Source organism: Myotis nattereri (assembly GCF_964212035.1).
Source record: "Myotis nattereri genome assembly, chromosome: 11".
In the NCBI taxonomy this organism is placed as follows: Eukaryota; Metazoa; Chordata; class Mammalia; order Chiroptera; family Vespertilionidae; genus Myotis; species Myotis nattereri.
In genome coordinates, this window is record NC_138086.1 from 22122737 (window position 1) to 22699452 (window position 576716).

General features: G+C 45.9%; 7 protein-coding genes across 8 annotated transcripts; 3 read left to right on the forward strand and 4 right to left on the reverse strand.

The window, feature by feature from the left end:
- Positions 1–245: 245 nt before the first annotated feature.
- On the forward strand, positions 246–21360 carry CPA5 (carboxypeptidase A5; the record flags this gene model as incomplete). Its single annotated transcript, XM_081102218.1, has 11 exons — positions 246–361; positions 1528–1609; positions 2677–2811; positions 12554–12652; positions 13831–13932; positions 15414–15515; positions 15858–15968; positions 16349–16439; positions 20197–20396; positions 20683–20767; positions 21173–21360. The coding sequence occupies 11 exons, from the start codon at positions 246–248 to the stop codon at positions 21358–21360; spliced, it is 1311 nt and encodes a 436-aa protein (XP_080958344.1).
- An 11046-nt stretch (positions 21361–32406) lies between these two features.
- CPA1 (carboxypeptidase A1) lies at positions 32407–38639 on the forward strand (the record flags this gene model as incomplete). Its single annotated transcript, XM_081101899.1, has 10 exons — positions 32407–32471; positions 32895–32976; positions 33402–33635; positions 33844–33945; positions 34434–34535; positions 34749–34859; positions 35486–35576; positions 36060–36259; positions 36768–36852; positions 38452–38639. 10 exons carry the CDS (start codon positions 32407–32409, stop codon positions 38637–38639), a joined length of 1260 nt encoding a protein of 419 aa, XP_080958025.1.
- A 7861-nt stretch (positions 38640–46500) lies between these two features.
- Positions 46501–85090, reverse strand: CEP41 (centrosomal protein 41). Its single transcript, XM_081102111.1, has 11 exons — positions 84968–85090; positions 76673–76736; positions 65665–65712; positions 61508–61569; positions 60172–60241; positions 54120–54264; positions 52295–52446; positions 51861–51928; positions 50437–50551; positions 49576–49791; positions 46501–48956 (listed from the first exon to the last, which is right to left on the reverse strand). Exons 1-11 carry the CDS (start codon positions 84998–85000, stop codon positions 48808–48810), a joined length of 1122 nt encoding a protein of 373 aa, XP_080958237.1. The 5' UTR covers positions 85001–85090; the 3' UTR covers positions 46501–48807.
- A 53303-nt stretch (positions 85091–138393) lies between these two features.
- MEST (mesoderm specific transcript) lies at positions 138394–164980 on the forward strand. Of its 2 annotated transcripts, none has more exons than XM_081102434.1 (12): positions 138394–138681; positions 141797–141951; positions 143653–143732; positions 144160–144237; positions 144358–144494; positions 144645–144703; positions 145475–145515; positions 146022–146092; positions 146330–146434; positions 147716–147792; positions 148824–148887; positions 150061–151576. In XM_081102434.1, exons 1-12 carry the CDS (start codon positions 138656–138658, stop codon positions 150176–150178), a joined length of 1011 nt encoding a protein of 336 aa, XP_080958560.1. In that variant the 5' UTR covers positions 138394–138655; the 3' UTR covers positions 150179–151576. The 2 variants fall into 2 exon arrangements, with proteins under 2 accessions (XP_080958560.1, XP_080958561.1); XM_081102435.1 differs by lacking the exon at positions 150061–151576 and adding an exon at positions 164116–164980 and having other exon boundaries at positions 138504–138681.
- COPG2 (COPI coat complex subunit gamma 2) lies at positions 151340–434213 on the reverse strand. Its single transcript, XM_081102433.1, has 21 exons — positions 433450–434213; positions 415298–415377; positions 392339–392414; positions 390337–390429; positions 389155–389241; positions 387873–388030; positions 368564–368697; positions 367971–368038; positions 366079–366267; positions 362252–362347; positions 361711–361954; positions 358771–358846; positions 356577–356680; positions 355527–355652; positions 354549–354611; positions 353922–354061; positions 353185–353356; positions 153620–153717; positions 152760–152898; positions 152389–152487; positions 151340–151909 (listed from the first exon to the last, which is right to left on the reverse strand). Exons 1-21 carry the CDS (start codon positions 433474–433476, stop codon positions 151779–151781), a joined length of 2400 nt encoding a protein of 799 aa, XP_080958559.1. The 5' UTR covers positions 433477–434213; the 3' UTR covers positions 151340–151778.
- A 3356-nt stretch (positions 434214–437569) lies between these two features.
- TSGA13 (testis specific 13) lies at positions 437570–456561 on the reverse strand (the record flags this gene model as incomplete). The annotated part of the gene is made up of 11 exons (XM_081102641.1): positions 456227–456561; positions 454909–455082; positions 454291–454395; positions 453053–453128; positions 448785–448856; positions 447668–447871; positions 440704–440840; positions 440011–440135; positions 438746–438911; positions 438310–438413; positions 437570–437589 (listed from the first exon to the last, which is right to left on the reverse strand). Exons 2-11 carry the CDS (start codon positions 454929–454931, stop codon positions 437570–437572), a joined length of 1032 nt encoding a protein of 343 aa, XP_080958767.1. The 5' UTR covers positions 454932–455082; positions 456227–456561.
- Positions 456562–494463: 37902 nt separating this feature from the next.
- On the reverse strand, positions 494464–495450 carry KLF14 (KLF transcription factor 14; the record flags this gene model as incomplete). The annotated part of the gene is made up of 1 exon (XM_081102770.1): positions 494464–495450. The coding sequence occupies one exon, from the start codon at positions 495448–495450 to the stop codon at positions 494464–494466; it is 987 nt and encodes a 328-aa protein (XP_080958896.1).
- Positions 495451–576716: the final 81266 nt, after the last annotated feature.

Sequence of the window (576716 nt, forward strand, 5' to 3'; positions counted from 1 at the left end):
ACGTTCACAACATGCTGGCCCAGTAACCTCCAGGGAAGAAAGAAAGCCAAGGGCCTTGTCTTCCTCTTTCCCTCTTTCCTCCCCCCTCTCCAGGAGAGGATTTGCCCAGAAGTGGGAAGGGGCGGCCGTAGCTCTCCCAACGCCAGTGTGTGGCTGGGCCTCCCCAGAGAGAGCCTCACACCCATTCTCAGGCCGGGGCTGCCGGCCTCTAGGTGCTGCTGGGCCTGAGGCCCGGAGGAGGAAGCATGCAGGGCGCCCGGGCAGGAGGCTGGGGCCCTGGGCTGCCCGCGGTGGACAGATGGACGCTCCTGGTCTGCAGCTTTATCCTGGCAGCAGCTTTGGGCCAAATGAATTTCACAGGGTGAGTGGCTGCTCCGTAGCAGAAGGGAGGACTGCCAGGCGCCCGGGGGCTGGGTGTCCCAGTGGGGAGGTGGCCGTCCGCTGGGACCTGGTCAAGGCACCCAGAGTCAGGACTTCGGTTCTCGCCCTGAACCCACTTCCAACTCCGCAGTCTCCCACTGCTGTGCTCAAGGGTAGGACACACGGCTGTATTATTGTCCCGCCCCAAACCTAGAATTCTCAATCTGGGGCTCTTGGGTTAAGCTTTTAGGGCTCTAAGAACCCATGAAATCATACATAATTTGGGGGGTATGTATTTTTTTTCTGGGGGAGGGTGCATAGCTTTCCTCAGATTCTTAAAGAAGTTAGTAACCCCCAAAAAACTATACCCCCTACCACAGATGGATGTAGGATTATACTCCTTTAAATAACACAAGCACCAGTATTCTACACCAGGCCAGTAAGGACACGATTTTCCAACCTCCCAAAGACCCCGCACTAGAGAGGAAGGTACAAGCTCAGAGAGCAGGTCCATTGTCCACGGTCTCAGAGCCAGTCAGGGAAAAAGCCAACACCATCCCAGGCCTCAGACCCTAGAGGTCACGCTGCAGGCTGCTCAGTTCCACTGCCTCCCACTCCCCCCAGGAAGACAGGAGGGAGCTCAGTTTCCCCAGAAGGCAGAGTGAGGCTGACCTCCCCTTCCATGTCCTCAAGCTCTTGGGAGAAAGAAGTTTGGGCAACAGGTGTAGACAGACCACGGCCTTGGGACAGCTGTATGCAGAGCACTTGGGCCATCGTTTGTCCCTGTAACCCCAGTATCCTATAACCCCACTCCTTTCTCCCTCAGTCCTCTTGTTCTTGCACCTTCCTCCACCCCCCTCATTCCTTCCCCATCTTTCTTTCCCTGTCTGGTCCTTGGGTTCACTAGTAGCACAGACGGGTTTATTTGGTCCACTGAGTGGTCTGTTCTTGGCAGAGATTGCTGGCCCCAGGATGGAGGACTTGCAGGCTTCCCAGAGCTACAAGCCCTTCTGCTCAGCCCTTCAGCCTTCACGTGGCCAAGTGCCCCCCAGCCTGCCTACCAGGCCCCCTCAGCCCGGTGTCTTCTCCACGCTGCCTCCTGTAAGCAGCACAGCCTTCCAGGAACCCCGCTCAGCCGCTCCCTCTGCCCCTCCCGTGTCTTTCCAGGGACCAGGTTCTTCGAATCCTGGCTCAAAATGAGATGCAGCTTTCCCTTCTCAGGGACCTGGAGGGCCTGAAGCCCCAGAAGGTGAGGACTGCTCAGGGCTCGGGGACATGCTCTCCCTTCTCTCACAGTGGCTTGCACCTTTGGCTCCCTGGTTCCCCTCCCCAGCCCCCCACCCCCCCCATCCTCCGCCCCCTGCCCCAAACCTGCTCTCTGATGGCTCTGCCAAACATCACAGAACTATGGAAAAATCAACGGTGGCTCCTCTTCAGGAAAGGCTGGGAGCACTTGCCCAGAAGGCTGGGCAGCTCTTGTTGGCTTCCCCCTCTGTCCTGGATGGGCCGCTGAGGGGACCCTGTGGGGGCCGCTCTGGATCCAGCTAAAATGTCCTGAAGTCACACGGGGTGGGGGGCACATCTGTCTCTGGGTGGGATGCCATGCAGCACGCAGACTGGGCACATCTGTTTGCCAATTGAAAGAACTGGAAGGGCTTTGCTTGGCAAACCTGTGTTTTATTTGGGCTCATCCCTGTCAGATGAGCATTGGTTTCCAAGAACATTTGTCCTCTGCGAGTATTCCACAATGGAAAACATTTCCGTCAACGACTGTAATAGAAGGACTCTGTTTGAGGGCTGTTGAAACAACCAGCTATTTCTGGATGTGGCCCAGAGCCCTCGTTCCGATTTGTATGAGTGCCCTTACCAGCCCCCTCTCGTGACGCCTTATAGTAATTCTGTCTATTTTATAAACTGAAAAATGGACGCAGCATTCGGATGACCTGGGACTCCGGGTGAGGCCTCTCCTACTTTTTTAGGTTTGGGGGCAGCGAGGTCTCTATCTTCTGACCATGTTCTTGTCCATGTTCATGTTCCAGAGGACGAGCTGTCTCTCTTGTAACAACTGCTTTGGGCTCTGGGACCGGGGCAGCGTTGCCATGTGAGCCTGGGTGATGAAAGGGCCCCGACTTAGGCACAGAAACTCAGTGGCCTGGGGATCTTTTATTGCACATCTTCCTGCTCGGCCTTAGGGCTTCATCAGGGAACGGGCCCTTTCCTCTCTGTACGAGATCACCTGGTTTCCCAGGGCGCCTACAGGGTGGTGTGTACGGACAGGGGACACAGGCCCCCGTTTTTCTTTCGTTTGTGAACAAGGTGGACTTCTGGCGTGGCCCGGCCAGGCCCAGCCTCCCTGTGGACATGAGAGTTCCTTTCTCTGAACTGAAAGACGTCAAAGATTATCTGGAGTCTCACGGCCTCGCTTACAGCGTCATGATCAAGGACATCCAGGTGAGGCCCGCCCAGCGCTGCCTTTCTGGTTCGGGCTCAACGTGGAGAAAGAAGACCAGGGCTCAGGTGGAGAAGGGAGCCGGAGGGAGTAGCTCGGGCTTCTGTGCGGCAGCTCTGGAGGCCCCCCTTGCTTCCCGACTGCCCCTCCGGGTCCCCGTGGTGTCCCAGCCATCCCCAGGGAGTCCCTTCATGCCAGAGGAGCCCCGTGTGAGCCCTGCTGTGGCTTCCCTGCACCCCTCCACCGCAGGGCTCTCCGTCCGAGGCCCCTCTCCCGGGCAAGATTCTCCCAGGGCCATGGTCGGCAAACCGCGGCTCGAGAGCCACATGCGGCTCTTTGGCCCCTTGAGTGTGGCTCTTCCACAGAAAACCACGTGCGGGCACACACGTACAGTGTGATTGAAACTTCGTGGCCCATGTGCAGAAGTCGGTTTTCGGCCTGGGAGAGTGTATTTTGAAGAAGTGGCATTAGAAGAAGTGGGGGGTGTCGGTCGGTCCCAGGATGGGAGACACGGTGCAGGCGGGCCGGGGATACGCAGCGCGGGGGAGGGGGGTGGGGGGGGTGGGGCCAGGGGTGGGGGGGATGGGGGTGGGGGAGGAGGTGTGTGCAATTGATTCATGCACGAGTTGAGTGAGCCAGTCAGCCAGCAGTCTCGTTGTGCAGTGGTTAGTGCTAGTCGTGTCCGCAAATTGCGCGCTGGTGACAAAAGTAAAGTTCATTAAGTTAATTTTAGGGAACGTTGTGGAGTGAAAAAAGATGTAGTGTCGAGGACTGAGAAAGGTATGTTGAGATGGTTTGGACATCGAGAGAGGATGAACGAAAGGAGACAGACGAAACAAGTATTCAAGACGAGTGTGGATGGGAGAGTTGGAAGGGGTCAACCTCAGCGAACGTACCTCAATCAGATTGAGGACGTTTTTAGCAAAGGCCAGCTTAGGTGTACCCTAATTAAGTTCATAACAATGTACCTACCTATATAGTTTAAGTTTAGAAAATTTGGCTCTCAAAAGAAATTTCAATCGTCGTCCTGTTGATATTTGGCTCTGTTGACTAATGAGTGTGCCGACCACTGTCCCGGGGGAACAGCTTTGGGTAGGGCAAAGAGAGACTTCATCTTGGGCGCCCCTTCTCCCCAGGCCCCCCTGGTGGCTGCCCCTTCCAGTGTCTTTTCTGAACACTATGGAATTCTATTTCAATTGTTTTGTCTTCGAGGATATTCCCAGGGGCCCCCCTCCTCCAGCGATGTGTTGGGCACCCTCCGCAGAGGCTGTGGGGTACCTGTGGCATTGTGTCCCCGGAGGTTCGTTCCCAAACACGCGGTGCGGCAGCTAATCTCCTCTCCCCCGAGTGTGGGAACAGAGTCTCCTGCGGCGCACACACTTGACACCACATGCCAGGGGATAAACGCATTCGGCGGCATTCCTTTCCCAGGCGAGCACAGGGCCGGGGCACTTAGGTCCATTCAAAGACTTTTATCCTCATCAGGCACATCTGTTTCCCGCTCCACATGTGGGGGGTGGGCTATTTCTCTAATTAAATCCCCACAAACAAAAATGGGGAAACTCCCACAGACAAGAGAGGCCACCACATCAAAAGAAATCGCGCCTAGTTCTCATTGTAGCCCATGCCTGCGTTTTGAAGTTTGCATTTCCCTGCTCCCTCTCCATCCTGGAAACCCCGCAGCATTTGGCAAACAGATATGAAAAGGTCTCTAAAAAGTTCCTGTTGGTTTCTGCACATCAGGAATAGCTCCAGAGGCACCTCTGAGCCCTGCCTCCCTCCCCCTTCCCCCTTTCCCCTCCCCCAGCTCCTTTGAAGCTAGTCCATCCTCTCTCTGTCAGCCTGTAACCTCCTCCTGCCGACCCCCTCCCCTCACTGTGGTCCCCAGCTCTGGAGTCCCTGGAGGTGGGCGGTTGGGGGGAATTTTTACTCATTTTCAGTAAAATGCCCTGGACTCTCAGCCCTAAGCCAGCCAGGCAGGATTTTCACCAACTCGCTCTGTCTGCAACACATCAAGCTCTGATTGTCAGATGTGAGATCCAGTTTTGGCTTAGAGGGAGCTGGGGTGGGGGAGGCTGCCGTGCCGAGTTGATTTGTGGCGATGAAGGGAAAAGGTGTCCAGGAGGAGGAAAGCTCAGAGGCGCTAACAGGAGGGGAAGGGCTTTGCACCACTCAGGTTTCTGGCCTCCAGTCTGCTGTTCCAGCGATTAACGCAGAGGCCTGATTTCTTCTGTCTTCTGGATCTTCTCAGCCCCGGTTTTTGGCACAGTGTTTCCTGCGTGGTGGGCCCTCAACAACTGTCTGCTGAATTGCTCTATTGGTAGGTTCTGGAAGAGCATGCCCAGAGGGACACACACCTCTTCCCCTGAGCCCCACAAGGCCCGGGACCATGCTCCGTATCCATCTTTATGCCCCAGAACCTACGCCAGGACCTGCCGCCTAGCTGGGGCTTAATAAATGCTGGCTGAATGAGTTGATGGGAGAAGGAAAGGAAAGAGGGCGAGCTTGCTTGATAGAACTAGGCCTTCGCTTTGGCCAGAGGCACTGGAGAGATTTGAAGAGGGACATGTCCCCCCACCCCACATCCCCATGGTCAGAGGGATGCTTGAGATAGAAGAGTTGGGTTCATTCATTCGGGTTCATTCATTCAACACACAGGTACAGCGGTGTGTACTCTGTGCTGGGTATCGGGCAAGGTGCTGGAAATACAAAGATGAGAGCTGGTCTGTATCCAGGGAGCTGAGTGAGGTGGGGGCGGGGAGCGGAGGGAGTGAAGCAGTGATTACAATGGAGTGGATGAGTGCACGGAGGGAGTGGAGCAGGTTGCTATGGGAGCGACTACAAGAGGCCCCGCAAGTTGCTCTGAAAAGGCGGTAATTACGGTGTGGCTGAAGAGCAGAGAGGGGGACTGGGAGGGGAAGGGGGCCCCAGATTGGCGATGAGGCCGGTCCAGATCACAAAGGGCATCCTCTGCGGGGTGAAGAGGTCAAGATTTTATCCCCCAAACGGCGAGGGAGCCCGTGGAGGTCTCTGACATGGTCAGATTTGCATTGAAGAAAAATCCCTCTGACAGTGACAATGTTGAGTTGGGGACAGGAGCAGGGAGGGGGGAAGGGTGGTGAGGAAATTGCAGTGGGCCAGGCAAGAAATTATCTGATGCTGAGTGAGCTCTATTTGCATTTAATTTTTCTTCACCTCCTCGTTCTTGTCAGCCCTTTGGTTGTTGTTGTTGTTTCCTGTAGATGAGTCACCGTGGAAAAGCTTCACTTGAGCAATCAGCTCTGTGGATTTTAATGGCTTTTTTTCTGATTACAAAATTAATAAATATTCATGTTAGGTAATTTGGGAAATAGGGAAAAGCATAAAGGAGAGAACAAAAATCACCCATGCTCTGAGCAGCTAGAGCAAAACACAATTTAGTGTCAATATTGCTTCACCAATTCCCCCTCTCAACTGAATCGCTCCCATCAGCTTACAAACACAGAGTTATTTATCCCACCTTAAAAAAAAATCCTCCCTTGATCCGTTTCCCCCACCTCCAGTTATCACCCAGTCTCTCTGCGTCCTTAGGGCAAGACTGGAAGTCTGCACCCGCCTGGGTCGGGTCGCCCATCTTACCGGCTGCTCCTTTGTAGGGTGGTTTCCTATTTCCCAGCTTTGTCCTTTGACCTCTTCTCTGTCCCCTCGAGGCCAAGGATCATGGCATTGAGTACCATCAGCCTCCTGAATACTCCCATATTCACAGCCCCAGCCAGACTCATATACCTCACCTGAACTCCAGACTCATATTCCTCACCTGAACTCCAGACTCATATTCCTCCCCTGAACTCCAGACTCATATACCTCCCCTGAACTCCAGACTCATATACCTCCCCTGAACTCCAGACTCATATTCCTCACCTGAACTCCAGACTCATATACCTCCCCTGAACTCCAGACTCATATTCCTCACCTGAACTCCAGACTCATATACCTCCCCTGAACTCCAGACTCATATTCCTCACCTGAACTCCAGACTCATATACCTCCCCTGAACTCCAGACTCATATTCCTCACCTGAACTCCAGACTCATATTCCTCACCTGAACTCCAGACTCATATACCTCCCCTGAACTCCAGACTCATATTCCTCACCTGAACTCCAGACTCATATTCCTCACCTGAACTCCAGACTCATATACCTCCCCTGAACTCCAGACTCATATTCCTCCCCTGAACTCCAGACTCATATTCCTCACCTGAACTCCAGACTCATATACCTCCCCTGAACTCCAGACTCATATTCCTCACCTGAACTCCAGACTCATATTCCTCACCTGAACTCCAGACTCATATACCTCACCTGAACTCCAGACTCATATACCTCCCCTGAACTCCAGACTCATATTCCTCACCTGAACTCCAGACTCATATACCTTGCTGGCATCTCAAACTTCACTGGTCCAAACCGAGCTTCCAAGGCCCCCCAGAGAGCTCTCTGCAGCCTTTCTCATCTCAGTAAATTCTATTTCAATTGTTAGAGTCACGCTTGACTCCTTTCTCACATCCCATAGCCAATCCATCAGCAAATCCCTATGTTATCACCTGGGCCAGCACTCCTTCAGCTGTCTCCGGGATAGTCTTCTAACTGGCCTCCCTGTCCCCTCCTTTATCTCCTTATTGCCTAGTCTTTTGTTTGTTTGTTTGTTTTTGTTAATTTTCACCTGAGAATATTTTCTTCATTGATCTTTTTAGAGAGAGTGGAAGGGAGAGATAGAAAGAGAGAAATATCAATGTCAGAGAGACACACCGATTGGTTGCCTCTCCCACTGGTCTGGACCAGGGCCGACGATGGAGCCTGCAACTGAGGTATGTGCCCTGGTCTGGAATTGAACCCTTGACCCTTCAATCTGAGGGCTGACACCCTAATCATTGAGCAAACTGGCTAGGGCTTTATTGCCTGGTTTTAAAACAGCAACCACACGGGTCCTTTAAAAATATTCAAGTCTGATTATATCACTCCTCTGTTTAAAACCCTCAATGCCATCCCAACTCACAGTAAAGGCCAAAGTCCTTAAAATGGCTGTAAGGCTCGATCAGGGGTGGGGAACCTTTTTTGTGCCAAGGGCCATTGGATATTTATATTGGATATTTAGATAACATCATTCAACGAAATTATCAACTTAAAACGAAATTATCAACTTAAAAATTAGCCGGCTTGCCTGGCCAGCATGGCTCAATGGTTGAGCATCGGCCTATGAACCAGGAGGTCATGGTTCGATTCCTGGTCAGAGCACATGCCCTGGTTGTGGGCTTGATTCCCAGTGTGGGGCCTACAGGAGGCAGCCAATCAGTGATTCTCTCTCATCATTGATGTTTCTATCTCTCTCTCCCTCTCCCTTCCTCTCTGAAATCAATAAAAATATATCTTTTTAAAATTAGCCTGCTAGATTTGGTCAAACATTTAAATAACTCACCCCTAATGCCTTGGTAGGACCAGACCACATGATTTCTCTGCCTTACATGGCTCACGGGCCAGGTGTTCCTCCCACCCCCACCCTCCTGTTCTTCATGATCTGAGTCCCACACTCTTCACTATTTCCCCCTTGCTCACTCTGCTTCAGACACCCGGACCTCCTTGCTGTACCTCAAACTTGCCTGACCCTTTCCTGACTAGATTCACACCTCAGGGCCTTTGCCCATGCTGGTCCTTATAATTGGAATGCTGTTTCTGCAGTTATCTGCCTGGCTTATTCCCTCACTGCTTTCAAAATCTTATTCACATGCCACCCTTTCACCTTATTTTAAAATGCACCCTTCTTCTCCATACTCCCCCAATTCCCTCACTCCTTCTCTCCTTGGCAGTTACTGCCTTTTATTATCCTGTGTAATTGACTTATTTATCTTGTTTATTGTCTGTATCCCCTACTAGACTACCATATCTTTAGTGTTCAGTGTGCTCAATAAACACTTGTTTGGAAGAGATTCAAAAGTAGAAATGCTGTTGACTGGGGTGGGGTGGGGGTGGGGGGCAGCTCTAAAGAGGAGAGGAGGGCCCTAGCTGGTTTGGCTCAGTGGATAGAGCATTGGCCTGTGGACTGAAGGGTCCCAAGTTCGATTCCGGTCAAGGGCATGTACCTTGGTTGCAGTCTCCTCCCTCGGTTCGGGGTGCCTGCAGGAGGCAACCAAGCGAAGTGTTTCTCTCACATTGATGTTTCTCTCTGTCTTTCCCTCTCTCTTTCCCTCTCTTTAAAAAATCAATGGAAAAATATCCTCAGGTGAGGCTTTAAAAAATTGATTAAAAAATAGTAAATAAATAAAGAGAAGAGGAGGACAGGTAGGGATGAGTGCAGGAGAAGGCAAGGGAAGGAGGAGGCCATCAGGGGTAAGGCCCGGAGGGAGAGGCAGAGTCCGGCTGCACTAGGGGGACATGGACAGAAGGACTAATCCTCGGCGGGAGCAGGTGCCCACTGACGCACACAAGCGACCATTCATGAGAGTGCTCTGCCTTCCCAAGTCCTACACACACCACTCCCCGCGGGAGGAATCCAGATTTCCTGGTCATGCCTCGCAATGATTGCTCTATCACAGAGTCCTGGAGTCACCCCAAGAGCTACTCTTGTTGTCCTGTCATTGTCACGGTCATTAGCACAGCCAGGATTTTCTACATGTTAGGCGATGTGCTAAGCATTTTAGGCGTATTAACCCTTCTAATGTTCATGAGAACATCTGCTAAAGTATGTGCTAACATGCCCCCATTTAATGGAGACACAGAGCAATTAGTCACTTGCCCAAGTCAGTGAGACCGTCGGGATTTCATCCGAGACAGCTGCTCCAGGCCCGGCACCCTTCGCCCTTGTGCCATCTGCCTCCTCAGAGGTGGTCGTTGTTGTTTGTGTGGTGTTCTAAGCTGCCTTTTGGGCAGTTTAGCCTAGTTTAGCCTTGACCTGTCAGGGGGTCCATTCTAACACCCTCACTCTATTACCTTCCCCCCAGCCCCCCATAGGCATGGACTGTAGTTACCATCCGCCGTGTAGCTGCTATTGCAAATGTTAGGCCTGGAAGAGCAGGGCAGGGCCCTTGAGGAGAGGGACTGCTGTGGTCACAGCGCGGGGTCAGCACCCCTCTCCCCTCGCCCCCCCCTCCCCGCCCCCCGCCCCACTGATTCTATGAGCTGTGTCCATTTCCTGTCTGTGGTCCGAGCCCTGCTGCCCAGTGAGTTCCCTCCGCTGTCAACTTCACTTTTGGGGGCCCTCCGTCTCCTCCCCTCCCTCTTCCTGGAGGTGCTGTTCTCTGCTTAATGCCCCCCGTCCTTCCTCACTCCTGTCATAAATTAATTCACACGGAGGTATTACTTTCCCTGTCAGGTCTTGGCTTCCAGGGAGGCAAATGGCTGCCTTCTGAGGTTTCTCTCTCTCCCCCTTTCCTCTCAGAGCAGCCTGACAGGGCTGTAATTAGGCATTCCTGAGCCTGTGGCAAGGCTGCATTCTTAGCCCTCCCATCCCCTTCCCTGGGCCCTGCGCGGGGAGCAAACATCTGTGTCTCTTTCGGGCCAGGGTAGATTAATGTTCCTGGAATTGGGGCCCGGCTGAGCGTTCCCAGTGTGTGAGCGGTGTCAGATCCATTCACAGGGCTGCGAGGGTATTTGGAAAGATATTTGCAGTTTGGTGCCGACTTCCCATTTGCCTCCAAGCTGTTGTGTGGAACAAAGCACAGCCTGTGGGAGCTGTCTTCCTGTGGGTGTCCCTGGGCTGTGTGGGAAGAGGGGGCCCCTGGTCTTTTCTTTCCAATTTCTCCTTCCTGTCCCGCTCCTTCCCCCACCGCCGGCCTCCACCAGTCCCCAGAAAGTTAGACTTATGGATTCTTTTTTCTGTTTGTTTGACTTATGCATTCTTTAACTTTATTCTGCTGGGGCCCGAGCAGGGGCGGATGGGCCCTGAGTCCGGTGACCTGGACAGGCCTGCTCTCTCCCCTGCAGCTGCTCCCACAGCTGGCAGTGCCCGGCTCAGTGCCCGGCACACATGGGTCATGGGGGGGCTGCTGAGATGTCCGTTGATTTCCTGTGAAGAAGACAAATTCCTTTTGTTAGGGCTTCCCAGGGTGGTGCTGGTGCCAGCCAGGGTCAGGACCCCTCCCATCACCTCTCACTCAACCGGTAGCCCCGGCCTGGCCCAGCTGGCACCGTCCTCAGCCCAGCCAGTCCCGCCAGGAAGCACGGCAAGTACAATTGCCTCAAATGTAGTCGGTGCTCAATAAGCAATAAAGTGAGCCCCAAACATGGGTTTCCAGTCCTAGCCTAACCTGTGAACCTGAGCGAGGTCGTGAGCGAGCCACTGGGGCCACAGTGCCTGGCGTGCAGCAGGTCCGGGGAGGGCGCTCTCCAGCCCTGGGCCTGAGGGCTCCGTGGCTGCCACGGTATTTTCATCGCTAGGGCTTTTTTGTTTTTGTTTTAGTATTATTTATTCACGTAGAAGATCTTACTTATTGGAGTGGTATAAGGATGTTGCCCAAATGCAAAAGCAGAGAAAAGAAAAAAATTGTGTCGAATCCTAATTCTTCTATCGTAACAGCCATTGTTAGCGTTTTCATATACTTTTTAGCATTTTAGTGTCTTGCTGTTCTTGGATCATGATGTTGTTCTCTCATTAATTTAAAACGCTTTTTAATTGCAAGTATAATAGGATGGACTTTTCACCTGTTGTTTACATTTTACATATTTGTTTGCTCTCTCTGTGTATACACACACACAGACACAAAGATATATCTATATACATACATGTATATCTACGTGTGCAGATCTGTATCTCTATATCTATCTCTATATCATCTGTATCTATCTATCATCTATCTATCTATCTATCTATCTATCTATCTATATTTTTTAAATCCTCACCCGAGGATATTTTTCGATTGATTTTTAGGGAGAGTAGAAGAGAGAGCGAAAGACAGAAACATCGATGTGAGAGAAACACATCCATTGGTTGCCTCCTGCATGAACCCTGACTAGGGCCGGGATGCGGGAGGAGCCTGCAACCAAGGTACGAGCCGTTTGCCAAATCGAACCCGAGACCCTTTGGTCCTCAGGCTGATGCGCTATCCACGCTCAGTGGATAGGGCTATACCTATATTTATATCTATATCTAGATATAATTAAGGGGCAGTGAAGATGGTGAGTGAAAGTCTGTTGGCACTTTAATCATAATGCTTTGGACTGGCTTTCTAAATGGCTTGGACACCAATTGTCTAGGCCACTTCCTGGGGGTAGAGTGGATGTTGGGGAGCGCTCTGCTCCCCAGTGGTCAGTGTTCATGGCTCAGTGCAGGCCTTAACTCAACCGAATGTTCACAGAGGGCAAAGGTGATGCTGGCAGTAGAACATGGGCATCTTTTCCAAAACACGTCCAGATCCATGATTACATTTTATCCCATGAGATGGGCAAGGCAGCTGTTGCTGTCCCAATGATCACGCCAAGGAAGCGAAGGCTAAGGTCCCACAGCAAGTGAGTAGCAGTGGCAGACTTAGAACACGGCTCTCTGCTCCGTGCCCTGTGCTTGTCTGGGAAATGGCATCATGAACACCAGCTTGTCAAGCAGAAGGGTCTCCTAGAAACCCAGCGTCTCCTCTTATCTCGCAGCTCATGCTCATGGGGGCTCATTCTCCTGTGTTGATGCTGTCTTTGTGCGCAGCCACCTGAGGCCGGGCTCGGAAGGGGCATGCCTGACCCAGCCCACCCCTTCCCTCCCGACATGTGTCCCCATCACCTAGGTGCTGCTGGACCAGGAGAGAGAGGCCATGGCGAAATCCCGCCGGCTGGAGCGCAGCACCAGCAGCTTCAGTTACTCCTCTTACCACACCCTGGAGGAGGTAGGTCTGCTAGGTCAAGCCCCGGCCCCTGTCTTCCCTTGGGGTCCTCAGGGTCTCCAGCTTCTGGCAGAGGCTAGTGAAGGACCCTGGGGCCTATGGGAGACGGTGAACTGGCAGTTGGAGAGTGTGGAGCAGACATTGGGTGAAGGTCCGGTAGGTAGGCAGCTTCCGAGATCCAGAAGCCAGGATTTAGATCGAGGGGACCGCGGCTCAACAGTCAGCCCATGGCGGGTCCTGGACCAGAGTGATGGCCTCCTAGGTGGGACACTAAGGCAGGACCCGCCACTGGCCAGAATGGAGCAGGTAGGGGCACTTTCCTATCTAGCTCTGGCTAGGAGTCCAGGGGCCCTGACCTCACCGCGACCACTCCTGGTGTTAAGCGGCCCCAGCAGTGGGAACTAGAGTGTAGAAAGGGTGGGAGGCCAGGCGTGTTGGAGAGCCATTTTGTAGAACAGAGCTGCCTTCATAATCACAGTCACAGCCCGTTAGGGAAGGTGTGACTGATTGTGCCTTGTCTATGAAGGAGGATCTGCAAGGAGAGCTCAGAAGACACGAACTCAGGGCACAGCTCCCATTTCCATAGGAAGGGTGTGACATTATTGGCCCCCTTTATTACCCTCTTCTTCACTCTTCCCATTTCACAAGGCCTGTAATGGAGGCTCCACGTTCTTTCATATATTTGTTAACTCAATGACATGTATTGAAAGGCTAAGGGAACAAATTAACATAGCGTATCAGTGTTGACTGATATCAGAGATAAGCCACCCTGCTTCCAAGTGGCTTAGAATCCAAAAGGAGCAAGGAAGCCCAAAGACATTGCCAGGTCTATGCGATCTGCCAAATGTGGTGAATGGAAGCAAAAGAAACTTCCGTCCTGAGAGAGACTTGCAGGCCGGCCCTGGGGCACTGAGCAGGGTCAGCACATGCTGTTCTTCCAGGCAAAGTCTTTTCTCTGCCTGGTGGTGAGCGGCCCGAGAACCCAGGCCCACCACAGCCTTTGGCCTTCAGCCTGGAGGTTGTCTTCTTTTAGTTTTTGATGTGGGTTTGTTCAGATCCTCACGAGAGGTGGAAAGTAGTAATAAGGAGGGTGGGATGGGAGAAGGAGGCCATTCAGAGAGGTCCTGGGGTTCACCCTCGTCTTGCTTAACTGCCCATCTGATAAACTTCATTCCTTTCAGATATATAGCTGGATCGACAGCTTCGTCACTGAGCATGCGGATCTTGTCTCAAAAATTCAGATTGGCCACAGCTTTGAAAATCGATCCATTCTTGTCCTGAAGGTAAAAGCTAGCAGTGTTGACCACTAGACTCTACAGTGAGAGCCTCTGGCATAAGATTGAGCTCATGTGGGGTTGTGACTGGATAGGAGGTTGTTATTTATTTATTTTTTTAAATCCTCACCCAAGGATGGATGTGTTCATTTACTTCAGAGAGAGGGGGGAGAGAGAGAGAGAGAGAGAGAGAGAGAGAGAGAGAGAGAGAGAGAGAGAGAGAGAAACATCAGTGTGAGAGACAAACATCAATCAGTTGCCTCCCGCATGAGGCCCGATTGGGAATCGAACATGAAACTCTTCGGTGCACAGGACAACACTCCAATGCGCTGAACCACACTGGCCAGGGCTGGGTGGAAGTTTTAGGGAAAGAGAAGATGTGTATACTCCTGTCTTGTCTTGAAGTGACCCATAAACTTTGGGTTTGCGGTAATCAGGGACCCGCCCTTGTAGGCATGGGCAGGTGACAGTGTGGTGGCCTGGCATGTCCTGGGTCAGGCAGTTGGTGGGAGGGTGGCCACGAAGGTGGACTGGCAGAGTGGCAGGCCCCACCCTGGATTTGGGGGATGAGTGTGGGTGAGTCAGCCTTCTTCCTGTTTCCTCAGTTACTTCATCTGCTAAATGGGAAGAGAGGTACGTACAGCGAGGCCTCATTTACAAATGACTGAGTTGTCTGGCTCAGGCAGCCCCCCAGGTAGACCTGAGTCTATGGGGGGACCTCCCAGCCCTTCACAAGGACCCTTGGCCACAGAGCTTGAGCAAACTTAGCGGCGGCAGTGTCCTTGGTCAGGAGGGAGGCAGGATAGAGTAGAGTGTGGAACCTGCCAGAAAGCATTTCTTAGCACGTGCCCCAAAGGGCCCTCAGGAGCATGGACCGTGCAGGGCATTTGACATCCAGCCTCAGAGAAGACAGGCGCTGCTGCTCTCTGCAGTGCCCGGGGGGGTCTTCTGAGGCCAAGGGATCTCCCCAAACTTCAGACCTGCCTTTGTCTGTCTCTGCGGTGACTCACCCCAGGGCATTCCGTGTTCTTTCTTTAGTTGTCAGAAACCTTGCTACTCAAAGTGTGGTCCTCACACCCGCACCCGTCGCCGCAGCACCCGCAGGAGCTAGATAGACATGCCCCACGTCGGACCCCTCCCCCCAGACATACTGCATTAGAATCTGCATTTTTGTAAGATGCCCGGGGAGGTCTCGTACCTTTAACGTTGGAGAAGCACCAGAAGTGTCTACGATCCTTACAGGCGGGGGCAATTCTGTGCTTCTGGCCGGATCACTGCTCTCCCGGAGCAGTACTGTGCTGCCAGGATTCAAGCACGTGTGCACTTCATGGGCTCACGCACAGGAACCTGCACACACAGCCCCCCATCTCGGGCTTCTAGGATCACCCCAGACAGTGAGGATACATCCGGGGCCTCCTTCCCGGCAGCCCAGGGACAGCCGTGTAGCTGCCTCAGTTCAAACTTGTATGGGTCTCGGTGCTTTCCTCCAGTTTAGCACCGGAGGTTCTGAGCGCCAGGCCATCTGGATCGACACTGGAATTCACTCCCGGGAGTGGATCACCCATGCCACCGGCATCTGGACTGCCAAGCAGGTCAGCACGGAGGGTGGGGGCTGGGGCAGGGGGCGGGGGCTGCTTGGCTATTTAAGGGCACCTCCAGATGAAATATCATACTTGGTTTTTTAAAACGCAGGGTGCTCTCTGCCCTTTGGAGCAGCTGCCAGCTGGTCTTTTGCAGCACAGCTCTCCCATCTAGCCTCTGCCTTTTATTTGCTTAAAACCCAAGCCTTTGCTTCTGTACGAAGGATGTGCCTCATGGCCTGGTGTCCTCGCTGCCTGCAGCACTGGCTGTGCAAATGTCCTGCCCCACCTCGGAGGAGAGCCCAGCGGGGCCTTCCGCCCCTCACCCCGTCCCACTGTGTTTTTTTCTTGCAGATTGTCAGTGACTATGGCAGAGATTACATCCTGACAAGCCTATTGAACACCATGGACATCTTCCTGGAGATCGTCTCCAACCCTGACGGCTTTGCTTTTACCCACAGCATGGTGAGGGCACCTGGGAGGGAGGGGGTCAGGGGCTCTGGGGGGTGGGGGAAAGGTCACTTCTGCTTTGGGAAGCTGAGCTGAGGTTCCCTTGGGGCCTGCCTGCCCCTCGGGTTCCTTGCGGAGTCTCACCGAGGAAGGTGGGCCGCTCAGGGCTGAAGCCGCAGCCCTTGTCCTCCGACCTCCCGCTTGCATCCTGGCTTTAACCGCAAAGAGTCTGACCTGCAGCCTTGGTCCAGCCCCATGCCCCCTGCTCCTGCCCCAGAGATACCTTCACTTTGTCCTCCCTGTCCCACCAGACCCTCCTTCCTAGGCCAGGATGCCAGGGGCTCCCACCCAGGGAATGGGCTCAGTAATGAGGTCATCGTCCTGGGCTTTCTCAGAACCGCTTGTGGCGGAAGAACAAGTCCAACCAACCCGGAATCGCCTGCATTGGTGTGGATCTGAACAGGAACTGGAGGTCAGGCTTTGGAGGTAGGGTATCTGCCGGACCTCGGGCGGGCCCGGAGAAGGACTTGGTCCTTGATGTGTCTCCCACAGTCAGATGATGGTGACCCTGGACTAGGGAGGCAATGTAGTTAGCTCATACAAGTGAGTCATGGCCAGGGACAGGCGAGCACGTGCCTAGGGCTGGCTGTGAGATACGGGCACAGGCTGCACACGTGTGGGAAACGTACGCATGTGCTAAGCCCTCATGAGAAACATGGAAACAGCGTAACTGCAAAGGCCAAATCCGAAATACGCAGAGAAGGGCTTAAGGAGGTACCAGGTAATCCTGCTGGTTGTTTAAAATTCAGAGTTTATGATGCCCCTGAAATGCCTCGAGCCTTTCTTGAAGAGAGCAGGCCACAAGAAAATGCCTCCAAACTCATTTCCTGAGAGCTGCGCCCTGAAATTTGCCCTCTGGGGAGACCGGAACAATACTTCAAATATAGAATAAGCCAATTCCTTATCATCAATACTACTTGAGCCTGTTTTTATTTCTTTATTTTTGACCCAATGACTTTGTAACCCTGAGCTGCTGGCGGGGTTTATCTGCCGGACTGTATGAGTCCAGGGAGGGGTGGGCAGCTTCCTCCCGGTTCCCTGGTATTCTTCCAGATTCTTCCCTTACCATGCCAGGTGCATGGGGACCAGATGAGGAAACTGAAGCCTCCAGAAAGCCCAGAGACGAGTATGTGGACCTGGGAACCCAACACTTTAATGGGTGGGAGGCTGCTTCTAGCTAGGACAGTGTCCAGGGGAGAGGTTGCATGGCCACAGCCCTTGGCCCCCAGATGTGGCACCCGCACCGTGCTGGGGGGTTGGTTGGGGTTTGGCTCCACAGGAGACAGTGCCATTGCTGTTAAAAAGCAGATCCAGCCTTAGCCGGTTTGGCTCAGTGGATAGGGCGTCGGCCTGCAGACTGAAAGGTCCCAGGTTCAATTCCGGTCAAGGGCATGTACCTTGGTTGCGGGCACATCCCCAGTAGGAGGAGTGCAGGAGGCAGCTGATCGATGTTTCTCTCATCGATGTTTCTAACTCTCTATCCCTCTCCCTTCCTCTCTGTAAAAAAATCAATAAAATATATATATTTTTTAAAAAAGCACAGATCCACAGTTGGGTGGCTAAAGCAAAGAGATAGAACATTCTAGATCCGGGTGCCGGCCACTTTGAAAACCTGGCTTCTTTGAGTCGGCTCTCATTGAAAAGTAAGGGCAGCTCTGAAGCATCCAGGGAGAAGCCCCCCAGTCCACACTGTGGGGGTTTCCTGACATCTGAGGCTGTGTGTGGAACCGCCTGTGTAAGGGAACACAACTGTGTAAAATTGGGCATTTCCACCTCCAAATGGCCGGACACCTGCCCCAAGCAGTCATCCATGCTGTCCCTTGGGACCGGCTGAAGTGTGTACCCACAGACCCTGAGACGGACTGGCTAGAAAGACAAATTACTTCTTAAAAAAAATAATGTTTGTTGTTTCACCACAGGAAAAAAAAAATCAATATACACACAATGTAATATATATATATATATATATATATATATATATATATATATACCCCGAGGGGACAAAAAGCTCCCATAATCCCACTACTCAAAGATTGCTGCTTTTAATAATTTACCATGTCTTTCCAGAGATTTCCCCTTGCTACAAATTACATTTTTAGAGAAGGAAAAATAAATAGCTAATGAATCCATTAGCAGGTACTTGTGAAACAGGCAGGCGCAGAGGGCCTTGTGAGCGGCAGAGAGAGGCAGGCAGCTCATTCCCATTTGGTCAGGGGAAGATTAGTTTATTCTGCTCAGCTCAAACCAGAACTAATGGCCTGAAGTGTTCCTCCATATTTGGGCAAAGCCACCTGGTCGTTGGCAGGGGAACGGCTTTCCATGCGTGGGCTGCAAATGCAGACAAAGCTCTCAGCCTCCCCCGCTCTGCTCATCTGTTGCTATTTGTCATTCATCAAGTGTAGCAGGTGCAGAAGCTCCTGGGAGACACAACAATCGGGGCCCCTGTTAGCATGCGGACTCCAGCCTGGGGCTGCTCCTCACACCCTGGCTCCCTGCAAGCACATCCCTTCCAGCTTGGGTCCCCACCCCAGGTGAGGACCTGAAGAGCAAGAGGGGATGCGCCAAGAGGGGATGCGCTTCCGGTGACAGAATTGCCTCTGGCCAGGAATAACAGTGTGTCTGGGTTGGTGACTCAGGCAGGAAGATTTTGTTTATGGTTTTATTATTACCTTAATTTAACTGCCGCATAATGAGTAATCTGTAGATCATCCCTCCCACACACACCGCCCTCACCTGCACTCTTGGGGAGGAGCAGTTTGCTGCAGTCTCAGAGCAGCATCTGAACTGGTCCATGGGCCAGCCCCCAGCTCTCCAGCCAGCCCTCGGCCCTTGGGGGTCAAAAGAGGTGCTCTGGCACCCTCAGAACCCTCCAGATATTGGAGCGACCCTTGGCCTCTGGACCAGGCTTATGTGTAGTCATTTCAGGGGGGACGAACGAGAGGAGAAACTGTGATGGTTCTTTCCAAATGTGTTTGTTACCCACAAATCTTGACCAGCCCAGCCCAGCCCTCCACAACATAGCTCTTTGGGAGGGAGGAAAACACAATAGGAGGGAAAGAGGTGGGGGGCAAAGAACCTAGGAGGAGATGGGGACAAATTGAATTTGTGAACAAAATAGAGGCACAGCTCCTCTGTGCCCTCTCCCCGAATTTAGGACCCCAAGAAGAAATTTCAAAGACTTGTTGTATCTGTGGTTCCCAGATTAGCCTCGGGTAACTATGGAGATCTATTCTCTCTTTTCCTGGCCCCCAGTCCATGTGGCTCCTGGGGCTGTAGCTGTGGCACAGCTTGAGCAGACACTGAGTTTGAGCTTTCAACTGACCCAAGCCTTCCCCATGGCAATGGAAGGATGGCAACGAAGGGTCAGCTCAAAGGGGTCATTGCTCGTAGGGGAAGCTGTGGTTGGAGACCTAGAGTTTCCTCTGGAGGTGACGGCTGAGGCAGGCCCACCTCTTTAATGGAACCACAGTCAGGACTTACCCAAAAGACAAACCCACGGAACTCCTTACAGGAATTGCTGAATCACGGTGTGGTGTTAGATTAGAGTGTGCAGCAGTAACAAATACCCCTCCAAATCCCAGTGGCTCAACACAACAAAAGTTTGTTTTTCATGCACACAAAGTCCAATGTGGGCAGTGGCTCTCCTTGGCAGGTCTCTTCCGATGGTGACGGAGGGATCCAGGACACTTCCTCCATCTAGGTCAGTGGTTCTCAACCTTCCTAATGCCGCGACCCTTTAATACAGTTCCTCATGTTGTGGTGACCCCCAATTTCATTGTTACAAATTGAGCATAATTAAAGCATAGTGATTAATCACAAAAACAATATGTAATTATATATGTGTTTTCCGATGGTCTTAGGCGACCCCTGTGAAAGGGTCGTTCGACCCCCAAAGGGGTCGTGACCCACAGGTTGAGAACTGCTGATCTAGAGTTTTTTTGCTTCCAACCACACACCATCAGAAGCAAGTATGAAGAAGTCATGCCTACTCTTAACAGCCTCGAACTAGAAGTGACACATCATTACTGCACACATTATCATGGTCAGGAGTAGTCACATGGTCTCAACCAAACTGCAAAGGAGGCTGGGAAATGTAGAGAATAGATGGGTATTTTGTGAGCACTCAGTGTCTTTCTGAAACCGGGGAGTCTGAACCCTTTGGGTGGTTTTGTTTGACTTCCAGGAAATGGTTCAAAGGACAACCCATGCTCAGAGACGTATCATGGGCCCTACCCGCACTCGGAGCCAGAGGTGTCTGCCGTTGCGAACTTCATCACCGCCCACGGGAACATCAAGGCTCTGATTTCCATCCACAGCTACTCTCAGATGCTCATGTACCCTTATGGCCACTCGCTGGAGCCTATTTCAAACGAGGAGGAGTTGGTGAGATTGGCCACTTAGGGCTTGGGGGAGGCATCTGGCAGACTCCCAGAGGGCTCAGGCCCTCACTCTGAAACAAGGGTCTGGACAAGAGACCTCATGGTAGGGAGGAGGAGGGAGCTCAGTCTCATGTGTGATCACGTCCAAAGTTGGAGGGTCTGTGTTCCCTTCTCACAAGAGCCATTTACACATGCAACTTCCAGGACTCCCAACTCCCTGCTTCTCAGCAGCTGGTAAGGGTGTGGGGGGTGGGGAGCCCCAGCCTCACCCGCTGGATGTCATCCTGCAGTACAATCTTGCCAAGAGAGCAGTGCAGGCCCTGTACGAGGTCCACGGGATCAAGTACCTTTACGGCAGCATCAGCACCACCCTCTGTGAGTGAGCCTTCTTCAGGCACCACATCCACCCGGGGCGGGCAGGTGTAGGCTCTTGGCTGTCTGGCGGGCCTGGCTGGTCACGGCAGTGCCATAGGTCTAGCTGGGCCAGAGCTGATTTCCTAACCACGGAGCTGTTTCTTTACTACATTCACTAGCGCACAGCTCCCAATGCCTGGCTTTCTGTAGCATTCCTGGAGGGCAAAGATCCCATGCCTAGTAGTAGTCTTAAGGTTTGCCGGGCAGAGAACAGGCTGGGTGAGCAGGGTGTGGCCCAAGTTAAGGCCTGGGTTGGGAGGCTTGGTGGGTCTGAGGTGGGTTGGGGTTTGGCCTCTAGGCTCACTTTCCTTGTGGCCACACCCTGTTCTTCCATTCGGGGGCATTTCCTTGCCCTTTTGTATCCAGATGTGGCCAGTGGGATCACCGTCGACTGGGCCTATGACAGTGGCATCAAGTACTCCTTCAGCTTTGAGCTCCGGGACACTGGGCGCTATGGTTTCCTGTTACCGGCCACACAGATCATCCCCACGGCCCAGGAGACGTGGATGGCAATTCGGACCATCTTGAAGCACATCCTGAGACACCCCTACTAGCAGCATGATCGAGGGCAGAGCAGGAGAGGTCACCCTCCTCCCCAAGGCCTGGGGCTCCTCCTGAACCCCAAATTATACACCCCTTCCTGCAAACCCTGCCACGACCCCTTAGAAAATAAACCAAGTTTAACAGGCTTGGTGGCCTCTTGCATTGGCCACCACCCCGTTGGGACTCAGCATTGAGGAGGGGGCAGTGACAGCTCGAAAAGCCTCTTCTCTTCCCAGGTATTCAGGAGGATGAGGTCTTGCCTTTTCTTCTCTGGCAATGTTCTCAGGACCCAGGACAGATAACTCACCCTCTAGGCCAGTGATGGCGAACCTATGACACGCGTGTCAGAGGTGACACGCGAATTCATTTTTTTTGGTTGATTTTTCTTTGTTAAATGGCATTTAAATATATAAAATAAATATCAAAAATATAAGTCTTTGTTTTACTATGGTTGCAAATATAAAAAAATTTCTATATGTGACACGGCACCAGAGTTAAGTTAGGGTTTTTCAAAATGCTGACACGCCGAGCTCAAAAGGTTCGCCATCACTGCCCTAGGAGCTGCTAACAGACACATTGTCCTCTTAGTGGTATGTACATCTCAAGGTGACCCCGGAGGGGACAATGTTTGATCTAAGAGTGGATCTCCAGTGCTGGCATTTCCAGCATCTTGGGGGAGAGGTGGGCGCAGAGAGGCAGCCTTCTTCTCTCCTGCTTCACTGCCCATGCTGGTTGGGGGCAGGGGAACATTCAGAGGCCCCACTCAGAAGATCCCACTCACCCCGTAAGATCCCACTCACCTGGTAAATGAAACTGAGCAAGTCACTGGTGTGACCTGCTCCTCCTGGGCGCCCTCATAGGCTTCCCTAGTCTTGGGAACACAGAGTGAGAGCCTCTCAGAGCCAGCACAGCAAAGCACTGCACATGCAGGGAGAAGAGGTCCCTTCTCCTCCTCTTCCCCGTTTCGTCATGGTGGTCATGCACTTAGCAGTTAGTTCAGGCCAGGCCATGTGCTAAGTAAACACTTTATTAAGGGAGAGAAAGGGGTATAGACAAAATATCACCCCTTTCTCTCCCCCATCCTCAGGCTTCCTTATACCTTTTGATTTCCCTGCCGCCACCACTGGGGAGCAGAGTAATGGGTCTATGTGCCCTGCCTTCAGGTAAGGGCAGGTACCCCCAAGAAGCAAGAGGCCAGCTGGAGAGCTGGATGGATTTGGGTAAATCTGAAGCAGGAAGCAAGACATTTTATTCATAAGGGCCAGACTTTTGTTGTTGTTGTGGGTATCCCTGGGTTGGCCCCTGCAAGATGCAAAACACAGGGTTTTACTATAAATCACCGACAAGGAAGAAAGTGGGGTGAAATCAGGACAAGTCCCTCTTTTCATCCAACCTGTCAAAGAACAGAGGTTGGACCAGTTAATGGAAGGAGGACATCAGTGGTGATTAAAACTATAGGTCAGGCCCATTCCAACACGGCACGTGAGCGGTAGATAAATAATCGTTGAGCAAGGGGTCTGGGCAAATGATTAGAGCCAGGGATTCGGCTGGGGACACCTCAGTGGCGCAGCTGTGGAGAGCTCTGAGCAAATAGACGAGAAGGGTCCAGGTAAGGAGGCCCAGGTAGAGGCAAGAAGGCCAAGCCCCAGGGAGAGGCCGGAGCCCAGGTCCAGAGGTGCCAGGTGGGAGACCTGAGAAAGTCAGGGCAACGGACTCCTGAAGGACACAGAGCATCTCCAGGGGATGAGCCAGCAACAGAGGAGGAGAGAATCCCCATTCGGGCTGCAGTTTCCCGAAAGAGACGGAGGATTTTTCAAGCTGGAAGCTGTGTGAGCGATCTAGAATTTCAAAGCTGCAGTTTTCTGCTCTTCGTGGAAATACGAGGTCATGGGCTAAGTGAATATAAACTGCAGATAAATAAAGCGAGTTATACCTGTGCACACTGGAGTCTGTGACTTTAACGTTTATGCCCTCTGCATAAATATTTGTATTTCATCCTCACGGGGAGGATATTATTGGTATTAATAAGCTCATTTTTCAGTTAAGGAAAGCACCATTTGGAGAGGTTTAAAAAAACCATTCAAGGCCACACGGCTGGAAAGTTGTTGAAGGACATTTGAACTTGGGGTTTTCCTAAAAACAAGATCCCCGTCACAAAACCACTCTTTGGCCACACCTGCAGCAGAGTTCGTGGGGAGTCATTTAACATGAATATTTTTGTGTTCCACCCCCAGGCTGAAATGGAATCTTTGGGGTGGACTCCTCAGTCCAGCATTTTTTTTCCATCTGCCCAGGAGGTCAGAGGTCCCTTAAAAGCTGATCCCTGCTCGCCTGCCTCCCAGAGGGAACATGCTGGCATCTTCCAGGGGCGGTGGGGCTTTGGTCTCCGACCCCCGGCATGGCCCATTAGGGCTGAAGGTGGCTGCAACAGCGCGAGGCAGGTCATCCTCCTCCAAAATATTCCCAAAGGGCTGCATGGCCCTGGACTAAAGCAGTGTGGTCTGCAGACCACAGGCCGCAGCACCTGGAAGTTTGTGGGAAATGCAAATTCTTGGGCCACCCCAGACCTGCGGAGCCAGACTCTGTGGGGAGGGGGCCCAGGTGACGCGGAGCTGGAGACGCACTGCCCTAGAGGCGGGAGTATCTGGACCCTGGTGGATTCCCAGGGACAGTGAGAACAACAAACCCGTTTCTAGCACTTACTATGTGCCAGGCATGGTTCCCAATGCACGACAGGATTCGACACATGGCCTCCTCTCAGCTCTAAGAGGCAGGGCTATTCCTGTCCTTCTTTTCAGCGGAGGAAGCTCAGAGAGGATAGTGGCAAAAGGGCACGCAGCCCCCGAGTGCCAGCCTGGGACTGGCCTTCAGGTGAGCCTGAGTCATATGCCCAAAGCCCCTTTGGACGATGGGCTGGGAGCCTTTTGTCCACAGCCATGTTGGCATGATCTGTGCAGCCAAAAGCCCACCAAAGTTGGGGCTGAAACTGCTTTTCGGATGGATATCTCCTTAGAATGCAACTTTCTCCTAAAAATCCTCCAGTGACTTAAAATACAACCTTCCCCAGGTGCGGCATGGCCGGCCCTGCCTGCCTCTCCCGTCTTGTTTCACTACCTCGCTCACCAGCTCCAAGTTCACGGCTCCCTCTCAGTTCCTTCCACTCTGTCCCAGCCAGAGGCCTTCGCATGGGTGGGTCCTTCCTGTCTGGAATATTCTTCTCATTCTTTCTTCAAACAGCCACTTCTTAAGGTTTCCCCTTCAATATCCTTTCCTCACTAGTCCTAGGCCAGGGGTCCTCAAACTTTTTAAACCGGGGGTCAGTTCACTGTCCCTTAGACCATTAGAGGGCCGGACTATAGTTTAAAAAAAAACTATGAACAAATTCCTATGCACACTGCACGTATCTTATTATGAAGCAAAAAAAAAACAAAACAAAATGGGAACAAATACAATATTTGTATTTGCATGTGGCCCGCGGGCCGTAGTTGAGGACCCCTATTCCAGGCCCACCCACTGGAAGCAGATCTATTATTCTATTTTCCAAGGCCTTATTTGTTTTCTCTGTAGCAATGATAATAATTAATGGGTGCCTTTGTCTCTGTGCTATTGTTTGTCTCCACCACTGATTTGCGACTCTAGGAGAGCAGGGACCATGTCTGGGCTCTTCATCCTCACTCAGGGCCTCACTCAGGCACATAGTAGAACTAAATATTTGCTGAAGGATTGTTGCTCCTCCTCTTCCTCGTACAAATGAGGACTAGAGTTAGCATTATGTGACAGAAAGCCGCTTCACGGTGGGTTAGCCAGACCAGGGGCTTCTTTCTATCACAGAACAAGAAGTCATCCGAAGTGGGCCGTTCCCTCTAGTTCAGCGGCGCCTTCATGCACTGGCGACCGGATGCCTGTGGCCTGATCTGTGTTGCCACTCTGCTGTCATTCTGACCCCTAGACTACCTCCATCATATAACTGAAGTCCAGGCAGGAGAGGTGAGGGGCAAAAAATGTGAGCCAGCTATGGATTTAAACTCACATCTTATTGGCTGGGACTGTGTCAGGTGGCCACGCCCAGGTGTAAGGGCATCTTGCTCCCCAAATGAAACTTGGGGTTCTGCTGGTCAGGAGGAAGGGGAGAATGGGTATGGGGAAGGCAGCCGGCAGAGTCTGCCGCAGATGCTCTGAAGGGGCCTCCAAATCAGTTTCTTTCTCGTTTATCAAGTGACTGACTTAATTATAAGCTGTGGAACTCGCCAGATCACCGGTTCTCAACCTGTGGGTCGCGACCCCTTTGGCGGTCAACGACCCTTTCACAGGGGTCGCCTAAGACCATCCTGCATAGCAGATATTTACATTACGATTCATAACAGTAGCAACATTACAGTTATGAAGTAGCAACGAAAATAATGTTATGGTTGGGTCACAACGTGAGGAACTGTATTTAAAGGGCCAGAAGGTTGAGAACCACTGCTCCAGATGAAAGGCTCCTTTAAATGCTGCTAGTCCAGCGCCCTTGTTTTGTAGTTATAAAAACAGGGAGCCTCTGGATCATCCAACTTACTCAAGGTCCCACACGCACCCCGGCAGGGTCTCCCTCCCAGGACGGGGCCCCTGCAGCAAACCCAGGGAGGCGAGGGCTGGCGGTCAAGTTGATCAAATGAAAGCTCAAGACCTAGACACGTAAGTTTTAGAGATATTACAGAATGATCTCTTTTTCATAAAACCTTAACTTTCAAAAAAATTTATTTCCTACGTATAGAATGCTAAACAAGGTTCAGTTCTCTACATCCAGCTTCGTGGTTTTTTTCCCTCCCAACAAACTGCTCCTTTCAGGTATGTTTTTTCATCCTTTTCACCAGTAGAATTTATGAGCATTTATTTAAAGGAAAAAAACACTGGAAAAACTGAAGCGAGAAAGAGCGATTGTACATATGGAAAGCCATAAAGAACCACAGTGAATGTGCTGCGGTTACTGCTTTCTTACAAAAACAAACCAGGCGGCGGTTTGGAATGTGAAAGAGTCCTGTGTGCGGGCAGGCGGGGGCCGGGTCGGGGCCGTGGCCGGGCTCCAGGAGGCCCGTGAGGGGCACCCGGCCTCTTCTGTCTCCCCTCTGACAGCCCCAGACAAAGCCAGAGAGAAAATGACTTTACCAAAAAATTTTTAATTTAAAAAGGCTTCTTTATTTAAAAAAATCTGTAGAAACCTAAGAAGGCCCAGGCAGCCATTTAGTGCGAGCTGAGAGAGAATCCCCGCCACGGGCCTGTCAGTGCTCCCCAGACTGGGAGGCCACACCACAACGAGCGTGCATGTGTGCGTGTGAGCGTGTGAGTGAGCGTGTGTGCGCGTGCATGTGTGTGAGAGCGTGTGTGTGAGTGTGAGCGTGTGCGTGCGTGTGCATGTGTGTGAGTGTGTGTGAGCATGTGCGCACGTGTATGTGGGTGGGCGTGTGTGTGCGTGTGTGAGCATGTGAGCATGTGTGTGAGCGTGTGCATGTGTGTTAGTGTGTGAGCATGTGTGTGCGTGTGTGCATGTGTGTGAGCATGTGTGTGTGAGCATGTGTGTGAGCGTGTGCATGTGTGTTAGTGTGTGAGCATGTGTGTGCGTGTGTGCATGTGTGTGAGCGTGTGTACGTGTGTGTGTGTGTGAGCGTGTGTGTGTGCACGCACGTGTGTGCGAGAGTGTGTGTGTAAATAATTGTCTTCGGGGAGGGGGTGGTGTCCCGAAGGGCAACCTTTGGAGGTTCTCCTTCCCTGAGTACCTGGGACAATCCTTGGGAACAAGGACATGTTTGCAAATCCATTTTTTGGCTTGTTTGGCCTCCCTCCTTCCCCCTGCCACCCTGAGGTCTGGAGTTGGCCTCCTGCTCTCCCCTACCCAGCTTCGCTAAGCTCTGTGGCTCTCCGTCCCCACTCCTGCCTCTCAGTTCACCTCCCCCAACTCCCCAAAGCATAGCTGAGACCACAGGGTAACATTTCACAAAATTCTACTTGGAATACAGAAGGGAAAGGCAGTGCAGAAAATAAAACCCTTCTCCCGGACGCTGGCGTCGGAGTTGGTCCCTGTCCTTTTGTGACGCCCTCCCTACAGTGCTCGCTCCCCTCGACCCTCCGCCTGCTCCCCCATCCCAGGGGCAGCCCATTCTGCCCCCCAAGTCCAGGAACAGCCCTCCCCACTCTCTCTCTCAGGCAAAGTAAGAAGCGAACCTCCCCTCCCCCGTAACCCCTTTTCCCCGGTGGCCACTCCTGCTTAGGTCCTCTTTCCAGATCTCTGTTCTGGGATGTGGGCTGCGACTTGACGTTCCCCTGGAGCACTTCTCTCTTCAGGTGACTCTTCCTCCAGAGCCTTCGGGTCCCTTCTGGAGACAAGCACCGCTGGCCACCTTAAATCGACGGTTCTGCAGCTTCAAAGAAAACAAGCAACAGGCTCTGGGCGCTCAGCTATGAAAGCAAAACTCAGAGGACCCTGCCAGAGCCTCCTCCTTCCAGCCTGCCAGGCAGCCCCAGCCCCAGCCCCCCACTGAGCCTCAGCAGGACGGGGCCCCTCCTGACCGACACTGCCCTGGGAGCACTGACCTTGCAAGTTGGCCATAGGGCCCCTGTGGCCCTATGCCAGCTCCACACAAACCGGGAAAGCCTCTCTGCCCCGCCCCGAGGGTCACCGCAGCTGCGACCAGAAATACAAACGCCCTAGAACCAAAGGGCCACCGCTGGAAGGGACCATGGAGATCACGGTGCCCAACTCCTCGTTTCATAACCGAGGAAACGGAGGCCCGGGGTGTGCAGGACCCCGCCCGAGATCACAGCCTGGCTTTGTGGCAATCTGCTTTAGAAGGCTGCCATCCTCCCTTCCTCTTCCGAAGCTGGAGAGTGTCTTGTGTTGCTGTGCATCTTCCCAGTCACATGGGACAGAAAACCAACTTGAAAATGCTTGAGAAAGAAAGGAATTTGCTGGCTCATTCCTAGAGCTGGGGCGGGTATGGCGGGGTCCGTTCCTAGTCATATGGCCTCAGCGTAGGGAAATGGAGGTGCCGTTACCCGAAGGAGGAGGATACCATAGGGCGAGAGTGGGGTGTCTGTTACAGTCCACCTCTTGGCTGCTCTAAATTCTCATCGACTTAAATTCCCAGACACACAACTGCGCCACACACAACGTTAAACACACTGGCCAACGGAAGACAGCGGAAGTCTCCTGCTTTACTGGGTCCAGCCATTCTGACTGCGCCCATCTGTGCTCTCTGCGAGGATCTCCCTGGCCCACTGGCCCCTTTGCTCCCTCATCTAGACACGGGGGGACTGGTTCTTCTGCCTCTTTAACAGCCTATTCTCTAGGTTTTGGTTTGAGGGTCTCTGAGCAGCGTCTTAGAGCCTCTGTTTACCACGCCTGGGCATTCTCTGGCCACAGGGCTGTCATGGGTACTTGTCCAGTTTGTGCACGGACAAAGGCATTCTGCTGGGAGGCTGAGGGACTGTGTCTGCCCAGAGGGGAGGGGGCCTTTTCCTATGTCACATAAAGGTTCCCTAGACTGAAAATTGTATTGTCTCCCGACAGTACAAGCACTTAAAGGTTTACTAAGTACAGCATTTGGAATGCTTTTCATTTTAATTGATTAACTAATGAATTTGTTTAATCCTCACCCAAAGATATTTTTCCACTGATTTTTAAGGAGAGAGAGGGCAAGACAGAGAGAAGCACTGGACACACCAATTGCTGGCCTCCTGCATGAGCCCCCACCAGGGCCTGGGCCGGGGAGGACCCCGCAACCAAGGTACCTGCCCTTGACCGAATTGAACCCGGGACCTTTTAGTCCGCAGGCTGACACTGTATCCACTGAGCCAAACCAGCTAGGGCAGGAGTGTTTTTCACAAAAACAACAGAAACCCCAATTAGTAACAAGGACAATACGCAGAGAAACGTGTGTCTTTTTCAAGAGTGAGGAAGTGTTTTCTAGAAACTTCTTTGCTGACCTCCCCCCCACATCTCATTGGCAAAACTAGGTCACATGCCCATCCCTAAACCAGTCACTTGACTGCTCTTCGACTTAGTCCCGGAGCTGGGAAGGGGGTGACTTCCCTGAGGGGTGATGGCTGCACACAATCCGGGTTTGTTCGGCCAGGAAGAAGGGAGGGACACCGTGAACACCAGTCCGTGGGCCTCCATCGGGCCTCCGTCTATTTGCATTCAGGCACTTGCCTGGCCACCTGTCCTTGAGCCTAGATGCCAGCCTGGTGGTTTCTTTCTCATGCTCAGAGGGCTTGGTTCTCTGCCTATTCCCCCAGCTTCCAGCCCCGTGGCCTTCCTCTCCGCCTTGCTTTGGACCCATGCGAGACCAGCCCGCGGAATGGGAAGGCAGAGCTGAGGCCCTCTGCCCCACGTCCCATTCTAGCAAACGTCTTTACCAAGAGGCACTTTTCAGCTTCCTGAGGTGCTTGGCAAAGACGTGGGGAATTAGGCTAGTCTCCACCTGGGACCCCATTCCTCAGCTTCCGGCCAGTGAGGGCCCTTATTTGTTTACAGCATTGAGTTAGTCTTTCCCAACTTTGCAAGAAAATAGATCCTATGACTCTTGGACACCTTAGATGGCTGGCTGGAGGCTGCAGGAGGCCCTCTCCGGAGGCTGCGCCCTTTCCCACCCCTCCTCCCTTTTCCCATGGGCTTGTCTTTTCTGGAATTCACAGAAGGCCTCAGCATTAGCCAACACCCCACACATGTGTAGTGTACATAAAACAGAGTCAAAATTATAGGACAGCGTTAGATTTAGACATAGAAAAAAATACATATATATTTTTTAAATAATGCAGACCAAGGAAGGCCTCCACAAGCCTTCTTTTTTGGAGGGGGCAGATTGGAGAGTCTGAGAAGACCGCAGGGCACTGAAATGAGACTGTGAGGACCAGGTGAGACGGGTCCTCATCTGAGCACATTTAGAGTCTGGCTGGGGGGATAGAAATAACACTCCAGCTACAAGGAAGGAGGAGTAAGTGTGAGTTCGTGTGATAAGCATCCCTTCTCTTCCCGGCCTGGCAAAATCCTGTCATGAAGACGCAGATGAGATGTCCCCTTCTTGGTAAAGTCTTCCCTGGACCCTCCTGCGTGGACCCATAGTGCCGAGTCCATAGCCCCCCTGGTGCTTTTCAGGCCACACCCCGGAGAACCCCCTGCTCAGGTCTCCCGCAGCGAGGGGAGCATCTCCGGAAGTCTCCTGCGTGTCTAATTCTGTTTTGGCGACAGCTTCTTGTAAGACCTGTCGGAGAACCAGCATGTTAGTTGGTCACTTTCCCACCAGACCGAGAGCTCTGAGGTCGGGGACCAGTCAGCAGGGGACATAGCTGAGAGGAGGGCACTCTTCCCACGGCTGTTCCCAGCTGGCGACAGCAAAGCGGGCACTAGGGCCAGCCTTCCTGAGGAATGCAGGACTCGCCCGAAGACCATGTTGGCTCACAGATGGCACAACAGCCTGGCTGTCATGGTCTCAGCACTGTGCTGCCGTCTGAGCTCCTCCTGCCCACCCCTCCGTCCTTCCCCCTCCATCCTTTCCCCTCCCTCCTTCCCCCTCCGCCCCCAGGTGTCAGCCCCCACATCTGGTGAAGGTGCTCCTGCCTTCTGATCCCTCCTCGTTATCCTTCCTGGGCATTTCTCCCCATGACTCCCTGGCACGTCTAGTCTAGTCTTGATGGCAGCTTCTTGGAGGACCTGAGAGTTGGTTATTCCTGTCTTCCCTGCTGGGCCCTGAGCTCCCTGAGATCGGGGACCAGGGGTCTTGGGCATCATCTCACAGTGGAGCACAGTGCCTGGCCCAGAAGGATGACGGCACAAAGGGATGCGACTTCAGAGAAGGGGCAGATGAGTGCTGGAGGAAGAAGCCAGAGGAAGCTTCAGGGAGGAAGTGAGCCTTGCCTGGGCCTGGAGGCTGTAGAGTGGAAAACAACAGTCTTCATGGAGGCGCAGGACCTGGGGGTGGGGTGGGGGTGGGGGGTTAGTATTTCATCGTCTGGGTTCAGGAGGAGGCCGTGGGCTACTAGAATGGGTCACTCTGCCTGGACACAGGAGGGTTGGCAGGTAGGGGTGGGGCAGAGAGGCAGAGGGAGCACATGGAAACCAGGAAGGGCAACTGAGGCTGTCGTCAGCACCCACGTTGGAGGCTCTGAGATAGAGCCGGGCCCCCAGATGGTGCCGGGAGCTGCTGGGGCCCCTGTGGATCCGGGCGGATTTTCCGTAGATGTCTCCACGATGAGATCAGAGTCCAGAGCCAGAGCCAATTCCCCTTTGTGAGTTCCAGGGCCCTCTGGGCACTGGGCAGTCCCAACCGCCTGGCCCTGGCTCCCAGCACCACACCGTCTGCTCAAATGACATCTGTTTACAGTTCCCATCCAGGGCAGTCCTGCTCCCAGAGCCCTGTGGTGGGGGTGGTGGAGGAGACGCTGGCAGGAATTGGGCTTCTGCCCCAGCTGAGGCCCGACTCCCGCAGGGCCCCAAGGCTGATAGGAGTGGGGCTGGGAAGTGCCCTACAAGGGGCTGTACCCCAGAGGGGGTGTGCCCTGCACAGGGGAGGCGGAGCCCTGGACAAAGCCAACGTGGTGAGGAGCAGCAGGTACAGCAACTGGGTGGGGTACGGGGTCCCGCCTGCTCTGTCACAAGAACAAACTAGCTGGTCTCAGGGAGCGCTTCACAAGAGGCCCCAGCTGGTGTGGCTCCTCCAAAGTCCTGGCTCCTTCTCCGCTGCCCAGGACAACTGTGGGTGCCTGGCTTGTGGGTGCAGCACCGTGGGCTGTGGGCGAGCAGGGTCCCAGCTGGGGGGCCTTAAGCCCCAGTGACCTTCAGGCCCTTCATGGCCAAGGGATTGAGCCCCACCTTATCTCTCCAGCTGCCCTGTTCCCTGCCACTTTATCAGGAAGGGTGAGAAGGTATCAGAGCTCGGAACTCCCACCGCTCCCTCCCCGTGGGACAGCACCCAGGTGCAGGGGGAGGCCAGCTCTCGGGCACAGGCAGGAAACCTCTGTCCTGGGAGAGTTTAAAAGGCCCCCAGATCCTCTCTTCTCAGTTGACCTTCCCAACTGGCTTCAACATGCAGGGGCTGCTGATTTTCAGTCTCCTGCTGGGGGCTGTCCTTGGCAAAGAGGACTTCGTGGGGTAAGAGCGGAGGTAGGGAGGGCTCAGCCTCCAGCCACCGTCTGGAGGAGATGGACAGACAGACACACTCTGGGAGGCAGGCTGACCAGGGACCAGGGCTGAGAAGGGACCAGGGCCGCCCCCTGAGCCCTGGATACCTGAGCTCTGAGGAGGAATTTCCCGGAGAAGAGGCAGGAGGGGGCTTGGCTGGCTTTGGAGAGAGACACAGAGTCTGCACTGGGACTGGGGACATCAGCAGTGTCCGGAAGGTTCGCAGGAGCCCAGACCATCTATTGCTGAGACCCCTTGTGCTTCGCCCTGCTCAGCCCAGAGGGCTGAGGCCCAGCCTGGTTTCTAGGCCGCCTGCTGCCCTCCTCCCACCGGCGAGTGTGCATGGCCAGGAGGGGCTCTCGGACCCTCAGTCTCCCCTTCTCCTCTGCCCAGGCACCAGGTGCTCCGAATCTCTGTGGCTGATGAAGCCCAGGTCCAGAAGGTGACGGAGCTGGAGGACCTGGAGCACCTGCAGGTCAGAGGACAGAGGAGCCTTCCCTGAGGCCCAGGGTGCCTCTCAGGCCACCTGGGCCCACCCTCGGCCCCCACGACCCCTGGAGCCTGGGCTCTCGCCCCCAAGCCTTCTAGAAAGGAGCCATGGGACTGATCCCTGTTAGGAAGTGATTAAACCTCCTGCATCTTGGTGCCTTTGAGCACCTGAGCAAAGGGGGGATCCCCGTTCTAGTCCTCCCCCCCCCCCTTGCTGTCTCCATGTCCTCACCTGACTCTGCTTCCTGGGCCATTTCTCTGATCGTACTGGACTTTGTCCTGTGTCCAGGGGTTCCCTTCGTCCTCTGTCCCTGACAGCCCCAATTGTATGGGAAATTCTGCCACCAAACCCTTTCCCAGGCTGGCCCCTCCCCAGCCCGCTGTGACAGTGCCGGCTCTTGTCCTTCCCAGCTGGACTTCTGGCGGGGCCCTGCCCAGCCTGGCTCCCCCATCGATGTCCGAGTGCCCTTCCCCAGCCTCCAGGCTGTCAAAGTCTTCCTGGAGGCCCATGGCATCGAGTACACGATCATGATCGAGGACGTGCAGTCGCTGCTGGACGAGGAGGAGGAGCAGATGTTCGCCTTCCAGGCCCGGGCCGCCTCCACCGACACCTTTAACTATGCCACCTACCACACCCTGGATGAGGTGAGGGACCTCTGGGCCACGCCCACAGGCACCAAGCTCTTGGTCAGGCTGGCAGAGCCTGGGTGTGTGTGGCACCTGCCCTGTCTCCATGTGGCCTGGTGGTCTGGGCCGTGGCCCTTCCACACTGCAGGGCTCACTGGAACGTTAAGGGAGGCATCCCTGTGCCTGGAAGCCATTAAAGCCGGCCTTCCCTCCTGTCCCTTCTCAGATCTATGGCTTCATGGACATGCTGGTGGCTGAGCACCCACAGCTTGTCAGCAAGCTCCAGATCGGCAAAACCTATGAAGGCCGTCCCATCTACGTGCTGAAGGTAATGAGCTCCTGCAGGTGGTGTACACGGCACATATGCAAGAATGGGCACCCACATCCGTGTGTAGGGGGAGCCTGTGGTCACGGGGAACACCGTGTTCACTGACTCCCTGTGCCAACAGTGGGAAGGTCTGGAGATCCATGCTGGCCTAGGTGTGCGCGCATCTGTATGCACAATCTTAACGTTTAAGTGACCTAAGCGTTTCCAATCAAGTCTCACATTGTGGGAAGTAGCCTGGAGTTGGGGTGACCCAGACCAATGTTTTGTGACCTCCAATGGCGAGGAGCAGGGTGGGGCCTGGAAGCTTGGGCTGAGGGCAGGAGGCCAAGTTCTGTGCGGGTCTCTGTCCAGGCCGCGCCCCTATGCCCCACCTGAGTGGTAGCCCCACAAACAGAGTCTCCACCTGTGATACCCAGAGAGCAGCTGGCCTCTGACCCCGGGGCGAGACCAGGCCCCAGCCCGACCACCTCTCTGCTCTTCTCGTTTAGTTCAGCACTGGGGGAAACAACCGCCCCGCCATCTGGATCGACACCGGCATCCACTCCCGGGAGTGGGTCACTCAGGCCAGCGGCATCTGGTTTGCAAAGAAGGTGAGCCCGGGGAGCTGTGTGTGTGTGGGGGGGGGGGGGGGAGGGGGGGCCTCTGGCCCCGTGGAGCACTGGTGCCCCAGGCCCATAGAATACTGGCCTCCTCTTCCCACCCAGGTACCGTGACTGCAGAGGCGGGGCGGGCAGGTGTCTACTGTCTAGCATGGCAGACGCCTGACCCGGCCCCCTCACCTCTCTGCCTTCCAACCCTCACAGATCACACAGGACTATGGCCAAAACCCGGCCTTCACCGCCATTCTTGACAAGATGGACATCTTCCTAGAGATTGTCACCAACCCTGATGGCTTTGCCTTCACCCACAGCAAGGTATATGCCTTCTCCTGTTCTTGGGGAAAGCAGGGTGGGCCTCTGCCTCCTGAGACCAGGTTACTCACCCCTATTCTCAACCTCCAGGAGTCAAGGGAAGGGCAAACAGACCTGCCCCCAGACCAGGGTTCTCAACCTCGGCGTTCTTGGCATCTTGGTCGTGCCGAGTGTTTAGCACATCCTGACGAGTACTCATGAGATGCCAGTAGCAGCGCCCTAGCTGAGATCACCAAAAACGTCTTCAAACATTGCCAAATGTCCAGTTGTGGGGGGACAAAATTGTCCCCAGTGGAGACCCACTGCCTCAGACCTTACTTCCTGGTTTTATTTCATTGTTATGGCAGGTACAGCATGCTACCAATCAGATGTGAATGGGGTGGGCACCTCAGGCCTTTTCACTTCCCACCAGAAGAAACTTCTGGCCACATGTCACCCACTGTCTCCTCCTCCATCCTCCTTCAGCCAAGAGCCCCCTCTGCTAGTATACATCTTCCTCCCGACAGCCAGTCGAGAGTGGTTTCCGGCCCCAGGCCTTGTCCACACCCAAGCTCCGGGTCAGGGTGCTTTGAGTTGCACCCTGTGAGCGCCGGGGATGGTAACAGATTAGTGTCTGATTCCTTCCTCAGAACCGCCTGTGGCGCAAGACTCGATCCATCACGGCAGGCTCCTCCTGTGTTGGGGTGGACCCCAACCGGAACTGGGACGCTGGCTTTGGGAGTAAGGCCCAGGGTGATCTGGGAGCAGGGATGGGGCAACTGGGAATGCCTTCTTACACTGCTGTCCTGTTGCCCCCGTCCCTGTCCTGCCCCAGCAGCAAGGGCTTGGTGGGGTGGGGGGGGGGACTGTCAGCCCCTCTTTGAGGCTGTGAGGGAGGTGGCATTCTGAGGCTTGCTTGTCCCTTGTCTGTAACGAGAAAGTTCTTCCCAATGGAACTGAGATCTGAAGCCTCCCTAGGGGTCTGCAGGCCGCCCCTTCATGCAGAAGTGGGTCTGGCTTGAGAGCCCTTCTCCCGTCCTGGGCGGGTCCATCATCTCTGCCCACGGCCTGGAGAGGTGGGCCCCCAGATTATAAAAGGCCTCTGGCCTTTCCTTCATCGGAGGGTGGGGGTGAGCCCTCCTACATCCACCTCACCCCGTACCCCATGCAGGGACACTTGGCTTCGCTGTAAGGAATGCCAACTACCCCCTCTCTCCTCCTCAGAGGCTGGAGCCAGCAGCAACCCCTGCTCTGAGACTTACCACGGCAAGTTTGCCAATTCCGAAACGGAGGTCAAGTCCATCGTGGACTTTGTGAAGAGCCATGGGAACATCAAGGCTTTCATCTCCATCCACAGCTACTCCCAGCTCCTCCTCTATCCCTATGGCTACACAACAGACCCCGCCCAGGACCAGGCTGAGCTGGTACGCGCTCACCCCGCTTGCCCTTCGATCCCAAAGGCAGCTCTGGGCAGCAGGCCTAGGGCTTCCTCCATCAGATCTGCTTAAGGCGCGAGGGCCTACACCTGCCTGACACCCTGTTCCCCCCGGGCCCCTGACGGGGGAGACTGGCAAGACAGACCAGCCTTACTTTCAGTCTGGGAAACGGAGGCATCGAGTGGTTGAGTCACTTCTGTCACGTGGCAGGCTGAGAGGAGGGGCTCGACTTGGAGCTTGAATCTCAAGTTCAGGCTGGGAGCTACAGTGTGACCAAAGGGCGGGAAAGTGCCAGGCAGACATCCTGCAGGGTCAGAGGGTCCCAGCTCCAGAGCCGCCCTGCAGGTCCTAGCAGGCCCTGTGTTCTCTGCTCGGGACCTGCTTCTGCGGGGTGCGTGTTCCCGGGTCACCCTGCCACCCCTGGCTGCCCTGGCCCTGCTGTTCTGGGGGCTTGGTGTTGCTGGCCATGATGGGTTTTGTTTGGCATTTTCTCCAGGATGAGCTGGCCAAGTCTGCTGTGACGGCCCTGGCCTCCCTGTATGGGACCAAGTTCAAGTATGGCAGCATCATCAAAGCAATTTGTAAGTGGGTGCATGGTCTCTGTGTGTGACCCCGGGCGGGGGTGGGGCGAGCTCAGTTGGCCAAGGGTGCCCAGATCTGGGGACATGGGCAGGGAGAATGGCTCCTGACCCCGCCTGATAACTGCGGGCTCCGTGGGCAGTGCTGCCCTTTCTCTGCCTTCTTCGACACCTTCAAACAAACATGTCGGTTCCTCTGAGAACTCTTGTCCCCTTGTCTTGGGGTTAAGTCTGGCTTCGTGGAGAGTGAAGGTGGAGAGTTCTGCTGGCAGTCGTAGATCACCCAGAGATTCAACTTAAAAAATATCCCCTGCAATGTCCTTCAATTAGAGAATACATCTACTCTTTCCCCACTTGCTTATACAGTGACCGTGGTAGGAACACTGCTACCCAACAAATATTTGAGCACTTACTGTGCACTAGGCCTTGTTTTACCTGCTTGGGAATAAAGTAAGCATAGATTTAAAAACAAAACGAAGCCTTACATTCTAGCCAGGGAGACTGACAATGACCAAGAGTAAATGGTACAGTATGTTAGGGAGTAAAAGGAAAACTAGAACAGGTTGAGGGGACCTGGGAACCTGGGGGTAGGAGTGGGCGGGTGAGTTGAAGGGAAGGCCTCCATGAGAGAGTGAAATTTGGACAAGTGTTGAAGGAAATAAGGGAGGAAGCCCAGAGGCTATCTATCTGGGGAAGAGCTTCCAGACAGAGGAAACTTCTAGAACAAAAGCCCTACCTTGTGGTTTGGCCCCGTGTTGTAGGAGTAGCAGGGATAGCACAGAGACCCTGGTGGCTGCAGCCGAGTGAGAACACAGAATTGTGGAGGCAGGTGGGGTGCAGGCAGATCTGTGGGGCCCAGAGGGAACGCACCGGGTTAACCAGCTGACCGGAGGCAGGAGCACTGAAAAGCAGGCACAGGGACAGAGGTGGGGGGCGTGCAGGTCTCACATACGTCCCGCCCTCGGGCCCAGGGTTTGGTGGGTCACAACCTTCCCCAGGGCTGGCCTTGCTTTTGGGCTCCAGGCCTTCTTTGGCAACTGTCTCAACACCAGGTCTAAGGGTTTTGCTTTATTCAAGGCTGTCAGGTTAAATTCAGATACGCAGCCGCCCCCCTCCTCCCTGCCCAATTTGAAAGCAGCTTCCTAAGGGCTTGGTAACTGCAAATCTGGGCCAAGTCTCTCCTGAAAAGACAGACAAGAAAGTTTTGCTTTGACTCTGGCCCTTGCACTTTCCCCCTGCAGACCACGGGCCCAGGGTGCAAATCCTGGCGACCCAAGTGGTTAGCTGGAGTAGTTGGAGGCCTGACCAAAACGGCTCCTGGGGGACAGAGCGGTTCTCAGTGGCGCTTTTGCGATCGTGGGAACTTTCCCGCATCCTCAGGGAGAGGAGAAGCCTTGCCGGCCCCCCTCGGTGGGCCTCTTGGGCTGAGAACCTTCTGGGGAGTTACTAGGGAGGAAGCCAGGCTGCTGGGTCAACAGCAGGCACCGAGTAGATGGTGACCCCATCAGCGCCGCAGGGGCTCCGGGCTTTGGACCGTCAGCCTGGCCCTTGCAGTATTTCCAGGTGACTGACCTTCGCTCTCCCGCTTCTGTTGCTGCCCAGACCGAGCCAGTGGAGGCACCATTGACTGGACCTACAACCAGGGCATCAAGTACTCCTACACCTTCGAGCTCCGCGACACCGGGCGCTACGGCTTCCTGCTGCCCGCCTCCCAGATCGTCCCCACGGCCCAGGAGACGTGGCTGGCGCTCCAGACCATCATGGACCACACCCTGAAGCACCCCTACTGAACTGGCCCTTCGCTCCCTCCCCTTTAGCCTCTCCGGCAACCGAATAAAGTTCGAGTGTGCATGGAACAGACTCTTGGGATGTGCATATGGGAACACATGTGGCGCGCCTGCTCTTTCAAGCTGGGGCAGGAGTGATTTAGTTCCTGCAGGCCTCGCTGCACATGTGTGGGTGGTTGGACTAGATGACCCCGAAATCCCCCCCGCATTCCAAGGTCCTGTGAGTTTGTATCCAAGTGGCATCTGTTTTAATTAGACCACCCCGAGCTCAGCTCGTCAGTGGGGTGATTTGTTCATACCTTAGTAGCAAGCTGCAGTCACAGCTGCTAACCAAATGCCTGGCACCCTGCTGTGGCGAGGAATTCCGCTCGCACAATAGTCTAGCTGGTTGGACCCATTCATCTACAACAGCAATAACTTCTAGTATGAAAGAGAATGATCGGGTGGCCACTGCTGCCCCAAATAGATGTTGCAGCCAGGCAAAGCAAATTTCTGTAAAGCAAATATGGTCTCCCACTCCTGAATGAAATTGGGAGGGAGCAATTAGCTTAAACGGAATCATTTTCTGAAGATGAAGAACACCAATCCCAGGACATTTTAAAAAAAATATTTTTGTATTGATTTCAGAGAGGAAGGGAGAGGGATAGAGAGATAGAAACAGCAATGATGAGAGCGTATCACTGGCCGGCTGCCTCCTGCACGCCCCACTCTGGGGATCGAGCCCTCAACCTGGGCATGTGCCCTGACCGGGAATTGAACTGTGACCTCCTGGTTTGTGGTTGATGCTCAACCACTGAGCCATGCCAGCCGGGCCCAGGACATTTTATTAATTGTGGTTTATCATGAAGACTGCCTTTAGGGACAGAAGTAGTTTCCCTTACCTTTGCACAGCCTTCCCAGGATCTTTTGGTCCATGGTCTCCACACCCTTTCCTGTCCCACCCACCACCACTCCTGAACATTCATTCACAAACGTTCTCAAACATAAGGCTCTCCTCTGCATGCCCTCCACAGAGCCTAGAACTTGCCTTCCCTCGTTTGGCTTGCTGATTCTGATGGCTGTGATAGCTCCTTAGTGGCTAGCACAACAATATATAGGGTACCGCAATCTTTTTCCAAAGCAAGAACCTACATTGTTTTCTTCAAATCTCTTACGATGTGACTGTGGAGCAGGGGGTTACTCCAACATCCCAAATGAAGCCCATGCTTTCACGTGGCCCTAGTATCTCTTCAACCAAGATGGCTTCCTACAGAAGTCACTGGGAAGTGGGTGGGATGGATTGGTAGCTCCCCACACAGTGGGGAAGGGGGTGGGGCTGGCAGCCTCTTCCTGTACCAGCTGGGTTGGGTTGTCAAAATGCTTGCAGCTCCACTGACTTAACAGCCTTGTCTTTTCCCACATAAAATGGCCTAAAGGTAAAATGCCTTTTTTTAAGGGACCCTTGGGGAATTTTCATCTTGAAGGTTGTTTTTTTTTTTTTAAATATATGTGTTTGGGTTTTTTGCTGCCAAATTAAAAAATAAAAAAGAATAAAACTGACTATACATACAATATATGTAAACTTATAGGAGGCAAGGTAAAATAGTGTTTCAGCCTTTATAGAAACATGACCTAAAGTTTTAAACACTTCCTTCAAGTTATCTTTTGGGAAACATTTTCCTTCAATCTATGAAGATAAGTTGAAACCCATTTTAATGGTTCAATTTGCACAAGTGAAAAGCTGATCTAACTTTTTGTTTAATAAAGACATAAGTGAAAAAATACTGTAAGAAAATATGTCATTTTACAAAACTGGATTACTTAGATTTCAAGGGGTCAAATTGCTTAATTTAAAACTGTGCTCCCTGCCTGGCCTGTGTGGTTCAGTGGTTGAGTGTCAGCCTATGAACCAGGAGGTCACAGTTCAATTCCCGGTCAGGGCACATGCCCAGGTTGTGTGCTTGATCCCCATTAGGGGGCACGCAGAAGGTAGCTGATCAATGATTCTCCCTCATCATTGATGTTTCTATCTCTTTCTCCCTCTCCTTTCCTCTCTGAAATAAAAAAAAAATATATTAAACACACACACACACACACACACACACACACACACACTGTGCTTCCTAATAGTAGGAAACATTTTGACATTCAATTTCCAAAACCATCAATAGTATTTGATATACAGATGTCCAATATATATTTGTGGAATGAATGTTCTCCACTTTTTCTAATGAACTCATGAATTTTATAATCTGTCTAGTATAGGCTTGCAAGTTATTTTGAATTCTCCAAGGTGTAGTTTAGAAAGTAAGGCTCTGAGCAAGTAAGAGTCAAGGAAATGGAAAAGACAAAGGATGAAGCACTAGAATGAAAATTCCATGAGGGCAGGGATTGCATTGTTCTTGTTAATACTTAATCCCTACTGGTTGGCCAAGTGCCTGGCACATAGTAGGGACTTAATAAATGCCTGTTAAATGGAGACACAGAAGTCATTAATACTTTTATATCAGGGTTCCTCAAACTACGGCCCACGGGCCACATGCGGCCCGCCGAACACATTTATCCGGCCCGCCAGGTGTTTTGCCGCCGCTGTGTGCTTAGGAATTTGTTCATAGTTTTTTTTTAAACTATCGTCCGGCCCTCCAACGGTCTGAGGGACAGTGAACTGCCCCCCCTGTTTAAAAAGTTTGAGGACCCCTGTTTTATATTTTAAATGTAGGAAGAGCATTACATTTTGTTTGCAGATACATATTTTTTAAAATCTATTGGTAAAATTTTTTATTTTATAAATAAAAGCACAAAAGCTTAAAGAAGCAATAATTTTAGAAAGTATTGTACCACCTATGAAAAAGCATTAATAACCTTGAGGGGAAAAGAGCTCTTATAAGTAAAAGCAGTTCAAAAAATAGACTAATATTTCAAAAGAAAAATAGGCAATTCCCAAAAGAAGAAACACAAAAAGCCAATAAATGTATGAAAGATACCGATCCTCTGAGAAATCTTTTGGCCAATAAAGAAAAACAAATATATTATTTTCTCCCATGATTGACAAAGAATAAAAAGACCAACAAGGGTTTGAAGAAATAAGACTGTCTTATCCTACTGGTGGGAGGATAAATTTACACTCCTTCCTGGAGGGCAAATTGGCAATGTGGGCAAAAGTTTTCAATGCATCGCCCCTTTGACCCAGAAGTCCACTTGGAAGAATTTATTTTATTAAAATATTCAGATAATTTCAAATACATGTATGTACATGGTTGCAATAATAAACATTTAAATAAAAAGAAAAAGAACCTAAGTAGATAACAGTATTGATGCGCATGTGACAGGTTTATACACGGAGTATCGTGAAGCCACTGCGGTCTATGTTGATGTGGGAAAATGGTCACAACATCCCAAGTGGAAGAAGCCAGCCATGCCATGGAAATGTTCTAAAACAGGACTGCGTATGGTTGCACGACTCTGCAAATTTACTGTAACACTGAATTACATATTTTAAATGGGTAGTGGTGGTGGTTTTCCTCTTTAAACTTTTCTGACTTTCTTGCAATGAACTTTAATAATGGGGGTCAGGGGGGTGCTGTTCCAAACACACAATATAACCCATGGATAAAGTTCTCTAGTATCAACATCAAACATGTCAATAGCCATCTACATTTGAGCCCAGCCCTGACTGGTGTTGCTCAGTGGTTAGAGCGTTGGCCCATGGACCGAAGGGTCATGGGTTCGATTCCTGGTCAGGCACATGCTTGGGTTGCATGTTCAATCTCTCCCTTCTCTCCCCCTCCTTCCATCCCTTCCACCCTCTCTAAAAACCAAGGGAAAAAATATCCTCAAGTGAGGATTAACAACAAAAAATAAGTAATACATTTGAGCCCAGATTCTTTTTTATAATTTGTCATTTCTTCTACTCTGGCATCATATTCCACCATCAATTGCCCGGATCAATGCAATTGTCTTATCTTTGGAAAAATTTACACTCCAGATAGAGCTGGAAGCAGCAGTTTTTAGGAAGGGAAAGGGTTACTCATGCCTCCAGCTGGGGACCATTCCCTGAAGCACTCTGCCGCAGCTCAGAGGGAAATCCCCAAGAGCTCCTTCTGCTCAGATTCTGTTCCCTTAGCTTCTGGGGAACTGATGAGGGCAATTGATTATGCTTCGTCTCTAAAACTTTTCACAATTCCTTATTTTTCAATGAACTCATTTTACTTTTTTCTTAGCCCATTATATATGGCCAGTGAGCCACTGGCGGTCCGTGAGAACCCTTGGGGTGGTCTCTGAACTAACACTCACACACACACGTCTAGCTTTCTGGCTTTGGCCTGAAGTTAAAATTGAAATGCCACTGAATGCAATCCAGAAATGACCTCACTGGTCCCTCGCCCAGTGCCGGCTATTCATCATCTCAGCAATTGTTTTGCCAGGGTGAGTGGGACTAGGTGGATTTGAAGATGCAAATGGGCTCTTGCTCTCAGGACTCTAAGGACAGAAACATCCTTCTGTGAACACACTAAGACCCAGATGCTACTTTCAGGAAGCTGATATGACCAACTGCAACATTCAGATGGGCCGGCTGGAGGAGGAGCTCTGAGAAAAAAAGCACAGGACACCCGTGAACTCTGAGCAACCGTCAAAGGGTAAGGAATGCTCCCCAAAGCTTTCAGGATCCGCATTAAACTGGGAACGCAAACCGCGAGCATCATTTAACAGCCCCAGAGACGGACGCTGCCCGAAGTTTCTTGCCAAACTGAAAGAAGAAAATGAAAAGTCTTCTGCTTAGCCCGGGCAGCGGCTCAGCTGCATTTCGGGAGAGTGCAGTGAACGTCTCTGCTAACACCCTTCAGGGGGCACAGAGCGCTGCTGCTGCTTCCTCCCGCCCGGGCCTCAGGCCCGGAGCCAGTTCACATCATTTCTGTCTCAACCTCAATCAGAAACATCACCACAAAGGAGAGAAAAGACCAGGCACACATCGTATCAATATGGTTTATTGAATGAACAGTTGGACTTCTTGGGAAAACGGCCTATTTTCTGCCTACAATCTAATGAAAAGTTTGTAACTCATTCCTTAAGTGACAGCTCAGTAGGTGTTCACTAAGAAACTAAACAAACCCCAGAAACGTTGGGACACCTGTCTTCAGGACGGGTCCCCAGACACCGATGGCGGAAATGCAGAGACACAGAGTCCCGGGAGCAGATGTCGGTTCCTGAACTTCCCTCGCCTTTGCGCCGCGGAGGAGGGGTGCTTCCTGTGGAGTCCCAGGTGAGGCGGCGAAGCCAGCAGCCAGGGGAGGTTACATTCTCATCGGTAAATCGGAGGCCTGGCGAGGAGAGTGTGATTGTGCCCAGCTGATGGACCTGCTCTGGAGCCACAGTCCTCCAGCTGGTCCTGTCCTCCCGACCTTCTAGCTCAGTGACTCGGGGCGAGTTGCTTCGTTTCCACCTCACCCTCAGTCCCCTACCTGAAAATGACAGTGCCTACCTCGCGGGACTGCTGTGAGAACTAATGAGCCAAAACATAAAACGAAGACTCTGGAAACACTGCCCGACACATAGTCAGCTCTCCCTCAATGTCTGCTAGGATGACTGTCTGGACATCTTCAAGATTTGAAATAAGAGAGAAAACATAGCTCACTCTCAGCTGGGGATGGAGTGGGACCCAAATTTGGTGAATGCTGAAGGCAGACTGCAGACAGCAGGGAATAATGCGGCCCTCACAGCTCCGGGGCCTCCCGCAGAGGGTGATCTAAAAACCTCAGGGCTGTGAACGCCTCTCCCACAAAAGCAGGACGTGCACAAGGGGATGAAAGAGAAAGCGCTCTCCGGATGTCCAGAATGGCGGGCCAGCATTGAGTCGCCCCACAATGGGCCTCACATCCCAGACTTCAGACCTGACAGGTTCCATTCACTTGGTCACACACCCTGATTAAGGGCCACTGTCATCTAGTTGGTGATTTTCACCCTCTAGGAGCTTATAGTCAAAATACAATTTCAAATAATTAAACAAATGTAGCCCACCAGGTAACAGCGCCTGGTAAATGACCTCTGTCTGCCCCCCGTTTTACCAAGCGCCTGGGGATGCTGCACACGTGAGAAGAACCTGCGGCCGCGTTTGGAACAAAGAAGATCAGCCTCAGAGAGGGAGGCCATCGCGATGGTGGCGTGACCAACAGGGTTTTGTAAACACATAAAACCATGCACTGAATCCTGTTCTGCCAGAATTCAATGCTGAGAAATTTCCGTTACATATTTTATGCTATAATTGACCTGTGTACCAATTTAAGAACACCACAATAGACAATTTCAATAATTACTACAATTGTGGGAAAGCATTGCTAGCAAAATGTATTTTGAATACTTTGCAAGCACAGCCTGTTTTATTTACTGTTTTTATGAGGAAAATATATTTGCTAATCAAAAAAGTAATTGAACTGCATGTAAGGATGTCATCATGCTCACATAACCAAACTGATGAATTAGAATCCATGTTTCTGATGTTCCTTGGGAAAAAAAAGAAAGTATTATGGAGTTACATCTCGGAAAAGAATTGTGAAGAAAACAAAGGCACACAAAATACACTGAGAACATTCTGGAACTGGGAAAAGAAAGGTTCTTCATGATTATCTTCAGAGTAGAGCAAGACGGGAGCCACGGATTTAAATCCAGGTGGACAGAAATTAATTATCTCCCTTAAAAAAGTCAGATAACACAAAAGACAGAATCTATAACCCATAAATAACATGACAGGAGCCAAAACCAAACAAGAAAAATTACCTCCATATTTCTTCCTAGTCTAGGACTCTGATTCCCCTTATATTCCAGAAGGGAATTAGAGAAAAGGAGGTTTTGTTTTGGACTGTGTTCTTGGTGAGTAGCCTAAAGTCTAAAGAATTTTTTTCTGGTCTCAATAGCACCATAGGAAAAATCCCTCAGCAACTAATGAGCATTGTTTGTCCTCTTTTCATTCTGATTTACACCAAGTCCAATATGATTGTGCTGGTTCTGGCTTTCCACTCAAGGGAAAAAATAAAATGACTTTAAGGTTATTTGAATCATTCTTTACCTTTCAATAGATTAAATCTGACATTATTACAGCCCAAGATTGTTCTTTTTGTTTTTGAATGAGTAACGCAGCTTTTCCCTCCCGCCCCTCTTCTTGCCTCCTTGCCTCTCCCCTTCCTTCCCTTCTTTCTTTCTTAAATACATAACCCTTTAGAGCAGTGGTTCTCAACCTTCCTCATGCCGTGACCCTTTAATACAGTTCCTCATGTTGTGGTGACCCCCAACCATAAAATTATTTTCGTGGCTACTTCGTAACTGTAATTTTGCTACTGTTATGAATCGTCATGTAAACATCTGATATGCAGGATATATTTTCATTGTTACAAATTGAACATAATTAAAGCATAGCGATTAATCACAAAAACAATATGTAATTATATATGTGTTTTCCGATGGTCTTAGGCGACCCCTGTGAAAGGGTCGTTCGACCCCCAAAGGGGTCGCGACCCACAGGTTGAGAACCGCTGCTTTATAGCATTGAACGTATTATTTAGACTTGGGCCCTCACCGCTGCGCAGATGGAGCTGTAGCTGTGCACCGATAAAGCACCCTCCATTTAGGGGGTCGCGAGCCCAGGGCATCTTGTCAACCCCTGAAACACTGCAGTAAAGCCCTGCCGTCATGTGTTTAAGGTGGCCATTAGTCCCTGTCTGAGCATGACACCCAGGCCTCTGACTGGAGAGCTGACGTCCCCTGCTCTCACCGGAATGGTTCCTGATTTATTTATACAAATATCCCCAGTCTCACATGGCTCCCCAAAATCATCTCACCAGAGAGGAAGGGAGAATTTGGCAGAGGTCAGCATATCAATAGCAAACAACAGATTAATAACTACGCACTTTAATATTCAACATTCATCATTGCACAGAGTATATCACTGATCACTTAAATAATACATGTCAGTTAACCTAATGCAGAAACGAGTAAAGTCAAACATTCAAAGCAAAACCTGGAGCATGGAAAGGCTGCGAGTGCCACTTAACACCCGCAGTGCAGCGTCAGAACGGGTCTTTAGGAACAGTGACTCGCAATCCTTACCAACAGGACAAAGCACTGTAGGGAACGACACACACACACACACACAGCCTGTCAGACAGCTCGGCTAAACGCACAGCAGTTCTGACGGGTTTGGCTAACCTGACTTTCCACGTATATACAGTAGTTTCCAACACTCGAGTGTCGTTGGGTGCTGGGAATGCAGAATAGGAAGACAGGGAGCCTACCATTTACTCTAAAATAGAATCGAGTGCGGAAACCTAAACTCCTGACTAGTCAACTTTAAAATGGCATAACCAGAACTTTGTCACAGAGAAAACAGTGTGTTTTTTTTCTTCTTAAAAATGTATGTGTGTCAAAAAGGCTGAAAATCTTGTCCGTGCTAGGGGAAAGTTGAGTGTGGAAAAATTTGCATTAAAAAAAATGTATGTTGTAAAGAAAATAAGAAGCCAGAGCATTTTGGCATTAGCAACAGGCCGCACTAGTTCTCAGGCAATAAATTTATGGGGAAACATGACAGGCTCCTCATTAAAGCTATGTGTACGTTGGCTGGATTTTATACAAGATTCTTGACTCTTGTGGAAAACTGGGCATGGCTTGACATCTGAACAATGTCGCTGGTTTGTTTGATTTCTAAAGCATTGGAAAATGTTACACTTTGGAAATCAAGTAGAGAGGAATAAACATCCTGCAACAGAACTGGGCTGAATCGGAAAGTTCCTTTTCCATATGGATCTATGCGATATTTATTACCTTTACTTCTCTTACAAACACAGCCCCCTTGCTAGAAATACTGTGGTACTTTTTTCTTTTTCTTTTTTTTTTTGACGGTGAGAAAATAAGTGCCGTTAAGGCGAATCTTACCCAGCAGCAGTAACCACCTAAGGATAGGCAATTTTCAGTTGGCTTTTCAGAAGCTGGTTGCCATGACAAAAAGCACAATTTATTCCTCAGTTCCTTATCGCAGCTACAGATCACAGACCATAAAAATTAACAAGGCTCTTTTCCTTTTCCCGATGATTTCAGAGTTCCTCATCCTTACCTGAGGTCTTTTGTTCCCCCAATTAAATGGAATGAATGTCAGTCATCTAGCAATTCAATTAATGCTGATTCAAAATTCTGGCCCAAACCAGAATCTATAATCACAACCTCCTAATCACAGCTCAGCCATGAGAATGAAAAGTAAGTAGGAAATTGCACTAATTACTCAATTAGACTAATACTGTATTTTAAGCGAGGGCTTAAGGGGCTGTCAGCTCTGACAAAGGACCATGGAGGCGCCCTCACCTGTGTGCCCTCGGCGGCCCACTCGGGGCTGATGTGCACAAGTGGCCATGATTTCTGCCCATCTAAGGCGGGATGGGCCCGAGCTGGGTGATGGAAATTCCTAACAGAGACACCAGCGAGGGGCAGCCCTGCACACGGACAGCCGGGCTTTCTGGGAGGCCGTGTCCGGTGAAGGCACCGAGCACACACTACCACCGGCGCTGGCTCCGGGAAGCGTGCCTCGAGGAGGAACGTCCAGGAAGTGTGAGAGCTGCTGCACTGAACCTTAAAATGGAGCGATGCTGGCGGAACCAGCCTCCAAACTCATCACAGAGCCCATATCTGCGCTGGGAAGAGCGCCTCGACCTGCGGCCCTCCCCTGGGGGCTCTGGGGAGGCTGGGAGCCAAGAGTCACCCGCACCCCAGGGCCAGCTTCTCAGGCAGCACGGCCTCTCTGGACAGCCTCCACGAAACCAGGAACGTGAGTGGAAAAGAACTGGGTGGGAAGAACACCCCAGATGTGACTGAAGTATTTACACAATAGCACGGGATACACACCCAAACAAGCTGGGTCCTATTACAAACATGACAGCCCGCCTCCCCCGCCCCAACCCCCCCTCCAGCCCCCGCCCCACCCCTACCCCCAGAGACCCTTTCTTCCTACTCAGTTCCAGAGACGTGAATATGGTGTGGATGACGGGTGGACACGAGCCTGTGCTGCCTCTGGTTCGTGTACAAACCCTTCTGGAGCTGGAGAGGAAGAGGGCAGGGGCCTATCACGCGTGTCCTGGTCTGAAAAGGACCAGCTGGGGAACTGCTCAGGGGTCCACAAGCAGAGAAAACATTTATTTGAGTGGGACAGACAGAGTCTTTACTTCCAGGGTTTGCCTTGCAGGTGGCCGCTGCCTTGAGAGCGGGGGTTCGCGTGGCTGGCAGGGCCCCCGCTGGACAGGTTCTGAGCGCTGCGGCTGCCGGGGACCTTGGAGTCTCTTGCCGAGGCGTTAGCGTGGCTCAGCCGGCCTGAGGGAGCAAGGAAGCAAGGAGAGAGCTGCAAGCATGGTCCCAGGGACAATCTGCCAAGTACACTTTGAAACGAATGAAGTCTTCCGCTACAACCACTTTGAAGCTAATCAAGTCCTATTCAGCATTCACTTAAGGCTAAAACCTACTGTTTATCCTTGTGACCAACTTAACGGTGGGGAAAAGGGCAGGGATGAAAGGCAACCCAGCCAAGCTAGCCTGTGCCGCCTTCCTTCTCGGCAGAGAAGTTTGGAGGCTGGTTCCTGAGCAGGAGCGATGAGAGGACAGGGAAGAGGAAGCAGTGTGCAGAGGAAAGGCCTGAAGTGGTCTGTGTGCCTAGAAGCAAGAGAAGGACATGGAGACTTTCCAAGAAGGAATCTGGATGCGTCAGGTTGGCCTCTCAACTCTGCCTGAGACACACACGTCGATAAAGTCTCTTCTCTCTTCTCTGTGCACAATGCCCAATTCTTGCCACAATCTCCCATCACCTCCACTTGCCCCCCTCCCTGCATCGCTCCTGTACCCTTCCAAAATATTGGAAGACTCTGAATATATTACAAGGGATCACAAATCTCAAGCTCGACAGAAAGTGTTATCTCTAAAGGTCAAAAGATCTTACTGAGGTTGTCTGTTGGACCCTGCTCCTCTTCCAGGTAATATTCTATCTGTTTTAGGTCTTCTGGGGTAAATCTCCACTTATTCTCAGCCGGTGCGGGTGGCACTTTGGGGCTGGGTCGTTTCCGGGCAGAACCAGGAGGAAGGGCTTGCTGGCAAGACGCAGGCAGGGAACCCGTAATCAGTCCTTCTGGGAATTTCTGAGCTAAGACTTTGAGACCTGGGTGTGGGAGATCAGAGAGGAAGCAGCGTCACCGCTGTGAGGCCAAGGCGAAACCTGCCAAGGAGCCTGCATGGCTCCTCATCCCTGGCTTCCAAGTCGAGCCCGGCACCAGGACGCGAAATCTCTCTCCACTGCTTCACCATTACGAAAATTACACCAGAAAATGTCGCTTGTTATGTGGGATTCTGAGAATTCCCCCAGAAATCCTTCTGCGTAAGTGCTCAGCATCAAAGCTTTCTCACAGAGCCCTGATGCAATGTCAGTATTTCAGGAATTTAAAACATGCGCCGATAAAGCGCAGGGAGGTTTCACAGAACTGCCTCCTTTCAGCCGCACGGCTCTCTCTTTCCAAAGCACAGGCAGCCCTGGGTCTATTGCGCTGCGTTTCACTGCACTTCACAGATGTATTTTTATTTATTTTTATTTTTTACAAACTGAAGGCAAGACCCTCTACCAGCAAAAAGGTTATGACTCGCTTTGCTGGGATACTTGCTTGGTAGTGGTGATCTGCGTGTGTCTGAGGAACGCCTGTGCTAAATCCTGACCTCTCCCAGGAAAGAGGGGATCATGTGGGGGTGAAGGACTGTGAGCCCCGATTTCAGCCTTTAAAGCTCGGAGCAGAACACAGCCCCGCTCGCTCACCTCCGGAAAGCATGAAGAGGTTTTCGAATCCCCGCTCGCACATGGTGGTGGCCGCCTGGCTGGCCAGCCTCTCGTCGTCGTCATACAGAATGATGATCTTGCCGTGAGCATTTTTCTAAGAGTCGGACGAGTTAAGGTTTGACCACACTGAGTTAATGCTTCCAGACTACAAGAAACCCCCAAGGAACAGAGGGCTGTTTAAGTTCACCTTTCTGAACTCAGGGGAGTGCCAGACGGGCCCTCCCTTTACCCATCACACTGGCAGTTACTAGATTTCTTCCTGTCATGGAACCCGCTCAAGCCGGTATTCTCTTCTCTTATAAACTAACAATACCCTGATCCAAGATGCACTAGGTACACTACACACCCTTTAGCTCTGTTATCATCACAACCCTGGAGAATAATCATTACAAGTCCATTCTACAGGCAAGGAAGTAGAAAAACTTTTATGTTCAATATACTCTAATGCAGCCTTGTTTATAATAGTAAAAAAAAAAAGTACAATAAAGCAGAACATTTTAGTAAATTATAGTACATCTGAAGACATTTACACTATATCAAAAATGGAGTTTATAAAGACTGTGTGTTAGTGTGACAAAGTAACTGTAATATCAAGTGCGGAAAAAGCAAGACGCTAAATTATATATACAGCATGATTTCCACTTTGTTAAAACATACATAGAAGACAGTCTGGAGTAAAATATACAAAAAATGTAATAAGAGTTGATCAAATGGGTGATTATCAAAGATTTTAATTTTCTTTTTCTCACATATTTCAATATTTAAATTAGCTTCTACTTGTATGATTTTTATGAGCAAAAATATTAAAATTTTAAGAAGAAAAAAGATAAAATAGAAGGAAGAAAATTTACTTCCTAAGTTTTACCTGGGAAAGCTTTCTGGGGGAAAAACGTCTTAGGACTCTTTTGTGAGAGAAGGAGAGAAGGAGAGAGAGAGAGAGAGAGAGAGAGAGAAACATCAATGTGAGAGCAAAACAACCATTGGCTAACTACTGCTTGCTCCCACCAGGGAACAAGCTCACAACTGGGGATATGCCCTGACCGGGAATCGAACCTGGAACCTTTCGGTGCACAGGACAATGCCCAACCAACTGAGCCACACCGGCCAGGACAGGACTAACTCTTAATGGATCATAGACTTTAACCTGATGTTCTTCAGCCCAGTGCAGTATGGCTTGGAACCATCTGCAATCATAGTCAGCATATTCAGTAACAGCTAAGAATCCAAATTCTAAAATATGCCAAAATAAGCTAATTACTATAAAAAGTCATGCACACATTGCTTCCCAGCCTTTTGGCTAAGATCAAGTGGTGTATCAAAAGTCCTTCACAGAGTTTTCCTGGTAAGTTTGATTATTACAAACCTCATCCTCACCCAACTCCTTTAAATGCAACAAAGGATACATATTCAAGAATATCATTTGAATAAGGGTTCATTGTTCTAGACAGAGTTGCAATTGGGTAACTGTAAGCTGTAAAGAAAGGAAAATTAGGAAGTTTGTAGCTTTCCTAGTACAACTTGACCCCGCCCCCCAGTGGGTCTAAAGTCTCACTAAGAGCTTAAAGAAATATATTTTCAAAATCAACAAGCCATAAACCTAAAAACTTTTGTGAAAGAAAAGAAACAGGACACTAGACTGTATCTGACGTTAGCCCTGGGCCCTGAGCCATGGGAGCGCGTCATCGGCCTGTCTCAGAGCATTATGGGAAAGCCAACTCACCATGGACCGGGCTAGCATATGGTCCCTTAACTGTTGACCGTGGGATGTGGTCAGGGGGCCCGGATGCACGAATGGGCGGCGCTGGGGGAGGAGGCACTGTGGGCCGCCCTCTCTTACCTCCGACGATGTGGCACTGCCGGTAAGAGTCTCTGTCGCGCACATCCAGCAGCAGGAAGGGGCAGTCGGGGTACGGCGTGTCTCTGCTGCTGGGCTCTGCTTTCTTCGCCAGCCCTTTGTCTAGGTCCAGTTCTCCAACACCACTGATGACGCTGCAAGTGGAAAAGTAGGTCAGCAGCAACTAGTCTTAAAGGTCAGATGCTTTTCTTCAGAATAGCGAGAGAGAGCTCAGTGTCTTTTCAAAAGACACTGCAAAGCAAAAGGAAAATGGGTATAGTGTCTCAGTTCTGCTTCTGAATACAAGATCCTGTGGTTCCTATTTTATCTCACTGGGCCCCAAGGCGAGGACCCACAGGTCCCCACTTACCTCCCGACAGTGTGCGCTAGGCCATTAGCCTGGCTGAGGGGGAGAAGCTGCAGGGTGCGTGCGCCTCCAGCAATCAGGGCCGCATTCAGGGAAAGAGGCGGCGAACAATCAATCCAATGGAATTTTGAGGGGCGTAAGAGAGCAGAGCAAAAGGGGAAAGAATGAGGCTGATGGGGCAGGAAAAACGAAGGCCTCTCTATATGTAACGGAAAGTAACAGCAACGCTTTAATTTATTCATTGAGTCTATCCAATCTGGATTTTGAACCTTAATGTTTTTAGTACTTATGTGTACTTACTTCCATTTTATAGGTTATGATGTTGAGGTTGAAGAGGCTTTTAGATTTGGTGACACTCATTGAATCAGACACAGGAAAAGCTAAGATTAAAATGAGTTCACCACTGACAATTCTATTTTAAGGTCATAAAATCACTAAAATTGGTCACCATATTAATATTATAGGCAAAATGGGGTTAAAACATGGATCAAAGGAATAAGAGCAGTAGGTGTTATGAACAAAATGGCAAGGAGTGGAGCGTCGCTATGAGAAGGTGATTACTTTCCTGGCAAATATGAAGACATGTATGCCAAACCACAGACTGACATGCAGTATATAGTTCCTCCCCATCACAGCAAGTCCAATTCTGCATTTAAATCTGATAAGCATTATAACTACATGCCATGTAGAGCATATTTTGTTGAACCACAGGAGAAGAAATTCTATCCTCAATGGTAGTCTCGTTGGTCTATTTTGTTTTGAAAGCAATTTGAGTCCTTGCACAAAAGTAGTTAATAAAAATAATAATAGTGGTATAGATGATAGCAATTCTTTCACTAGTTGGACTATTTTACCAGTAGGAGGGATGAGTATGTGCCAAAAATTAGCACTGTCTTATAATCAACAGTTAATATTTGTGGGAAAGTGAGGCGTCACAGTGTATGGAAGAAGGACCAGCCACGTGCAGCTGGAGGATCGACACCGAGGGCTGCTCTCACTCCTCTTTGCACCTACGTGATAGCAGAGCCCTGGGTGTGCCTCTCCACTTTCCTTCTGATTCGAGTCAGGGTACTTATAAGGGGCAACAGACAGAAAAGGCGAAGGGAAGCATGCTCTCTGAGTCAAAAGACAGTAGTTGTAAAGCCAGGTCCTGATAGCAAATGTGCATACGGGAGGGCCGAGAAGAGTGGAAGCGAGGTGTGAAAATTAATGCTCAACCAACAACAGACTCTGACATTCACCGACGGAGGATGCTGTGGGAAGACTCAGGGGGAGGCATTTATCTCACTGGGCCCCAAGGCGAGGACCCACAGATCTCACCCAGAGAGAAAGTAGAGGGCTGGGTGAGAATGTGGGGCTTCACCTTGCCAGTCTGTTCCTGAGGTAATTAAGCCACTTAAATCGGTCTCTCGCCTGATAGGAAGGCAAGATGCAGGGGAAGCACGGATCCGATTGGAGTACCTCTGGAGTGTCGAGCGACTGGAGTCCCCCGCTCCCACGCTATTTATGAACTGGACAGGGCTCGGAGGCTGCTCATCGGGGCTCCCCTTCCCATTGGTCCTGGCAGTGACTTCGGCATCAGGGTCTGAAGTCGCAGAATCATTGTCTAAAACATGCAAATAAAGAAATAAGTACATTTAATTATAGAATCTGTATTTACTTATCAGGCAGGGCCACTGAAATTAGGTCAAGAAAAGGAGCGCACATCACCTTATTTAAATTGTTCTATAAATTCTCAAATTAGGTATATAGGTTCTCAAAATGCCACCTGTGGACCCCAGGAGTCCCCAAGGCCCTTTCAGGGGATCTACAAGGTAAAGATTGTTTTCATAATGATGCTGAGATGTTATTTGTCTTTTTTACTGTGTTATTTGCCCTGGTGGTGCAAATAAAATGGTGGCTAACACTGCTAGTGCCTTAGCAAGAGCCAGGGCCATGGTGCTAAGTTTTATTAGCAATCATCCTGTTCGCACCAACCTGCAATCACAGTTAATATGGCAATCTCACTTAAAAATCGTCCCTGGTGACGCACTAATAATGAACAACTTTATTAAATTTTACCCTCACGTACACGCCTTTTTCATATTCTGTGTGATGAAATGGGGAATTGCATACGGACAGTTTGCTACATACCCAAGTCCCATGGTTGTCTCAAGGAAAAGCATTAGTCTCATTATTGCTGCTTTTGCCATGAACACCATTTTTACTTGGAAGAAAATCTGAGAAAAACTGGTTACTTAGACGTGTGCATTTGGCAGACATTAAAAAAAATGATCTAAGTGAAAAGTGAACTTGTCATTTCAAGGAAAACAACTGATGGCATTTGTTGCAATGATTACATTTTGAATAAAAATCACAATTTTGGAAGCCATGTACCATCGGGACCTTGACTGTTTCTCCATACTTAATGCCTTTTCTGATAAGATAGGCGGTGAGATTGATGAATGTGTTTGTTTGTTTTTATGCTGTGTAATGAAATTTGTCAACATTAGGAAGATCTTCATAACTCAGTGAACCAATAATTTTCGCACGACCCAAGGCATGATGTTATAAAATCATACACGGATAAAAGATTCATTCAAAGCGCAAGACAGACCGATGGCTTTTAATGCAACAGAGTGTGAAAAATTCATTAATATGGTTTCAGATTCTACATTATAACTAACCTTTAGGAAACTACCGGTGGTTGTTTTGGTGTTGTATCAAAGAAAAATATCCACAATAATGGAAAGGACTATTAAAACACTCTACCGTTTATATCTTTAGGTCTGTGTGACGCCAGATTTTCTTCAGATGCTTCAACCCAAATAGCATATTGCAACACATTGAATACAGAAGATAGGAGAATCACCTGTTTTCTATTAAATCAGACATTAATGAGATTTACCCAAAAAAGTAAGTAATTCCATTCTCAGAAAATTTTTTTATTTTAGAAATATAGCTATTTTTCATAAAAATATGTTATTTATGTTTATAATGGGTGAAATAGTGAGTCAATATTTTTAAGTCCTGTTTAAAATCTTAATATCCTAAATATTAATAGGTATAATTTACATAAACCAAAACTTTCTGAGGCCCTCAATAATTGTTATAGTGTGGAGGGAGATTATTATCAAAAAGTCTGAGAATTTACTGTTATAACCAGTATAATTAGAGAAGAAATAGAAATGAGATCTTAATTTGGATATGATATAATTTACTGAGCAACTTCAAGGGATTCCTATAAGCATAAGGAAAATAATTAGGTGGTTAGATAAAAACATAAATACTAACAAAATATTTTTCCTATATACCAATTAGAAAACAATATGAAGATCTCATTTACAGTAACAATTACAGATATACAACATACTCACCTAGAAAATAAACCTAATTAAGAAATGTAAAGATCTGGTAAAAACTTGTAAGTCCTTTATAGGTCTTATAAAAATTAACTTAGGGACATTAACCTGAATGAAGAGAGTGGCATACATTGAATAGTCCTGACTGGGTGACTAAAAGTTAAATGATTTAATCCTTTCCGGATTTATTTTTTAGCCTTAATACAAATCCCAATGGGACAAAAAAAGTTTAAAAGGATTTTAACTATAAGAAGAAAAAAAAATTATACATACATATATAAAAATTTAGAGAAACTGACTCATCAAATAGTAACATATATTGAAAAGGTAAATGATAAAAACAATGCTGAAGTACCACCAGAACAACAGAATACAATAAAGAACACAGAAACAAACCCTAGAATATATATAAGAAGCTAATATATGTTCAAGGTGGCATCACAAATCAGTTGATAAAGGAAAACTACTGAATAAATGCTGCTGAAATCATCTGTTAACTATCTAGAAAAATCAAGTTTAGCTGACCTCTCACATCATATACCAAAATACAGGGTGTCTCCTCCAAAAAAGTATACACATTTTGAATGATCATAAAGTCAGTGTTTATTAACATATAGTTCATTTAAAAAATTTAAAGAAAGTTACAGAAATGAATACTTTTCTGTGTGTCAATGCCTGTTTTCAAACTGATGACCGTTTTGGTCGAGACACCGCTGATAACATGAAGCAATAAAATCACAAATATTAAGAATCATTTTGTTCAGTATTTGTGTGCCCTCAATTTGTCAACTATTGCCGGCTTTGTACCGTAAACTTTCTTTTATGTATCCCCATAAAAAAAGTCTAGTGGCACTTTAGGATATATTTTCTTTGTTCAAAGCTTAGTCTGGCTTCACCCATTATTTCAAATCAGTTAAACCTGAAAAGAATTGAAAATTAAGTGATGATCAGCTGGTAAAGTGTGCATACACTTTTTGGTACACCCTATATATGTAACAGATAGATTGATATTAAAACAAAAACAAAACTAACAAGCAAGCTGGTAGGAGAAAATAGAGGTAAATAATTTATCTTATTTTAGAATTTGTGAATCTAAAGCAATAAAACAAAACATAACATGAATGGCTGATTTAATCATGTAAAAATGCAAATCTCATATATGTCAAAATCAACACAAAGAAAATTAAAAGGTGAATAACAAATTAGGAAAAATACCTGTAACATATATGGATGAGAAAAGGTTAATATACTTAATTTACAGAGTTTAAAAAAATTAACTAGCTCCTCAATTGAAAAAAGGCTCATGTGTATAAGGTAAAAATGCAAACGACATAAATTTATGTGGAAAGGAAGCCTTCTTCCGATTCCAGATTCACGGCCATCGGGCCTCCTCCCCCAAGGGAACCAGCTTCACATATTTATGTCTCCTTCCAGAAATAAAACAACTACATACTTCTGCATATATTTTATTTCCTCCCCTTTTTACATGTCCAGGAGAACACTATTCATACTGCTCTACACCTTGGCTTTCGTTTTGTTGTTTTATTTTTACTTGATAATACAGCTTGGAAATTGTTCCAAATCATCAAATAAAGATTTTTCTCCTTTATTTCCAAGGCTGTATTGGTTTCCAAAGTAAAAAGATATCATAATTACATAACGCTTTCATAAAACAGTAAGTAAAAGATGAATATTCCATTAGAAAAAAAATGGGAAAGGATTTGTAATATCCTCGAAAGAAATATGTATGACCAATAAACACACACACACACACACACACACACACACACACACACACACCACAGCTCACTGTCACTATCAGAGACATTCAAAATAAAACCATGCTAACACTGGCTCGGATGGGGAGAAACATGTCTTCTCCTGCACTCGGTGGGCTGCAGAGGTAGAACCTTCCGGAGAGGCTGTGGAATCAGCATTGAGCGCCTCCAAAACAGGTCTACCCTTTGTTCATCTGTAGCGATTCATCTCCAGGAAATAATCAGAACCACACAAGCACTTATGTATTTACACCACAGCATTATTTTATAAAAGTGAAAAATTAGAAAAACTGTACTGCCCCAGGAATAGGAGAATAATTAAATAAACTATGGTATGTCCAAAGGGTAGGCATTATATGACCACACGACCTTTACACTGAAGCTCTGTGAGTCTATGTAATGACACGGGAAAGTATGCATGACAAAATGTTAATGGGAAACAGCATAAAACAAAACTATATATGAAGAGTATGGATTTGGGTGGGAGTTAGATGGGGGGGGGGAATAGACAACAAAATTTAAAACAGGGATTATTCGTTATTTTAATTTTCTTTATATATTTTTTGCAGTTTTCTAATTTTCTAAAAATATACTTTTAAGTCAGGAAAAAATAAACATTACGAAAGGAGATCTTGTAATCCTTCAAAGATAGTCAATATGCAAACAGATACAATCTGTCCTACAGGCATTCCTGAGTGAGTTATTATTCTGTGTGGAGCACTAGAAAAACACTAATATTACTCACACATTATGGTGTCCTATTTTACAAGAGCCTATTTTCCTGTGCAAATTCATCTCAGAAGAGAAAATTGCATGAGCCCATATGTCCTGGTGCTGCAATCTCTATAATGAATTAAAAGACCCAATCCAGGTACTTATATAACCAGGTTAAAATTGGGTGTATTTGTATGAGGAGACTCAATTATCTCTATTACAAAGAGCCCTTCTTTCTCTGCGGTGTGAGAGGCATCTGTCAAAGATAAATTCCTGGCTTTTTCAGATTCCCTTTATCCTCGCTAACAAAAACAAGCCCAGGGAAATGACAGTTGAGTTGCACAAACCCAGTGTTCAGACTTCCTGAGAAACTTGTCTTGAAATCAGAAGTCAAATTCCTGGCCTACATCAACCTTAACAAAACACATTCTCCGTCAATAAACAGCCACACATTGATTGCTGAGCGCTTCAGGATAAAATAAAGACCTTAGCTCTGTGTGTGCCTTTCATGAGAGTACAACGAAGAGGTTTTATTTCGTTCGACTCGGCATTTAGGAAAGGAAATCTGGAGCCTACCTGTCTTTCTGGCCTTATCTCCTACCAGGCACCTATTCCTCCCTCAGACCACAGCCAGGCTGGATGGCGTGACTCCCCAGGCACACCGGGACCTTTCCCTTCTCCCGGCCTGTGTTCAGCCTTTTCTTCTCGGTGCCGCTCCTCGGCCAGCCACAGCCTCACCTGGAAGGGCTGGTTCAGAAGCCTTAAGTCTACCTGTTTTCTAACTGGAAAATACCTCCCCTCCCCCGGCACTCCCACAGCAGACAGTGGCTGCCATGGGAGACACACTGACTGTATCACCTTCAGCAAGTCACCGCACCTCTGGGATTGGGCTTCCCATCTGTAAGGAGTACCTTCTTTCAGAGCAGTGGTTCTCAGCCTTCTGGCCCTTTAAATACAGTCCTCATGTTGTGACCCAACCATACAATTATTTGCGTTGCTACTTCATAACTGTAATGTTGCTACTGTTATGAATCGTCATGTAAATATCTGATGTGCAGGATGGTCTTAGGCGACCCCTGTGAAAGGGTCGTTCGACCGTCAACGGGGTCGCGACCCACAGGTTGGGAACTGCTGTTATAGAGTTTTTGCAATAAATTAAATAAGAAAACACGAGGTGAAGTACCTAGCAATATACATGAATTCAACAAACGATAGCTTCCTTTCAGTCCTCCATTACACATTTCTGCCCTGTTAGTGATTCTGTGTTTCTGCCATTGTTCTCCTCACCCAACATGCAAACACATGTGCACCCGTGATTACAAACTCCACGTATGTAGAGCTGGGTTTTATTCATCTTTGTAGTCTCATAGCACCTAATTCTGTGGCTTGTACATACATAGAAAACACTAAAAATACCTGCTGAAAACAAGTAATTAGTATATCAAACACATCTAAAACGTTTAAAACTACAAATGCTAGAGCCAGAAAACCAGATGGCTTTTTATTTTTAAGAGGTAAGAATTAACAATTAAAGCAGCAGATAGCATTTCTCAGAGAGCAACAATCTAATTACAAACAGGTACATCAAAGCCCCAAGTCGCTGCGAACGCAGCTGCAGAGGGCGAGCGCTTCAGTCAAACGGTCAATCCGTGACTTTCCCGCAGCCTCAATTCTCATTACCTTCCAGTCTTTGAATCTCCTCAGCTGTCACTTCCAGTGTTTGATCTGACAAGGAAGCAACCTGGATGACCTGAGAGAAAAAGGAATGAAATGTGGAGATGGGTCTATGTTTGTTTGTCTTTAAACAGAGGCAAGCCTGTCTTTTACAAAAGATAGGGAACATCAAAGATCTCTTGTTTTAAGAAACTGTCAGTGTCCTCAACTAGAGGCTAACACTCGGCCTCCTTACTCCGGGAGTGGTCATTACACTGCAGAGGACCTTCCAGAAGAAAAGGGTTCACTTAAGACACTGCACAATAAGCTTCAAAGGCCAAAAGGGTAACTTAGGACAAGAAATATGAATAAGAATACCTAGCAATATACATGAAACCACGCAGATGTATATTCTGGTTCCAACATAACATGTTATTACTTTTTTTAAAAAAAACTTTATTGTTGAAAGTATTACATATGTTACACTTTTTTAACATGTTATTTCTTAAAAATGCAATACTTATAATAACAAATTGTATCAGCAATTCTTCATGCAAGGAAGAAATAAATGTAATTATGAGTACATTGATTATAGCATTGTATACCTATATAGATTTTTTTTTTTATCCTCACCTGAGGGTATTTTTCCATTGATTTTTTTTATTTCATTTTAGAGAGAGTGGAAGGGAGAGGGAGAGACAGACAGACAGAAACGTCAATGTGAGAAGAGACGACTCGATTGGTTGCCAACCCGGGACGCTTCAGTCCGCAGGCTCTATCCACTGAGCCAAACTGGCTAGGGCCTTACATATAGATTTTGAAGCAGTTTTTAAAATTTAGCTCATAAGACCCAAGATCCATCTTGAGTTACATCAATGGAACTCTTGTTTGGGTACCAGAGAGACACTTGGTCCGTAATTTTCAAATGAAAGGATAAAGTGACTTTCCCAAAGTAAAAAAATAGCCCAAGAAAGGCTTGGAAAAAGAACTCAGTCATCGAAGGGCGATCACCTGGTTTACACAGAGAAAAATGTCCAAACAATCCAGAGTCCAGAACTCTAGATTCTAAATATTAAATTAAATGGACAAGGAAAAAAAACAAAACCTAAACCACAAATTTGATGATTTAAAAGTAGAATGCACATTTTACTTTATAAAATTCTTATCAAAGAAGAGAGAAAAATTTCACACCATCCTCCAATGAATATACACATCATATACCAATTAATTCTCTCACCGGTAAAATATAAATAAACAAGAAGAAACCCCCTGCAAATATTACCTAGAATCAAATTTAGAGATACTCACATAAAGCAGCACAAATTAGACAAGTTTTACTCCAGTGGGAGATTATTAAACTTACCAGCTGGGCAAAGGTGGTAACTTTTAGTCTCTTGAAAAGCTCATCTTTTTTGTATCTGTAATCTGAAAAGCACAAATATTTTTCTAGGTTTATTTTGCTTCCTCAGAGGTATTCATTCTTTCTAATCACCAAGTTATATGGTATATTTCTCAAGTTATTTATGTGCTTTTACATACCTTACCTCATTTAGTCCTCATGATATCCTCAAAATTAACAGTGGTCAGTATTATATAATTTCTTCATCCCCCGCCCACCCCCCCCCCCCTTTGCTTGGGCCAGTAGAAAGCCTATAATTGAATAGCCACCACTTTGTGTCTAGAGACTTTATCCCTTGCCTTTATGTTATTAGTCTACCATTTTTCTGTTACCATGCTATGGCTGTACTTTGGCCATATTGTACCACATTTTTGTAAACTGCTTTAAACTATTTTCAGAACAAAAGGAAACAAATCTGCATTTTATAAACAGGACAGAGACCCTTAGGCGGAGTGGCCCCAGGTCAACCCTGACCTGAAAAGAGGAGTTCCTTCCGGAGGTTACAAACTATGCTGGAGACACAGGACAACACTTTCTCCCCAACCCCAGGCACAATGCTGGGCACAGAGTGCTGACGGCTGGTGACCATCTTTTGTGTCAGTTTCTCTTCACCTCCACTTCAATAAAAAGCAACCTGTTCAACAGGTTTGCAAGATGAAAAAGGTCTGGAGATCTACTGTACAACAAAGCGAATATACTTAGCACTACTGAACGGTACACTTAACAATGGTTAAGAGAGTACATTTTATGGTATGTGCTTTTCACAATTAAAGTAAAAAATCAACCTAAAACATCAACATGTACTCAAGTGCTATCTGTACAGTCTGAGGCATAACTCCTCCAATGAGGGTACCCCTGTAATTGTGATAATAATCCCATGTAGCACATTAAACAGTTTTTTAAAAATTTCAGCCAGTATCACTTTATCCAATCTCTGCCCCAGAGAGGCATGCTAACAGTTAGCTTCCTTAAACTTTTCTGAAAGTGACTGTCCATTCTGAAGTTCTCAGCATTGACCTTCCTCCCACTCTTACCCTTTACTCCTTTCCTCTTTTAGGTGTTTATATTGGAGCCCAGGGCTCCTTAAAGACTATGTCATTACTTCAGAATTACTAAAGGTCAGTTAGCTGGGTAATTACTGTGCCCTTCATTGCACAAAGGCTCGTAAGCCAAGACTCCTAGCAACAAAGGAAAGGATTAAGATATTTAAGACTGTTTACCTGGTGTACTAATCATTTCTATGAATTTTCCAAAAAACCAGCACAGACCGGATAGTTATTTCGGAGGATAATGTTTGCTTGATTTTTCAAACACCTTATGACTCAGAGTCAGGAAATATTACCTTAAAAACTTCATCAAGATTCTTGTCTTACAGGGAATTAAAGTTTTGCTGTTCTAAAATGTCTTAAAGAGAGCAATTTGGCGTATAACTGACCATTATTTCTAGAAAATTCTTAGAACAACTTCTTCTGGATACAAGGTAACAAACCTAGATGCAAACCAGCTTCTAAGACCCACCAGGATGTAGACTCACATAGGCTGACCACAAGCAATAATAAGTGCAACTGAATCGCCACCAACCCGTCCACCAAAAGTCACTTATTTAAATCAAAATGGTGATACACCAGACAATGAAAATAGTCAAGCGCTTTCAAGCAGTTTGCACCGTGCCATTTATCTACCGATATTCTTTCTGTATAGTCCCATAGTTTGAAATACTCTCCAATTCTTCACATTCTAAGTACATTAAAACCCCCTTTAACTTTGTTGAATTACCTCAAACAAAACACCGGTCCAGCTGACTTCTAATGATTGGCACTTCTAGTGCCCTCTCACACGCACTAGCAATCCCACTGCACATTTGAGCCTCAGCTCTACATACCTGGTTCTGGTTTAGAAGAGCAGCCATCACTAGGACTTTCTGACATTATTACTCAGAGATAAAAAGATCAAACTAGACGTTGTACAGTAAGTTTTAAAGTTTATAAAAAGGATGGCTTGGAAAGCTCTGTCAGCCTGTCCTCGCGAACAGAGCTTTAAGAATGGAGCTTCTGCTACTGGTAGCTTCTCCCAACTCCGCGATGGAGACAATGAACCCGAGTTTCAGATATGCTATCAAGTTTTGCTTCTCCAGTAAGTCTGGAAGCTCAGCCTGTCTCTCTCGAGTTACTGGAAGGACAGAGACCTAACTATCTAGGATGTTTCACACTGGGTCCAACTAGTGTCATCTAACCACCAGAAGCCAAGAATACGCTTTGTAAGTGGTCAATAGACACAGAGTGTCTGTTCTCCCCAGGCAGAGTTGAAAGAATATTCAGATTACAAAGGAATTCTGCGTTTTCAGGGTTTTGTTAAAACACGTTATTAGCAAAGGGAAGTTGGGCTCACAGTGGAAGACAAATCAAAGGAAGTAACAGAACAAGGTTTGTGATTTCACAGAAAGACAGGGCATCTGAGGTAATCCGAGAAAAGTGATGGGGCTAGGGTGTCACGAAACAAGGCAATATTCTCCTCCCTTTGACCCAAAAGAACATCTCCAACAGAAAATGGGATAAGAGAAGGAAATATCGTTCAAAATGTAGATCCCAAACCAGGATCTGAAGTAATTCTAGTCAGGGAGTCAGCACCAAGTGTGTGAAACCAGGTGAGAGGAGCCTCCTGTTTTACGAAAAGGAAGCCCACAACTTCTAAAGAGAAAAGCATTTCCAAGGACTCCCTTCCAGAGGCATTTCTTTGGGGAGAAAAGCTCCATTTAAAGTTTAGATATTAAAGAAACCAAACTGTGTTTTTTAAGAAATGTTTTAAACCGGGTTTCCGCAATCTGGGTGGAACAAGGCATGTTTAGGGGACAAATTCTGGTGTGGACATGTGAGCTTTTCTACTCAGCTGCAAATGGATAGGAGGTGAGAGAGACTACACACCGAATTCGAAGCAGGCCAGCCGGACGGTCCTGCCATGGATGAACTAAGGCGACAATAATGCAGCCCAGGTGAGTAAACAAGATTTTTTTCATAGCTTAAAATTTTAATATATCCTTAAAATACATACGTATACAATATAAAGTGCAAAATAATGTATAAGCTATATACAGAATGAATAAGAAGGAAATAAAAGGCCCCTGGGACATTACACATCAGGAAACAAATGTCTCCAGCAGGAGTCCTATAGCTCACGCAGGCAAACAGCAGAGTCAGCAGAAAGCTGCTCCAGAGTCCACATCTATTATCTGGGGTTTCTCAGCAATTCAAAAGGAACAGAAACATTATCATTTAAATTAAAAGGCCTGCTGTGTAAAAACAAAGTTCTCTGAATTCTGGATTTGTAGTAATCTCTTCCCAGAAGATGTATGTTACCAGAGCCAACTTCTGAACTGTTATCTGAGCGAGTCCCTCTTCCCTCACGTTAGCTAAATACTCCCCTCGCACTGTGTTCCACTGGAGATAGGCGCAAATCCGTCTTAGGACGTAGATGTTTCTGCTTCTTCTTTAATTCTGGCCTTGATGTGTACATTTTACATCTGTTTTGGACACAGACTGAAAAATTATGATTTTGTACAAGAGGAAAACACTCAGTGACTAGTGGCATATCTTTGCAGAAGATTAGTTTTTAAAAAGAATGTTCATGAAATATGATTTTTAATTAAAAGAAAGCAGACGGCAATGAATTTATAATGTATAACATCGCTTTAAGAATAAGCTCTTTCTCATATCTCCCAGGCTTTCATGAGTACTAATTTATACTCAAAAGAGTGTTATGAAATAAGACATTATTACTCCTATCTCAGGTATAGAGAAAGGAGGAAAGATTAAGTACCTTGAAAAAGGCTAAGAAGACCGTAGAACAATGAAACTAAAGTGCAGGTTCTCGCTGCTCACGCTGCATTCCTACATTAACACCTCCTCTGAGGTCTAAGTCAGGCACAACTCGACCCACAAGCCACGATCCTAGCAGCTAACCAGGAAGGTACTGTGCTTCCCACATCTCCCCAGCCACCTGCCAGGGGACTCCCCTAGCTCTCCGTGTGTGTCAGCTATAGAGCACGATTAGGGTTGTTAATAACCAACTTATGGAACTACTACAGGGTCCCATTATGCCAGCCCATCAATAATAGTGCTACTTACTTTTTTTGATCTCTTCTAGCTTCTCAATGTATTTAGTCATACTGTTACCTAAAACGAGAATAAAGATTTTAGATATGTTTTTAATGGAAGGAAATTAGTAACACTGTGAAAACAAAATGGAGTGCAAGTATTCCCTAAGCCTTCCTATCCTGTTCTTACAGAATAACAGGAGGCAAATGGGCCACGCATAGTAATAATCTTTTTTGAATTATACAGCATCATTAAAAGATGATGAATCATGGGAAATGTTTGGTAAAATGTGTTAAGTTGGGGTGCACACCCAACAAACATTAAGAAGTCCCTGGCAGTAAAGATGATCATTTTATGTAATTTTTTTCCTTTTTGAGTCAAGGCTTTCCTCCTTTTACTCCCTCCATAATCTTTATGTGGAAGAAAGAAAGAAAGGAGAAAGAGAGGCAATGATCTTCAAATGTCCAAAATGTGCCGTTGTGGCTACCCAAGCAACCCTTTCCTCCCCACTTAAGTCTTGTGGTTTCCCTCTTTCCTGAACTTGGCCTTCCTCTATTCATGCTGATGTTGCAGCCTGAACTAGACCACACAGTCTGTACACTGGAATTCACGGTGGATTTGATTTGTTGAGAAATAACAGCAGATTCCCACAGTGTGGAGAGACCCCGGCCCTCACGTTTTATAGCCTGGTTCTATAATACTAACTTCCAGCCAAGGTGGGCTGGAGAGTTTTCGTACATTAAAACTGGGCCAGGATCATTCTGGTTTCTGAATGAACTACAGTCTGGTTCTCAAGCCAGAGGTGATTTTCACTGGACATGCTTTCATTTGATTCGAGTCAATAGAGCAAGCTCTATCTGGCACCTAAAAGGTATAGCAAAGAGGGGAAAACATGCAAAATAATTTATTTCTAAAATTGTGCTCCTAACTTTTAAACCTTGAGAGGAGCCCAACTTCAGATAACAAAATGCTTTTCAATTAATGGCAAGAACTACTGTTTTTAAGGATTATTCTGAATTTCTCTTCATGGTTAAGTCAGAAGCAGAGAAAGAAAAGTCTTGCTCTGAAACCCAAAATTCATTTTCAAAGATAACTTATGTCATTTGTTATCATTCATCATGAAATTAAATTCCGCTGAACTAAATTTTTTTTTTTTCATCTGAAGACACACACTCTCTGGGATCTGGACTCGGTGTGCAGTCTTAGAGCCGGAGTCTCTCCTCCAAAGCTCAGAGACAGAATTGCCTGCGCCTTCTCAAGAGACGCAGAAGAGACTCACATGGCACCAAAGAGGAGGATTAGAATCAAACAAGATCTTTTCTAGGTTCTTCAGGCTTGGACTGACTCGAGACGTGACCAGCTTTCCAGAGTGGAAACCATGATTCGCCCCAGACACATATCCCTCCCTCTCCCTGCGACTCTGAACTCAGGTGGGAGCCGGTGTGGTCAACGCAGTGGGGGAAGACGACAGGGCAAACAGTGTGCTGCTCAGCACCCCACAATCTCATTCTTGAACTATTTTACATAACAGCTTTTGGTTCTGTGTCCCCAAGTCCCCAGCAGTCGCATGTTGCTGGCATGCAGGTTTTTTTGGCCAGGGCAGCTTCAGACGGTCTCAGCAGAATACCAAGGCACAAAGGAAGAGTCTTGACTTGTCCCGACACAGCAAGTGAATGACTAGATTAACAAAGTGGTCCTTTGTTCATCTAATATGGCTCACTAAAACACATTGCTTCTCTAGCTGTAATGTTTTAAAAACACGATTTAACTGTGAGGTAAATACGTAGGAAGTGTTACTTCCTTAACAGAAGCAGGTGGGAAGCATTTCATGCTCTAAATCCCCCAAGGCATGCTATGCATGGGAAATAATAGCCAACCTTATTCTATAGTCTTCATTATTAAAACATTGCATTTCCTGCCCTTGCTGGTTTGGATAGAGCATCGCCTGTGGACTGAAGGGTCCCGGGTTCGATTTCGGTCACGGGCACATAGCTGGGTTGCAGGCTCCATCGGGGCACATGCGGGAGGCAACCAATCTATTGTCTCTCTCACATCAATGTTTCTCTCTCTGTCTTTCTCCCTCCCTTCCTCTCACTCTAAATATCAATGGAAAAATATCCTTGGGTGAGGATTAACAAACAAAACAAAACAAGCCACACTGCATTTTCACTAACAGTCAATCATCAACATTTTCAGAGTATTTACACAGCAATTCATCTTTGTACCAACAGTGCCTCACAACAAGCTGTCACTCCCACTGTTTGTTTCTCCCAGTACAGGAAAAGGCAGGGAAACAAAGTCTTTCGCTCAGGTAAACAAAAGTTTGGCAAAATTAAGAACAAATCTAAGAGGGCCATTGAGAAGAAGCTGTTTTCACTAAAGATATTCATTCTATCCACGTAGGAAGAAAAAAAAAGAAAATGGTGGATTTCTGCATTGTCCCAGTTGGAGAACTGAGACAGCAGGATGGCTGACTGATCGACACAAAGTTCCCTCACAGCGACTTCAGAAGGTATGGAAAGTAGTATTCTACCCCTCCAACTAATTAGCTTATCTTACCAGATCTTATTTCATCTGAAAATAGTTTTTTGACTACCCTTTAAAGAGACTAGAAATAAAACAATTCTATAATTGATTAACTTGTAAACATCTTTGTTTTATCCAAGAGTAAGGAGCCTAAAGGAATATCAGCAAACCAGTTTTTAAAAGAATTGAAATTACAGTTTGTGTGTGGGGGGGGGAGGTTGGGGGTTAATGGGGGGGATGAAGACACATTTATAATACCTTAACTAATAATAATAATAAATAAATAAATAAATAAATAAATATAGCCCAGAATATTAGATAGGATAGTCAACAAGACATACTCAGTTTTTGCTGAAGGTGAAAATAAAATAATGAGACAACAACAACAACAAAAAAAGAATTGAAATTACAATTATTGCACGACAAATTTTCTTAGACAAGATTTTGATTTAAGAAAAAAAAAGTCAGTGGCTCCCCATTGCTTACTGCCTAAAATTTAAACTCCTTGTTCTAGTGCTGAAGGCACCAATATCTTGCCAACCACTTCAATCTTGTCTTAATTCCAAACTTGACAAAAATCTCTGTTAGTCTTGGATTCTTGAACATGTCACCTTGTCCATGTAATCATAACAGCTCACCAGGCTGGGAGGGACTTTTCCATCCTCCGCACTTGGCTTTCCACTCACAGGCATTTATCATTTCACTGACTTATTTGTGTGCAAGTCTTATCTACCTTATTACTGGGGAAGCCAAGGACTATTTACACACACACACACACACACACACACACACACACGAAGAGAATCTCTCTCTCTCCCATTGTTTAGCACAGGAGGCACTAAAAGATACCTGAAGAAGCCTCACGAGTTATTTTTATAATGCAAATAATCATACCACAATCTGGTTTGAGTTTTGTATACCCGCTTTTCTTTAAATGTACAACCTGACTTATACGCAGTGTCTGTTATATACTACCTATACGACCCATATTGTTTCAGGAGTCAGGTAACCTAGAAATGTATAAGGTGGTATTTAGTTTCTACTTACTTTACAACTTAAGTAAAAACAAAAGATATATTTATAAACTTTTTCAATTTGAACCAAGAGAAAGAGACAACCCAACTATATCAACAGCGTTATGCAAAGATAGAGCAGAGTCGATGAACTAAGCGACTCATTCAGTATATTTTTTCCTTTCTTTTCCGATAATTTAATAACATTATTTGCACTAAGCCAGTAAGAAAAGCAAGTGATTTTGAGCAGCAGTAATCTAAAGTAAGATTTATAAGGCAGACCCGGTTGCTAAGAGACAACTCCATTGCTTTATTTTTCTTCAATATTCCCCTCCTCTATGGAGAAGTTCTTTTGGCTCAGAAGGAGCAGAAAGCGTGAAAAGAGGCACAGTGGTCCTTTGTTAATCTCAATAAGTTATACGAGTGTATAGTGCTTTCTGGTTTGTAAAAGGCTTTCACATACATTTCTTCCTTTGACATAAGAAACAGAATTAAAAACTGAAAAAGATGAAGAGTACCTAGACTGTAATGAGTTTGACTGCTACAGATCAAGGCTATTAGCAAAAATTCAGGAAAAGTAGACTAAAGAAAATACTAGTTTGTGCAGAGATAATAAAAGTAAGGTGAATAAAAAAAAAATAAGGCTAGGAAACACTGAATGGAGAAGGCTACAGAATTTTAGAGAGCTCAAGAAATTTGAAATTAGACCGAAAATGGAGTGAAATGAGGGGATAATACAAGCAATGAAAGAGTGTAGGAGACTAACAAAGGGGGAGCCCTGTGGCTTGGAAAGTGTTCCTTAATCAGCCTGCGGTGCTGCAGAGCAGAAACACAGAGAGGGTGCTTGAGAATAAACGAGAACCCTGCAGTGGAAACTGAACAAAACGCCGCCAGGGATTTCATCGGAAGCATAATCCATTCATGGTACAGTCTGGCAATGCTGGGGAGCTGGTAAGATACACCCAGGCACCTATGGAACAAAAGAAATATTTGAAGTTCAAAATAATTCTGATATTCCCAGCCATGGCTATACACTGGTGTTTGAGTTTATAAGAGAAGTAGAATCAGGAGTATAGACATAAAAAACAATCTTTACCAAGGAAGAAGGCATCAGTCTTTGAAGAACTCAGTAGCCAACGATTTGGGTGAAGACAGGAGATATCAGGAAATCCTTGATTTCTTGTGATTATCTCTGAATTACTCATTGTTTGGTAAGGAAAGATGAAAGACCTACCTATTTAGCCTAGAAATGAGAAATGCTCACTCATTCCTGTGCCTGTTTCTATGGCTCTGATGGCAGAGCTTAAAAACATACCACAGACGGGAATTCTGTACTCTCACTTGGGCTACAAGGTCACTCTTGTGTTTTCTTAACCAGGTGTCCTCACCCTTTTCACCTTATGGCATACAGATAGGTGATAATATCTGGACAGAACACGGGTTTGCATTGTCTCAGGCTCTGATGGCTCCCAAGAGGGCTAAAGGGATCTGTAGTATACTTGGCATATAATACACAGGCCACTATGCTGAATACACAGGGAGGTAAGTCATAAAAACGCATAGAAAAAAATTAAAACCTTTTCCCTAAATTGTCTTTAAAACAATTTAATTTGAAACAACAAAAGAAATTGAACACTAGAATAAAACGACTCTCCCACACTAAGTTAAACTAAACTTTGAGGTTTTTTTTTTAAATATATTTTATTGATTTTTTACAGAGAGAAAGGGAGAGAGATAGAGAGTTAGAAACATCGATGAGAGAGAAACATCGAGCAGCTGCCTCTTGCACATCTCCTACTGGGGATGTGCCCGCAAGCCAGGTACATGCCCTTGACCGGAATCGAACCTGGGACCTTTCAGTCCGCAGGCCGACGCTCTATTCACTGAGCCAAACCGGTTTCGGCTAAACTTTGAGTTTTAAGCAATGAAGCACACTTTGGTCCTTCCAAAGCCATTAAAAACAAGTTTGGGAGACATTTACTTACAGGAAGATGAGGTGGATGTATTTTTCTCTACTCCTCTAGCTAAATACAACAAAAACCCTTGATGACCCCCAAAAAGGGAGAAAATATTTGCAAATCCTATTTCTGATTAGGGTCCAGAATCCAGAGAATACAAAATAACGCTTATAACTCAACAATTAAGAGAAAAATAACCCACAATTTAAAAATGGGCAAATGGTTTGAATAGCCCCGTTTCCACAGGAGATATACAAATGCTAATAAGCACATAAAAAGGTGCTCAACATCACTAGTCATTAGGGAAATGCAAATCAAAACCACAATGAGATAACACTTCACACCTACAACCATGACTGTGATCAAAATGATGGACAATAAAACATTTTTGAGGATGTGGAGAAAACAGAGCCCTCCTGCATTGCAGCTGCTTTGGAAAACAGTTTGGCAGTTCCTAAAAGAAGTAAACACAGAGGTAACATAGGACCCATTATTCAACTCCTCGGTATGTAACCTAGAGAACTGAAAGCATATGTTCACACAAAAACTTGTATCCTAATGTTCATAGCAGCATTGTGGCCAAAAAGTCTAAATGAACCGAATGTCCACTAACTGATGAGTGGATAAGCAAAATGTGGACTAGCTACACAAAACACTATTTGGCCATAGGATGGAATAAAGCACTGACACATGCTACAACAACACTGACCCTTGAAACACTGATGCTAAGCGAGAGAAGCCAGGTATAAAAGACCACATATTGTTGAGCTGGTGTGGCTCAGTGGTTGAACGTCGATCCATGAATCAGGAGGTCACAGTTTGATTTGCGATGAGGGCACATACCCGGGGTTGCTGGCTCGATCCCCATTACAGGGAGTGCAGGAGGCAGCTGATCAATAATTCTTTCTCATCACTGATGTTTCTATCCTTCTCTCCCTCTCCCTGATATCAGTAGAAAGAATATATGCACCCCTATGTTCATAGCAGCACAATTTACAATAGCTAAGACCTGGAAACAGCCCAAGTGCCCATCAGAGGACAAGTGGGTACATGTATAACATGGAATACTATGCAGCAGTAAAAAAGAAGAATCTCTTACCCTTTGAGACAGCATGGAGGGACCTGGAGAGTATGACTGAGCGAAATAAGTCAGTCAGAGAAAGACAGGTATCACATGATCTCACTCATGTGTGGAATCTAATTAACAAAATAAACTGATGAATGGAGTGTTTCTAAAGACATGAAAGCATGGAACAGAGTGTGGAATCCCAGAGGGAAGGCAGGGAGGGTAGATGGGTGAGAGGTAATCAACCAAAGACCTTGTATACATATATGCATAACCCATGGACACAGACAATAGGGTGCTGAAGGCCTGGAGTGGGGAGTGGGGGTGATCTGGAGGGAGTCTATGAGGGGAAGAAAAGGGACATATGTAATATTTGCAACAATAAATATTAAAAAAGAAAAAGAATTATACACTATGACTACGTGAGATTTATCCCATGGATACAAAACTAGTATAATATTGAAAATCCACTATATTAACAAGTTAAAGGGAAAACAATCACATGATTATATTAATTGATGCAGTAAAAGCATTTAGTAAAATTCAACAGTCATTCATGATAGAAACTCTCAGAAAAACAGCCATAGGAGGCAATTTCCTTGACCTAATATAGCTAACACTACACTTAATGATGAAAGAGTAAATACTTTTCCCCTAAGGCTGGGAAAAGACAAGGATGTCTACTCTTTTCACTTTTATGTGACATAGTGCTGTTACTTCTAGCCAGCGTGATAAGGCAGCAATAAAAAATGAAAAGTGTACAGACTGGAAAGGAAGAAATAAAACTGTTCCTTTAGTAGACGACATGATTGTCTACACAGGAAAGCCCAAGGAATCTACAACCTTCCCAGTTTCCCCCAAAAACACTTATACCGAAATGCCTCCTGTACCTAAAAAATGTGAGTTCTGCAAGGTCCCGGATACAAAATAAATATACAAAATAAACATAATAAACACTTAGACACCAGAATTTAAAATATAGGGCCATTTACAATTGTTCAAAAAATTACATACTTAGGTGTAAATGTAACAGACCATGTACAGGATTTATATCCTGAAAACTATTTAATGCTGATGAATTAAATCAAAGAAGGTGTAAATAAATGGAGAGACATAGTATATTAATGAACTGGAAGATTTTAACATACCAAGATGTCAATTCTCCCCAAATGAATATACATAGGTTTAATGCAACTACTATTAAAATCATAGTAATATTATTGTAGGTGTAAACAAGATTATTCTAAAATTTACATGGAAAAGCAAAGGAATTAAGATAGCTACAATAATTTTGTAAAGAAAAGTAAAGTGGGAGTAATCAGCAACCAAGTTTAAGTATCTAATTTACGATGTAGCTGCAGTAATCAGGCCTGTGTGGTGCTGGCAGAGGAACAGACATATAGGTCAATGGAACAGAACGGAGAACTCAGAAATAGATCCATATAAATATGCCCAACCGGTTTTTGACAAAGATGAACATGCAATTCAATGGAGGAAAGGTCATCTTTTTAACAAATGGTGCTAGAGCAACTGAGCATCCAGAGCAAAACGTTAATCTCACTCTAAGCCACATATCTCACACAGAAATTACCTGAAAATGTATCATGGACTTAAATGTAAAACTTAAAGCTATATAACTTTTAGAAAAAAAGCATAATAGAAGCTCTCTGGGATCTAGGCTAGGCAAAAAGTTCTTAGACTTGACAGCAAAGCATGACCCAAAAAGGAAACATTAAAACTGCACTTTCCCCAAGTTAAAAACTTTAGCTTTTTTAAAGACCCTGTTAGGAGGATGAAAAGACAGGCTACAGGGTGGGAGGAAGTATTTGCAAAGCATGTATCCAACAAAGGACTGGCCAGGATACATAAGGAACCCTCAAAACTCAACAATTAAAAAGCAAACAATTCAGTTAGAACATAGGCAAAAGCCAGGAACACACATTTCACTGAAGAAGATAGACCAATGGTAAATCAGTGCATGAAGAGATGCACAACATCATTAGCCATTAGGGAAATGCAAATCACAGCCATAATGATATGCCCCTGCATATCTGTCAGAATGGCTAAAGTAAAAAACCAAATAAATGCCGGTAAGGATGTGGAGAAATTGGATCACTCAGACATTGCTGGTGGGAATATAAAATGGTCCAGCCACTCTGGAAAATAGTTTGGCAGTTTCTTAAAAAAACACAACGGCAACTACCATACAACCCAGCAATTGTACTTCTGGGCATTTATCCCAGAGAAATGAAGACTTATATTCACACAAAAATCTGTTCACAAATGTATACATCAACTTTATTTGTAATAGTCAAAAGGTGGAGACGATCCAATCCTCCTTCAACAAGCAACGGTTATACTGTAGTATACCATGGTATAACTACTCAGCAACAAGAAGGAACAAACTACTAATAAATGCAAAAACTTGGATAGACCACCAAAGAATTATGCTGAGCGAAAAAGCCAATCCGAAAAGTTGCATATTGTATGATTCCATTTATACAGCATTTGTGAAAGGACAAAATTCTAGAAATGGAGAACAGATTAGTGGTTGCCATGGTTAGGGAGGAGGTGAGGGTGGAAAGCAGAAGTGGCTTTAAAAGAGCAGCATGAAGGATCCTTGTGGTGATGGATATGTTCTGTATCTAGTCTATAAACATCAATGTCAATATCATGGTTGTGATTTTGCAGTATCATTTCCCAAGATGTTACCATGGGAAACTGAGTCAAGGATACATGGAATCTCTCTAAATCATTTCTTATAATTCCATATGACTCTATAATTACCTCAAAATGGAAAGTTTAATTAGCAAAACACTAGCTTAAAATGTCAGGATAGCCTTGGCCGGTGTGGGTCAGTGTTTAGACCATCGGCCCACCCACCAAAGGGTCTCGGGTTCGATTTCCAGTCAAGGGTACATAACGGGGTTGCAGGTTCAATCTAAGGCCCTGGTTGGGGGGTGTGTGGGAGGCAACCAATCGATGTGTCTCTCTCATCTCTCTCTCTCACTCTCTCTCCCTCTCTCTCCCTTCCTTCCACTCTCTCTAGAAATCAATGGAAAAATATCCTCAGGTGAGGATCAACAACAACAACAACAACAACAATCTCAGAATATAAAAGGATATAGGTAATCACTATGTGTTATAAAAAAGATATTTAAAAAACTGAAATTAATTTCAGGTATCATTATACTGAGTCAAATTTTGGTTATGAATTGAGAAACTGAGGAGAAAGAAATGGATTTTCATTGGAATTTCGGTTCAATTTCTAATAGACAAAGATATAAAGCTACACACAAATATATATTTTTTGGGGGAAAAAAAGCCTCAGCTCTGGGGAAAAATTAGGACAGTTCACAGGACTGAAATAATACACAGGATTTTGCACCAGTTCTCCAACATCCACTTCCTCATCCTGCATACAAATCCCTGTCCTAGCTTCTTTACTGAACTTCATGTAAATCACACGATCTCTGTGCCACAATTTCCTGCTTCTCAATAACAGATAATATTTTTTTTACCTCCCATCAAACAGGATATTTGCAAGGAAATATCTGTACAGCACGGAAATGTTTGAAAGAAAGATCCCCAGAAATTGTATCTGCAAATGGGTTCATTTAAAGCATTTAACTCTATTTTATGTGAGGAAACATGTACAGTGTGAGATAATGATTTTGAAGGAGACTGGAAAAAGACAAAGACAAAATGAATGAGATTTAAACAAAGTTGACATCCCAATTTATTTTCTCAGTTGTCTTCAGGTTACTGGTGGAATGTTCAGTATTCTAAAGGCATGCAGTGCCCCAATCTACTAGCGAAACCATCTTAATAGGATGGATTTTCCACAGCAGGCTTTAAAAGTTTGAAAAAAAACTAAACAAATAAACAACAAAAATCTCACAAGGCTGCAAATCCACAAGGGGCCTGGTGAAAAATGTTAACAGCATGGAAATAAGCAGTAATACACTCAAATTTCATTTTACCTGAATTGCAGCACTAATTTAATTTTGTCTGGTATTTCAGTTACTCATTCAAGTCTGTCTGCCTCCACTTGAATCTAAGCTCTTTGATTGCAAAAAATCACGATTCACACTCATCTTTCTAGTCCCATAGGCCATAATTTTGCATGGAGCCGGAACTCTGCAAATACCAAATTGATCAAAGGTACACAAGTATAATCTATTACTCCCAGTCTAAAGAAACATACTTGAGGTGTCCCCAAATAGAAGCTGACCATCTGATATTTATTAGCCTCAGCCCTGCAACTTACTGAACAATGTTTTCATCAATTTCTCAATTTATAATAAGCTAATCCTGTGAATGGAATTGTGGCTGACAATCTGAAAAACAGGTATCAAAAACAAGTCCCTGAGCCCAGAAAGACATCAAACAAGACAGTGGGAAACTTTTAGCTGCTTCTTGTCAATAATAAGCTTTTGAATTTTTAAAGTTTTAATTTTTTAATCTTTACTCACCGGTGTCCAGTCTTGACTTGACATGCTGATACTTTGGGTTTTGTGGTATCCTTTTGGTCAGATACTAAAAAAAAATTTAAAAATTCACAATACATTGGGTTAATGTACTGTAAAGATAAGGGTGGCAAAGTTAGGAAAGAGTCAGTTACTTAAAAAATAGAACAAATACTACAATTTCATCGAATTTATCGGTAGAAAGAGGTCCAACAATCTCTTCAAGATAGGACTTATGTGCTATAGCATCTCTACAGGTGAAGATGGCTGTCTTGTTTCTATCAAAACATTTGCATATTTTGCCAAAATAATCTCATAGCAGTATGTAAAAAAAGGACTCGGGAAAAAGGCTCTTAAAATCATTTCTGACATTGAGCCAAAATTGGTCCCTAATTTCCATCCAGTCCACTGTTGCAACCCAGGATAAGCCACCCGCCTCTGCCTCAAGAAATCAGTTAAACCAACTCAAGGCAGCTCTCTTGTTCTTCTTAATTTTACTCTTGGTATGATGACTTGTAGGCCATCTCCTCTGGAGACCCTCTTATATCCACATCTCTCCTGAAAAGGGGGCACATGGACCCAGACCTGAGCACAGCGCCCAGATGTTGTCAGGCCGGACCGGGTTGGCAGGCCTCTCCTGCTGCCTGCCTGGAGTCCGCGGCTCCACAGATGTCACTACGATGGCAGCTGCTCGCGGTGCAGCTGGGGCACATCCGGGCTTGGGGTAAGTTTATGGCCAGCAAAGATGCCTATCATGGGTCTCCCTTGTCCTGTACTCTGGCAGTGAACTCTGAATCCAAGCTCAGGATACTGACCCACATTAAATTTTAGTGACATTTTCAAAAGCCATGGACTGAGGAAAGGCTGATGAATAAGGACATTACAGAATATAGCTTGCTTGATCAGGCTTTTTTTCTGGCCTGCAAGTATGAAAACCGTATGTTCAGTCATAGGTAGCTGTGGAATATGAAGTTAAACCGGGTAATATACCTTTCCAGCTTCATCTTCCGCCACACCCACATGTTGCCAAGTTAAAGTTGCCTGAGTGTTCCCCAAAATGTGCCACATTCATTTGGGTCTCCAGTCTCAGCAAATGTCCGCCTAGGATGCCTTTTCTCAGACAAAACTTCACTTCCTCTATAAGCTGTCCCAGGTGGAATTAGGCACTTTCTTTTCTCCCTCCCTCCCAGAATATGGACACCCTGTACCACTGTTTACAACTCGGCCTTCTTCTCTAGGCTAGGATTTCCTTGAAGGCAGGGACAATAACTTACTCAAATTTGTATTCACCCAGGACTTAATAATCAATCAATAAATGAATATATAGAATGAGGACTGTATTATCACAACTACCTGGTGGTTCCTTAGATGAGAACATCAAACTTTAAAACCTGTATCACTTGCCCTTGAAAATGTAGGTAACTACAGCATTTAGTTAATGACTCAAAACTACCATCTGCTATTTTAACACTTGAAAAGAAAGAAAGAAAAAAACCCTCAAAATAAAGATTGGTCCTTTACTATTATTAAAAAACTCACTGACATTACCTGTTTTTCATTTCACCCTAGGTAAGTAAAACCTTCGCCATGGATGTGTTTGTGGGACCCCTGAACTATTTTACCCTGAAAGATTTCTCCAGTTGATCAGTCACCTGCCGTCTAGAAGAAAAAGGGACTCTAATGCCAATTTCACCTCCTTCCTAAATGAAGATGGAGAAGATTCTTTCCTTCCTTTTTTTTTTTTTTTGAGAAAACTTTTAAGTGAAAGAAAATATTCAAAGACTAAAAAGAGGGACTTTAGGACAAGTTCCCAGAGGCAGACAATACCACAGCAAAACAAAACAAAAAACCCAAAAGCAAACAAACAAACAAAAAAAACAGAAAACATGTGCCTGGTAAATTGAGTCAAGAAAAGCTAATACTTGCCCTGCTAATTTGGTTCAGTGGATAGAGCATCGGCCTGGGGACTAAAAGGTCCTGGGTTCGATTCTGGTCAAGGGCACATGCCCAGGTTGCGGGCTTGATTCTCAGTGGCGACATGCAGGAGGCAGCCGATCTATGGATTCTCTCTCATCGTTGGTGTTTCTATCTCCCTCTCCCTTCCCCTCTGAAATCGATAAAAAAAAAAACGTATTTTTTTTTTAAAAAAAGAAAAGCTAATACTGGAACTCAGTTATCTTAGGTTAGAAATTTTCTTTTTTTCTATTTTGCTCTCCGTATTTTTATAATTTCTATATGCTATTTCCTGTTTTTACTTTTGTTTTGTTTTTTCCCTAGTTGCCTAGCAAAGCTTCTTTTGAAAAATTCCAGGCTCGTCTCTGCTGAACTAAGGGGATTTGTCCATACCTAAGCCAACATAGCTAAGAAGTGAGGGTGCCTCTGGGGACCAGGTGTGGTGGCAGCAGAATGATGGGGGGAGTGCGGACAGCTGCAGTCACGGAGCCCCCGCCCCCGGTTTCCCCTTACACAGCCTAATGAGAAATCCATACGCTGCAGCAGGAAAATGTAGTATTTCTTCTCATTTTCCTATTTTGGTCCAACTTCTTGTTCCTGACTTTCTAGCACCAATCGCAACGTAAAAGTATTTGTGCTCCGCTCTAAGCAGAGCGCTGTGGGTTTTATGGAGCTGCCATACTTTTTTCATTAAAATTCTTGCTTTGGGGTGACTGTTTCTTGACCTACTGACCAACTGGCTTTTTTTCAATTACATAAACAGGATGGGATGGCGGAAAGTGAAAGAACTGAAAAAGAAGCTGTTTCAAGGAAAACCATTCATTCAAAAAAGCCGTATTGGGTGCCAACCATTCATTCAGTCGACATTTACTGGGTGCCTTCTAGGAGTAAACCACTGTGCGGAGGACACAGAGGTAAAAAACACATTCTCAGCCATCCAGCTCTGCCTGATGCTGGAAAGGAAGGCGAGTGAACAGATGCCACACGGCACGAAAAACAAGGAGAGAGAAGCTGAGGGTGCGACAGGAGTACGTAAAATTAGCCCCTAAACCAGACCAAGAGTAAAGAAGTGTTTCCTGAGGGTGAAATCTGAGGGCTGAGTCCATTAGCTAAACTCAAGGAGTAGTGGGTGGGAGCGACAGGGGAGACAGAGAGGCTGAGAAGGTTCATGTCTGTGGTATTATAACAGGCTCTCTGAGGGCAGCCATAGGGGGCAACATGGGGTCAGATGCGGTTGGAGAGACACACAGGGACAGATCACAACGGACTTGTATCCACGCTAGGAAACCCGGATGTTATCCTATAGGTAACTGGTTCTCAGACAAGTGCACTTTTCTCCCCCCACCCCAGGGACAACTGTCAATGTTTAGAAACATTTTAGGGTGTCAGACTGGGTGGTGGGTGGGTTACAGTTGCTTACTGGCTGTGCACTCCTGAGCAACTTACTGAGACTCAGTTTCTCCATCTTTATTTTCTATTTTTAAAAAAATATATTTTTATTGATTTCAGAGAGGAAAAGAGAAGAAGAGAGAGATAGAAACATCAATGATGAGGGAGAATTATTGATTGGCTGCCTCTTGCATTCCCCCTACTGGGGATTGAGCCTGCCACCTGAGCATGTACCCTGACTGGGAATCGAACCATGACCTCCTGGTTCATGGATTGATTCTCAACCACTGAGCTACACTGGCTGGGCACCAATCACATTTTTAATTTTGTGTTGTTATTGTCAATTCTCACCAGAGAATATTTTTTCCATTGTTTTTTGGAGAAAGTGCAAGAGAGGGAGAGAGACACATTGGCTGGTTGCCTCCCACATGAGGGTGGGAGCGAATAGGAAACCCAGGTTACATGCCTTTGACCAGGAATCGAACCTGGACCCTTCAGTGTGCAGCCTGTCTCTAACCACTGAGCATACCAGCCAGGGTCCAATCACATTTTAAGTTTCCTACACGAAAACATAAATTAACAATGTAGGGATAAAAGAAGACTGAAAACATTGATACAGACTGAATTGTGTCCCCCAAAATTCATACATTGAAATCCCAATCCCCTATATAACTGTATTTGGAGACAGAGCCTTTAGGAAGTAAAGTTAAATGAGGTCATAAGGGTGGACATGTTCTTATAAAGAGAAACACCAAAGAACCTGCTCCTTTCCCATCCCTGCACACAGAAAGAAGAGGTCATGTGAGCACATCTGCAAGCCAGAAGAGAGCTCTCACCAGAAACTACATTGGCTAGCACTTTGACCTTAACCTTCCCAGCCTCCCAAACTATGAGGGAAAAATTTCTGTTGTATAAGCCACTGGGTGTGTGGTATTCTGTTATGGCAGCTCAAGCTTACTAATACAAACATCTCCAACAAAACAAAAAGAAAATAGCAATATGGAGGAAACTGAGGCTATGAAGGGGAAAAATATGTAAAAACACTATTAGAGGAATGAAAACACATCCGCACATGAACTTGTACAGTCATGTGCCACTTAACAATGAGGATACATTCTGAGAAATACACAGGCGATTTTGTCATTGTGAAATCTAGATGAACAGCCTACTACATACCTAGGCTATATAGTATGCAGTATATACCATCGTTGTATATACTCAGTATGTAAGCTTACATACAACCCAAGAACTGTACTCCTAGACACCTATCCCAGAGAAATGAAAATTAACATCACACAAAGAACTATACTGAAAAGTTCATATCTTTATTTGTAATAGCCCCAAACTGAAAGCAGCCAAATATCCCACAATAGCTGAATGGTTAAATAAACTGTTATACATCCAAACCACAGAATACTAATCAGCAATAAAAAGGAATGATATTGCTACAAGCAACAACTTGGATGCATCTCAAGGGCATTATTCTAGTGGGGAAAAGCCAATCTCAAAAGGTCACATACTACTTGATTCCATTTATGCAATACTCTTAAAATTACAAATTGAAGAAATGGAGAACACATTAGTGGTTGGCAGGGGTTAGGATAATGAGGGGGGAGAAAGTGGATGTGACGAGGAAGGGGTAGTATAAGGGAGATATTGTAGTAATGGGATAGTTCTGTATCTTGATTGCAAAATCTACACACGTGCAAATCTTGATTACTAGTATATTAAATCTACAATGTGATAAAAAGACTAGAACTATACACACATAGTACAAACACCAATTTTCTGGTTTAATATTGTACTATATTTATGTAAAATATAATCATTGGGGGAAACTGGGTGAAGGGCATATGGGATTACTTGGTACTATTTTTGCAAATTCCTGTGAATCTGCATTTATATAAAAACAAGAGTTTTTATAAAGGATATCAGAGTCCAAAACAGAGCTCTTAAGGATTAAAAACTCAATAGAAGGATTGGAAGATAAAGTTAAACAAATCTCCCAAAAAGAGCAAAAAGACAAAGATGTGGTTAGCCAAAGAACATATATGCACAGCTAATGGACAAGACAACAGTGTGGTGAAGGCCAGGGTGGGGAGGGTGGGGTGGTAGTAGTGGTGGTAGGGGGCTGGGTGGTGGTGGGCAAAGAGGGGAAAAATGGAGGGGGGGGGGCATCTGTAATAATGTCATCAACAACAAAGGAGATACAATCTTTAAAAATCTGAGACCCAGTCATATAGAAGCAGCAACAAAATAATGAATTCAAGAAAGAGAGGATGGAGAAAACAGGAGGGAGAAAGTCAACAACAAAATAATTCAAGAAAACTTCATGGAACAGAAAGACACACGTTTCTGGTACCGAACAATATGGATGAACACAGAGCAAGGAATACCTTTGTGAAAGATCATAACCCTGTAGAAGATTCTACAAGTTTCCAGAGAGGAAAAATCAAGTCCCATGCAAAGGAACAGAACGGCTTTGGACTTCTCCCACAGCAACACTGGAAGCTAGAAGATCACAATGCAATGTTTTCAAAATGTGGATGGAGTTCCAACCAACAATTCTATACTCAACCAGACGTTCAGGCAAGTACATGTGAAGGTAGCGGACTAACATTTTTAGACAGGCCCAACATCTTAGGCATAAATAAAAAATATATATTTCTTTCTTATGCACTTCCAAGAAACTACAGGAAACGGTGCTCCGCTAAAACAAGAGAGGAAGCTGGACGTCTTCCTTCAGGACACAAATGTATCATCACACATCCCCGCTCCTCCTGCCGTCCTTTCACCCACATTCCTGATCCCGTTAGCACGGCATCGGCACCAATGAGGAGCCCAAGCTGGGAGCCTACCGTCCATCACTCTCTCGTTTCTCAAAACGAATGATGAGGTCTTGATGATTTTACCCCCTAAATATTTCTCTCAATTCTGTCCCTCATGCTGTGGCCTTTCAGGGGTTCTCAACCTTCCTGATGCCGCGACCCTTTCATACAGTTCCTCATGTTGTGGGGATCCCCAACCATAAAATTATTTTCGTTGCTACTTCATAACTGTAATTTTGCTACTGTTATGAATCGTCATGTAAAAATCTGATATGCAGGATGTATTTTCATTGTTCGCGACCCACAGGTTGAGAACCGCTGCTTAGGTTTATAACATCATAACCACCCAACCCGTTTCCTCAGGCCCAGACCTGGGCTCCTCAGATCCATTCTCCACAAGGTGTCCCAACCACGGCCTGAAATGCAAATCAGATCACATCACTCTTTACTTTAAAAGGCTTCCTGGATTCTGGCCGGCAGACAAGAGAAACATATGGCAGCCTGACTGCCGCTCTCCACACCTCCCTCCCTCATCTCCGTGGTAGCGATCATTCAGCAGTGATGGCGAACCTTTTGAGCTCGGCGTGTCAGCATTTTGAAAAACCCTAACTTAACTCTGGTGCCGTGTCACATATAGAAATTTTTTGATATTTGCAACCATAGTAAAACAAAGACTTATATTTTTGATATTTATTTTATATATTTAAATGCCATTTAACAAAGAAAAATCAACCCAAAAAAATGAGTTCGCGTGTCACCTCTGACACGCGTGTCATCGGTCCGCCATCACTGTCATACAGAATCCATCCTGGCACTCACCTGCAGAGCCTGAGCTCAGCCTCACAACGTTGTCAACATCGCTCATAGGCATCCACCATGAGATGAAAATAAAATAAATTGCAGTAAGAAAGGCCAGGAAGTTTAGCAAGGCACAGAAGGCCCTTCCGGACTTGCCGCCTGGGCTCTGCAGGGACCTGCCCACTGCCTGTTTCACACCTTCTGCCAAGCGCTCGCTGTCCCACCTGCAGTGCTTCTTCGCCTGGCGCATCCCCTGGCCGGTTCCGGCCACTCCAGCGCCCTTCTGTCCCTCCGAGCGGGCCTATCGTCCCCTTGGGCTCTCTTACATGTTGTTCCCCAACCACATTGCATCCAATTCTGTTTACAAGTCTCCCTCGCTCGACTGAACTCATTACAGGACCAAGGCCTTGACTTACTGTCTTTGCATTTCTAGCTCCTACTCCAAGGTGGGAGTCCAGTGAACACGAGTGGAAATTAAATAGACAAACGCAGCAGGGCAGTAGGGGCTGAACAGACAAGAAAGTAAAAGGTGCTGTGGGGTGGGGGCAAGACGAATGTCATAGTTTGCGCCCTTTCCAGAAGGCTTGGCCTGCTTATGGCTGCTCTTTCTGTATCCCCCTAAGGCAGTGGTTCTCAACCTTCCTGATGCCGCGACCCTTTCATACAGTTCCTCATGTTGTGGTGACCCCCAACCACAAAATTATTGTCGTGGCTACTTCATAACTGTAATCTTGCTACTGTTATGAATCGTCATGTAAAGATCTGATAAGCAGGATGTATTTTCATTGTTACAAATTGAACATAATTAAAGCATAGTGATTAATCACAAAAACAATATGTAATGATATATGTGTTTTCCGATGGTCTTAGGCGACCCCTGTGAAAGGGTCGTTCGACCCCCAAAGGGGTCGCGACCCACAGGTTGAGAACCGCTGCCATAATGAGACGTGATAGCTGCTTTTGATGGTGTTCCTTAGTGTTTGGGCTGCAGTGGCACGTTCCTCATGTTTTGTATCTGCCGCTCCTAGATTGCAAGCCCTTTGCGGGAAGGGGCTGTGTCTTTCGTTATGCACTTCGCTCCTCTCGGCAACAAATACCGGCGTGCAGAGAGCAAGGGGTGAGCAAGGGCGGGATGGGGGCCCAGCGCGGGAGGAAAGCCTGGGCTCCGCGCCCCCGGCCGCCCCGCCTCCTTTCCCCCTCCAGACCCCTCCTCACGCCGGCCGCTTCCCGCCTTGCGGGCGGCGGAAGTCGCCGGCTGCTCTTCCCTGCCCACGTGGAGCCTTTTCCGGTGCGCCCGCCCCCTCCGCCTCTCCGATCCGGACCTGGCCCTCACCTCAGGATTCCCAATGTGCCTCCGGACAGACATATTGGCGCCAACCGACCACGATCAGGGTTCTAGCCTCACCGGTTGCCTCTAACCCTAACTTCCTACCCCTACAATCTCCGCTCAGCCGCCTCCCTACAAACTCTTCTCCGATTGGCTTGCCTTCCTCGGCCAGCCAATGGAGGCCCCGTTTACTACCTCCTTGCAGGGTCTAGGCAGGAGATGCTACTCCAATGGTTGCCATGGGCAACGCGGGACGCCGGCTGCCAAGGCCTTTTGTGCTCTCGGCTGGGCCCCACGGGCTGGAGCGGTAGCGCGGGAAGAGGGGCGCGGGGGAGGGGCTGGCTGGCGCCTGCACGGGGGCGACTGCGCAGATGCGGGGGCGGGGGGTTTGAGGAGAAGGGGAGCAGGGGCTGGAAAGTGGGGAGGGAGATGGTGTTGGTAAGGGAAACAAGCGTTCTAGCAAATGTGGAAGAACAAATACGGTTTAAGACACACACACCACCACCACCCATAAGGCCATTTCAAGCATCTGGGCTACTTCCACCATAGGGAACAGATAAGGGACAGGACTGTTCAGCAGGGGTGGAAATCTGTAGCTTATTATTTTCAGGTTAAGTTAATATGCAAATTATGCAAAATAACGTGTAAATACAGTAATTAGTGTTGCTTTAAAAGCTTTTAGCTAGCTAGAGAACGGCAGCCTTAATTGCAAAGTACACACACCATCCTGTGATTCATGATTCATTTAACAAATATTTAATAAGCACCTTATGAGAAAAGCTGCAGAAGGTTTTGTGGAGGATGGGAGGATGACTAAAACCCAATCCCGTTGTCATGGAAACCATTGTGACTCCTGCCATCAGCCACCACCTGTTCTTATTCCAGATCTGAAAATTAAGTCCTAGCACCTTTATAAAACAATCACACACAGTTTGACTTGGCTCCCCAATGTCCCACCAAATCCATCAAAATTATTGTTTCCTTTTACATGGGAGGAACAACACAGTAACTCTTTGTTCTTTGCTCTAAGTTGTTTTTTCAGGGACGGGAGAAATGTTACTCTGAACTGTTCATATTCCTGGCTCTCTGTGAATAACAGCGTCCATGTGAGCTATTTTAGGATCTGTGTAGATGACCCATTCAACAGTATGGCCTCACAGGCCCTGTCTTCTCAAACACTTGGGCATGCCACCCTGAGGGCCACACCTTGAATCGTGTTGTCACAGGTGGGTGACCCTAGGAGCTTACACTGCCTGTAGCTGTCTCTTGCCTTTTCAAGCTTCTTACTGAGTTTTGTCAGAACTTCTCTCGTGTTCTCCAGTCCTCCAACTAGAATAAGGAAGAGTTCAAGGCTTGCAAAAAATTGGAAGGGGAGCAGTGGGGAGGATATTTATCTAGAACCTTTTGCATAATAAGTAGAAACTTGTGGACACATTACTAAGAATGTATGCTTATCCTTACCCAGAGTACTGTAAGGGTAGGGTAGGATAAATAGTAGAAGGGAAAGAAGAGAGGGCGATCATAAGGAACAAAACTAAGAGGTGGTGAGAAGGAGCAGAAAATAAATTTAAAGACAGTTGTTGGTAAAATTATTGTATACATGAGAAGAGGTAAGGGATGCAAGGAATGGGGTAGCTGTAATTTTTCTAACTTGGAGGACTGAATAGATGAGTGATAATTCATTAATCGAGTTCAAGAAAAATTGAACATGCCTGGAATTTATAGAAATGTGGGTTCTTGGGCCCAACTGTCAGAGATGCCGACTGTGTGTGCCTGCAGTGGGGTTTCGGAATCTGTGATTTAAATACCTGCGGCCGCTCTCTCTCACTCCTTGGTTCTGATGCATAGAGTCCAAGGGCCACACCTTGAGAGACTGTGCTCTAGAAAAACCTCCAATTTCCTTTACATTTTGCCTCGGAATCCTTGGAAAGCTTAAAGCTATAAATCAAAAGGCCTTTAGCTTCATGAGTTTCTTTTTAGGATCCCCTTTGGATTTGCTACAGCAAAATTGCATCAAAATTAAAGCAAGTTGCTTAATCCAAATATAAAAAACAGTAAATGGCACAAAAAGATGGTTCATAGAAGAAAAACATTCGATAAACATATGAAAGACAAAACCAAACAGCTAGATGCCATTTTTCAACTAACAAGCAGATTTTTTGTTTTCTCTCTCTCTTTTTTCTAATGATAACGCTCAGTGCCATGCTCACACATTGTTAAGGTGAGTAAAAAGAAGTGAGACCATTTTGAAAAGTAATTTGAAAGTGAGTATGGAGAAGCTCTCAAATCTTAATAGTCTGAGAATTCCTCCTAAGGAAATAATCAGAGAGATGCACAAAGATTACAGCCACGGATATTTACTGGAATTGTATTTAAAAGGTTAAAAAATTGAAATAACCTAATTGATCATCAGTTAAAAATGATTAAAATAAATGGTGGCATATCCATAACATGTAACATTATGGAATAATATTTAAAAGTATGTTTTAAGGAATAATTAAGGCAATGGAAAATTGTTCCTGATGGAGTAAATGGAAATAGCTGGAAACAATTTTTATTTTTATTTATTTTTATTTATTTTATTTTTTAAAATATATTTTATTGATTTTTTTACTGAGAGGAAGGGAGAGGGATAGAGAGTTAGAAACATCGATGAGAGAGAAACATCGATCAGCTGCCTCCTGCACACTCCCCACTGGGGTTGTGCCTGCAACCAAGGTACATGCCCTTGACCAGAATCGAACCTGGGACCCTTGAGTCTGCAGGCCGACGCTCTATCCACCGAGCCAAACCGGTTAGAGCTGGAAACAATTTTTAATTTAATATAACCTGATTTGTGAGGGGCCGGGGGAAGCAGTACCTACAAAAATATTGTTTTGAAAATATTTAAAATGTAAATCAATCTATGGATTATGCATATTTGTTTTCTTTTTTACACTTTTCTGTAGTTTGCAGATTTTCTTAAGTGACTATGAATTAATTGCATACCTTAACAAAAACATCCACCCCCTAAGAAACCAAAAACCACATTCTTATTTCAGTCTGAAAATGGTCTATGACATTTATCTGGGCCCATTTAGACCTGAGCTGAATTCTGTGTAATTCCACTATTTGAAGTGCAGTTCGCTCGTTCTTGGCAGTAAAAAGACTCTTCAAGCACTTGAGTAAGATCCTTGCAATCAGAGTTGTAATTGCTAAGAGGTTCGAGCTTTGTTTGTAAGAGAAGAAATTCTGATTCTTTTCTTTAAAAGTTCATACTTCCACTGATTAATCTCATTTTTCATGAAGTTGGAAGGGCTCTTGTGAACTTGCATTTGTGTGATGTCTTCTTTTTAACCCTGTATGTGTTCCAAACGCTTTTAGTTTCTGCAGAGTTGGTGGGAGTCCCAGTTGGGTAAGTGTGGCTGGTTTAAGGATAGCTAGTGTTTTAGACTACTGTGATTGGTCAGTGAATGTTTGCGTGTCAAGCAGTCTGGCCCTCTTCTGAGCCTAGAAACCTTTGGACCCTCTTCATCCTGAATCCATCTTCTCCAGCGCACGCCATCCCATTAGCTCCTCATCGCCTCATGCTCAGCTCTCAGCCTGGTTTCCTGGTCAGAGCCCAGGAGCCGCCCCTCAGACCTGTCTCAAGCTGTTGCTTCTCAAAGGTGGGCCTCGGCTCCCTTCCTTGGCTTCGTTTACCTTCATTTCCTAAGTGACACAAACTCAGATGCTTAAGCAAACATCGCCCAATTCAGTCCTGTCCTGGGGTCCTTCCTCTGCACCCCAGAAATGGAAGAGCAGCTGAGGCAGTGAACCCACAGATCCCCAGGCTCCACTCTGGGATAAAGTCTCTGTGGCTCTGGTAACAATTTGGTGTCATTCTACCGGGTGGTTGAATGTGTCCAAGGGAGGAGCACACTAACCTCTAGCCCAGTGATGGCGAACCTTCTGAGCTCGGTGTGTCAGCGTTTTGAAAAGCCCTAACTTAACTCTGGTGCCGTGTCACATATAGAAACTTTTTGATATTTACAACCATAGTAAAACAAAGACTTATATTTTTGATATTTATTTTATATATTTAAATGCCATTTAACAAAGAAAAATCAACCAAAAAAATGAGTTCGCGTGTCACCTCTGACACGCGTGTCATAGGTTCGCCATCACTGCCCTAGCCTAAGCGTGAGGTCTAACCTTTTTCTGCCTCCCACTTAGGCTAGAGTTTTGGGCTCATGGCTTGAGCCCAAAGTCTCAACCATCCTGCAGCCTCTCCAAGTATGTGCCCTTGACCGGGAATTGAACTTGGGACCTTTTGGTGTGTGTGTGTCTGTGTGTGTGTGTATGTGTATGGGGGGGAGGGCCTGATGCTCTAACCATTGTGAAACACAGGCCAGGGTGTAAATATCGTTTTAAAATTATCATTATATAGACTTTTCCAGACAAACAAAAGCTGAAGGAATTCATGGCCAATAAACTCATATTACACAAAATGGTACAGTAAGTTTTTTGGCAGAAAGAGTATGATATTAGTGGGAGTTTTGACATACACAAATGAAGAGCAATGGAAATGATTAAATGAGGGCAAATATAAAGGACATTTTCTTTTGATTTTTATTCTCTTTAAAAGAAAATTTACTGTCTCCGTACAAATAATAATAATGTATTATAGAATTTATAACACGTAGAATTGAAACGCATGATAATAACACAAAGGTTAGGAGACAAAATTGATTCTTAAACAATACATGAAGTGGGAAATTATTTCAAGGTAGACTATAATAAATTTAGTATTTATATTATACTAGTAAATCCTAGAGCAACTACTTAAAAAAAATAGTCATAACTAATAAGCGAATAGTAGGGATAAAATGAGTTAATAAAAATACTCTGTTATTCCAAAGAAGTCACACAAAAAAGAATAAAGACTAAATAGGACAAATAGAAAAGAATAGCCAGATGTTCAGATTAAATTAAACCATATAAATAGTTAAGTAAAAATGGTCTAAACCAGGGGCATAAATTATGGTTCTCAGCTCAAATCTAGCTTGCAGTCTGTTTTTGTAAAATACGTTTTATTGGAATCGAATCATTATGTATATACATCAAACTAAGATAATGTTATATATCAATTATGTCTCAATTTTAGAAAATGAAGAATAAAAAGAAAAAAACCAAATAAGTGAAAAGCATCCAGTTGAGTCTCAATCAATTGAAAGAATTGTGAAAAATAATGAGATAGTTATTTTAAGCTAAAAGAAATGTTTTGTTGGAACATAGCACGCCCATTGATTAATGTATTGTCTATGGCTTTTTTCTGACTCCAATGGCAGAATTGAGCAGTTGCAACAGAGACTGGATGGCTTACAAAGCCTAAAATATTTACTATCGGTCCCTTTACAAAAAACGTTTGCCAACTTCTGGTGTAAACACCTCAGTTAAAAGGCAAAAGGAAGGGGAGGACGTATGTAATACTCTCAACAATAATGATAAAAAAAAAGGGCAAAGCTTGTTAGATTGGATAAAGAAAACCAACTATTTGTTATCTATAAGAAATATACTTTAAATATAAAAATACTGATTGGGTAAACGTAAATGAATGTCGAAAACTGCAAACACTAAATGAAAGAAAGCTGGAGAGAGAGTAAAGTCGATTCAACAAATGGTGTTGGGAAAACTAGCTATACACATACGAAATAATGAAGTTGAACCTTACACCATATACAAAAATGATCTCAACGTAGATAAGAAACCTAAATGTAAGAGATAAAACTCTTAGAAGAAACATAGGGAAAAATCTTCATGACACTGGAATTGGCTATTATTTTTCTTAAAATTATCAAGGCAATTTATTAATAATATGATCTTTCAAGAAAAGCTCATTGTCCAATGCAAATTAGAAAAACAATTACAACATTCATATCTCTCTACAGTCCCAAAAAGCAGTAATTCTAATTCATGTGTTTATGCCTCATTTATTCCAGAGTTCTGTACTCATCAGCTGGGTCTCTCCCCATACAATGTTTGCTTCCTTTCGATTGTTTTATAAAACCTGGTGTTTTATAGTTGCTTTTGCTGACCAAACACCATCTTAAAAAAATGTGTGTGCGTTTCTTACTCAAGATCAGAACTGAGAGGAGAGATGACAAGTACCTTGACAACTAAGTATAAACATAAACTCTCCATGATTACATTATAAATCACTTTAATTTTAAGTCTAAGCTCCAACTTTTGATGCAGCCCATGGGAAGGTTGGAGAGAAAGGAAACTAGGAAACTGAAATCATGTGGCTTGTATAAATAATACATGACGGTTTACATTTGGCAATTCATTATACCACTCCTCAGGGATTGACTCTTGGGTTCTAGTATACAGCAAACCGGCTGTCTGGAAACGCGGACTGACCTGAGCTGAAAGGCCATTGCCAATGGCCGCGTTCATGGGGGTTGGAGGGCCCGGGCCGAGGCACAAAGCTGTCTGTGTAGCTGGAAAAATCCCTGCCTGGTGCTGGGGGAGACAGTGGGCAGAATTGCTGCCCAGGTTTGAAGGAAGAGTGCCTTGGTGTATAGTGTTTGGGGAGGGGGGGGGAGGTAGGGGGGCAGCGGCTGGGGTCCAGGAACAGTCCTACCGGGATCTGACACAGCTGCAGTGAACAAGATAATCAGCCATCACGTTCCTCTGTAGACCAACACAGAAAGTTCAGTGCAAAAGTTCACAGTCACCAAGCCACCAAGAGCACCTACTGCCAGACCCAATGTTCATTTCCAACTGCATTTCTGAGCATATGACTATCTCCGCACCTGTGTGCAAGTTCATAACTTATTTATATACTTTCATGGCAAACTCACCCAGAATAGGAATTCCGAAGTCACGCTAACAATGCTAACAAGTCAATTTGGGTAGTGAATGTTATTAATCAACATAAGAATTAAGTGACGTGAGAGTTGCAGGTCTCAAATTTCTTGCAAATACACTTTCAGAGCATCTAAGTATGAGTGCGGTAGTAAGGTTTCAAACACCTGGAATGCAATCTTTTATAATCCAAAGTAATTTTGTCTTATTTATCCCATTCACCTCCCTGTGCCAGCAAATAGTGACTTTATCAAAGCTCATCTTCCCTCAGTTACCACTGCACCTAGTACCCATCATAGAGCGTCAGTCACTTTTCCACTGGAGTACAAAGGCAGAGGTAAAATTTTTAACTAAAGCAAAGCAAATCGCATTATTTTTAAAGAAAGGTTGTTTGGTTTCATTGTTTTGCTTTCAAATACTAAAATAGGATCATGTTACAACACAATTTATCTGGAGAGATTTAGATTATGTCCCAGAACAAACTCTGTTTCTGAAATGTGTCTGGTACATTCAGGACAACCTGACATAATGTCATTAACGTACAAACAGCAACAGTGTCATCGCGTCTTCCTTAGACTCAGCGGCAGGGAAGGCTATTGGGAGATACGCTTTGACTCCTTTCCTCCAAACCTTGTGGAATAGCGGTGGGCTGGTACCAGCTCTCCCACAGCTGGCATGTCGGCAAGGTGGGCAGGGACGTGGAGGGGACCTCCCCCTCCCCCATGAGGTGGTTGAAAGCCATCAGTTGACTGACCCCCAGCTTGCTCCCTGCATCTTGCACAGCAGTTGCTAAACCAGACCTGTGCCCAGGCCTCCGTGAGCTTTGCTCCCTGTGCCCATTCTCTCCTGGTGCACATCTCAGGGCAGTGGGTTCTCTCAGCAGTGCGCTCCAGTTCTTCAAGCTGTTCTGCTGTAAAAGTGGTTCGGCTCCTGCGCTGTTTCCTCTTTAGTGGCAAATCGGGTTCAGAGTCAATGTCAGAGCCTTCATCCAACTGGGGTGCTGAGGCTTTAATGAAGAAAGGGCAGAGCAGGCTGTCCTGGAATTTGTTGACGGTGTGAAAAAATAATAACATGGCAGCCTTTTCAGAGCCTGCTGCCGCGTCTCCAAAGAACCAGCCTGGAGTATGTCAACTAAAGGGACTTAAAGGAAAAGAAAATGTGATCTAAACAACCCTTAGGAGCAGGCCTCCTGCTCGGCAATTATTTCTTAAATGTAACACCCAAAGCTCAGGCAGCAACAACAGAAATAATAAATGGGACTTCAATCAAAATTAAAGACGTGTGTGTTTTGAAGGGCCTTATCAAGAGAGTGAAAAGATAACCTGCAGAATGAGGGAAAATATTTGCAAATCACACATCTGATACGGAATTGTTACCCAGAATGTATAAAGAACTCCTAAAACTCAACAACAACAAAAACCCAATTCAAATAATTTGCAAAGGACTTGAATAGTAATTTTTCTAAAGAAGATATACAAATGGCCAATAAGCCCATGAATAGATGTTCATTAGAGAAACGCAAGTCAAAACCACAACGTGCCACCACTTCACGCACAGTAGGTTGGCTGTTATGGAAACACAGTAAGCACCACCGCCAGAAACAGCGTTGGTGAAGACGGAGAGAAATTGGAACCTTGGCATTGCTGGTAGGAATGTAAAGGGTGCCCATGCTATGGAAAACAGTTAGTGGTTTCTCAAAAGCATAAACATAGAATTAATATATATATATATATATATATATATATATCCATGAAAATTGAAAGCAGGGGCTCCAACAGATACTTATATACCAATATTCATAGCAGCATTATTTACACTAACTAAAATGTGGGAATAACCCCAGTGTTCATCAACTGATGAATGGATAAACAAAGTATGGTATATACATACTTAGAAACATTTATAATGGTAAACTTCATGTTACGTATATTTTACCCCACCATAAGAACAAAGCAAAAGCTAGACTGGCTATATTTAATTTTAGACAAAGTAGACTTTAGAACTTTTCAGTGCTTCTCTGTAGTCTTGTGGTCAAAGCCTAAATTCTTCAGCATGACACACAAAACCTTTGGCATTCTGTTCTCTGCCTACCACTTCAGCTCAGCCTCTCAACATAGCATTGCAAGTGCTCTAGCCGTTCTGAGGTGCAGAATAGCAAGCTATCTTGTCTCTTGCCCGTGAGTCTCTGTGCCTGTGAGGAAAAGTAGTTTTCCCACTCTTCGCCTGGCTGCCTTTACTCTCATCCTTTGAGATAACGAAGACAATCACCTCTTCCTGGCAGCCTTCCTCAAGTCACCCCTACCCCATTCCAGACTTCTGCTCTTTTAAATGTCTTCATGGCGCCCCGTGTCTACCACACTGTACTGTGATGGGTGGTTTCTTTGTCTGCTTCCTTCACTGCCATGCTCACCCTTTATATTCCCAGAGCCTAGTACGGTGCCTGCCATATGGTATGCACACAGTACATGTTTGTCAAATGAGTCCAGTCCTGTGACAGTGCTCACGAAGGCACGAGGAAGACCAAAACAACGGAAATCGACCCCTTTATCACACTGGTCATTGCGACCTTTTTTTCCTTCTGTTTAGAATATCAGAACATAGGGTAGAATGGTGAGGTATCCCCCAAACGGATAAATAAATATTATCCTATGATTATGAAACTAGTGAAATCTACATAATAGATGTGATTAAATGTCTGCAAATGTCATCCTAAGCAACAGGATGTAGCGTTGCCTGGAAATTTAATCAAGGCATGACGGAATGTGGAGGAAAGCTGTAACCCAATCAATGGCCCTAACAGCTGAAGAAAGAATATGTGAGCAGAAGGGGGAGGGGGGTGGTCTGTAGGGAGTGCTGAAAAGTGGAGCCAAGGAACAAACATTTGTCATTATGTCTCCAGCCCTGTCAAGGAAAAGAGTTTTTTGACCATTGACACGAATATGCAGTCCACCCTCTGTCCCTATGGGTGCCACAGAGCTCCGGTTCCCTCCCTTTGTTCTGATTTCATGCTCACAAACAACCTCTTGATTATAATTTGGCTTCCCATGTAGGTTTTCCCAACAGGAGAGAATACGCTGACCAGTCAGCATGAACATCTGGTCCATTTGGCAAGGGGTGGCCTTTTTGTATATGAATGCATGTGTGTTCTGGTTTATACATCAGTCAGTTCATACACCCCAGGGGCGGCCGAGGTGCTCGTTCTCCCAGCTCCCACCGAGCCTGCACGCACTTCTGTTCCTCTTTGTTGGCACCTCCCTCAGCAGGGGCTGAGGACAAAGTTTCACGAGGCAGCCATAGCCCTCCAGCCTTGAGTCCATCTTACAGAGAGAAGGGCCTTGGGCCCACCGTTGGTGCTGTTGTGCAGGTCTTTCCCCCAGACTTACCTTCCTTTTCAGAAATCTGGCCTCTGCTATTGGTGTAGTTCTCATATTCCCACACCTTGCTGATTCCTTGCTGATGTGTTTATTTACGTTAGTAACCATGTCCAAACCTCGCAGATTAGGAACAATGCTTTCGGAGAATGAGGTGGGAGTTGAGATGAGTCTGGCGAGGGCTCAGCCTCAAGTAGAACAGAAGGAGGAGACCAGCCTCTACCTGGTTGAGTTGGTCTTTGAAATGGTTGTTTAGACAAATTTCTGTAGGTCCTAAGGCCTCAACTAATGATTTGGGTAGTCCTATGAGTATTGTGTGGGGTGTTTGGTCTTAATAGGCTGTTTTGAGTTCTAGGAAAAGTTAGGGGCTAAGTCAGGGGTGGGCAAACTTTTTGACTCGAGGGCCACAATGGGTTCTTAAACTGGACCGGAGGGCCGGAACAAAAGCATGGATGGAGCGTTTGTGTGAACTAATATAAATTCAAAGTAAACATCATTACATAAAAGGGTACGGTCTTTTTTTTTTTTTAGTTTTATTCATTTCAAACGGGCTGGATCCGGCCCACGAGCCGTAGTTTGCCCACAGCTGGGCTAAGTTAATGGAAATGAATCAATGCTGGACTGGAGAAAAGCATTGAATGCATTTTCAGGTGGAAATGAAGAGCCATAGAAAATACAGGGAAGGAAGATGGGGTTGGTGAACCCTACCTTAATTTTTTTTAAAAAAAACCCTGAAAATTTGTAATTAAATAAAAGGAATTAAGCTTTTATCCTTCCTTTCTAGTAGGAACTGTATTTCAGGGTAAGCAAATAGCCCTCGCTGATGAGGAAAAGCTCTGCCAGAAGGCCTGCAAATAAATAAATGTAGAAAGAATCAGACAATGAGGAAAACAATCATTTGGAAACTAATGAAAATATTTCTGCAGACAAGGTGCTTCAGTTTGTTAAAAGCTGTTTGCTGAGTGATGGTTGGGGAGCTGATACTTGCAGAGTGTTAAAGCAACACAGCACGGATAGCTTTCCAGGGGCCAGGTGCAAAACGAACCCGGGGCCAGGCTGATAGGTCTCATATCCTGGGATCAATCATGGTGTTGCTAAGAGAGAGTCAACCAGATGTTATGTGTCCTCTGATGTGACCCAGGATAGTGTGTACAGGAAAGCCTACAATATGCTCTAGTCAAATATGCTTAACTCAGATATATAGTTTAGATATCACTTGTATTTTATAGGAAAAACAGGAGGTGGAGGAAGCAATCAAACAAATTCAGAGGGTAGCATATTCTGCAAGACAACGGACCTGGCCTTCTTCAACAGCCAGTGTTATGAAAAAGAGAAAACAAACAAACAAACAAACAAACAAACAAAACAAAACAAAAACAGGCCCATAGAAGCAGAGACCAAAGGGATGGTTGCCAGAGAGGAGGGGGATAAGGGTGGTGGAAAGATGAAGGGGAATATGGTTAATGATATTATATAGATAAATTTGCACGGTGATAAATGATTATGAGAATTAGTGATCGCATTGTAAGGTATAAAAAAGTTGAATCACTATATTGTACACTTGAAATTAATATAAGACTGTATGCCAACTATACTTAAATTAGAAAAGAGACATAAGCCCTGGCTGGGTAGCTGAGTTGATTAGAGCATCATCCGGATAACCCAAGGTTATCGGTTTGATCCCCAGTCAGGGCACATACAAGAATCAACTAATGAATGCATATATAAGCGGAACAAAAAAATGGATGTTTTCCTCTCTCTCTCAAATCTATCAATCAATTAAAATTTTAAAAAGAGGCTTAAGGTACATCAAAACAAGATGTACATTAGACTTACTGTGGTGATCACATGTTAAGGATATAAATGTCATCTAAAACTAATATATTACTGTATGTCAGCTATACTTAAAACAAAAAGAAAGAAAACCCCCCCAATAACAACAACAACAACAGGAAAGAAGATGTAATGTATGATCCTGGACTGGACACTGATTTGAGCAAAATAGCTCTAAAGAACATTTTTCAAACAAATGGAGACATTTGAATATGGATTGAGTATTAGTTGAAATGAAACTTACAGAAATGGCAAGATGACTGAGAAAGAAGGTTTCAAAAAGCACATTTAGTGATATGTCATTTTGGTTAAAACATTACATATTACATATAAACATAGAAAGATCCAAAGAGGCATGAATATATTATCAGGAGTGGTTCTCATTTTTGAGATATTATTCACATACCATAAAATTCATCCTTTTAGAGTGTACAATTCAGAGGATTTTATTATAGTCACAAGGTTGTGCCACTATCATCTCTATATACTTAAGTTTTCATCACCTCAAAAAGAAGCTCATATCCATCACTGGTCACTCCCTAAATGCCCCTTTCCCCACACCTGGCAAGCAATAATCTACCTTCTGTCTCTATGAATTTGCCTATTACGAATACTGCATATACATGGAGTCATACCATATGTGGCCTTTGGTATCTAGCTTAATCCACTTAACATAATGTTTTTAAAGTTCATCCATATTGTGACATGCATCAGTGCTTCATCTCTTTTTATGACTGAATAGTATTCCATTTTTGGGTATACCACATTTTGCTTATGTATTCATCAGTTGAAGAATACTTGGGTTGCTATAGCCTTTTGGCTATTATGAACATTGGTGTGCAAGTTTTTGTGTGAACATGTTTCCAATGCTTTTTATATATACCTAGGGACAGAATTGTTGGTCACATGGTAACTTCATGTTTATCTTTTTGAGGAACTACTGAACTGTTTTCCAAAGGGGCTGTACCATTTTACATTACCACCAGCAATGTAGGAGGGTTCTAACTTCTCCATACCTTTGCCAATGCTAGTTACTGTGCATGTTTTTTTTAAGTTGTTTTAATATATTTTTATTGATTTCAGAGAGGAAGGGAGAGGAAGAGAGAGACAGAAACATCAATGATGAGAGAGAATCATTGATTGGCTACCTCCTACATGACCTACACAGGGGATTGAACCCACAACCCGGGCATGTGCCTTGACCTGGAATTGAACTGTGACCTCCTGGTTCATAGGTCGACGCTCAACCACTGAGCCATGCTAGCTGGGCTGCATGGTTTAAAAAAAAATTTTTTTTTAAATTAGAGTTGTTCTACTGTGTGTTAAGTGGTATTTGATTGTGGTTTTGATTGCATTTCCCTGATAGCTAATGATGTTGAGCCTCTTTTCATGTACTTATTTATTGGTTATTTGTAAATCTTCATAGAAATGTCTATTCAAATCCCTTGCCAATTTAAAAATTCGGTTATTTGTCATTTTATTGCTGATCTGTAGGAGTTATTTTATATAGTCTGGATACTAGACCCTTGTCACACATGTGATTTGCAAATACAGGGTGTCCCCCCAAAATGTATACATACTTTAACAGTGGATAGCACAATTTTGAAAATGAAATGTATTTGAATAAACACTGCCTTTGTAAATGTTTATATGGATGAACTTTGAAAACATTATGTTAAGTGAATGAAGTTAGACACAAAAGGCCACATATGGTATGATTCCATGTATATGCAATATTCATAATAGGCAAAGTGTGTGTATACATTTTTGGGGTGATACCCTACATTTTCCCACATTCTGTGGGTTTTTGTTTTTTTTTACTTTCTTAAAAAAATGTGCTTTGAAGCACAAACGTTTTTAATTTTGATGAAGTTCAACTTATATATTTTTTCGTTTTGCGGCTTGTGCCTGTGGTGTCACATCTAAGAAAGCATGCCTAATCTAAATTCATGAAATTTATTTCTATACTTTCTTCTAAGCGTTTTAGTTCATACAGTTAGGCCTTTGATCCATTTTGTATATGGTATGTGATATGTATGTGAGTAGGTATTATGTATATAGTATGAGTAAGGACCCAATTTCATTCTTTTGCAGGTGGGTAACCAGTTGCCCCAGAAACATTTGTTGAAAGGACTAATTTTTCTCCACTGAATTGCCTTGGCACCCTTCTCAAAAATCAGTTGATCACAATAGATTGTTCTGTACTCTCAATTCTATTCTATTCATCTATATGTATTTCCTTTTGGCAGAATCACACAGTCTTGAAAATAGTAGCTTGGTAGTAAGTTTTGAAATTAGGAATTGTTCCTCTTTTCCAAATTGGTTCTTCTGAGCTCCTTGCATTTCCATTTGAATTTTAGGATCACTTTGTCAATTTGTGCAAAATATGGTATTTTGGGATTTTGATAGGGATTGCGCTGAATCTGTAGATCAATTTGGAGTGTGTTGCCATCTTAACAACAATAATCTTCCAACCCATTAACACAAGATGCCCCTCTATTTACTTAAGTCTTCTTTAATTTGTTTCAACAATGTTTTTATAGTTTTCACTGTACAGGTCTTGCACTTCTTTTGTTAAATTCATTCTTAAGTATTTTTTGATGCTATCTACGTGTATAAAAACCCTGGGTGTATCATCACAGCCAGAACCGTGACCAACTGGAAGGAAGTCAGTCCTGCAGGGGTCGTCTTGGAAACGGCTGCGCCCTCCCCCAGCTGTTTCCTGGAGGGTGAGGTTTCAGGCAGGAACCCGCCCACGAAGCAGAGTGTGGAAGTGAAATGATTTGTAATGGATCTATTATTGAAGCTACCTTTGGAAATACTATTTCTATAGATCAGTGGTTCTCAACCTTGGCTTCACATTAGAATCACCTGGGAATCTTTTTAAAACCCTGATTTCTGGACCTCATCCTCCAGAAATTCTGTTTCTTTGTTACTAATGTTGTGGCCCCACCCCATAACAAAGAAACAATTTCCGGAGGATGAGGCCCAGGAATCAGGATTTTTAAAAGATTCCCAGGTGATTCTAATGTGCAGCCAAGGTTGAGAACCACTGCTATAGATAATATTAAAAATATATCTAAACGTGCAATTCTTTGTCCAAAAAATGAGCATGTTCAAAAATTAAATGAAGAAAATTTGGATATACTCTATGGAGATTTTCACACATATTTGAGTGATGATTCCATTGATTCCACAGATGATGCTGAAAAGGAAAATTTTCCCATCGAATTTCTTAATAGTATTACTCCTTCGGGAATGCTGTGTCATAAATTAAAATTGAAAGTGGGTGCAATCATCATGCTATTGAGAAATCTCAATAGTAAATGGGGTCTTTGTAATGGTACCAGATTTATTATCAAAAGCTTACGACCTAACATTATCAAAGTTGAAGTATTAACAGGATCTGCAGAGGGAGAGGTTGTTCTGATTCCAAGAATTAATTTGTCCCCATCTGACACTGGCCTCCCATTTAAATTGATTCAACAACGGTTTCCCGTGATACCAGCATTTGTGATGGCTATTAATAAATCACAAGGACAAACTCTAGACAAAGTAGGCGTATTCCTACCTGAACCCATTTTCGCACATGGTCAGTTATATGTTGCTTTCTCTCGAGTTTGAAGAGCATGTGACGTTACAGTTAAAGTTCTAAATACTTCATCACAAGAGAAATTAGTCAAGCATTCTGAAAGTGTTTTCATTCTTAAAGTGGTGCACAGGGAGATATTAGAATAAGTTTAATTACTTTATTGGTCATTGTTTGCATCACTGTTGTTTTTATATCATGTTTCTGTTGTTTTAATATCATGTTTTTGTTGTTTTCATATCATGTTTTTGTCATTTTTATATCATGCCTCTGTTGTTATATCCTTTTGTTACTGTTTATTTATTAATAAATTTATATATTATTTTCATATATATTTTACTAATTTCCTTTCATCTCTCACACTTCTATTATAGAGAAAGGGCAAATAGCAATATTAAAATATCTCCGCTAATTAATTCCCTTTTTAAAAAAAAATATATTTTATTGATTTTTTACAGAGAGGAAGGAAGAGGGATAGAGAGTTAGAAACATCGATGAGAGAGAAACATCGATCAGCTGCATCCTGCACACTCCCCACTGGGGATGTGCCCACAACCAAGGTACATGCCCTTGACTGGAATCCAACCTGGGACCCTTGAGTCCGCAGGCTGATGCTCTATCCACCGAGCCAAACCGGTTAGGGCAATTAATTCCCTTTTAATGTGCATGAATTTCAGGCACCGGGCTACTAGTTATAAATAAAATTGTTTCCTTAATTTTATTTTTGAATTGTTCATCACTAGTATATTTTCCCTATTGTTTTCCTATTTTCTATCTCATTTATTTCAGCTCTAATCTTTACTGTTTCTGTCTTTGTGTTTGCTTTGGGTCAGATTGCTCTTCTTTTCTAGTTTCTTAGCATGTAGGGTTATATTATTTACATGAAACTTTTTTTCTTTTTAAATATACCTATTTAAAGCTGTACCTTTTCATATAAGCACTGCTTTTGAGGCATCTCATAAGGTTCAGTATGTTGTGTTTTCATTCATCTCAAGGTATTTTTGAATTTCCCTTGGGCCAGTTTTTTTGACCTGGTGGATATTTAGGAGTAAATTGTTTAATTTCCATAAATTTGTGAATTGCCCAAATTTTCTTCCATTGGTGATTTATAATATCAGTCCATTTTGGTTAGAGAACATATTTTGTATGATTTCAATCCTTTTAAATTTATTGACTTATTTTATGGCCTAATGTATATTTATTATGGAAAATGTTCCATGTACATTTGAGAAGGCTGTGTAATATGATGTTGGGTGGAGTGTTCTATACATGTCTGTTAGATCTAGTTGGTTAATGGTGTTGTCTTCTATTTCCTTGCTGATCTGTTTGGTTGTTTTACCCATTATGGAAAGTGGGCTATTGAAGTTTCCAGCTATTGTTGAATTGTTAATGGCCCCTCAGGTCTCTGAGATTCGTTTCATTTTTCTTTATTTTTTCTTTCTATTCTCCAACTGAGTAAGCTCAAACTGTGTGCTGATTATGCACACAGCTCTGGCCATGAGCACAATTTTCAAGTTTGCAAATTCTTTCTGCCCTGGCCCAGTAATTCAATTGGTTAGAGCATCTTCCCCATATGTCATGGTTGTGGGTTTGATCTCCTGTCAAGGCACATACAAGAAGCAACCAATGAATGCATACACAAGTGGAACAACAAATCGATGTTTCTCTGTCTCTCTCTCTCTTTCTGTCCCCTCACCCGTTCCTCTCTCTCTCTAAAAAATCAGTAATAAAAATTAAAAAAAATTTTTTTGCCTGCTCAAATTTATTTTAGAGCCCCTCTCATTAATTTTAAATTTTCATTACAGTACTTTTCAACTACAGAATTCTTGTTTAGTTCCTTTAAAAAAATATAATGTCTACCTCTTTATGAATATTTTCTATTTGACGAGACATTGTTCTCATACTTTCCTATAGTTGTTTTTAAGACATGGTTTTCTTTTAATCCTTGAGCATATTTATAATAGGGAATTTATATCTTTGTCCTTGTAGTGCAACATCTTGGCTTCCTAGAGAGTTTGTATTGATTACTCCCCTCTCCTCCCCATGTATTGACCATATACCTTATTTCTTTTCATGTGTTACAATATTTTTTCCTGAAAACGGAATATTTTAATAATATAATATTGTAATCTAGAATTCAGACTGGCCATCTGGAATATAACCTATAAGCAGATCCTCTCTCCTCCCCAGGGTTTGTCATTACTATTGCTGTTTGTTTAGTGACTTTTCTGAACAAATGCTGTAAGGTCTGAACTCTGTTTATGTGACCACTGAAGTGTCTGTTCTGATAGCTTAGTGGTCAGCTAATAATAGGACAGAGATTTCCTTAAATGCTCGGAACCAATCAGTCTCCCAGTGTTTGCAGAGCAGTTCAGTATGTATGTTGGGGCACAACTTCAACACTCGGCCACGTGGTTGAAAATTCTTCTATAACCTTCATTTCCTGCTTGTGCAGAGGCGCAAGGGGTAAAGTGAGCTCTTGAGGTTTTTGCTGATTATGCACACAGCCCTGGCCATGAGCACAGCCCCACATATGCAGGGGCCTCCTAGATTCCCAGGAATATGCAGTTCTTCTTAAAGCCCCTATGGACATTTTATTCCCAATTTTTTTTAAAAGTTTTTTAATAAGTCTATTCCTATTATTTGCCCCAACTATTATCCAATGACTCAGACAGCTGTGAGGTTAAACAATTACCTCTAATTGTTTTATTAACTCATTATTATTATTATTATTCCTCACCTGAGGATACATCCCTTCTATTGATTCTAGGGGGGGCGGTAGGGGTGGAGAGAGAGAGAGAGAGAGAGAGAGAGAGAGAGAGAGAGAGAGGGAGAGAGAAATTGATGTGAGAGAGAAACATCTATTGGCTGCCTCCCACACATGCCCCAACCAGGGATCAAACCTGCAACCCAGGTATAATATGCCTTGACAGGGAATTGAACCCACAATCCTTCAGTGCACGGGACATTGCTCCAACCAACTGAGCCACACCAGCCAGGGCACCTCTAATTGTTTTAGACAAATGTTCTGGGGAAAAGGTGTTTGCATGGGAAGAATCCTGAGTCAGTCAAATAAAGCCAGCCTTGCGAATGGGCTCTACCGGGACCCACCAGATAGGACAAATACTGACAATTCTTTGTAAATACGGCTCTGCAGAGCTCCACTTCCATTCTGTCCTCCCTGCAGCACCCACTTTCCACTTTCAAAAGTATCCCAGTTTAGCTGACAGATTCGATGGCCCTAATTACTGGCAGCAGCAGGAGGCGAGGGAGCCAGCACAGGACCCAGGGCCTGCGATGAGAGCAGATAACCTGGGCAGCCAGTCTGGGACCAAACCTGGACCTGGGAATAAATGGCTGAAGGGCCTGAGCATGGCTCCCAGCTACAGCATGGAGGGTTCCACCGCAGTTTCTCAGCTACTTCTTACCCACCATCTTGGGTGAATTCTTGGTGCCAGGCTGCTGGCTTTCACTATAATTGTGGGCTGTTGGTTTTCAAGGCTTCCAGGAGCTAGAAATAGGTACTTGGGGAATAGGGCAATTTAAATTTCCCCAAAACATATAGTTTTACTAAGATTCAGATTTTTTAAAAAAAGATCTTTAGATCTTTGTTCACTTTCCAGAATTCTGGTAAACTTGATTCTGATATTTGCTTCTTTTTTTTTCTTTCCATTGCTGTTATGGATGAGCGTATTTGGAAGTTCTAAGTCCACTATTTTTGCTAATATCACTTAGCGTGATAATCTCTTGGTGACGGCCATGTAGGGTATTATTTTGTATTTTGGGTTTGTCTACATTTCCTAATTTTCACAATGCACATGTGATGTGTCTACAATAAGTGCTCATTTACAGTCAGAAAAAGAATAAAATCTAAAACTAAAGGCCATGAAATTTTAGTTTGCCATCTCAGTGAATTTGACTGTTCAGATGAGGGACTTTTAGTTAGGAACTTTATATTCTTTTAACTTTCCCTTACTGGTTTTTTTCAGTTATCATTGTCAATTTGTCTCTGCTGACTAGAAATAAAGGCTTTAAAATGAAAAGCCTGTCTGCGTTTTTGTGGGAAGGCGGGGGGCAAAGAGAACGGTGTGGAGGCAGTGACTCTCCAGTTGCTTTGGAAAGAGAGAACCGAGAACCCCTTGGAAGGGAGGGGTCATTGTGACAGTGGCCATAAGTCAGGGGTGGGCAACCCCTGGCACGCGTGCCAAACATGGCACGCCAGTAACTTTTGCTGGCACATGAAACCCTCTCTTATAATCTTCCATTTACAATTTTTTTCTTAATATCGACTTTTTTATTTTTCAGATAAATTCAGTGTAGGTGCATCTTATATAAATAAATAATTTTACATAACAAGTTATCTTAAAGACCATAGACATGGATTGACGAGAGAGGGGAAGAGCAATTTCAATAGTGCCGAAAACGAACTATTGAGGACTTGGAATGCCATTCCAGAAAATTTTTTCTCTTTGAAAAACTTTGCAACAGGATTATTCTCCATGTTTTCATCCACATACGCTTGTGAATCTTTGTTCTCACTGATGAATTTTGTTAAGTCTCGTAATAGGAGTAGCCTGACGGATGAAAGTAGTAGCTCGTGCCTATCTCTGAAGGTCACAAAATATAAACCTGATGTAAAATCTCTGTCATCAGTGATGCAGCAGCAAAAGTCCCACTGATAATATCAAACGGAAACATAAAGTTTTCTGTTGGACTATCAGTGTACATGTATACATTAAAAAATAAATTATTTTTCATCATCATATACTGTGTTTTTGTCGCTCGAATGAATTTTATTATTTCTTCAAGGTTCTTCACATACGTACACCTTAAGAGATATCAAGTAGGCATAACAAGTTCTCAAAAAATTAGGGTTGGCACGCAGAAGAATTTTGAGTCAGAGATTTTGCTGGTTTTGGCACGCACTCACAAAAAGGTTGCCCACCCCTGCCATAAGTCCTGGTTTTCCTGGGACAACCGCAGTTTATACCTGTCTCACAGTGTAACAATGAATAGCAGCCACTTCCCACTTTCAAACCTATCCCAGTTTGGCTGACAGATTCGATGGCCCTAATTACTGACAGCAGCAGGAGGCGAGGGAGCCGGCACAGGACCCAGGGCCTGCGATAAGAGCAGAAAACCTGGGGCACCAGTCTGGGACCAAACCTGGACCTGGGAATAAATGGTTGAAGTGCCTGAGCATGGCTCCCAGCTACAGCATGGAGGTTTCCACCGCAGTCTCCCAGCTACTTCTTACCCACCATCTTGGGTGAATTCTTGGTGCCAGCTGACTCCTCCTGAGTTACCACGAGGCAATCATTAGATCCTTCTCCCACCTGCTTTGGCCAGCCAGGGAATTGCTAGCCAGGCTCGCGCAGACATTCCCCACTTCTCCCTGGTGAGAGCAGCCGCATGGTCGTCCTCTCTCGGGCTGCTTGGGCCCAAGGTATGCCTTGGGATTGGTGGTGCTGAGGAAGCCGTATAAAATGTTCTCTCTGGTGCCTGTGGCTTGGCCAAAGCTTCTTGGAACTTGCAGAGGAGACTCACCTTGGCTGCCTGGACTGAGGTAAGTGCCCAGGTTTGGAAGCACAGGGGCTGTCTTGCTGCCTAGGGATTAAGTGAGAGCCGGTTCCTGGAACTCAGCGTGGCTGTTAAATGTGAAATTTGGCTGCGGTGGAGTCTCCTGTGGATGCCTCTGGGTTGAGGGCTGACGGCACCTTTCATAGCTTCTTGAAGTTTTTGGAGGATAGGAGCACCAGACAGGAATTCTTGCCTAGGGCAAATATCTGGATGCTGCTCGCTGAGAACATAAAATGCAACAAATCCCAGAATCCAGTTTGATTGCCACTGCCAGGTAAACTCTTTCCACGAAAGAAATCCTTCAACCTAGAAATCAGAAATCAAGGGTGATGTCTGAGCCTCACCGGCAATCAGGCAGGCATTGGCCTGTGGTGTTGACGATGCTGTTTTTTTCAAATCAGAGTTGGTGATTAGGTGTGGGGCATGTTGGCAGGTGCACAGTATTAGCCAAGATTGGATAAGATTCAGCTGGGGGAAGAAGTGCTTAAAAGATATTATTACAGAACCTACAAAATTGTCTAATTTATATATTTTTTACTCAGTTTTATTGAGTTGTCATTTACATGCAATAAAATGCACCTATTTTAAGCATACAAGTCAGTGAATTTTAACAATGCATATATTCATGTAACCACACCTGCAATCAATTCCATTACCCTTAAAAGTTCCCCCATGCCTCAGTCCAGAGATTACGCCTTACTCTTGTCTTAGGCCACCACCGATCTACTTTCTTCCACTGTGATTAGACTAGCATTTTGTAGAATTTCATTAAATGGAATCATATGGCATGGTTCTTTTGTCCATCATACTGTTTTTTGAGATTTTTTTTTATATTGCTGTAGGTATCAGTTCCTTTTTACTGTTGAGTGTGGATATGCTACAGTTTGTGTATTTGTTTACCTGTTATTTGACATTTGGTTTGTTTTCAGATTTTAGCTATTATGCATAAAGCTGCTAAGACTATTCATATAGAAGCTTTTGTGTGAGCATATGTTTTTATTTTTCTTGGGTAAATAGGTGTAGAATTGTTGAGTGTATAGTAAGTGTGTGTTTATAAGGCACTGCCAAACTGTTTTCTAAAGTGGTCGCACCATTTTACATTTCCACCCACAATATGTGAGTTCAAATTTCTCCACATCTCCTCCGGCACTTAGAATTATCACTTTTTAAAGTTATAATATTCTAGTCAGTGTGTAGTGGTAAATTATTATAGTTTTAATTTGCAATGCCTTGATGGCTACTTACATTGTATATCTTTTTATGTGCTTATCAGCTAATTATAAATCTTTTTTGTGAAAAACACTTTAAATCCTTTGGCCATTTTATATTGGGTAATTTGTTTTCTTATTGTTTGTAAGATTATATATATATATATATACACACACACTCACACATATATATGTATATATTCTGGATGTAAGTCCTTTGATATATGTGTTGTGAATACTTGCTTTTCTAGGGTATCAGTGATTATTAATTGTATTTTTCAAGAATTTTCTACATTTCATCTAGGTTGTCAAATATATTGGCATAAATTTATTCAAAATATTATTTTATTATCCTTTTAATGTTGTAGGATCTGTGATGATCACACCTGTCATTTCTGATATTGGTTATTTATGTTCTTTATTTCTGAATCAGTCAAGCTAAAGGTTTGTCAGTTTTGTTAAAACTTTCAAAGAAGTTACTTTGTTAATTTTCCCATCATCTATCTCTTTTGTTAATTTCTGCTCTTATGTTCATTATTTCTTTCCTTTTATGGATCATGGACTTACTTTGCTCTCTTATTCCAGTTTTTTTGAGATGGAAACTTAGGTCATTGATTTTAGATCTTTCTCTTTTCGAAGGTAAAAGTTTCTCTATAAGCACTGAGTTAGCTGCATCCCAGAAATTTTAATGTACTGTATTTTCATTGTCATTCAGTTCAGAATACGTACAATTTCTCTTGTGATTTCATCTTTGACCCATAAGTTATTTATAAGTGTGTTGTTTAATTTCCTTTGATTTGGGGTTATGATAGACATATAAAATTACTTTATAAAACTCCCACTGACATTTGATTTGGTGTGAGACAACTCTAAGCCTCTTGTCTGCCTGTGTTTGCTGCCTCCTGCAACATCCTGACAAAGCTTACCCACCCATAGGCCCCACAAGCACATGTGCCCTCTTGCTGTCCCTGAAGTTTCATGCTGGGTGGATTCTCTTTCAAATTTTATACTGGCAGGGCTTCCCTTTCATAAAACGTTGCACACTTACTGTTCACTTTTTCTATTTTGGACTTTCCCCAGAGTAAGCAATCCTCCCCACCACTCACCTTGGAACTTTCACTTTTATGTGAGTAATTAATTCTTCTTTGATCATATCAAAGGATTACGGTCATGCTGACATTCAAACATAAAGTTGGAGTGTCTCCATGTCATGGCAGAGTTGCTATTGCAGTTTTCTTGAGTTGTACTTAGATGCCTTTGCACTCAGAAAATATACTCTGTATGATTTCCATCCTTTTGCACTTGTTGCAACTTGTTCTTGTTGAAACACACACACACACCCACACACACACATACACATACACACATGCTAGAAACCTGATGCATGAAAATTCGTGCAAGGGGCTTGGCCCTAGCAGCCACGGCAGCTTGCCTCAGACCTCACAGCCCCGGAAGGATGCCCGGAAGGTTGTTTGGCTGTCTGGTCAAATTAGCATATTATATACATATAATAGTTTTATTGATTTTTAGAGGGAGAGGAAAGGAGAAATAGAAACATTAATGTGAGAGCAGAACATCAAATGGCTGCCTCCTGCCCTGGAATTGAACCTGCAACCTTTAGGTGCTGGAATCAAACCAGCCACATCCTGGTGCACAGAACGATGCTCAACCAACTGAGCCACCACCAGCCAGGCCCAACATATAGTTTATAGTGGTGATTGTATCACATGGACTTGAAAAGAAAGGCTACTCTAAAATCACTGGGAGTAGTGCTCCACAAATGTTAATGAAGTCAATTTGGTTAATAGTGTTGTTCAAATCTTCTCTATCTGAACTAATTTTCTGTCTGTCTGTGCTATCAATTACTGAGAAAGAAAGACTGAAATTTCCAGCAATAACTACGAAATTTGTATATAATTCTTCTTTTAGTTCCATTCGTTTTTGCCTCGTATATCTCGACACTTCGTTATTAGATGTAAACACATTTAGTTTTGCTATGTCTAGATGAATTGACTGTTTGATCATTATGTAATCTCCTTATGGCAGGAAGAATTCCAAGACAACCCACAATATTCCCTTCCCCTCTTGTATACATTACCTGGATAATCTCTAGGACGATTAATACGATGGATTTTACTCCCAGGATTAGGTTACGCTGTATTGGCACTATTAACCTTACACTGGGGGCATTATCTGGGTCAGCCTGACCTAATCACATGAAAACGGAGTTTTCTACAGCTGGTCGAGGAAGGGGAGTCACAAATTTGAAGCATGAGGGTTCAGTGTGCTGACAGCCAGCAAAGAAAGGGGAACTCAATGATTCAATCACAAGGGATTGAATTCTTCCAACAAGAGTGGGCTTGAAAGCAGGTTATTTTCCCAGAGCTTCGAGATGGAAACCCAACCTGACTGATTTCAGTCTTGTGCTACCCAGTCACGCCACGCCAGACTCCTCGTGCATGGAATTCGAACCGGTCCATGGTGCTGCTTTAAGCTGTCAGGCTTGTGGTAATTTGCTATGCAGCTATAGAAAACTGATACAGTACTTCTTTTTCGCTGCCAATATTCCTTATTCTGAAGTCTACTTTCTCTTACATTATCCAGTCACTCCAGACTTCTTATGATTAGGGTTTGCATGTTATGTCTCTTTCCATATTCTTATTTTAGTCTGTTTCTTTATATAGCAAGCATGTTTCTTGTAGTCAATGTATAGTTGGGCCTTATTTTGTAAATCACTCTGACAATCTCTGCCTTGTAATTGAGTGTTTTTATTTAATTACATACTAGTATATGGTCTGGCTTATGGCTACCATCTTGTAATTCCTTTTCTATTTGTTTCATCTGATTTTTGTTCTTTTTTCCCTCCTTTCCCGCTGTCTTTTGCTTTAATTGTGTATTTTTTAGCATTTCATTTTATTTCCTTTGTTGCATTGCTAGGTATGGCTCTTTGTTTTATTTTTCTTTGGTTTTCCTGTGTCTTATAATATCTATCTTTAAGCTATTACATTGCACCTTCAAATAATATTGTATTTAATATTAAGTTTGCAACTGTATACTTCTATAGAAGCTGTCGGTCATTTGTGTTCTTGTTGTCATAATTTTATGCTCTCTCTATATAAATATCACCATACATTCTTAATATTTTAATTTAACAAGTCAATTATACTTTAAAGAAATGATAAAAGTGAGAAAATTTATTTATGTTAACCATGTACTTGCCATTTCTGATGCGTGTGTGTGTGTGTGTGTGTGTGTGTGTGTATGTGTGTATCTGAGGATCTTTCAAGAAGGAATAATTTTCCTTCAGGTAACATTTTTCTTCAGAGTGAAACATTTCATGAACATTTCTTACAGTTCAGTAATGCCAGAGGCACATTATTTCAGCTTTGTGTTTGTCCGAAAATGACTCTATTTTACCTTCATTTAAAACAATAACCTTTTTAGTTTGGAATAAGTTTCGATTTACAGAGTAGTTACAAAGATAACGGAGAATTCACCTGAGTCTCTTAGCATTTGCTCTATTATTGTACATTTGTCAAAACTAAGAAGCAACATTGGTTTGTTTTCACTAACTCAACTCCAGAACTTTCCATCAGTGTCCCCCTTCTGTTCTAGGACCCTCTTCAGGGCACCACGCTGCAGCTGGCGACCACGCGTCCTTCGTCTCCTCTGGCTAGTGACAGTTCCTCAGTCTTTCCTTGTCTTCCATGACCTTGGCAATTTTGACGAGTACTGGTCAGATATTTTATACGCTGTTCTTCAATTTGTTTTTTTTCTGATGTTTTTCTCATAGTCCTGGGTTTTTGGAAGGAAGGCCACAGAGGCGAGGTACCCTTCTCACTACATCCTATTAATAGGTTCATGATACGCACATAATATCACTGGTGATGTTGCCTTGATCATTTGGTTCAGATGGTATCTGCAAGAATTCTCCACGGTATAGGTAATATTTCTCCCTTTCCATACTTTATACTTTGGAAAGTAGACTAAGTCAAGGGAGGAAGGAATTAAATTTCGCCTGGTGGAGTGAAGAGTATCTGTATCTCTCTATATTATTAGGAATTCTTATCTAGAGAAGATTCATTTTTTCACTTTAATTTCACTCATTAAGAATTCAATGAATCATTTATTTATGTAAGTGAACTCATGTATATTTACTTTGTATTTTGGGTTATAATCCAGCACTGGTACTTATTTTGTTGCTCGAATTGCAACATCTTTCAGGATAGTTCCTATGACCCATGACATGTGCCATTGCTTTGTTTTTGAGCACTGTCTTACTTTCTGGTACTACAAGATGCTTCTTCCTTGTATTTTCCTCACCACAGTCTAAGAATCAGTCTTTTCTCCAAGATGCCGGTTTCATTTAAATTTAATTTAATTTAAAAATGGGTTATAGAAATGAAAATGTGGGCACTGAGTTTGTTCATTACTATTGGATGTCACTGCTTTTAGGCCCTCCCAGCAGACAGAGCTAGGTATTGTATGTATGAGTTAGTATACATACATATATCTATAATTGTTTCTGCATCGACACATACATATATATCTCAGAGACATGAGTTCATATATATAACACATACACAAGTTCATACTGATGCCTTGAACTCCAAACCAGTACCACAAGGGTCATTATAGCATTCCTTTTTTTCCTGTCACTTCCCTCTCCAGTAATGAGAAACCAGGCTACCATCATCCATCATCCACTTACTTAATTATTCATCCCCTATATCCCTGTAAAAGAATTGTGAACCTGGACTCCAATAAGAAACAAATTTACAGTGGAATACAGTTTTTTTGTATGGTTTCTTTTATCCTTATCCTTAAAACTTCCAGTCAAATGCAGTTTTCAAAGTTACGTAGGTCAGCTCCTTTCTCCACACACACTTAAGTGTGGCTATGTCACGTATTTGCAATACTGTTAGATTTATTTGTCACACTCCATCCTGGGATTTCTCCAAGATTCCGGCTAATCTACAGCTGACATGATTGCTGTAGCGTGAGCATAATAGTAAGTCCTGAAATATGGTGATGTGTTCTTTTTCAAAAATTGTTTGGCTGTTCTAATTCCTTTGCCTTTCCATATGAATTTTGGAATAAACTTATAAAAATATACAAAAAAATTGGCTGGGGTTTTGATTGGGATTGCATTGACTCTATAAACCATATTTGGTAGATTTAATGCCTTAACAATAGTGAGTCTTCCAGTCCATGAATATGCTCTATCTTTCCATTTACTGAGCTGCTTTAATTTCTTTTATCAATTTTTTTTCAGTTTTCCACATATAGACATTGTATATGTTTTGTTAGATTTATATATAAGTCCCTTGTGAAGTGGCACTATTGTGAATGGTATTGTTTTGTTTTGTGTTAATTTCGGTTTTCAATTGTCCATTGCTTGTTTATAGGAACATAATTAACTTCTGTATGTTAATCTTGTGTCTTACTAAATTCACTTTTTAGTTCTAGGAGACTTTTCTTTGTAGATTTTGTGGGATTTTTCTACATGTTGCCTATGACTAAAGATAGTTTATTTATTTCTTTTTACCATATGTGCTTTTAAATTTCTTTTTCTTACTTTATAGTACTAGCTAGGAGTTCAAGTACAGTGTTGAATAGGAGCGATAAAGAGGACATCTTGCCTGGCCCAGATCTTAGAAAGTGTTTAATCTCTCACCATTAACTATAACATTAGCTGTAGGTTAAAGAACTTTCCTTCTATTCCTAGTTTCATGAGAGGGTTTTTTTTTTTTTTTAAATCATGAATTGATACTGAATTTTGTCAAAAGCTTTTTCTGTATCTACTGGTATTGTCATGATTTTTCTCATTTAACCAATGAATTATATGATCAATTTTTCTTCCCAACTTTATTGAGGTATTATTGACATATTTAAATTTAAGGTGTACAGTATGATGATTAGAAATATGTATATACTGCAAGATGATTACCACAATAAGGTTAGTTAGTGTCTTCATCCCTTCAAAAAATTATAATTGTGTGATGATAACATCTAAGGCCTGCTTACTTAAAAACTTTCAAATATAAAATATAGTATTGATAATTATAGTGACCATTATATTGATTGACTATTGAATATTGGTCTAGGCTTGCATCCCTAATATGAACCCCATGTAGTCATATGTATTTTTATTTTTATATAATGTTGGATTCAATTTGTTAATATTTTAAAAAGGATTTTTTTACTATTGGATGTCACTGCTTTTAGGCCCTCCCAGCAGACAGAGCTAGGTATTACATGTATGTATACTAACTCATACATACATCTATAATTGTTTCTGCATCGACACATACATATATATCTCAGAGACATGAGTTCATATATATAACGCATACACAAGTTCATACTGATGCCTTGAACTCCAAACCAGTACCACAAGGGTCATCATAGCATTCCTTTTTTCCCAATTCATGGGAGATATTAGTCTACAGTTGTTTTTTAAATATATTTTTTGTTGATTTCAGAGAGAGGAAGGGAGAGGGAAAGGGAGATAGAAACATCAATAATGAGAGAGAATCATTGATTGGCTGCCTCCTGCATGCCCCACACTGGGGATTGAGCCTGCAACTCAGGCATATGCCCTGACCGGGAATCGAACACTGACCTCCTGGTTCATAGCTTGATGCTCAACCACTGAGCCACACTGGCTGGGCCAGAGTTTTCTTTTCTTAAATGTCTTTTTCTGATTTTTGTATTTAGGGATGCTGGTCTCACAAAGTAAGTTGGGAAGTGTTCCTTCCTTTTATATTTTGGGTAAGAGAATGTAAGGAGTTAGTGTTATTTCTCCCTTAAATATTTAATAGAATTAACAGAGAAACCACTTTGCCATGAAGGTTTATTTGGGGGGTGGGGTGCGGATGGGGAAAGGGTTTTACCACAAATTTAATTCCTTTAATAGATACAAGGCTATCCAAAATATTTTTATCTCTTCCTTCTGTAGTGAGTTTTGATAATTTGTGTTTTTCATGGAATTGGTCTTTTTATCAAAGCTTTTGAATGTTGAGGCATTTTTTTGTTATTGTTAATCATCACCTGAGGATATTTTTCCATTGATTTTTAGAGTGGAAGGGAGGGAGAAAGAGAGAGAGAAAAACATCGATGTGAGAGAGACAAATAGATTGGTTGCCTCCCGAAGAAGCCTGCAACCTTGACTGGAATCAAACTCAGGGCCCTTCAGTTCATGGGCCAATGCTCTATCCACTGAGCCAAACCAGCTAGGGCTAGAGGTTTATTTATTTTATTTTATTTTATTTTTTTAATATGGAACACTTCACGAATTTGTGTCATCCTTGTGCAGGGGCCATGCTAATCATCTCTCTATCGTTCCAATTTTAGTATATGTGCTGCCGAAGTGAGCACTAGAGTTGTTTTTAACATTGCTTCATTATTCTTTATATTGGTGAGGGTCTGTTTTGTATTCCTAGTATCGGTCATTTTCATCTTCTTCCTTTTTCCTTAGTTGGCCATGCTCATCTTTGGCTCTTAGGGGCAGAGGACCCACAAAGCACCTAGAAAATCACGGTCTGCAGAACTCTCACACTGGGTTAAGAACACCTGTAGATTTTTGACTCCCAGGGAAGGATTGAATTTCTTGGTATCAGGAAAGCTAGCTCTGTGGATCCTGCCGGGACCTCTGTACAGTGATGGATGATACATTTATATTCAAGCACAATTCCTTGATAACCTGAGTTACTTTAGTTTCACTAAGTGAGTACCTGAGACATGGCTCTGCAACCCTTTTGTGATAAGGTATTAATTCATGTTTCAAGGTCCTAGAAACTGCTTAAGAGCTCATTCTTGGAGACAGTTAAAAGCCGGTTCTCTGGGAACATTTATTAAATAAATAACTCTGTGGCCGCACTGATCCTGAATAAAAGAAAAGACACAAGTTATCCATATCAAGAATAAATGAGGGGATATCACTATAGTTCCAACAGGCATTAAAAGGATAAGAAGATTTGTGAAAAAATGTACACCAATAGATTTGACAATGATACAAACTACCAAAGCTTTCTCAGAAAGAAAGAGGCAACCTGAATAATCCTGTATCTATGAAAGAAGTTGAATTTGTAAAAACCTCCCTTCCCCAAGAAACTTACTAACCAACAAAAACCCCTCCAGGCCAAGATAGCTTTAGTTAAAAATTCTACCAACAGTTTAAGGGAGAAAAGTACCAATTCTATACAAAAATTTCCAGAAAACAGAGGAAGAAACATTTCTCAACTCATCTTATTAGGCCAGGCTTACCTTAATACCAGGACTGGACAAAGGCATTGTAAGAAAAGCAAACTAGATGCTAATATCTTTCATGAACACAGTCACAAAAATTCTTAATAATTTAAGCAAATTAAACCCAAATCAAATAATATATCATCAGCATTTACTTGAGAAACATAGCCATACAAAGCCTTGCACATGAATGTTCAGAATAGCTTAATTTATCATATTCCCAAATGGAAACAACCCAAATGACCATCTACAGATGACTAGATAAATGAATAAATGAATTGATCATTGATGGCTATATCATTGATTCCACATAATGGAATACTGTTTAACAATTAAAGAACAAAACGAAGTGTCGATGTACATAGCAGCTTGGATGGATCTCAAAATCATTATGTTGAGTGAAAGAAGTCATCCAAAAGGGAGTACATGCTGCACAGTTCCATGTACATGAAATTCTAGAAAAGTCTAACAAATTGACAAAAATCAGATCAGTGATTGCTTGGGATGGCAATGGCCGAGAGGAGGTCGGGAAGGGAAAGAGAAATGGATTACAGAGGGGCAGAGGAAATGTTGGGGGTAATGAAATATTGATAATCCTTACCTTGCTTATGGTGATGATTTCAGGGGTGTGTACCTATGTCAAAATGTATGCAGTGATATGCTTTAAACGTTTGTGGCTTATGGTACACCAGTTATATTTCAATACAGCTGTTAAAAACTAAGCAAAGAAAAAAAATAGGAGAGAGGCCAGAGGAAAGCTTTGAAATGGACTTGGTCGCTGGCCGTCGTCCACCTCTGGCTTACCCACTTGCCTAGTTCTCATTCTTGGATTTCCTAGTGGCTTGATCCTCCCTCATTTGGACTCTATATCTTATCTTTTATTTCTTATTGCTGCACAAGCAGCTTACGGAGTTAGAACTTGGAGAGGGAACTAGGTCTTATGATTCTTTCCTTAAGTCGCTGTTATTTCCTTGTTTGCCATCTGTCTTTCCCAAAACTAAGACACTTTCCAGAGCAACAGCTTCTGTTCCCTCTGTACACTTTGTATAGCGGAGTCGCTGCCTCACAGGCTCGGCCCTTCCCTTGCCTCTCTGTAAAACCAGAAGTTTAGTCCTAGCCAGTACTCAGTGGTTAGTGCACACCGAAGGGTCTTGAGTTTGATTCCTGGTCAGGGGCACATACCTGGGTTAAATTGCCAGCCCTGGTTGGAGCACATGTGGGAGGCAACCAATCAATGTATCTTTTCACGTCAGTGATATTCTCTCTCCTTCTCTCTCTCTCTCTCTCTCTCTCTCTCTCTCTCTCTCTCTCTCTCTCTCTCCACACACACAAGTCCCTTCCACTCTCTTAAAAAAAAAATCAATGGAAAAAATATCCTTGGGTAAGAATTAACAAAACAAAACACAGAATTTTAGTGGTAGCAAGAATTGGGAGCCTGCTTATTTTTTCAGTGCTCTTGAGTTTTCAGCTTCAAAGCTCCATCCTTGGATTACAAAAACATGAAAATAGTCTTACCTCTGAAGATGGCCCAGGCCCCCATATCCAGAGGCTGTGGGCCCCCATCTCTTTCGAGAGGTACCAGAAGACGTCTTATCTTTCATATTCAATTTTCTTTCTTTTTTCCAGGAATAATTTTCACCAATTCGACAGCCTTCAGCTGCTTCATCTTGAGAGCAGAGAGTGCTACACTAATAGCAGGCAGTCCTCCCAGTGCAATTTATGGCTTCACAGCTCTGAAAATTACAGTCATTCACCGTCTTCTCCATTAGTGCCCTGACCCCATCTAATTATTTCTGCATGTTTTTTGTTCCTGATGCCTAAAGCTTCTTGTTGCTTTACTACCTGATCTCTCCAAGCTGGAAATGTTCCTTTCCCAACTCCTAGGGCCTTCTCATCTGTAGATCTGTTCAATATTAAGATCACAGGGTCATCTGTGTTTGTTTTCTCTTACCGGGTTCACCAATTTTTCTATTACAAACCTGTAGTTATTCCAGACTTAGTTCTCCGATGGGAAGAGATTATTAGCGAATTCTGATTCTTTCCAACGTCCTGTTGCGTAAACTCGTCTTGTGTATCTCTCTTCTGTGAGCGGGGTAATTTTGCATAAAATCTCTCCCACCGTCGGTGTGACACCGATGTCAAGCCCAGATGTGGCTTCTCGAGACTTCCCTTCAGTGTGTCCCACCATGTACCCACCTGTCTAAGCTGACCCGAAGGTTTTAGGGGAGCCCGCTCCCTCGCAAGTTTGCACTCAGCAGCCATTAAAGGCAAGTTAGGGATGTCTTAGTAGGATTGTTCTCAAAGGGTGGTGTGCACCGCTCTCACTTTGTTTGTTGCAATGCAGATGGCTAGGCCCCATTGCAAAAACTGCAGACTCAGGAGGACTGAGCTTTAGCATTTTCTTTTCTTTCTTTTTTTTTAAAAAAAATATATTTTATTGATTTTTTACAGAGAGGAAGGGAGAGGGATAAAGAGTTAGAAACATCGATCAGCTGCCTCCTGCACACCCCCTACCGGGATGTGCCTGCAACCAAGGTACATGCCCTTGGCCGGAATCGAACCTGGGACCTTTCAGTCTGCAGGCCGACGCTCTCTATCCACTGAGCCAAACCGGTTAGGGCAAGCTTTAGCATTTTTGCCAAATCCCAGGTGGTGCTGGTGCTGCTGCTCAGGGGAACACACTTTGAGAACCGTTGTTTGAGTCCCTTCTCAGCAATTGCCCAGGGCCCATCTGTGCTCACCCTGGTTCTCCCAGTTGTCCCCTTAGGCTAAGCCCTTTGGCCTATCTCCTGGGCTCCTCCTGCTCCCGGTCCTCCGGTGGGAGCCCCTCCTCTAGTCCCGCCCTTCGGAGTGTCAAAGTTAGTACCAAAACACATAGACATCGTGCAGAGGACTGTCCAGACCAGCTTTCACCGAGTGCTAACGCAGAAACTCCTGGCCACAGGTGCTCAAGCCACGTCCCCCGAACCATTGCCTTCCCTTGAAATCAGCCGGTCCGTCTGCGGGTTTCATGCTAATAGCTCTGGACGTCCCTCTCTTAAATCTGCCACCTCACGTTATTATCGTGGACACGGAGGAGGCAGGTCCCTGGATTTAGTTTTACTGTTGTTTCTCTGTCAGGGGCTCTCTGACAGCACATTTTATAGTGCCCTCTGGGACAGAGGCTAGGAGATAGGCAAGTGTACCCCAATCTCTGCTCCTAAAAAAGTTCCCTCTTCCCCTCTATTAAACCTCTTGTGTCTGATGACCCAGACTAACCCAGAAACAACCAAGGTGGCTTCCTTCTTCCTATCGTCAGTTTTCAAAGCAGTGAAATCTGTACTTGTCTCTTTAAATGCATTCCTTCCATGTCCTGGTCTGGTTTCTAAGATTTCAACCGTCCTAAGCAGGGCCCCATTTCCCTTTCTCCCTTAAGCCCCTGTTATTTTCCTATTTGCTAAGACGGTCTCCAGGGCAACGGCCCTCTGTTCACCAGCAAGTCCTCAGCCCCTGCCCGCCTCGGCAGGGGCCCCTCCACTCTCCATGTGCAAATTGGATTTCCAGAACATATGCTCCAGGTTTAGGCTGATTGTCCCCTCCCGCCCCCGGCTCTTCTTCTTTTGTTTGGCCTTTGGGTTTGTAATCATTTAATTTCTTCATCCTCCTCAGTCCAAGAGACTGTATTGCCAATTTAATTCTCCCATCCACCCACCCCTCCTCGCTCCCCTTCCTCTAAAATCTACCGTGAGAGCTGAGATGTACTGATTAGGGTTTCAGCGACCCCCGCCCAGGACAGCCAGGAGCCGCAGCGGCTGCTGTCCTGCAGTCAGGCCGTAGAAGTCCAGCTGATTGCCAGGAGCTGCTCTTTCTTCTGTCTTTTTCTTTTTTTTTTTTTAAAAAAAAGAGATGGGACTGACATATAACGTTGTGTATAATGTGTAGGTTTGATACATTTATGTACAGGGTGTCCCCCCAAAATGTATACAGACTTTGAGTCATGATAAAGGCAGTGTTCATTAAAATACATTCCATTTTCAAAAATGTAATAGAATCTACAGACATAGCATGTATACCGTTTCGGGGGACACCCTGTATTGCAATAGGAATACCACAGTCACGTTAGCTGATCTCTCTGTCTTTTAATTAAGTCCTCCTGGAGGTCATTTGCATAGCATCCAAAATGCATGAAAAGTAGGACCCATCCTGTCCCTCACTGGTGCCCAGTTCCTCAGAATGATGAGATCTGTGATAAAGTTTTTGTCTGCTTTGTGATGAAGGGTGGGGGTGGGGGTAGTGGTGGGGTGTGTGTGTGTGGGGAGGGGGGGCAGGTGCCAACTATTGGTCCTTTTCTGGAGGAAGGGCTGTCATTTCCATTATGTCCTTCTTCCTTTTTCTGTGTTAAAATGTCTTCTTATTTTTATGACCCTTTGTTGATTTCCCATATTTTATAAAACCTGGGAACTCAAAACCTCTGGGCTCCATCCCTCTCCTCCACTAATTCCGAAGCTAAAAGCTGGCTCACTAGAATTTGTTGTTTTGAGATGAACTTCCTCTGACCCCAGAAATGAATCTGTGTCTCCAAGAACACTGGATTCCTACTCCTACCAAGAGACACTAATCCAGACCCCAAGCCAGCGCAGGACCCCATACTTTCCACATGAGATGTTACCCAGGAATGCAGCTGCTCCTAGGGTTTGCGTGAGTAGCCCTGAACTTCAGTCCCTAATGCATATCCTTACATCAGTTCTGCCAAACTCTCCAGATGTTAGCACTGTCCTCAACATCCCCTATCTTTCGATTATAAATCCTCGCCTAGTTTCCTCTTCTGGCAAAGTATCTGGACATTGTAAAAATCCCAAGAACATCCCTTATCCCCAGGCCTTATTCCTTAAAGAAATATTTCTCAGATTTCCACCAGGGCGTTTCCAATGGCAGAGGAGATGAGTTCACATGAAGGAGAGAGTGAGAGGCAGCCTGGGGGAGTTGTGACAAACAAGAAATTGGTATTTTATCTTTGCAATTCATGTCATTCTTGCATTCTACTTCATAATGCATTCCTATTTGTATCAATATAAAAGTGCTTGAAATTATTTACCATCAAGCAAAATTGTTCTAACACTTCGGACATGCAGTATCTTTACCCTGCAGATCGAGTGTAAGTGGTGCATGGAAGTGAACGTGAGGGCTCAGTCCTCCCCATAGTCCAGATGGTCACTGGCGCAATGGAACCCACCTCAGCTTGACTTTGAAATCCTTTTTTGAATCCTTAGTCAACTTCCTATGCTGTTTCCCTCAAGGGGCTACACCAATCCCCTCCAAGGCCAATCTTACCTCCACCCCTTTCTATACCTTACTTCTGTTTTGGCCAGGATAGGGTTCCCTGGATGGCATCTTCCTTCGCTCCTCTCCCGTCTATCTCCGAGTGAGGCAGCATCGTAAGAAGCCATGAAAATTTCTCTGCAAGAGGAACGGGGAAACAGACCAACGGCTGATTCAAACTGGCCTCATGCGACCCCCTGACGTGCCCACCTCCTCCTCCCTTGCAGGACCACTCCCTTAGGCATTAAGGCCTCCCTCGGGACAATGATGTTCTGATCTGCATCAAATCATCTTAGAAATAAAACCTTGGGTCTATTGACCACAGAGACAGAGTTCTGGTCAAACTAGAGATAACATCTAGGCCTCAGGTGTGTTTCAGCTCCAGGCCCCGAAAAGCAGCAAAGTGATGCCATGGCTGATATCAGTACCAGCAGCAAGGACTAACGACCCTCCCCCCACCCTAGTGCTGACCAATCAGTAGAGACTAACCCTGAAAGGACACACCTGGTACGCTGATGAATATTCTATTGATATCCTCCCCCTGAGACCTCCTGTAAAATTCCTGCTTTTAGGAAAAAAAAAAAATACAAATCCTTAAGACAAAGGACCTAGTGCACACCCTCTCTCTAGAGCAGTGGTTCTCAACCTGTGGGTCGCAACCCCTTTGGGGGTCGAACGACCCTTTCACAGGGGTCGCTTAAGACCATCGGAAAACACATATATCATTACATATTGTTTTTGTGGTTAATCACTATGCTTTAATCATGTTTAATTTGTAACAATGAAAATACATCCTGCATATCAGATATTTACATTATGATTCATAACAGTAGCAAAATTACAGTTATGAAGTAGCAACGACAATAATTTTATGGTTGGGGGTCACCACAACATGAGGAACTATATGAAAGGGTCGCGGCATTAGGAAGGTTGAGAACCACTGCTGTAGAGCATGCCTGCACCTTCTTTCTTCAGGCGTGTATCTTTGCTTCCTTTCTTCTAAGCTCTAAGGGTTCTCATGAAATTTGCAACCAGCAGAGCAGCAGGCAGTGGCAGCTGGTCCTGGGCTAACACCCTAAACCTGTTTCCAGAGTCCATGTAGCCCACTGGCTCACTTCTGCCTTTCTTTCTAAAAGGCCAAGGCAGCTGTCTGAGCAGCCTGGTCGAATCTTCTCTTTGACTGTACTTGCACTCTGCATGCTAAATAAACTTCCTCTTGTGCTAGATTCTTGACTCTGAATTCTTTCCTTGCCGAACTCAAGAACCGAGAACTCACATTGCCAGTAACAAGAGAATGCTATGTGGGTGTCTTAGTCAACGCTGGCTGCTATAACAAATACTATAGACTGAGTGGCTTAAACAACAAGCATTTATTTATTTATTTATTTACAGGTCTGGAGGCTGGGAAGCCCAAGACCAAGGTGACAGCAGATTCAGTTTCTGGGGAGGGCCTGTTTCTTGGCTTGTAGGTAGCCTCCTTCTCACTGTTTCCGCATACAGTGGAGAAAGAGAAAGCTCTAGGCCAGGGGTGGGCAACCTTTTTGTGAGTGCGTGCCAAAACCAGCAAAATCTCCTACTCAAAATTCTTCTGCGTGCCAACCCTAATTTTTTGAGAACATGTTACGCCTACTTGATATCTCTTAAGGTGTACATATGTGAAGAACCTTGAAGAAATAATAAAATTCATTCGCGCGACAAAAACACAGTATATGATAATGAAAAATACACTTATTTTTTTATATATATATTTTATTGATTTTTTACAGAGCGGAAGGGAGAGAGATAGAGAGTTAGAAACATCGATGAGAAACATCGATCAGCTGCCTCCTGCACATCTCCCACTGGGGATGTGACCACAACCAAGGTACATGCCCTTGACCAGAATTGAACCTGGGATCTTTCAGTCCACAGGCCGATGCTCTATCCACTGAGCCAAACCGGTTTTGGCAACACTTATTTTTTAATGTATGCATGTACACTGATAGTCCGACAGAAAACTTTATGACTCCGTTTGATATTATCAGTGGGGCTTTTGCTGCTGCGTCACTGATGACAGAGATTTTACATCAGGTTTATATTTCGTGACCTTCAGAGAGATGCACGAGCTACTACTTTCATCCGTCAGGCTACTCCTATTACGAGACTTAGCAAAATTCATCACTGAGAACAAAGATTCACAATTGTAAATGGAAGATTATAAGAGAGGGTTTCGCGTGCCAGCAAAAGTTACTGGCGTGCCATGTTTGGCACGTGTGCCAGGGGTTGCCCACCCCTGCTCTAGTCCTTTCTTCTTATAAGGAAACTCATTCCAACAAGAAGACTCCACTCTCATGGCCTCATCTACTCTAATCACCTCCTAAAGGCCCTACCTCCTAATACCTTCACATTAGGAGTTAGGGTTTCAACACATGAATTTTGGGGGGTGTGGGTGGGGGGGACAGACATTCTGTTCCTAACAGTAGGAAGGAAATGCCACTCTCCCCCTTTACACTCTTGGGCTCAGTTATCCTGAAGATTAAAAACAAACCTTTTTCTCCCTAGTTCCCAAAGCAGTACATTGCAGTAGTTATCTGCTGCTCTCACCCACCAACCTGCCTTTATTCTGAGATCAGTTCCTTTTCCTTTTATCTCCTCTTGGGGACCACTCTTCAGGGTGGGGATGAGACCACCTTGCCCCTGCTCAGCTCTGGATATGGTCCTGTGACCTAGACCTGGCCGTCAGAGTCCCTGTGCTCTGGGAAGGACATGTATCCCCAGGGGGATCATTAAAAGTTGGCTCAGGGCTTTTCTGGTGTCTTCTCCTTAGAAACTGTCTTTGTGGAAACTTGGTATTGTCAGTATTTTTATTTTCAGTCACTTAGCATGTTTAAAGTGACTGCAGTTTGCAACTTCCTAATGATGAATGATGATAGGCATCTTTTATTGTGCTTATGTGCCTTTCACATCTCTTTGGTGAAGTGTCCGTTTAAATCTGTTGCTCATTTTAAAGTTGGGTTGTCTTTTTATTGACTTGCAGGATTCTTTACATATGTTTGATGAAGTCTTTTATAAGTTATATATATTATGAGTACTTTCGGTCTTTGGCTTACCTTTTCATTTTTATCACAGTGATTTTGATAAAGTCCAAATGATCATTTTTCCTGTTTATATTTTATATTCTTATGTCCTAGTTAGGAAATCTTTGCTGAACAAAAGCCCACTAGGAGTTTCTCTTACAGTTTCTTCCAGAACTATTACAGTTATCGTTCCCATAATGTTTGTATCTGTAATCCATTTTGAATATGTTTTTAATGTGGGCTATGGTTCATTTTGCATTAAATTTTGTAAATGATGTGAGGTGAGAATCCAGGGTATTTTCCCCGTGTGTGTGTGTGTGTGTGTGTGTGTGTGTGTTTGGCATATGGATATCCGTTTGTTCCAATACTATTTTCTGAAAATATTATCATTTCACTACTGAATTGCTCTGGCAACTTTATTGAAAGTAAAAATTATGACCAGACATATGTGGGTCTATTTCTAGACTCTCTATTCTCTTATGTTGCTGTACATGTATATTTTTACATTTACATCACCTTGCCTTGATTACTACAGCTTTATAATAGGTCTTGAAATAAGATAGTGTAAGTTCTCTGTGTTCTTCATGTAAAAAGAATTTCTTGGCAATCTTAGGCCCTTTGCATTTCTATACAAACTGTAAAATCAGCTTCTTATTTTCTAAAGAAAGAAAATTTTTTTAAAAAGCCTGTTTGGCTTTTTATGGTAATTGTGTCAGATCTATAGATCAATTTGGGGAGAACTGATCTTTTAACAATATTGGGTCTTCTAATCCATAAACATGACATAAGTCTTCACTTATTTAGATTTTCCTTATTTTTCCTCAGTATTGTTTTCAGGGTACAGATCTTGTAATATTTAATTTATTCCCAAATAGTTCATATTTTTGGATGTTACAGTAAATGATATTGTTTCAAAATCAATTTCTAATTGTTCATGAATAATAAATAGACATAAGATTGATTTTGTATATTAATCTTGTATTCTCCAATCTTACTAAACTCACTTCTTGTTCTGGTAGTTTTTTGTTAGATTTTTTTTTTAGGTTTTTCAACGTACACGGTCATGTATAAAAATAGAGGCTGTTTTTCTTTTCCTCCCAATATGTATAACTTTTACTTCTTTTTCTTGCATTATTTCACTGACTAGGGCCTCCAGTATAAGACTGAACAGAAATGTGGAGAGCAGACAGCTTTGCTTTATCCCCGATACTCAGAGGGAAGGCATTAGGATAATGTTAGCTGTATCATTCTCATCAATGTCTTTTTTGGGGGGTGGGGGGTGGGGGGTTGAGGAAGTTCTCCTTTATTCCTAGTTTGCTAAGAGGTTTTTTTTGTTTTGTTTTTTTTTTAATGATTTATTTTTATTTTTTTTAAAATATATTTTATTGATTTTTTACAGAGAGGAAGGGAGAGAGATAGAGAGTTAGAAACATCGATGAGAGAGAAACATCGATCAGCTGCCTCCTGCACATCTCCTACTGGGGATGTGCCCGCAACCCATGTACATGCCCTTGACCGGAATCGAACCTGGGACCTTTCAGTCCGCAAGCCGACGCTCTATCCACTGAGCCAAACCAGTTTCGGCTGCTAAGAGTTTTTACAAAGTCTGGGATTTGAATTTTGTCAAAAGCTTTCTGCATTCATTGAGATGGTTTTTCTTTTTTAGTCTGTTAATGTGATGAATTACACTGATTGATTTTTGATGTTTAAACAATTTTATATTTCTGGGATAAATTCCATTTAGTCATGATGTATCCATTTTATATATTGTTAGATTCACTTTGCCAAAAATTAGTTAATAATTTCTGCATCCATGTTTATGAAAATACTAGTGTGCAGTTTTCTCTTTCTGTAATGCCTTTGTTTGGTTTTGGCCAGAGTAATGCTGGCATCCCCTTCCCTTCTATTTCCAGAAGACTTTGTAAAATTGGGATTATTTCTTCCTGAAATATTTGGTGTCATTCACCAGTGAAGTAATCCAGGCTTAGAGTTTTCTTTGGGAAAAGTGTTTAATCATGAGTCCAATTTACTTGGTAGATGTAGGGACATTCGGTTTATCTTTTTCTTCTTAAATTATTTTTGATAATTTCAATTTTTTGAGGCATTTGTCTATTTCATTGAAGTTGTTGGATTTAGTATTGGCATGAAGTTGCACATAATATATATATTCCTTTTTTATCTTTTTAATGTCTGAGGACCTGTATTCTCTTTTCTTTTATTCCTGACATTGTAAGTTTTGTCTTTCTTTTTTTCCCCAATTATTCTGCCTAGCATTTCACTCATTTTATTGATTTTTTCAAAGAATTAGCTTTTATTTTCATTAATTTTCTCTATAGCTTTTCCATTTTCTATTTTACTCATTCTGCCCTTTATTATTCCTTGTATTTACTTGGGTTTTCTTTGCTCTTTTTGAAAATAGTTTCTTAAGGTGGAAGATCATTTTTTATTTGAGACCTTTCTTCTTGTTGAATATAAGCATTCATTGCTATAAATTTCCTTCTTAGCATAGCTTTAGCTGTACCACACAAATGTTGATATGTTGTGTTTTTATTTCTATTCTATTCCAATGTTTAATAATTTCTCTTGTGGTTTATTAGTTGACCCATCGATTATTTAGAAGTTTATTGTTTAATTTCCAAATATTTGAGGATTTTCATATATTTTTTCTGTTATTGATTTAAAATTTCATTTCATTTAAGGACAAATGTCATATGAGTTCAATCCTTTTAAATTTATTGAGAGAAACCTGTTTAATGGTCCAGAATATGATCTACCTTGGTGAATATTCCATGTAGAAGACTGTTTGTTCTACTTTTGTTGTGTGGAGTTTTCTTTAAATGGCAATTAGTTCAAGTTGATTGTGTTGTTCAAGTGTTTTATTTTCTCATTTTCTGTTTATTTCCTCTATAAATTATTGAGAGAGGAGTATAATCCCCAGTTATAATTGTGGATTTGTCTACTTCTCTCAGTTCCATCAGTTTTTGCTTCAGTTATTTTGAAGTTCTATATATGCATACGGATTTAGGATTAAAAAAAAATGAATTGATCCCCTTTTCATTGCAAAATTCTTCTTTATCCATAGTAATATTTCTTGTTCCAAAATCTTTTTTTTAATGTTTTAAGCCACATCAGCTTTTTAAATTAATGTTTTCTTAGTACACATCTTTTCTTCCTTTTATTTTTTAATAACTTTATTGAAATATAATTAGTATACCATATGATTTACCTGTTTAAATTATACATAAATGATTTTTAGACTTATTTACAGTTAGGTAACCATCACCATCAATTTTTAAAAATATACATTTTTTTTATTGATTTCAGAGATGAAGGGAGAGGGAGAGAGAGATAGAAACATCAATAATGAGAGAGAATCATTGATCAGCTGCCTCCCGCATGCCCCCCACTGGGGTCAAGCCTGAAACCTGAGCATGTGCCCTTGACTGGAATCGAACCTCTGACCCTTCAGTCCACAGGCCAACACTCTATCCACTGAGCAAAACTAAACAAGGCAATCACCATCAATTTTAAAATATGCTCACCACTTCCCCAAACTCTATACCCATTAAACAATCACTCCCCTTCCCCCATTCCTTCCTTACCCCTAGGCAAGCACTAAGCTACTTTCAGTCTCTATCGTAGATCTGCCTGTACTGAACATTTTGCAGAAATGAAATCATACAATATGTGGTCTTTTGTGTCTGGCTTCATTCACTTAGTATAATATTTTCAAGGCTCCTCCATGTTGTATCACATATTAGAACCTCAATCTTTTTTATTGCCAAATAATATTTTATTATATGCATATACCACATTTTATTTCCCCATCTCTCTCTCTCTCTGTCTCTCTCTCTGGATTAAACCTGCCAAAAAGGTGAGTAAATCATGGGTTTGACTTTATTCATGACCTAATTTTCCCAATTTAGTACCATGCCCTATTCCCCACTGTTCAGCTCACAGAAGAGAAAGCCTCTGAAATACCAGCCGAAATTAAATGAAACCTTTTCAAATAAATAATTTCATTCAACTGAAGGATTTCCAGGAGATGAAAGAGCGTAGTATGGCATCCAGGGCTCACACCATGCTGTCTTTCAGCTGCTGCCAAGAAACAAGGGAATGTTTCATTTGGAAGTTTTCCTTGTTCTTATTTTAAGGTAAAGCTTTACTCTTATTTGCAGACTGTAAGGTTTCTAATATCTCAAAGGGAACTGTGGAAACCACTGATCCTACCAGGTAGACAAGAGGCAGGACAGTACTATCTGATAGACTTTGTCCGGGGACCTCCCAGTTTCTGCTCTACCTCTGGTGTGGACGGCCCTGTTTCCTATACAGCTGGCGCCAACACAGTGAAGAGAAAGACACGAGCTTGCACGCACTGGAGAAGGGGACTCTCCGGGAGGGCTGTGAGCAGAGTCGGATTGCTCCAGGCACAGCCCAGCCCTGCCCAGTGAGGCGCCCTGCAGTAAGCCAGCGGCCATTACTTGTGATGGGGAAAGAAGGAAGGAGAAAGAAGAGGCCGTGCATTCCTTTGACTTCAGTGTACGATAAGGGATTTGAGATGAAGTTTCCAATCTGGGCTTCACAGTTCATCCTTGCTGATCCTGGAGAGCTCGGACCCTCCTTGCTCCTTATCTGGACTATCGCAATAGCTTCCAAATCAGTGCTGCTGCTTTCAAGATTCTTATTTATCCAGTCGCTCTTCTTTCCCACACAGAAAGATGTCAGACCCCACCCGACCCTCCCTTAAGTCATCAGAGTCATGTTTGCTATAATATAAAAGTGGATGTAAGCACTAAAAACATCCCTCCAGCTACCCCTACCCTTGTCCATTTCTCTTCCCACTTACATTTAGGGGCCAGGCCTGTAACAATTGAGGGGAGGGCAGGGTGTAAGTTCTAGGGAATAAAGATAATAGTAGAGGGCCCTTCCTAAGAGGCATTCAAATTTAAATTTAAAACAAACAATCAACAAATTTCCCTGTAGGCCAAATTTGTTCCCAGCCAATTTACCGTATCAGGATCTTTCCATGCATTTCTAACATATATACAAATATATCAATACTGTAAAGATAAACAGAGATATTTAGGTAACTGGCTGTGTTTCTACACAAGTAGAATTAGAATATATATACTGTTTTGAATCTTGTTTTTCATGTACATCAAGAAGCTTTGCCTCATAACTAGCACCCTATAACTGGACATTTAGCTTTTTCAGTTAAAAATTTTCCGCAAATAATGCAGCATTGTTCCTCTTTGGACATGTATCAGGGAATATACATATAGGATGAATTTGGCAAAGTAGAATTGTCTGGTCAATTCTGATAGCTCATACCAGAGTACCCTCCAAAAAATGTATATATTTTTTTTCTACCAACAGTGTTCGTCTGTTTAATGTTCACCTCCCCCCCCCCCATGTGTCTCATTAATTATTCCTATCAGAATAGCCGCTCTCATTTCACTGGTCCAGGGTGAACTATCCACGGAAAGTTTCTTCACTGTGTTTATTGAAGCGCGGAGGACCATAAATATGTTTTGCCTACATGTAAAGTTAATGGCCTGTGGTAAAGAATGCAGACTTTTAAGCAGCCTTCCGTGCCGCTTGGCTTGGGAAACACTGGGTTAGTGTGCTAGACACCTGGCACGGGTTTGGAGGAAAAGGTGGGCGTTCTTGGGTAGCGCCTGCCAAGTTGGACCAGGGCCTCTGCTGCCGAGCCCTCCCCTCTCGCTCAGTGCCGACATCACCCAGTCTGTGCCCAACTGTTTCTCCTCTGCAGCCTGGGGGCTGGGAATGTGTTTTCCCTTCCGAGAATCTTATGGATGATCCCAGTTGGACTTCTGGGTGGGGCTGGAACTTCCTTTGAGTGCTGGCCCTCACTATCCTAAAGTTCAATCACCTCTGCCCCCACCCATTCCCACTCTCATGTCATCTCGGGTGCAAGTCTTGCTCCTTTGCCCAGTGGCCAAGGCCCCATGGCTATGCCAGAGGCAACCGAATGTGTGGAATAGTGAGGAGCTTTAAACATAGAGGGCCTAAGGCAGGGGTCCTCAAACTTTTTAAACAGTTCACTGTCCCTCAGACCGTTGGGGGGCCGGACTATAGTTTAAAACAAAACAAAACTGGAACAAATTCCTATGCACACTGCACATATCTTATTTTGAAGTAAAAAAACAAAACGGGAACAAACACAATATTTGTATTTGCATGTGGCCTGCGGGCCATAGTTTGAGGACCCCTGGCCTAAGGAATAGAGCCCAAATATAAGATTTGTTTCTGCAGAAATGAGATAATGTTTCTCTGGTTCTAACAATGTACTCATTCCTCAGTCATGTGACCTCTGGGTGCTATCTTGTTCCCTGCACCCCCTTATTCCGTGACAGATACCCGTCCCCCAGGGGAACTTCCATACACTCTTGTTAAGCTGTTATTATTCTTTGGTCACATGGCTTGTTATCAGCTTGTTTGTTTATCTCTACAGCTGGATTGTGAGCTATTGAAGTTCTTAACAACAGCAGCAGCAACAGGATTAACGTAGTGATTCCTGTGGGCCAGGCACTCTTCTAAGAGGTTTATACGTACCAACTCATCTAGACCTCACACGCAGCATTCGTGATATCTTGGTATCCCAACCTCTGGCAACTTCTTGAACATTCTATGGTGATTCTTTCACCATCTCTCTCTTCCCCCACTTATCCAGAAGGGGTTTTGAAAAAACCTACTTGTTATTGCTTTACAAGATATCAGTCTCTCAGCAAAAATATTCCTAACATTCATATAATAAGAACAGAAACAAGAGAATATAATTTTCCTATTTCGCCTTCTAAACCGTAAGTTTAAATTAGAACTCTGTTTCCATCCACTTGAGCAGAACAGTTATGCATTTTCCCTTTAAAAATTAAATGAATTCTGTAAGCATTAATACTTTTAAACAAGTGAGCTGTGATTTTTCAAATATCTTAATTTTACAAGCCTTTTTGATGAATAAACATGAACAGACAGACCTGGGTTCAGATCCTGGCTCCACAATTTACCAGTTCGGCAACCTTGGGCAAAATCCGTCACCTTTCAATGCCTTGGTTTTCTCATTGATAAAATTGGAATAATAATAATAATAGTTCTTTTTTTATATAGAGTGAACGAGAATTAAATAATGTAATGTACATATTAGCGCCGAGTCTGGCACATAATGATCAACAAATGTGCGCTTTATTCATTCTTATCATTGTTATGACATGCTGGATGGGCACAAGGGACTCCGACATGAATAAGATGCTGCCCCGTCCTCAAGGAGCTCAGCAATACGGTGGGAGAGACATGACAGACCTGCAAACATCACCACCGTCCAGGGCGGTGAGTGCACTGCTGCACTGTGTGCAAGGGACAGACAGCACGGGGTGGGGGGGGGGGCTTCAGAAAAGGCTGCAAGAGGATGTGATAACTAAGCTGAGTTTTAAGAAATGATTTTTTTTTAGGCAGCCAAAGCGGGGAAGGAGGTCATTGCTAGGGGAAAAGAATATGTGTAAAGGCAGGGGACAAGGAAAGCACATGGTGTTTGAGGAAGAACTACAATCAGTAACTTTTGGTTCGATTATGAAGTTTTTTTTTGGGGGGGGGGTGGGTGGGCAAGGTCCGGTGGTAAGAAAGAAAATTCTAGGGGATGGCAAGGACCCGATTTTGAAATGTTGTGCATGCCGAGCTAAAGAGCTGAACGTTAGCCTTGGCAATGGGGAGTCAGTAAAGAGTGCTCAGAAGAAAGATGTGAGCAATGTGCACGTTAGAGAAATCTCTTTGGCAGGTGTGTGGATGACGGATTAGGAAGGTGTGATGGTGGAGACCAATGAGGTGAGAGAGAGTGAGGCCTGAATAGGATAAAAGTAGTGGGTACGAGGGGACTACGATAATGTAGGAGATGCTGGGAGGTCAGATGAAAAGGAGGGGGAAGGAGGGAACTTTCTGGGACTTGTGCCCATGGCTGCTTGGCTTTTTAGCCTCATCCCATTATGCCCCAGGTATTGGTGATCGTGCAGGACAGCAGGGACGATGGTAATGCCATTAACGAAGATAGAGAATGTAGAAGGAAGCACAGGTTCTGGGCAAGGGGTGTCAAGTCAGTTTGTGGAGTGGGAGGTGGTTAGAGACTAGGGAAGATGAACAGAAGGAAGGTAAATAGAGATTTTAGGTTTAGGGTGGAGGGTAGGGCTAAAGATGTGGGTTTGGCATCTTTAGGGTAACTATGAAGTTAGGGGAATGGCTGAGATAGGAAAGGCTCACCAAAGATCTCTACGTAGTTAACGCTCAAAATGACACTTCTCTGGCCCTCCGTCACTTAAAAGCACTCGGATTGGGCCGCCTAACAGTGTATTCTCCATTATCCAGATTCTCCACTAAGGCACTGCCTACCTTGCCATTTCATGCCCTTTGCAATAGGTGGCGCTGACGCCTGGCGGGGAGCAGGCAGCTGCACCCCTGGGACTCTGGATGATGGGCCTGCGAGCCAGGGGGCGGGCGCTCTAGCTCAGGGCAGGTGTGCGGTGGCCTGGCAGGGTCAGCGCAGGGCACTGGGGTGAGGCCTGCCACCTCTGGCTCTGCACTGCGCAAGCGCAACTGGTTTCCCCAGCCCTGGAGTCTTGTAGCCCAGGTCTCACCTGAGTCAGGTAAGAGACTGGCTGGGAGCGCATCACCCTCCGGGCCGCCAGAAGCGTGGGTCTGGCCGCACTTGGGCTGTGTGGATAGTCTGCATGGACCACCCCGGTCCTGGGGCCACGCTTGGCGCGCTGATGGCCCAGGAGGGCCTGCGGATGTGCTGGGCGTGAGGACCACGCGGGGTTCGTGGGTGGTGCACGAAGTGTGAGGGCCACGCGGGCGAGGCCCTGGGTCCTCATCTCCCAGAACCTCCGGCTCAGGAGAACGCGAAAGTCCTCTGACCTTCTCCGGGCTCGACTCCCCTACAAGCGTGAGATCATCCTGTTAGTGGGCTTGTCACCCCTTCCGGGACTGAGTTCCTGGGAGGCTGAGCCTTCCTACTTGGTGGGGCGGAGGGGAGGTGTTTTTTCTGGGAGTTGGGGCAGCAAGTGCGGGCGGTGCCCACCGAGTGGTAGCGATGAGATCCGGGAGGAAGCACTGCGCCATAGGGTGGGTGGGAGCCCCGGAGGGCATGGGGGCGGAGCGCGAGGTGATGCTGACAGCCATCCAGGAAAATCGAAACACCTGCTTCTGGGTTGACTCATCCAGGCTGGAAGAATAATCTAATTTGGAAAGTTTTATTTATTTATTTTTTTAAGTGAGTTGTGTGCCCCAGGCAGCTAGGAAATTGCTTGTCTGTTTTAAAGAAAGTAGCTGTTTTCCTTAGAGGACTGTGGTGAGCATCAGATGAGATAATATATGTGAAAAATAAAGAGCTATACAAATACAAGATGTGATTTTATTTCGAATCCTTCAACTCATTTCTGCGTATGAGTGTGTAACATGTCCGCTAGGTGTGGAATAGTGGCATAGCACCAGGTGTGGGCTTCTGGGATGTGCCGGGAATGCAGAGTGTAAAGATACCTTAGTGGTTCCCCTTTATGCTGTAATCTAGGGACGTGGCTGTCTGTCACTTGGGTTCATTTTAGCTGGTTAATGGACTGTTGCTTCTCTCATCTTTTGCACTTTTTGCAGCCAAAGACTTATTTTATTTTTTGTTAATCCTCACCCGAGGATATTTTTTTCCACTGATTTTTCTAGACATAGTGGAAGGGAAGGAGGACGGAGAGGGAGAGAAAGAGAGAGAGGTTGGTTGCTTCCTGCACGCACTCTGACCAGGGCCGGGGATTGAACCTGAAACCCAGGTATGTGCCCTTGACCAGGAATCAAACCCACGATCCTTCAGGTCATGGATGATGCTCTAACCGTTGTGCACACCGGCCAGGGCAGCCAAAGACTTTTAACCGTAAAATGAGCCTGAAGAGGAGCAAAGACACCAGTCAGTTTGGGGATATTTTGGTTAAATTTGGTTGAGAGGGAGGTTGATGTGATTGTAGTAATACTTGTTTTCAATTTGTCTTGCTTCCAGCATGAAACGGCATGTTGCCCAAAGAGCTCTGAGCTGAGGCACAACCAGAGAAGATCTAGTTGTAGATTTGACCCTGGCCAAGTTCCAGCTCCTCTCTGAGCCTTAGTTTCTATCAGATGAGAAGATACCGTAAAGGTCATGCATGCACTCATCTAGAGCACGCATACCTGCCGCAGGGCTACCCTGCCCTTAGAGCAGTGGCTCTCAACCTTCCTAATGCCGCGGCCCTTTAATACAGTTCCTCATGTTGTGGTGACCCCCAACCATAACATTATTTTCGTTGCTACTTCATAACTGTAATTTTGCTACTGTTATGAATCGTAATATAAATATCTGATATGCAGGATGTATTTAGGCGACCCCTGTGAAAGGGTCGTTCGACCCCCAAAGGGGTCGCGACCCACAGGTTGAGAACCGCTGCCTTCGTGACAGGGAACTTGTCATGTCCCCAAATGGCTGACCCACCCAGTCTCTCTAGACCAGTGATGGCGAACCTATGACACGCGTGTCAGAGGTGACACGCGAACTCATTTTTTTTTGGTTGATTTTTCTTTGTTAAATGGCACTTAAATATATAAAATAAATATCAAAAATATAAATCTTTGTTTTACTATGGTTGCAAATATCAAAAAATTTCTATATGTGACACAGCACCAGAGTTAAGTTAGGGTTTTTCAAAATGCTGACATGCCGAGCTCAAAAGGTTCGCCATCACTGATCTAGACAGCCCTGACTTGGAAAATTCTTTATGTTGAATCGACATCTGTTTCTGTACAATTTGCACTCATTGGAGCCATACAGAGTAAAATGTCTAATGCTGCTTCCACAAATATTTGAGGACTGCTAACACATTTCCTTCTTCCACTCACTCCACAAGGCTTCTTTTCTTCCAACGAAACATGTACAGTTATTTTAAACAGGGAGACAGTGTGGGGTAGCGGAAAGAATGCCAGCTTTGAAGCCAGACACATCTGCGCTCAGTTCCCAGTCCCTTCACATGCTCACACTTCGTGCTGTGAGCTGCTGTATCTTTCCCTGAAAAATGTGAATGAAATGCTCAGCTAGGCGAGTTATTGTGAGGATTCGGGATAAATTGGGTAAAGACCCATGCTATTGTAGGAGCTTAAAAGATGCTTTTACACCTTCCGTGACATAATTTGCAATACATTTTAATTTATCCTCTCTGAACAAATTCCCGTTTGTGTATGTGTCTCCAGGTTTGTTCCGTAGGGCAGAATAAATACTTTCTGTGAGATCTAACTAGCAGAATAGAGTAGGACTAGCTTATGCCGGCTACCTACCTCTATAATTATAATCTACAATCTACAGTGGCTTTTTTGGGAACCATATCACAGACTCACGGTCAACTAAAACCCTGTCTCTTTAGCACGTGTTGCTGTTCAACCAAGTTTTCCCCATTTTGAATTTCTTTAGTTTATTTGAATGGGTAATTATGGCTCTTGAAAGTGGCAGTTCCTGTTCTGTCCTGTTGTCTCCATAAATATCCTTGTGTTTACCATATTTTGCATCTCAAACTGGGGCGAGAAAAATATGATTATTGAACTCCTGGTATCAGCCCCGCTGACCTCATACCGCTGTGGTACATCAGCGAGCTTATAAACGCTCAGCTCTCTACACTAAATTTTGCACAAATTCGAGGTCTTATTTTGTGGGACTGTCAGCATTGGAATGTGACAGGAATGGATGATAAGCTACCGGTGGAGGGAATACTGCTTCATGTGATGTCGGCCAAGTGTGGCCCCGGGAGCCAACAACCGAGAGGGTGCAGGGAGAACAAGCCGGAGGCTGACTTGGGATTGATGTATGGCTGTGTGTTTTCTCAGGCGCGCCAAGGGTTTCATACCTGGGGCCAGATCCTGCCCCGGTTGGAGGAAGCTTCTCCCTGGAAATGTCAGGCACTTTTACAGAAACCATTAACTCTTTGGCTCCTAAAGCCTTACCGCTAACTTTTTCTCCATCGATGGTTTTCAAAGCAAATTCCCAGCTTTAGCTGAGCTGATCTCCTATAGTACCCTCTGCCTTTCCCGCTTCTGCACTGGCGGTTCTTCCCAACGGGACTGTTTTCCCCCTCAAGTCCCAGTTAGAAGTCCTCCCCAGCCTCACTCCCTCCTTTCCAAGGAAGTTTTTCCGAGCTACTCTGTCCACGAGGGTTTTTCTTGCGCATTAGACTGAGAGTTCCTGTGGTCTTCAAGCGCTTCCCTCGGTCCCCTCTCCCGCCCTTCCTTCCCGGATCTCCCTCCAGTCTTGCCATTTGTTCTGTGTGGGTGGATAAGTTCACTTACGTTCAGAATCAGATCTTTTGTGAGCACTCGGTCCATTAGCTACAAAATTGCCTTCATCTTGGATGCGGGGTGCTGCTGGTGTGGTGCGAATGAAAGTGCAGAATTGTTTGTAGGATTCACAGATTCCATTGACCAGAAATATGAAAAAAATATAATGCAAAGGTCGTTGCTATTGTCGTCCTAGTTAAAATAGGAAAGCTTTTGCTCCGTTGAAAGGGCCTATTTAAATTTTTACAAAGTAATTCAGTCCTTTAAAGGTGGTGGTTAGTTAAAATAGGTAATCCTCCATTTGTAAAGGGACTCATTTAAATTTTGTTAAGTAACCAATTAAGGCCATAAAGGGTTTAAATCCATCGGTGGCTTTTCATTTTCTTTAGGACAAATTCCAAACGTCTTAGGATGAAATACTCTTTCTAGCCCAATTTTTTGCCGGTCAGCGCCCCAGCCCAAAGGACTGGCAGCGTTCCCCCAAAGGTCGAGCGGTCCGGCGCCTCCGGTGCTTTGCGAATGCCGTCTCCTCTGGCTGGAATGTCCTTTGTCTGTCTGCTAAATGTCTATTCATCATTCAAGACAACCCTCCCCCTCCCACTCCCCTTAATTACTTCCTCCTCTGTGCGCCCTCAAATTCTTGTACTTACTCATGCAGTATTTATTAGGGGCCTGCTTTGTGACCGGCACTGTGGCGGGCTCCGGGGATACAAAAGGTGAATAATACTTGGACTCGGCCTTTGAGGGCCTTACATGTTAGGGGGAGGGGGCCAACCTGTCACAAAATGTGGTGGCCAAGAAATTAAAGGGAAAATGTAGCAGCATCGGTTCTTGCCTAGCTTCCCCACGGATGGTCGGCCTCTGGCTCCGGGGCAGGGACCGTTCTCATTCCTATTTGCGCATAGCTCTGGCTCTCAGCGCACTGTAGGTGCTAAATGAGCATTCGTTGCATGACCCTCCTCATCGGGCACCAGCGGAGGCGTACCCTGGATTGGGCCACACCTTTTGATGGCATGCTCATGGTTGGCGGTTTCTCCGGGGTGTGGTTGGTGGCCCTCGGCCCCCTGGTGCAGTTGGGACTGGGTGGGCTCCATTGGACCGGCCTTTGCCATCCGCGCTTGCCTGCGCTCTGGGCTGAGGAGCGGCAGGCAGGCGCGAGTGAGGAGAGGCCTGCAGCGCCCCCGCTGGAGGGAGCCGGCACTGCTCGGGCTGCCTGTCTCGCTTGCAGCCCTCGTGCGTTCCTCCGAATTCCAATTTACAACCAGAAAATGAACACAGACACTGTGATTCTCTACCCTTTCCTTGTCAGAGGCGTAGTAACGACTTTTGAAAGGATTATGGTTGAGGACAAAAATAATCCTTCCTACTTTTCTGTGACACTGGGGCCCTTGCGTTGTGAATCCAGTCTTACATAAAGGGGAGCTTTCGTCTCACAACCGTGATGGTCATTCATTCTGGCGCAGAACGGATCCTTTGCTGGGGGTGGGTGCCGCGGGCGGGCTGCGACCCGGCTCTAGCATGAGGCCTGTGTTGTGCCCAGTGGCGGAGCGAGAGACTCAGATGTTCGCTGGTTGTGACCTTTTTGCTCCGCAGCGGCCGCCCCGTGAATCAGGCGATTTTCCTGGTGGTCGCTGCGTAGATCTTGTCATTCCCTAGCCACTTGTTTGTGCCGTAGTGGTTACCCATTCTTAGGGATCTGGGACGTTTCGAGCACCTGTGGACCGCTGCTTCGAATCGGACACTCGTGTAGTTCAGAGCCCACGCCCCGGGCATGGCGCCAGACGGAGCGGATGCCACACCTGAGGTCGATCAGCCATCTCTGGGGTTGGGGGGCCCACCGGGTGGTCAAAGGGGAAGGTGAGGATTTCAGGGCTCTGTTAAGCTTTTCCTGCGGCATTAACTCGCCAGAGGAGGACTTCTGTTGCAGAACCTGGAGCCCAGTGTTGCGGGGGCTGTGTGCCAGCAGTGGGGGCCCACACACTGAAGGTGCCCCCTAGAGGAGCCTCTGGGAGAGTGACGCGCGGTGTCTGCAGCCGCTGCGGTGGGCGGGGCACTGCGGCGCGGTGGGCGGCGAGGGGCGGGGCGTGGGTGGGCTCTAAAAGCCGGCGCCCACTGGCTCCGCGCTGCCGCGGCAACCAGCACATCCTGGCGCCTCCTCTGCGGCAGTCGCACCTCGCGCATTGCCGCAGCGCGCCCGGGTGGCCGTGCGCTGCTTGCCGCGGTCGGGTGGCCGTTCTTCGCCTCTTGCCGCGGCCCGCGCCGCCCTCGCGGGCAGGGTCTGTCCGGCTCCGGCACCCGTGCTCCGGCTCGGCGTGCCGTGCGGCATGGGATAAGACACAGCCATGGTGCGCCGAGATCGCCTCCCCAGGTGGGTGCGCGCCCGGCGAGGGGGTGTGGTTGGGATCGGCGCCGGGGCGCTGGCTAACGGGTAGGGACTCTGTTTCCGAGCTGGGGCGGCGGGTCCGCTACTTGCGCGGCGGAGGGAAAACCCCACGGGAGGCTGGGTGGGGGACCCTCCTGCTCCATCTACTTGGGAGGGGATGTCTCTTACGCACGTAGAACTTGGGGTCTATCTGATGTAGGATTTCTAGAACCCTGGCGCGATTTAAGATTTTTAGACCTCGGCATCGCCCTGGCGCGATTTAGGGTTTTTAGACACCCACGTTGCATTGGCGCGATTTAGGATTTCTAGACACGGCGTCGCCCTGGTGCATTTTAGGATTTTTAGATCCGGGCATCGCCCTTGCGCGATTTAGGACTTCTAGACCCCGCCGTCGCCTTGGCGCGATTTAGGATTTTTAGACCACGCCATCGCCCTGGCGCGATTTAAAATTTCTAGACCCCGCCGTCGCCTTGGCGCGATTTAGGATTTCTAGACTCGGCGTCATCCTGGCGCATTTTCAGATTGTTAGACCCCGCCGTCGCCCTGGCGCGATTTAGGATTTGTAGACCCCGTGATTTCGGGATTCCAGAGCCGGTTTCATCCTGGTGCGATTTAAGATTTTAACACCCGACATCACCCTGACGCAGTTGAGGGTTTTTAGAACCCCGCATCTCCTTGGCGTGATTCAGAATTTCGAGACGCTGCCGTTGCCGTGATGCTATCCGGCGTTCAAGCCCCAGGTATTGTTGTGGCGCAATAGGATTTCCAGGCGCGGGCTTTCCCTTGGCGCGGTTTGGGGTTTTAGCAGCAGGTAGCACCCTGGCGCGGCTCGTAATTGCAAGGCTCCGGGATGGCCGTGGCGCAGTTGACGATTTCCAGTGCCTGGGGTCGCCGAGGTGTTAGGTACCGCATAGGGGTGACTGGGATTTGCCCGAGTTTGTTATCCCCGAGCGTAAGAATTTTGAGATTTTCAGTAACAAAAAGCTAAGTGAGAACGGCGAGGTGACCCAATCGTCGTGTTACGCATGGATTGTTCGCACGGGGTTGCAAAGGCGCTCCTAGCCTCACGCGATGCCCTACGGTGGGGTTTGGTGGTGGTAAACGTAATTTTTCCTATTTACAAGATGAAGAAATCAAGGCTGGGAATGGTTGATGAATTCCCAGAAGGTTTGTACTATGGTTTGCCAAATTTATTCTCTTGCCTTATGGCTCATAAAATAACGGAGATGTTGGTTAAAAACGTTTGATTCATTTTGCTTACTGACTGCGAGGCTGCTTCCCTCCTAAAAAACCCTACGACGTCATTAGGGGCATTTTTACTGAGGTGATGACGACGGAAAACGGCTTCCCGAGATGCAGCTTCTTGGTTTTCTTGGCGTTGAGGAGGCGGCAAGGCGTGGAGGGTGGGGGTGCTGAGGAGCAGCGTGCGTAGCCGTCCCCCGCCCCCCACTGGGTGGGGGTGCTCCTCCCGCCCGCTCCTCGGGTAGCCCCTCCCTGGCTCGCTGCTGAGTCATTGCAGATACCCGGCTGCTGGGACCTGAATGAAGGAGGGAAGCGGGGGAGGAGGCGTGACGAAACGCGACCCTGAAAAATGTATGAGCGGGAGTGTGGCACAGATAATAGCTCTGAGGGATGGACAGCCTAAACCTAATGCTTTTTGTCATCTCATCTTTCAAAGAGATGCGGGGACGCACCCTACTCCTGCTGTGTGGTGAAAACCGAGATGCAATCATCACCTTCCAGGCATTTAAAAAACGGTTTCTAGTATTACCTTGAAAGGAAGGTAGAACCAAGCCACTGACCGGATTTTTTTTTTTTTTTTTGGGGGGGGGGGGGGGACAGGTACTTTGGTGTGGCGGGAATTGCCGTAATGACACCTAAAAGATTTTTTTGTTGTTTGTTTTTACCTGTTGGAACCACAGGCTTATTTATTTTAGAGTAAAAATATATTTTGTGATGGGTAGGGATTGTGGCCAGATTACCTGCAATATGGTGAAAGGGCGTGTGTACAGACACAAAGCCATTTCCACGAGAGCTTCGTCAATTAATTTCTTATTTATAGCTCTGGATTTTTTATTATTATTATTTTTTTTTAGTTTTAGAAGGTATTTCCATTCTGGCTATTTTGAGAGCACTTCCATTCTACTGATAATTCTTTCCCTGATAAGATAGAAACAGGAGAAACTGTTTCTAATTCCTGTTTAGCGCTCATTGTCCTTATGGACAAGTTGACCTTTGAAGTCCAGGGCTTGGGAAGGTTGGGTGCGCAAACCATGCTCTCCTCCAGGTGACAAAATCAATTCCCAGATGTTGGGTATGAGTTCCGCCTTTTTTTTGGGGGGGGGGGAAGGGGAGGAGGGGAAAGGGGAATCCTAAGAAATTCAATAAATGGAAGCTTCCTCAAGAAAAGCAGACATATAATCTGCTGCCCTCACCTCTCAAGAGATTAGATACTTAGGGTCACGCAAAGCTGCTTATGTTGGAATAGGCAGGGCACCTATCTTCTTATTTCACCGCCTCTTTACCCCAAGCAGTTTCTCCACATGAACCCCGATAGTAGTATTCAACAGGGTTGCATTGGGGTCAAATACTAACAAATCAAGAGCAACTTTCTGCTGAAGGACATGTACTATATTACTATACATATATATTTTAAAACGTTAGTTAAAAATATATATGGTGGTGGTAGAGCTTTTGACTGCATGTGAGGGAAATCCCCCCCCCCCCCCCAAAGCCAATGACAAGGTGCGCCACGGCACTTAGAACTCTCCCTTTTATTTTACATAAAAACCTCTCCGGCAGGTCTTGAGAACAGCACAAGGCAGGGGCTGAGTGATTAAAATGGGGAGAAGAGGAGGACGATTACATATTAAAAATATATTTTCCCTCCTGGAAATTAGAATGGTGAGCAAGTATGGTGACTGCCATAGCAGGCAGAGGTGCACTTACGCTCTTCTTGGAAACATTTCCGCCGTGGTTCATGAGGGCGAGAGCGTCACCGCGTGGTACAGCAGTCTCACCCTGTCTTGCCAGGGTGGGCTTGTAGGCGCGTGTACAGGGTCACCTGACTGCTTACGCCTGGTCTCTGATTTTCCCACAGGATGAGGGAGTGGTGGGTGCATGTGGGGCTTCTGGCAATACCCCTGCTTGCGGCCTATCTATACATCCCGCCCCCCAAGTTGTCCCCTGCTCTTCACTCATGGAAGTTGTCAGGCAAATATTTCACCTACAAGGGACTGCGCATCTTCTACCAAGGTAAGAACAGGGCGGTTGGACCCCCTGCGCATACAGGCCCCCGGGGTCCCACTTAGTTCCTTATTTTGTGTCAATTGGTCTCTATCGGCCCTCAGTGATGGGGAGGGAAACCCCATTTTTCCAGGAAATGTGCTTGAAGGAGTGGGCGAAACCCCGTGATAGCAGGGAAACGGGAAATGCAAAGAAAACTGCTAGGAGGGCGCGGGTGGTAAAATTGAGATTCCAATCTCTGAAGAACTGACCTTTTACTATAATTTTTTGTAGCTGATTTGTATTGATAGGTTTTTTTTCTTTGGAGCGCCCCTAGTGTCGGGTAATATATACAGTATTCATAGATAAAGCTACCATTAGTTGTCTCCCCCCTGCTAATTCCTGATTTCATTTTGTTTACTATCAAGATTGTTATATGCATAACTAACTATGATTTAAGTCTTATACCTTTGTATAAATTAATATGCTAATGATAATTATTGTTATGACTGCTACTTATCAAGTCATTACCATATGCTAGGCATTGAATTATATTTTCAATACTAATTCATTTAATCTCTATAACAGTAATTGGAGATAGGTGCCATTAACCTCATTTTATAGGTAACTAACCTGAAAAACAAGATTGGGAGAGATTTCTTTTGGGCGGGGGTCAAGAGCAATAACGAAAAATGTTTGTCATAAACCGTTTTTCATTATTGCTCCTGACCTCCTCTCAGTTGCTATCATCAGCTAAGTAAGTATATAATTTTCTTTATTTTCGTCATTTAGGTTGTTTCCAATTTTTCAATGTTTTAGTTAATGTTGAAGGGAAATTTTTATATATGTGTTTATTTTTTCCTTATATTTTCAAACTATACTACTTGTAAATAGAATGATTTTACTTACATGGATTTAAAGAATAAGACATATAGGATAAAATATATAAAATTTTAAATTGCTTCTAACTAAATTATTTTGCAAACCTTATTTTCAAATCCTCATGCCATTGGCAGTATATGGATATATCAGTTTTAATCTAGTATCAGCAAGGTGTTCTACTATTTAAATGTTTGGCTAATTTAAAAGATGTTTATTAAGAACTGTTCCTATTTATATTGGTCAATCCTTTTTTATAGTTCGAATTTTGCAATAGTTTGAGCATGATGCTTTTGATACTGGATTTTGATATTTATCTCCTCTCTGGGAAATAAAAGTGCGGGACAAACAGTGTAAACTAAGGTTCTCACAAGGTTGAGGAAGAGTTGCTGTATTTTAGAGAATTTTGTGAGGTCATTAATGATAGGGTACAAAGAATCTGTAGTTTATATATTGTGATCATATATGCTCAACTGTGAAAGTTTACTTTTTAATGTGAAAAGCAATTTACATAATACCCAATAATGGGAGAAATACTTAAAAAAATTGGTGAAATTAAGCAGACTCTTTTTAAGTATTTTCATATAAAGTGTCCTATTTGTATTTTTAAAATATTTTTTAATAAAAATAATATCTTAATATTTATATTTCTTAAATATTTAAGATTTTGAAAAATCAAATGCCTATTTTTACCTAAAGCGATAAGCTTGCATTTTAAAAAGAACTCTATTTTTAAAATTAATTAACTTGAACAGGATTTCTTGTCCTTTATATCACATTGCGTAGATTTTATTATCTTCAAGGTTATCTTTATAGGGAGTTGGCCTGACCCATCTCTCTCCTTCTCCCCAGACTCTTTCGGCGTGGTCGGAAGTCCTGAGATAGTCGTGCTTTTACATGGCTTTCCAACATCCAGCTATGATTGGTACAAGGTAAGGAAATCAGACTTTCTAGGTCCTACTACATCTTTAAAAGTCCAAAATCAAGGATTTTGTTATCAGCACTGAAAGGCGCTTGCATATTTGAATTGCTTAATAAAATAGGATTAAATGTAGAACTATTTTTCATTTACTGGGAGTAAATGAAAAGGGAGTAAAAAACCGTTTGGCAATCTGGGAGGGCTCATCGCCAAGTTAAAAATGCAGGAGTGCCTCCCTCAATAGAGATTGATTATTAGGAATAAAGCCCTTTGTAAGAGGATCATCTGCGGGCCTATGGTGGTTTCATAGCCTATGGTGGGCTTTCCCTTTACTGAAGTCTGTTTGTTAAGCTGAGAAAGGGATGAAACCCTTTCGCTGCTGTAGGTTGGAGGGGACGGGCAGGATCAGAGAGACCAAATCATCCCTTTCTTTCTCGTAGATCTGGGAAGGTCTCACACATCGGTTTCATCGAGTGATTGCCCTCGATTTCTTAGGCTTTGGCTTCAGCGACAAACCGGTAAGCAGCTTCTGGATGGGACCAGGGTTGAGGGACGGGTGGGTGCGATGGAGGGGTCAGGCCGGCAGACAGATCGGCACTCATGACTTCCTCCTGTGTGTCTGGGCTTCCTTCCCCTAGAGACCGCACCACTACTCCATCTTCGAGCAGGCCAGCATCGTGGAGGCGCTCTTGCAGCACCTGGGGCTTCAGAACCGCAGGGTCAACCTTCTGTCTCATGATTACGGAGACATCGTGGCTCAGGAGCTTCTCTACAGGTCAGTGAAGCCGTGCCACTCATTTAAGATGCTGGGGAAAGTCCATTGTTCCTGGGGTCTTTCTAGCCCTTTTGCCTTTCGGAAGTTTGTCTTCAGCCGCTGCGTTGGCGCTTGCCCACTCACTCAGATGCATCTGCCTCCTGTTTCTAGGTTCAAGCAGAATCGCTCTGGTCGGCTGACCATAAAGAGTCTCTGTCTGTCCAATGGAGGTAATTGCCTGGGCAGTGGGTGGAAGGGGACGAGGGCCACATTTTGATATCAGTGACACTAAATGGCACTCGGATGGTATTATTGCCAACAGACAGTTTAACGAGGGGGTCTTTACCTTTTTTACGGCATAAATCACTTTGGTGGTCAAATGAGATATAATGACCCTTTCTCAAAATAATGTTTAAAAAAATATATATATATATTAGGATTACAAAGGAAATTAATGATAGTGATATTCAGTTAATAAAAAGCTGTGTTGTAATATGTGCTTTTTAAAAAAATTGATTTGACAGAAACATCAATTTGTTGTTTCATTCATTTATGCATTCATTGGTTGATTCTTGTATGTGACCCGATGGCATACGGAGATGACGTTCTAACCAACTGAGCTACTCCGCCAGGGCCTAGATGTGTGTGTGTGTGTAAGGACCCACACTTCCTGAAGAATCCCTGGTTTCTTTTTCTGCCCCAGTCATTAACAACACTGTGTTCTGAGGCAGTATGGACGACCGTGTACATCATTTTCCCCGTTTCTCTACCTTTACAATCTGAAAGTAATCCCAGTGGGATATACTTTCTTTGACCTGTTAAACCTAGAATTCCATGGGGAAGGAATTAGGATGACAATACTAATTTATTTATAATTAGTTTTTTAGCAGTGAAGGCCCCAAAGGTGACAGTGAGTAGGGTAGATAGTCTCCAATAAGGGACCGATGTTTGCCTTAAAGTTGCTGGAAAATGACTAACAGAAGTCTCTTCTTTTCCTACAGGTATATTTCCCGAGACTCACCACCCGCTCCTGCTCCATAAGGTTGGCTCCTCCACTGACTACATCGTAGCTCTTTAGATTGATACTAACATAAACAATGCTGGGACCTTCGTAAGGGCCATTTCTGTTGTAAAAGGCCGCAGATAAAATCCTTCTCATCAGTTTACATTAGAAGTTAGTTTTTCCCTTCTTATGAGAATTAGAGATCAATGGTATTTGGAGAAATACAGTATCTCAAAGATTTGTGTCATCAGCATGATGGTTGACAAATTGGGACCTCAGTCTGAAGTTGAAGATATCAAATGTCTTGGGGATTTAGTGACGTGCAGAAATGGAATCTTAAAGGGAATTAGAAACAGTTTGCTTTCCATGAGAGAATGTGGGTTGGCAAAACAAAAAACTAAAAGCCAATGGCCAAGCCTTTCAGGAGGAGATTTGGCTAAAGTCTTTTTTTTTTTTTTTTTTTTTAAGTTCTTAGTATAAAACCCTTTGTCCTGACTATGTTCTCTCTCTCTCTGGATTCTTGATTTTTACTTATTTACCTATAGATTCTCAAAGATGGAGGCCTGCTGTCACCCATCCTCACACGAATGCTGAACTTCTTTGTATTCTCTCGAGGGTAAGTCATTGTCAAAGACTGATTTCCTGCAGCCTGGGAACAAAGCTGCTGCCATTACAATTCTGGGCCAAATCCTAGGGTTTGCTATTTTAAAGTAAAGGTGTTGGTCACACTTGCCAAGGAAGGAATAGAAGGAATTCATAAATCAGTTAAGGGTCAGACTACATGGTTTTGAGGTTCCAATCATATTTGACATTCTGAATTCTTCTTACACTTTTTTTTTTTTGACTCTTTCAGTCTTGTCCCCCCTGTCTTCGGGCCATACACCCGACCCTCAGAGAATGAGCTGTGGGACATGTGGGCAACGATACGCCACAATGACGGGAACTTAATTGTCGACAGGTAAGAAATAACGCTTCTGCTTTGGCTTCCCAAGAGGCTTTTTTGGGGAGTATGTGGGGTTGCTTGTTCTGTTCCTGGCTGGCTGTACTGTCTCAGGAGAAGGCTGGCTATGACTTGTGAGGTGCGCCCAAAACAGTCATGCTCTGTACTTTCTCTGAGGAAAGAAATCCGTCATAGGGTGAGCCCTGAGGCGAAGCAGACGCTGATTCAGTTGTCATTGCCGATTGGCTTTGGCAAATCCTTCTTCGGACTTTTCGTTAATAGTAAATGCTTCACCATGTCTGATCACAGTTATGAAAGGCATTTAGTGCCTTCCTCGGAGTACCAGTCTCTTCCTTTTCCATATCTTTTCTGTAGCAACGGGGACTGGAGGGAGATGGCGTTGTCTTGTACCAAGACTTCCCACGCCTTGGTTCAGATACTGCTTTCACGGAGGGGCCAGAGGTGGTGATGTCCATAACTACTCGAGATAAGGCTGTCCTTTGACCAGCTAGGTCAGTGGAGCTTCCACGGCTTTAACTGATGGCTGTGCTGGGAATTGTGAGGGAGAGAGAGCCATTCTTCCCTCCCACCCCAATGGGATCCCAAAGATTTGTCTTACTATAAAAAATTGCAAAAAAAACCCCTTCTTTTAAAATTTCCACATACTTCTCCAAAATGTAAAAGCACTTACGAAACTCAACTATCGCCTGTTAGAAATAATTCCTGGAGTTTCTAGGCAGAATAACGAGAATATATGAGTTTGAGTTCTAAAATGTGGCCATGGCAGCTTGTCATTGTAGGAGAAATTCTCAGTTTTATCTGTGGTCAGATGAAATGCAGAGAATGAAACTTTGTGCTTAGGAACTTTTACACTTAGAACATTAGAAGTAGATGTCAATTTAGCGATTGTGTAGTTCAGTTCTCTTATTTTTAAAGAGGAGGAAATGGGTCAAAAGATGTGTGTTAGACCTTTGAGTTACAGAACTAATTAGTGGTAGAGGCACAATCTGAACCTGGGCTTTCATTACACATAACCCAAGCTAACTCCCAGCCTTCCTCCATCCCATTTCCTGTTTGACGAACACCAAGAAACATTAATTCTTACATTGGTTGTAGGCATGACTGCTGCAGCTACATGGAGGTTAACCGAAATGAGTAAATTCAGCTGGCTAATCCCAGGCGTGCCAAGTTGCTCCTGGATTAAAACACATACTGGGTTCCTTGAGGCTCATGTCAGGCCTTTGCACCCCTCTAACCATAAACGTTTCCTGTTCTCTTGCTAATTTACCTGTCCTATAGTCTCTTACAGTACATTAATCAGAGGAAGAAGTTCAGAAGACGCTGGGTGGGAGCTCTTGCCTCTGTAACTATTCCCAGTGAGTATTTCTATATTACACCTTGATAGGAAAACTGAGGAACTAGGGTTAAACTAATTGCCTGATTTAGCAAGTAAAAATAAAATAAAGACACAAAACTAAATTTGAATTGCAGATCAACAAGTCCTCCCCCCCTCCCCCCCACACACTTCTTTTTTTTAAGGAAAAGTATGTGCTGTGCAATACGTGGTACATACTGATATGGAAAAAAAAAAAAATCAGCCCAGCCAGTATGGCGCAGTGGTTGAGTGTTGACCTTTCAGGGCACATGCCTGGGTTGCAGGCTCGGTCCCCAGTAGGGGGGCGTACAGAAGGCAGCCAATCAATGATTCTCATTGATGTTGCTCTCTTCCTCTCTGAAACCAATAAAAATATATTTTAAAAAGTCATTATCTGAAACGCAGCCGGTCATGCTTTATTTAATCTGGTGACCCTCTCCAACATCTGGAACATCGGTGCCATGCTGTAGAGTGAAGTATATAAAGCACTGAGATACTATTGCTAAGGTAACTACCATAGCACGGCCTAGAGTGGGAGTTAGATTGGTTTCCTGCTGTGCATTGCCAGTGACTATCACGTTAAATGCTGAATTCTGGGACAGAAGGCTGTTTGAATTACTAATCAAGAGCTTATAGGTGGTTCTGCTCATTTACCTCTTAATTCTTAACACATTTAAAAAGAAAAAAAATCAGTGCTGTGTCTCACGTATAAAAATAGCGTTCAAAAACCGGTGGATTTCAAATGTCAGGGGTCATTTATTGCTAAGAGAGAGACTTTAAGAACAATAATATCCTGGAGTGAGGGAGAGAGAATGCTGCTCAGGGCTGAATGGCCACTGTGTACAGAGAAAATGTCCCAAATGGACTCAGTTGTCAGCTTATCCCCAGAACTTTCTTATAACCTACTTATTGAAAGCAGCTAGATGTTTATCATAATTTTTTTAATGAAAATTTGTTCTGGAGGGGTAATTTTGGCCTGGGGGAGAAGAGATGTGTAAACTGTTGGTAACGAGTTCCTTTTCTCTTTCCCAGTTCATTTTATCTACGGGCCTTTTGACCCGGTGCATCCCTATCCGGAGTTTTTGGAGCTGTACAGGTGAGCCTCCCTCAGGGGCTTCGTATTGTTAGTTCCTCCTCCTGACAGTGCTCTGGCCTCAGTGGCTGTGCATCCAGGAAACGTATGATAAAGGATGAGCTGAGGAATCTTATTCTCACATAAATGTAAAGTCAGGAAATGGTTAATCATTCTCTTGAGTTATGCATATATATATATATGTATGTATAGTTGTTATACATTCTCTTGAGTTACACACCTGTTTTTACTGTATACACATATGCTACATATTCCTAGGTGGACAGGTAAGAAAACGCTATCATGTGAACTAAGGAATGGAAGTGCGTAAAGTTGATAAAAAATGTTTGCTGTAGTCTCATTGCAAAGCTTCAGCTGGGCATCTGCAGGGAGAGATGGAGAGGAGCTCACAGGAAAAGCGCCTCGTCACTGGTTGTCATTTTCTCTAGGTTAGTGATGGCGAACCTTTTGAGCTTGGCATGTCAGCATTTTGAAAAACCCTAACTTAACTCTGATGCCGTGTCATATATAGAAATTTTTTGGTATTTGCAACTATAGTAAAACAAAGACATATTTTTGATATTTATTTTATATATTTAAATGCTATTTAACAAAGAAAACTCAACCAAAAAAATGAGTTCGCGTGTCACCTCTGACATGCGTGTCGGAGGTTCACCATCACTGCTCTAGGTACTTACTCAGAAGGTTGGAATATGAAATCTTGACTGATTTTGTTCCATAAGAATGTTCCATCCTTCATATGGCCTAGTAGAAATGATCCAGTAGTAAATAGCTTGCATTTAATTTTCAACAAAATACCCTCTCTCATCTCCTCTCGCGGTGAAGGAAGGTCTTTTGTTATCCTTACCTGGACAGTGGTCCACTTATTTGATGCCTCACGCTTCTCTAAGGAGCTCGAAGTCACCCTGCTTTGACATGTATTGCAAAAGTGTGTTATTTTTAAGTTGTTGTCTGTTGGATTATGAACATGTAAAACCTAGTCTGTATATGTCATAAATGGAATTGGCAAGCTTACCTGCCTAAGACACAATTCCAGAATAGAAGCTGAATAAGCTCTTTGTTGGTTCCTTCCAGTGTGGTATGTCCGCAGGGACATTTACTAGGGCTGCCCACTGGCTTACCTCCCCCCCCTCCCTCCAGCCTCAAGTTCACCTACATGCTGTTCTCTTCCACTAGGAAAACGCTGCCGCGGTCCACAGTGTCGATTCTGGATGACCACATTAGCCACTACCCACAGCTAGAGGATCCCATGGGCTTCTTGAATGCATATATGGGCTTCATCAACTCCTTCTGAGCTGGAAAGAGTAGTTTCCCTGTATTACTCCCCCTACTCCCTTATCTGTTGTGTATTCCATTTAGAAAGCAATGCCCCAAAGAGGTCCTGGCCACCAAACACTTCTCTCACAAAGGTCCACCTGACTCACATTGGTGAACAGCATATAGGACAAAGCCAGTAGAGGCTCTGACTGAGGGTGACCTGATAGTCCACCTCCCATTCCTTTGACATCTGATCAAGTGTATGGACTGGCCTTTGTGTTATTAGGAAAGTCTGATGAGCACTGCTACTCACGGATGCAGATACACACATTCTTTTGCATAAGACTTTTCTGAAATACTTAGAAGTGTAATTTTTGGCTCAGCCCCAATTGGAATCTTGTAGTAAAGAATGAGGAGAGGATGGCTGCTTCCCTCTCCTTGAGTGGCTTTAAAGGCACGTGCTTTTTTTGTTTTCTAAGCAGCTTCAGGAGAGAGTAAGTCTCCCCTGTCATAACTTTGGCTTAGTTTCGTCAGCTGCATCTAATTATAGACTTTTTGTTAAAATAGATTTTGCTTTAAATAATGCAGCTTTACATAATGCAGTATTCTAAGTGTACTTTAAGACTATGATTTACTGACACGTGTTATATCTATTTTAGGGTACTACACCAGCAGACACTCACTCTGGCAGAGTAGTGAACCTTATTAAACATATTTGACTTCTGTATAAATTGAACTAAATCCAAACAAAAAAATTTCCTAAAAGTCATAGGACATCAAAGACCAACCGCATCTGTGCCAGAGATTTACTGTTATTGGCTGGAAAGACCCAGTTCTAACAGCGAATAACAGTCTGCTTCTTCATACCTCATTGCTTCGAAGCACATCCCTCCTGAGCTAACGGGGAGGGGAGGGGAGCGTTGTGCAGTCCCAGTGCCCACGCTGAGTGCACACGGATTCCTTTTGTTACGAGTGCTTACTTCTCACTGGTTGTGCCAGAGAAGCTTCCTCATGTAGCTCTGCCATTCCTGTACTTTACAGACAGGAAAGTTCCAGAAACTTTAAGAACAAATTCTGAAAGGCCTGTGAGCAAAAGGTGCTGAATACTTTTTTTAAAATCACAGTTTCATTGTTTTAGTCAAAGTAGGATTAGGTGATTATTTTAAATTCTTTTTTTAAAAATTAGCAACCTCAAGTATAACAATTGAAAGTGGAATAAGTGTTTATTTTCTATTAATAAAATGAATTTTGACAAAAGTGGACTCTGCCTTCCCCTCCCCACCACCCCTCCGGGATAAAGTTTTCCAACATTGCCAGGAGCTTTCAGACACATTACATTAAAGAATATAATGAAGTTGAGCAGCTGGGGTATAGGATAGTATTTGCTTTACATGTTCACCCGAAGCTGTACTATCACACCAAAGTCGACCAATGGAACAAAAAGGAAAAAAGACAAAAAAAAAAAAAGACATGCACAAAGACAGACGTTTGCTTGATCTGCTGGCTCAGGGCCAAACATTTAATTTGCTTCTCCAGAATCATTAATCTTTAAAAGCAGGATTCTGGGAAAATCATGCCACTAGCGTAAAAGCCCACTGACAGTGAAGTACATCAGCTTCATCTTGCCCAGTAAAAACTTATCCAACAGAAGCCAAGATAACGTCCACAGGTGTTTCCTCTTTGCTTCTGACAGTCACCTGCATGGTCACTCCATCCGCTAAGGCCAGCTTGGCCCTCACCAATAAATCATAGCCACCTCTGTATACACCTGAGAACAAAGTGAGGAAAACCATATTGAGAACTCAAAACAAACTCTGACTAGTGAAATTTATCATGCTCTGCTTGCATTTCCTTTCTATTATTTTAGTTTAGCTTTTCTAGAGATCTGTGTTTATGGTAGGAGCTGCTTCCTACATACAAATTTGAAATAACCTTTTATATTCCCATGATACCAGGTACATAGAAGGTATTCAAGAATACTGGGTTGTAGTACTCAAATGGGGGAGGTAGTGGCACTAGTATCCACGGGAGAGATTTGAGTGAGTGTTTTAGGCCAAACATACATCTTTAAAGAACAAACGAAGCACAGCATGCAAATTAAACAGCTAAGAGAGACTGCTCACTGTGACAGGGCTCCACATGGTAACGCATACAATGGGACAGTGGCAGGGCATGAAGTGCCCATGCATAGCCCTTCCTATTAAACTCTGCAACAAAATAAAGGGGAAATCCGATAAAATTCCTTACCTGCCAGGTAGAGGGAATGGGAATTCTTGTTCTCGGGGACTTTCTCTGACCTTTCACATGGCTGCATGCCCAGAAACGTAATGATGTTGTTGACAGCTTCTGTGTTGGCAAGATTGATGCAACAGTATCAGGAAAGGCCAGCACGGGGCTGCCTCTGCACCACTACGCACTGGGCGCTGGGGCGAGAGGGTGGTGTGTGGGTGGGGGCCACTGGACTAGGAACTGGCTGACTCGATTAGATGACAGGGTCCTGGCCTTTCAAGTGACTTAGTTTATGCAGCATTAAACCAAAGCGTTCTTCTGGAATGATACATATTCCTTTAGGTTTTACACTGCTGTCAGGCAATACATGGAGAGCAAAGTGTTCTCACCTTGAAGAGTTTTGGTAGAACTGAGGGCAAAGGTCTCCTGTTTCTCAAAAGTATCTCCTACTTCTTCCCAGGCAGCAGCAAAGTTGGGCTTCAGAACTTTCTGAATGTGGTCAGACACAGTCACCTCAAGATCTTCCAGCTAGTGGGCACACGCAGGGGTCAGTAAGCGACAGTCCTTTCAGTACAGGACAAAGTGGGAGGGGCTAAGGGAAAGGGTTTTATCATTCTGAGATACATCCTTTGCAGGAGCCTAGGAAAAACCATCACCAACTAGTTCAGTCCTGTAGTCTGGATAAGTCTAACGATGTAGGCCTTAGCAAAGAAAAGCAAGAAAATATGGCTAAAGCTATATTCAGATCAACATCTACACCCTTGAGGTACAAAGCAGTCATGTGGCCACACCTAACCATCAAGTTCAAGCCACCCAGGGCCTTCTGAACTTAGCATTCACTAACAGGTTGATATTTCTTCACATTTTGCCTGCATTCTATGAAGTTATTCAGTCCATGATGTAGCTAAATTATAAGCAAATTAAAAGCTGCTCAACAAAACAAACCCCAACACTTTAAATAAAGCTCATTGATCTCAAAGAAAATCATGTACTTATTTTCATCTTGCAATTACCCCTAATATAAAGACATAGAAAAGGGCGAGTTGTTTTAATCAGGAAGTGGTCAGTCTCGCTTCCCTTAGGCACGACACACTCCCACCGTGAGGAGGGTTAGTCCTGGCCTACACAGTTGTAATGTGAGAAAAGAAAACCCCTTAGGTTCATGTCAGATGTTCCTAGAAAAATGTTCTCTTCAGGCAGAAGTCAGTGTGCAAGGGTGTCCAGGTGTCTCTGGGCAGGGGACACTCACCACGTACTCGTCGTCATACCCCTCCTCAGCTGGAACCCCAGTGTCAGGGTCACAGTCGCGGACAGTAAACTTCATGGTGCAGCTAAACGTGCCGGCAACTGGAGGAGAAAGAGCAGGCAGGCCAGTGTCAGTGGGCAGCGCAAGCACAAAGCTCCCCTCGTAGCGGAGGGAGCACGTCTGCACTTGGCACTGAGTTCTGTATCATCCAGGGAAGCACACACCACTGTTTCCAGGGTAGAAGTTCTCGAAAGCAGCCTGTGTGCTGGTTAAAAGGCAGCCTCACAAAGTATAATTTTAAAATCCATTCCCCGCTGTGGGTTAGAATAGTACAAAAATGACGACATTGGCAAAACGCTACTTCTGTATTGGTATAAAGAAAGCAGCAGGGGAGCTACTTTGGGAGGTTTCTGCCATGCCTGTCAAAGGGGACTACATGTGGGAAATGTAAGAACCACGACTTTAGCAGCTGACAAAGCAAAAAAATATGGATAGTAAAAAGCACACTGATCATTAACACAAAGCACAATAGTCTAAATATCAACAGATAATACTGTTTTTAGATTGTGGGTCCACAGATCACCAGAGTGAACTTGCTTTATTGTCAACTTTCAACCTGCAGTGAATAGGTCAGCAAGGAGGTGCTAGTATTGGTAAAGTCGTGTCTTAAATGCAAAAGCAAGTGGGTAATTATGTTTTGAGATAACTGGTGGAAGTAATAAGAAATGGAGGTAGGGGCACATTTTTGGAAAGTGAACTTCATGAAAAGTGGCCTTTCTGAACTGCCCGAAGGAGGGGATTAAGTATGGGTGAATTAATTGGATCTCAAGAGACGTGAAAGAGCTTCAGTGAGCAGAGCAAGGTACATGAGCTAAAGGAAAGAGGCCAGAAAGGCAAGGGTACCTGGAAATAGTAAGAGATATGCTAATGAACAGGTGCCGAGAAGAGAGACTGTTTAGGGATATATTTGAAATGCCTAGGAGACTAGATATTTTCCAATAGGTTCTGGTGAGCTGAGGCAGTCCTATGAAGCATAGGTCTGAATTCAGAGAACAAACGAATTTAGTGGAATACATTGAAAATGATGGTAGTGAGTTGACCCATATAGAGTTTACCTTTCAAGACTACAGAATCAATTTTTTGTTGTTGTTAATCCTCACCGGAGGATATTTTTCCCCATTGATTTTTAGGGAGAGTGGAAGAGACAGGGCAAGACAGAAAGAAACACCAATGTGAGAGAAACACATTGATTGGTTGCCTCTTGCACGAACCCTGACCAGAACTCAGGCCAGGGAGGAGCCTGCAACCAAGGTACATGCCCTTGACCTGAGTCGAACCCAGGACCCTTCGGTCTACAGGTTGACACTCTTATCCACTGAGCCAAACCGGCTAGGGCTACAGAATCTATTTTGATACAATAGGAGATTGATGGAAGAATGATCGTGGTTATATTAAGCTAGAATTTACTGCCAAGGAAGCAGGAAGAAGAAAGAAAAAGGTGGAAGTTAACACAAACCTGGACTGGGTCAGTTGAGGTATTTAAAACAATGAAAGGAGAGAGAGGGGATTATGGTAGGGACAAAGGTAAAGATCCAATAAGAATGGAGAGGCAGGCCCAACCTGTTGTGGCTCAGTGGTTGAGCACCGACCTATGAACCAGGAGGTCACAGTTCGATTCTTACCCTGATCAATGATTCTCTCTCATCAGTGTTATTTCTATCTCTCCCTCTCTCTCTGAAATCAATAAAAATATGTTAAAAAAAAGAATGGAGAAGCAGGATAGACATTAGTAATACAAGATCATATGAACCCCTGTTTGGTTTCAATTAAGCAGGGAGGATACAGACAAATGAGGAAGAGGAATAAGGAAATAAGCAGGAACAACGGTAGATCACAGCTTTGGCAAACTGGCTGAATTTTATGTGCAAGTAAAGACAGAAGATGCTATGTGTAAGTAAGTGATAAGGAGGCACTGAATAAGGAAGCAAATAGGAATGCTATCAGTAGAGACGTTCCTGAAACTTGAGTGGCAAATTTTTAATGAAATGATTTTGTTGATACAATGAGGTCGCAGGGAATCTAAGGTGAAATCCAGTAAAAACCATTGGTAGCAATCTGTCAGTATTGCTAGAAAGGATGACTGACACTGGGTGATGAGGAGAAGGGGGTGGGAAGGGACCTTTCCGTGGCAAGAGAACAACTCGAACCCTTTGCCACACAAACAAAGCCAGGCAGATGATGGGAGTAAGAGAAGGATGCCCTGAAGATCCACATTAAAACTGTCCTCAGAGATGAGGCTGTTCTTGTGATAACTGGCTGAAATGAGAGGACTGCTGAGGAGACTGGTATGGAAAGAGCACTGCAGTGTAGAAGAGATGGGTGCTGGAAGCTAAGTAAGGGGAGAGGTGTGTGAATTAGGCTGGGATACAGAACCCGCGATGTGGCAAATGGCGGGAGTTGCCAGGTCTCAGCCACTGGAGGGAAGACTATTTCTAAATAAGAAAAGGAGGTTCCAGAAAGCTTTGTTGGAAGAATAATTAAACAACAGGATGTGGCCCATGGGGCAGAAATCAGAAAGCGTGTAAAAGGGATAGATCTGCACCAGTCCATGCAGGTCGGGGCTGAACTAGGAAGGACATGCATGTATGTAGTGTGTAGGGAATCAAGGGAGATGAAAGCGATGGAGCAATTTGTGCCAAAAGTGAGGAGTCTAGCTATACCTACCAGGAAGGAGTGCTGAATCCAGGGGATGCTACACACATGGCAGGAGGGATGCTGAAGATAAGGTGTTTCTCTAGCACAAATATAGGGGACAAGGAGAGGGGTAGGAGAGCAACATTAAAGTTGCCCTCAGACAAAACATGGTCACTAAGGAATGACAGACATCAACTGGAAGAAGACAGCATTCCTGGGCCACAAGTCATGCGGCAGTAAGAAAGAAAAGAGATGAAGCAAAGAAAAGGAAATACTATATGGTGGAGGGCCCACAAGGCAGGTGTGGAGTAGAGATCTAGAATGGGGAACCCTGTCAGAGTCAAAACAGGTCTAATTGGTCACCTTTTGGGTGTAAAGATCATATTGTAATGAGAAATATAAAGAAAGAGTAAGGATAGGATCAAGAACATGAGTAGGAGGCAGTCATAGACTAGCTCTTGAAGCACCAATCTGGAAGGAAATTGTTAATTAAAGGACTTGGGTGACAGGAAAGTTTATAAGGAAGCTGACTAAGATGAATGCTGATAGAGTGGTTGCTGGAAGCTTTAGAGCAGTGGTTCTCAACCTTGCTAATGCCGCGACCCTTTAATACAGTTCCTCATGTTGTGGTGACCCCCAACCATAAAATTATTGTCATTGCTACTTCATAACTGTAATTTTGCTACTGTTATGCATCGTAATATAAATATCTGATATATAGGATGTATTTTCATTGTTACAAATTGAACATAATTAAAGCATAGTGATTAATCACAAAAACAATATGTAATTATATATGTGTTTTCCGATGGTCTTAGGCGACCCCTGTGAAAGGGTCGTTTGATCCCTAAAGGGGTTGCGACCCACAGGTTGAGAACCGCTGCTCTAGAGAGAGGAGGCTTGACTTGCTTAGAGGGTGTGGGTGACAGTATGTCCACGTAGATGACAGTATTGGGGGGGGGGGGGACTCTGAGGAAGGGACAGCTGAAGTGCTGTGCATCCATTCCTCCTGCAGAGAGCTGGTAAGTGAAGGGATGGCGGGTAGTTAAGTTATCCCAGTTTACTGCATAGTATGTCATTAAAGCTGGTTGCTCTCAGAAGTTGTCCTGCCATGTGAGGATTGGCTGAAAGTCAAAGACATTTCCTAGAGAGACTTGTATGAAAATATCATGGAGAGAGAAGATGACGGAGGCTAGAATCTAAGAATGGAGAGAAGACAGAGGATTTAAGCTGGGGTGCAGAATATCAGGTGTGAGCAGGGAAGGGCGTAACAGAGGGCCAGAATGAGGAGCACTGGAAAATGGTAGAGTTGGCTGTTAGAGAGATGTGAGCTAAGCTAGATTAAAACCAAAGGGGAGAGAATGTGAAAAGGAAGTGACTGAAGAACTATTGTTTGAAGGAGTCCATGTGGGAATCTTATTTCAAATAATAAGTGTGACCAATACAGCGAAAGGCTGAACGGTCTAAATGGGATGGGTTTCAGTGATGGCCAGTGGCAGGAATCCTGGATTGAATTGGGAGAGCAAATGTATTTCATGTGGAGGAAACATGAAAGGGAAGACTACTGAATCCACAAGAAATGACAAAGAGGGTAGCTGAAAAAATAAGCAGCTGTGTAGGTAACAGGTGCTTCTGTAGGGTCAATCAAGGAGAAGAGTAGAAGAGCCTGAGGAAGAGATGGCTTATTTTGAAGATTGGCAGTACTGGCAGGAAGGATAAGGCACCATACTTATACCAAAGATCATGATTAAATGAGAGAGAGACTGGGAACTATGCAAAGTGAGTACTACATGAAAAGTGTTGAGAGTAGGTGGAATGGCATGGGCAGATAAGATGAGGAATAGAGTTTCCCAGAATGGGCAATCTTGTAAGATCTTATGATGAGTCTATTTGGTCAAATGTTGGGTCTTAATGCCACACTTGGAAAAGCAATATATATACAATGGGAAAAAACTGAAGCCTGAAAAGTAAAAGGAAGTTTTAATTAGGAGGATTAGAAGGAGATGGATTAAAATGAACTGTGATATAAAGCTAGGGTAGTAACTTTAAAGACACCAGGATAACTGAGTGATGTGTCTGTAGCACTGATGAACCAACTGAAGCCCCCTTTTAGTTAGCTGCCTCCTTTCTGTTAGAACTTCATCTCTTGTTCAGATGACAGATGAAATTATACTATATGTAATTAAGATGTTGGAGGGCAAACCACCAAAGGGCGATACAATGTTCATCATGCAAAGACCACATTAAAAGTATCCTTAGAATTTACTCTGTCCTGTGAAGATTTTCTGAAGTGAGAGACAGTCACTGGGCAGAGAACCTGGCTAGGGAGTGCTGTCCAGGAGGAGACTGAGTCACTGGAATGAAATGCACATGGCAGCTAACAGAAAGGAGGCTTCAGATAAGGCAGCGTATTTCTTTAGGGCAAGAGAGGTAACAAGGGGAAGGGAATGGAGAGCTGCCACCAGATTAGAAGGTCATTTGAAGAACGGCAGGTATTGACTGGTGGGGGAAGGCCCCACTCTTGGGCCAAAAGACATGGAAGAGGAGAGGTTAAAAGCTCAGAGGGGCACTATGTGGACTGGAGAACAATTCTGAGTAGGTGGCATGGCAATAAGAAAAACCACATGCCCATAAAGGTCCCCAGAATGGGGAATCCTGTCAGATATGAGGATGGACCTAACTGGTCAAATATGTAGGTACTAGAGGCCTGGTGTACAAAATTCGTGCATGGGTAGGGTCCCTAGGCTTGGGCAGTGATCAGGGCTGATCAGGTTCCCCGCCTCTCTGCCTCCTCCTTCCTTTGCTCCCTCAGCACCCCGCTGCCGCTGCTAGTCGCCAGCTATGTTCCGCACTGCCCCCCTGGTGGTCAGTGCACATCATAGTGAGTGATAGAGCTCCCGGTCTTCATGGTCGAACTCCCGAGGGGACATTTTGCATATTAGCCTTTTATATATATAGGTAAGGCCAGAATGTAGTGACTGGTGTGTACACAGGAGAGAATAAAGGACTGAAATGGAATGAGAGTTAACAGTAGTCTCACTCTTGATGCCTTGGTGGGCAATTTTTAATTCAAGGTCTTGGTTGAAGGGAAAGTTTAGAGCAGAGCTTCTTGAAACATGTTCTATCATCATCACCTAGGAATTTGTTAGAAATAGAAATACTTCAGCCCCATCAGACCTAATGAATCAGAAACTTGGGGTGGGGCACAACAGTCTGTTTTCATCAGCTGCAGTTTGAGCAGCACTGCTTTAGAGGAAGGCAGGCTAAGAGTAGTTCTGATACAAATCTTTGCTAGCTAATATTATATGTTCAGGAGGAAACTGAGTCCCCTGGAATGAAATGTACATGGCAGCTAACAGAAAGGAGGCTTTGGATAAGGCAGCGTATTTCTTTAGGGCAGGAGAGTTAACAAGGAGAAGGGAATGGGAGAGCAACATGACAGCTGTCTCCAGATTAGAAGGTCATTTGAAGAAGGGCAGGTATTGCCTGGAAGGGGAAGGCCCACACTTGGGCCAAAAGATGGAAGAGGGGAGGTTAAAGCTCAGAGGAGCATTACTATTAGCTTTGCAGCTAACATTAAGATTAGCTGAGAATTAGAGAAGTCACCAAGGAGACATGTAGGAAAGGATATAATTAATATCATGCTGTATACCAGTTCAACTAAATTTTAAAAGGAAGGCTAGTAGAAAAGGAGAAAATGGAGGCTTAGGTAAGTTAGGGCGGGGAACTTGCAGGAGAGTAACATGGCCAATGGGAAGGGCATTAAAGAGTGCTAGAATGAGGAATACTGGGACACAGGGGAGTAGGAGCTTTAGGAGGATGAGTTCAGATTATCGAGAGGAGGGAGGGACTGTGGGTACATAAGAACCGAGGTTATGAAGGAGAACTGTTCCGGACGCTGTGGGGGAGGGAGGACAGAGAAGCTACAGAGATGGCCCTGTACTCCAGTCCACACAGTCTGAACAGTCAGCGCTGAACACAAGGTGGCAATGTCCAGTAGAGACGACTCAGTTTATGGGAATGATATGTACATACATAGTCTCTGAATGAAGGAGGGATGCTGAAAATAAGGTACAGTATTTATAAGGCAAAACAAAGGAAGAGGAGTAAAATAGCAAAAGCAGAGCTGCTGCCAGTTGAGGACGTATCATTTAATACTGACACAGAAGATGCCACTGATCCTAACTGGAGATATACGGCACCATACTTTGGCCAAAGATTATGATGGAAAAGGACTTAGCTAAGGGAAAGGCTTGTCTAAGCAGCGGTTCTCAACCTGTGGGTCGCAAACAATGAAAATACAGCCTGCATATCAGATACTTACATTACGATTCGTAACAGTAGCAAAATTACAGTTATGAAGTAGCAACAAAAATAATTATGGTTTGGGGTCACCACAACATGAGGAACTGTATGAAAGGGTCGCGGCATTAGGAAGGTTGAGAACCACTGAGAGTAGAAAATTGGTTTTGAATGAGGGAGAGAGTGAGGATCAGAAGGAGAGGGAACCTCAAAAACAGTAAGTTTTCATCACTATGAAAGGTTAAGACATATGGGGGAAATCTCCAAAGGAAAACTGGAAAGAACAATGTTCTATAAGAGGGACATTAAAGATGCACTAAAAAATTAAGGTAACATTAGTGTTGGTGGAAAATGAGAGAAGCAACTCAGGAAACTCGTATAAAAAATAGCAATAGCAAAGAAAGAGAGAGCAAAAGATGGAAACTACTGAAGGAAAGGGGATGTGTGACTTAGGGTGGGTGCAGACCATGCCGTGCAGGAGGGCTAAATGGGAACATTAGGAAACGGAGTTGGAGATTTGTCAGAGTTACGCAGTAACAAGGAGAGTGAGTGAGGTAAAAATGTAGCAAAGTAAGAATGGGAGTATGAGGTTTCGCTGTCCAGGACACCTTGTTGGGAAAATACTGGAAGTCATGGGTGTGGTCAATATAGTGGAAGGCCAGAAACAGGCGGAGTGGGATGGACATAAGAGGGAGGCCAGTGGCAGGAGCCTATGGAGGCTTATGCTGAACTGAGAGTGCGCACAAACGCAGTAAAGGATGTTGGGAGCAAGGGAGATGGCAGAGGGCTAAGCAGTGAGTGCCCAACATGAGGGGAGTATCTAACCAGGAGAGACAACAGTAATAATGATACGTATGTAGGGGGGTGGCTGACAGGAGGGACACGGAAGAGAAGGTAGTAAGTTTCTCCAGGGGGAAAGGAAGGACAAGGAGGAAAGGAGACAAAAAGCCAAGTGCAGATTCCTACAGATAGGAAGGGATGATTTTAAGGATGGCAGATATTAACTGGCGGGTTATGGCATCACACAGACCAAGGTTACAGTGGAATAAGGAGGAGAGTTTGTTAGCTGAGCAGAGGACCGCTGTATGAATCAGAGAAGACTTAAGAGTAAATGGATTGGCAACAATGCAGCTCAGGTGTATAATAAAGAACCCAGAATGGTGACCTTGACACGGGTCAGATTGGATGGGGAAGCCCAGTGGCAATGAGTGGTGTATCTGACAGAGCTTCACGGACCTAGATAGGAATAGGCATTGCGATGGATAACAATTTTTAATTAAAACTTGGTTAATAGGAAAGTTTAAGGGAGTTTTAGCAAGATGAATTCTACTAAAAAGACTTTACTAGCAAACTTGAAGTACATCAGGAGCATGGGCAAGCAGTCTGTCTATAGAAAAGATCATCTGTTTCTGGAGAAATGGCTGGGAATCATCAGAGAAGTAAACCTAAGGAGAAAAATACTGTATCCACTGCAATGATAAAATGATAGTAGCTGAGATAGATAAGATGTGGCAGAGATAACAGAATAAGAAAGAAGAGTAATTAATCTAAGTAATGGAGCACTGCATGAATTAGAGCAGGGTTCTCAGTTGTCAGAGTGGCAAAAAGGCAATTAAGATGTGGGTTAAAAACAACTGAAATGGAGAAATCTGTAAGATCTCTGAAGGGGTTAGGGTTACATGCTTGGTGTTGAAGACTGCAGTGGGTGGTGCATATAACAGTACGACTGAATTTAGAAAGTAGATGAGCTCTGGAAGTCTGGATGAGGAAACATTTTTTAAAGAATTTATATACATATTATTTATGCATATAGAAATATGTATGAGGATAAGTATCAAATTATATAGTGTTATTTTCTTTAGGGAGAGAGGTAAATGATTCTGAAATGGTACAGAGGAAGTCCAATTATATGTGCAGTATTTTATTTCTTTAAAAAATCCGCAATCAAATACAGCATAAAGTTAAGATATAAAGAAGTAGGGTAGTGACTATGAATTTTGTGGGATGGAAAAATTTAATTAAAGGGCTTGGTTGATAAGAACAGTTAAAGGGGGAAGATGAGGATACATTTTTTTTTTTTACTCCTCACCTAAAGATGTTTTTATTGATTTTTTTTTTTAAAGAGAGAAATGAAGGGATAGAGGGAAGATGGAAAGAGAGAGAGAGCGAGAGCGAGAGCGAGAGAGAGAGAGAGAGAGAGAGAGAGAGATCCATCAGTTGCCTCCTGTACATATCCCGACCGGGGATCCCACTGACAACCTTGGTATGTGCCCTGACCGGGAATTGAACCTGGCACGTTTTGGTATACAGGACTATGCTCCAACCAATGAGCCACCCGGCCAGGGCAAGAATAAATCTTGATGAAAAGCCATTGATAGCAACCTGAAGGACAATGGTTTGAACATCTAGAGAGTGTGGGTGGGTAATTTATCTGGTGAGAGGAAGAGCTGTATTTGGTAAGAAGTGGTGGGTGCCATTAAGGGAGTGTACCTCTAGAGCAGTGGTTCTCAACCTGTGGGTCGCGACCCCTTTGGGGGTCGAACGACCCTTTCACAGAGGTCACCTAAGACCATCGGAAAACACATATATAATTACATATTGTTTATGTGATTAATCACTATGCTTTAATTATGTTCAATTTGTAACAATGAAATTGGGGGTCACCACAACATAAGGAACTGTATTAAAGGGTCGTGGCATTAGGAAGGTTGAGAACCACTGCAGAGCACACCCAAGAGAAGAATAATGTATCTCTCACTATGATCAGAGAGGGAAGCTGAAAATATTACAGATGCCAATATATATGACAGAGCAGATAATCAAAGGAAATTAACAAGAACTTTTTGAAAAATGATGTTAAGTTTGCTCAAAATGAAAATATGTGAGAGAAACGATTGAGACATGCACTTTAAAAAGAGAAGGAAAAGGAGAAAAACATTAAGACTGACATCTAAGGAAGGAGAGGGAGTATGGTGCAGGGTGTACAGTTGTGCAAGATGTTCAACAAGGAAAGGCATTAAACTTGCTGAGAGTTTAAGGAATCATGTTAGAACTGGCTGAAAGTGAGAGAAACAACTGAAAAGGTTTATATATTTTTTTAAAAAACCACATAGGAAAGGGAAAGGGAGAGGAGATGATGGCTGGAGAGGGGATGTATGAATTAGGCCAGGTTTGCAATCTGCAAGGTGTCAAATAGCAAATATTACTGAGACCAGAATGAGGAATGCAGGTATCCCCAGCTTTTACTCACATTATTAAAAGGCTTATTAACATGAAAAGTTTGTATCCATATATCACCATGTGCTTGGGAAACTTTTATAGTGAGTTAGCATTCTTGGGTTAGCAAAAGCTTTAAGTTTGTACACAAGACTGTTTGGGATGGTATATGTTTGCTGTGGTCATTGCTCTTCTACTGGTAGGCTTACTTCATATACTCAAGGTTTTTAAATGTATTGTGCATTATATCTGTCATCTTCCCCACAACACGCATGGGACAACGCAAGCAATTCGCCAATCGGTAAGTAAATATTTCTCAAACCTTTCTTATTTCTAGATTTCATTTTAAAAAATGTATATGCATTAATTTATCTTGAAAAACCTATCATTATTTCTTGCATTGTAAAAGGAGAATGAAATCACAGTCTTATAGTATGGGATCATTTTGTAACATATATAAACATGAACACGAATGAATTATATGTTAAATTATGTAGTCCTTTAAAATGGTTTCTATTATAAGAAATACTTAAAAGTTTTTATAATAGTATGTTTGTGATGGTTGAAAATATGTTGGTTTTTTTTTTTTAAAGAGAGATGGTTGAGGGCTTTTTAAAATTCAAGATATTGCCATATAAGTGTTTATTAACAAAAATTGTTATTTGGCATATTGTAAACAAAGGATAATGGAAATTGCTTATACAACCGTTGAATCAATAAGAGAACTGTGTGGTAAGGCAGTTCTTAAAGGAAGAAAAGGGGCAGATAAAATGATAACTAAATATGAGACTTAAGAGGGCCAGTATCCAGAAAAGTCCATTCCCATGGGTGAGAGCAGTCAATAGAAAGAAAGGTTAGACAGGGTCAGTAAAGTGGATGTAAAACAAGGTAAGCTTCAGGGATCCTACCAAGGAATAAAGAGAAGACGAAAGCAATTCAGTAAAATATGTAGGAAAGAAGAAATACATTGAGCAATGGATGTAGAACAAAAAGAGGATCCAAAGAAGAAGGTATTAGTTAGCTTATGAGAATGATGCATACTATTTAAATGGTTAATAAAAAAGAGGAGAGGGGACAAAAAATGATAGGAAAGATCATGTGAGGAACAACATACTGAAAAACAAGGTTTGGCACTATAATTGTATCCAATGGAACAAGAAAGAATACAAATGAGAGAAACTAAGTAAAAAGAGCACTGTATGGTAAGGTAGTTCTAGTTACTTATCTCAGAGTAACTAGAGTAAATACAGGGTAAATCAGCTTCACAAAAAGGAGACCTAGGAATTTGAGGGCAATACAAGTAGTGAATAAAGCAAGGAAATGGACAGAGGACTGAAAATGAGCCAAAGGTATTGAGGAAAGTGAAGGCAGGATGGAAATAAGACAGAAGGCAGCTATATGCCCTGGGGTGGAGAAAAAGGCAAAGTGGAAAAGGTAGGTTGACCTGTATATTTAATCCAATTCCAAACAAAGGAGGCAAAAACGTTTAAGAAAAGATCAAGAAGACTTGACGTGAGGAAAAGGGTACCATGGGATGGAACTGAAAAGTGCGCACCCATAACTAGAAAGGACTTCTAACTTTTTCAGAAAGATGGTGCAGAACCAGTTATGGAATGGGGTGAGATGAGCAGGGGGTTGAATATGGCAGAGAAGAGAAAGAATGGATATGTGAAACTAGAGTTACACATAGGACTAAAGGAGTCCCTGAGGGAAAAAACAATGAGATGGAATGTCCTCATCTGGACTGGGGTTTGGGGCATTTCAGGTAGGAAAGAGTAAAAAGGGAAGGGAATGTGGTGGGTCCAGGAGGACAGTGTCGGGACAGTGAGAGAATGGTGCGAATGCTGGGATCTTTCAGGAAAATGTGTCAATGGCAACCAGTAGAAGGCTAGAGGCCCAAGGGTGAGTGCAGCCCAGGAGTCAGGTTGGGCTTCCACAGCAGTGATTCTTCCCGGGGGTGGGGGGGGGGTGAGTTTCACCCGAGGGGTGGGGGGAGGGAATGACCCCCAAGGGAGGCCTATCACACCATCTGAAGGGGGAGCAGTACACTGCTTGAAACAACAAAACCAAAAAAATTCAAAAGAAAACACAAAAACACACCCCAAAGATGTTACTGATAGGCCTCCTTGGGGGGGTCATGCACCCTCAGGTGAGAATCACTGGGTGGAAGGCGCAGAGTGGAGAGCTGGGCAGAGAGGCGAAGCATGAGCAGATGAGCGCCTGAGTGGTGGAGGTGGAGGCATGAGAGTCAAGAATGTCAGAATGGGGACAAAGGACCCTGGACCAGGCAGGTAGTGAGCAAATGGATGTAGCAGAGGAGAAATGTGGTGGGTGGGCTGGGATTCACCATTAATTCATAGGGAGTGAAGAGCCAACACAGTGGTCTTGAAAAAGTGTATGCCTGAGATGTAAGGCTGGGAGAGATGGGAATGGTGAAGGGAGTTGGTTTGTGTGGATATGAGCAGAGAGCTCCATGCAGGACAGATGGAAGGGGCAGATGGAACGGAAGACAGTACTGAAGGAAGTCATCTGGAAGAGAATGAATGCCTGTAGGGAGGAGGAGAGAAGGGGTGGACGGCAGTACCTAGGGCTCTGTGCAAGTTGAGACTGAGTGCCTTGGTATCAGGTGTAGGGTTGGCAGGTAGAGGTGCAAGAGGGAGAGCTGAAGGCAAAAGTTCTGTGGTAAGGGGAATAAGATAAGAGAGTCAAAGCCAGAAGCTCCCTGGGAGCTGTGTCAGAAAGTATACAACAAAGTGGTCTGAATGGCAACATGGACGGTTACAGGGAGTGAAGTCTGCAGGTCCCAGTAGTAAACCACAGGGTGTGAGCAGGGGTTGGTGGGTAGAGCATGAGGATTCAGTATATCTGAGGCAATGGCTGCTGAATTGGGATGAGGAGTGGGAGCAGCTTGTGAATTCATGGGTAGTGGCTGAAAGATTGTCACATGGCTCAGGTAGGACAGTTCCTTTGCTCTGTATGCAGTAGAGCATCAAAGCAGGAGAGAGGATGAACCCAGGCCCAGGAGGTCAAGATCAGGTGAGCAGACTCGAACTCTAGGAGAGTGTGCTAGGGCCATGTTCCAACAGGACAAGGCAGTGAGAAAGGGCAGGTGATGGCGACTTGCATCCAGGGCAGGAGAGATTTATTGAGAGGTTCAGGGGACCAATGAGTCAAGAGAGGGATAGCTAAGAGCCCAAAAGAGGGAATAGACATGGAGAATTTAGGTATTTGTCTCACAAAAGTGGAACAAGGGCATGAGGAAGCCCATGTAGGAGGAAGAACACAGTGCTGGTAAAGCAATCAAGGCACTTGGGGAAGGTGGGAGGAGCCAGAGGATGAGGTGTAGAGATCGTGGCCTGTGGAAAACGTGGGGATAACTCTGTCAGGGAATGGCAGGGTGAGAAGATGAAAGGTAAGAGTGAAGCCCAGAGAAGCAACTGTCTCCAGAATGGTAGACTTGATAAGGTAGAGTGCTTAGGAGTTACTTCAGATGGCAGATGGATTCAGTACAGTATGCTGGGGGCGAAGAAGCTGGCAACCGGGGCAGCATGAGCACAAGTGAAGAGGGAAGCAGATGTTAAGGAAAAGACAAGTGAATTCATGGGATTATTGGCAGGTGGTGAGGGAGATGGTCAGGAAAGTGGAAGGGAAGGAAATGGACAAACAGCAGGGACAAAGGGAGAGAACGTCACAAACATGGGAGGGTCTTGGTGTCAGTAACGGGGGCACCACAGAAAATGGGAAGGTGGCCTTAAAAGCTCTCATCTGGGGACATCAGAGAAACTCAGGGCAACAGTGGTGGCATGTGAGGTATTGAGATCAGACTAAGGAGCAGAGCTGAGAAGTAATAGCCTGGGCATTTGAAGAATAGAGGCCTTCAAGAGCACATGGGGAAAGGGGCCACAATGACTGATGTGAAAGAGGAGAAACAGGCTGCGTTGCACATTAAGACTGACCTTGCACAGAAACCATGGCAGGTAACCTCAGGGATTGAGATGAACTCCAGTGTGTAGGTAACAAAGACACAAGAAAATGGGAGGGGAGGGGAGAAGATGGGGAGGAGGGGAGGTGACATTTCACAATGATTACCAAATCCACAATTCACTATTCCAGGGAGGCTGGGCAGGATGGTGGTCTAGGATGTGGTGGAGAGACTCTGCAAGGGAAGTACGGAAGGATGGGAACTTTCAAAAGCAGTGCAGTGTAATAGGTTTAGTCAGAGAAAAGAATGCGGGTAGCAAAGGGGCACAGAGGGATAAAGCAAAGGGAGGATGTCAGGGGTTGGATGGTGGGGTTTCATGTTCAGGCTAGACTAGGTGAAAAGCAGAAGGGGCAAGGCAAAATGGGATGGAGAATGAGAGGAGGGTCTTAAAATCTGGGTTTTGTGAGGGGAGTGTAGCCGAGAGAAAGAGAGCAAAGAGTGGATTTGGACAGTGTCTATGGAGGGTGGGAAGTCAAGGGCAAATGGCAGGGGTGCATTCTGGGTCCCGAGGGAGGAGAAATGGGAGCAGTGGAGCTGAGGGAAGAAAGAAGAGTAGGAAGTTAAGGGGTTGGCTGTGTTGTTCTGTGGGCAAAGGCTTGATTAAAAGGTAAGAGAAAAGTAGGATGGGACAAGGCTAAGGAATAATGATCATAACAGGAAGGTGATGGCTAGAGCAGTGAAAGGACCTGATGAGTGGCAGCAGATGGTTTCAGAAAGAACACAGTATGATGAGGGGATGGAAAGAGTGTGAGCAGTGACAGCAAGTCATAGGAGGGAGCACAACCCTGTGTAGATAAATGACAGGCATTAGGGAGCTTTGAGATCTGTAAGCCCTAGAAAAGAGGCAGGTGCCTTCCTTGGGCCAATGTGGGAAAGTGAAGAAATGGATGGAATAGTCACATGAAGGAATGTCCAAATGGCTTTGATGTAGCAACATGGGAGGGTCAATTCCAGAGAAAGACAAGGTGATGGGAGGTACCCAAGAAAAGATGGAGAGTAGAGTGTAGTGGAAGGGAGACAGGCTGGACACCAACAAGGGGAGCGAAGGGAAGAGGGATATGGCAGAGGAGGCATCCTGAGATTCAGAGGTGCCAACCAGAAGGAAGTTCAGAACTTTTGAGGCCAGCCAGTGCAAGCAGTGGCATAGGGAAGGAGGAGCAGAAAAAGGGTGGCTAGCAAGGCCAGTGAACAGTGGATGATTCTGCAGCTCTGAATGCTGTAGTAAGGATAGAACCTTCTGGCCAGGCTCTTTACTATGGATCTGGTGGGGATGGGGTGGGAGGAGGTGATGGGTGAGGAAAGGGTCCATCCAGATTTGGATATAGGTTTGGTTTGATGGGAGGGCAGGGTTGGGATTGATAAGTTTTGGGGTGGGGATGGGAAACATGAGCCAAACTCCAGGCTCAGAGAAACCATCTTCTTTTACTGAGCTTGTAGACTGATTCCAAGTTGTGTTGGGGGTGATGACTAAAGGTTACAGAGAGTGTGGGGGAGTCCACCAGCGAGGACACAGGAAAGTGGTTGCAGGGAGCGGGGGAGGGGAACAAAGGGATGTGAGGACCACAGGAAGAAAACTCTGCAGGAGGACAGAGTCATGGACCTGAAAAAAAGGAGGGGTAACTTAGGGGAAGTATGAAGAAGGATCAGGTTTGGATCAAAGATATTGTCACAATTTAAGTCATAAAGGGGTGGGGCAGGAGGAGTATCAGGATGTGTGTGTGTGTGTGTGTGTGTGTGTGTGTGTGTGTGTGTAAAGAGCAATGTTCTAATGCAGACCCTAGGTTTGGGGCATGTTGGGTATCAAAGAGTAAATACGAAAGGGAACGTGATGGTTCTATGAGGACAGTGCCAGGACAATGTGAGAGTGGGGGCCAATGCAGCGAATTTGAGGAAAAAATGTCAGTGGCAACTGATGGAAGGGTAAGAGGCACGAAGAGGGAATGCTCATTCAGGGGGTCAGGTTGGGCTTCCACAGCAGTGATTCTTCCTGGGGGAAAGGGGGTGAATTTCACCTGAGGGGGGCAGTGGGCATGGCCCCCAAGGGAGGCCTATCACACCATCTGAGGAGGGAGCAGTGCTCTGCTCAATACTACAAAACCAACAAAATTCAAAAAGAAAACACAAAAACACACCCTAGAGATGTTGCTGATAGGCCGCCTTGGGGGTCATGCACCCTCCGGTGAGAATCACTGGGTGAAAGGGACAGAGAGGAGAGCTGGGCAGAGAGGTGAAGCATGAGCAGATGAGCGCCTGAGTGGGGGACGGGGAGGTATCAGAGTTAAGAATGTCAGAATGGGGACAAAGGACCCTGGACCAAGCAGACAGCGAACAAATGGATGTAGCCCAAATGGATGTAGCCGTGAAGGCAGCTGGGGGGGTGGGTTGGGATTAGGGATTGGAGCACCAACATGATGTTCCAAGGATACTTGAGGAGCAGGGCTGAGTCACTTGGTAGTGGCTAGTGAATGGAATTGGGGATGTGTGGATGTGAGCAGAGAGCAGGGATGTCCACCTAAAGGCAAGGTGAGGCAGGACAGGAGATACTGAAGGAGAGCATCTGGGAGAGAGATGACTTCTGGGAAAGGAAGGAGAGAAAGAAGAGCAGTACAAAGGACTCTATGCAATTCGAGACCGAGTGCCTTGGTGTCAGGTGTGGGGTTGGTAGGTGCTGAAACAAGAGGGAGGATTGAAGGCAAAAGTCTTGTGGTGACAAGAAAAAGGTAGGAGAGTCAGAGGAGGCTTCCAAGAGCTGTGTCCAAAGAGTGTGCAACAAAGTGGTCTGAATGGAAACATGAAATGTTAATGGGGAGTGACATTTGTGGGTCCCAGAAGGAAACCACAACTGTTCCACAGGTTATGAGCTGGAGTTGGTGCATGGAGTGTGGGGATTCAGTACAGTATGTCTGAAGCAATGACGACTGAGTTGGAATGAATATTGGGGGGGGGGGATCAAGAAGGGAGCACACAGCAGAGCAGACTACTGAATCCAGCCAGAAGACTCACAGACAGTAGCTGAAAGAATGTCACATGGCCCGGGTAAGACAGGGCCTTGGCCATGTATGCAGCACAGAAGCAAAGTAGGAGAGGCTCTGAACCCAGGTGTTCTATTTGAACACTAGGAGAGTGTGTTAAGGGGTATGTGGTCCAATGGGCCAGAATAGTGAGAATGGGCAGATGGTGCTGCCTCTCAGTGAAGGAGAGGCTTGGTGAGAGGATCCTGTGCTGGAAGGGATGGCTAGGAACAGGAAGGAGGGAGTGGATGTGGAGAAAGCAGATACTTTGCCTCAGGGACTTTGAGCGAGACTCCTGTGGATGGACAATACTGCTGTTTAGCAGATATGCATAAAAATGGTGGAGGAGCTAATGGAAATGAAGGCAGGGGTGGCATTTCGCAATGAGCACCTGATGCATGCATCTACTGTACCAGGGGCAATAATGTGTGGAGGTCTACTTGCAGTTGAAAGAATCCACATAGAAGTAGGGAAGAATGTGGGAACTTTAAAAGCTGTGTTACAGGTCCAGTCTGAGGAGATAATGTGGACAGTAAAGAGGCACAGAGGGACAGAGCAAAGGCTGGGACAGCAGGGGTTGGGGACAGGCTCTTGTTGGAAGCTGAATCCAGTGGACAACATAGGGGGCAAGTAGGAATGTGATGGAGAACAAGGGAAGGGTCTAAACTGTGACATGGATCTTGTGAGGGGATCGTGGCCAAGAGGGAAAGAGGGCAAGGGGTGGGGGGTGGGGTTTCGGTAAGTGTCCACAGAGAATGGAGGTCAAGGGTGATAGCAAGGGATGCATAAGGGGCCTAAGGGAGGAGAAATGAAAGCAATGGAGGCGAGGGAAGGAAGAGGAGGAGGGTGTGGCAGAACTGACTGTAAAGTCCTCTGGGCAAGGGAAGAGGGAAGAGGAAGAAAAGTGAGACAGGGTAAGGCTAGAGAAAAGGGAGCCTGAAGGGAAGACAGTGCTTGGACCAGTGAAAGGACCTAATGGGTGACAGCAGATGGTTTCAGGAGAGAGTGTGGCCTGTGGGGGATAGAGAGAGTAAGTGGTGAGAACTAGTCAGAGGAGGGAGTACACCCCTGTGAAGGGAGGACACAATATGACTAAATGATAAGTACTACAGGCTTTTGAGATGCACAAGCCCTAGAGAAGAGAAGACATTTTCCATAGACCTAGTAGGAAAAGGGAACTATGTTGTGTGAGGAACAGTAGCAGGAAGGGATGTCCAATGGGGCCTTCATGCTGCGCTAGCGAAGGGTCACCTCCCAGATACAGACAAAGTGATAGGAGGCATCCAGGAGAGACCGAGAGTGGAACCGAGTTGAAGGGAGACAGTTTGGACACCAACAGGGGGATCAAGGAGAAAAGGGAAGTGGCAGAGTAGGCACCCTGGAAGATCTCAGATGAACGAACCAGAAGGAAGTTCAGAATTTCGGTGTGAGCCAGCATGAACACCAGTATGGGGAAGAGGAGGAGTGGAAAAGGGGTGGCTAGCAATGAGTGCACAAAAGCAGCTGCTCTTGTGACCTTGATGTTGTGGCAAGGGGAGAACTTTTCCGCCAGGCTCTTTAATAATACGGATCCGCAGGGGTAGGGTGGGGTGGGGGTGGGAGGCTGGGTTGGGGCTGGACTCTGGGTTAGGGTGGGAGGCAGGGATGGGGGTGTGTGGGAGAGGTGGGGTGGGAGCTACATTGAGGAGCAGGACAGGGTTGGGTTGGGTTTAATGGGGTTAAATGGGAGGGCAGAGTAGGGATCAATGGGGATTGGGGTAGGTGGGAAATATGAGCCAAACTACAGGCTCTGAGGAAACCGTCTTTAATGAGTTTGTGGACTGATTCCATGTCAAGTGGTGGGGGTGATTACTATGGGTTGAGGAAAGGGTGGAGAAGACCAGAGAATCCACACAGGGGGGGGCACAGGAGAGTTACTCCAAAGTGGGGAGGGAAGGTCTGGTTGGCAGGAAACACAGAGGGGTTTGAGGACCACTGGGGCCAAGAATGACAAGATTTGGACCCAAGATATTGTCACAATTCGTAAAAGTCATCAAGAGTGTAGGGCATGAGGGCTATTAGAAAAGAGGGGTGAAAAAAATGCTGTGATACAGACTGGGGTTTGGGGTATGCAGGGTATGAAAGAATAAATATGGAAGGGAATGTGGTGTTACCAATAGGATAGTGTCAGGAGAATTCAAGAGTGGGATTGAATGCTGGGATCCTTTAGGAGCAAATATCAACAGTCAAGTATGAAACGTGAGAGGCCCAAGGGTGAGTGCAGCCCAGGAGTCAGGTTGGGTTTCCACAGCAGTGATTCTTCCCGGGGAAAAGGGGGTGAATTTCACTCGAGCGGGGGGCATGACTCCCAAGGTAGGCCTATCACACCATCTGAAGGGGGAGCAATGCTCTGCTCAAAACAACAAAAAAACAAAACAAAACAAAAAGTCCCAACAGAAAACACAAAAACACACCTCAAAGATGTTGCTGATAGGCTGCCTTGGGGGTCATGCACCCTTGGGTGAGAATCACTGGGTGGAAAAGGCAGAGAGGAGAGCTGGGCAGAGAGGCAAAGCATGAGCAGATGAGCGCCTGACTGGGAGAGGTGGAGGCATCAGAGTTGGGAATGTCAGAATGGGGTTAAAGGACCCTGGACCAGGCAGACAATGAGCAAATGGATGTAGCCGAGAAATCACCTGGAAGGATACAGAGAGGGTGTTGGTATTCACCTGGAGTGAGTACGGAGTGGAGCACCAAGGTTTGGTCTTGGAACTGAGGCCTCTTGAGGAGGAGGGCTGAGGGAGATGGAGTGATGAACAGGGCAAGTTGAGTTGGGCTGATAATGAGCAGAGAGCACCTGACAGGCTGTGGAGCACAAAGAAGGCCCAGCTGGGACTGGAGCCCACACTGAAGATCATCTAGGGGAAGAGAGAGACGAAGGCTGCCAGAGGAAGGAGAGAAGGAGTGGTGGACAGCAGTACTTAGGCCTCTGCGCAGGTTGAGACTGAGGACCATGGTGTCCAGTGTGGGTTAGCAGGCGGGCTGGGGGTGGGGGCAAGAGGGAGGGGTGAAGGTAAAAGTCCTAGAGTGATAAGGAAGAGATAAGAGAATCAGAGGACGAAGCTCCCCAAGGGCTGTGTCCCAAGAGCATACAACAAAGGGGTCTCAGTGGAAACAGGAAAGGTTACGGGGAAAGAGGTTTGTGAGTCCCTGGAGGAAATCATAGTCCAGGGTCACAGGCTGTGAGGAGAGGGCGTAGGCAAGCGGGCAGATGCAGGAGAGCATATGAGGGCCAAGGAGATGGCAGTGGGGTGTGCAGAAGGTGAGGAGGAATGAGATAACGAGCACACAGAGCACCATGGGCATCAGCCAGGAGATGTACAGTCTGTGGCTGCAGAAATGTCACCTGGCTGAGGAAGGACAGTTCTCTTGCTACGTATGCAGTAGAGAAGCAAAGCAGGAAAGATGATGAACCCAGGCCCAAGAGGTAGGACATCAGGTGAGCACATTCGGACTGTGGGAGAGTGTATTAGAGGGGCCATGTTCTAAGGAGACAAAACAGTGAGAAAGGGCAGGAGATGGCACCTTGCAGCTAGGGCAGAATAGGCTTGAGAAGATTAGGGAACACACTGTACTAAGAGAGGGATTATAAAGTACCTGAAGGAGGGAGAGAAAGTGGGGAACCCAGAAACTCTACTCCCATGAGTGGACCAAGGGTATGAAGAAGCTCATGCAGGAGAAAGAGGACAGTGTGTAGAGGTTAATGAGAAACAGGAGAGTGGGTGAGGTGTAGAGGTAGTGGCCCACTGAAACCATTAGGGACAACCCTGTAAGTCAGGGGATGGTGAAATGTAGAAGCTAAGATAGGAGTTTAGATAGGTAAGGACCTTATCCAAAATGGTGGACTGGAAAAGGTAGGATGCTTGGGGTGAATTGAGACAGAAGATGGATTCTGTACAGCACTTTGCAACAGGAATAATATTAGGGCAGGTCAGAGGGAGCCAGTATCAAGGAAAAAACATGAATCCATCCCAGGTTAAGCAGGTTGTGGGGAAAGTAGGATGGAAAATTGAAGATAAAGCTGAGGGGTTTATTGAAGATGACAGTGAGCGATAAAGCAGAGGATGTGTAAAGCAAGATTCAGTCCACACCTAGGAACAGAGACACAGTGGAGTCTTGGGAGCCATGATCAGGAGATGAGCAGAGTGAGTTATCTTAGGGAAGAGAAAGGGGCAGGCATTTCAGGAGAGGGGAGAGAATCTTATGAATATGTAAGGCACTCAGGGTCATTAATGGGAGGCAGGAAATGGGAAGGCAGACCGAAGAACTGCCAATCTGGGGGCATCTTCAGAACCCCAGGGGAAAGAAAAGCGGCATGTGGGGTATTGAGACCTGATATAGGATAGAGCACAGCAGACTGAGGCCACATAACTTGGGCATTTGAAGATAGAGGGTCATCAGGAGCAAGTGGGGAGAGGGCTACAATGGTAGTGGTGAGGAAATGGGGCACACTGCACAAACCATTGGCAGTTAATCTCAAGGACGTCTGGACAGACTCACATTGATGGAGTCCAGTGTGTGTGTAGCAAATATGCTTAGAAATGGAGGAGCAGCAGACAGGAATCAAGAAGGAGGTGACATTTTACAACCATCATGGAATCCATGCTGTGCTGTTCAAGGGAGGCTGGAAAGGAGAATTCTAGCATGTGTTGGAGAGATTCCAGATAGGGAAGTAGAGAGGGATGGGGACTTTCAAATCAGTGGGGTGTCATAGGTCTAATCCAAGAATATGGGTAGCAATGAGGCATAGCAGGAGAGAGCAAGGGGTGGGATGGGGGCTTGGGATGGGGGCTCTTGTTAAAGAGGTTGAGGGACAACAGAGGGGGAAGTGCAGTATGAGATGAAGAGTGAGAGTAAGGTTTAAAATCTGCACATGGGTGTTGTAAGGAGAATGTGACCTAGAGGGTAAGAGGGCCAAGGGAGGATCCAAACCTTGTCCAAGGGTAGGGGGTGAGCAAGGGTGATGGGCATAGGTGCAATCAGGCCCGATGGAGGCAAGATGGAAGCAGTGGAGGTGAGGGAAGGAAGAAGAGGAGGAAGTGTGGGTCTAGTCCTGCGGGCAATATCTTGATTAAAGGGAGAGAAAGAGGAAGACAAGTGAGACAGGGCAAGGTCAAGCTAAAGGTAGCATAAAGGGAAGGCAGTGGTTGGAGGCAGTGGAGGACTAGATGAGAGACAGCAGGAGAGAAGGTGGCATGGCTAAGGGGTGGAAAGAGTATAAATGGTGACAGCAGGTCACAGGTGGAAGCACATCCTTAAGGAGAACTGATGATAAAAAACATTAGGAAGCTTTGAGATGCATGAGCCAAAGAGAAGAGACAGGGTGACTTCCTGGGATGAAAGGAAAATATGCACAGCTTGAGGAAAGGTCATGGGAATGATGTCCATCTGGGGCTTTGATGCCCTGCTAGTGAAGGGTCACCGCTCAGAGACAGACGAGGTGATGCGAGGCATTCAGGGAGGATGGAGAGTGGACCACAGTGGACTGAAGATAGTGGAGGACCAAGGAGAAGAGAAAGGTGGCAGAGTAGGCACCTGGCAGATCTCAGAGGAGAGAACCAGAGGAAAGTTCAAACTTCTGGGCCAAACATTGTGAGCAGTGACATAGTAACAAGGATAGCAGGGGCAGGGAACAGTGGAAGCTCATAAAGCCTTGTAAGTTGGGACAAAGGTAAACTTTTTGGCCAGGCTCTATACTACTTAATCCGGATCCGGCGGGATTGGGGTGGGAGGAGGGGATGGGGTGGGAGCAGGGGATGGGGTGGGAGCAGGGGATGGGGTGGGAGCACGGGATGGGGTGGGTGGTGGGGAAGGGGAGGGAGGTAGGGAGGGGAATAGCCGGGCTTTAGGGTGGGGATTGGGTAAGATGGGGTTGGACAGGAGGGAGGGGTAGGAATCAATGGGCACTAGGGTGGGGATGGGACTATATGAGCCAAACTTTAGGCACCAAGGAAACCAACTTCTTTATCTGAGCTTGTGGACTGATTCCATCTCAACTATTGGGAGTGAGGGCAACAGGATGAGGGGGTAGGAAAGACCAGTGAATCCACCCAGAGAGGACACAGGAGAGTACCTCCAGGAAAGGGGAGAAGGGAAAGGTCTGGTTGATAGGAGAATAGGGAAGTGAGGACTATTATGGCCAAGAAAAACAAAACTCAGAATGAAGATATTAATACAATAACTGAGAGTCAAAAAAAGGGGATGGCAGGACGAGTATGAGAGTGTCCAAAGTAAAAAAACAATGCTCTAAAGCAGACTGGGAGTTTTGAAATGTCAGGTGGCAGAATATATGGAAGGGAGTGTGGTGCTTACAAGAAAACAGTGCTGGGATAGTGTGTGTGTGTGTGTGTGTGTGTGTGTGTGTGTATGTGGGGGGGGGGGCGGGCAAGAATGGAATCTTCAAGGAACAACTGTCAGAGGAAACCACTGGAAAACAGGAGGTGGGCAAGGTTGAGTGCACGCCAGCAGATTGACCTTGGGATTTCAGAAGAGATTGGGAAACGGGAGCCAATCTCCATGCATGGGAGTTAATGGAGATTGTGGACTGATTCCACATCAAGTGTTTGGAGTGATGATAACAGGTTGAGGAGGGGGAAGGCAAAAAGAGAGGGGACGCAAGAAGAGGATCTATAGGAAAGAGGAAAGGGAAAGGTCGGGTTGAGGGGGAAAAAAGAGAAGACTCAAAAGGACCACAGAAGAAGCATAGAAGGATCATGCCAGGGTTATTGCAAGAGTGGAACAGTTGAGGGAAAGACCAGGGACCCAAAGCAGAGAAAACCAAGGAGAGAAATTGCAATAAGAAGGAAGGGGAAAGGTCCGGTTGGAAGAAGTCATAAAAAGGGATCTGGGAGAAATACGCCAGTGGTGTGGGAGGATGGATAGAGAAAGGGACAATATCAAGTGCTGAGAAAGACCAGATTCTGGGGCAAAGATATTTCCAAATATATAAGAGCCACAATGGGAGGGAGGAAGGAGTAACTTAAGTGTGTGTGTTGGGATTGTGGTGGTGGCATGAGCTAATGATGGTGCTTTGCACAACAGGGTTTGGAAGAGAGTGGGGTGGTTGCATGAAAGTCAGGAATGTCAGAATGGGGTTAAAAGATCCAGAACCAGGGAGAAAGCGAGAAAATGGATGTAGCCGAGAAATCACCTGGAAGGATAGAGGGTGGAACCCTGGGATTCACTTGAATTAGTAGGGAGCAGAGCACCAAGTTTTGGTCCTGGCACTGAGGCCTCTTGAGGAGGAGGGCTGAGGGAGACAGGAGCGAACAACGGGGAAATTTAGAGTGGACTGATGTGATCAGAGAGCACGTGAAGGGCTGTAGAGCAGAAGCAAGGCCCAGCTGGGACTGGAGATGATCTGGCAGAGAGACGATGGCTGGCAGAGGAAGAAGAAGAGAGGGGCGGACAGCAAGACCCAGGGCTCTGTGCAGAGCGAGACCGAGCGCCAAGGTGTCAGGCATGGCTGAGCAGGCACAGGGGCAAGAGGGAGGGCTGAAGGCCAAAGACCCAGAGCAGTGGCTCCCAACCTGTTTTTGCCCATGCCCCACCTAAGCATCTCTAAAATCCTGATGCTTCCCCGGCCCGTGGCATATAATTCCCATTATTCAAAAAGTGAACTCCGATTCATGTGGAGGACACCTAAAAGGCCACTAACTTGGTCTAAACAACCTTCCAAACAAGATGGCATCCATGAAAGAGAAAAAGCAAACAACAACAGACAGTTGACATACTGGGGAAGAAATAACCCAGAAATTGCCCCAAAATAACAACTGAAGTGATATCAAAAAATAGCATAAAAATTTTAAACATATAACAGATGCCGGGGGTAGAGAGGCTGGGGGAAGGTCAACTGGGGGGAAAAGGACACAGATGTAGTAGTCTTTGTATTACTTGAAATGTGAAAAAAAACAAACAAAACATAAAACGAAAAGTATAACAGAGAACTTAGGTGATGAATATGTCACAAAAGATCGTTCTCTACTCTACTAGTATATGAAGCTCCTAGAAGCTTCACAAATGCAAGAAACACACTCTTATCAACTCGTTTGAAATCGCCCCCTTTAAATCCAAATTGCCCCACTGTGAACGGTGGGAGCCACTGACCCAGACTGATAAGGAAGAGGTAGGGGAATCAGAGGAAGAGGCTCCCCAAGGGCTGTGCCCCAAGACTGTGCAACAAAGGGGTCCCAATGGAATCAGGAAAGGTAACCAGTACCGAGGTTCGCATGTCCCTGGAGGAAATCACAGTCCAGGTTCACAGGCTGTGAGGAGAGGGCGTAGGCAAGCGGGCAGATGCAGGAGAGTATATGAGGGCCAAGGAGACGGCAGTGGGGTGTGCAGAAGGTGAGGAATGAGGTAATGAGCACACAGAGCACCATGGGCATCGGCAAGAAGAGGTACCGTCTATGACTGCAGAAATGTCACCTGGCTGAGGAAGGACAGTTTTCTTGCTACCTATGCAGTAGAGAAGCAAAGCAAGAAAGATGATGAACCCAGGCCCAAGAGGTAGGACTTGAGGTGAGCACATTCGGCGTGTGGGAGAGTGTAGGAGAGGGGCCAAATTCCAAGGGCACAAAAGAGTGAGAAAGGGCAGGGGACGAATGAACTGCACCCAAAGAATGGTAAAGAACGAACCTGGGTGGCGACTAGGGGAAGGCAGGTACTTTCCTCCCATGGGTGGCTCTAGGGCGGGCAGGATCCCACCCAGGCTGAATATCACAGAGTGGGTAAGGCCAAAGAGCAATGCTGGCCTGGTGGGATGAGGTCAGAGGACGACGAGGTGTGGAGAAGTGGCCCATGGAAAAGCCTGGGGACAACCCTGTCAGCGCAGGGCTAGGCGAGAGGAGGTGAGGTTACAGAGAAGGTCAGGTAAGCCACCACCATCTCATAATGGTGGACCCCCAAAGGTATTGAACAGAGGACAGCAGTTGGAGTCAGCAGACCCCTCTTGGGGATGAGAGAGCGGGCAATGGGGGGAGGAGGAGTGTAAGTGAAGAGACCAGCACAGGTCATGGAAGGACCAATCAATCCTTCATCTGACTAGCAAGTCATAGGGGAAGTAGGATGGGACACTGAGGGTCAAGCAGAGGGTGGAGCATGGAGGCAGGGAGAGGTGGGATCGGGGGTCGAGTCTGGAGGCGTTTCTGGTGTGCCAGGGTTGGAGAGGAGGACATGGATTGGGATGGGGTTGGGTGAAGGGAGCCAAGCTCCATGCACGGGAATGCTCAACTCCTTTAATGCACATTGTGGGCTGATTCCGTGTCAAGTGGTGGGCATGATGAGGACAACTAAGGAGCAGGAGGGCAAGACCAGGGAATGCACCCAGAGAGCCCACTGGAGAGTAGCCCTAGCAGGATAGGCGAAGGCCAAAGTCTGGTTGGCGGAAAACACACCAGCACTTGAGAGGACCACAGGGGCTCTGTGGAAGGATCATGCCAGGGGTGTGAGAGGAGGGAAAACATCCAGAAAAGGGAGAAGAGCAAGAGCTGAGAATATCCAGGTCCTGGGACAAAGGTACTTCCACAAGGCACCAGAGTCGTGAAGATAGGGAGAGGGAGTAGCTTATGCGTGGGTGAGTGTGTGTGTGTGAGTGTGTGTGTTTGTGTGCGTGTGTGTGTCTGTTTTGGAATTGTGGTGGTGGCTACAGATAAATAATGGTGTTTTGCAGATTGGGGTTGGAAGGGAGTCGGGCAGTTGCAGGAGGACAGTGTCGGGACAGTGAGAGAATGGTGCGAATGCTGGGATCTTGCAGGAAAATGGGTCAATGGCAACCAGTAGAAGGCTAGAGGCCCAAGGGTGAGTGCAGCCCAGGAGTCAGGTGGGGCTTCCACAGCAGTGATTCTTCCCGGGGGTGGGGGGGGTGAGGTTCACCCGAGGGGGGGGGTGGGCATGACCCCCAAGGGAGGCCTATCAGACCATCTGAAGGGGGAGCAGTACACTGCTTGAAACAACAAAACCAAAAAAATTCAAAAGAAAACACAAAAACACACCCCAAAGATGTTGCTGATAGACCTCTTGGGGGGTCATGCACCCTCGGGTGAGAATCACTGGGTGGAAGGGGCAGAGAGGAGAGCTGGGTACAGAGGCGAAGCATGAGCAGGTGAGGAGGTGGAGGTATGAGACTCAAGCATGTCAGAATGGGGCTAAGGGACCCTGGAGCAGGCAGACAGCAAGCAAAGGGATGTAGCCGAGAAATCACCTGGAAGGATAGAGGGTGGCACCCTGGGCTTCACCTGGAGTGAGTAGGGAGCAGAGCACCAAGGTTTGGTCCTGGCACTGAGGCCTCTTGAGGAGGAGGGCTGAGCGAGACAGGAGCGACTAACGGGGAAATTTAGGGTGGACTGATGTGATCAGAGAGCACCTGAAGGGCTGTAGAGCAGAAGCAAGGCCCAGCTGGGACTGGAGATGATCTGGCAGAGAGACGATGGCTGGCAGAGGAAGGAGAAGAGAGGGGCGGACAGCAAGACCCAGGGCTCTGTGCAGAGCGAGACCGAGCGCCAAGGTGTCAGGCATGGCTGAGCAGGCACAGGGGCAAGAGGGAGGGCTGAAGGCCAAAGACCCAGAGCAGTGGCTCCCAACCTGTTTTTGCCCATGCCCCACCTAAGCATCTCTAAAATCCTGATGCTTCCCCGGCCCGTGGCATATAATTCCCATTATTCAAAAAGTGAACTCCGATTCATGTGGAGGACACCTAAAAGGCCACTAACTTGGTCTAAACAACCTTCCAAACAAGATGGCATCCATGAAAGAGAAAAAGCAAACAACAACAGACAGTTGACATACTGGGGAAGAAATAACCCAGAAATTGCCCCAAAATAACAATTGAAGTGATATCAAAAAATAGCAAATAAACTTTTAAACATATAACTGATACCGGGGGGTAGGGGAGGCTTGGGGAAGGTCAGTTGGGGGGAGAGGGACACAGATGTACTAGTATTTGTAATACTTTAAAGGAGAAAAAAACAACAAAAAAAATAAAAACGAAACGTATAACAGAGAACTTAAGTGATGAATATGTCACAAAAGATCGTTCTCTACTCTACTAGTATATGAAGCTCCTAGAAGCTTCAGAAATGCAAGAAATTCACTCTTATCAACTCGTTTGAAATCGCCCCCGTTAAATCCAAATTGCCCCACTGTGAACGGTGGGAGCCACTGACCCAGACTGATAAGGAAGAGGTAGGGGAATCAGAGGAAGAGGCTCCCCAAGGGCTGTGCCCCAAGACTGTGCAACAAAGGGGTCCCAATGGAATCAGGAAAGGTAACCAGTACCGAGGTTCGCGTGTCCCTGGAGGAAATCACAGTCCAGTTTCACAGGCTGTGAGGAGAGGGCGTAGGCAAGCGGGCAGATGCAGGAGAGAATATGAGGGCCAAGGAGACGGCAGTGGGGTGTGCAGAAGGTGAGGAAAGAGGTAACGAGCACACAGAGCACCATGGGCATCGGCAAGAAGAGGTACCGTCTATGACTGCAGAAATGTCACCTGGCTGAGGAAGGACAGTTTTCTTGCTACCTATGCAGTAGAGAAGCAAAGCAAGAAAGATGATGAACCCAGGCCCAAGAGGTAGGACTTGAGGTGAGCACATTCGGCGTGTGGGAGAATGTAGGAGAGGGGCCAAATTCCAAGGGCACAAAAGAGTGAGAAAGGGCAGGGGACGAATGAACTGCACCCAAAGAATGGTAAAGAACGAACCTGGGTGGCGACTAGGGGAAGGCAGGTACTTTCCTCCCATGGGTGGCTCTAGGGCGGGCAGATTCCCACCCAGGCTGAATATCACAGAGTGGGTAAGGCCAAAGAGCAATGCCGGCCTGGTGGGATGAGGTCAGAGGACGACGAGGTGTGGAGAAGTGGCCCATGGAAAAGCCTGGGGACAACCCTGTCAGCGCAGGGCTAGGCGAGAGGAGGTGAGGTTACAGAGAAGGTCAGGTAAGCCACCACCATCTCATAATGGTGGACCCCCAAAGGTAAGGAACAGGGGACAGCAGTTGGAGTCAGCAGACCCCTCTTGGGGATGAGAGAGCGGGCAATGGGGGGAGGAGGAGTGTAAGTGAAGAGACCAGCACAGGTCATGGAAGGACCAATCAATCCTTCATGTGACTAGCAAGTCATAGGGGAAGTAGGATGGGACATTGAGGGTCAAGCAGAGGGTGGAGCATGAAGGCAGGGAGAGGTGGGATCGGGGGTCGAGTCTGGAGGCGTTTCTGGTGTGCCAGGGTTGGAGAGGAGGACATGGATTGGGATGGGGTTGGGTGAAGGGAGCCAAGCTCCATGCACGGGAATCCTCAACTCCTTTAATGCACATTGTGTGCTGATTCCGTGTCAAGTGGTGGGCATGATGAGGACAACTAAGGAGCAGGAGGGCAAGACCAGGGAATGCACCCAGAGAGCCCACTGGAGAGTAGCCCTAGCAGGATAGGCGAAGGCCAAAGTCTGGTTGGTGGAAAACACACCAGCACTTGAGAGGACCACAGGGGCTCTGTGGAAGGATCATGCCAGGGGTGTGAGAGGAGGGAAAACATCCAGAAAAGGGAGAAGAGCAAGAGCTGAGAACATCCAGGTCCTGGGACAAAGGTACTTCCACAAGGCACCAGAGTCGTGAAGATAGGGAGAGGGAGTAGCTTATGCGTGGGTGAGTGTGTGTGTGTGAGTGTGTGTGTTTGTGTGCGTGTGTGTGTCTGTTTTGGAATTGTGGTGGTGGCTACAGATAAATAATGGTGTTTTGCAGATTGGGGTTGGAAGGGAGTCGGGCAGTTGCAGGAGGACAGTGTCGGGACAGTGAGAGAATGGTGCGAATGCTGGGATCTTGCAGGAAAATGTGTCAATGGCAACCAGTAGAAGGCTAGAGGCCCAAGGGTGAGTGCAGCCCAGGAGTCAGGTGGGGCTTCCACAGCAGTGATTCTTCCCGGGGGTGGGGGGGGGTGAGTTTCACCCGAGGGGGGGGGGTGGGCATGACCCCCAAGGGAGGCCTATCAGACCATCTGAAGGGGGAGCAGTACACTGCTTGAAACAACAAAACCAAAAAAATTCAAAAGAAAACACAAAAACACACCCCAAAGATGTTGCTGATAGACCTCTTGGGGGGTCATGCACCCTCGGGTGAGAATCACTGGGTGGAAGGGGCAGAGAGGAGAGCTGGGTACAGAGGCGAAGCATGAGTAGGTGAGGAGGTGGAGGTATGAGACTCAAGCATGTCAGAATGGGGCTAAGGGACCCTGGAGCAGGCAGACAGCAAGCAAAGGGATGTAGCCGAGAAATCACCTGGAAGGATAGAGGGTGGCACCCTGGGCTTCACCTGGAGTGAGTAGGGAGCAGAGCACCAAGGTTTGGTCCTGGCACTGAGGCCTCTTGAGGAGGAGGGCTGAGCGAGACAGGAGCGACCAACGGGGAAATTTAGGGTGGACTGATGTGATCAGAGAGCACCTGAAGGGCTGTAGAGCAGAAGCAAGGCCCAGCTGGGACTGGAGATGATCTGGCAGAGAGACGATGGCTGGCAGAGCAAGGAGAAGAGAGGGGCGGACAGCAAGACCCAGGGCTCTGTGCAGAGCGAGACCGAGCGCCAAGGTGTCAGGCATGGCTGAGCAGGCACAGGGGCAAGAGGGAGGGCTGAAGGCCAAAGACCCAGAGCAGTGGCTCCCAACCTGTTTTTGCCCATGCCCCACCTAAGCATCTCTAAAATCCTGATGCTTCCCCGGCCCGTGGCATATAATTCCCATTATTCAAAAAGTGAACTCCGATTCATGTGGAGGACACCTAAAAGGCCACTAACTTGGTCTAAACAACCTTCCAAACAAGATGGCATCCATGAAAGAGAAAAAGCAAACAACAACAGACAGTTGACATACTGGGGAAGAAATAACCCAGAAATTGCCCCAAAATAACAATTGAAGTGATGTCAAAAAATAGCAAATAAACTTTTAAACATATAACTGATACCGGGGGGTAGGGGAGGCTTGGGGAAGGTCAGTTGGGGGGAGAGGGACACAGATGTACTAGTATTTGTAATACTTTAAAGGAGAAAAAAACAACAAAAAAAATAAAAACGAAACGTATAACAGAGAACTTAAGTGATGAATATGTCACAAAAGATCGTTCTCTACTCTACTAGTATATGAAGCTCCTAGAAGCTTCAGAAATGCAAGAAATTCACTCTTATCAACTCGTTTGAAATCGCCCCCGTTAAATCCAAATTGCCCCACTGTGAACGGTGGGAGCCACTGACCCAGACTGATAAGGAAGAGGTAGGGGAATCAGAGGAAGAGGCTCCCCAAGGGCTGTGCCCCAAGACTGTGCAACAAAGGGGTCCCAATGGAATCAGGAAAGGTAACCAGTACCGAGGTTCGCATGTCCCTGGAGGAAATCACAGTCCAGGTTCACAGGCTGTGAGGAGAGGGCGTAGGCAAGCGGGCAGATGCAGGAGAGAATATGAGGGCCAAGGAGACGGCAGTGGGGTGTGCAGAAGGTGAGGAAAGAGGTAACGAGCACACAGAGCACCATGGGCATCGGCAAGAAGAGGTACCGTCTATGACTGCAGAAATGTCACCTGGCTGAGGAAGGACAGTTTTCTTGCTACCTATGCAGTAGAGAAGCAAAGCAAGAAAGATGATGAACCCAGGCCCAAGAGGTAGGACTTGAGGTGAGCACATTCGGCGTGTGGGAGAGTGTAGGAGAGGGGCCAAATTCCAAGGGCACAAAAGAGTGAGAAAGGGCAGGGGACGAATGAACTGCACCCAAAGAATGGTAAAGAACGAACCTGGGTGGCAACTAGGGGAAGGCAGGTACTTTCCTCCCATGGGTGGCTCTAGGGCGGGCAGGATCCCACCCAGGCTGAATATCACAGAGTGGGTAAGGCCAAAGAGCAATGCCGGCCTGGTGGGATGAGGTCAGAGGACGACGAGGTGTGGAGAAGTGGCCCATGGAAAAGCCTGGGGACAACCCTGTCAGCGCAGGGCTAGGCGAGAGGAGGTGAGGTTACAGAGAAGGTCAGGTAAGCCACCACCATCTCATAATGGTGGACCCCCAAAGGTATTGAACAGGGGACAGCAGTTGGAGTCAGCAGACCCCTCTTGGGGATGAGAGAGTGGGCAATGGGGGGAGGAGGAGTGTAAGTGTAGAGACCAGCACAGGTCATGGAAGGACCAATTAATCCTTCATCTGACTAGCAAGTCATAGGGGAAGTAGGATGGGACATTGAGGGTCAAGCAGAGGGTGGAGCATGGAGGCAGGGAGAGGTGGGATAGGGAGTCGAGTCTGGAGGCGTTTCTGGTGTGCCAGGGTTGGAGAGGAGGACATGGATTGGGATGGGGTTGGGTGAAGGGAGCCAAGCTCCATGCACGGGAATGCTCAACTCCTTTAATGCACATTGTGGGCTGATTCCGTGTCAAGTGGTGGGCATGATGAGGACAACTAAGGAGCAGGAGGGCAAGACCAGGGAATCCACCCAGAGAGCCCACTGGAGAGTAGCCCTAGCAGGAAAGGCGAAGGCCAAAGTCTGGTTGGTGGAAAACACACCAGCACTTGAGAGGACCATAGGGGCTCTGTGGAAGGATCGTGCCAGGGGTGTGAGAGGAGGGATAACATCCAGAAAAGCGAAAAGAGCAAGAGCTGAGAACGTCCAGGTCCTGGGAAAAAGGTACTTCCACAAGGCACCAGAGTCGTTAAGATAGGGAGGAAGGAGTAGCTTACGCGTGGGTGAGTGTGTGTGTGTGTGTGTGTGCGTGTGTGTGTGTGTGTGTTTTGGAATTGTGGTGGTGGCTACAGATAAATAATGGTGTTTTGCAGATTGGGGTTGGAAGGGAGTCGGGCAGTTGCAGGAGGGCAGTGTCGGGACAGTGAGAGAATGGTGCGAATGCTGGGATCTTGCAGGAAAATGTGTCAATGGCAACCAGTAGAAGGCTAGAGGCCCAAGGGTGAGTGCAGCCCAGGAGTTAGGTGGGGCTTCCACAGCAGTGATTCTTCCCGGGGGTGGGGGGGGGTGAGTTTCACCCGAGGGGGGTGGGTGGGCATGACCCCCAAGGGAGGCCTATCACACCATCTGAAGGGGGAGCAGTACACTGCTTGAAACAACAAAACCAAAAAAATTCAAAAGAAAACACAAAAACACACCCCAAAGATGTTGCTGATAGGCCTCCTTGGGGGGTCATGCACCCTCGGGTGAGAATCACTGGGTGGAAGGGGCAGAGTGGAGAGCTGGGCAGAGCGGCGAAGCATGAGCAGGTGAGGAGGTGGAGGTATGAGACTCAAGCATGTCAGAATGGGGCTAAGGGACCCTGGAGCAGGCAGACAGCAAGCAAAGGGATGTAGCCGAGAAATCACCTGGAAGGATAGAGGGTGGCACCCTAGGCTTCACCTGGAGTGAGTAGGGAGCAGAGCACCAAGGTTTGGTCCTGGCACTGAGGCCTCTTGAGGAGGAGGGCTGAGGGAGACAGGAGCGACCAACGGGGAAATTTAGGGTGGACTGATGTGATCAGAGAGCACCTGAAGGGCTGTAGAGCAGAAGCAAGGCCCAGCTGGGACTGGAGATGATCTGGCAGAGAGACGATGGCTGGCAGAGCAAGGAGAAGAGAGGGGCGGACAGCAAGACCCAGGGCTCTGTGCAGAGCGAGACCGAGCGCCAAGGTGTCAGGCATGGCTGAGCAGGCACAGGGGCAAGAGGGAGGGCTGAAGGCCAAAGACCCAGAGCAGTGGCTCCCAACCTGTTTTTGCCCATGCCCCACCTAAGCATCTCTAAAATCCTGATGCTTCCCCGGCCCGTGGCATATAATTCCCATTATTCAAAAAGTGAACTCCGATTCATGTGGAGGACACCTAAAAGGCCACTAACTTGGTCTAAACAACCTTCCAAACAAGATGGCATCCATGAAAGAGAAAAAGCAAACAACAACAGACAGTTGACATACTGGGGAAGAAATAACCCAGAAATTGCCCCAAAATAACAATTGAAGTGATATCAAAAAATAGCAAATAAACTTTTAAACATATAACAGATGCCGGGGGGTAGGGGAGGCTTGGGGAAGGTCAGTTGGGGGGAGAGGGACACAGATGTACTAGTATTTGTAATACTTTAAAGGAGAAAAAAACAACAAAAAAAATAAAAACGAAACGTATAACAGAGAACTTAAGTGATGAATATGTCACAAAAGATCGTTCTCTACTCTACTAGTATATGAAGCTCCTAGAAGCTTCAGAAATGCAAGAAATTCACTCTAATCAACTCGTTTGAAATCGCCCCCGTTAAATCCAAATTGCCCCACTGTGAACGGTGGGAGCCACTGACCCGGACTGAAAAGGAAGAGGTAGGGGAATCAGAGGAAGAGGCTCCCCAAGGGCTGTGCCCCAAGACTGTGCAACAAAGGGGTCCCAATGGAATCAGGAAAGGTAACCAGTACCGAGGTTCGCGTGTCCCTGGAGGAAATCACAGTCCAGGTTCACAGGCTGTGAGGAGAGGGCGTAGGCAAGCGGGCAGATGCAGGAGAGCATATGAGGGCCAAGGAGACGGCAGTGGGGTGTGCAGAAGGTGAGGAATGAGGTAACGAGCACACAGAGCACCATGGGCATCAGCAAGAAGAGGTACCGTCTGTGACTGCAGAAATGTCACCTGGCTGAGGAAGGACAGTTTTCTTGCTACCTATGCAGTAGAGAAGCAAAGCAAGAAAGATGATGAACCCAGGCCCAAGAGGTAGGACTTGAGGTGAGCACATTCGGCGTGTGGGAGAATGTAGGAGAGGGGCCAAATTCCAAGGGCACAAAAGAGTGAGAAAGGACAGGGGACGAATGAACTGCACCCAAAGAATGGTAAAGAACGAAACCTGGGTGGCGACTAGGGGAAGGCAGGTACTTTCCTCCCATGGGTGGCTCAAGGGCGGGCAGGAGCCCACGCAGGCTGAAGGGCACAGAGTGGGTAAGGCCAAAGAGCAATGCCTGCCCGTTGGGGTGAGGTCAGAGGACAACCAGGTGTGGAGAAGTGGCCCATGGAAAAGCCTGGGGACAACCCCGTCAGCGCAGGGCTAGGCGAGAGGAGGTGAGGTTACAGAGAAGGCCAGGTAAGCCACCACCATCTCATAATGGTGGACCCCCAAAGGTAAGGAACAGGGGACAGCAGTTGGAGTCAGCAGACCCCTCTTGGGGATTAGAGAGTGGGCAATGGGGGGAGGAGGAGTGTAAGTGAAGAGACCAGCACAGGTCATGGAAGGACCAATTAATCCTTCATCTGACTAGCAAGTCAAAGGGGAAGTAGGATGGGACATTGAGGGTCAAGCAGAGGGTGGAGCATGGAGGCAGGGAGAGGTGGGATCGGGGGTCGATTCTGGAAGCGTTTCTGGTGTGCCAGGGTTGGAGAGGAGGACATGGATTGGGATGGGGTTGGGTGAAGGGAGCCAAGCTCCATGCACGGGAATCCTCAACTCCTTTAATGCACATTGTGGGCTGATTCCGTGTCAAGTGGTGGGCATGATGAGGACAACTAAGGAGCAGGAGGGCAAGACCAGGGAATCCACCCAGAGAGCCCACTGGAGAGTAGCCCTAGCAGGATAGGCGAAGGCCAAAGTCTGGTTGGTGGAAAACACACCAGCACTTGAGAGGACCATAGGGGCTCTGTGGAAGGATCATGCCAGGGGTGTGAGAGGAGGGATAACATCCAGAAAAGCGAGAAGAGCAAGAGCTGAGAACGTCCAGGTCCTGGGAAAAAGGTACTTCCACAAGGCACCAGAGTCGTTAAGATAGGGAGGAAGGAGTAGCTTACGCGTGGGTGAGTGTGTGTGTGTGTGTGTGTGTGCGTGTGTGTGTGTGTGTGTTTTGGAATTGTGGTGGTGGCTACAGATAAATAATGGTGTTTTGCAGATTGGGGTTGGAAGGGAGTCGGGCAGTTGCAGGAGGGCAGTGTCGGGACAGTGAGAGAATGGTGCGAATGCTGGGATCTTGCAGGAAAATGTGTCAATGGCAACCAGTAGAAGGCTAGAGGCCCAAGGGTGAGTGCAGCCCAGGAGTTAGGTGGGGCTTCCACAGCAGTGATTCTTCCCGGGGGTGGGGGGGGGGTGAGTTTCACCCGAGGGGGGTGGGTGGGCATGACCCCCAAGGGAGGCCTATCACACCATCTGAAGGGGGAGCAGTACACTGCTTGAAACAACAAAACCAAAAAAATTCAAAAGAAAACACAAAAACACACCCCAAAGATGTTGCTGATAGGCCTCCTTGGGGGGTCATGCACCCTCGGGTGAGAATCACTGGGTGGAAGGGGCAGAGTGGAGAGCTGGGCAGAGCGGCGAAGCATGAGCAGGTGAGGAGGTGGAGGTATGAGACTCAAGCATGTCAGAATGGGGCTAAGGGACCCTGGAGCAGGCAGACAGCAAGCAAAGGGATGTAGCCGAGAAATCACCTGGAAGGATAGAGGGTGGCACCCTAGGCTTCACCTGGAGTGAGTAGGGAGCAGAGCACCAAGGTTTGGTCCTGGCACTGAGGCCTCTTGAGGAGGAGGGCTGAGGGAGACAGGAGCGACCAACGGGGAAATTTAGGGTGGACTGATGTGATCAGAGAGCACCTGAAGGGCTGTAGAGCAGAAGCAAGGCCCAGCTGGGACTGGAGATGATCTGGCAGAGAGACGATGGCTGGCAGAGCAAGGAGAAGAGAGGGGCGGACAGCAAGACCCAGGGCTCTGTGCAGAGCGAGACCGAGCGCCAAGGTGTCAGGCATGGCTGAGCAGGCACAGGGGCAAGAGGGAGGGCTGAAGGCCAAAGACCCAGAGCAGTGGCTCCCAACCTGTTTTTGCCCATGCCCCACCTAAGCATCTCTAAAATCCTGATGCTTCCCCGGCCCGTGGCATATAATTCCCATTATTCAAAAAGTGAACTCCGATTCATGTGGAGGACACCTAAAAGGCCACTAACTTGGTCTAAACAACCTTCCAAACAAGATGGCATCCATGAAAGAGAAAAAGCAAACAACAACAGACAGTTGACATACTGGGGAAGAAACAACCCAGAAATTGCCCCAAAATAACAATTGAAGTGATATCAAAAAATAGCAAATAAACTTTTAAACATATAACAGATGCCGGGGGGTAGGGGAGGCTTGGGGAAGGTCAGTTGGGGGGAGAGGGACACAGATGTACTAGTATTTGTAATACTTTAAAGGAGAAAAAAACAACAAAAAAAATAAAAACGAAACGTATAACAGAGAACTTAAGTGATGAATATGTCACAAAAGATCGTTCTCTACTCTACTAGTATATGAAGCTCCTAGAAGCTTCAGAAATGCAAGAAATTCACTCTAATCAACTCGTTTGAAATCGCCCCCGTTAAATCCAAATTGCCCCACTGTGAACGGTGGGAGCCACTGACCCGGACTGAAAAGGAAGAGGTAGGGGAATCAGAGGAAGAGGCTCCCCAAGGGCTGTGCCCCAAGACTGTGCAACAAAGGGGTCCCAATGGAATCAGGAAAGGTAACCAGTACCGAGGTTCACGTGTCCCTGGAGGAAATCACAGTCCAGGTTCACAGGCTGTGAGGAGAGGGCGTAGGCAAGCGGGCAGATGCAGGAGAGCATATGAGGGCCAAGGAGACGGCAGTGGGGTGTGCAGAAGGTGAGGAATGAGGTAACGAGCACACAGAGCATCATGGGCATCAGCAAGAAGAGGTACCGTCTGTGACTGCAGAAATGTCACCTGGCTGAGGAAGGACAGTTTTCTTGCTACCTATGCAGTAGAGAAGCAAAGCAAGAAAGATGATGAACCCAGGCCCAAGAGGTAGGACTTGAGGTGAGTACATTCGGCGTGTGGGAGAGTGTAGGAGAGGGGCCAAATTCCAAGGGCACAAAAGAGTGAGAAAGGACAGGGGACGAATGAACTGCACCCAAAGAATGGTAAAGAACGAAACCTGGGTGGCGACTAGGGGAAGGCAGGTACTTTCCTCCCATGGGTGGCTCAAGGGCGGGCAGGAGCCCAAGCAGGCTGAAGGGCACAGAGTGGGTAAGGCCAAAGAGCAATGCCTGCCCGTTGGGGTGAGGTCAGAGGACGACCAGGTGTGGAGAAGTGGGCCATGGAAAAGCCTGGGGACAACCCTGTCAGCGCAGGGCTAGGCGAGAGGAGGTGAGGTTACAGAGAAGGCCAGGTAAGCCACCACCATCTCATAATGGTGGACCCCCAAAGGTAAGGAACAGGGGACAGCAGTTGGAGTCAGCAGACCCCTCTTGGGGATGAGAGAGTGGGCAATGGGGGGAGGAGGAGTGTAAGTGAAGAGACCAGCACAGGTCATGGAAGGACCAATTAATCCTTCATCTGACTAGCAAGTCATAGGGGAAGTAGGATGGGACATTGAGGGTCAAGCAGAGGGTGGAGCATGGAGGCAGGGAGAGGTGGGATCGGGGGTCGAGTCTGGAAGCGTTTCTGGTGTGCCAGGGATGGAGAGGAGGACATGGATTGGGATGGGGTTGGGTGAAGGGAGCCAAGCTCCATGCACGGGAATCCTCAACTCCTTTAATGCACATTGTGGGCTGATTCCGTGTCAAGTGGTGGGCATGATGAGGACAACTAAGGAGCAGGAGGGCAAGACCAGGGAATCCACCCAGAGAGCCCACTGGAGAGTAGCCCTAGCAGGATAGGCGAAGGCCAAAGTCTGGTTGGTGGAAAACACACCAGCACTTGAGAGGACCACAGGGGCTCTGTGGAAGGATCGTGCCAGGGGTGTGAGAGGAGGGATAACATCCAGAAAAGGGAGAAGAGCAAGAGCTGAGAACGTCCAGGTCCTGGGAAAAAGGTACTTCCACAAGGCACCAGAGTCGTTAAGATAGGGAGGAAGGAGTAGCTTACGTGTGGGTGAGTGTGTGTGTGTGTGTGTGTGCGCGTGTGTGTGTGTGTGTTTTGGAATTGTGGTGGTGGCTACAGATAAATAATGGTGTTTTGCAGATTGGGGTTGGAAGGGAGTCGGGCAGTTGCAGGAGGGCAGTGTCGGGACAGTGAGAGAATGGTGCGAATGCTGGGATCTTGCAGGAAAATGTGTCAATGGCAACCAGTAGAAGGCTAGAGGCCCAAGGGTGAGTGCAGCCCAGGAGTTAGGTGGGGCTTCCACAGCAGTGATTCTTCCCGGGGGTGGGGGGGGGGTGAGTTTCACCCGAGGGGGGTGGGTGGGCATGACCCCCAAGGGAGGCCTATCACACCATCTGAAGGGGGAGCAGTACACTGCTTGAAACAACAAAACCAAAAAAATTCAAAAGAAAACACAAAAACACACCCCAAAGATGTTGCTGATAGGTCTCCTTGGGGGGTCATGCACCCTCGGGTGAGAATCACTGGGTGGAAGGGGCAGAGTGGAGAGCTGGGCAGAGCGGCGAAGCATGAGCAGGTGAGGAGGTGAAGGTATGAGACTCAAGCATGTCAGAATGGGGCTAAGGGACCCTGGACCAGGCAGACAGCAAGCAAAGGGATGTAGCCGAGAAATCACCTGGAAGGATAGAGGGTGGCACCCTGGGCTTCACCTGGAGTGAGTAGGGAGCAGAGCACCAAGGTTTGGTCCTGGCACTGAGGCCTCTTGAGGAGGAGGGCTGAGGGAGACAGGAGCGACCAATGGGGAAATTTAGGGTGGACTGATGTGATCAGAGAGCACCTGAAGGGCTGTAGAGCAGAAGCAAGGCCCAGCTGGGACTGGAGATGATCTGGCAGAGAGACGATGGCTGGCAGAGCAAGGAGAAGAGAGGGGCGGACAGCAAGACCCAGGGCTCTGTGCAGAGCGAGACCGAGCGCCAAGGTGTCAGGCATGGCTGAGCAGGCACAGGGGCAAGAGGGAGGGCTGAAGGCCAAAGACCCAGAGCAGTGGCTCCCAACCTGTTTTTGCCCATGCCCCACCTAAGCATCTCTAAAATCCTGATGCTTCCCCGGCCCGTGGCATATAATTCCCATTATTCAAAAAGTGAACTCCGATTCATGTGGAGGACACCTAAAAGGCCACTAACTTGGTCTAAACAACCTTCCAAACAAGATGGCATCCATGAAAGAGAAAAAGCAAACAACAACAGACAGTTGACATACTGGGGAAGAAATAACCCAGAAATTGCCCCAAAATAACAATTGAAGTGATATCAAAAAATAGCAAATAAACTTTTAAACATATAACAGATGCCGGGGGGTAGGGGAGGCTTGGGGAAGGTCAGTTGGGGGGAGAGGGACACAGATGTACTAGTATTTGTAATACTTTAAAGGAGAAAAAAACAACAAAAAAAATAAAAACGAAACGTATAACAGAGAACTTAAGTGATGAATATGTCACAAAAGATCGTTCTCTACTCTACTAGTATATGAAGCTCCTAGAAGCTTCAGAAATGCAAGAAATTCACTCTTATCAACTCGTTTGAAATCGCCCCCGTTAAATCCAAATTGCCCCACTGTGAACGGTGGGAGCCACTGACCCGGACTGAAAAGGAAGAGGTAGGGGAATCAGAGGAAGAGGCTCCCCAAGGGCTGTGCCCCAAGACTGTGCAACAAAGGGGTCCCAATGGAATCAGGAAAGGTAACCAGTACCGAGGTTCACGTGTCCCTGGAGGAAATCACAGTCCAGGTTCACAGGCTGTGAGGAGAGGGCGTAGGCAAGCGGGCAGATGCAGGAGAGCATATGAGGGCCAAGGAGACGGCAGTGGGGTGTGCAGAAGGTGAGGAATGAGGTAACGAGCACACAGAGCACCATGGGCATCAGCAAGAAGAGGTACCGTCTGTGACTGCAGAAATGTCACCTGGCTGAGGAAGGACAGTTTTCTTGCTACCTATGCAGTAGAGAAGCAAAGCAAGAAAGATGATGAACCCAGGCCCAAGAGGTAGGACTTGAGGTGAGCACATTCGGCGTGTGGGAGAATGTAGGAGAGGGGCCAAATTCCAAGGGCACAAAAGAGTGAGAAAGGACAGGGGACGAATGAACTGCACCCAAAGAATGGTAAAGAACGAAACCTGGGTGGCGACTAGGGGAAGGCAGGTACTTTCCTCCCATGGGTGGCTCAAGGGCGGGCAGGAGCCCACGCAGGCTGAAGGGCACAGAGTGGGTAAGGCCAAAGAGCAATGCCTGCCCGTTGGGGTGAGGTCAGAGGACAACCAGGTGTGGAGAAGTGGCCCATGGAAAAGCCTGGGGACAACCCCGTCAGCGCAGGGCTAGGCGAGAGGAGGTGAGGTTACAGAGAAGGCCAGGTAAGCCACCACCATCTCATAATGCTGGACCCCCAAAGGTAAGGAACAGGGGACAGCAGTTGGAGTCAGCAGACCCCTCTTGGGGATGAGAGAGCGGGCAATGGGGGGAGGAGGAGTGTAAGTGAAGAGACCAGCACAGGTCATGGAAGGACCAATTAATCCTTCATCTGACTAGCAAGTCATAGGGGAAGTAGGATGGGACATTGAGGGTCAAGCAGAGGGTGGAGCATGGAGGCAGGGAGAGGTGGGATCGGGGGTCGATTCTGGAAGCGTTTCTGGTGTGCGAGGGTTGGAGAGGAGGACATGGATTGGGATGGGGTTGGGTGAAGGGAGCCAAGCTCCATGCACGGGAATCCTCAACTTCTTTAATGCACATTGTGGGCTGATTCCGTGTCAAGTGGTGGGCATGATGAGGACAACTAAGGAGCAGGAGGGCAAGACCAGGGAATCCACCCAGAGAGCCCACTGGAGAGTAGCCCTAGCAGGATAGGCGAAGGCCAAAGTCTGGTTGGCGGAAAACACACCAGCACTTGAGAGGACCACAGGGACTCTGTGGAAGGATCATGCCAGGGGTGTAAGAGGAGGGATAACATCCAGAAAAGGGAGAAGAGCAAGAGCTGAGAACGTCCAGGTCCTGGGACAAAGGTACTTCCACAAGGCACCAGAGTCGTTAAGATAGGGAGGAAGGAGTAGCTTACCCGTGGGTGAGTGTGTGTGTGTGTGTGTGTGTGTGTGTGCGTGTGTGTGTGTGTGTGTTTTGGAATTGTGGTGGTGGCTACAGATAAATAATGGTGTTTTGCAGATTGGGGTTGGAAGGGAGTCGGGCAGTTGCAGGAGGGCAGTGTCGGGACAGTGAGAGAATGGTGCGAATGCTGGGATCTTGCAGGAAAATGTGTCAATGGCAACCAGTAGAAGGCTAGAGGCCCAAGGGTGAGTGCAGCCCAGGAGTTAGGTGGGGCTTCCACAGCAGTGATTCTTCCCGGGGGTGGGGGGGGGTGAGTTTCACCCGAGGGGGGTGGGTGGGCATGACCCCCAAGGGAGGCCTATCACACCATCTGAAGGGGGAGCAGTACACTGCTTGAAACAACAAAACCAAAAAAATTCAAAAGAAAACACAAAAACACACCCCAAAGATGTTGCTGATAGGCCTCCTTGGGGGGTCATGCACCCTCGGGTGAGAATCACTGGGTGGAAGGGGCAGAGTGGAGAGCTGGGCAGAGCGGCGAAGCATGAGCAGGTGAGGAGGTGGAGGTATGAGACTCAAGCATGTCAGAATGGGGCTAAGGGACCCTGGAGCAGGCAGACAGCAAGCAAAGGGATGTAGCCGAGAAATCACCTGGAAGGATAGAGGGTGGCACCCTAGGCTTCACCTGGAGTGAGTAGGGAGCAGAGCACCAAGGTTTGGTCCTGGCACTGAGGCCTCTTGAGGAGGAGGGCTGAGGGAGACAGGAGCGACCAACGGGGAAATTTAGGGTGGACTGATGTGATCAGAGAGCACCTGAAGGGCTGTAGAGCAGAAGCAAGGCCCAGCTGGGACTGGAGATGATCTGGCAGAGAGACGATGGCTGGCAGAGCAAGGAGAAGAGAGGGGCGGACAGCAAGACCCAGGGCTCTGTGCAGAGCGAGACCGAGCGCCAAGGTGTCAGGCATGGCTGAGCAGGCACAGGGGCAAGAGGGAGGGCTGAAGGCCAAAGACCCAGAGCAGTGGCTCCCAACCTGTTTTTGCCCATGCCCCACCTAAGCATCTCTAAAATCCTGATGCTTCCCCGGCCCGTGGCATATAATTCCCATTATTCAAAAAGTGAACTCCGATTCATGTGGAGGACACCTAAAAGGCCACTAACTTGGTCTAAACAACCTTCCAAACAAGATGGCATCCATGAAAGAGAAAAAGCAAACAACAACAGACAGTTGACATACTGGGGAAGAAATAACCCAGAAATTGCCCCAAAATAACAATTGAAGTGATATCAAAAAATAGCAAATAAACTTTTCAACATATAACAGATGCCGGGGGGTAGGGGAGGCTTGGGGAAGGTCAGTTGGGGGGAGAGGGACACAGATGTACTAGTATTTGTAATACTTTAAAGGAGAAAAAAACAACAAAAAAAATAAAAACGAAACGTATAACAGAGAACTTAAGTGATGAATATGTCACAAAAGATCGTTCTCTACTCTACTAGTATATGAAGCTCCTAGAAGCTTCAGAAATGCAAGAAATTCACTCTTATCAACTCGTTTGAAATCGCCCCCGTTAAATCCAAATTGCCCCACTGTGAACGGCGGGAGCCACTGACCCAGACTGAAAAGGAAGAGGTAGGGGAATCAGAGGAAGAGGCTCCCCAAGGGCTGTGCCCCAAGACTGTGCAACAAAGGGGTCCCAATGGAATCAGGAAAGGTAACCAGTACCGAGGTTCGCGTGTCCCTGGAGGAAATCACAGTCCAGGTTCACAGGCTGTGAGGAGAGGGCGTAGGCAAGCGGGCAGATGCAGGAGAGCATATGAGGGCCAAGGAGACGGCAGTGGGGTGTGCAGAAGGTGAGGAATGAGGTAACGAGCACACAGAGCACCATGGGCATCGGCAAGAAGAGGTACCGTCTGTGACTGCAGAAATGTCACCTGGCTGAGGAAGGACAGTTTTCTTGCTACCTATGCAGTAGAGAAGCAAAGCAAGAAAGATGATGAACCCAGGCCCAAGAGGTAGGACTTGAGGTGAGCACATTCGGCGTGTGGGAGAGTGTAGGAGAGGGGCCAAATTCCAAGGGCACAAAAGAGTGAGAAAGGACAGGGGACGAATGAACTGCACCCAAAGAATGGTAAAGAACGAAACCTGGGTGGCGACTAGGGGAAGGCAGGTACTTTCCTCCCATGGGTGGCTCAAGGGCGGGCAGGAGCCCACGCAGGCTGAAGGGCACAGAGTGGGTAAGGCCAAAGAGCAATGCCTGCCCGTTGGGGTGAGGTCAGAGGACGACCAGGTGTGGAGAAGTGGCCCATGGAAAAGCCTGGGGACAACCCCGTCAGCGCAGGGCTAGGCGAGAGGAGGTGAGGTTACAGAGAAGGCCAGGTAAGCCACCACCATCTCATAATGGTGGACCCCCAAAGGTAAGGAACAGGGGACAACAGTTGGAGTCAACAGACCCCACTTGGGGATGAGAGAGTGGGCAATGGGGGGAGGAGGAGTGTAAGTGAAGAGACCAGCACAGGTCATGGAAGGACCAATTAATCCTTCATCTGACTAGCAAGTCATAGGGGAAGTAGGATGGGACATTGAGGGTCAAGCAGAGGGTGGAGCATGGAGGCAGGGAGAGGTGGGATCGGGGGTCGAGTCTGGAAGCGTTTCTGGTGTGCCAGGGTTGGAGAGGAGGACATGGATTGGGATGGGGTTGGGTGAAGGGAGCCAAGCTCCATGCACGGGAATCCTCAACTCCTTTAATGCACATTGTGGGCTGATTCCGTGTCAAGTGGTGGGCATGATGAGGACAACTAAGGAGCAGGAGGGCAAGACCAGGGAATCCACCCAGAGAGCCCACTGGAGAGTAGCCCTAGCAGGATAGGCGAAGGCCAAAGTCTGGTTGGTGGAAAACACACCAGCACTTGAGAGGACCACAGGGGCTCTGTGGAAGGATCATGCCAGGGGTGTGAGAGGAGGGATAACATCCAGAAAAGGGAGAAGAGCAAGAGCTGAGAACGTCCAGGTCCTGGGAAAAAGGTACTTCCACAAGGCACCAGAGTCGTTAAGATAGGGAGGAAGGAGTAGCTTACGCGTGGGTGAGTGTGTGTGTGTGTGTGTGTGTGCGCGTGTGTGTGTGTGTGTTTTGGAATTGTGGTGGTGGCTACAGATAAATAATGGTGTTTTGCAGATTGGGGTTGGAAGGGAGTCGGGCAGTTGCAGGAGGGCAGTGTCGGGACAGTGAGAGAATGGTGCGAATGCTGGGATCTTGCAGGAAAATGTGTCAATGGCAACCAGTAGAAGGCTAGAGGCCCAAGGGTGAGTGCAGCCCAGGAGTTAGGTGGGGCTTCCACAGCAGTGATTCTTCCCGGGGGTGGGGGTGGGTGAGTTTCACCCGAGGGGGGTGGGTGGGCATGACCCCCAAGGGAGGCCTATCACACCATCTGAAGGGGGAGCAGTACACTGCTTGAAACAACAAAACCAAAAAAATTCAAAAGAAAACACAAAAACACACCCCAAAGATGTTGCTGATAGGCCTCCTTGGGGGGTCATGCACCCTCGGGTGAGAATCACTGGGTGGAAGGGGCAGAGTGGAGAGCTGGGCAGAGCGGCGAAGCATGAGCAGGTGAGGAGGTGAAGGTATGAGACTCAAGCATGTCAGAATGGGGCTAAGGGACCCTGGACCAGGCAGACAGCAAGCAAAGGGATGTAGCCGAGAAATCACCTGGAAGGATAGAGGGTGGCACCCTGGGCTTCACCTGGAGTGAGTAGGGAGCAGAGCACCAAGGTTTGGTCCTGGCACTGAGGCCTCTTGAGGAGGAGGGCTGAGGGAGACAGGAGCGACCAACGGGGAAATTTAGGGTGGACTGATGTGATCAGAGAGCACCTGAAGGGCTGTAGAGCAGAAGCAAGGCCCAGCTGGGACTGGAGATGATCTGGCAGAGAGACGATGGCTGGCAGAGCAAGGAGAAGAGAGGGGCGGACAGCAAGACCCAGGGCTCTGTGCAGAGCGAGACCGAGCGCCAAGGTGTCAGGCATGGCTGAGCAGGCACAGGGGCAAGAGGGAGGGCTGAAGGCCAAAGACCCAGAGCAGTGGCTCCCAACCTGTTTTTGCCCATGCCCCACCTAAGCATCTCTAAAATCCTGATGCTTCCCCGGCCCGTGGCATATAATTCCCATTATTCAAAAAGTGAACTCCGATTCATGTGGAGGACACCTAAAAGGCCACTAACTTGGTCTAAACAACCTTCCAAACAAGATGGCATCCATGAAAGAGAAAAAGCAAACAACAACAGACAGTTGACATACTGGGGAAGAAATAACCCAGAAATTGCCCCAAAATAACAATTGAAGTGATATCAAAAAATAGCAAATAAACTTTTAAACATATAACAGATGCCGGGGGGTAGGGGAGGCTTGGGGAAGGTCAGTTGCGGGGAGAGGGACACAGATGTACTAGTATTTGTAATACTTTAAAGGAGAAAAAAACAACAACAAAAAAATAAAAACGAAACGTATAACAGAGAACTTAAGTGATGAATATGTCACAAAAGATCGTTCTCTACTCTACTAGTATATGAAGCTCCTAGAAGCTTCAGAAATGCAAGAAATTCACTCTAATCAACTCGTTTGAAATCGCCCCCGTTAAATCCAAATTGCCCCACTGTGAACGGTGGGAGCCACTGACCCGGACTGAAAAGGAAGAGGTAGGGGAATCAGAGGAAGAGGCTCCCCAAGGGCTGTGCCCCAAGACTGTGCAACAAAGGGGTCCCAATGGAATCAGGAAAGGTAACCAGTACCGAGGTTCACGTGTCCCTGGAGGAAATCACAGTCCAGGTTCACAGGCTGTGAGGAGAGGGCGTAGGCAAGCGGGCAGATGCAGGAGAGCATATGAGGGCCAAGGAGACGGCAGTGGGGTGTGCAGAAGGTGAGGAATGAGGTAACGAGCACACAGAGCACCATGGGCATCGGCAAGAAGAGGTACCGTCTGTGACTGCAGAAATGTCACCTGGCTGAGGAAGGACAGTTTTCTTGCTACCTATGCAGTAGAGAAGCAAAGCAAGAAAGATGATGAACCCAGGCCCAAGAGGTAGGACTTGAGGTGAGCACATTCGGCGTGTGGGAGAATGTAGGAGAGGGGCCAAATTCCAAGGGCACAAAAGAGTGAGAAAGGACAGGGGACGAATGAACTGCACCCAAAGAATGGTAAAGAACGAAACCTGGGTGGCGACTAGGGGAAGGCAGGTACTTTCCTCCCATGGGTGGCTCAAGGGCGGGCAGGAGCCCACGCAGGCTGAAGGGCACAGAGTGGGTAAGGCCAAAGAGCAATGCCTGCCCGTTGGGGTGAGGTCAGAGGACAACCAGGTGTGGAGAAGTGGCCCATGGAAAAGCCTGGGGACAACCCCGTCAGCGCAGGGCTAGGCGAGAGGAGGTGAGGTTACAGAGAAGGCCAGGTAAGCCACCACCATCTCATAATGGTGGACCCCCAAAGGTAAGGAACAGGGGACAGCAGTTGGAGTCAGCAGACCCCTCTTGGGGATGAGAGAGTGGGCAATGGGGGGAGGAGGAGTGTAAGTGAAGAGACCAGCACAGGTCATGGAAGGACCAATTAATCCTTCATGTGACTAGCAAGTCATAGGGGAAGTAGGATGGGACATTGAGGGTCAAGCAGAGGGTGGAGCATGGAGGCAGGGAGAGGTGGGATCGGGGGTCGAGTCTGGAGGCGTTTCTGGTGTGCCAGGGTTGGAGAGGAGGACATGGATTGGGATGGGGTTGGGTGAAGGGAGCCAAGCTCCATGCACGGGAATCCTCAACTCCTTTAATGCACATTGTGGGCTGATTCCGTGTCAAGTGGTGGGCATGATGAGGACAACTAAGGAGCAGGAGGGCAAGACCAGGGAATCCACCCAGAGAGCCCACTGGAGAGTAGCCCTAGCAGGATAGGCGAAGGCCAAAGTCTGGTTGGCGGAAAACACACCAGCACTTGAGAGGACCACAGGGGCTCTGTGGAAGGATCGTGCCAGGGGTGTGAGAGGAGGGATAACATCCAGAAAAGCGAGAAGAGCAAGAGCTGAGAACGTTCAGGTCCTGGGAAAAAGGTACTTCCACAAGGCACCAGAGTCGTTAAGATAGGGAGGAAGGAGTAGCTTACGCGTGGGTGAGTGTGTGTGTGTGTGTGTGTGTGTGCGTGTGTGTGTGTGTGTGTTTTGGAATTGTGGTGGTGGCTACAGATAAATAATGGTGTTTTGCAGATTGGGGTTGGAAGGGAGTCGGGCAGTTGCAGGAGGGCAGTGTCGGGACAGTGAGAGAATGGTGCGAATGCTGGGATCTTGCAGGAAAATGTGTCAATGGCAACCAGTAGAAGGCTAGAGGCCCAAGGGTGAGTGCAGCCCAGGAGTTAGGTGGGGCTTCCACAGCAGTGATTCTTCCCGGGGGTGGGGGGGGGTGAGTTTCACCCGAGGGGGGTGGGTGGGCATGACCCCCAAGGGAGGCCTATCACACCATCTGAAGGGGGAGCAGTACACTGCTTGAAACAACAAAACCAAAAAAATTCAAAAGAAAACACAAAAACACACCCCAAAGATGTTGCTGATAGGCCTCCTTGGGGGGTCATGCACCCTCGGGTGAGAATCACTGGGTGGAAGGGGCAGAGTGGAGAGCTGGGCAGAGCGGCGAAGCATGAGCAGGTGAGGAGGTGGAGGTATGAGACTCAAGCATGTCAGAATGGGGCTAAGGGACCCTGGAGCAGGCAGACAGCAAGCAAAGGGATGTAGCCGAGAAATCACCTGGAAGGATAGAGGGTGGCACCCTAGGCTTCACCTGGAGTGAGTAGGGAGCAGAGCACCAAGGTTTGGTCCTGGCACTGAGGCCTCTTGAGGAGGAGGGCTGAGGGAGACAGGAGCGACCAACGGGGAAATTTAGGGTGGACTGATGTGATCAGAGAGCACCTGAAGGGCTGTAGAGCAGAAGCAAGGCCCAGCTGGGACTGGAGATGATCTGGCAGAGAGACGATGGCTGGCAGAGCAAGGAGAAGAGAGGGGCGGACAGCAAGACCCAGGGCTCTGTGCAGAGCGAGACCGAGCGCCAAGGTGTCAGGCATGGCTGAGCAGGCACAGGGGCAAGAGGGAGGGCTGAAGGCCAAAGACCCAGAGCAGTGGCTCCCAACCTGTTTTTGCCCATGCCCCACCTAAGCATCTCTAAAATCCTGATGCTTCCCCGGCCCGTGGCATATAATTCCCATTATTCAAAAAGTGAACTCCGATTCATGTGGAGGACACCTAAAAGGCCACTAACTTGGTCTAAACAACCTTCCAAACAAGATGGCATCCATGAAAGAGAAAAAGCAAACAACAACAGACAGTTGACATACTGGGGAAGAAATAACCCAGAAATTGCCCCAAAATAACAATTGAAGTGATATCAAAAAATAGCAAATAAACTTTTAAACATATAACAGATGCCGGGGGGTAGGGGAGGCTTGGGGAAGGTCAGTTGGGGGGAGAGGGACACAGATGTACTAGTATTTGTAATACTTTAAAGGAGAAAAAAACAACAAAAAAAATAAAAACGAAACGTATAACAGAGAACTTAAGTGATGAATATGTCACAAAAGATCGTTCTCTACTCTACTAGTATATGAAGCTCCTAGAAGCTTCAGAAATGCAAGAAATTCACTCTAATCAACTCGTTTGAAATCGCCCCCGTTAAATCCAAATTGCCCCACTGTGAACGGTGGGAGCCACTGACCCGGACTGAAAAGGAAGAGGTAGGGGAATCAGAGGAAGAGGCTCCCCAAGGGCTGTGCCCCAAGACTGTGCAACAAAGGGGTCCCAATGGAATCAGGAAAGGTAACCAGTACCGAGGTTCACGTGTCCCTGGAGGAAATCACAGTCCAGGTTCACAGGCTGTGAGGAGAGGGCGTAGGCAAGCGGGCAGATGCAGGAGAGCATATGAGGGCCAAGGAGACGGCAGTGGGGTGTGCAGAAGGTGAGGAATGAGGTAACGAGCACACAGAGCATCATGGGCATCAGCAAGAAGAGGTACCGTCTGTGACTGCAGAAATGTCACCTGGCTGAGGAAGGACAGTTTTCTTGCTACCTATGCAGTAGAGAAGCAAAGCAAGAAAGATGATGAACCCAGGCCCAAGAGGTAGGACTTGAGGTGAGTACATTCGGCGTGTGGGAGAGTGTAGGAGAGGGGCCAAATTCCAAGGGCACAAAAGAGTGAGAAAGGACAGGGGACGAATGAACTGCACCCAAAGAATGGTAAAGAACGAAACCTGGGTGGCGACTAGGGGAAGGCAGGTACTTTCCTCCCATGGGTGGCTCAAGGGCGGGCAGGAGCCCAAGCAGGCTGAAGGGCACAGAGTGGGTAAGGCCAAAGAGCAATGCCTGCCCGTTGGGGTGAGGTCAGAGGACGACCAGGTGTGGAGAAGTGGGCCATGGAAAAGCCTGGGGACAACCCTGTCAGCGCAGGGCTAGGCGAGAGGAGGTGAGGTTACAGAGAAGGCCAGGTAAGCCACCACCATCTCATAATGGTGGACCCCCAAAGGTAAGGAACAGGGGACAGCAGTTGGAGTCAGCAGACCCCTCTTGGGGATGAGAGAGTGGGCAATGGGGGGAGGAGGAGTGTAAGTGAAGAGACCAGCACAGGTCATGGAAGGACCAATTAATCCTTCATCTGACTAGCAAGTCATAGGGGAAGTAGGATGGGACATTGAGGGTCAAGCAGAGGGTGGAGCATGGAGGCAGGGAGAGGTGGGATCGGGGGTCGAGTCTGGAAGCGTTTCTGGTGTGCCAGGGATGGAGAGGAGGACATGGATTGGGATGGGGTTGGGTGAAGGGAGCCAAGCTCCATGCACGGGAATCCTCAACTCCTTTAATGCACATTGTGGGCTGATTCCGTGTCAAGTGGTGGGCATGATGAGGACAACTAAGGAGCAGGAGGGCAAGACCAGGGAATCCACCCAGAGAGCCCACTGGAGAGTAGCCCTAGCAGGATAGGCGAAGGCCAAAGTCTGGTTGGTGGAAAACACACCAGCACTTGAGAGGACCACAGGGGCTCTGTGGAAGGATCGTGCCAGGGGTGTGAGAGGAGGGATAACATCCAGAAAAGGGAGAAGAGCAAGAGCTGAGAACGTCCAGGTCCTGGGAAAAAGGTACTTCCACAAGGCACCAGAGTCGTTAAGATAGGGAGGAAGGAGTAGCTTACGTGTGGGTGAGTGTGTGTGTGTGTGTGTGTGCGCGTGTGTGTGTGTGTGTTTTGGAATTGTGGTGGTGGCTACAGATAAATAATGGTGTTTTGCAGATTGGGGTTGGAAGGGAGTCGGGCAGTTGCAGGAGGGCAGTGTCGGGACAGTGAGAGAATGGTGCGAATGCTGGGATCTTGCAGGAAAATGTGTCAATGGCAACCAGTAGAAGGCTAGAGGCCCAAGGGTGAGTGCAGCCCAGGAGTTAGGTGGGGCTTCCACAGCAGTGATTCTTCCCGGGGGTGGGGGGGGGGGTGAGTTTCACCCGAGGGGGGTGGGTGGGCATGACCCCCAAGGGAGGCCTATCACACCATCTGAAGGGGGAGCAGTACACTGCTTGAAACAACAAAACCAAAAAAATTCAAAAGAAAACACAAAAACACACCCCAAAGATGTTGCTGATAGGTCTCCTTGGGGGGTCATGCACCCTCGGGTGAGAATCACTGGGTGGAAGGGGCAGAGTGGAGAGCTGGGCAGAGCGGCGAAGCATGAGCAGGTGAGGAGGTGAAGGTATGAGACTCAAGCATGTCAGAATGGGGCTAAGGGACCCTGGACCAGGCAGACAGCAAGCAAAGGGATGTAGCCGAGAAATCACCTGGAAGGATAGAGGGTGGCACCCTGGGCTTCACCTGGAGTGAGTAGGGAGCAGAGCACCAAGGTTTGGTCCTGGCACTGAGGCCTCTTGAGGAGGAGGGCTGAGGGAGACAGGAGCGACCAATGGGGAAATTTAGGGTGGACTGATGTGATCAGAGAGCACCTGAAGGGCTGTAGAGCAGAAGCAAGGCCCAGCTGGGACTGGAGATGATCTGGCAGAGAGACGATGGCTGGCAGAGCAAGGAGAAGAGAGGGGCGGACAGCAAGACCCAGGGCTCTGTGCAGAGCGAGACCGAGCGCCAAGGTGTCAGGCATGGCTGAGCAGGCACAGGGGCAAGAGGGAGGGCTGAAGGCCAAAGACCCAGAGCAGTGGCTCCCAACCTGTTTTTGCCCATGCCCCACCTAAGCATCTCTAAAATCCTGATGCTTCCCCGGCCCGTGGCATATAATTCCCATTATTCAAAAAGTGAACTCCGATTCATGTGGAGGACACCTAAAAGGCCACTAACTTGGTCTAAACAACCTTCCAAACAAGATGGCATCCATGAAAGAGAAAAAGCAAACAACAACAGACAGTTGACATACTGGGGAAGAAATAACCCAGAAATTGCCCCAAAATAACAATTGAAGTGATATCAAAAAATAGCAAATAAACTTTTAAACATATAACAGATGCCGGGGGGTAGGGGAGGCTTGGGGAAGGTCAGTTGGGGGGAGAGGGACACAGATGTACTAGTATTTGTAATACTTTAAAGGAGAAAAAAACAACAAAAAAAATAAAAACGAAACGTATAACAGAGAACTTAAGTGATGAATATGTCACAAAAGATCGTTCTCTACTCTACTAGTATATGAAGCTCCTAGAAGCTTCAGAAATGCAAGAAATTCACTCTTATCAACTCGTTTGAAATCGCCCCCGTTAAATCCAAATTGCCCCACTGTGAACGGTGGGAGCCACTGACCCGGACTGAAAAGGAAGAGGTAGGGGAATCAGAGGAAGAGGCTCCCCAAGGGCTGTGCCCCAAGACTGTGCAACAAAGGGGTCCCAATGGAATCAGGAAAGGTAACCAGTACCGAGGTTCACGTGTCCCTGGAGGAAATCACAGTCCAGGTTCACAGGCTGTGAGGAGAGGGCGTAGGCAAGCGGGCAGATGCAGGAGAGCATATGAGGGCCAAGGAGACGGCAGTGGGGTGTGCAGAAGGTGAGGAATGAGGTAACGAGCACACAGAGCACCATGGGCATCAGCAAGAAGAGGTACCGTCTGTGACTGCAGAAATGTCACCTGGCTGAGGAAGGACAGTTTTCTTGCTACCTATGCAGTAGAGAAGCAAAGCAAGAAAGATGATGAACCCAGGCCCAAGAGGTAGGACTTGAGGTGAGCACATTCGGCGTGTGGGAGAATGTAGGAGAGGGGCCAAATTCCAAGGGCACAAAAGAGTGAGAAAGGACAGGGGACGAATGAACTGCACCCAAAGAATGGTAAAGAACGAAACCTGGGTGGCGACTAGGGGAAGGCAGGTACTTTCCTCCCATGGGTGGCTCAAGGGCGGGCAGGAGCCCACGCAGGCTGAAGGGCACAGAGTGGGTAAGGCCAAAGAGCAATGCCTGCCCGTTGGGGTGAGGTCAGAGGACAACCAGGTGTGGAGAAGTGGCCCATGGAAAAGCCTGGGGACAACCCCGTCAGCGCAGGGCTAGGCGAGAGGAGGTGAGGTTACAGAGAAGGCCAGGTAAGCCACCACCATCTCATAATGCTGGACCCCCAAAGGTAAGGAACAGGGGACAGCAGTTGGAGTCAGCAGACCCCTCTTGGGGATGAGAGAGCGGGCAATGGGGGGAGGAGGAGTGTAAGTGAAGAGACCAGCACAGGTCATGGAAGGACCAATTAATCCTTCATCTGACTAGCAAGTCATAGGGGAAGTAGGATGGGACATTGAGGGTCAAGCAGAGGGTGGAGCATGGAGGCAGGGAGAGGTGGGATCGGGGGTCGATTCTGGAAGCGTTTCTGGTGTGCGAGGGTTGGAGAGGAGGACATGGATTGGGATGGGGTTGGGTGAAGGGAGCCAAGCTCCATGCACGGGAATCCTCAACTTCTTTAATGCACATTGTGGGCTGATTCCGTGTCAAGTGGTGGGCATGATGAGGACAACTAAGGAGCAGGAGGGCAAGACCAGGGAATCCACCCAGAGAGCCCACTGGAGAGTAGCCCTAGCAGGATAGGCGAAGGCCAAAGTCTGGTTGGCGGAAAACACACCAGCACTTGAGAGGACCACAGGGACTCTGTGGAAGGATCATGCCAGGGGTGTAAGAGGAGGGATAACATCCAGAAAAGGGAGAAGAGCAAGAGCTGAGAACGTCCAGGTCCTGGGACAAAGGTACTTCCACAAGGCACCAGAGTCGTTAAGATAGGGAGGAAGGAGTAGCTTACCCGTGGGTGAGTGTGTGTGTGTGTGTGTGTGTGTGTGTGTGCGTGTGTGTGTGTGTGTGTTTTGGAATTGTGGTGGTGGCTACAGATAAATAATGGTGTTTTGCAGATTGGGGTTGGAAGGGAGTCGGGCAGTTGCAGGAGGGCAGTGTCGGGACAGTGAGAGAATGGTGCGAATGCTGGGATCTTGCAGGAAAATGTGTCAATGGCAACCAGTAGAAGGCTAGAGGCCCAAGGGTGAGTGCAGCCCAGGAGTTAGGTGGGGCTTCCACAGCAGTGATTCTTCCCGGGGGTGGGGGGGGGTGAGTTTCACCCGAGGGGGGTGGGTGGGCATGACCCCCAAGGGAGGCCTATCACACCATCTGAAGGGGGAGCAGTACACTGCTTGAAACAACAAAACCAAAAAAATTCAAAAGAAAACACAAAAACACACCCCAAAGATGTTGCTGATAGGCCTCCTTGGGGGGTCATGCACCCTCGGGTGAGAATCACTGGGTGGAAGGGGCAGAGTGGAGAGCTGGGCAGAGCGGCGAAGCATGAGCAGGTGAGGAGGTGGAGGTATGAGACTCAAGCATGTCAGAATGGGGCTAAGGGACCCTGGAGCAGGCAGACAGCAAGCAAAGGGATGTAGCCGAGAAATCACCTGGAAGGATAGAGGGTGGCACCCTAGGCTTCACCTGGAGTGAGTAGGGAGCAGAGCACCAAGGTTTGGTCCTGGCACTGAGGCCTCTTGAGGAGGAGGGCTGAGGGAGACAGGAGCGACCAACGGGGAAATTTAGGGTGGACTGATGTGATCAGAGAGCACCTGAAGGGCTGTAGAGCAGAAGCAAGGCCCAGCTGGGACTGGAGATGATCTGGCAGAGAGACGATGGCTGGCAGAGCAAGGAGAAGAGAGGGGCGGACAGCAAGACCCAGGGCTCTGTGCAGAGCGAGACCGAGCGCCAAGGTGTCAGGCATGGCTGAGCAGGCACAGGGGCAAGAGGGAGGGCTGAAGGCCAAAGACCCAGAGCAGTGGCTCCCAACCTGTTTTTGCCCATGCCCCACCTAAGCATCTCTAAAATCCTGATGCTTCCCCGGCCCGTGGCATATAATTCCCATTATTCAAAAAGTGAACTCCGATTCATGTGGAGGACACCTAAAAGGCCACTAACTTGGTCTAAACAACCTTCCAAACAAGATGGCATCCATGAAAGAGAAAAAGCAAACAACAACAGACAGTTGACATACTGGGGAAGAAATAACCCAGAAATTGCCCCAAAATAACAATTGAAGTGATATCAAAAAATAGCAAATAAACTTTTCAACATATAACAGATGCCGGGGGGTAGGGGAGGCTTGGGGAAGGTCAGTTGGGGGGAGAGGGACACAGATGTACTAGTATTTGTAATACTTTAAAGGAGAAAAAAACAACAAAAAAAATAAAAACGAAACGTATAACAGAGAACTTAAGTGATGAATATGTCACAAAAGATCGTTCTCTACTCTACTAGTATATGAAGCTCCTAGAAGCTTCAGAAATGCAAGAAATTCACTCTTATCAACTCGTTTGAAATCGCCCCCGTTAAATCCAAATTGCCCCACTGTGAACGGCGGGAGCCACTGACCCAGACTGAAAAGGAAGAGGTAGGGGAATCAGAGGAAGAGGCTCCCCAAGGGCTGTGCCCCAAGACTGTGCAACAAAGGGGTCCCAATGGAATCAGGAAAGGTAACCAGTACCGAGGTTCGCGTGTCCCTGGAGGAAATCACAGTCCAGGTTCACAGGCTGTGAGGAGAGGGCGTAGGCAAGCGGGCAGATGCAGGAGAGCATATGAGGGCCAAGGAGACGGCAGTGGGGTGTGCAGAAGGTGAGGAATGAGGTAACGAGCACACAGAGCACCATGGGCATCGGCAAGAAGAGGTACCGTCTGTGACTGCAGAAATGTCACCTGGCTGAGGAAGGACAGTTTTCTTGCTACCTATGCAGTAGAGAAGCAAAGCAAGAAAGATGATGAACCCAGGCCCAAGAGGTAGGACTTGAGGTGAGCACATTCGGCGTGTGGGAGAGTGTAGGAGAGGGGCCAAATTCCAAGGGCACAAAAGAGTGAGAAAGGACAGGGGACGAATGAACTGCACCCAAAGAATGGTAAAGAACGAAACCTGGGTGGCGACTAGGGGAAGGCAGGTACTTTCCTCCCATGGGTGGCTCAAGGGCGGGCAGGAGCCCACGCAGGCTGAAGGGCACAGAGTGGGTAAGGCCAAAGAGCAATGCCTGCCCGTTGGGGTGAGGTCAGAGGACGACCAGGTGTGGAGAAGTGGCCCATGGAAAAGCCTGGGGACAACCCCGTCAGCGCAGGGCTAGGCGAGAGGAGGTGAGGTTACAGAGAAGGCCAGGTAAGCCACCACCATCTCATAATGGTGGACCCCCAAAGGTAAGGAACAGGGGACAACAGTTGGAGTCAACAGACCCCTCTTGGGGATGAGAGAGTGGGCAATGGGGGGAGGAGGAGTGTAAGTGAAGAGACCAGCACAGGTCATGGAAGGACCAATTAATCCTTCATCTGACTAGCAAGTCATAGGGGAAGTAGGATGGGACATTGAGGGTCAAGCAGAGGGTGGAGCATGGAGGCAGGGAGAGGTGGGATCGGGGGTCGAGTCTGGAAGCGTTTCTGGTGTGCCAGGGTTGGAGAGGAGGACATGGATTGGGATGGGGTTGGGTGAAGGGAGCCAAGCTCCATGCACGGGAATCCTCAACTCCTTTAATGCACATTGTGGGCTGATTCCGTGTCAAGTGGTGGGCATGATGAGGACAACTAAGGAGCAGGAGGGCAAGACCAGGGAATCCACCCAGAGAGCCCACTGGAGAGTAGCCCTAGCAGGATAGGCGAAGGCCAAAGTCTGGTTGGTGGAAAACACACCAGCACTTGAGAGGACCACAGGGGCTCTGTGGAAGGATCATGCCAGGGGTGTGAGAGGAGGGATAACATCCAGAAAAGGGAGAAGAGCAAGAGCTGAGAACGTCCAGGTCCTGGGAAAAAGGTACTTCCACAAGGCACCAGAGTCGTTAAGATAGGGAGGAAGGAGTAGCTTACGCGTGGGTGAGTGTGTGTGTGTGTGTGTGTGTGCGCGTGTGTGTGTGTGTGTTTTGGAATTGTGGTGGTGGCTACAGATAAATAATGGTGTTTTGCAGATTGGGGTTGGAAGGGAGTCGGGCAGTTGCAGGAGGGCAGTGTCGGGACAGTGAGAGAATGGTGCGAATGCTGGGATCTTGCAGGAAAATGTGTCAATGGCAACCAGTAGAAGGCTAGAGGCCCAAGGGTGAGTGCAGCCCAGGAGTTAGGTGGGGCTTCCACAGCAGTGATTCTTCCCGGGGGTGGGGGTGGGTGAGTTTCACCCGAGGGGGGTGGGTGGGCATGACCCCCAAGGGAGGCCTATCACACCATCTGAAGGGGGAGCAGTACACTGCTTGAAACAACAAAACCAAAAAAATTCAAAAGAAAACACAAAAACACACCCCAAAGATGTTGCTGATAGGCCTCCTTGGGGGGTCATGCACCCTCGGGTGAGAATCACTGGGTGGAAGGGGCAGAGTGGAGAGCTGGGCAGAGCGGCGAAGCATGAGCAGGTGAGGAGGTGAAGGTATGAGACTCAAGCATGTCAGAATGGGGCTAAGGGACCCTGGACCAGGCAGACAGCAAGCAAAGGGATGTAGCCGAGAAATCACCTGGAAGGATAGAGGGTGGCACCCTGGGCTTCACCTGGAGTGAGTAGGGAGCAGAGCACCAAGGTTTGGTCCTGGCACTGAGGCCTCTTGAGGAGGAGGGCTGAGGGAGACAGGAGCGACCAACGGGGAAATTTAGGGTGGACTGATGTGATCAGAGAGCACCTGAAGGGCTGTAGAGCAGAAGCAAGGCCCAGCTGGGACTGGAGATGATCTGGCAGAGAGACGATGGCTGGCAGAGCAAGGAGAAGAGAGGGGCGGACAGCAAGACCCAGGGCTCTGTGCAGAGCGAGACCGAGCGCCAAGGTGTCAGGCATGGCTGAGCAGGCACAGGGGCAAGAGGGAGGGCTGAAGGCCAAAGACCCAGAGCAGTGGCTCCCAACCTGTTTTTGCCCATGCCCCACCTAAGCATCTCTAAAATCCTGATGCTTCCCCGGCCCGTGGCATATAATTCCCATTATTCAAAAAGTGAACTCCGATTCATGTGGAGGACACCTAAAAGGCCACTAACTTGGTCTAAACAACCTTCCAAACAAGATGGCATCCATGAAAGAGAAAAAGCAAACAACAACAGACAGTTGACATACTGGGGAAGAAATAACCCAGAAATTGCCCCAAAATAACAATTGAAGTGATATCAAAAAATAGCAAATAAACTTTTAAACATATAACAGATGCCGGGGGGTAGGGGAGGCTTGGGGAAGGTCAGTTGCGGGGAGAGGGACACAGATGTACTAGTATTTGTAATACTTTAAAGGAGAAAAAAACAACAACAAAAAAATAAAAACGAAACGTATAACAGAGAACTTAAGTGATGAATATGTCACAAAAGATCGTTCTCTACTCTACTAGTATATGAAGCTCCTAGAAGCTTCAGAAATGCAAGAAATTCACTCTAATCAACTCGTTTGAAATCGCCCCCGTTAAATCCAAATTGCCCCACTGTGAACGGTGGGAGCCACTGACCCGGACTGAAAAGGAAGAGGTAGGGGAATCAGAGGAAGAGGCTCCCCAAGGGCTGTGCCCCAAGACTGTGCAACAAAGGGGTCCCAATGGAATCAGGAAAGGTAACCAGTACCGAGGTTCACGTGTCCCTGGAGGAAATCACAGTCCAGGTTCACAGGCTGTGAGGAGAGGGCGTAGGCAAGCGGGCAGATGCAGGAGAGCATATGAGGGCCAAGGAGACGGCAGTGGGGTGTGCAGAAGGTGAGGAATGAGGTAACGAGCACACAGAGCACCATGGGCATCGGCAAGAAGAGGTACCGTCTGTGACTGCAGAAATGTCACCTGGCTGAGGAAGGACAGTTTTCTTGCTACCTATGCAGTAGAGAAGCAAAGCAAGAAAGATGATGAACCCAGGCCCAAGAGGTAGGACTTGAGGTGAGCACATTCGGCGTGTGGGAGAATGTAGGAGAGGGGCCAAATTCCAAGGGCACAAAAGAGTGAGAAAGGACAGGGGACGAATGAACTGCACCCAAAGAATGGTAAAGAACGAAACCTGGGTGGCGACTAGGGGAAGGCAGGTACTTTCCTCCCATGGGTGGCTCAAGGGCGGGCAGGAGCCCACGCAGGCTGAAGGGCACAGAGTGGGTAAGGCCAAAGAGCAATGCCTGCCCGTTGGGGTGAGGTCAGAGGACAACCAGGTGTGGAGAAGTGGCCCATGGAAAAGCCTGGGGACAACCCCGTCAGCGCAGGGCTAGGCGAGAGGAGGTGAGGTTACAGAGAAGGCCAGGTAAGCCACCACCATCTCATAATGGTGGACCCCCAAAGGTAAGGAACAGGGGACAGCAGTTGGAGTCAGCAGACCCCTCTTGGGGATGAGAGAGTGGGCAATGGGGGGAGGAGGAGTGTAAGTGAAGAGACCAGCACAGGTCATGGAAGGACCAATTAATCCTTCATGTGACTAGCAAGTCATAGGGGAAGTAGGATGGGACATTGAGGGTCAAGCAGAGGGTGGAGCATGGAGGCAGGGAGAGGTGGGATCGGGGGTCGAGTCTGGAGGCGTTTCTGGTGTGCCAGGGTTGGAGAGGAGGACATGGATTGGGATGGGGTTGGGTGAAGGGAGCCAAGCTCCATGCACGGGAATCCTCAACTCCTTTAATGCACATTGTGGGCTGATTCCGTGTCAAGTGGTGGGCATGATGAGGACAACTAAGGAGCAGGAGGGCAAGACCAGGGAATCCACCCAGAGAGCCCACTGGAGAGTAGCCCTAGCAGGATAGGCGAAGGCCAAAGTCTGGTTGGCGGAAAACACACCAGCACTTGAGAGGACCACAGGGGCTCTGTGGAAGGATCGTGCCAGGGGTGTGAGAGGAGGGATAACATCCAGAAAAGCGAGAAGAGCAAGAGCTGAGAACGTTCAGGTCCTGGGAAAAAGGTACTTCCACAAGGCACCAGAGTCGTTAAGATAGGGAGGAAGGAGTAGCTTACGCGTGGGTGAGTGTGTGTGTGTGTGTGTGTGTGTGCGTGTGTGTGTGTGTGTGTTTTGGAATTGTGGTGGTGGCTACAGATAAATAATGGTGTTTTGCAGATTGGGGTTGGAAGGGAGTCGGGCAGTTGCAGGAGGGCAGTGTCGGGACAGTGAGAGAATGGTGCGAATGCTGGGATCTTGCAGGAAAATGTGTCAATGGCAACCAGTAGAAGGCTAGAGGCCCAAGGGTGAGTGCAGCCCAGGAGTTAGGTGGGGCTTCCACAGCAGTGATTCTTCCCGGGGGTGGGGGGGGGTGAGTTTCACCCGAGGGGGGTGGGTGGGCATGACCCCCAAGGGAGGCCTATCACACCATCTGAAGGGGGAGCAGTACACTGCTTGAAACAACAAAACCAAAAAAATTCAAAAGAAAACACAAAAACACACCCCAAAGATGTTGCTGATAGGCCTCCTTGGGGGGTCATGCACCCTCGGGTGAGAATCACTGGGTGGAAGGGGCAGAGTGGAGAGCTGGGCAGAGCGGCGAAGCATGAGCAGGTGAGGAGGTGGAGGTATGAGACTCAAGCATGTCAGAATGGGGCTAAGGGACCCTGGAGCAGGCAGACAGCAAGCAAAGGGATGTAGCCGAGAAATCACCTGGAAGGATAGAGGGTGGCACCCTAGGCTTCACCTGGAGTGAGTAGGGAGCAGAGCACCAAGGTTTGGTCCTGGCACTGAGGCCTCTTGAGGAGGAGGGCTGAGGGAGACAGGAGCGACCAACGGGGAAATTTAGGGTGGACTGATGTGATCAGAGAGCACCTGAAGGGCTGTAGAGCAGAAGCAAGGCCCAGCTGGGACTGGAGATGATCTGGCAGAGAGACGATGGCTGGCAGAGCAAGGAGAAGAGAGGGGCGGACAGCAAGACCCAGGGCTCTGTGCAGAGCGAGACCGAGCGCCAAGGTGTCAGGCATGGCTGAGCAGGCACAGGGGCAAGAGGGAGGGCTGAAGGCCAAAGACCCAGAGCAGTGGCTCCCAACCTGTTTTTGCCCATGCCCCACCTAAGCATCTCTAAAATCCTGATGCTTCCCCGGCCCGTGGCATATAATTCCCATTATTCAAAAAGTGAACTCCGATTCATGTGGAGGACACCTAAAAGGCCACTAACTTGGTCTAAACAACCTTCCAAACAAGATGGCATCCATGAAAGAGAAAAAGCAAACAACAACAGACAGTTGACATACTGGGGAAGAAACAACCCAGAAATTGCCCCAAAATAACAATTGAAGTGATATCAAAAAATAGCAAATAAACTTTTAAACATATAACAGATGCCGGGGGGTAGGGGAGGCTTGGGGAAGGTCAGTTGGGGGGAGAGGGACACAGATGTACTAGTATTTGTAATACTTTAAAGGAGAAAAAAACAACAAAAAAAATAAAAACGAAACGTATAACAGAGAACTTAAGTGATGAATATGTCACAAAAGATCGTTCTCTACTCTACTAGTATATGAAGCTCCTAGAAGCTTCAGAAATGCAAGAAATTCACTCTTATCAACTCGTTTGAAATCGCCCCCGTTAAATCCAAATTGCCCCACTGTGAACGGTGGGAGCCACTGACCCAGACTGATAAGGAAGAGGTAGGGGAATCAGAGGAAGAGGCTCCCCAAGGGCTGTGCCCCAAGACTGTGCAACAAAGGGGTCCCAATGGAATCAGGAAAGGTAACCAGTACCGAGGTTCGCGTGTCCCTGGAGGAAATCACAGTCCAGGTTCACAGGCTGTGAGGAGAGGGCGTAGGCAAGCGGGCAGATGCAGGAGAGCATATGAGGGCCAAGGAGACGGCAGTGGGGTGTGCAGAAGGTGAGGAATGAGGTAACGAGCACACAGAGCACCATGGGCATCGGCAAGAAGAGGTACCGTCTGTGACTGCAGAAATGTCACCTGGCTGAGGAAGGACAGTTTTCTTGCTACCTATGCAGTAGAGAAGCAAAGCAAGAAAGATGATGAACCCAGGCCCAAGAGGTAGGACTTGAGGTGAGCACATTCGGCGTGTGGGAGAGTGTAGGAGAGGGGCCAAATTCCAAGGGCACAAAAGAGTGAGAAAGGACAGGGGACGAATGAACTGTACCCAAAGAATGGTAAAGAACGAAACCTGGGTGGCGACTAGGGGAAGGCAGGTACTTTCCTCCCATGGGTGGCTCAAGGGCGGGCAGGAGCCCACGCAGGCTGAAGGGCACAGAGTGGGTAAGGCCAAAGAGCAATGCCTGCCCGTTGGGGTGAGGTCAGAGGACAACCAGGTGTGGAGAAGTGGCCCATGGAAAAGCCTGGGGACAACCCCGTCAGCGCAGGGCTAGGCGAGAGGAGGTGAGGTTACAGAGAAGGCCAGGTAAGCCACCACCATCTCATAATGGTGGACCCCCAAAGGTAAGGAACAGGGGACAGCAGTTGGAGTCAGCAGACCCCTCTTGGGGATGAGAGAGTGGGCAATGGGGGGAGGAGGAGTGTAAGTGAAGAGACCAGCACAGGTCATGGAAGGACCAATTAATCCTTCATCTGACTAGCAAGTCAAAGGGGAAGTAGGATGGGACATTGAGGGTCAAGCAGAGGGTGGAGCATGGAGGCAGGGAGAGGTGGGATCGGGGGTCGATTCTGGAAGCGTTTCTGGTGTGCCAGGGTTGGAGAGGAGGACATGGATTGGGATGGGGTTGGGTGAAGGGAGCCAAGCTCCATGCACGGGAATCCTCAACTCCTTTAATGCACATTGTGGGCTGATTCCGTGTCAAGTGGTGGGCATGATGAGGACAACTAAGGAGCAGGAGGGCAAGACCAGGGAATCCACCCAGAGAGCCCACTGGAGAGTAGCCCTAGCAGGATAGGCGAAGGCCAAAGTCTGGTTGGTGGAAAACACACCAGCACTTGAGAGGACCACAGGGGCTCTGTGGAAGGATCGTGCCAGGGGTGTGAGAGGAGGGATAACATCCAGAAAAGGGAGAAGAGCAAGAGCTGAGAACGTCCAGGCCCTGGGAAAAAGGTACTTCCACAAGGCACCAGAGTCGTTAAGATAGGGAGGAAGGAGTAGCTTACGCGTGGGTGAGTGTGTGTGTGTGTGTTTGTGTGCGCGTGTGTGTGTGTGTGTTTTGGAATTGTGGTGGTGGCTACAGATAAATAATGGTGTTTTGCAGATTGGGGTTGGAAGGGAGTAGGGCAGTTGCAGGAGGGCAGTGTCGGGACAGTGAGAGAATGGTGCGAATGCTGGGATCTTGCAGGAAAATGTGTCAATGGCAACCAGTAGAAGGCTAGAGGCCCAAGGGTGAGTGCAGCCCAGGAGTTAGGTGGGGCTTCCACAGCAGTGATTCTTCCCGGGGGTGGGGGGGGGGTGAGTTTCACCCGAGGGGGGTGGGTGGGCATGACCCCCAAGGGAGGCCTATCACACCATCTGAAGGGGGAGCAGTACACTGCTTGAAACAACAAAACCAAAAAAATTCAAAAGAAAACACAAAAACACACCCCAAAGATGTTGCTGATAGGCCTCCTTGGGGGGTCATGCACCCTCGGGTGAGAATCACTGGGTGGAAGGGGCAGAGTGGAGAGCTGGGCAGAGCGGCGAAGCATGAGCAGGTGAGGAGGTGGAGGTATGAGACTCAAGCATGTCAGAATGGGGCTAAGGGACCCTGGAGCAGGCAGACAGCAAGCAAAGGGATGTAGCCGAGAAATCACCTGGAAGGATAGAGGGTGGCACCCTAGGCTTCACCTGGAGTGAGTAGGGAGCAGAGCACCAAGGTTTGGTCCTGGCACTGAGGCCTCTTGAGGAGGAGGGCTGAGGGAGACAGGAGCGACCAACGGGGAAATTTAGGGTGGACTGATGTGATCAGAGAGCACCTGAAGGGCTGTAGAGCAGAAGCAAGGCCCAGCTGGGACTGGAGATGATCTGGCAGAGAGACGATGGCTGGCAGAGCAAGGAGAAGAGAGGGGCGGACAGCAAGACCCAGGGCTCTGTGCAGAGCGAGACCGAGCGCCAAGGTGTCAGGCATGGCTGAGCAGGCACAGGGGCAAGAGGGAGGGCTGAAGGCCAAAGACCCAGAGCAGTGGCTCCCAACCTGTTTTTGCCCATGCCCCACCTAAGCATCTCTAAAATCCTGATGCTTCCCCGGCCCGTGGCATATAATTCCCATTATTCAAAAAGTGAACTCCGATTCATGTGGAGGACACCTAAAAGGCCACTAACTTGGTCTAAACAACCTTCCAAACAAGATGGCATCCATGAAAGAGAAAAAGCAAACAACAACAGACAGTTGACATACTGGGGAAGAAATAACCCAGAAATTGCCCCAAAATAACAATTGAAGTGATATCAAAAAATAGCAAATAAACTTTTCAACATATAACAGATGCCGGGGGGTAGGGGAGGCTTGGGGAAGGTCAGTTGGGGGGAGAGGGACACAGATGTACTAGTATTTGTAATACTTTAAAGGAGAAAAAAACAACAAAAAAAATAAAAACGAAACGTATAACAGAGAACTTAAGTGATGAATATGTCACAAAAGATCGTTCTCTACTCTACTAGTATATGAAGCTCCTAGAAGCTTCAGAAATGCAAGAAATTCACTCTTATCAACTCGTTTGAAATCGCCCCCGTTAAATCCAAATTGCCCCACTGTGAACGGTGGGAGCCACTGACCCAGACTGAAAAGGAAGAGGTAGGGGAATCAGAGGAAGAGGCTCCCCAAGGGCTGTGCCCCAAGACTGTGCAACAAAGGGGTCCCAATGGAATCAGGAAAGGTAACCAGTACCGAGGTTCGCGTGTCCCTGGAGGAAATCACAGTCCAGGTTCACAGGCTGTGAGGAGAGGGCGTAGGCAAGCGGGCAGATGCAGGAGAGCATATGAGGGCCAAGGAGACGGCAGTGGGGTGTGCAGAAGGTGAGGAATGAGGTAACGAGCACACAGAGCACCATGGGCATCGGCAAGAAGAGGTACCGTCTGTGACTGCAGAAATGTCACCTGGCTGAGGAAGGACAGTTTTCTTGCTACCTATGCAGTAGAGAAGCAAAGCAAGAAAGATGATGAACCCAGGCCCAAGAGGTAGGACTTGAGGTGAGCACATTCGGCGTGTGGGAGAGTGTAGGAGAGGGGCCAAATTCCAAGGGCACAAAAGAGTGAGAAAGGACAGGGGACGAATGAACTGCACCCAAAGAATGGTAAAGAACGAAACCTGGGTGGCGACTAGGGGAAGGCAGGTACTTTCCTCCCATGGGTGGCTCAAGGGCGGGCAGGAGCCCACGCAGGCTGAAGGGCACAGAGTGGGTAAGGCCAAAGAGCAATGCCTGCCCGTTGGGGTGAGGTCAGAGGACGACCAGGTGTGGAGAAGTGGGCCATGGAAAAGCCTGGGGACAACCCCGTCAGCGCAGGGCTAGGCGAGAGGAGGTGAGGTTACAGAGAAGGCCAGGTAAGCCACCACCATCTCATAATGGTGGACCCCCAAAGGTAAGGAACAGGGGACAACAGTTGGAGTCAACAGACCCCTCTTGGGGATGAGAGAGTAGGCAATGGGGGGAGGAGGAGTGTAAGTGAAGAGACCAGCACAGGTCATGGAAGGACCAATTAATCCTTCATCTGACTAGCAAGTCATAGGGGAAGTAGGATGGGACATTGAGGGTCAAGCAGAGGGTGGAGCATGGAGGCAGGGAGAGGTGGGATCGGGGGTCGATTCTGGAAGCGTTTCTGGTGTGCCAGGGTTGGAGAGGAGGACATGGATTGGGATGGGGTTGGGTGAAGGGAGCCAAGCTCCATGCACGGGAATCCTCAACTCCTTTAATGCACATTGTGGGCTGATTCCGTGTCAAGTGGTGGGCATGATGAGGACAACTAAGGAGCAGGAGGGCAAGACCAGGGAATCCACCCAGAGAGCCCACTGGAGAGTAGCCCTAGCAGGATAGGCGAAGGCCAAAGTCTGGTTGGTGGAAAACACACCAGCACTTGAGAGGACCACAGGGGCTCTGTGGAAGGATCGTGCCAGGGGTGTGAGAGGAGGGATAACATCCAGAAAAGGGAGAAGAGCAAGAGCTGAGAACGTCCAGGTCCTGGGAAAAAGGTACTTCCACAAGGCACCAGAGTCGTTAAGATAGGGAGGAAGGAGTAGCTTACGCGTGGGTGAGTGTGTGTGTGTGTGTGTGTGCGCGTGTGTGTGTGTGTGTTTTGGAATTGTGGTGGTGGCTACAGATAAATAATGGTGTTTTGCAGATTGGGGTTGGAAGGGAGTCGGGCAGTTGCAGGAGGGCAGTGTCGGGACAGTGAGAGAATGGTGCGAATGCTGGGATCTTGCAGGAAAATGTGTCAATGGCAACCAGTAGAAGGCTAGAGGCCCAAGGGTGAGTGCAGCCCAGGAGTTAGGTGGGGCTTCCACAGCAGTGATTCTTCCCGGGGGTGGGGGGGTGGTGAGTTTCACCCGAGGGGGGTGGGTGGGCATGACCCCCAAGGGAGGCCTATCACACCATCTGAAGGGGGAGCAGTACACTGCTTGAAACAACAAAACCAAAAAAATTCAAAAGAAAACACAAAAACACACCCCAAAGATGTTGCTGATAGGCCTCCTTGGGGGGTCATGCACCCTCGGGTGAGAATCACTGGGTGGAAGGGGCAGAGTGGAGAGCTGGGCAGAGCGGCGAAGCATGAGCAGGTGAGGAGGTGAAGGTATGAGACTCAAGCATGTCAGAATGGGGCTAAGGGACCCTGGAGCAGGCAGACAGCAAGCAAAGGGATGTAGCCGAGAAATCACCTGGAAGGATAGAGGGTGGCACCCTGGGCTTCACCTGGAGTGAGTAGGGAGCAGAGCACCAAGGTTTGGTCCTGGCACTGAGGCCTCTTGAGGAGGAGGGCTGAGGGAGACAGGAGCGACCAACGGGGAAATTTAGGGTGGACTGATGTGATCAGAGAGCACCTGAAGGGCTGTAGAGCAGAAGCAAGGCCCAGCTGGGACTGGAGATGATCTGGCAGAGAGACGATGGCTGGCAGAGCAAGGAGAAGAGAGGGGCGGACAGCAAGACCCAGGGCTCTGTGCAGAGCGAGACCGAGCGCCAAGGTGTCAGGCATGGCTGAGCAGGCACAGGGGCAAGAGGGAGGGCTGAAGGCCAAAGACCCAGAGCAGTGGCTCCCAACCTGTTTTTGCCCATGCCCCACCTAAGCATCTCTAAAATCCTGATGCTTCCCCGGCCCGTGGCATATAATTCCCATTATTCAAAAAGTGAACTCCGATTCATGTGGAGGACACCTAAAAGGCCACTAACTTGGTCTAAACAACCTTCCAAACAAGATGGCATCCATGAAAGAGAAAAAGCAAACAACAACAGACAGTTGACATACTGGGGAAGAAATAACCCAGAAATTGCCCCAAAATAACAATTGAAGTGATATCAAAAAATAGCAAATAAACTTTTAAACATATAACAGATGCCGGGGGGTAGGGGAGGCTTGGGGAAGGTCAGTTGCGGGGAGAGGGACACAGATGTACTAGTATTTGTAATACTTTAAAGGAGAAAAAAACAACAACAAAAAAATAAAAACGAAACGTATAACAGAGAACTTAAGTGATGAATATGTCACAAAAGATCGTTCTCTACTCTACTAGTATATGAAGCTCCTAGAAGCTTCAGAAATGCAAGAAATTCACTCTAATCAACTCGTTTGAAATCGCCCCCGTTAAATCCAAATTGCCCCACTGTGAACGGTGGGAGCCACTGACCCGGACTGAAAAGGAAGAGGTAGGGGAATCAGAGGAAGAGGCTCCCCAAGGGCTGTGCCCCAAGACTGTGCAACAAAGGGGTCCCAATGGAATCAGGAAAGGTAACCAGTACCGAGGTTCACGTGTCCCTGGAGGAAATCACAGTCCAGGTTCACAGGCTGTGAGGAGAGGGCGTAGGCAAGCGGGCAGATGCAGGAGAGCATATGAGGGCCAAGGAGACGGCAGTGGGGTGTGCAGAAGGTGAGGAATGAGGTAACGAGCACACAGAGCACCATGGGCATCGGCAAGAAGAGGTACCGTCTGTGACTGCAGAAATGTCACCTGGCTGAGGAAGGACAGTTTTCTTGCTACCTATGCAGTAGAGAAGCAAAGCAAGAAAGATGATGAACCCAGGCCCAAGAGGTAGGACTTGAGGTGAGCACATTCGGCGTGTGGGAGAATGTAGGAGAGGGGCCAAATTCCAAGGGCACAAAAGAGTGAGAAAGGACAGGGGACGAATGAACTGCACCCAAAGAATGGTAAAGAACGAAACCTGGGTGGCGACTAGGGGAAGGCAGGTACTTTCCTCCCATGGGTGGCTCAAGGGCGGGCAGGAGCCCACGCAGGCTGAAGGGCACAGAGTGGGTAAGGCCAAAGAGCAATGCCTGCCCGTTGGGGTGAGGTCAGAGGACAACCAGGTGTGGAGAAGTGGCCCATGGAAAAGCCTGGGGACAACCCCGTCAGCGCAGGGCTAGGCGAGAGGAGGTGAGGTTACAGAGAAGGCCAGGTAAGCCACCACCATCTCATAATGGTGGACCCCCAAAGGTAAGGAACAGGGGACAGCAGTTGGAGTCAGCAGACCCCTCTTGGGGATGAGAGAGCGGGCAATGGGGGGAGGAGGAGTGTAAGTGAAGAGACCAGCACAGGTCATGGAAGGACCAATTAATCCTTCATCTGACTAGCAAGTCATAGGGGAAGTAGGATGGGACATTGAGGGTCAAGCAGAGGGTGGAGCATGGAGGCAGGGAGAGGTGGGATCGGGGGTCGATTCTGGAAGCGTTTCTGGTGTGCCAGGGTTGGAGAGGAGGACATGGATTGGGATGGGGTTGGGTGAAGGGAGCCAAGCTCCATGCACGGGAATCCTCAACTCCTTTAATGCACATTGTGGGCTGATTCCGTGTCAAGTGGTGGGCATGATGAGGACAACTAAGGAGCAGGAGGGCAAGACCAGGGAATCCACCCAGAGAGCCCACTGGAGAGTAGCCCTAGCAGGATAGGCGAAGGCCAAAGTCTGCTTGGTGGAAAACACACCAGCACTTGAGAGGACCACAGGGGCTCTGTGGAAGGATCGTGCCAGGGGTGTGAGAGGAGGGATAACATCCAGAAAAGGGAGAAGAGCAAGAGCTGAGAACGTCCAGGTCCTGGGAAAAAGGTACTTCCACAAGGCACCAGAGTCGTTAAGATAGGGAGGAAGGAGTAGCTTACGCGTGGGTGAGTGTGTGTGTGTGTGTGTGTGTGTGCGCGTGTGTGTGTGTGTGTTTTGGAATTGTGGTGGTGGCTACAGATAAATAATGGTGTTTTGCAGATTGGGGTTGGAAGGGAGTCGGGCAGTTGCAGGAGGGCAGTGTCGGGACAGTGAGAGAATGGTGCGAATGCTGGGATCTTGCAGGAAAATGTGTCAATGGCAACCAGTAGAAGGCTAGAGGCCCAAGGGTGAGTGAAGCCCAGGAGTTAGGTGGGGCTTCCACAGCAGTGATTCTTCCCGGGGGTGGGGGGGGGTGAGTTTCACCCGAGGGGGGTGGGTGGGCATGACCCCCAAGGGAGGCCTATCACACCATCTGAAGGGGGAGCAGTACACTGCTTGAAACAACAAAACCAAAAAAATTCAAAAGAAAACACAAAAACACACCCCAAAGATGTTGCTGATAGGCCTCCTTGGGGGGTCATGCACCCTCGGGTGAGAATCACTGGGTGGAAGGGGCAGAGTGGAGAGCTGGGCAGAGCGGCGAAGCATGAGCAGGTGAGGAGGTGGAGGTATGAGACTCAAGCATGTCAGAATGGGGCTAAGGGACCCTGGAGCAGGCAGACAGCAAGCAAAGGGATGTAGCCGAGAAATCACCTGGAAGGATAGAGGGTGGCACCCTAGGCTTCACCTGGAGTGAGTAGGGAGCAGAGCACCAAGGTTTGGTCCTGGCACTGAGGCCTCTTGAGGAGGAGGGCTGAGGGAGACAGGAGCGACCAACGGGGAAATTTAGGGTGGACTGATGTGATCAGAGAGCACCTGAAGGGCTGTAGAGCAGAAGCAAGGCCCAGCTGGGACTGGAGATGATCTGGCAGAGAGACGATGGCTGGCAGAGCAAGGAGAAGAGAGGGGCGGACAGCAAGACCCAGGGCTCTGTGCAGAGCGAGACCGAGCGCCAAGGTGTCAGGCATGGCTGAGCAGGCACAGGGGCAAGAGGGAGGGCTGAAGGCCAAAGACCCAGAGCAGTGGCTCCCAACCTGTTTTTGCCCATGCCCCACCTAAGCATCTCTAAAATCCTGATGCTTCCCCGGCCCGTGGCATATAATTCCCATTATTCAAAAAGTGAACTCCGATTCATGTGGAGGACACCTAAAAGGCCACTAACTTGGTCTAAACAACCTTCCAAACAAGATGGCATCCATGAAAGAGAAAAAGCAAACAACAACAGACAGTTGACATACTGGGGAAGAAATAACCCAGAAATTGCCCCAAAATAACAATTGAAGTGATATCAAAAAATAGCAAATAAACTTTTCAACATATAACAGATGCCGGGGGGTAGGGGAGGCTTGGGGAAGGTCAGTTGGGGGGAGAGGGACACAGATGTACTAGTATTTGTAATACTTTAAAGGAGAAAAAAACAACAAAAAAAATAAAAACGAAACGTATAACAGAGAACTTAAGTGATGAATATGTCACAAAAGATCGTTCTCTACTCTACTAGTATATGAAGCTCCTAGAAGCTTCAGAAATGCAAGAAATTCACTCTTATCAACTCGTTTGAAATCGCCCCCGTTAAATCCAAATTGCCCCACTGTGAACGGTGGGAGCCACTGACCCAGACTGAAAAGGAAGAGGTAGGGGAATCAGAGGAAGAGGCTCCCCAAGGGCTGTGCCCCAAGACTGTGCAACAAAGGGGTCCCAATGGAATCAGGAAAGGTAACCAGTACCGAGGTTCGCGTGTCCCTGGAGGAAATCACAGTCCAGGTTCACAGGCTGTGAGGAGAGGGCGTAGGCAAGCGGGCAGATGCAGGAGAGCATATGAGGGCCAAGGAGACGGCAGTGGGGTGTGCAGAAGGTGAGGAATGAGGTAACGAGCACACAGAGCACCATGGGCATCGGCAAGAAGAGGTACCGTCTGTGACTGCAGAAATGTCACCTGGCTGAGGAAGGACAGTTTTCTTGCTACCTATGCAGTAGAGAAGCAAAGCAAGAAAGATGATGAACCCAGGCCCAAGAGGTAGGACTTGAGGTGAGCACATTCGGCGTGTGGGAGAGTGTAGGAGAGGGGCCAAATTCCAAGGGCACAAAAGAGTGAGAAAGGACAGGGGACGAATGAACTGCACCCAAAGAATGGTAAAGAACGAAACCTGGGTGGCGACTAGGGGAAGGCAGGTACTTTCCTCCCATGGGTGGCTCAAGGGCGGGCAGGAGCCCACGCAGGCTGAAGGGCACAGAGTGGGTAAGGCCAAAGAGCAATGCCTGCCCGTTGGGGTGAGGTCAGAGGACGACCAGGTGTGGAGAAGTGGGCCATGGAAAAGCCTGGGGACAACCCCGTCAGCGCAGGGCTAGGCGAGAGGAGGTGAGGTTACAGAGAAGGCCAGGTAAGCCACCACCATCTCATAATGGTGGACCCCCAAAGGTAAGGAACAGGGGACAACAGTTGGAGTCAACAGACCCCTCTTGGGGATGAGAGAGTAGGCAATGGGGGGAGGAGGAGTGTAAGTGAAGAGACCAGCACAGGTCATGGAAGGACCAATTAATCCTTCATCTGACTAGCAAGTCATAGGGGAAGTAGGATGGGACATTGAGGGTCAAGCAGAGGGTGGAGCATGGAGGCAGGGAGAGGTGGGATCGGGGGTCGATTCTGGAAGCGTTTCTGGTGTGCCAGGGTTGGAGAGGAGGACATGGATTGGGATGGGGTTGGGTGAAGGGAGCCAAGCTCCATGCACGGGAATCCTCAACTCCTTTAATGCACATTGTGGGCTGATTCCGTGTCAAGTGGTGGGCATGATGAGGACAACTAAGGAGCAGGAGGGCAAGACCAGGGAATCCACCCAGAGAGCCCACTGGAGAGTAGCCCTAGCAGGATAGGCGAAGGCCAAAGTCTGGTTGGTGGAAAACACACCAGCACTTGAGAGGACCACAGGGGCTCTGTGGAAGGATCGTGCCAGGGGTGTGAGAGGAGGGATAACATCCAGAAAAGGGAGAAGAGCAAGAGCTGAGAACGTCCAGGTCCTGGGAAAAAGGTACTTCCACAAGGCACCAGAGTCGTTAAGATAGGGAGGAAGGAGTAGCTTACGCGTGGGTGAGTGTGTGTGTGTGTGTGTGTGCGCGTGTGTGTGTGTGTGTTTTGGAATTGTGGTGGTGGCTACAGATAAATAATGGTGTTTTGCAGATTGGGGTTGGAAGGGAGTCGGGCAGTTGCAGGAGGGCAGTGTCGGGACAGTGAGAGAATGGTGCGAATGCTGGGATCTTGCAGGAAAATGTGTCAATGGCAACCAGTAGAAGGCTAGAGGCCCAAGGGTGAGTGCAGCCCAGGAGTTAGGTGGGGCTTCCACAGCAGTGATTCTTCCCGGGGGTGGGGGGGTGGTGAGTTTCACCCGAGGGGGGTGGGTGGGCATGACCCCCAAGGGAGGCCTATCACACCATCTGAAGGGGGAGCAGTACACTGCTTGAAACAACAAAACCAAAAAAATTCAAAAGAAAACACAAAAACACACCCCAAAGATGTTGCTGATAGGCCTCCTTGGGGGGTCATGCACCCTCGGGTGAGAATCACTGGGTGGAAGGGGCAGAGTGGAGAGCTGGGCAGAGCGGCGAAGCATGAGCAGGTGAGGAGGTGAAGGTATGAGACTCAAGCATGTCAGAATGGGGCTAAGGGACCCTGGAGCAGGCAGACAGCAAGCAAAGGGATGTAGCCGAGAAATCACCTGGAAGGATAGAGGGTGGCACCCTGGGCTTCACCTGGAGTGAGTAGGGAGCAGAGCACCAAGGTTTGGTCCTGGCACTGAGGCCTCTTGAGGAGGAGGGCTGAGGGAGACAGGAGCGACCAACGGGGAAATTTAGGGTGGACTGATGTGATCAGAGAGCACCTGAAGGGCTGTAGAGCAGAAGCAAGGCCCAGCTGGGACTGGAGATGATCTGGCAGAGAGACGATGGCTGGCAGAGCAAGGAGAAGAGAGGGGCGGACAGCAAGACCCAGGGCTCTGTGCAGAGCGAGACCGAGCGCCAAGGTGTCAGGCATGGCTGAGCAGGCACAGGGGCAAGAGGGAGGGCTGAAGGCCAAAGACCCAGAGCAGTGGCTCCCAACCTGTTTTTGCCCATGCCCCACCTAAGCATCTCTAAAATCCTGATGCTTCCCCGGCCCGTGGCATATAATTCCCATTATTCAAAAAGTGAACTCCGATTCATGTGGAGGACACCTAAAAGGCCACTAACTTGGTCTAAACAACCTTCCAAACAAGATGGCATCCATGAAAGAGAAAAAGCAAACAACAACAGACAGTTGACATACTGGGGAAGAAATAACCCAGAAATTGCCCCAAAATAACAATTGAAGTGATATCAAAAAATAGCAAATAAACTTTTAAACATATAACAGATGCCGGGGGGTAGGGGAGGCTTGGGGAAGGTCAGTTGCGGGGAGAGGGACACAGATGTACTAGTATTTGTAATACTTTAAAGGAGAAAAAAACAACAACAAAAAAATAAAAACGAAACGTATAACAGAGAACTTAAGTGATGAATATGTCACAAAAGATCGTTCTCTACTCTACTAGTATATGAAGCTCCTAGAAGCTTCAGAAATGCAAGAAATTCACTCTAATCAACTCGTTTGAAATCGCCCCCGTTAAATCCAAATTGCCCCACTGTGAACGGTGGGAGCCACTGACCCGGACTGAAAAGGAAGAGGTAGGGGAATCAGAGGAAGAGGCTCCCCAAGGGCTGTGCCCCAAGACTGTGCAACAAAGGGGTCCCAATGGAATCAGGAAAGGTAACCAGTACCGAGGTTCACGTGTCCCTGGAGGAAATCACAGTCCAGGTTCACAGGCTGTGAGGAGAGGGCGTAGGCAAGCGGGCAGATGCAGGAGAGCATATGAGGGCCAAGGAGACGGCAGTGGGGTGTGCAGAAGGTGAGGAATGAGGTAACGAGCACACAGAGCACCATGGGCATCGGCAAGAAGAGGTACCGTCTGTGACTGCAGAAATGTCACCTGGCTGAGGAAGGACAGTTTTCTTGCTACCTATGCAGTAGAGAAGCAAAGCAAGAAAGATGATGAACCCAGGCCCAAGAGGTAGGACTTGAGGTGAGCACATTCGGCGTGTGGGAGAATGTAGGAGAGGGGCCAAATTCCAAGGGCACAAAAGAGTGAGAAAGGACAGGGGACGAATGAACTGCACCCAAAGAATGGTAAAGAACGAAACCTGGGTGGCGACTAGGGGAAGGCAGGTACTTTCCTCCCATGGGTGGCTCAAGGGCGGGCAGGAGCCCACGCAGGCTGAAGGGCACAGAGTGGGTAAGGCCAAAGAGCAATGCCTGCCCGTTGGGGTGAGGTCAGAGGACAACCAGGTGTGGAGAAGTGGCCCATGGAAAAGCCTGGGGACAACCCCGTCAGCGCAGGGCTAGGCGAGAGGAGGTGAGGTTACAGAGAAGGCCAGGTAAGCCACCACCATCTCATAATGGTGGACCCCCAAAGGTAAGGAACAGGGGACAGCAGTTGGAGTCAGCAGACCCCTCTTGGGGATGAGAGAGCGGGCAATGGGGGGAGGAGGAGTGTAAGTGAAGAGACCAGCACAGGTCATGGAAGGACCAATTAATCCTTCATCTGACTAGCAAGTCATAGGGGAAGTAGGATGGGACATTGAGGGTCAAGCAGAGGGTGGAGCATGGAGGCAGGGAGAGGTGGGATCGGGGGTCGATTCTGGAAGCGTTTCTGGTGTGCCAGGGTTGGAGAGGAGGACATGGATTGGGATGGGGTTGGGTGAAGGGAGCCAAGCTCCATGCACGGGAATCCTCAACTCCTTTAATGCACATTGTGGGCTGATTCCGTGTCAAGTGGTGGGCATGATGAGGACAACTAAGGAGCAGGAGGGCAAGACCAGGGAATCCACCCAGAGAGCCCACTGGAGAGTAGCCCTAGCAGGATAGGCGAAGGCCAAAGTCTGCTTGGTGGAAAACACACCAGCACTTGAGAGGACCACAGGGGCTCTGTGGAAGGATCGTGCCAGGGGTGTGAGAGGAGGGATAACATCCAGAAAAGGGAGAAGAGCAAGAGCTGAGAACGTCCAGGTCCTGGGAAAAAGGTACTTCCACAAGGCACCAGAGTCGTTAAGATAGGGAGGAAGGAGTAGCTTACGCGTGGGTGAGTGTGTGTGTGTGTGTGTGTGTGTGCGCGTGTGTGTGTGTGTGTTTTGGAATTGTGGTGGTGGCTACAGATAAATAATGGTGTTTTGCAGATTGGGGTTGGAAGGGAGTCGGGCAGTTGCAGGAGGGCAGTGTCGGGACAGTGAGAGAATGGTGCGAATGCTGGGATCTTGCAGGAAAATGTGTCAATGGCAACCAGTAGAAGGCTAGAGGCCCAAGGGTGAGTGAAGCCCAGGAGTTAGGTGGGGCTTCCACAGCAGTGATTCTTCCCGGGGGTGGGGGGGGGGTGAGTTTCACCCGAGGGGGGTGGGTGGGCATGACCCCCAAGGGAGGCCTATCACACCATCTGAAGGGGGAGCAGTACACTGCTTGAAACAACAAAACCAAAAAAATTCAAAAGAAAACACAAAAAAACACCCCAAAGATGTTGCTGATAGGCCTCCTTGGGGGGTCATGCACCCTCGGGTGAGAATCACTGGGTGGAAGGGGCAGAGTGGAGAGCTGGGCAGAGCGGCGAAGCATGAGCAGGTGAGGAGGTGAAGGTATGAGACTCAAGCATGTCAGAATGGGGCTAAGGGACCCTGGACCAGGCAGACAGCAAGCAAAGGGATGTAGCCGAGAAATCACCTGGAAGGATAGAGGGTGGCACCCTGGGCTTCACCTGGAGTGAGTAGGGAGCAGAGCACCAAGGTTTGGTCCTGGCACTGAGGCCTCTTGAGGAGGAGGGCTGAGGGAGACAGGAGCGACCAACGGGGAAATTTAGGGTGGACTGATGTGATCAGAGAGCACCTGAAGGGCTGTAGAGCAGAAGCAAGGCCCAGCTGGGACTGGAGATGATCTGGCAGAGAGACGATGGCTGGCAGAGCAAGGAGAAGAGAGGGGCGGACAGCAAGACCCAGGGCTCTGTGCAGAGCGAGACCGAGCGCCAAGGTGTCAGGCATGGCTGAGCAGGCACAGGGGCAAGAGGGAGGGCTGAAGGCCAAAGACCCAGAGCAGTGGCTCCCAACCTGTTTTTGCCCATGCCCCACCTAAGCATCTCTAAAATCCTGATGCTTCCCCGGCCCGTGGCATATAATTCCCATTATTCAAAAAGTGAACTCCGATTCATGTGGAGGACACCTAAAAGGCCACTAACTTGGTCTAAACAACCTTCCAAACAAGATGGCATCCATGAAAGAGAAAAAGCAAACAACAACAGACAGTTGACATACTGGGGAAGAAATAACCCAGAAATTGCCCCAAAATAACAATTGAAGTGATATCAAAAAATAGCAAATAAACTTTTAAACATATAACAGATGCCGGGGGGTAGGGGAGGCTTGGGGAAGGTCAGTTGCGGGGAGAGGGACACAGATGTACTAGTATTTGTAATACTTTAAAGGAGAAAAAAACAACAAAAAAAATAAAAACGAAACATATAACAGAGAACTTAAGTGATGAATATGTCACAAAAGATCGTTCTCTACTCTACTAGTATATGAAGCTCCTAGAAGCTTCAGAAATGCAAGAAATTCACTCTTATCAACTCGTTTGAAATGGCCCCCGTTAAATCCAAATTGCCCCACTGTGAACGGTGCGAGCCACTGACCCGGACTGAAAAGGAAGAGGTAGGGGAATCAGAGGAAGAGGCTCCCCAAGGGCTGTGCCCCAAGACTGTGCAACAAAGGGGTCCCAATGGAATCAGGAAAGGTAACCAGTACCGAGGTTCGCGTGTCCCTGGAGGAAATCACAGTCCAGGTTCACAGGCTGTGAGGAGAAGGCGTAGGCAAGCGGGCAGATGCAGGAAAGCATATGAGGGCCAAGGAGACGGCAGTGGGGTGTGCAGAAGGTGAGGAATGAGGTAACGAGCACACAGAGCACCATGGGCATCGGCAAGAAGAGGTACCGTCTGTGACTGCAGAAATGTCACCTGGCTGAGGAAGGACAGTTTTCTTGCTACCTATGCAGTAGAGAAGCAAAGCAAGAAAGATGATGAACCCAGGCCCAAGAGGTAGGACTTGAGGTGAGCACATTCGGCATGTGGGAGAGTGTAGGAGAGGGGCCAAATTCCAAGGGCACAAAAGAGTGAGAAAGGACAGGGGACGAATGAACTGCACCCAAAGAATGGTAAAGAACGAAACCTGGGTGGCGACTAGGGGAAGGCAGGTACTTTCCTCCCATGGGTGGCTCAAGGGCGGGCAGGAGCCCACGCAGGCTGAAGGTCACAGAGTGGGTAAGGCCTGGTAGGATGAGGTCAGAGGACAACCAGGTGTGGAGAAGTGGCCCATGGAAAAGCCTGGGGACAACCCCGTCAGCGCAGGGCTAGGCGAGAGGAGGTGAGGTTACAGAGAAGGCCAGGTAAGCCACCACCATCTCATAATGGTGGACCCCCAAAGGTAAGGAACAGGGGACAGCAGTTGGAGTCAGCAGACCCTTCTTGGGGATGAGAGAGCGGGCAATGGGGGGAGGAGGAGTGTAAGTGAAGAGACCAGCACAGGTCATGGAAGGACCAATTAATCCTTCATGTGACTAGCAAGTCATAGGGGAAGTAGGATGGGACATTGAGGGTCAAGCAGAGGGTGGAGCATGGAGGCAGGGAGAGGTGGGATCGGGGGTCGAGTCTGGAGGCGTTTCTGGTGTGCCAGGGTTGGAGAGGAGGACATGGATTGGGATGGGGTTGGGTGAAGGGAGCCAAGCTCCATGCACGGGAATCCTCAACTCCTTTAATGCACATTGTGGGCTGATTCCGTGTCAAGTGGTGGGCATGATGAGGACAACTAAGGAGCAGGAGGGCAAGACCAGGGAATCCACCCAGAGAGCCCACTGGAGAGTAGCCCTAGCAGGATAGGCGAAGGCCAAAGTCTGGTTGGTGGAAAACACACCAGCACTTGAGAGGACCACAGGGGCTCTGTGGAAGGATCGTGCCAGGGGTGTGAGAGGAGGGATAACATCCAGAAAAGCGAGAAGATCAAGAGCTGAGAACATCCAGGTCCTGGGAAAAAGGTACTTCCACAAGGCACCAGAGTCGTTAAGATAGGGAGGAAGGAGTAGCTTACGCGTGGGTGAGTGTGTGTGTGTGTGTGTGTGTGTGTGTGTGTGTTTTGGAATTGTGGTGGTGGCTACAGATAAATAATGGTGTTTTGCAGATTGGGGTTGGAAGGGAGTCGGGCAGTTGCAGGAGGGCAGTGTCGGGACAGTGAGAGAATGGTGCGAATGCTGGGATCTTGCAGGAAAATGTGTCAATGGCAACCAGTAGAAGGCTAGAGGCCCAAGGGTGAGTGCAGCCCAGGAGTTAGGTGGGGCTTCCACAGCAGTGATTCTTCCCGGGGGTGGGGGGGTTGAGTTTCACCTGAGGGGGGTGGGTGGGCATGACCCCCAAGGGAGGCCTATCACACCATCTGAAGGGGGAGCAGTACACTGCTTGAAACAACAAAACCAAAAAAATTCAAAAGAAAACACAAAAACACACCCCAAAGATGTTGCTGATAGGCCTCCTTGGGGGGTCATGCACCCTCGGGTGAGAATCACTGGGTGGAAGGCGCAGAGTGGAGAGCTGGGCAGAGCGGCGAAGCATGAGCAGGTGAGGAGGTGGAGGTATGAGACTCAAGCATGTCAGAATGGGGCTAAGGGACTCTGGAGCAGGCAGACAGCAAGCAAAGGGATGTAGCCGAGAAATCACCTGGAAGGATAGAGGGTGGCACCCTGGGCTTCACCTGGAGTGAGTAGGGAGCAGAGCACCAAGGTTTGGTCCTGGCACTGAGGCCTCTTGAGGAGGAGGGCTGAGGGAGACAGGAGCGACCAACGGGGAAATTTAGGGTGGACTGATGTGATCAGAGAGCACCTGAAGGGCTGTAGAGCAGAAGCAAGGCCCAGCTGGGACTGGAGATGATCTGGCAGAGAGACGATGGCTGGCAGAGCAAGGAGAAGAGAGGGGCGGACAGCAAGACCCAGGGCTCTGTGCAGAGCGAGACCGAGCGCCAAGGTGTCAGGCATGGCTGAGCAGGCACAGGGGCAAGAGGGAGGGCTGAAGGCCAAAGACCCAGAGCAGTGGCTCCCAACCTGTTTTTGCCCATGCCCCACCTAAGCATCTCTAAAATCCTGATGCTTCCCCGGCCCGTGGCATATAATTCCCATTATTCAAAAAGTGAACTCCGATTCATGTGGAGGACACCTAAAAGGCCACTAACTTGGTCTAAACAACCTTCCAAACAAGATGGCATCCATGAAAGAGAAAAAGCAAACAACAGACAGTTGACATACTGGGGAAGAAATAACCCAGAAATTGCCCCAAAATAACAATTGAAGTGATATCAAAAAATAGCAAATAAACTTTTCAACATATAACAGATGCCGGGGGGTAGGGGAGGCTTGGGGAAGGTCAGTTGGGGGGAGAGGGACACAGATGTACTAGTATTTGTAATACTTTAAAGGAGAAAAAAACAACAAAAAAAATAAAAACGAAACGTATAACAGAGAACTTAAGTGATGAATATGTCACAAAAGATCGTTCTCTACTCTACTAGTATATGAAGCTCCTAGAAGCTTCAGAAATGCAAGAAATTCACTCTTATCAACTCGTTTGAAATCGCCCCCGTTAAATCCAAATTGCCCCACTGTGAACGGTGGGAGCCACTGACCCGGACTGAAAAGGAAGAGGTAGGGGAATCAGAGGAAGAGGCTCCCCAAGGGCTGTGCCCCAAGACTGTGCAACAAAGGGGTCCCAATGGAATCAGGAAAGGTAACCAGTACCGAGGTTCGCGTGTCCCTGGAGGAAATCACAGTCCAGGTTCACAGGCTGTGAGGAGAGGGCGTAGGCAAGCGGGCAGATGCAGGAGAGCATATGAGGGCCAAGGAGACGGCAGTGAGGTGTGCAGAAGGTGAGGAATGAGGTAACGAGCACACAGAGCATCATGGGCATCAGCAAGAAGAGGTACCGTCTGTGACTGCAGAAATGTCACCTGGCTGAGGAAGGACAGTTTTCTTCCTACCTATGCAGTAGAGAAGCAAAGCAAGAAAGATGATGAACCCAGGCCCAAGAGGTAGGACTTGAGGTGAGCACATTCGGCGTGTGGGAGAGTGTAGGAGAGGGGCCAAATTCCAAGGGCACAAAAGAGTGAGAAAGGACAGGGGACGAATGAACTGCACCCAAAGAATGGTAAAGAACGAAACCTGGGTGGCGACTAGGGGAAGGCAGGTACTTTCCTCCCATGGGTGGCTCAAGGGCGGGCAGGAGCCCACGCAGGCTGAAGGGCACAGAGTGGGTAAGGCCAAAGAGCAATGCCTGCCCGTTGGGGTGAGGTCAGAGGACGACCAGGTGTGGAGAAGTGGGCCATGGAAAAGCCTGGGGACAACCCCGTCAGCGCAGGGCTAGGCGAGAGGAGGTGAGGTTACAGAGAAGGCCAGGTAAGCCACCACCATCTCATAATGGTGGACCCCCAAAGGTATTGAACAGGGGACAGCAGTTGGAGTCAGCAGACCCCTCTTGGGGATGAGAGAGCGGGCAATGGGGGGAGGAGGAGTGTAAGTGAAGAGACCAGCACAGGTCATGGAAGGACCAATTAATCCTTCATCTGACTAGCAAGTCATAGGGGAAGTAGGATGGGACATTGAGGGTCAAGCAGAGGGTGGAGCATGGAGGCAGGGAGAGGTGGGATCGGGGGTCGAGTCTGGAGGCGTTTCTGGTGTGCCAGGGTTGGAGAGGAGGACATGGATTGGGATGGGGTTGGGTGAAGGGAGCCAAGCTCCATGCACGGGAATCCTCAACTTCTTTAATGCACATTGTGGGCTGATTCCGTGTCAAGTGGTGGGCATGATGAGGACAACTAAGGAGCAGGAGGGCAAGACCAGGGAATCCACCCAGAGAGCCCACTGGAGAGTAGCCCTAGCAGGATAGGCGAAGGCCAAAGTCTGGTTGGTGGAAAACACACCAGCACTTGAGAGGACCACAGGGGCTCTGTGGAAGGATCGTGCCAGGGGTGTGAGAGGAGGGATAACATCCAGAAAAGGGAGAAGAGCAAGAGCTGAGAACGTCCAGGTCCTGGGAAAAAGGTACTTCCACAAGGCACCAGAGTCGTTAAGATAGGGAGGAAGGAGTAGCTTACGGGTGGGTGAGTGTGTGTGTGTGTGCGCGTGTGTGTGTGTGTGTTTTGGAATTGTGGTGGTGGCTACAGATAAATAATGGTGTTTTGCAGATTGGGGTTGGAAGGGAGTCGGGCAGTTGCAGGAGGGCAGTGTCGGGACAGTGAGAGAATGGTGCGAATGCTGGGATCTTGCAGGAAAATGTGTCAATGGCAACCAGTAGAAGGCTAGAGGCCCAAGGGTGAGTGCAGCCCAGGAGTTAGGTGGGGCTTCCACAGCAGTGATTCTTCCCGGGGGTGGGGGGGTGGTGAGTTTCACCCGAGGGGGGTGGGTGGGCATGACCCCCAAGGGAGGCCTATCACACCATCTGAAGGGGGAGCAGTACACTGCTTGAAACAACAAAACCAAAAAAATTCAAAAGAAAACACAAAAACACACCCCAAAGATGTTGCTGATAGGCCTCCTTGGGGGGTCATGCACCCTCGGGTGAGAATCACTGGGTGGAAGGGGCAGAGTGGAGAGCTGGGCAGAGCGGCGAAGCATGAGCAGGTGAGGAGGTGGAGGTATGAGACTCAAGCATGTCAGAATGGGGCTAAGGGACCCTGGAGCAGGCAGACAGCAAGCAAAGGGATGTAGCCGAGAAATCACCTGGAAGGATAGAGGGTGGCACCCTAGGCTTCACCTGGAGTGAGTAGGGAGCAGAGCACCAAGGTTTGGTCCTGGCACTGAGGCCTCTTGAGGAGGAGGGCTGAGGGAGACAGGAGCGACCAACGGGGAAATTTAGGGTGGACTGATGTGATCAGAGAGCACCTGAAGGGCTGTAGAGCAGAAGCAAGGCCCAGCTGGGACTGGAGATGATCTGGCAGAGAGACGATGGCTGGCAGAGCAAGGAGAAGAGAGGGGCGGACAGCAAGACCCAGGGCTCTGTGCAGAGCGAGACCGAGCGCCAAGGTGTCAGGCATGGCTGAGCAGGCACAGGGGCAAGAGGGAGGGCTGAAGGCCAAAGACCCAGAGCAGTGGCTCCCAACCTGTTTTTGCCCATGCCCCACCTAAGCATCTCTAAAATCCTGATGCTTCCCCGGCCCGTGGCATATAATTCCCATTATTCAAAAAGTGAACTCCGATTCATGTGGAGGACACCTAAAAGGCCACTAACTTGGTCTAAACAACCTTCCAAACAAGATGGCATCCATGAAAGAGAAAAAGCAAACAACAACAGACAGTTGACATACTGGGGAAGAAATAACCCAGAAATTGCCCCAAAATAACAATTGAAGTGATATCAAAAAATAGCAAATAAACTTTTCAACATATAACAGATGCCGGGGGGTAGGGGAGGCTTGGGGAAGGTCAGTTGGGGGGAGAGGGACACAGATGTACTAGTATTTGTAATACTTTAAAGGAGAAAAAAACAACAAAAAAAATAAAAACGAAACGTATAACAGAGAACTTAAGTGATGAATATGTCACAAAAGATCGTTCTCTACTCTACTAGTATATGAAGCTCCTAGAAGCTTCAGAAATGCAAGAAATTCACTCTTATCAACTCGTTTGAAATCGCCCCCGTTAAATCCAAATTGCCCCACTGTGAACGGTGGGAGCCACTGACCCAGACTGAAAAGGAAGAGGTAGGGGAATCAGAGGAAGAGGCTCCCCAAGGGCTGTGCCCCAAGACTGTGCAACAAAGGGGTCCCAATGGAATCAGGAAAGGTAACCAGTACCGAGGTTCGCGTGTCCCTGGAGGAAATCACAGTCCAGGTTCACAGGCTGTGAGGAGAGGGCGTAGGCAAGCGGGCAGATGCAGGAGAGCATATGAGGGCCAAGGAGATGGCAGTGGGGTGTGCAGAAGGTGAGGAATGAGGTAACGAGCACACAGAGCACCATGGGCATCGGCAAGAAGAGGTACCGTCTGTGACTGCAGAAATGTCACCTGGCTGAGGAAGGACAGTTTTCTTGCTACCTATGCAGTAGAGAAGCAAAGCAAGAAAGATGATGAACCCAGGCCCAAGAGGTAGGACTTGAGGTGAGCACATTCGGCGTGTGGGAGAGTGTAGGAGAGGGGCCAAATTCCAAGGGCACAAAAGAGTGAGAAAGGACTGGGGACGAATGAACTGCACCCAAAGAATGGTAAAGAACAAAACCTGGGTGGCGACTAGGGGAAGGCAGGTACTTTCCTCCCATGGGTGGCTCAAGGGCGGGCAGGAGCCCACGCAGGCTGAAGGTCACAGAGTGGGTAAGGCCAAAGAGGAATGCTGGCCCGGTGGGATGAGGTCAGAGGATGACCAGGTGTGGAGAAGTGGCCCATGGAAAAGCCTGGGGACAACCCCGTCAGCGCAGGGCTAGGCGAGAGGAGGTGAGGTTACAGAGAAGGCCAGGTAAGCCACCACCATCTCATAATGCTGGACCCCCAAAGGTAAGGAACAGGGGACAGCAGTTGGAGTCAGCAGACCCCTCTTGGGGATGAGAGAGTGGGCAATGGGGGGAGGAGGAGTGTAAGTGAAGAGACCAGCACAGGTCATGGAAGGACCAATTAATCCTTCATCTGACTAGCAAGTCATAGGGGAAGTAGGATGGGACATTGAGGGTCAAGCAGAGGGTGGAGCATGGAGGCAGGGAGAGGTGGGATCGGGGGTCGAGTCTGGAGGCGTTTCTGGTGTGCCAGGGTTGGAGAGGAGGACATGGATTGGGATGGGGTTGGGTGAAGGGAGCCAAGCTCCATGCACGGGAATCCTCAACTCCTTTAATGCACATTGTGGGCTGATTCCGTGTCAAGTGGTGGGGATGATGAGGACAACTAAGGAGCAGGAGGGCAAGACCAGGGAATCCACCCAGAGAGCCCACTGGAGAGTAGCCCTAGCAGGAAAGGCGAAGGCCAAAGTCTGGTTGGTGGAAAACACACCAGCACTTGAGAGGACCACAGGGGCTCTGTGGAAGGATCGTGCCAGGGGTGTGAGAGGAGGGATAACATCCAGAAAAGGGAGAAGAGCAAGAGCGGAGAACGTCCAGGTCCTGGGACAAAGGTACTTCCACAAGGCACCAGAGTCGTTAAGATAGGGAGGAAGGAGTAGCTTACGCGTGGGTGAGTGTGTGTGTGTGTGTGTGTGCGTGTGTGTGTGTGTGTGTGTTTTGGAATTGTGGTGGTGGCTACAGATAAATAATGGTGTTTTGCAGATTGGGGTTGGAAGGGAGTCGGGCAGTTGCAGGAGGGCAGTGTCGGGACAGTGAGAGAATGGTGCGAATGCTGGGATCTTGCAGGAAAATGTGTCAATGGCAACCAGTAGAAGGCTAGAGGCCCAAGGGTGAGTGCAGCCCAGGAGTTAGGTGGGGCTTCCACAGCAGTGATTCTTCCCGGGGGTGGGGGGGGTGAGTTTCACCCGAGGGGGGTGGGTGGGCATGACCCCCAAGGGAGGCCTATCACACCATCTGAAGGGGGAGCAGTACACTGCTTGAAACAACAAAACCAAAAAAATTCAAAAGAAAACACAAAAACACACCCCAAAGATGTTGCTGATAGGCCTCCTTGGGGGGTCATGCACCCTCGGGTGAGAATCACTGGGTGGAAGGGGCAGAGTGGAGAGCTGGGCAGAGCGGCGAAGCATGAGCAGGTGAGGAGGTGGAGGTATGAGACTCAAGCATGTCAGAATGGGGCTAAGGGACCCTGGACCAGGCAGACAGCAAGCAAAGGGATGTAGCCAAGAAATCACCTGGAAGGATAGAGGGTGGCACCCTGGGCTTCACCTGGAGTGAGTAGGGAGCAGAGCACCAAGGTTTGGTCCTGGCACTGGGGCCTCTTGAGGAGGAGGGCTGAGCGAGACAGGAGCGACCAACGGGGAAATTTAGGGTGGACTGATGTGATCAGAGAGCACGTGAAGGGCTGTAGAGCAGAAGCAAGGCCCAGCTGGGACTGGAGATGATCTGGCAGAGAGACGATGGCTGGCAGAGGAAGGAGAAGAGAGGGGCGGACAGCAAGACCCAGGGCTCTGTGCAGAGCGAGACCAAGCGCCAAGGTGTCAGGCATGGCTGAGCAGGCACAGGGGCAAGAGGGAGGGCTGAAGGCCAAAGACCCAGAGCAGTGGCTCCCAACCTGTTTTTGCCCATGCCCCACCTAAGCATCTCTAAAATCCTGATGCTTCCCCGGCCCGTGGCATATAATTCCCATTATTCAAAAAGTGAACTCTGATTCATGTGGAGGACACCTAAAAGGCCACTAACTTGGTCTAAACAACCTTCCAAACAAGATGGCATCCATGAAAGAGAAAAAGCAAACAACAACAGACAGTTGACATACTGGGGAAGAAATAACCCAGAAATTGCCCCAAAATAACAATTGAAGTGATATCAAAAAATAGCAAATAAACTTTTCAACATATAACAGATGCCGGGGGGTAGGGGAGGCTTGGGGAAGGTCAGTTGGGGGGAGAGGGACACAGATGTACTAGTATTTGTAATACTTTAAAGGAGAAAAAAACAACAAAAAAAATAAAAACGAAACGTATAACAGAGAACTTAAGTGATGAATATGTCACAAAAGATCGTTCTCTACTCTACTAGTATATGAAGCTCCTAGAAGCTTCAGAAATGCAAGAAATTCACTCTTATCAACTCGTTTGAAATCGCCCCCGTTAAATCCAAATTGCCCCACTGTGAACGGTGGGAGCCACTGACCCGGACTGAAAAGGAAGAGGTAGGGGAATCAGAGGAAGAGGCTCCCCAAGGGCTGTGCCCCAAGACTGTGCAACAAAGGGGTCCCAATGGAATCAGGAAAGGTAACCAGTACCGAGGTTCGCGTGTCCCTGGAGGAAATCACAGTCCAGGTTCACAGGCTGTGAGGAGAGGGCGTAGGCAAGCGGGCAGATGCAGGAGAGCATATGAGGGCCAAGGAGACGGCAGTGAGGTGTGCAGAAGGTGAGGAATGAGGTAACGAGCACACAGAGCATCATGGGCATCAGCAAGAAGAGGTACCGTCTGTGACTGCAGAAATGTCACCTGGCTGAGGAAGGACAGTTTTCTTGCTACCTATGCAGTAGAGAAGCAAAGCAAGAAAGATGATGAACCCAGGCCCAAGAGGTAGGACTTGAGGTGAGCACATTCGGCGTGTGGGAGAGTGTAGGAGAGGGGCCAAATTCCAAGGGCACAAAAGAGTGAGAAAGGACAGGGGACGAATGAACTGCACCCAAAGAATGGTAAAGAACGAAACCTGGGTGGCGACTAGGGGAAGGCAGGTACTTTCCTCCCATGGGTGGCTCAAGGGCGGGCAGGAGCCCACAGAGGCTGAAGGGCACAGAATGGGTAAGGCCAAAGAGCAATGCCTGCCCGTTGGGGTGAGGTCAGAGGACGACCAGGTGTGGAGAAGTGGGCCATGGAAAAGCCTGGGGACAACCCCGTCAGCGCAGGGCTAGGCGAGAGGAGGTGAGGTTACAGAGAAGGCCAGGTAAGCCACCACCATCTCATAATGGTGGACCCCCAAAGGTAAGGAACAGGGGACAGCAGTTGGAGTCAGCAGACCCCTCTTGGGGATGAGAGAGTGGGCAATGGGGGGAGGAGGAGTGTAAGTGAAGAGACCAGCACAGGTCATGGAAGGACCAATTAATCCTTCATCTGACTAGCAAGTCATAGGGGAAGTAGGATGGGACATTGAGGGTCAAGCAGAGGGTGGAGCATGGAGGCAGGGAGAGGTGGGATCGGGGGTCGAGTCTGGAGGCGTTTCTGGTGTGCCAGGGTTGGAGAGGAGGACATGGATTGGGATGGGGTTGGGTGAAGGGAGCCAAGCTCCATGCACGGGAATCCTCAACTCCTTTAATGCACATTGTGGGCTGATTCCGTGTCAAGTGGTGGGCATGATGAGGACAACTAAGGAGCAGGAGGGCAAGACCAGGGAATCCACCCAGAGAGCCCACTGGAGAGTAGCCCTAGCAGGAAAGGCGAAGGCCAAAGTCTGGTTGGTGGAAAACACACCAGCACTTGAGAGGACCACAGGGGCTCTGTGGAAGGATCGTGCCAGGGGTGTGAAAGGAGGGATAACATCCAGAAAAGGGAGAAGAGCAAGAGCTGAGAACGTCCAGGTCCTGGGACAAAGGTACTTCCACAAGGCACCAGAGTCGTTAAGATAGGGAGGAAGGAGTAGCTTACGCGTGGGTGAGTGTGTGTGTGTGTGTGTGTGTGCGTGTGTGTGTGTGTGTGTGTGTTTTGGAATTGTGGTGGTGGCTACAGATAAATAATGGTGTTTTGCAGATTGGGGTTGGAAGGGAGTCGGGCAGTTGCAGGAGGGCAGTGTCGGGACAGTGAGAGAATGGTGCGAATGCTGGGATCTTGCAGGAAAATGTGTCAATGGCAACCAGTAGAAGGCTAGAGGCCCAAGGGTGAGTGCAGCCCAGGAGTTAGGTGGGGCTTCCACAGCAGTGATTCTTCCCGGGGGTGGGGGGGGTGAGTTTCACCCGAGGGGGGTGGGTGGGCATGACCCCCAAGGGAGGCCTATCACACCATCTGAAGGGGGAGCAGTACACTGCTTGAAACAACAAAACCAAAAAAATTCAAAAGAAAACACAAAAACACACCCCAAAGATGTTGCTGATAGGCCTCCTTGGGGGGTCATGCACCCTCGGGTGAGAATCACTGGGTGGAAGGGGCAGAGTGGAGAGCTGGGCAGAGCGGCGAAGCATGAGCAGGTGAGGAGGTGGAGGTATGAGACTCAAGCATGTCAGAATGGGGCTAAGGGACCCTGGACCAGGCAGACAGCAAGCAAAGGGATGTAGCCAAGAAATCACCTGGAAGGATAGAGGGTGGCACCCTGGGCTTCACCTGGAGTGAGTAGGGAGCAGAGCACCAAGGTTTGGTCCTGGCACTGGGGCCTCTTGAGGAGGAGGGCTGAGGGAGACAGGAGCGACCAACGGGGAAAATTAGGGTGGACTGATGTGATCAGAGAGCACGTGAAGGGCTGTAGAGCAGAAGCAAGGCCCAGCTGGGACTGGAGATGATCTGGCAGAGAGACGATGGCTGGCAGAGGAAGGCGAAGAGAGGGGCGGACAGCAAGACCCAGGGCTCTGTGCAGAGCGAGACCGAGCGCCAAGGTGTCAGGCATGGCTGAGCAGGCACAGGGGCAAGAGGGAGGGCTGAAGGCCAAAGACCCAGAGCAGTGGCTCCCAACCTGTTTTTGCCCATGCCCCACCTAAGCATCTCTAAAATCCTGATGCTTCCCCGGCCCGTGGCATATAATTCCCATTATTCAAAAAGTGAACTCCGATTCATGTGGAGGACACCTAAAAGGCCACTAACTTGGTCTAAACAACCTTCCAAACAAGATGGCATCCATGAAAGAGAAAAAGCAAACAACAACAGACAGTTGACATACTGGGGAAGAAATAACCCAGAAATTGCCCCAAAATAACAATTGAAGTGATATCAAATATAGCAAATAAACTTTTCAACATATAACAGATGCCGGGGGGTAGGGGAGGCTTGGGGAAGGTCAGTTGGGGGGAGAGGGACACAGATGTACTAGTATTTGTAATACTTTAAAGGAGAAAAAAACAACAAAAAAAATAAAAACGAAACGTATAACAGAGAACTTAAGTGATGAATATGTCACAAAAGATCGTTCTCTACTCTACTAGTATATGAAGCTCCTAGAAGCTTCAGAAATGCAAGAAATTCACTCTTATCAACTCGTTTGAAATCGCCCCCGTTAAATCCAAATTGCCCCACTGTGAACGGTGGGAGCCACTGACCCGGACTGAAAAGGAAGAGGTAGGGGAATCAGAGGAAGAGGCTCCCCAAGGGCTGTGCCCCAAGACTGTGCAACAAAGGGGTCCCAATGGAATCAGGAAAGGTAACCAGTACCGAGGTTCGCGTGTCCCTGGAGGAAATCACAGTCCAGGTTCACAGGCTGTGAGGAGAGGGCGTAGGCAAGCGGGCAGATGCAGGAGAGAATATGAGGGTCAAGGAGACGGCAGTGGGGTGTGCAGAAGGTGAGGAATGAGGTAAGGAGCACACAGAGCACCATGGGCATCGGCAAGAAGAGGTACCGTCTGTGACTGCAGAAATGTCACCTGGCTGAGGAAGGACAGTTTTCTTCCTACCTATGCAGTAGAGAAGCAAAGCAAGAAAGATGATGAACCCAGGCCCAAGAGGTAGGACTTGAGGTGAGCACATTCGGCGTGTGGGAGAGTGTAGGAGAGGGGCCAAATTCCAAGGGCACAAAAGAGTGAGAAAGGACAGGGGACGAATGAACTGCACCCAAAGAATGGTAAAGAACGAAACCTGGGTGGCGACTAGGGGAAGGCAGGTACTTTCCTCCCATGGGTGGCTCAAGGGCGGGCAGGAGCCCACAGAGGCTGAAGGGCACAGAATGGGTAAGGCCAAAGAGCAATGCCTGCCCGTTGGGGTGAGGTCAGAGGACGACCAGGTGTGGAGAAGTGGGCCATGGAAAAGCCTGGGGACAACCCCGTCAGCGCAGGGCTAGGCGAGAGGAGGTGAGGTTACAGAGAAGGCCAGGTAAGCCACCACCATCTCATAATGGTGGACCCCCAAAGGTATTGAACAGGGGACAGCAGTTGGAGTCAGCAGACCCCTCTTGGGGATGAGAGAGCGGGCAATGGGGGGAGGAGGAGTGTAAGTGAAGAGACCAGCACAGGTCATGGAAGGACCAATTAATCCTTCATCTGACTAGCAAGTCATAGGGGAAGTAGGATGGGACATTGAGGGTCAAGCAGAGGGTGGAGCATGGAGGCAGGGAGAGGTGGGATCGGGGGTCGAGTCTGGAGGCGTTTCTGGTGTGCCAGGGTTGGAGAGGAGGACATGGATTGGGATGGGGTTGGGTGAAGGGAGCCAAGCTCCATGCACGGGAATCCTCAACTCCTTTAATGCACATTGTGGGCTGATTCCGTGTCAAGTGGTGGGCATGATGAGGACAACTAAGGAGCAGGAGGGCAAGACCAGGGAATCCACCCAGAGAGCCCACTGGAGAGTAGCCCTAGCAGGAAAGGCGAAGGCCAAAGTCTGGTTGGTGGAAAACACACCAGCACTTGAGAGGACCACAGGGGCTCTGTGGAAGGATCGTGCCAGGGGTGTGAGAGGAGGGATAACATCCAGAAAAGGGAGAAGAGCAAGAGCTGAGAACGTCCAGGTCCTGGGACAAAGGTACTTCCACAAGGCACCAGAGTCGTTAAGATAGGGAGGAAGGAGTAGCTTACGCGTGGGTGAGTGTGTGTGTGTGTGTGTGTGTGCGTGTGTGTGTGTGTGTGTGTGTTTTGGAATTGTGGTGGTGGCTACAGATAAATAATGGTGTTTTGCAGATTGGGGTTGGAAGGGAGTCGGGCAGTTGCAGGAGGGCAGTGTCGGGACAGTGAGAGAATGGTGCGAATGCTGGGATCTTGCAGGAAAATGTGTCAATGGCAACCAGTAGAAGGCTAGAGGCCCAAGGGTGAGTGCAGCCCAGGAGTTAGGTGGGGCTTCCACAGCAGTGATTCTTCCCGGGGGTGGGGGGGGTGAGTTTCACCCGAGGGGGGTGGGTGGGCATGACCCCCAAGGGAGGCCTATCACACCATCTGAAGGGGGAGCAGTACACTGCTTGAAACAACAAAACCAAAAAAATTCAAAAGAAAACACAAAAACACACCCCAAAGATGTTGCTGATAGGCCTCCTTGGGGGGTCATGCACCCTCGGGTGAGAATCACTGGGTGGAAGGGGCAGAGTGGAGAGCTGGGCAGAGCGGCGAAGCATGAGCAGGTGAGGAGGTGGAGGTATGAGACTCAAGCATGTCAGAATGGGGCTAAGGGACCCTGGACCAGGCAGACAGCAAGCAAAGGGATGTAGCCAAGAAATCACCTGGAAGGATAGAGGGTGGCACCCTGGGCTTCACCTGGAGTGAGTAGGGAGCAGAGCACCAAGGTTTGGTCCTGGCACTGGGGCCTCTTGAGGAGGAGGGCTGAGGGAGACAGGAGCGACCAACGGGGAAATTTAGGGTGGACTGATGTGATCAGAGAGCACGTGAAGGGCTGTAGAGCAGAAGCAAGGCCCATCTGGGACTGGAGATGATCTGGCAGAGAGACGATGGCTGGCAGAGGAAGGCGAAGAGAGGGGCGGACAGCAAGACCCAGGGCTCTGTGCAGAGCGAGACCGAGCGCCAAGGTGTCAGGCATGGCTGAGCAGGCACAGGGGCAAGAGGGAGGGCTGAAGGCCAAAGACCCAGAGCAGTGGCTCCCAACCTGTTTTTGCCCATGCCCCACCTAAGCATCTCTAAAATCCTGATGCTTCCCCGGCCCGTGGCATATAATTCCCATTATTCAAAAAGTGAACTCCGATTCATGTGGAGGACACCTAAAAGGCCACTAACTTGGTCTAAACAACCTTCCAAACAAGATGGCATCCATGAAAGAGAAAAAGCAAACAACAACAGACAGTTGACATACTGGGGAAGAAATAACCCAGAAATTGCCCCAAAATAACAATTGAAGTGATATCAAATATAGCAAATAAACTTTTCAACATATAACAGATGCCGGGGGGTAGGGGAGGCTTGGGGAAGGTCAGTTGGGGGGAGAGGGACACAGATGTACTAGTATTTGTAATACTTTAAAGGAGAAAAAAACAACAAAAAAAATAAAAACGAAACGTATAACAGAGAACTTAAGTGATGAATATGTCACAAAAGATCGTTCTCTACTCTACTAGTATATGAAGCTCCTAGAAGCTTCAGAAATGCAAGAAATTCACTCTTATCAACTCGTTTGAAATCGCCCCCGTTAAATCCAAATTGCCCCACTGTGAACGGTGGGAGCCACTGACCCGGACTGAAAAGGAAGAGGTAGGGGAATCAGAGGAAGAGGCTCCCCAAGGGCTGTGCCCCAAGACTGTGCAACAAAGGGGTCCCAATGGAATCAGGAAAGGTAACCAGTACCGAGGTTTGCGTGTCCCTGGAGGAAATCACAGTCCAGGTTCACAGGCTGTGAGGAGAGGGCGTAGGCAAGCGGGCAGATGCAGGAGAGAATATGAGGGTCAAGGAGACGGCAGTGGGGTGTGCAGAAGGTGAGGAATGAGGTAAGGAGCACACAGAGCACCATGGGCATCGGCAAGAAGAGGTACCGTCTGTGACTGCAGAAATGTCACCTGGCTGAGGAAGGACAGTTTTCTTCCTACCTATGCAGTAGAGAAGCAAAGCAAGAAAGATGATGAACCCAGGCCCAAGAGGTAGGACTTGAGGTGAGCACATTCGGCGTGTGGGAGAGTGTAGGAGAGGGGCCAAATTCCAAGGGCACAAAAGAGTGAGAAAGGACAGGGGACGAATGAACTGCACCCAAAGAATGGTAAAGAACGAAACCTGGGTGGCGACTAGGGGAAGGCAGGTACTTTCCTCCCATGGGTGGCTCAAGGGCGGGCAGGAGCCCACAGAGGCTGAAGGGCACAGAATGGGTAAGGCCAAAGAGCAATGCCTGCCCGTTGGGGTGAGGTCAGAGGACGACCAGGTGTGGAGAAGTGGGCCATGGAAAAGCCTGGGGACAACCCCGTCAGCGCAGGGCTAGGCGAGAGGAGGTGAGGTTACAGAGAAGGCCAGGTAAGCCACCACCATCTCATAATGGTGGACCCCCAAAGGTATTGAACAGGGGACAGCAGTTGGAGTCAGCAGACCCCTCTTGGGGATGAGAGAGCGGGCAATGGGGGGAGGAGGAGTGTAAGTGAAGAGACCAGCACAGGTCATGGAAGGACCAATTAATCCTTCATCTGACTAGCAAGTCATAGGGGAAGTAGGATGGGACATTGAGGGTCAAGCAGAGGGTGGAGCATGGAGGCAGGGAGAGGTGGGATCGGGGGTCGAGTCTGGAGGCGTTTCTGGTGTGCCAGGGTTGGAGAGGAGGACATGGATTGGGATGGGGTTGGGTGAAGGGAGCCAAGCTCCATGCACGGGAATCCTCAACTCCTTTAATGCACATTGTGGGCTGATTCCGTGTCAAGTGGTGGGCATGATGAGGACAACTAAGGAGCAGGAGGGCAAGACCAGGGAATCCACCCAGAGAGCCCACTGGAGAGTAGCCCTAGCAGGAAAGGCGAAGGCCAAAGTCTGGTTGGTGGAAAACACACCAGCACTTGAGAGGACCACAGGGGCTCTGTGGAAGGATCGTGCCAGGGGTGTGAGAGGAGGGATAACATCCAGAAAAGGGAGAAGAGCAAGAGCTGAGAACGTCCAGGTCCTGGGACAAAGGTAATTCCACAAGGCACCAGAGTCGTTAAGATAGGGAGGAAGGAGTAGCTTACGCGTGGGTGAGTGTGTGTGTGTGTGTGTGTGTGCGTGTGTGTGTGTGTGTGTGTGTTTTGGAATTGTGGTGGTGGCTACAGATAAATAATGGTGTTTTGCAGATTGGGGTTGGAAGGGAGTCGGGCAGTTGCAGGAGGGCAGTGTCGGGACAGTGAGAGAATGGTGCGAATGCTGGGATCTTGCAGGAAAATGTGTCAATGGCAACCAGTAGAAGGCTAGAGGCCCAAGGGTGAGTGCAGCCCAGGAGTTAGGTGGGGCTTCCACAGCAGTGATTCTTCCCGGGGGTGGGGGGGGTGAGTTTCACCCGAGGGGGGTGGGTGGGCATGACCCCCAAGGGAGGCCTATCACACCATCTGAAGGGGGAGCAGTACACTGCTTGAAACAACAAAACCAAAAAAATTCAAAAGAAAACACAAAAACACACCCCAAAGATGTTGCTGATAGGCCTCCTTGGGGGGTCATGCACCCTCGGGTGAGAATCACTGGGTGGAAGGGGCAGAGTGGAGAGCTGGGCAGAGCGGCGAAGCATGAGCAGGTGAGGAGGTGGAGGTATGAGACTCAAGCATGTCAGAATGGGGCTAAGGGACCCTGGACCAGGCAGACAGCAAGCAAAGGGATGTAGCCAAGAAATCACCTGGAAGGATAGAGGGTGGCACCCTGGGCTTCACCTGGAGTGAGTAGGGAGCAGAGCACCAAGGTTTGGTCCTGGCACTGGGGCCTCTTGAGGAGGAGGGCTGAGGGAGACAGGAGCGACCAACGGGGAAATTTAGGGTGGACTGATGTGATCAGAGAGCACGTGAAGGGCTGTAGAGCAGAAGCAAGGCCCATCTGGGACTGGAGATGATCTGGCAGAGAGACGATGGCTGGCAGAGGAAGGCGAAGAGAGGGGCGGACAGCAAGACCCAGGGCTCTGTGCAGAGCGAGACCGAGCGCCAAGGTGTCAGGCATGGCTGAGCAGGCACAGGGGCAAGAGGGAGGGCTGAAGGCCAAAGACCCAGAGCAGTGGCTCCCAACCTGTTTTTGCCCATGCCCCACCTAAGCATCTCTAAAATCCTGATGCTTCCCCGGCCCGTGGCATATAATTCCCATTATTCAAAAAGTGAACTCCGATTCATGTGGAGGACACCTAAAAGGCCACTAACTTGGTCTAAACAACCTTCCAAACAAGATGGCATCCATGAAAGAGAAAAAGCAAACAACAACAGACAGTTGACATACTGGGGAAGAAATAACCCAGAAATTGCCCCAAAATAACAATTGAAGTGATATCAAATATAGCAAATAAACTTTTCAACATATAACAGATGCCGGGGGGTAGGGGAGGCTTGGGGAAGGTCAGTTGGGGGGAGAGGGACACAGATGTACTAGTATTTGTAATACTTTAAAGGAGAAAAAAACAACAAAAAAAATAAAAACGAAACGTATAACAGAGAACTTAAGTGATGAATATGTCACAAAAGATCGTTCTCTACTCTACTAGTATATGAAGCTCCTAGAAGCTTCAGAAATGCAAGAAATTCACTCTTATCAACTCGTTTGAAATCGCCCCCGTTAAATCCAAATTGCCCCACTGTGAACGGTGGGAGCCACTGACCCGGACTGAAAAGGAAGAGGTAGGGGAATCAGAGGAAGAGGCTCCCCAAGGGCTGTGCCCCAAGACTGTGCAACAAAGGGGTCCCAATGGAATCAGGAAAGGTAACCAGTACCGAGGTTCGCGTGTCCCTGGAGGAAATCACAGTCCAGGTTCACAGGCTGTGAGGAGAGGGCGTAGGCAAGCGGGCAGATGCAGGAGAGAATATGAGGGTCAAGGAGACGGCAGTGGGGTGTGCAGAAGGTGAGGAATGAGGTAAGGAGCACACAGAGCACCATGGGCATCGGCAAGAAGAGGTACCGTCTGTGACTGCAGAAATGTCACCTGGCTGAGGAAGGACAGTTTTCTTCCTACCTATGCAGTAGAGAAGCAAAGCAAGAAAGATGATGAACCCAGGCCCAAGAGGTAGGACTTGAGGTGAGCACATTCGGCGTGTGGGAGAGTGTAGGAGAGGGGCCAAATTCCAAGGGCACAAAAGAGTGAGAAAGGACAGGGGACGAATGAACTGCACCCAAAGAATGGTAAAGAACGAAACCTGGGTGGCGACTAGGGGAAGGCAGGTACTTTCCTCCCATGGGTGGCTCAAGGGCGGGCAGGAGCCCACAGAGGCTGAAGGGCACAGAATGGGTAAGGCCAAAGAGCAATGCCTGCCCGTTGGGGTGAGGTCAGAGGACGACCAGGTGTGGAGAAGTGGGCCATGGAAAAGCCTGGGGACAACCCCGTCAGCGCAGGGCTAGGCGAGAGGAGGTGAGGTTACAGAGAAGGCCAGGTAAGCCACCACCATCTCATAATGGTGGACCCCCAAAGGTATTGAACAGGGGACAGCAGTTGGAGTCAGCAGACCCCTCTTGGGGATGAGAGAGCGGGCAATGGGGGGAGGAGGAGTGTAAGTGAAGAGACCAGCACAGGTCATGGAAGGACCAATTAATCCTTCATCTGACTAGCAAGTCATAGGGGAAGTAGGATGGGACATTGAGGGTCAAGCAGAGGGTGGAGCATGGAGGCAGGGAGAGGTGGGATCGGGGGTCGAGTCTGGAGGCGTTTCTGGTGTGCCAGGGTTGGAGAGGAGGACATGGATTGGGATGGGGTTGGGTGAAGGGAGCCAAGCTCCATGCACGGGAATCCTCAACTCCTTTAATGCACATTGTGGGCTGATTCCGTGTCAAGTGGTGGGCATGATGAGGACAACTAAGGAGCAGGAGGGCAAGACCAGGGAATCCACCCAGAGAGCCCACTGGAGAGTAGCCCTAGCAGGATAGGCGAAGGCCAAAGTCTGGTTGGTGGAAAACACACCAGCACTTGAGAGGACCACAGGGGCTCTGTGGAAGGATCGTGCCAGGGGTGTGAGAGGAGGGATAACATCCAGAAAAGGGAGAAGAGCAAGAGCTGAGAACGTCCAGGTCCTGGGAAAAAGGTACTTCCACAAGGCACCAGAGTCGTTAAGATAGGGAGGAAGGAGTAGCTTACGGGTGGGTGAGTGTGTGTGTGTGTGTGTGTGTGTGTGTGTGTGTTTTGGAATTGTGATGGTGGCTACAGATAAATAATGGTGTTTTGCAGATTGGGGTTGGAAGGGAGTCGGGCAGTTGCAGGAGGGCAGTGTCGGGACAGTGAGAGAATGGTGCGAATGCTGGGATCTTGCAGGAAAATGTGTCAATGGCAACCAGTAGAAGGCTAGAGGCCCAAGGGTGAGTGCAGCCCAGGAGTTAGGTGGGGCTTCCACAGCAGTGATTCTTCCCGGGGGTGGGGGGGGGTGAGTTTCACCCGAGAGGGGTGGGTGGGCATGACCCCCAAGGGAGGCCTATCACACCATCTGAAGGGGGAGCAGTACACTGCTTGAAACAACAAAACCAAAAAAATTCAAAAGAAAACACAAAAACACACCCCAAAGATGTTGCTGATAGGCCTCCTTGGGGGGTCATGCACCCTCGGGTGAGAATCACTGGGTGGAAGGGGCAGAGTGGAGAGCTGGGCAGAGCGGCGAAGCATGAGCAGGTGAGGAGGTGGAGGTATGAGACTCAAGCATGTCAGAATGGGGCTAAGGGACCCTGGAGCAGGCAGACAGCAAGCAAAGGGATGTAGCCGAGAAATCACCTGGAAGGATAGAGGGTGGCACCCTGGGCTTCACCTGGAGTGAGTAGGGAGCAGAGCACCAAGGTTTGGTCCTGGCACTGAGGCCTCTTGAGGAGGAGGGCTGAGGGAGACAGGAGCGACCAACGGGGAAATTTAGGGTGGACTGATGTGATCAGAGAGCACCTGAAGGGCTGTAGAGCAGAAGCAAGGCCCAGCTGGGACTGGAGATGATCTGGCAGAGAGACGATGGCTGGCAGAGCAAGGAGAAGAGAGGGGCGGACAGCAAGACCCAGGGCTCTGTGCAGAGCGAGACCGAGCGCCAAGGTGTCAGGCATGGCTGAGCAGGCACAGGGGCAAGAGGGAGGGCTGAAGGCCAAAGACCCAGAGCAGTGGCTCCCAACCTGTTTTTGCCCATGCCCCACCTAAGCATCTCTAAAATCCTGATGCTTCCCCGGCCCGTGGCATATAATTCCCATTATTCAAAAAGTGAACTCCGATTCATGTGGAGGACACCTAAAAGGCCACTAACTTGGTCTAAACAACCTTCCAAACAAGATGGCATCCATGAAAGAGAAAAAGCAAACAACAACAGACAGTTGACATACTGGGGAAGAAATAACCCAGAAATTGCCCCAAAATAACAATTGAAGTGATATCAAAAAATAGCAAATAAACTTTTCAACATATAACAGATGCCGGGGGGTAGGGGAGGCTTGGGGAAGGTCAGTTGGGGGGAGAGGGACACAGATGTACTAGTATTTGTAATACTTTAAAGGAGAAAAAAACAACAAAAAAAATAAAAACGAAACGTATAACAGAGAACTTAAGTGATGAATATGTCACAAAAGATCGTTCTCTACTCTACTAGTATATGAAGCTCCTAGAAGCTTCAGAAATGCAAGAAATTCACTCTTATCAACTCGTTTGAAATCGCCCACGTTAAATCCAAATTGCCCCACTGTGAACGGTGGGAGCCACTGACCCGGACTGAAAAGGAAGAGGTAGGGGAATCAGAGGAAGAGGCTCCCCAAGGGCTGTGCCCCAAGACTGTGCAACAAAGGGGTCCCAATGGAATCAGGAAAGGTAACCAGTACCGAGGTTCGCGTGTCCCTGGAGGAAATCACAGTCCAGGTTCACAGGCTGTGAGGAGAGGGCGTAGGCAAGCGGGCAGATGCAGGAGAGCATATGAGGGCCAAGGAGACGGCAGTGAGGTGTGCAGAAGGTGAGGAATGAGGTAACGAGCACACAGAGCATCATGGGCATCAGCAAGAAGAGGTACCGTCTGTGACTGCAGAAATGTCACCTGGCTGAGGAAGGACAGTTTTCTTGCTACCTATGCAGTAGAGAAGCAAAGCAAGAAAGATGATGAACCCAGGCCCAAGAGGTAGGACTTGAGGTGAGCACATTCGGCGTGTGGGAGAGTGTAGGAGAGGGGCCAAATTCCAAGGGCACAAAAGAGTGAGAAAGGACAGGGGACGAATGAACTGCACCCAAAGAATGGTAAAGAACGAAACCTGGGTGGCGACTAGGGGAAGGCAGGTACTTTCCTCCCATGGGTGGCTCAAGGGCGGGCAGGAGCCCACAGAGGCTGAAGAGCACAGAATGGGTAAGGCCAAAGAGCAATGCCTGCCCGTTGGGGTGAGGTCAGAGGACGAACAGGTGTGGAGAAGTGGGCCATGGAAAAGCCTGGGGACAACCCCGTCAGCGCAGGGCTAGGCGAGAGGAGGTGAGGTTACAGAGAAGGCCAGGTAAGCCACCACCATCTCATAATGGTGGACCCCCAAAGGTAAGGAACAGGGGACAGCAGTTGGAGTCAGCAGACCCCTCTTGGGGATGAGAGAGTGGGCAATGGGGGGAGGAGGAGTGTAAGTGAAGAGACCAGCACAGGTCATGGAAGGACCAATTAATCCTTCATCTGACTAGCAAGTCATAGGGGAAGTAGGATGGGACATTGAGGGTCAAGCAGAGGGTGGAGCATGGAGGCAGGGAGAGGTGGGATCGGGGGTCGAGTCTGGAGGCGTTTCTGGTGTGCCAGGGTTGGAGAGGAGGACATGGATTGGGATGGGGTTGGGTGAAGGGAGCCAAGCTCCATGCACGGGAATCCTCAACTCCTTTAATGCACATTGTGGGCTGATTCCGTGTCAAGTGGTGGGCATGATGAGGACAACTAAGGAGCAGGAGGGCAAGACCAGGGAATCCACCCAGAGAGCCCACTGGAGAGTAGCCCTAGCAGGAAAGGCGAAGGCCAAAGTCTGGTTGGTGGAAAACACACCAGCACTTGAGAGGACCACAGGGGCTCTGTGGAAGGATCGTGCCAGGGGTGTGAGAGGAGGGATAACATCCAGAAAAGGGAGAAGAGCAAGAGCTGAGAACGTCCAGGTCCTGGGACAAAGGTACTTCCACAAGGCACCAGAGTCGTTAAGATAGGGAGGAAGGAGTAGCTTACGCGTGGGTGAGTGTGTGTGTGTGTGTGTGTGTGCGTGTGTGTGTGTGTGTGTGTGTTTTGGAATTGTGGTGGTGGCTACAGATAAATAATGGTGTTTTGCAGATTGGGGTTGGAAGGGAGTCGGGCAGTTGCAGGAGGGCAGTGTCGGGACAGTGAGAGAATGGTGCGAATGCTGGGATCTTGCAGGAAAATGTGTCAATGGCAACCAGTAGAAGGCTAGAGGCCCAAGGGTGAGTGCAGCCCAGGAGTTAGGTGGGGCTTCCACAGCAGTGATTCTTCCCGGGGGTGGGGGGGGTGAGTTTCACCCGAGGGGGGTGGGTGGGCATGACCCCCAAGGGAGGCCTATCACACCATCTGAAGGGGGAGCAGTACACTGCTTGAAACAACAAAACCAAAAAAATTCAAAAGAAAACACAAAAACACACGCCAAAGATGTTGCTGATAGGCCTCCTTGGGGGGTCATGCACCCTCGGGTGAGAATCACTGGGTGGAAGGGGCAGAGTGGAGAGCTGGGCAGAGCGGCGAAGCATGAGCAGGTGAGGAGGTGGAGGTATGAGACTCAAGCATGTCAGAATGGGGCTAAGGGACCCTGGACAAGGCAGACAGCAAGCAAAGGGATGTAGCCAAGAAATCACCTGGAAGGATAGAGGGTGGCACCCTGGGCTTCACCTGGAGTGAGTAGGGAGCAGAGCACCAAGGTTTGGTCCTGGCACTGGGGCCTCTTGAGGAGGAGGGCTGAGGGAGACAGGAGCGACCAACGGGGAAATTTAGGGTGGACTGATGTGGTCAGAGAGCACGTGAAGGGCTGTAGAGCAGAAGCAAGGCCCATCTGGGACTGGAGATGATCTGGCAGAGAGACGATGGCTGGCAGAGGAAGGAGAAGAGAGGGGCGGACAGCAAGACCCAGGGCTCTGTGCAGAGCGAGACCGAGCGCCAAGGTGTCAGGCATGGCTGAGCAGGCACAGGGGCAAGAGGGAGGGCTGAAGGCCAAAGACCCAGAGCAGTGGCTCCCAACCTGTTTTTGCCCATGCCCCACCTAAGCATCTCTAAAATCCTGATGCTTCCCCGGCCCGTGGCATATAATTCCCATTATTCAAAAAGTGAACTCCGATTCATGTGGAGGACACCTAAAAGGCCACTAACTTGGTCTAAACAACCTTCCAAACAAGATGGCATCCATGAAAGAGAAAAAGCAAACAACAACAGACAGTTGACATACTGGGGAAGAAATAACCCAGAAATTGCCCCAAAATAACAATTGAAGTGATATCAAATATAGCAAATAAACTTTTCAACATATAACAGATGCCGGGGGGTAGGGGAGGCTTGGGGAAGGTCAGTTGGGGGGAGAGGGACACAGATGTACTAGTATTTGTAATACTTTAAAGGAGAAAAAAACAACAAAAAAAATAAAAACGAAACGTATAACAGAGAACTTAAGTGATGAATATGTCACAAAAGATCGTTCTCTACTCTACTAGTATATGAAGCTCCTAGAAGCTTCAGAAATGCAAGAAATTCACTCTTATCAACTCGTTTGAAATCGCCCCCGTTAAATCCAAATTGCCCCACTGTGAACGGTGGGAGCCACTGACCCGGACTGAAAAGGAAGAGGTAGGGGAATCAGAGGAAGAGGCTCCCCAAGGGCTGTGCCCCAAGACTGTGCAACAAAGGGGTCCCAATGGAATCAGGAAAGGTAACCAGTACCGAGGTTCGCGTGTCCCTGGAGGAAATCACAGTCCAGGTTCACAGGCTGTGAGGAGAGGGCGTAGGCAAGCGGGCAGATGCAGGAGAGAATATGAGGGTCAAGGAGACGGCAGTGGGGTGTGCAGAAGGTGAGGAATGAGGTAAGGAGCACACAGAGCACCATGGGCATCGGCAAGAAGAGGTACCGTCTGTGACTGCAGAAATGTCACCTGGCTGAGGAAGGACAGTTTTCTTGCTACCTATGCAGTAGAGAAGCAAAGCAAGAAAGATGATGAACCCAGGCCCAAGAGGTAGGACTTGAGGTGAGCACATTCGGCGTGTGGGAGAGTGTAGGAGAGGGGCCAAATTCCAAGGGCACAAAAGAGTGAGAAAGGACAGGGGACGAATGAACTGCACCCAAAGAATGGTAAAGAACAAAACCTGGGTGGCGACTAGGGGAAGGCAGGTACTTTCCTCCCATGGGTGGCTCAAGGGCGGGCAGGAGCCCACAGAGGCTGAAGGGCACAGAATAGGTAAGGCCAAAGAGCAATGCCTGCCCGTTGGGGTGAGGTCCGAGGACGACCAGGTGTGGAGAAGTGGGCCATGGAAAAGCCTGGGGACAACCCCGTCAGCGCAGGGCTAGGCGAGAGGAGGTGAGGTTACAGAGAAGGCCAGGTAAGCCACCACCATCTCATAATGGTGGACCCCCAAAGGTATTGAACAGGGGACAGCAGTTGGAGTCAGCAGACCCCTCTTGGGGATGAGAGAGCGGGCAATGGGGGGAGGAGGAGTGTAAGTGAAGAGACCAGCACAGGTCATGGAAGGACCAATTAATCCTTCATCTGACTAGCAAGTCATAGGGGAAGTAGGATGGGACATTGAGGGTCAAGCAGAGGGTGGAGCATGGAGGCAGGGAGAGGTGGGATCGGGGGTCGAGTCTGGAGGCGTTTCTGGTGTGCCAGGGTTGGAGAGGAGGACATGGATTGGGATGGGGTTGGGTGAAGGGAGCCAAGCTCCATGCACGGGAATCCTCAACTCCTTTAATGCACATTGTGGGCTGATTCCGTGTCAAGTGGTGGGCATGATGAGGACAACTAAGGAGCAGGAGGGCAAGACCAGGGAATCCACCCAGAGAGCCCACTGGAGAGTAGCCCTAGCAGGATAGGCGAAGGCCAAAGTCTGGTTGGTGGAAAACACACCAGCACTTGAGAGGACCACAGGGGCTCTGTGGAAGGATCGTGCCAGGGGTGTGAGAGGAGGGATAACATCCAGAAAAGGGAGAAGAGCAAGAGCTGAGAACGTCCAGGTCCTGGGAAAAAGGTACTTCCACAAGGCACCAGAGTCGTTAAGATAGGGAGGAAGGAGTAGCTTACGGGTGGGTGAGTGTGTGTGTGTGTGTGTGTGTGTGTGTGTGTGTTTTGGAATTGTGATGGTGGCTACAGATAAATAATGGTGTTTTGCAGATTGGGGTTGGAAGGGAGTCGGGCAGTTGCAGGAGGGCAGTGTCGGGACAGTGAGAGAATGGTGCGAATGCTGGGATCTTGCAGGAAAATGTGTCAATGGCAACCAGTAGAAGGCTAGAGGCCCAAGGGTGAGTGCAGCCCAGGAGTTAGGTGGGGCTTCCACAGCAGTGATTCTTCCCGGGGGTGGGGGGGGGTGAGTTTCACCCGAGAGGGGTGGGTGGGCATGACCCCCAAGGGAGGCCTATCACACCATCTGAAGGGGGAGCAGTACACTGCTTGAAACAACAAAACCAAAAAAATTCAAAAGAAAACACAAAAACACACCCCAAAGATGTTGCTGATAGGCCTCCTTGGGGGGTCATGCACCCTCGGGTGAGAATCACTGGGTGGAAGGGGCAGAGTGGAGAGCTGGGCAGAGCGGCGAAGCATGAGCAGGTGAGGAGGTGGAGGTATGAGACTCAAGCATGTCAGAATGGGGCTAAGGGACCCTGGAGCAGGCAGACAGCAAGCAAAGGGATGTAGCCGAGAAATCACCTGGAAGGATAGAGGGTGGCACCCTGGGCTTCACCTGGAGTGAGTAGGGAGCAGAGCACCAAGGTTTGGTCCTGGCACTGAGGCCTCTTGAGGAGGAGGGCTGAGGGAGACAGGAGCGACCAACGGGGAAATTTAGGGTGGACTGATGTGATCAGAGAGCACCTGAAGGGCTGTAGAGCAGAAGCAAGGCCCAGCTGGGACTGGAGATGATCTGGCAGAGAGACGATGGCTGGCAGAGCAAGGAGAAGAGAGGGGCGGACAGCAAGACCCAGGGCTCTGTGCAGAGCGAGACCGAGCGCCAAGGTGTCAGGCATGGCTGAGCAGGCACAGGGGCAAGAGGGAGGGCTGAAGGCCAAAGACCCAGAGCAGTGGCTCCCAACCTGTTTTTGCCCATGCCCCACCTAAGCATCTCTAAAATCCTGATGCTTCCCCGGCCCGTGGCATATAATTCCCATTATTCAAAAAGTGAACTCCGATTCATGTGGAGGACACCTAAAAGGCCACTAACTTGGTCTAAACAACCTTCCAAACAAGATGGCATCCATGAAAGAGAAAAAGCAAACAACAACAGACAGTTGACATACTGGGGAAGAAATAACCCAGAAATTGCCCCAAAATAACAATTGAAGTGATATCAAATATAGCAAATAAACTTTTCAACATATAACAGATGCCGGGGGGTAGGGGAGGCTTGGGGAAGGTCAGTTGGGGGGAGAGGGACACAGATGTACTAGTATTTGTAATACTTTAAAGGAGAAAAAACAACAAAAAAAATAAAAACGAAACGTATAACAGAGAACTTAAGTGATGAATATGTCACAAAAGATCGTTCTCTACTCTACTAGTATATGAAGCTCCTAGAAGCTTCAGAAATGCAAGAAATTCACTCTTATCAACTCGTTTGAAATCGCCCCCGTTAAATCCAAATTGCCCCACTGTGAACGGTGGGAGCCACTGACCCGGACTGAAAAGGAAGAGGTAGGGGAATCAGAGGAAGAGGCTCCCCAAGGGCTGTGCCCCAAGACTGTGCAACAAAGGGGTCCCAATGGAATCAGGAAAGGTAACCAGTACCGAGGTTCGCGTGTCCCTGGAGGAAATCACAGTCCAGGTTCACAGGCTGTGAGGAGAGGGCGTAGGCAAGCGGGCAGATGCAGGAGAGAATATGAGGGTCAAGGAGACGGCAGTGGGGTGTGCAGAAGGTGAGGAATGAGGTAAGGAGCACACAGAGCACCATGGGCATCGGCAAGAAGAGGTACCGTCTGTGACTGCAGAAATGTCACCTGGCTGAGAAAGGACAGTTTTCTTGCTACCTATGCAGTAGAGAAGCAAAGCAAGAAAGATGATGAACCCAGGCCCAAGAGGTAGGACTTGAGGTGAGCACATTCGGCGTGTGGGAGAGTGTAGGAGAGGGGCCAAATTCCAAGGGCACAAAAGAGTGAGAAAGGACAGGGGACGAATGAACTGCACCCAAAGAATGGTAAAGAACGAAACCTGGGTGGCGACTAGGGGAAGGCAGGTACTTTCCTCCCATGGGTGGCTCAAGGGCGGGCAGGAGCCCACAGAGGCTGAAGGGCACAGAATGGGTAAGGCCAAAGAGCAATGCCTGCCCGTTGGGGTGAGGTCAGAGGACGACCAGGTGTGGAGAAGTGGGCCATGGAAAAGCCTGGGGACAACCCCGTCAGCGCAGGGCTAGGCGAGAGGAGGTGAGGTTACAGAGAAGGCCAGGTAAGCCACCACCATCTCATAATGGTGGACCCCCAAAGGTATTGAACAGGGGACAGCAGTTGGAGTCAGCAGACCCCTCTTGGGGATGAGAGAGCGGGCAATGGGGGGAGGAGGAGTGTAAGTGAAGAGACCAGCACAGGTCATGGAAGGACCAATTAATCCTTCATCTGACTAGCAAGTCATAGGGGAAGTAGGATGGGACATTGAGGGTCAAGCAGAGGGTGGAGCATGGAGGCAGGGAGAGGTGGGATCGGGGGTCGAGTCTGGAGGCGTTTCTGGTGTGCCAGGGTTGGAGAGGAGGACATGGATTGGGATGGGGTTGGGTGAAGGGAGCCAAGCTCCATGCACGGGAATCCTCAACTCCTTTAATGCACATTGTGGGCTGATTCCGTGTCAAGTGGTGGGCATGATGAGGACAACTAAGGAGCAGGAGGGCAAGACCAGGGAATCCACCCAGAGAGCCCACTGGAGAGTAGCCCTAGCAGGATAGGCGAAGGCCAAAGTCTGGTTGGTGGAAAACACACCAGCACTTGAGAGGACCACAGGGGCTCTGTGGAAGGATCGTGCCAGGGGTGTGAGAGGAGGGATAACATCCAGAAAAGGGAGAAGAGCAAGAGCTGAGAACGTCCAGGTCCTGGGAAAAAGGTACTTCCACAAGGCACCAGAGTCGTTAAGATAGGGAGGAAGGAGTAGCTTACGGGTGGGTGAGTGTGTGTGTGTGTGTGTGTGTGTGTGTGTGTGTGTGTGTTTTGGAATTGTGATGGTGGCTACAGATAAATAATGGTGTTTTGCAGATTGGGGTTGGAAGGGAGTCGGGCAGTTGCAGGAGGGCAGTGTCGGGACAGTGAGAGAATGGTGCGAATGCTGGGATCTTGCAGGAAAATGTGTCAATGGCAACCAGTAGAAGGCTAGAGGCCCAAGGGTGAGTGCAGCCCAGGAGTTAGGTGGGGCTTCCACAGCAGTGATTCTTCCCGGGGGTGGGGGGGGGGTGAGTTTCACCCGAGAGGGGTGGGTGGGCATGACCCCCAAGGGAGGCCTATCACACCATCTGAAGGGGGAGCAGTACACTGCTTGAAACAACAAAACCAAAAAAATTCAAAAGAAAACACAAAAACACACCCCAAAGATGTTGCTGATAGGCCTCCTTGGGGGGTCATGCACCCTCGGGTGAGAATCACTGGGTGGAAGGGGCAGAGTGGAGAGCTGGGCAGAGCGGCGAAGCATGAGCAGGTGAGGAGGTGGAGGTATGAGACTCAAGCATGTCAGAATGGGGCTAAGGGACCCTGGAGCAGGCAGACAGCAAGCAAAGGGATGTAGCCGAGAAATCACCTGGAAGGATAGAGGGTGGCACCCTGGGCTACACCTGGAGTGAGTAGGGAGCAGAGCACCAAGGTTTGGTCCTGGCACTGAGGCCTCTTGAGGAGGAGGGCTGAGGGAGACAGGAGCGACCAACGGGGAAATTTAGGGTGGACTGATGTGATCAGAGAGCACCTGAAGGGCTGTAGAGCAGAAGCAAGGCCCAGCTGGGACTGGAGATGATCTGGCAGAGAGACGATGGCTGGCAGAGCAAGGAGAAGAGAGGGGCGGACAGCAAGACCCAGGGCTCTGTGCAGAGCGAGACCGAGCGCCAAGGTGTCAGGCATGGCTGAGCAGGCACAGGGGCAAGAGGGAGGGCTGAAGGCCAAAGACCCAGAGCAGTGGCTCCCAACCTGTTTTTGCCCATGCCCCACCTAAGCATCTCTAAAATCCTGATGCTTCCCCGGCCCGTGGCATATAATTCCCATTATTCAAAAAGTGAACTCCGATTCATGTGGAGGACACCTAAAAGGCCACTAACTTGGTCTAAACAACCTTCCAAACAAGATGGCATCCATGAAAGAGAAAAAGCAAACAACAACAGACAGTTGACATACTGGGGAAGAAATAACCCAGAAATTGCCCCAAAATAACAATTGAAGTGATATCAAAAAATAGCAAATAAACTTTTCAACATATAACAGATGCCGGGGGGTAGGGGAGGCTTGGGGAAGGTCAGTTGGGGGGAGAGGGACACAGATGTACTAGTATTTGTAATACTTTAAAGGAGAAAAAAACAACAAAAAAAATAAAAACGAAACGTATAACAGAGAACTTAAGTGATGAATATGTCACAAAAGATCGTTCTCTACTCTACTAGTATATGAAGCTCCTAGAAGCTTCAGAAATGCAAGAAATTCACTCTTATCAACTCGTTTGAAATCGCCCCCGTTAAATCCAAATTGCCCCACTGTGAACGGTGGGAGCCACTGACCCGGACTGAAAAGGAAGAGGTAGGGGAATCAGAGGAAGAGGCTCCCCAAGGGCTGTGCCCCAAGACTGTGCAACAAAGGGGTCCCAATGGAATCAGGAAAGGTAACCAGTACCGAGGTTCGCGTGTCCCTGGAGGAAATCACAGTCCAGGTTCACAGGCTGTGAGGAGAGGGCGTAGGCAAGCGGGCAGATGCAGGAGAGCATATGAGGGCCAAGGAGACGGCAGTGAGGTGTGCAGAAGGTGAGGAATGAGGTAAGGAGCACACAGAGCACCATGGGCATCGGCAAGAAGAGGTACCGTCTGTGACTGCAGAAATGTCACCTGGCTGAGGAAGGACAGTTTTCTTGCTACCTATGCAGTAGAGAAGCAAAACAAGAAAGATGATGAACCCAGGCCCAAGAGGTAGGACTTGAGGTGAGCACATTCGGCGTGTGGGAGAGTGTAGGAGAGGGGCCAAATTCCAAGGGCACAAAAGAGTGAGAAAGGACAGGGGACGAATGAACTGCACCCAAAGAATGGTAAAGAACGAAACCTGGGTGGCGACTAGGGGAAGGCAGGTACTTTCCTCCCATGGGTGGCTCAAGGGCGGGCAGGAGCCCACGCAGGCTGAAGGGCACAGAGTGGGTAAGGCCAAAGAGCAATGCCTGCCCGTTGGGGTGAGGTCAGAGGACGACCAGGTGTGGAGAAGTGGGCCATGGAAAAGCCTGGGGACAACCCCGTCAGCGCAGGGCTAGGCGAGAGGAGGTGAGGTTACAGAGAAGGCCAGGTAAGCCACCACCATCTCATAATGGTGGACCCCCAAAGGTATTGAACAGGGGACAGCAGTTGGAGTCAGCAGACCCCTCTTGGGGATGAGAGAGCGGGCAATGGGGGGAGGAGGAGTGTAAGTGAAGAGACCAGCACAGGTCATGGAAGGACCAATTAATCCTTCATCTGACTAGCAAGTCATAGGGGAAGTAGGATGGGACATTGAGGGTCAAGCAGAGGGTGGAGCATGGAGGCAGGGAGAGGTGGGATCGGGGGTCGAGTCTGGAGGCGTTTCTGGTGTGCCAGGGTTGGAGAGGAGGACATGGATTGGGATGGGGTTGGGTGAAGGGAGCCAAGCTCCATGCACGGGAATCCTCAACTCCTTTAATGCACATTGTGGGCTGATTCCGTGTCAAGTGGTGGGCATGATGAGGACAACTAAGGAGCAGGAGGGCAAGACCAGGGAATCCACCCAGAGAGCCCACTGGAGAGTAGCCCTAGCAGGATAGGCGAAGGCCAAAGTCTGGTTGGTGGAAAACACACCAGCACTTGAGAGGACCACAGGGGCTCTGTGGAAGGATCGTGCCAGGGGTGTGAGAGGAGGGATAACATCCAGAAAAGGGAGAAGAGCAAGAGCTGAGAACGTCCAGGTCCTGGGAAAAAGGTACTTCCACAAGGCACCAGAGTCGTTAAGATAGGGAGGAAGGAGTAGCTTACGGGTGGGTGAGTGTGTGTGTGTGTGTGTGTGTGTGTGTGTGTGTGTGTTTTGGAATTGTGATGGTGGCTACAGATAAATAATGGTGTTTTGCAGATTGGGGTTGGAAGGGAGTCGGGCAGTTGCAGGAGGGCAGTGTCGGGACAGTGAGAGAATGGTGCGAATGCTGGGATCTTGCAGGAAAATGTGTCAATGGCAACCAGTAGAAGGCTAGAGGCCCAAGGGTGAGTGCAGCCCAGGAGTTAGGTGGGGCTTCCACAGCAGTGATTCTTCCCGGGGGTGGGGGGGGTGAGTTTCACCCGAGAGGGGTGGGTGGGCATGACCCCCAAGGGAGGCCTATCACACCATCTGAAGGGGGAGCAGTACACTGCTTGAAACAACAAAACCAAAAAAATTCAAAAGAAAACACAAAAACACACCCCAAAGATGTTGCTGATAGGCCTCCTTGGGGGGTCATGCACCCTCGGGTGAGAATCACTGGGTGGAAGGGGCAGAGTGGAGAGCTGGGCAGAGCGGCGAAGCATGAGCAGGTGAGGAGGTGGAGGTATGAGACTCAAGCATGTCAGAATGGGGCTAAGGGACCCTGGAGCAGGCAGACAGCAAGCAAAGGGATGTAGCCGAGAAATCACCTGGAAGGATAGAGGGTGGCACCCTGGGCTTCACCTGGAGTGAGTAGGGAGCAGAGCACCAAGGTTTGGTCCTGGCACTGAGGCCTCTTGAGGAGGAGGGCTGAGGGAGACAGGAGCGACCAACGGGGAAATTTAGGGTGGACTGATGTGATCAGAGAGCACCTGAAGGGCTGTAGAGCAGAAGCAAGGCCCAGCTGGGACTGGAGATGATCTGGCAGAGAGACGATGGCTGGCAGAGCAAGGAGAAGAGAGGGGCGGACAGCAAGACCCAGGGCTCTGTGCAGAGCGAGACCGAGCGCCAAGGTGTCAGGCATGGCTGAGCAGGCACAGGGGCAAGAGGGAGGGCTGAAGGCCAAAGACCCAGAGCAGTGGCTCCCAACCTGTTTTTGCCCATGCCCCACCTAAGCATCTCTAAAATCCTGATGCTTCCCCGGCCCGTGGCATATAATTCCCATTATTCAAAAAGTGAACTCCGATTCATGTGGAGGACACCTAAAAGGCCACTAACTTGGTCTAAACAACCTTCCAAACAAGATGGCATCCATGAAAGAGAAAAAGCAAACAACAACAGACAGTTGACATACTGGGGAAGAAATAACCCAGAAATTGCCCCAAAATAACAATTGAAGTGATATCAAAAAATAGCAAATAAACTTTTCAACATATAACTGATACCGGGGGGTAGGGGAGGCTTGGGGAAGGTCAGTTGGGGGGAGAGGGACACAGATGTACTAGTATTTGTAATACTTTAAAGGAGAAAAAAACAACAAAAAAAATAAAAACGAAACGTATAACAGAGAACTTAAGTGATGAATATGTCACAAAAGATTGTTCTCTACTCTACTAGTATATGAAGCTCCTAGAAGCTTCAGAAATGCAAGAAATTCACTCTTATCAACTCGTTTGAAATCGCCCCCGTTAAATCCAAATTGAACCACTGTGAATGGTGGGAGCCACTCACCCAGACTGAAAAGGAAGAGGTAGGGGAATCAGAGGAAGAGGCTCCCCAAGGGCTGTGCCCCAAGACTGTGCAACAAAGGGGTCCCAATGGAATCAGGAAAGGTAACCAGTACCGAGGTTCGCGTGTCCCAGGAGGAAATCACAGTCCAGGTTCACAGGCTGTGAGGAGAGGGCGTAGGCAAGCGGGCAGATGCAGGAGAGCATATGAGGGCCAAGGAGATGGCAGTGGGGTGTGCAGAAGGTGAGGAATGAGGTAACGAGCACACAGAGCACCATGGACATCGGCAAGAAGAGGTACAGTCTGTGACTGCAGAAATGTCACCTGGCTGAGGAAGGACAGTTTTCTTGCTACCTATGCAGTAGAGAAGCAAAGCAAGAAAGATGATGAACCCAGGCCCAAGAGGTAGGACTTGAGGTGAGCACATTCGGCGTGTGGGAGAGTGTAGGAGAGGGGCCAAATTCCAAGGGCACAAAAGAGTGAGAAAGGACAGGGGACGAATGAACTGCACCCAAAGAATGGTAAAGAACAAAACCTGGGTGGCGACTAGGGGAAGGCAGGTACTTTCCTCCCATGGGTGGCTCAAGGGCGGGCAGGAGCCCACGCAGGCTGAAGGTCACAGAGTGGGTAAGGCCAAAGAGGAATGCCGGCCCGGTGGGATGAGGTCAGAGGACGACCAGGTGTGGAGAAGTGGCCCATGGAAAAGCCTGGGGACAACCCCGTCAGCGCAGGGCTAGGCGAGAGGAGGTGAGGTTACAGAGAAGGCCAGGTAAGCCACCACCATCTCATAATGCTGGACCCCCAAAGGTAAGGAACAGGGGACAGCAGTTGGAGTCAGCAGACCCCTCTTGGGGATGAGAGAGTGGGCAATGGGGGGAGGAGGAGTGTAAGTGAAGAGACCAGCACAGGTCATGGAAGGACCAATTAATCCTTCATCTGACTAGCAAGCCATAGGGGAAGTAGGATGGGACATTGAGGGTCAAGCAGAGGGTGGAGCATGGAGGCAGGAAGAGGTGGGATCAGGGGTCGAGTCTGGAAGCGTTTCTGGTGTGCCAGGGTTGGAGAGGAGGACATGGATTGGGATGGGGTTGGGTGAAGGGAGCCAAGCTCCATGCACGGGAATCCTCAACTCCTTTAATGCACATTGTGGGCTGATTCCGTGTCAAGTGGTGGGCATGATGAGGACAACTAAGGAGCAGGAGGGCAAGACCAGGGAATCCACCCAGAGAGCCCACTGGAGAGTAGCCCTAGCAGGAAAGGCGAAGGCCAAAGTCTGGTTGGTGGAAAACACACCAGCACTTGAGAGGACCACAGGGGCTCTGTGGAAGGATCGTGCCAGGGGTGTGAGAGGAGGGATAACATCCAGAAAAGGGAGAAGAGCAAGAGCTGAGAACGTCCAGGTCCTGGGAAAAAGGTACTTCCACAAGGCACCAGAGTCGTTAAGATAGGGAGGAAGGAGTAGCTTACGGGTGGGTGAGTGTGTGTGTGTGTGTGTGTGTGTGTGTGTGTGTGTTTTGGAATTGTGATGGTGGCTACAGATAAATAATGGTGTTTTGCAGATTGGGGTTGGAAGGGAGTCGGGCAGTTGCAGGAGGGCAGTGTCGGGACAGTGAGAGAATGGTGCGAATGCTGGGATCTTGCAGGAAAATGTGTCAATGGCAACCAGTAGAAGGCTAGAGGCCCAAGGGTGAGTGCAGCCCAGGAGTTAGGTGGGGCTTCCACAGCAGTGATTCTTCCCGGGGGTGGGGGGGGTGAGTTTCACCCGAGAGGGGTGGGTGGGCATGACCCCCAAGGGAGGCCTATCACACCATCTGAAGGGGGAGCAGTACACTGCTTGAAACAACAAAACCAAAAAAATTCAAAAGAAAACACAAAAACACACCCCAAAGATGTTGCTGATAGGACTCCTTGGGGGGTCATGCACCCTCGGGTGAGAATCACTGGGTGGAAGGGGCAGAGTGGAGAGCTGGGCAGAGCGGCGAAGCATGAGCAGGTGAGGAGGTGGAGGTATGAGACTCAAGCATGTCAGAATGGGGCTAAGGGACCCTGGAGCAGGCAGACAGCAAGCAAAGGGATGTAGCCGAGAAATCACCTGGAAGGATAGAGGGTGGCACCCTGGGCTTCACCTGGAGTGAGTAGGGAGCAGAGCACCAAGGTTTGGTCCTGGCACTGAGGCCTCTTGAGGAGGAGGGCTGAGCGAGACAGGAGCGACCAACGGGGAAATTTAGGGTGGACTGATGTGATCAGAGAGCACCTGAAGGGCTGTAGAGCAGAAGCAAGGCCCAGCTGGGACTGGAGATGATCTGGCAGAGAGACGATGGCTGGCAGAGCAAGGAGAAGAGAGGGGCGGACAGCAAGACCCAGGGCTCTGTGCAGAGCGAGACCGAGCGCCAAGGTGTCAGGCATGGCTGAGCAGGCACAGGGGCAAGAGGGAGGGCTGAAGGCCAAAGACCCAGAGCAGTGGCTCCCAACCTGTTTTTGCCCATGCCCCACCTAAGCATCTCTAAAATCCTGATGCTTCCCCGGCCCGTGGCATATAATTCCCATTATTCAAAAAGTGAACTCCGATTCATGTGGAGGACACCTAAAAGGCCACTAACTTGGTCTAAACAACCTTCCAAACAAGATGGCATCCATGAAAGAGAAAAAGCAAACAACAACAGACAGTTGACATACTGGGGAAGAAATAACCCAGAAATTGCCCCAAAATAACAATTGAAGTGATATCAAAAAATAGCAAATAAACTTTTCAACATATAACTGATACCGGGGGGTAGGGGAGGCTTGGGGAAGGTCAGTTGGGGGGAGAGGGACACAGATGTACTAGTATTTGTAATACTTTAAAGGAGAAAAAAACAACAAAAAAAATAAAAACGAAACGTATAACAGAGAACTTAAGTGATGAATATGTCACAAAAGATTGTTCTCTACTCTACTAGTATATGAAGCTCCTAGAAGCTTCAGAAATGCAAGAAATTCACTCTTATCAACTCGTTTGAAATCGCCCCCGTTAAATCCAAATTGAACCACTGTGAATGGTGGGAGCCACTCACCCAGACTGAAAAGGAAGAGGTAGGGGAATCAGAGGAAGAGGCTCCCCAAGGGCTGTGCCCCAAGACTGTGCAACAAAGGGGTCCCAATGGAATCAGGAAAGGTAACCAGTACCGAGGTTCGCGTGTCCCAGGAGGAAATCACAGTCCAGGTTCACAGGCTGTGAGGAGAGGGCGTAGGCAAGCGGGCAGATGCAGGAGAGCATATGAGGGCCAAGGAGATGGCAGTGGGGTGTGCAGAAGGTGAGGAATGAGGTAACGAGCACACAGAGCACCATGGACATCGGCAAGAAGAGGTACAGTCTGTGACTGCAGAAATGTCACCTGGCTGAGGAAGGACAGTTTTCTTGCTACCTATGCAGTAGAGAAGCAAAGCAAGAAAGATGATGAACCCAGGCCCAAGAGGTAGGACTTGAGGTGAGCACATTCGGCGTGTGGGAGAGTGTAGGAGAGGGGCCAAATTCCAAGGGCACAAAAGAGTGAGAAAGGACAGGGGACGAATGAACTGCACCCAAAGAATGGTAAAGAACAAAACCTGGGTGGCGACTAGGGGAAGGCAGGTACTTTCCTCCCATGGGTGGCTCAAGGGCGGGCAGGAGCCCACGCAGGCTGAAGGTCACAGAGTGGGTAAGGCCAAAGAGGAATGCCGGCCCGGTGGGATGAGGTCAGAGGACGACCAGGTGTGGAGAAGTGGCCCATGGAAAAGCCTGGGGACAACCCCGTCAGCGCAGGGCTAGGCGAGAGGAGGTGAGGTTACAGAGAAGGCCAGGTAAGCCACCACCATCTCATAATGCTGGACCCCCAAAGGTAAGGAACAGGGGACAGCAGTTGGAGTCAGCAGACCCCTCTTGGGGATGAGAGAGTGGGCAATGGGGGGAGGAGGAGTGTAAGTGAAGAGACCAGCACAGGTCATGGAAGGACCAATTAATCCTTCATCTGACTAGCAAGCCATAGGGGAAGTAGGATGGGACATTGAGGGTCAAGCAGAGGGTGGAGCATGGAGGCAGGAAGAGGTGGGATCAGGGGTCGAGTCTGGAAGCGTTTCTGGTGTGCCAGGGTTGGAGAGGAGGACATGGATTGGGATGGGGTTGGGTGAAGGGAGCCAAGCTCCATGCACGGGAATCCTCAACTCCTTTAATGCACATTGTGGGCTGATTCCGTGTCAAGTGGTGGGCATGATGAGGACAACTAAGGAGCAGGAGGGCAAGACCAGGGAATCCACCCAGAGAGCCCACTGGAGAGTAGCCCTAGCAGGAAAGGCGAAGGCCAAAGTCTGGTTGGTGGAAAACACACCAGCACTTGAGAGGACCACAGGGGCTCTGTGGAAGGATCGTGCCAGGGGTGTGAGAGGAGGGATAACATCCAGAAAAGGGAGAAGAGCAAGAGCTGAGAACGTCCAGGTCCTGGGAAAAAGGTACTTCCACAAGGCACCAGAGTCGTTAAGATAGGGAGGAAGGAGTAGCTTACGGGTGGGTGAGTGTGTGTGTGTGTGTGTGTGTGTGTGTGTGTGTGTTTTGGAATTGTGATGGTGGCTACAGATAAATAATGGTGTTTTGCAGATTGGGGTTGGAAGGGAGTCGGGCAGTTGCAGGAGGGCAGTGTCGGGACAGTGAGAGAATGGTGCGAATGCTGGGATCTTGCAGGAAAATGTGTCAATGGCAACCAGTAGAAGGCTAGAGGCCCAAGGGTGAGTGCAGCCCAGGAGTTAGGTGGGGCTTCCACAGCAGTGATTCTTCCCGGGGGTGGGGGGGGTGAGTTTCACCCGAGAGGGGTGGGTGGGCATGACCCCCAAGGGAGGCCTATCACACCATCTGAAGGGGGAGCAGTACACTGCTTGAAACAACAAAACCAAAAAAATTCAAAAGAAAACACAAAAACACACCCCAAAGATGTTGCTGATAGGACTCCTTGGGGGGTCATGCACCCTCGGGTGAGAATCACTGGGTGGAAGGGGCAGAGTGGAGAGCTGGGCAGAGCGGCGAAGCATGAGCAGGTGAGGAGGTGGAGGTATGAGACTCAAGCATGTCAGAATGGGGCTAAGGGACCCTGGAGCAGGCAGACAGCAAGCAAAGGGATGTAGCCGAGAAATCACCTGGAAGGATAGAGGGTGGCACCCTGGGCTTCACCTGGAGTGAGTAGGGAGCAGAGCACCAAGGTTTGGTCCTGGCACTGAGGCCTCTTGAGGAGGAGGGCTGAGCGAGACAGGAGCGACCAACGGGGAAATTTAGGGTGGACTGATGTGATCAGAGAGCACCTGAAGGGCTGTAGAGCAGAAGCAAGGCCCAGCTGGGACTGGAGATGATCTGGCAGAGAGACGATGGCTGGCAGAGCAAGGAGAAGAGAGGGGCGGACAGCAAGACCCAGGGCTCTGTGCAGAGCGAGACCGAGCGCCAAGGTGTCAGGCATGGCTGAGCAGGCACAGGGGCAAGAGGGAGGGCTGAAGGCCAAAGACCCAGAGCAGTGGCTCCCAACCTGTTTTTGCCCATGCCCCACCTAAGCATCTCTAAAATCCTGATGCTTCCCCGGCCCGTGGCATATAATTCCCATTATTCAAAAAGTGAACTCCGATTCATGTGGAGGACACCTAAAAGGCCACTAACTTGGTCTAAACAACCTTCCAAACAAGATGGCATCCATGAAAGAGAAAAAGCAAACAACAACAGACAGTTGACATACTGGGGAAGAAATAACCCAGAAATTGCCCCAAAATAACAATTGAAGTGATATCAAAAAATAGCAAATAAACTTTTCAACATATAACAGAAGCCGGGGGGTAGGGGAGGCTTGGGGAAGGTCAGTTGGGGGGAGAGGGACACAGATGTACTAGTATTTGTAATACTTTAAAGGAGAAAAAAACAACAAAAAAAATAAAAACGAAACGTATAACAGAGAACTTAAGTGATGAATATGTCACAAAAGATTGTTCTCTACTCTACTAGTATATGAAGCTCCTAGAAGCTTCAGAAAAGCAAGAAATTCACTCTTATCAACTCGTTTGAAATCGCCCCCGTTAAATCCAAATTGCCCCACTGTGAACGGTGGGAGCCACTCACCCAGACTGAAAAGGAAGAGGTAGGGGAATCAGAGGAAGAGGCTCCCCAAGGGCTGTGCCCCAAGACTGTGCAACAAAGGGGTCCCAATGGAATCAGGAAAGGTAACCAGTACCGAGGTTCGCGTGTCCCAGGAGGAAATCACAGTCCAGGTTCACAGGCTGTGAGGAGAGGGCGTAGGCAAGCGGGCAGATGCAGGAGAGCATATGAGGGCCAAGGAGATGGCAGTGGGGTGTGCAGAAGGTGAGGAATGAGGTAACGAGCACACAGAGCACCATGGGCATCGGCAAGAAGAGGTACAGTCTGTGACTGCAGAAATGTCACCTGGCTGAGGAAGGACAGTTTTCTTGCTACCTATGCAGTAGAGAAGCAAAGCAAGAAAGATGATGAACCCAGGCCCAAGAGGTAGGACTTGAGGTGAGCACATTCGGCGTGTGGGAGAGTGTAGGAGAGGGGCCAAATTCCAAGGGCACAAAAGAGTGAGAAAGGACAGGGGACGAATGAACTGCACCCAAAGAATGGTAAAGAACAAAACCTGGGTGGCGACTAGGGGAAGGCAGGTACTTTCCTCCCATGGGTGGCTCAAGGGCGGGCAGGAGCCCACGCAGGCTGAAGGTCACAGAGTGGGTAAGGCCAAAGAGGAATGCCGGCCCGGTGGGATGAGGTCAGAGGACGACCAGGTGTGGAGAAGTGGCCCATGGAAAAGCCTGGGGACAACCCCGTCAGCGCAGGGCTAGGCGAGAGGAGGTGAGGTTACAGAGAAGGCCAGGTAAGCCACCACCATCTCATAATGCTGGACCCCCAAAGGTAAGGAACAGGGGACAGCAGTTGGAGTCAGCAGACCCCTCTTGGGGATGAGAGAGTGGGCAATGGGGGGAGGAGGAGTGTAAGTGAAGAGACCAGCACAGGTCATGGAAGGACCAATTAATCCTTCATCTGACTAGCAAGCCATAGGGGAAGTAGGATGGGACATTGAGGGTCAAGCAGAGGGTGGAGCATGGAGGCAGGAAGAGGTGGGATCAGGGGTCGAGTCTGGAAGCGTTTCTGGTGTGCCAGGGTTGGAGAGGAGGACATGGATTGGGATGGGGTTGGGTGAAGGGAGCCAAGCTCCATGCACGGGAATCCTCAACTCCTTTAATGCACATTGTGGGCTGATTCCGTGTCAAGTGGTGGGCATGATGAGGACAACTAAGGAGCAGGAGGGCAAGACCAGGGAATCCACCCAGAGAGCCCACTGGAGAGTAGCCCTAGCAGGAAAGGCGAAGGCCAAAGTCTGGTTGGTGGAAAACACACCAGCACTTGAGAGGACCACAGGGGCTCTGTGGAAGGATCGTGCCAGGGGTGTGAGAGGAGGGATAACATCCAGAAAAGGGAGAAGAGCAAGAGCTGAGAACGTCCAGGTCCTGGGACAAAGGTACTTCCACAAGGCACCAGAGTCGTTAAGATAGGGAGGAAGGAGTAGCTTACGCATGGGTGAGTGTGTGTGTGTGTGTGTGCGTGTGTGTGTGTGTGTGTGTTTTGGAATTGTGGTGGTGGCTACAGATAAATAATGGTGTTTTGCAGATTGGGGTTGGAAGGGAGTCGGGCAGTTGCAGGAGGGCAGTGTCGGGACAGTGAGAGAATGGTGCGAATGCTGGGATCTTGCAGGAAAATGTGTCAATGGCAACCAGTAGAAGGCTAGAGGCCCAAGGGTGAGTGCAGCCCAGGAGTTAGGTGGGGCTTCCACAGCAGTGATTCTTCCCGGGGTTGAGGGGGGGGTGAGTTTCACCCGAGGGAGGTGGGTGGGCATGACCCCCAAGGGAGGCCTATCACACCATCTGAAGGGGGAGCAGTACACTGCTTGAAACAACAAAACCAAAAAAATTCAAAAGAAAACACAAAAACACACCCCAAAGATGTTGCTGATAGGCCTCCTTGGGGGGTCATGCACCCTCGGGTGAGAATCACTGGGTGGAAGGGGCAGAGTGGAGAGCTGGGCAGAGCGGCGAAGCATGAGCAGGTGAGGAGGTGGAGGTATGAGACTCAAGCATGTCAGAATGGGGCTAAGGGACCCTGGAGCAGGCAGACAGCAAGCAAAGGGATGTAGCCGAGAAATCACCTGGAAGGATAGAGGGTGGCACCCTAGGCTTCACCTGGAGTGAGTAGGGAGCAGAGCACCAAGGTTTGGTCCTGGCACTGAGGCCTCTTGAGGAGGAGGGCTGAGGGAGACAGGAGCGACCAACGGGGAAATTTAGGGTGGACTGATGTGATCAGAGAGCACCTGAAGGGCTGTAGAGCAGAAGCAAGGCCCAGCTGGGACTGGAGATGATCTGGCAGAGAGACGATGGCTGGCAGAGCAAGGAGAAGAGAGGGGCGGACAGCAAGACCCAGGGCTCTGTGCAGAGCGAGACCGAGCGCCAAGGTGTCAGGCATGGCTGAGCAGGCACAGGGGCAAGAGGGAGGGCTGAAGGCCAAAGACCCAGAGCAGTGGCTCCCAACCTGTTTTTGCCCATGCCCCACCTAAGCATCTCTAAAATCCTGATGCTTCCCCGGCCCGTGGCATATAATTCCCATTATTCAAAAAGTGAACTCCGATTCATGTGGAGGACACCTAAAAGGCCACTAACTTGGTCTAAACAACCTTCCAAACAAGATGGCATCCATGAAAGAGAAAAAGCAAACAACAGACAGTTGACATACTGGGGAAGAAATAACCCAGAAATTGCCCCAAAATAACAATTGAAGTGATATCAAAAAATAGCAAATAAACTTTTCAACATATAACAGATGCCGGGGGGTAGGGGAGGCTTGGGGAAGGTCAGTTGGGGGGAGAGGGACACAGATGTACTAGTATTTGTAATACTTTAAAGGAGAAAAAAACAACAAAAAAAATAAAAACGAAACGTATAACAGAGAACTTAAGTGATGAATATGTCACAAAAGATCGTTCTCTACTCTACTAGTATATGAAGCTCCTAGAAGCTTCAGAAATGCAAGAAATTCACTCTAATCAACTCGTTTGAAATCGCCCCCGTTAAATCCAAATTGCCCCACTGTGAACGGTGGGAGCCACTGACCCGGACTGAAAAGGAAGAGGTAGGGGAATCAGAGGAAGAGGCTCCCCAAGGGCTGTGCCCCAAGACTGTGCAACAAAGGGGTCCCAATGGAATCAGGAAAGGTAACCAGTACCGAGGTTCACGTGTCCCTGGAGGAAATCACAGTCCAGGTTCACAGGCTGTGAGGAGAGGGCGTAGGCAAGCGGGCAGATGCAGGAGAGCATATGAGGGCCAAGGAGACGGCAGTGGGGTGTGCAGAAGGTGAGGAATGAGGTAACGAGCACACAGAGCACCATGGGCATCAGCAAGAAGAGGTACCGTCTGTGACTGCAGAAATGTCACCTGGCTGAGGAAGGACAGTTTTCTTGCTACCTATGCAGTAGAGAAGCAAAGCAAGAAAGATGATGAACCCAGGCCCAAGAGGTAGGACTTGAGGTGAGCACATTCGGCGTGTGGGAGAGTGTAGGAGAGGGGCCAAATTCCAAGGGCACAAAAGAGTGAGAAAGGACAGGGGACGAATGAACTGCACCCAAAGAATGGTAAAGAACAAAACCTGGGTGGCGACTAGGGGAAGGCAGGTACTTTCCTCCCATGGGTGGCTCAAGGGCGGGCAGGAGCCCACGCAGGCTGAAGGGCACAGAGTGGGTAAGGCCAAAGAGCAATGCCTGCCCGTTGGGGTGAGGTCAGAGGACAACCAGGTGTGGAGAAGTGGCCCATGGAAAAGCCTGGGGACAACCCCGTCAGCGCAGGGCTAGGCGAGAGGAGGTGAGGTTACAGAGAAGGCCAGGTAAGCCACCACCATCTCATAATGGTGGACCCCCAAAGGTAAGGAACAGGGGACAGCAGTTGGAGTCAGCAGACCCCTCTTGGGGATGAGAGAGCGGGCAATGGGGGGAGGAGGAGTTTAAGTGAAGAGACCAGCACAGGTCATGGAAGGACCAATTAATCCTTCATCTGACTAGCAAGTCAAAGGGGAAGTAGGATGGGACATTGAGGGTCAAGCAGAGGGTGGAGCATGGAGGCAGGGAGAGGTGGGATCGGGGGTCGAGTCTCGAAGCGTTTCTGGTGTGCCAGGGTTGGAGAGGAGGACATGGATTGGGATGGGGTTGGGTGAAGGGAGCCAAGCTCCATGCACGGGAATCCTCAACTCCTTTAATGCACATTGTGGGCTGATTCCATGTCAAGTGGTGGGCATGATGAGGACAACTAAGGAGCAGGAGGGCAAGACCAGGGAATCCACCCAGAGAGCCCACTGGAGAGTAGCCCTAGCAGGATAGGCGAAGGCCAAAGTCTGGTTGGTGGAAAACACACCAGCACTTGAGAGGACCATAGGGGCTCTGTGGAAGGATCGTGCCAGGGGTGTGAGAGGAGGGATAACATTCAGAAAAGCGAGAAGAGCAAGAGCTGAGAACGTCCAGGTCCTGGGAAAAAGGTACTTCCACAAGGCACCAGAGTCGTTAAGATAGGGAGGAAGGAGTAGCTTACGCGTGGGTGAGTGTGTGTGTGTGTGTGTGTGTGTGTGCGTGTGTGTGTGTGTGTGTTTTGGAATTGTGGTGGTGGCTACAGATAAATAATGGTGTTTTGCAGATTGGGGTTGGAAGGGAGTCGGGCAGTTGCAGGAGGGCAGTGTCGGGACAGTGAGAGAATGGTGCGAATGCTGGGATCTTGCAGGAAAATGTGTCAATGGCAACCAGTAGAAGGCTAGAGGCCCAAGGGTGAGTGCAGCCCAGGAGTTAGGTGGGGCTTCCACAGCAGTGATTCTTCCCGGGGGTGAGGGGGGGGGTGAGTTTCACCCGAGGGGGGTGGGTGGGCATGACCCCCAAGGGAGGCCTATCACACCATCTGAAGGGGGAGCAGTACACTGCTTGAAACAACAAAACCAAAAAAATTCAAAAGAAAACACAAAAACACACCCCAAAGATGTTGCTGATAGGCCTCCTTGGGGGGTCATGCACCCTCGGGTGAGAATCACTGGGTGGAAGGGGCAGAGTGGAGAGCTGGGCAGAGCGGCGAAGCATGAGCAGGTGAGGAGGTGGAGGTATGAGACTCAAGCATGTCAGAATGGGGCTAAGGGACCCTGGAGCAGGCAGACAGCAAGCAAAGGGATGTAGCCGAGAAATCACCTGGAAGGATAGAGGGTGGCACCCTAGGCTTCACCTGGAGTGAGTAGGGAGCAGAGCACCAAGGTTTGGTCCTGGCACTGAGGCCTCTTGAGGAGGAGGGCTGAGGGAGACAGGAGCGACCAACGGGGAAATTTAGGGTGGACTGATGTGATCAGAGAGCACCTGAAGGGCTGTAGAGCAGAAGCAAGGCCCAGCTGGGACTGGAGATGATCTGGCAGAGAGACGATGGCTGGCAGAGCAAGGAGAAGAGAGGGGCGGACAGCAAGACCCAGGGCTCTGTGCAGAGCGAGACCGAGCGCCAAGGTGTCAGGCATGGCTGAGCAGGCACAGGGGCAAGAGGGAGGGCTGAAGGCCAAAGACCCAGAGCAGTGGCTCCCAACCTGTTTTTGCCCATGCCCCACCTAAGCATCTCTAAAATCCTGATGCTTCCCCGGCCCGTGGCATATAATTCCCATTATTCAAAAAGTGAACTCCGATTCATGTGGAGGACACCTAAAAGGCCACTAACTTGGTCTAAACAACCTTCCAAACAAGATGGCATCCATGAAAGAGAAAAAGCAAACAACAACAGACAGTTGACATACTGGGGAAGAAATAACCCAGAAATTGCCCCAAAATAACAATTGAAGTGATATCAAAAAATAGCAAATAAACTTTTAAACATATAACAGATGCCGGGGGGTAGGGGAGGCTTGGGGAAGGTCAGTTGGGGGGAGAGGGACACAGATGTACTAGTATTTGTAATACTTTAAAGGAGAAAAAAACAACAAAAAAAATAAAAACGAAACGTATAACAGAGAACTTAAGTGATGAATATGTCACAAAAGATCGTTCTCTACTCTACTAGTATATGAAGCTCCTAGAAGCTTCAGAAATGCAAGAAATTCACTCTTATCAACTCGTTTGAAATCGCCCCCGTTAAATCCAAATTGCCCCACTGTGAACGGTGGGAGCCACTGACCCGGACAGAAAAGGAAGAGCTAGGGGAATCAGAGGAAGAGGCTCCCCAAGGGCTGTGCCCCAAGACTGTGCAACAAAGGGGTCCCAATGGAATCAGGAAAGGTAACCAGTACCGAGGTTCACGTGTCCCTGGAGGAAATCACAGTCCAGGTTCACAGGCTGTGAGGAGAGGGCGTAGGCAAGCGGGCAGATGCAGGAGAGCATATGAGGGCCAAGGAGACGGCAGTGGGTGTGCAGAAGGTGAGGAATGAGGTAACGAGCACACAGAGCATCATGGGCATCAGCAAGAAGAGGTACCGTCTGTGACTGCAGAAATGTCACCTGGCTGAGGAAGGACAGTTTTCTTGCTACCTATGCAGTAGAGAAGCAAAGCAAGAAAGATGATGAACCCAGGCCCAAGAGGTAAGACTTGAGGTGAGCACATTCGGCGTGTGGGAGAGTGTAGGAGAGGGGCCAAATTCCAAGGGCACAAAAGAGTGAGAAAGGACAGGGGACGAATGAACTGCACCCAAAGAATGGTAAAGAACGAAACCTGGGTGGCGACTAGGGGAAGGCAGGTACTTTCCTCCCATGGGTGGCTCAAGGGCGGGCAGGAGCCCACGCAGGCTGAAGGGCACAGAGTGGGTAAGGCCAAAGAGCAATGCCTGCCCGTTGTGGTGAGGTCAGAGGACGTCCAGGTGTGGAGAAGTGGGCCATGGAAAAGCCTGGGGACAACCCCGTCAGCGCAGGGCTAGGCGAGAGGAGGTGAGGTTACAGAGAAGGCCAGGTAAGCCACCACCATCTCATAATGGTGGACCCCCAAAGGTATTGAACAGGGGACAGCAGTTGGAGTCAGCAGACCCCTCTTGGGGATGAGAGAGTGGGCAATGGGGGGAGGAGGAGTGTAAGTGAAGAGACCAGCACAGGTCATGGAAGGACCAATTAATCCTTCATCTGACTAGCAAGTCATAGGGGAAGTAGGATGGGACATTGAGGGTCAAGCAGAGGGTGGAGCATGGAGGCAGGGAGAGGTGGGATCGGGGGTCGAGTCTGGAGGCGTTTCTGGTGTGCCAGGGTTGGAGAGGAGGACATGGATTGGGATGGGGTTGGGTGAAGGGAGCCAAGCTCCATGCACGGGAATCCTCAACTCCTTTAATGCACATTGTGGGCTGATTCCGTGTCAAGTGGTGGGCATGATGAGGACAACTAAGGAGCAGGAGGGCAAGACCAGGGAATCCACCCAGAGAGCCCACTGGAGAGTAGCCCTAGCAGGATAGGCGAAGGCCAAAGTCTGGTTGGTGGAAAACACACCAGCACTTGAGAGGACCACAGGGGCTCTGTGGAAGGATCGTGCCAGGGGTGTGAGAGGAGGGATAACATCCAGAAAAGGGAGAAGAGCAAGAGCTGAGAACGTCCAGGTCCTGGGAAAAAGGTACTTCCACAAGGCACCAGAGTCGTTAAGATAGGGAGGAAGGAGTAGCTTACGCGTGGGTGAGTGTGTGTGTGTGTGTGTGTGTGCGCGCGTGTGTGTGTGTGTTTTGGAATTGTGGTGGTGGCTACAGATAAATAATGGTGTTTTGCAGATTGGGGTTGGAAGGGAGTCGGGCAGTTGCAGGAGGGCAGTGTCGGGACAGTGAGAGAATGGTGCGAATGCTGGGATCTTGCAGGAAAATGTGTCAATGGCAACCAGTAGAAGGCTAGAGGCCCAAGGGTGAGTGCAGCCCAGGAGTTAGGTGGGGCTTCCACAGCAGTGATTCTTCCCGGGGGTGGGGGGGGGTGAGTTTCACCCGAGGGGGGTGGGTGGGCATGACCCCCAAGGGAGGCCTATCACACCATCTGAAGGGGGAGCAGTACACTGCTTGAAACAACAAAACCAAAAAAATTCAAAAGAAAACACAAAAAAACACCCCAAAGATGTTGCTGATAGGCCTCCTTGGGGGGTCATGCACCCTCGGGTGAGAATCACTGGGTGGAAGGGGCAGAGTGGAGAGCTGGGCAGAGCGGCGAAGCATGAGCAGGTGAGGAGGTGAAGGTATGAGACTCAAGCATGTCAGAATGGGGCTAAGGGACCCTGGACCAGGCAGACAGCAAGCAAAGGGATGTAGCCAAGAAATCACCTGGAAGGATAGAGGGTGTCACCCTGGGCTTCACCTGGAGTGAGTAGGGAGCAGAGCACCAAGGTTTGGTCCTGGCACTGAGGCCTCTTGAGGAGGAGGGCTGAGGGAGACAGGAGCGACCAACGGGGAAATTTAGGGTGGACTGATGTGATCAGAGAGCACCTGAAGGGCTGTAGAGCAGAAGCAAGGCCCAGCTGGGACTGGAGATGATCTGGCAGAGAGACGATGGCTGGCAGAGCAAGGAGAAGAGAGGGGCGGACAGCAAGACCCAGGGCTCTGTGCAGAGCGAGACCGAGCGCCAAGGTGTCAGGCATGGCTGAGCAGGCACAGGGGCAAGAGGGAGGGCTGAAGGCCAAAGACCCAGAGCAGTGGCTCCCAACCTGTTTTTGCCCATGCCCCACCTAAGCATCTCTAAAATCCTGATGCTTCCCCGGCCCGTGGCATATAATTCCCATTATTCAAAAAGTGAACTCCGATTCATGTGGAGGACACCTAAAAGGCCACTAACTTGGTCTAAACAACCTTCCAACCAAGATGGCATCCATGAAAGAGAAAAAGCAAACAACAACAGACAGTTGACATACTGGGGAAGAAATAACCCAGAAATTGCCCCAAAATAACAATTGAAGTGATATCAAAAAATAGCAAATAAACTTTTAAACATATAACAGATGCCGGGGGGTAGGGGAGGCTTGGGGAAGGTCAGTTGGGGGGAGAGGGACACAGATGTACTAGTATTTGTAATACTTTAAAGGAGAAAAAAACAACAAAAAAAATAAAAACGAAACGTATAACAGAGAACTTAAGTGATGAATATGTCACAAAAGATCGTTCTCTACTCTACTAGTATATGAAGCTCCTAGAAGCTTCAGAAATGCAAGAAATTCACTCTTATCAACTCGTTTGAAATCGCCCCCGTTAAATCCAAATTGCCCCACTGTGAACGGTGGGAGCCACTGACCCGGACTGAAAAGGAAGAGGTAGGGGAATCAGAGGAAGAGGCTCCCCAAGGGCTGTGCCCCAAGACTGTGCAACAAAGGGGTCCCAATGGAATCAGGAAAGGTAACCAGTACCGAGGTTCGCGTGTCCCTGGAGGAAATCACAGTCCAGGTTCACAGGCTGTGAGGAGAGGGCGTAGGCAAGCGGGCAGATGCAGGAGAGCATATGAGGGCCAAGGAGACGGCAGTGGGGTGTGCAGAAGGTGAGGAATGAGGTAACGAGCACACAGAGCATCATGGGCATCAGCAAGAAGAGGTACCGTCTGTGACTGCAGAAATGTCACCTGGCTGAGGAAGGACAGTTTTCTTCCTACCTATGCAGTAGAGAAGCAAAGCAAGAAAGATGATGAACCCAGGCCCAAGAGGTAGGACTTGAGGTGAGCACATTCGGCGTGTGGGAGAGTGTAGGAGAGGGGCCAAATTCCAAGGGCACAAAAGAGTGAGAAAGGACAGGGGACGAATGAACTGCACCCAAAGAATGGTAAAGAACGAAACCTGGGTGGCGACTAGGGGAAGGCAGGTACTTTCCTCCCATGGGTGGCTCAAGGGCGGGCAGGAGCCCACGCAGGCTGAAGGGCACAGAGTGGGTAAGGCCAAAGAGCAATGCCTGCCCGTTGGGGTGAGGTCAGAGGACGACCAGGTGTGGAGAAGTGGGCCATGGAAAAGCCTGGGGACAACCCCGTCAGCGCAGGGCTAGGCGAGAGGAGGTGAGGTTACAGAGAAGGCCAGGTAAGCCACCACCATCTCATAATGGTGGACCCCCAAAGGTATTGAACAGGGGACAGCAGTTGGAGTTAGCAGACCCCTCTTGGGGATGAGAGAGCGGGCAATGGGGGGAGGAGGAGTGTAAGTGAAGAGACCAGCACAGGTCATGGAAGGACCAATTAATCCTTCATCTGACTAGCAAGTCATAGGGGAAGTAGGATGGGACATTGAGGGTCAAGCAGAGGGTGGAGCATGGAGGCAGGGAGAGGTGGGATCGGGGGTCGAGTCTGGAGGCGTTTCTGGTGTGCCAGGGTTGGAGAGGAGGACATGGATTGGGATGGGGTTGGGTGAAGGGAGCCAAGCTCCATGCACGGGAATCCTCAACTCCTTTAATGCACATTGTGGGCTGATTCCGTGTCAAGTGGTGGGCATGATGAGGACAACTAAGGAGCAGGAGGGCAAGACCAGGGAATCCACCCAGAGAGCCCACTGGAGAGTAGCCCTAGCAGGATAGGCGAAGGCCAAAGTCTGGTTGGTGGAAAACACACCAGCACTTGAGAGGACCACAGGGGCTCTGTGGAAGGATCGTGCCAGGGGTGTGAGAGGAGGGATAACATCCAGAAAAGGGAGAAGAGCAAGAGCTGAGAACGTCCAGGTCCTGGGAAAAAGGTACTTCCACAAGGCACCAGAGTCGTTAAGATAGGGAGGAAGGAGTAGCTTACGGGTGGGTGAGTGTGTGTGTGTGTGTGTGTGTGTGTGTGTGTGTTTTGGAATTGTGATGGTGGCTACAGATAAATAATGGTGTTTTGCAGATTGGGGTTGGAAGGGAGTCGGGCAGTTGCAGGAGGGCAGTGTCGGGACAGTGAGAGAATGGTGCGAATGCTGGGATCTTGCAGGAAAATGTGTCAATGGCAACCAGTAGAAGGCTAGAGGCCCAAGGGTGAGTGCAGCCCAGGAGTTAGGTGGGGCTTCCACAGCAGTGATTCTTCCCGGGGGTGGGGGGGGTGAGTTTCACCCGAGAGGGGTGGGTGGGCATGACCCCCAAGGGAGGCCTATCACACCATCTGAAGGGGGAGCAGTACACTGCTTGAAACAACAAAACCAAAAAAATTCAAAAGAAAACACAAAAACACACCCCAAAGATGTTGCTGATAGGCCTCCTTGGGGGGTCATGCACCCTCGGGTGAGAATCACTGGGTGGAAGGGGCAGAGTGGAGAGCTGGGCAGAGCGGCGAATCATGAGCAGGTGAGGAGGTGGAGGTATGAGACTCAAGCATGTCAGAATGGGGCTAAGGGACCCTGGAGCAGGCAGACAGCAAGCAAAGGGATGTAGCCGAGAAATCACCTGGAAGGATAGAGGGTGGCACCCTGGGCTTCACCTGGAGTGAGTAGGGAGCAGAGCACCAAGGTTTGGTCCTGGCACTGAGGCCTCTTGAGGAGGAGGGCTGAGCGAGACAGGAGCGACCAACGGGGAAATTTAGGGTGGACTGATGTGATCAGAGAGTACCTGAAGGGCTGTAGAGCAGAAGCAAGGCCCAGCTGGGACTGGAGATGATCTGGCAGAGAGACGATGGCTGGCAGAGCAAGGAGAAGAGAGGGGCGGACAGCAAGACCCAGGGCTCTGTGCAGAGCGAGACCGAGCGCCAAGGTGTCAGGCATGGCTGAGCAGGCACAGGGGCAAGAGGGAGGGCTGAAGGCCAAAGACCCAGAGCAGTGGCTCCCAACCTGTTTTTGCCCATGCCCCACCTAAGCATCTCTAAAATCCTGATGCTTCCCCGGCCCGTGGCATATAATTCCCATTATTCAAAAAGTGAACTCCGATTCATGTGGAGGACACCTAAAAGGCCACTAACTTGGTCTAAACAACCTTCCAACCAAGATGGCATCCATGAAAGAGAAAAAGCAAACAACAACAGACAGTTGACATACTGGGGAAGAAATAACCCAGAAATTGCCCCAAAATAACAATTGAAGTGATATCAAAAAATAGCAAATAAACTTTTAAACATATAACAGAAGCCGGGGGGTAGGGGAGGCTTGGGGAAGGTCAGTTGGGGGGAGAGGGACACAGATGTACTAGTATTTGTAATACTTTAAAGGAGAAAAAAACAACAAAAAAAATAAAAACGAAACGTATAACAGAGAACTTAAGTGATGAATATGTCACAAAAGATTGTTCTCTACTCTACTAGTATATGAAGCTCCTAGAAGCTTCAGAAATGCAAGAAATTCACTCTTATCAACTCGTTTGAAATCGCCCCCGTTAAATCCAAATTGCCCCACTGTGAACGGTGGGAGCCACTCACCCAGACTGAAAAGGAAGAGGTAGGGGAATCAGAGGAAGAGGCTCCCCAAGGGCTGTGCCCCAAGACTGTGCAACAAAGGGGTCCCAATGGAATCAGGAAAGGTAACCAGTACCGAGGTTCGCGTGTCCCTGGAGGAAATCACAGTCCAGGTTCACAGGCTGTGAGGAGAGGGCGTAGGCAAGCGGGCAGATGCAGGAGAGCATATGAGGGCCAAGGAGATGGCAGTGGGGTGTGCAGAAGGTGAGGAATGAGGTAACGAGCACACAGAGCACCATGGACATCGGCAAGAAGAGGTACAGTCTGTGACTGCAGAAATGTCACCTGGCTGAGGAAGGACAGTTTTCTTGCTACCTATGCAGTAGAGAAGCAAAGCAAGAAAGATGATGAACCCAGGCCCAAGAGGTAGGACTTGAGGTGAGCACATTCGGCGTGTGGGAGAGTGTAGGAGAGGGGCCAAATTCCAAGGGCACAAAAGAGTGAGAAAGGACAGGGGACGAATGAACTGCACCCAAAGAATGGTAAAGAACAAAACCTGGGTGGCGACTAGGGAAGGCAGGTACTTTCCTCCCATGGGTGGCTCAAGGGCGGGCAGGAGCCCACGCAGGCTGAAGGTCACAGAGTGGGTAAGGCCAAAGAGGAATGCCGGCCCGGTGGGATGAGGTCAGAGGACGACCAGGTGTGGAGAAGTGGCCCATGGAAAAGCCTGGGGACAACCCCGTCAGCGCAGGGCTAGGCGAGAGGAGGTGAGGTTACAGAGAAGGCCAGGTAAGCCACCACCATCTCATAATGCTGGACCCCCAAAGGTAAGGAACAGGGGACAGCAGTTGGAGTCAGCAGACCCCTCTTGGGGATGAGAGAGTGGGCAATGGGGGGAGGAGGAGTGTAAGTGAAGAGACCAGCACAGGTCATGGAAGGACCAATTAATCCTTCATCTGACTAGCAAGCCATAGGGGAAGTAGGATGGGACATTGAGGGTCAAGCAGAGGGTGGAGCATGGAGGCAGGAAGAGGTGGGATCAGGGGTCGAGTCTGGAAGCGTTTCTGGTGTGCCAGGGTTGGAGAGGAGGACATGGATTGGGATGGGGTTGGGTGAAGGGAGCCAAGCTCCATGCACGGGAATCCTCAACTCCTTTAATGCACATTGTGGGCTGATTCCGTGTCAAGTGGTGGGCATGATGAGGACAACTAAGGAGCAGGAGGGCAAGACCAGGGAATCCACCCAGAGAGCCCACTGGAGAGTAGCCCTAGCAGGAAAGGCGAAGGCCAAAGTCTGGTTGGTGGAAAACACACCAGCACTTGAGAGGACCACAGGGGCTCTGTGGAAGGATCGTGCCAGGGGTGTGAGAGGAGGGATAACATCCAGAAAAGGGAGAAGAGCAAGAGCTGAGAACGTCCAGGTCCTGGGACAAAGGTACTTCCACAAGGCACCAGAGTCGTTAAGATAGGGAGGAAGGAGTAGCTTACGCATGGGTGAGTGTGTGTGTGTGTGTGTGCGTGTGTGTGTGTGTGTGTGTTTTGGAATTGTGGTGGTGGCTACAGATAAATAATGGTGTTTTGCAGATTGGGGTTGGAAGGGAGTCGGGCAGTTGCAGGAGGGCAGTGTCGGGACAGTGAGAGAATGGTGCGAATGCTGGGATCTTGCAGGAAAATGTGTCAATGGCAACCAGTAGAAGGCTAGAGGCCCAAGGGTGAGTGCAGCCCAGGAGTTAGGTGGGGCTTCCACAGCAGTGATTCTTCCCGGGGTTGAGGGGGGGGTGAGTTTCACCCGAGGGGGGTGGGTGGGCATGACCCCCAAGGGAGGCCTATCACACCATCTGAAGGGGGAGCAGTACACTGCTTGAAACAACAAAACCAAAAAAATTCAAAAGAAAACACAAAAACACACCCCAAAGATGTTGCTGATAGGCCTCCTTGGGGGGTCATGCACCCTCGGGTGAGAATCACTGGGTGGAAGGGGCAGAGTGGAGAGCTGGGCAGAGCGGCGAATCATGAGCAGGTGAGGAGGTGGAGGTATGAGACTCAAGCATGTCAGAATGGGGCTAAGGGACCCTGGAGCAGGCAGACAGCAAGCAAAGGGATGTAGCCGAGAAATCACCTGGAAGGATAGAGGGTGGCACCCTGGGCTTCACCTGGAGTGAGTAGGGAGCAGAGCACCAAGGTTTGGTCCTGGCACTGAGGCCTCTTGAGGAGGAGGGCTGAGGGAGACAGGAGCGACCAACGGGGAAATTTAGGGTGGACTGATGTGATCAGAGAGCACCTGAAGGGCTGTAGAGCAGAAGCAAGGCCCAGCTGGGACTGGAGATGATCTGGCAGAGAGACGATGGCTGGCAGAGCAAGGAGAAGAGAGGGGCGGACAGCAAGACCCAGGGCTCTGTGCAGAGCGAGACCGAGCGCCAAGGTGTCAGGCATGGCTGAGCAGGCACAGGGGCAAGAGGGAGGGCTGAAGGCCAAAGACCCAGAGCAGTGGCTCCCAACCTGTTTTTGCCCATGCCCCACCTAAGCATCTCTAAAATCCTGATGCTTCCCCGGCCCGTGGCATATAATTCCCATTATTCAAAAAGTGAACTCCGATTCATGTGGAGGACACCTAAAAGGCCACTAACTTGGTCTAAACAACCTTCCAAACAAGATGGCATCCATGAAAGAGAAAAAGCAAACAACAACAGACAGTTGACATACTGGGGAAGAAATAACCCAGAAATTGCCCCAAAATAACAATTGAAGTGATATCAAAAAATAGCAAATAAACTTTTCAACATATAACAGATGCCGGGGGGTAGGGGAGGCTTGGGGAAGGTCAGTTGGGGGGAGAGGGACACAGATGTACTAGTATTTGTAATACTTTAAAGGAGAAAAAAACAACAAAAAAAATAAAAACGAAACGTATAACAGAGAACTTAAGTGATGAATATGTCACAAAAGATCGTTCTCTACTCTACTAGTATATGAAGCTCCTAGAAGCTTCAGAAATGCAAGAAATTCACTCTAATCAACTCGTTTGAAATCGCCCCCGTTAAATCCAAATTGCCCCACTGTGAACGGTGGGAGCCACTGACCCGGACTGAAAAGGAAGAGGTAGGGGAATCAGAGGAAGAGGCTCCCCAAGGGCTGTGCCCCAAGACTGTGCAACAAAGGGGTCCCAATGGAATCAGGAAAGGTAACCAGTACCGAGGTTCACGTGTCCCTGGAGGAAATCACAGTCCAGGTTCACAGGCTGTGAGGAGAGGGCGTAGGCAAGCGGGCAGATGCAGGAGAGCATATGAGGGCCAAGGAGACGGCAGTGGGGTGTGCAGAAGGTGAGGAATGAGGTAACGAGCACACAGAGCACCATGGGCATCAGCAAGAAGAGGTACCGTCTGTGACTGCAGAAATGTCACCTGGCTGAGGAAGGACAGTTTTCTTGCTACCTATGCAGTAGAGAAGCAAAGCAAGAAAGATGATGAACCCAGGCCCAAGAGGTAGGACTTGAGGTGAGCACATTCGGCGTGTGGGAGAATGTAGGAGAGGGGCCAAATTCCAAGGGCACAAAAGAGTGAGAAAGGACAGGGGACGAATGAACTGCACCCAAAGAATGGTAAAGAACGAAACCTGGGTGGCGACTAGGGGAAGGCAGGTACTTTCCTCCCATGGGTGGCTCAAGGGCGGGCAGGAGCCCACGCAGGCTGAAGGGCACAGAGTGGGTAAGGCCAAAGAGCAATGCCTGCCCGTTGGGGTGAGGTCAGAGGACAACCAGGTGTGGAGAAGTGGCCCATGGAAAAGCCTGGGGACAACCCCGTCAGCGCAGGGCTAGGCGAGAGGAGGTGAGGTTACAGAGAAGGCCAGGTAAGCCACCACCATCTCATAATGGTGGACCCCCAAAGGTAAGGAACAGGGGACAGCAGTTGGAGTCAGCAGACCCCTCTTGGGGATGAGAGAGCGGGAAATGGGGGGAGGAGGAGTTTAAGTGAAGAGACCAGCACAGGTCATGGAAGGACCAATTAATCCTTCATCTGACTAGCAAGTCAAAGGGGAAGTAGGATGGGACATTGAGGGTCAAGCAGAGGGTGGAGCATGGAGGCAGGGAGAGGTGGGATCGGGGGTCGAGTCTGGAAGCGTTTCTGGTGTGCCAGGGTTGGAGAGGAGGACATGGATTGGGATGGGGTTGGGTGAAGGGAGCCAAGCTCCATGCACGGGAATCCTCAACTCCTTTAATGCACATTGTGGGCTGATTCCGTGTCAAGTGGTGGGCATGATGAGGACAACTAAGGAGCAGGAGGGCAAGACCAGGGAATCCACCCAGAGAGCCCACTGGAGAGTAGCCCTAGCAGGATAGGCGAAGGCCAAAGTCTGGTTGGTGGAAAACACACCAGCACTTGAGAGGACCACAGGGGCTCTGTGGAAGGATCGTGCCAGGGGTGTGAGAGGAGGGATAACATTCAGAAAAGCGAGAAGAGCAAGAGCTGAGAACGTCCAGGTCCTGGGAAAAAGGTACTTCCACAAGGCACCAGAGTCGTTAAGATAGGGAGGAAGGAGTAGCTTACGCGTGGGTGAGTGTGTGTGTGTGTGTGTGTGTGTGCGTGTGTGTGTGTGTGTGTTTTGGAATTGTGGTGGTGGCTACAGATAAATAATGGTGTTTTGCAGATTGGGGTTGGAAGGGAGTCGGGCAGTTGCAGGAGGGCAGTGTCGGGACAGTGAGAGAATGGTGCGAATGCTGGGATCTTGCAGGAAAATGTGTCAATGGCAACCAGTAGAAGGCTAGAGGCCCAAGGGTGAGTGCAGCCCAGGAGTTAGGTGGGGCTTCCACAGCAGTGATTCTTCCCGGGGGTGAGGGGGGGGTGAGTTTCACCCGAGGGGGGTGGGTGGGCATGACCCCCAAGGGAGGCCTATCACACCATCTGAAGGGGGAGCAGTACACTGCTTGAAACAACAAAACCAAAAAAATTCAAAAGAAAACACAAAAACACACCCCAAAGATGTTGCTGATAGGCCTCCTTGGGGGGTCATGCACCCTCGGGTGAGAATCACTGGGTGGAAGGGGCAGAGTGGAGAGCTGGGCAGAGCGGCGAAGCATGAGCAGGTGAGGAGGTGGAGGTATGAGACTCAAGCATGTCAGAATGGGGCTAAGGGACCCTGGAGCAGGCAGACAGCAAGCAAAGGGATGTAGCCGAGAAATCACCTGGAAGGATAGAGGGTGGCACCCTAGGCTTCACCTGGAGTGAGTAGGGAGCAGAGCACCAAGGTTTGGTCCTGGCACTGAGGCCTCTTGAGGAGGAGGGCTGAGGGAGACAGGAGCGACCAACGGGGAAATTTAGGGTGGACTGATGTGATCAGAGAGCACCTGAAGGGCTGTAGAGCAGAAGCAAGGCCCAGCTGGGACTGGAGATGATCTGGCAGAGAGACGATGGCTGGCAGAGCAAGGAGAAGAGAGGGGCGGACAGCAAGACCCAGGGCTCTGTGCAGAGTGAGACCGAGCGCCAAGGTGTCAGGCATGGCTGAGCAGGCACAGGGGCAAGAGGGAGGGCTGAAGGCCAAAGACCCAGAGCAGTGGCTCCCAACCTGTTTTTGCCCATGCCCCACCTAAGCATCTCTAAAATCCTGATGCTTCCCCGGCCCGTGGCATATAATTCCCATTATTCAAAAAGTGAACTCCGATTCATGTGGAGGACACCTAAAAGGCCACTAACTTGGTCTAAACAACCTTCCAAACAAGATGGCATCCATGAAAGAGAAAAAGCAAACAACAACAGACAGTTGACATACTGGGGAAGAAATAACCCAGAAATTGCCCCAAAATAACAATTGAAGTGATATCAAAAAATAGCAAATAAACTTTTAAACATATAACAGATGCCGGGGGGTAGGGGAGGCTTGGGGAAGGTCAGTTGGGGGGAGAGGGACACAGATGTACTAGTATTTGTAATACTTTAAAGGAGAAAAAAACAACAAAAAAAATAAAAACGAAACGTATAACAGAGAACTTAAGTGATGAATATGTCACAAAAGATCGTTCTCTACTCTACTAGTATATGAAGCTCCTAGAAGCTTCAGAAATGCAAGAAATTCACTCTTATCAACTCGTTTGAAATCGCCCCCGTTAAATCCAAATTGCCCCACTGTGAACGGTGGGAGCCACTGACCCGGACTGAAAAGGAAGAGGTAGGGGAATCAGAGGAAGAGGCTCCCCAAGGGCTGTGCCCCAAGACTGTGCAACAAAGGGGTCCCAATGGAATCAGGAAAGGTAACCAGTACCGAGGTTCGCGTGTCCCTGGAGGAAATCACAGTCCAGGTTCACAGGCTGTGAGGAGAGGGCGTAGGCAAGCGGGCAGATGCAGGAGAGCATATGAGGGCCAAGGAGACGGCAGTGGGTGTGCAGAAGGTGAGGAATGAGGTAACGAGCACACAGAGCATCATGGGCATCAGCAAGAAGAGGTACCGTCTGTGACTGCAGAAATGTCACCTGGCTGAGGAAGGACAGTTTTCTTGCTACCTATGCAGTAGAGAAGCAAAGCAAGAAAGATGATGAACCCAGGCCCAAGAGGTAGGACTTGAGGTGAGCACATTCGGCGTGTGGGAGAGTGTAGGAGAGGGGCCAAATTCCAAGGGCACAAAAGAGTGAGAAAGGACAGGGGACGAATGAACTGCACCCAAAGAATGGTAAAGAACGAAACCTGGGTGGCGACTAGGGGAAGGCAGGTACTTTCCTCCCATGGGTGGCTCAAGGGCGGGCAGGAGCCCACGCAGGCTGAAGGGCACAGAGTGGGTAAGGCCAAAGAGCAATGCCTGCCCGTTGGGGTGAGGTCAGAGGACGACCAGGTGTGGAGAAGTGGGCCATGGAAAAGCCTGGGGACAACCCCGTCAGCGCAGGGCTAGGCGAGAGGAGGTGAGGTTACAGAGAAGGCCAGGTAAGCCACCACCATCTCATAATGGTGGACCCCCAAAGGTATTGAACAGGGGACAGCAGTTGGAGTCAGCAGACCCCTCTTGGGGATGAGAGAGTGGGCAATGGGGGGAGGAGGAGTGTAAGTGAAGAGACCAGCACAGGTCATGGAAGGACCAATTAATCCTTCATCTGACTAGCAAGTCATAGGGGAAGTAGGATGGGACATTGAGGGTCAAGCAGAGGGTGGAGCATGGAGGCAGGGAGAGGTGGGATCGGGGGTCGAGTCTGGAAGCGTTTCTGGTGTGCCAGGGTTGGAGAGGAGGACATGGATTGGGATGGGGTTGGGTGAAGGGAGCCAAGCTCCATGCACGGGAATCCTCAACTCCTTTAATGCACATTGTGGGCTGATTCCGTGTCAAGTGGTGGGCATGATGAGGACAACTAAGGAGCAGGAGGGCAAGACCAGGGAATCCACCCAGAGAGCCCACTGGAGAGTAGCCCTAGCAGGACAGGCGAAGGCCAAAGTCTGGTTGGTGGAAAACACACCAGCACTTGAGAGGACCACAGGGGCTCTGTGGAAGGATCGTGCCAGGGGTGTGAGAGGAGGGATAACATCCAGAAAAGGGAGAAGAGCAAGAGCTGAGAACGTCCAGGTCCTGGGACAAAGGTACTTCCACAAGGCACCAGAGTCGTTAAGATAGGGAGGAAGGAGTAGCTTACGCGTGGGTGAGTGTGTGTGTGTGTGTGTGCGTGTGTGTGTGTGTGTGTGTTTTGGAATTGTGGTGGTGGCTACAGATAAATAATGGTGTTTTGCAGATTGGGGTTGGAAGGGAGTCGGGCAGTTGCAGGAGGGCAGTGTCGGGACAGTGAGAGAATGGTGCGAATGCTGGGATCTTGCAGGAAAATGTGTCAATGGCAACCAGTAGAAGGCTAGAGGCCCAAGGGTGAGTGCAGCCCAGGAGTTAGGTGGGGCTTCCACAGCAGTGATTCTTCCCGGGGGTGGGGGGGGTGAGTTTCACCCGAGGGGGGTGGGTGGGCATGACCCCCAAGGGAGGCCTATCACACCATCTGAAGGGGGAGCAGTACACTGCTTGAAACAACAAAACCAAAAAAATTCAAAAGAAAACACAAAAACACACCCCAAAGATGTTGCTGATAGGCCTCCTTGGGGGGTCATGCACCGTCGGGTGAGAATCACTGGGTGGAAGGGGCAGAGTGGAGAGCTGGGCAGAGCGGCGAAGCATGAGCAGGTGAGGAGGTGGAGGTATGAGACTCAAGCATGTCAGAATGGGGCTAAGGGACCCTGGACCAGGCAGACAGCAAGCAAAGGGATGTAGCCAAGAAATCACCTGGAAGGATAGAGGGTGGCACCCTGGGCTTCACCTGGAGTGAGTAGGGAGGAGAGCACCAAGGTTTGGTCCTGGCACTGGGGCCTCTTGAGGAGGAGGGCTGAGGGAGACAGGAGCGACCAACGGGGAAATTTAGGGTGGACTGATGTGATCAGAGAGCACGTGAAGGGCTGTAGAGCAGAAGCAAGGCCCAGCTGGGACTGGAGATGATCTGGCAGAGAGACGATGGCTGGCAGAGGAAGGAGAAGAGAGGGGCGGACAGCAAGACCCAGGGCTCTGTGCAGAGCGAGACCGAGCGCCAAGGTGTCAGGCATGGCTGAGCAGGCACAGGGGCAAGAGGGAGGGCTGAAGGCCAAAGACCCAGAGCAGTGGCTCCCAACCTGTTTTTGCCCATGCCCCACCTAAGCATCTCTAAAATCCTGATGCTTCCCCGGCCCGTGGCATATAATTCCCATTATTCAAAAAGTGAACTCCGATTCATGTGGAGGACACCTAAAAGGCCACTAACTTGGTCTAAACAACCTTCCAAACAAGATGGCATCCATGAAAGAGAAAAAGCAAACAACAACAGACAGTTGACATACTGGGGAAGAAATAACCCATAAATTGCCCCAAAATAACAATTGAAGTGATATCAAAAAATAGCAAATAAACTTTTAAACATATAACAGATGCCGGGGGGTAGGGGAGGCTTGGGGAAGGTCAGTTGGGGGGAGAGGGACACAGATGTACTAGTATTTGTAATACTTTAAAGGAGAAAAAAACAACAAAAAAAATAAAAACGAAACGTATAACAGAGAACTTAAGTGATGAATATGTCACAAAAGATCGTTCTCTACTCTACTAGTATATGAAGCTCCTAGAAGCTTCAGAAATGCAAGAAATTCACTCTTATCAACTCGTTTGAAATCGCCCCCGTTAAATCCAAATTGCCCCACTGTGAACGGTGGGAGCCACTGACCCGGACTGAAAAGGAAGAGGTAGGGGAATCAGAGGAAGAGGCTCCCCAAGGGCTGTGCCCCAAGACTGTGCAACAAAGGGGTCCCAATGGAATCAGGAAAGGTAACCAGTACCGAGGTTCGCGTGTCCCTGGAGGAAATCACAGTCCAGGTTCACAGGCTGTGAGGAGAGGGCGTAGGCAAGCGGGCAGATGCAGGAGAGAATATGAGGGTCAAGGAGACGGCAGTGGGGTGTGCAGAAGGTGAGGAATGAGGTAACGAGCACACAGAGCACCATGGGCATCGGCAAGAAGAGGTACCGTCTGTGACTGCAGAAATGTCACCTGGCTGAGGAAGGACAGTTTTCTTGCTACCTATGCAGTAGAGAAGCAAAGCAAGAAAGATGATGAACCCAGGCCCAAGAGGTAGGACTTGAGGTGAGCACATTCGGCGTGTGGGAGAGTGTAGGAGAGGGGCCAAATTCCAAGGGCACAAAAGAGTGAGAAAGGACAGGGGACGAATGAACTGCACCCAAAGAATGGTAAAGAACGAAACCTGGGTGGCGACTAGGGGAAGGCAGGTACTTTCCTCCCATGGGTGGCTCAAGGGCGGGCAGGAGCCCACACAGGCTGAAGGGCACAGAATGGGTAAGGCCAAAGAGCAATGCCTGCCCGTTGGGGTGAGGTCAGAGGACGACCAGGTGTGGAGAAGTGGGCCATGGAAAAGCCTGGGGACAACCCCGTCAGCGCAGGGCTAGGCGAGAGGAGGTGAGGTTACAGAGAAGGCCAGGTAAGCCACCACCATCTCATAATGGTGGACCCCCAAAGGTAAGGAACAGGGGACAGCAGTTGGAGTCAGCAGACCCCTCTTGGGGATGAGAGAGCGGGCAATGGGGGGAGGAGGAGTGTAAGTGAAGAGACCAGCACAGGTCATGGAAGGACCAATTAATCCTTCATCTGACTAGCAAGTCATAGGGGAAGTAGGATGGGACATTGAGGGTCAAGCAGAGGGTGGAGCATGGAGGCAGGGAGAGGTGGGATCGGGGGTCGAGTCTGGAGGCGTTTCTGGTGTGCCAGGGTTGGAGAGGAGGACATGGATTGGGATGGGGTTGGGTGAAGGGAGCCAAGCTCCATGCACGGGAATCCTCAACTCCTTTAATGCACATTGTGGGCTGATTCCGTGTCAAGTGGTGGGCATGATGAGGACAACTAAGGAGCAGGAGGGCAAGACCAGGGAATCCACCCAGAGAGCCCACTGGAGAGTAGCCCTAGCAGGATAGGCGAAGGCCAAAGTCTGGTTGGCGGAAAACACACCAGCACTTGAGAGGACCACAGGGTCTCTGTGGAAGGATCATGCCAGGGGTGTGAGAGGAGGGATAACATCCAGAAAAGGGAGAAGAGCAAGAGCTGAGAACGTCCAGGTCCTGGGACAAAGGTACTTCCACAAGGCACCAGAGTCGTTAAGATAAGGAGGAAGGAGTAGCTTACGCGTGGGTGAGTGTGTGTGTGTGTGTGTGTGCGTGTGTGTGTGTGTGTGTGTGTTTTGGAATTGTGGTGGTGGCTACAGATAAATAATGGTGTTTTGCAGATTGGGGTTGGAAGGGAGTCGGGCAGTTGCAGGAGGGCAGTGTCGGGACAGTGAGAGAATGGTGCGAATGCTGGGATCTTGCAGGAAAATGTGTCAATGGCAACCAGTAGAAGGCTAGAGGCCCAAGGGTGAGTGCAGCCCAGGAGTCAGGTGGGGCTTCCACAGCAGTGATTCTTCCCGGGGGTGGGGGGGGTGAGTTTCACCCGAGGGGGGTGGGTGGGCATGACCCCCAAGGGAGGCCTATCACACCATCTGAAGGGGGAGCAGTACACTGCTTGAAACAACAAAACCAAAAAAATTCAAAAGAAAACACAAAAACACACCCCAAAGATGTTGCTGATAGGCCTCCTTGGGGGGTCATGCACCCTCGGGTGAGAATCACTGGGTGGAAGGGGCAGAGTGGAGAGCTGGGCAGAGCGGCGAAGCATGAGCAGGTGAGGAGGTGGAGGTATGAGACTCAAGCATGTCAGAATGGGGATAAGGGACCCTGGAGCAGGGAGACAGCAAGCAAAGGGATGTAGCCAAGAAATCACCTGGAAGGATAGAGGGTGGCACCCTGGGCTTCACCTGGAGTGAGTAGGGAGCAGAGCACCAAGGTTTGGTCCTGGCACTGAGGCCTCTTGAGGAGGAGGGCTGAGGGAGACAGGAGCGACCAACGGGGAAATTTAGGGTGGACTGATGTGATCAGAGAGCACCTGAAGGGCTGTAGAGCAGAAGCAAGGCCCAGCTGGGACTGGAGATGATCTGGCAGAGAGACGATGGCTGGCAGAGCAAGGAGAAGAGAGGGGCGGACAGCAAGACCCAGGGCTCTGTGCAGAGCGAGACCGAGCGCCAAGGTGTCAGGCATGGCTGAGCAGGCACAGGGGCAAGAGGGAGGGCTGAAGGCCAAAGACCCAGAGCAGTGGCTCCCAACCTGTTTTTGCCCATGCCCCACCTAAGCATCTCTAAAATCCTGATGCTTCCCCGGCCCGTGGCATATAATTCCCATTATTCAAAAAGTGAACTCCGATTCATGTGGAGGACACCTAAAAGGCCACTAACTTGGTCTAAACAACCTTCCAAACAAGATGGCATCCATGAAAGAGAAAAAGCAAACAACAACAGACAGTTGACATACTGGGGAAGAAATAACCCAGAAATTGCCCCAAAATAACAATTGAAGTGATATCAAAAAATAGCAAATAAACTTTTCAACATATAACAGATGCCGGGGGGTAGGGGAGGCTTGGGGAAGGTCAGTTGGGGGGAGAGGGACACAGATGTACTAGTATTTGTAATACTTTAAAGGAGAAAAAAACAACAAAAAAAATAAAAACGAAACGTATAACAGAGAACTTAAGTGATGAATATGTCACAAAATATCGTTCTCTACTCTACTAGTATATGAAGCTCCTAGAAGCTTCAGAAATGCAAGAAATTCACTCTTATCAACTCGTTTGAAATCGCCCCCGTTAAATCCAAATTGCCCCACTGTGAACGGTGGGAGCCACTGACCCGGACTGAAAAGGAAGAGGTAGGGGAATCAGAGGAAGAGGCTCCCCAAGGGCTGTGCCCCAAGACTGTGCAACAAAGGGGTCCCAATGGAATCAGGAAAGGTAACCAGTACCGAGGTTCGCGTGTCCCTGGAGGAAATCACAGTCCAGGTTCACAGGCTGTGAGGAGAGGGCGTAGGCAAGCGGGCAGATGCAGGAGAGAATATGAGGGTCAAGGAGACGGCAGTGGGGTGTGCAGAAGGTGAGGAATGAGGTAACGAGCACACAGAGCACCATGGGCATCGGCAAGAAGAGGTACCGTCTGTGACTGCAGAAATGTCACCTGGCTGAGGAAGGACAGTTTTCTTGCTACCTATGCAGTAGAGAAGCAAAGCAAGAAAGATGATGAACCCAGGCCCAAGAGGTAGGACTTGAGGTGAGCACATTCGGCGTGTGGGAGAGTGTAGGAGAGGGGCCAAATTCCAAGGGCACAAAAGAGTGAGAAAGGACAGGGGACGAATGAACTGCACCCAAAGAATGGTAAAGAACGAAACCTGGGTGGCGACTAGGGGAAGGCAGGTACTTTCCTCCCATGGGTGGCTCAAGGGCGGGCAGGAGCCCACGCAGGCTGAAGGGCACAGAATGGGTAAGGCCAAAGAGCAATGCCTGCCCGTTGGGGTGAGGTCAGAGGACGACCAGGTGTGGAGAAGTGGGCCATGGAAAAGCCTGGGGACAACCCCGTCAGCGCAGGGCTAGGCGAGAGGAGGTGAGGTTACAGAGAAGGCCAGGTAAGCCACCACCATCTCATAATGGTGGACCCCCAAAGGTAAGGAACAGGGGACAGCAGTTGGAGTCAGCAGACCCCTCTTGGGGATGAGAGAGCGGGCAATGGGGGGAGGAGGAGTGTAAGTGAAGAGACCAGCACAGGTCATGGAAGGACCAATTAATCCTTCATCTGACTAGCAAGTCATAGGGGAAGTAGGATGGGACATTGAGGGTCAAGCAGAGGGTGGAGCATGGAGGCAGGGAGAGGTGGGATCGGGGGTCGAGTCTGGAGGCGTTTCTGGTGTGCCAGGGTTGGAGAGGAGGACATGGATTGGGATGGGGTTGGGTGAAGGGAGCCAAGCTCCATGCACGGGAATCCTCAACTCCTTTAATGCACATTGTGGGCTGATTCCGTGTCAAGTGGTGGGCATGATGAGGACAACTAAGGAGCAGGAGGGCAAGACCAGGGAATCCACCCAGAGAGCCCACTGGAGAGTAGCCCTAGCAGGATAGGCGAAGGCCAAAGTCTGGTTGGCGGAAAACACACCAGCACTTGAGAGGACCACAGGGTCTCTGTGGAAGGATCATGCCAGGGGTGTGAGAGGAGGGATAACATCCAGAAAAGGGAGAAGAGCAAGAGCTGAGAACGTCCAGGTCCTGGGACAAAGGTACTTCCACAAGGCACCAGAGTCGTTAAAATAGGGAGGAAGGAGTAGCTTACGCGTGGGTGAGTGTGTGTGTGTGTGTGTGTGTGCGTGTGTGTGTGTGTGTGTGTTTTGGAATTGTGGTGGTGGCTACAGATAAATAATGGTGTTTTGCAGATTGGGGTTGGAAGGGAGTCGGGCAGTTGCAGGAGGGCAGTGTCGGGACAGTGAGAGAATGGTGCGAATGCTGGGATCTTGCAGGAAAATGTGTCAATGGCAACCAGTAGAAGGCTAGAGGCCCAAGGGTGAGTGCAGCCCAGGAGTTAGGTGGGGCTTCCACAGCAGTGATTCTTCCCGGGGGTGGGGGGGGGTGAGTTTCACCCGAGGGGGGTGGGTGGGCATGACCCCCAAGGGAGGCCTATCACACCATCTGAAGGGGGAGCAGTACACTGCTTGAAACAACAAAACCAAAAAAATTCAAAAGAAAACACAAAAACACACCCCAAAGATGTTGCTGATAGGCCTCCTTGGGGGGTCATGCACCCTCGGGTGAGAATCACTGGGTGGAAGGGGCAGAGTGGAGAGCTGGGCAGAGCGGCGAAGCATGAGCAGGTGAGGAGGTGGAGGTATGAGACTCAAGCATGTCAGAATGGGGCTAAGGGACCCTGGACCAGGCAGACAGCAAGCAAAGGGATGTAGCCAAGAAATCACCTGGAAGGATAGAGGGTGGCACCCTGGGCTTCACCTGGAGTGAGTAGGGAGCAGAGCACCAAGGTTTGGTCCTGGCACTGAGGCCTCTTGAGGAGGAGGGCTGAGCGAGACAGGAGCGACCAACGGGGAAATTTAGGGTGGACTGATGTGATCAGAGAGCACCTGAAGGGCTGTAGAGCAGAAGCAAGGCCCAGCTGGGACTGGAGATGATCTGGCAGAGAGACGATGGCTGGCAGAGCAAGGAGAAGAGAGGGGCGGACAGCAAGACCCAGGGCTCTGTGCAGAGCGAGACCGAGCGCCAAGGTGTCAGGCATGGCTGAGCAGGCACAGGGGCAAGAGGGAGGGCTGAAGGCCAAAGACCCAGAGCAGTGGCTCCCAACCTGTTTTTGCCCATGCCCCACCTAAGCATCTCTAAAATCCTGATGCTTCCCCGGCCCGTGGCATATAATTCCCATTATTCAAAAAGTGAACTCCGATTCATGTGGAGGACACCTAAAAGGCCACTAACTTGGTCTAAACAACCTTCCAAACAAGATGGCATCCATGAAAGAGAAAAAGCAAACAACAACAGACAGTTGACATACTGGGGAAGAAATAACCCAGAAATTGCCCCAAAATAACAATTGAAGTGATATCAAAAAATAGCAAATAAACTTTTAAACATATAACAGATGCCGGGGGGTAGGGGAGGCTTGGGGAAGGTCAGTTGGGGGGAGAGGGACACAGATGTACTAGTATTTGTAATACTTTAAAGGAGAAAAAAACAACAACAAAAATAAAAACGAAACGTATAACAGAGAACTTAAGTGATGAATATGTCACAAAAGATCGTTCTCTACTCTACTAGTATATGAAGCTCCTAGAAGCTTCAGAAATGCAAGAAATTCACTCTTATCAACTCGTTTGAAATCGCCCCCGTTAAATCCAAATTGCCCCACTGTGAACGGTGGGAGCCACTGACCCAGACTGAAAAGGAAGAGGTAGGGGAATCAGAGGAAGAGGCTCCCCAAGGGCTGTGCCCCAAGACTGTGCAACAAAGGGGTCCCAATGGAATCAGGAAAGGTAACCAGTACCGAGGTTCGCGTGTCCCTGGAGGAAATCACAGTGCAGGTTCACAGGCTGTGAGGAGAGGGCGTAGGCAAGCGGGCAGATGCAGGAGAGAATATGAGGGTCAAGGAGACGGCAGTGGGGTGTGCAGAAGGTGAGGAATGAGGTAACGAGCACACAGAGCACCATGGGCATCGGCAAGAAGAGGTACCGTCTGTGACTGCAGAAATGTCACCTGGCTGAGGAAGGACAGTTTTCTTGCTACCTATGCAGTAGAGAAGCAAAGCAAGAAAGATGATGAACCCAGGCCCAAGAGGTAGGACTTGAGGTGAGCACATTCGGCGTGTGGGAGAGTGTAGGAGAGGGGCCAAATTCCAAGGGCACAAAAGAGTGAGAAAGGACAGGGGACGAATGAACTGCACCCAAAGAATGGTAAAGAACAAAACCTGGGTGGCGACTAGGGGAAGGCAGGTACTTTCCTCCCATGGGTGGCTCAAGGGCGGGCAGGAGCCCACGCAGGCTGAAGGGCACAGAGTGGGTAAGGCCAAAGAGCAATGCCTGCCCGTTAGGGTGAGGTCAGAGGACGACCAGGTGTGGAGAAATGGGCCATGGAAAAGCCTGGGGACAACCCCGTCAGCGCAGGGCTAGGCGAGAGGAGGTGAGGTTACAGAGAAGGCCAGGTAAGCCACCACCATCTCATAATGGTGGACCCCCAAAGGTAAGGAACAGGGGACAGCAGTTGGAGTCAGCAGATCCCTCTTGGGGATGAGAGAGTGGGCAATGGGGGGAGGAGGAGTGTAAGTGAAGAGACCAGCACAGGTCATGGAAGGACCAATCAATCCTTCATCTGAAGAGCAAGTCATAGGGGAAGTAGGATGGGACACGGAGGGTCAAGCAGAGGGTGGAGCATGGAGGCAGGGAGAGGTGGGATCGGGGGTAGAGTCTGGAAGCGTTTCTGGTGTGCCAGGGTTGGAGAGGAGGACATGGATTGGGATGGGGTTGGGTGAAGGGAGCCAAGCTCCATGCACGGGAATCCTCAACTCCTTTAATGCACATCGTGGGCTGATTCCGTGTCAAGTGGTGGGCATGATGAGGACAACTAAGGAGCAGGAGGGCAAGACCAGGGAATCCACCCAGAGAGCCCACTGGAGAGTAGCCCTAGCAGGATAGGCGAAGGCCAAAGTCTGGTTGGCGGAAAACACACCAGCACTTGAGAGGACCACAGGGTCTCTGTGGAAGGATCATGCCAGGGGTGTGAGAGGAGGGATAACATCCAGAAAAGGGAGAAGAGCAAGAGGTGAGAACGTCCAGGTCCTGGGACAAAGGTACTTCCACAAGGCACCAGAGTCGTTAAAATAGGGAGGAAGGAGTAGCTTACGCGTGGGTGAGTGTGTGTGTGTGTGTGTGTGTGCGTGTGTGTGTGTGTGTGTGTTTTGGAATTGTGGTGGTGGCTACAGATAAATAATGGTGTTTTGCAGATTGGGGTTGGAAGGGAGTCGGGCAGTTGCAGGAGGGCAGTGTCGGGACAGTGAGAGAATGGTGCGAATGCTGGGATCTTGCAGGAAAATGTGTCAATGGCAACCAGTAGAAGGCTAGAGGCCCAAGGGTGAGTGCAGCCCAGGAGTTAGGTGGGGCTTCCACAGCAGTGATTCTTCCCGGGGGTGGGGGGGGGTGAGTTTCACCCGAGGGGGGTGGGTGGGCATGACCCCCAAGGGAGGCCTATCACACCATCTGAAGGGGGAGCAGTACACTGCTTGAAACAACAAAACCAAAAAAATTCAAAAGAAAACACAAAAACACACCCCAAAGATGTTGCTGATAGGCCTCCTTGGGGGGTCATGCACCCTCGGGTGAGAATCACTGGGTGGAAGGGGCAGAGTGGAGAGCTGGGCAGAGCGGCGAAGCATGAGCAGGTGAGGAGGTGGAGGTATGAGACTCAAGCATGTCAGAATGGGGCTAAGGGACCCTGGACCAGGCAGACAGCAAGCAAAGGGATGTAGCCAAGAAATCACCTGGAAGGATAGAGGGTGGCACCCTGGGCTTCACCTGGAGTGAGTAGGGAGCAGAGCACCAAGGTTTGGTCCTGGCACTGAGGCCTCTTGAGGAGGAGGGCTGAGCGAGACAGGAGCGACCAACGGGGAAATTTAGGGTGGACTGATGTGATCAGAGAGCACCTGAAGGGCTGTAGAGCAGAAGCAAGGCCCAGCTGGGACTGGAGATGATCTGGCAGAGAGACGGTGGCTGGCAGAGGAAGGAGAAGAGAGGGGCGGACAGCAAGACCCAGGGCTCTGTGCAGAGCGAGACCGAGCGCCAAGGTGTCAGGCATGGCTGAGCAGGCACAGGGGCAAGAGGGAGGGCTGAAGGCCAAAGACCCAGAGCAGTGGCTCCCAACCTGTTTTTGCCCATGCCCCACCTAAGCATCTCTAAAATCCTGATGCTTCCCCGGCCCGTGGCATATAATTCCCATTATTCAAAAAGTGAACTCCGATTCATGTGGAGGACACCTAAAAGGCCACTAACTTGGTCTAAACAACCTTCCAAACAAGATGGCATCCATGAAAGAGAAAAAGCAAACAACAACAGACAGTTGACATACTGGGGAAGAAATAACCCAGAAATTGCCCCAAAATAACAATTGAAGTGATATCAAAAAATAGCAAATAAACTTTTAAACATATAACAGATGCCGGGGGGTAGGGGAGGCTTGGGGAAGGTCAGTTGGGGGGAGAGGGACACAGATGTACTAGTATTTGTAATACTTTAAAGGAGAAAAAAACAACAAAAAAAAATAAAAACGAAACGTATAACAGAGAACTTAAGTGATGAATATGTCACAAAAGATCGTTCTCTACTCTACTAGTATATGAAGCTCCTAGAAGCTTCAGAAATGCAAGAAATTCACTCTTATCAACTCGTTTGAAATCGCCCCCGTTAAATCCAAATTGCCCCACTGTGAACGGTGGGAGCCACTGACCCAGACTGAAAAGGAAGAGGTAGGGGAATCAGAGGAAGAGGCTCCCCAAGGGCTGTGCCCCAAGACTGTGCAACAAAGGGGTCCCAATGGAATCAGGAAAGGTAACCAGTACCGAGGTTCGCGTGTCCCTGGAGGAAATCACAGTGCAGGTTCACAGGCTGTGAGGAGAGGGCGTAGGCAAGCGGGCAGATGCAGGAGAGAATATGAGGGTCAAGGAGACGGCAGTGGGGTGTGCAGAAGGTGAGGAATGAGGTAACGAGCACACAGAGCACCATGGGCATCGGCAAGAAGAGGTACCGTCTGTGACTGCAGAAATGTCACCTGGCTGAGGAAGGACAGTTTTCTTGCTACCTATGCAGTAGAGAAGCAAAGCAAGAAAGATGATGAACCCAGGCCCAAGAGGTAGGACTTGAGGTGAGCACATTCGGCGTGTGGGAGAGTGTAGGAGAGGGGCCAAATTCCAAGGGCACAAAAGAGTGAGAAAGGACAGGGGACGAATGAACTGCACCCAAAGAATGGTAAAGAACAAAACCTGGGTGGCGACTAGGGGAAGGCAGGTACTTTCCTCCCATGGGTGGCTCAAGGGCGGGCAGGAGCCCACGCAGGCTGAAGGGCACAGAGTGGGTAAGGCCAAAGAGCAATGCCTGCCCGTTAGGGTGAGGTCAGAGGACGACCAGGTGTGGAGAAATGGGCCATGGAAAAGCCTGGGGACAACCCCGTCAGCGCAGGGCTAGGCGAGAGGAGGTGAGGTTACAGAGAAGGCCAGGTAAGCCACCACCATCTCATAATGGTGGACCCCCAAAGGTAAGGAACAGGGGACAGCAGTTGGAGTCAGCAGATCCCTCTTGGGGATGAGAGAGTGGGCAATGGGGGGAGGAGGAGTGTAAGTGAAGAGACCAGCACAGGTCATGGAAGGACCAATCAATCCTTCATCTGAAGAGCAAGTCATAGGGGAAGTAGGATGGGACACTGAGGGTCAAGCAGAGGGTGGAGCATGGAGGCAGGGAGAGGTGGGATCGGGGGTAGAGTCTGGAAGCGTTTCTGGTGTGCCAGGGTTGGAGAGGAGGACATGGATTGGGATGGGGTTGGGTGAAGGGAGCCAAGCTCCATGCACGGGAATCCTCAACTCCTTTAATGCACATTGTGGGCTGATTCCGTGTCAAGTGTTGGGCATGATGAGGACAACTAAGGAGCAGGAGGGCAAGACCAGGGAATCTACCCAGAGAGCCCACTGGAGAGTAGCCCTAGCAGGAAAGGCGAAGGCCAAAGTCTGGTTGGTGGAAAACACACCAGCACTTGAGAGGACCACAGGGGCTCTGTGGAAGGATTGTGCCAGGGGTGTGAGAGGAGGGATAACATCCAGAAAAGCGAGAAGAGCAAGAGCTGAGAACGTCCAGGTCCTGGGAAAAAGGTACTTCCACAAGGCACCAGAGTCGTTAAGATAGGGAGGAAGGAGTAGCTTACGCGTGGGTGAGTGTGTGTGTGTGTGTGTGTGTGTGTGTGCGTGTGTGTGTGTGTGTGTGTTTTGGAATTGTGGTGGTGGCTACAGATAAATAATGGTGTTTTGCAGATTGGGGTTGGAAGGGAGTCGGGCAGTTGCAGGAGGGCAGTGTCGGGACAGTGAGAGAATGGTGCGAATGCTGGGATCTTGCAGGAAAATGTGTCAATGGCAACCAGTAGAAGGCTAGAGGCCCAAGGGTGAGTGCAGCCCAGGAGTTAGGTGGGGCTTCCACAGCAGTGATTCTTCCCGGGGGTTGGGGGGGGTGAGTTTCACACGAGGGGGGTGGGTGGGCATGACCCCCAAGGGAGGCCTATCACACCATCTGAAGGGGGAGCAGTACACTGCTTGAGACAACAAAACCAAAAAAATTCAAAAGAAAACACAAAAACACACCCCAAAGATGTTGCTGATAGGCCTCCTTGGGGGGTCATGCACCCTCGGGTGAGAATCACTGGGTGGAAGGGGCAGAGTGGAGAGCTGGGCAGAGCGGCGAAGCATGAGCAGGTGAGGAGGTGGAGGTATGAGACTCAAGCATGTCAGAATGGGGCTAAGGGACCCTGGACCAGGCAGACAGCAAGCAAAGGGATGTAGCCGAGAAATCACCTGGAAGGATAGAGGGTGGCACCCTGGGCTTCACCTGGAGTGAGTAGGGAGCAGAGCACCAAGGTTTGGTCCTGGCACTGAGGCCTCTTGAGGAGGAGGGCTGAGCGAGACAGGAGCGACCAACGGGGAAATTTAGGGTGGACTGATGTGATCAGAGAGCACCTGAAGGGCTGTAGAGCAGAAGCAAGGCCCAGCTGGGGCTGGAGATGATCTGGCAGAGAGACGATGGCTGGCAGAGGAAGGAGAAGAGAGGGGCGGACAGCAAGACCCAGGGCTCTGTGCAGAGCGAGACCGAGCGCCAAGGTGTCAGGCATGGCTGAGCAGGCACAGGGGCAAGAGGGAGGGCTGAAGGCCAAAGACCCAGAGCAGTGGCTCCCAACCTGTTTTTGCCCATGCCCCACCTAAGCATCTCTAAAATCCTGATGCTTCCCCGGCCCGTGGCATATAATTCCCATTATTCAAAAAGTGAACTCCGATTCATGTGGAGGACACCTAAAAGGCCACTAACTTGGTCTAAACAACCTTCCAAACAAGATGGCATCCATGAAAGAGAAAAAGCAAACAACAACAGACAGTTGACATATTGGGGAAGAAATAACCCAGAAATTGCCCCAAAATAACAATTGAAGTGATATCAAAAAATAGCAAATAAACTTTTAAACATATAAGAGATGCCTGGGGGTTGGGGAGGCTTGGGGAAGGTCAGTTGGGGGGAGAGGGACACAGATGTACTAGTATTTGTAATACTTTAAAGGAGAAAAAAACAACAAAAAAAATAAAAACGAAACGTATAACAGAGAACTTAAGTGATGAATATGTCACAAAAGATCGTTCTCTACTCTACTAGTATATGAAGCTCCTAGAAGCTTCAGAAATGCAAGAAATTCACTCTTATCAACTCGTTTGAAATCGCCCCCGTTAAATCCAAATTGCCCCACTGTGAACGGTGGGAGCCACTGACCCAGACTGAAAAGGAAGAGGTAGGGGAATCAGAGGAAGAGGCTCCCCAAGGGCTGTGCCCCAAGACTGTGCAACAAAGGGGTCCCAATGGAATCAGGAAAGGTAACCAGTACCAAGGTTCGCGTGTCCCTAGAGGAAATCACAGTCCAGGTTCACAGGCTGTGAGGAGAGGGCGTAGGCAAGCGGGCAGATGCAGGAGAGCATATGAGGGCCAAGGAGACGGCAGTGGGGTGTGCAGAAGGTGAGGAATGAGGTAACGAGCACACAGAGCACCATGGGCATCGGCAAGAAGAGGTACCGTCTGTGACTGCAGAAATGTCACCTGGCTGAGGAAGGACAGTTTTCTTGCTACCTATGCAGTAGAGAAGCAAAGCAAGAAAGATGATGAACCCAGGCCCAAGAGGTAGGACTTGAGGTGAGCACATTCGGCGTGTGGGAGAGTGTAGGAGAGGGGCCAAATTCCAAGGGCACAAAAGAGTGAGAAAGGACAGGGGACGAATGAACTGCACCCAAAGAATGGTAAAGAACGAAACCTGGGTGGCGACTAGGGGAAGGCAGGTACTTTCCTCCCATGGGTGGCTCAAGGGCGGGCAGGAGCCCACGCAGGCTGAAGGGCACAGAGTGGGTAAGGCCCGGTGGGATGAGGTCAGAGGACGACGAGGTGTGGAGAAGTGGCCCATGGAAAAGCCTGAGACAACCGCGTCAGCGCAGGGCTAGGCGAGAGGAGGTGAGGTTACAGAGAAGGCCAGGTAAGCCACCACCATCTCATAATGGTGGACCCCCAAAGGTAAGGAACAGGGGACAGCAGTTGGAGTCAGCAGACCCCTCTTGGGGATGAGAGAGCGGGCAATGGGGGGAGGAGGAGTATAAGTGAAGAGACCAGCACAGGTCATGGAAGGACCAATTAATCCTTCATCTGACTAGCAAGTCATAGGGGAAGTAGGATGGGACATTGAGGGTCAAGCAGAGGGTGGAGCATGGAGGCAGGGAGAGGTGGGATCGGGGGTCGAGTCTGGAGGCGTTTCTGGTGTGCCAGGGTTGGAGAGGAGGACATGGATTGGGATGGGGTTGGGTGAAGGGAGCCAAGCTCCATGCACGGGAATCCTCAACTCCTTTAATGCACATTGTGGGCTGATTCCGTGTCAAGTGTTGGGCATGATGCGGACAACTAAGGAGCAGGAGGGCAAGACCAGGGAATCCACCCAGAGAGCCCACTGGAGAGTAGCCCTAGCAGGATAGGCGAAGGCCAAAGTCTGGTTGGCGGAAAACACACCAGCACTTGAGAGGACCACAGGGGCTCTGTGGAAGGATCATGCCAGGGGTGTGAGAGGAGGGATAACATCCAGAAAAGGGAGAAGAGCAAGAGCTGAGAACGTCCAGGTCCTGGGACAAAGGTACTTCCACAAGGCACCAGATTCGTAAAGATAGGGAGGAAGGAGTAGCTTACGCGTGGCTGAGTGTGTGTCTGTGTGTGAGTGTGTGTGTGCGGGTGTGTGTGTGTGTGTGTGTTTTGGAATTGTGGTGGTGGCTACAGATAAATAATGGTGTTTTGCAGATTGGGGTTGGAAGGGAGTCGGGCAGTTGTAGGAGGACAGTGTCGGGACAGTGAGAGAATGGTGCGAATGCTGGGATCTTGCAGGAAAATGTGTCAATGGCAACCAGTAGAAGGCTAGAGGCCCAAGGGTGAGTGCAGCCCAGGAGTCAGGTTGGGCTTCCACAGCAGTGATTCTTCCCGGGGGTGGGGGGGGGTGAGTTTCACCCGAGGGGGGTGGGTGGGCATGACCCCCAAGGGAGGCCTATCACACCATCTGAAGGGGGAGCAGTACACTGCTTGAAACAACAAAACCAAAAAAATTCAAAAGAAAACACAAAAACACACCCCAAAGATGTTGCTGATAGGCCTCCTTGGGGGGTCATGCACCCTCGGGTGAGAATCACTGGGTGGAAGGCGCAGAGTGGAGAGCTGGGCAGAGAGGCGAAGCATGAGCAGGTGAGGAGGTGGAGGTATGAGACTCAAGCATGTCAGAATGGGGCTAAGGGACCCTGGACCAGGCAGACAGCAAGCAAAGGGATGTAGCTGAGAAATCACCTGCAAGGATAGAGGGTGGCACCCTGGGCTTCACCTGGAGTGAGTAGGGAGCAGAGCACCAAGGTTTGGTCCTGGCACTGAGGCCTCTTGAGGAGGAGGGCTGAGCGAGACAGGAGCGACCAACGGGGAAATTTGGGGTGGACTGATGTGATCAGAGAGCACCTGAAGGGCTGTAGAGCAGAAGCAAGGCCCAGCTGGGACTGGAGATGATCTGGCAGAGAGACGATGGCTGGTAGAGCAAGGAGAAGAGAGGGGCGGACAGCAAGACCCAGGGCTCTGTGCAGAGTGAGACCGAGCGCCAAGGTGTCAGGCATGGCTGAGCAGGCACAGGGGCAAGAGGGAGGGCTGAAGGCCAAAGACCCAGAGCAGTGGCTCCCAACCTGTTTTTGCCCATGCCCCACCTAAGCATCTCTAAAATCCTGATGCTTCCCCGGCCCGTGGCATATAATTCCCATTATTCAAAAAGTGAACTCCGATTCATGTGGAGGACACCTAAAAGGCCACTAACTTGGTCTAAACAACCTTCCAAACAAGATGGCATCCATGAAAGAGAAAAAGCAAACAACAACAGACAGTTGACATACTGGGGAAGAAATAACCCAGAAATTGCCCCAAAATAACAATTGAAGTGATATCAAAAAATAGCAAATAAACTTTTAAACATATAACAGATGCCGGGGGGTAGGGAAGGCTGAGGGAAGGTCAGTTGGGGGGAGAGGGACACAGATGTACTAGTATTTGTAATACTTTAAAGGAGAAAAAAACAACAAAAAAAATAAAAACGAAACGTATAACAGAGAACTTAAGTGATGAATATGTCACAAAAGATCGTTCTCTACTCTACTAGTATATGAAGCTCCTAGAAGCTTCAGAAATGCAAGAAATTCACTCTTATCAACTCGTTTGAAATCGCCCCCGTTAAATCCAAATTGCCCCACTGTGAACGGTGGGAGCCACTGACCCAGACTGATAAGGAAGAGGTAGGGGAATCAGAGGAAGAGGCTCCCCAAGGGCTGTGCCCCAAGACTGTGCAACAAAGGGGTCCCAATGGAATCAGGAAAGGTAACCAGTACCGAGGTTCGCGTGTCCCTGGAGGAAATCACAGTCCAGGTTCACAGGCTGTGAGGAGAGGCCGTAGGCAAGCGGGCAGATGCAGGAGAGAATATGAGGGCCAAGGAGACGGCAGTGGGGTGTGCAGAAGGTGAGGAATGAGGTAACGAGCACACAGAGCACCATGGGCATCAGCAAGAAGAGGTACCGTCTGTGACTGCAGAAATGTCACCTGATGAGGAAGGACAGTTTTCTTGCTACCTATGCAGTAGAGAAGCAAAGCAAGAAAGATGATGAACCCAGGCCCAAGACGTAGGACTTGAGGTGAGCACATTCGGCGTGTGGGAGAGTGTAGGAGAGGGGCCAAATTTAAAGGGCACAAAAGAGTGAGAAAGGACAGGGGACGAATGAAATGCACCCAAAGAATGGTAAAGAACAAAACCTGGGTGGCGACTAGGGGAAGGCAGGTACTTTCCTCCCATGGGTGGCTCAAGGGCGGGCAGGAGCCCACGCAGGCTGAAGGGCACAGAGTGGGTAAGGCCCGGTGGGATGAGGTCAGAGGACGACGAGGTGTGGAGAAGTGGCCCATGGAAAAGCCTGGGGACAACCCCGTCAGCGCAGGGCTAGGCGAGAGGAGGTGAGGTTACAGAGAAGGCCAGGTAAGCCACCACCATCTCATAATGCTGGACCCCCAAAGGTAAGGAACAGGGGACAGCAGTTGGAGTCAGCAGACCCCTCTTGGGGATGAGAGAGTGGGCAATGGGGGGAGGAGGAGTGTAAGTGAAGAGACCAGCACAGGTCATGGAAGGACCAATTAATCCTTCATCTGACTAGCAAGTCAAAGGGGAAGTAGGATGGGACATTGAGGGTCAAGCAGAGGGTGGAGCATGGAGGCAGGGAGAGGTGGGATCGGGGGTCGAGTCAGGAGGCGTTTCTGGTGTGCCAGGGTTGGAGAGGAGGACATGGATTGGGATGGGGTTGGGTGAAGGGAGCCAAGCTCCATGCACGGGAATCCTCAACTCCTTTAATGCACATTGTGGGCTGATTCCGTGTCAAGTGGTGGGCATGATGAGGACAACTAAGGAGCAGGAGGGCAAGACCAGGGAATCCACCCAGAGAGCCCACTGGAGAGTAGCCCTAGCAGGATAGGCGAAGGCCAAAGTCTGGTTGGCGGAAAACACACCAGCACTTGAGAGGACCACAGGGGCTCTGTGGAAGGATCATGCCAGGGGTGTGAGAGGAGGGATAACATCCAGAAAAGGGAGAAGAGCAAGAGCTGAGAACGTCCAGGTCCTAGGACAAAGGTACTTCCACAAGGCACCAGAGTCGTTAAGATAGGGAGGAAGGAGTAGCTTACGGGTGGGTGAGTGTGCGTGTGTGTGTGTGTGTGTGTGTTTTGGAATTGTGGTGGTGGCTACAGATAAATAATGGTGTTTTGCAGATTGGGGTTGGAAGGGAGTCGGGCAGTTGCAGGAGGACAGTGTCGGGACAGTGAGAGAATGGTGCGAATGCTGGGATCTTGCAGGAAAATGTGTCAATGGCAACCAGTAGAAGGCTAGAGGCCCAAGGGTGAGTGCAGCCCAGGAGTCAGGTTGGGCTTCCACAGCAGTGATTCTTCCCGGGGGTGGGGGGGGTGAGTTTCACCCGAGGGGGGTGGGTGGGCATGACCCCCAAGGGAGGCCTACCACACCATCTGAAGGGGGAGCAGTACACTGCTTGAAACAACAAAACCAAAAAAATTCAAAAGAAAACACAAAAACACACCCCAAAGATGTTGCTGATAGGCCTCCTTGGGGGGTCATGCACCCTCGGGTGAGAATCACTGGGTGGAAGGCGCAGAGTGGAGAGCTGGGCAGAGAGGCGAAGCATGAGCAGGTGAGGAGGTGGAGGTATGAGACTCAAGCATGTCAGAATGGGGCTAAGGGACCCTGGAGCAGGCAGACAGCAAGCAAAGGGATGTAGCCGAGAAATCACCTGGAAGGATAGAGGGTGGCACCCTGGGCTTCACCTGGAGTGAGTAGGGAGCAGAGCACCAAGGTTTGGTCCTGGCACTGAGGCCTCTTGAGGAGGAGGGCTGAGCGAGACAGGAGCGACCAACGGGGAAATTTAGGGTGGACTGATGTGATCAGAGAGCACCTGAAGGGCTGTAGAGCAGAAGCAAGGCCCAGCTGGGACTGGAGATGATCTGGCAGAGAGACGATGGCTGGTAGAGCAAGGAGAAGAGAGGGGCGGACAGCAAGACCCAGGGCTCTGTGCAGAGTGAGACCGAGCGCCAAGGTGTCAGGCATGGCTGAGCAGGCACAGGGGCAAGAGGGAGGGCTGAAGGCCAAAGACCCAGAGCAGTGGCTCCCAACCTGTTTTTGCCCATGCCCCACCTAAGCATCTCTAAAATCCTGATGCTTCCCCGGCCCGTGGCATATAATTCCCATTATTCAAAAAGTGAACTCCGATTCATGTGGAGGACACCTAAAAGGCCACTAACTTGGTCTAAACAACCTTCCAAACAAGATGGCATCCATGAAAGAGAAAAAGCAAACAACAACAGACAGTTGACATACTGGGGAAGAAATAACCCAGAAATTGCCCCAAAATAACAATTGAAGTGATATCAAAAAATAGCAAATAAACTTTTAAACATATAACAGATGCCGGGGGGTAGGGAAGGCTGAGGGAAGGTCAGTTGGGGGGAGAGGGACACAGATGTACTAGTATTTGTAATACTTTAAAGGAGAAAAAAACAACAACAAAAAATAAAAACGAAACGTATAACAGAGAACTTAAGTGATGAATATGTCACAAAAGATCGTTCTCTACTCTACTAGTATATGAAGCTCCTAGAAGCTTCAGAAATGCAAGAAATTCACTCTTATCAACTCGTTTGAAATCGCCCCCGTTAAATCCAAATTGCCCCACTGTGAACGGTGGGAGCCACTGACCCAGACTGATAAGGAAGAGGTAGGGGAATCAGAGGAAGAGGCTCCCCAAGGGCTGTGCCCCAAGAATGTGCAACAAAGGGGTCCCAATGGAATCAGGAAAGGTAACCAGTACCGAGGTTCGCGTGTCCCTGGAGGAAATCACAGTCCAGGTTCACAGGCTGTGAGGAGAGGGCGTAGGCAAGCGGGCAGATGCAGGAGAGAATATGAGGGCCAAGGAGACGGCAGTGGGGTGTGCAGAAGGTGAGGAATGAGGTAACGAGCACACAGAGCACCATGGGCATCAGCAAGAAGAGGTACCGTCTGTGACTGCAGAAATGTCACCTGATGAGGAAGGAAGTTTTCTTGCTACCTATGCAGTAGAGAAGCAAAGCAAGAAAGATGATGAACCCAGGCCCAAGACGTAGGACTTGAGGTGAGCACATTCGGCATGTGGGAGAGTGTAGGAGAGGGGCCAAATTCCAAGGGCACAAAAGAGTGAGAAAGGACAGGGGACGAATGAACTGCACCCAAAGAATGGTAAAGAACAAAACCTGGGTGGCGACTAGGGGAAGGCAGGTACTTTCCTCCCATGGGTGGCTCAAGGGCGAGCAGGAGCCCACGCAGGCTGAAGGGCACAGAGTGGGTAAGGCCCGGTGGGATGAGGTCAGAGGACAACGAGGTGCGGAGAAGTGGCCCATGGAAAAGCCTGGGGACAACCCCGTCAGCGCAGGGCTAGGCGAGAGGAGGTGAGGTTACAGAGAAGGCCAGGTAAGCCACCACCATCTCATAATGCTGGACCCCCAAAGGTAAGGAACAGGGGACAGCAGTTGGAGTCAGCAGACCCCTCTTGGGGATGAGAGAGCGGGCAATGTGGGGAGGAGGAGTGTAAGTGAAGAGACCAGCACAGGTCATGGAAGGACCAATTAATCCTTCATCTGACTAGCAAGTCATAGGGGAAGTAGGAAGGGACATTGAGGGTCAAGCAGAGGGTGGAGCATGGAGGCAGGGAGAGGTGGGATCGGGGGTCGAGTCAGGAGGCGTTTCTGGTGTGCCAGGGTTGGAGAGGAGGACATGGATTGGGATGGGGTTGGGTGAAGGGAGCCAAGCTCCATGCACGGGAATCCTCAACTCCTTTAATGCACATTGTGGGCTGATTCCGTGTCAAGTGGTGGGCATGATGAGGACAACTAAGGAGCAGGAGGGCAAGACCAGGGAATCCACCCAGAGAGCCCACTGGAGAGTAGCCCTAGCAGGATAGGCGAAGGCCAAAGTCTGGTTGGCGGAAAACACACCAGCACTTGAGAGGACCACAGGGGCTCTGTGGAAGGATCATGCCAGGGGTGTGAGAGGAGGGATAACATCCAGAAAAGGGAGAAGAGCAAGAGCTGAGAACGTCCAGGTCCTGGGACAAAGGTACTTCCACAAGGCACCAGAGTCGTTAAGATAGGGAGGAAGGAGTAGCTTACGCGTGGGTGAGTGTGCGTGTGTGTGTGTGTGTGTGTGTTTTGGAATTGTGGTGGTGGCTACAGATAAATAATGGTGTTTTGCAGATTGGGGTTGGAAGGGAGTCGGGCAGTTTCAGGAGGACAGTGTCGGGACAGTGAGAGAATGGTGCGAATGCTGGGATCTTGCAGGAAAATGTGTCAATGGCAACCAGTAGAAGGCTAGAGGCCCAAGGGTGAGTGCAGCCCAGGAGTCAGGTTGGGCTTCCACAGCAGTGATTCTTCCCGGGGGTGGGGGGGGTGAGTTTCACCCGAGGGGGGTGGGTGGGCATGACCCCCAAGGGAGGCCTACCACACCATCTGAAGGGGGAGCAGTACACTGCTTGAAACAACAAAACCAAAAAAATTCAAAAGAAAACACAAAAACACACCCCAAAGATGTTGCTGATAGGCCTCCTTGGGGGGTCATGCACCCTCGGGTGAGAATCACTGGGTGGAAGGCGCAGAGTGGAGAGCTGGGCAGAGAGGCGAAGCATGAGCAGGTGAGGAGGTGGAGGTATGAGACTCAAGCATGTCAGAATGGGGCTAAGGGACCCTGGAGCAGGCAGACAGCAAGCAAAGGGATGTAGCCGAGAAATCACCTGGAAGGATAGAGGGTGGCACCCTGGGCTTCACCTGGAGTGAGTAGGGAGCAGAGCACCAAGGTTTGGTCCTGGCACTGAGGCCTCTTGAGGAGGAGGGCTGAGCGAGACAGGAGCGACCAACGGGGAAATTTAGGGTGGACTGATGTGATCAGAGAGCACCTGAAGGGCTGTAGAGCAGAAGCAAGGCCCAGCTGGGACTGGAGATGATCTGGCAGAGAGACGATGGCTGGTAGAGCAAGGAGAAGAGAGGGGCGGACAGCAAGACCCAGGGCTCTGTGCAGAGTGAGACCGAGCGCCAAGGTGTCAGGCATGGCTGAGCAGGCACAGGGGCAAGAGGGAGGGCTGAAGGCCAAAGACCCAGAGCAGTGGCTCCCAACCTGTTTTTGCCCATGCCCCACCTAAGCATCTCTAAAATCCTGATGCTTCCCCGGCCCGTGGCATATAATTCCCATTATTCAAAAAGTGAACTCCGATTCATGTGGAGGACACCTAAAAGGCCACTAACTTGGTCTAAACAACCTTCCAAACAAGATGGCATCCATGAAAGAGAAAAAGCAAACAACAACAGACAGTTGACATACTGGGGAAGAAATAACCCAGAAATTGCCCCAAAATAACAATTGAAGTGATATCAAAAAATAGCAAATAAACTTTTAAACATATAACAGATGCCGGGGGGTAGGGAAGGCTGAGGGAAGGTCAGTTGGGGGGAGAGGGACACAGATGTACTAGTATTTGTAATACTTTAAAGGAGAAAAAAACAACAAAAAAAATAAAAACGAAACGTATAACAGAGAACTTAAGTGATGAATATGTCACAAAAGATCGTTCTCTACTCTACTAGTATATGAAGCTCCTAGAAGCTTCAGAAATGCAAGAAATTCACTCTTATCAACTCGTTTGAAATCGCCCCCGTTAAATCCAAATTGCCCCACTGTGAACGGTGGGAGCCACTGACCCAGACTGATAAGGAAGAGGTAGGGGAATCAGAGGAAGAGGCTCCCCAAGGGCTGTGCCCCAAGAATGTGCAACAAAGGGGTCCCAATGGAATCAGGAAAGGTAACCAGTACCGAGGTTCGCGTGTCCCTGGAGGAAATCACAGTCCAGGTTCACAGGCTGTGAGGAGAGGGCGTAGGCAAGCGGGCAGATGCAGGAGAGAATATGAGGGCCAAGGAGACGGCAGTGGGGTGTGCAGAAGGTGAGGAATGAGGTAACGAGCACACAGAGCACCATGGGCATCAGCAAGAAGAGGTACCGTCTGTGACTGCAGAAATGTCACCTGATGAGGAAGGACAGTTTTCTTGCTACCTATGCAGTAGAGAAGCAAAGCAAGAAAGATGATGAACCCAGGCCCAAGACGTAGGACTTGAGGTGAGCACATTCGGCATGTGGGAGAGTGTAGGAGAGGGGCCAAATTCCAAGGGCACAAAAGAGTGAGAAAGGACAGGGGACGAATGAACTGCACCCAAAGAATGGTAAAGAACAAAACCTGGGTGGCGACTAGGGGAAGGCAGGTACTTTCCTCCCATGGGTGGCTCAAGGGCGAGCAGGAGCCCACGCAAGCTGAAGGGCACAGAGTGGGTAAGGCCCGGTGGGATGAGGTCAGAGGACAACGAGGTGCGGAGAAGTGGCCCATGGAAAAGCCTGGGGACAACCCCGTCAGCGCAGGGCTAGGCGAGAGGAGGTGAGGTTACAGAGAAGGCCAGGTAAGCCACCACCATCTCATAATGGTGGACCCCCAAAGGTAAGGAACAGGGGACAGCAGTTGGAGTCAGCAGACCCCTCTTGGGGATGAGAGAGCGGGCAATGGGGGGAGGAGGAGTGTAAGTGAAGAGACCAGCACAGGTCATGGAAGGACCAATTAATCCTTCATCTGACTAGCAAGTCATAGGGGAAGTAGGAAGGGACATTGAGGGTCAAGCAGAGGGTGGAGCATGGAGGCAGGGAGAGGTGGGATCGGGGGTAGAGTCTGGAGGCGTTTCTGGTGTGCCAGGGTTGGAGAGGAGGACATGGATTGGGATGGGGTTGGGTGAAGGGAGCCAAGCTCCATGCACGGGAATCCTCAACTCCTTTAATGCACATTGTGGGCTGATTCCGTGTCAAGTGGTGGGCATGATGAGGACAACTAAGGAGCAGGAGGGCAAGACCAGGGAATCCACCCAGAGAGCCCACTGGAGAGTAGCCCTAGCAGGATAGGCGAAGGCCAAAGTCTGGTTGGCGGAAAACACACCAGCACTTGAGAGGACCACAGGGGCTCTGTGGAAGGATCATGCCAGGGGTGTGAGAGGAGGGATAACATCCAGAAAAGGGAGAAGAGCAAGAGCTGAGAACGTCTAGGTCCTGGGACAAAGGTACTTCCACAAGGCACCAGAGTCGTTAAGATAGGGAGGAAGGAGTAGCTTACGCGTGGGTGAGTGTGCGTGTGTGTGTGTGTGTGTGTGTTTTGGAATTGTGGTGGTGGCTACAGATAAATAATGGTGTTTTGCAGATTGGGGTTGGAAGGGAGTCGGGCAGTTGCAGGAGGACAGTGTCGGGACAGTGAGAGAATGGTGCGAATGCTGGGATCTTGCAGGAAAATGTGTCAATGGCAACCAGTAGAAGGCTAGAGGCCCAAGGGTGAGTGCAGCCCAGGAGTCAGGTTGGGCTTCCACAGCAGTGATTCTTCCCGGGGGTGGGGGGGGTGAGTTTCACCCGAGGGGGGTGGGTGGGCATGACCCCCAAGGGAGGCCTACCACACCATCTGAAGGGGGAGCAGTACACTGCTTGAAACAACAAAACCAAAAAAATTCAAAAGAAAACACAAAAACACACCCCAAAGATGTTGCTGATAGGCCTCCTTGGGGGGTCATGCACCCTCGGGTGAGAATCACTGGGTGGAAGGCGCAGAGTGGAGAGCTGGGCAGAGAGGCGAAGCATGAGCAGGTGAGGAGGTGGAGGTATGAGACTCAAGCATGTCAGAATGGGGCTAAGGGACCCTGGAGCAGGCAGACAGCAAGCAAAGGGATGTAGCCGAGAAATCACCTGGAAGGATAGAGGGTGGCACCCTGGGCTTCACCTGGAGTGAGTAGGGAGCAGAGCACCAAGGTTTGGTCCTGGCACTGAGGCCTCTTGAGGAGGAGGGCTGAGCGAGACAGGAGCGACCAACGGGGAAATTTAGGGTGGACTGATGTGATCAGAGAGCACCTGAAGGGCTGTAGAGCAGAAGCAAGGCCCAGCTGGGACTGGAGATGATCTGGCAGAGAGACGATGGCTGGTAGAGCAAGGAGAAGAGAGGGGCGGACAGCAAGACCCAGGGCTCTGTGCAGAGTGAGACCGAGCGCCAAGGTGTCAGGCATGGCTGAGCAGGCACAGGGGCAAGAGGGAGGGCTGAAGGCCAAAGACCCAGAGCAGTGGCTCCCAACCTGTTTTTGCCCATGCCCCACCTAAGCATCTCTAAAATCCTGATGCTTCCCCGGCCCGTGGCATATAATTCCCATTATTCAAAAAGTGAACTCCGATTCATGTGGAGGACACCTAAAAGGCCACTAACTTGGTCTAAACAACCTTCCAAACAAGATGGCATCCATGAAAGAGAAAAAGCAAACAACAACAGACAGTTGACATACTGGGGAAGAAATAACCCAGAAATTGCCCCAAAATAACAATTGAAGTGATATCAAAAAATAGCAAATAAACTTTTAAACATATAACAGATGCCGGGGGGTAGGGAAGGCTGAGGGAAGGTCAGTTGGGGGGAGAGGGACACAGATGTACTAGTATTTGTAATACTTTAAAGGAGAAAAAAACAACAAAAAAAAATAAAAACGAAACGTATAACAGAGAACTTAAGTGATGAATATGTCACAAAAGATCGTTCTCTACTCTACTAGTATATGAAGCTCCTAGAAGCTTCAGAAATGCAAGAAATTCACTCTTATCAACTCGTTTGAAATCGCCCCCGTTAAATCCAAATTGCCCCACTGTGAACGGTGGGAGCCACTGACCCAGACTGATAAGGAAGAGGTAGGGGAATCAGAGGAAGAGGCTCCCCAAGGGCTGTGCCCCAAGAATGTGCAACAAAGGGGTCCCAATGGAATCAGGAAAGGTAACCAGTACCGAGGTTCGCGTGTCCCTGGAGGAAATCACAGTCCAGGTTCACAGGCTGTGAGGAGAGGGCGTAGGCAAGCGGGCAGATGCAGGAGAGAATATGAGGGCCAAGGAGACGGCAGTGGGGTGTGCAGAAGGTGAGGAATGAGGTAACGAGCACACAGAGCACCATGGGCATCAGCAAGAAGAGGTACCGTCTGTGACTGCAGAAATGTCACCTGATGAGGAAGGACAGTTTTCTTGCTACCTATGCAGTAGAGAAGCAAAGCAAGAAAGATGATGAACCCAGGCCCAAGACGTAGGACTTGAGGTGAGCACATTCGGCATGTGGGAGAGTGTAGGAGAGGGGCCAAATTCCAAGGGCACAAAAGAGTGAGAAAGGACAGGGGACAAATGAACTGCACCCAAAGAATGGTAAAGAACAAAACCTGGGTGGCGACTAGGGGAAGGCAGGTACTTTCCTCCCATGGGTGGCTCAAGGGCGAGCAGGAGCCCACGCAGGCTGAAGGGCACAGAGTGGGTAAGGCCCGGTGGGATGAGGTCAGAGGACAACGAGGTGCGGAGAAGTGGCCCATGGAAAATCCTGGGGACAACCCCGTCAGCGCAGGGCTAGGCGAGAGGAGGTGAGGTTACAGAGAAGGCCAGGTAAGCCACCACCATCTCATAATGGTGGACCCCCAAAGGTAAGGAACAGGGGACAGCAGTTGGAGTCAGCAGACCCCTCTTGGGGATGAGAGAGCGGGCAATGGGGGGAGGAGGAGTGTAAGTGAAGAGACCAGCACAGGTCATGGAAGGACCAATTAATCCTTCATCTGACTAGCAAGTCATAGGGGAAGTAGGAAGGGACATTGAGGGTCAAGCAGAGGGTGGAGCATGGAGGCAGGGAGAGGTGGGATCGGGGGTAGAGTCTGGAGGCGTTTCTGGTGTGCCAGGGTTGGAGAGGAGGACATGGATTGGGATGGGGTTGGGTGAAGGGAGCCAATCTCCATGCACGGGAATCCTCAACTCCTTTAATGCACATTGTGGGCTGATTCCGTGTCAAGTGGTGGGCATGATGAGGACAACTAAGGAGCAGGAGGGCAAGACCACGGAATCCACCCAGAGAGCCCACTGGAGAGTAGCCCTAGCAGGATAGGCGAAGGCCAAAGTCTGGTTGGCGGAAGACACACCAGCACTTGAGAGGACCACAGGGGCTCTGTGGAAGGATCATGCCAGGGGTGTGAGAGGAGGGATAACATCCAGAAAAGGGAGACGAGCAAGAGCTGAGAACGTCCAGGTCCTGGGAAAAAGGTACTTCCACAAGGCACCAGAGTCGTTAAGATAGGGAGGAAGGAGTAGCTTACGCGTGGGTGAGTGTGTGTGTGTGTGTGCGCGTGTGTGTGTGTGTGTGTGTGTGTGTGTGTGTGTTTTGGAATTGTGGTGGTGGCTACAGATAAATAATGGTGTTTTGCAGACTGGGATTGGAAGGGAGTCGGGCAGTTGCAGGAGGACAGTGTCGGGACAGTGAGAGAATGGTGCAAACGCTGGGATCTTGCAGGAAAATGTGTCAATGGCAACCAGTAGAAGGCTAGAGGCCCAAGGGTGAGTGCAGCCCAGGAGTCAGGTGGGGCTTCCACAGCAGTGATTCTTCCCGGGGGTGGGGGGGGTGAGTTTCACCCGAGGGGGGTGGGTGGGCATGACCCCCAAGGGAGGCCTATCACACCATCTGAAGGGGGAGCAGTACACTGCTTGAAACAACAAAACCAAAAAAATTCAAAAGAAAACACAAAAACACACCCCAAAGATGTTGCTGATAGGCCTCCTTGGGGGGTCATGCACCCTCGGGTGAGAATCACTGGGTGGAAGGCGCAGAGTGGAGAGCTGGGCAGAGAGGCGAAGCATGAGCAGGTGAGGAGGTGGAGGTATGAGACTCAAGCATGTCAGAATGGGGCTAAGGGACCCTGGAGCAGGCAGACAGCAAGCAAAGGGATGTAGCCGAGAAATCACCTGGAAGGATAGAGGGTGGCATCCTGGGCTTCACCTGGAGTGAGTAGGGAGCAGAGCACCAAGGTTTGGTCCTGGCACTGAGGCCTCTTGAGGAGGAGGGCTGAGTGAGACAGGAGCGACCAACGGGGAAATTTAGGGTGGACTGATGTGATCAGAGAGCACCTGAAGGGCTGTAGAGCAGAGGCAAGGCCCAGCTGGGACTGGAGATGATCTGGCAGAGAGACGATGGCTGGCAGAGCAAGGAGAAGAGAGGGGCGGACAGCAAGACCCAGGGCTCTGTGCAGAGCGAGACCGAGCGCCAAGGTGTCAGGCATGGCTGAGCAGGCACAGGGGCAAGAGGGAGGGCTGAAGGCCAAAGACCCAGAGCAGTGGCTCCCAACCTGTTTTTGCCCATGCCCCACCTAAGCATCTCTAAAATCCTGATGCTTCCCCGGCCCGTGGCATATAATTCCCATTATTCAAAAAGTGAACTCCGATTCATGTGGAGGACACCTAAAAGGCCACTAACTTGGTCTAAACAACCTTCCAAACAAGATGGCATCCATGAAAGAGAAAAAGCAAACAACAACAGACAGTTGACATACTGGGGAAGAAATAACCCATAAATTGCCCCAAAATAACAATTGAAGTGATATCAAAAAATAGCAAATAAACTTTTAAACATATAACAGATGCCGGGGGGTAGGGGAGGCCTGGGGAAGGTCAGTTGGGGGGAGAGGGACACAGATGTACTAGTATTTGTAATACTTTAAAGGAGAAAAAAACAACAAAAAAAATAAAAACGAAACGTATAACAGAGAACTTAAGTGATGAATATGTCACAAAAGATCGTTCTCTACTCTACTAGTATATGAAGCTCCTAGAAGCTTCAGAAATGCAAGAAATTCACTCTTATCAACTCGTTTGAAATCGCCCCCGTTAAATCCAAATTGCCCCACTGTGAACGGTGGGAGCCACTGACCCGGACTGAAAAGGAAGAGGTAGGGGAATCAGAGGAAGAGGCTCCCCAAGGGCTGTGCCCCAAGACTGTGCAACAAAGGGGTCCCAATGGAATCAGGAAAGGTAACCAGTACCGAGGTTCGCGTGTCCCTGGAGGAAATCACAGTCCAGGTTCACAGGCTGTGAGGAGAGGGCGTAGGCAAGTGGGCAGATGCAGGAGAGAATATGAGGGCCAAGGAGACGGCAGTGGGGTGTGCAGAAGGTGAGGAATGAGGTAACGAGCACACAGGGCACCATGGGCATCGGCAAGAAGAGGTACCGTCTGTGACTGCAGAAATGTCACCTGGCTGAGGAAGGACAGTTTTCTTGCTACCGATGCAGTAGAGAAGCAAAGCAAGAAAGATGATGAACCCAGGCCCAAGAGGTAGGACTTGAGGTGAGCACATTCGGCGTGTGGGAGAGTGGAGGAGAGGGGCCAAATTCCAAGGGCCCAAAAGAGTGATAAAGGACAGGGGACGAATGAACTGCACCCAAAGAATGGTAAAGAACGAAACCTGGGTGGCGACTAGGGGAAGGCAGGTACTTTCCTCCCATGGGTGGCTCAAGGGCGGGCAGGAGCCCACGCAGGCTGAAGGGCACAGAGTGGGTAAGGCCAAAGAGCAATGCCAGCCTGGTGGGATGAGGTCAGAGGACAACCAGGTGTGGAGAAGTGGGCAATGGAAAAGCCTGGGGACAACCTCGTCAGCACAGGGCTAGGCGAGAGGAGGTGAGGTTACAGAGAAGGCCAGGTAAGCCACCACCATCTCATAATGCTGGACCCCCAAAGGTAAGGAACAGGGGACAGCAGTTGGAGTCAGCAGACCCCTCTTGGGGATGAGAGAGTGGGCAATGGGGGGAGGAGGACTGTAAGTGAAGAGACCAGCACAGGTCATGGAAGGACCAATTAATCCTTCATCTGACTAGCAAGTCAAAGGGGAAGTAGGATGGGACATTGAGGGTCAAGCAGAGGGTGGAGCATGGAGGCAGGGAGAGGTGGGAACGGGGGTCGAGTCTGGAGGCGTTTCTGGTGTGCCAGGGTTGGAGAGGAGGACATGGATTGGGATGGGGTTGGGTGAAGGGAGCCAAGCTCCATGCACGGGAATCCTCAACTCCTTTAATGCACATCGTGGGCTGATTCCGTGTCAAGTGGTGGGCATGATGAGGACAACTAAGGAGCAGGAGGGCAAGACCAGGGAATCCACCCAGAGAGCCCACTGGAGAGTAGCCCTAGCAGGATAGGCGAAGGTCAAAGTCGGGTAGGCGGAAAACACACCAGCACTTGAGAGGACCACAGGGGCTCTGTGGAAGGATCATGCCAGGGGTGTGAGAGGAGGGATAACATCCAGAAAAGGGAGAAGAGCAAGAGCTGAGAACGTCCAGGTCCTGGGACAAAGGTACTTCCACAAGGCACCAGAGTCGTTAAGATAGGGAGGAAGGAGTAGCTTACGCATAGGTGAGTGTGTGTGTGTGTGTGTGTGTGTGTGCGTGTGTGTGTGTGTGTGTGTGTGTTTTGGAATTGTGGTGGTGGCTACAGATAAATAATGGTGTTTTGCAGATTGGGGTTGGAAGGGAGTCGGGCAGTTGCAGGAGGACAGTGTCGGGACAGTGAGAGAATGGTGCGAATGCTGGGATCTTGCAGGAAAATGTGTCAATGGCAACCAGTAGAAGGCTCGAGGCCCAAGGGTGAGTGCAGCCCAGGAGTCAAGTGGGACTTCCACAGCAGTGATTCTTCCCGGGGGGGGGGGTGAGTTTCACCCGAGGGGGGTGGGTGGGCATGACCCCCAAGGGAGGCCTATCACACCATCTGAAGGGGGAGCAGTACACTGCTTGAAACAACAAAACCAAAAAAATTCAAAAGAAAACACAAAAACACACCCCAAAGATGTTGCTGATAGGCCTCCTTGGGGGGTCATGCACCCTCGGGTGAGAATCACTGGGTGGAAGGCGCAGAGAGGAGAGCTGGGCAGAGAGGCGAAGCATGAGCAGGTGAGGAGGTGGAGGTATGAGACCCAAGCATGTCAGAATGGGGCTAAGGGACCCTGGAGCAGGCAGACAGCAAGCAAAGGGATGTAGCCGAGAAATCACCTGGAAGGATAGAGGGTGGCACCCTGGGCTTCACCTGGAGTGAGTAGGGAGCAGAGCACCAAGGTTTGGTCCTGGCACTGAGGCCTCTTGAGGAGGAGGGCTGAGCGAGACAGGAGCGACCAACGGGGAAATTTAGGGTGGACTGATGTGATCAGAGAGCACCTGAAGGGCTGGCTGTAGAGCAGAAGCAAGGCCCAGCTGGGACTGGAGATGATCTGGCAGAGAGACGATGGCTGGCAGAGCAAGGAGAAGAGAGGGGCGGACAGCAAGACCCAGGGCTCTGTGCAGAGCGAGACCAAGCGCCAAGGTGTCAGGCATGGCTGAGCAGGCACAGGGGCAAGAGGGAGGGCTGAAGGCCAAAGACCCAGAGCAGTGGCTCCCAACCTGTTTTTGCCCATGCCCCACCTAAGCATCTCTAAAATCCTGATGCTTCCCCGGCCCGTGGCATATAATTCCCATTATTCAAAAAGTGAACTCCGATTCATGTGGAGGACACCTAAAAGGCCACTAACTTGGTCTAAACAACCTTCCAAACAAGATGGCATCCATGAAAGAGAAAAAGCAAACAACAACAGACAGTTGACATACTGGGGAAGAAATAACCCAGAAATTGCCCCAAAATAACAATTGAAGTGATATCAAAAAATAGCAAATAAACTTTTCAACATATAACAGATGCCTGGGGGTAGGGAAGGCTGAGGGAAGGTCAGTTGGGGGGAGAGGGACACAGATGTACTAGTATTTGTAATACTTTAAAGGAGAAAAATACCCAAAAAAAATAAAAACGAACGTATAACAGAGAACTTAAGTGATGAATATGTCACAAAAGATCGTTCTCTACTCTACTAGTATATGAAGCTCCTAGAAGCTTCAGAAATGCAAGAAATTCACTCTTAACAACTCGTTTGAAATCGCCCCCGTTAAATCCAAATTGCCCCACTGTGCACGGTGGGAGCCACTGACCCAGACTGATAAGGAAGAGGTAGGGGAATCAGAGGAAGAGGCTCCCCAAGGGCTGTGCCCCAAGACTGTGCAACAAAGGGGTCCCAATGGAATCAGGAAAGGTAACCAGTACCGAGGTTCGCGTGTACCTGGAGGAAATCACAGTCCAGGTTCACAGGATGTGAGGAGAGGGCGTAGGCAAGCGGGCAGATGCAGGAGAGAATATGAGGGCCAAGGAGACGGCAGTGGGGTGTGCAGAAGGTGAGGAATGAGGTAACGAGCACACAGAGCACCGTGGGCATCGGCAAGAAGAGGTACCGTCTGTGACTGCAGAAATGTCACCTGGCTGAGGAAGGACAGTTTTCTTGCTACCTATGCAGTAGAGAAGCAAAGCAAGAAAGATGATGAACCCAGGCCCAAGAGGTAGGACTTGAGGTGAGCACATTCGGCGTGTGGGAGAGTGTAGGAGAGGGGCCAAATTCCAAGGGCACAAAAGAGTGAGAAAGGACAGGGGACGAATGAACTGCACCCAAAGAATGGTAAAGAACGAAACCTGGGTGGCGACTAGGGGAAGGCAGGTACTTTCCTCCCATGGGTGGCTCAAGGGCGGGCAGGAGCCCACGCAGGCTGAAGGGCACAGAGTGGGTAAGGCCCGGTGGGATGAGGTCAGAGGACGACGAGGTGTGGAGAAGTGGCCCATGGAAAAGCCTGGGGACAACCCCGTCAGCGCAGGGCTAGGCGAGAGGAGGTGAGGTTACAGAGAAGGCCAGGTAAGCCACCACCATCTCATAATGGTGGACCCCCAAAGGTAAGGAACAGGGGACAGCAGTTGGAGTCAGCAGACCCCTCTTGGGGATGAGAGAGCGGGCAATTGGGAGGAGGAGGAGTGTAAGTGAAGAGACCAGCACAGGTCATGGAAGGACCAATTAATCCTTCATCTGACTAGCAAGTCAAAGGGGAAGTAGGATGGGACATTGAGGGTCAAGCAGAGGGTGGAGCATGGAGGCAGGGAGAGGTGGGATCGGGGGTTGAGTCTGGAGGCGTTTCTGGTGTGCCAGGGTTGGAGAGGAGGACATGGATTGGGATGGGGTTGGGTGAAGGGAGCCAAGCTCCATGCACGGGAATCCTCAACTCCTTTAATGCACATTGTGGGCTGATTCCGTGTCAAGTGGTGGGCATGATGAGGACAACTAAGGAGCAGGAGGGCAAGACCAGGGAATCCACCCAGAGAGCCCACTGGAGAGTAGCCCTAGCAGGATAGGCGAAGGCCAAAGTCTGGTTGGTGGAAAACACACAAGCACTTGAGAGGACCACAGGGGCTCTGTGGAAGGATCATGCCAGGGGTGTGAGAGGAGGGATAACATCCAGAAAAGGGAGAAGAGCAAGAGCTGAGAACGTCCAGGTCCTGGGACAAAGGTACTTCCACAAGGCACCAGAGTCGTAAAGATAGGGTGGAAGGAGTAGCTTACACGCGGGTGAGTGTGTGTGTGTGTGTATGTGCGTGCGTGTGTGTGTGTGTGTGTGTTTCGGAATTGTGGTGGTGGCTACAGATAAATAATGGTGTTTTGCAGATTGGGGTTGGAAGGGAGTCAGGAAGTTGCAGGAGGACAGTGTCGGGACAGTGAGAGAATGGTGCGAATGCTGGGATCTTGCAGGAAAATGTGTCAATGGCAACCAGTAGAAGGCTCAAGGCCCAAGGGTGAGTGCAGCCGAGGAGTCAGGTTGGGCTTCCACAGCAGTGATTCTTCCCGGGGGGGGGGGTGAGTTTCACCCTAGGGGTGGCGGGCATGACCCCCAAGGGAGGCCTATCACACCATCTGAAGGGGGAGCAGTACACTGCTTGAAACAACAAAACCAAAAAAATTCAAAAGAAAACACAAAAACACACCCCAAAGATGTTGCTGATAGGCCTCCTTGGGGGGTCATGCACCCACGGGTGAGAATCACTGGGTGGAAGGGGCGGAGAGGAGAGCTGGGCAGAGAGGCGAAGCATGAGCAGGTGAGGAGGTGGAGGTATGAGACTCAAGCATGTCAGAATGGGGCTAAGGGACCCTGGAGCAGGCAGACAGCAAGCAAAGGGATGTAGCCGAGAAATCACCTGGAAGGATAGAGGGTGGCACCCTGGGCTTCACCTGGAGTGAGTAGGGAGCAGAGCACCAAGGTTTGGTCCTGGCACTGAGGCCTCTTGAGGAGGACGGCTGAGGGAGACAGGAGCGACCAACGGGGAAATTTAGGGTGGACTGATGTGATCAGAGAGCACCTGAAGGGCTGGCTGTAGAGCAGAAGCAAGGCCCAGCTGGGACTGGAGATGATCTGGCAGAGAGACGATGGCTGGCAGAGCAAGGAGAAGAGAGGGGCGGACAGCAAGACCCAGGGCTCTGTGCAGAGCGAAACCGAGCGCCAAGGTGTCAGGCATGGCTGAGCAGGCACAGGGGCAAGAGGGAGGGCTGAAGGCCAAAGACCCAGAGCAGTGGCTCCCAACCTGTTTTTGCCCATGCCCCACCTAAGCATCTCTAAAATCCTGATGCTTCCCCGGCCCGTGGCATATAATTCCCATTATTCAAAAAGTGAACTCCGATTCATGTGGAGGACACCTAAAAGGCCACTAACTTGGTCTAAACAACCTTCCAAACAAGATGGCATCCATGAAAGAGAAAAAGCAAACAACAACAGACAGTTGACATACTGGGGAAGAAATAACCCAGAAATTGCCCCAAAATAACAATTGAAGTGATATCAAAAAATAGCAAATAAACTTTTCAACATATAACAGATGCCGGGGGGTAGGGGAGGCTTGGGGAAGGTCAGTTGGGGGGAGAGGGACACAGATGTACTAGTATTTGTAATACTTTAAAGGAGAAAAAAACAACAAAAAAAAATAAAAACGAAACGTATAACAGAGAACTTAAGTGATGAATATGTCACAAAAGATCGTTCTCTACTCTACTAGTATATGAAGCTCCTAGAAGCTTCAGAAATGCAAGAAATTCACTCTTAACAACTCGTTTGAAATCGCCCCCGTTAAATCCAAATTGCCCCACTGTGAACGGTGGGAGCCACTGACCCAGACTGATAAGGAAGAGGTAGGGGAATCAGAGGAAGAGGCTCCCCAAGGGCTGTGCCCCAAGACTGTGCAACAAAGGGGTCCCAATGGAATCAGGAAAGGTAACCAGTACCGAGGTTCGCGTGTCCCTGGAGGAAATCACAGTCCAGGTTCACAGGCTGTGAGGAGAGGGCGTAGGCAAGCGGGCAGATGCAGGAGAGTATATGAGGGCCAAGGAGACGGCAGTGGGGTGTGCAGAAGGTGAGGAATGAGGTAACGAGCACACAGAGCACCATGGGCATCGGCAAGAAGAGGTACCGTCTGTGACTGCAGAAATGTCACCTGGCTGAGGAAGGACAGTTTTCTTGCTACCTATGCAGTAGAGAAGCAAAGCAAGAAAGATGATGAACCCAGGCCCAAGAGGTAGGACTTGAGGTGAGCACATTCGGCGTGTGGGAGAGTGTAGGAGAGGGGCCAAATTCCAAGGGCACAAAAGACTGAGAAAGGACAGGGGACGAATGAACTGCACCCAAAGAATGGTAAAGAACGAAACCTGGGTGGCGACTAGGGGAAGGCAGGTACTTTCCTCCCATGGGTGGCTCAAGGGCGGGCAGGAGCCCACGCAGGCTGAAGGGCACAGAGTGGGTAAGGCCAAAGAGCAATGCCGGCCTGGTGGGATGAGGTCAGAGGACAACCAGGTGTGGAGAAGTGGGCAATGGAAAAGCCTGGGGACAACCTCGTCAGCACAGGGCTAGGCGAGAGGAGGTGAGGTTACAGAGAAGGCCAGGTAAGCAACCACCATCTCATAATGGTGGACCCCCAAAGGTAAGGAACAGGGGACAGCAGTTGGAGTCAGCAGACCCCTCTTGGGGATGAGAGAGTGGGCAATGGGGGGAGGAGGAGTGTAAGTGAAGAGACCAGCACAGGTCATGGAAGGACCAATTAATCCTTCATCTGACTAGCAAGTCAAAGGGGAAGTAGGATGGGACATTGAGGGTCAAGCAGAGGGTGGAGCATGGAGGCAGGGAGAGGTGGGATCGGGGGTCGAGTCTGGAGGCGTTTCTGGTGTGCCAGGGTTGGAGAGGAGGACATGGATTGGGATGGGGTTGGGTGAAGGGAGCCAAGCTCCATGCACGGGAATCCTCAACTCCTTTAATGCACATCGTGGGCTGATTCCGTGTCAAGTGGTGGGCATGATGAGGACAACTAAGGAGCAGGAGGGCAAGACCAGGGAATCCACCCAGAGAGCCCACTGAAGAGTAGCCCTAGCAGGATAGGCGAAGGCCAAAGTCTGGTTGGCGGAAAACACACCAGCACTTGAGAGGACCACAGGGGCTCTGTGGAAGGATCATGCCAGGGGTGTGAGAGGAGGGATAACATCCAGAAAAGGGAGAAGAGCAAGAGCTGAGAACGTCCAGGTCCTGGGACAAAGGTACTTCCACAAGGCACCAGAGTCGTTAAGATAGGGAGGAAGGAGTAGCTTACACGTGGGTGAGTGTGTGTGCGTGTGTGTGTGTGTGTTTTGGAATTGTGGTAGTGGCTACAGATAAATAATGGTGTTTTGCAGATTGGGGTTGGAAGGGAGTCGGGCAGTTGCAGGAGGGCAGTGTCGGGACAGTGAGAGAATGGTGCGAATGCTGGGATCTTGCAGGAAAATGTGTCAATGGCAAACAGTAGAAGGCTCGAGGCCCAAGGGTGAGTGCAGCCCAGGAGTCAGGTTGGGCTTCCACAGCAGTGATTCTTCCCGGGGGTGGGGGGGTGAGTTTCACCCGAGGGGGGGGTGGGCATGACCCCCAAGGGAGGCCTATCACACCATCTGAAGGGGGAGCAGTACACTGCTTGAAACAACAAAACCAAAAAAATTCAAAAGAAAACACAAAAACACACCCCAAAGATGTTGCTGATAGGCCTCCTTGGGGGGTCATGCACCCTCGGGTGAGAATCACTGGGTGGAAGGCGCAGAGAGGAGAGCTGGGCAGAGAGGCGAAGCATGAGCAGGTGAGGAGGTGGAGGTATGAGACTCAAGCATGTCAGAATGGGGCTAAGGGACCCTGGACCAGGCAGACAGCAAGCAAAGGGATGTAGCCGAGAAATCACCTGGAAGGATAGAGGGTGGCACCCTGGGCTTCACCTGGAGTGAGTAGGGAGCAGAGCACCAAGGTTTGGTCCTGGCACTGAGGCCTCTTGAGGAGGAGGGCTGAGGGAGACAGGAGCGACCAACGGGGAAATTTAGGGTGGACTGATGTGATCAGAGAGCACCTGAAGGGCTCTAGAGCAGAAGCAAGGCCCAGCTGGGACTGGACATGATCTGGCAGAGAGACGATGGCTGGCAGAGCAAGGAGAAGAGAGGGGCGGACAGCAAGACCCAGGGCTCTGTGCAGAGCGAGACCGAGCGCCAAGGTGTCAGGCATGGCTGAGCAGGCACAGGGGCAAGAGGGAGGGCTGAAGGCCAAAGACCCAGAGCAGTGGCTCCCAACCTGTTTTTGCCCATGCCCCACCTAAGCATCTCTAAAATCCTGATGCTTCCCCGGCCCGTGGCATATAATTCCCATTATTCAAAAAGTGAACTCCGATTCATGTGGAGGACACCTAAAAGGCCACTAACTTGGTCTAAACAACCTTCCAAACAAGATGGAATCCATGAAAGAGAAAAAGCAAACAACAACAGACAGTTGACATACTGGGGAAGAAATAACCCAGAAATTGCCCCAAAATAACAATTGAAGTGATATCAAAAAATAGCAAATAAACTTTTCAACATATAACAGATGCCTGGGGGTAGGGAAGGCTGAGGGAAGGTCAGTTGGGGGGAGAGGGACACAGATGTACTAGTATTTGTAATACTTTAAAGGAGAAAAATACAAAAAAAAAAATAAAAACGAAACGTATAACAGAGAACTTAAGTGATGAATATGTCACAAAAGATCGTTCTCTACTCTACTAGTATATGAAGCTCCTAGAAGCTTCAGAAATGCAAGAAATTCACTCTTATCAACTCGTTTGAAATCGCCCCCGTTAAATCCAAATTGCCCCACTGTGAACGGTGGGAGCCACTGACCCAGACTGATAAGGAAGAGGTAGGGGAATCAGAGGAAGAGGCTCCCCAAGGGCTGTGCCCCAAGACTGTGCAACAAAGGGGTCCCAATGGAATCAGGAACGGTAACCAGTACCGAATTTCGCGTGTCCCTGGAGGAAATCACAGTCCAGGTTTACAGGCTGTGAGGAGAGGGCGTAGGCAAGCGGGCAGATGCAGGAGAGTATATGAGGGCCAAGGAGACGGCAGTGGGGTGTGCAGAAGGTGAGGAATGAGGTAACGAGCACACAGAGCACCATGGGCATCGGCAAGAAGAGGTACCGTCTGTGACTGCAGAAATGTCACCTGGCTAAGGAAGGACAGTTTTCTTGCTACCTATGCAGTAGAGAAGCAAAGCAAGAAAGATGATGAACCCAGGCCCAAGAGGTAGGACTTGAGGTGAGCACATTCGGCGTGTGGGAGAGTGTAGGAGAGGGGCCAAATTCCAAGGGCACAAAAGACTGAGAAAGGACAGGGGACGAATGAACTGCACCCAAAGAATGGTAAAGAACGAAACCTGGGTGGCGACTAGGGGAAGGCAGGTACTTTCCTCCCATGGGTGGCTCAAGGGCGGGCAGGAGCCCACGCATGTTGAAGGGCACAGAGTGGGTAAGGCCCGGTGGGATGAGGTCAGAGGACAACCAGGTGTGGATAAGTGGGCAATGGAAAAGCCTGGGGACAACCCCGTCAGCGCAGGGCTAGGCGTGAGGAGGTGAGGTTACAGAGAAGGCCAGGTAAGCCACCACAATCTCATAATGGTGGACCCCCAAAGGTAAGGAACAGGGGACAACAGTTGGAGTCAACAGACCTCTCTTGGGGATGAGAGAGCGGGCAATGGGGGGAGGAGGAGTGTAAGTGAAGAGACCAGCACAGGTCATGGAAGGACCAATTAATCCTTCATCTGACTAGCAAGTCAAAGGGGAAGTAGGATGGGACATTGAGGGTCAAGCAGAGGGTGGAGCATGGAGGCAGGGAGAGGTGGGATCGGGGGTCGAGTCTGGAGGCGTTTCTGGTGTGCCAGGGTTGGAGAGGAGGACATGGATTGGGATGGGGTTGGGTGAAGGGAGCCAAGCTCCATGCACGGGAATCCTCAACTCCTTTAATGCACATTGTGGGCTGATTCCGTGTCAAGTGGTGGGCATGATGAGGACAACTAAGGAGCAGGAGGGCAAGACCAGGGAATCCACCCAGAGAGCCCACTGGAGAGTAGCCCTAGCAGGATAGGCGAAGGCAAAAGTCTGGTTGGCGGAAAACACACCAGCACTTGAGAGGACCACAGGGGCTCTGTGGAAGGATCATGCCAGGGGGTATGAGAGGAGGGATAACATCCAGAAAAGGGAGAAGAGCAAGAGCTGAGAACGTCCAGGTCCTGGGACAAAGGTACTTCCACAAGGCACCAGAGTCGTAAAGATAGGGAGGAAGGAGTAGTTTACACGTGGGTGAGTGTGTGTGTGTGTGTATGTGCGTGCGTGTGTGTGTGTGTGTGTTTCGGAATTGTGGTGGTGGCTACAGATAAATAATGGTGTTTTGCAGATTGGGGTTGGAAGGGAGTCGGGCAGTTGCAGGAGGACAGTGTCGGGACAGTGAGAGAATGGTGCGAATGCTGGGATCTTGCAGGAAAATGTGTCAATGGCAACCAGTAGAAGGCTAGAGGCCCAAGGGTGAGTGCAGCCCAGGAGTCAGGTTGGGCTTCCACAGCAGTGATTCTTCCCGGGGGGGGGGAGTTGGTGAGTTTCACCCGAGGGGGGGGTGGGCATGACCCCCAAGGGAGGCCTATCACACCATCTGAAGAGGGAGCAGTACACTGCTTGAAACAACAAAACCAAAAAAATTCAAAAGAAAACACAAAAACACACCCCAAAGATGTTGCTGATAGGCCTCCTTGGGGGGTCATGCACCCACGGGTGAGAATCACTGGGTGGAAGGGGCAGAGAGGAGAGCTGGGCAGAGAGGCGAAGCATGAGCAGGTGAGGAGGTGGAGGTATGAGACTCAAGCATGTCAGAATGGGGCTAAGGGACCCTGGACCAGGCAGACAGCAAGCAAAGGGATGTAGCCGAGAAATCACCTGGAAGGATAGAGGGTGGCACCCTGGGCTTCACCTGGAGTGAGTAGGGAGCAGAGCACCAAGGTTTGGTCCTGGCACTGAGGCCTCTTGAGGAGGAGGGCTGAGGGAGACAGGAGCGACCAACGGGGAAATTTAGGGTGGACTGATGTGATCAGAGAGCACCTGAAGGGCTGTAGAGCAGAAGCAAGGCCCAGCTGGGACTGGAGATGATCTGGCAGAGAGACGATGGCTGGCAGAGCAAGGAGAAGAGAGGGGCGGACAGCAAGACCCAGGGCTCTGTGCAGAGCGAGATCGAGCGCCAAGGTGTCAGGCATGGCTGAGCAGGCACAGGGGCAAGAGGGAGGGCTGAAGGCCAAAGACCCAGAGCAGTGGCTCCCAACCTGTTTTTGCCCATGCCCCACCTAAGCATCTCTAAAATCCTGATGCTTCCCCGGCCCGTGGCATATAATTCCCATTATTCAAAAAGTGAACTCCGATTCATGTGGAGGACACCTAAAAGGCCACTAACTTGGTCTAAACAACCTTCCAAACAAGATGGCATCCATGAAAGAGAAAAAGCAAACAACAACAGACAGTTGACATACTGGGGAAGAAATAACCCAGAAATTGCCCCAAAATAACAATTGAAGTGATATCAAAAAATAGCAAATAAACTTTTCAACATATAACAGATGCCTGGGGGTAGGGAAGGCTGAGGGAAGGTCAGTTGGGGGGAGAGGGACACAGATGTACTAGTATTTGTAATACTTTTAAGGAGAAAAATACAAAAAAAAAATAAAAACGAAACGTATAACAGAGAACTTAAGTGATGAATATGTCACAAAAGATCGTTCTCTACTCTACTAGTATATGAAGCTCCTAGAAGCTTCAGAAATGCAAGAAATTCACTCTTAACAACTCGTTTGAAATCGCCCCCGTTAAATCCAAATTGCCCCACTGTGAACGGTGGGAGCCACTGACCCAGACTGATAAGGAAGAGGTAGGGGAATCAGAGGAAGAGGCTCCCCAAGGGCTGTGCCCCAAGACTGTGCAACAAAGGGGTCCCAATGGAATCAGGAAAGGTAACCAGTACCGAGGTTCGCGTGTCCCTGGAGGAAATCACAGTCCAGGTTCACAGGCTGTGAGGAGAGGGCGTAGGCAAGCGGGCAGATGCAGGAGAGCATATGAGGGCCAAGGAGACGGCAGTGGGGTGTGCAGAAGGTGAGGAATGAGGTAACGAGCACACAGAGCACCATGGGCATCAGCAAGAAGAGGTACCGTCTGTGACTGCAGAAATGTCACCTGGCTGAGGAAGGACAGTTTTCTTGCTACCTATGCAGTAGAGAAGCAAAGCAAGAAAGATGATGAACCCAGGCCCAAGAGGTAGGACTTGAGGTGAGCACATTCGGCGTGTGGGAGAGTGTAGGAGAGGGGCCAAATTCCAAGGGCACAAAAGAGTGAGAAAGGACAGGGGACGAATGAACTGCACCCAAAGAATGGTAAAGAACGAAACCTGGGTGGCGACTAGGGGAAGGCAGGTACTTTCCTCCCATGGGTGGCTCAAGGGCGGGCAGGAGCCCACGCAGGCTGAAGGGCACAGAGTGGGTAAGGCCCGGTGGGATGAGGTCAGAGGACAACCAGGTGTGGAGAAGTGGGCAATGGAAAAGCCTGGGGACAACCTCGTCAGCGCAGGGCTAGGCGAGAGGAGGTGAGGTTACAGAGAAGGCCAGGTAAGCCACCACCATCTCATAATGGTGGACCCCCAAAGGTAAGGATCAGGGGACAGCAGTTGGAGTCAGCAGACCCCTCTTGGGGATGAGAGAGCGGGCAATGGGGGGAGGAGGAGTGTAAGTGAAGAGACCAGCACAGGTCATGGAAGGACCAATTAATCCTTCATCTGACTAGCAAGTCAAAGGGGAAGTAGGATGGGACATTGAGGGTCAAGCAGAGGGTGGAGCATGGAGGCAGGGAGAGGTGGGATCGGGGGTTGAGTCTGGAGGCGTTTCTGGTGTGCCAGGGTTGGAGAGGAGGACATGGATTGGGATGGGGTTGGGTGAAGGGAGCCAAGCTCCATGCACGGGAATCCTCAACTCCTTTAATGCACATTGTGGGCTGATTCCGTGTCAAGTGGTGGGCATGATGAGGACAACTAAGGAGCAGGAGGGCAAGACCAGGGAATCCACCCAGAGAGCCCACTGGAGAGTAGCCCTAGCAGGATAGGCGAAGGCCAAAGTCTGGTTGGCGGAAAACACACCAGCACTTGAGAGGACCACAGGGGCTCTGTGGAAGGATCGTGCCAGGGGTGTGAGAGGAGGGATAACATCCAGAAAAGGGATAAGAGCAAGAGCTGAGAACGTCCAGGTCCTGGGACAAAGGTACTTCCACAAGGCACCAGAGTCGTTAAGATAGGGAGGAAGGAGTAGCTTACACGTGGGTGAGTGTGTGTGCGTGTGTGTGTGTGTGTTTTGGAATTGTGGTGGTGGCTACATATAAATAATGGTGTTTTGCAGATTGGGGTTGGAAGGGAGTCGGGCAGTTTCAGGAGGACAGTGTCGGGACAGTGAGAGAATGGTGCGAATGCTGGGATCTTGCAGGAAAATGTGTCAATGGCAAACAGTAGAAGGCTCGAGGCCCAAGGGTGAGTGCAGCCCAGGAGTCAGGTTGGGCTTCCACAGCAGTGATTCTTCCCGGGGGTGGGAGGGGGGGGTGAGTTTCACCCGAGGGGGGGGTGGGCATGACCCCCAAGGGAGGCCTATCACACCATCTGAAGGGGGAGCAGTACACTGCTTGAAACAACAAAACCAAAAAAATTCAAAAGAAAACACAAAAACACACCCCAAAGATGTTGCTGATAGGCCTCCTTGGGGGGTCATGCACCCACGGGTGAGAATCACTGGGTGGAAGGGGCAGAGAGGAGAGCTGGGCAGAGAGGCGAAGCATGAGCAGGTGAGGAGGTGGAGGTATGAGACTCAAGCATGTCAGAATGGGGCTAAGGGACCCTGGACCAGGCAGACAGCAAGCAAAGGGATGTAGCCGAGAAATCACCTGGAAGGATAGAGGGTGGCACCCTGGGCTTCACCTGGAGTGAGTAGGGAGCAGAGCACCAAGGTTTGGTCCTGGCACTGAGGCCTCTTGAGGAGGAGGGCTGAGGGAGACAGGAGCGACCAACGGGGAAATTTAGGGTGGACTGATGTGATCAGAGAGCACCTGAAGGGCTGTAGAGCAGAAGCAAGGCCCAGCTGGGACTGGAGATGATCTGGCAGAGAGACGATGGCTGGCAGAGCAAGGAGAAGAGAGGGGCGGACAGCAAGACCCAGGGCTCTGTGCAGAGCGAGACCGAGCGCCAAGGTGTCAGGCATGGCTGAGCAGGCACAGGGGCAAGAGGGAGGGCTGAAGGCCAAAGACCCAGAGCAGTGGCTCCCAACCTGTTTTTGCCCATGCCCCACCTAAGCATCTCTAAAATCCTGATGCTTCCCCGGCCCGTGGCATATAATTCCCATTATTCAAAAAGTGAACTCCGATTCATGTGGAGGACACCTAAAAGGCCACTAACTTGGTCTAAACAACCTTCCAAACAAGATGGCATCCATGAAAGAGAAAAAGCAAACAACAACAGACAGTTGACATACTGGGGAAGAAATAACCCAGAAATTGCCCCAAAATAACAATTGAAGTGATATCAAAAAATAGCAAATAAACTTTTCAACATATAACAGATGCCGGGGGGTAGGGGAGGCTTGGGGAAGGTCAGTTGGGGGGAGAGGGACACAGATGTACTAGTATTTGTAATACTTTAAAGGAGAAAAATACAAAAAAAAATAAAAACGAAACGTATAACAGAGAACTTAAGTGATGAATATGTCACAAAAGATCGTTCTCTACTCTACTAATATATGAAGCTCCTAGAAGCTTCAGAAATGCACGAAATTCACTCTTAACAACTCGTTTGAAATCGCCCCCGTTAAATCCAAATTGCCCCACTGTGAACGGTGGGAGCCACTGACCCAGACTGATAAGGAAGAGGTAGGGGAATCAGAGGAAGAGGCTCCCCAAGGGCTGTGCCCCAAGACTGTGCAACAAAGGGGTCCCAATGGAATCAGGAAAGGTAACCAGTACCGAGGTTCGCGTGTCCCTGGAGGAAATCACAGTCCAGGTTCACAGGCTGTGAGGAGAGGGCGTAGGCAAGCGGGCAGATGCAGGAGAGCATATGAGGGCCAAGGAGACGGCAGTGGGGTGTGCAGAAGGTGAGGAATGAGGTAACGAGCACACAGAGCACCATGGGCATCGGCAAGAAGAGGTACCGTCTGTGACTGCAGAAATGTCACCTGGCTGAGGAAGGACAGTTTTCTTGCTACCTATGCAGTAGAGAAGCAAAGCAAGAAAGATGATGAACCCAGGCCCAAGAGGTAGGACTTGAGGTGAGCACATTCGGCGTGTGGGAGAGTGTAGGAGAGGGGCCAAATTCCAAGGGCACAAAAGACTGAGAAAGGACAGGGGACGAATGAACTGCACCCAAAGAATGGTAAAGAACGAAACCTGGGTGGCGACTAGGGGAAGGCAGGTACTTTCCTCCCATGGGTGGCTCAAGGGCGGGCAGGAGCCCACGCAGGCTGAAGGTCACAGAGTGGGTAAGGCCAAAGAGCAATGCCGGCCTGGTGGGATGAGGTCAGAGGACAACCAGGTGTAGAGAAGTGGGCAATGGAAAAGCCTGGGGACAACCCCGTCAGCGCAGGGCTAGGCGAGAGGAGGTGAGGTTACAGAGAAGGCCAGGTAAGCCACCACAATCTCATAATGGTGGACTCCCAAAGGTAAGGAACAGGGGACAACAGTTGGAGTCAACAGACCCCTCTTGGGGATGAGAGAGCGGCCAATGGGGGAAGGAGTATTGCAAGTGAAGAAAGGAGCACAGGTCATGGAAGGACCAATCAATCCTTCACCTGACCAGCAAGTCATAGGGGAAGTAGGATGGGATATTGAGGGTCAAGCAGAGGGTGGAGCATGGAGGCAGGGAGAGGTGGGATCAGGGGTGGAGTCTGTAGGCATTTCTGGTGTGCTAGGGATGGAGAGGAGCTCTGCCTTATGATCCATAGGATTTCGGAAGGTGTTGGGTGAAGGGAACCAATTCCAAGCACGGGAACACCCAATTCCTTTAATGGAGATTGAGCACTGAATCCTTGTCAAGTGGTGGGCATAATGAAGGCAGGTTAAAGAGCAGGAAGGCAAGATCAGAGAATCCATCCAGAGAGCCCAGTGGAGAGTATCCCCAGGATAGGGGGAGGATAAAAGTCTGGTTGGTGGAAAACACACCAGCACTTGAGAGGACCACAGGGGCTCTGTGGAAGGATCATGCCAGGGGTGTGAGTAGAGGGATAACATTGAGAAATGGCAGAATAGCAAGAGCTGAGAAAGTCCTTGTCCTGGGACAAAGGTACTTCCAGAAGGCACCAGAGTCATAACAGAAGGGAGGGAGGAGTAGTTTACGCATGGGTGAGTGTGTGTGTGTGTGTGTGTGTGTCTGTGTGTGTGTGTGTTGGAATTGTGATGGTGGCTACAGATAAATAATTGTGTTTTGCAGATTGGTATTGGAAGGGAGTCGGGCAGTTGCAGGAGGACAGTGTCGGGACAGTGAGAGAATGGTGGGAATGCTGGGATCTTTCAGGAAAATGTGTCAATGGCAACCAGTAGAAGGCTAGAGACCCAAGGGTGAGTGCAGCCCAGGAGTCAGGTTGGGCTTCCACAGCAGTGATTCTTCCCGGGGGGGGGGGGTGAGTTTCACCCGAGGGGGGGGTGGGCATGACCCCCAAGGGAGGCCTATCACACCATCTGAAGGGGAGCAGTACACTGCTTGAAACAACAAAACCAAAAAAATTCAAAAGAAAACACAAAAACACACCCCAAAGATGTTGCTGATAGGCCTCCTTGGGGGGTCATGCACCCACGGGTGAGAATCACTGGGTGGAAGGGGCAGAGAGGAGAGCTGGGCAGAGAGGCGAAGCATGAGCAGGTGAGGAGGTGGAGGTATGAGACTCAAGCATGTCAGAATGGGGCTAAGGGACCCTGGACCAGGCAGACAGCAAGCAAAGGGATGTAGCCGAGAAATCACCTGGAAGGATAGAGGGTGGCACCCTGGGCTTCACCTGGAGTGAGTAGGGAGCAGAGCACCAAGGTTTGGTCCTGGCACTGAGGCCTCTTGAGGAGGAGGGCTGAGGGAGACAGGAGCGACCAACGGGGAAATTTAGGGTGGACTGATGTGATCAGAGAGCACCTGAAGGGCTGTAGAGCAGAAGCAAGGCCCAGCTGGGACTGGAGATGATCTGGCAGAGAGACGATGGCTGGCAGAGCAAGGAGAAGAGAGGGGCGGACAGCAAGACCCAGGGCTCTGTGCAGAGCGAGACCGAGCGCCAAGGTGTCAGGCATGGCTGAGCAGGCACAGGGGCAAGAGGGAGGGCTGAAGGCCAAAGACCCAGAGCAGTGGCTCCCAACCTGTTTTTGCCCATGCCCCACCTAAGCATCTCTAAAATCCTGATGCTTCCCCGGCCCGTGGCATATAATTCCCATTATTCAAAAAGTGAACTCCGATTCATGTGGAGGACACCTAAAAGGCCACTAACTTGGTCTAAACAACCTTCCAAACAAGATGGCATCCATGAAAGAGAAAAAGCAAACAACAACAGACAGTTGACATACTGGGGAAGAAATAACCCAGAAATTGCCCCAAAATAACAATTGAAGTGATATCAAAAAATAGCAAATAAACTTTTCAACATATAACAGATGCCGGGGGGTAGGGGAGGCTTGGGGAAGGTCAGTTGGGGGGAGAGGGACACAGATGTACTAGTATTTGTAATACTTTAAAGGAGAAAAATACAAAAAAAAAATAAAAACGAAACGTATAACAGAGAACTTAAGTGATGAATATGTCACAAAAGATCGTTCTCTACTCTACTAGTATATGAAGCTCCTAGAAGCTTCAGAAATGCAAGAAATTCACTCTTAACAACTCGTTTGAAATCGCCCCCGTTAAATCCAAATTGCCCCACTGTGAACGGTGGGAGCCACTGACCCAGACTGATAAGGAAGAGGTAGGGGAATCAGAGGAAGAGGCTCCCCAAGGGCTGTGCCCCAAGACTGTGCAACAAAGGGGTCCCAATGGAATCAGGAAAGGTAACCAGTACCGAGGTTCGCGTGTCCCTGGAGGAAATCACAGTCCAGGTTCACAGGCTGTGAGGAGAGGGCGTAGGCAAGCGGGCAGATGCAGGAGAGCATATGAGGGCCAAGGAGACGGCAGTGGGGTGTGCAGAAGGTGAGGAATGAGGTAACGAGCACACAGAGCACCATGGGCATCGGCAAGAAGAGGTACCGTCTGTGACTGCAGAAATGTCACCTGGCTGAGGAAGGACAGTTTTCTTGCTACCTATGCAGTAGAGAAGCAAAGCAAGAAAGATGATGAACCCAGGCCCAAGAGGTAGGACTTGAGGTGAGCACATTCGGCGTGTGGGAGAGTGTAGGAGAGGGGCCAAATTCCAAGGGCACCAAAGACTGAGAAAGGACAGGGGACGAATGAACTGCACCCAAAGAATGGTAAAGAATGAAACCTGGGTGGCGACTAGGGGAAGGCAGGTACTTTCCTCCCATGGGTGGCTCAAGGGCGGGCAGGAGCCCACGCAGGCTGAAGGTCACAGAGTGGGTAAGGCCAAAGAGCAATGCCGGCCTGGTGGGATGAGGTCAGAGGACAACCAGGTGTAGAGAAGTGGGCAATGGAAAAGCCTGGGGACAACCCCGTCAGCGCAGGGCTAGGCGAGAGGAGGTGAGGTTACAGAGAAGGCCAGGTAAGCCACCACAATCTCATAATGGTGGACTCCCAAAGGTAAGGAACAGGGGACAACAGTTGGAGTCAACAGACCCCTCTTGGGGATGAGAGAGCGGCCAATGGGGGAAGGAGTATTGCAAGTGAAGAAAGGAGCACAGGTCATGGAAGGACCAATCAATCCTTCACCTGACCAGCAAGTCATAGGGGAAGTAGGATGGGATATTGAGGGTCAAGCAGAGGGTGGAGCATGGAGGCAGGGAGAGGTGGGATCAGGGGTGGAGTCTGTAGGCATTTCTGGTGTGCTAGGGATGGAGAGGAGCTCTGCCTTATGATCCATAGGATTTCGGAAGGTGTTGGGTGAAGGGAACCAATTCCAAGCACGGGAACACCCAATTCCTTTAATGGAGATTGAGCACTGAATCCTTGTCAAGTGGTGGGCATAATGAAGGCAGGTTAAAGAGCAGGAAGGCAAGATCAGAGAATCCATCCAGAGAGCCCAGTGGAGAGTATCCCCAGGATAGGGGGAGGATAAAAGTCTGGTTGGTGGAAAACACACCAGCACTTGAGAGGACCACAGGGGCTCTGTGGAAGGATCATGCCAGGGGTGTGAGTAGAGGGATAACATTGAGAAATGGCAGAATAGCAAGAGCTGAGAAAGTCCTTGTCCTGGGACAAAGGTACTTCCAGAAGGCACCAGAGTCATAACAGAAGGGAGGGAGGAGTAGTTTACGCATGGGTGAGTGTGTGTGTGTGTGTGTCTGTGTGTGTGTGTGTTGGAATTGTGATGGTGGCTACAGATAAATAATTGTGTTTTGCAGATTGGTATTGGAAGGGAGTCGGGCAGTTGCAGGAGGACAGTGTCGAGACAGTGAGAGAATGGTGGGAATGCTGGGATCTTGCAGGAAAATGTGTCAATGGCAACCAGTAGAAGGCTAGAGACCCAAGGGTGAGTGCAGCCCAGGAGTCAGGTTGGGCTTCCACAGCAGTGATTCTTCCCGGGGGTGAGGGGGGGGTGAGTTTCACCCGAGGGGGGGGTGGGCATGACCCCCAAGGGAGGCCTATCACACCATCTGAAGGGGGAGCAGTACACTGCTTGAAACAACAAAACCAAAAAAATTCAAAAGAAAACACAAAAACACACCCCAAAGATGTTGCTGATAGGCCTCCTTGGGGGGTCATGCACCCTCGGGTGAGAATCACTGGGTGGAAGGGGCAGAGAGGAGAGCTGGGCAGAGAGGCGAAGCATGAGCAGGTGAGGAGGTGGAGGTATGAGACTCAAGCATGTCAGAATGGGGCTAAGGGACCCTGGACCAGGCAGACAGCAAGCAAAGGGATGTAGCCGAGAAATCACCTGGAAGGATAGAGGGTGGCACCCTGGGCTTCACCTGGAGTGAGTAGGGAGCAGAGCACCAAGGTTTGGTCCTGGCACTGAGGCCTCTTGAGGAGGAGGGCTGAGGGAGACAGGAGCGACCAACGGGGAAATTTAGGGTGGACTGATGTGATCAGAGAGCACCTGAAGGGCTCTAGAGCAGAAGCAAGGCCCAGCTGGGACTGGAGATGATCTGGCAGAGAGACGATGGCTGGCAGAGCAAGGAGAAGAGAGGGGCGGACAGCAAGACCCAGGGCTCTGTGCAGAGCGAGACCGAGCGCCAAGGTGTCAGGCATGGCTGAGCAGGCACAGGGGCAAGAGGGAGGGCTGAAGGCCAAAGACCCAGAGCAGTGGCTCCCAACCTGTTTTTGCCCATGCCCCACCTAAGCATCTCTAAAATCCTGATGCTTCCCCGGCCCGTGGCATATAATTCCCATTATTCAAAAAGTGAACTCCGATTCATGTGGAGGACACCTAAAAGGCCACTAACTTGGTCTAAACAACCTTCCAAACAAGATGGCATCCATGAAAGAGAAAAAGCAAACAACAACAGACAGTTGACATACTGGGGAAGAAATAACCCAGAAATTGCCCCAAAATAACAATTGAAGTGATATCAAAAAATAGCAAATAAACTTTTCAACATATAACAGATGCCGGGGGGTAGGGGAGGCTTGGGGAAGGTCAGTTGGGGGGAGAGGGACACAGATGTACTAGTATTTGTAATACTTTAAAGGAGAAAAATACAAAAAAAAAATAAAAACGAAACGTATAACAGAGAACTTAAGTGATGAATATGTCACAAAAGATCGTTCTCTACTCTACTAGTATATGAAGCTCCTAGAAGCTTCAGAAATGCAAGAAATTCACTCTTAACAACTCGTTTGAAATCGCCCCCGTTAAATCCAAATTGCCCCACTGTGAACGGTGGGAGCCACTGACCCAGACTGATAAGGAAGAGGTAGGGGAATCAGAGGAAGAGGCTCCCCAAGGGCTGTGCCCCAAGACTGTGCAACAAAGGGGTCCCAATGGAATCAGGAAAGGTAACCAGTACCGAGGTTCGCGTGTCCCTGGAGGAAATCACAGTCCAGGTTCACAGGCTGTGAGGAGAGGGCGTAGGCAAGCGGGCAGATGCAGGAGAGCATATGAGGGCCAAGGAGACGGCAGTGGGGTGTGCAGAAGGTGAGGAATGAGGTAACGAGCACACAGAGCACCATGGGCATCGGCAAGAAGAGGTACCGTCTGTGACTGCAGAAATGTCACCTGGCTGAGGAAGGACAGTTTTCTTGCTACCTATGCAGTAGAGAAGCAAAGCAAGAAAGATGATGAACCCAGGCCCAAGAGGTAGGACTTGAGGTGAGCACATTCGGCGTGTGGGAGAGTGTAGGAGAGGGGCCAAATTCCAAGGGCACAAAAGACTGAGAAAAGACAGGGGACGAATGAACTGCACCCAAAGAATGGTAAAGAACGAAACCTGGGTGGCGACTAGGGGAAGGCAGGTACTTTCCTCCCATGGGTGGCTCAAGGGCGGGCAGGAGCCCACGCAGGCTGAAGGTCACAGAGTGGGTAAGGCCAAAGAGCAATGCCGGCCTGGTGGGATGAGGTCAGAGGACAACCAGGTGTAGAGAAGTGGGCAATGGAAAAGCCTGGGGACAACCCCGTCAGCGCAGGGCTAGGCGAGAGGAGGTGAGGTTACAGAGAAGGCCAGGTAAGCCACCACAATCTCATAATGGTGGACTCCCAAAGGTAAGGAACAGGGGACAACAGTTGGAGTCAACAGACCCCTCTTGGGGATGAGAGAGCGGCCAATGGGGGAAGGAGTATTGCAAGTGAAGAAAGGAGCACAGGTCATGGAAGGACCAATCAATCCTTCACCTGACCAGCAAGTCATAGGGGAAGTAGGATGGGATATTGAGGGTCAAGCAGAGGGTGGAGCATGGAGGCAGGGAGAGGTGGGATCAGGGGTGGAGTCTGTAGGCATTTCTGGTGTGCTAGGGATGGAGAGGAGCTCTGCCTTATGATCCATAGGATTTCGGAAGGTGTTGGGTGAAGGGAACCAATTCCAAGCACGGGAACACCCAATTCCTTTAATGGAGATTGAGCACTGAATCCTTGTCAAGTGGTGGGCATAATGAAGGCAGGTTAAAGAGCAGGAAGGCAAGATCAGAGAATCCATCCAGAGAGCCCAGTGGAGAGTATCCCCAGGATAGGGGGAGGATAAAAGTCTGGTTGGTGGAAAACACACCAGCACTTGAGAGGACCACAGGGGCTCTGTGGAAGGATCATGCCAGGGGTGTGAGTAGAGGGATAACATTGAGAAATGGCAGAATAGCAAGAGCTGAGAAAGTCCTTGTCCTGGGACAAAGGTACTTCCAGAAGGCACCAGAGTCATAACAGAAGGGAGGGAGGAGTAGTTTACGCATGGGTGAGTGTGTGTGTGTGTGTGTCTGTGTGTGTGTGTGTTGGAATTGTGATGGTGGCTACAGATAAATAATTGTGTTTTGCAGATTGGTATTGGAAGGGAGTCGGGCAGTTGCAGGAGGACAGTGTCGAGACAGTGAGAGAATGGTGGGAATGCTGGGATCTTGCAGGAAAATGTGTCAATGGCAACCAGTAGAAGGCTAGAGACCCAAGGGTGAGTGCAGCCCAGGAGTCAGGTTGGGCTTCCACAGCAGTGATTCTTCCCGGGGGTGAGGGGGGGGTGAGTTTCACCCGAGGGGGGGGTGGGCATGACCCCCAAGGGAGGCCTATCACACCATCTGAAGGGGGAGCAGTACACTGCTTGAAACAACAAAACCAAAAAAATTCAAAAGAAAACACAAAAACACACCCCAAAGATGTTGCTGATAGGCCTCCTTGGGGGGTCATGCACCCTCGGGTGAGAATCACTGGGTGGAAGGGGCAGAGAGGAGAGCTGGGCAGAGAGGCGAAGCATGAGCAGGTGAGGAGGTGGAGGTATGAGACTCAAGCATGTCAGAATGGGGCTAAGGGACCCTGGACCAGGCAGACAGCAAGCAAAGGGATGTAGCCGAGAAATCACCTGGAAGGATAGAGGGTGGCACCCTGGGCTTCACCTGGAGTGAGTAGGGAGCAGAGCACCAAGGTTTGGTCCTGGCACTGAGGCCTCTTGAGGAGGAGGGCTGAGGGAGACAGGAGCGACCAACGGGGAAATTTAGGGTGGACTGATGTGATCAGAGAGCACCTGAAGGGCTGTAGAGCAGAAGCAAGGCCCAGCTGGGACTGGAGATGATCTGGCAGAGAGACGATGGCTGGCAGAGGAAGGAGAAGAGAGGGGCGGACAGCAAGACCCAGGGCTCTGTGCAGAGCGAGACCGAGCGCCAAGGTGTCAGGCATGGCTGAGCAGGCACAGGGGCAAGAGGGAGGGCTGAAGGCCAAAGACCCAGAGCAGTGGCTCCCAACCTGTTTTTGCCCATGCCCCACCTAAGCATCTCTAAAATCCTGATGCTTCCCCGGCCCGTGGCATATAATTCCCATTATTCAAAAAGTGAACTCCGATTCATGTGGAGGACACCTAAAAGGCCACTAACTTGGTCTAAACAACCTTCCAAACAAGATGGCATCCATGAAAGAGAAAAAGCAAACAACAACAGACAGTTGACATACTGGGGAAGAAATAACCCAGAAATTGCCCCAAAATAACAATTGAAGTGATATCAAAAAATAGCAAATAAACTTTTCAACATATAACAGATGCCTGGGGGTAGGGAAGGCTGAGGGAAGGTCAGTTGGGGGGAGAGGGACACAGATGTACTAGTATTTGTAATACTTTAAAGGAGAAAAATACAAAAAAAAAAATAAAAACGAAACGTATAACAGAGAACTTAAGTGATGAATATGTCACAAAAGATCGTTCTCTACTCTACTAGTATATGAAGCTCCTAGAAGCTTCAGAAATGCAAGAAATTCACTCTTAACAACTCGTTTGAAATCGCCCCCGTTAAATCCAAATTGCCCCACTGTGAACGGTGGGAGCCACTGACCCAGACTGATAAGGAAGAGGTAGGGGAATCAGAGGAAGAGGCTCCCCAAGGGCTGTGCCCCAAGACTGTGCAACAAAGGGGTCCCAATGGAATCAGGAAAGGTAACCAGTACCGAAGTTCGCGTGTCACTGGAGGAAATCACAGTCCAGGTTCACAGGCTGTGAGGAGAGGGCGTAGGCAAGCGGGCAGATGCAGGAGAGCATATGAGGGCCAAGGAGACGGCAGTGGGGTGTGCAGAAGGTGAGGAATGAGGTAACGAGCACACAGAGCACCATGGGCATCGGCAAGAAGAGGTACCGTCTGTGACTGCAGAAATGTCACCTGGCTGAGGAAGGACAGTTTTCTTGCTACCTATGCAGTAGAGAAGCAAAGCAAGAAAGATGATGAACCCAGGCCCAAGAGGTAGGACTTGAGGTGAGCACATTCGGCGTGTGGGAGAGTGTAGGAGAGGGGCCAAATTCCAAGGGCACAAAAGAGTGAGAAAGGGCAGGGGACGAATGAACTGCACCCAAAGAATGGTAAAGAACGAAACCTGGGTGGCGACTAGGGGAAGGCAGGTACTTTCCTCCCATGGGTGGCTCAAGGGCGGGCAGGAGCCCACGCAGGCTGAAGGGCACAGAGTGGGTAAGGCCCGGTGGGATGAGGTCAGAGGACAACCAGGTGTGGAGAAGTGGGCAATGGAAAAGCCTGGGGACAACCTCGTCAGCGCAGGGCTAGGCGAGAGGAGGTGAGGTTACAGAGAAGGCCAGGTAAGCCACCACCATCTCATAATGGTGGACCCCCAAAGGCAAGGAACAGGGGACAGCAGTTGGAGTCAGCAGACCCCTCTTGGGGATGAGAGAGTGGGCAATGGGGGGAGGAGGAGTGTAAGTGAAGAGACCAGCACAGGTCATGGAAGGACCAATTAATCCTTCATCTGACTAGCAAGTCATAGGGTAAGTAGGATGGGACATTGAGGGTCAAGCAGAGGGTGGAGCATGGAGGCAGGGAGAGGTGGGATCGGGGGTTGAGTCTGGAGGCGTTTCTGGTGTGCCAGGGTTGGAGAGGAGGACATGGATTGGGATGGGGTTGGGTGAAGGGAGCCAAGCTCCATGCACGGGAATCCTCAACTCCTTTAATGCACATTGTGGGCTGATTCCGTGTCAAGTGGTGGGCATGATGAGGACAACTAAGGAGCAGGAGGGCAAGACCAGGGAATCCACCCAGAGAGCCCACTGGAGAGTAGCCCTAGCAGGATAGGCGAAGGCAAAAGTCTGGTAGGCGGAAAACACACCAGCACTTGAGAGGACCACAGGGGCTCTGTGGAAGGATCATGCCAGGGGTGTGAGAGGAGGGATAACATCCAGAAAAGGGATAAGAACAAGAGCTAAGAACGTCCAGGTCCTGGGACAAAGGTACTTCCACAAGGCACCAGAGTCGTTAAGATAGGGAGGAAGGAGTAGCTTACACGTGGGTGAGTGTGTGTGCGTGTGTGTGTGTGTGTTTTGGAATTGTGGTGGTGGCTACAGATAAATAATGGTGTTTTGCAGATTGGGGTTGGAAGGGAGTCGGGCAGTTGCAGGAGGACAGTGTCGGGACAGTGAGAGAATGGTGCGAATGCTGGGATCTTGCAGGAAAATGTGTCAATGGCAAACAGTAGAAGGCTCGAGGCCCAAGGGTGAGTGCAGCCCAGGAGTCAGGTTGGGCTTCCACAGCAGTGATTCTTCCCGGGGGTGAGGGGGGGGTGAGTTTCACCCGAGGGGGGGGTGGGCATGACCCCCAAGGGAGGCCTATCACACCATCTGAAGGGGGAGCAGTACACTGCTTGAAACAACAAAACCAAAAAAATTCAAAAGAAAACACAAAAACACACCCCAAAGATGTTGCTGATAGGCCTCCTTGGGGGGTCATGCACCCACGGGTGAGAATCACTGGGTGGAAGGGGCAGAGAGGAGAGCTGGGCAGAGAGGCGAAGCATGAGCAGGTGAGGAGGTGGAGGTATGAGACTCAAGCATGTCAGAATGGGGCTAAGGGACCCTGGACCAGGCAGACAGCAAGCAAAGGGATGTAGCCGAGAAATCACCTGGAAGGATAGAGGGTGGCACCCTGGGCTTCACCTGGAGTGAGTAGGGAGCAGAGCACCAAGGTTTGGTCCTGGCACTGAGGCCTCTTGAGGAGGAGGGCTGAGGGAGACAGGAGCGACCAACGGGGAAATTTAGGGTGGACTGATGTGATCAGAGAGCACCTGAAGGGCTGTAGAGCAGAAGCAAGGCCCAGCTGGGACTGGAGATGATCTGGCAGAGAGACGATGGCTGGCAGAGCAAGGAGAAGAGAGGGGCGGACAGCAAGACCCAGGGCTCTGTGCAGAGCGAGACCGAGCGCCAAGGTGTCAGGCATGGCTGAGCAGGCACAGGGGCAAGAGGGAGGGCTGAAGGCCAAAGACCCAGAGCAGTGGCTCCCAACCTGTTTTTGCCCATGCCCCACCTAAGCATCTCTAAAATCCTGATGCTTCCCCGGCCCGTGGCATATAATTCCCATTATTCAAAAAGTGAACTCCGATTCATGTGGAGGACACCTAAAAGGCCACTAACTTGGTCTAAACAACCTTCCAAACAAGATGGCATCCATGAAAGAGAAAAAGCAAACAACAACAGACAGTTGACATACTGGGGAAGAAATAACCCAGAAATTGCCCCAAAATAACAATTGAAGTGATATCAAAAAATAGCAAATAAACTTTTCAACATATAACAGATGCCGGGGGGTAGGGGAGGCTTGGGGAAGGTCAGTTGGGGGGAGAGGGACACAGATGTACTAGTATTTGTAATACTTTAAAGGAGAAAAAAACAACAAAAAAAATAAAAACGAAACGTATAACAGAGAACTTAAGTGATGAATATGTCACAAAAGATCGTTCTCTACTCTACTAGTATATGAAGCTCCTAGAAGCTTCAGAAATGCAAGAAATTCACTCTTAACAACTCGTTTGAAATCGCCCCCGTTAAATCCAAATTGCCCCACTGTGAACGGTGGGAGCCACTGACCCAGACTGATAAGGAAGAGGTAGGGGAATCAGAGGAAGAGGCTCCCCAAGGGCTGTGCCCCAAGACTGTGCAACAAAGGGGTCCCAATGGAATCAGGAAAGGTAACCAGTACCGAGGTTCGCGTGTCCCTGGAGGAAATCACAGTCCAGGTTCACAGGCTGTGAGGAGAGGGCGTAGGCAAGCGGGCAGATGCAGGAGAGCATATGAGGGCCAAGGAGACGGCAGTGGGGTGTGCAGAAGGTGAGGAATGAGGTAACGAGCACACAGAGCACCATGGGCATCGGCAAGAAGAGGTACCGTCTGTGACTGCAGAAATGTCACCTGGCTGAGGAAGGACAGTTTTCTTGCTACCTATGCAGTAGAGAAGCAAAGCAAGAAAGATGATGAACCCAGGCCCAAGAGGTAGGACTTGAGGTGAGCACATTCGGCGTGTGGGAGAGTGTAGGAGAGGGGCCAAATTCCAAGGGCACAAAAGAGTGAGAAAGGACAGGGGACGAATGAACTGCACCCAAAGAATGGTAAAGAACGAAACCTGGGTGGCGACTAGGGGAAGGCAGGTACTTTCCTCCCATGGGTGGCTCAAGGGCGGGCAGGAGCCCACGCAGGCTGAAGGTCACAGAGTGGGTAAGGCCAAAGAGCAATGCCGGCCTGGTGGGATGAGGTCAGAGGACAACCAGGTGTAGAGAAGTGGGCAATGGAAAAGCCTGGGGACAACCCCGTCAGCGCAGGGCTAGGCGAGAGGAGGTGAGGTTACAGAGAAGGCCAGGTAAGCCACCACAATCTCATAATGGTGGACTCCCAAAGGTAAGGAACAGGGGACAACAGTTGGAGTCAACAGACCCCTCTTGGGGATGAGAGAGCGGCCAATGGGGGAAGGAGTATTGCAAGTGAAGAAAGGAGCACAGGTCATGGAAGGACCAATCAATCCTTCACCTGACCAGCAAGTCATAGGGGAAGTAGGATGGGATATTGAGGGTCAAGCAGAGGGTGGAGCATGGAGGCAGGGAGAGGTGGGATCAGGGGTGGAGTCTGTAGGCATTTCTGGTGTGCTAGGGATGGAGAGGAGCTCTGCCTTATGATTCATAGGATTTCGGAAGGTGTTGGGTGAAGGGAACCAATTCCAAGCACGGGAACACCCAATTCCTTTAATGGAGATTGAGCACTGAATCCTTGTCAAGTGGTGGGCATAATGAAGGCAGGTTAAAGAGCAGGAAGGCAAGATCAGAGAATCCATCCAGAGAGCCCAGTGGAGAGTATCCCCAGGATAGGGGGAGGATAAAAGTCTGGTTGGTGGAAAACACACCAGCACTTGAGAGGACCACAGGGGCTCTGTGGAAGGATCATGCCAGGGGTGTGAGTAGAGGGATAACATTGAGAAATGGCAGAATAGCAAGAGCTCAGAAAGTCCTTGTCCTGGGACAAAGGTACTTCCAGAAGGCACCAGAGTCATAACAGAAGGGAGGGAGGAGTAGTTTACGCATGGGTGAGTGTGTGTGTGTGTGTGTGTGTGTGTGTGTGTGTGTGTGTTGGAATTGTGATGGTGGCTACAGATAAATAATTGTGTTTTGCAGATTGGTATTGGAAGGGAGTCGGGCAGTTGCAGGAGGACAGTGTCGGGACAGTGAGAGAATGGTGGGAATGCTGGGATCTTTCAGGAAAATGTGTCAATGGCAACCAGTAGAAGGCTAGAGACCCAAGGGTGAGTGCAGCCCAGGAGTCAGGTTGGGCTTCCACAGCAGTGATTCTTCCCGGGGGGGGGGGGGTGAGTTTCACCCGAGGGGGGGGTGGGCATGACCCCCAAGGGAGGCCTATCACACCATCTGAAGGGGGAGCAGTACACTGCTTGAAACAACAAAACCAAAAAAATTCAAAAGAAAACACAAAAACACACCCCAAAGATGTTGCTGATAGGCCTCCTTGGGGGGTCATGCACCCTCGGGTGAGAATCACTGGGTGGAAGGGGCAGAGAGGAGAGCTGGGCAGAGAGGCGAAGCATGAGCAGGTGAGGAGGTGGAGGTATGAGACTCAAGCATGTCAGAATGGGGCTAAGGGACCCTGGACCAGGCAGACAGCAAGCAAAGGGATGTAGCCGAGAAATCACCTGGAAGGATAGAGGGTGGCACCCTTGGCTTCACCTTGAGTGAGTACGGAGTGTAGCACCAAGGTTTGGTCTGGTAGCTAAGGACTCTTAATGTGTGGGCTGATATGAGAAGGGAGTACTTGATGAGCTGTAATGGCTGTAAGAATGCCTGGCTGTGTTGGCTGACTACACTGCAGAATTTGCATCTTGTACTGATATGACTGCTGTGTGAGAAAGAGAAGGGATGCAATACTCACCTGTTCAGTTGAAATCTGATTGCCATTGTCTGAAGCTAGGAGGTAACAGGTACAGTGTCAATACTAAGGCCAGATGGTGACAGGTTGAATGTATAGAGGGAATTTTAGTAATTCCATTTTTTTTGATGAAAGGATGATTGGTTACAAGATGAATGGAAAGGTGAATAATGAGTTTTCAATCCTGGAATCTTGTTTAGTCTCATAATTTGTCATATTGGAGGAATACTGATATAAGGCTAGACTGATACAAATTCTAGTTATAAAGTCAGCGGAAGTGGTGATAAAAGTAGCGTTCTATCCTTTTTATAATCTAAGTAAAAATTCAAATTATGTGCTTTAGCTATAAAGAATGTAAATTTTATCAAGGTTCATTAATATGGATCCCAGTGAGAAGATGGAGATGAGTCAAAGGAAAAAAATATCCTGAGATCAATTACTTAATTGAAGTTGTAGATTTAATACCGAGTGTCAGGAGTTAATATGGTTAAACCTGAACAACAAATAATGAAGAGCGACTACAGATTCAGAAAAAAATTCAGTGTCCATCACATTCCTATGGTAGCTCAAATTAAGGTGGAGGTTTAAAAAAGGGTAGGCAGAAAGTCGAGAACTGAAGTATATATGAAAGAGTTATGAATTTTTAATTGGGAGGCAGCATCCCTAATGAAAAACAGAGAAAAACAATTCATATTGATATACTATGAAATTTTTTGTTAGTATGTGTATTTTCTGTTGAAGACTTTTTAAATGAGTTATTTAAATTTGGTGTTACTGATGCAATAGCTATTCAGAAGAAAAAGTTTCTGAATGAGAAAAGTTGCTAAGAAAGAATGCTGCCTGAAAGGCTTTTCTTAAAATTTTTTATTAAAACAGTAATTGTTAGGGGCTAGAATATAAAAGTAGGACTAATTGAATTGAGACTTAATCTTTTCACAAATTTCCCATAAATCAAGGGAAGGAGTTAAGGTGCTATCTTGACGTTGGGTTAAAGCACATTTTTCAGACGGTGTAGATTTTTTGTACAGTTATAAAGTACGGGAGAATGGGAAAGTTTAAAGATACAGCAAAGACAAGAATAATTGAATAATTTTTTGGAGGAGGTTAGAGGGTGTGTGTCTCTTCAACTGTGGAAGACTTACTTTTTAAAGAGGATAAAGGAAGAAAGTAGATAGTTCCAGAACTGAAACAAAAATAGCTTCTGTTTATTGAGTATTTACTACATGCCTGGCACTATGGTAACGACCTTATTTAATGATATTTCATCGTTTCAACAATCCTGAAAGGCTTATAGAGATCAAATAGCTTGTCCATGGTTACACAGTCTATATGGATCAGAGTCAGAATTCAAATCCCAATTTGTGTAGCTCTAAAACCTATATTCCTTTCTACTGTGCTATATAATTTTCAAGTTGAAGGAAATCATGATCTATATAATTTATGTTTTCCCCTTGTGAGTATAAGGAAAATATATTTTCTGAGATGAGACAAAGTAGAGGTGATGTGTAGATATTCAGGTGATTGGTAAAATTTGGAATATTTGCAATGGGAAAAAGAACGAATGGGTAAAAGACTTTTATTACCATCTATGTCCTGGTATTTTACTTCTATTCATTGTACAGCAAAGACTTTGGATTGGCCATAGATTAAAAATTTTAGAATTTCTGACAAAAACAAAGGAATAGAAAGGAATTTGCGTTTAAGCAGGTAGATGATGGGTCAAATATAAAGCAGTTTGAAAAGTCCAAGTGCTGAGACTTTTCTCCAAGATGGGATGACAAATGTTTATAACTGACTTTTAGCACCAAATCAGCAAACCCTTTGAATTTAATAGGAAAAAAAATTTCTCCAAATGCCAAATTTTTATTAATAAAATATGGAAAAAGCATTAAGCAAAAGAGCCTGAAGCCAGCAGATCAAAGGTTGAAACCTCTGGGCTAATTTGTAAGATATACTTTTTTAAAAAGAAATTAACCCCTCACTACAGAGGGGTCAGAAAACCTCCCCTGTACCTACTCTCTTAGTATAAAAGTTTCTATTGTTGTTGTTGTTGGTGGTGTTGTTGTTATTTCCTCCTGAACTATATGTGATTGCTGTAATTTCAATACTGTTGTCTTATGTATTTTGATATTGTAAAACTGTATTTACTGTCTTCTGTTAATACATTCACTGGGGTCTGTGAGGCACCTAAGTTATCAGTTATCCAAGTGAACCTGGAAAGGGAAGAGCTAGTGTTCTCACTTGGGAAAAGCTTGATTATTCAATGGGTTCAAGCATTTTGCTTCCCTTTAAAATTAAGTGGAGAAGTAATGACTTTTCTTAAAAAAGCAGAAACCTGGTGAGAAGCACCACAGGAGGAAGAATTATAAAACAAGTAGAGGAGGCCACTTGAGAAAACTGATAAAAGTGCAGATTATCCCAGGATGGTGGCAGAAGCCACGGGGCTACTTTAAGACTGGGCCCAGATACTGGTTTGGAACAAGAGTAAATAAAACTACCTTTACATAAGATACAGTCAGCTACGTTTCTGGCTGGTGGACATACTTTAGAAAAGTCTAACTAGAGGGGAATAGACCAGGAAAGAAAGTGAAGCTAAAAGGGAATGGAACAAGAGAAACCTCATTAAGGGATAAGGGAGGTAATGAAAGGTTAAAGTTGGATGGCCTCAAGCTTGAAGGAGAAATCCTAGAGGCCAGATAGGAAAGTGCCTTCCTAACCCAGCGGGTTATGGATCCAGGGTGGCTGCACCCAGGGGTCAGAGGGAACAACCTGGGATTCAGACCCCGCAACAGTGCCAATTTGAATCTACCTCGTGCTAGAGTGAGTAGCCTGGTCTATCATCCAACAGAGATATGATTGGGCAGGGGTTCCCAGAAACAACATCTAAAAAGGGAGCTTGGAAAGGGGCTAAAAGGAGGCAGGTTAAGCCCCTAATGTAACTGAATGATGACCAGAGATAACAATTCACTAGTACTTTTACGATTTCTTGTAACTCTGTACCTTCCTCAATATTTGTTAACTATTATCTGTTTTATTCCTGTACTAGTAGTAAAATTTTTTCCCTGTATCAGTAGTAAAAATTGTTTTTCCTGTACTAGTAGTAAAAATTGTTTTTCCTGTACTAGTAGTAAACATTGTATTTTCCTGTACTAGAAGTAATGTTTTTTCCAGTACTACTAATAAAAGTTTTTCAAAACATAAATGCAATGTGTGTGCTTATTTCTGTGAAAACCAGGTAACCATTGTGAATACTCCTTAGTGAATATGGAAAGAGAAGAAGCACTCAGGTGGGGAAAATATATCAAGTACAACACACACTAGACATTCACAAGAGGTAGGTCAGAAGACCTCAAGTCCCTGAACCTGTAAATACTATTATGGGCACTAGAAGCTACCGTCCCCACTCCTACCCAGACTCCACATGAATCAAGGAAAGAATTACAAAGCCTTTCTCCCATGTGGATACACAAATGCTGATTAAGACATTTACTGGGCTGAGACATACTCTCAGATGCCAGTACTGTGGTATAGCAGCGGTCGCCAATCGGTGGTCCGAAAGGTTGGCGACCGCCGGCAGACCCTCAAAGACAATATATTTTAAAATGCCATGGATCTACTAATAAAAAGCCCTTACGATGTCCTGGAAAGAAACACCAGGGAGAAGTGGGCCGTGCTCCTTACAGGAGACATCAGACAGATGAACCCTCATCAGTGGTTACACTGTTCTACCAGAAAGCCTGACGTACTTCTGGGGCTGCCCCTCTACACATTCAGTTTCTTTTTTAAGATTAAATATCCAGCAAATTCTACTTAGAGATTTAGTTATAAATAATATTTCTGCAGCACTAATTATATAACTATGAATACATCATCACTATCATTACATTTAATTCTAGAAAAGAACCATATTCTTGAACCCCAAACATGTGTCCAGACATTTAGGAGCTCAAGTGGTAATGCATTCTTAATCATGTAAGTGTCTCTTCCCCTCTGCGGGTTAGTACCTGCTGAAGAGTCATCATCAGGCAAACGGACAAGAGTGTAACATATTCCTGGTTGATTATAAGTGAGGCTGGGGACTGGGATACAACACAGCACTTCATAGGAATCTGACGGTTCCACCTGCACTGTCACTTTCTCCAGTAGCTGGTCATTGAGAGTGTTGGTACAATCAAACTGAAAAGTCAGCAAACAGAAAAACATTATGAAGGATAAGAACGGTTTGCAAGCAAGTTGTCCCTTCCCACCCATAACCCATAACTCAGTTCTGGAATTCACTATGCCTTTCCTCCCCAAATAGTGCTGTAGGTCTCCTCCTAAGGTTTTTCTTTAGGTAATAGGGACAGCCTTATCCTTGAAGCTTTGGGGTTTATATTATTCACTCGTTTTTTCTCTCTTTCCTGCGACTTAGTTCTACCAAACAAGATGGCAGATGTTTAATGGATTTCAATTGATTCTTAGAAGCTAAGCTTTTATCCTTATGTTAAATGGTGATTATTTTTTAGCAGCTTATACTTTATGTTGTGAAACTTTTCCAGATATTTTATTTTTAAGTTCTTTTAGTTTTTAACCCATCATACAAAGGCATCTCTGTAGCCATAGGAAGGAAAACCAGAAATGCTGCTAAGTTCCTTTCCTTCTCTATAAAAAGAACTACTAGAATCACAAATTACAGGGGAGTTAATACTGGTCTCCAAGCCTAGTAAGCTCCCATAGGGGCTGGGTAGGGAACTTATCTCACCTGGAACACAATGTGATTGGTAAACATGTGCTTGACACAACGAACAAAGTATTCGGTCTCTGCTTCTGTAAGCTGAACAGGCTCAGAAGACCTGAACAAGGGTCCCAGATTCATAAACTCAGGAATAGCAGCCAATTGTTCTATCAAGAAAAAAAATAAGGAAGAAAACAAAATGAGAAGATGACCCAAAATGAGAATAATCTAGGAGGACATTATGCTAGATGCTCATGATGTTTTAAGTTTCCATCACCTAGATAATAATTAAACTCTGATATATCCCCAAGCTTTAATAAATTAATATTTTAAGAGTTTATATACTCAATTACTAAAAGCAAAAAAACCTTATATTCCTAATTTCTTAGAATTTGAGTTCCCTGTTACCTAGGATATGAAGAACAACATCCCCAGTTAGCACATTAGCTTCGGCAATTGTAATTTTCCATGAACTTTAGGTAGCCCCAGCAACTATAATCTATAACAACAACTATAACCTATAACAACAAATATTCAGCCACACAAAGATTTCCTGCACTGGGAATTCCTCAAACTGAATGAAAGTAGTGCATTTCATTATATTTATAATGCCTAGGGTGCAGACTATTACTTCTACCCATCAATTTACCATACCTTGGAAAATGTCTTGCCTGGAAGGAGCCAACTTCTCTGACTTAGTAGCCACAAGTGTGATTTCTAAAAAGACAGATATGAGCAATCAAGTGAGCTTTCCTCCCATTATCAAGCTGAAAATGCAGACAGAAAGACATCAGGGCAGAAGCTTCTAACACACATAAAAGAAGCCACTGCTAAAAACACCAGTAGGCTTCTGTCACCTTTTTTTAGTGAGATGTTCAAATTAAAATTTACTTAGTGAACATATTTTGTTATATAATAAAGTAAGCCCTAAAATATAGTATTTGCTTTAAATGGGCAAGAATGTACAAAAAAAATATTCTCAAAAGAAGGAACTATTTATAAAACAAGTCTTCTCATGATTCAAATAGGAAAAATTACTTGTATAGTATCAATAGAAAAACTGAAAAGGTTCAAAGTTAAGATCATTCTTTCTCAGTCTGACCATTAAACATTCTTCCTTCCTTCCTTCCTTCCTTCCTCCCTCCCTCCCTCCCTCCCTCCCTCCCTCCCTCTCTCCCTCCTTTCCACCCTCCCTCCCTCCCTTCCTTCCTTCTTTTTTAATTTTATAGTTAGCTATCCCTTGGGAACATTTTTTTATGATCCTGTCCCATACATTCTTTCAAGACAAACCTCCAATAGTAAAATTAAGAAATTACCAACTTCAGAAAATAAAAACAGGAGGTGACAGCCCAATTGCAGCTCTGAGACACACAGTGACAGCTAACTTCAGATTCTGCAATACTAAGCATGGAAAAATAAAAACTTTCAATCTGGTCACACTTCATATTTGAGCTTTTATGTGAAAACCAGGAAAATAACTTAAAAGCTAATTAAAAACATCATCCACCATTCTTCTAAAAAGATTTAGAAATGCAGAGTGACAATTAAGCAAACTAAGGATGTATTAGAGAAAATATGCTAATAACACTACTTAAATATAGAAACACTAACAGAGTGAAGTCGTCCCATTACCTGCTTTCTGTTCAAAGGCAGGAGCCATAGCAAGAGGAATAGATTTCATGTCGAAGGGCTTTTCTGAAGGCTCTAATGTATACTGATGTAAAGCTTTTTCCATCCCTGGTATAGACACTGTCAGACCTATGAAACAGAGAAATCTCAGCATTATAACTTCTTGCCAATACTAGGATCCAGATAGGCCCAGATTTACACTGTTTATCTACTCTTTCTGAAGGAGGGGAAAATATAACCACAGACTTTATAACATAAGACATTAAAAGTAAAGGCTATTATATAAAAGTTTCTTATAATTTCATCCAAGGAAGCATGGGAGCAGAGCATAAACATTTTCAACAAAATATAAGTACCTTCCATAAAAAAGAGCAACTTAGCCATGTGGGAACAATGATCTAATAAAAGCCTAAGTGACCGTTATGGCAGAATGACCAGAACTACGGGTCGCTATGATGCAGACTGACCACCAGGGGGCAGACGCTTAATGCAAGAGCTGCCCCCTGGTGGTCAGTGCACTCACACAGGGAGAGTGCAGCTAAACCAGAAGCCGGGTTCATGTCTGGTGAGCACAGTGGCAGGAGCCTCTTCCGCCTCCATGGCAGCACTAAGGAGCAGCGAGCAGGCAGTAAGGAGCGAGGGCTCCTGGACTGCGAGAGGGATGTCCGACTGCCAGCTTAGGCCCAACCCCAGGGAGTAGGCCTTAGCCAGTAGTTGGACATCTCCTGAGGGCTCCCAGACTGCAAGAGGATGCAGGCTGGGCTGAGGGACAACCACCTCCCCAGCAGTGCACAAATTTCATGAACCAAGCCTCTAGTAGCATAAGAAAAGGGAGAAAAGGTAAACCCATTCAAGAATGAGCTCAAAAAGCATCAGGAGCAAGCAATATTCTTTGGGTTTTTACATACTTTAGATTTCCCTAGAAATGGAAGTGCAGTCAAAAACATAAAAGAAGCATTTTTCCTAGTAAAGTCAGCTCATATGCAAATCATCTTAAGACATGCTTCCAAGATACCAAAAGTATATTTGTCTATATCCGTGGCTCTCACTGACCATTGAAGATATATGTAGCATTCAATGCCATCTGCTTCTGCTGCAGCACATTCAGATAGAAAGTAGCTCTGTCTCGGACCTCATCATCGGTATCCATCATACACCTGTCCAGGGGATACAAATAGGCATGTCACACAGCACCCTAAAGATTCCCAAGAGCTTTACCATCACATCCAAAGAACACAACCAGGCCATGTGATACCACCTTTTTAAAAAATATATATTTTATTGATTTCTACAGAGAGGAAGGGAGAGAGATAGCGAGTTAGAAACATCGATGAGAGAGAAACATCAATCATCTGCCTCCTGCACACCTCCTACTGGGGATGTGCCCGCAACCAAGGTACATGCCCTTGACCAGAATCAAAGCTGGGACCCTTCAGTCTGCAGGCCGATGCTCTATATACTGAGCCAAACTGGTTAGGGCTGACACTACCTTTATTATAAAAGAACTCAACAGCCGAAACCGGTTTGGCTCAGTGGATAGAGCGTCGGCATGCGGACTGAGGGGTCCCAGGTTCGATTCCGGTCAAGGGCATGTACCTGGGTTGCAGGCACATCCCCAGTGGGAGTGTGCAGGAGGCAGCTGATCGATGTTTCTCTCTCATCGATGTTTCTAACTCTATCTCTCTCCCTACCTCTCTGTGAAAAATCAATAAAATATATTTTTAAAAAAAAAGAACTCAACAACAGCCAACAGTGTATCCTAAAATCACCATAAATCTTGAGTATTGCTCCCAATTGGTAAATAAGCACTATATAAATAGGTATTAAAATAATTAGGAAGAGAAGGATAAGTATCACATGATCTCACTCATTTGTGGAATATAATGAACAACATAAACTGACAAACAAAAATAGATACAGACATAGAAGCAGCGAACAGACCCTCAAACCTCAGAGGGAAAGTAGGGGAGGGTGGCGGGTGAGGGGAGAACTTGGGGGGAAGAGATCAACCAAAGAAGTTGTATGCATATAAGCATAACCAATGGATAAAGACAATGGGGGGGGGGTGAAGGCTGGGACTCGGGGGCAGGGGCAGGCTGGGAGAAGACAATAGGGGGAGCGGGGAGAGACATATGAAATACTTTCAATAATAAAGAATTGCCCTGACCGGTTTGGCTCAGTGGATAGAGCGTCAGCCTGTGGACTGAAAGGTCCCAGGTTCAATTCAGCTCAAGGGCATGTACCTTGGTTGCGGGCACATCCCCAGTAGGGGGTGTGCAGGAGGCAGCTGATCGATGTTTCTCTCTCATTGATGTTTCTTACTCTCTATGCCTCTCCCTTCCTTTCTAAAAAGTCAATAAAATATACTTTAAAAAATAATAATAATAAAGAATTAAAAAAATAATTAGGAAGAACTCAATAACATAAGATAGCAGTTTGGAGTTTTTCTTGGGTCTGCAACCACATGATCCTGATAAAGACTTAGGCTTCTTTATAATTAAAAAAATGGGGCCAGAACCGGTTTGGCTCAGTGGATAGAGCGTCGGCCTGCGGACTCAAGGGTCCCAGGTTCGATTCCAGTCAAGGGCATGTACCTTGGTTGCGGGCACATCCCCAGTGGGGGGTATGCAGGAGGTGGCTGATCAATGTTTCTCTCTCATCGATGTTTCTAACTCTCTATCCCTCCCCCTTCCTCTCTGTAGAAAATCAATAAAACATATTAAAAAACAAAAAACAAAAAACTGGTTTATTAAAAAATGGGAATGTTAGGCTTTCTAAGGATATTAAAAAGCCCTCAAAATCCAAGCATTGTTCATTTAAACCAACCAGCCTTTGGTTTGTAATTTTTATCTTTTAATAAGATATAATCACAGTTTTTGCTCACATCAAGTCTTTTCCTCATCAAATAGGGGAGTCAGAGAGACCATGAGAAGCTGAAATTTGCAACTCTACTTAGTGAATCACTTTGAAGTTAGCCCCTAATATACAAATTGAGGCATACACCTTTAAGTCACTTTCTCAAACTCACACAAAGAGAAATTCAAAATCAAATTTTATAAGTATTTAGCATACACAAAATTACTAGAAGAGAACAAAAATGCCATTTGCCCCTCACTTACTCCATCAGCTCTATTCTTAGGTCCTGTAATGCATTTGATATGGTACAATGAGGAACTCTATTCAGCCATATGGCAGTTCTTATTTAAAAAAAAAAAAAGCTCCAAAAAAATGGCATTCTTTTACTCACCTTTGTAAGAGTACAAGGATGCTTGGGAGGAGATTCTCATTCTGAGCCCCAAATTTAGCCAAAGCACTCACAGCAGCTTTAATGAAGCATAAAATGAAGCAACGTAAATATTGGTTTCTTGCATTAAGTAATAATCATTCAAAAAGTTAGAAAAGTTTACCCATGTTCAGAGGGAATAAACTCTCTTATTGTTTTATTGTGTCTTGATCTTATTTCTTTGATCCATTTAAGCATAAACAGAAATCTGTAGGCCCAAGAGAGCTATGAATAGGAAAATCCTCCATGCATTGTAGGAAAAATCATATCAATTTCTTTTTATGAGCACTCCTCCATTCCCACTACAACCTCTTATATATCATACTGATATAATTAGGCTATAATCTCAAACAACCAACTCCAAGCATAAATAGATGCTCTATTATTAAAATTCACTTAATCCAATAAAGATTTATTGCTCACATAACTTTTGCAAGGAACTGTGATAGGTGCTGGGGAAAGAAAGACAGAAGAAATAGCCCCTGACATAAAGGAGTTGTAGTCTAGTGGGAATGACAGGTAAGTAAAAAGATGATTACAACACAGCACAATAAGTCCATGATAGAACCATATCCAGGAAGATAAGTGAATACAGAGAAAGAAACAAGTCAGAATTGGTGAAGAAAAGTAGAGCTAAATATTGAAGAAGTAACATTAACCAAAGGGAAATGGAAGGAAAATAGTATCAAAGACAGAGAGAATGACAAGTGCAAAGACCCTCAGTCCAGAGAAGAAAGCATAATGTCATATTGGAACTAGACACAGGTGAGGAAGGCTGAAGAATAGGATCCCATGTTTGAGAGCAGGAGGAGACAAGTGAGACTAGAAATAAAACAAAAATAGGTTGTGGTTTAGCCTCTGTTATTATTAAAGGACTAGAGCCCCAGTGCACAAAATTCATGCATGGGGATGGGGGGGGCGTTCCTCAGCCCGGCCTGCACCTTCTCGAATCCAGGACCCCTCAGGGGATGTCCAACTGACGGTTTAGGCCGATCCCACAGGGATCCCCCTAACTCAGTGGTTCTCAACCTTCTGGCCCTTTAAATACAGTTCCTCATGTTGTGACCCAACCATAAAATTATTTTCGTTGCTACTTCATAACTTTAATGTTGCTACTGTTATGAATCGTAATGTAAATATCTGATATGCAGGATGGTCTTAGGTGACCCCTGTAAAAGGGTCGTTCGACCGCCTAAGGGATCATGACCCACAGGTTGAGAATCACTGCCCTAACTGCTCTCCCCTCCCGGCCTGATTGCCCCTAACCTAACTGCTCTCTCTTGCTGCCCTGATCGCTCCTAACTCCCTCTGCCTTATCCCCGCCACTATGGCTTTGTCCGGAAGGACGTCTGGAAGATGTCTGGTCTAATTAGCATATTACCCTTTTATTAGTATAGATTATTAATATAGACTAGAGACCTGGTGCATAAATTTAGGCATGGCTTTGGGGAGGGGACACAGTCGGACAGCCCTCTCACAATCCGGGACCTCTGGCTCCTAACTGCTTACCAACCTGCCTGCCTGATCACCCCTAACCACTCTGCCTGCTTGCCTGATTGCCCATAACCACTCTTCCTGCTTGCCTGATGCCCCTAACTGCTCCCCTGCCTGCCTGACCACCCCTAACTGCTCCCCTGCCTGCCTGACCGCCCTAACTGCTCTCCCCTGCTGACCTGATCCCCCTAACTGCTCTCCCCTGCTGGCCTGATCGCCCCTAACTGCCTCTGCCTCAGCCCCGCCACCATGGCTTTGTCTGGAAGGATGTCCGGAAGATGTCTGGTCTAATTAACATATTACCTTTTTATTAGTATAGATTATTAGTATAGACTAGAGGCCTGGTGCACGAATTTGTGAATGGCTGGGGGGAGGGGATGTGGGTGGGGAGTGAAAGGGGGCGGGACAGGCCAGGGGGAGGGGCCGTGGCAGTTGGCAGGCTGGCCCTGCCTCCTGGTCGAACTCCGGTCGAACTCCCAGTCAAGGGGACAATTTGCATATTACCCTTTTATTACATAGGATGTTAAACACAGCATGAATTTGTGTATTTGCAGCAGAGTACGCTACACTAAACTTATAAGCAGATTTTAAATGCAAAGTCCATTTTTGTAGCAGAGTGTGGAGTACAGACTGGATCTGTATGAGAGTGGGAGCAGTCACACTAGTTGGCACTGGAAATGAAGGAGAGCCTAAAGCAGCACCCATGAAAATAAAGGAAAAAGAGAACAAAGAAATATTAAAGAGTCAGAATTGATAGAATTTTGCCAAAGAACAGGTGGAGATTATAAAACAAAAGAATAAGTTTCTGCCTGTGCAAAGGAATGGATGATAAAGGTTTGGGTGAGTTTAGTTTTAAGTTGAATTATAAGTGCCTTAGATAGTTGGACATAAAAGTTCAGGAAAGAGACATGACTGCAATGTCACCGCCTATGAATAGAGCTCTGAAAATGATCACCAGAATAAGTGTGTATGGTAAGAAGACAAACCCCTTAGAAAACTATTATTTTAGGGAATGAAAGAGAAGCTCTATAAATAAGACTGAGGAGTGATGGAAAGATGCAGGCTATTGTGGAAGCCAAGGGAGAGTTTAGTCAATAGTACATTAAACTGACTGAGAGGTGAACAAAGATAAAAACATTAGAGTATTTAACTTGATTTTCTAACTTGCTTGTAAGTGATATATTTTTTAAATAGCTTCAGAGGATTTTTAAGGAAGAGAGCTAGATTATAGTGAGTTGAAGAGGAAATGGGAAATAAGTTCATGAGTGGCTATTTCAAGTTTATCAGACACGGGAAGTATAGGAAGGATCCCACCATCAAGTAGAAATTTTCCAATTTCATCACCACCCCTTGAGTTACACATTTAAAAAGATCAGCAGTTACACCATTATCAGTGTTCCAATGACTTACCAGCTCTAACAGCCTCATTTTCCAGTACGACTCTATTGAAAATAAAGCGGATATACTTGGAGGGAGCAGGCGTTCTGGGGCCCTCTTTGCCCAGCAAGTGTAGAATCTTTGTAGCCAGAACAGTGTGCTCACAGTCCTCAATGAATTCACAGAGGTGGGCTAGACCTGCTTCTTTAGCCTCAGGGTTCTCTTCCACAATGCTGATGATGCAGTCCACAATGGCCCGTTTATATTCAAAGCCTCCCTGGCAAAAGAGAAAACTCCCATTCGTTCTGAGGATGCTTTTTGGAGAAATGCTTATACTCCAAGGCTTATGCTTATAATATTAAACTTTCCCTTCCCTTCCTTTATGAAAGAAACAGAAGTGTTTTTTTCTGCAGGGAAAGCTAGAGCAATAGCATGTTTAGTAATGATAAGTCAGCAACCAGAAGTAAGCACACTATTTGAGAGACACATGCTGCTTTAAATACTATGACATTTAATGGGAATCGTAAGAATTTAAGAGAGCAACTTCCTATGATTTACAAACTAGTCCACCTACATCGTCTCGGAGCATGTTGGAGAGGAAAGTCATCATGACGCCATGCTTTCGTGGGTATTTCTGACAGAGAGCACTAATTGCCTGTACAACCACCACCTGCAGAAAAACAAACAGAAAGGCCATTCACCTTTATAATGACTGTACTACTACCACCCATAAAAAGACCAACACAGAAAGGACATTCATCTTTATAACTTTAGCTACTAAGCATACTTTATTTACTGTAAGCTAAGAAGGCGCTGTAGTTATTCAAAATTGCAATGGTTCTTCATGAAAGATAAGCCAAGAGACCTCAAGGGAAAATAAAAAGTTCATTCAAAAGACCCCATTCCTTTGCTCCAAATAAATAAGCACATAAAAATTTTAAAGTGAACAGTAAAGATTAAAAGCTTGAACAGACTGATTTCCATAGAAGAAATAGGAAGTTACCATAGAACTACTTTACAAAATGGTTTCTAGAATAATTTTACCACAACTTTAAAGACCAGTGTCAAGTGAGAAGGGTGTGAGATATTACATTACTTGCAAGCCAACAAGTGAGTCTGCCACAATTTCATTAATGCTAGTAGAAAACATGAGACTCCAGGATCAGAGATGAAAGACAGTAAATTACTCATTGCAACAGCAGTAGCTACCATACCAGTATTTGGAACCAGTTTCCTGAGCCCCAAGCCCCACAGGGCAATGCAAAAAGGGGCAGATAGCACTGAGACCCGCAGACCATTGCGTTGCAGGAGAAGGACACCGAGGTAAGGCACTTGAGCGTTTTACAATGGGCAAGAAGCATGCCGGTCTTTTGTTCTGAAGGGAAACATTATTTTTCTTATACTGGACAGTGAGCATGTTTGCTTTTTGCTCTACAGCAGTGGTTCTCAACCCTCTGGCCCTTTAAATACAGTTCCTCATGTGGTGACCCAACCATAACATTATTTTCGTTGCTACTTCATCACTGTCATGTTGCTACTGTTATGAATCGTCATGTAAATATCTGATATGCAGGATGGTCTTAGGCGACCCCTGTGAAAGGGTCGTTCGACCGCCAAAGGGGTCGCGACCCACAGGTTGAGAACCGCTGCTCTACAGGGAACAGTAGCTTTGTCTTTTAGAGCTGTATTGAAATATGCCCCGTACAGGAAGACACTATATTTTCTAAGGTTGGAAGATACCTTGCACTACACAAAGGGAACTAAGCTAGGATAGTAGGAAACAAAGGGCAGTTAGTGCCTAACTTGCAAGATGTGCAGAAATACAAGAAACTCCTGGAGAATTGGGAATTGTTTCTCAACAACCAGATAGTCCCAATCTATACACATCATTTCAGAACATAGAAAATGAAGAAAAACAAATCAATCAGTTGCCTCTTGTATGCACCCTCCCAGGGATCAAACCCACAACCTAGGTATGTGCCTTAACCAGGAGTTGAACCCACAACCTTTTGGTGTACCGGATGATGCTCCAATCAACTGAGCCACCCGGCCACAGCAAACATCCAGTTTTTTTTTTATGAAGCAATCATACCAAAACGTAATAAAGATGTAATACATGCAAAACAAAAAATTTTAGATGGAATTCATTTATAAATATTGATGCAAAAATTCTAAGTGATAGATTAGCTAACAACTCCAACACTACAGTAATAAAATAATATTTCATCATGAAATGGGATTTATACCAAGAATGCAATAATGGTTCAACATAAGAAGATTAGTTAATATAATGCACATATTAATGAGTCAGTAAAGAAAAATCATAGGATTATATCCATAGATGCTGAAAAGACTTTGATAAATATCCAACACCTATTACTAATAAAAATTCTTGAAAGAAAAATAGAAATGGGTAGACAGTCCCATTTTACACACTCACACCTCAATCCTAATGTCACTATATTACTAAATAGAGAACACCAAGAGGCATTCCCATCAAAGTCAGAAATAATATAAGGATGCCACTATCGACTATTATTCAACATTACTACGGAGTTATTAGCTAATGCAACTAGACAAGAGAAAACAATTGGAGGAATAAGGACATTCATCTTTATAACTTTAGCTACTAAGCATACTTTATTTACTGTAAGCTAAGAAGGCGCTGTAGACACCTATAAAAATGGGGAAAATATATGAGCAGACAACACTTAAAAAGAAATATTAAATGATCCTAAAATATAAGAAAAGATGTTCAACTTCCCTCATAACAAAATAAATCCAAATTAAAACTATATCAATCAGGCCAAACGTCAAAACGTAACACATTCCATTGGTGAGACTAAGGGAAAACTGACACTCATACAGTGCTGGTAGAGCTTAGCTTTCTCTACAAAACTACCGATTTATTTACCCTTCAACCTAGCATATGGGCTTCTAGGGATTTACCCTAAAGATACACCGCTAACATTTCAAGGAAACAAATGCACAAGGTTATTCACTGCAGCGTTCTTTGTAATTGCAAAATACTGCAAACTCTAAATGCTCAAGCACAGGAGATTCATTCAATAAGCAATAGTACAAAATGACCTTCATAGGTTTCCCAAAGATTCAAAATGTCTGCTTAAACATACAGGCGAGGCTTGTTGTTTCAAAGACTAGATTTATCCTATAACAGAGTAAACAGGGTCAATTATATTCTTTGAGAAATACAACAAAAGAATAAGGTCTTTCTATTTTAGTTCTTCTAGCTGAAATTTATTATTCTTCTGATTATCTCTAACACATTTTCACAAGTTCTATTCAACACTATACTGGAACTCCTAGCCATTTCAATAAGGCAAGAAAAAGAAAAGAAAAGCTTTTGGATTGGAAGTGAAAAAGTAAAACTGTCTCTATTAACAGATGACATGATTATTTATATAGACAATCCTAAGGAATGTATAGAGCAACTACTAGAACTGATAAGGGTGCTTTACAAGGATATCAAGTTATGGGAAAGTAGGGGGGGGGAGGGAGGGAGAGAGAGAGAGGTTTTTTAACATACTGGTAGCAAACAATGAAATAGAAATTTTAATAAGATAGAGTCATAAGCATAAAATATTCAGATATAAATTCAACAAAAGACGTGCAAGATCTCTAGAATTAATGCTACAAAACACTACTCAGAATAAAGACCTAAATAAACAGGAAGGTATACTATATTCATGAACTAGAAGAATTAATACTGTTAAAATGTCATTTCTTCCCAAATTAATTTATAGATTCAACACAACTCCAATCATAATCCTAACAGGCTTTGTTTTATAGAAATTATAAAATGTTTCTAAATTTTATATGGAAATGCAAAGAAACCAGATTATTAAAAAGAAGGACAAAGTTTAAAGACCACATTACTTCACTACTTGACATTGAAGAGGTACCCATAAAACTATAATAAAATACAGTGGGTATTGGCATAGTACTGATAAATAGATCAATGGAATATGATAAGGAGCCCAGAAATATACCTACAAGTCTATGGTTATCTGCTTTTCAGACAAAGATGTCCAAGCATGTCAATGTGTCTTTTCAACAAATGATGCTGGAATGACTGAATATTGGCATGGGAAAATACTGAACTTATCAAACATAATACACAAATATCAATTCAAGTTAGATCACAGATCAAAATATAAAAGCTAAAACCACAAAATATTAAGAATAAAACATAAGAAAATATCGTTAAGATGTAGAAGTAGGTAGCCAAAGGTTTCTCAGGACACAGAAAGCAATAACTATGAAACAAAAAAAATTAATAAATTAGACTTCATAAATATTTAAAACTTTTGCTCATCAAAAGATATTGTTAAGAAACAGGCAAGCCATAGAGATTGGAAGAAAAGATGATCATATTCTTACCTTGAACTCATCTGAAATTTCAGATACAAAAGAAGATATCTGCTTCATTAGTCTGTCCACACTGCTCTCACTTCCTGTTTTGAGAAGTGTAGTAATGGCCAGGGTAGCAATGCTTCTATTTGAGTCTGTGATCAAGTTTTCTAAGTCCAGATTGCAGGCAGTCACAGCAGAGGGGTGCTTCATTGCCACCTTGTGGAAGGGCAAGAAAAATATTAAGCAAATTTCTATTGATAAAAACCAGAATTTTTTTAAAAAAAGAAGAGAAAAATAGAAATTAAAATTTAAGGTAAGTGGCTTTTTAAAAACTGAATGGGACAATATAGGTTAAAATTGTTTCAAAAAGAATGTTTCCAATTAAAAAGGTGTGATATATCATTTGATGAATGATTAACAATCATAGTCAAAGAACGGGATAGCACTTTTTCTTCCCAATATTACAGTCTGTCTTTTATTACAGTTGGCCTGTTTTTCCTTATAGTACCTGTGCACATTGATACCCATTCAACCGGATGTTAGGTTCTCTGAAAATAGGACCTCACGTGGTAAATACTGCTCAAAGACTGTTAATATCTTATCACTTAGAAAACAATTCTGTATTTAAGCAAACAGATTCCATCCAAACTGGATTGCTCATGGTCACTAAAACATGTCTGCCATTCTTCTGTTTCTTTTTGTAGGTGCCATTTACCTCTCTGCCTATAGCAATAAAAAAATTTGAAAACAGCAAAGTATTGCCTCAAAATTCACTTAACCGTAAAATATGACCCAAACTACTGTAAAACTAATTAAGTCTTAATTTATTCCACTTACCAAGGATAATCATATTATCATACAGAAATTTTAATGTGTCTAATGGTGGTTACAGCTCCAGGCTCAATGGGGTTAGTATATAAGATATAGCATCATAGAACCTTTCTAAATTTCACAAAATACAGAATTCCGAGACAGATCTGGCTCCAAGGTCACAGATGAAGGAATGTGGACCTATACCAACTCTTTGAATACAATTCACATTGCTATTCCTTGACTGCTCTAAACTTCTCTGTCCTCCAATTATTCACATAATTAACCCATAACCAATCACTCACCACCTTATGACAAGTCGTCTACTATATTAAACTTTCCTTTAAAATGTTTATGGTTATTTAACGTATTCTGTAATGCAGCCTCTAGAACCATGCTACATGGTAGTCAAAAGCCACATGTGACTACTAAGCATTTGAAATGTGGCTAGTTCAAATTGAGATATACTGTAAATATTTAAGAAAAAACATTAGATGTGTAAGATTTAGAATGAAAAAACTAAAAGGCAAAATATATCTTTTCAAATGCTATACTGATTACATGTTAATATGCCATTTTATATATATTAGGTTAAATAAAATGTGTTATTAAAATTAATCTCATCTTTAAAAAATTTTTTCATGTGTTTATTATAAAATTTAAATTTTCGTATGTGACTCCATTTTGTTTCTATTGGATGTGGCTACTATAGACCAGCATATCCAAGAGAACTTTCTGCAATGATAGAAATGTTCTATATCCACACCATCCAATGGCATAGTCACTAACCACATATGGCTCCTGAGCACTTGAGGTGTGACTAGTAACTAAGGAACTGAATTTTTAATTTAATTTTAATTTAAATGGAAACAGCCACTTACGCTAAAGGTCATCATATTGGACAATATGGCACTATAAAGTGCCTAAAAGTCAGAAATGAATTACAATCTTTAGTTGAATGATAGTGAAAATGGCCATATCTAAGACCACAAATACAAGTGAGATACTACAGAACTAAAGCTAATAAATTATATTTACTAACCTTGGAGAGAAAGCCAAACACTTCACAATTAATGTTTCTCAATCAAACATTGATATAAATGACCTACCTTGTTCAAGGTTCTCACAGCTGCATATCTCAAAGCTGGCTTCGGAGAGCTACAAAACAACTGAAGAACTAAAAAAGAAAAAAGATCACTGACTATAGCTCATTTCATCATAGAGCATATATTTGAAAATATAGTTCATGAACAATCATATTCAAAATATGCATAAGGAAATTTGATTACAGCATCAAAATTTCACATGAAAAATGTGTCATCAAAAATAGAAAAAGCACATTTTGTTGAGGTATAAAAACTTTAAATAGAGAATACAAAGTTTATTCTTTTTTCTAAAAGGATTAATATACCCATCAGTATATGAGTGGTAGTAATATTTATAGTTGTAAGAGCAAATGGGTTTTTTAAACATTACAAAGAACTGAAGGCATTAAAGTTATTTTTAAATTTTTTATATGGGGAAACTTCACAAAAAGAAATAAAGCAACTAAAATAATCATCTACATATCAGAATGCAAAGGCATCTACATATACAGAGCTAAGATTCAAAAATCATTCCTAAGACCTATCCTGAAGACCTTTGGTGCTTAAAACAAACATAAGAATAGAAACAAAAACCAGCTATCGAATATATAACCAACCTGAAACAGCAGGTGCCAGCTCCCTTGCAGTACAGTTAGGAAGATGAATGATAGCTGAAGCAGCTTCATAAATAACCATTTCATGTTTATTTCGCAAGCAGCTCTCAATGAAATCAAAGAATGGACTTTCATGGCTGTCAGTAAATATAAATAGACCATCATTAGATACCAAAAACATCAGAGGCAATATGCACAGTAGTTGAAAACAGACAGACTGAAAAGCACTTTTAGAATTATGGATGAAGGACTTCTGAAAACCCATTCCTCCATAAAAAACAATAAGAACGCTGGCATAAATTTTCAAAATCAACTTTTTCAGCACTCTAGAAATTAGCAAAAGCTTGCAACAATCCTCATAGCTAAAAAAGCCAGAAGCCCAGCAGCCACTGGAGGAGGCAAATGTGTTTGGAGCTCCCTCAAAAGCCCTGCCCCCAAGAACTGTCACTATTTGATCAGAGGAGTGTTCCCTAGAAAAGTCCCATTCATGGAGCTAATCTTTATTTTATCTGACTCATAGCTCATTTACTGAAAACAGCCCTATATCCCCGGGGAGTTTGTCCTGCAAAACCAGTGGCAATTGTTTAACATTGTATTTGCCAGAGGCAGTGATTCCAGTTGGGACAAACAAAAATCTGCACACAAAAAACTTAAAGGAAAATCTGAGGCATGAGATGTCCATAGTGGGCTTTGATAATTTCTGACATATTCCTGGGGATCTAAAAGGCCATGAGCATGTGGAAGGCTGTGCAGATGCCCAGGAAAGATTGACAGAGCCCTAATTTCTCACCTATGCTTGACTTTGAGGTTCTGAGCAAGCAGGAAGTGAAGCCTAAGGCAGAGTTATAAACTGCAAGAGCATGGAAGGCATGCCCCAACACACAGAATGCCCACTGGAAAAGGGTGAAAGACATGGTGGTTTAAAGCATTTAAGAAAATATGTCAAATCATTATCTGACGACTCAGCTAACCAAGCAAAGACTTCAATGATCATAAAGACTATACATGATCAAGAATAAAAGCTGCAGAATTAGCCCAGGAAAGTCAGTAAACAAACAACAACGACAAACAGCAACAATAACAAACTCTGAGCATAGGGAAAGGGGAAATCTGAACACCCGAATTTTCACATCAAATAATTTAAAATATCCAATATTTGACAAAAATTTATGATACACAGAAATAGCAAAATATAGCCCATGTACTGGAGGCGGGGGGGGGGGGGGGGGGGAGTGAAATGGTCAATGAACATTATTCCTGAGGAAGCCTACATGCTGGATTTACCATGCAAAGATTTCAGGTCAACTAATATAAATACAGTGGGGCCTTGACTTACGAGTTTAATTCGTTCCGTGACAGAGCTTGTAATTCAAATTACTCGTATGTCAAATCAATTTTCACCGAGTGAGACACGTGATGATGGGCTGATGTTGTGGCGTTCACTGTGGCGTTCACCGCTGTGCCAACTAGCGGTGGGGTATCTGAAGCTGGCTCGTAACCCGAATTTTAGCTCGCAACTCAAAGCAAAAAATCGGCCGAGAGATGGCTCGTATCTCGAAAAACTTGGTTAGTCGGGACACTCATAAGTCAAGGCCCCACTGTACGTTGAAAGAAGTAAAGGAAACCATGTCTACAGAATAAAAGGGAATTAAAGGCATGACAATCATGCCTCACCAAAAAGAATATTAAGATAGAGATAGAAATGAGTTCTTAAAAGGAACCAAATAGAAATTCTGGATTTGGAAAGTATAATAACTGGAGTCAGAAATTCAAATCTGCAGTTTAATGGTTGATTTGCACTGGCAGTAGAAAGAACCATAAACTTGAAGATGGTTAACCTGAGATAACCCAGCTGAGGAAATTTTTTTTTAAAAGAATGAAGAAAAAGAACAAAGGTTTAGAGACCTGTGGAATATGACCATGTGTAGCAACATTTGCACAATAGGAGTCTCAGAAGGAAAGGAGAGAGACAAAAGGGCAAAAGGAATATCTGAAGAAATAGTGGCTAAAAACTTCCTAAACTTGATGAAAACCATTAATCCTTGAACTTAAGAAGCTCAACAAATCCCAAGCAGCATAAATACAAAAGGATCCCACAGAGATAGACACAAACTGGTAAAAACATACAACAAAGAAAATTCTGACAGCAGCAAGATAAAAGCTACTGATCACCTTGAATAGAGGAGCATTAATACAATTAATGGCTGACATTTCACCTAAAATGACGGACGAGAGGGTAGTAGAATGTCAAATTCAAAGTGCTGAAATAAAAATACAAGAATTCTATATCCAGCAAAACTATCCTGCAAAAATGAAGGCTGAAAAAGGACATCCCCAGATAAACAATGAGAATGCACTGCTAGTAGGCCTGATTTAGACTGAACTATTGATTCTAAACAATGATATGAATAATCAAGAAGAAATAAAGAGACTAGAAATGGTAAATACATAAAGTGATATAAAAGATAATATAGATACATTATTTTCATTTCTCTTTTTTTTTTATTGCTTACAGTATTACAAAGGGTATTACATATGTGTCCCTTTTTTTCCCCCGCCCTTGACAATCCCCTGACCTCCCCTATCCGCCAGTGTCTTATGTCCATTGGTTATGCTTATATGCACGCATACAAGTCCTTTGGTTGATCTCTTTATTTTCATTTCTCTTAACTGTTTTAAAAATACATAAAATTGTATGAAGCAATAATTATAATACTACATTGTTGGATTTATTACACATACACATGTAATATACATGACAATAATAGCAAACAAGAGCAGGGAGAAAATGCAACTATATTAAAGCGAATATTCTATTTTACTAGAATTAAGTTAGTATTAATCTGAAGTAGAAAATTAAAATGTATATTCTAATCCCTAGAGTAATGACTAAGAAAAAATGGCTAAAAAGTAAAAATATTCAGAGAGAAATTAAAAGGATATGCTGAAAATGTTTACTTAACACAAAAGAAAGTAGGCAAAGAGGAAGAGAGAAACAAAAAAGAGACTTACATAGAACAAACAAAAAATGGCAAGGATAAATACAACTAAACATCCCAATCAAAGTAAAATCCAATTACATACTATCTAGAAGTAACTCACAGTAGATTCAAAGATACAAATAGGGTGAAAGGAAAAGATATCATACAAACAGTAACCATAAGAGATCAGGAGTGGCCATATTAACATCAGACAAAATAGAATTTAAGACAAAAATATTACAAGAGATAAAAAGACATTTCATAATGAGAAAGAGGTCAATGTATCAGTATGGCATAACAATGATAACTACATACACAAATTTAACATCAGAGCATCAAAATACATGAATCAAAACTTGACAAAATGAAAGTAGATTATAGATCATTTAACAATAACAGTTGGAGATATCTATACATATAGAACAACTGGACAGAAAATCATCAAGGATATAGAAGATCTGAAAAACATAATCAGCCAACTCAATCTAGAACATTCAACCCAATGACTGTACCATAAATATACAATTTTCAAGTGCATATGGACAGTTGTCAAGGATAGATCAAATGCCAACCATAAAACACATTTCAATACATTCAGAAGGACAGAAATCATCAAAGTATGTTCCCCAACCATAATGAAATTAAAATATAAGTCAACAAAAAGAAAAAATTATAAGTCAACAACAAGAAATAAATTGGGGAGAAAAAAATGGCGACTGGCAGGAAGGTAGGGAGGGAGAGAGTGTGAGAGCGCAAGGAAGTGATAGAGGAGCATGTGGATGTGTGTGGTGTGTGTGTATGAGCTAGGGACAGTTAGATTCTGCAGGTCTTCTAAGGGGCTGCTAAACCGGGCAGTCTTAGGCGGCGGAGCCCCGCTCTCAGCGCAGACACTCCTGGGCTGCCAGCACGGGCACAGCGATCACGCCATCTTGGGAAACAGAGCTGCTTGAGACTAGGATCCTAGCCTCAGCACCACCCAGTCTGATCTCAGACGCATACCAGGACCCTGCAGCCACTGGGGACAGAGACCTGTGACCACAGCTACAGACCTGTGGACACCAAAAGTTCGGAAATCCCCACCGCAGATCCGTGAGTAACAGAGCCCATCCCCCTCCCTGCAGGCTTGCCGGCAGCGCCAGAGTAACTAACTGATAGACCCACCCCTTGCCCAGGCCTCAGTGCTGCCACAGGAACTTTAGCCTGGAAGTGCACAAGCACCTTGGAACTGGTCCCACATAGTGCCAGCAGGAGTCCTGGGCTGGGAGCAATTTCGCAAACACCAGGAAGTTGTCCCGCGTAGCACAGGCCCAGGGACCCCGATTCTCTGGGCAGAAGGCAGCACCAAGCACCAGTGACTTGACTGTGTTTCTTATCACCTGCGCTTGAGATCCCTGACTCCCTGTGCATTCAGACTAAGAGCCAGTGACTCCAATTCTTGGTGCAAGGGCACACAGGGACCCTGATTCTCAATGCAAGGTTGCCGAAGCAACAGAGACTCTGATACTGGATTCTTGGGGAACTCTGACTCCTGGCACACGCTAGGGGGAGCTGATTTTCAACATGCTCCAGAGGGGGTCTCTGTTTCAGCATGGTGCAGGCAGGGTCCCTGATTCTAAGGGCGCACACGAAGCCACACTGAGCGCTGGCAACTCTGACTCTGAGCGAGCCTGGTTTCCACCAACCCACAACAACAGCACATCTTAGTGTCAGAGCTCTTCAGTGACACTAGGGTGGTGTGAGGCTCCCACTGCACGCGGCCCAGGCCCATGCAACTCGACATTTGAACCATCGGGAGATAATCAGAATGAAGAGACAACACAAAACCCAGAGGAAAGACAATGAGGAGTCGCCAAGAAAGGAAATTACTTAAGTTGAAGCATGCAACATGACAGAAAAAGAATTCAGAATAATGGTTGTACAATTCATTCACCGGATGGATGAGAAAATCAACAACCTATGCAAGAATCAGGAAGAAATGAAAAGTGACATAGCTACAATCAAAAACACCATGGAAAGTTTCAACAGCAGACTAGAAGAAGCAGAGGACCGAATTAGTGAGTTAGAAGATAAGGCAGAGAAACAAGCTCAATCTGAACAGCAACTGAAGAAAAAAATTAAAAAGCAGGAGGAGAGCCTAAGGGAGCTTTGGGACAACATTAAAAAAAAGTAACATATGCATAATAGGGATGCAAGAAGGACAAGAAGAGCAGCAAGGATTAGAAAATCTATTTGAAGAAATAATGACAGAAAACTTCCCAGATATGGGGAAGAAAAAAGTTACACAAGTACAGGGAGTCCCAAGCAAGATGAACCCCAAAAGACCCACACCAAGACACGTCATAATAACAATGGCAAATGTACCAGACAAAGAGACAATCTTCAAGGCTGCAAGAGAGAAACAGAGAGTTACCTACAAAGGATCCCCCATCAGATTATCAAATGATTTCTCAACAGAAACACATCAAGCTAGAAGGGAATGGAAGGAGGTATACAAAGTGTTGCAAAGCAAAGGACTGAATCCAAGAATACTCTATCCAGCAAGACTATCAATCAAAATTGAAGGGGAAATCAGGAGCTTTGCAGACAAAAAAAAAGGCTAAGGGAGTTTATCACTACCAAGCCAGCAATGCAAGAAATGCTAAAAGGAATGCTGTAAAAAGAAGAAATATAAAGGTAAGAAAGACCACAGGCACAAAAATAGAAATGAATCCAAGCATGTACCTTTCAATAATAACTTTAAATGTAAATGGACTAAACACTCCAATCAAAAGACATCGAGTGGCTGAATGGATAAAAAGACATGACCCATATATATGCTGTCTAGAAGAGACCCACCTCAGAAAAAGGGACTCACACAGACTGAAAGTGAAGGGATGGAAAAATATCTTTCAGGCAAATGGAAATGAAAAAAAACTGGGGTAGCAATACTTATATCGGACAAAATAGACCTCAAAGTGAAGGCCAAAACAAGAGATAAGGAAGGCCACTTCATAATATTAAAGGTATCAATACAACAAGAGGATATAACCCTGATAAACATATGCACCCAATGCAGGAGCACCCAAATACATAAAAAAACTATTGGAAAATAACAAGGGAGAGATCAACAACAACACAATCATAGTAGGGGACTTAAACACACCACTGACATCACTGGATAAACCCTCTAGACAAAAAATCAGCAAAGAAACAGCAATCCTAAATGACTCACTAGATCAGATGGACTTAATTGACATCTTCAGAACATTTCACCCCAAAGCCACAGAATATATGTTCTTCTCAAGTGCACATGGGACATCTTCAAAAATAGACCACATATTGGGTCACAAGCAAAGTATCCCCAAATACAAGAAGATTGAAATCATACCAAGCATCTTCTAAGATCACAAAGGCATAATATTAGAAATAAACCACAATAAAAACAATCCAAAAAACTCAAACACTTGGAAGCTGAATAGCATGTTACTAAATAATGATTGGGTTACCAGTGAGATCAAAGTAGAAATTAAAAACATCCTGGAAACTAATGACAATGAAAACACAACAATCCAAAACTTATGGGACACAATGAAAGCAGTCCTGAGAGGGAAGTTTATAGCTCTACAGGCCTACCTCAAAAAACAAGAAAAAATGGTAGTAAATCATCTAAATCTACAGCTCAAAGAATTAGAAAGACAGCAACAAGAAAACCCCAGAGTGAGCAGAAGGAAGGAGATAATAAAGATTAGAGCAGAAATAAATGACATAGAGACCAAAAAATCAATACAGAAAATCAATGAAACCAAGAGCTGGTTCTTTGAAAGGATAAACAAGATTGTACAAACCTCTAGCCAGGCTCACCAAGAAGCAAAGAGAAAGGACCCAAATAAACAAAATCAGAAATGATAGAGGTGAAATAACAACAGATCCCACAGAAATACAAATGATTGTTAAGAAATACTATGGACAACTCTACTCCAACAAACTAGACAACCTGGAGGAAATGGACATATTCCTAGAAAAATACAACATTCCAAAACTTAATCAGGAAGAATCTAAAAATCTCAATAGGCCAATAACTATGGAAGAAATTAAAGCAGTCATCAAAAAGCTTCCAGCAAACAAAAGCCCAGGTCCAGACGGCTTCACAGGCGAGTTTTACCAAACATTCAAGGAAGAACTAAAACCTATCCTCCTCAGACTACTGCAAAAAATCCAAGAGGAAGGAACACTTCCAAGCTCATTCTATGAAGCCAGCATCACCCCAATACCAAAACCAGGTAAAGACAACACAATGAAAGAGAATTACAGGCCAATATCCCTCATGAACATAGATGCCAAAATCCTCAACAAAATTCTAGCAAATCGGATCCAGCAGTACATCAGAAAGATCATACACCAAGACCAAGTAGGATTTATCCCAGGGATGCAAAGATGGTACAATATCCGCAAATCAATAAACGTGATACATCACATAAACAAATTGAAAGAAAAAAACCACATAGTCATATTAATTGATGCAGAAAAAGCATCTGACAAAATTCAACACCCATTTTTGATAAAAACTCTCAGCAAGGTGGGAATTGAAGGATCATACCTCAACATAATAAAAGCCATATATGACAAACCCACAGCCAACATCATACTCAATGGACAAAAACTAACACCATTTCCCCTAAGAACAGGAACAAGACAGGGATGCCCACTCTCACCACTCCTGTTCGACATAGTCCTGGAAGTATTAGCCATTGCAATTAGACAAGAAGAAGAAATAAAAGGCATCCAAATTGGAAAAGAAGAAGTAAAACTGTCCTTATTTGCAGATGATATGATATTATGCTTAAAAAACCCTAAAGACTCCATCAAAAAACTATTAGGCTTAATAAAAGAATTCGGCAATGTAGCAGGATACAAAATTAACGCCAAGAAATCTATGGCATTTCTATACACCAATAGTGAATTTGCAGAAAGAGAGACTAAAAAAGCAATCCCATTTACCATCGCATCAAAAAAATTAAGATACCTAGGAATAAACTTAACTAAAGAGGTAAAAGACCTCTACTCAGAAAACTACAGAACGTTGAAAAAAGAGATAGAGGAAGACATAAAGAGATGGAAGAACATACCATGTTCTTCTTGGATTGGTAGAATCAACATCATTAAAATGTCCATACTGCCCAAAGCAATCTATAAATTCAACGCACTTCCCATTAAAATACCAATGGCATATTTCACAGACCTAGAACAAACTCTTCAAAAATTCATCTGGAATAAAAAACGACCCCGAATAGCTGCAGCGATCCTGAGAAAGAACAAAGTAGGTGGTATCTCAATACCAGACATCAAGCTGTATTACAAAGCCACTGTTCTCAAAACTGCCTGGTACTGGCACAAGAACAGACATATAGATCAATGGAATAGAATAGAGAGCCCAGTAATCAGCCCCAACCAATACGCTCAATTAATATTTGACAAAGGAGGCAAGAACATACAATGGAGTCAAGATAGTCTCTTCAATAAATGGTGTTGGGAAAATTGGACAGATACATGCAAGAAAATGAAACTAGACCAACAACTTACACCATACACAAAAATAAACTCAAAATGGATAAAGGACTTAAATATACGACGGGAAACCATAAAAATACTAGAAGAATCCAAAGGCAACAAAATCTCAGACATATGCCGAAGCAATTTCTTCACCGATACAGCTCCTAGGGCATTGGAAACTAAAGAGAAAATAAACAAATGGGACTGCATCAAAATAAAGAGTTTTGGCACAGCAAAAGAAACCATCAACAAAACAACAAGAAAGCCCACTACATGGGAGAACATATTTGCCAATGTTATCAGTGATAAGGGTTTAACCTCCAACATTTATAGGGAACTCATACAACTTAATAAAAGGAAGATAAACAATCCAATCAAAAAATGGGCAAAGGACCTAAATAGACACCTTTTAAAAGAGGACATTCAGAAAGCCAAAAGACATATGAAAACATGCTCAAAGTCGCTAATCATCCGAGAGATGCAAATCAAAACAACCATGCGGTACCATCTCACACCTGTCAGAACGGCTATCATCAACAATTCAACCAATGACAAGTGCTGGAGAGGATGTGGAAAATAAGGAACACTTGTGCACTGCTGGTGGGAATGCAGACTGGTGCAGCCACTACGGAAGACAGTATGGAGTTTCCTCAAAAAACTAAAAATGGAACTCCCATTTGACCCTGTGATCCCACTTCTAGGAATATATCCCAAGAAATCAGAAACACCAGTCAGAAAGGATACATGCACCCCTATGTTCATAGCAGAACTCTTACCATTTGCAACGGCATGGATGGAACTGGAGAGTATTATGCTAAGTGAAATAAGCCAGTCAACGAAGGAAAAATATCACATGATCTCACTCATTTCTGGATAATAAAGACCATTATAAACTTATGAACAAAAATAGATACAGAGGCAGAGCTGCCTGGAACAGACTGTCAAACTACAGCAGGAAGGCTGGGGAGGGTGGAAGGGCAGGAGGGGGGTGGGTAAGAGATCAACCGAAGGACTTGTATGCATGCATATAAGCATAACCAATGGACATAAGACACTGGGGGGTAGGGGAGGCCAGGGGATTGTCAAGGGCGGGGGAAAAAAAAGGAGACATATGCAACACTCTTTGTAATACTTAAAGCAATAAAAAAAAATAATAAAAAAAATAAGTGGTGATGGGAAAACTGGAAAGCCACATCAAGACTGCTATATGACATCATACACAAAAGATAACTCAAAAATGACTAAAGACATTAATATAAGATCTCAGTCAATAAAATACATTGACAAAAACATGGGTATTCAACTTATGGACCTTGGTCTAAGAGGATTGAACTTGATCCCAGAGGCAAGGGAAATAAAAGCAAAAATAAGTGAATAGGACTATATCAAACTAAAAAGGTTCTGCACAGCAGAAGAAACAATAAAACAAAAAGGCGGATCCACTTCTCTTTTGGAAAATAAAGATCTTAGATCTTCATTCTTATCTCCCTGTTAGAATGCACATCTTTGAGAAATACCCCGCGAGAGTATTTACCTATACAGAATCATGAGCTGTGGATGGTTATCTAGTCTCTGGGCCACCCAGAGGCAGCTGTGACAGGTCATCCCACAGCTCTGTGTCCTTCAAAACCCTGGAGACGAGGGAAACCAACTTTTTGGTTGGATGGGGTGAGGACACTGTCTTTTCCTATTTATTGTTGTTTAGACATAACCATATTTGTGGAATGTTTCTCACCTTCCCACTGGCTGTCTCAATATTGTTTGTTTAAAATGTACATTGAGAATGGACTCATCTAAAAGGCTTACCTTGCTAACCTCTGTTCCCTACAAAGAGAAATGTCACAAGAATGTGTAAAAATAAAAATCTAAGAAGAACAATCAAAAAGGCAACCAACTGAATAGGACAAGATATTTAAAAACAATACCTCCTATAAGGGGTTTTATTCAAAATACATAAAGAACTAAAAAACAAAAACCCAACAATCTTATTTTTAAAATGGGCAGAGGACCTGAACAGACACTTTTCCCACAAAGATATACAAATGGCTAACATAACTGAAAAGATGCTCAACCTCACTAGCTACAGGGAAATTAAAACCACAATGAAATACTTCACACCTGTTAGAATGGCTTTAATCAATAAGGCAAGAAATAAAAAGTGTTGGAGAAGATGAGGCAAAAAAGGAACCCTCATACACTGCTATTGGGAATGTAAATTAGGTCATCCTCTATGTAAAACAGTATGGAGGTTCCTCAAAAAATTAAGAATAGAGATACCATATGACCCAGCATCCCCCTTCTGGGTATCTACCTGAAAATTTTGAAAACATTTATTCATAAAGATATATGCACCCATATGTTCATTGCAGAATTATGCACAGTAGCCAAGACATGGAAGCAACTTAAATGGGGTTGTTGTTTTTTTTAATGTGTTGAGAAGTGTTCCTTCCCCATTTTTCTTTTTCTTTTTTTTTAACATGTTTTTATTGATTTGAGAGAGGAAGGAAGAGGGAAAGAGAAAAATTGATCAGCTGCCTCGTGCACGCCCCACACTGGGGAACAAGCCACAACCCAGGGATGTGACCAGAACCAACATCTTGGTGCATGGGTTGACGCTCAACCACTGAGCCACACCAGCTGGGCCTAAGTGTTTTTTGATGGATGATAGAATAAAGATGTGGTACATATATGCAATGGAATACTACTCAGCCATAAGAAAGGATGAAATACTGTTATTTGGGACAACATAGATGAATCTTCAGAGTATCATGCCAAGCAAAGTAAGTCATATGGAAATAATATGGATTTTATATAATTTCATTTATGTGTGGATTACAAAACAGAAAGCTACAAATGAACAAAATAAAGCAAACTGACTCATAGGCAGTCAACAGAAGGTTACCAGAAAAAAAGAGGGGCTTGGGGAGAATGAAGAGGGTAAAGGGGGCCAAATATACGGTGATGGAGGGAGACTAGACTGTAGGTGGTGAGCATGCAATGCAATATACAGATGACATATTAGAGAATTGTACACTTTACACTTAAATGTTATTAACCAATGTCACCCCAACAAATTTCATTTTAAAAGATCAGTGCAAAGATTAGTGGACTAGAATGAAGAAATATAATTTTTAAAAATCAATAAAACCCAAAGTTAGTTCTTTGAAAAGATCAACAAAATTGACAAATGTTCAACTAGATCAGTGGTCGGCAAACCGCGGCTTGCAAGCCACATGCAGCTCTTTGGCCCCTTGAGTGTGGCTCTTCCACAAAATACCACGTGCGGGCACGCACGTACAGTGCGAAGTTGACTTAAAACTTTAAGTAAAGTTTATTAAGTTAATTTTAGGGAACGTTGTGGAGTGAAAGAAGATGTAGTGTCGAGGATTGAGAAAGGTATGTTGAGATGGTTTGGACATCTAGAAAGGATGAACGAAAGGAGAAAGACGAAACAAGTATACAAGACCAGTGTGGATTGGAGAGTTGGAAGGGGTCAACCTCAGCGAACGTACCTCAATCAGATTGAGGACGTTTTTAGCAAAGGCCAGCTTAGGAGTACCCTAATTAGATTAATAACAATGTACCTACCTATATAGTTTAAGTTTAAAAAATTTGGCTCTCAAAAGAAATTTCAATCGTTGTACTGTTGATATTTGGCTCTGTTGACTAATGAGGCTGCCGACCACTGAACTAGACCAACCAAGAAACAACACAAATTACTGACCATAAAGGAATTGAAATTATTATAAAGGCATATAATAAACTATATGCCAACAAATGAAATAACATAGATGAAATGGACAAGTTCCCAGAAATACCAAACTACCAAAACTGATTCACGAAGAAATACAAAATCTAAATAGACCTATGAGTTAGTTATTTAAAATCTTCCCTCAAAGAAAAGCATAGGTCCCAATGACTTCATTGGTTAATTCTATCAAATATGTAAAGAAATAATACCAATCCCTCACAAACTCTTTTAGAAAATAAGGTGGGCACACTGCTTCCTAACTAATGTTGCGATGCCAATATTACCCGAACAAAAACAAATTTTCATGTAAAAACTGCAAATCAATATCCCTCCTGACACAGACACAAAACTCCTAACAAAATATCAACAAACTGAATCTAGCAATATGTAAAAAGAATTATGTACCATAATTAAGTGGTATTTATCCCTGGAATGCAAAATTGGTTTAACAAAAAATCAATTCATGTTAGAGTGGAGGGAAAGGGAGAGGAAAAGAAGGAGAGGAAGAAATTAATTAAAGATATCCCGGTTGGAAAGGAAGAAAACTCTTTTTCACAAACAACATGATTCCGTACACAGAAAATCCCAAGAAACACACATACACAGAAGTAAATGACCATACAAAGGTTACAGGATACAAAACCAACATGCAAGACAACTGTATTTCTATTTATTGCCAACAATAAATCCAAAACAAAATTAATGCAATTCTATTTTTATAGCATCAGAACGAATAAAATACTTAGAAATAAATTTAATAAAAATAATTCAGGACTTTTACAGTGAAAACTACAAAACCCTGCTGTGAAGTCTAAATAAATGAAGAAACGGTCTCTGTTCATGAACTGAAACACTATGATCAAATGGACCTACACACAGAACATTCCATTCTTAAGTGCACACAGAACATTTTCCAGGATAAAAATCACATTAGGCCACACAAAACAAGTCTTAATACATTTAAGATTTAAATCATACCAAGTATCTTTTTCAACCACAATGGAATGAAACTAGAAATCAATTAACAGGAGGAAAACTAGAAAATTTACAAATATGTGGAAATTAAACAACAGCACATTGTTGAACCACCAATGGGTCAAAGAAGAAATCAAAAGGGAAATTAGAAAATACCATGAGACAAACAAAAACATGACATACCAAAAGTTATGGGCTGTGGTAAAGGCAATACAATACTAAAAGAGAAGTTTATAATAAAAAATAAATTTTTTGAAATGCCATCTATGATAACATACATACAAAACCAAAAAGAATTGCCAGAGAAATTCTGAGAATTAACAAGTGAGTTTAACCAGTGAGGGATAAGGATAATTTTATCCAAAACTGATCAGCTGGCTACCAAAAAAGAAGTTGGATTCCTATGAACCTCAAAACAACTGGACTCAACCAAATATGTAAGGCAAGCATGTCAAACTCGCAGGCCACATGCAGCCCACAACAAATATTTTTGCGGCCCAGCCAATACAATAGTATGTAAGAAACATTTTAATAAAAATTTCGTAACTTAATTTCTACAATATCCTGTTACACATAACTATAGGCCTGGTGCACGAAATTTGTGCACGGGTAGAGTCCCTAGGCCTGGCCGGCAATCAGGGCTGATCTGTGGGGTGATCAGCAGGGCGAATGGGGGGCCCTTGCTGGCACTCACCTTGGCTGGCCTGGCGCTGCCCACTCACTGGCCCCGCCCCCCACTGCCACTGCCAGTCGGGGCCTACAGGCTGGGGGCAGCTCCTGCGTGAGCGTCCGCCCCCTGGTGATCAGTGCGCATCATAGCGACCAGTTGTTCTCCTGTTCAGTTGATTTGCATATTAGGCTTTTATTATATAGGATTATTAATAACAAACTACAACATTCGCTAATGACTGATTACTATAATCGTGTTGCATTCATTTCCCTTACGTGCAGGCACACCATTTCTCTCCACTAATACTAGCAGCGAATATTTTAGCAGCTGATTGCCATGTCATTAGTCTTGTACTAAATTGTTTGGTGTGTGCAGCGGAAAATATTTCGCTTTTGGAGAACAAGAAAAGTAGGTTTATTTGCATTATGCTTATGAATTTGTGCAGTTATTCAGTGTCTGGTAAGTTAATGTTCAAGAAAAAATATTTTTACTAAAATGTTCTATTATTTTATGTTAACGATGACTCATTTATTTCAGCCCTTTGTATTCAGCATGTCTCCATCGAAATAAACTTATGTTTCTATGAAAATTGAAGGTTTTGTTTGTGTGTGTTTTTGCGGCCCACAGAAACTTAAAACTTGGTTATTTGGCCTGTGTTACCTTTGAGTTTGACATGCTTGGTATAAGGCAATCAATTCTAGTCAACCACAACGCTTGGACTCAGCTCCTTCCCATCATGCCAGCAGAGGGACTGGTACTCCCCACCCATGGAAGCTCACATGGAGAGTCCTGCTGCTGGCATGCTATGTAATACAGCCAAAAGGTTTGGATCCCAGGTCCAATAAGCAAAATCTTGAAAGGTATGTTATTCTCTAAACAGTACCTCTCCATTTCACTGGCACAGCAATTCAGGAGAATATCTTGTAAGAAGAGCTGGGTCATCTATGACTTCTTAGTGCCCCTGTAGTATGCTTGCAGTGTGTGCTTACTGACATGCTTGAGGGCACTGGGGTTCTCACTGTGCCAGATCATCCAGGATTTCCCTTTGCAGCCTGCGACACTGCCCCGAGCAAGACTGTTATCCTGTCCTTAAAAGCCTTGAAACCTGGCACTGACTTGGTCTCCTATGGATGAAACTCCTTTCAGGCATCCGTTTCCAGAACAGAGAGGTTTCATCCATATTGAATATTTGCTCTGGAAAGTCACTTTCCTCCACAACCAGCTTATCTAGAATTTTCCAAAATTCTTTAGCTGCCTTCACATCAGCACTTGCAGACTCACCACTCACTTTCACATTATGGAATGAACAACCATTCTTAATCATTTAAACCAGCAGTCGCCAGCCAGTGGACTGTGGACCACTGGTGGACCGTGAGGTCTGAAAGGTTAGCAACCACTGGTTTAAACCACCCAGAGCTAGTGGTAAATTCAACGCGATAGTCATGTCCAGCCTTTTCTTTCAACATCACGGATTTTTTTTGCTTTGGCCATGATTATCATGATGCTGAGAGGAGTACACTTCTATGTCTAGCTTTTAATCCAGGTCATTAGAAGTTTCTCCACATCTGACATTTTTTGTTATTCCCATTGCCTTCAATAAAGCAATCATTTAACAGCGTCTGTCACTGTTCTTGTTTTTTGTTTTTTTGTTAATCCTTACCCAAGAATACACTTCCATTGATTTTTACAGAGAGTGGAAGGGAGAGGGAAAGACAGAGAGATAAACATCAATGTGAGACACATCAATTGGTTGCCTTCCACACGTGCCCTGACTGAAGCCAGGGACTGAGCCTGCAACTGAGGTATGTGCCCTCGACCTGAAATGAACCCACGACCCTTCAGTCTGCATGCCGACACTCTATCCACTGAGCCAAACCAGCCAAGACACTGTTCCTGTTCTTCTTATAGTGGAACTAGAGGCCCGATGTACAAAATTCATGCATGGGTAAGGACCCTAGACCTGGCTGGCAATGAAGGCTGATCTGTGGGGCGACTGGTGGGGCAATTGTGGGGCCCCCACTGGCACCGGCCTTAGCCGGCCTGGAGCTGGCCACTCGCCGGCCTCTCCCCCACCGCAGGTCGCCTCCCTCTTTGGGGAAACTGGCAGGGCAATTGGGGGGCCCCCATTGGCAACCGCCTTGGCTGGCCTCAGGCCTGCAGGCTGGGGGCAGCTCCTGCATTGAGTGTCTGCCTCCTGGTGGTCAGTGTGCATCATAGCAACCACTGGTCATTCCGCCGTTTGGTTGATTTGCATATTAGGCTTTTATTATATAGGACTAGAGGCCTGGTGCACGAAATTCATGCACGGGTGGGGTACCTAGACCTGGCAGGCAATCCGGACCAGGCTGATTGGGGCCCAAAGGCCCCGGCGGGGTCAGGAGAGGAGGTTACTACTGCTGGGCCGGGCGCAGAAGGAACAGACGCCAGACTCCGACACTGCCCTCAGCACCCCACCACCCTGTGGTTCCCAGCCTCTCCCCTCCTCCTTCCCTTGGTGCCACAGCGCCACCGGGGGCCTGCTGGCCAGGGGAGGGATGGGAGGAGGGACCGGGGGAGGTTTCGATCCCCACTTTGGAACGTGCAGGAGGCAGGCAATCAATGATTCTCTGTCATCATTGATGTTCCTATCTCTATTTCCCTCTCTGAAATCAACCAAATATATATTTTTAAAATGCAAGGTTTTTAGAGGAAGAAAGGTAAGGCAAGGGAGCTATTGCCAGGGGGGCATTTGAGATCTTGCTCACATTTCTAATAGGACAACATCAGGTGGTCTTCAGGAAGTGACAGGTGAGGAGTGGCAGTGGGTGGAGCAGGGCACTGGGGGCTGAGGAATGGGCTGTAATGACTGGGAATGTCTGTGACAGTCACACCAAGTGTGTGGTGGAGCCATTGCTGGGATCATTCATCCCCAAGAGGTTTTGATTCTGGATAGGAGAAACACGGAGATCAGCCAGCCTTTCTTAACCTAGAAGGTGAGGCGAGTGGCAGAAGTGGGCTGCCCTGCTTCCCTACAAATATAAACACACAGTGTAACTGCACATGGCTGTCAGTCAGAGGCCAAATCAATGCCCAGGTAGCCCTGCTGGCCATGACCTGCCACTCTCTGGCTGTGCTGTGGCACTACTGGCCCGGGAGGCTGAAGCCACGCCTCCAAACACATGTAGTATACAAAGGGGCAGGCAGGAAGCCAGAAGCTGGAAGTCAGAGCCGAGGCAGCCCAGCAGCGCTGAGTTCACCGTGGAGCTGGGCAGGGAGCAGCTGTTGGTGCGACCGGCTTCAGAGTCAGAGGGGCTGCTCTTCCTGCATGTCACAGGTGAGTCCTTGCGAGCCCGCGACACACCAGCTAGGCTAGGTGGGGTCTGGGGAAGCCTTTCCCTCCTGGAGCCGTTCTTCCCAGGGTGGCGGCATTGGGCCGTTTTTTTGTTTGTTTTTTCAGTTTATTTTTTTATTGGAAAGCAAGCTCCGGGCTTGCAGTTCCTGGGATCCCTGGGCGATAGCATGCACCTCCAGGCCTCGTTGCACCTCCCTCCCCTCCTCCTGCATTGAGCGCCTGACCCCTGGTGGTCAATGAGCATCACAGCAACTGGTCGACTGGTCATTCCATCTTAATGGTTGCTGGGCTTTTATTATATAGAAGGGACATGCCTGACGGATGAGCAATAACCATCACTGACTTCCCACCTTCACATCTTCAATCACTTTCAATGTCATCTCTAGGTCAACCACTCAACATAACCTCTTACTGGCAACAATAGTAGTGGATTCTGTATGCTTAGCGGCCATGATGAACAAAATAACATCAAATTAAATCAAGCACAAGAGAAAATAATACAATCAAGAGACACATAAAAATGAGCTGCTGCTGCATAACATAACATACTGTTTTACTGCAAACTTACTTCTTTATAAGTAGAAAAAGTGCCTCCAAAACTAACAATAAAAAGTATAGTAAATACATGAACCAGTAACATAGCTGTTTAATATCATTGTCAAATAATAGGCGCTGTACATAATTGTATGTGCTATACTTTTACATGACTGGCAATGTAGTAGGTTTGTTTACATCAGCATCACCACAAGCATGCAAGTAATGTGTGGTGCTATCACATTATGACAGCTACGACATCACTAGGCAATAGGAAATTTTCAGCTTTATTATAATCCATCGTATCTGGTCCATCATTGACCAAAACAGCATTGTGTGGTACATGACTACAGACACTGTGAACGACACGAGGTAAAGACTCCAGAATGCATGATGTTTCTCTACCAGGCAGTCAACCTGGCTCAAACTCCAAACTTTATTTCCTCCAGAGTGAGCTGCAACTGAATTCTCCACTGAGTTCTTTCAGCTCAGAGCTCCTACTGTTCCCCAGGTTTCCTACAGTCTTCCCCTGTTATGTGCACAGTTCATGGGCCAACCAACGATTTTTGTAGATTAAAGTTGATTTTGAGGCTCACCCATTTGTGGTTCCTTCCTTTCCAGGTTTTCCACCCTAAGTTTTCATCACTCTTCTAATCTCAAACTGTGTTCTGACCCCTCTGTCCAGTAAATACTATATCTTCCTGTGATCCCACCTGGGAATTGGGAACTGCCCTAGGAGACTACCCAGAAATACCCAAATCTCACCCAGTATAGCTTCGGCTGTCCAGGCATCAACTTCCCTCCAGTTTTTGCCTCCTTTTCGTGAATCACTAGTACTTCCAAATAGTTGTGGGGTTTCTTGTTTTTTCGTGTGTTTGTTGTTTTTGTTTTTGTTTTTTTTGGGGGAGTAATAGTTTTATGCTGATTATATAATCATTATTTGCAAGAGGGCTAATATGACCAAGCTACTCCACCACTGTAGGAAGCTCAACTGAATATTTTTGGATATTCTATCTTATCTTCTCTGTTAACATTTACCTTATATCTTTCAGGTGTTTTTAGTGGGTACTCAAGAGATCACAGTACTTATCCTTATATTACCACAGACTACCATCAAATAATACTGCTTCATGAAAAATATAAGAACCTTACATATGTAATTCTATTTTTCTCCCTCTTGCCCTTTAAATAATTTAAATAAATAATGAAATACAATACTTCAATAGTCTCTTTTATAAAAATAAAAAGGATAAAAAAGATTCTTAATGTTACTTCCAGTTCCCACACTTAAGGATTTTTTGTTTCGGGTCAATGTGTTATTATACTATTAATAATCATAATCTATTAAATACATATACCAGAGCATATATTAAATTTTTTTAGAAGTTGTTTTACTTGGAATTCCATGATTTTTTTTTAATCCAGAAAATATAAAATCTGTAAAGTCAGCAATGCCCAAAAAATATTCATTAAGGAAATAAATTCTGAGGCATATTTACCAGCAAAGGAAAAATTACTTAAGTTTAGATGAAGACACTTACCCCTCTTCATTTTCTTTTAGTAAGCGACTGGCAATTCGGATCAGCATGCAGTAAGCAAATTGTGATTTGAGACCGGATTTTGTAAACTTATTTAACATCTTAGAAACAGCAAGGCGATCATTCTTTTTAAGGTGATACAGGACTCCCAATGCATGGTACTAAAGAATAAGAAAAAGAATGTAACATACATAAAACTGAGTAGGAAGAAGACAAAATTACATGAAAGTAGAATCGTACATGAAACTGAGTAGGAAGAAGACAAAATTACATGAAAGTAGAATCGTATGGAACTAGATTTTTAATCAAAAGATTCTCAGGTCAAAAGTATACAGATAGTATAGCTTTTTCACTTTGAATCAAACACAGGAAAGACTGAAAGGATAGGAGTTTCAAATTTATCCCCAGAAAGTGTAAATTTAGATTGGAGAAGTCTTAAGAAGGTAACATACAATCTGAGGGTACATCTGGCAGGTCAGCCTTGCCCCACTCATCCTTAGTACAAAGGTGTCAGGTCCATGTCTTTACCAGTGTGGCAGGCCTTCGAGTGGCTTTAAATGACCTGTGACCATGTCAGAAGTTAAGGGATCACATCTCCTGAAGAAGGCTTTAGGGGTGCACGAATTACGGCACTTTGTGTAAAGGCACAATAATGGAATTAGGAGAGTGAGAATATTTCCCATGAGAAAAATAACTACTGTGTTTCCTCATAACTGAGTATGCTAATAATATGAGAAGTTATAAACACAGAAAGGGGATAAATAAGTACCCTCTCAAACACAAATGGGGTACTTTACATAAAATTGCCAGTTAAGGATTTAACCTTGTTCCTTTTAATTAGGAACAGCCTAATGAATATCAAAAGGAGATATTTCCAACAAAATGGTACTAAAGTTTCACAATGTAAAAATTACTCTTTACTGTTGTTATAATGTTTACTATAATCAAGGCCTGAAAAGCCTGGAATTGAACATCCTTCTTCACAATTTACTTTTCAAATAAAGGATTGAAATGCACTGTGAAGGACCTTTGGAATGAGCCTTTCAAACTGCTACTAAATATAAGAAGCTTTCTCTAACCTTCTTACAGCTCCAATTGAACTCTAGCAGGGCCTATGGTAGTAATCATAATTAGTGGGATACCTACTTGAGAATATGCACTACAGGCTGCTTAATATTAGCCTTTAGCTAATACTCATTTTTTGGAATCAATAAATTGCCCTTGCAATGTAGGGTTAAAGAAAGCTGATCTTGAGACAGAAGCTAAAATAATTCAATATCCATACCTGGACCATAATATTGTCACTTGTAGCAGCTTCTTGGGCTTCATTGACCCAGCGCTTAACTACATCATAGCTTATCTTCATCAGGTGCTAAGGGCAGAAAAAAATGAGAATAGATAAGGCATGGTCACTGGAAGTTTAGAAGCATGAGTTCCTTTTCCAAAAGACATTTAAAAAAAAGAAAAGAAACAACTTTGTAGCTTCATAAGTCTATTTCAAATCTCTACTCCTGAGGCAAGTAATGAAACCAAAAGTACTTTCTCCAAGATTCCCTAGAAAGGTGAGTAACATATGCCTGTGGGCCCAGAGAGATGTGTAAAAGGAAGTAAGGAGAGGGGAGGGACAGGAAGGGATGGATAGTGCTTTAATAATGTTAACATTATAAGTTCTACTTCTAGGAAACTCACCTAGAAGAAAAAATCAGAGAGCCACTATATTCTCTTGGTCAATTATATGCCAGAACCAGGTAACTCCTGTGATTCAGATGATTAAATCCATTTACACATTAGTAATCAATGTTAATTAAATGCAGTGCGATAGATTGTAAGTAATAAATTTTGTTTTGATAAAAAAGAAAAAGAACAGGCTACTTCCTGGGAGAAAATTTTTGAAGTGGGACAGGAGACTTTGGATTGAAGGACACTGTGAAGGAAAGTAGAGAATCAAGAGGCAAGAGGTAAAAGTGCAGGTCATAACAGAAGATTTAAAAAAAAAAGAGATTGAGAGCCTTGACTGGGTAGCTCAGTGGATTAGAGCATCATCTTCTAGGCCAAGGTTGCAGGTTCAAATTAATATCTCTCTCTCTCTCTCTCTCTCTCTCTCTCTCTCTCTCTCTCTCTCTCCCCCCCCCCCCCCACTTAAAATAAGTATTTAAAAAAAAAAAATAAGAGAGATCAACCCTCAGTTTCTTCCCTGTCTTTCCCTGACCCATACTTCCCATCTTTATTATGTGTAAAACATAACTTTCTGATTACCAAAACCTTATAAGCCCATGACAATTTCACGTTTTGAACTGCCCATTTTAATAGCTCAATGCTCCCCTGGCAGACAAAACATTCTTGGATAAAGTAATAGAGATATACACATATTTTTTTAATGTTTCACTTGTGAGAGAATCACTTCGCTTTTGCAACTAGAAACTGGACCATGCGCAAGAACTAGGCAGCCACTGTCTTGCTCACTTACTAAGGAAGACACCAATGCTGAGCTGGATACACTGGGGACTCTATCCACAATGGCCTGCTTCATGTATCTTTCAATGGCCTGCAGCAATGTTCCCTAATAAAATTCAGAGAGAAAAGTTGTTGAAGCAAAACATTTTCACACTATATTACCACTTCAAAATAATTTACGAAAACCAGTCATATATTAGTTTCTGTGTAAATACTTAGACTGCATTAAAAAGGATTAGCATATAATAGAGCAATCATAGCCCATCCAGCAGAACCCAGACATCCCAGTGGGAGCTTCAAGAAGGGACATCTATATGTAAGGAAGACAAATAACTATTCAACAATGAAATAAACTGTCTCAAAGTGGAGAGCTCCAATTTGAGGAAACACATAAGCAGGGTTCAACCTACCAAGGATGTTGTAAAGGAAACTCCTAGACGAGGACGAAAGGTGCTTTTAAAATCCTGAAAATTCCTCTATGTCAGCGGTTCTCAACCTGTGGGTCGCGACCCCTTTGGGGGTCGAACAACCCTTTCACAGGGGTCGCCTAAGACCATCCTGCACATCAGATATTTACATTACGATTCATAACAGTAGCAACATTACAGTTATGAAGTAGCAATGAAAATAATTTTATGGTTGGGTCACAACATGAGGAACTGTATTTAAAGGGCCAGAAGGTTGAGAACCACTGCTCTATGTGAAGGGGATCTGTTTTATATGGATCCCAGAGAGTCTTACAAATCAAGTGTAATCTGATTATTTTATATACATAATTAAATGTTTGATATACTACTATAGTGAGCTCTCAATACAAAATCCTCTGAAAATAGAGTTCTTTTTAATTTAACTGGAAGAAAGCTTAGCACTGGAAAGGTGCTGGCCCATGAAGATATGTAAACAGACTGAAAGAGATTTTTAGAAGAGAGTCCTTTTGCTAGCACTGTTATCATCAAGTCTTATGTCACCCACTTAATGCTAAAAACAAAAATAACCACAATAAAATAGCTGAGTAACTGTTTTATTAAAATATTAAAGCATTTCTATTATTCCTTCTAGAATCCAGATTTACCATTTGATCCTGCTCAAGTTTTAAAACTTGAGAGGATTACAAACATATACCCATGCATTAGTATACCTGAAATATTATTTGTTTATCAGTGCCCAGCCTGCCCTCCATTTTAACCTTTCCTACTCACAGTTCCAAGAAATGGACATCCTAGCACACTATGTACCCTCATCTCTCCAGATGTAACAGACTGAGTCAGATATAGGTGTATACAAGCTACTGGGCTGGCTGATGACTAACCAGGTTGTCTTCCTGAACTATTTGAATGATGAGGCTTGAGTCTGGCAAATGATGGATCATAACAGTGAGTATCTAAGAAATCTTGCCGCTGGGTTCCTTACTTGCGCTGGCTTCTGGTTCTAAGTTGTACCTCAAATTCTGAGCGCTCTATATTTTGTAAGAACACTTCTTTTTAAAGCTAAATTCAAATGTTTTTTTGTTTCCTGTAAGCAATGTGCCCTGGCTATAACAAAAGTCTATGAGGGCAAACAGAGAAAGAAATAGACTACTCTAAATAAACAAAAGGAAAAAAAACATTTGAAAGAAAAGAAGCCTGGAACCACAAAAGCCTTTCTGGTGGTCCTGTTTCTCTTACACAGACATATCTCAGAGATACTGCAGGTTCCAGGCCACGCAATAATGCAAGTACCACAATAAAGCAAGTCACATGAATTCTTTTGGTTTCCCAGAGTATATAAAAGTTATGTTTACACTACACTGTAGTCATTAAGTGTGTAAGAATAGCATTATGTCTAAAAAAAAAAATGCAGTATCTGTGAAGCACAGTAAAACGAGGTGGTGTGCCTGTACTGAAGATTCACAGAGCCAGACTAGGGAATCCTACTCAATTACATGGCCTCCTGCAGATAAACAGTGACACCACCACCACACACCGCCCCCCCTCCCCCGCCCTCCCGCTCAACACCCCAGCAAAACAAGAACTTACGTCAGTGATTCTGCAGAGAGCCCTGATGGCCGGGCCCCGGTACACATCTTCCTTTCCTGTCATGTCCTTGGTGAGACTAAGAAAAATCAAATTAGTTACTGTGAAATCAATTAGAGTCAAGTCTTCCCTCTTGTGGAGTCCAGCCTTAGCTAATTCCACTTAACCCCATAACTATCTCAACACAGCTATTGATTCAACAAATATTTATTGAGTGTCTTCTTGGATAAACATTAAAATTATTGGGTAGAAGACAGCAGCGAGCTAAACAAAGACTTTGTCTTCATGGAGCTTATATTCTAGCAGTAACAGAGAGATAATAACCACATAAACCATATTTTAGATACTGACAATTGGCATAAAAAAATAAAGATGCTCAGCCGGCGTGGCTCAGTGGTTTAGCACTGACCTATGAACCAGGAGGTCACGGTTTGATTCCTGGTCAGGGCATATGCCCAGATTGCAGGCTCGATCCCCAGTGTAGGGCATGCAGTAGGCAGCCAACCAATGATTCTCTCTCATCATTGGTACTGATGTTTCTGTCTCTCTCTCCCTCTCCCTTCCTCTCTGAAATCAATAAAAATATTTTTTAAATAAAAAATAAAGATGAGATATTATTCAGAGCCCTGGGCTGAAATCTCCCCAAATCCTAAAAACCCACCATTATCAGACGTAACACTTTAAAAGACACTGGCCCTCATATGGCAGAGGGGACACTGACACAGTGGGTAGCTCAGTTGGTTAGAGAATCGTCCTGATACACGAAGGATCCAGGTTTAACATCTGGTCAGGGCACATACAAGAACTGACCAATGAATGTACAAACAAGTGGAACAACAAATCAATGTTTCTTTTATTTCTCTCTCTCTCAAATCAATAAATTAAAAACTTAAAAAAGTAATTGAACTGACTGAAATGATGAGGTCACTCTCTCCAGCCATGGCTTTCTAAAATAACAATTGTCAATGACTTTAGACTTTTCTGCCTCATTTCAAAAACAGGCCAGAGTAGTGTGGACTGAGCTACTAAATTCTATGTTTATACTTTAAAGAGGTATTTGGCCTTTACATTATTCACCCTATTACCCTTCCTTCACTCATCCTCGTGCACTGACACTACCCCTAACATGACTATCCCTCTCCCTTGCTCAGCTCCCCTCATGGCCACACCTCCAACGTACTCCATTAGGACACCAAGAAGAGAGTTGTGAATAACTGTTAGTCCTTCAATTTCATTCTTTTTTCAATTATAAAAGTATTTCATTTATGTAACAGATACACTTTCAAAATATTCATAAAGGTAAAAAATATCAGGTCTAAGTCTCCCCTCATGCACCCTAGCCTATAGTACCACAGTTTTAAAAATATATGGAAAACCACAGAGATTTATTAAAATGCATGCTAATGGGGTCCCCACTCTTCTGGTACCTTCCTTTTTTACTTAGTAACATAACTTGAGAATCTTTCCGATTGGCAGATTATTTTTTAATTTTAGATATCTATATATTTTTAAGTAACCAAATGTATCTATTGGTGACAGTACCATAGCCTGGCCTGCATCCTGGAAGAGAATTCCCCAACCTAACAGGGTCCTATCTGCAGCCTACTACCTCAGTGAGTATTCAGTAGGCTATCCCATCACTGCACTGGGGTGTCTGCTCCTAGAAGCAGAACATGGTAAAACTATTGGATCTCCTAGTCTTGAGCCACCGTCATGCCGCTTCTGCCATGAAATACATGGCAATGTCGTATAGAGCACCATGGCAATAAATTAAGAATAACTGGGTACCACAACTTGGACTAATGCAAGCCCCTTATTCGTCCTATATTTTACAGTGGTTTCCCATGTAATTTTAAAAAAATTATATAATCAAATTTATCAGTCTTTTCTTTCATTGTTCCTGGAATTTAGTCATAATTAACAAAGCCTTTCCCTACACCAGTGGTTGGCAAACTGCGGCTCGCGAGCCACATGCGGCTCTTTGGCCCCTTGAGTGTGGCTCTCCCACAAAATACCACGTGCGGGTGCGCACATACAGTGCGACTGAAACTTCGTGGCCCATGCGCAGAAGTCAGTATTTTGTGTAAGAGCCACACTCAAGGGGCCAAAGAGCCGCATGTGGCTCGTGAGCCGCAGTTTGCCGACCATTGCCCTACACCATCATTAAAGAGGAATACACTCATGTTTTCTTCTAGTAATTGCATGGTTTTACTTTTTTATTTATATTCCTTATCCATTTAGAGCTTATTCATGTGTATGATGTAAAATATGGATCTGATTTTAACTTTTCCAAGCGGCTATTCAGTTGTCCCAGAATCATGTATTGAAAAATACAAGTTTACCCCAGTGAGTAGAGAGAGAGAGGCCACCTTTGTCATATACTAAATTTCCATGTATATTTGGGTTTAATTCTGTACTTTCCATTTGTATCAGAGAATTCTGGAAAATGCAGATCAGCATGGCAGAGGTGAAACATTACAAAGTCATCACACGTTTTATTCCATTGGTGTATCTGTCTACTCATGTATCAGTACCACCATTCTGTTTTAACTTTACAGGCCTTAATATTTACAGGCTGGGAGAATTAATCCCTCCCCCATGGTTTTCCTTTTCCAGTTTTCTCCAACCTGCTTGCTTTTCCACATGAATTTTAGTATCAAACTTTCTAAATCCATAATAGAGTCTTTTTTTTTTTTACTGGGATTACACTGAATTTATAAATTAATTTAGGGAGGATTAAAATCTTTATAATGTTGACCTATTCAAAAGCAGCAGGTATCTTTACATTTGTTCAAATATACTTTGAGTCTTTCAGGGCTTAAATTTTTTTTACTTCATATAAGTTTTGTGCATTTATTGTCAAAATTATTCCTAAGTGTTTAATCTTATGTGTTGTTGTAGTGAGGTTCTGTGTGTTGTTTGTTTACATGAAGGCTACTGATTTTTGTATGTTAATTTTATGTCCTATGGGAATAGATCAATGTCATTGGAATACCTGAAGAAGAGGAGAAAGGAGATTGGTGCCAAAAATAAACTTTTTGAATAAATAATGTTTGAAAACTTCTAAATTTGGAGAAAGACATAACTTTCTAGTTTCAAGCAACTTAGTGAATCATATACAAAACAAACTCAAAGAATTCCACACCCAAGTACCTAACAAAACTGCTGAAAACCAAAAATAAAGGAAAACTCTTGAACGCAGTAGGAAAAAATGACACATTACAAATAGGGGAACTTATCTGAAAATACTATAGATTTTTCATCAGGAAACACAGATGTCAGAAGACAATGAATGGGACACCAACTTTTTAATGCTAAAACAAAAGAAACTGCCCTGACTGGTTTGGCTCAGTGGATAGAGCGTCTGCCTGCGGACTGGGGGGTCCCGGGTTCGATTCCGGTCAGGGGCATGTGCCTTGGTTGTGGGCACATCCCCAGTGGGAGGGTGTGCAGGGGGCAGCTGATCGATGTTTCTCTCTCATCAATGTTTCTGGCTCTCTATTCCTCTCTCTTCCTCTTTGTAAAAAATCAATAAAATATGTTTAAAAAAAAAAAAAGAAACTGACAACCCAGAATTCCATAGCTACTAAAAATATTTTTTAGGAGTGAAAGTCAAATAAAGACTTCCTCAGATGAAGGTAAACGAAGAGTATTCATCACAATTAAATGAAATATTTCTAAGGAAATATTAAATTGTTTCAGGCTGAAGGGAAATGATACTAGAATGATCCCTAGAACAATCAATACAACTTTACAGGAGTGAAAGAAAGCAGACAAACCTGTCAATCCAGAATGCTATGCCCAGCAAAAGAGCTTTTAAAAATAGGAGGCTGTCCTAGCTGGTTTGACTCAGTGGATAGAGTGTTGGCCTGTGGACTGAAGGGTCCCAGGTTCGATCCTGGTAAAGGGCATGTACCTGGGTTGCAGGTTCCATCCCCAGTGAGGGGCATGCAGGAGGCAGCCAATCAATGATTCTCTCTCATCACTGATGTTTCTATCTCTCTCTCCCTCTTCCTTTCTCTCTGAAATCAATAAAATATGTTTAAAAAACAAAAAGCAAACAGGAGGCTTATTTTACTTTTTCCTCTTTGTTCTCAGTTGGAACTAATTCATGGAATTATCTTCAAGCTCACGGACCCTTTCCTCTGACAAAGCCATTCTGTTACTGAGGCCAGCCAATGAATTTTATTTCACATATCCTACTTTGTCATTTCTAAAATTTTCATTTAGTTCTTTTTACATATAACTATGCTAAGAATTACTTTCTATTCATCTCAACAGTGTTCACCTTTATGGAGCATGGCTGCACTAGCTGCTTTCAAGTTTTTATCCCCAAATCTAGGTAATTTGGGGGTTGGCATCTACTTGATTACCTTTTCTCTTGAGAATTGGTCAGTCTTTCCTGGTTGACTAATACTGGATTATAGCTGGACATTTTTAATATTGTCAGGAGACTGGGTCCTGTTAAAAGTCTCTGAGGAATGTTGCCTTTTGTTTCAGCAAGCAATCCACCCAGTTAGCTTCAGACGACAAATTCTGCCTGATCTTTCGTGCACGTCATTGCTCCCACACTCTGTCTCTCAAGGACTCCTTTTCACAGTTCTTCTAGTCAGGAATATGGGATTCTCTCAGTTTTAGCTCCCTGTGCATCTGCACAATTCTGTGCAAGTAGGTCCTCAAGACATAGAAGTAGAAGACCAAAAAATTTCTCCCCACTCTTCACACAAAGGTTCCCTTTCCTTAGGGACAGATTTTATCTCACAGTTTTTAGGTGTCTGCAACACTGCTCAGACCACAGTAAAGTTGTTTCACAATTGGGGCTGGCCTCAGGGCAGGACCCGAAAGTAAACAGAAACTAAAACAAACAAGGATTCTCCCCCATGCTCTTCAGCTTTTAGGGGCCTTTCTTTAAGCTGGTGCTCAGGCCACAGAGATGGGCTTCTGTCTGTCTTTGTTGACCCTGTCAATAGACAGTTCCCCTGTTTAGCCTGCCCTTGGGTCAAACCCAGAGTATGAAGAGGAAAAATAACCATGAAACTCACTGTTACCATATTGGTTATTCATTAATTACTGTTTTCTCTCCCCAAATTCACCTGCTATTACTGTATACACTTTTCAGGGGCCTTAGATATCTGCTTTTTGTACTTTGATCCAGACGATTTCTGGTAATCATGGGAGAGTTAGCCTGCAGTGTCCTTACTCCATCTCAGCTAGAATTATAAGGCCCCCAGCTTTCCCTTTTATTCATAGTTACTCATTTTATTAGGCTTTGAGAAGGAAGTTTTAAGACTTGGCATCATATTCATCATCATTTCTCTGAAAATCTTCCACAATTTCATTTTAAAAGAGAATAGGTATTATTAACCCAAATAAATCAGGGCATGAGAGGGAAGGGAAGCAGCATACAGAAAGGTTCTCAACACCCATTAAACCCACTATGATGGTTAACTTTATGTCTTTAACTTGACTGCGCTAAGGGAAGCCCAGAAAGCTGGCCACCATTCAAGTAGAAAAGCTGTTTCAGGCTGGAATATCTCTTTCCAAGTAAGTGGATGAACTTAGCTTCTTATTCCCTCAGGAACCTCAGAATATTGCCCTCCCCCTACCCAAATCCTCACAGTATCCCAGCAATTGATTTCAAAACTGCCTGCCAGACAACAGTTTCTACAACCAATATATTTCCTCCTAAATTATGGTTTATGAACTGGTCATTGGATTTTCTGAGACTAGGGATGGAACCTATCACATACTGATACCCAAGCCCCAGCCCACGGGCCACTGCTACTCCCTAATGTGAGTGAGATCCTTCCTCAGGACTCAATTCCGGAATTCTAAGCAATCTTCAGGTACATCTTTCCTGGGTTGTCTCATCAGAGCGGGGTAAAGTGGGATGACCACACTGTCAATACAGATGACCATCTTTAACCAAAGCTCATGTGTTAGTTTGTTTTTAAATGTTATACTTTATACATAATTAAAAATGCACAGCTTACGTGCTCAGATGTTTTTAGCAATTGGGATCACTCATGTAACCTCCACTCAAAATAAAACACTGAGCAATTCCAGCATCTCAGAAAACTCTCTCAGGCCTACTTCCAGTCAATTCCCCCCAACGCACTAGACTTCTGGTTTCTATCACCACAGCTGAGTTTTGGCTGGTCTTCGAATCACATAAATAGAATCACCGGTTTTCTTTTGTTCCAACATAATGTTTAGAAATGTATTCGTGTTGTTGCCCAAATAAGCAATTTGTTCCTTTTTATTGCCAAGGAGTAGTCCGCTGTATTAATATACCACAATTTGTTTACCCATTAACCTGTTGATGAACTTTTGGGCTGTTTCCCGTTTAAGAAAATCACAAATAAAGATGCTAAATAATCTGCTTATAGTCTTTTCTGTGACCATATATTTTTATTTTTATTGTGTAAAATCTAGCAATGGGATTGCTGGTCACAGAGCAGGTATATGTTTAACTTTAAGAAATGGGTAAAGTTTTTCTAAGACAATTGTACCATTCTACTGTGGACAAAAAGGAGGAGGTTCTATGAAAATTAACCTCATAGGATTATCTGATTGTAAATTCCTAACTGGGCAGGTCATGGTGAGTAGTCATGCTCCAGGCATGTAACTTTCTAATAAAAGGTTTTTCTTGCCTGTGGCTCAGTGGTTGAGCATTGACTCATGAACCAGGAGATCATGGTTTGATTCCCAGACAGGGCACATGCCCAGGTGTCAGGCTAGATCTCCAGTGGAGGACATGCAGGAAGCAGCTGGTCGATGATTTTTCTCTCATCATTGATGTTTTTCTCTCCCTCTCCCTTCCTCTCTCTGGGGGGAAAAAAAAAGATTTATCTTTGCTTTAAGCAAGCCTGGCCATTGTGCATCTAGGTTAACACATCTTTAAAATAAGCCTAACCACCCACAAGAGAGCACATAATCTTAAAAACTGTCCTGTAATCTAATCTCCACCTTGCTTTCTCCCACCTTCCTGTACTCTAGCGGTGGGGAACCTTTTTTCTGCCAAGGACCATTTGGGTATTTATAACATCATTGGCTTAATATAATTCACTTAATATAAATTTATGTTGCTATGAAAAAAGCTCCTAGATTTATTGAATTTCGAGTCCCACTTGTGGTTGTCTTGGCAGAGCCAGACCAAATGGTTTCAGGGACCTTATACGGTCCTGATGTAATCTTCATTACCTTCCCACCTTAATTCCAAATGCATAAAAGAAACCGCAAGACTGTTATTCTCTCCAGCAGTGATTTTTCAACTGGTATGGCACAAGAATTTTCAAAACACGCAATACTTGATTATTTAGTCAGGGGCACTGACCTCTTTGCCTTTAGATCCTCAAAAAAATGACAACAGCCAACACAATAGCTGTCCAGTGTCAATGAATCAAAATTATACCCTTTTTCTTTAAATTACACCTATTTTTATTGTCAGGTGGACAAAAGTATATTTTTTGGTGTGGCACAGAATTTTAGTCGTTTATGTGTGCCATGAGATGGAAAAGATTGAAAATTACAGCTCTGGAGTGTTTACAATCATGCTCCCCCGCATATGTCATCAGTTTGGCTTAAATAAACTTACAAAAATTCTCTACACAGTTTGAATGTTCTTACGTCAACACTACATTCCCATCTACAATGTATGAGTGTTTCAACTGTTCCATATACCTGATAGTGATGCAGGCTTTTTGATTTTGGTATTGCCAGGCTTTGTTATTTTAATCATTTTAGTGGGTATAGAATAATATCTTACTGAGGTTTTAATTTGCATTTCCCTCGTAATTATTTATATTAAGTACATTTCCATGTGCTTATTGGCCATCTATATATATTCAGTTGTGAAGGGCATGTCTTCAGGCTTTCTTAATTTCCTTGGTTTCTTACCAAACTAACGCCATCAACTATATTAGTTTTCTACATCTGCTGTAACAAATGACTACGATCAGTGTCTAAAAACAACAAAAATGCTTTATTTTATAGTTCTATGGGCTAGAAGTCCAACATAGGTCTCACAGGGCCAAAATAAAATCATTGTGTCAGTAGGGCTACATTCCTCTCATAGGCAAAATTAACCCGTACATACATATTCACCCCATCCCCAGAATCTCCCAAATCTCAACCTATTACAGTGTGGATGAAAAGGGGTCACATACTAAACCTGACAAGCTCAGGGGAGACTTCAGTGGTAGCCTTACAAAGATCTAAAGTAACTACATAGGATGGTCTGAAATTAAAACTTTCTAACTAAAAGCAATTCATGATGGGTAGTCATGTCCTAGGGCAGTATTTTACCCTAACAAAGATCAATCTTCACCTTTTTTTTTTTTTTAGAGTGGAAGGGAAGGGGAAAGACAGAGAAACATCGTTGTGAGAGAACACATCGATTGACAGCCTCTCACATAAACTCCAACCCAGTTCAGGATCCAGCCTGCAACCAAGGAATGTGCCCTTGATCAGAACTGATCCCACCACCCTTCAGTCCTGGGGCTGATGCTCTTAACTACTGAGCAAAACACCGGCTAGGGCAGTATTCACCTTAACTGAGCCTGTCTCTTTTTGCATCTAGGATAACATGCCTTTGGAATTACAAAGTGGTTTCCTTCCCCCTCCGTATTCCTCAAAGCACAACCACCATACCAGGGCAGAGACCACACATCCCCTCATTGTTACCGTTATGGAGTTGTTGATTGCTGACTATCCTGTACCCATCTATGGAAAAGAAATGTCTCTCATTTTACATTTTATCCAATTCCAGAGGCACCTCCTCCACCACTTTCCTTTCTTCCACCTCCCTAATCTATCACCAATGGATTCCATGTAACCCACTCACGCCTCCTTTTATGATTGTTATGTATAAAATAAGGTGCAAAACTGCCATTTTCTGGAGTATTTTCTCAATCTGTTGAGGTGTTTCTCCCTGGCAATAACTGTCAGTTTGGCTCAAATAAACTCACAAAAATTATTACAGGTTTGGATTTTTCTTATGTTGACATTCACTTGGTGTAGGATTCCGAAGAAGCCCACCCAGGACCAGCTAGACCAGCCATGGGCAAACTACGGCCCGCGGGCCAGATCCGGCCCGTTTGAAATGAATAAAACTAAAAAAAAAAAAAAAAAAAAAAGACCGTACCCTTTTATGTAATGATGTTTACTTTGAATTTATATTAGTTCACACAAACACTCCATCCATGCTTTTGTTCCGGCCCTCCGGTCCAGTTTAAGAACCCATTGTGGCCCTCGAGTCAAAAAGTTTGCCCACCCCTGAGCTAGACTCAACTAGGTACCAGCACGGGCCCATTGTGATCTACCAGCTCCTAGTTTTGCATCGGGTGGACTTGGGTGAGTTCTGCTTGGAATTCCAGACCTCCTTGTCTTAAAGTAAGAGGCCCAGATTTTACTTGAGCTGCCTTTTATTTTTCTTTCTTTTAAATCCTCAATGTGGAACTAAAAAGTTAAGGGTTGAGAGGACCCAGGCAAAGGCAGGACTGAAGGAAAAATAGGTGGCTGATTTTTAACTTTGGTTTTTCCATTGGAATTGCTTTCTGAAAGTCTGAACAAAAACCTTTTGCTGACAAATGAGAGCCTGAACTTGTTCTGCTCTGAAGATAAGGGGCACATACTCACTCCAGCCTGAATCTCGGATATTCTTAGTTGACTAAGAATCTTTGTAGAGGTGTCAGGGGGCATTACCCATGACATGCAGAAGCCCCATAGGGAATTCCAACTCAACTGTAATTAAACAATTGACTTGTCCAGGGTTGCGCTTGTCCAGGTTGGTCACCTAGCACTCTGAGTCCTCACAGCTGTATTAGACAGCTGGGGGAGAAACAAAAGCACTAAGAGGTTTGATGTAACTCAAGAGGTGAGAGCCCTGTGGAACTCAACCAACAAGCAGCACACTTAGACCCACTACACCAAGCATGTCAAACTCAAAGGCTAACACGAACCAAATAAACAAGGTTTAAGTTTCTGTGGACCGCAAATAAACAAAAGCTTCAATTTTCACAGAAACGCAGGTTTATTTCGATAGAGACATGCTGAATACAAAGGGCTGAAATAAATGAGTCATCGTTAACATAAAATAATAGAACATTTTAATAAAAAATAGTATTTCTTATTGAACACTAATTTACCAGACACTGAATAACTGCACAAATTCATAAGCATAATGCAAATAAACCTATTTTTCTTGTTCTCTAAAAGCGAAATATTTCCTGTTGCACACACCAAACAAGTTAGTACAAGACTAATGACATGGCAATCGGCTGCTAAAATATTTGCTGCTAGTATTAGTGGAGAGAAATGGTGTGCCAGCATGGAAGGTGGGTAAAGGAAATGAATGCAACACAATTATAGTAATCAGTTATTAGCAAATGTTGTAGTTCATTATTAATAATTATGTATAACAGGATATTGTAAAAATTAAGTTACGAAATTTTTATTAAAACTTTTTCTTACATACTGTTATATTGGCTGGGCTGCAAAAATATTCTTTGCGGGCCCCAAGTTTGACATGCTTGCACTACTCACTATCCCTAGAGATTTGTTCAGACTCTACAGCTCCCAAAATAATGCCTTGGCCAATGTGGCTCAGTTGGTTGGAGCATCATTCCATACACCAAAAGATCATGGGTTCAATTCCTGGTTAGGGCACATACCCAGGTTGTGTTTTCAATCCCCAGTTGTTCAGACAACCAACCGATATTTCTCTCTCATACCTCTCTAAAATAAATAAAAACATATCCTCATGTGAGGATTAAACAAACAAAAAACCAAAAGGCCAGAAACTCTCAAACCCCAGACTCCATTAATACACCTCGTAGGAAGCCTTTACTTGCAAATACTTAACAGAAATCAGAATATTTAACTAGAAATGATATCAATTTAAAATGGCCAAAAATGCAAGTTTTCTTTCAGCACTTAATTTTTGCATGCAAAATTAGAAAATGCTGGCTCTATAATTAAACTGAATGAATGGAAAACATATCTTGATTAGGAAACTGAAAACTTCTAGGAAGAGCATAGATATTATTTTTAAAATAAGAAATTTTAGAGACTGGCTCTAAACTAAAGAAGGCTTCTGAAGCTAATAAATGCTAACTTCTCATTCTTCCACCTTCCACAGCTCCACTATATTTGCTCTCTGAGCTTCCTTGTCCTGACTTACCCTTCTCCTCCCTTCCTCCTTCCCTTCTATCTCCTCTGTATCTCCTGCACTATCACTCTCCACTGACCTAAGGGAAAATGAGAATAGGAATTCAGACAAGGATAATCCAGGGATTCTAGCAGCTCCCTTTGCAGAAAATCTGGTCTCAGGCAGAGAGGAACCAGCAACTGTTCCCCGATTTTCTCCAGGACACTGATGGGTTTGTAAAGGAATTTAATTTAACTGTTTAGAACATGTAATCCTGGCTATTCTGACCTATTCCGATTAATATACCTACTGGTTTCTGGCAACAGAATTGATAAATACAGTCTGCTAGGAAACTATAGAGGAATCTGTATAAAGCCAGGCCACCTTAAAAAGAACTATAGGAAGCTGAAATAGGATTTATAAAGAGAAAATTTAAAAAGAGAGAAAAACAAGTACAGATTTGCTCTGAGGATGTTTTCCCCTTCTCTTTACTGATAGTTTAAGAAAAATTAAAATCTACCAAAAAAGGGGGGGAAATTACTAAGGTACTTCAAATACTGGGGCTATTTTATCTGTTCTTAACCACACCTACGTTAGAGTAAAGCTTCTGTGCAAATGGTAGGGATATCTAATTACCAATGTGTGTTTTTTTCTTTTTTTATTGATTTCAGAGAGGAAGGGAGAACCTGTCCCCTTCTAACTAGTGAATGTAAGAGAAATATACATATATTGCTGATCAAATCTGCCTCAATTCACCTGAGAGGGCAAGATTTTCTTGAAACCAATGATGCCCACTACCCTTTCTCCAGAAGGGTGAAATGTATTTAGAAGTCAATAAATCAGGTACTGAACCAATTGGGGAAAAAAATGATTTTAAAGAAACCTCCCTCACAAGAGGAACTGACTGCTTGTTACAGGACATTCCAATGCAACTACAGGCCTTTTCCAATCACCAATATTCTTTATGCACAAGCTGGAAGTCAGCCCAATATACAAGATTACTTTTTTAAAGGGGCTTACAATTCCATGCAAGAGCCCCTGTAATTTTCCTTTCCTTCCAATAAGGAAACTCAAAGAAGGGAGATTAGTACAAAATCTCATAGCTATAAATAAAACAATTATTCCCAAACATCCTGTGGTTCCAAATTCAATAACCTATTATCAGCTATTCCTGTGGACTGCCAATAGCTTTCAGTAATAGATTTGTGTGGTGCCTTTTTCAGCATTCCAGCAGAAAAAGATAGTCATTACGTCTTTGCTTTTACCTGGGAAGATTACAAGTTTACTTAAACAGTAATGCCTTAGAGATATACAAAGTCCCAACTATTTCTCTTAGATACTAAAAGCTTACTTAAATGATGTTAAATTTTTTTCTAGAGATTTTACAAGATTTCACTCTAATCCAATCTATATATATAAAAGCCTAGCGACCGTTATGACCGGACGACCGGCTGGTAGCTATGATGTGCACTGACCACCAGAGGGCAGATGCTCAATGCAGAAGCTGCTCCCTGGTGGTCAGTGCACTCCCACAGCCAGCCTCCCACAGTCCCTCCCCCCGCCAGCCGGCCAGCCCCAATCAGCCCCGATTGACGGCCAGGCCGAAGGATCCCACCTGTGCACAAATTCTTGCATGGGGCCTCTAGTATGTGAATAATTTACTTGTATGCTCTAGGACATTACTAGACTGGAAAAAGGACACAATTTTTCTATAACAATAGCTAGCTATAAAAGGGCATAAGGTCTCAAAGGATAAGCTTCAATTCTGCTTATCTCAAGTAAAATACCTTGGCCATCTCATCTCTAAAAATGGGCTACTAATTAACCCTGAAAGATTCAGAGGAATTCTATTTTTTCCTCTTCCAAAACCAAGAAAGCAGCTTAGAGAATTCCTGGGTTAGACTGGATATTGTCACAATTGGGTTCCAAATTTTTCATTAATGGCCCAGCCTCTATATGTCTATTAAAGTCAAATTGACCTCACCCAATTCAGTGGAACCCAGAAGGGAAACAAGCTATAAAATCTCTAAAGAATCATCTAAAGCTTCCACTCTGGGACACCTTAATTATAAACTTTCCAACCTTTTATACATGAAAATAAAGGAGTTTTAACTAAAAAATATATAGGCCCAGTCGGTGTGGCTCAGTGGTTGAGTGTTGACCAGTGAACCAGAAGATCACGGTTTGATTTCCAATTGGGGCATATGCCTGGGTTGCGGGCTCTATCCCCAGTAGGGGGCATGCAGAAGGCAGCTGAACAGTTATCTCTCTCATCATTAAATGTTTCTATCTCTTTGAAATCAATTTAAAAAAACACACATTAAAAATAAAGCAAATACTTTTTTAAAAAATTAAAAATATACAGATTATCATAGAACTACAGGCTATTATAGTCAGCAATTAGACTCAGTAGCCAAAGGGCTCCCTCCCTGCATAACAGCCATCTCTTCTATAGACATGTTGTTAAGCAAACAGAAAAGATAATTGTGGGCTCTCTTTTGTTTATATTTCTCACTAGAGGCCCGGTGCATGAGATTCATGCACTCGGGGTTGTGGAGGTATCTCAGCCTGGCCTGCACCCTCCTGCAGTCCAGGAGCCCTCAGGGAATGTCCAACTGCCAGCTTAGGCCCGCTCCCTGCTCCTTAGCTCAGCAGAGATGGGAGAGGCTCCTGCCACCACCGCTGCTCTTGCCAGCCATGAGCCCTGCTCAGGGCTTCTGGCAGAGCGGCATTCCCCCTGTGGGAGCGCTCTGACCACCAGGTGGCATCTCCTGTGTTGAGCATCTACGCCCTGGTGGTCAGTGCATGTCATAGCAACTGGTCATTCTGCTTTTTGGTCAATTTGCATATTAGCTTTTTATTATATAGGATTGTGTTGAACTCCACTAAATTCTTATCATACCCAATATTCTGTCAGCCGACTGACTCTTGCCACCTGCACCTATTTTACTTGAACTTGATGTTACAATCAACCCAGCAACTATGCTACTTTCTTTACAGGATGAAGACATCCATGAAAGTGTTTTGCTTACTGGTCACCTTCTTATTCATAGGAATGGTTTATAGGAAACTCCTTGATAGTGCTGACTTAATCTGGCTTACAAATGGATCTCTGAAAGATAAACAGGTATGTTACCAAGCTAGACATGAAATAACTACCTAAAAAAAATCTGCCCAGCAAGCTGAATTAATTGTTACAACTTGAACTTGTCAATTGGCCAAAGATCAAATAGCCAATATTTACACCTATAGTAGCTATGCCTTTGGTGTAGCTCACAACTTTAGAATATTGTTGAAGTACCAAGGTTTCTTAATTTCCTCAGGGCAGCCCATAAAGAATTGAAAATAGGTTGTAAAATTATTAGATGTCATACAGAAATTGAAACAATTAGCAGTTATCCAAATTCCAGCTATTCTAAATAGCTGGCACCATGGAAACAAAAGGAAATTACTAGCTAATGCTACAGCTAGATCGGCAGCATTAAACAGCCAAATTATCCAGACCTGAGACTCACCTTACTTCCTATTAAATTAATTTAAAAAACGAAAAATCTTATAGTTCGAATGGACAGTTGCCGAAGAAAAGAGAATATGACAATTAAAAGGGAGAACCTTTGTCTCAGGCAAACAGATACAACTTGGACCCAGTCAGAAAACAATCTCACATATAGTGGTTTAATTACGTATACTTTAATATGTACATAAGCTAAAACACTGGGTCTTGAAAAAAATAATTTCACAAAGTAAAAAATATTACTGCTACTGTAACTCAAAAACTGTACAGCACATATTCTATTTATCCAAATATAACCCCGAGAAATCATTCCACAGGTTCCAAGGACATTTCCCACTTCCTTTAGATCCATTTTAAGTATGGTAATTGAATTTTATCCAAATGCCACCATCTAAAGAACAGAAATATGTGTTAGCTATTATTTGTATGCGTTGAGACATTCCCTGGCAAGAGAACCACAGCCTTAATGATAGGTAAATTATTAGAAAAAAATTAATTCCCAATTGGGGAATTCCCTCTGAGTTACAGTGACGGAGGGACTCATTATACTGGTCAAATAATGCAATCAATTTGTAACAGGTGGCCTATTCTATAATATTTTATTGTGCCTATCACCCTCAATTCTCCCTCAACATGGCCCTCTATAACTACTACAATACAAATGGTACAATTAAAACTCAACTAGATAAATTTTCAGAAACTTTTAATCTCCCGTGGCCAAAAGCTCTCCCTATACTGATACTCAACCTGAAATCTACTTCTTTTGATAAACATAGTCTTTCTCTTTATGAAATAGTCCACTAGCTGCCCTATGAATCAAGATGAAGGGACATATGAATCAACTTTACTAAAAGAAGACATTCTGTATTATCAAGGGCTCATTAACCAGCTTATAGAAACTGATAAATTAGTAACATTCATTCCACAGTGCACTCCTGGGAGATGAAGACTTCAAAGACCACGACTTACACCCATGTCCATTGGAAAGACATTAACCAAAAACTCTCTCCAACATTATTGGAAGGGACCTTATCCGGTGCTTAACCACAAATGGACATCTGCCCCTGTCTCTGACACTTGCCTCTTCCTACAGTGGAGATTTAAAGATTTCTCCAGGATGAGAAATTGACAACATCAAAAATCGACAGCTATCCCAAGACATGGACACGGCAAGGTATACCTACAAATTGATGTTGAATTTCATTTGTTTGAATGTATTTACCTGTCTGCTAATATTAATAATATTATATTTGTTCTTTAGGCTTTTCTCAAACCTTGTGTATATAGCCCAACTGTTAATAATTGCTGAAGGTGTTATAATACTCTTTTTTATATAGCTTCTCTTTTGGAATTTAGAAGAAATGCTATTGCAAAAAGAAGGAAAAGGATGTGTATATTTTTAAGAGAAGTTAAAATAGTTTGTCCTAATAAGCTGGATATTTTTGAAGGAATAAAAAGAGACAAACTAAGCAGAGGGCAATTGTAGAAAGTTAGTGAAAAACAATATAAGGAAGAAATTTTACATATAAATTCCAGAATCTAATTATGAGAATATACTTACCCCTTAACCCAACAAAGACTACTATATTAATTCAGGTAGAAGCTAAAATGGCATAAAAACATGGCCCTCTATAACTACTACTGAAGCACAGGAAATCTTGAAACTCTTACTGTCCTCTCGGCCTCTGAAATTTTAAATGGTAATTGTAATTTATAGCATTGTGTTCCTACAGTCTTGGTTCTGATTACAACTTAAGGTTACAGCTTCCAATTGCAGAACTAGTGGAAGTCAGATCAACAACAGCACACAAGTGCTTCCAATGGAAATAGATGGGTCACAGTAAATAGGAATCCATCTCATGGTCAGATTATGAAAACTGGAGAGATGTAAGGTATGTCCTCAAACTATAAGTGAATGCTATACTAGATGCAAAATAGATAGGAAAATTAGGCAACAACACTTGGATCATGATAGCTTATAGGTTAGAAATGACCCTTAATAAAGGCCCTTAAGACCTGAATGCTTCCCATTTATCTACTTTTCACTTTTGAGAAAATTTGGCCTTGACTTCCATCCAAGGTTCCTGTCTTGCCCTATCCCCAATGGTCCATCATTCAGCAAGACAGATGCTGATTCTGAGACTTCCTAGGAATAAGCCTTCCTAGCACCCTGGGACCTCATTATCCAAACACAAGGTTGGTCATCAATGCATCCTTTGGATTTATAATCAAAAGAGGGACATGTGGACCAAAAGGGGCCACATACTAAACCTGGCAGACTCAAAGGAGGCCTGCGTGGCCGCCTTACAAACTCAGAGACCTAAAGTAACTACACAGGATGGTCTGAAATTAAAACTTTCTGACTAAAAGCAGTTCAAGGTGGGTAGTCATGTCCTAGGGCAGTATTTTTCCCTAACAAATGTCAATCTTCACCTTAACTGAGCCTGTCTGTTGTCTTTTTGCATCTAGGATAACATACCTGATACCATGCCTTTGGAATTACAAAATAATGCCCTTCCCCCTAACCCCCCCATTCCAAAGCACAACTACCACACCAGAGCAGGGACCATGCATCCCCTCATTGTTACTGTTATCATGTTGATTGTTAACCACCCTGTACCCACCTATATAAGAGAAATATGTGTCTATTATTTTACTTTTTATCCAATTCCTGTGGTTTGCCCATCCACCTCACCCCCAAGCTTTCTCCCAACTCCCTAATCTATTACCAGTGGATTTCATGTAACCCACTTATACCTCCTCCTTTTACTGTAATGTATAAGATAAGGTGCAAAACTGCCATTTTCCAGAGCATTTTCTCAATCCATTGAGGTTTTGCTTCCTGGCAATTGTCATCAGTTTGGCTCAAATAAGCTCATAAAAATTCTTACAAGTTTGGATGTTTCTTAGGTTGACAACAGCATCCATGCAAAGTCCAAATCTCACCTAAATTTCACTCAGAAGTCCCAATTATATCATCAAAATCAACCAAATGAGGTATGGGTGAGACTCTGGATATAATCCATCTGTCCTGAGGCAAAATTCCTCTCCACCTGTGAGCCTATAAAACTAGATGTTCTTGGCTCCCAATACAAGAGTGGGACTGCCATAGGATAACAGATATAACCATTCCTGTTCAAAAAGAGAGAAATGGAGGAAGAAGAGTCACTGGTCCATGCAAATTTGAAATCGAGACAGGCAAACTGGAAAAGGGCTCAAGTCCTAGGCAGAATTCTCTATACTCCCCAGCTCAACCAATGGGCCTGCGCTTCTGCCCTCAGAGCCACCCTTCCAGTTTACAGCGGGCAGCATGTTTCCTGCTTGCAGATTTGGGGCTCTGACAGCCTTCTTTCACTTTGTCCTCTCTCTGTTCCTTTTAGTTCAAACTGGCAGTGTTGCTGCTCGAAGACTCTCAAGAGCCTGTGGGACTACCATATGCGCCCTCCATTAGACAAGAGGCCCCCTCAGAGATCTTGTCTGGATATTCCCGCCTCTATTTTTGGCTTCTCCTTAGAAGCTGAGGGAATCAGAGTCCCACCCTTGATCTCTTCAGAGTGTTTTGTATAAGTGAGTACTCTGACCTTTCAATCTTTCTGAGGTTTTAGCAAAAAGACTATAGAGTAACCCCTTTGACTTTTTCTCTACAGCATGTTTTCCTACTGGATCTTTATTTTAGCATCCTTTGCCATTTTGGTAGGCTAAGAATTTCCAAAATTAAGAACTCCTGGTTCCTTTTTTTAAAAAGGTATAATTGACATATAACATTGTATTAGTTTCAGGTGTATAAAACCTCGATACAGTGGGGCCTTGACTTACAGTTTAATTCGTTCCGAGACTGAGCTCATTAACTCAAATTACTCTATCAACTCAATGCAAAAAATCAGCCGAAAGGCAGCTGGTATCTCAAAAAACTCGTTAGTCGGGACACTCGTATAGTCAAGGCCCCACTGTATAACAGACTCAGGCAAGGAGGTGTCCATTAAAGCCAAAGTCGGTTATATAAAAAAGTAGGTTTTCCAAATGTATATGTTAAAAAATTGACAAATTAGTTCATTTACCTGTTTTCACTTATATAGACATGACATGATTGTGTAATTAAAATTTAAGTATGTATGAAAAGTTTAATTTCACAGAAAGGTTTGCTATATTACAGTCATTTTAACTTTATACTGAGTAGGTCTAACAAACACATGCATTCACATCAAGAGTCAACAGGTGCACACGGCTGGGGCGTGGCTTAGCGCACGTGGAACATCGGCTCACACGTGTTAAAACTGCTGCAGAAAGTCACCCCAGGGAACAACAGGACCAATCACCACCCCCGATGCAGTGATCATGTGCTAATCGTTCACCAAACATTGTTTGTGAGCAGCGACTCTTGGATTTCAATGTGTAGATTAGAGGGGGAGATATGTAATATTTATTTTTGTCAGCGAAATTACTACAGTGTTTTTTCCAGCATATGGCCTATTCGCTAAAATTTGTTAAAAATAAGTGAATTTTAAAAAATGTAACAGTGAATTAATAACAAACTAACCTGTTAACTTAATTATAAGCAAATCTTGGTTAATAGCATTTTATCATTAACAGGTGGCCCTGGCTGGTGTTGCTCCATAGTTACAGTGTCAGCCCACACACAAAGGGTCTCAGGTTCGATTCCAGGTCAAGGGCATGTACCTCGGTTGTAGGTTTGATCCCGGCCTACTCCCTCCCTGTTTCCTTCCTCCCTCCTCCTCCCCTCCCTTCCCCTCTCTAAAAATCAATGAAAAAAATATCCTTGGGTGAGGATTAACAATAGCAACAAAAAATTAAAAGGGTGTTACTTTTCATTTATGACACACGGACCAGAAATTTTGAGCATTAAATTCAAAGTCCGTTAAATCAAGGTTCACAAAATTGAGGGTTTACTGTACAATTATTATTTTTTTTTTGTAAAGAACTCCTGGTTCTTGTTTAACAGGTCTCTCTAAAATTTCTCTACTCTCAAATTTACTGTCACAAAAGAAACCAGGCTGCACCTCAACACTGTCTGGAAATCTTAGTTAAATTCATTGATTAGAAGTCCTGCTTGCCACATAACTGCAGGACACAATTCCACCAACTTTCTGTCACTACATAACAAGGATCCCCTTTCCTCCAGTTTGTATCATCTTCCCCATTTTCTTCTGAGCTTCCAATAGCAGCACCTTTAAGGCCCATATTTTATTTTATTTATTATTATTTTTTAATCCTCACCTAAGGATATTTTTCCATTGCTTTTAGATAGAGTGGAAGGGAGGGAAAGAGGAGGGGGAAGAGAGAGAGGGAAAACATTGCTGTGAAAGAGACACATGGACTGGTTGCCTCCCACATGCACCCCACTGGGGCAAGGAATGAACCGGCAACCCAGGTACATGCCCTTGCCAGAACCAAACCCAAAGCCCTTGGGTATGCGGGCCAGTGCTCTAACCACTGAGACACCAGTCAGGGCAAGGCCCATATTTATTCGGACAGTCACTACTCTATGTCACTTCTCTGTAGCAGAGTCATTGACATCCACATTTCTAGTAACGATCTGTTCAAGTCAATAGCGGCTTTTTCTATCATGCTCTTCAAAATATTTCCAGCAGCTGCTCACTGCTCAATTCCAAAGCCACTTCTACATTTTTAGATATTTGTTATCTAACAAGCAGCACTCCACTTCCGGGTACCAAAATCTCTATTAGTTTTCTTTTCTCATTTTTCTAGCTTTGAGATATAACTGACATATAACATTATGTAAATTTAAGGTACACAACATACTAACTTGATACACTTCTATATTGCAAGACTCTACTGGTTTTCTATTGCTGCTGTAACAAATTACCACAAACTTAAAGGCTTAAGACATTCATTTCTTTATCTTTCAGCTCTGTAAGTCAGAAGTCCAAAATAGGTCGCACTGGGCTAAAATCAAGGTGTCAGCAGGGCTGCATTCCTTTCTGGAGGCTGTGGGGGTGAGTCCATTCCTTACCTTTTCCGTCTGAAACAAAAGTCCTTGGCTCACGGCCCACTTCCTCCATCTCCAAATCCAGCAAGATTGCATCTCTCTGGCCTGGCTTCCGACAACACATCTCCCTATGACCCTTCCTCCTGCCTCCCTCTTCCCCTTTTAAGGACCCTTAGCCTTATATTGGGCCCATCTGGATAATCCAGGATACTCTCCCTACCTGCTGATCAGCAACTTTCACTCCCTTCTGCCACGTGATGTAACACAGTCACAGGTTTTGGGAATCAGAACGGGGCCATCTTTGAGTGGGGGAGGGGCATTATTAGTCTACCTACCACATTTACTAATCACTTAAAATGAACAAAAAACCATAATTTAAGGCAGCCTAATAAGATTCAGAGGGAATATTAGCAATTAAACAAACAAAAAACTCTCAATCAATAGTTGACTAATCTATTTTCAATTTTTCCAATATTTAGTGAAGCTAGCTGATCTAGTGAAGATTTTCTATGTCTTTCTTGTGGCAGACACTGTTCATTGGCTAACCCGGTATCTATTTCCAACCCGTTCTTCCTTGCCTGCCCCTAATACTTGGGCTATAAAAACTAAATACTCACTTTCCTGAACGCCTAAGGATGGTCATATAATACAGCTGTGCCAAATGAAATCTAAAAATTGCCTTGGGAAAAGCTATTGCATAAAACTGATAAAAGAGGCAGCCAGATGGTGCTGCCCTCCCTGGCCCCCTTCCCAGTACCCCACCCACCTTGAATGGTGCACTTCCAGTAATTCAGGTATCTATTTTGCAATAATGTGAGAATATCCATGAGAATTCAAGAGACACCAGCCCTGCCACTGTCGAACTACTGAACCAACACCAGCTACTCTAGCCTATTCTGTTTCAGTGACTATTTACACTGCCTTTCAGCTTCCAGCTGAAAGCTCTGGAAATTGAAACTACATTCAACACAACTGCTGGTTAAACATAAGCACCCTCCTCCAAAATTTATTTTGTTTTACCAAAGCCATATTCACTTAAGTGAGTTATAATTAAGAAGGCAATTATTTTTTAAATAGCATCTGTTACATATTTTAGAACTCTAAATTATACATACTCATTCTAGGACATTTGGAAATGATCAAAAGTTTAAAGAAAATAAATAGCCACAACCCCAAATATGCAGAAATAACCTCCTGATAATAATATATCAGTGTATTTCCATCCACATGTTTTATGTACATATATAAAATATTGTTTTTAAGTGAGACTATATGGAATACGCAGACTTGAATCCAACTCTCATCCAGCCCTTTACTGAGGACTTTTCCACATCACTAAAGATACTTCAGCCCAGCTGGCGTGGCTCAGTGGTTGAGCATCAAACAATGGACCAGGAGGCCATGGTTCAATTCCCGGTAAGGGCACATGCCTGAGTTGTGGGCTCGATGCCCAGTGTGGGGCGTGCAGGAGGAGGCCAATCAATGATTCTTTCTCATCATTGATGTTTCAATCTATCTCTCTCTCTCCCTTCCTCTCTGAAATAAAAAAAAAATGTTTCAAAAATATTTTCAAAAAATTAAAAATCAGATTATGAAATATGATTAAGTAAATATTAACAATGGTAGGCATTTAAGTTGTTTTATCCTTTTTGCCAATGTAAACAGTGTTGCAGTGAACATCACTGTATATATGTCTTTCGGTGCTCTCTGATTATTTTCTGAACATTGTTGCATAGATGTGGCATTACTGGGTCAAAGGGATAAACCCTTTCAAGCGTTCAACAAAAGTTGCCAAACTGCTTTTTAGAGAAACTGAATCAATTTATTTTTCTACCTTCTTTCTATATACAAAATAGTCTCCCTTACAAGTAATGATTGTCTTTTTTCTTTTGCCAATTTGAGGAGTAAAAATATCGTAACTCATTCTCGAGTTAATTTACATTTTCTGGTTACATTTTCTGAAAACGACTAAAGATATTTTGAACCTTTATATTGGTTATTTTATGAATTATCACTTGGAATTTTTTCAAGTAGAGGAGTTCTTTCTATTGTAAATATTCTGAGGTAAATGTTTTATTTCAGTGTAACACAACTCCTTAGTTTTGTTTACATATATTTTAAAACATTTAAAATTTAATCATATCTATCATGTTATCAGATAGGGATGGTTTTTACATGACAACACATTTCAGAAAAGAATGCTTTGAGATATTCTTTTAAAATCCTATTGACTTTCTTACAGTCAAACAAGTAAAATTAATATCAAGAGAACAACAAGCATTCCCACTAAATAAATAAGTATTCCACCCTAGGTTTTGACCATTCACTTACCTGCTTGTGACAATGATGACATCCTCAGAGATGTTAGCCATTTCTTTGATGGTAAGGTAGCACATTCTTCTCAATATTTGCTGAAATTATTTATAAAAGGCAACAGGTTATTCCTAAGAAAATAGCTTTCTAAAATGTTTGAAATGAGAACACCAAGTAGATATATTTAGAAAGTTTTTCTTAAAAAGATTCTCATTCACCCAAAAAAGTCCTTTCAAAAGTATCTGGATAAGAAAATACTCAGAATACAAACTATATCCTAAACACCAGTAGTTGCTGCACTGACACTGGAAAACACCTAGATGAAAACTCAAAATTTCAGTTAATTATCTGGATTTTTATGTAAAGAGACCCAAAGTTGGACTTGGGCAGTGTGAGTCCAAGGACTTAAGATTTTCTTTTTATCGTTGACTCTATTGCATGTGTCCCCATCCTCCCTCCCTTTGCCTTCCTTCGTCCTGCCCCCGCCCCCCTGGGTCTTCACCACACTATTGTCTGTGTCCATGGGTTATACATATACGCAGATATATTCTTTGGTTGATCAATTCCCGTCCTCCTCATCCTCTTCCCCTCTGAGATCTGTCAGTCTGTTCCACGTATCCATGCTTCTGGTCCTATTTTGTTCATCAGTTCATTCTGTTCTTTAGATTCCTCATATAAGTGAGATTATGTGGTACTTGTCTTTCTCTGAGTGGCTTATTTCACCTATTAAAAACTTGTCCCGGAAAGTGTATTTTTTAAATTCTTTAAAAATAAAAATATAAAGGGATGGGCGGACTCTGCATTTTCCTTAGTTCATCATATTCAGATGTTTTCCTTAAAGTATCTGTGGTTGTATAACTAACTCTCATTTTCAACTATTAACATTTCTAGATACCTGGATCTAAAATACATGTTAAGCTAACAATAATAAAATTTTGTCTACCTTTCTCCTCACCTGGATCTCTGATTTATCCATACACTATGAGCATTGGTTCCTCTGGCCTATCTAGCCTCATTCTCTACCAAGTAACTTCAAATGTCTATAAGTAGTGAAACTCAAATACATCAGACCCAGACTCAGAGTTTAAGCTATAGAAAGAATCTAGTGGAGACTACTGAGCCCAAAAAGAAAAAGGAACAAGAGTGTGAGGGTTCTCACGGTGATTAAACACACACACAAAAAAAAAAACCTCCTAAAAAGAGAAAGCCAGTACAAGGCAGATATCCCATGTGAAACTACTAGGAGAAGAAAACAGAAAATAAGAATAAAAACTTCAGAGCTGAATATAAAAATAAAAATCTACCATGAAGGAGAATAAAACTGAAGATACAAAAAAATTAAAACCACATTTCAAATACCCAACGAAATGACTAAAATTTTTTAAGTGACAATACAAAGTATTGACAAAGTTGGGCTCATACCTACTAAAACATATTGCCTAAACAAATATACAGAGATGCTAAATAAAATAGGAACAAAAAGTTTAAATATGTAGCCAAGGACAAAATAAAAGGCAATTCATAGGTGCCACAAATGGAAAAACAAACAACTCCTAGCTGCAGAAATACAAGGCCAGGACCCTACTAGCATAAAATAAAGTCTAAGAAGGTATATTCTTCAGGCACAGGGAAAATTATTCTAGATAATAATTCAGAAATATAGCAAGAAATGAAGAGTAGAAAGAAAAAAGTGGTAAATAGTAACAAGACAGTGTGGTATTGGCAAAAGAATAGACAAATTGATCAATGGAATATAATAGACCACCCAGAGATACACCCACATAAATATAGTCAACAGATCTTTGGCTTAAGAGAAAAGGCCATACACTGGCACAAAGACAAACTCTTCAACAAATGGTACTGAAATAACTGGACAGCCACATGCAAAAAATTAAATCTAGACTAACCTTACACCATTCACAAAAATTAACTTCAAATGGATCACAGACCTAAATATAAAATGCAAAACTGTAAAACTTAGAAGAAAACCTAGATAACTCGGGGTATGGAGATGACTTTTTAAATACCAGTATAATATACTCAAGGAATGATCATAATAGAAATAATTGATAAGCTGGCCTTTATTAAAATTAAAAACTTTTGTGCAAAAGACAGTATTCAAGAGTACCAACAAGCCACAGACTGGAAGAAAATACTTTCAGAACACATATCAGAGAAGGGACTGTTATCCAAAAGATATTTTAAAAAAATCTTTGCCTGCCCCAGCATAGCTCAGTGCTTGAGCACTGACCTATGAACCAGAAGTCATGACGGTTCAATTCCCAGTCAGGGCACATGCCCGGCGTGCGGGCTTGATCCCCAGTGGGGGATGTGCAAGAGGCAGCCAATCAATTATTCTCTCTCATCATTGATGTTTTTCTCTCTCTTTCTCTTCATTCCTCTCTGAAATCAATAAAAATATATGTTTTAAAAAAATCTTACAAGTCAAAAAATAAGAAAACGACCTGATTTAAAAATGGACCAAAGATCTTAACAGACACCTCACTTAGGAAGATATATGGGTGGTAAGTATATAAAAAGATGCTCCACATATGTCATCAGGGAAAGGCAAATTAAAATGAGATACCAATAATACTCCTAATAGAATGGCCAGAATCTGAGCACTGACAACAGCAAATGACAACAAGAACTCTCATTCACTGAGGGTGGACACAAAAATAGTAGTCACTTTAGAAGATGTTTTGATGGTTTCTTACAAACTAAGTATACTATTACCATATGATCCAGCAATAGTGCCTCTTGATATTTACCCAAAAGAGTTGAAAACTTATGTCCACGTAAAAATCTGCACAAGGATGTTTACAGCGGCTTTACATTCATACCTGCCAGAAGTTGAAAGGAACCAATGTCCTTTAGTAGATGAGTGGATAAACTGTGCTACATCCAGACAATAGAATATGATTCAGCATTAAAAATAAATGAGCTATCAAGCCATGAGAAGATATGGAGGAAACTTAAATGCATATTAATTAACAAGTGAAAGAAGCCAATCTGAAAAGGCTATACTGTATGTTGTATAAATCCAACTATATGGTATTCTAAAAAGGCAAACTTATGGAGACAGTAAAAAGATCCATAATTGCTGGGTATTGGTGGGGAGGGAATGGAGTTAGGGGGGAGTTAAGTGGAGTACAAAGGATTTTTAGGGTAGTGAAAATACTGTGTGATATTTTCATAATAAATGGATATCATTATACATTCTATGGATGTCAAAACCTATAGAATATACATACACCAAGACTGAACACCAACATAAACTATGGACTCTGGGTCACTATGAGGTACAGAAAACCCTTAATTTTGCAGACCTCAATTTAACGGACTTCGGATTTAATGGATAAAATTTCTAGTCTGTATGTCCTATGTGAAAATGAACACCCTGTCAATTTTTAAATGCTTGTAACTGAGATTTGCTTATAACTAAATTAACAGGTTATTTTTTGTTATTAATTCACTGTTACTTTTAACAAATTTTAGTGAATAGGCCATATGTTGGGAAAAACACTGCAGTAATTTCACCAACATAAATAAGTATTGACAACTCTAGTCTACATATTTAAATCCAAGTGTCATCACTCGTAAACAATGTTCAGGTGAGTGATAAGCATGTGATCACACCGCACTGCACTCAGTAACTGGTCCTGTTGTTCCCTGGCGGGACTTTCTGCAGCAGTTTTATGAACACGTGTGGGCGGATGTTCCCACATGCACTAAGCCATGCCCAGGCGTGTGCACTTGTTTACTCTCGGTGACTGGTGAATGCATTCATTTGCTAGACCTATTCAGTATAAAGTTAAACAGTAATACATATAGAAAACTCCTATATGTATTACAGTAATACATACAGAAAACTTCTGTGAAATTAAACTTTTCATTCATAATTTTAACTACACGAACATATCTACATAAGTAAAAAACAGGTAAACTAATTTGTTAATTTTTTAATATATGCATTCAGAAAACCTACTTTATTATATATAGACTTTCAGCTTTAATGGACACCCCCCTCTCCCAAATTAGTCTGTTATACAGAGGTATTACTGTATCAATATAGGTTAGTCAATTGTAACAAATGTACCACTTTGGGGAATGTTGATAATGGGGAGGCTGTGCATGTGAGGGGACAGGGAGTATATGGAAAATCTCTGTACCTTCCTCTTAATTTTGCTGTGAACCTATAACTGCTAAAAAATAAAATAAAATCCTTTATTGAAAAGTGGTAAAGGGATGAGTAAATGTGCAGGAACAGAAACCGAGGTTATGACATACACTGTTTATATACTCACAAATATATTAAGTACGAAGCATCCTAAGGTTCTCAAATGTCCACGAACAGGTAAAAGGTAAAGATGAATATTAGACTTTTGATAAGTCAAAAGTCCATGTTGCAATTTCTAGGCTAAACGCTAAATAGAACTTCGAAACTATTATTCCACATGTTGTTGCTGCTGTTCTGTTTATTTTTATTCAGTCTCTTTTCTGTTTCATTTCGGACAGTTTCTATCTTCAAACTCACTGATTTTTCCTCCTGTAGTCTTTATGCTATTAACCCAATGCAGTGTATTTAACCCAATGATAAATATATAGATAGCTTTTTAAAAATTTCTGAGTGTCTCTAGATGTCTTATTTTGCTTCTCATTCTTGTTATGTCTTTCTAAACATTCTTAAGCATCTAGACCAGCAGTCACTAACCGGTGGTCCGTGAGGTCCGAAAGGTTGGCAACCGCTGATCTAGACCGTATCTAGAATAGCTATTTTAACGTCATTACCTGCACATCCATCGTCTTTATTATTTCTGGGTTCGTGTGTGTTGATGCATTTTTCTCCAGATTATGAATAATTTTTTATTGCATGCTATACATTGTGAAGTTTATGTTGTTAGGCGCTGAATTTTGCTGTATATTTTACATAATATTGTATATATTGTTACTTATTATGAAGTTGTTACCTGGGATGTTTTTCACGTTTCAGGCTTGCAAGAAGTTTAACACATTGTATGCGGGAAACGTATTTATACGTTTTACGTTGACTGGTAGTAGAGTGCAGGACACGTATTAATACGTTTTTTATAGACTAGCGGTAGAATGCGGGTAACGTATAAATATGTTTATTTTTATACTGTTTTATTGCTCTAAAGGGATGCTAACATGCAGATATACGAATTCCAAAGGACAAAATTTGGATTTCTAACACATACAATGGTGAATTATGTATGTACTTCCAGGTATAACGGTAATCTATTCAACTGCGTAGAGTCATCCCTTCACACAATTCTCTGCCTCGCCACGCATTGAGTGTGATTCTAAGAAAAATAATTCAGTATACATTTTATAGTAAATCACAAAAAGTTTCATTGAAAAAAATATGTAAAACTAAAGTTATCGTAATTTTACTGAACGCTGCCATTTGCGCAAAAAATTAGCAAAAATGGCCCGCGCCACCTGTTAGCGCACGATAAAAACTACCCACAAACAATGTGTTAAAGCTTTAGTCTAAGGCTAATATATTCCCACTAGAGGCCTGGTGCATGAAATTCATGCACTGGTAGGGTCCCTAGGCCTAAGAGGTGATCAGGGCTGATCGGGGCCTTCCAGCTGCCGGCCAGGGCCTCCCTTCCCTGGTTGCCAGCTGCCAGCCGGGGACTTCCTTCATTCCACGCCGCCCCCTGGTCATCAGTGCACATCATAGCGAGCAATCGAACTCCCGGTCTCCTGGTCGAACTCCCGTAGGAACACTTTGCATATTAGCCTTTTATATAGATAGATAGATTACTGAGGTGATGTCTTCCTGAGAACTATACCAGATGACAAGGTCTTTCCACTCTCACTCGGGGGGAATATGAACTATTCTTAGCCTGGTATTCTGGTGATTCTTCCTTTGGCCTTGAGTAGTTTCCTTTTACATATGCACAGATCAGTTCTTATCCAAAAAATAAAGGGGGGCCCTCAGTAAATTATTGAAACTATCTCCTGCCTGTCTTTCTTCCCTCCCTCCCTCTCCTCTCTTACTCTGCCCTTCAAATTTGAGCTTTCTTAGCCTCTCCAACTCCACGTCTTCTCAACTCGGTATGCTCTTCCTGACTTGAGGCCTGTAATCTGCCTCTGGGCAGTGAGCTACTGTACGCCAAGGGCTCACCTTATTTTCCTTTTTCTTTAGAGTGCAGTCCTGGGATACCTATTAATTCAATGCCTGAAAACTACTGGTTAATATATTTTGTTTGATTTTCTAAGTATTAATGGTAGCAGGGTAAATCTAGACCCTCTACTTCATCATGGCTGGAAGCAGAACAGAAATGTGTTCCTAATATCAAAACATATGGTAAAAAACAACCAAACAAAAAAAAACCATACCAAATATTGTGAATTACCTTGTTACTCCTTTATCATGTCCAACACTAATCCACTGTAATTATAGAACACAGTCTATATAATTTCATTCCTTTGAAATGTGCTGTCTTGCTTTATGACTCAATATAGATTTTTAAAAATAATTTTGTGTTCTTCACTTACATTTAATGTAGATAATGATGATCTATCTACCATCTATTACATGATTTGTACTTTTCTTTTTTTTCCCCTTCCTCTGGTTTGATTTTTTAGCATTCTAGTTTTTTGCACACTTAGTTTGGAAGAGAAAAACAACAGAGACAAATCAATGAAACAAAAGCTGGTTCTGTTAAGAAACCAATAAGTTTATAAACATATAGACAAATTTTCCAAAAATAAAAGAGAGTAGATACAATTTACCAATATCAGAATAAAAGAAGAGATATCACTATAAATCATACAAACATCAAAAGAGTACGGGAATACATATTTTAAACAATTTTATGCCAACAAAGTTCAGCAATTTAGATGAAATGAAAAAATTCCAAGATACAAACTAGCAGAGCCTAAGGACGGTACCCGTGCACAAATTTCATGCACTGGGCCTCAAGTTTTATTCATAACCTAGTAACAAAAACTGGTAACAAACCAAAGATCCTTCAACTGATAAACAGATAAACTTAGGTACATCCATACAATGAAATCTGACCTCTCAAAATTCAACAATAAGAAAATATACAACCAAATTATTAAAAATGGGCAAAAGGTATGCACAGATCCTTCACGATGGAATATATATGAAGACAAATAAAGCACATGAAAATATGCTTGAGCGTCATTAGGAAAATTCAAAATAAAACTACAATGAGGTACCACTACACAACTCTCAGAATGGCTGAGATTAAAAACAAAACAAAAAAAGATAATACCAAGTGCTGGCCAGAATGCAGAGCAACTAGAACTTACTATACAGTCATGGTGGGAATGCCAATCACTTTGGAAAATGGGTTAGTACTTTCTTACAAAGTTAAGTATACTTATACCTATTATCTGACCCAGCAATCCTACTCCTATGTATTACCCAAGAGAAATAAAAACTTCTGTTCAAAAACTTGTATATGAATGTTTATAGCAACTTTATTCATAACCTGGTAACAAAAACTGGTAACAAACCAAAGATCCTTCAATTGGTAAACAGATAAACTTAGGTACAAAATACTACAATGAAATAAAAAGGAGTAAACTACTGATACAAATAAGAACATGGATCAATCTCAAATTCATTAATGCTAAGTGACTGAAAAGAAGACTCAAAAAGCATCACACAGTATGACATCATTGTCATGACTTCCGAGAAAGGGGAAAAAACTTCAAGTAAAAAGAGATATTACTGGTTGCCCAGGGCTGAGGATAAGAGGAATAACAGATAAGAGGCAGGAGGGAACTTGTTAGAGTGATGAAAATGTTCTAAGTCTTGATTGTGGTGGTGGAAATGCTATTATATGCATTTGTAAAAACTCATAAAACTTCATCCTAAAAAGGGTGAATTTTACTATATATAAATTATACTTAAAAAAAAATAAAACTACAATGATAAGTGAGTCAAAAGGCAAGCCACACACAGGAAGGAAATACTTACAAAACACCTGATAAAGATCTTTTATCCAGAGAATATAAAGAACTGTACAACCCAATAAGAAAACAAACAACCTGATTAAAAGATTTGAACAGACACTTCACCCAAGAAGATATAAAGGTGGCGAAAAACATGTATTTGCTTAATACATGCTTAATAAATTTTAAACTTACAAATCAATAGGAGGAATATAAATAAGCAAAGAATATGAACACAATTCACAGAGAAGGAAAGTAAAATGGCCACTAAACATATATATGCTTACTACTTTCATAATTAATGCCAATCCAACAATGCCACTTCTAGATATTAACCAAACAAAATAAAAGCACAGGCCCATCCACACAAAGACTTGTACTTGAATGTTTTAGCAGCTTTGTTTGTAATATCCATAAACTGAAACAACCCATTAACTTGTGAATGGATAAATTAGAGTACCTCCCTACAATGGAATACTACTCAGCAATAACAATGAACAAACTACTGAAACACACAAAAACTTGAATTAATCTCAAAATTCATAAGCTAAGCTAAAACAACAACCAAGACATAAAAGACTATATACTATATGATTAAATTTAAACAAAAGTCTAGAAAATGCAAAACTATGTTGTCAGAAAGTCATTCAGTGATTGCCAGGTGCTAGGGGTTGAGTGAGGGAGAAGAGAGACAACTAAGGGATATGGGGCCACACTATGGGGCGATGAAACATTTCTGTATCATAACAGTGGTGATGGTTCCATGACTCTATACATTGGTCCAAACTCAATGAATTGTATACTTAAAATTATATACAAGTTATACTCAATAAACTGATTTTTTAATATAAAAATAAATTTTAAACTTACAAAACCACAGAAGGATTATAAATAAGCAAAGAATATGAACAGATAATTCACAGAGAAGGAAAATAAAATAGTCACTAAACATATGAAAGAGTTTCAAATTTAATAGTCATCATGAAAATGTAAATTAAAACCACAAAGAGATGCCATTTCGCATTCTTCTATTTTTCTTCTTTTTTTGTTGTTGTTGTTTGTTTTTTGTTAACCCTCACCCGAGAACTTTTTCCCCATTGATTTTTAGAGAGATTGAGAGAGAGAAACATCAGTGTGTCTCGACTGCTTCCTCCCCGAAGCGGGGCTGGAGCCTACAACCGAGGTATGTGACCTTGAATGGACTGGAAACAGTGACCCTTCAGTCCATGGGCCAATGCTCTAACCACTTAGCCAAACTGGCTAGGGCAGTGGTCGGCAAACTCATCAGTCAACAGAGCCAAATATCAACAGTACAATTGAAATTTCTTTTGAGAGCCAAATTTTTTAAACTTAAACTATATAGGTAGGTACATTGTTATTAACTTAATTAGGGTACTACTCCTAAGGCTTAGGAAGAGCTACGCCCAAGGGGCCAAAGAGCCGCATGTGGCTCGCGAGCCAGTTTGCCAACCACGGGGCTAAGGCTCACATTCTTCTAAATCAATGATTTTCAATTAGTGTGCCACAAGAATTTTTAAAACATGCAATACCTGCCATGGCCAGGTGCTCAGTTGGTTGGAGCATCGGCCTGTATACCAAACGGTAGCAGGTTCAATTCCCTGTTGGGGCTCGTACAGGAAGCAACTGATCGATGTTTCTGTTTCTTTTTTTCCCTCCCTCCCTCCCTTCCTTCCTCTCTAAAATCAGTAAACATATCCTGGGATGGGGATTAAAAACCAACATGCAATACTTGACTCTTTAGTCAGGGGCACCGATCTCTTTTTCCTTAGATTGTCCAATAAAAAAAAGGACAACAGCCAACACAATGATAGCCGTCTGGTGTGAATGAATCAAAATTATACCTATTTTTTTGTCAGATCGGCAAAAAATATATTTCTTGGTGTCCTGCAGAATTTTAGTAATGAGTTTGTGTGTGCCAGAAGATGAAAAGGGTTGAAAAATCACTCTTTTAAATGACAAATACTTTAGGTCTTACAGTAAAAAACTATTATCAGGAGGAGGTGGGGATTTGGAGCAGTCTGTGTACATTAGTATAACCCTTTAAAGATCAATTTGACACGATCAAATAGCTAACACTGTCTAGAAATTCTACTTGGAGACTATCTCCCCCAGAAAAAATTCTCACCGTGTACACCAGAAGACATGTTCATAAACATTATGTGTAACATCATTTGTAATAGCAAAAAATGGAAACAACTCAAATATCTATGGGAGATGGATAAATAAATAGGAATAGTGTACATTCACACACTGGGATTCCATTCCTTTGTTTAGTGACACTGAACAAAGCAGAAGTACATGTAGCAAGGGGGTAGATCCTAAAAACATAGTAATGTTTTAAATTGCAAAATATTATGAAGATGATACTATTTATATATCATTTTAGAAAACACAAAAAAATATTGTTTAGATTATGGATTCACCCAGATGTAATCCATTTATATACACATGGACAGGAGGATACCATGCTCAAGATAGTAATTAGCCTCTGGGAAAGGAAGGTGCCCCACGTGCTCCTGGCAAAATCCTCAACTCTCCTTCCCCCTAATAAGTCATGCTCTCAATTTCATATTCTGCCTAAGGGACCATCTGAATGAACTGCATTGTGCTATTCATGATTATTTACCTCAGTCATTACCCAAAAAAACCCCTAACATATCCTGGTCATTACTCACCACCATGCATTTGGGTACAGCACCTGATCTGAGTCCAGCTTCTACTCTTCCACAAATCCCAAACCCCTCCACCATGTTCTCCAGCAAAATTCCTTCGATCCTAACTCTTCTCTGAAGTGTCCCATCTTTTCTCTAAAACCTGGCTCTCCCCTGAGATTCCCCTGCAGACCTCTCAAATGGTAGTTTTCTCTCCTATAACCCTCATCCACCACACCTAGGGGTGGGGAAGCTGTCCAAGTCGATCCTCACTGCCTTTTCAAAATTACTGTATTGCTTTCTTTCACTGTAAATCCTTCCCTTAAAAAGGTCTGGCTTCAAAGCTTATGCCATTGGACTTTATCCCCTCCCACCATTCCTGGTTGCATATATAGATGCTGGTTACTTCCCTTACATTTAAAAAATATTATTGCCTTGTTCACTATCACTATCTCCAATATTACCCCACTAATAATTATTGGTGAATTTAATGCCAAAACAGACAATTTTAAAACTCTGCTCACTCTGCGGAATTGACCACTTCTTCTCCAATAATCCTGTCCTTCTTCCTATTGCCATCACCCACTTTATCAATAAGGGTATCCCTTTCATAATTTCATTTCCAAGCATTTCACTCTCCAACCACCACTCCTGACTCCAACCACTCTTTTCATTCCATCAGGACCTATACCCTGATCCTATCAATGTTTTACTTTTTCAATCAGTCCCTGTTCTTCTTACTTGCCTCCTAACCAAACACAGATTTCACAGTCAATACAATTTTTCAACTTTTTTGCACCTCTCTCTGTTTACTAACTTGGCAAAATCCCAACCCTAACCATTCCATGCCTTAACCTGAAGCCTGTAACTGGAGAAAAAATTCACCATGCTACCTGGTAATACTTTAAACCATGACCACTAACTTCAAGGGCCATCTGTCCTGTCAAACAATCCCACATTTCCGCAATTCATTCCCTAGAACACTCTGTCATGCCTTCTTTTTTAATACAACCTCTGTGCTGGAGGCTTCAAGTTTGTCCTCACTCTGTTTCTTCCCTGCTCTGCAACCTCTTCCCTGCTCCATATCCAGCTCCTCCTCCCAACTGCCCGTCTTCTGAGCCACAGCAACCACAGACCCACCACCAGATACTTGCCCCACATATTCACAGCCACAAAGAAGCAACGGCCCTCCATACCTTTTGGGGGGTTATTTATAATTGTTTATTTTATTTTATTTTTTTTCACCACCTTTTAGCCCCTCTATGCCCTCTTCCACCTCTACTCCCTCCACCCCCCTTCACTACACTTGTAGTCCATGTCCATGAGTTCTCTCTTTGTCTTTTTTGTTCAATCCCTCCACCTCCCCCCCTTACCACCCCCCCCATACACACACACACACCTTCTCACACACCAGAGCTGTCTGCCTGCTCTCTATCTGTGAGTTTGTCTCTATTTTGCTTGGAAGTCCAGTTTGTTCATTAGATTCCACATATGAGTGAAATCATACTGTACTTGTCTTTCTCTGACTGCCTTATTTCACTTAACATAAAGTTGTCCAGCTCCATCCATGCTGTGACAAAGATTTAAATTTTCTTCCTTTTTACAGCAGAGTAGTATTCCATTGTGTAAATGTACCACAGCTTTTTTTTTTTTAAGATAATGGTTTCCTGTCCTGTTTCCTTATTTAAACTCGGTCTGGTTGGATAAAACTGAACTTTTCTACCTAGTGATCTTGTGTTCTCAAGCTTATGTCTTTCCTAGGTGAACACTGGCTCCACTTCCCACTTCTTGGTTTCTTCATTAATCTCTTGGGCTCACAATCTTGTCAACATCGTTGATTCCTGTCTCTTCTTTATTCCTCATCATCATTCTGTCATTTTCTGACATGTCTCTCACATTTATCTCTTTCTCTCTTTAATTCAGACCATTATCCCTAATACTCAAGTCTCTTCACAACTGCCTCCTCTTTGGGTCTTGCTACCTCCAGTCTCCGCTTTCTCTGAAGCATATGGTGCTCTGTTTCCTGATTAGTCTTCCATAAACTCAACTTTTATTATCTCACTCTTCCGATCAAAAGTGGAGTCAGGGATTACACATGTCCCTTCTCCTCAAGTAAAAACGTATTTGGTCATTTTAAAAAATCTTGCTACTTTTACATAACCTGTTAAGCTACTGTGCAGCTTAGAACAATCTTTTCACTGGTTTGTAGGTGTTCTCACTCACCCACTCACTCACTCATTCAATCACTCACCAACCCACAACGCCCCCTCTCCTTCAGAATAACAGCCCACAAAAGTGTCTACATCTACTGTTCAAACCTGTGGATATATATGGTCAATGGCAAGAGGGAGTTAAGGTTGCAGATGGAACTAAGGTTGCTAATCAGCTGACTTTGAGATGGGGAGAATATCCTTGATTATCCAGGCAGGCCTAACAAAATGATATCAGAGTCCTTAAAAGTGGGAGAGGAAGGCTAAAAAGAGAGAAAGAGAAGACAAAAGTAGGGCCTGAGTGATTCAATGTGAGAGCTACCACAGCTTTTTTATCCACTCATCTACTCAAGGTCACTTGGGCTGCTTCCAAATCTTGGCTATTATAAATAATACTGCAATGAACATAGGGGTGCATATATTTTTTCTGATTGGTGTTTCAGGATTCTTAGGATATATTCCCAGCAGTGGGATCACTGAGTCAAAAGGCAGTTCCTTTTTTAAGAAAACTCATACTGTTCACAGCACCAGTTTGCATTCCCACTAACAGTGCACAAGGGTTCCCTTTTCTCCACATTCAAACATCCTGGTCAACATTTGTTGTTCGCTGACTTATTAATGATAGCCATTCTAACAGGTGTGAGGTGATATCTCATTGTAGTTTTAATTTGCATCTCTCTGATGATTAGTGATGTTGAACATCTTTTCATATGCCTATTGGCCATCTGTATGTCCTCATTGGAGAAGTGTTTATTCGTGTCTTTTGCCCATTTTTAAATTGGATTGTTTGGGTTTTTTGGTGTTGAGCTTTATAAGTTCTTTATAAATTTTGGATATTTACCCCTTATCAGAGGTATCAATGGCAAATATGTTCATCCTTTCAGTGGGTTCTTTTTCCATAACTTTTATAATAGTCCTTCTCCTTGGCTCTACTCCAATAGCTTGAAATGCCTAGCATTCTAATCCTATCTAATAAAAGAGAAACATGGTAATTGGTGTACAACCGCTACCCTTCCCATTGGCTAATCAGGGTGATATGCAAATTAACTGTCATCCAAGATGGCGGCCGGCAGCCAGGCAGTTTGAAACTAACATGAGGCTTGCTTGCTTCAGTGATGGAGGAAACCAACGTTCCCCCGCCTGCCTTGCAGGCCTCTGAGCCTGCAGTTTGAAACATTGTAACAAATATATCTCAGAGCTGGAGTTATACATTGTTTCGAACCGAAACAAACCAGATACCTACTTTCAGCAGTGGAGGCCTAAGAGCTGGAGCCTCAGAGCTAAAGCTGGCCCAGAATTAAAAAAAAAGAAAAAAGAAAAAAAGGAGCGGTTGGGAGCTTCCGGAACCCGCCAGCCTGAAAACAGCCCTCAGCCCCTCAGCCAGACTGTCCAGGCACCCCAGTGGGGACCCCCACCCTGAAGGGTGTATGACCAGCTGCAAATAGCCCTCAGCTCCTCACCCAGGCTGGCCAGGCACCCCAGTGGGGACCCCCACCCTGATCCAGGACACCCTTCAGGGCAAACCAGCCAGCCCCACCCATGCACCAGGCCTCTACCCTATATAGTAAAAGGGTAATATGCCTCCCAGCACCGGGATCAGCGGAGCTGAGAGGCCTCCCAGCACCGGGATCAGCAGAGCCGAGAGGCCTCCCGGCACCGGGATCAGCGTGACAGGGGACAGCGCCCAAACCCCCTGATCGCCCTGCAGCTCTGTGTGTGACAGGGGGCGGGGCCACAACCTCCCTATCTGCCCTGCTCTGTTTGTGACAGGGGAAGGCACCCCAACCCCCTGATCCGCCCTGCTCTGTGCCTGATACAGGGGAGCTCCCCAACCTCTGATCGCCCTGTGGCTGTGTGTGTGACAGGGTGCGGCGCCCCAACCCCCTGATCGGCCCTGCTCTGTGTGTGACAGGGTGAGGCGCCCCAACCCGCCCCCCCCCCCCGCCCCCCACAGGCCCTGCTCTGTGTGTGACAGGGTAGAGCCATAACCTCCCCATCGGCCCTGCCCTGAGTGTGACAGTTGCAGCGTCACAACCCCCTGATCCGCCCTGCTGTGTGTGTGACAGGGGGCGGCGCCCCAACTCGCCTATCAGCCCTACTCTCTGAGTGACAGCGGGGAGCTCCTCAACCCCCTGATGGGCCCTGCTCTGTGTGTGACAGGGGGGAGCTCCCCAACCCCCTGATCCGCCCTGCTCTGTGCATGACAGGGGGGAGCTCCCCAACCCCCTGATCGGCCCTGCTCTGTGGGTGATAGAGGGTGGCGCCACAACCCCCACCCCCGCCCCCCCACGGCCCTGATCTGTGTGTGATGGGGTAGAGCCATAACCTCCCCATTGGCCCTGCCCTGAGTGTGACAGTTGCGGCGTCGCAACCCCCGGACCCGCCCTGCTGTGTGTGTGACAGGGGGCGGCGCCCCAACTCCCCTATCAGCCCTACTCTCTGAGTGACAGCGGGGAGCTCCTCAACCCCCTGATGGGCCCTGCTCGGTGCGTGACAGGGGGGAGCTCCCCAACCCCCTGATCGACCCTGCTCTGTGCGTGACAGGGTAAGGAGCCCCAACCCCCCTGATGGGCCCTGCTCTATGTGTGACAGGGGGCAGCGCCCCAACCCCCGGATTGGCCCTGCTCTGTGCGTAATAGGGGGTGGCGCCGCAACCTCCCCATCGACCCTGCCTTGAATGTGACAGGGGGAGGTGCCCTAACCCCCCATTCGGCCCTACCCTGAGCGTGACTGGGGGTGGCATTGCAACCTCCCGATCCGCCCTGCTCTGTGTATGACAGGGGGCAGCGCCCCAACACCCCAATCGGCCCTGCTCTGAGCCCAACCAGGGGCTGCACCTAGGGATTGGGCCTGCCCTTTGCCACCCGGGAGCAGGCCTAAGCCAGCAGGGCGTTATCTCCCGAGGGGTCCCAGACTGCGAGACGGCACAGGCCAGGCTGAGGGACACCCCCTTCCCCCCAAGTGCACACATTTTTGTGCACCAGGCCTCTAGTTCCTCTAATAACAATCTATACTAAAAAAAGGGTAATATGCTGATTAGACCGGGAGAGCTTCCAGGAGACCTTCCAGATGTCCTTCCAGACAAAGCCATGGTGGCAGGGCCTAGGCAGAGGCGGTTAGGAGCCATCAGGCCAGGAGGGGAGGGCAGTTGGAGGTGAGCAGGCCAGCAGGGGGAGCAGTTGGGGGCAAGCAGGCTGGCAGGGGGGCAACTGGGAGCAAGTAGGCTGGCAGGGGGAAAGCTGGGGGCGATCAGGCCAGCGGGGGGGGGGGGCAGTTGGGGGCGAGCAGGCTGGTGGGGGGGCAGTGGGGGCAAGCAGGCCAGCAAGGGGGGGCAGTTGGGGGCAATCAGTCTGGCAGGGGGAGGGCAGTTGGGGGTGAGCAGACTGGTGATGGGGGGCAGTTGGGGGCAAGCAGGCCAGCAGGCAGGTGAGCGGTTAGGAGCCAGCGGTCCTGGATTGCGAGAGGGATGTCCTAAACCGGCAGTCGGACATCTCCCGAGGGTCCCAGATTGGAGAGGGTGCAGGCCAGGCTGAGGGACAACCCCCGCCCCCCCACTGCCCTGTGCACCAGGCCACTAGTTCTATAATAGTCACGGTAGTTCTGCTTTCCTGATTAAACACTGAATTTTTGGTACAGGGAGTGGTTAAAGGGAAATAGGACCTTAAGGATATGAACCTTAAATTGCTTCTCTGAGTTGATAAAAGCCATTAATGACCCTGTTTCCAGTGGTAAAGGGGACACTAGCAGTCTATGGCATGCAGTGGCAAAATACTTAAATTACCACCTCAGATAAGCATAACAAGGAACCTATAAAAGACAAGGCTTTGACCCAGTAGTTGTTGCCATAGAACATTTTTGTAAAAATGAGTTGTATAATGGGTTAGTTGCTTCTAAGAACACTGAAGAACTTGGTAAAAGAAAATGAGCTCAGAGTTTTAAATTCACAGCTCAAGGTCTGGGTAAGTGACTAGAAATGTTCTATGTTGCTTTAATAAGAAACCTATGTCATATGGACACAGGGCTGAGATTGCTGAAAGGCATACTCTGCAGGCCAAATTACAATGCAAATTCAATTCACACCCTTGTAGGGCATCTTATGTTAATGTTAGGACCTTGAGCCAAACCGGTTTGGCTCAGTGAGTAGAGCGTTGGCCTGCGGACTGAAAGGTCCCAGGTTCGATTCCGGTCAAGGGCATGTACCTTGGTTGCGGGCACATCCCCAGTAGGGAGGTGTGCAGGAGGCAGCTGGCCGATGTTTCTCTCTCATCGATGTTTCTAACTGTCTATCCCTCTCCCTTCCTCTCTATGAAAAATCAATAAAATATATTAAAAAAAAAAAAAGTTAGGACCTTGACTGGGAAGGAGTTGGGGCCCTGAAAATTGGAATGGAGATATATGGGCAGACTCTGATGCAGTTGAGTACCTTGAACCCTTAAATTCCACCAAGCCTCCTTTGCAAGTGCAAGTAGTTCTCCATCCTCTGTCTGAGGAAAATCATCTCCCTTTGCCTGAAGAATGTGTAATGGCCTCCCCTGAGATAGTTGCCTTACAAGGGACTGCGGGTGTTCCGGAGGACCCACCCCAAAACTTCTCATCATCCAGACATACAACCAGCCTCAAATCCCAGAAGGCCCTGGGGGGTCAGACAAAAAACGTGGCCAGTGATGATATGCAATACCTCCCAAATGGACTGCCAAGATTTGGACAACTTATGTCACCAGAAAGGTGGAAAGTACATATTCCAGAATCCCCTTCCCTGTATGGTTCTGCGCTAGAGCTGGGCAAAGAGAAATACGTGCCACAGAAGACAGGAGGAGAGCAGCAGCCACTGTGCTCTGAAAGTCGGGTGGTCTAAGGTAATGAGACAGACGAGGAGGCTCTGGCAGCTCTCGTTTGTCCTCACTCTTCTTCCCGCCCACTCCATATCCTCTTTCCCACTCTGCACCCAGCTCTTCTCAACTGCCAGCCTTGCTAACCAACGGCAACCCCAGACCCACCAGAAACTTGACTGAGAATGCAGAGCTGTGGAAGCTCTGTGTCTGACTCCCATGCCAGTCAGTTCACTTCGGCAGTGTCATGCCAGAAGCTGGGTAGTGACAGCCTTTATGACTGCATGGTAGACCCGTGGGTGAGCAGCTTTATACTATAGACTTCATTCTTCCATTTTCATAGGTCCTTTCATGAACATTTTAGGAAAATAAACAATTTTAAAGTAATTTTAAACATTTCAAGCAACCTTCCCTAATTTGGAGCACTCTGAGTTCCCCAAGGAATACAAATAAAAGCAGCTTTTTCAGCCTAAAGGGATAAAAATAAAAGGACTTACATCATTAGACTGAAACAATCGAGTCATGGCAAAGAAGGCTTCTGTGGCTTCTACAGTTCCAAAGTGTTCCCCCTAAGTAAAATTGAAAACAATAATTAAGGATTTTTCTCTTTATTTCTGCAAAATTCTTTTAGAATGCAGGAAAAAAAATCTGTTTGTAAACAGTGGCCTTTTTGCTTTTTCTGACATAGCCATTGATCTGCTCCTTACTTAAAATAATTCAGTACCACACAGCGTGCTATAAAAGTTCTAGAATAGTGGTCTCTAACTTTACAGCAGGAACTGTTTTAATATCCCTGAAGAACTGTGATTTACAAGGAGGTAGAGATGATGGCAAGTTGAGTCCCTAATCAGATTGCAATGTTATTATTACACTTCCTACAAGCAGAGATCATACCCAATACCTTTCTATAATCCAATGCCCATCACAAAGCCTGTCATTCTCATTGGAACATAATAAATATTGAACTGTGAAAAACTATTAGGGCCCTAGCTAGTTTGGCTCAGTGGATAGAGCATCAGCCTGCGGACTGAAGGGTCCTGGGTTCAATTCTGCTCAAGGGCATATACCCAGGTTGCGGGCTCAATCCCCAGTGGAGGGCATGCAGGAGGCAGCCAATCAATGGTTCTCTCTCATCATTGATGTTTCTATCTCTCCCTCTCCCTCTCTTGTCCTCTCTGAAATCAATAAAAACATATTTAAAAAAATAAAAGAGAACCACATTTTTTGTGTGTAACAAGGTATTAAATAACCTATTTCACTTATAGTCAAAACACTGCAGATCACAGGGTACCTGAAACATTACCATGTCAATGTAATATCTTCATTAAAGCCATCCGATAAAATGTCAGGCCCAATCACTTTCAGAACATTGAATTTTACACAGAATATAAGTAATCTTCACTCTATTTGTCATGAGTCTAAGAATAAGCCTATTTTGATGAAACACTTTGAAAGCTTCGGATGAAAGATGAAGTATAATAGTTTACAATCGCTTTAATCAGAATATCCAACTTGCTCATGAGTAAAGGATTTTCCCTCTTACTTTCATACCTGCTTCCTGAATACCTAGAAGGCCAGGCACTTTTCAGTCATATTGGTAAAACTTGAGTGCCTACTTGACTTGAAACTCAGAAAACATATAAATATGTTAACTCTGGTAGAAATTCAAAAGAATTTTTCCACCAAGCTCCCCCAAGATCTAGGCAAAAGAAAAAACTAAGACTCCCAAACCTGTTTATGTATCAGCCTGTGCTTGGTAAGTTCCTTATCAAGATAATTAAATGTTTCAACATGAGTTGCCCATCAAAGAGCTATTGGCCAATACAAAGGTATATGCTACTCTGAACCAACAACAACTACTCAAAGCTCTGCTTATATAATGGGTTCAGGTAACTTGGACACAACGTGTGTTATAAAAAGTTAAATCAAACTAACTGTGCCTTAAATGTTTCCAATATGATACCACAGAGGGATATGGCTTTGTGAACTTTATTTAAAAGTATCTACTTGGCCCTGGCTGGTTTGACTCAGTGGTTAGTGGGTCAGCACGCATACCAAGGGGTCCTGGGTTTGATTCTCAGTCAAGAGCAGGTATCTGAGTTGCGGGTTTCATCCCTGGCCCCAGCCGGGGCGTATGCAGGGGGCAACCAATCAATGTCTCTCTCACATCAATGTCTCTCTCACTCTCTCTCCCCCACCCACCCCTTTCTTTCCCTTCCCTTCCACTCTCTCTAAAAAAAAAAAAAAAATCAATGGAAAATAATATCTTCGCTTCCACTCTCTCTACAATAAATGGAAAAAATATCTTCAGGTGAGGATTAACAACAACAACAAAAGTATGTACTCATTGCTCAATCTCCATGTGCATACAAAACTTTATTATGTCTCTAGATGAAGTCGTCAGTCATGAAGCATAGTAAAGATAAAATATTCTCATGGAATTGAATTGGAAACCACAGTCTTCTTAGCACCATATATAAACCATCTGAGAGTGTGAGGGTGTGTGTGTATGTGTGTGTGTATGTGTGTGTGTGTGTAAGAAACAAAATCACATTTTCTAAGGCCCTGAAATTTTATGAAATGTTTTAAGTCAACAAGAAAAAAAAAAAAAACATTTAAAATTTAAATTAGTAATAATAATGGCAAATAGAAGTTATTTCATTTAGGGCAAATATTTTTGTTGGTTTTGTCAGTTATATCCCAGTGTCTAAAACAGTGCCTAGGACAGCAGATTAGTAATAAACATTTGCTGAATGACTGAATGAAAACTATTCCTGAATGCTTACTATGTATCCAGGACTATTCTCAATGCTTTATACTTATTATCTCAGTTAATCACTACCACTTCATAAAACAGATATTATTGTAATCCCCATTTATAGAAAAGGACATTAAGGAAGAATCACATAATTGTAATGGTGGAGTAGGGATAATAAATATAAAATTTGAATATTAAATGTAAAGCTTTAAAACATCACTATATACCCACCCAGACCCCAAAAAGGGTACAATATCTATCTAGAATATGTCTAAGGTTCTGCACTATATTTTTAGAGGGACATAAAGACCTCTGAACCATTCTAAACAACATGTTTTAACATTAACTAACACTTGTTAAATTCAAATCAATGTTGAGCATCTACTATGTGCTTTGCTGATTTAGTACTTCATGCATAAAAGTATGTCACAGACCTTGTCCTCAAGAAGTTTTACATATTATTCTATTAATCAAACATTGTTCATTTTTTTAAATAAGTGAGTTTTTAAAAAATAATTATACTTACCAGAAAGTACTTTACTACATGTTATGTATTTCTATTCCAGGCCACGACTCTGAAAAAACTAAAATAATTTACCTGGTTCAGTAAGTAGATAATCTTTGTAAGAATATGCAAACATCTTCTTGGATTGATGGGTGTTTCATTGAATAGACGAGCCTGGAAACAAAAGAAATCATTGTTATATATATCTTTTACTTTTTCTATCTCAGATTACAGAAAATCAACCTTAATAAAATAAAGACTATTATGTATATTCATAACAATATACAAGTAATGTTAACTAACTATAGTTTTCCATTTATAATGATATGATAACTTATTAAATGTGACCTTGATTTCCCATTTTATACTGTCTTTCCCTTAGATATTCTGCTTCAACTTTGTAATCTCTGTTAAGAATCACAATATTTATTGACATCACCTGAATATAATGAGTTTAATATCTATAACTTCCTTCAATAACCTTTTACTACACACCTCTTCTGGCATTTTATTTAAAATTCTCAACATGTGGCCCAGGCCAGGTGGCTAAGTTGGTTGGCGTGTTATCCTGTACACCAAAATGCTGTGGTTTCCAATTCCCAGTGGGGCCTGTACGGGAGGCAACCGATCGATGTTTCTCAGATCAATGCTTCTCTCTTTCTTTCTCTAAAAATCAATGGACACATCCTCCATGAGGATTAAATACATAATTCTCAACATGTAGCACAGTCTGAATGTTTTTCGCATTTCTTTCTCCTCTGACAAGCAAACCCTTTTCCTTTTCCCCCAAGTCTATATTCTCTGAACTCAGTTATATTCCTTAATTCTTATTTTGGATCTCAGCATTCCAGGGGCTCTCTGCCCACCATTCTAAAATGGAATGGAAAAGAAGAAACACCATGTATTTCCAAGCCATACCTCCTGTAAGACAGTACTCTTCTCCAGATGCCGAAAAGGGTTGGAGCCACTACCTACAGCATAAAACAAAACATATCTTTAATAGCTGCCCTGCACAAACTTACTTTCTACCGGATACTGAATGTTTGGTAGCGACCACTTGGCTATATCACAGTGATCATCATCACTACTATGCATATAAACTAAATATAATCATTTTTATTCGGAAACGCCGCCTGTCATTGCTTTCTTGTAAGACCTTGTACTTCTGCAGGAACCCTGCCCAAAATGAGTGTCTTCTTTGCCCTGCCCGCTTCTTATATGAATATTATACAAGTATCTGTCATGTCCACACGACCAAGATGAATGAGATCATGGTTGGGCCCTTTGGCGTGCCCTAAAGGCGAGCACAACTTTGTGTGTTTCTAACATTCACTGTGAGGCAGAAAAGAAGAGTCTAGCAGATCATCATATACACTGAAAGGTGGAAGGGGCCGTGGAGGTTTCACTAACCCAACCCTCTATGAGAGCAGCTATCAAACACCGAGTTTTGTTTTGTTTGTTTGTAAGGTGGCTTAGTTATCTCCCTCTTCTGCTCGGGGCCAAGCTATCAGCGCCAACTCACTTTGGGACTCAGGAAAAGGTCCATGTACCATGCGCCAGGTAGGACCTCTGGGAAGCAGACCGTGTAAAGACCCCCGGGAAGAATGTGAGGCTCAAGGCACCTCCAAGTTCACACACACACACACACACACACACACGCTCCGGGGGACCCGAGACTCGCTCTGGGCCTCGCACGCCCAGCACCCCTCGCCTCTTACTCTTGCACACACATTCCCTTCCTCCGCCACCTCCCCGGCTCCCGCCGCCGCAGCGAGCAGCCCACCCTAGGCGGGCGGGGCGGAGCCGGCTGCGAGCGGCGGCGCCCGGAGGAGGGGAGGGGGCGGGGGCGGGGCGGAGGGGAGGGGGCGTGGGCGGGGCCGCCGAGCGGGCTGGTGCGGCGCGGGGGCGCCTGCGCGGCCGGGCTGGGGGAGGGTCCGGCGCCGGGGGAGGGGCTAGGGGCCGGCCCCGCTGGAACGGCCCCCGGCACACCGGCGCCCACGCCCCCAGTCTGCAGTCCCCCGAGCAGGTGCGACGGGCGGGCGGGGGAAGGGACCCCCCGCGGCGGGGGGTGGGCGTGAGAAGCCCAGCGCGTACCAGACTCCTCGTCCTTCTTGTCGAATTTTTTAAGCATCTTGGACGACTTCCCAGCGCCCAGACCCACCGCAACCTTCCCAGGCGCCGCAGCCGAGCGGAAGAGGCTGCAGGAAGGCGGGCCCCGCGCTCTGGCGCGGGTTGGGCCGCCGACGCGTCACTCGGGGAGAAGGCCCGCCCTCCCCGGCTGTCGCGACCGCTCGGGTCCCCTGGGGCCGTGGCCACGCCCTCTCGTCTTCCCCCAGCCGGCGGGGGCGGGGCCAGGCGCCGGGTCCCGGCCGCGTGGTGATCGCTGCTGCAGCGACGGGTCGGAACCCCCGGCCCACCTTTCAGCGACGAGGCAGCCCATGCCTGCAGTGGGCAGCATGTGGTTTTATTGGGTTGACATGCCCTGGACAGCGTCTTCTCTGGCCTATCGGCCCGAAGGGTTTATTTTTACGTAATGACCAAGGTCTTGTTTAGAAACCACTGCTTGACCCTCCCGTTGCGGAAGGCACTTTGCCCGGGCGCGGTTTTGGTGGGCTTCATGTTCAGGAGCGATGCAAGGGTTAGCGGCTCCCATTCCTTCTTCCCGGTCGGCATGGCCCTTTCCGACTTCTTGGAGACTGCAACAAAACACGGGGTACCTTATGAGTGTGGCTCTCCCGAGGGTCCAGAAGGACACTGAACATGAGGCATGACATCGACCCACTGGGAGGGAGAGTCAAGTGGTCTTTACTCTTAGTAAGAGCACGGACTACCGTTCCCGACCTTGTTTATAGCTCTGGATTCCTTACCTTCCTCAAAACCCAGTTTAAAGCACTGCCCGTTTAGGGTCTTCCCCGTTTAGCCTTGCCCCTCTCAAATGATTCCATCCACAACCACATTGATATTCATGTAATTCTTATAAGGTACAGTCACTTGTATATTCTTATACCTCTTAGCCTTTTCCCGAAGTGTGTTGGTTTTGAGTCTCAACTGTCTATTGAGTGCTCTGAAATTCTTCAATGGATCCCAGCTGCCTAGTGGAGAAAACCCAAGCCCTTCATATAACCCAGGCCCTTCATAACGGCCCAAATAAACGTTCTTAAATGAATGATCATTTGTAAGGAGCATTCTCATTATACCTTCTTCCATTCCATGCAACCTTATCTCAACCTCCCCTCCCCCCCCCCCCCCCCCCAATGTCCTGCCTCATTCGGGAAGACACTCCTGGACCTCTGAGACTGACAGACTGACTTATCCTTTGGCCCTTCTAGAACAGTTTTTCTCACGTGTGATATGTATACTGCTGGGTAGTTTTAGGTGATACATAAACATTTAAAATTTTAATTATTATGAATTTGATTAAATGTCAGGGGAAAAAACCTATGTAATTAGTATATCAAACCCATGTTAATGATATGGTATTAATTAGGACAAGAAAAAAATCATTAAATAAATAATAGGGGAAATAACTTATATACCAGAACTTTTAAAGCGGTAGGTGAGGCAGTTTGGGAAGCACTGTGCTATGGCATCTTGAAATTTGAAGATTTAAGCAGAATTCAAAACCTAGCACCCCTTGAGCCTCTATCAGTTCTTAGCTTCTGTGCTACAACGAAAAATAGTCTCCAGAACCTCCATGAGAGATGGCGATTTGCCCTTAAATCTCATCTTCATAGGTTGCCCCTCCTGCCCACATCTCAGTCCTGTAGGCCACTGCTTTGAAAGAGAGGTGCTTACCATCTTTCTTATCTCTTCCATCGACTTGAGCAAAGGTGAGCTGAGGAAACATATTTTTCTGCTCCCTCAAACTGCAGACGGTTGAATACTTCCCTTCACTCTTGAAATCATTCTTGGTGGAAAACCTTAACAAAGAAAGCTCATTTAGTAAATTCCAGGGTTGGGTGTTAGTGGAACCAGTCACTACGCTCACAGATTCCAGGGGAGGAGAGAAGGCGACGACAGGTGTACCTTGGTACAGAGTAGGACTACTGTTCATGAAAGGGAGGCTTCTAGAACCTAGCCTGTAAACCTTCTAAGGAAGCTCAGAATCTCCTCTCTCCTCTCCAAACGGGATATAGGTTGCTCATAGAACTAGTTTCAAATAAAATCTCATAGCACAGTGTTCCTATGCTATAGCCCTTATCATGCACTGAGGGGGGTGGGAGCAGATTTTTTCCTGTTTCCTCAAATCATAGACCTTTGGCTATTTTTTTCTTCACTCTTGAAAATCCTTCTTAGTGAAAAATCTTAGCTCTGAAGGAGTTTCTCTTAGGGTGTAAAAGATACTGGGGATTGTGTGTTATTAACATACAGTTGTACCTTTCTATACCCTAACAAGCAAAAAGTATTAAATTGTATTGAAAAGACATGGTAACATGAATAAGGAAGTGATGGGAAAGAAAAAGAGAACAGCAGCAGCCAGGACTTCACCTAAACAGTTGTTCTTGTTTGGATTTTGCATCCTTCAACAGCGTCACAGGGAAGACTGGCTTCAGCTTAGGCATTAACCTTTTTTTCTGAGGCAATGGGGGTACGTAGGTCTCAGTGGGTTTGTGCTGATAAATTTCCTGCAGCAGAGGAAAGGAGAGTAAGGGAGTCAACCAAGGACCTTGGGACTTAAAGTTCTGGGACTAAGTTCCAGTCCCCCAACACAATCTGACCAAACCTGTCAGAGAAGGAAGCAGGCACTCAGAAACCAAAAAATGAAGAAGCAGTTCTGAGTGGGCTAACGCATGTTTATTTCCTTGCCAGATGACTTGTCCAACGCTTTGCCAGTTTCCTTAGTACTTGATTGAACTTGCCCCCTGACCCTTTGAAGAGAGCAGTGGAAGAATTTACCCAGTTTTGAGAAGGATTCAATTAGTGAATTGCTTAGTAAATCAAACATTTGATAATAAGTTGGGGGAAAAATTCATAGGACTCTACCTTCCTTTCTCAGAAATGGCTACCTCATTCACATTCTATTCTCTGAAGTGAAGAGGCCACCAAATGCAATGTTTTGTGATGTAATAATGTCATTCTTAGAGGTCACGGAGTCAAAGACTTTCAGAAAGGATAGTAAAAGTCATCTGGTCTAACCATTTATCTGACACTCATTTCACCTACACACTATCTCTATCAAATGGTCAATCTTCCTATACCTAAAACACCAACCTAGCCTGCTAGTTATGGCTCAATGGTTGAGCATCAACCTATGAACCAGGAGGTCATGGTTTGATTCCTGGCCAGGGCACATGCCTGGATTGTGGGCTTGATCCCCAGTAGGGGCATGCAGGAGGCAGCCGATCAATGATTCTTTCTAATCATTGATGTTTCTATCTCTCTCCCCGTCTTCCTTCCTCTCTGAAATCAATAAAAATATATTTTTTAAAAACCCAACCTATTTCATCTTTGATTAGCTGATAGCTGTAACTTCTAACTTATAGTCCTAATAGAACAAATGCAGTGTCTCTTCCACAGAGTTCTTAAAGAATTTGAAAAAATCCATCAAGTTTCTCCTAAGCTATCTCTCTGTCTCATTCAGGCTCAACATTGCCAATATTTTGAAATTTTCTTTATATGACATGGCTTGGGGTTCCTACTCTCCTGATTTATCTCATTATAACTCATTTGAGAAAGTTACAATTAATATTCTTCCCAATGTGCAGCAATCTGAAATGAAAACAATATGAGATATCACAATTGCAGGACATGTCCCATCACCCCAATAAAGTGTAAGATGTCATCAACTCTTCTAAGAGCCTACTATTCAAATTACTATCTAAACTACACTATCTAAAATCACCACTCACACCCATCCTGCTCAATTCCTTTATCCTGCTTTGTCTTGGCATTTATCACATGTTTACATTAACCGTATGATTGCTTATGATCTGTGTGTCTACCTCACTAGAATTAAACTTCATTTGGGTGAACTTTACTTTAGTCACCGATATATCCTTATTACCCATAACAGTGCTTGGCACATAGTAGGTGTTCAACAAATATTTGTTGAATGAATGAAAAAGTGAATGAATGACCAAACTACTTAATTGATATATATTGAGCTTTTTCTTTCAGAATTTTAAAACCTCTTTTTTTAAAAAAAATACATGCTGCTGAATATGGCCTTTTAATTCTGTACTCATCCTATCTAATAAAAGAGAAACATGGTAATTGGCGTATGACCGCTACCCTTCCCATTGGCTAATCAGGGAGATATGCAAATTAACTGCCAGCCAAGATGGCGGCCGGCAGCCAGGCAGCTTAAACTGAACATGAGGCTTGCTGGCTTCAGTGACGGAGGACTCCAACGTTCCCCGCCTGCCTTGCCGGCCTCTGAGCTTGCAGTTTAAGAAACATTGTAACAAATATAGAAGCTAAACAAAACCCCAGAAACCAGCTTTTAGCCGGCTGGGATCTCAGAGCTGGAGTTGATACAGAGTTTCGATTATAGAACCTAAACAAACCAGATACCTGCTTTCAGCAGCTGAGGCCTCAGAGCTGGAGCCAAGCCTCAGAGCTAAGGCTGGCCCAGAATTAAAAAAAAAAAAAATATATATATATATATATATATATATATATATATGAAAAAAAGGATCAGTTGGGAGCTTCAGTCCCAGCCTGAAAACAGCCCTCAGCCCCTCACCCAGACTGGCCAGGCACCCCAGTGGGGACCCCCACCCTGAAGAGTGTATGACCAGCTGCAAACAGCCATCATCCCCTCATCCAGGCTGGCCAGGCACCCCAGTGGGGACCCCCACCCATATCCAGGACACCCTTCAGGGCAAACCAGGCAGCCCCCACCCATGCACCAGGCCTCTATTCTATACAGTGAAAGGGTAATATGCCTCCCAGCACCGGGATCAGCGGAGCTGAGAGGCCTCCCGGCACCGGGATCAGCGTGACAGGGGGGAGTGCCCAAACCTCCAGATCACCCTGCGGCTCTGTGTGACAGGGGGCGGGGCCACAACCTCCCTATTGGCCCTGCTCTGTTTGTGACAGGGGAAGGCGCCCCAACCCCCTGATCCGCCCTGCTCTGTGCCTGATAGGGGGGAGCTCCCCAACCTCTGATCGCCCTGTGGCTGTGTGTGTGACAGGGTGTGGCGCCCCAACCCCCCCACCCCACGGGCCCTGCTCTGTATGTGATGGGGTAGAGCCATAACCTCCCCATCGGCCCTGCCCTGAGTGTGACAGTGGCGGCGCCCCAACCCCCTGATTGGCCCTGCTGCTCTGTATGTGACAGGGGGTGGTGCGCCAACTCCCCTATTGGCCCTACTCTGTGAGTGACAGGGGGGAGCTCCCCAACCCCCTGATCGGCTCTGCTCTGTGTGTGACAGGGGGTAGCACCGCAACCTCCCCATCGACCCTGCCTTGAGTGTGATAGGGGGCGGTGCCCCAACTCCCCAATAGGTCCTACCCTGAGCATGACTGAGGGTGGCATCGCAACCTCCCGATCTGCCCTGCTCTGTGCATGACAGGGGGTGGCGCCCCAACTCCCCAATTGGCCCTGCTCTGAGCCCGACCAGGGGCTGCACCTAGGGATTGGGCCTGCCTTCTGCCACCCGGGAGCAGGCCTAAGCCAGCAGGTCGTTATCTCCCGAGGGGTCCCAGACTGCGAGAGGGCACAGGCCGGGCTGAGGGACCCACCCCTCCCCCCTGAGTGCACACATTTTTGTGCACCGGGCCTCTAGTCCTATATAATAAAAGGCTAATACACAAATTGTCCTCTTGACCAGGAGTTCTATGGGGAGTTCAATCGCTTGCTATGATATGCGCTGACCATCAGGGGGCAGCAAGGAACATAGCGGGTGTTAGCAATGTGGTGCTGGCAGCAGGCGGCAGTGGAGGTGCTACCGGCCCTGATGGGCCCTGATGAGAGCAGGACTGCGGCAGGATGGTGGAGCAGGTGATCAGGCAGCGCCAGGCTAAGGTGGGTGTGAGCGGGGCCTGATCGCCCTGCCAGTCAACCTGCAGACAGTGAACAACGGTGGTGGGGCGGGGGCTGGGCCACTACCTGGCTTCCAGGCACTGAGGGAGCTGGGCAGGGGCCTGATCGCCCCACTGATCACCTCACAGACAGCGATCAGCCGCAGCAGGGGGCGGGGCTGCCACCTAGCTCCCAGGCACTGAGAGGGCCGGGCAGGGGCTTGATGACTCAGGCAGAGGGGAGCACCCAGGGGCCGAGATGCTGCCCAGGGCCCAGAGGTCAGCTGGGTCCTGCCCTTCCACGCCAGACACTCATGCTTTGATTGCCGGTCAGGTCTAGGGACCACATCCGTGCACAAATTTCATGCACCGGGCCTCTAGTTCTCAAATACCATCTTTTGAGGAACAGGCATCCATCCATCCAAGTTACCTCGCCTAATAGGAGTTTTATTGTAAGAGCACATGTGCCTAGGAAGTAAAGACATAGCTAACAATTTGGCCACAAAAAGAGCAGAACCTGAACAGAGTTAGATCTCATAGCAGAAAAACAAGAATTAAGAAGTTATTTTGAATCCAAGATAGCACTAGTTAAGTAACACCACTGCATTGAGTTTATGTATCTTGATTCTACATCATATTATTAATGTCTTTCCTACTTCTTCCTGCCTGCTTCCTCCTCTCTGTTCACTCCTTACCCTTATACCTTTATACCATTTTTCTATCTATAGCTTCTATATATATAATATAAGCCTAATATGCAAATTGCCCCCTTGGGAGTTCAACCGGATGACCGGGAGTTCGATCAGATCACTCGCTATGACATGTGCTGACCACCAGGGGGCGGCACGGAATGAAGGAAGGCCCCAGCTGGCAGCCAGGGAAGGAAGGCCCCAGCCAGCAGCTGGAAGGCCCCAATCAGCCCTGATCTCTGACCAGGCCTAGGGACCCTACCCATGCACAAATTTTGTGCACCAGGCCTCTAGTTCATTTATATTCCCCTATGATTTCAACCTGCCCCTTTTCTATTCTTATTGTCTCTATACTATCTTCTTTATTTTTTAATTGTTTAAAATGTATTTTTATTGATTTCAGAGAGGAAGGGAGAGGGAAAGAGAAATAGAAACATCAATGATGAAAGAGAATCATTGATTGGCTGCCTCCTGCACAACCCCTACTGGGGATCAAGCCTGCAACCCAGGCACATGCCCTTGACTAGAATCAAACCCGGGACCCTTCAGTCAGCAGGCCGGCACTCTATCCACTGAGCCAAACTGGCTAGGGCTTTAATTTTTTTAAATTGATTTTAGAGAGGGAGAGGGTGAGAGAGAGAGAGAGAGAGAGAGAGCGAGAGGGAGAGAAACATCAATGATGACAGAGTATCATTGACTGGTTTCCTCCTGCATGTTCCCCACTGAGGATTGAGCCCACAATTCGGGCATGTGCCCTGACTGGGAATATAATCGAACTGTGATCTCCTGGTTCATAGGTCAACACTCAATCACTGAGCCATGCTGGCTGGGCTAGACTATCTTCTTTATGGCTTCTCTATGTCCTTTCAGCTTCCATTCCCACTGCCTCAATATTTTCCTTTTCTAGTTCAGATGCCTGTAAACAAGAATCTGAATAACTGAGGGATTTGGGTTGTTGGTAAGTTGGTTGGTTTCATTTTTGGTTGATTTTTTTTTTTTGGTAGTGACCACCACAGGTCACTATTATGAATTTTAATTTCCTGCGTCTGGTGTGCTTTTCTGGTCCTAGCTAGGAGTAGAGGACCAAGTCTAGTTACACAAAATAAGACCTCTTAGGGCAGTGGTTCTCAACCTTGGCTGCACATTAGAATCACCTGGGAATCTTTTTAAATTCCTGATTTCTGGGCCTCATCCTCCGGAAATTCTGTTTCTTTGTTATGGGGTGGGGCCACAACAAAGGTGGTGGGTTTGATTCCTGATAATTTAAAAATAAATAAATAAATAAATAATTTTAAAAAGAGCAAGAGACACCATAGGCAAGATATTAGTTAATTAACTCCTTTGTCAGCATATAACTTTGGATACTAGTATTTTATCTTCTATTTGAAAAGAAATCTCTCACTGACATTCATGTAGCAACTAAGGAAATACTAATTCCACATTCACTACACTCTATTATAAGAATTTGTCTTGAGTAATTCCACCCCCAGCTTCAAATTTAACTATATTCTTTTGTTTGTACTTTCATTTATTTCATTTAATTTCTTCTTGTTCTATTAGGCCCTCTCTCAAGACTATCAAGATTTGTTTTTATTAATTGACTTTAGAGAAAGAAAGACATTGATTTGTTGTTCCACTTATTTATGAATTCATTGGTTGCTTCTTGTATGTGCCCTGACATGGGACCGAACCCACAACCTTGGTATATTGGGACACTCTAACCAACTGAGCTACCTAGGCAGGGCTATCAAGATCTTTGTTAGATCCTGATTCCTTAAACTGATTTTCTTCACTTCTTCTGCTATTGATTTAGTTCAAATCCTCAGCATCTCTTACCTTGATGATTGTAGTAACATCATAACTAATTTTTCTGATTTTTGTCTCTTTCTCCCAATCTCAAAAAAAAAAAAAGGATATTTGATTATATCCTTTTATCTCTGCCATTTACTCTCTTACAACTCCCTAAATGTGCCTCGCTTGCTCATGTCTCCATGGCTTTGCCCTCCCCTCTGATTGGAATATTCTCCTGGTCTTTGTCAGGGGTCATCTCTTCTGTAAAGCCTCTCTGATTACTCCTTTTCTCTCAACAGAACTACTGTGAGTTCTGTAGCTTGTATATTCTCTTATGATTCATGTATCTTGGTATATTATAATGACTCATTTACTGATCTGTCTCTCCTGTGAGACTCCAAGTTCCTTCAAGATAGAAACTGCCCTATACTAGTAATCATCTTTATATTTTAGTTCTTAGATTAGTGTATGTTCACTGATTGGTTACCAGATTGGATTTGAACTTTTTTAGTATATAAGAGAGTCCCAAATGTCTGGATACTGTGATAGTGAATTCCCTGCTCTGTTCCTCTTCCCTTCTCCTGACACCCACAAGCAACAGGTAAAAAGTATGACCCTTTACTCCTTTCCCATTTAGGTACTCATTCCTGTTCCTTAGTCTTCATTTTTCAGTTTATCCTTTGCTATTTTATATTCAACTTGAAAGCCAATGGCTAATTTACACTTTGTTAACGACAAACTAAGTATCTTTGGCTAAGGAGAAACAATCTCAAATTAAGACTCTCCTTTCTCTGTGCAATAAAGTTTCATGACCCAAACTTGTCCAGCTCTTTCTCTCAGTATTTCCAGGCACTACAGATTCTGTTTGGTGCAGCACATGGCAAAGAATTAGAGGGAAGAGGTTGGCTCCTGAATGCCATGTGACGTTAGCTTCCTTCTTCAAGCTAATGCCTCATTCTCCAGGGCCCTTACTTAGGGTGCCAGGAAACTTCTGCAGGTGCCATTACCTTGAGCAGTACCTCCTTGGAAAAGTAATGTGGTTCGGTGTCCTTTCCTTGTTGCTCTATTGAGGGAAGTGGGTTGTTGGTCATTATAAGTATGGTCTTATCTTGATCATACTCTGCGACTTTGAGCATGAAGCTTAACATTTTCCTGTTTCGAGTCACACATTTCTGCAGTGTGGTGGGCTTCAAAGGCTCATAGTACCGGCTCTGAGCAGACGGACAGAAAGGTTTCCAGAGAGACAAAGGGATTAGATCAAGAGAAGATTAATAAATCCATTGGCTAATCTTCTGCCTCTGTAGGGTAGGGACAGAGGCTGGACAGGGGCTGGACAAATCTGCTCTGAAGTAAGTTTATCAGAAAACGTCTGGCGCTCACTGGCCCTTTCTGCCCTCAGAGTATTCCCCACACATTGCCTGAGGGGCTGCGGAAATGACATGGAAAGCTTTCCGCAATCAAGAAAGACGACTTAATTCTTCTGAAAGGGTGTAACAGAATCTGTTCAATACAATGGGGCAGAGAGGTTTCTCCGTGAGATCTCGCTGGTCTTCTCTAGCTCTCTGAGAGGCAGAGGCTAGAAACTGCCAGGGACCCAATCTCCTGTCAAGGAGTTTGGAGGGTGGGGGCGACACCAACATTCTCACTCACGAACGTTTTCCCACAGGCACAACCGCATTACCATGCATAATAAGCACAACGTTTTAAAAGGAAAAGCAGTCACAAAAGACAGCATGTCACTTAAGATGTGGGTGGGGGCAGAGGCAGTTCCACTAAATTTGCTTTTCTGTCAACAGGGGGACAGGGAGGAAGGGAGAGGGAAAGAAGGAAACACCTTCTGATTATTAATAACTTAAAAAGACTATTTCAGCTACAGGGACCACCTTCTTCCCAGTACCTTCCCCCTCCCTCGCCGTGGCCTTTCTCTGCACTGCCTCTAGCCAGTGTCCCAGGGCAGCTCTGCCTCCCGGACCCGGCAGCCTGTGCAGTCACAGAGGTGGCAGCACTTAAAGGCCTATGGATATTCTGTCTCCAGCCTGCACCCCACTGCTGAGACTTGCTCTTAGGGATCTCGGGGGGGGGGGAGGAGAGGGGGTAGGCACAGGGGAAAGCTTTTCCACCTACCAATTTTGGATGGACTGTGTAATACCGAAGGTTCTCTGGAACAAATTTTGATTGCCCGGCTGCATAAGAAACCTAGAGACAGTAATCGAAATTAGTGGTTTCTAGCGGCAGGACCCTAAACAATATCCCATTCCTGACTCTCACTAAAATGTGGCGGCTGCTTCAAACGAACGAAAGGGAACACTGTACTTCGTGGTTTGCACCCCGGGTTTCTGGAATGAGAGCCACAGCGTGGAGAGCTGCGTTCTGAGACAGCCTGACCGGGAAGCTTGTCCATGGACATGGGACCAGCTTTATGAAAGGGCAGGTCAAGCTGTTAGGAGGTGAAGCAGACAAAGGCAGCATTAAAGGGCAGACGGGGACCAGACACTCCATGGGATCACACCTCCTTCTTCTGCCTTTTCATTTCTTTGGCAGTGAAATCAGGTGAAAATCAACATGTAACTTGCTTTCCACCTCTTTAAGGAGAAAAGGAAGTCACAAAAGGGCGATAGCTTAGGGCAGGGGTTCTCAACCTTCCTAATGCCGCGACCCTTTAATACAGTTCCTCATGGTGTGGTGACCCCCAACCATAAAATTATTTTCGTTGCTACTTCATAACTGTAATTTTGCTACTGTGATGAATCGTCATGTAAATATCTGATAGGCAGGCTGTATTTTCATTGTTACAAATTGAACATAATTAAAGCATAGTGATTAATCACAAAAACAATATATGTTTTCCGATTATATATGTGTTTTCCGATGGTCTTAGGCGGCCCCTGTGAAAGGGTCGTTCGACCCCCAAAGGGGTCTCGACCCACAGGTTGAGAACCGACGGCTTAAAGGTTGTGAATGAAAGGAGCCCTGGGGATTGCTGCCAACTGAGCCGGGAGCCGATAGGCTCACAGAGGAAGGGAGAAACAACATTTTGCATTTCTGAATGTTTCTGTGGCATGTAATTCTTCCCAACATGTTACCAAAAATAACTGAATGTTCGGTAAGACTTCTGTCTGCCACTTAGTATTTTTTGGCTGGTGGTAGGGCTGGTGATGGGCAGATTTAGTGTCCTGCCTGGTAGTGGCCCAGTCTCAAGCTTAGCCCTAAGTTACCTAAGGATGAGTAAATCAACGGGATGAGAATCCAAAGCGAAAAAAGCTGAGTTCCCTCCTTCAGGCTTAGCAAAATCAGAAATCAGAACAAGAGGGAGGGAGCATAATCCTGTATTTGGGCCCTAAAGATTGCCGCGTCCCCAAGAAGGTGATGTGGTAAGATGGGGTACAGAAGAAAGGGAACACGCACTTGAAAGGGCGAATAAAGCAATCAGGTGAACAGAGAAGAGGAAAGTAGTAAGAAAGGGGCCGATGTGGGATGAGGACAGGCCATTATTATGCTCCAGAAAGAAAATGTCAGGAGCTGGCAATTGCAGGGTGTTGGGAAGGACAGGGAGGAGGTCTCGCAGAGTCACTCCACACATCGCTTTGGGAGGGTGGGGTGAAACATGGGACAAATACAAAGATGCAATAATTTAATTTTATTACCTTTTGGAAAACTGAAGTCCCTTTGTTCGAAACAAAAGCATATTGTGAAAAACCTGCTTCACAGATATGCTATATAAAATACATACTTAGAATCATATAGAAGTCTCAGAAAAATGTATTTCGGGGGAAGATGTAAAGGCTTGTTTTCGGGGGAAGATGTAAAGGTTTTTTTAAAACATTAGTTATAGTCCTGGCTGATGTTGCTCAGTGTTTAGAGCATCAACCCACACACTGAAGGGTCAGGGGTTTGATTCCCAGTCAAGGGCACATACCTGGGTTGCAGGCAACCAATCAATGTCTCTTTCACATCGATGTTTCTCTCTCTCTCTTCCTCCCTGTCTCCCTCCCTTCCACTCTCTCTCTTTCTAAATAAATAAATGGGGGGAAAGTGAATTATAGTGGGGAAGGTCTCTGAGCAAGATGGTTTAGCCCTGGCTGGGTATCTCAGTTGGTTAGAGCTTTGTCTGGATACACCAAAGTCGTGGGTTCAATCCCCAGTCAGGGTATATACAACAATCAACCAATGAATGAATTAATAACTGGGACAACAAATTGAAGTTTCTCTCTCTCTCTCTCTCTCTCTCTCTCTCTCTCTCTCTCTCTCCCTTCCTCTCTCTCTTTCTCTCAAATAAATAAATTTTAAAAAATATGTTTTCACTCCTGAATTTTTCTGAGATAGTGCATCTCTGTTCCAAATTAGTCTCCAGTAGTTCACAAAACCCACAAGAGTGTCCAAATTGGAATATGTTTTAGTTTTATGTTGAATAACAGTATCTCTGGCCAATAAAATAAACGTTGTCCTGAAAAAAATCACTTAAATAGAATAAACCTGGGGATGCAACCAAACTTTTGCTGCAAGAGGCGGCCATGTGCCCAGCCAGCATGGTTGAGCACCAACCTATGAACCAGAAAGTCACAGTTCAATTTCTGGTCAGAGCACATGCCTGGGTTGCAGACTCGATCCCCAGTATAGGGCATGCAGAGGACAGCCAGTCAATGATTCCCTCTCATCAGTGATGTTTCTCTCCCTCTCCTTTCTTCCCTGAAATATATATATATATATATATACACACACACACAAACACACACACACACTGAGTGGCCAGATTATTATGACTACCTGACGTTTGTAGGCAAATTAGCTATAATTTCGCACTGAAGTTGCTAGAGGGCCAGATCAGTATAAATAGGGAAGCAGGTTGTTTACCACAACAGTAGAAGTGATTTTTTCCCCCTGAAGATATGGGTAAACAATGCGATTTGACAGCCTTTGAACATGGGAGATATATATATATATAGATATAGAGAGAGATATATAGATATAGAGAGAGATATATAGATACATATAGATATATAGATACATAGATATACATACACACACACACACACACACACACACACACACACACACACACTGAGTGGCCAGATTATTATGACCACCCCATTAGTACTTCGTTGGGCCACCTTTTGCCTTCAATACTGCTGCAATTCTTCTTGGTATTGACTCCACGAGATGTTAAAAGGCGATGCAAGGAATCTGACACCATGCCTGATGAATAGCACTGTCCAGTTCTGTGAGATTGGATGGTTGTGGAACCAGCTGCCTGATGGCTCTTTTAACTTCGTCCCACAAATGCTCAATTGGATTGAGATCTGGTGATTGTGGGGGCCACCTAAGCAAGGTAAAGTCTCCCTCATGTTCGTGAAACCACTCCTGCACAATACGAGCACTGTGGCATGGCACATTGTCTTGTTGGAAGAAGCCATTTCCATTGGGATACCCCATCAACATGATAGGATAAACTTGATCAGCAACGATACTTAGGTATGTTGTGCTATTCAGACATTGTTCCACACGAATTAAAGGGCCCAAATCATGCCAGGAAAACGTGCCCCAAACCATAACACTGCCCCCACCAGCTTGAAGGGTTGTACTCATGCATGTGGGGTGCATGCTTTCATGCTGTTTCCCCAAATTCTCACTCTGCCATCTGCATGATGCAACTGGAAACGTGATTCATCGGGCCACATGACTTTTTTACAAATGCTCGACTGCCCGATCCTTGAGTTCCTGTGCAAATTGGAGACGTTTTATCCTGGTAACTGCAGACAGCAAAGGTGTTCGAGTAGTCCTGTGGCTTCCATATCCCATATGATGCAGCTAATTTGCCTACAAAGGTCAGGTGATCATAATAATCTGGCCACTGTGTGTGTGTGTGTGTATGTGTGTGTCCCTCCCCCCTCCCACACACACACAAAGTTCAAAGGCTGTTAAATCGTGTTGTTTACCCATATCTTCAGAAAAAAAAATCACTTCTACTGTCGTGGTAAACAACCTGCTTCCCTATTTATAATGGGCTGGCCCTCTAGCAACTTCAATGTGAAATTATAGCTAATTTGCCTACAAACATCAGGTGGTCATAATAATCTTGCCACTCAGTGTATATATTTTAAAAAAAGGAAGTGGCCGTGAATTCTAGGTAAATCGGGGTTTAACACTCACGCCCTAAGATCCCTGGTTTTGCGCCCTGATTTATTGCTGTTGTGTCCTATCTCTTCTCTTTTCTATGTCTCTGTTTACCTTGCATAAAATTGGATCAATTAACCTTGCTATATGACTCTTGACGTTTTTTTTTTTGTTTTTTTTTTTGCTTTTCAACAGGAAGTTTGTGAGACACAGCTTATAAAATATTCTAAGCTACTCCAAAGAAAGATTACAAATGAACATTTGCAAATTCTCTTCCTTACCTCATCACCATCCGCATTTCCTTTCTCAGGTTTAACTGCATTAGTTCCTGGAGCCTTTGATTTTTCATTTGAGGAGCTGAAAAAGAGGCAGAACATCCAGTTGCTCAGAGGACTGGCCTCCGCATGTTTTCAATCTCCTTAACAAAGTTGGGAGCCTGACTTAGAAGAGCCCAATTGAGGTGATCACTAACTGAAAAAACTATGGATAGTAAAGAATAGGATTCATTATCCAGCCTGTGTCCCAGAGGGAGGTGGGGGTGGGGTGGAGGGGTTGGGGGAGAAGAAACAGAATCTCAGATTGAAGAGTTAAGCAGGTGGGACCTCTTGGAGACATCTGATGAGTTAATTTCTTCTAAAATAGGAGTTTTAGATCACTAAAGGAAGTGCTCTAGTAGACTGATTAAGGAACTTCTTTTAGGTGGCTGGACCCTCAGCATACCCTTGAAGATGACCTACTTCAATTTTGAAGGCCTACTTGCCTCTCCCCATGGAAATGGTTCTGCCTGCACCAATGATTAGCCAATGACTGCATAAGAAGGAATCTAGTTAGTGGAACTTCACAAATAAATTTCCAATTTTTAATGCTCAAGCTTGGATTATGGGCTCCCTTATGTTCCTAACCATATCTAAGTTTCTCGTCCTAGAAGTGGGGTAGTAAAAATAATAATCAATAGTAAACATTCTCATACTCTGCTCTTTCACGTACACAGACAGATACCACCCGCCTTTGTGGGAAAGAGGGCAAGGGACAGAAGTTGCAATCTTTGTATTTTTTGTTTGTTTTTTTCTTTTTTCTTAGTAGTTGCAATCTTTAGTAATAAAGTATTTTTTATTCCTTGACTGATTCCTATTAAACCCTTACTTCCTGAACATAGTAAAAGATGCTCAGCAGTAAGGTTGGGTTAATAACCAAAATAAGTAGATGGTTCCCTTCTTGGAGACAGTTCCATTTGGGGGGTTATCTAGTTCAAATTAAGTAAGATCCTGCAACTACTTCAACTAGATCTCTCTCCTTTAAAAATGAGGGTAGTAGAATAAGGGCCAAAATAAGAAAAGTAGAAATAGTCAAGCTATGTTGTTGGTGGGTCAACTGACTACAGCATGGTACAAATAAACCCAAATCCAGGAGCAATCCCATTCAGGATGGCTTGCTTCCACCTCAGGCCAATGTGGCTCAACAGCTGAACCTGATCCATGAACCAGGAAGTCATGGTTTGATTCCAGATCAGGCCACATACCTGGGTTTCAGGCTGGATCCCCAGCGTGTGGTTTGCATGAAGCTGCCAAACAATGATTCTTTCTTATTGATGCTTCTCTCTTCCTCTCTCCTTTTCCCTTCTTCTCTGAAATCAAGAAAAATACATATATTTTAAAAAAATAGTCTGAAGGAGAGCAGATGATACATTGTGGTCAGACCAAAATGCATTCATCCCCACTTAACATCTTAAAGTTTGTGCCCTTTTGATGTGTCCTATTTCCTTAAGTTACCTAATAATATATTACAATTTTTATTGTACCACTTGAAAAATAAATCTTTGGTATCTAAAAGGTAGCACTGGATTCCAGATATTTTTCTTCAAGGACAGTTTAAGGCATAGAGCTGTGTGAAACATGCTTCCTCGGCCCAGCCGTGTCTGTCTGGGACAGCCTGGTGCTTTTCTTTTGGCAAAACTTCTCCAGTTGCTGCATGAAACCCAGACCAAGATCTGGTTTTCTATCTGAGGACAGTCAGCCAATTGAAGCATTTCTAATGAAGGTTTACTGTGTGGCTAGAACTGTTCGAAGTACTATCAGCTACAAAATAAGTTCCTATAAGATGGTATTTATAACTTAGTTGGGCAAACAAGACTACGCACTTGGTAAGTCTTCTTCGGTCCATTGCTGTTCACTGCTAAATGGGCCAACCCAAAGTAATTAATCACCCAGACGCCAAACTCAGTGCCTCTGAATGGTCCACGTTCTGTAGGGGTTCAATTCAACACAAACACTGTTTCCTTAGCACACACTGTGTGCCAGCCCCATTCTTGATCCTGTATGGGAAACAAGAGAAGACTAATGGGAGGAGAAAGTGATGGTTAAATCTGAAACAGGAATGGAAAATCTCTCGGGGCTTCAACTTCCTCAGCTATAAAAGTGGAGAGAGTTAACCAAATGCTGTCAAGGTGACATTCCAATTCTATGATGCTGGTGAAATTTATCTACATAAAGACCTGAAATAAAATTAATTCATGTGTCAGTAACAGGGGAGAGTTGGAGGAGCAGACATCCCCTTTCAATACAACCATGTTTATCCAGGGAGTTGCCACATTTTGATAATTACAAATGGAAGGAAAGAGTTGAGGATTTAGAACCCACCATTTAGAGAAAAGAGAGGGTGCCTAGGGGGAAGATGTTTCTGAAAGGATATGGAGATTGAGCTGGGCCTTGCGGGATGGTTTGTGAAGTAGCCTAACTGGGAAATTACTTGTTTTTCTTGTTTTAGGTAGGATGGGATCAAATTTGGGGGCCTTGACAATTAAGTAGAACTATCAACTGAAGCTCCTAGAAAGTCTATGGGTTTGGAGGAAAGATCTATGTTAGTGTTGATAGTGTCAAAGGTGATTATCTGGGGTCATATCTAGTTTGATCATCTAGACAGAAACCCTAAAAATGATTGTCTAAAGTTTATGACTAGACTGAACTAAACTGTGAAACTTCGAGGGAAATAGGCTAATGAGCTTTTCACCCTTTACTCACATTTAGTTTTTCCAGTTCCTGTTTACATTAAAATGAAAACAAATAGGAGCCATCAAATTGGAGGGCACAAATCTTATGCTGCTTGTCTGCAACTCAGGGTATGAAAAAAATCACAGAAACTATGTCAAAAATAAGAATGGAAAGATGTGGTGTACAATACCTCAAATGACACCAGGAAATCTTACTTCAGGGAGGAGGGGGAAAAGCCTTGATATGGAAACTTTCTATTTTGAAAATATCTGAATTATTCTCTTCTTGATTCTGGAGGAGACACTGGGAATTTGTGATGAACAGGCAATCTAGAATGCTGAGGTGTTCTATGTTGGAATCAGAAGATGAAAAGCACAAAGACAAACAGAATCTGCTCCAAATTTTTTCCCCTAACCTCTGACTTTCACACACACACACACACACACACACACACACACACACACTGACCTTTTCACCATATCTTCTTCTTTTTTTAATCCTCACCTGTGGATATATTTTTCCCATTGATTTCTAGAGAGTGGAAGGGAAGGAGGGGAGTGGAGAGAAAGAGAGAGAGAGAGAAAGAGAGACATCGTTGTAAGAGAGACACATCAATTGGTTGCCTCCCCCATCTCTCCAGCCTTCTGGGTAACCTGCAACCCAGGTACATGCCCTTGACTGGGAATCGAACCTCAACCCTTTAGCCCTACCCTGATGCTCTAAGAATTCCTCAACTGGCCAGGGCTCCTTTCACCATACCTTAATCAACCTCTACCTTGGACAATGTTTTCACCCTGTTCCTTAAACACAGTGAGCCTTTTTCTCTTCCTCCCCATACTTAAAACACTCTCCCACCCTCTTCAAAGAATTTGAATTTTCTTTCTTTCTTTCTTTATGTTACTATTCAGGTCTTTCCTCTTTAGAGAAGACTTTCCAGATCAATTAAATACAAAATTCTAGCTTACAGTCATTTTTTTGTGTGTGTGTGCATGAAATGATACAGTATCTTGTAGTTCTACCTATACTTTTCTTATGTATAGGTATTGTTTACCTCCTAGGAGTAAGCTCCTTAACAGTAGAAATGTAAAATATATATATATATATATATATATATATATATATATATATATGTGTGTGTGTGTGTGTGTGTGTGTGTGTGTGTGTGTGTGTACTAGGCATTCAAAAACCAGTATTTGCTTATTTCAATATATTGAACTGAACATTTATGATGCATTAAAGTCCACCCTAGCTAATAGAAACCAAACATAAATTGGATATAGTCACTGACCTCCAAGATCTCACAGTTTAGCCAGGAAGAGGGACAAGGAAAGAGTATAATGGAACAGATTGCAATGCCTATCCTATATAATAAAGAGCTAATATGCTAATTAGACCAAACAGCAGAATGATCACCCAGATGACCTTCCAGACGACCATCTGGATGACCTTCCGGATGAAGCCAGGCCTGTGAGGCCAGCCACGGCTGTGAGGGGCTGCGAGGGCCAGCTGAAGCAGCTGGGGCTGGAGGGCTGAGCCCCTTGCACGAATTTCGTGCATCAGGCCTCTAGTGTTGCAGATAAATTCAGGATGCTGTCAGAGCACAGAGGAAGGCCACTTAGCCCAGATGAGAAGAGACTAGAAGAGATTTGGAACTAATGCCTAAACTGAGCCTTGAAAGATGAGTGTGAGTTAACCAGGTAAAGAAAAGAGAAAGTGGGCATTTAAGAAAGAGGGAGCAAAAACATGAGACTAGAATCAAGCATGGCTTGTTTAGGGGAATTGCAAATAACTGCAATATGCTTGGAACATAAGATTTAACAGAACGGTAGCAAGAGATGAGGCTGGAGAGATAGCTAGGGTTCAAATCTAAGAGTGAAATCCCTGATAGAAGCTTAGAAGTTATTCTATGAGGAATGAAACGCTATCAAGGAATTTTAACTAAGGAGATGCAGTGAACACTAAATATTTTAGAAATATATAGATTGGGAAGATGCAAGAAGTATAGATTGGAAAGGTGCAGAGGCCTTTGAGAAGGCTATGGCAGAACTGAGAAAGGATTGAGAAACTATAAGGACCTCCAATGCTTATAAACTTGTGCCACTCATCCCTGTCATCTAGTCCTGGATGGCTTATTCAAAGATGATCAACCAAATTCTCTCTACTAAGAATTTGGAAGTTTGACAAAGACACACAGAGATGAAAGACGATTGTAGCCAAGTTACCACATGTAGTATCTCAGGCATAAAGACTGAGCTCAACTCACTGAGGTCCCCAGAGTTGCCCCAGATCTCATCTACCCTGAAGCACGGTCATTCAGTTTTCCTTCCAATTCTGTGAGCTTTCCCAATACCCTTTCAAATAAATCCACCTCCATTTTTTCCACTTTAAACTCGTCCGAGTTCATTTCTATTGTTTGCAACAACAAAAAATCTTAAACTGATCTAGGCTCCAACGCAAGGTGTTGGCAGTAAAGAGAGGTTTAAAAAGGGATATTTGAAAGTTGTCATAATGAATAAGACTTGGTAATCAATTAGATCCATGAACTAATGATTATAACCACTTTTTTAAAAGTTTGGTAACCTGAGAGAATGGAGGTGCAATTTACCAAATGAAAGAATAAAGGAGATGGACCAAGTTTGGGGGATAAAAGATTTTTGTTTTGGTTGGTTGAGTATGAGGTGCAAATGGGAACACTGTCTAGTCAATGGTTTAAAATATGCTCGAGAGAGGTTTGGGATAGAATTATGTATTGGAAGTTCGCCTCAGGAATATATGCTAGTTGAAGCCATTGGTGTAGATGAGATCAAGCAGGAGAAAGGGTGAGCTGGACAGGGGCCAAGGCATAGCACAGGTCCCCAGAGGCTGTAGACGCCAAAGGAAGAGCGTCATGAGTGGACGGTATGAAGAACACTGGGAAGGAGTGGCCAGAGGATAGAGGAGAACCAGGAGAAAGCAGCCACAGAAATCACAGGACAGTAGCATGGAAAAGGGGGGAGAGCCTCTACCTTAAAGCATCTACACTGCAACTTTTGAAAGCATAGAAAATGATTTTTATAAATTCACACAAGTTACCAAAGCTTCTTAAACAATCCAGCGCAACCAACTCTAAGGCAAATGCAACTAGAATGAAAAAACCAACCAGGCTTAAGTTCATGGCAGAGCCAAGATTTGCTTGAACATAGACCATCTGGTAAGGCAATATGAATGCATCACTCACTCACTGACTGTCTTCTTTTTTGACATGGGGGTGGCGGGTGGACGCTACATCAGCCAAAACTAGATTGATCATCACTTTCTACTCCCTTTTGGATTCTGGTCTACAGTAGGACTTATGAATGGTTTTCCCTCATCCCTTCACTTCCACAACTTTCCATGTCCAGATGGAGACCTTATACCCCAGGTAACAGCTGGGTGGGAAGGATGCAGGTGCTAGTGGTGGCACAGTGCATTCTGGGAAATGTGACCTTAGAAGCAAGAGCAGTAAGTGAGGGCCCAAAGCAGGAAGAACTCCGTGTGGAGTCCCTTTCTCCCTTTATCGCTGACTTTGGAAGTAGAAACGTCTATATGAAATAGAAACTTCTGCCCCATTGGCAGCATTGGTGTGCTCCCTTCTTTCCTTCTGCAATGAAAAAGTGGTGGTGTAGAGTGCTGGGCAAGGCAACTTATCCCATTTGGGCTCTTCCTTTCTCAAACCACCTGTCAGCAACATGTGGTAAGTTATCTGGGGAGGCTCTTTCTTTTTTTTCGGGGGGGGGAGGTGGCGGGGAGGCGGCCTATTGTTTATCAGTGACTGGGGGGATGTATTCGGAAGCCACATTTATATTCAGGCCCCAGCCACAGTCTCCAAACCAACTTCTAACAACAACAAAAGACAAACAACCCTTGATATTTTGAACTTATCTGATTCTTGAATGGTTTTATTATTTGCTTCAGAACCTGTAGGGGGAGGAGGTATGTTTGGTACCTCAAATCCTTCAACGTCCTAGCAGCAGCTATAGCTAATGTTCTATATTGGTTCAGACACCAGAGACCAGGAAATGGGGGGTTAAGAAAGTTGTCTCCTTAGCAGAGCAAAAATGAAAGCTTGCTAGAAACTGGAGACTGAGAAGAGAGCTTTGCTAGTAACCTGCCTGCCATCCGTGGGCAGAGTGGGGCCAGGATTTATAGATTCATTTATCTCATCTGTTGACAACACCAAATCTGAACAGAACTAGCATTATTCAGCGATGAATGAATGGAAATTGATTTTCAGAGCTAATGAATGTAGCATAAGTAATAGCCACTCTGGCATAAATAGAGAGCTTAGAAAGACTGCCAGAAATAGATAAATATAAGAAAGAGCAGGAGATTGGAAATCTGAGAAATTCAAGGCCACAAAATTTGTTTGTCAATCTGTCTGTTAAAAATATGGGGCTATCTGTTCACATGAAAGCACTGTCTCTCAATGCCGAACTTAACGGGTTTAGCACTGGAAGTGTCAGGAATATGGGGACTGAAGGAGAAACAAAAAGGAAAATAGATTAAGGTTTTTAAATACACAAGATGGACAGTAAGGGATGGAAAGCAGTCTCAGGAAAAACCGGGGGACTGGAGGTGCCCACCACAGCAAATGTCAAAATCAAGCATGTCAAACTCTTGGCCCACGGGCCGCAAGTGGCCAACAATGGATATTTTTGCGGCCCCGTGAATATAACGGTATGGAAGAAACGTTTTAATAAAAATTTCGTAACTTACTTTTTACAATATCCTGTTACACATAATTATTAATAACAAACTACAACATTCGCTAATGACTGATTACTATAAACATGTTGCATTCATTTCCCTTATGTGCCTTACGTGCAGGTGCACCGTTTCTCTCCACTAATACTAGCAGCAAACATTTTAGCAGCCAATGGCCACGCCATTAATCTTGGACTGACTTGTTTGGTGTGCACAACAGGAAATATTTTGCTTTCGGAGAACAAGAAAAATAGGTTTATTTGCATTACGCTTATGAATTTGTGCAGTTATTCAGTGTCTGGTAAGTTAATGTTCAAGAAAAAATATTAATTTTTATTAAAATGCTCTGTTCTATTATTTTATGTTAATGATTACTCATTTATTTCAGCCCTTTGTATTCAGTGTGTCTCTATCAAAATAAGACTATCTTTCTATGAAAATTGAAGCTTTTGGGGTTTTTTGCGGCCCGCATAAACTTAAACCTTGTTTATATGGCCCGTGTTAGCCTTTGAGTTTGACATGCTTGGTTTAAATATATCAAATATGATGGAAGGATACACGAAGGAGCAAAAGATGTGCTTTCCGTTCATGGCACCTCCTCAGCCCCCAGTGACAGGTTTCATTCTCTCATCTCCCTAGAGAGCCTTGCCCCCGATCTAGCTTAATGAAACCAGAGAACAAGGCCACAGACTCTTAGCTTTTAAGTCCAAGCATCAAAGACCCTACTGTAAGAAAATGGTTTAGGAAATAGATCAATTTTGGATGCCTCTCTCCAAGAAAGAAGATTTGTAATATTATAGAATTCCACCTGATGTGGGAGACATAGTGTCACAATGGAGACGTCGAGTGTCACAATTTAGTCCACCCACGAAAGGTAGACCATGGGCAACTAGCATCTCGGAGAGGCTGAAACCAAGAAGCTTCCCTCACTCTCTCACTTTGTAAAATTTCTTGGTCCTTCCATTTCTACATATCACCAGTCTTTGCCTGTTGTGAAAGCCAGCAACAGCGACATAGGATAAGGCATGCTCATACCAAACTATACTTATCTTTTTATACTTCACTTTATCATACCAAACCACATACTGAATTTCAATACCAGCCGAAGCTTTACAAACATCAATATTCGTAGGTTTAGGGGAATGGGGATTGAGGGTGGGGAGGATGCTCTTGAGGTAGCCTCTGCCTTTCTTCCTTCCCACTTTGCTTTCCCTCAGGAAGGAAATTTATATCCCTCTTTGGGTTTCTTTGTTCTTTAGGGAGATCCTATAAATGAAAGGGTCCCATAAATGGGTTTGGCTCACTCCCCTGTTCAGGCTCTGGCCTTTTAGTATCTTTGTTCTCCTTTCTTCCATGTGGCAGGTCAATCTAGAAATTTGGGTTTGAGTCCTGACAGAGGGAAGATCTCTTCGAACCCTGCTTCTCTCAGTATTTTAGGCATTTACAAATGGTGTGGTGTTTGTGTGTGTGTGTGTGTGTGTGTGTGTGTGTGTTTGTCACAGTTTGCTTTTTATCATTCTCCTCAACAAGGGCGACAAGCCAGGATTTCAAACAACAAAAGCCTCGGGCTTTTATTTATTCATGTATTTGTTCATTCATTCAGCAAATATTTACTCAACACCTGCTGGGCCTTCTTCCATGTTCAGAGGATACAGATGTAAATAAAACAGACAGAAAGCCCTGTCCTCTTGCAGCTTACATTTGGGTTGGAGGATATACAACTGTGGTCTGTATCTGCTTCCGAATGTCCAACAGGCATCTCAGACTTGACACGTACAAAATAATTCTTGATTCTCCCTCCCCTTCAAGTCCACTCCTCCTTCAGTCTTTCCTATCATCAGTAAGTGACATTGCTGTTAATATTGTTTTTCAGACAAAAAACTTTGGCATTATCCTTGATTTCTCTTGTCACCTCAACTACACATCTGACTTGTCCATCATCAAGTCCTATTGATTCCATCTTCCAAATTTATTTCAAATGTGACTGCTTCTCAACCACCCTGGCCCAAGCCAAACTTGCTTCCACTTGGGGCTGCCTAAACACAACTGTAGCTTTCTTTGAGCGGACTCATCTTTGTGGGTGAGGGGAATACGGGAAATAATATTAAGGAAGGAACAATAATATGTCAGGCAGAGATTAGACTGCACGTTGGCAGTTCTTATCAGCTCTATTTCCCCTAAGAAATGATAGGCATTTTTATCAGAAAGAATTCTAAATGATCTTTCGCAGGTCCTACAGAAGAGTCTGTGAATTATAGCCTAGGTACGCCATCTCCCTGAGTTTGCAAGCTGGGCCTGCTTTTCGTGAACACCTAAGTAGGCCCAGAGACAGTGTAAAAGTCACACAGGAAGGGAGAGAAAGAGGCAAATGTATTCTGTAGATAAATATTTTTAGTGTCAAAAAAAAAGTCACAGAATTTTCCTGCTCAAAACCTGTCAATACCTTCCTATGTCATTTAGAATACAATTCAAACTCCTTTCATACTGTACGAGGGCCCGTGTGGTTCTCCCTGCCCCTCCCTACCTTTGTTGCCTGCCAGTCTCTCCATCACGTCAGAGACTCTTGCTATTCCTTAACATGCTAAGGTTCAGGGAATAGCAAGAAGTCCTTTCAGGGCTTTTGTTAATTCCATTGTCCAGAACATTCTTCACCAAGAATTCCTACAGCTTCCTTCCTCACTTCTGTCATTTCTCTGGGCAACTGTCACCGTATAAGAAAGAACTTCCAGAGCCACCTCAAATAAGTACTCTCTCCCAGTCACATCCTACCTCTTTTTATGCTCGATTAGTCTTCAAAGCCCTTAGATTGACCTGAATTTATTTATTTATTGTCCATCTCCTTCATGAGAATATATGTTCCAACATGGCAAGGATTTTTCATGCTTTGTTCACCGCTACATATCCCCAGTGCCTGGAACAGCAGTACTTGGTAGACACCCAGCAAATGTTTGTTGATTGAATGAATAACTGAAGAGGTCCATGTAGACTATGTGCGGTTTTTAGGTTTAATTTATTAGTGCTAGGCGCTGTTGCTGATGCTAGATAGCCATCCCAAGTTTTCTCCCTTTTAATAATATTCTTAAAGGGGAAAGACTAAGTGCAAGGGAAAATCAGTGTGGAACCAATATCAAGGGACTTACATGGCTTATCCACAGCCCCTCTGAGGCAATTTCCTACCGACCCACCTTCTGCTCTGCCCTCTCAGTTTGGCCCCAACGTGTCCGTTAGTTAGGACCCAATCACGTTTGTGAATGCCATAGCGTTGTAGCAATGACTGTGCAAAGAGAAAGAGGCCTCTGCTTATAAGAAGAATGAAACAATACCACCTCAAAAGGTGAAAATTCACTATAGAGAACCTGCATCTGGTGTGCCTTACCGAGGACGTCAGTCTGTCCCGGAAACAGTGGGAGGGCCCTGATCAGCAGGTAAGGCCAACCTACTGGGTATTTCAAATGAAGAGGCAACTAGGACTTGAGAATGTTAGCTTTAAAAATGACAAGGCAAACTAGGGAGGTAGCACAGATGAATGACGAGAGATTGATACTCAGGGGAAGATACGAGATCCGAAATGTCAAAACTAGTCTTCTATTGAAGAAAAGAAGAATGTTCCTCTGCTTTTATATCTGGGCCTAACTGCTTTTACATTTGGAAACGAGGCTAGGAAAGGGTTGGGGAGATGTGTTAATGACAGTAGGTCTGGGAAAATGATTGGGTCCCAGAGAGATTTAATGGAAGAGGAAAGGGATAACATTAGGGAGCAATTTGTAATTACACCCCAAGAGGGAGCCTTGACCCAGGAAATTACTGAAAGTCGCCCTCTGATGGTAACTGATAGAAAGTCCTTAATAAGAACAATTGAGGGACTTCTCTGCTTATAAGAATGAAACAATACCATCTTCCATGATTATAAGAGTAAAAGCTTTGGGAAAGGATAACTCAGGAATCCATAAGCAGATACAGAAAAATTTTGAGTTTGAAGGCCAGTTTAAACATGAGCTAAAAGGAAAAGTATATTGATTTGGATTTGAGGGAAGCAGTATAGCTAAATAGGTATTGGAAAGCTGGCCAAATTAATAGTTATTACATTATTGCACATATTTTGGATGTTCAAATTCATAATTTAGAATATAAAAAAAATAACCTCTAAATAGTGACTAACTCAACATTTGAGCTTTATATAATTGAATCTACAAGGAGTCCAGTCATTTCTCTAACACTTGCCCTCTTTATCCTGTATATGTCCAGACATCTCTGAGTGTTGGTAATATGCTGGAGGTTGGGGTAGAGAGTAGTCCTCCTCCTTCTTTCTTACTACATAGCCTTAGGCAGCTCCTCAACACAGACAGACTTTAATCTTCACCTGAGACTTTAATCTCTGGGGAGAGAGTCCATTTGACAAGTTCCTAGACTTGGTCTACAAATACTATTCAGGAGATCTAAGAGAGTTTATGTTGGTCTATAAACACTTTGGAAATTTTCCTAGGAAGTTTCATAACTCAACATATAAAAAGAAAAAAATATAGACGTGCACTATATCAGATTAAAACCTTAACCAAATCAAAACCTCAATAAATATGGGGGAATATCCAAACATGGAAGAGAAATACATCATCCTCTTTAAAAACTCTTTAGTCAGATACTTCAATTCACACAATTCAAACATTCAGTGACATTACTGTTTTAATATTTGGAAACCCTTGTATGCCTTTTTATGACCTCATTTAGTGAGTCTAACATGTTTTATAGAAAAAAATACAATATCTAATTTCACTGAAGGGCTTAATAGCAGAATAGACACTGAGGAAGAAAATGTAAGTAATATTTTGACATAATAAAAGAAACTATCCAAACTAAAGCATAAAGAGAAAAATGGCTATGAAAAATGAATAAAGCCACATTGGTTTGTAGGACAATATCAAATGATCTAACCTATGTGTAATTGGAGGCTGTGGTTAAGAGGGCAGGGGTGGATAGTTGAAGAGACAATGACCCCAAAGTTTCCAAATTTGAAAAAAAATGATCAATCAACAGATTCAAGAGGCTCAACAAACCCAAAGTAGGATAAACAAACAACAACAAAAAAACCAGCACTGAGGCATACATATTATGCTCAAATTTCTGAAAACCAGTGGTAAAGCAAATGGGGCAAAATGTACACAATTGTTTAGTCTGGGTTAAGGGTAAATACTATTCTTGCAACTTTTCTCTAAGCTTTAAATTCTATCAAAATGAATAGTTACCAAGAAAACAAGATGGATGGAACCAAAATACTGGTCAATAGTAGGGAAAATGGTAGGGGAGAATTTAGAGGTAAATAGTCTTCCTTTTAAACTCCATCTGTTCAAAAGTATAATAGATTTTTTAATTTTATAAAAATTCCATGTTAAAAATTTAAGGGTAATTTCTAGAAAAATATGTAGATCTATCCTACACAATATCTTGCTTATTAATAATGTGAATGTTTCCTTGCTTTTAAATACCAGTTTTATAGCAGTATATATCTCAATACAAATGTTTCCCACCCATTATTTATCTAAGAAAAATTTATATGTTCATGCCCACAAAACCCAATACAACTTAAAAATATGTATTTTAAAGGTATGCAAGTAATAGCTTGATTTACATTCCAAATACAATTAGCAGAATGCTGAAATCATATGTAGCCATTTTTTAAAGCACAAGTATTGGCAAAAGAATATGCATTACAGATGTTGCTGGTGCTCAGAGACCAAATTATTGCATCAAACCAACTGTTAACAATTATATTGATTACTTCTGATCAGAAAGCAATTTCTAAGCATTTTTCTTTCTGTCATAATGATTTGTTAATGATAGGTGTTTTAGTTATGTTTTAAGAACTTGATTGGGAGAATTTTGTTGACATATAACCTATTATAATATTTCCATTTAAAATTATAGGAAATACTCCTGCTTAACTTTTTTCTACAGAACATCTGGTTTTCAGGAAAGGATTATTGACTTAAGTGGAAGATGCCCAAAAATAAATTTAAAATTTTCAAATAAAAAGAAGGGAACAGAGAAAAATTGAGGCAATATAAGTCGATACGGGAAGAAGAGTAAAAGTGAAAACAAAAACATGGTAAATTGAAAATACAAAATAAAATAGCAGAAATAAGTAAAAATAAAACAATATTCAGAATAAATATAAATAGAGAAAGCTCACTTATGGGACAGACGATCTCAGGTTGGATTTTTAAAATCCAGCCATGTACTGTTCATCTAGACCTAAAATGTAAAAACACAGAATGGCTGTAAACACAGGGGTGCAGGAGAAAGAAGAGAGTGTCTTCACTTTCTTTTTTCTCTTTTTAAATCTCCTCCTTCTATGTACTTCGCCTCCTATGCCATCATATCTCTCTGTTATAGGTGATGGCCAAGAGTCTGCCTGCAAAGTAGAGCCTATAACAGCAGCTTAGAGCTGCCCAGGTGGATGTAGGCAGGTACTGGGTCACCTGGGCAAGGATACAAAATACTAGCACCTGTTTGCTTTCATCTGGCAGAGACAGCCATGTGCCCTCAACATCCTGCTGCAAGTGTGTCAGGCATTTACCTATGCTGCTGGGACTGGACTCTACAAACTTGATTTTCCAGGTTCCCTTGGCTAGCTAGCTTCTGGTTAGGCTCTGCCAATTAGAGGCACTTTCAGGAGAAGGGAAGTCTCTTTCACTTTCCAGTTTGAGTTTGCATACCCGCCAGCTACAACCTCCAGCTTCTTCAAGAATTCCCAGCAATTCTCTGGCCAGTGTTTCTCCAGCCCTTAGAGCGTAGGCCTGGCAAGGAAGGGCCTTGGGTTTTATTCCCAGTCAAAGGCATGTGCCTGGGTTGCAGGCTTGATCCCAGGCCCCCGTTGGGGCATGTGTGGGAGGCAATGTATCGCACATGGATGTCTCTCTCTCTCTATTTCTCTTCATCTCTGTTTCTCTCCCTCCCCCATCCCCCCGCCCCCGCTTCCACTTTCTAAAAATCAATGGAAAAAATTTCCTCGGGTGAGGATTAACAAAACAAAACAAACAAAACAAACAAAAAAGAGAGAATTCCCTGCAATAGCCTCACCATGCCGCATCAAGATGCAAGTAGCAGCCAAGCCCACCATACTCAGTGATCTGGCTATCTACACTCCCTCAGCTTTCTACACACTAGTGCTAAAGTGTCCTCTTCTCTAGGTTCTGGTAACATCATGTCTTCCACTTTGTTCCCCTACCTTTAGGGGTGGTAGCTTCTTCCTAAAGATATTAATCTCTGAGCTCCCTCAACCTCTCATCATTTGCTTATTCGGTGTTTCAATAATTGAGTAACCAACTACCTTCATCAAATACCCTTTGTTTGAAACACCAAGCATGGTTCCTACTTTTCAGATTGAACCCTGCCTGATAAAAGGATCCTGACCCTCTCACCAAAGAAAATTATGCTTATCCAGGAAGTAGCCTAAAAGCCTTGGTAAAATACATGGGTGCCAGGAAGTGGGAAATCTGAGGGATTTTACATCAATATAGCTTCTAAGGCAGTGGTTCTTAACCTTCTGGCCCTTTAAATACAGTTCCTCATGTTGTGACCCAACCATAAAATTATTTTCGTTGCTACTTCATAACTATAATGTTGCTACTGTTATGAATCATAATGTAAATATCTGATATGCAGGGTGGTCTTAGGTGACCCCTGTGAAAGGGTAGTTTGACCGCCAACGGGGTCGCGACCCACAGGTTGAGAACCGCTGTTCTAAGGGAACCAACTTGAAAATATCTGAGGACATCTCCTCCTAAGTAAAGGACTGACCAAGAAAAATGCACAGTACCTGGAGGCAACAAATGACCCTTGTAAGTGTGGTGCCTTGAAAAATTCAACAGGTAACTCTTGAAAAACTGCCAAATGTGAGTGGATCCCAAAGCAAAATGTTTCTTTATGCTGCAAACAAGCAGTTCTATCACTTGGTTCTTATGATTCAGGAGAGACAATGATGCTCAAAGGTGAGGATGATGGAAGGGGCCTGAGTGACATCTTGTTAACAGGATCACATTAGTGACTCCTCTGGTTTTGAAAAAAAACGAAACAAAAACCATGTCTTTGTGGACATATGCAAGTCACAATTTCTTTGTGAATATGTCCAAAAATAAAAATACCGAGTCATATGATATGCATATGTCTAATAACATCCGTCTAAGAAATGTTGACCTCCACAATGGCGTCCTTAGTCCCTCTTCCCACCAGTAGTTCCCGGAGGTTCCTGTGCGCTCACACCAAGTTGCAGACACTATTCTTGCTCTGCCCATTTCAAAGATTTCTTTTTCTGCCCCTGTGGATTCATCTCCTAGTTTCTGCAGGATTTGCTTCTGGCCAGCCTTAAAATCTTTAGAGGATTGCCCTTGGGCTGTTGGAACAACTTAGCCCAGCGAATAGGAGTGCCTGGGGGGTTAGGCTCCTCCAGGGCATCCTGCAGGCAATGGGTGACCTAAAGTAACGCAGAGGATAGTCTGAAATGAAAACTTCCTGACTAAAAGCCAGTCATGGCAGGTAGTCATGTCCTAAGCCAGTATCTTCCCTGACCAAGGTCAGTCTTCACCTTAACTGAGCCTGTCTGTTGTCTTTTTGCATCAATGAAACATACCTTTGGAATGGCAGTAATCTCCCTTTCTAGACCCCTCGGGGAGCAGTCTCCCACCAGAACCTGAGACCACAGAGCCCCTTACCTTGTTCCTGCATACCATCTCTATGTGCTGTAAATGTTCATCATTAATAACCTGTACCCACTAATGTAAAATAAATATTTCTCTCCATTTTCCCCTATATCCAATCCCCCCCCCAACCTGTGCTTTCTCTCACCTCCCTAATCTAACACCAATGAATTTCATGTAACCCTCCTTTTAATTGTAATGTATAATTGTAATGTAATTGCAAAAACTGCCATTCTGGAGCATTTTCTCAATCCATTGAGATTTTGTTTCCTGGCAATTATCAGTTTGGCTCAAATAAACTCAAAATTTCCCTACAGGTTTGGGTGTTTCCTATGTCGACACCTTAAAATGGCTCAGACTGAGGTGTAATTTCCCCCCACAGGAGCCAGTTGATGCTAGGACTCTGCCTGAAATACATCTTTGTTTGGTTTCCTCTGGTTTTCTGTCCTATGTCCCCCACTCTCTTACCACTCTATCCTGGGACGACTTCCTTAATAAATGACTTGCAAATGAATCCACATCTCAGGGGAACATGACCTAAGTTACATCCCCCCACCCCCCACCCCCACCACACTTAGTATCACTTAACTTTTAGTTATTTCCTATCTAATGGATGTAAATTAATATCTTGCTATTGTTTGAATTTGAACTTCTCTGATTATTAACGAGGGTGAGCATTTCTTCATAACTATTTCAACTTTTGGTTTCTTCTACAAATGCTGGTTTATATCTTTTGCTCACTGTTTTATTGGGTATTGCTTTGGTGCTGTCTTTTTCTTGTAAATTTGCAAATATCTTTTGTATATTCCAAATATCAACCCTCAATTTTAAATTGTATAAGTAATTTTCTTTAATTCTATTATATGTCTATTAATTTTTTCCCTGGGCTAGAAAGCTTTCTTTTTCTTTTTCTTTTTTTTTAGTATCTCCACCAAGACTTTTTAATTAATCATTTAAAAGTGAGCAATTCAGTGACATGTAGATCATTCTCAGTATTGTACTATTATCACCCTGTCTAGTTCCAAAACATTTCCATCACTCCAAAATAAAATCCCTTCCACATTAAGCAGTTTCTCCCCAACCACTCTACCCTCCAGCCTTTGGCAACCATCAGTCTATTCCACCTCTATGGATTTTTCTATTCTGGATATCTATATATATAAAAGCCTAAGGACTGTCACAACCGAAACAACCGAATGGATGACCGAACAGGCTGTGTGGGGCAACCAGGCCAACCGGGGTGTTAGTGAGGGCCAACCAAACAACTTAGCAGCAGGCTGTGTGGGGCAACCATGCAAGCAGGGGGGGGGGGTCAGTTGGGGGTGACCAGGCCAGCAGGGGGGACAATTGGGGGCAACCAGGCCGGCAGAGGGCAGTAAGAGGCCACCAGGCTGGTGGGAGAGGCAGTTAGGGGTGACCAGGCTGGCAGGGGGGAAGTTGGGGGTGACCAGGCTGGCAGGGGGGGAAGTTAGGAGCAATCAGGCAGGCAGGCAGGTGAGCAGTTAGGAGCCAGTGGCCCCGGATTGTGAGAAGGATGTCCGACTGCCAGTTTAGGCCTGATCCCAGTTGGACATCACCTAAGGGGTCCTGGATTGGAGAGGGTGCAGGCCGGGCTGAGGGGATATCCCCTGCCCCGTGCATGAATTTCATGCACCGGATCTCTAGTTTTATATAAATGGAATCATAAAATATGTATCTGGCTTCTTTCACTTAGCATAATGTTTTGGAGGTCCATCCCTGTTATAGCATGTACCACTATTTCATTTTTATGGCTGAATAATATTCCACTGTATGGGTATACCACAATTTGTTTATCCATTCTTCCATCAATGGACATTTGTGCTATTTCCACCTTTGGCTATTATGAATAGTGTTGCTATAAACATGTGTGTACATGCACTTGTTTCAGAAACTGTTTTTAAATATTTGGGGTATATACATAGGAATGGAATTGTGGGATCATATGTTAATTCTATGTTTAACTTTAAAAAATATTTTTATTAATTTCAGAGAGGAAGGTAGAGGGAGAGAGAGATAGAAACCTCAATAATGAGAATCATTGATCGGCTGTTTCCTGCACACCCCACCCTCCCACTGGGGATCGAGCCCTCAACCTGTATATGTGCCCTGATTGGGAATCGAACCATGACCTCCTGGTTCATAGGTTGATGCTCAACACCAGCCAGGCATGTTCAACTTTTTAAAGAACCACCAAACTGTTTTCCATAGTAGCTGAACCACCAGCAATGTATAAGGGTTTCAATGTTCTCCAGGGTTTTAATGTTTTTAATGTTCTCCACATCCTTGCCAAAACTTGTTCTTTTTCTTTTTTAAAAAATTGGAGCCATTCCAGTGGGTGTGAAGTAGTACCTCATTATGATTTTGAAAAGATTTAATTTTGATATAACCAAATTCATCAAAATTTTGCCTTATAGTGTATGTTTCCTACGGTGTTTGGTTGTTTTTAAATGCCATTCCTACTCCTCAAAGATATTCTCTAATTTTTCTTCTGTAAGTCTCTCCCCCTCCCCCCACCAAATTCAAATCTTTAATCCATCTAGATTCTAGAATCTCCCTCTGTATTTGATGTTAGGTAAGGATTTATATTTCTCAATATACTGATGATGTTATATTGTATTATTGTATTACTAGAGGCTCGATGCACAAAATTCGTGCACTGGGTGGTGGGGGGGGAGTTCCCCTCAGCCCAGCCTGTGCCCTCTTGCAGTCTGGGACCCCTTTGGGGATGTCCGCCTAAGCCAGCAGTTAGACATCCCTCTTGCAGTTCTGGGCTCTCCCAGTCCTGGACCCCTCATTCCTTTCTGCCCACCTGCAGCGGAGGCGGAAAGGCTCCCGCCACTGCTGCTGTGCTTACCAGCCGTGAGCCTGGCTTCTGGCTGAGCGGTGTTCCCCCTGTGGGAGCGCACTGACCACCAGGGGGCAGCTCCTGCTTTGAGCATCTGCCCCCTGGTGGTCAGTGCACGTCATAGCGACCAGTTGTCCCCCTGTTCAGTCAATTTGCATATTAGGGTTTTATTATATAGGATTAGCTAATAATCCACATAGTGAGCCAGTTTCCTCAACATCATCTTCACTTTTCAATGAATTTTTGGTGCCTGCTTTAGTATACGTTAAATTCTGATACATGGCCTGGCCAATGTGGCTCAGTGATTAGTGTTGGTCCATGCACCAAAGGGTTGTAGGTTCAGTCGACCCCTGACCCGGTCATGTGGGAGACAACCAGTTGATGTGTCTCTCTCACATCAATGTCTCTCTCTCTCTCTCTCCTTCTCTCCCACTTCTTCCTCCTTTCCATTCTCTCGGAAAAGTAATGGAAAAAATATCCTCTAGTAAGAATTAACAAAAAAAAATTTTTTTTAAAGTTCTGATACATAAATGTTGTCTCTAACTTCTCTATTCCACTGCCTATTTGTTTGTTCTTGAGCAAAAACTTGTTAATATAAGGTATAAAGAGCCAATATTCTGTTAATATCAGTTAGGGCAGAGTCCACCTCTATACACTCTTTTTTTTTTTTTAAGGTTTAATGCTTTTAAACTGACTTTTATTCATATTTAAGAGTTAAGCTATCATCTTCCTCAAAATGTCCAACTGGAATTTTCAATTGGATTACTTAAAATTATAGTACAATTTAGGAAAACATTATTGTACTATAAAGTTGTACCAAACAAAGCCTGACAATTTTATCTATTTAGATCCTCTTTATATCTTTTATTAGATTTTTCCCAAAATAAGTATACTTTCATGGTGTACCACTTAAGAGGATAAAATTCTGTTTATTTGGATTTTCTTTGATTTTAGTTGTGAATTTTGTTGATAGATTTTTTAATATAGGCTCAGACTTCAATATCTGAGGTACATTTTAATTGTTCAAGATGGAAGTATTAGGGACAATGAGGTTTGGGAATAAGATTTTTAGTATCTTCTGTCTTTAAAACCTTATTATGACCCCACTTCTCTCTCCTTATCTTTATAGCAAAATTCCTGGAAAGGTTTGTCTATACCTACCATCTCCAAAATTTCTGCATTGCTTCTACCAATGGTAATTACTATTATTTTGTTAATCCTCACCCGAGGATATTTTTTTCCATTGATTTTTAGAGAGAGTGGAAGAGAGAAGGAGAGACAGAGAGAGAGAAACATTGATGTGAGAGCGACACATCATTTGGCTGCCTCCCACATGTGCTCCAACCATGGCTGGTGATCGAGCCGGCAACTGAGGTATGTGCCCTTGACCAGAATCGAACCCGGAACCCTTCAGTCCACAGGCCGATGCTCTATCCACTGAGCCAAACCGGCTAGGGCCCCAACAGTAATTTTAGGTCAAATCTTATTTACACTCTCAGTAGCACTTGTCATGGCTGATCACAACTCCTTGGTTTCCATGGCACTACACTGTCCAATGCATATTTAAGTCTCCCCCTCTCTCCTCAAATCCTGACTCATATCTACCTATTACCTTCACATCTGTACTTGAATGTCAAACAACTTGTCCAAAACTGAGCTCCTCATATCCACCCAGTGCAATATACACTAAATGTAGACTTCTTGCATTCTGTCCTATCTCAGTAAATATCAATTACTTTCTTCCCAATAGCCAAAAAACCATGGCATCAACCTTCTCCCTTTGTCTCACATCCACATTCAATCCTTCAGCAAACCCTGCCACCTTTTCCATTCACTATCCCTGCTACCATCATGGTCTAAGGCAGTGGTTCTCAACCTTCCTAATGCCGCGACTCTTTAGTACAGTTTCTCATGTTGTGGTGACCCCCAACCATAAAATTATTTTCGTTGCTACTTCATAACTGTAATTTGCTACTGTTATGAACTGTAATGTAAATATCTGATATGCAGGATGTATTTTCACTGTTACAAATTGAACATAATTAAAGCATAGTGATTAATCACAAAAACAATATGTAATTATATATGTGTTTTCCGATGGTCTTAGGCGACCCCTGTGAAAGGGTCGTTTGACCCCCAAAGGGGTCGCAACCCACAGGTTGAGAACCGCTGGTCTAAGGCATCATTGTCCCTTGACTGGATTATTGCCATATCCTCCTAACTGGTCCCATTCTCTTAACCTGGATCCTCCTTTCCATGTCAGTCTATCTCAACACAAAAGCCAGAATAAAGGGGCAACAACATGTCAGCTCATGCTGCTCCTCTGTTCAAATCCTCCAGTGGGTTCCCATCTCACTCAGAGGAAAAGCCAAATTCCAGAAATGCTCTCCAAAGTCTTATAGGGTCGTGTGGCCTCCACCCTGCCTCCCTCTTTCACCTCTCTGATATAATCTCTTAATACCATCCCTCTTGTTCATTCTACTTCACCCAATAGCCTTCTCTCTGTTCCTCAAATACGTTGTATACTCACATCTCAGAGCCTCTCCACTTGCGATTCCCTGTGCATGGTTTGCTTTTCCCAGATATCTACAGTTTCACTTCCTGACCTTCCTCAGGCTTTCTCTGAAGCCTCCTCTGTCATCTTATTTAAGAATGTGATTAGTCCTTGTCAGCCAATACTTTCTATATTCCTTCCCTGCTTTAACTTCTCATTATTATTTGTAAATATGTAATATACTACATATTTATACTAGGCATATATATACTATGTATACTATGTATGCATTTTATGAGCTCCATGAAGTTAAGCATTTGGGGAGGGGGGTGTGTATTGCTCTGTCCCCAACATCTGGAATAGCGTTTGTCACATAGTAGGAGCACTATTTTTAAAGAAATGTGTGCTGGGTAACTGTTGTGTGCCTCTCTGGGCCCATTCTTCACTAGTGTCCACCTGTCTGTCCATTTCTTGTCCTCAGCCCTGGGAGGCTGAGCTGCTTGTCTGCATCCTTTGTCTTCTGGCTTCTGGCTGGGTTTGGTAAAAGAACCCCAGCAGGAGATGAGACGGAAGAAGGAGATTGAAGTAAAAGGATGTATTCCCCTGACGCCCGATTGGGTTATCTCAAATGAATGTCACAGCTTTCCTCAAGGGGTCCTGCTTTTTGGGTCCAGGTGTGGTAATAGCACTAGGGTCTTAGCGCTGTCCTCTGTGGTTTCCCTACATGCTGCCTACACCTTTGTAAGCAGCCCTCTTTTCCTTCATGAACCATCTTAATTTGTGTGTGCCATATCTTTCTGCTGGGACCCTGAGTGAAGGAGAATGAATGAATGAACTGCTGAGAGTAAACCCAGTGTAAGAATGTGTTCCCTGTGGCTGCTCACCAAAAGGCTCCTACTGCTGAGAAGGCTGAGTTACCGGCAGATAACACGATCTATCCTATAGATGTGAACTGGTCTCTTTCCCAGCACTGCTTGTTTCACTGGCCCATGAACAAAGTGAAATAGTGGAAGAGTTGGAGTTGATGCACAGGTTCAATAACATGGATTTTTTTTTCTTTCTCAGGTTATCAACCTGTGAGCAGTAAGGACCCCTGAACCCTCAGAGTCAGGTGAATGGCGGTGGATGAGTGATACCAAGTCCCTTCAATCATGGATGGGACTGCTTTTTCCCCACTTGGAATAAACACTCGGATAAAAGTTTGTTTTTCTCCCTGCCCTTTCTCTACCATAAGCATCATTTTGGGATTTAGTGTTGTTTCACAAACACAATATATCATAAAACATTGTTTTTGACCAAGAAATTCTCTCTTTCATAAAAGAAGCAGAACAAAAGTTGATTACTGTATGTCCTTGGGACCCACTGACTTTACCTTATACTGCATCACCCAGAAGTCACTTGAAAGAAAGGCTTTCGAAGACTCAACTTTGGTATCAGCTGAGAGACAACACTTGCAAGATGGGATGCTTAATAGGGCAACCAGGACTATACATGGTCCATTTCTTCCAAAGCCAGAATGAGTGGGTCAGAGTAAATGTTGACGTGGGATTCGTCTATCACTTGTGAAGTTTTTATGTCCCTCTCTACTGCTTTGTGCTTTGCTTATTTTTAAAAACATATTTTTATTGATTTCAGAGAGGAAGGGAGAGGGAGGGAGAGACAGAAACATCAATGATGAGAGAGAATCATTGATTGGCTGCCCCCTGCACACCATTCTCTGGGGATAGACCTTGCAACCCAGGCATGTGCCCTGACCGGGAATTGAACCATAACCTCCTGATTCATAGGTCGACGCTCAACCACTGAGCCACGCTGGCCAGGCTGTGCTTTGCTTATTAAAGCTCCCAATACCAACGGGAGGAATGTTTCCACCAAGAGATCCATAGTGGTCCCACTGAATTAGAGTCTGAGACCACCTCCTGGCCATTTGGGGCTCCTCATGCCACTGGGAAAATATAGGGTGCCCCACCCAATGTATGTACATACTTTGAATAATTATAATGGCAGCGTTTATTAAAATACATTTCATTTTCAAAATTGAGTTATCAGCTGTTAAAGTGTGTATACATCTTTTGGGACACGCTGTAGATTTAAACGGTTATAATACTGGCTGGTGTGCATTTAATCCTTGATAAGTTTGTTGCTCTACTAAGGGGGCAAAATCAGAGAGAGTAGAATGGGTAGAACCCAGAGGTCTTAGGAAAGGGAGGAGATGAGTGTAACGTAATTATCTTAGAGAAGAATCTCAACTGTTAGGTATGAAATGAAAATTTTTTTTTAATGACTGCTATTATCTGTTCTCTTTTCAAACTTCCTTCATAGAGATGTCTAGTGATTCATCTACTTGAACAGTCATTTTCAGTTCATTATGAAGTCCTTAATGCTCATCCCAAATTTTAAATGCTATATTTGGTTTTAAAGTCTTCCTTAAACCCCTTATTCACCCCTAGTTTATTGTGGCTTAATGTGGAGGGAGTCAGGCTCTCTCCCTGCTGATGGAGAGGGAGGAGGGATAGCAAAGGTAGAAACCTTCTGGGTTGCCCACGAAGAGGTTGTTTATGTCTCTCTTTGGCTCACTGTCCATGGCACAGTGGGAAGCAGGTGCTGTCCTGGCAAGACTGACATCCGCAGTCTCCCCCCCCCCCTTCAGCTAATTCTTGGGCCCCAAGGCATTTGGAGGACCCACTTGCTGTTCCTTTTAGGAACTGGGGATGGGGTGAGGGAGGAGTCCTGGCCTCCTCTCTTCCTTGGAAGCCCTCACCATTCCATCTCTCCTCCATTTTCTCCTCTGATCTCAAAGCACAGGGCACATCCCTTGGTGGTGCGTTGGTTACAAAGACATTCACCTGGAGTGCCAACTGCCAGCCTCCCTCGCAGGATATTGTAGGAATCCTCAAGAAAATCACTCTGCGAGGAAGTGCTGTGTTAAAATGGCTCTTTCTCTTTTTGGTCAGGAGACAGTCTCTAAATTAATCGAAACCCGTAAGTCTCAGTTTCTAAGGAAAATCATGCAATTGCGCTTTTAAAACAAGGCCAAGTCAGGAGGGGTGTGCCCTGCGCCTTGGTAAGCCTGAATTGGACTTTCTTGGCTCCTGTCTACTGACATCCAGCTCAATGCCGCTCTGCAGGGCTTGGCCCTGTTGCTAAGCCTCTTGCTGTTTAGCTTTTAGAAGCATGGACAATCTGATATTTTCAACTGTACACCTCAGGGGAACCAACTCAACTTGGAAAGCAATCTAGGAAGGCATTTTAGCATCTGGCTTTATTTTATGCCAAGACTTAAGGTGATGTGTTATGCTGCAAAAATGATTAAATCCAGCCCAACACATTATTCTGCTAAAATCAACACCTGACAGGTAACAGAAGGCCTTAATTTCTCTTCACTCCCTAGAGATTCCACTGTGGGAGAGATTGTTTATACTCTGGCTGGGATGACTAATTCTATACCTTGTATTCTAAGCATCTCCACTGGACACTTGGAATTGACTTCTCCGCAATAATACTAGTAATCTGCACTCTAAATGAGATGGGAAGCCAAGCCACAATGTCTTTGGAATGGAGCCTTAGTTGCTTGGCTGCCCATTATCTGGCTCAGTGTCTCAAGACATCCCCTTATTGGTGACTTTCTGATATGCCTTTCTGAGTTTTTTAATGGCCACCTGATTTCCTAGGCTAGCTCAGTTTAAAGGGCCTCGGGATCATGGGTAGGCTTCTGTCACCCAGGACCCTTCACAGAAGGTCTCAGGATTGCAGGAAGCCCCCCCAGGTTCTTACAAAGGTCTGAGGATGAACAGTTGCTAACTCTGTTCTGCTCTGATAGAAATTCCTTAATAAAGGTTCTGTTATCGTTATTACGCTCTTATTAACTTTGAGGATTTCCTATTATACTTGGGAATATTCATGGTTTATATAACTGTCTCTGTTAAAATTTTAAAGTTGAGTACTATCAAATGATTTAGGAAAAAGATAAAAATTATATTTGTGCATGTAATATTTCTGTGTGTGTATATACACACACATATATACAGAGGGATATGAATAAAGAAAATGTGGTGAAAAGTTAACATTTGGAGGATCACTGGGAAGGGCATGTGGCAATTTCGTGTATAGTCTAAAATTATGACAAAATAAAAAGTTAAATATATACAAATGTGTATGAAATATATCACTAAGAAATTTAAGAAAATACATCCCATGATATTAGCAGTGATTAGCACTAGAATTTGGGATTACAAGACAGTTTTATTCTCTCCTTTTGGTTTATCTGTTTCTAAATGTTCTACAGTGGAAGTTTATTGCTCTTGCTCTATCATCAGATTAAAAGAGCATTAAAGCCTTTAATTGATCTTATTGGCCATGCTAACCCCACAACACTATTGCTCTTTTTGGGGAAAGTTAACTTAGATATAGACATCATATGTAGTCTCTTGTTTTGAGCGAATAGCAGATATTTTGTTCTGTAATCTGAAAAAGTTTGAAATTATATTTTTATATGAAAAAGGACAATTCGCATTCCTCCAACCCTCCAAAATTATTGATGTTTTCCTGGATATCTTCTGCCATACTTCAATATCCACTCTCTACCTTTCTCTCCTCCTTTTCATCCTCAGAAGACTGACTCAGTCAAGATACTCTTTTTTTGTGCTGTTAATCTTCACATGAGGATATGTTTCCCATTGCTTTTCAGAGAGAGTGGAAGGGAGTACGGGGAGATAGAGACAGAGGCAGAGAGAGACAGAGAGACAGAGACATCAATGTGAGAGAAACACATCGACTGGTTGCCTCCCGCATGCACCCTGACCCAGGACGAGGAGCAAAACACATCCAGGTACATTCCCTGGACCAGGATTCAAACCTTCAACCCTTCGGTTCCTGGGCTGACACTCTAACCATTGAGCGCACTTTTGGACAATGATGAGCAAAGAAGAAAAAAATGTGGGAAGGAGGAGAATGAGACCCGGGTAATTTTTTCTTGATTCCCTCAAGAAGGTTTTCTACAAGCTGGCTTTATCCCTTAACTAGAACATTGCACCTGTCATCCTCTCCACGTGGCTCTCCCTTCAGGCTCTGGTAACCTGTTGCTAAGCCCCTCTCCTTGCCCTTCAAGTCCAGGAGTGGTAATGGCACCCCAAGTTACTAGCTGCAGGATAGTGAACTATCCCTTGCTTAATCTCTACTCACACCGTAGAAGGTAGTGCCTTTATGAAACGCTCCTCTATTTACCCAATTTGAATGCCATCTGTTTCTTGCTGGGACTCTAAATGACATGGCAATGTTTGCTGCTGTGTGGCTCTAAAGGAAAATTCATCAACTGTGCCTCATAGCCTTCAGGAGAGGTCATTTTCCTACCACGTATCACTTTAATTCTCCCATATGTTCTCTTAAAAAGTGATTGGCCACAGATGACTCTCAGAGATATTGTGTGGGTCTTTAACTTGGCTCAGATATATAGCATCCACCACCGTTATTTGCTGCCACTGCTGCGGCCAGTGCTTTCCTTTAGATCTCTGTCCACCAACCAGCAGCACCCTCTCCCCTCATGATACTAAGCAGCACACTCTCAGCATACTTAACTACGGTTGCTTGAATTCTCCTGACTTGTAACACTTTGTGGTGTGGCAAGGCCTTGCCCTTGGTGTTTCCTTGCCCTCAGAATTTCTTGCAGAATTGTATCAATGACGTTTCTATCAGGAGCCCATTTAGAGGTATTTGCGCAATCCAGCTCCAGGGTCTTGGTGCCCTTTCTGACTTCTGAGCATTAAATGTCTTTTGTCAGATGGATTTTCCCCTGAAGGTGCCTTTTTTCCAAGAAGGAGAATCAGTGCTTTATCTAGTTACCAGCATCTCATTTCAGTTTATCGACTTAGTCACCCATCAGACTTCTACCTTGGGGCATTCTCAAGTGGGAAATCCAAGAAGCAGAAGCACTAACGTCAGTACACAGGAAAGGTACTGTCATTCTGGGCTTGAGGTCTCCATTACCCTGACTGGCCTCTGTCCCTGAAGGCTGAAGGCTTCCTGGTTAGGTGACGTGCCTCCTAGAGCTCTCGCAGAATGTAGAGGGTGTGTGTGTGTGTGTATGAGAGAGAGAGAGAGAGAGAGAGAGAGAGAGAGGGAAATGGTCTCAGAACCTCTGGATATGCATATTGGCACTGTCAGCCTAATTACAGCCCTGGCAAAAAGCAACTTTCAGCTCTTGTTTAACTAGATTTGGTATTCTGGGCAATATCAGGAAGGCTGACCTACTATTCCTTAGCCAATGAAGTGCTTTATGTCTGCATCGAAATATAGAGTAGATGCTGAGACCCTTTAAATGCTATCCCTAAAACAGCTACAGTGAAGAAGAAGGAATCACATAAATATTCCAGGGAATATCACTGTGACATTGTCTATGACCCAAAACCCATTAGGCTGATGGTTGCCCGAGAAAAGCATCCTGTGTGAGCTGTAGAAACACTTGGGGAGATGGGAAGGAGCCCTATTTCCTAGGACTCCGGGACAACACTACCTGTCTAACAGAGGAACTACATCAGGATGGGCCAGACCTGATCGCAGACTCTGACTAGGACTGCATTCATGGGCAAGGCTTCCTGGGCAATAAGGCAAGGTTGCCTGTTGAAAGGACATTAGTATATAGCTAATGGCCAACGTGTTGCCCAAATGGACCAGAAGACCCTGTTTGTCTCAGTCATTCCAGTTATAAAGGAGATAAAAATGCCCCATTCAGCCTTAAAAATGGTGCTGGGAAATTCTGAGATATTAGCAATCCAAGGAAAAAGGTAAATAGATATGATTTGAAACTCAGAATTTAATACCTCAAATCTCTCGGTAAATGTTTCCCATTAACTTTCCATACTAGAAACTCATCAGGGAAGCAAATACCCCATCGAAGATTTTGTACTAGTAATTCAGTAACTAAGGGGCCATTATAATGTGGAGCAGACCTTACAGGGGAAGAGATCTGAGACTCCAACTGCTTCACAGATGAAATAGCCATCCCCCTAGCTAAAAATCAATCCCTCTACTTCTGCACTAGATCCTACTGCCCTTGCCCCCTCAAGGATCTCACACCTGCAATTCTCCCCCATCTCTGTCTTGCATTAGCAACTTTTTACTCCCTCGTGGATAATTTTCACTAGCATATAAACAGGCTGGTTTTTCCTACCTTAAAATAAAAAGCAATCACTTTTTCTGGGCCCCATTTTTTCCCCTATCAATTTCCATTCCATTTTTTAATTTTTTTGGCTCCCACTTGCAGAAGAATGTCTCAAAATGTACTCTATTCAATCCCCAGTCAGGGCATATACAAGAATCAATCAATAAATTCAAAAATAAGGGGAACTACAATTTGATGTTTCTCTCTCACTCTCACTCTCTTTCTTAAAAAAATTTTTTAAAAAAGTGCCCTATACTCATAGTCTCTGGGTTCTTTCTAACTGTTCTTTCCTAAATCCATTGCAATTTACTCCTATCACTCCACTACGATTGTTCTTATCAAAGTCACCAATGATTGCTGATGGCTAGAGCCAATGGCCAGCTCCCCAGCCTTCATCCTTATTGACTCAACATGAGTGTCTGACAAAGTGGACCACTCTCTTTTTGAATTCTTTCCTTACTAGGCTGCTAAAACATAATGCTTTTTTTTTTTTTTTTTTTAATCCTCACCCGAGGATATTTTTCCATTGATTTTTAGAGAGTGGAAGAGAGAGGGAAAGACAGAGAGAAACATCGATGTGAGAGAAACACATCAATTGGTTGCCTCCTGCATGAGCCCTGACCAGAGCCCGGGCTGGGGAGGAGCCTGCAATCAAGGTACGTGCCCTTGACTGGAATCGAATCTGGGACTCTTTAGTCTGCAGGCCAAGGCTCTATCCACTGGGTCAAACCGGCCAGGGCTAAGACATCATTCTTCGCTTCCTTCCTTCCTTAGTCACACCTTCTCAGTCTCCTTTCTGGTTCCTCTTCAGATCCCTCGTTCTTCATGTAGGAGTGCCCAAAGAATCACTAGCTTTTCTTCTCGTCTTCTTCTGCATTCACTTTCTTGTTGATCTGATTCGGACTTTGAGCTTTAAATATATTCCCACATTGTTATCTCTAGCCCAGATGTCTCTCTCAAATTCCAGACCTATCTCATTGTCTACTAAAATGTTTCACTGGGATGTCTAACATATATCTAAAACTCAACATATCCAAAATTGGACACTTGATCTTCCCCTACAAACCTGCCCCCACTTAGAGCCTTCCTTATCCCCGTCAATGGCAACTCCATCCTCCCAGCTGCTCCGGCCAAAGAATTCTAAGTCACTTTGACTCTTATCGTTCTCTCACTCACCATAGCCAACCCCGTCACCATCCATCTGGTATAAGCCACCATCATCTCTTACCTAGATTAATAAAATTACCTCCTAACATAGCTCCTTGTTTAAACCCCTCAAACATAGCAGTCAGAACTTAAACATAAGGTAGATCATATCATATACTTCTGCTCAAAATCCTAAGTCACTCTCCATTTTACCCAGATAAAGAGCCAACATCATTACAATGGCATATAAGGTCCATCTGATCTGGCATCCCCACTTCCTTCATAGCTCTGTTCCAGCCATGGTGGTCTCCTTTTTGTATCTTGATCTCATCTGATAGGGTTGTTTCTTTAGTTGTTCCCTCTGCCTAAACACTTTCCCCCAGGTATTTCCTGGCTAATTTCTTCACCTCCTTCCAGTCTTTCTTCATACCTTATTTGCACAATGAAACCTATCCAGATCACCCTATTTGATCACCCTAATCTAACCCATACTTCCACCTAGCACTCCTGATCCCACTTAACCTGCTTTACTTTCAATTAATTCCCTCTTTTATTACCTAACATACTATATAATTTACTTATTATTTTCTATGTCCCTTCTGCTGGTATATAAAATCAGAAGGGCAGGGATCTTTGTTTTATTCACTTATGTATCCCAAGTACCAGTAACAGTGCCTGACACATTGTAAGTGCTCAATAAATACTTGTTGAAATCTATGTCCTGGCCCATGAAACCTGGTTCTTACAGGTAAAAGCCACAAGGACACATGGCCCTGGAAGGAAAGCCTCTAGCACCGCCTCTGTGCTGGTAGATGCACTTCAGTCCAACCCATTGCTGAACCCTGCTGGAACCCATTGACCGAGTTGTTGTCCCTCCCTTGACGGAACTAGTGGACCTAGAACTCCTTGGGGACTTAGCAGGTTGACAGTGCTGCTGATACCTTCTCTGCCATCTTCTTGTGCCTTCTTGGAGCAGTAATAGCTGTAATCTTTCCTTTTCCCTGGGTTTTTCCTGTTTCTAGAGGTCTGTAAAAGTTCCCTTTTGTTTTAGTTTCATCTGATAGGAGTGTTCTCTTGTAAGGACCCAATTAATTGGGGGGGGGGCAGGAGGAACCTGCTCTTAGTTCTACCTTCAAACTAACAACTTAATTTTTAACCAGACTAAAAATTGGTGTGAGAGAGATATGTTTTGAAAAACATTAATGTGATTTTTTTCCTATTTTTCCTCCATGTGACTATTCCCTTTTTAACCAGAGGCACCCATTTGCCTCAGAGAACACCATCACTGTTGCAGCAGGAGTGGAAAGGTAAATAATGACTCTAGTGCAGCTCTGAAACCTTGAACTAAACAACAGTCTTGAAAGCTTCACTGGGAAAGTAAAGAAAGCTCTCATTTCCAAGCCCGCTAAAATATTAAGAGCAAGGCATGTAGCCTGGGCACAAAGTTTTACTATCATGAACAGGCAGAACAAACTTGGAGACAATGGTGGAAGTTGCCACCTACTGAGGGAGGAAGGGAAGTGTCCTTCCAGTTGGAAAAGCCAAGGATAGGGGTATGGCCAGAGGGGTAGACACTAGACCTACCTGGTGCTTAGATCCCCGAGAAGGAACACGTCAAGACCCTCATTCGTTGGGACTGACTCAGAAGGGTAAGATGGACAGGACATCAGGAACCCCAGATAAGTTGAGGTAGAACCTGGAACTTCTGGGCTGGTCCTCCACTTCCACTCCATGCTCAGCCGGTGCCACGGCAACGCGGTGCCATTCAAAAAGTAATTCTGGAACGGTTGAGGTGCCTTGGTAGATGGACCTGTGTCTGCACCCAGATCCCCGTGGCCTTGGTGTGGTATGGAGGGAAACAGAATAGTTTTCATCCCTTGGTAAAAGGGTATAGCTGTGCTGAGGGAACCCAAGGTCCAGAATAGGTCTGCGTTTGGGGTGAGAAAGTCACATTCAGCAGAGAACGCATAATGAGAGGCTATGGGAGGACCACAGGCTCCAGCGGTGAGCATGAGAAAGGCAGGCAAAAGAACCAGACAGGACCTGCTGCATCTCATTGGGTGCAAACACTATGTGCCCAGAGATCCCCAAAACAGCTGCACCACGTGCAAAATGAGTGAAGACCCAGAGGACAGCACAGCACACAGCCCTGAGATGGCTTCCCTGGCTGCCATCACGAGGATATGTAAGCTCTTGGCGTTCGGAAGCCACGTGGGAAGGAATGGGAGAGAGACCCTTGGGAGAAGGAAGCCCCGGGAGAGAGTGGACACATTTAAATTTTTCCTCTGTCATTAACAGGAGTGGGAGCTTGTTAATAAGATGCAGTTAGCAACAGGTGGTACAGGATGCTACCATCCTGTAAGTGTTCATACATTTTTGACTGTTTTTCTTTTCTTCTCCTTCGGTAAACTATTTTGAAAGGGAACTAGCATTCTGAGTCAAGCTCTTGATCAAGAGCTACTGTGGGGGAAAAAAGGGTAAGTTGAAGGACGAGAGAGAAGGAAGGGGTTGGGGAGGTGGGGGGTGGGGGTGGGGATTATCCTGAGGGAATTTCGATGAGCTAGGTTCCTGTGTGCTTTAACATTTGTTTGCATACCCACCCCTACCTCCTACAATGAGCTTAGAAAATGGGAATCAGTCACTGAGTTTCTAGTAAGGGACAGGGGAAGGAAATAGGCACTAGAGCTCCTGAGCTCACATCCCAAATACAGGATGGGGCAAAAGTGGGCCTACAGTTGTTCATATGGAAAATAACATGATAATTAATAAATAATAATGCAAAAATAAACTTTCTCGTACTCACAACTGTAAACCTACTTTTGCCCACCCTATATATGGGCAAAAATTGGGTTCTTGATCATTTTAGGTTCTTTGTGTTCTATACATTTTCTCCACATAAAATAATCAATGTTTGTCCCACTAATGTGTTTTACTTTGAATTTTATTTTGACTCTGATATTTTGACTTTGTCACACCTGCTTGCTTTAATTAACTTTTGCCTGGTATATCATGTCCTACCCTACCACCTGCTTTTGTTTTTTAACCAATAATATTTACCCATCCTTTAAAATATTTTTAAATATTTTTAAACTCACACCAGCAATGTATGAATATATACATGAAGGCGTTACATATGTATAAAGATCCACTATCTCTCAATTCTTTCTTTAAATTGTCTGTTACTATCATTCAACCACTTTTATTGATCCTTACCTCTTTAATTTTTGGTTCTCTATATATTCTGGATATTAACTTTATGTCTGTTAAATATTTTTTTCAGAGTGTAGCTTGATATTTAATTTTGTTTACATTTTCAGATGTAAAACATTTTATAATTTTGGTGCAGTCAAATCTGTTTTTTTCATCTTTAAAATTTTATTTTAAAAATGTTTGTATCCTAAACAAGAATGTCTTCCTTATCCAATGATGATAGATTTTCCAGATTTTTTTTTACTAATACTTTTTATAGCTTAAAAATGTTTTAGTCTTTACTATATGGAATTTATTTTTTTCTGAAAGAATTGACATAGAAATGCTGTTTTATTTTGTTGCTTTGTTTTCTCATGAAAGCCAATTGTCTCAATAGTATTTCTTTTCTAGTCTGTCTTCTCCCCGCCCTGCCCCCCCACCCCCCCACTGATGTAAAGTGCCATCTTTCTTATATGCCAAATTCTTCTGTATTCATAGGTCTATTTCTCAGGTCTTTATTCAATTCCATATACCTATTTGTTTATCTCTGCACTATGCCACACCGTTTTAATGACAATAGCTTTGTAATATTTGCTCTCTGGTAAAGTCATCCTCCCTTCTTTCCTCCTGCTCACCCCCATCCCGCCCTTGACCTTCTGTAATATTTTCTAAAGTTTCATGAAAAATATTTGGGGTGGGGCGTGCATTGGAAAATTGTGGAGGTTTTCAGTTTTCATTTCATTAAATATATAAATTTGAGAAAAGGATGGATATCTTTATAGTATTGAGCTTTATCATCCACAGACATATTATTTATCTCCACTTAGTCATATTTTCTTTTTTGGTCATTCAGTAAAAGTTTTATAGTTTCATCTATAAAGCTTCTTTACTTTTTATTGCTACTCTATATGGAATCAGTCTATTACAATTTCTGATTGATGGTAGATAAGAAAGTAATTGATTTTCTTCTTTCTTTGGTTAATACAATGAGTTATATAGATAGATCTCTATTATTGAATTAATCTTGCATTCCTGAGATAAACTTCACATGATCATGATTAATTGTTCTTCTTATTCACTGCGGAATTAAAATTTATAGTATTTTACTTGGGATTTTTTACACCCATCTTTATAGATAAAAGTGCTATATTTTTTTCCTTTTGTTTTGATATTAAGGTTAGCTTAACTATATAATATAAATTGGTTAATTTTCTATCTTTTATATGATTTGATACAACTTATAAAAGATGAATGTTACCTCTTTCTTGAAAGTTTAGAGAACTTGCCTATATAACCGCCTAGACCCAGTGCCTTTTGGGGAGATAGATCTTTGACTACAGTGTCCATTCAGATTTTCTACATCTTCTTAGAGCATTTTGAAATTTTATATTTTCCGATAAAATTATCCGTATCTTTTTCAATTCTACTGATATAAAGTTGTTTGTATTATTCTTTCATAATTTAAAGAACTGATCAAGTGTTAAGAGTTTATGTCCTTTTTTATTTCTGATAACTTTTGTGTACCTTCTCTTGTTCTTCTTAATCATATTTGCTAAAACAATCTATTTTTATTAGGCTTTTTAAAAGTTTTGACTAACTCTATTTTTTTTCTCTTTCTCTAATTTCTCCTTTTATCCATGGCAGTGTTTTTTAACCCTTTTTTATTATCTCCCCTTTAGGTGACTTTTTCAACTTTTTCCCCCAGCTAATCACTACCCCTCTCCCCCCACCCCTTCCAAAATCTTAAACCACACATATAAGTGTCTATCTGTTTATGTAGTATAAACAGGCCCTTCTGGAGGGCCACGGCCGTTGTGATATCTAACATTTAAAAAAAAAAAAATCAGCCGAAACCGGTTTGGCTCAGTGGATAGAGCGTCGGCCTGCAGACTGAAAGGTCCCAGGTTTGATTCCAGTCAAGGGCATGTACCTGGGTTGCGGGCACATCCCCAGTAGGAGATGTGCAGGAGGCAGCTGATTGATGTTTCTCTCTCATCGATGTTTCTAACTCTCTATCTCTCTCCCTTCCTCTCTGTAAAAAAATCAATAAAATATATTTAAAAAAAATAAAATCAAAATAAAAAAAATCATTAAGAACCAATTTTTACCCCCTTGGCAAGATCTTCCCTAAGAAAATGCATGGTCTGTGGTAATACTTCTTCCTGCTTTCTTTCATTTTCCTTTTCTTCTGGAGTTGAAAACTTAATTCATTCACTTCCATTTAAAAAAAAATAAAAATTTTAAGGCTATAAACCCCACTTCCTTACCCAGTTCCATTTGCTTGCATCACAAAAGTTTTGTTATGTAGTGCTTTTGGTTTTCATTCAGTTCTAAATTTTTGTCATTGTCCCTTTAATTTGATTATGTAGAGATTTGCTTTTACATTACCCAATGCATGGATTTTGGGTTCTGTTTTTGTTGTATTTTTATGTAACTTCCTGCCTGGAGTGTGTTGAGACTGTTATTAGTTTGCTAAAATGTTTTTAAATTAAATCACAAATTGGTGCTGAGTTTTAACAAATACAGATGGCCCCCAACTTACAGTGGTTCTACTTATGATTTTATGTTGGTACAAAAGTGACACACATTAGATAGCAACTGTACTTTGAATTTTGATCTTTTTCAGGGCTAGCGATATGCAGGACAATACTTTCTCGTGATGCTGGGCAGTGGCAATGAGCCACAGCTCCCTGTCAGCCACTTGATCATGAGGGTAAACAACCAATACTCTACATAGACTGTGTTGCCAGGATTTTTGGGGAATTGTTTTATGTTTTTATATCCATGCCTATAAAATGACCATCTGTATCTCCTGCTTCTGGTGAGAAAAAGGAGAGGAAGACAATTACTCTTGAAATGAAACAGCATAATTACCCAGCATGAAGATGGCAAGCCCTAAATACATAAATTATATCAGATATTCAACACTTTATTATAAAATAGGCTTTGTGTTAGATGATTTTGCCCAACTAAAGGCTAATTTAACTGTTCCTAGAAAATTTAAGTTAGGCTGGGCTAAGCTATGATGTTTGGTAGTTTGGGGGTATTAATGCATTTTCGACTGACAATATTTTCAAGTTATAATGGGTTTGTTGGGATGTAACCCCATCATAAGTAGAGGAGCATCTGTACATATTTTGGAACCAGTTGAGTTGACCATGCTTTCTTCCTAATTTCTATTAATTTGATTAATTACTCTGATATATTTTACATGTCTCATCTACCTGTGCTTTCCCGTAGAGACCTAACTCTGTACATTCTCCAAGCCATATTGATATTCCCATTTACAATGGTTATATCACTGAGACTAAACTAAAATGTTGCAAGTGTATCTACATTTTCTGTAACCTTCTAGTTTACCTAGCTCAACAATAAAGGGATGATTTTCCGCTGTGTCCTATGCAGATTCAGGTAGGTACCTGTCTATATTTCCTTGGATCTGAGGTCCCTGGTGAAGGTGGGTATTTGTTTTCTATATTAGAGTTTGCTCCCATTCTCCTGTTATATCTCTTCAGGTTTCAATCACCTCCTCTAACTTTGTAATGACTAAACCACCACTCTCTATTATAATCCCTACTTTAAGATTGGTTGGCTCCTGGTCTTTCTTATTTTCCCATTGGTATTATCAATTCTGTCATTTAAGAACGCAACCGTTCTTCTAAAGAAATCCTTCTCTTTCTTCAGCTTAATCAGCCTGTCTTCCTTTATTCATTTTTCACCTTCCCACTTCTTCCATTTTGACTTCAAAATCTAAATGTATATTTGGAACAAATATGGCTGCTACTTGACTTCCTGAATAGACCTGATTTGTAGGGAAAGAAGAATCCAGACACAACCCTTTTGAATACTCTTCTTAGCTTTGGGGATTTTAATAGTGTTGCTTCTCTCTACCTCAAACTCCAATATAACAAATATTTGCATCCCTCATATTCTAGTTTGGATTAAAATCCACCACTCCTCTGAAATTAAACACAGAGCCCGAGTCCCTGAAATTCCACTGGGAGTCTTATATAGTCAACACATCTGGCACCAATTTGGCATATACACTGAGTGGCCAGATTATTATGACCACCTCATCAGTACTTCATTGACACTTCCAAAAATACTGAATATTGAAAACTTCCTAAGTAAATACTCTCAAGGTTTTATTATTATTATTTGCATAACTAATTTTATTATTATTATTTGCATAACTTCATTATACTGATAGGGTGGTCATAATAATCTGGCCACTCAGTGTAAATAGAAGGTGACTCTGATAACCCATGTGAATGAAGGAACTTAGCCCCTCCCATCGGTCTCTCATTGGCCTTATAAAAGGATGCAATTCAAATGAAGACAAAAGGGAACCAATTGGGTATGACTGACCTAATGCCACCTGCTCATCCCCAGCACAGTAGAAGGGCTAGAGTCTTACAAACTTGCGAAGTACACGTGAAACTTGTGCCATCGCACCTTAAAAGTCCTTGTCTATAATTCTGCCTGAGAATAAAGGCAGCACAAATTTTTCCATTCAGTAGCACCTTTCCCTTCTGTAGCAAACCTGTCTCAACTAAATCATATGAACCAAGATCAGCCAGAGTAGCCTATGTAGCCTACTTTTGCAAAGTCCTATGTCCAGTACCTCTAAAAATAGTGACTTGTCTGTGTACACTAGCTACTGTAAGCTGCTATAACTTGGAAAGGCCAAAGAACTAAAAGGCTTAAGATCACTAAAGCTGGGACATCTAGTATATCCCATCCTCATCCATCTTATCTTGGTCTCCTAATTCCAGCCAGAGTGCCTATTTCCTCAGGAATTAATAGCCAATGCATATTTGCATGTGTTGGGGCTTACGAGAGAGAAAGTTAATCATATTCCATCCCCCTCTAGGTTCTCAACCAACTGAATAATAAATAGAGGAATCAGACAAACAAGTATTAACGTATCAGTATTTTGTGGATGAATCTGTATCTATAAACAAAATTGGGCTTTCTAATACCATCCCACCAATGCCTCTCCCACCCTTCCCCATTCCTGGTATTGGGATTACCCACCCCACGGAGAATAAACGAAGGAAACACTTACCTGGAGAGCTGCAAAGGGGTGTGGATGCTCCAAAAGTGGAGACAGAGAGAAGTGCTCTTCACACCTGCCTCTGGAAGGTAGGCCTGGGCCTCAGCAGGTGCATATAAAAGCTGGATCTGAGTGGAATGCATACACATTACAGGCAAAAGGGTTCAAAAGAGAGGAGAGAGCCAAGAGAGAGAGTGTGTGTGTGTGTGTGTGTGTGTGTGTGTGTGTACAATGACTCTCTTTCCTATGTCTCTGCCAGAGGACACAATATTCCTTTGGGAGAAGTGAATAAGAGGTAGAGACAGAGGCCATGAGTGATATTCCAATATGGTTCCTTACTTGGAGAAAAAAGGGGAAATGGGGGCAAATGACAGATTCTTGTCTCCATGGGTGGGAGAAGGCCTGTACCTTTCACCCCCTCCCAACAACGGTAGGGGATCCAATTCTTTCACACCCTTGGTATGACCTGGAATTCATTCCCAGTTCCCAACCCAGATATCAGGAAGAGTGTTATTAATACATTCTGCTACTAGATCATCCCTACATTAGAACTCAGGATGGCAGGGGTAGAATAAGGGCCCAGAGGTTCAGGCTGACCCCAACCAATCCCCAGATACATTCACTCGCTAAACTCCATCTGATTAACAAAAAGAAGCAATAGAAACACCACTAAAACTAGGAAACCCATTCCAGGTCATTTCACTAATAACTGCTCCTCAAGAACTGTTTGGCCACTGGAGTGAAAAGGGTTACAGCAGTACCCCAAACTAAGAAAGACCAGCCTATGAATCTTGCCTCCATTATGTGGCTACTGTAGTGTTCTGGGTATTTTCTTCTCCACCACTGCAAGTCCTAGGAGGAGTCTCTGAAAGACATGCCACATTTAGACGAGATTGGGTGCGTTCAGGATGATATGACCAAAGACAGACATGCCGCGTTTAGATTGTGAGAAGCCATCCCCAGACAAAAGCCCCCAAGATAGAAACCCCCAAAAAAGGACACTACTTGGGAGCTTGAGAATGAAAAGTTATTTATCAAAGGGTAGTCGGAAAAGCCAAACTTTTTGAGCCAGATTCCAGAACAGTCAGCGGGAGTCTCTCCTGTTAGCTTCATCGGTCCACCTACCCAATGGCAGATCTTCTACTGAAAGGGAACATCATAGTCCTCAAGGGGGCCTGGCGTGCCCTTCCTATCCAGTTCCAGCTGAGGAGACAAACAGAGCAAAGCGAGGACTCTTCCCGCCACCAAAACCCACCTCCGCAGTTGGAAGCCTCCTTTTCCCATTCGTAACCCAAGGAGAGAGCCACCTTCCCTGCTTAGTCCACATCAGGAAACAATAAACATCTTCAGAGTCACAGGCCACAGCCTTCGGGTCCTTCTGAAGGACTTTTCCCTCACTTAGTACAGGAGCACTTAGTAGAGTCGCCATGTCAGGTTCATATCACTCACTCTCTCTCTCGAGGGAGCAGGAACACCCAGAACCAGAAAGAGAATAGAATTGGCATTGAAAATTAACCTGCCAAGTCAACAGACAAAATATCTCCCAAGATGCCAGAGTCATTCCCACTTTAAGTCCACATGATGTGGAAGGAGGGAACGAACTCAACCTGCTAAGAAAAGGGCTTTCAGGTTAAACACAATAAGCAAAGGATTCAGCAGGGACCAAACATTTGAAGGAACACAGAAGTGATAGAGAATAGGGAGGGCGGGGATCTGGTGGCAGGAAAGGAGAGAGGGGTCCTTTGACTAAGGGCCCAGAGAGAAAGCAGGTAGGATAACCAAGCGTGAGGGAATCACTTAGAAAGCAGGTACCTAACGTCTAGCCATGGCTTTTGCCAGCAATTTAGCAAGTGACTTTGAGCTTATCTAGGTTTCAGTGTCTTCATCTGCAAAACAGCGGAAAGCAGTTTGTTAACTAGATGCCTGTTATAGCTCTTTGAGATTATGGCATCCTCCACAAGCGTGACTGACAGACTATTACAAGACTTTCAGGAGGGGGCCGAGGAGAACCTTACCAGAGCAGGAAATGCCTTCCAGCCCCATCTCTAACGAAAGGGTCACACGTATACACATTCACACACACACACACAGAAGCAAAGTGGCAGACAATTTCATCATAGCAGCAGAGATATACATAGAAAAAATAAATACTGTTGATGCTCACGTCTGCACTAGGAAAGAGGGGTCCTGAGGGTGTAACTTGGAGGGATTCCAAGGGTCGGGGGCGGGGGGAAAGGGTCCTTTTATTTGATAATAGCTTTCACCTGGCTTTTCCTTCCCCAAATCCAGGGCAGCCAGCTCTTTGGAAGAAGCCACTCTCACCTTCCCCTCCTCAAACTACCAACTCACCTGTTGCTGAAACAAAAATGTACAGATCCCAAAAGAAAGAACCCCCTAGTTAGCCATTAAGAAATGAACGTAATCTACCACAACACCTGAGATTACTTGGAGTGGGCAGCCAGAACCACATGCCCTATTTCCCTGAATGTTGTTGTGGATCTATCTCACCCAAAGTCATTTGGGTTCACCCTCTGGGAGAAGGGGGCACTAGCCTGGACCACCCCTTGATTTCTGGTGCTTTTCTGGTCGCTTCCCCAAATTTTAAACCAATCTCACATGAGCGTGAGCCAAGAAGTTACCCTCCCCACTGAGGAATCCAAATGGGAAGAAAGGCTACCACGAAAGTGCAGGGTTCTAAACCAAGCAACAGGACCTGCAAAGCGGGCGCACGCCATTCCCCAGACACCAAGAAGCATCCCCCAGCCACACATCCACATGGACTCTAGCAGGGCCTCTCCTAGCAGAGGTCGCTGGGGCAACTGGGGAGTGGAGGACTCCAACCTCCCATCAACCTGGGATCCCTGTGTAAAAGATACTAAAAATAAATTAGTAAACATTGCTGTTTACAGAAATAGAAATCATTTCTGTTTCCAAAGGCCTCTCACCATCCCAGTCCTGGACACTGCCAAGACTGCCACCCCTGATACACGCTTCAAGGTCCGCCCTGGTGGGTGGGTAAGACACCAGAGTCCTTCCAGACCGGGAGCTCCTCAGGCACCTGAGAATTCCAGTTTCACATCTCTGCTTCCAGGGAAGGGAGAATCTTCAGGACACTGGAGAGTACTGGGGGGGTTCATCCCTTCTCATCAGTTCCCAGGGGTTGCCTGGAGGCAACCCTCCCCCTTTCAGGATGATCTACGTGGTGCAGGAATTCCTGCTCTTTTCAGGCCCCCAGGCCCTCCCCAGGGTCCAGCATGCCAGTCTGGACCCACCCTCAGAGCGGAGGAACCAGTCTGTGCCTTGGTAGCACGACACGGTGGGGAAGAAGGTTGGGCAGAAAGAAGGCAGGGATAGTATGGCTGGGGGGTCGTCCTGGCGGGGGACGACTAGCAGCAATGACTGTCAGACAGGCTGGCGGTAAGGCTGGACGCCTGGTCGGGGACGGAGCCGGAGCTGTCCACCAGGCTGGCAGGTTGCGCGTGGACGCGGGGTGTGCGACGACGCCCCCGGTACTCGATCATGTCGGGATGATAGGCTGGGTGGCGGCGGGCATGCTTGGTCAAGTGGTCGCTCCGGGAGAACTGCTTGGGGCAGAGCGGGCAGGAGAAGCGCTTCTCGCCCGTGTGTGTCCGGTAGTGGCGGGCAAGCTCGTCGGAGCGCGTGAACTTCTTGTCGCAGTCGAGCCAGTCGCAGGAGAAGGGGCGCTCCCCCGTGTGGGTGCGCTGGTGGGACTTCAGATGTGACGACTTGTAATAGGCTTTGTTGCAGCCCGGGAACGGGCAGCGGTGGCGCTTGGCTGCAGGTGTGACTGGCCTCCGACGGGGACCTGGACCCGTGGCAGGGGCCGGTCCCACGCCAGGGGTCGCGCCGGAGCCCGCATCCAGGACGGCAGGCGCTCCGGAGCCGTCAGGTGCTTCGGGGACCTCGAGCGCGCCGGAGAAGTGCTCGGGCCAGGAAACTTCGGCCGGGTCGGAGGCCAGGGCCGGCTCGAGGCACAGGGGGGGCCCCGAGCACGGGGTGGGGCCGGAGGAGCCCGACGAGGCGCGCGGAGCTTCCCCCGAGCTCTCCCCGAAGCCCTCCCCGGCGCCGCCGCTCAAGTCAGCCAAGACGCTGGCAGCCAGCAGGTGGGGCGCGGCGCCGCACGCGCCGGGGCTGGGGGCGGGGACCTGGGGAAGCAGGGGGACCGACGCGGGTCCCGGTGGTCCCGCACCCGGCAGAGAGGACTCCGGCGGCGCCGCCGCACCCACCTCCGAGCCGGCGGCTTCTCCCGCGCCCTCGGGGTCCTGCGGGCGGCGGTGGACCACGGCGCCCGCGGACATGGACACCAAGCATTCGGCAGCGAAGTAGTCCAGACACGCCACGGCTGCTGACATGCTGGCACCGCCGGGCCGCCGGCGAGCGCGGTCTGAGCGCAGCCGGCTGCGAGCGAGCGAGTTCTCCGGAGCGTCCGTCCCGCAGCCTCGGAGCGAGAAGCAGGAGGCCCGGTGCGCGCCGCCCGCCGCCCGCCGCCCGCCGCCGCCGCTGCTGCCGCCCGCGCGGAGCCCGCCCCGCTTGACGCGCCCCTGACGCACCGGAGCCCGCGGGGGCGGCGGGACCCGCCCCGGTCCACAGGACACCCCCTCGGAGCGCGCGGCCCGCCGGCCCGAGTCCTTTTTAACAGCCTAGGAAATTATCTTGTCTTCGCGTTCTTGCCTCTGCTGGCGAGCCAGGTAATTTTCATAAAGAGAAAACTCTCCGATCGTAACTTCTGGGCAGCCTGCCGGCTTCGCCCCCCCCCCGCGCCCGCTGGTCCTCCGCCAGCTGGGTGTCCGGCGGAGTCCGCGAAAGTTTTTTTTTTTCTTTCTATTTTTTTAAGGGAAAAAATGCTAATACCTGACCTGTCTTTCGATGCATAATGACGATCGTTAGCGAAGCGGGCTGGAATTGCATTTCAGTTCCGTCCACCGCTGTCAGACCAGATTTAAAATCTCCCGAAGTCTGCATCAAAAAAGTTTTCTCATTTAACAGTCCCGCTGTTAATCCCGGGTCGGTACCAAATCCCCAAATAGATCCACTGCGTAGCCATTAATTAATAGCGTTTTGAATCAGAAACATTTTTAACCTTGAAAAAGCAAAGAATCCTCTCATGGTTGAAATTGAAACTTAGAATCCTTTGAGTAACGATTTAACTATTCAGCCAACGAAAGAAAAATGCATGTTTAAACTGCATTAACCTGTCACAGGCATAGGAACAGATTTCCACGCTGAAATATAAATTACAGACTAGTAGCGAGATAAACACATTAAAATGGACTCCCACAATTTTAGTCATAGAAAGACACGTTTCTAATTAGACAACATCTTTTATTTTTATTTTGGCAAAAATTAAAAATAAGAAAATGCAGCAAATGGTATAGAATTGCTCAAATGGTGTTTTGTGATTGTGGAGGCTTTTCTTTTTAATATAATCAGACACAGGTTATAGATATTCTTATATTTATTCACTGCTTTCATTTATTTTCCTTCTCTGATATTTAAAAATTGAAAAAACATAGAAAAGCAAACAGGATGATTTGTAAAAATGGTCATAGCAGGGATTTTAACGTACACAAGCTTTACTGATACATTGAATTATGTGCATTTTGTTTGCAATTCTTCCGTGCCTTTTCTTTTGACAATTAAAATACATATACATCAAGAATAATATAGCTTTAGGTATTTACTTCCTAGAATAATCAAATGTGAAGTAATTGTCATATTTGCTTCAGGTTTTTTATTTATATTAAAGAAGATAGGGTTGAATGTCACTTTATTTTCCCTCCTCAGTCCCATTCACCATTCTCCCTCCTTCCCTAGGTAATCAGTATTATAATGTGTGTATTCTTCCAGCATTTGTTATTATACTTTATTACCTAATTACCTATATATATTTATATGTAAATCTATACCTATGCTTATGCATTTTAAATTTTCTTTATAAATGCTACAGTAGTGTACATATTATTTTGCAACTTACTTTTTTCCCCTCAGCATGATTTTGAGAACTATCCATACTGATACCTATAGAATCTATTCATTTCAGTAGTTTTATATTATTGTCAGCTTTATTATTTTTGTGGCTGTTCCCCTCTGAAACAGATTATTGTAAAGTTGCTTGCCTTAAAATTGTAGACAGTTAACTCTTAATCTACACATAGAAAAATTCTATCAGAGACAGAATTCTTTACTAGCTGCTTTTCTTTTAATTTTATTATTTAGAAAAATGTAAAGGTATTTTAAAATGCAGAGAGAATATTACAAGCACCCATTTACCTATCTCATAAAATTGGTAAATGTTAGCATTTTGCCATATCTGTTTCAGGTCTATTTTTTAAATGGAGCTATTTAACATTTCTGATAAAATTGAAATCTCTCAGTACTCCTCTCCAAAATCATTTTCCACCCTTTACTCCAAAGGTGAACACTATCCTGAATTTGGTATATAACTTTACAATCTAGGTTTTACACTTTTACAACAAATTAACCCATGAAAACACAGAACATTGCTTTGTTTGATTTTTTAAAATGCACATGTGTGGTGTTAGACTGTACCTATTCTGTGACTTTTTTTTCCCTTCAAGGTATGTTTCTGTTCTTTCTCTCCATGGTGATAAATACACATCCAATCCATTCATTTTAATTGCTATATTATAAGTCCATGCATATGAATATGCCCTGTTCATTCATTCCCCTATTGATGAATATTTAAGCTGCTGCCAATATTTTGGTATCATGGGCAGTGCTAGTATGAACATACGTGTACATGTGTCCCATACACATATGTGAGGATTTCTCTGTGGGGAGTCTAGATGGGGAATTGCTAGCCTGCTCACACATTTTCAGTTTTATCAGAGACTGCCAAATGTTTTTTTGAATTTACATCCCCATCAGCAGTGTATGTGAGTTGTTTCCCTCACTTGACCTTCAATACTTTCTAGATTCAAAGTTTTCTTATTTCTGACTATTTGATTTTTTAAAGACTCAGTATTTCATTGTTTTATTTGAATTTCCCTCACTGCTAGTGAGTTGAGCATTTTATTGGCTATTAAGGTTTCTGAGTCTGTGATTTGCTTTCTCACAGTCACCCATTTTTCCAATGGGCTGTGAATATTTTCATCTTTTTTTCTCTTGAGTTGTAGGGGTTCATGCATATAAACATTATATTGTCTCAGTCTGAGACTCCTCTCTTAACTGCTTTTGATGTGTTCTGCACTATAGAAAATTCAAAATGTAGTCAGAGTCACTGATCTCTTTCTTTATAGTTTGTGTCACTTGTGTGTCTTATTAAAGAACTCTCTTCTGTACCTGATGCCATGAAGAGAGCCTCCTATTCCCCCCCCCCCCCCCTTAATGCTGTAAAGTTTTGCTTTCTACACTTGTAAAGTTGATCCATCTGGGACTTTTTTTTTCCAGTGGTGTAAAATAGGAATTACTTTTACTCCTTCTCTCCCCCACATGGAAAACCTATTGTTCTGCCTCAATTTTCTGAACAGCCTTTCATCCCCACATTAATGTGTAATGCCACCATGACTGAAAATTAAATTTCTACGTATTTGTGGACATGTTTCTACTTTATCCTTCTCCACCAAGCAAATCAATTCTGAACTAATACCACACTGTTTTAATTATTATGGCTTTATAATAAGTCTTCATGTCTGGAAGGTCATTTTCCTCTTTTGTTCATTTAAAAAATCATATTGGCTATATTTGGATTTCTACTCTTCCATACTAACTTTAGCATCAGTTTTTCAACTCCCACTGAAAAACTTCTTCGGTATTTTATTGAGTTAAACTTATAGGGTTAAATTTTGGGAGATGTGACATCTTTATAGAATTGAGTCATTCAATACATTAATAGATTTCTTCATGTCCTTCGGTAACATTTTATGATTTGTTAATGAAACTCTTGTGCTTCTTTGTTAGATTTATTCCTAGTTTCCTTACAGCTTTTGTTGCTATAAGTTGGATTCTTTTTAAAGTTTTTAAATGGTTATTTTTGCTATTTGGAAATTTATTGATTTTGGAATAATCTTGCTTTAGCAAACCTGCTGAATAATTTATTTGCAGATTCCTTTGTATTTTCATGTAGATAATCATACCATCTGTAAATAACACTCTTGATACTTTTCCCCTTTCTTATCTCAATGGATGGGCTGGGACCTCCAATATAACATCAAATATTAAGGGTGAGACCAAGAATTGTTTTCCTATTTCTAGCTCATTGAGAATGCTTCTAATGTGGTATCATTATTTATGATTATTGTTGTAAAGTTTTGGTAGAAACCCTTTACCAGGTTAAGGAATTCCCTTCTATCCCAGTTGAGTTTAAAGTAGGAATATTTTAAAATCATGAAATGGCCCTAACCTGTTTGGCTCAGTGGATAGAGCGTTGGCCTGCTGACTGAAGGGTCCCAGGTTCGATTCCAGTCAAGGGCATGTACCTTGGTTGTGGGCACATCCCCAGTAGGGGGTGTGCAGGAGGCAGCTGATCGATATTTCTCTCTCATTGATGTTTCTAACTCTCTATTCCTCTCTGTAAAAAAATCAATAAAATTTATATTTTTTAAAAATCATGAAATGAATAAGGAATTTAATTAAGAGCTTTTTTCTAAAAGTATTGAGATGATTATAGGTTTTGTCTTTGATGTGTTAATGTAATGGGTCACTTTGATTTTTTTCCCAGTGTGGCTATATCCTCGGATTCTGAGATAACCCTTGTTTGCTGTTTGTATGTTTATTTTTAATACAAAGCTTCAGGCAGTTTGTGGATGCTTCCTATTTTTAGCGTCTATGTTCATAAATGATATTGGCTTATAATATTCTTTTCTTGCACTGCTTTTGTGCATGTTTAGTATCAAGGTTATTGTTGTTGTTAAGTGCCATTGAGTCGACGTCGACACTGTGAAGAAGTGGTGCCCACACTGTCCTGTCCTCAAGAGCCCTGCTCAGCTCCTGTACACTCATGCCTATGGCTTCTGTTATGGAGTCAGTCCATTTCCTATTGGGTCCTCCTCTTTTCCTGCTGCCTTTTATTTTCGCCAGCATTGGTGTCTTTTCCAAAGAACCCTGCCTTCTGGTGATGTGCCCGAAGTAGGACAGCTTCCATTTTGTCGTTTTGCGTCCAGTGATGTTCCAGGTGTGGGACCCACTTGTTCATCTTTCTAGCAGTCCCCGAGTCTCTTAGCGCTCTCCTCCAAGACCACATTTGAACTGAATCCATTTTTCTTTTCTTACCAGCCGTCTTTGCTGTCTAACTTTCTCATCCGCGCATAGTAATTGGAAATCTGAGGGTGTGGATGATCTTAGCCCTTGGTCGCGAATGACACATCTCTGATCTTTCCTAATTGTTGCATTGCTGCCCTTCTGGCCCTCAGCCTTCTCTTGTTTTCTTGGTTGCAGTCCCCATTGGAAATGATGACTGAACCAGGGCAAGCAAAATCTTTAACAATTTCAATGTCTTTGTTTCACGATTCTTGTCTTCTTGATATTCAAATGCAGTTATGCTTTGGCACTTTCTTCCTTTAGTTTCATCAAAAATTGTTTCAAATCGTTGCTATTTTCTGCCAGTAAGGTAGTGTCATCCGCATATATTAAGTTATTGATATTTCTTCCACCAAGTTTTACTCCTCGTTTCTCTGAGGCTAGCCAGATTTTTGTACATGTTCCCCTCATAAAATACACTTGGAAAGTTCCCTTTTTCTATATTCTATAAGAGTTTGTATGATTTGTTTTTTAATGTTGGTAAATCTCATCTGTGAAATGATCATATTTTGAAAATTCAGTTTCTCTCATGGTTATTCATTTACTTGTGTTTTGTATTTCTTTTGGGGTAATTTTTGATAATTTACATTTTTCATTACAAATTAAATATTATATTTAAGCCTTTAAAATTTTGGTATATGGTTCATAGCATTCTCTTATTATTTAGAAATTTTCTACAGCGTCTATAATTATATCCTACTTCTCATTCTTTATATTTTACGTGTAAATTCTCTATTTTGTCTTTACAGAGGTTTGTCTATAGTCTTTTCAAATAGCCAGCTTTTGTAGAGCATCTTTGTTTCTTTTTAAATATGTATGTTTAATTTCTGTATTTTTATTAATCTCTCACACTTATACTGAGTTGAGCATTTATTCGGGGTTTTTTTGTTGTTTTTTTTTAAAAAAAGCTTTTCCAGTTAAATCCTTCCCAATCTTTCTTATTTTTTAAAAGATAATATAGGGCTATACATTTATTTTGAAGAGAAATTTCCCTTCTTTATCTGTATCAAGTTTTCAAAATAGTGCTTTTGTTGTCATTCAGTTCTAAATACTTCATAATTCCACCGCGATTTCTTAAACACGAAATTTTCAGAAGGGTCTTTTCTCTGGATGACAGGATCCTTCCTATCAACAGCGCAGAAAAGATAATATTTACCTTTGTGTAGATAATTACCTACGGGAAGCTCTTTCTGAAGTAAAGGAGGTTTAAGGTGCATGCTACCAAGAAACACAAGCAATTTTCAAGCAATGTTAGTAGGATCTGGAAACTTTATGTTGCTAATGTTCTGCCATAGAGTTGGCATCTGGTTCTAAATATTTCATTCATTCAGCCAATTCACACCGATAGCCTTCAGTATACCAAGCACTCTTCCAGGCAGCAGAAATGACATTAGTGAACAAAAAAAACAACAACTTCCTGACCTCATGGAGTTTATACCATCGTGTAGGAATTGCTTTACGTTTTTCTTAATTTGTGGATGTGGTGCTGATATTGCAAATAGTCTAAGACCACCATCCGATGGTTCTCTTGAATTTTGGAAAAGCAATGCAGAGGAGAGATCGGAGGCTGGAACACACATGCTGGTTTGGAGGTTGTTGAAGGAGAGGTTCCTGTGCCCGTGGAAGACACCCCGTCCCACTGCTGAGAGGACCTCCTGAGAGGTCCCCTGGCGGAGAAGCAGAATTGGAGGACATTGCAGAGGAGATACCTCATCCATCGGTAGTTTCTCTGGAAAGGGAGGGTTTTTTTTTTACTGTTTATTGTTTTGGGGGAGATCAAGGACTTCACTGGATAATGGACTGGGCGTCAGTTGTTCAAGTTGGTGAGAAGGCTTTGGGGTCTCTGTACAGCTGGTGTTCAATCACCTGAGCTATTCTGTAACCAGTGCACATTGTGTAATCGCTCAGGAACCAGCTCTGGAGGCATAATGGAAAGTAGAATAAGGGTGATTTCTCCATGCAGTGCATACTGTGGCCTTGAAGTAAACGTTACAGAAATAACATTTCTCCCAAGCTCATTCGGAAGCTTGTGGAGCGGCATCGAAGAGATGCTCCTGGAGGCCTGGAGAGGCTGACCTGTCCACCCCCTTTGGCCAAAAGTGGTTCGAATGAGCCATGTAGTAGGCACTCCATTAATGTATATAGAACAAATGAACAGGAATGTGTCAACGGACAGATTAGTATCAGTGTTTACTCATGATTACTCTCAAATAGACATTCAGCATTCCCAGAAATACTGCAAACCTGTTTCCACCTCTGCCAATCTCCCTCCCAGCTTTTGGCAAAGACCAGTCCATTCTCATGAGTTCTAGCCCCATTACTTCCTGCTTTCTCAGGGTACACAATCCACAACATATCTCCTCTCTCTCCAGGATCTCCTTTCCTTCCCTATAGAATAATTTAAATCAACATTTAATAATGGACTAATATCGCCAATATTTTTTTAAAAAAAAAACACACCTCTCTATCGTCCATTCTCCTGTAGCTACTGACATATAGCCATATTCCCCCTTCAAGCCAAATTTCTCAAAGGCTGAATATGTTCTGTATCCTCTGGTGCCATTTCCTTACTCCCATGAATTAATAAAATTGTTCCAATACTTAGCTCTCACTTTGCTACAGAGATTCTTCTTGTTAAGATCAACATTGAGCCGTTACCGGTTTGGCTCAATGGATAGAGCGTCGGCCTGCGGACTGAAAGGTCCCAGGTTCAATTCCGGTCAAGGGCATGTACCTTGGTTGCGGGCACATCCCCAGTAGGAGGTGTGCAGGAGGCAGCTGATCGATGTTTCTCTTTCATCGATGTTTCTGACTCTCTATCCCTCTCCCTTCCTCTCTATAAAAATCAATAAAATATGTATTTTTTTAAAAAAAGATCAACATTGATGCACAACACTGCGAATGTACTTAATGCCACTGAACTACACACCCCAAGATGGTTAAAATTGTAAGTTTTATGGTAGGTATTTTTACCACAATAAAACAATTTCTTCAAAAGAAAAGAAAGATCACATTGATCATATTGCCTAATCTAGTCCTCCAATTACTAGCACTCTCAAAGCAGTCCAGTAATCCTTGAAACATTCTCTTTATTTGGCTTCTCTAATACTGCATTCTTTGGGGGCTTTCTTTCATCTTTCTCATTGTTCCTTCTCAGTTTTAATTGCTCATTTTTCCTTCTTCGACCTTTCAAATGTAAAGTTCTATGGAATTCTACACAATGCCTCTTCTCTCAATTCTACCCAGTCTCTCTAGGTAATTTTTAACATTTCCATGGCTTCAGTACACCTCTATACTAACAGCTTATGAAATGATAATTCTTCCCCCTAGATCTATTTTCCAGAGAGGCCAGGTAGCCTTATCCATCTGACTACTTGGTAACACCCCACCCTTCCTGGGATGTCTCATAGATATCGCAAACTTAATATATTCAAAAGCCAAATTATTGGTTGTTAATCCCAAATCTACATTCTTTCTGTCTCGGTAAATAACACTTTTCACTCATCCTGTTGCTCAAGCCAGCAAACTGGGTGTCATTCTTGACAGCTCCCTCTCCATCAGCACCCACATTTAATTCATCTTTCTGGTTGGTTAATTCTACCTTTAAACTATATTTTGACCACTCACTTTTCTCATTTTCCCTGCTTATGCCCTAACCCAAACCCAAACCACCACCATCTCCTGGTCAAAACTACTGTAATAATGTAACATCTTCATTAATTCTGGGTATTATGATGTGGACCTCTTTGGTGAGCCATTTTCCGGCCAACACAAGGCTAACATAGAGTAAATGAATGGAAATAGATGAATGGATTCGGGGATCTGAGCCAGTGGGAGGCAGGTCATGTAGGGTTTTGTAAACCAATGTACAGAGTGAAATGGGAAGTGTTAGGGAGGATTTGAGCTGTGGCATGATCTGAATTACTTTTTAGAGCAGGGGTGCTCAAACTTTTTAAACAGGGGGCCAGTTCACTGTCCCTCAGACCGTTGGAGGGCCGGACTATAATTTAAAAAAAAAACAACTATGAACAAATTCCTATGCACACTGCACATATCTTATTTTGAAGTAAAAAAACAAAATGGGAACAAATACAATATTTGTATTTGCATGTGGCCCGCGGGCCGTAGTTTGAGGACCCCTGGACTAGAGCATGGGCAAGAGTAGAAGCAGACCAGTTAGTTAGCCACTGCAGAGTCCAAACAAAAGGTGATGGTGCAATGACAGATCATTGTGGTAGCAACGAAGGTGGTGTGAAGTGGTCAGGTCTGGGTTTCCTGTGCAGTGAGAGTGAGGTATCTGCTTGCTGATGTGTTGCACGTGAGGCAGAAGGGAAGGTGAGGAGTCATGAATTTCTCCAAGAAGTTCAACCCAACCACTAGAAGAATATACTTTTTACTTCGAGATAAGAAAGACTTTATTATTTTGTTCTGTTTTGTTTTCTATTAATCCTTACCTGAGGATTCTTTTCCATTGATTTTTAGAGAGAGTGGAAGGGAGAGGGAGAGACACACAGAGAGAAACATCAATTGGTTGCCTCCCGCATGCACCCCTACCTGGGCTGGGGATCGAGTCTGGAACCACTGTACGTGCCCTTGACCGGAATCAAACCTGTGACCCTTCCATCTACAGGCCAATGCTCTACCCACTGAGCCAAACTGGCTAGGGCGAGATAAGAAAGACTTTAGAAGAAGCAGGATATAGGTGGTGGAACGTGGGAGTTTGGTTTTGGACACTTTAAGGTGTATTTCAGACACCTAGGTGGAGAGGCTGTATAGGCCGTGGGATCTATGAGTCTGAAGCTTTTACAGCTTGAAGTTAACCTACATCCCTAACTGAATTGTATGTTTTTATATGTATCTTCCTGGAGGACAGGAATTCTAACTGTTGGTAGAGTTCCTCAAAAAGTTCTATATAATCATTTAATAATTTTTAGTATAATGATGATAAGGTAGTATCTAAGTATTTTTAAAACTAATCTAGTAACTTAAATATAATGCTTTAGATTCAATTCTTGAAAAAAAAAACAAAACACAAAACAAACTCCTGTGTTCTTAGTGGTCAGGTTTTTTTAGATCCAGCTGAACTTCTTCCATGTTACACTCAGTCTCATGTTAATTTCCAAGGCTAAGTAAACGGATCGTATGAAAAGCAGGCGAGCTTTACTTGACTAATTTAAAATACCTTTCAGTGTGTGCCGTGTTGTGGCTTTAAAAAATAACCACTGACAGGAAGAATGAGCACATAGTATATAATCAGTAAACATATTTTTACATAATGAGACGGAGAGCAAAGGCCTCACTGAGGTGTCTGTAAGAAGACAAAAGCGTGGGTGACAGAAACTTCTGCAGTATAATGGCCCAGTAGTTCAGCAATATGTGTGGAGTCCAACAAGCCAGATCCAAATCCCAGCACGAGACATAAGCCCCTCACGTTTCACGTGAAGGGAATATAAACTGATGCAGCCATTTGAATGATTTGCAAAGATGATGATGTACATACCCTGTGATTCAGAAATTTCACGCCTTAGTGTGTATCTTTGAGAAATTCTTGTCCTTGGCCCCAGGAGGCGACAGCTACACATGTGTTCAGTGCAAGATTTGCTGCAAATGTTTAAAGCAATCGAAATATTCATAAAAACACAAGGCATTACTATACAGGAGTAAAAATAAAGGACGAGGCATGGATGTTTTCTGCTCAATAAAATAGAGTAGGGGAAAAAAAGTCCAAGATTTTAGAAAAATGTGTCAAACACGATGCCATTTACACGAAGTTTAGATACACGGGGATTAGTGCTAGGTTAGCCCATTATCGTTGTTAATAGCACAAACTAAGCAGCCAGGCTGCCCAGTTCAGGTGCCATCGCTGAGTGGGTCGCCGGCTGTGTGACCTCGATTAAGTCACGTCTCCTCACTTACAAAAAGGGAACAATAATAGTGGGTTCCGTGAGAAGCGGTTCACATATGCGATATGATAAGAGCGCATCTAGGCATGTAGTGAGCACTGTATTCATTGTTATGTATTGTTTGTCCAGATAGTATTCATCCACATATAGCCTAACATATCTATATATTGAAAGTCTACTCTGTTAAGGAGTGTGATAAGCACCACTTTTTGTTCAGCAGTTATCTCTGGTGTGGGAGGAAAAAGGATGGGATTTCAACAGATTCTTTGGTGTTTTGCTTCTTTTTTTTAAAATCCTGAAGCAAATAAGGCAAAAGATAAGATTTGTCAATATGGGTGGTGACTGCACTCCTGTGTACTCTGTTATTCTCTACACTTTTCTTTGTGTATGAAATCTTTTCTTTCTTAAAAAAAAAAATCTCAGTACAGAGCCTGGAACATTACATGCACAAAAAAGATTTCTTAAATGAACGCGTGATGAAGAAGTGGCATGGAATGAGGAAACAGCGTAGGGATGTTCAGGTGGACTTCCTGTTTGTTCTGCTCCTGGGCCCGACCAGGAGAGCAGTGGGGGGGGTGCAGCCGGCAGGAAGGGAAGGTCCTCTCCAGCAGCAGCGGAATCAGGGAGACAATGGCTTTCAAGGTTCTGAGCGAAAATTATTTTGAACTTAGAGTTCTGTACCCAGGCGAACATATCATTCAAGTGTGAGAGCAAAATAAAAATGCTCTCAGAAATGTGAGGGTTCAGAAAAGATGCCATTCAAGCACCCTCTCAGGAGGAATAACTAAACAATGTATTTCAGGAAAATGGAAAATGAATCAAGGAGGAAGGCATGAGGGACACAAAATCTGGTGACAAAGCAGCAAAACTCATGGTGAAATTTAAAATTGTTATTGACTGAGGAGAGTGGGGAGAGAGAGAGAGAGAGAGAGAGCGAGAGAGAGAGAGAGCGAGCTGGAGTTAAAATCCCCAGAGATCATTACTTGGGAGGTAGCAGGGCCAAAGGAGAAAAGCAAAAGCACGTGAAGGTTCTTGACTTGCTCAGAGAGAAGCCGGTTATGGTCAGTAGTGGGAGATATTGATTCTGTAAGACAAGGTTAAGCACGCACTTAAAGTTAGAGGAACCACTGGAAACATGGAAATAGGATGTGTAACTACCTAACCATTCCAAGAAAAAAAGTTAAATAGGAAACTGTCATTAATTCAACACAATGGGAAAGGAGAGACAGTAACAAAGTAAACAGAATACACAAAATATGATGCAAGAATTAGTGCAAAGTGTCAGTAATCACAATGTGAATGGATTTACTAACCCTGTGAAATGACAGTCTGAGCCCCTTGAAAAAGAAAGACCCCAAACCATAAGAGCTCTATGCTGTTTACCTAAAATATTTAAAACAAAATGACCCAGGAATTTAACATTAAGTAATAGAAACAGATGTAACAAAGAAAACCAAATTAACATTTCAAGTACAAAAATATAAGGATATAGAAGACTTAATTAACATTGGTAAGGTTTATTCTCAAGAAATAATGGATAGTATATATACGTATATGTTTACATATTTTAAATTTACATGGGATATTTACAAAGGAAAATTCAACAGATCCTCATAAAGTGGAAATTATACAACTTCCATTCACTGACCACGTACATAAAATTATTATTTAACAACAAAAAATAGAAAAATTACGGACAAAAAAACCTCTTGATCCTCTTGAAAATGAGAAAGCACACCTCTAATTAACTTGGATTCAAGAGGAATTAAAATTGAAATTACAAACTCCTTAGAAATGAACAAATGAGCACCCTACATTTCAAGATCTATGAGTGCTGCCAAAGTGGTACAAATGGAAAGATTTACAGCTTTAAGTGCTTGTAGAAAACAGAAATTGTGAAAATAAACAAGCATTTGACTTAGAACTAGAAAAAGAACCAGAAAAATAAACCCAAAGAAATAAAAGGAGAATAAGAATAAAAGTAGAAATCAATGAAATAAAAAAAAAAATTGGCTTCATTACTAAAACCAATTACTGAACTACTTCTTTGTCAAGAAGAATAAAACAGATGAATTCTTGGTGAATCAGATTAAGAAACAAAGGAGATATAAGTAATGTAAGGAATGGCCCTCACCAGGTAGCTCAGCTGGTTAGAGCATGGTCCCAATACACCAACGTGTGGATTCAATCCCTAGTTAGGGCACATAAAAGAATCAGCCAATTAATGCACATATAAGTGGAACAACATACCGATCTATCTCTCTCTCTCTCTCTCTCTCTCTCTCTCTCTCTCTCTCTCTCTCTTTCTCTCTCTCTCCTTCCCTCTCTCCTTCCTTCCCTCCATCCCTCAAATCAATAATAAAAAAAAATAATGTGAGGAACAAGAAAAGTGGGAAAAGCTGAATGATTACTATGTATAACTTCAAATAAATGCAATTAAAATTTAGGATGAAATGTTTGATCCATAAAAGTACAAATCACCAAAGTTGATTCAATAAGAAGGAGAAAAACTATGGACCATTATCTAAAAATAAATGGAAAAAATAATTTAAAATCTAAAAAAAAAAAGCACCAGACCTAAGTACTTTTGCAATCTGGATCTACCAAAACTAAGGAGCAGATATTTCCCATATTATATAAGTGGTTTCTAGTCTACAAAGCAGATTGAAAGCTTTCCAGTTTATCTAAGCAGTAACAATTACCCTAGTTCTGAAATTAGACTAACATAGGACTCAAAAGAAGAATTAATCTCTCTTATGAATATAAATACAAAATTTCCAAATAAATTGTTAACCTATCAAATCTAGCAGGGTATTAAAAAAAAAATACTGCATCATGACCAGAATGAGCTATCCCAGGAAAGGAAGAGTAGTTGGAAAGTAGAAAAATACCATTGATAGATTCATTGTGTTCTCTGAAGAGAAAAATGATGGTTATCTCAAAAGGTGCCCTCCAAGATAGTTAATAAAATGCAAGGAACAAATTTAAAAAGGAAATCTTAGTAAACAGGTCATAGAAGAAAGTGTCCTACATTCAAAAAGATGTCCCCATAAAAAATCTATAAACACAAATACTTAATCATGAAAGATTTGAAGCATTCCCATTAGAATTAGGAACAATACCATGGTACACTCTACCACTACCATTTAGCATTGAAGTAGATACCCCATTCAATGCAAATAATGAAAAAAAAATATGGTGGCAACAAATAAGATATATAAATATTAGAGAGAAAGATACAAAACTGTCACTTTGGGCAGATGATAGTTCCATCTACCTGGAAAAAATCCAGGAAAAAGTGTCTGAGAAACTTTAGAACTAGTAAGATATTGATAAGGTGACTATACAGGGGCGGGCAAAAGTAGGTTTACAGTCATGAGTGCATGAAACGGTTTATTCTTGCATTATTATCTATTAATTATTGTATTATTTATTTGTATTATAACTGTAAACCTACTTTTGTCCACCCCTGTATAAAGACCATCATGAAAGAAGGTATGCAGTGGAATTGAAATTCACAAATAAAGGTCTGAATGCATGGAGAAATATATACTGTTTTCTAACAGAAAAGCTCAGTGCTGTAAAATGACAATTATTCCCCAAAATTTATAAATTTAATGCTATCCCAAACAATATATCAACAAATTTCTGTATAGAATTTGTTAAGCTGACTCAAATTCATCTGGAAGAGAAAAATAGCAGGAATAATATTTTTAGCAAATGAAAACATATTATTAAGCTTTACTAATTGATTCAGTGTACTCTGGCATAAGAATAGATCAATAAAGTGATGGAACAAAAAACACGGTCCAGAAACAGACATATTTGTGGGAGTTCAATATATTACAAAAGTGACATCTCAAATCAGTGGGGAAATGGTAGACAATTTATTAAAGGGTTTCAACAATTAATCATTTGGGGGGAATAAAGTTCCATCATTTCCACATACAATGTAAAAAGTAAATTTTTGGTGAATTAGCACAAAAGTAAAATTTAAAGTACTGAGATAATCATCTCAATAAATATAGAATACATATTTGACAAAATTCAAGATTACTCATGATTAAAAACACCTAGTAAACTAGCAATAGAAAGGAATGTCCTTAATTTGAGGATGGGCATCTACAAAAAAAAAAAAAGCCTTTATTATACTCAATGATGAAAGACCAAATTATTTTCCTCAGACTGTAAACAAGCCAAGGATGTTCACGCTCCCACTTCTATTCAGTATTATGCTGCCCTGAAGGTTTTTTAGCGAGGGCAATAAGGCAAAAAAGGGCATACAACTTAGAAAGGAAAAAACAAGGTTCTTCTCAAACAAGATTATCTATTTAGAAAATTTTAACAAATACCAAAATGTTACCAGAACGAAAGAGTAATTTTAATAAGGTTGCAGGATACAGTAATCAATAGAATTTCTACATACTAACAATGAACAAATAGGAATCAAAATTTAAGAAGAGTATTACCATCAAAAACAGTATTACCATCAAAAACAGTACCCCAAAATGAAATATTTAATATAAGTTTAACGAAATACGCATTTTCTTTGTACTTAAAACTATAAATCCCTGATGAAAGGCAGCAAATACCTAAATCAATGGAGAGACAGAAGGTCTCCATGGGTTGGAAGATTCAATATTGGGAAGGTGTCAGTTCTCCCAAAAAAACTGATATATAGATTCAATGCAATCTTAATAAAAAATCTCGGTAGGATTGTTATTTTATTTTTGGGGGGGGGGATTGTTATTTTTTTATTAGGTAGCGTATCTAAAATAGATAGAAGACCAAGGAACTAAAGTAACTAAAACCATTTTGGGAAAGAAGAACCAAGTTGGGGAAGTCATACGATCTGATTTCAAAAGTTGAAAACTAGTGATAAGAACAGTGTGGTACTGATAAAAGACAGACACAGGATTAATGCAATAGAAGAGAGATTCAAGAAATAGATCAAATAGCAAATTTGCTTTTGACAAAGTCGCAAACACAATTCAATGGACAAAGGATAGTATTTTCAATGGATGGTGCTCAAACAATTGGATGCCCATATGTAAAAAATTGAACCTCAATTTATACCTTTCATCTTATGTAAATTAACTCAAAATGAACCATAGACCTAAATGTAAAACCTAGAACTATAAAACGTCTACAAAAAGAACTTTGTGAAGTTGGGTGGGTGAGGCAAAGATTTCTTAGATATGGTATCAACAGCATGATCTATAACAGAAAGAAATTGTGAGTTGAACATCAAAATTGAAAATTTCTCTGCAAATGACACTGTTAAAAAATGAGAAATTGTGGTGTCAGGTACTAGACTTGTCAAGGAATCACTTCATAAGTTATATAATCACTTCATAAGTTATATACAGCATAGTGTGCACCTGAAACAAATATAATATTGAATGTAAAATGCAATTGAAAAATAAAAAAATTCAAGAGTGAGTAACTAAGCCACAGATCAGGAGGTATATTTGCATATTACATATCTGACAAAGGATTTCTATCGAAGAAATAAAAGAACTTTTCAAATTCAATACTACAAAATGAAGAACTCCATTTTAAAAAAGCAGACAAAAGATGTGAACAGACACTTCACCAAAGAAGACAAACAATGGCAAATAAGTGCCCCAAAAGGTGCTCAACATCATTAGTTGCTAGGGAAATGCAAATTAAAACTACAATGTGGTACCACTGTACACTGATTAGAATGTTTTTTAAAAACCTGACAACAGTAAGTGCAGAACAGCTGGAACTCTAATACATTGCGAGTAGGAAAGCAAAATAGTACAGTCACTTTGAAAGACAGATTGATAGCTTATAAAGTTAAACACACACACTATATGATTCAGCATTCCCTCTCCTAGGCATTTAGCCAAGAGCGAGGAGAACTTATATTCATTTTTATGTGAATGTTCATAAGGTTTTTATTCACAATAGCCAAAAATTAGAAACAACCTAAGTGCCCTTTGGCTGATGAATAGATCAACAAATTGAGTTACTTCCCTGCACTGGATACTACCCAGCAGTAAAAAGAACTGCTGATATGCACAGCATGGATGAGTGCCATATGCATTATGCCACGTCAGTGGTCGGCAAACTGCAGTTCGCGAGCCACATGCGGCTCTTTGGCCCCTTGAGTGTGGCTCTTCCACAAAAATACCGACTTCTGCGCATGGGCCACGAAGTTTCAATCGCATTGTGCGTGCGCGCCCGCACTTGGTATTTTGTGGAAGAGCCACACTCAAGGGGCCAAAGAGCTGCATGTGGCTCGCGAGCCGCAGTTTGCTGACCACTGTGCTAAGTGAAAGGCCTCAGATAAAATGCTGCACACTTTATGATTCAATTTATATGAGAAAATTTTGAAAATTTTGCTATGGGTTGGTGTGAGAAGAAGGGCATGAATGGATTTGGGAGTTTATCGAACTGTTTCATATCTTGTTTGTAGTGGTAGTTACATGGCCACATGAATTTGCTAAAACTCAGAGTGGTATGCTACAAGGAAAGAATTTTACTGTATATAAATATTAAAATGTGAATTAAAAATAACTGTAAAAATAATGGTGCAGTAGGGAAGAAAGACATGACACCCAGAACTATGAAGGAAAAGAACTGATCATTACAAAATATTAACTTTTGTAGGACAAACGTTACCTTAAACAAATTTAAAAATCAGGCCACAGACGAGGTGAATATATATTTTCAGCATATATAACAGACCAAAGATTAAGACCCATAAGACAAAGTGCCTGCAGATTAATATGAAGAGAGATAAATAATATAACAGATGAATGGGCAAAGTATATGAAGTACAGGGTAAAATACAGGGAATTCACAGAAAGACCCAAATGATCAATGAACATGAAAAAATTCACAGCCTCTTGTCATTCGGTGAGCTATGACTTAAAGCAATACTAACACTATCCTATCATTTTCAGCCATCAGATAGGCAAAATTGTAAAGATCGTTAAAGCCCAGCATTAGTAAAAAACGTGAGGCCACAGGTACTCCCACTGAGTTTTGGGAGTGTATAATGATACAAGGTTTGAAGGATAATTTGGCCATAGCTATAAAAATGTAAATGTGTATCTTTTTTTGACTCAGTAATTTCACTCCTAGGTATTAATACTATATCAGTACTTGCGCAGGTGCACAGATATGTATATAAAAGAACGTTTTATTAGAGCATTGCTTCTAGTTGTGAAAAATGGGAACCAATTTGAACATCTGTGAGCAGAGGGTTGGTTAAATAAATTAGGCAAATTCATATCATGGGCTATTATGACAAATGACACAGGGGTAAGTAGTGATCAAATACTGCATCTATTTATACAAAGGAACACATTATTAAATGAAAAGAGCATGTAGTAATGCACATTGATCCTATTTGTGCTTTTTAAAACCTGCAAATCTACACACACAAACACACATACATGTGTAGGTCTGAATAAATACACATCAGCGTTACGGCGGTAGTTCTCCATGGGGTGAGCAATGAGACTGGGGAAACTGTCGCTTTTCATTTTGCATCCTTTGGTCTTATTTAAACTTTTAAAATGTAGTCATATTTATGTTTTACTTGTATAATTATTAAAAATTAAAGAAATAACACCACCTTTTCTGTAAGCAAAGTTAATATCGCAGGGAATAAAGACATAATACAGCCCACCAGGTGGCTCAGTTGGTTGGTTGAACATCCTTCCCTACACAAAATAGGTAGCAGGTTCCATTCTGGTCAGGGCACATACCTAGGGTGCCGATTCTATTCCCAGCTTGCTCTCTCTCTCCCCCCCCCCTTTCTTCTCTTTCTAAAATTAATAAAAAATATCCTCAGGTAAGAATAAAGGAAAAGGCATATTGCCATTCTATATCTCCTAATGTATCCAGTGAGAAGGATGCAGCATCAGTTTAATTATAAAAAGCCAGCATGTTTCAAATTGGAAAAAAGAGAAAGAAATAAGAAGTGTAGTTGAAATATAGCTATACATTTAGATTAAGTAAACCCAGATAGAAAAAAAGGTATTGTAATTTCCAAATCATAAGTGGGAAAAAGAAAGAGAAAACCTGATCACTATAGTAAGAAAAAGAAGTAGAAGCATTAAAAATAGAACAACAAATGGACAAAACAAAAACTAGGTGTAATTTTTGTAACATAGAAGTGAGTGGCTTTAACATCACTATCAAAAGACAAAAAAATCTCAGATTAAGTGTAAAAAAATTAGCCACAAGCTGTTTATAAAATGAGTGTGTGTGTGTGTGTGTGTGTGTGTGTATAACATGAAATGAAGATGACAGAGAAAGTTGAAAAGCAATGGGAGGGACAAAAGTCTCAGAGACAAATACAAGCCAAGGGAACCCATCCTATGTGCTAATATTAACATTATGCAAATAGAATCCAGGACCAGAATATTAAATGGACCACATAGAATTATTTTATATTGCTCAAAGATAGAATGCACAACGAAGGCCCTACAGTCAAGAACATAACTGGCCGAAACCGGTTTGGCTCAGTGGATAGAGCGTCGGCCTGCGGACTAAAGGGTCCCAGGTTCGATTCCGGTCAAGGGCATGTACCTGGGTTGCAGGCATATCCCCAGTAGGAGATGTGCATCAGGCAGCTGATCGATGTTTCTCTCTCATCGATGTTTCTATCTCTCTCCCTTCCTCTCTGTAAAAAATCAATAAAAAATATATTTCAAAAAAAAAAAAAGAACATAACTGCCTTCAAATAGAGAAGTAGCTGGATCTATCATGATACCTACTTCTTTCCTGTGCAACCCCATGTGGGCAATAAATTGCCAAATGTAGAAAAATATACAATGACATGAAAATATGTTAACAGATAAATTCTCAAAGGAAAATCATTATATATTACATATATGATATGATCTTAATTTTGTTTTAACTTTTTACATATAAAAATGACTGGGAGGATCACAGTATCAGGCTGTCCCTTGTGGGTGTGTAGTGGAGGAAGGACAAACATTCGGAAGCCGTCCTACAGCAGGACCCTGACCACGTGCAAGGACACGACATTGGGCACTCAGCCTGAGCGCTGGAGAGCTCCACCTTTAATCCAGTTTTGGCTGGTATTCCCCCCCCCCCCCCCCAGACCCCAACCCTGGTTCCTCAGCCTCTAATAGCCTTGATTTCTCGATTCCCTTAGCAGGGCGGCTTGGTGATAGCTCATAATCATTTCTCCTGAGACAGGCATCTACCATAGTGAGCCCTCACTCTTCCCTTATGGTTGATGTGATTTTAGTATTTGGCCCCCTTATTGATGTTGTGGGATAGCCCATGAGGAGTTCCAAGATATTAGGAGGGCCCCCGATTGACCTAGAAGAGTGATGGCGAACCTATGACCCGCGTGTCAGAGGTGACACGCGAACTCATTTTTTTGGTTGATTTTTCTTTGTTAAATGGCATTTAAATATATAAAATAAATATCAAAAATATAAATCTTTGTTTTACTATGGTTGCAAATATTAAAAAAATTTCTATATGTGACACGGCACCAGAGTTAAGTTAGGGTTTTTCAAAATGCTGACACGCCGAGCTCAAAAGGTTCGCCATGACTGACCTAGAAGCATGTAGGTGATCATGGGGAAGTCCTGAAGGTCCCAAGGTGGCCAAATCCAATGAGGAGAATAAGATCATGGATTCCTCTGGTCTTGGAGGCCTCATGGGAAGGCTTACTCTTTCTGTCTCTCCTATCACACCTTCACAGATTCTCGTGGGGATTGGGTTGTTATGGTGCTGGGAAGGGAATAAACTAGGAGGAAATTGAGAAAATGTTGCAGGGGAAGAAGTGGCTCCATTTATATAAGCTGTGGTCAACATGTGCTCCTTTGGACTGAGCTTGAGGTGGATCCTTGCTGCTTCCACAATTCTGGACAGCGTCACGAGGTCAGAAAATGTCCTTACGTCCTTCTCTGAATGACCTTGAAGCACCGACATTTAAGAGATGTCCTAGAACCAGTATCAGTAAGGACAGGGGAACCGAAGTTATTGGCAAGAGAATGGTTGAGGAAGAAATTGGACACTGGTGATGATGTCCTCAGACCTTCAGAGGAAGTAACTGGGAAAGACTAAACTAGAGTCAGGGTTGACTTTGTGGAAACAGGAAAAGTAAGTCTTTGCAACAGTGGCATAGTTCTAGGGCCAGAGTGTAGGAATCTACACCTCTGGGGCACAGAGGCAGGGTTACTTCGTGCACACAGGAAGGGAATGGCCAAGTTCCAGTAGAGAGATTCGAATGAGACAGGAAGACACCTGGGCTGGAAATCTCTTTCTTCTTCCACTATCTGTAACTTTAGGCAAATCCCATAGATCTCAAAGGTGAACTTGCAGTAGAATTACCTAGAGGGCTCCTTCCCTCCCACCTCCCACCCCAATTTCTGACCCAGTAGGTTGGGGGTGTGGCCTTAAATAATTAGCATTTTTAACAAGTTCCCAGGTTGCTGCTGCCCTGCTGGTCTGGGACCACACCTTGAGAGCCTCTGGCGTAGAACCCCTATGGGCAGGGAGATGAGTCAGTGAAAGGTGACTCTCAGAGGACACTTAATTCCAAAACCCTAGGCTCCATATATTGAAGGACTTTCTGATGCAAGGGTTGTTAGATAATGGGGCCCTTTCTGTTTTAAATGGACGAAGTTGTCTGGCTGCTCTGCTCAGACAATTAGCTCTGAAGTGTTGTCCCTGTCCCTGCCCCCCTGCCCCATATGTCAGGTCTGGCCCTTAAATGATGCAAGTTCAGTAGAGCCACAGGTTATGGGATGGAGTGAGGGAAACAGTGGAAATAATCTAGATTTTTCATAAAGTTGCTTCAAGCCCCTTCCAACATCCTGGGGAAATTCCAATGACCTCCCTGAGATACATGTGGATTTCTGGGGGCTCCCTTCTCAGGGTCACCTTTAGTTCAGAGCTCCTGTCTCCGCTGAGCTCTCACCTTCCGCAGCTGTTTTCTTCTGTCTACTGCACAGACCAGAATGCGGGTCCCTGCCCCCTCTCCCCATTCCCCAAATACCACTCACAGGAAGTGCTGTGTGCAGCTGAGGTAGCAGACATCTGTTGTTTTGCCTGTCCAACTGACCCTTGTCCTGGTCACAGCACCCTGATCTGCTTTGGGGAGCTACCCCTCCCCTAATGGAAGCAGATGCAGTGGGCACGTGGCCAAGCCAGCCGGCCCCTGGAGGGGAGGGGCCGCTCTGCATGTGGGAGGGACAGACTAGCTAGGTCAGCAGTGCTGGTCTCCAAGCCTGGCTCTGTGACATTTCCTTCACTTCGTTGATCTGGTCCCCATCTCCCAATAAATCCTGCTGCTTGAGGCTAGCCACACTCTTCCTTGTGAAGAAAAAAGAAGCCACAAACAGGAGGTTTGGGTTTTAGAAGGTGTTTATATTACAGCAAGACAAATGCCTAGAAATGGAATATTAGAAAGCCGTGCTGATTTTTTTTTTTTTAAAGTCTTTGGCCACTCTGCCACAGGACTGTGACTCTGCCCACAATTCCTATGGCTTCAGTCACCGGCATGGTGTCACCCTCCGCTCTTCCTCCCTTCTACTCTTTCCCCAGCGTTCATTTGTTCCTGAACGGCTCCTGCAGAGCACTGTCACGCCCTGCATCACCGTCTCCCTCCCAGCCAGGCCCCTGCAGTCACCTCTGTGTCCCAGGGGGTCTATCACAGTCTCTTCAGGGAGGACAGTTCTCTCCAGAAGAGGAACTGGGCACCTGCTGTTTAAATAATATTTTTTTTTCACCCTGCAGCAAATTGAGTGCCCATGATGCATCAGGTCTTGCAAATGATACAATATCTGATGCAGTAGCTGACTGTATCCTATTAATGCTAAATGAGCCAACAGACATTCATTTTAATGTGGTAACTGACAAATGGAATGGAACGGGAGTCACCAAACTATGAACTGTGGCCTGTTTTGTACAGCTCACAGGCAAGGAACTTTTTTAAAAAGACCTTTTAACAGGTTGTAAAACAAAAGAAGACTATGGGACAGAAACCTATGTGGCTGACAAACCTAAAATGTTTAGTAACTGGCCCTTTAGAGAAAAGGCTGGCTGACCTCTGGATCCGAACCCCCTGGAGAGCAGGTGCTGTGGCTGGGAGGGAATACTGCAGATCCCAGGAACTGGACTGGCGTTGGACTCTTTTATCTGGAGCTTGTCAGTAAGGGCCATGAAGACCTTTCTGCCTGTCATGTTAGGAAGCAGCTAATTCTGTGGTTGTGAACAAGAGAGGGAGGCCTCATCTGTGATTGTGGGCCCACTCAGAGGTGTGGGGAGGCCAAAGAGCCACCTGCCTCCATGGTCTTTGTCAGAGGCAACAGCGGCAGGGATGGGGGCGTTCCTGGATGCCCAGGTTAGGAGGGTGCACCTGCCTGTGAAAGAGGTGGTCCAGGCAGCCAGCGGAGGTGTATCCCTGATGCCCATGAGTTCATCAGGGGAGATGGCCTGGGGTCAGCAGCTGTGGAGATTGACCCCATCGATAGGGGAACATTTGAATCCCTAAAAGTCACAGCGATGAGTCATGGGGTTAATTGGCTCTTAGACCAACAGATGCCACTCCCATCTCCTTCAGGTCTGGGGTTCCCTGGTCTCTAAACTCACATCACCTCCAGCCACTATAGAAAACAGTATAGACTTGTCAAAAAATTAAAACCAGGGCTTCCCCATGACCCAGCAATTCCACTTCTGGGTATTTATCTGAAGAAAACAAAAGCACTAATTCAGAAAGATGTAGGCACCCTATGTTCACTGCAACATTGCTAATAAGAGCTGAGATATAGAAGCAACCTAGATGTCTATCAACAGATGAATGGATAGCAAAGATGTTATACACACACACACACACACACACGAAATGAAATATTGTTTAGCAATAAAAAAAGAAAGAATGAACTCTTGCCATTTGTGACAACATGGATGGACCTAGAGCAGTGGTCGGCAAACTGCAGCTCGGCAAACTGCGGCTCGCGAGCCACATGTGGCTCTTTGGCCCCTTGAGTGTGGCTCTCCCACAAAATACCGACTTCTGCACAGGGGCCATGAAGTTTCAATCACACTGTATGTGCGCGCCCGCCCATAGTATTTTGTGGTATTTTGTGGAAGAGCCACACTCAAGGGGCCAAAGAGCCGCATGTGGCTCGCGAGCGCAGTGTGCCGACCATGGACCTAGAGGGTATTATGCTAAGTGAAATATATCAGACAGAGGAAGACAAATATATGATCTCACTCATATGTGGGATCTAAAAAAACCTAAATAAATAAATAAACAATACAAAACAGAAACAGACCCATAGATATAGTGCTGATGGTTGCCAAAGGGGAGGGGGGGAGGGAAGGGGAACTAAAACACAACAACATATCAGTAAAATTACACCCCCTCCCCCTTACCTCCCCATGGACCCCTCTCACTTGCTCTAGTTTTCTCTTTAGTACGTATCACTGTCTGGCTATGATAGTATTGAACTCACTCCTTAATTATCATTTGTCCCCCACTAGAATGTAAGCCCCAGGAAAGCAAGGATTTGGGGGGACTGTTTGTTCGCTGCTTTAACTACAACGCCTTGAACAGTGCCCAGCACATAGCAGGGCTTCATAAATACCTGTGGATTGAATTGGGTGAACCCTGTTTCCTTAAGAATATTTATGAGGAGAGACCCCAGGAAAGTCTTAATTTCTATTAATCTGCTCAGGAAGGGCTTAAAGGCTCAACAAATTGAACACTAAAGGAAATGTGACCTTATTCTGTATCTTAAACTAATAAAGTGTAGCATATTAGTCATATCAGTACTAACTCACCAGTACATTTTCTCTTTAGCAAAATGTTTACTCTCAAAGGTGACATACTGAAGTGAATCAGAATAGAGGAACCAGGGTCATCAGCATAGCTGGTGTTATCAAGCTCTAGGCGGGCTCCTGACCACACACATGGGCTGGGAACATACCTTCCATGGGGATTAATATATATATATATATATATATATATATATATATATATATATACACACACACACACACACACACACACATACATATATGTATATGTGTGTATATATGTACAGGTGTGTATAGATGTGTGTATAGATGTATATGTGTATATACACACATATATACATATATGTATATATGTGTATATATGTGTGTATACACACATACATATATGTATATGTGTGTATATGTATATGCGTGTATAGATATGTATATGTGTGTGTATGTATATGTGTGTGTATATATGTATATGTGTGTGCATATATATGTATGTGTGTGTGTGTGCGTGTATATACACACACACACACACTGTCTGGGTCTCTTCTCTCACATAACAGTAACAGCATGCACTTACAGAGTGACTACTCTCTGCCACCCACTATTTGTTGAAGTTTTTCCGTGCAATTTGTTGAATGAGCTTATGAGGTCTAGCGAATGTTTTGCTCATTTGCTGTGTACCAGGCGCTATTCCAAGCACTTTTCATAGGATATCTCATTTAATCCTCATAAGACTCCTATGCAATAGGTTCGAATTATCATCGCCATTTTGCATACGGAGCAACGGAGGCACTGAGAGGCTGAGTAACATGTGCAAGGTCACACAATGAGCAAGCGGGGAGCTGGGGTTTGAGCTCCAGCAGCCATCATGCCTCTCATGGACTCTGCTGGAGACCCACTGAGAAGCTCCTGCCCGTTCCTGCCTTTCTCTCTACGCCCCGCCCGTGTGACAGCCCCTAGAACGCAGCGGCTCGGCAACGAGGTAGATTCCCCCAGCGCCCCCCCCTCCCCCCCCCCCCCCGCCTTTAAACATCAAACACATTCCAGCCACACCCCTCTCTGAACACCCCTCGAGTCTGATCGGCAACAGCCTGTCCTTACTTAGATCATCACTGTCCCTTGTAAAAGGGGCTACCATCTTAATTCTAAAAGCAAGAGGGTATTCCCAGTGCAGTCGGAGAGGCTTTCTATTGTAACTTTGTGTTGAAACCTGCACAGCTGAGGCTGTTCTTGTAACCATCACGCGATTTTTGTGTTCTGTACGTTTGAAATCGTGCTTACTAGATTTTCTTCGAGCGGCACCTGATTCATGGGAGAATGCGAAGCGTTTAATTCAATTAAATAAATATTTTTGTACACCTTGACTGATTAGAACTGAGCTGCCTAATGAGAGAGAAATTAGCTTAAACACGAGCTTACGCTCTTGTGGCGGCAAGACGCAGGCACAGGCTGAAACCTCATAAGCAAAAAAACCACTTTTGATCAGTGTCAGACTGAATGGAGCAGATGTGAAGTACAATGAGTTTGGATAAGCTGGGACATTACAGAATAAATACCTCACTGTTAGTAATGCTTTAAATTGGATAATGCCTTTTGGAAGGTTTCTCAGCTTTGAACTGCCTTGTTAAAAAAAAAAAAAAAAAATCCATAAATCCCAGCATTATCTTGGTGGGGATGTAGTACCCTCTAGTGGTGATAGACAGAGTTGCAAACTTCCTTATTTATATACAGTATTTATTGTCAACAAAGGTGTATTGAGGATTTTTATTAGAAATGTGGAGATAAAAGACACAGCCTCGTTTACAAAAAGCTCACAAGACTGGAAGAGAAAGTAAAAAAAATATGATATGCTATATCTGCAATAACCGAAATAACCAAGTGTAGTCAGTCATCTAGCCTCAATCAGGAAGGATGGGGTTAAAAGTAAAGATGTGATTTAGTTTTCATAAAATAAACATTGCTTTTTCCCTCCTTTGCACGATTAATATATGTTTATTATAATAAATTTATAAGCTGCAAATGAGCTAAAAAGAATTACCCATTATTCCATCAGCCAGGGACAATATTTACTAGAGCTACTCGAAGCCCCTTTTAATGCATAATTTATTTTTTAACAGCGATTGTAATCTGCCACGTTGCAAATGTAATTGCCATTTGCAATCTGCCACTAAAGAAGTTAATGCATTTTGAAGTTATTTTTACTAATGCAACATTACTCTTTTTTCAAAATAGAATTGACTATTTTCCCACTTACTTTTTTCCCCCAGAAGAACTCTAGAATAATTTTGTTCAGTTTAAAAAATTAATTGGTATTTAAATTGTGGGAAATATAGAGATTTATTTGGAGAGAGTTTATAGATTTATAATATAAAATTAAAAGTCCATCTAGAAATATTGTAGGTCTCTCCATTTGTTTGGATCTTCTTTTATTTTTTTTTTATTTTTATTTTTTTATTTTTTTTTTTGGATCTTCTTTTAAATGTTATAATCTTCAATCGAATGTTATAATTTTCCTTTGTGTCCAGCACTTCAATTTAAAGGTTTATTTCTAGGTATTTTGTAGTTTTATTGAATTAGCAATTGGGTCTTTCTCAACTCATTATTTTTCTAATGAATTATTATGGGTGTGGGCATAGAAATGCAACTGATTTTTAAATATTTTGCAATCTTATTGATGTCTGAATTTTAATCTTTTATTTTAGTTGATTCCTTTGGGTTTTTATATGGGCAATCGCATCTGAAATCATGATTATTTTACTACCACCTTCCCAATAAATAATCTCTTTTAATTTTCTGACTGCATTGGGAGGAACATCCATAGCTATATTCAGTAATATCGGGATCCCTGTCTTGTTCTTTACTTTTTTCACCTTTAAGTGTAGCATTGTTGCTGTTGTTGTTTTTGAAAGTATCTGATGGTGCCCTTTATTTCTCTGAACCACTTTAATTAGACCGCTCTAAACTGTGAGCCTTTTGCTAATTGAATGATTTGGTTTTTTGTTTTCATTTTTTTTCATTGTGGTACCATGCACATAACCTAAAATTTACCATCTTAACTATTTTTTCGTGTACACTTCAGTGGTATCAAATACATTCATAATGTAAAACCATCACCACTATCCATCTCCATAACTCTTGTTCACCAAACTCTATACCCGTTAAACAACAACTGCCCATTTCCCCCCACCCTACAGACCCTGGCAACCACAATTCTACTTTCTGTCTCCATGATTTTGACTACTCTAAATAAAAAAGTGTAAGTATTTCTTATAAGTGGAATCACACAGCGTTTATCATTTTGTGACTGGCTTATTTAGCATAATATCCTCAAGGTTCATCTATGTTGTAGCATATTGCAGAATTTCCTTCCTTTTTAAAGCGATAATATTCCGTTGTATGTATATACCACATTTGTTTGTCCATTCATTCACTGATGGGCACTTGCGTTGTTTCCACATTTTAGCTATTGTGAATAATGCATTCTGCAGCGAACATGGATGTACAAATATCTCTGCGAGACCCTGCTTTCAGGTTTTTGGGGTATTCACCCAGAAGTAGAATGACTGAATCAGATGGTAATTCTAATTTTATTTTTTTGAGGAACCACCATAGTGTTTTCCATAGCAGTTGTCCCATTTCACGTTCCCACCAACAGTGCACAAGGGCCCTGATTTCTCCACATTGTTGCCAACACTTCTTTTCTGCTGAGTGTGTGTTTTTGATAACGATCATCCTGGTGAGAGTGAGGTGGTATCTCATTGTAGCTTTATTTGCGTTTCCCCAACGATTAACGATGTTGAGCATTCTTTGTGCATTTATTGGCCATTTGTATTTCTTCTTTGGAGGAAATTTATCCAAGTCCTTTGCCTATTTTTATTTTTGTTTTTGAGTTTTAGAATTTCTTTATATATTCTGGGTATTAATTCCCTTTTTAAGTCCATAATCAGTTTACTTTTTAAAACGTGTGTATTTATTGATTTGAGAGAGGAGGAAGGGGTGGGGAAGAGAGAGAAACATCGATTTGCTGTTCCACTTATTTATGCATTCATTGGTTGCTTCTACCCACAACTTTGGTGTATTGGGATGATGTTCTAACCAACTGAGCTACCCAGCCAGGGCCATTCAGTTTACTTTATTTAATTAATGCATTTATTTTATTTTATTAAAATATATTTTATTGATTTTTTACAGAGAGGAAGGGAGAGGGCTAGAGAGTTAGAAACATCAATGAGAGAGAAACATTGACTAGCTGCCTCCTGCACACCCCCTACTGGGGATGTGCCCGCAACCAAGATACATGCCCTTGACCGGAATCGAACCTGGTACCCTTCAGTCTGCAGGCCAACGCTCTATCCACTGAGCCAAACCAGTTAGGGCAATGTATTTATTTTAGTTCTTTCATCAAGTTTTTTCTACTTTTGCTCAATTCCCCCAACCCCCCCCCCCCAACCCCAGTCCTCACCCACAGCAGCTGTCAGCCTGCTCGCTATGAGGCTGTCACTATTTTGCCTATTACATCATCCTATCTAATAAAAGAGAAACATGGTAATTAGCCGTACGTCTGCTACCCTTCCCATTGGCTAATCAGGGCGATATGCAAATTAACTGCCAGCCAAAATGGAGGCTGGCAGCCAGGCAGCTTGAAGCGAACATGAGGCTTGCTTGCTTCAGTGATGGAGGACTGCAACGTTCCCCGCCTGCTGCTGCCGACCTCTGAGCTTGCAGTTTGAAACATTGTTACAAATATAGAAGCTAAACAAAACCCCAGAAACCAGCTTTCAGCCAGCCGGGATCTCAGAGCTGGAGTTGAAACAGTGTTTCGATTATAGAACCCAAACAAACCAGATACCTACTTTCAGCAGCAGAGGCCTAAGAGCTGGAGCCGAGCCTCAGAGCTAAAGCTGGCCCAGACTAAAAAGAAAAAAAGGAGCAGTTGGGAGCTTCAGTCACCCGCCAGCCTGAAAACAGCCCTCAGCCCCTCACCCAGACTGGCCAGGCACCCCAGTGGGAACCCCCACCCTGATCCAGGACACCCTTCAGGGAAAACCAGCCAGCCCCCACCCATGCACCGGGCCTCTATCCTATATAGTAAAAGGGTAATATGCTTCCCAGCACCGGGATCAGCGGAGCCGCGAGGCCTCCCAGCACCGGGATCAGCGTGACAGGGGGCAGTGCCCAAACCCCCTGATTGCCCTGCGGCTCTGTGTGTGACAGGGGGCGGGGCCCCAACCTCCCTATCCGCCCTGCTCTGTTCGTGACAGGGGATGGCGCCCCAACCCCCTGATCAGCCCTGCTCTGTGCCTGATAGGGGGGAGCTCCCCAACCCCCTGATGGCCATGAGGCTCTGTGTGTGACAGGCTGCGATGCCCCAACCCCCTGATCGGCCCTGCTCTGTGCATGACAGGGGGAGCTCCCCAACCCCCTGATTGACCCTACTCTGTGTGTGACAGGGTACAGAGCCCCAACCCCCTGATTGGCCCTGCTCTGTGTGTGACGGGGGTGGTGCCGCAACCTCCCCATCGACCCTGCCTTGAGTGTGACAGGGGGTGGTGCCCCAACCCCCCAATCAGCCCTACCCTGAGCGTGACTGAGGGTGGCATCACAACCTCCCAATCCGCCCTGCTCTGTGCATGACAGGGGGCGGCGCCCCAACTCCCCAATCAGCCCTGCTCTGAGCCCAACCAGGGGCTGCACCTAGGGATTGGGCCTGCCCTCTGCCACCCAGGAGCAGGCCTAAGCCAGCAGGTTGTTATCTCCCAAGGGGTCCCAGACTGTGAGAGGGCACAGGCCGGGCTGAGGGACCCCCCCTCCACCCCCGAGTGCACAAATTTTTGTGCACCGGGCCTCTAGTCTATATTATAAAGAGGTAATATACAAATTAGGCCGGACTCTGTAATAGGTCACGACCAGACAGGAGGAGGTTGCATACACAGGTGAGGCCCGGAGCAGAGATGAGACAGAGGCAGGGGAGCCTGCCTTGAGTTGGCCTGGTGGCTCGGGCGGCTCCAAAGCGGACACAGCGGGGGGAGGACCTGGGAGATGCTGCGAGTCAGGTGCGGGTCCCGGCCCCCTGCAGTGCCATTCCAGCCTCCTGACGGGCCCATCTGGCCTGACTCCTGTGGCAGCTGGTGCTGCACCATCAGGCTTGGGTCCCAGCCCCCCGCAGGGTGCCTCCTCCCATAGCAGGAGGAGGGGCTTCTCCTCGTGCAATTTCAGTTACACGCTGGGCCTCTAGTTTTGTTTATAACATTCCACATATGAGTGACATCACATGGTACTTGTCTTTCTCTGGCTGCCTTATTTCACTTAGCATAATGCTCTCCAGGTCCATCCACGCATCAGTTTACCATATAATTATTTTTTATTTTTCCAATTATAGTTGATTATATTAGTTTCAGGTATACGCCCCAGTGATTAGCTGTTAAATAACTTACTAACTGATCATCCCAATAAATCTCATACCCATCTGACACAATACATAGTTATTAGAATATTATTGACTATATTCCCTGTGCTGAATTTTACATCCCCATGACTATTCTGTAACAACTGATTTGTACTTGTTAATCCCTTCACCATTTTTACCCATCAGCCCAACTCCCCTCCCACTGGCAACCGTCATAATGTATCTATGAGTTTGTTTTTGTTTGACTTGTTCATTTATTTTGTTTTTTTAAGTTCAATTGTTGATAGATATGTATTTATTGCCATTACTGTTCATATTTTAAATATATATATTTTCATTGATTTCAGAGGGGAAGGGAGAAGGAGAGAGAGAGATAGAAACATCAATGATGAGAGAGAATCATGGATCAGCTGCCTCCTGCATGCCCCCTACTGGGTATCGAGCCCACAACCCGGGCATGTGCCCTGACTGGGAATTGAACCATGAGCTCCTGGTTCATAGGTCGATGCTCAATCACTGAGCCACTCTGGCTGGGCTGTTGTTCATATTTTTTAAATATTTTTGTTTTCTTCGTCTTAAAGAAGACACTTCAACGTTTTATGTAATACTGGTTTGGTGGTGATGAACTCCTTTAGCTTTTTCTTGTCTGGGAAGCTCTTTATCTACCCTTTTATTCTGTGCTGGGTAGAGTAATTTTGATTATAGTTCCTTACTTTTCATCACTTTGAACATGTCATGCCACTCCCTTCTGGCCTGCAAAGTTTCTGTTGAAAATCAGCTGACAGTCTCATGGAAACTCCCATGTAGGTAACTAATGGCTTTTCTCTTGCTGCTTTTAACATTCTCTCTTTGTCTTTAACCATTTGCATTTTAATTATGATGTGTCTTGGTGTGGGCCATTTTGGGTGTATCTTGTTTGGGATTCTTTGTGCTACCTGGACTTATATGTCTATTCCTTCACCAGGTTAGGGAAATTTTCTGTCATTTTTTCAAATAATTTTTTCAATTTCTTGTTCTCTCTCTTCCTCTGAGATGCCCATAATGCAACTGTTGGTACACTTGAAGTTATCGCAGATGCTCCTTATATTATCTTCCTTTTTTGGGATTCCTTTTTCTTTTTGCTGTTCTGATTGGGTGTTTTTTGCTTCCTTATCTTCCAAATTGCTGATTTGATTCTCAGTGTCTTTTACTCTACTATTGATTCCCTGTAAATTATTATTCATTTCAGTTAGTGTATCATTCATTTCTGACTGGTTCTTCATTATGGTTTTTATGTTCTTCTTCATGCTGTTGAAGTTCTCACTAAGTTCCTTGAGTATTCTTTAAAGAAATTTTTTAACTGATTTTAGAGAAAGAGGAAGATAGAAACATCAATGAGAGAAACATTGATTGGCTGCCTTCTGCATGCCCTCTACTGCGGATCAAGCCTGCAACCCGGGCATGTGCCCAGACAAGGAACTGAAAAATCAGCTGACAGTCTTATGGAAACTGTTGGTTGAGTGCATGGGATGACACTCAACCAACTGAACCACACTGGCTGGGCCGTTGAGCATTTTTTTTTTTTTTGCTTAAAATATTACAAAGGGTATTACATATGTGTCCATTTTATCCCCCCGCCCTAGACAGTCCCCTAGCCTCCCCTATCCCCCAGTGTCTTATGTCCATTGGTTATGCTTATATGCATGTATACAAGTCCTTTAGTTGATCTCTTACCCCCCTACCTCCTGCCCCCCAACCCTCCCCGGCCTTCCCGCTGCAGTTTGACAATCTGTTTGAGGCAGCTCTGCCTCTGTATCTATTATTGTTCAAAAGTTTATAATGGTCTCTATTATCCAGAGCATTCTTATAATCATTGTTTTGACCTTTGTATCTGATAGTTTGCTTGCCTCCATTTCATTTAGTTATTTTTTTGGAAATTTCTCCTCTTCTTTCATTTAGGACTTGTTTCTTTGTCTACACATTTTGGCAGCTTACCTAAGTTTGTTTCTTTGTATTAGGTAGAGTTGCTACATCTCCAGTACTTGGTTTAGTGGCCTTGTGTAGTTGGTGTCCTGTAGGACCCAGTGACTCAGCCTGCCCAGTCGCCCAAGCTGAGTACTCTAGGTGTGCCCCTATGTGAGCTGTGTGCATTGTCCTGTTGTAGTTGAATCTTAATTGATGTTGGCCTTACTGGGAGGGATTGATCCCTGGCTGACCAGTTGTGAAAACTGGCTGCTAATACAGTGGGGGAACTTGCTTTAGTGAGACTTTGGTGCTCACTGAGTCCACCCCTTCAGTGTTGCTCGTGGAGGTGATAAGGTTGTAAGTTGGCATGTTCTAAAGCTGCCCACCAAGTGCACTGGCTCTGGGGCCTTCTGAGAGGTGCAAGGTCAGCTGCTCTCTGTGCCCTGCCTGGTGCCACCTGGCACAAGCTACAGAGCAATTTGCAGATGGCTTCTACTTGTGCTGGGATTGGAGGTGCCCAGGAGATGCCAAGCTGTGAGCCCAGGCTGGCTGCTTCTAATGCTGGGCCTGGGGCCACTTAGCAAGAGGTATGGGACACGCCAAGGCCATACAATGCTTGTTTGCCATTTGTGAACCTTTGAGAGATTTTAAGAAAGTCTGCAGTAGGAGCCAAGGAAGTTTGTATGAAAAAAATTACTGGAAATGGCTTGGGTGGGCCAGGATCTCAGGGAATCACCATGATGGGGTGAAGAGTGAGCCAGGTTGATGGAGACTCAGATATGGTGCCCACCTCTATGGGAGGGTGTCTCAGAAAATAAACAATGGCCTCTGCCAGCACTTTTGTCTGGCAGAAAACTGCCCCTCCAGGTCTTGTCCTGATGTCAGACAATTCAGTTCCTTCCAAATGTCTATTGTGGCATTTGAGCTGTTGCCCCAGCACTGGAGCACAAAAGGAGCAAGTCCAAGTAAGTTCATACATGGGCCCTTTAAGTGGAACTGCCTCGGGCTCCAGAAGCCCTTCTTATCACTCAACCACAATCCTCAGTGGCTTTTAGAGCCAGAAGTTATGGGAACTTGTCTTCCTGACACTGGAACCCTGGCCTGGGGGAGCTGACACACACTGACCACCAGTGGGCAGATCTCAATGCAGAAGCTGACCCCTGGTGGTCAGTATGCACCCATAGGGGGAGCACTGCTCAGCCAGAAGCTACACTCATGGTTAGCGAGTGCAGCAGTGGTGGCAGGAGCCTCTCCTGCCTCTACGGCATCGCTAAGGATGTCCAACTGACAGCTTAGGCCGTCAGTCGGACATCCCCCAAGGGCTCCCAGACTCTGAGAAGGTGCAGGCCCAGCTGAGGGACCCCCTGCCTCCGAGTGCATGAATTTTGTGCACCAGGCCTCTAGTTAAGTATAATGTCATCTATAGGTATTTTTTGTATATGACCTTTATCAAGTCAAGGAAATTTTCCTCCATTTCTAGCTTTCTGAGAGTTTTTACCATGGGTGGGTATTGAATTTTGTCAAATATTTTTCTGTATTAACTGATATGATGTGAATTTTCTTCTTTAGCCTATTAATATGGTGGGGTACATTGATTGATTTTCAATTATTAAACCAGCCCCTTGGAATAAACCCTAATTGGTCATGGCATATAATTCTATTTGCTAATATATTGTTTAAAAAATTACACCCATTTTTAAGGGTGATATTAGTTTGTAGCTTTCTGTGTACTAGTATGTTTATGTGTGCATGCTGTCTGTGAAGGTTTGATATCAGGTAATAGTGGCCTCATAATTTGAGTTAAGAAAAATATCCTCCTCTTCTAATTCTTGGAGAAGACTTGTAGAATTAGTGCTAATTCTTTTTTAAACATTTGGTAGAATTCTCTGTTTCAATTTCACTGATTTTCCCTTCGTCCCCCCCGCCCCCCATTCTGCTATTAAGCCCATCCACTGAATTTTAAATTTTAGGTGATTGTATTTTTCTGTCATAAAATTGGCATTTAATTCTTCTTTATATATTTTTCTGAGCCTGTTATTTTTTTTTTTCATTTGCTTTCAATGTGTTCCTGATTGCTCACTGAAACATTTTATGGTGGTTCTGTTGATCTTTGTGTTAGGTGTGTGCTAAAGATCCAGTTTTATTATATATAAATACCCAGATTTTCCAGCACCTTTTATTGAAAAGTCCATCTTTTCCCTCTATTTTACAAAGATAGTCATTAGTCAAGTGTTCTTCCATTCATGGGTCCCTACCCCTACCCCTGGAAGCTCTTTCTGTTCCATTGGTCACTTTTCTTATTCTTGTGGCAATACCATACTTTCTTTTTACCATAGTCGTAATAAATCTTAATGTCTGGTAGAGCAAGTTCTCCTCCTCTGTTCTTCTTCAAGAATGTTTTTGTGATTCTAGTTTTTATGCATTTCCATGTAAATTGTGAAACCAGTTTGTCAAGTTACTTTATATATATATATATATATATATATATATATATATATATATATACTAATAAAAGAGAAAAATGGTAATTGGCGTACGGCGATACCCTTTTCATTGGCTAATCAGGGCTATATGCAAATTAACTGACAACTAAGATTGGCAGTTAACTGCCAACTAAGATTGGCAGTTAACTGCCAACAAGATGGCGGTTAATTTGCATATGTAGGCACAATGCAGGGAGGCGAAAGGGAAAGCAGGAAGAAGCCCCCTGCCACTGACAGTGATCGGAAACCCAGGGGGGAGCTAAGAGCTGGGGGGCAGGGCAAAGGCGGCCTTGGGGCCGCCTTTGCCCTGCCCCCCAGCCATGATCGGAGAATCAGGTGCCTTTGCCGCCCTGGCCAGTGATAGCAGGAAGTAGGGGTGGAGCCAGCGATGGGAGCTGGGCAGGGTCGAAGCTGGCAGTCCCAGGAGCTAGGGGTCCCTTGCCTGGGCCTAAAGCGAAGCCCACGATCGCGGGACCGCTGCCACTGCGGGTCCCCGCTGCCCGGGCCAGACGCCTAGGCCAGAGGCGTTAGGCCTGGGCAGGGGCGGAGCCTGCAACCGCGGGGAACTGGGGGTCCCCTGCCCAGGCCTGACACCTCTGCCAGAGGCCTCAGGCCTGGTCAAGGGGCCGATCCGGTGATTGGTGATCGGAGGGTGATGAGGGTCAACTCCTCTGGCCGAGGCATCAGGCCTGGGTGCGGGGCGGAGCCGGGGATTGGGGGGATATGATGGTCCCCTTGCCCAGGCCTGAAGCCTGGGTCAGAGGCATCAGGCTTGGGCGGGGGTTGGAGCAAGTGATCAGAGGGAGATGGGGGTCCCCTGCCCAGGCATGATTCCTGGGCCAGAGGCCTCAGGCCTGGGCGGGGGTCAGAGCCAGTGATCAGGGGGAGATGGGGGTCCCCTGTCCAAGCCTGACACCTCTGGTGGAGGCGTCAGGCCTGGGCAAGGGGCCGATCAGGCGATCGGAGCGTCATGGGGGTCTACGCCTCTGGCTGAGGCATCAGGCCTGGGCAAGGGGCAGAGCCAGCAATCCGAGGGGTCTGGGGGTCCCCTGCCCAGGCCTGATGCCTCTGTCAGAGGCGTCAGGCCTGGGCAAGGGGCCAATCCTGCAATTGGAGGGTGATGGAGGTCAACGCCTGAGGGCTCCCAGTATGTGAGAGGGGGCAGGCTGGGCTGAGGGACACCCCCCCTCGCCACACACACACCCAGTGCACGAATTTCGTGCACCGGGCCCCTAATGTGTGTGTGTGTGTGTGTGTGTGTGTGTGTGTATATATATATATATATATATATATATATATATATATATATATATATATAATTGATTTCAGAGAGGAAGGGAGAGAGATAGATAGAAACATCATTGATTGGCTGCCTCCTGCATGCCCCCTACTGGGGGGGATCGAGCCCGCAATCTAGGCATGTGCCCTTGGCCAGAGTTGAACCTGGGACCCTTTAATCTGCAGGCCGATGCTCTATCCACTGAGCTAAACAGGCTAGGGCTGTCAAGTTACTTTTTAAAAATTTTTTGAGATTGCATTGACTAGCCAATTTAGGGACAATTGATATCATCGAATTGAGTCTTCCAATACATCAACATTTATGTTTTATATCTTATAACATTTTTTGTTTTAAAATAATTATAGATTCACAGGAAGTTGCACAAATAATACAAGAGACCTTGAATACCCTTTGCCCAGCATCTCTCAGAGGTAGTATCTCATATAACTCTAGTACACTATCAAAACCAGGACACTGCCTGGCCAGGGTGGCTCAGGGATTGACCTATGAACCAGAAGGTCACAATTGACCTATGAACCAGAAGGTCCCAGTCAGGGCACGTGCCCAGGTTGCAGGCTTGATCCCTAGTAAGGGGTGTGTGGGAGGCAGCCAACTGATGATTCATTCTCTCTCATCACTGATGTTTTTTTATCTCTCTCTCTCCCTCTCCCTTCCCCTCTGAAATCAATAAAAATATATATTTTTTAAAAACCTCCAGCACCTTACATTGGTAGAATCCACAGAATTTACTCAGATTTCACCAGTTTTACATGCACTCAGGTGCGTATTGTGTAGTTCAGGTAATTGTATCACATATGAAATCTTCTAATCACCATTACAATCCAGATACAGAACTGTTCCTTCACCACAGAGCTCCTTGGTGCTACACTTTATAGTTATACCCATTCTTCTTTGATTTTTAGATAAAATTTTTAATTTCCTCCACTCAACAGTATGTCTTTGAGATCCAGCTCTGTTAGTACATATACTTAATTCTACTTAAATGCTGAACAGTACAGTACTTCATGGAACAAATACATCATTTTTTTGGTTAATCCTCACCCAAGGACACTTTTCCCAGTGATTTTTAGAGTAGGGGGGGGGTAGAGAAGCAGAGAGAAACATTGATGTGAGAGAGACACATCGAATGGTTGCCTCCCGCATGCACCCCTACCAGGGACAGCCTGCAACCGAGGCATGTGCCTTTGATGGGAATTGAACCTGAGAGCCTTTAGTCAGAGGGCTGATGCTTTAACCACTGAGAAAAACTGGCTAGGGTCATAGTACAAATACATTTTGATATATTTATCCAGCTTCTCACTGATGGACTTTTAAATTATTTCCACTTTTCACTATTTTAGACTCCACTGCAATGAACATGCTAATACATACCTCCTCGTGCATACATGCAGGTGTTTCTCCAGGACAAAACAGAGGAGTGTGGTTACTGAGTTGTAGGACAAGCCCATCTGTATTTCAAAATACAATGCCAAATTGTCCCTGCAAGTGGCCAAATCAACTTATGATCCCACCAGCAGCTAGGCAATGATCAGCACATTGATGAGAATGAATAAAAGATGTCCGGAATGGAAAAGGGTGCAATTTTAAATAGGATTGTCAGGATGGATCTCACTGAAAAGGTGGAATTTGCTCACAGAAATAAGAAGAGGGTATATGTGGCTCCTGGGGGACAGCATTCCAGGCAGAAGGAACAGCCAGTGCAAAGCCTCTGAGGGGGCATGCTGGTTTGTTTGGGGCACACTGAGGAGGCCACAGTGGTTGGAGTGCTGATGGCTGTGATGGGAAATGAGGTCAGACGGTAACAAAGAAAGTGCAGGCTGTGAAGGGTCTTGCAGGCTTTTACTCTGAGTGAAATGAAGATCATGGCAAGGTTTTGAGTGGAAGAGTGATGTGATTTGACTTCCTTTGTTTTGTTTTGTTTTAAATAAAATCAACTTTATAGAGACGGAATTTATCATACTAATAAAAAGGGTAATATGCTAATTAGACTGGAAAGACCGGACGTCTTCCGGACATCCATTTGGACAAAGCCACAGTGGCAGGGCCAAGGCAGAGGTGGTTAGGGGCGATCAGGTCAGCAGGGGAGAGCGGTTAGGGGCGATCCGGCAGGCAGGCAGAGGCCGTTAGAGGTGATCAGGTGGGCAGGCAGAGGGGTTAGGGGTGATGAGGCAGGCAGGCAGGTGAGTGGTTAGGAGCCAGTGGTCCCAGATTGTAAGAGGGCTGTCTGACTGCCTGTTTAGGCCCGATCCCTGCAGGATTGGGCCTAAACCAGCAGTTGGACATCCCCCAAGTGGTACCGGATTGGAGAGCGTGCAGGCCAGGCTGAGGGACACCCCCCTAACCCCCGTGCATGAATTTCATGCACCAGGCCTCTAATCCTATCTGATAATAGACATACATGGTAATTAACCGTATCTCTGACACACTTCCCATTGGCTAATCAGGGCGATATGCAAATTAACTGCCAACCAAGATGGCAGCCGGCAGCCAGGCAGCTGAAGCGAACAGAAGGCTTGTTTGCTCCAGTGAAAGAGGAAGCCGAGGTTCCCCGCCTGCCGCTGCTGGGCTCTCAGCTTGCATTCTAAGAAACAATGCTGCAAGTATAGAAGCTAAACAATCCCCATGCTTTCAGCCACCCGGCCGAGCTGGAGTCGCAACAGTGTTACAATTATAGAACCCAAACAAACCCAGAACCCTGCTTTCAGCAGCTGAGGTCTCAGAGCTGGAGCTGAGCCTCAGAGCTAAAGCTGGCTCTCAGCTCCAGTGACAGCCATAGAAGGTAAATAAATCCCAGAATAAAAAAAGAAAAGAAAAAAAGGAGGGGTTAGGAGCTTCAGTCACCCGCCAGCCTGAAAACGGCCCTCAGCCCCTCACCCAGACTGGCCAGGCACCCCAGTGGGGACCCCCAACCTGAAGGGGGTGTGACCAGCTGCAAACAGCCATCAGCCCCTCATCCAGGCTGGCCAGGCACCCAAGTGGGACCCCTACCCTGATCTGGGATACCCTTCAGGGCAAACCAGCCGGTCCCCACCCGTGCACCAGGCCTCTATCCTATATAGTAAAAGGGTAATATGCCTCCCAGCACCGGGATCAGCGGAGCCGCAAGGCCTCATGAACCCGGGATCAGCAGAGCCGTGAGGCCTCCCACCACCAGGATCAGTGGAGCAGCGAGGCCTCACTGCCCCGGTGTCAAGCAGAGCCGCGAGGCCTCCCAGCACTGGGATCAGCGGAGCTGTGAGGCCTCCTGGCCCCTGGAGCAGCATGACAGGGGCAGCGCCCAAACCCCCTGATCACCCTGCGGCTCTGTGTGTGACAGGGGGCAGGGCCACAACCTCCCTATCTGCCCTGCTCTGTTCGTGACAGGGGAAGGCGCCCCAACACCCTGATCATCCCTGCTCTGTGCCTGATAGAGGGGAGCTCCCAACCCCCTGATTGGCCCTGCTCTGTGTGTGACAGGGTGCGGTGCCCCAACTCCCCTATCGGCCCTACTCTGTGTGTGACAGGGGGGAGCTCCCCAACCCCCTGATTGGCCCTGCTCTGTGTGTGACAGGGGGCAGTGCCCCAACCTCCCCATTGACCCTGCCTTGAGTGTGACAGGGGTCGGCGCCCCAACTCCCCAATCAGCCCTGCTCTGAGCCTGACCAGGGGCTGCACCTAGGGATTGGGCCTGCCCTCTGCCACCTGGGAGCAGGCCTAAGCCAGCAGGTCGTTATCTCCCAAGGGGTCCCAGACTGTGAGAGGGCACAAGTGGGGCTGAGGGACCCCCCCGCCACCCCCCCCCCCCCCGGCCAGTGCACAAATTTTTGTGCACCGGGCCTCTAGTCTATAATAAAAGGCACTCATTTTGACTGTGCAGTTTATGAGTTTTGACAAAGTTTAGTGATTGAGTAATTTGCCCAAATTCAGACACTGAGGACAAGACAGCATTGGTATTTGGGCCTTGGTCCTCCTGCTGCCAAAGCCCAGGGTGGCCAGGACCCCCCATCACTGTGTCAGTGATGGAAAACCTTTTGAGCTCGGCGTGTCAGCATTTTGAAAAACCCTAACTTAACTCTAGGGCCATGTCACATATAGAAATTTTTTGATATTTGTAACCATAGTGAAACAAAGATTTATATTTTTGATATTTATTTTATATATTTAAATGCCATTTAACAAAGAAAAATCAACCAAAAAAATGAGTTTGCGTGTCACCTCTGGCACGCGTGTCATAGGTCTGCCATCACCGCCCTGTGTGCTGGTTCCTATGTGGTTTGACTCTTACTCTTTGTCTCTAAGGCAATGTTAGGGAGAAAAAAAGAAAAATCTTCTTTTCATTTTAATTCCCTTTTGCTACTCATTATTATTACTATTTTGATTATAGAATAAGTGTCTTCCCATTATATAAACCTCAGATATTATCACAACCATAATATACAATAAACATCCCCTGTGGTTCTCCCCAAAAGATAACCATCACTGAGTTTGATGCATAGTCCTCCTTTTTGCCCTGTTTACTCTTGTGCTAACATGGACTAGAATTAATCATATATTTTTACAAAAATGAGGTAACATTGCAATTCTCCCTCCACTTTTAATATCCTTTGGAGCATTTGTGTCGGTATGTGTCGTAAGTGTTCCCCTCCACGTCCTGCGTGGTTCAGGGTTCGGGTCTGGAAGAGGAGCCGCACAACAAATGAAATAGAAAAGACACGAGAATAATTTAGGAATATTGGGGGACCAGGCGAGAGAGCCCAACTCAAGAGGAAGGACTTCCACTGTGCTCAGGCCTCACCAAGCTTTTTATAGTGAGCAGTAAACAAGGTGGTGGTTACCAAAGTTACACTGTTCTTGTGAGTTTCACTTGTTTTTGTTCTTGTGAGTTTCACTTGTTTACACCATGGTACTTCCTGCACTTCCTCAGCCCATTAGCTTCCCAGATAAGATCTAGGGAGTGTTATAAGGTCAAGCCTAATTATGCTAAGAGGACTGTACCCTCTAAGCTGGGAATTGTTTGTGACTTTGCCAGCAGGTCAGTCCGAGGCTTAACCCTATATCAGTTTCCCACATCGGTATGAGTAGGTCGGATGCTGTTCTTGTAAGTGGATGTGTGCTATAACATTGGGTGTTCCGCGAAGGATTTATCTGGTGAGAAATCGAATTCCCCTCCCTCATGTTTCAGGAGGGAATTTCCACTCCCGGGGTGTGACAGGATGAATGGTTTCATCCCCTGGGTAGGAGCCATTTAACTGACTGATGAGAGGAGAAGAAACTAGACACAAGTGGCCACACCCTTCTGGGCTTTGGTCAGTGTGGCTGGCCCTGGGGGACGCCAGCACTTGGCCGGCTGCCAGCAGTAACCCCCCAGGGGCCTCTGCTGCTGCCAGCGGGAGGCGGAAGCCCCAGGTGGGCCCCTTGGAGAGCAGAGGGCGGAAGGAGAAAGCCCACCTGCGGCCTCACATTTCAGTCGCATTCTCTAGTGAAGCTCGATGTGGGCTTTAAATTGTGATTTTTCCTTAAAAAGAAAAAGAATTCCCTCTCCAGAGGGAAAGAGAACAGGATCATTTTTCGCCTCCTCACGTCCTCGCATTTCTCCATTCTCCACTGAAGGACATTTCTGTTTTATCACAGCAAACAATCTGCCCACTTTTCCTCTTTCTTTTCTTTTTTTAATCTTCACCCAAGGACATGCTTAGAGAGAGGAAGGGAACGTGAGAGAGAAAGAAACATTGGCCAACTGGGGATCAAACCTGCAACCCAGGTACGTCCCCTAACTGGGACTTGGCAACCTTTCAGTGCACAGGACGACGCTCAACCAACGGAGCCACTCTGGCCAGGGTGCCCACATTCACTTTCTACACCTGCGCTAACGCAGTTGCCAACAATAGGAACAACTTCGTTTGAAAGAAGCCCTCTTTATTTTTCTTTGATAAAATTATCTGTTTCTTTTTATTTTTAATCTTTATTTTTTAAAGTATTACATATATCCCTTTGGTTTCCCCATTGACCCCTTCTAGCCCTCCAAGCGCTCCCTCCCCGCCCCCCACCTTTATCACCCTATTGACTGTGTCCATGGGTTATACGTATATGCACGCAAGGTCTTTGGTTGATCAGTTCCCGCCCTCCCCACCTTCCCGCCCTCCCCACCTTCCCCCTGAGGTTCCGCACTCTGTTGAACCTCCCTTTACAGCGGTTCTCAACCTGTGGGTCGCGACCCCTTGGGGGTCGAACGACCCTTTCACAGGGGTCGCCTAAATACATCCTGCATATCAGATATTTACATTTCGATTCATAACAGTAGCAAAATTACAGTTATGAAGTAGCAACGAAAATAATTTTATGGTTGGGAGTCACCACAACATGAGGACCTGTATTAAAGGGTCGCAGCATTAGGAAGGCTGAGAACCACTGCTTTAGAAGTTCACCGTGAATCTGGGCTGAGGACCAGCATCCTGGAGAGGCCTGATTATCAACACCAACTGCGACAGGCACAAACTGCACTGAAGGAAGCTTCGCTCATTTGTTCATTGATTCCTCGATTCATTCCTTGATTCATTCATTCAACATTAGCAGTGCACCTATAACGTGCCAGGCATAGTTTTAAGCAGTAAGGGTTGAGAGATGGACAGAACACACCAAGTCTCAGCTTGTGTGGACCCCACAACACCACCCAAAGAAAGCAATAAACAGGAAATGCCAGACAGTAGTAACTATAATGCAAATATTAAGCCAGGGTGATGGTTTCAGTTAACAGCGACTTCTGAGAACATCTTGGAGACGTGATGAAAGTTACTTGTGGTGGCAAAGTTTAAAGTAACCACAGGCTTTATTTCAGAAATGCCCAGTTCTCCAGCCTCTGTCCCAGGAGTTGGTATGTTGTTGACTGGTTTTCTCTGGTGCTCCCCTCTGCATGGCTAAGTCAACAAAAGTGTATCTGGGTTTCAGCCACATATGCCTTCAGTTCTGCTCCCACCATCTTCTGCGTATATTTTCAAGGCTTCCGTCCGTCTGTCCATCTATCTACCTAACACCTCATTTCATTTTCAATTTGCTGTTTTTCGAAGGAAACTGAACTAGTCTATCAGTGTTTCAAAGGCATCTTTCAATGCGGCAGCAGTAGAGTTTTGGGATAGTTTGAAAATATTGTCTTTATTGTTCGACTTCCTGTGTGTGCTGGGAGATTATTTTGAAAACCCAGAGAGGCCATAGAGTCTGGAGAGGAAGGGCAGAGTAAGGGATGTCAGTTTATTTATTTTGATTTATTTTTTTCCGATTACAGCTGACATTTAATATGATATTAGCCTCAAGTATACAGCATAGTGGTTAGACATTTATATAACTTATTAAGTGATACTTGGCAAGTCTATTACCCACCTGGCGCCGTACATAGCTATTTCAATATGACTGACTGTATTCCCTAAGGGGATGCCAGGTTAGATTAATGCCCCGTTTGGACCGGGTCCTATTTTCGTGGTAAGCACGTGGGAACCTGGTGAGCCCTTCCAATATGAAGCCTGACAGCCTCTGTCCTGGGAAGCGGTTTCCTGTTGTGTGTGTTTGGTGGTTTTTAAGAATTTCCTTCCTCCATCTTCTCTGGTCTCTGTCTTTAGAATACTGTTCAGATACTTTGGGCCTCCCTAACACATTCAACGCCTGTTACTGGTTTTCTGTTCACATGTTCCACATCATTGACTTTTTGTTTTTTTTAAATGTGTTATTGATTTTAGAGAGGAGGGGAGAGGCAGAGAGAGAGAAACCTCCATGTAAGAATAATAGATCAATCAACTGCTCCTTGTAAAAACCCCAGATTGAGTGCAGTCTGAACTCCAGCAGCTGGCGGTGAGGAGTTCACCACACACGCATGGTCAGCAGTTAAAGGCTCCGTCTGGGTCAGTCAGCCAGAGGGACGTGTCCGGCACCAGCGTCCATCCAGACCCTGCAATCCCGGTCATTTTTAGTCTCTGGTTGTTCTTATAGTTTCTGAGAGGCACACCTGGCTCATTTGCATTCTGGAGAATCCCCTCAGCTTCAAATAGGCCATTGCATTTGAGTCCGGCAAGGTGATCTCTATAGGCTCAAGACAGGTACATGTATGCCCAAATTTCCCAAGAGTGTCGGTCCTTTCCAGGAACAAGAACGCTAACACGGTGACTTTGCAGCCCAGTCTTCGTGGTGACGTGAGGAAGTTGTTCCATAGCACGCTCCAACACTTTTATAGTCTAATCACGCTCGGGGTCAGGAATTACATACTTAATAGAGTTTGATTTGGGGAGGAAGAAAGATTAAGGAAAGAACCAGAATAAGGGCCTTAAGTATGAGACACCGGCACAATCACGCTGCAATTTAGACTTGGCTAATTGGTATTTCTTTATCCGGGATCATTCTAAATTATAACTCTCCTTACCTGGATTATTAGATTCAGGCAAATCTCCTTCTATCTGAAAGGCTTAGGAAGCCCAGACCTTCCATTACTCTGTAACCGCATGCATTACTTACAACAAAAATATAGATGAACTAGTAATCCTCATCTCAGCATTAAAGCAGAAAAAGGCCTAAAGTGATTAAGAACCCTAACCTGGCAAGTGAAATTGGATGAATGCCAAAGTTTTAGATCTGAGAGGATGAGCGTTTAGGTGAGAAACACTCCAGGCCTTAATGATACAAATCTCCCTGTTGGAATAAAAAGATCAAGGAAATTCTAAGTCACGGCACTAACACGTTTCTAACCAGTGGCAGCGTACATGTGCCCATCTGTTTTAAATGATTGTGTTGCTCCGTGTCTACTCTCACGAGGCTTTAAAGCATTTACAAGAATCCAATCTATTACATCTGAAAAATTTAAGTTGCAACCAATGCTTAAATGTCTGGGGAAACTCTTCATATTAATTTGTTTTTCTTATTTGTTGTTAAGTAAATGAACCCTTAGAGGAATTTTAAATATTTACGACATAATCTGCTACATTTTGCAGGATAACAAATTGGATATTGGATGAGGTATCACTAATGACTTGCATTCCCCTGTTAGAGAAACCCCCTCCCTCCCCGTCCCTGCACATTCTGCTTTGAAAGTTCTCTCTGATTACACCAGACCTTTTACATTATTTTGCTGTAAGGAATGGAGACAATTCCACAGAGGGAGGGCAAGACCAGAACCAGAGTGATAAATTGTGTCTCGTTATGCAATCCTTTCCGTGGCTCTGTTTCTCTCAATCCCACCTTGGTCCCACGGGTCTCCCCCAATCCTCTCAGATGGAAATTTCTTCAATATGTTTGGAATTCTACCTAGAAAAAGCAGAATGGACAGTGCCCACAAGCAACTTTTCACATTCATGCTAGCCCTGCACCACACAGTCATACGAAAAGAATGGCACATTTAATAACTTGTCTTGTCCCTTTATGTTCTTTTTCTTGACAAAGGCAAAACAAAACAAAAATCTAAACTAGTAAAGGCAGAAAAATTTTTAAATGAGATTAATGATTGAGTTCTAGTTTGAACTCAGAAAGATCCTATTACTCGAAGGAAGTTAACGTTGACATGAGCCCTGGCCCGGTGGTTCAGTTGGTTGGAGCTTCCTCCCGGACACCAAAAAGTTTCAGGTTTGATTCCTGATCAGGGCACATACCTAGGTTTTGGATTTGATCCCTGGTTGGGGCACTACAGGAGGAAACTGATAGATGTTTCTTTCTCACACCTATGTTTCTCTCTCTCTCTCTCTCTCTCTCTCTCTCTCTCTCTCTCACACACACACACTTTCTCTCTAAAAATTAATAAAAACATATCCTTGGGTGAGGATTAAAAACAATTGAGATGAAAGGAGACTGAGGACTTCCACACGGACAATAATAATGAAGCTGATGATTGATATGTGTGGATGCTTGTTCTGTAAAACCTTTATTTTGGGTCTAATCTGAGCCTTGCTGGTGAGCGCCACTGTGGTTCCCATTTTGCAAACAGGGAAACTAGCCTGCAGAGAAGGTGGGGGCTTGCTCAGACTGACACAGACCTCCTCTGGGCTAGGTGTACAGAGAGTGATTTATTCTTGAAACTCCTGTGTGCCTGCTGAGTCTGGTAAAACAGCATAATATTTGGGTTAAATGTGAATTAAAAAGTGTTGAATACAAACATCATCATTGTCAAGGTGCTCCATAGCTACCAGGGATGGTAAATTATAATGGCATAAAGAAAATGTCATTAAAGATTTAAAGAGCAGACTTTTCTATTTCAGGCACACTTGTATTTACTTGGAGATGGCCTTCATAGCCTGGGATGAAAAGCATCTGGCAGGATGCCCAGAACTTGCCAAGGTTTCAAGTATTAGGAGAAAAATTATGGTTTAGGTTAACTTGTGATCTTGGCTGGTTGCCACCCATTTATATAGCTTCTGAACTGAGCGATTGAGGGGAGGGGGAGGGGGAGGGGGAGGGGGTTTTGTTCCACCTCCTTCTGTTAACAAAAGGACTACGTAAGGGGAAGAGCAAAGAGGTGTCACTGGAGACCAAGGCTAAGATCGTCCCCTCCCTCATGGTCCCAATGACTATGTACAGATGTGAGAGTTGAGTAGTGAAGACAACTGACAGAAAAAAATGGACTCATTTAAACTATGGTCTTGGCGGAGACCTCTGTGGACACCCTGAACCGCCAGAAAGACAAACAAGTGGGTCCCAGAGTAAGTTAAACCTGAAGCAAAACGACAAGAGGGAGGCTGTCCTACATCGGGCACATCACGAGAAGGCAGGGTCTTTGGAAAAGACAGCAATGCTGGGGGAAGAGGAGGCAGCAGGGAGAGAGGAGGACCAAATACCAGATGGACCGACTCCATAAAAGAACCCTAGACCTGAGTCTGCAGGAGCTGAGCAGGGCCGTTGAGGACAGGGCATTGTGGGCCTCACTCATTCATAGGAATTGGAGCCGACGCAATGGCATGTGGGACACATAAGGAGAAGGTAAAGGTATCGCAATAATCAAAGGAGAAGTACATACTATTACAATGAGAAAAATCAGGACAGTGGGCACCAGGACCCCGGAGAGGCCTAGGCAAGCTGTAAGGGACACTTACAGAGACAGGGAGAAGGTGGGTGAAACAGCTGTGCTGAAAGCGAGAGGAGGAGGAGTCCTCAAAAAGGCCTCTTGTCCCTGACGCGGGTAGTGTGAAGGCCTGGAGTAGCGCACCCTGCGGGCCCCAGAAGGCGGCCTCTCCCCCACCGCCATGCAGATGCTAACCGTATAGCCAAGATGAAAACTTCCAGTATTATAAGCCCTAAATAAAAAGGTAATTTGTAATAGTTACATCCTGAGAACCATATGGGCAAGTGCTATCGCCAGCAGATCACAGACAGCAAAGCCTAAATTATAGGACTCAACCAGGTCCAAGAGAGAAGCTGAATGCCTGGTAGACCACAGTGACTCCTCAAATAAATAAGTAATGAGAAAGGAGGAAAGCATGGGAAGGAGGGTGGATGGGGGAGAGAGGCAGGCAGGCGGGAAGGAAGGAAGGAAGAAAGGAAGGAAGGGAGGGAGGGAGGGAGGGAGGGAGGGAGGGAGGAAGGAAGGAAGGAAGGCAGGCAGGCCTTATTTGTACCTCTGTTGATTTCTGTGAGGAATGGAGACATTCCACAGAGGGAGGGCAAGACCAGAGTCAGAGTGATAAATTGTGTCTCATTATAAAACACTCCCATCATGGCAGATTCCCAGTTATCAGTGTGAAATCACTGCATGTGGGGGTGGGAGGTGCACAGAATGGCTGCCGTGGTTCACTGTAAGCCAGCCGCTGCACACCACTGGTTCTTATCCATAAAGCCCAGGTAACTGTCATAAGGTGGCTTTGTGTCCCTCCTTCTCCACTGATTATGCATTCACCCACAGAATCCAAAACTGGAGCTTAATGTGCTTTAGAAATTTGGATATTTACACAAAACGTTCTATAGATGTTGCTAAATTCTTTGGTTGTTGCATATCTAATCAAATCCTCTGGGCAGAATTTCAAATGTGTCTGAAAATTACTTGTAAAGCTATTAGTAGGATAACAAAATATAATTTAAAGATAATTATGCTACTAAAATGTGTTAATTAAAATATGCTAATGTCTTTTGAATGTTCTTGTAGACTATAAACAATATTTTAAAACTATTTACCTACATAAATTGTTCCAATGACATTACTGGATCAAAATTATAAAAATCTCTGAAATTTACTGTTATTAATTTGGTCATAGTTCCTGATATCTTTACAGTTAATACAACATTGAGACAATAAATATTTAGGTAAAGGTCTTATAAAAATGGAGCTCAATAATGACATTAACTATCATAAAAAAGAAATAATGACCCAGCCAGCATGGCTCAGTGGTTGAGCATTGACCTATGAACCAGGAGGTCACGGTTCAATTCCCAGTCAGGGCACATGCCCAGGTTGCGGGCTCTATCCCCAGTGTGGGGCATGCAGAAGGCAGCTGATCAATGATTCTCTCTCATCATTGATTTTCTCTCTCTCTCTCTCCCTCTCCCTTGCTCTCTGAAATCAATAAAAATATATGTGAAAAAGAAATTCTTCTAAAGAGAATAAAAATAGAGTTAAATGAGAGTCAACGCTTCAAAGTCCCAATTTGTCTGTTCCCCTCATTATTCTCTATTACCTCACCCCACCCATTCATTCCCACTTTCCTCTGTTTTGCCATGAGCTGAGCTGGACCCTGTGGTTTACATCAACAAGCTCTCTTGCTGTTGGCTTCTGGCTGATGTTAGCATATAAGAGGCAGGAGATTGGCGAACAGGACAGATAAATCCTTCCATGCTTTGGAATTAAAAAAAAAAAAACCCAAGAGGTCAAACAGAGTCACTTTTGCTAAGCCACATCACCAAACCAAAACTTAATAACTAACCTAGCTGTCATTTTGTTATTGATGGGGTACTCTCCCCGTCCCCACCTGTTGGTGGTGGAAGTGGGCTTCTTAGGGTGCACGGGGAAAAGAATTTCCTGAGGCCCCCATGGGAGGGTGAAGAAACCTTCTTTCTGTGGAATTAAACCCCTGGGTTTCTGAGGTCCAACCTCTCTCCGTCCCGCCAAGGAAAAAGTCCCATTTTGCCTTCAGCAGAGCTAGGATTAAAGCCACTGCGCAGCGCCTCTCTTCCCTATCTGCACGGTCCTGCCCAGCATCTGGCTAGCTTCGCTTGTGGCCCCAGTGGCAGCCTATTGCGTGTGGGGTCGGCATGGCTGTGGGCCATGCAGCTTCTAGGGCCTCATGGCTATGGAGGAAGTATGGGTGAGTGGTAGGAAGCAGGAGTGAAGCAAGAGGAACGAGAGAGAGAGAATTCTGTGTTTTGGGGATTTTAGGAGCTTAACAATGAATCCTTCAGGATTTCTCACACTTGTAGTGGCTCCACCCCTCTGGGCAATCCATGGCTCCCCAGGCTAGACTGACAGGCAAGCACTTCCCCTGCATCATCCCAGCTTCACTGTACACGCATCCATTCCTCCCTCCGTTGGACCCCTGGCCTCAATGATCTGCACGGAATGGACCGGTGAGTCCCTGGGGAGTGGGAAATTGCAGCTTCCCAATGGAGCTGCCCAGATGACCATGCTTATAATGTCTGGCTTCTTCTTTGCTCCTTTCCTATTATTAAAATTAATAACTAGCTAATTATGATGGTAACAGTCTCAGCCTCTTCCAGGAGTGGAATTTTAAACCACTCAGCCTGGAATTTGCTGATCAATACGAGTGAGGTACCTAGTAATCTGCATGATATAACTCCTGCCTTCCCTTTCCCCCTGAAATATGGCCTGGCCTAGAAATCATCCTTTCTTTTCTTTTGCTAAAAACTTACCTGCCACAACCTTCTGCCTATACAAATTCCTCCATGTTATACAACCCTTTGGAGGCCCTTCTAGTTGCCAGATGGGACTTGTGCATCACTTAATAACGCCTTTAGAGCCCGGCCGATGTGGCGCGGTGGTTGAATGTCAACCCACAAACCAGACAGTCCCAGTTTGATTCCTGGTCAGGGCACATGTCTGAGTTGTGGGCTCCATCCCCAGTCAGGGGCATGCAGGAGGTAGCTCCTCAATGATTCTTTCTCATTGTTGATGTTTCTATCTCCCTCTCCCTCTCCCACTCCCTTCCTCTCTCTGAAATCAATTAAAAATATATATTAACAAATAAAGCCATTAGATCTTCAAATTTATTATGTTGAATTTTGTTCTTTAACAGCACACCTGGATCCTTCCATAGAAATAATTCTTATTGGTGAGCTTCTTCCCCACTGACACTATTTTCTCTCCATGTCTCTTCCAGCCCAGGGATCTTAGTGGCTCTGTGCACTTGCTAGTCTCTGAGTCCCTGGCCCTGCTTCCTTTGTTTCCTCAACTCTGCCCAAACTTCTGAAATTGCCCCCTCACTCTGGTCTCTTCATTGGAACCATTCGGAGTACATCCTTCTTTCTACTGGGATCCTGCCCTGATACTTTCATATTGTATCTTTCATCCGGACTTTCATTAACTGTGAGTGAAGCGAAGGCAGCAGTTGCTCTGGATGTTGTGTTCTCTACCACCCCCCCTTGGGCGAGATGGATTTAAAGCCTTGCACAACATGGGCACCAGCCCGTCAGCCCAGAGGCCTGCTTGTGTGCTGTTCTATTGCATTATGGGTATCAGCCCTTTTTCGCACAATAACATCTAATTCCATGATATTGGGATTGAAAAGAAATAAATAAAAAAATAACTGATGAGATCTGAAAATAAAACGCATTAGCTGATTCTGTAGCCAAGGCAATGGCCTTCAATCCTTTATTTCTTTTGTTATTTCCTCTCTTTAAGTGGTTTTCTTATTGAGCCTGCTTTTCCCACTGCTCTCTCTTTGAGATGTGGCAAATACCAGATCCCAGAATCAGCAAAAAAGTATCATAAAGTGGTGGTACTTGAACCTTAATGTGTATCATGGTTGCCCTAGAGAACGTGTTAGGACAGGCACTGCTGGGTCCTGTCCCCAGAGTTTCTGATTCAGTATGTGGTATAAGAAGAAATACTTCTGTCTTTGTCCCTGGTTTCTAGTGCAGAGCTCCCCCAAACCTTGGAATTTCCTGAGTGATAGTAGCATCTTTTATTATTCAAAAGGAGCCCCCTTAAAGCACATCAGAGGTTTGCTAATGAGGCAACAAGATGGGGCCTCTATATAACCTCAGAATGGGGCTGGTCATCAGGAAGACCAAGAGATTAGATGGCTGGAATGTTCACATCCACCCACCAAGCCATGGGAAATGGGGCAGGTGGAGACTAGGCTTGAAACAAACTGTTCAACAAAATTTGAGGAGCTTCTGGGTGGGTGAACTCATCCATATGCTGGGGGGGTGCACCCCAACTCTATGGGGACAGAAGCTTCCACATGGCTCTGCCTCTGTACCTCTTCATCTGGCTCTTCATCTCTACCCTTTATAACATCCTTCATAATAAATTAGTAACTGTAAGTAAATGTTTCCCTCAGCTCCGTGAGTCATTCTAGTGAATTATCGAACCTAAGGAGGGGGCTCTGGGAACCCTGATTGGTCAGAAGCACAGTAACAACCTAGACTTGTGATTGGTATCTGAAATGGGGGCAGTTGCATGGGATTTCGCTCTTAACCTCAGTAGATGGTGTTAGAATTCAGTTAAATTTATAGGACACACAGTCAGTGTCCACTGAGAATTGGAGAATTGTTTGTCGGTGTTGGAACACACAGCAGAAGTAGGTCTGAGGTGTTTGCATTTCTAACAAGTTCCCAGATGATGCTGATGCTGCTGGCCCAGGGACCACACTTTGAGAACCAGAATAGTAAGTGGTCTGATCAGATGACAGATGGAGGTCTGGTGGCCCTTCAGATTATCCTTCTCTGTTTTACATCTTATGTGGGTGCTCTTTGCTGCTGGTGAGAAAAGGAGAGAGAATAATTCAGCCAAAAACATTTGTTTGCCCTCAATATTAAGCACCTTTCTCAAAACTTGTATCTCGCATGCCTTATTTTGTGTTCACAATGTAAAGAATCCTGGGAAGCCAGTTGTGGGACTCTTAGGCCCTTTCCTAAACTTTTTAAATGGGTTTTATTCAATTTCCCAAAGTAGTGATTACATATACTTTCCAGATATATAGATGCAAATTCTTATAAAGAGCTAATTGGTTTGTATGTACAAAAACAAATCTCAGCAACCCAGTTCCCTACTGGAGATGGTCTATTTCCATTGTCAGAGAGAATGGATGAGGCAGTAAATCAAATAAATAAGTTTTAGTGTTTAGCAGCTTTCATACTTCCTTACCCCTCTCAAAGTGCAGGAGGAACTAAGAAAAGACATATTTCAAATAAAACTGGTTATGCTGTTACAACAGTAGATGGACTTATATCAAAGCAAGATACCCATCAATCTGGAGGCTTCAAAAAACAAACAAACAAACAAAAAAAACAACCCCACAAAAACAGAAAATTAAAAAAATCTGGAGGCTTCTGAAACCAAAATTCAATGATAGGGTCCGAGTTCTTTGCCTCACAAAACTGAAAAATGGATTCACCGACAAAAATGGTTGGTGGAAACAAAGTATTTTGAGAGATAAGAAGACTTCCTGCCACAAGGAAGTCTTTGGTTTCAGAAGCCTCCAGATTTTTTTAATTTTCTGTTTTTGTGGGGTTGGTTTTTTTTGTTTGTTTGTTTTTTGAAGCCTCCAGATTGATGGCTATCTTGCTTTGATATAAGCCCAAAGCAGGTTACCACTGAAGCTCTTTGTCTAGGGGTATTCACATACCTTGCTAGCTTCTGATTGGTCCTTTCAAGGAATTCTGGCAATATCCAATTATTTCAAAGTTCCAGTTCCAGTTCCAGTTCCTGCCCCCGGGAGGACCTAATTGAGAACTGCCACATCAGGCCCCAGGTCTGAGGTGACATCACTGCTCCCACCTAGCCTCATCTAGGGTTCCCTGCCCAGCCGGTTGCTGCCTGCCTGAGTCTAGCTCTGAGTCCTTTTGTTTGTCTCCCTGTCTGCAAAGCTCTACTTCCCTTCCTTTGCCCTACCCCGTGGGCCAGTCCCCGACTGAGGGCCTAGCCCTCTTTTTCTCTCTCCTTACTTATTTTCATTGGGAAAATAATTTACTATTCTAATATAACTGGGTTTAACACCACATTGGAGTTATTCTTGAACATATTAGAAAATTAAGAAGAAGAAAAAAACGAAGCAAAGAAATAACTCATACGTTTTAACAGATCACAAACCCTTAAGGGGTGTTTACATTCGAAGTCAGCTCACAGCCAGAGGAGACTAGGAAGGGACCCAGGTTCTCAACCTGACTCAGATTGTTCCACCTTGGGAACGGGTTAAATGTCCACAGCTGGGCCCATGGACCAACCTACATGAATTCGGACATGTGTCTCAGAGGTGTTCTAGTCAGACTGCTTGGAATTAGATTTATTTGAGCTACTTAAAAAATACTGCTTTTGCCCGCTGGTGTGGTTCAGTGGTTGAGCATTGACCTAGGCACTGGGAGGTCATGCATGGGTTGCTGGCTTCATCCCTGGTGTGGGGCATGCAGGAGGCAGCCAGTCAATGATTCTCTCTCATCATTGATGTTTCTCTCTCTCTCTCTCTCTCTCTCTCTCTCTCTCTCTCTCTCTCTCCCTCTCCCTTCCTCTCTGACATCAATAAAAATATATTTTAAAAAAATATTGCTTTAAATCGCCATCATGGTGGCCATTGGCAGGTGGAGAGGGAGTCCTAAAGTTGAAACCATGTAGTATAAGCACAATAGTGGCACGCAGGTATGGGGGCAGCATCAACACCAATGAGCCTTCGATACTCTAGCAGGTAATTTATTTAAAATTTAAAAAAATTTAATTAATTTTAGAGAGAGGAAGGAAGAGGGAGAGATTCATAGAAACATCAATGAGAGAAACATCAATTGACTGCCTCCTGCACACCCCCTACTGGGGGATCCAGTCTGCAACCCAGGCATTTGCCCTGACCGGGAATGGAACCAGCAACTTCTTGGTTCATGGTTCGATGCTCAGCCACTGAGCCACACCAGCCAGGCAGCCAAGGCACTTTTTACTGGAAACAATACTCCTCCAAATTGCTTCCGCTACAATTTGACTTGAGATAATGAGATTTCCTCCTTACCCATGAAGAGCCCTGGTGCTTTTCATGCAGCCACTGTGCTCACAGTCAGTCCGGACATATCTACCCAGATTCTCTTCCTTGATGTGATTATTAGCTAATTCCTTCCTACACATATAAAAGCATCTGCCTGCAGATTTGAAATACACTCATGCTGGCAGTGTGAGCTTCCCTTGCTGAGCAAAACACTTAAAAATATGTGCCTACAGAAAAAAAAAAAAAGACACTCTCTGTAAATGAAACAAAAAGAGGAAAAATAATAGGGAAATTTCACTGCTGCCTGGCATTCTATTTATATCAGGTAGAGCGAGTTTATGAAATACATGGATTCAGGTTGAGTTTGAATTGGTATGATCTGAATGCAGGCACTTTGCTGGTATCTAAAAGTCAAGTCTACATCACCCAGCTTTGCTGTCTGGAAATGTTTACATGAAGTTTTGAACCTTAAAGTACACTGATGTCAACATTCAGAAAACATAGGATTATGCATGAAACACATATTTGAAATCTTTCCCTTAAAAGAAGGTATTTCCCAGGTCTTTTAAGTAAATTTTTAATAATATATCTGTAAATCTGAGGGCAGTATGGTTTCTGTTACATCAGTGCCAGACCAACTCTTCAATTATTTCTCTATGCTGTTAATTCCCTCGCCTGGGGCTATTTTTCCATTGATTTTTTAAAAAAACATTATTTATCTTGCCCTAACCGGTTTGGCTCAGTGGATAGAGCGTCAGCCTGTGGACTGAAGGGTCCCAGGTTTGATTCCGGTCAAGGGCATGTACCTTGGTTGCAGGCACATCCCCAGTAGGGGGTGTGCAGGAGGCAGCTGATCGATGGATGTTTCTCTCACATTGATGTTTCTAACTCTCTAGCCCTCTCCCTTCCTTTCTGTAAAAAATCAATAAAATATATATGTTTTAAAAACCATTATTTATCTTTATTGTTGAGGGTATAACAGATTACCCCTATTGTCCCCCTCCACCTGGTTTCTGCCCCACCCCAGGCCTTCACCACACAATTGTCTATGTCCATGGGTTTGAATTGTTTTCATATGCCATTATTTTTAGAGAGAGTGGAAGGGAGGGATAAAGGGACGAGAGAGAGAGAGAGAGAGAGAGAGAGAGAGAGAGAGAGAGAGAGAGAGAGAAACACTGATGTGAGAGAGACACAACAACTGGTTGCCTCCTGTAGGCACCCTGACTGGATGACTGGGGCTGGGACTAAACCCAAAACCCAGGTACGTGTCCTTGACCAGAAATTGAACCCCTGACCCTTAGGTGCACTGGCCAATGCTCTCACCACTGAGCCAGGCCAGCCAGTTCTCTAGTCAAGAAATTCTCCCCACTACACATCTCAGCTGGCAATACCAAGAAAAAGAGGTGCTGTTTTGAAAAGGTCTAAATGGGTCTGTCTGGTGAAAAGAACTTAGCTACTGTGATAGCCATTTGTACTATAAGATCCTTTAAAAAATAAAACAAAAAATACCACTCTGCTTGTTTTACGTTTAAGTTGTGTTGGTGGATTCTGATAGTTCTGTTAGTTTCTGGTAAGCACGATCATTCCATTTGGGTACTTACTAGATATGAAAGAAACTTATTGAAATGGTACATTGTACATGGTGTGTGTGTGTGTGTGTGTGTGTGTGTGTGTGTGTGAAAGAGAAGGGAGAGTATCTATCTATCTAGCAAGAGATTTATTATGAGAAACTAGCTCACTCAATTATGGAGGCCGAGAAGTCCTACAGTCTACCCTCTGCAAGACAGAGGCCCGGGAGAGCCAGTGGGATAATTCCAGTCCGAATCCAAAGGCCTCAGAACCAGGGGAGCTGATGGTGTAAGGCTCTGCCCCGGGCAGGAGAAGACCGATGTCCCAGCTCAGCAGGCAGACAGGAAGACCGAGCGGTGCGCTCTTCCTTCCTCTGCCTTCGCTCCTTTCTGGCTCTCAGCAGATTGGATGAGGCCCACCCACACTGGGAGGGCAATCTATCTTACTGATTCTGTAGATTCAAGGGCTCATTTCATCTGGAAACACCCTCACAGACAGACCCAGCAGTAATATTTATTCTGGGCACACCATGTCACTGTCAAGCTGACTCAAAATTAACCATCACACGGTCCGAAAAATGAAATGAAATATAGTGAGATTCCCAGATATACAGAGGTTAAGAGAATTTATCTTAGACCAACTTTACACTAATATTAAAAGAAGGCCTTCATGCTAAAAAGAAATGATATGAGGCAGAAGTTCAAATCCAAAGAAGGGAATGAAGACCGCAAAAAGTGATTAATCTGTGGATGACTCTAAATAATTTTTTCTTTCTTCCCTTATTTAAAAGATATAACATTGGTTAAAGCAAAAATTAATACTGCATTAATGGTTTACCACATACATAGATGTAATAGCACATTTATATGCTATCTCTATATATAAGCTATATAAATATACTAAATATACATATATAAATGGCAACTATAGATGTACAGTTGGGAGGAGGGAATGGGAAATGGAGCTATAGTGTAATAAAGTTTCTGTGCTTTTCCAGAATTTCATGAGGATTAATCTGAAGTAAGCAGTGATCAATTCAGATGAATATTGCCAACCCTAGAAAAAACACTAAGAAGACAATTCAAAATGTATTAGTTAAAGTAATCAACAGAGCAATTTAAATGGTGACTAAAATTTTTGTTTAATATTTAAGAAGACAGTAAGGAACGGAATAACAAAATAATTTAGACAGAAAACAGATACAAAAATATCAGGTGTGAATCCAACCATATCAATAATTATACTGAGTGTGAATGAACTACGCATTTCAATCAAAAGGCAGATATTGCCCTGGCCGGTTTGGCTCAGCAGTTAGTGTGTTGGCTCAAGTACCAAGGGCATCACGGGTTTGATTTGGTCAAGAGCACAGACTTGGGTTGCAGGTTCACAGGGGCACGTTGGGGAGGCAATCAATCAACGTGTGTATCGCACATTGATGTTTCTCTTTCTCTCCCCCTTCCTTCCAGTCTCTTCAAAAAGCAATGGAGAAAATATCCTCAGGTGGGAAAAATTTAAAAATACATTAAAAAGGCAGATATTGTCAGAATAGATAAAAAACAAGATCCCATCGTGCTCTGACGACAAAACCACATTTCAAGATTCAAAGACACAATGAGTTTAAAGTAAAGTAAGGGAAAACGAGACACAGTCGTCTCCCCTCACCCACAGTCTTGCTTTCCACAAGTTCCACTACCTGCAATCAGCTGTCGTCTGAAACGATTAAATGGAGTTTCGGAAATGAACAATACGTTGTAAATTGCGTGCCGTTCTAAGTAGCGTGATGAAATCTCAGGCATCCTGCTTTGCCCTGCTTTGACTCATCCCTTTGTCCAGCGTCTCTGCACAGTAGATGCTCCCTCCTGTTCGTCACTGAATAGCCTGCTCGTTATCAGATGGACTGTCGCGGTATCGCAGTGCTAGCCTTCCAGTCACCCTTATTTCACTTCACCATGTCTCATTCCCCTCACACCACCTCCTCACATAGGATTTTTATCACCTCACATCATTACACAAGGGTGAGCACAGCACAATAAGATATTTTGAGAGAGAATGAGAGCAAGTGAGAGAGACCACATTCACATACCTTTTATTCTAGCATACTATTATAATTGTTCTACTTTATTATTAGTTATTGTTGTTAATTTCTTACTGCACCTAATCTATAAATTAAACTTTATCATAGGTACGTATGTATAAGAAAAAAACATAGTATATATAGGGTTTGGTGCTACCCACAGTTTTGGGCATCCACTGGAGGGTCTTGGAATGCACCCCCTGTAGATACGGGGGGATCACTGTCGTATGCAAACAGTCATCACAAGAAAACTGGAATAGCATATTAACATCACAGAACATGGATGATAAGACTCCAAATATTGCTAGAAACCAAAAGGGAAATTTTGTAATGGTAAAAAGACCCAAAGATTAGGAAGATATAACAATTATAAAAGTATATGTATATAAGACAGAGCCCCAAAATATTGAGGCAAAAGTTGACAGAATTGAAAGGAGCAATGGATAGTTTAACAATTATAGATTGAACTTCATTACTCACCTCTCAATTAATTGATAGAACTAAATAGAAAATTAGCCAGGATATAGAAGACTTTAACAACACTATTAACCAACTTACTCTAACATTTTATGTGACACTCTACCCTGCAACAACAGAAAACACATTCTTTCAAGACACACAGGATATTCTTCAGCCTAGATCTTATACTAGTCCTAAAACAGTCTCAATAGATTTAAAAAGATTTCAATCATTCAAACTATACCTGATTACAATGGAGCTAAATTAGAAATCAACAGAAAAAAATTGGGGAAGTACCAAAATCATTGGAATTTAAGTAAAACACTTCTAAATAACCCATGGGTCAAAGAAGAACTCACGATTGGAATTCTAAAATATTTTGAACTTGATGAAAATGAAAACATATTAACACTAGAGGCCCAGTGCATGGATTCATGCACTGGTGGGGTCCCTTAGCCTCGACTGCGCCCTCTCACAATCCGGGACCCCTCGGGGGATGTAACAGTGTGCAAACTGGCAGGCAGCCTGGGAGGAGCCCGAGCCCGGGCCGTGCACCACACCATTCCTGCTCATCCTGGCCCCGCCGTGCCTGCCGCCTTAGCTCAGTAGTGCTGCCGTGGAGGCAGGAGAGGGCGCCCATTGGTCAGCTGAGCGGCACTCCCACTGTGGGAGTACACTGACCACCAGGAGGCAGCTCCTGCGTTGGGCATCTGCCCTCTGGTGGTCAGTGCGCATCATAGCAACTGGTTAAACGGTCTACCAGTCGACCAGTTGACCGGTTGCTTAGGGTTTTATATATAGAGATGGGGCATATGTAAAGCAGTGCTTAGAGAAAATCTTTAGCTTTAAGCGCCTATATTAAAAAGGAAAACCTCAAATCAATAATCTAAGTTTCCATTTTAATAAATAAAAAAAGAAGAAAGCAAACCTAAACCATGCATAAGGAAGGATACAATAAAGATCTCAGTGAAATAGAAAACAGAAAAATAATAGAAAAAGTCAGTAGATACAAAGTTCTTTGAAAAGCTCAATAAAATTGATAAACTTTAGCTAAATTGACCAAGAAAAAAAGGAAAAGAGACAAAAATTACCAATATCATAAATAAAAAGAGAACATCAATATATACCCTACAAAAATAATAAGGAATATAAGGGAATGCTATGGACAACTTTGTACCAACAACTAGAACTTAGATGAAATGGATAAATTCCTAGAAAGACACAAATTACCAAAATTGACTAAAAAATAAATAGTCTAAAGAGACCTATAATAAAGATAATTATCTGTAATTAAAATTCTACAGAGAAAAGCTCAGGCCTAGATAGCTTCAGTGGGTATTTTATCAACTGTCTAAAGAAAAAAATAATGTCAATCCCACATAAACACTTTCTGCAAAGAGAGGAGAAGGAGCACTTTCCAACTCATTCTGAGTCTGGTATTACTTCAATAACAAAGCTAAAAACAAGCACCAAACATGTGAAGAAAAGAAAACTATAGGTCATATCCCTAATTAACACAAACACAAAACTCCTTAACAAAATATTAGCACATCAAATCCAACCACCTGTAAAAAGGATTATACACCACGACCAGGTGTGATTTATCCCAAGTATGCACGGTTGATTTAACATTCAAAAACCAATTAATGTAATACACCATACTAATAGAATAAAGGATAAAGCCCACATAATCCTCTTAATAGAAACAGAAAAAGCATTTGACAACAGCCCAAAACTGTGCGTGGTAAAAACTCTCAACAAAGTAGAAATAGAAGGGAACTTCCTCAACTTTGTGAAACAGGCATCTACAAAAACTCACAGCCAACATTATTCGTAATGATGAAAGACTGTTTCCCTCGAATAACAAGAAGGCAAGGATAACTGTTCTCACCACCCCATTCAACACTGCACTGGAGAAATGCAGGAAGGCCAGAAAAATAAAGGCAGACAGGCCGAGGAAGAAGTTAGACTTTCCCCCCAGATGGTATAAGCTTGGATACAGGATGATATGTGGAGAAGTTCTAAAGAGTCAATAAAAAATTTACTAGAATTAATACATGAGTTTAGCATGTTGGCAGGATAGAAGATAAAGATAAAAATCAATTGTATTTCTTTCTATATATCAGCAACAAACAATCCAAAAATGAAATCAAGAAAATAATTCTTTTCATTATAGCATTAAAGTGAACAAAATGCTTAGAAGCTAATGTAATTAATAAGAGAAGTACATGGCCCTGGCCAGTGTGCTAAGTGGTTAGAACATCTGCCCAGGCACCAAAGGGTCTTGGGTTCAATTTCCACCCAGTCAAAGGCATGTGCCTGGGTTGTACGTTCCATCTGGCTCATGGGGGAGGCAACCAATCGATGTGTCTCTCTCATATGTTTCTCTCTCTCTCTCTCTTCCCTCCTACTCTCTACAAATCAATGGGAAAAATATCCTTGGGTGAGAATTAACAAAAAGTAAACAAACAAAAAGGACAAAGACACCAAAAATTAGAAAGCATTGTTAAGGAAGAGCGAAGTAAGTGGGAAGACATTCCATGCTTGTGATTGGAAGACTTAATATTAACAGGTGGCAATTATCCCCCAAATAATCTATAGGTTCAATGTAATCCATATTTAAATCCCAGCATGCATTCTAACAGAAATTGACAAGTTGTTTCCAAAATATACTTGGAATGCAAAGGATGTGAAATAACCAAAACATTTTTGAAAAGTAAGGACAGTGAAGGATTTGTGTACCTGATTTAAAAACTGACTATAAAGGTACAGCTTGGGTCATTTGAGTGTAAGTACATAGATGTCATAGTGTAAGTATATAGATACCAATGCAGCTGAATTGAGAGTCAGAATTAAGAACTAGATCCTTATATTTAGGCCAATTCATTTTCAACGAGCGGTCCTGGCAGTTCAATGTGGGAAAGAACAGTCTTTTCAACAACAAACGGTCCTGGGTGGGGGAGGTGGATATCCTTAACCCACAGTACACAAAAGTCAACTTGAAATAGATCATACACTTAAATGTAAGAGTTAAAATTATAAAATTCTGGAAGAACATATTGAAGAAAACTTTGTGACCTGGATTAAGCAAGGATTTCTTAAACATGATACCCAACCATGACCTATAACATAACAAATTAATCAAACTGATTCATCAAAACTTAAAATTCTTGCTCTTCAACAGACAGCATTAATAAAATGAAAAATCAAAACATAAACTGGGAAATACATTTGCACATCTGACAAAGGTCCTGTATCCAGAATAAAGAACTCCTATGGCTCAGTAATAAGACAAACAGTAAAATTAAATACTAGCCATTAGATTTGTATTCATATATCACCAAAGAAGACGTATGACTGGCTAAGAAGCCCATGAAGACATGCCCAACACCTTAGGGAAGTGGACATTAAAGCCACAGTAAGACTACTACGACACACCTTGTAGAATACCATCACTGACAAATAAAACAATACCAAGTGTCAGTGGGGATGTGGGTGACATACTCATACCTTGCTAGCCAAAGGGAATGTAAAATGGCATAGCCACTTTGGAAAACAGTTTCTTAAAAAGTTAGGTATAAACTTAACATACAGTGGAGCAGCTCTACTCCTAGCTATCTGTGCACAATCAATGGAAATATATGTCCACACAAAGATTTTTAAGTGCATGCTCACAGCAGCATGATTCATAACAGACAAAATCTGGGAACAATCCAAACATCAATCCACTGGTGAATAGATACACAAAATGTAGTATATTCTTATATTATTCAGGAAGGGAATGAGCTACAGATAAATGCCACAACATGGGTTAATCTAAAAATCTCAAAAACATTCTGCAAAGTGAAAAAACACCGACACAATGGATAACGTATTTATGATTCCATTTAAATGAAGTGTCGAGAAAGGCAATTCTGTGGAGACTGAACACGGTTTAGTAGAAGTGAGGATTTACTGCAAGGAGGCGTAAGGGAACTTTTTGGGCTGATGGGCATATGCTAAAATTAGATGGCTGATATTTGCATAAGTCAGTACAATAATAAAAATGCCATTTAATTATATATTTACAAAAACAAACCCATACCCACACTCCTGGGTATTCCCATTCTTGACCCTGAAACTGCCAACTTGAGACTTACCTAACCTCTGCTTTCAGTCAAATACAGCTCAGATCATTAAAAAAAGTCAATAAGAGAACTAATTAGGCATGCCTAATTGAGATATGTAAAACTGCATGCCAAGCATGTATCTTGTTTTCAAGGGCTGGTGACAGTTTTCTAAAATGAATCACATAGCAGGCCACAAAGGAAACCTCAATCCAAAGTAAAAATAGCAACCTTACAGCTTCCAATTGTAGCACAATACTGCTGGCTAGTAGTAGCTGAACAAAGAATAAAAATAAATTAAGTTCATAGCAGCCCTATGTATATTAGCTGAAAGGTAGAAATGACCCTACCAGCTGATGAGTGGATACACAAAACATGGTATATCCATCTAATGGCAAGAAAGTAAATTAGTGGTGCCGGTGACTGGGGAGACCAGCAAATGAGAAGAGATTGTTAATGGGTACAGGGCTTTTTGGGGGGATCGGGTGTTCTGGAATTACGTAGTGGTGATAGTTGCATGAGAGAGAGAGAGACTGATTTTAAGGAATTGACTCACACAGCTATGGGGGCTGATAAGTCCAAAATCCGTAGGGTGGGCCAGCAGGCTGGAGACCCAGGGAAGAGCCAATATTGTAGTTCAAGTCCAAAGTCGTCCTGCTGGCAGATTTTCTCCTCGCCGAGGGGAGGTCAGACTTTGTTCTAAGAAGGTATTCAACTGATTGGAGAAAGGCACTCCCATTATGGAGATTAAGCTGCTTTCTTCAAAGTCTACTGATTTAACTGTTAATCTCACCCAAAAACACCCTCACAGCAACATCCAGAATAATGTTTGACCAAATATCGGGTCACCATGACCCAGACTAAGAGACATATGAAATTAACCATCACAAATCCACCCTTCACCTCCTTAAAACACACTTAGTCGCCAATAAATAGAATACCAAGGTCATATTTCTGCCTAAAATGGTACAATTATCCTGTGTACAACTGAAAACACACCCACCTTCCCCCAGAAGAGGACAGAGACTCCTTGGACGATGTTTCTCTTCTCCTTGATACCGTTACTTAAATACTGTGATGTGAAGTTAACGATGTTTGACTCACACAGTGTTCTAGGTCATTCTTACTAGTATGTCAGTAAAGCTGGGAATTTTTTCAGAAAAAAAATGCTTAAATACTATGACATAAAATCAATATATCCATCGTATCCTTCTTATGTTACATGATACACACGCACACAAACATATTCACAACAAAACAAGAACAAAATACTCATTTCTGTAACTGCTATGTGTTCATAGCTAGTATTTCTATTTGCCCTTCTGTATGCCCTCTGCTCCTGCAAGCACCTCAGCTAGCCGTGGTTCCTTCCCTGCAGGGATGACTCAAACCTTCATTCCTGAAGGTCTGGACCATTAGTAGTCCTGCTTGGATTGGGCTGTTTAGTTTCCATGGACCTTAACCACAGGGCCTGGTGATACTAAGAGATGCCCTAGGAGAGTTCCTGTGTTTTAGACATTCTCTTCCTCATCTTTGCTGGGTAATAGTAGTCCAATTTCCCAATAGTCAGAATCGACCACCCCAGCCAGCATAGTAACTCCCTTCTCTGCCCATTGATCACACACTTTAAATGGATGATTCTTATAAATGTGCATTATATCTCAATATAAAAAGTGACATACTTCTGCCGTACTCTATTGGTTACAGAGACCAACGTGTGGGAAGGGACACAAGGGTGTGACTACCAGGAGACAGAGCATTCGGGGGGCTCTCTTGGAGGCTGGCTATCACATATGCCTTCAAAACTGTGTGTCCTGTTACTCTCTCCATCTTCTCCCATGTCAAATACCTTTAAGTCGATGCAGCTGCTAACATGTGTGCACGTACCTCCTTTCACTGGCCCCTCCAGGCTACATTGCACTGCTCCTTTTCCGTTCTAAACGATGTTCTATCTGAACAAGAGTGATGTGGTTTGGAAATCCTTTTCTGATACACCATTATTTCTTACTGAGCTGTCTGCTCACACGTATAACAGCTTCCACTTTTAAGAATCTCAACTATATTAAACACAGATACATTACCTCCAATTTTAGTAGAAATCCTATAGAGTTGCATATAATTCATGAGGACACCGAGTCTTGGAAAAGTTACATAATTGCTCATGGTTTCACAGCTAGTAAGTGACAGAACAAGGATTTTAAACCATCTAACAGCAACCATTATAATAGTTAACATATATTGAACATTTATGTATCAGGCACTATTCCACAGCTCTCCATGGATTATCTCACCTAATTATCACAACCTGAGGGGTAGACCTATAACTAATATTTTACAAATGAGACACCGAGACTCAGAGAGGTTAACTGGCTAACCCACAGTCACAAAGACAGTGAGCGGCAGAGCAGAGACTAGACCCCAGGTGCGACTCCTGGTTTACTTTCTGTTATAACCTACCACCTCTCAGAGTAGAATAGAGCTGAGTAGAACTGAGGGGGGTTTTCAGATTTTTATTTATGTATTATTCATTAATTTATGTACATATCTATTATATCTTTGCTCCAGAAAAGGATTTGAATGGGCCAGAGGGTCTAAATTCTCTACCCATGAGGGTACAACTAACTTATCTTTCTCTTGGAGAAAGTAACTGACTCCAGTCTTTCATCTGGATTTTTCACAGAAAGTCTGAGTGAATTTTTCCAGCTTCTGTCCCTATATCCTTCTCAATATACCTTTTGAAGTTTCTGTCTAGTTATTTCACCTTTTTGACTCTCACCATAATGGGAGATAGTGAACAAAACCTAATGCCCTCAAAATGGTTATATTCCCAGTTCCCCCAGGGGGCGCTGTGGTTCAAGTTAGTGCATTCGCCGGAGCTCCACTTGGGCTTTCTTCCTTTGATATCCTCTGATGGATGAATTGCTGTTTAAATTTAGGATCATCTTGTGTAGAAACTGGACAACTTGCTCATCAAACAGAAATCAAACACAAACATATGACTTCTTTTGGAGGAAAAGTAAACAGCTGAGGTTTCTGCATAATTAGAATGAGACAGGGCTCTCAAGATGTGTCCAACCAGCAAAGAATTATAAGTGGAAACTGATTTACATGAACAAAGTTAATGAAAACAAGCTTCAGGACCACCCACTCGCATAGCCCTTCCCCAGTTCCCGGGAAGAGGCCCAGCACCGTGTCCAAATGGTCATATGTTTCTGTAAAATTGCCAAAATGCATGATTTTAACCACAGTCAACGTTCCCTTGGTCATCTTCCTCCTCAGATCCAGCCCTGCTGGGTGGCCCGAGCATGACTTGGATCTGGCTACAGCAAAGTGGAGCTGGGGATACGTTTAGTTTGGAGTTAATAGATTATCTCTACGTGATTCACAGTCATTTCTACCTATAGAGTTATTACTGGGCACGTGGACTCACTTCTGAGAACATTGTCACCTGAGGAGCCCACTCACCCAACTGAAGAGGAAGGTGGGGCCAGTGATCCTACTGCAATAGCAATGCACGCCCGGCATCCACCTATGTCGGTCGTGGTGGAAGAACAAGGTCTGGGATGTAGGGGAGCAGAGGCTGGGCCACAGGGGATTCTTGCATTGTGAGGCACGATAGTGCAGGATTTGGTTTTCCAAGATCCTCGTCAAAAAAGAACTGCTCTTTAATCAGAAATATATTTGATAATGCAGCATACCTAACTATAAAAACATTGTACATTTCTATGGGAATCGCACAAAAGAATATTTCCAGAGCATGAACCTACAACTCCAAACTTCTGCGGACAAAGTTGCACCTTTCTGCATCCTTAAAAACAATAATAAAATATACATCTATATATACAAAAGCCTAATGTGTAAATTGTCCCCTCGGGAGCTTGACCAGGAGACTGGGAGTTTGATCACTCGCTATGACATGCGCTGACTACCAGGGGGCAGTGTGGAACGAAGGAAGGCCCCGGCCAGCCCTGATCACCAGCCAGGCATAGGGACCCTACCCGTGCACGAATTTCATGCACCGGGCCTCTAGCATATAATAAATACATATAATAAACATATAAAACCATGCTACAACAGTGAAATATCTTTCTTTTCTTTATATAGAACACAATATTACAAAATAACTGTCATATAAACAGGCAATCAAAGAGTATGGAGATGAATGGAAAACATACAAATGGAAAATTATCATAGAGGCTTTTCAAGCAATAAATTAATTAAAATATTAGATTAGATTTGCAGTGTTTGTGGTATTTGTCAGCTTTTTACAATTTTAAAATTTGGCTATGGCTATTTTAACATTTACAATAAATGTTCTCACTCCCATCTAATTTTACATTGGTGAATTTGTGTTCTCTTGGTAACAACAGAACTCCAAATTGACATACATTTCAGGCCCCAAGGACCCAGACAGGTGGCTGATTGGAGATGCTCTCTCTGATAACCAGAGCAGAAGGGCAGCAGAGAGAAAACATTTAAAACTTGGACTTATTTAATAATCAGAGAAATTATTTTGGCATTTAAGTTTCAGTTCTATGAATTTGCTTTTTTTAAATTCATTGTTTAAAAATTCTCACCTGAAGATATTTTTCCATTGATTTTTAGAGAGAGTGGAAGTGAGGAAGGAAGGGGGGGGGGGAAGGGAGGAGAGAGAGAGAGAGAGAGAGAGAGAGAGAGAGAGAGAGAGAAATATCAATGTGAGAGAGACATTTATTGGTTCCCTCCCACATGCACCCTGTCCCGGGCCAGGGATCAAGCCTGCAACTGAGGCAAATGTCCTTGACCAAGAATTGAATCCAAGATCCTTCAGTCCATGGGCCAACACTCTAACCACTGAGCCAAACCCACCATGGCTTTTTGCTCATTTTTACTAAGATATAGTTTATATAGAGTCATATGCAGAGATATTAATGATATATTTCAATGACTTCTGCCAAAAGTATATATGATGTAATAGAATGAATATGTGTGTGTGTGTGTGTGTGTGTGTGTATTGGTTTCTGCTCCCAGTTCCTAACACAGGGCCCCTGAAAACCTTGTAATTTCCTAAGTGATAAGAGCACTAGGAGCATCTTGCCCTATGGAGGTGACTCTCAGTAGATGGGGGCTGGTCATCAGAGAGACCAAGCCATGATTAGAAGCTTGGAATATTCAGCCCCACCCATCCCATCCTCCAGAGAAGGGGCAGGGCCTGGGAATGAAGGGAGTAATTGATTATGCTGCACGAGGAAACCTCCGTAAAAACCCCAATTGCATGGGGTTCAGAGACATTCCAGCTTGTAAACACATCCACACCGAGAAGAGTGACACAGCCCAACTCCACGGGGACAGAACTCCTGTGCCCAGGACTCACCCATGCCTCACCCAATGCGTCTCCTACCTGCCTGTCCACCTGTATCCTTTACCTTATCCTAATGCACTGGTAAACGCAAGTAAGTGTTCCCAGAGTGCTGTGAGCTGCTCTAGCCAACTAACCAATCAAGAGAAGGGGCTGGGGGAACCTCCCATGTGTAGCCACGCCCAACAGTGTGTGGACGACCTGGGGGCCCACTCCTTGTGACTGGCATGGACAATGGGGTGGGAACAGCCTCGCAGAACCAGTGGGATCTGATAGTGTCAGAATGGAGTTAAACTGTGGAGCCCCAGCTGGTGTCCCAGAGAATTGCCTGGTGTGGGGAAAACTCCCCCACTTTTGTTCCCAGAAGTGTCAGGAGTGAAGTGTGAATGTGGGAAGAGTGTGAGAGCAGAAATACACACAGGAGGAAGCCAGGAGCCCGAGGCTGGCCTCTTTCCTACTCAGTACAAACCCAGGAAACAAACACCCAAATGAAGATGGAAAACATTTTCATAACACCCCAAATTCCCTTGTGCCACTTCCCAGCACATCCTTCCCTGCCAGAGGCAGCTGCTGTTACGATTTTACTAGAGGCTCGGTGCATGAAAATTTGTGCACTGGGGTGGGGGAGGTCCCTCAGCCTAGCCTGCACCCTCTTGCAGTCCAGTAGCCCTTAGGGAATGTCCGACTGCCACGGAGGTGGGAGATGCTCCGCCGCTGCACTCGCAGCCTTCAGCCTGGCTTGTGGCTGAGCGGTGCTCCCCCTGTGGGAGCACACTGACCACCAGGGGGCAGCTCCTGCATTGAGCTTCTGCCCCCTGGTGGTTAGTGCGAGTCATAGCGACTGGTTGTTCCTGGTTGTTCTGCCGTTAGGGTCAATTTGCCTATTACCCTTTTATTATATAGGATTACCAGAGATTAGATGGCTGCTTTCAAGCTTCATGTAAGTGTATATTTAGCACGTGTCTGAGACTCACCCATGCTCTTGTGGCATCAGTAGCCTCTTCCTTTTTATTGCTGAGTAGGAGTCCCCTGTGCAGCCACATCACAGTTTATCCATTCTCCTGTTAGGCGTTTGGGTTCGTTTCAGATTTGGGGAATTGTGACTAAAGCTGCTGTAGATATTTGTGTCTAAGTCATTTTGTGAGGATAGATTCTCATTTATCTTGGGGATGGATTTAGGTATGGGATTGTGGGGCCCTATACGAGGCAGATATTGAACTTTATAAGAAACTGCCACACGTTTCCCCAAGAGGTTGTATGGTTTGGCACGTCCATGGGCGATTAATGAGAGTACCCTTTGTTTCAGATGCTCACCAGGGTTCTAATTGGTGTCAAGTGGTGTCTTGCTGTGGCTTCCACTTACATTTCCTGATGAGTGATGATGTTGAGTACCCTTTCATGTGTTTTCTAGCCATTTCTCCATCTTCCTTTGTGAAGGTGCTTCCAAATAATGTCTCCCTTTTTATTTGGAGTCTTGGTCTTTTATTATGGAACTAGTGGCCCGGTGCATGAAATTCGTGCTTGGGGGTGTGTCCCTCAGCCCAACCTGCACCCTCTCCAATCTGGGATCCCTAGGGGGATGTCTGACTGCCAGTCTAGGCTTGATCCCTGTGGGATTGGGCCTAAACTGGCAGTCGGATATCCCTCTCACAACTTGGAACTGCTGGCTCCCAACCACTCACCTGCCTGCCTGCCTGATCGCCCCTAACTGCTTCTGCCTGCCAGCCTAATCACCCCCTAACCACTCCCCTGCCAGCCTGATCAACACCTAACTGCTCTCCTGCCGGCCTGATTGCCCCCAACTGCCCTCCCCTACAGGCTCGGTTGCCCCCAATTGCCCTCCCCTGCCGGCCATCTTGTGGTGGCCATTTTTCACCCACATGGGGGTGGCCATCTTGTGCGAGGGCGCAATGGTCAATTTGCATATTACCTCATTACTTTATAGGATTGTAGGAGTTCTTCATAAATGCTGGATACAAGCTCTTTACATATGTGACATTTTCTCCCACTCTGTGGTCTGTCTTCATTGACTTTTTAAAAATTTTTTATTTTGCAATACTTTTGGAGTTACAAAGGCATTGCAACAACAGTAGAGTTCCTGAAAGCCTTCACCTCGCTTCCTCTAAAGTTATATCTTGTCCACAAACATGGAGGTTTGCAGCCAAATGGCTCTATGAACCCATCTTACAGAATCTAAGAAATCCGACCACCTTCCTTCATCCTGTCCGGCTTTCTCTTCCCCTTTAGTTTAACCTGACAACATCTGTGCGGGCGTAACCGTCTCTGTTTCTGACTTCCATGGAGATGGCGATGAGCTGCACCCAGGGTCTCTTTACCAAGCAGTTGTTCAGCCACACGCTTACTGTTCTTTTTCAAAACAAGCGTTCTCATTTTTTTTTTGCAATATAGACAGGCTGAGAATTCTCCAGATCTCCAGTCTGGCTCCTTTATGTTTAACAATTTCTTCTATTTGTCTCTCCTCTCATTTGACTCTAAGCCAGCTATTTTAACCGGGGTGCTGCGAGAACTTCTAAAACATGCCAGACCTGACCATTTAGTCGGGGGCACTGACCCCTTCACCCTTAAAATTGTCAAATTAAAAAAATGACAACCGCCATCACAACAATAGCGGTCTGGTGTGAATGAATCAAAATGATACCTTTTGCTTTGTCCGATGGGCAAAGCTATATTTTTGGTGTGCCACAGGATTTTAGTAATTGGTTTGTGTGCCATCAGATGAAAAAGGTGAAAATTGATGCGGCAAGCAGTCGGGAGGGACCAGGCTGCTCCTTCAACACTCGACCATTTAAAATGCTCTTTTCTCAGCTAAATAGCCAACTTCATTGCTCGCCGTTCTGCCTCCCACAAAACGCTGGGACACGGTTCAGCCGAGTTCTCTGCCACTTTCCCATAACGTGTTTCTCATTTGCACCTGAGTCCTCACCAGAAGTGTCCCTAACACCCATATTTCTAGCAGGCACTTCAAAACTCTCCCAGCCTCTACCCACCTCCCAGTTCCAAAGCCACGTCCACATTTGTAGGTATTTGTTGCAGAAGCACCGGCTTCTGGTACCAAAGTCTGTTACTGGTTAGCTTAGGCAGCCGTAACAAAGCACGACAGGCCGGCGGCTTCCACACATTTATTCTCTCACAGTCCTGAGGCCGGGAGTCGGAGATCAGAGTGCCGGCAGGGTTGGTGCTGTGGTTCTGATGAGCTCCCTCTTCCTGTCTTGAGAGAGAGAGAGAGAGAGAGAGAGAGAGAGAGAGAGAGAGAGAGAGAGATCTGGTTGCTCTTCTTCTAAGGACCCTAATTCCATCATCTCATCTCAACCTAATCGCCTCTGAAGGCTTCCTCTCTGAATACCATCGCAAGGAGGTTTGGGCTTTAACCTATGAATTTGGAGGCGGGGGCGGGGGGAGGGGACGACACTCCAACATTTAGCTTATGACAGCAGGCTCCGTGGCGTTCTGACCCTCAGATGGAAAGCAGAAGCATGCCTTTCAGGCAGACTCTGTTAGTATGAATATATAAATATTCTTTCTATGTATTGATTATGCTGGTTAGCTTTTCTATAATCTTTCCTATTTTTTTGTCCTTTTGATGTGTCCTGTGTTGGACTAAAAGTGATGTCTTGTGGCTTTTGTTTAGTTTTGTTTATTCCTTCGTGTTTATCCTTAGGTTTCTGATTTATAAAGGTGGCTTCTTTGTTATGTGTATCACACACTCTACATTCACAACTGATGGATTATCGCTGTGCATTGTGGCTCCTGGCATTATCAAGTATCCTGCTGTCTCACTGAAGGCCTTTTGTCCACACTCTGTGTTCTGAATCATATCACAATCTCTGCTTTCCTATTGCTTCGTTTGCCGGCTATCTTTTCTAATCTCTCGATTTTATTCATCCTGAACCACTTTGATGTGGGTGTACCTCCTGGATACAGCACAGCTGTGTGCATCAACCTGAAAATCTCTTTTCATAAGCGAGTTTCCACTTGCATGTACTGAAATGAGGGACAGGCTTGATTTAATATCTATTTTAATGTTATTTTTACTGTGCATTTTGTTTTCTAATATATTCCTTTCTCTGTGTGGTGTGCGTTCCTCACTCATTTAAAATGTTCTTTCCTTCCTGGAAATGTTTGAAAATTTGTTCTGGCAACTAACTTCCAATCTTCACATGATGCTGTCCTTGTGTACATGTCTGTGTCCATGTTTCCCCTTCAATAGGATGCTGGTCCTGTTGGATGGGGACTCCCCCCCACTCCAGTTATGACTTCGTCTTCACTCGGTCTATCTGAGCACCCCTGTTTCCAAATAAGGGGACATTCTGAGGTACTGGGGGTGAGGACTTCAACATAAGGACTCGGGGAGACACAACTCCACACATAACAAGTCCCATCTTTATGTCTGCCTCAAATTCTGCCCTTTGATTCTTGGATAGAAACCCACAATGGTAAGATTGTGGGCTTCTATCCAAGTTTTTGTCACCCAGGGAAAAGGGCTGCGGGCTGCCCTCAGGCTAAAAGCCATCAGCATGGAAAATGTACCCAGTACTGGTCTCTTCTCGTAAGTGCGAATCCCCTCCAATGTCTGCTTCCTGTTGTTGTTGTTGTTGTTATATTTGGATGAGACTTGATGGTGGTTATAGGCAGGAGGGTTGGTCCACAGAAGCTCTTGCTCCATTACTGTGAGACTCTCATTTCAGATCACCTTGGTTTTCTTTCTTCGTTTCTTTTTTTGGGGGGTGGGGGGTAATATTTATGTTATGAGTTTTGAATTTGTGACATTAGGTGTTTTTCATATCTGCGAAAGTTTATGTGTAATTCAGATTGGTTATTGTGCATCCATTTCCTTCTGCTTCATTTTTGGGAGGAAATTTTTATCGGCTGACGTGCTTTTATCTTTATATTCCTTTTATATACTGGCTTTGTTTGGGTGCTACCTGCAATTTCCCATTCATTTAGAAATGTTCTGTTTTTTCTTGGACTAGCAATAATAGGAATTTAGAAAGCTTACTATATTTCACAGTTCATGGGCGCCCTCTTCTGTTGATTTGGAGAACTGTAGTTTATTTAATAATACTGGTAGGGGGATAGGTTAGTATCTTTGATTTTATTCTACTAATTATTGCTTTTAATTTTAAAAAATATGCTTAACTTCCTGGGGTGCTAATAATGTTTTATTTCTTATTTATTGATGTCTGTGATGGTTTCAAAGGTGTGTTGACTTAGAGACAATTCAGTAAGCTGTACACTTATGATATGCATGTGTTTATATGCACTAGAGGCCCAATGCACGAAATTGAAATCTGTGCAAGGGTAGGCCCTCGCAACCCCAGCTGCCTCAGCCCTTGCAGCTGCCACCCCGGCTGCTGCCTCGGCCCTCACAGCCACTGCCCTGGCTGCTGCCTTGGCCCTCACAGCCCCAGCTTCATCCGGAAGGTCGTCCAGAGGGTCATTCCGCTGTTTGGTTGATTTGCATATTATGCTTTTATTATTATAGATATTATCTATAATAATAAAAGGCCTGTGGTCGTGATGCCGTAACGCCATCATGACCAAATGAGCAGCGGCTCTCCCAGCAGGCGGGACGGGGCGGGGGCGATCTACTAGCGGTGGAGAGCTAAGAGCGGCGAAGGGTGGGGCATGAGCTATGAGTGGCGATGGGCAGGGCGGCCAGCTGAGGCAAGCGGAAGCGAGCTACTCGTGCATGATTTTGCGCGCGCTGGGCCTCTAGTACCTCAATAAAACCTAAATATATACTTAAGCCTAGAATTCGCTAATGACAAACTCAGGAATGAAATGATGTCACATTTGAGAATGACCTACCAACTATTTTTATCCATTTATTATTCTAAAATTATACTTTGTACATATGCCTAAAAAGTGTATTTTATAAATACACTTAAGAGTATCTTACAGCTACTTGTTCTCAAATCACTTGATGCTCACTGCCAGTTTTTTCAAACTATGCCTTTATCATTCGTGAATTCTTCATCTTGACTCATCGGCAGGCAGCTGACGCCCAACACCAAATAATTTTTAGTGGAAAAGAGCCACAGTGAAGGAGCACTCTGCTTAGTTTCACCATTAAAACTAGCACAACCTTGCTTGTCGAAGAATGTCTCTCTGTTGCCTCAAAGAAGAAGAAAATCTGCCAGATCACGAACATATCCCTCAAAACTAGTTAGACAGTGTTCCCTGATTTTCTGATATCTCATATTGTGGCAGAATAGGAGGCCAGCCTGGTTTTTTAAAATTCCATTGTCTAGCCCTAGCCAGTTTGGCTCACTGGATAGAGCCCATGGACTGAAGAGTTCCAGGTTCAATTCCAGCCTTGGTTGCAGGCTTGATCCCTGGCCCCATGCATGCAGGAGGCAACCAATCGATGTGTCTCTCTCACATCAATGTTCTCATCGTCTCTGCCCCTCCCTTCCACTCTCTCTAAAAATCAGTGGAAAAAAATAAATATCCTTGGGTGAGGTTTAATAACAAAAAAAAATTCCATTGTCTAAATTTTTGTTGATGGTGTGTAAAAGTGCAGTTGACTTTTTTATATTAATCTTGCATTGAGTGACCTTGCTAATGCACTTATCCTATATAAAAAAAAGCCTAATATGCTAAGTGTCTGGTTGTCCGGTCATTCATTCAACCAATCAAAGACTAATATGCTAATGATACACTAAGGCTGCTCAACTGCTCGCTATGACATGCACTGACCACCAGGGGGCAGATGCTCTGACCGGTAGGTTAGCTTGCTGCTGGGGTCCAGCTGATCAGGACTGAGCGAGATGGGCCAGACACGCCTTGGAGCCCTCCTGCAGTCCCTCCCTGGCTGGCCAACCTCCCGTGTCCCTCCCCAGCCCCTATCATGCACTGGTAGAGTCCCTCGCCTGGCCTGCACCCTCTAGCAATCTGCGACCTCTTGGGGGATATCAGAGAGCCAGTTTGGCCTGATCCCACTCAACACAGGAACTGCCCCCTGGTGGTCAGTGTGCTCCCAGAGGAGGAGCACCGCTCAGCCAGAAGCCGGGCTCACGGCTGGCAAGTGCAGATGCAGGCAGTGGCAGAAGCCTCTCCCGCCTCTGCAGCAGCGTTAAAGATATCTGACTGCCAGCTTAGGGGAGTGGGCCTAAGCCGGCAGGCGGACATCCCCTGGGGGCTCCCGGACTGCAAGAGGGCACAGGCCAGGCTGAGGGACTCCTCTCCCCCAAGTGCACGAATTTTGTACACCGGGCCTCTAGTTAATTATAACAGTTTATCTATTGATTCTTTTGAATTGTCTACATACATAATTGTGTCATCTCAGAATTCAAAAAACATTACTAAATTCTATCTGCTGCTCTCTACCAAGATTCCAGTCCCCTGGTTTATTGTGAAATAGAAAATGCCTTCAAGGAAAAATCCAGGGTAAATGTGAAGAAGTCCCCCTCATCGTGTTTCCCTTGTCTCAGGTATCATAGTCCTGGAAATCCTGCCTGAGTCACATGCTCTCCAAATATTTTCAACTGTTTTTCAATGTACATAGTATATCTTTTGTTGTTGATGTGAAAGAGATACATTGATAGGTTGCCTCCCACACGCTCCCCGACTGAGTTTGGGATTGAACCTGCAACCCAGGTATGTGCCCTTGACCCTGAATGGAACCTGCGACCCTTTGGTGTTCGGGCTAATGCTCTAAGCACTGAGCAACACCAGCCAGGGCACATTGTGCATCGTTTATAGTTGTTTTCAGGAGGAGACTTCAGCTGATATTAGCTATTCCATCGTAGCTGGACCAGAAGTGCAGCCTGCCCTTCCCCCTTGTTTGTAAACTTTATTGCCCACTCACAGGTTTAAAGAATTCATTAGTTACCCTTAAGTCTTGGTGTTAACCAAGAACTGTATAGGGGTTGATTGCTTGTCATTCATTTATTGTTTCATGAGAATCCTTTCGCTATGCGGAGTCTTTATTTGGTTCCACCAGCTATTATTCCACTTATTTTGTTCCTAAGTCAATGAAAACAGCCACAACTCTCCCATAGTTGCATCATTAAAACCAACATCTTCCTGCCTCTGCCATCTGGGATGGAGGGCTCTCTTCTGGTGAAGGTGACCCTCCCATTGTGCCCCTTTGAGTTAACCTCTTCATCCTCTGCATTGGCAGCTTCTTCCTCACTCTAGTGCAGGGGTGGGCAAACTTTTTGACTCGAGGGCCACAATGGGTTCTTAAACTGGACCGGAGGGCCGGAACAAAAGCATGGATGGAGTGTTTGTGTGAACTAATATAAATTCAAAGTAAACATCATTACATAAAAGGGTACGGTCTTTTTTTTTTTTTTTTTTTTAGTTTTATTCATTTCAAACGGGCCGGATCCGGCCTGTGGGCCGTAGTTTGCCCACGGCTGCTCTAGTGTGTCTCTTATCACAAAAGAAAAGAAACAACATCTGCTTTTCCCACATGTCCCCTCCGAGCTCTATCCCATTTTTGTTCCCCTTCAAAGTGAAACTAATCAGGAAAGTTCCCTTCATTCCCTTCCTTCATTTTCTTCCACTTCCTTCTCAAATCTGTCCCCCCTCCCCAACTCCACTGAAACTTCCCTTGTCAAAGCTGCCAATCACCTCCATTTGTCACATACGATCATTGCTTTAATATTTCGTTCAATCCCTCAACGGCATTCAAAACACACTTTCTTCTTTTGACTTCAATGATCACATACTTGCCTGGTTTATCTCCTATCTCCACATCTTTTTTCTACCTGTGTTTTCTCTAGATCAGCGGTTCTCAACCTGTGGGTTGCAACCCCTTTGGCGGTCGAACGACCCTTTCACAGGGGTCACCTAAGACCATCCTGCATATCAGATATTTACATTATTATTCATAATAGTAGCAACATTACAGTTATGAAGTAGCAATGAAAATAATTTTATGGTTGGGTCACAACATGAGGAACTGTACTTAAAGGGCCAGAAGGTTGAGAACCACTGCTCTAGATGATCTAATCTAGTCCTCTGAATTAAATATCATTTATATGCTAGTGACTCCCCAAAATGTACATCGCCAGCTTTGGGTTGTCTATCTAGTGGCTTATTTAACATGTGCATGGATACCTAAAGCTAATATAGAAAAAATTAGCTCCATTCCCTCTTTTCAAACTTGTTACTTCTTCATTTGCCCAATATCAGTAAATAGCGACACCATATATTCAGTTGTTCAACCAAAACCGTCAGGGTCATCTGCCATCCCTCTCTCCTTCAACCCATTTTCCGCCCTCCTGAAAGTCCTTTCGGATGCACCTACAAAACGCACTCCAGAAACTCCCACTTCTATCTATTTTGCCTGTTACCACTGAAGTTCATGTCACCATCATCCCTCACCATGACTAGCTCTCTCATTGGACTCTGAGGTTCCACACTTGCTCTCAACAATACATCCTCTACACAGCACCAAAAATTATCCCTTTAAAAGGTGACCCATATCATGTCATTGTCCTAAACCCACCCATGACGGCCTCTTAACAAACTCTAAGTTCTGCGCACGTTCGTTCTATAACTTGGACATGCTCTGGCCCCCACCCAACCCACAAAGGGCCAGGAAGTACAGTCCTACTATGTGCCCAGCAGGTGAGCAGCTGTAACAGCTATCCTCACACTATTTTGTTTACACCATGTGTTCCTAGTTATGAAACATAAAGAATGGGGCAGTGATGCCTGAATCATGGTGGCATAAGACATCCCTCGCTTTTATCCCCTTTGTAAGAACACAGTAGATATCCATCCATGAACAAAAGTGCCATTGTGGGAGCTGTGGGCTCCAGCATTATACACCAGAGGACCCAGGAGGAATCGCACCTACCTGTGCATCAGTAACAGGCAGATAGACCTCGGCTTGGACTGTAGAACCAGGGGAGGCAGGAACCAACTTGCTGGGGTTGGAGGGAAAAAACTGGACAGTGCCGATACCCATGCATGAGAGAGACCTTGCATAAGTCCAGCCTTCCTGCGGAGGTAGCAGCATGCCGTTCTAGGGAAATTAAAAGAAAAAGTTTGGTAGCAACAAAAGGAGGCAGTAAGAGAAACTTTCCCAGCTCCACCACCTTCCCTGCAAGGAAATACTGCACTGGGCTGATCTACCCAGTGATGGCAACATCTCCTTCAGGGGAAAGGGGTAGCAGGGAGTATCCGGTTATGCCAGGTGTGTGGGACAAACCCATTTCTCTCCAACAGCACCCAGAGTACTGAGGTGGGACCTCCATGACTGTGGGAAATCAGGAAAGAGGCAGGTAAGGGACACCTTTCCTGCTGATTGCACTCACAGCAAGTCCCCCCAGGAGCCTCTGAGAGTACCGCACCCAGGGACCTCACCACCAGATCCGTGGGCTCCTGCAGTGCCCCAAGTGCTAAACCCACGCTCCCCAACTCCACTGAGACCCCTGTGTGCACTCCAGACGCAGTGATGAAAGCAAGCCTCTGACACTCAGAAAGCAGGCCACAGTGTCTGCAAGGGAGAAACCACAAACTCGAGCCAGCACCACCTGCTGGAAAGGTTTCTAGTAGCCAGTAAAAACTAGAGGAGGCATAAAAGCTACAGAATCCTGCCACACAAGGAAGCAAGAAGAGTGAAACAGGTGTACCAGTACTGAGACAGACAGAAGCCCAGATGACAACCCCATCAAATAGAACACCACATCTGAAAGGAACTAGCAAAGACTTGAGGCATCTGCTTCTTCAAATGCAAAAGCAACAATGCAAAACTACCAGGAACATGACCAAGGAAACATGCCTTCCTTCACAAAATAACAATTTTTCAGTAACCAAGCTCACAGGCATGGGGTTTTGTGATCTAGTGGGATTCAAAATGAAAGTTTTAAAGAAACTCAACAAGCCACAAGAACCCTCATAAAACCAAGACGTCAAAATTTAAAGAAAAAAAAAAAGATCAAAATGAAAATTTCCCACAAAAGATAGAAATCATTAAAAAAGAAGAACCAAAGCCCTAGCTGGTTTGGCTCAGTGGTTAGAGCATTGGCCTGTGGACTGAGGAGTCCTGGGTTCAGTTCCGGTCAGGGGCACGTGCCCAGGTTGCGGGCTTAATCCCCAGTAGGGGGCATGTAGGAGGCAGCCGATTGATGGTTCTCTCTCATCATTGATGTTTCTCTCTCTCCCTCTCCTTTCCTCTCTGAAATCAATAAAAAATATATATCCTATATAATAAAAGGCTTTAATATGCAAATAGACCGAACAGCGGAACAACCAAACAACTGGTCGCTATGAGTTGTGCTGACCACCAGGGGGCGTGTACATGGAACATGGCGGGCATCAGCTGTGGCGGGATGGTGGAGCAGGTGAGCACGGGCGCCAGATCAAGGTGGGGTGCCGGTCACTGTCATCGGGGCAAGCATCTGGTGGTTACTGAAAATTCTTTGCTCCCACGTGCCATGGTCCCGCTTGGTGCTCACACCTGCTGCTAGTGCTGACCCCACTCACACCCGCAGCTGGTGCCCAGCCCTGACCCCAATCACCTCTCAGGGCTTCTCCACCTCCCCCTGCTCCTGATGGACGATCGGGGCAGCAGCTGCTGCTCGCACTCACTGACGGCACTAGTCCCAATCGCTCCGCATCATCAATGGGTGTGAGTGGTGAAGGCAGGATCAGGACTGCCAGCAGACAGGAGACTGGTGGCTGTGGTGGGAGGGGTCAGGCAGGGGCATGGAGAATGGGCCCCTGTGCCCACCACAGCTTCGTGGGCCACAGTTCCTTTCAAGGTGCACGAATTCGTGCACTGGGCCCCTAGAGTGTGTGTGTGTGTGTGTGTGTGTGTGTGTGTGTGTGTGTATACATATACACCAAAGTGAGATTGTGGAGCTGAAAAACTCAGAGAATGAACCGAAAAATGTAAGAGAGAATGCAGGAGTAGAGCAAATAGAAGATAGACCGAGTGAGCTAGAGGATAGGAATTTTGAAATAACCCAGGTAGAGGCAAATAAAGAAAAAAAGAACAAAGAAAGCCTACATGATCTATGGGATTCCATCAAAAGGACAAATATTAGAATAACTGGGTTTCCAGAAGGAGAAGAGAGAGAGAAGGGAGCAGAAAGTTATCATCTCAAGACCACTTTGGTGTACGAAATGGTTAATTGTTGACCAAAATGCTGTCATGTATGACTGTATTTAATCTGACCAAAACACTAATCTGAAAAGAGATGTGCAACTCCATGTTCATTGCAGCCTTATTCACAGTAGCCAAGATATGGAGACAATCTAAGTGTCCATCAATAGATGAATGGATAAAGAAGGCATATTTGTTGAGATATATTTGTGTTGTTTCCAGGTTTAGGCTTTTAAAAGCAATGTTTCTATGAATCTTCCAGTATATATCTTGTGGGTGTGAAATTGCTGAATTGTAGGATACCTGTGTATTCACCTTCATTAGATAATGTCAAATGGTTTCTATTTTTAAATCTTTATTGTTGAAAGTATTGCAGATGTCCCCTCTTTTCCAATACTAAGACAGATAAAATCCCAGATAACAACACCATAAAATAGAACACCACATCTGAAAGCAACTAGCAAATTGCCCTCTTTTACCCAGATCCCACCCCATCCCAGCCTTCACCATCCTATTGTCTGTGTCCATAGGTAATGCATATATGCATATAAGATCTTTGGTTAATCTCCCCCACACCCCTCTCATCCCTCTGAGATTCATCAGTCTGTTCCATGTTTCCTTGCCTCTGGTTCTATTTTATTCGTCAGTTTATTTTGTTCATTAGATTCCTTGTTTGTTAATTTTTATTTTTAGGTTCCATTATTAATAGATATGTACATGTTGCCATTTTACTGTTCATATTTTTTATCTTTTTTATTTTCTTCTTCTTTTTAAAGAAGACCCTTCAACATTTCATGTAATATTGGTTTGGTGGTGATGAACTCCTTTAGCTTT

Excerpts from the sequence above, each read along its gene's own strand:
- COPG2 (XM_081102433.1), bottom strand. The coding sequence starts at position 433,476 with ATGACTCGATTGTTTCAGTCTAATGAT. Across the intron at positions 368,698-387,872 it reads CTAAAAGAAAATGAAGAGGG|CCATGAAAGTCCATTCTTTG; the intron begins GTAAGTGTCTTC and ends ATTTACTGACAG. Across the intron at positions 153,718-353,184 it reads TGATGATGACTCTTCAGCAG|TTGCCGGCACGTTTAGCTGC; the intron begins GTACTAACCCGC and ends TTTCTCCTCCAG.
- MEST (XM_081102434.1), top strand. The coding sequence starts at position 138,656 with ATGGTGCGCCGAGATCGCCTCCCCAG. Across the intron at positions 144,495-144,644 it reads GCTCAGGAGCTTCTCTACAG|GTTCAAGCAGAATCGCTCTG; the intron begins GTCAGTGAAGCC and ends TCCTGTTTCTAG. Across the intron at positions 147,793-148,823 it reads TGCCTCTGTAACTATTCCCA|TTCATTTTATCTACGGGCCT; the intron begins GTGAGTATTTCT and ends TCTCTTTCCCAG.
- CEP41 (XM_081102111.1), bottom strand. The coding sequence starts at position 85,000 with ATGTCTGTCCGGAGGCACATTGGGAATCCTGAG. Across the intron at positions 52,447-54,119 it reads AGTCGCTCGACACTCCAGAG|CGTCATCAGTGGTGTTGGAG; the intron begins GTACTCCAATCG and ends TTCCACTTGCAG. Across the intron at positions 51,929-52,294 it reads GCAGTGCCACATCGTCGGAG|CTTACAGTTACCCAATTGCA; the intron begins GTAAGAGAGGGC and ends CTTTCTTTACAG.